Here is a 576,716-nt window from a genome sequence, read left to right as displayed (position 1 = left end):
CCAGAAAAAAAGGACAGTATTCCAGAAAGCAATTCCTGTCTTCATAGAGGAGAAAGTATTCAATGTTCAAGGATCATGTTGTGTGGTCTTTATCTGTTTGGAGATTTCAGGTGATGATTTCAGTTTTGATAGCTGCAAAGTTTAGAAATGAGTATTGAGTCCCTCACTTTGAGATGTATTTTTCATTCCTTCTTGTATTGGTGAATGTCCTCTGTATGTGTGTATATCTGTTACTTGTGGCTCCACATATTTTGAGAGAAGATGGCTTTGGATCTGGGTGTGGGGAAAAAAGTTTAATAGCAAGACACTGTCTCAAGGAGGCTAAATCTTATGACAGTCAGCTCAATTAAGTAGTTCTTTGTCACTGTTCTCAGATAAAATATGCCACTTCAACTTGTCCACTTGCCAAGTTAACCTTACTTTCCAAAATCTGGCTTATTCTTTCTGTAAGGCATGACTTTTGTCATAGCTTTTAAGCTAACTTAAGCCAAGTATTTTAGCTCCAGTTATCTTCTGCTTTCCAAAGCTGTTGGAAAGTTTGTTTTTAAGAAAGCAAGGAGAGATCAAATTTGATGACGACCTCTAATATCACAGTAAAGATGTGAGCTAATTGAAGCAATCACCCTAAACTGTTTGATTGTCTTTCCTACATCTTCCATTATTCTCGTTCCCATTCTTCATCCTCACCTCTCCTGTGCACAACCAGTGCTGCAGCAGCCCTCAGAGCAAGTGCTCAGAGGCAGGTGTGCAGCTCTGGAGAGGGTACAGGAATAGAACCTTCTGTGGGACTAAAATGCCATTGTGAGACTGATTAGCCTAGCTGGTTTTCACCTTTTTCCCAAACTGGGTTTTTCTGGGAGTGTTGCAATCTGTACTGTTCAAAGCAAGCAGCACCTTCTACTCATTCAATGAGCCTACCGAACAGGTAGAAGTTCCATCTAATGATTAATGTGAATTGGTGGGTTGAAGGTGAATGCATGAAAAACTTGCTTAGAAATCAGGAAAATGAAAATGGCACAGAATATAAAAAATTTCAATAGAAAAACACTCAACAAAAAAATCTCCACTTTACATTTGCCCAAAAGTTCTCATTCCACATTTGACAGTTTTCATGATGCTCTATAATTAGGAAACTTTATCCACACATTGTTCTTCTAACAGTCTAATTTTTTGCATATAAGCACATCCTACTGTGTGCACTATGCATCTGAAAATAAGTCTGTTCTCGAATAAATGTGGATTTAAACTGATGTTAGCCTAAAAACAAGTAGCTACTAAACTTCTTTTCATAAACACAAGTATTTATTTTATGTAAATTGAAAGCATATTATCTTCGAAATAATAACAGCTCTTTTCATTAACAAAAAAAAATCAAAGTCTATGGAATCAAGTATAACAAACTTGTGAGTAGAATCAAAATTAATCAATCATCCAGAATCTTGCTCCAGTTAAAGTTTCTAGGGTTTCTGCTTGACGGATAGTACACACCTCATCAGGATATGTTAAAGACTTGAAAGATATTCTTCTTCATAATTGATAATACATAACCAGTATACTATTATCCTGCAAAGAACTAATGGGAAGGAGAAAATTTAATTTATGCAGATGCTGAAAGCCAACAAAATAAATAACAAACTAAATATGAGCCAGCAATGTGCCCTTGTGGCCAAGAAGGCCGATGGCATCCTGCGATGCATCAAGAAGAGTGTGGCCAGTAGGTCAAGGGAGGTTCTTCTCACCCCCTACTCTGCCCTGGTGAGGTCTCATCTGGAGTCCTGTGTCCAGTTCTGGGCTCCTCAGCTCAAGAGGGACAGGGAAGTGCTGGAGAGAGCCCAGTGCAGGGCCACCAAGATGATCAGGGGACTGGAACATCTTTCATATGAGGAAAGGCTGCAGGAACTGGGGCTGTTTAGTCTGGAGAAGAGGAGATTGAGGGGAGATCTTATTAACATTTATAAATATCTAAAGGGTGGGTGTCAGGAGGTTGGGACATCCCTTTTTTCTATAGTAGCTGGCAACAAGACAAGGGGTAATGGGGTGAAGCTGGAACACAAAAAGTTCCACTTAAACATAAGAAAAAACTCTTTCACTGTTTCAGTGAGGGAGCCCTGGCACAGGCTGCCCAGAGGGGTTGTGGAGTCTCCTTCCTTGGAGGTCTTCAAGACCCACCTGGACATGTTCCTATGTGACCTGATCTAGGTGACCCTGCTTCTGCAGGGGGGTTGGACTAGATGATCTCTAAAGGTCCCTTTCAACCCTACCATTCTATGATTCTATGAAAAGATTGAGAACCATCAACTTCAGCTGTTGGTTAAAGAGGAAGCAAACTGTTTATTCAGCTGTATATTCCTATTGACTCGTTTTGGGTACTCGATCACCATTGTATCTACCAGAACTGTGAATTGTTTGGTAGTCATTTTAATCTAATTTTTTTTAATCAGACAACAGAAAGCTTGAATACTTGTACCTTTTCATCTTATGAGGGACTGTGTACTCTGATCTATGAACTGAATGACTAAGGATATTGAAATGTATTTTGTCATTTTGCTTTTCTACCTGGAGAATGGTTACAACATACTTTCATTTTTTTGAATGCTACTTCTATTTATCTTCTCATGGCAGCTATTCATGTTTTCCCACTTCTGGTGACTCAATAGTCTGTGTAATCAGTTTTACATTGGTTCACGCTTAAAGATCTTAAATTATATTGTATGGTGACAATAGTACAGAGTGTGCTCTATGGCAGAGTATTAAAGGGAAGAATTCATTCCATCAGGATAAGTAGTTGCACATACATTAGCAGAAGAGCAAAGATCACTTGGTAGATGTTAGTCCTTTGAAGGTTTATGTAATCATTTACTAGAACTCGACCCATTTCTTTAGCTCTCTCTCTTCTTATGGTTCTTATTTTCAGTAAAAATGTAGTTGAACATACTAATGACAACCATTTAAAACAAAAAAAAGACAAACTAAAACATAGCCTGTTTTTACTAACTGAAATCTTATCTTTGCAGAGATATAATATAAAATCATTGCTATTAGAATATCTTGAAATTACTGTTTCTGCTCTATCTGTGTAAGACCTAAAATTCCCATGGTGGGTGAAATCTGACCTTGTTTATGGCTTAAGAGCATCTATCTTTAGGGAACCAAAAGAAAAATGTTCAAAATTTTATGGAAGTTAAAAATCAGGGGTAGGGTTCTGATGAGACACCAAACCATCTGTTGTGGATGGGAAGAATATCCTCGCAGCTGGCATGTTCTGAAAGCGCTGAATATACAGCCATGAAAAGCCAAAGACTGAGGGAGAGTGTGGCCAGTGCTCTGGTAGCAGGCTGCAAAATGTTTCTCTGTGGGGGAATGCTCATGTGGATCCAGCACTGATTTAGTCTTAGAGTCCTTTGTCAATGACTTTGCAGTTACATGTGTGGATGAAAGGTCAGGATGGGTAGTTTTATAAATGAGCTATTTAGGTGTTCTTGCATGTTCCCTGGTACTTTATTGCTGAAGTAATATTTAAGACTTCTTTTCCTTCAGTCCTGTGTGTCCGTTTTTCTCCTTCATCTTTTGCATTCACATATTAATGTCAGAGGGCATCAGTTTACCTGACATTGCTTGGAGTTTGGGAGAAGGGAAAGGAAGAAAAAAGAATAGATTGAGCTTTTGTGGTTTTTTTATCCTTGCATCCTTTAACATTGGTCATCTCTGAAATATTTATGTTCAGGAGAAGACAAATTTCAACTAATAGTATTTAATGTCCTAAAACAGGGTGGTTGCCTTCTATCTTTTAGAATATCTGAAACATTATTGTCAGGGAGAGACACAGTCAAAAGGAATAGCAACAACTCTGTTTTGCTGACTCCTGTTGATCTGTTATACTTCCATGTAAAGCAAAGGTTTAATTTGGACTTATTTTGTAGAAGTAAAGGTAAAGGTATTTTTTAGCGGTAGTGTGGAGATTCTGAAGAAACCTTTTATAATTGTGTACAGGGATACCACAACCTCCTCTCTGCAGTGAGGCAATTTTCTGAGAAGCCAAAAACAAACCCCATATCTTGTGGAACAGAGGAACACTGTAGCCTCCTCTCTTATCTCCCCCATCTCCTTAAAGACTTGAACTATTGTAACAAATCTGTATTGTTAGTCACAACAGTTTGTAGTTTAGGCATAAACTGGGAGATCTATTCAATAATCGGAGTTTAAGCTCTTTGATCAGCTTGCTCAGTTCATTGTACTTTGTCCCAAAGTTTTACACTTAATAATGGAGTATCTGAGCCATCAACATGTGAAACATTTTTCAACCCTACTTGAAATTTCAGCGTGAACCTGGAGCAATACTGTGTCAGTATTTAATATGAACAACAGCTTAGCACACAATAGCTGGAAGTGTGATATGAATATTTTCTGTAGAAAACTTCCTAGTTGTCTTTTCAGTTGTTAATTCATACCTGTATGTTTGCATTTTCTTGGTTTACTGTTATAGCTTATTTAACTTTTTCATCAAGTTTCTAAGATTTCTTTTTTTATTCTTTTAATAGCATATTTCCTCTCTTTGTCCTCTGCAATGCAGTCCTCCTCTGCAACTTTAAGGACCAATGTTTTCCTTCCAACTGACAAAGAACACGTTTGCCAGGTATTTTGATGCATAGTCCTTGTACTCCACTGTTTGTCGTAATGTTTCCCTGGAATAATGAGACCTTTTTCTGTCCTAGATCACATTTCATTATTGGATCAGTCAAAGGAGTGGAACATTGATGGTGGGGCTTCAAAAGTACTCTGAAGGTACTATTACAAACATTTGGAAAGGCTCAGGAGAACTACAAAGTCAGTGGAAAGAAAATACCATCACAATCAATAGCACTGAAAAGTATGAGGTTGGTAAATTGAATGACTGTAAATTGCACTTGTAAAATGGTTTATAAATTGTGGTGATTTTTAAATAAGTCAAAACTACAAAATATGTTGTAAATAGAAAATATTCAGACAAAAGAAAGAAGACGTTTGGGGCTTTATAGTTGACATGAAGAACTACTGCTCGTTCTTATCTCTCAAGGGGATCAAAACCACTGCCAAACTGTATTTGAACTGTGTATATGTCTTAAAAAAACAGTCCTAGTACATCATAAATTTAAAGCTAAGATTCCATAGATGTGACAAAGGAGTGTTCACTTAGCCTCAGTCTATCTGTACCAATAAATTCAAGATTTAATTTACATAGGAAATACCACTCTATGCTATTAGCTGCTGTTCTGTAAGGATGCTTCAGGTGACAAATACTGTACTTAACTATTCATTGCAGCTTTTAGCCTTTGTCATAGAACATGTGCATATGGTTTTATTTTGCTACATCTACTGGAAAACAATGGAAGCCTCATTGGCTATTTAAATGTTTTTACATGTGCATTTACACAAAACATTAACACAGTAAATGTAACTTGGGGCTGTAATATCATGAATGATGTATGTTTACTTTTATGTTTAATACCAGAGGGAAAGTGAGGAGCAGAGAAGAAAATCAGATGTTTTTCTTCCTACAGTAGTTACTGTGAAGCTAGCTGTGAGCTAGTTAAAATACAAACCTGAAGAAATGAGAGTGCAACCTCACTTCAATAAGTCATACGAGTAACACGATGGTAGAAATAATGTGCTAAAGCATCCAACAAGGTTTGGTAATACTGGTCTGCACGACACTGACTTACAGGTATTTTGTAGCATACAGTCTACCTAGCTCGACACAAGCATCAGTGTTACTTTTCAATAACTTACCTCTACCTCATATGAGTATATCAATAGCAATCTGAGATTGTACCAGGAGAGTTTACTTCTAGATTGACTTTTTCATTCTTTATATCATTTAGAAAATTGAATGAGTCTGTGAATGGCTGATATAATATGACATCTTCTTCCTCTAAATTGCTGGATCAAATCCTAACTAGATTATTGTTTGCAAACCTTATTATCCTTTGGCCTCTATAAAGTGAACTGATGTCACAGTACAGCATGAAAGAGACATCTGTCAAACACATTGCAGTAGTCTTTGCAACTGGATAAAGAAATGTAGATAGGGACTTGAAGCTGAGCAAATTTTCTTCTTTGGTTGCACACTTTTCCTCCAGTGACAACTTGCATGATGGTCACATGAATGCAATTCACTTGCCCTTTTACACTTCTTTGATATGAAAAGATCTTTAGCCTGTAGGACTCCCTGAGGTATTTTTTTAAACCAAAATCCTTATAATTAAAGCTTATAGGGAAAAAAAGATTACTCTTTTTGGAGTGTAGAAGTCTCTTTGCAACAGGATACTTGTGCTTGTAAATGCTACAAAAATACTCTGAGATTTTAATTTAAAGACAACCTGCATGTCTTCTTTGCTCATTTGAATGTCCACTATTAATTAATTATTTTTTGTCTCTTCCTGCTCAAAAAAAAGGAAAAAAAAAAAGTCTTGTTTATCTTTATGGGGTAAGGAATTTGATTTTTGGCTTTCAAAAAATCTCTACCTGTAGGGAATTCTGAAATAGAAAGATTACCATGTCTGTGATTACTCACTGCACCACAGCTCAGACTGTGTTTCAGCTGGGTTTTCACAGAATCACAGAATGGGTTTTTGGTATCACAGTTTGCTCTTCTGCATTACTTTCCCCCTGTCCTGTTTCTAACTCCTCGACTTCATTAAGGGAAATGGTTCTAGGCTTGAGGTTCACTGTTGTCTTTGTACTTGATGCCTGTATTTTACACTGAGCTTAGATGCTGCACTAAGAATCTGCCCCGATGGCTGCACTTGTGGGAGATGCCCAGCCAGTGTTAGATCCCCTCTACATTCCCACTACATCTTTACTTGCCACTAATGGAGTTGCAATATTAATTTGTTCTGACAGCCATAGATATTGCATATTTAAGCAGCTCTTGTTAATTAGTTGTGAGCAAATAGTGTCTTTGAGCTGACATTTTCATCACAGACTTTTGTACTGAAAGAACTCTAGATTTTGTATGAGAAAGAAAACAACAATTCTTCACTCAAATAAATGTGGATGGGAGTCAGATTGGTTATTATTGGACTGAATCCCACAGGGGAGGGCAGAGAGCTACCTGTGACTGATAAAGCCTGGATAATCTTTTTTTAGATGTGAGAGCAACTGGAGGCATCCAGCATGATCCCGTGTTATATGAAGGTGGGGAAATTAATACATGGTAAAGAAAAAAATAGAACTGACACTTTTCTGTAGAGGTTCAAGGTTACAGCACTGACTCTGCTCCTCATTCAGTCAGTAGTAAACCTTTCAGGACGTCTGACTCCTCTCTAGTCAAACACTTTTAAATATAAATACCTATTTGGTCATTTTTTTTAACCATCAGAGAAACTTCCCTGGCTGTTCAGAATACCAGGATGTGTTTACAACATCAGTCAACAGGGAACTCTTTGATCATAAGAACAGACAATATGAACATAGTATTTGTCCTTGTACTGGTGATGTCACCAAAGTACACTTGAACTATACATGTTGTTGCAGTGACATTAAACAATTCAAAAATATTGTTTTCTGAAATCAAATGAACAAATTTCTAAGGTCTTGTTTTTCAGTCTTATAAATGTATTGCTGAATGGGAGACGATGCTATTAATTAGTATGAAATAGTTATTCTTTTCAAGTAGACTTTAATATGAAAGAAGATAAACATCATTATATCAAAACAAACAAAAATCCCCCTCCAAAACTTATATCAAGATTAACCCTGTTCCTTCAAACCTTCTGGCTCTCAATAAACTGCATTCTTTTCTTTGTACTACAGCTGATGAAGTATAAACACAGAGGGTGACGGTATTTTTTAGCAATACTATGTTACAAAAGTGCAGTTGTCTGTGTGTCTACTAATAATGGTTTTCTTGAAATAATTGTCAGAGAAAGTGATTACTGGCTCTCCATCTTTCTGTGTTAAAAAAATAATGTGTGTATATCTAAAAAAACTGGACATGAGTTTCTCACTGGGGATATGTCAGATAACATTACATCTCTACTTGTATAATGACGGGATAACTTGACTTTATAGACTGCCACACTTCTTGAGCAGGTCAACTACAGCCTAAGAAAAACTAATAAACAAACACCCTCTCCATCCCCAAAGCCAAACAACAAACCAACTAACTCCTACCACAATTATCTGAGCTGTGTCATTTTATACAATGGCGTGCTGTAATCACTATGATGATTTATAGGATATATGTAAATGTTCTGCTGTGGTCTCTTAAAAGTATGCACAAAATTGGCCCTGAACTCTAGAGCTAACACTTGTAAATTTATTATCAAGATAACCCTATATGTTCATTATTAAGTACAAGACTGTACCTCTACACAGATTGTGCCTCCAGAACTCTGGGAAAAAAAAAAGGAGCTGTAATATCCCCAGATAGAGCTAGGGGATAATGTAAGGGATATTATTCATGCAATTGATATTTTGAGTTAGTTTGGTGTGGTTTTTTGCTGGTTTATTAGAGTAGAATAACAGTTGACCATATTCTCAAAGTTTGTTCTGTTTGAAAACTTGCTAAAAAACTTCTGTGTTTATTGCTCTGACTTTTCTCCAGGTCTCTGATGAATTCTGAAAACAACCAGATGAGACTCACATTTCCAGCCTCTGATGGAATAATGACTTGATAAAAGACAAAATCATTTGTATTTCTTATCTGTTGTGAACCTTGTTAAGATTTTAATGTATTTTATTGTGGTTTTCAGATCCTTCCTGTGAAATTGTAGAACAGTTTTGGTTGGAAGGGACCTTTAAGATCATAGAGTCCAACCGCTAATCTACCACTTACAAGTTCACCACTAAACCATGTCCCTAAGCACCACGTTTACTCATCTTTTAACTTCCTCCAGAAACTGTGATTCAACCACTTCCCTGGGCAGCCTATACCAATGTTTGAAAACCCTTTGAGTGAAGAAATTTTTCCTGATATCTAATCTAAACATCCCCTGGCACAGCTTGGCTATATATTTGTTCAGACAAGCCACAAATATATGCAAAAGCCAGGCAAAATTAAGTGCACGATTAGAGTTCTCGTATATCTTATAGAAACTCTGTGGACTAGTCTGACATATATTGGAATTGTGTTTCTGTTCAACACTAGTGAGTGCCATTTGATGTTGATTTGCTGTTAATCTCTGCAGGTTGTCTTTTGGGGGATGGTGGACATTCAGAGACAAGATGAAACTGTTGCCATTGATGATATTATTTTCAGTGAAGGATGCTCTCTGGCATGTGGTAAGAAATACCTGTTTTTCAGGAGACAGATCATTTTACTTTGTCCTTGTATTAGAAAACACAAACAAAAATCTTTTGCTATTTCATAGAATCATAGAATGGTAGAGGTTGGAAGGGACCTAGTCCAACCCCCCTGCAGAAGCAGGTTCACCTAGATCAGGTCACATAGGAACATGTCCAGGAGGGTCTTGAAGACCTCCAAGGAAGGAGCCTCCACAACCCCTCTGGGCAGCCTCTTCCACTGCTCCGTTACCCTCACAGTGAATTAGTTTTTTCTTATGTTTAAGTGGAACTTATTGTGTTCCAGCTTTATCCCATTACCCCTTGTCCTATTTCTATCACAATCAACTTGATAAGCGTTTTCAACCTGCTCATTCCTATCCCTTGAAACCATCGACTGTCTTATCGCATCTAAACAGTTAGAAAGAATGAGAATAATACCTCAAGGAATCTGGCACAGTATAAATGTAGCTAATTGCAGCCAAGAGAGCACTAAGACCTCAGCGGGTAGAAAAGATCAACTGGTTTTGGCCAAAGAATTGATGTGTTCAGCCAGCTCAGGAAAAGCTTTGGAGCTGACTTTAGGGAGACTCACAAAGCACTTGTGTTGTATTTCTAAATGCAAGGTCTTGATCCTTGTCTGTGTAGTGTGGCTATTTTGTTCCGCTCCATTGCATCCAAGAGCTGTAACGTCAGGCTAGTCAGCTCTGCAGCCAGACCATCCCTGCCTACTGGAATTCGTTAGCAAAACGTTTCCTGTTTCTCTTTTCAACCCAATGTATTTTCATGGGAAAGTAATCCTACCCCTTTTAGCATAAATTGTATTATATTCTCTGTATTATCCAATAAGACTTCACTGTGACACCTACATCACGTTCTCAGGTGACGGCAGTTCTAACTCAAAGCGTTTCCTTTGTTTTTCTGTCTCCTAGTCGTAGCACAGACACTGAGGGTTTGGTCTGAAATTTAAACTCAAGATAGGGAATGCAGTGTTTGTCATGGACCAAGCTAGATTACATGTTTGATTGTATGTACTATGTTCTAAAATAAAGCTCTTTCTATTTCTCAGTAGGAAAAACTATTGAAAATAGATGAGTATAGTTACTAAAATAATAGTGTGCTGAGCAGTTGTAGGCAGATCACAGTTAAAGCAAGATAAAAATCCTAATGTGATGATTCAGGCAGACATGTATATTTATTTCAAAGAGGATCTACCTCGGAGAAATAAAGTTTCAAGTAACTAAACTTGGTCATGCAAGTCTGCCCATGTTTAAACTTCCTGAGAATGGAGAAATATTGAAGCAGATGTTAAATAAATATTTTCAAGCCAGGGCCTATCTTGCTTTTTGGTTTTGTATAGGTTTTCTAGCAGTACTACTTAAATGTAAAACTGAATCTAACTTGTGTATGAATGCAGGTAAGTTTATGCTACACTTTCTTTGAACAAATGAATTTGAAACTGACAATAAGAAGGGATACACGTGTGATTAATGGTTGGCCTCAAGCCTTTTAAAGGTCTTTTCCAATGCAAATGATTCAGTGATTCTCATTTTTTTTTCCTGTTCCTTGGAGGAGTTCTGTAGATGGAAAGTCACGTTTAAGATGGAAAAGAAATGAATTACTAGATTCTAGCAACCTATATAATTGCTTAAGCAGTTCCCGCAGGGGAATATCAATCTCTCTGTACAAATATATTGACTTTTTCATAAACAATATGCTTCTAAAGCAAACAAAACAAAAAATAATGATCAACTATAAAGATGAAATTCTGTCTCAAAGAGATAAAAGATTGAAAAAGAGACATAGAGTACTCAGCAGAACTTATAAATCTAGGCATTAAACTTACCTTGCATGGCAGTTGTTGAGGCATATTGTGTAGCATTCAGATTGAGCTGCCACGCTCTTAAATACCTCAGGTATGTTCTAATTAGAGACAGTTCTTACCCTGTGCTTTCCCATTATGAAAAGTCAGCTTCATTAAGTAATGTCTGTGTTGCTCACGGCAGCCAAAACCAGGGTCAAAGCATCTTAATTTTCTCCCTGAAAGAGGTGAAAATTTACTGCTAAATACTTTTCAATAATTAAAACAAAAGGTCAGAATAATGGTGGTTTTAATTTGAAACATTTTTTTCTGGAGCCTTTATGAAATGTCAGGATAAGCAGATTTTAAATGAAGATCATTTTAATTGCATTAAATTTGTAGTTAAATTTTGCATTTTTAATGTACTATTCATGATTGGCAACATGTAAATGCACACAGGGAATGACCTTATACATTTGTATTCATTAGTGTGACTGTACCTTTAGAGTCAGGAGTAAAATAGCTTAAAAATTTATGCCTTCAAGAGTTTCTTGATACAAATTGTGATGGTAAAATAGAAATGTAATGTCATTATTTATTTTTATTTCCTATCTCTCCCTCACTTGTCTCACAAATTGGCCCCCTTCAGACTCTTATCCAGTTCTTGTTCAGTAAACTCTGCTTTAAAAAAGAACAATCCAAACCCTATTTTCAGTATAGCAATTTAAGACTCTCTACAGTTTGTAGTTTTCTTAACAGCTGCCAAATGATTTCTTATCAGTCAAAAACACTGCACCTCTTTGTTATACAATTGCATATGGACTGTAAAAAAAAATTGTAGCTGTTAAAGAGAAGATGTTAAAGCAATGCTCTAAGAGGTAATACACAAACTGCTGTAATGATACCTTCAGTAGACCTTCTGTTCAAAGGTTTCATATTCTTATCCAAGTGGCTGATTGCCCTGCAGAGTGCTCTCCCAACTCCTGAAAAATTACATACATGAAGATTATTAAGATTGTAATTCTGATCTTTCCATAGGAGTGAAAGTAAAGAGCCCCAACAGATGGAAATGGAATACTTTCAGGGTATTCCTCCTGAGTCTCAAATTAATTAAGAGTATCTGAATTCCTTAGTTATAACTAATCATGCAAAGATGTAGTGAATATCATAAATGCAGAACAAGATGCAGAGTCTTTCAAATGAACTGCTATAGGGATGTGAGTCAGAAAATTCAAAATATTAATATTACTATTGCCTGACAAGTTTCAGAATTAAGAGCTAGAAAATGAGATTTTTGTCAAAACAACCTCAGAAATATTCAAAACTAAATTTAAAAAATGCAAAATGAATCAAAATGGTTTGTTTCAATAATTAAAAAGTGTTGAAATAAAACCTTGATTCCTTTTGAGTGTACTTGCAACTTTTTTCCAGATGTTGAAATTAGACAAAATCCATCATTTCCTAGACCAATCTAGGATTTTGCATTTTACATCAGAAATAACTTTTCCACAAGCTCTTCTCACTTAAACTAAACAAAAAGGGCAAATATTTATGCAACACTGGTACAAGGAAGATTTCTGACATCAGTTGGACATGACATTTCATTGAGTAATGTGAAGAACTCAGTAACTCTGAGATGCAGTACAGTAATGTCTATGTATACTGACATAAAACTCTTTCCTTTGTACAATTCAGAGTCTTCATGTTTTCTCTGAGATACTGACTGCTACTTAAACATATCTTGAGCAAACATTGACTTTCCCTTGAAATAATATTAAGAAATGGAACGTCCAACGTCATAGTGCAATCCTGCTTAAACTCTTCACTTTCTTTCTGTAGCTGTTATTAATTGCACAAAATTTTGCAGCTGCAATTGGCACCTCAAGCTTCATAGAATCATTAAAACACTATATCAGGTTGCTTGAGCATTCCATTGCTCTGAAACATCCACCTTTAGGGAATGTTTTTAAAGATGGCAGCCTGAAATACTACACTGTTCTCAGTGATGCACAACACTTTCGAAGTAACCAGAGGCAGAAGTGTTGTCAAGCAGTTTAATAAACATCTCTTTCTAAAGGGAAATAGTCTCATAAATAATGACTTCTTAAAAAGTGACTATTTTTCTTTTGTCTTTCAGAACAAGAGACTTCCAGTTTTGAGCTTGGCATATGTGAATGGCATTCAGATCAACCAGCTGAGCCTGTTATATGGACACAACAGCAAGCCGGGCACAAGATTGTCTCCTGTTCCTTCCTGAAAGATTGGAGTAACAATACTGAAGGTGGGAAAATTGGGTTAATGAACAATTACTAACTGTCATGAAGAAAAGAATATGGTGCTTTTTAGGAGAAGGTGATGTCTCAAAGTAGAAACTGCACAAAACCATGAAAAATAATTTTATGGATTTCACACTTGCGTTAGCTTTTGACAATTGAGTAAGGTTATTGGGATTGTATGTACTGGGTAAAACATGAAAGATTTTAATGTAAGGATTCCCATATAAATCAATAATTCAGTTATTCTCCAGTTAGTTCTTTGTATGAGATCTATGCAACAATTTGGTGAATTAAATCAAATACGTCTAAGCACAAACCCCTTCTGTGTATACCTTCTGTTTTGTTTTGGCTTTGACATTGAGTTGTTTTACTTGTAAAATACTACTATCTTTGAGCACAAAGTCAGGAATTTCACTTTAAATAATTACAGGAGTTGTAGAGAAATATTTATTATATAAAATAGTTTATGATTCTCAAAAACAATGAAATCGATCTGTTTGTAATTTTCAGAACTAGGGAGCAGCACTTGTGTTCCAAGTCAGTGTTGTAGAGCTTGTCTAAGAGTTTATGGGTTTTTGAAAGCTTAATGGATATAAATGTCAGAGTGTTAAAATGTGAAATGGAATCGCCTTGCCAGCTAAGTGTTTGTCTTGTCTGCTGAGACTGCCTTCCAAGAGGTTAAGTAGCACTAGTCGTAATAGTGTAATTTGTGATACAGCTGATAGCGTGGAGATTACTGCTCGAACTTTGAGCCCACAGAAATTGATGGCTGCAGTGGCAATGCTTAGACATTGCTTTTATTTCAGAAAGATTTTAAAAATAAATTTTAGCATGCATTTCAACACACTGGTAACTGTAAGGCAAATTATAATGGAATAGCAAGCAAAAGTGATCAAGTGCATACGGGCTGTTAAGACAAATATTTGCATGTTAAAATGTATGTACAACACAGAATATCCAGACTAGCAAAGCAGGGGTTTTTTTCTCATCTTTAAAATAAACAAACAAAGAAAAGAAGGCTTACTGCTTTTCAATTTCCACTAGGATATCTAACAGAAATGACACTTGTAATATGATTTTATTTTAAGCACCTCCCATGTTGCATCCATGCCGTACCTTAATGTGACACCTCAAGGGCTATAATAGGTACAAATTTCCCTTTTATGGCAATATTGTGTTAACAGAAAATATACTGAAATTCTATAATTGGCTTTTACAGGACCAGGTCATAAGTGATATGTGTTGAAATAAACTAGTTCCACTTAAACATAACAAAAAACTATTTCACTGTTTCAGTGAGGGAGCCCTGGCACAGGCTGCCCAGAGGGGTTGTGGAGGCTCCTTCCTTGGAGGTCTTCAAGACCCACCTGGACATGTTCCTGTGTGACCTGATCTAGGTGAACAATCTGCAGAGAGATTGGACTGGATGATCTCTAGAGGTCCCTTCCAATCCCTACCATTCTATGAATCTATGATTTTGAAATGTCTCTTGTATAGGTGCTTGGGCATTATTGTATAAATATGCACAGGTAGTTGAGTGGGCTGAATATATAAGACAACTGCTTTGGGACATATCCTGTGTGCTCCTATGTCACAAAAGAAAAAAAGAAGTAAGAAAAAATGTGCCAAAAACCACATTGAATTTAATTTGTCATTAACATTGGAAAGCATTGAAAAATCTGAACTAGAATAACTCACCTCTCAGTATGTGATTCTGTGATTCTATTCATCCAAATTTGTTGAGGCATAGATAAAGAGGTTGAATAATATCTCAGGGTTTTAAAACTAAATAAACTGCATGCAAACTGCAAAAATGCCATGCTGCAGGGCTCAAACTTGCAATGCAAATAGAGCTTGACTAAGCTTTAGTTTCTGATTTCAATCAAAGCCTTGACTACTATAAATAGAAGAGAGATAAGAAACTGAATTATAAAGCAGAAGTCTAGACAATTATATTTATAAAGAAAAGATTGCACGTAGGCTTTGAATAATCCTTCCTTCCTGGTATTCTTATGTTTAATAAAACACTTTCTGTCCTTAGTGGAATTTTTTCCTTTGTTCTTTTATTGCTTTTTTTTCTCCAGTATTGTACTGCAGGCACTTTCTCTATAACTTTTCATCTAAATTTCTCCAGTGTCAAAAGTTCCTATAGAGGTTTTATATTCTCCTGCAATACTGTTCAGAAAATACTTCTTTATTATTGTTGTCTTTATTGATAATTTCCAGCATACTATGTAGTTTCCATAGTTCATTCCTCTTACGTGGAGTTAATCTAGTTTATTACATCTGAGGTAACACTTCTTTAATAAGAAACTGATGAAACCAATTCTTTGCATAATAAAAATAGATATTATACTATACAAAAAGAAATCAAAGGAAGTGCCATTGCTTTTAAAGCAAATATTTCAGATAACTGATGATAAAAATCCCTCAAGTTTAAACATGGAAAGGCAGCCAAATAATTAGATTATGTGATTCTATTCCATTACTTTTCCCTTATTTATTTCTTTTTCAATATTTCATCCATGACTTAAGGGTTCATGAAAATTCCCTTTCAAAATGTAGAAACAGTGGTAGTTCAGATCTCACCCCTTTGCTCATCAGAATGGAAGACTGTCAAGCATTGGTTCATACTGAACCTCTAGGGAAGAAAACTGGCCAGAAAAGAAATCCTGTTCTGTAGCTCAGTTTTAACTGAAGACTCAGTTGTTATTCTAATACTAGTAGCAAGGATTCAAAGTCATGTAGTTTGTGAAATGAAAAACCCCCGTGGATTAATGTGATCTCTTATAAAAACAAACGTCTTCTCCCTTCAGCTTGAAGTAAACTGTATAACATCTGCATTTGAGACAAGTTGTGTTTAGAGACGTGAACACAGAAAGAGAAGACTTAAGACCTTTAATCAGTCCTTGTTTACTATTTTAATAGCTGCTTCAGAAGGCAGCACAATATTCAGTGACTCAGGAGGGGGGAAAAAAACCCTGTTAAAAAGTATTTAGCCTTTTTTATTCATGACAAATAAAAGACCGTGTTGAGGGGATGGAGTACCTCTTTAGATCTCTGTAGGAATGCTTTTACAAGGGGCAGTAGGTCAAGAAGAGAACAAATTGCTTTTCTGCTTCAAATGGAAAGACAATATGCTTTCCACATTTTGTTGCAGAAATTCTGGCTGAGAAGTACAGATCTTGATTACATGGTGGAGATGTCACTGCCTCCTATAGCAATAAGGCAGAATACTGCCTTCCACCATTGCCTTTTTTGTTCTGTCCAAATTTTTTAAGATTCTACAGAGGTATTACTGTAAAGAGCATGTGGAAACCACAGTTGAAATGGGAAGAAAGACTGTTTTCCAAATGTATTTGTAATTAGGCATTGAATGGTTGTAAATGCAAGGAGACTGAGATGATTTTGGGACTGCTTACAGTTTTTAACATGCAAAGAAATAACTTAAAGATACTATGAACTGATGTAATTATTGGTTGCTTGGGCTGTGAGTCAACTGAAGATAGGTATCTATCTTAATAGGAAACAGATGATATCCAAGACACATTGAAAATGTGAGATCAGGTTCCATTGTTGCTGAGATTGGGTCCACGGTTTTCTTATATGAAAGCAGTTGTTATTTTTCATAGACTGAGGAAAAAAATGTCTGTCTTGTGAAAAACTGCTTTTTAACATTTATTTTTCAGGCCATTTTGAGTGGTTAGAAGCTGATGACAATGCTTTCCATAAAAGCACTTATCTCAACAGCTCCGTGTGTCACTGCTCCAGCAAGAGTTGCCGCTTTCAGTTTCATTACTCCACAGCAGATCGCAATGTTCTCAAGGCCGTATTGTTTACTAACCAGGTAAGGAGAAACATGCATTCATGTTCAAAGGGTAAAAGGATGTCAGCCTATCTGTTACCAGCCAAAATGCCAAGAAATACAACTGCCTGCCTCCTATGTTTGTGAGAAAGAGGAACTTGGTATTGTTCCACTAATCTAAGCAATTGTGAAACCTGTATTTTTGCCACCTCAACTAGAAACTAATTTGATATGTGAATATTCTGTAATAAGACTTCAAGGACAAGCTCTAGCTATTGCAGAATTAAATAAACTGGGGATTTCAGGGGGAAAATCTCTGGTAATAGCTTTTCTAACCTTCTTCCTGTTCTGAAAATAGGAAAATAAGTGCCTTTCTCTATGGAGACCCATTAAAAAAGGAAAGTTGTTGGCTCAGAGTGGAAAGCTGGAAAGTTCTTGTTTAGGCACCTGATTTACGTTGAGCATGTTTTAGAGAAGTGATTTTCCTATTCTTCTACCTATTAGTAGATAAAATAGCCAGGTAAAACAAACACAAATACCAGTTGATATTACATCAGCAATGATAACAATTTCCATCTTTCTTGCCTCCTTTGCCTTGTGGAGGCTTTCTGCTATGAGAGCGCTCCCTTTTGAAAATCTTGTTTAATAACTTAATATTGATGCTATTGAACTGCAACTCAATGAAAATCAGAGCAGTTCAGCTGGTCTCATTAGGTTAATGGCTCTTATATCTTGATGTTGGAGCTGATTTATTACCACCCAATGGTAAGAGTATTTAAAAAGACTCTTATTTCGTTCACAAACGTAACATACAAAAGAGCCCTAAAGTGTAACACTACCAAGAGGCCTCAGTGTGGGAACAGATAAAGGAAATACCTTATTTCTTTCCCACTGTGTCTTCAAGTATTCATGAAAACAACTCCAAGCTCTTGCTTGTTTTTCATTTACAAAAGGCAACAGTTATGTTTTTCTGTTACCCATTACTATATCAGGGACTTGTGATATAACCAGTGCTCTAGTCAGAATGCATGGAGATTTCTGCCAAAGTACTTGCCAATAAATTCCCAGGTATGATGCCTATGGTAACCTTGAGACAGAATAGGAGTATTGATTTTAGTGGTTCACCTAATTAGCATCAATGGACTCGATTTAGGAGTTTTCATTCCCTGAAAACAGAGCAAATTATGTGGCATTCAAGGTCTCTTGGAACTGGGACCCTAAACTGAGTTAATTGATAAACCATTCTTTGCATATGCATTAGAAAAAGCTATTGGGTAGTTGTTCCATCAGTTCAGTCAACTGTTTCCATAAAACAGTCCTTTCCTGTTTTAGTTACTGAATTTCTCCTTTAGATAGACGTGCATTTAGTACTTATATACTTATTTAAAGCTGATATGAGTTATTCACACTGCAAAATTTGCCAGAAAAAGCCTTCAGCAACATAAGTTTTTAATGGTAGCTTCAAAACCAAAACCCTGCACACTCATAGCCAAGATTTCTTAAACTGAAATGAAGTAGTTTTTACACATTCTGTTTCTGAATCATTAAGTTGTTTATGAAAAACAAGTGAATCTTCAGAACCAACCAAATACTGAGAAAGAGAAGTGAGACCAAGTGCTAGTTCTGACCTTGGAAGACAACAAGGCTGCTTTCCTGGAGGCTGTCATTTAAAATAACCTCTCATTTGTACAGTCTGGTACCATGCAGTTTCTCTGCATCCCTTTTTACTATTTTTATTGGTCAGAACCTCTTATCTCTGAATAACTCTTGTTATGTCCTGACACTGAGAGGCTTGACATAGAGACTGGATTACATCTAATGTGCGGTTTTAGTACTGCTCTTAGAGGACAAGCACCATATATTTTGCAAATGTATACCTAGTTTTTCTTCATTTCATCTGAGAGGCCAAAGATGAGTGAATATGTTTTCTAATATAGATGTTATGACATCAGTTGGAAGATAGGGAATTTAAATTGTTCTTGAGTATGAAGAAGGGTAGAGAAAATGGACTGTTTTTGTCAAGGGTAACCTGTTGTTGATATATATTTGATTTGCAGTCCATGAAAATCTGCAGCTGCTTCTGTTTTATTGCTGGTTTAGCAAAGCTGCTCTTCATTCAATACTGCAATGGCAAAAGCAATTTGATTTTTATTTCCTAACTCTGATTCATATCTCTGTAAAATTTGTATAATTAGTTTGAAAAGTGTTTTTGTAGACTGAGATGATTTTAAATTCTAATGATATCATTCAGAGTGTTTGTAATTCCTCCCAATTTAGTGTTATCCACATTTCTTGATTTTTACTTCTTCTTTCACTATCCAAACAGGCAGCACTATAATTATGTCAGACCCTGGAACAGGCTTATGCAAAGCCATATTATAATTTTCTTTAAGTTTGATAGAAAGCTACTGACAACTCCTGTTTTCAATAAGATCATAGTCCTATTTGTACACCCATTTTACATTAATTCTATCTGCATAAAATCCTGTTAATTTGCTTAAAGAATTTCCTATGAGACTACGTTAAAAGCCTTAATAAAGTAAAGTAATTTTTACTTTCTCAAATCTGTCTACGACGAAAAAAAATTACACTATCTGAATGCTAATTGTTCCTCACTGGAAGCAGCTAATGTAGGTTTGTCACTTTCTAATTCTTTAGCTGCATACAATATTATTATTAGCTATTTGTTTCAGTGTCTTGTGAGCTGTCAGCTTTCAGGTGATTTGCTGTAATTGCATAGTCCGTATTTTTCCCTTAACTGCAACATAGATTTTCTTTTCTCCCTGTTGCCCACACATTCTTCTCAGGTTTTCAGTTAGTGGTTGGTAATAAGATATTCCTTCCATTATATAACCTTTACTTAAAACTTCCTGATTCCCTTTCAGTTTTGGTTCTTCTGACTTAGCTATATCTATAATAGCGTTTGTCTAATTCGGTCCATGTTTGCATTAGGATTTGGCAATATTGTCTCATTAACATAAAATATTAACAGTGTTTAACTGTCTGATAATTCTGACTTCAGCCTGTCTTTTGGCATTCATTACTTAATCATTCCTCTCATTAAGTAAGAGGTTTCTATTTCTTCCTTTTCTCTTCTTAGCCTTTACTTCTTGTGTGGCTTACAAAGCAGATCGAAAGCAAACAGTAAAAGATAATTTCAACAAATGTTTATATGTCTGTAACCTAATGCACTGACGTTTCTGTAAGTGTTCAGTAACACTTGCAAAAAACATGCAAGTGTATTCCTCTGCAGAAGATAAATTGATTCATTAATTATTGTGAGTGAATTGAATCCAAATTACTCTCTGAAATAAGAGAGTCAGGACAAAATGACGAGTGCAGTTGCACAGCAGTGAATCCATCTACAGAGAAATGTAAAGCATAAAAAAGGGTTGTATTTTATAAATGGAGCTGATAAGAAAAAGTCATGATTGTCTCTTTCATGCTTCAAAACTGAGTACCATTACACCAACATTGCAAGAAAAAGAAATAAATCTTGTCCATTTTAACTTCATAAAAAAATTGTTCACAGATAGTAATCTGTCACGATAAGAGGAACAAAGTGGAGGTATTTTGAGCAACTGCTGTCCTGTATCACCAAAATAAATCTCGAGGGAAAGTACTGGAAAAGCAATGCATGCATGCAACATTTTAGAGATGCAAGGAGTATGCTAGAGGGGTTAACTCTTTTGTACCAAAGAGGTGGAAGAATCTGACATGCAGGATGAATACCACAAGGTAAAACATTGTGAGGAAGGGAAATAATATTACTGCCTTATTAGAGCTCAGAGGGTTGTCATGGTTTGACATGACAGCCTTTTCTGGTAAGGGGGAAGGGGCTGCAAAGATGGCTCCTGTAAGAAGTTGCTCACAACTCTCCCCAGCTCTGAGCCAGACCCACTTCTGGGGCTGAGCCAATTAGACGCCTCCACGATCACTTTTTAAGAAGAAGCCGGAAGGGGAGGTGTCTTCCTCCATCTTCTTTCTTTCTTCTGCCCCTTCTTCTCTTCTTCTGGCTGGTGGTGGTGCAAGGAGTAGGAACGGTGAGAGAAACAACCATGCGGACTCCAAGGTCAGTGATGAAAGGGAGGAGATGTACTGTAGCAGAGACTCCCCTGCATTCTATGGAGAGAACTGGTGAAGCTGAGATTTATTTTCATTTCTTTAAAGACCCCGCATCAGCGGTACAGACTCATTCTGATAATGAGCCCGCATCAGGGGCAGAAACTCATTTTGCTAAAGCTGACCCCGGACCAGGGGCAGCGATTCACTTCATTAAAGGCCCCGAGCCAGGGACAGTGATTTTGGCCGGAGGAGGCCTTGTCCCGAAGGAGGGGCCCTTTATCACTATGGCCGGAGCAGGCCCTGTCCCGAGGAAGGGACCCAATATCCACAGCTGCAACTGTGGGGAGGAACCCACGACAAAGCAGCTCATTAAACTTAGGCCCAGAAGAGGCCTTGTCCCGAGAGAGGGACCTTGCAACCGCGGTGAAGAATCCACGTCAGAGATATTCACCAAGGACTGTGTCCCGTGTGAGGGAACCTGTATCGGCAGAAGCCGCAGCTGCTGGGAACAACCCACACCAGAGAAGTTTGTTAAGGACTGTGTTCCGGGGGAGGAACCCCGTGTTGGAGCAGGGGAAGAATGCCAGGAGTCATCCTCATCTGAGAAGACAGAAGCGGCAAAGCCCATCTGTGAGAGACTGACCACATCCCCCACTCCCTACCCCCCTGAGCTGTTGCGGGGGGAGGAGGTAGAGATATCGGGAGCAGTGAGCTGGGCCCGGGAAGAAAGGAGGGATGGGGGAGGGAGATCTTAAAGTGCTGGTTGTAATTTTCTCATCATCCTACTCCCTTTTTGCTTTTATTCTGTTCTGTTTCTTGTAGAATAAACTTTCCTACTTTCCTCTCTAAGTCGAGTACTGGAGTCTGTTTTGCCCAGAACCATAATTGGCAGTGAGCCCTCCCTGCCCTTGTCTCAATCCACAACAATCTTGCTTATCTTTTTACTCCCATTTCACTGGGTCCTCCGCCATCTTAACGAGGGTGGGGGTGAATGGGGGCATCGAGCGAGAAACTGTCGTGGTGCTGTTGTGCTAGCTGGGCCAAACCACGACATTATTGGCGCCCAACGTGGGGCCCCGAGTCTGTGGGACTTGGAGCATTACAGATTAAATTTGAGACAAGGATACTAATTGGGAGTGGTAACGGGCAAAACATGAACTGTACTGCTGACTATTGAGGTTTTAAGTGGTTCTACCTTTGGTGAAGGGACGAGGGGTGGATTTTTAACACCTCCTTAAAAAGCAATTCGTGAAGGCGAGGGGTGGAATGTCATGGTTTGACATGACAGCCTTTTCTGGTAAGGGGGAAGGGGCTGCAAAGATGGCTCCTGTAAGAAGTTGCTCACAACTCTCCCCAGCTCTGAGCCAGACCCACTTCTGGGGCTGAGCCAATTAGACGCCTCCACGATCACTTTTTAAGAAGAAGCCGGAAGGGGAGGTGTCTTCCTCCATCTTCTTTCTTTCTTCTGCCCCTTCTTCTCTTCTTCTGGCTGGTGGTGGTGCAAGGAGTAGGAACGGTGAGAGAAACAACCATGCGGACTCCAAGGTCAGTGATGAAAGGGAGGAGATGTACTGTAGCAGAGACTCCCCTGCATTCTATGGAGAGAACTGGTGAAGCTGAGATTTATTTTCATTTCTTTAAAGACCCCGCATCAGCGGTACAGACTCATTCTGATAATGAGCCCGCATCAGGGGCAGAAACTCATTTTGCTAAAGCTGACCCCGGACCAGGGGCAGCGATTCACTTCATTAAAGGCCCCGAGCCAGGGACAGTGATTTTGGCCGGAGGAGGCCTTGTCCCGAAGGAGGGGCCCTTTATCACTATGGCCGGAGCAGGCCCTGTCCCGAGGAAGGGACCCAATATCCACAGCTGCAACTGTGGGGAGGAACCCACGACAAAGCAGCTCATTAAACTTAGGCCCAGAAGAGGCCTTGTCCCGAGAGAGGGACCTTGCAACCGCGGTGAAGAATCCACGTCAGAGATATTCACCAAGGACTGTGTCCCGTGTGAGGGAACCTGTATCGGCAGAAGCCGCAGCTGCTGGGAACAACCCACACCAGAGAAGTTTGTTAAGGACTGTGTTCCGGGGGAGGAACCCCGTGTTGGAGCAGGGGAAGAATGCCAGGAGTCATCCTCATCTGAGAAGACAGAAGCGGCAAAGCCCATCTGTGAGAGACTGACCACATCCCCCACTCCCTACCCCCCTGAGCTGTTGCGGGGGGAGGAGGTAGAGATATCGGGAGCAGTGAGCTGGGCCCGGGAAGAAGGGAGGGATGGGGGAGGGAGATCTTAAAGTGCTGGTTGTAATTTTCTCATCATCCTACTCCCTTTTTGCTTTTATTCTGTTCTGTTTCTTGTAGAATAAACTTTCCTACTTTCCTCTCTAAGTCGAGTACTGGAGTCTGTTTTGCCCAGAACCATAATTGGCAGTGAGCCCTCCCTGCCCTTGTCTCAATCCACAACAATCTTGCTTATCTTTTTACTCCCATTTCACTGGGTCCTCCGCCATCTTAACGAGGGTGGGGGTGAATGGGGGCATCGAGCGAGAAACTGTCGTGGTGCTGTTGTGCTAGCTGGGCCAAACCACGACAAGGGTAATATCTGTTGCATGGATAATGGCCAGTTTAAAAACTTGGTATATTTGAGGTCATTTATGGCTTTCTCAGTAAAAAAACAGCCAAAAGTCTGGATGCTGGCACATGGACAGAAAATTCATTTACTACTACAAGCTGTTTTTACTAAAATACATCTGGGAGAAAGACAGTCTTGGGGATGGATATCTAAGCTGTTAGCTGAATGTGAACAAAATTATAGTTTCCAGATGCATCCAATCAAATAAACAGCAAATGTAGAGTGTTCCCACAAGGTATAAAAATGTGCTTGGAGGGTTTGTATATGTACATGTGGGGGAATATATTGTAGATTTCTAAAAGCAGGTACTTAACCACAGGCTATGGTTTTAACCTGCCATGAGATGTGGTTCCTAGTATGTCACCCTTTTTCTATTTGTTGTGCTTTTGGCCCAGCTGAGAACAAAAAGCCATGAACAGCCCCTTGCTCGTTCCCCAGCCCTTCCTGGGGGAATGTGGAAGAGTGAAGTACCAAGAGTCTCTGAAACTCCCTAAAGACAGGGAAGGGCTCACTTACCAGTCATAGTACCAGGCAAAATAAATAAGACTACTCAACTTGAGGAAGAAAATGAAACTTAATTTCATGTGTCACCAGCTAAAACCAAACCAAATAGATAATATACCCAACTGAAAGCAATATGATGGTGAAGGGTACTACCAGCCCTTTGAGATCCCCTTCTCCTACCCTTCCATAGGCTCAGATACCTGATCCTGATCTCTTTACCTCCTCCTTCCCTGAGTAGTGCGGAGGGGCAGGGAATGGGGAGTGCAGTCAGTCCTTTCCAAGTGACTCCTGCTGCTTGTCTTGCCTCAGCAAGGGAACTCCTCACCATTCCCCTGCTGTAGCGCAGGGTCCCTCACACACTGGGCAGCCCTGTATAGGCTGCTTTGGCATGCACCCCTCCCAAAAGCTGCAGCTTCTGTTCACCTCCTCTGACACAGGGTCTGCAACTCCCTCTGGCCCAGGGTCCTCTTGGCACAGGGTCCTGCCATTGCCCTCCGTGGGTTGCAGGGGGACAGCCTGTGTTGGCACTGCAGGCTGCACAGTAATCTCTAGTCCAGCACTGCTCCTCCCTTCCTTCCTTCCTTGCTGGCTGAGGGGTCCATGTGGTCACCTTCATCTTATCTCACCCTTCCACCTTCTCTTACACACTATAATTTTCTCTTCCTAAATAATGATGTCAGAGACACCAGAGTGGTCTGATCAAGCTGCAGGTGGGTCCAGCTGAGAGTCAGGGGACATTTCAGGAACTTCTTACAGGGACATCACTGCAGCCTTCTCCATCTTTTACCAAGCATAAGCGGCTCCATACAAAACCCATCACACTGTGAGGCTCTTGAAGGTTAATAGTATCAATGGATTTTCTTTGGAGGCAGAATTACTTCTTAAAGCAAATTTTACACAGGCAGAAGTATCTTCAGCACTGAAAGGCTTTTGATGAATATCTAGTGTGTGAATGAGTTGACAAATACTTATATCCATAGTGATATGGAAACTCATAGCTGACTTTTATTTCTGAAATCAAGTATGTAATGTGCTTTATGGAAACTGGATCTCTGAAAATTGAGTATAGAGAAAATAGAGTGTTGTACTTTTCCAAACCTGAAATTCAGACACATACTCAATAGAGATTTAGTTTTCCAGCTTTGTTACTGTATCAAAATAGTTGAAGTATTGGTAGGAAAACAGCATAAGTAATTGGCTGTTCATCACAAATCATACCAGTGTTCTCCTGGCTCAGGTCTCTTGGTCCGTTGAGCAGTAGACAGCATCTTCCTCTTTTCCTCTCTTTTTTATACTGCAAGACAGGGAAAAAATTGTCCTTGTCTATAGTACTGATAACATTTCACACACCTATCATACCCTCTTTTATTCATCTTCTGCAAGGTAAATTGCTTTTAACCTTTCCATTTCTCCTTATACAAGAGACTTTTCATTTATCTTATCCTGCATCACATCTTTATTCTGAACTGCTTCTAATTCTGCAATATCCTTTGTGAAAAGGTATGACAGTACTTTGCATAGTGTCCTAAAAAGGGTCTCACTGTTGATATTTCTAATGGTAACTTTGTTTGTATATATAACCTATATTACTTTTTCCTCCATTTTTTTCTCTTTCTGGTTTTGTGCTATTTTAGAGCTGATTCTTGACAAGAACTTATTTAGATAAATGAAATTCACAGTACTACATTTCTTTATACTGGCCTTAGCATATTCCACTTAGGATTATGATCAGAATCACAATGAGCATGAGCTAGTTTTGTCAGATTACTGTAGTCAAATGGGCTTGGAGTTCTGGCAGAAAAGGAATTTTACCATATTTGTCACTCTTGCTGTTACTCTTAGGAGTCAGACTGAACATGAGAATTGAGGTGACTCAGAACACAACTAGGACCTATTAGGTATTGCTCTACCTGCTTGCTTTACAGATTAAGAAAAAAAGTTTTAGCAATATTGATTGGGTAATTTTAACAGACCTAAAATTCAGTTCTAAGAAAACTAAATCTAATTATAACACAATATAATCAGTTATTTTTGGAAAAGAAACTGATGTAGAGAGTATTATGGGAACATATAGATAAATTAAGCCATAACATGGCTTAATTTACATATTAATTCACTTTAATTCTTCTAAGATGATTCCTGATAATTGCATTATTAGCCTGTTTAATCACAGTAGACACGTTTTGTTCCCACCCCCTTCCACAGAGCTCAGTACTAAGACTGAAGCTCTGTTTTATGAATTTATGAAGCTCTGTTTCCTCACATTGCACAACTGTGTATATAGTGGTCATAGGGCTAAGAAAGGAAAAGACTGAGGACCAAAAAAATGACCTTGATAATTTATAAAGGAACAAAAGAGAACTTTATGACATTGCATTCTACATTTTACAGGAAGAACTTTTCTTGTGGGAAAGTAACACGATGACAAAGGAGGAATGGGTCAAAATGGATGTACAGCTACCATCAGGGCTAGAAAACTTAAAGGTATGAATGAAAAAGATGTGTTCAATCTTTGAAGATGCTTTCCTTATTGTTAATAAAACTTATTTTAAATGTTATATATCCTGAAGCTCTTACTGTTCTTCATCGTTCCAATGTAAGTAAAGCTCTGGTTGTAGCTCAATAAAACATCTAACCTACACAGAAATCACATGTGGAAGCTGTTGGTCTTCAATAATATGCTAGAAAATTAATAACAAATCTCACGATATTTTAGCTAGTCATGTGAGTTCATCTCAGGTGTTGCCAATTCATTTAAATACAAATCGTATTGAGAAAATGTGAATGATGTTTGTGGGATTTAAATGAAACAAGGTAAACCAAAGTGTAAATAAAGCATTAACGTGGTCCCTAGCAAGGTTTTGACCCAAGCAAATTGGGCATCTCCTAGACAGGGCTTGGAACAGTTCAAGGTTTATCAGCAGGTAAGGACCAATGCCACTTCATAGATGGAATGTAGCCATTTTATCTTAAGTGATGAAACAGGTATCAATTGTCAAGCTATGCTGTGACAGTTGTTACCCCAGAACAGTCTCTAGTCTGTTTTATTCACCTGTGAGTGTAACTGAAATTTCTTTCTCTCAGGCATTTGCTAAATGAGGATCTGAAGCCACTTCAGAGCAAAAGATGAGGTCTTTAAGATATCACACTTCAGTGGCTATGAAATTAGGGATTTTTCTATAAAATAGGCTTTTACTTAACTTCATTCTTGGAATTCATCCAATCATTTTAGCTGAAAAACTACAGAAATTTCAACCTGAGCTAGTAGTACAAAGTTTCAGCTTCTGATTTGAAATTTGTCATGGTTTTGTAATAGAAACTCTGCAGTGCTTTTACACACACAATACTCCTGGTTTCTGTAAATAAAAATCAGTTTCTCTCCAATGTGTGTTAATGCAAGTATTTTTACTGTAACAATCCACAGCTTATGTTTAAAGGAACCCTCCAGAGCAGGGCAGGTTTTGTCTGTCTCAATAGCATCCAGCTCTTGGACACTACACCAGCCTGTGATTCACACCCAGATTGTTCTGACAGCAGTGACAAGGATCCAGCAGCCTGCAGTAAGTGACTTGCATTGCTTTAGAAGGACATTTTGCTGAAGAGTATTGTGGAATCTAAATAGGACTATCCAACAAATGCCTAGAAAACTTAGCTTCTTTTCCCTAGACTGTTTAATGATGTACAGGTTAGTGGCAACGTTCATCTCATTTTCTGTCATGGACTTTTCTTCTTCCCATTGCTTTATATATCTCTCCCTGGCCTCAACAATATGTTTGGGATCCAGATAGTGGTTTTTTTGTCTTTGTTACTTCTATTTATGTAATGTTTTACATACTTTTTAAAAAATGTATTCTCTGTATGCAGTGCCTATAACTCTACTTCCATAATTTAAGAGAGACTGAAATCTGCCTTGGTACGTGTTGTTTGAACACTTTTCTAATTTAACCTGTCTGTAAGTTATTGTCAGACAATGACATGCTATTTGCATGATGATACAAACAACCATACAAATCATCTACACTTGAGAAACTACATCTTATCCATGATATTTTCAATTGAAAGTAGTTTTACTTGGAAGATGCAGTTTCTACCCTACAATCAAGAAAAGAATTAAAATTACTGGAGGATGTCTATAATAATTCTGAAACTTTTTACATCTCCATATGAAAGAAGCTCTAGAGTGGTGCTAACATTTAAATGTGTTTTGCAGATGAAAACTGTGCACAAATTACAGATATTGGTGATAATATATGTTGCTGCTGGGAGGTGCAAATTAAAATTTTGTGTATCACTAAAGACAGCAGAATGAAGAATACTGATGATGTTTTATTTGTTTACTTACTGGGAAGACTTTAGGAACCATTTGTGAGAACAAACTTTGTTTTAAACTTATATAACCATACAGAAGCTGTCTCTGAAACAATATGTGTAATGTTGGAATAACTTTTTAAATAGGAAGGTTTATGCTGTTTTGTCTCTGAGTGGAATCTAAGCCAACATTTAAGTGGATAGAGGCTCCCTCTCTCAGATCTTCTTGTCTCTTTTACAACAGTTGACCTTGTGCTGCCGGCTCTGTGTGTTTGCTGGTAGGACTGCTGAGAGTCCTTTCGTGCTCTTTAGGTGGAGGAATGGAATGAAAGCGAATAGTACTTTATAAATTGGACTTTATTTCTCAGTGATTTAGTGTTCCCACTTCAGCAACAGTATAGGAGAACTGTGGTGGTGAATAATGACTATAAATATAGTAGAATAATTTTAAGGTTTTAAAAGGAAGGTGAAAAGTAATTGTCCCAGTTGAAGGGAAGCTGTTAATAGTACTACACAAAGTGGAAAAAAAAAGGTTAAACACTTACAGTTAATTATATTTTGCATGTAATACATTGCACTTTCTTATTTTATTTTTTACCCTATGCCTCAGACACTGAACAGTGTCACTGGGTAACCAAAAGATTAACAGATAACCTCAGTATAGCCAGTGTTTTAAAGTAAGATCACAGTGGGACTCGATCTTGAGGATATTGCTTCCTTCATGTTCATCTAGATGGGTAAGAAAAAACATGGAGAGTGGGCAGAAGAAAGAAAAGTCAGAGTGACCTGGAGATCTGAACACTGTCCTTTGTGGTACCTTCAGAATTATGGTGCTGAGGCAAGCACTGACAGAAGGCCCATCCAGTGCAAAACCCCCTTCAGTAGCTTTGCCAGGTGCTTCACTGCCTGCTGATTCCTCTGTAGGTTGGTTTACTGTGTATCACTGATTCTCCACTAACTCCTAGTGTATTTCAATTTAAAGAAAATGTCACACTCAGTTGAACTTGAGACACAGGCTTTGTCTGCTTTGCTCTGTGTTGAGGCACTTGCAGGTTGAAAATGTATCCTTTTGTTGGAGCAAAGCACAAAAGTATAGTCAGACTCTCAAAAGAGGATGGAAAACCCTGCTTTTCTAAAATATAAATAACACATATCAGTTACATGATGCTCTGACCATTGTCTGAGAAGAAAGAAAAAGAAAATGAGTCATCTTTAAAGTAACAGTTACTATTTTCTAAGTTAGTCCATTTTAATGGCTAATATTGTCTTAGAGACTTTGCACACTTTTTTCAGGAAAGAGAACCCTAAAGGTGGAATTGAGGTCTTCAGCTGTTTTGTTGGCTTAGAAAATCCATCCTTCTGACAGTTTCTGCTGTCTAGAACAAAACAGACATAAAGGAAAAATCATCCCTTATTTCTGTTCTCTGTTCCTTTCCTCTCATTATGTTTGGAACATGACCTTGAAGTTGTCCTTCATGATATTCAGAGTTCACTACATTTATTCACATTAATTTTAATTTAAAATTCCTATCTGCTAAAATAATGCATCTTTTAGCCTCTGTTTTTAGCTATTTTAGCATCTATTCTTGGGCACATCCTTGGTAGTTTCTTTTGATGAAGTACTCTCGTGTACTAAAAGAGTTGACAGATCTCCATACTGAATGAAAATCAAGGCAGACGGCTGTTACTTAACAGTGTCAAGGATTTCCCTCTTTGAATATTTTCCTTGTTTCATTACAATGGGGAATGAAAAATAATGTTTCTCTTTGCTTATGGTAATTTGGCATGAATACAGTTTTACAATGAATACATGAATTACATGAATACAGAATTATAATAAGGCAGTTTATTACAAGGATATATATACGTTTTACAATGCATATTAAACTTTTTTAATCTCTGCCCATTTATATAAATATGTATTTAAGTACATAAGACTTAAATGTCTTGACAAATTAGGAACTAATCTTGGAACACTTATGCATGGGACTAACCATCTTCATTTGAGTAGTTTTGTTGAAATCAATGAATCTAATGAAGTGACAAATTATGAAGCTTTTGGTTTTAGTATTAAATTCTACATTTTCATTATGTCTTGACAACACTTAGTAGTGATGACTTCTAAATGTCTTATTTCACAGTGACTCATAATACATTATTAAAACCTAGTTAATGCATTCAAAACAGAGAAAGTGAGATACAATACTTAGAGCATTTGAAGAAATAAAACAAGCTTTTCATGCTGATCCCTTCTTTGTATGTTCTACCAAATATAAAGAAGTTTAACACCAAAGGCCATGCCAAATAACAAATATTTGAAGCATTATACATACTATTGTTATATATTATATGTATGTAACATGCACATATAAAACCACCACAAATTAATCAGTAGCTAGTAATTCTAACAACTTCACAAGAAGTCTAGGAAACACTTGCTGTTTTCAAGTGATATAACACATTGATACAGTAGCATTTCTGGAAATCACCTATTTATCTGCAGTTGTGATGGTTGTGGGTTGAGATTTCCTACAGATGTTTCAAATCACTTTCCAATTAGCCTAATTAGAAACTTCCTTAAAACACCTGTCTTTAACTCGTCTTGTTTTAATTTTGCACCTCTAGCTTAAATATTCTCAGCCTTTCATAGGATTTTTACAATTTATGAATAGGAAATACATAGAATAAAGGAAACTGGCATAATTTTTAAGCTGTGTACCTTTCACTGCATTTCATTCCAGTATTGGAATTTACAATTGCAAATCATTGAAACTTTCTTCAGTAGATAAATACGTATGTAAATCCTTTTATTATCATTCAGCTTCAAAATGGAAAGAGCATTTTTTTTTAGTCTGAAACATTTGTTTTACTACCCATTTATGGATTTCCTATGACATATTCATTGTCTGGAATTGTCAGTATTTGTACATCAAGGAGGAAAAAATCTACACTCATATTATTTTCACATACTTCATTGCTTATGAATATTGAATTGCATTGCCTTTATATTACACCAGAGCAGTTAAAGCATACTCTCTGCAGACCTGAGATTGACATGAGATTCTGTTAACACAACCAGTCTCTTAACCTGAAGCAAGGGTAGTTTAGTTTCAGAACGAGATGAAGGATCTCACCTAAGTGGTTATGAATGATCTTTCTAATTATTTATGACTTATGGAAGTTCAGGTTGGATGACCTATACCCATCTGTGATTTTTCTGAGTGAGTTCTTTAACAAATCTAGATAAATAAAACTAATCACAAACTAGTAGCAAATGTGCACAAATAGTCAGTAGGAAAGTGTGCATGCATAACACTTCCCTTTCCAAAATTGACATTAAATATTAGCCAGAAATGACAAAACAAAATGATCACATAAAAATGTTTTGGTCTCTGATTATACAAAGTTTATACTCCAAATTCCATAGGAGCTTGGATGGTGTCACACTGTGTGAGAGTAGCAGTCCTTCTCATTCATTATTATTAATCAGGGAAACATCAGCCTAAAGGAGAAACAAGTTGTGTCCCCAGCTGTGTTCATTTGATTTTGCTGCCAGAGTAGGATTTAAAAGTTTCATCGCGCTAACAATGTTGATTGTCTGGTAACCCAGTCTAGCTAACATGACTACTTTGTTTTTCCCTCAGGAGGATCAAGAGGATCTGGGTTAGACAGAGTAAGTTAGTCAAAGAAAAAACATTTTCATTTAAGCTGCCAGTACTCTTGGAATATGTGCTTTATTCCCTATTTCTTTAAAAAGAAAAATAACAGAAAAATGGTTCCTATTAAGAGAAAATTCTTTCCATTGTGTTTCCTGGCTTTAGAAAGTTCCCCTCATTGCTTGAATTTCAAGGAGATGTGTTTGGGGAATATATTTTCTACTGGTCACATCCTGGGGTATTTTTTTTTTTTCAGAATTGGTGTAATAGAATCATAGAATGGTAGAATTGGAAGGGACCTTTAGAGATCATCTAGTCCAACCCCTCTGCATATAACTTACCTCTTGATTAGTTGAGACACCCTGACATACCCACATGAAGAACAAAAAGATTATTTTTCAGGTTTGACTTGTTATTCAATTGAATGTTGGTTGTTTTTTCTTTTCTAGTTTCCTTTCTGTTTGACTGAATTATAAATAGATGAATGTAGAAAAGTTAGAATTGACTTGGTTTGCTTTCAGAACATGGAAAGTGCTTCTGCAGTTTGAATCCAGTGAAAACTTCCCAGTAAATAAAGAAACATAACCTCTGATGGTAAGAGGTTGTATGCATATATAAAATATACCAGAGGTTATATGTATATAAAATATACAACAACTATGCTTTATATCTGTTTAATTTAGCATGACTCCTCAAAAAATACAGTTTATGCAGTCAATTTCTAACCGTGGGTAATGAAACATTCGCTGTGGTCACTTGAAGGTTCAAATAAAAATGTAGAAAAAGGCAGTGTGTAATAAAAAAGATACAGCTTTGATGGGAAAGAAACATTTTTCCAGTTTACTAATGTTCTAGCAACAAAAAGATATAGCAAGAAACCATCCTACTTGGATTTGGGTTTCAGTCAAAGCAAGGGATCTTTTTATTCAAGCTTGATTTAAACATTTAGAAGCAAGCCTTATGTTTTTAGAATTAAGTAGGGAAAAAATTCAAATCAAACTATTATATCAATTTGATTTCATTCACTTTCACGTTTTAGCTGCTGCTAATGTATTAATACTTTTAAAAATAAAGTATCCTTTCCAGAAACTACATACAGTGGAACACTTGGGCTAGATAAGAGACTCTATCTCAGTGTCTCTGCATGACTAGATGCTTGTATAGTGCTTGTCATTTTAAATGATAATGCAAGGGGAAAAAAAGTAACATCTAAAAGATGGTCAACAGCATCACATTTAGTGAAATGAAGCTTCATTTTTTCATTCCTCTGTTTGGAAAAAACACAAAACCACAAACCCAAACACACATCATTCCTATGTTTAAAATTCTGTTCAGAAAAATAACCTGAAAGATGATATCTATACATTTCCTTCTAAGTCCATAGTGTTAGAAGGAATTGTACTACTGACTGTCAGTGTAAGGAATGATGGTTTGGCCACACTTTTCCTATTGACCATCAAGGACAATTAAGGTCTCCATCTGGTGACAGTCTTGCTGCTTCACTGATTCTTTTAGTATACAATATCCAAATGTTGTTTCAACAGCTTTTCACTAAGAGCCATTGAAAAACCCTGAGCCTGGTATTGAGTCCTGTTAAATGGCAACAGATCTGGTGTCATCAGCACATGAAAGATGTTGTACTTCATATTGAGATAACTCTTCTTGTGCTCATAAATACCTCTAGTTAAAGTAAAATACCTTTTTTTTAAAAAAATCATGTGCTAAACACCTTATTGAACTGTAAAACATTATTTATTGTTACTGTCTTGATTTATCTTCCATATTTAAGCCTTTATTTTAACTTTAGTCTGGCATTTCCTTCCAGTAACAGGTTTTTCGTTGCTTAGTAAACAACATTGTAAATTCTCTGTGTCTATGTGGTCATTTATTGATGTCTTTTTGGATATTACTATGCAGCCACTGCAGTCAGCTTCTTACACAGAAGACTTTTTGCAGGATTTAGGGAGACCAGAGGAAGGAGCTGTTTAAGCAAAGAATATTTGCTTTTTTTTTGTGTGTATTACATTTGTTCTCTTAAGACTGCTTAGCTAAGCAGAGCATAATGTTTAGACATGGTATTAATTACCATACAGCAAAACAGCTTAGTCTTAAATACCAATTTGCATATTCTGTTCTATAATGTATTAGCAATTGAAGTCTAATTAACAAGATACCTGTCAAAAGCATGAGAATTCTGTAATTAAATAAGTTAACCAATTTTTGTGTTAAGCTTATATACAGCACTAACCAGAAAAGCATAATCCATTGAATTTTAATGTATATAGTGAATCCAGATAAGAGATACTGATATTTGTGATTTATTTTGTACCTTCAGATTTAACCTCTCAAATAAGCTTTTTGTACTCATAAGATCTTGACTATGGAGCTTTACAGCCACGGTGCTTCAACAAAGATGCATTTCATTTTGGTTTTGTCCAGTCTGAAAGTTGGAGTGATGTGTATAATCCTGTCTGAGGCTGATAGGATCGAATGCATGGTCGTGAATTCTGGAAAGTGCCACGTGCAGTTCAAAACTAGTGTTTACAACTGTGATAAGTGACCCAAAGAGTTAAACTTAGCACTTTGTGAAACTGTTCTGGATTAGGAAAGAAAACTCTACAATTATACAATTTTGTTATGAAAATAATTAATTGAGCTCTAAGAAATGAAAGTGTGCAAGATTGTTGCACAGTTTGAGTTGATCTACTCCATATCTACTGAAGAAATGGTCTTTTACTTTGCAGTAAAGATGTATGGGAGACCTAAATAATTCATACTTTTAAATCCCATTTTCAAAACTAAATTAAGTGGAAGATTTATTCATCTTTACTTTTGGTTTATTTAAAGCACTAAATACATTTGATATTTCCCCACACATTCATAATAAACTTTCCAGTAGAATTAAACTTTAAAAATATTACTTTCATCATGTATCTGCTGCTAGATGTACAGGTCTCATCTTCATATGACATAGTTTGTTCTTGTATAAGTAGTTTCCCTCATGCTTCTGAGTTTGATTAAGAAGGGAAAGGCCTGCTTGACCTGTTAACTGTATTCTAAAGCTTTTTTGTCTATCTGAATAATCTGGACTTCAATGAAACATACCAGCACTTCTTTAAGACTCTTTGTGCATCCAAACACAAAATAGTCATAGTTGTGGTGTTAAACTATTGCATCAAATAATTATATCTTCTTGTTGTTTTTCTTTACAACAGCAAATTACACTGTATGTGATTTTGAGACTGATCTTTGTGGATGGGAGCCACTAAGCACACATGATACTGACTGGAACGTAATGAAAGAACAGAATTCTCTTGACAGGAGACTCCCTGACAGAGATCATACAACTGATATGGGACGTGGTGAGATTTCTTCTATTATTAGTATTTACCTCTTTCTGTGATGAGTATTTCTATTTGTAAATGGTAACAGACTGATAATTATCTTATTGCCAGACCTCCACACTTCTCTCCCATATTCATGCTAAAGGAATGTGAAATATTAAGAATTCCACCCCAAGAATTCAAATATAGATGAATTCCAGGATTAAAATTTGCCTGAGCAAACCCTAGTGGGGTGCAAGTATGTGTGTGTGCTATGCAGTAACTAACTGCACAGCACGTTCCTTATTTACTGTTTGTGGCTAAGTGATGAAGCACATCAAAGTTGCTATTGACTTTCTCAGCAGCTGTCTGATGTTTTATCGTCTCTTTAGACTGTCAATGGATCCACACTACTACACTGTCTCCAAGCATTACTGTGTCACATCTTCCAGACTCTCACAGCTCTAGAGAGGGGCAATGTTATGCCTGTGTCTTTCTCATAAGGGTTATTCTTGGTGCTGGTAAGATCTGAGGGGTAATGTGGTCATAATGAAAGCTGCTGGTAGAAACATCTGCTCTACAGCCTGAGCAGCATGTTAAATTGGCCCATATGGAGCTATGTGCTGCCACACTTAAGCTGCTTCAATACCTGAATTACAAGTTAGGTTCATATCTTTATATTTTACTGCAGGTTGAAGACTGAAGCTTTAGGTTGCCATGCAGCACTTCTCAAGCCCAGTAATGATGGCGAAATGAAGTTAGTGAGAAGGTCTTTCTGAGGTGGTTTTGTAGCCATCCATCACTGCCTGCTACAGCCACATCCCAGCTTTAGAATTAGGCTTCCAGAATTTAAGCAAGTTTTTTGCCAATTTAAATCAACATCCTTGCAATAGTTGCTTGGGATACTGCAGAGTGTTCATCTCCCTTCTCTCCTGGGGAGGGCAGCAGCAAATTTTGATATACAAAATCTTAACAAGGCTACTGTAGAGCCTCAGCTGCAAGTTAAAAGAGGATTCTTTGAAGTAGCCTTGCATTCCAATGAGGGAAGCTTCCCTCACGCCACAGAGAGCAGCACGCCTGTTTGTACAAGGAGCTGTAACGATCACCTCTTTGTGCCAGCCTTGCTAAAGCAATGTGATTATTCACATGGGGCTGGACCTAACCCTCTGCTTCATTATGTATCCATGGGAAATAAATGACTAAGGATTATGACTGTAACAGCACAATAGCTGATTTTCCAAGATGTAAGGCAACATGTGTAATATCAATGCACAAACAAGACTGAGCCTTTAGTGTTGTGTTGCATAGACTCATGAAATAGTCTCAGCATTCAGCAAAGGCAGCGCTGACAGCATTCAAACTGTGCTGCTTTAGGGCCCCTTGAAGATGTTTATCCTTCCCTACCTTTGTCTGAAACACATCTGCTGTAGTTCAAATCCAAAGGCCGTTCGTTTGCCAGAGCTCAGATTAGATCTTTAATTAAGCTTTCATCCCCACTAGCACAGACAACAATGTCAAGTCTGTGGACCCCATGAGAAAATATAGCTTCTTCCATTGGCTCCCGTGGTCTGCAACATTGTTAGCATGCTTAAAACTGGCTGGGCTGTGCTGAAATGGAATACTGTACCCTAAAGGAAATTATTTTTACTTTAAAAAGTCTGTTTGAAACATTTAAGCCAATTAAAATGTGTCCTTTAGGGATTTCAGTTGAGATCTATGCTGCTTGATCTTCAGGATGCTCAATGTTGTTACTTCTGCTGTCTTTCTCCCCAACCTGTGCAGAGACCAGACAAGTGCTGTGCGAAAGCGATGGGAAGAGGTTGTAGTGTTTGGAGGATGAAGATCTTGAGATTTTTCACTGAAGAGGATAGATAAAAAATATATTTAGAGGTCTGCACAGTAAAGTCCTCATAGAAACAACATCTGAACCCCCTTTGGAGGACTGTATTTACTTCCCTGGGTTTAAATCCTTTCAGACTAAACTTAGCAACTTAGCAACAGCTGCTAAATATCATTTTTTTCCTTCTCCCACTTTTCTCATCTTTGGACACAGCCATGTTAATTTTACTGCAGAGGAAAAAGCCAGTTCTATTTTGTCTTTGCCTAAGCAGACACTGATGGTCACAGTCTATTACAAGACTCCCTCCTCATTATCCACAGAGACTGAACCGACAGAATGCTCTTTCATTTGTTTACATTTGTGAATAAGCTTTATGTGTCTCACAGACCACAGTTACTTCTCTGAGGTAGATATTTGCCATTGCAGCATGACACATTTATCATATTTCATTGTTTTCTTGTTTACAGGAGCATTTATTTATTTCAGTGGATCGCATCAGATGAACACAAAGATGACCATGTCTCATTTGGGGAGCCCTTTCCTTGTCAAGCTCTCCCATGGACCCTTCTGCTGTCAGGTAATGGTTTGATATTAACTGTTTTCACCTTTGTAAGCTATCTCTCACTTGATACACAGATACAGTGTTCTTCATGCTGTAAGTGTGGCTGCTGAAAAAGTGGCTCCAGTCCAATACCAGTGGAATGTGTTACAGACTGGCATTTTGGGAGGAGGGAGATGCAGCAGTCTTTTTACTGCTTTGTTGCCATATTTTCATCTCTGATTATTATTCTTCCTAAATCATCCACCAGGTGACCCAGATTTAAGGCATTGCTTCTTATTTTTGTATGCTATGACAAACCTAACTGGACAAACAGTATCAGGGCCAAATCAACCTATAGTCAAAGCAACCTACCCTTTGAGAAAAGGCTGGAAAAGAGTCATGGTGTTGTCTGTAGGCAGGAAAAACTCACACATTCAATATCCTATAATAGGAGACCTGTAGTTTGAAGTTGCTATATAGATTAACTATGTTGGTGTGACTGCAGAGAATAAGTTACCATACTTCAGACACGCATTAATTGATCATTTGCAGAGGATGTTTGTTAAGTTGATCAGTGCCATGCTTGAGGTTTTACCTTGAAATTCTTTTTACCTTGAAATGTCTTGTGGCTCTGCAAAGGAATGCAAAATCACTCAGGATGGTGGTTGATTTGAGAAACTAGAAAGCTACCTGGAAACAATGGGTCAAAGGGCTAAAAAATCCAAAGTCTTAGATGAAAAATGAAAATACAGTTTTGTAACTAAAATAGTTGAATTTTTTTAGAAGTCTATTTTTAAAACAGGTCTTGCAGAAGTAGATTAAGTATATATAATTGTATTGTTGAAGAAATATATATGCAGGACTTGATCTAGGTTGACCTGCTTCTGCAGGGGTTTTGGACTAGATGATCCCTAAAGGTCCCTTCCAACCCCTACCATTCTGTGATTCTATGCATTTTTGTTTATCCTTTTGGCCACTGCCTGAAGTGAATAGATACTGTACAGTTTTATGAGTATTTTTCTCCTTTTTTTGGACACTTTTTGTTTTCAATTCTGTAACTTTTAAAAGCTTATGGTACATTAGGCAGAAACTAAGTTGAGTAGTTACAATGTTATGGTTTTTTTGCTACTGCATAATGCTTCTTGATTTAAATAAGTCATGGAGAACAAAAGGAAAATTATGGAAAGCTTGCCAAAATGACTTTATTGGGTTCAGTGGAAAAAAAAAGGCTTTAGAGAAAGAAAATGAAGTTTAGATTGGTGACTCCTTTTTTCAGATTCAATTTAGAACAGGAATTGTAATTTCACTTTGGAGAACTTTAATTAGAATTTCAGATAATGTGTAGAGAAAATTCCCTTAGAAAGCCCAACAAATAGCAGCATTTATTCCAGTAGGTCCTATGCTTAGGTTTTTCTGGTGTAAGGGATCTGAAACAAGTGTTTTAGATAAACTTGTTCTACTTCAAACTCTAGCTGACTTGGACTATTGCCCATCAATGAGTTATCAGATCTCAGCTGGATAGTTGCAACTTGCATCTCAGGAGTAGAAGCTTCTTAACTTGTTAACAGTGCCTTGCTATCATTCATTGCACTTTCTCGGTTCTTAATCTTCACATAGACTCATAGCAGTGCAAAGAATAAGAAATGAAATAGGTGCAGAATGAAATCAAGCAGAGTGCTGCTGCAGAGAACACAGGCAGCCTCACAGCATTCCATCAGAGCCACACGTTTCATTACTCCTGGGATACCAATGGCCTTTATATACACAGTACATTTTCCAGGCAGTTTCATGCCTCTTTTGTAGACTTTGATACTGGGTAGATAAGTACTTTTTGGGTTCGGATTGTTATCTTAGAACACCTTAAGGTGAACTATGTGAATTAATTAATCATTCTGGATAGATCTGTTGCAGAATTTGGTCTATATTAAAAAGAAATACAAATGTAACAGGGATATAGATGCATTTCACTAGTTCAAAGTCAGAAAATAAACCAGTTTTAATTTTGAGTATGTCCATATTGAAGGTATTTAAAGTTCCCAGATTCAATAAAAACTAGGAAAAGTTCTTATCCAGCTACTCATGTCTGAAGAGAGAGTTTTTGGAGACTAGAAGCCTGGTTTCTGTCACATTTTCCCTGCAAACTTTTATTTCTGGGAAAGAGCAAGGAGTGAGGATTGCTCATTAGGATGTGTATTGGTGTGTTATGCTCTCTGTGTGTAAATGTGAGATGTTGCCCTCTGTTAGATGTCCCACTCAGAGGACAAAAGGATCTACATAAAGAGATCTATGTTTATTAATAGCTTTAGGAGTTCTTTGGCTCCAGTTGTTTGGTTTTTTGATTGAAAAAAAAAAGGAAAAATAAAGGAATGAAAGAAAATTAGACTTGAAGGACAGCAGTTTTATATTGTCCCTTATGGGCTGATGAAGCTTAGAAGTAACTTTTTTCCTGCAACATCTTGTAGCTGAGTCTTTCTGTAGATGTCAGCTAAGAAACATCTTTATCTCAAGTTTTTGGAGACGTAAAAGCAAATTTCTAGTCCTAGCTCTCTGTTTATGGCTCTTTAATGGACACAGTACTCATTGTGAAGTAGAACATGTAGACATAGAGAGGGAGGATAACTTTTTTCCTTACATAATGAAAACACTTTTTTGTTTTCAATTTGTTTGATAAACATACACCTTACATCTAGATTGTTTAGGGTGTAGTTCTTCCAACTTCTCATTTTGAAGTGTCTGTATATTTGCTTCTTTGTATTCCTTAATCTTTCTGGTAGGGAAAAAAAGTTACATGAAAGCATTTCAGTTTATTAATGTATCTTGAGATTATTTTATATAATACATAATTTTCCTGCGTTATGGGTAACTGAGAAACCACTAACCATGAATCCAGAAGATATTAAAAAGTAACAGTAGACTCTAACAAGAATATTTTCTAACACTGCTCTATCTTGTGCTACGCAACAAAAGCAAAAAGAAACACTCCCTTCTTATATAGCTAATGTTGTTCCTTTGGTGTATTTGACAATTGTATGGATTAAATTCAGGGCTGGAAGGGAAAGGCAGTGAATCCATGAGCATGATGATTTTCAGGTTAGTCAATGATTTGAATACAAGGAGTTCACAAATTCATCAATCCTCTCCTTCAACTTCCTTGGCATACTAAGCAACTACAGCTTTAAAAGGGACCTTAATGTAACAATTTATTGAAGAAAAGACTCCTCTCAGCCTGATTATCCTTAAAATGCTACTTAAAAAAGCTTCCTGTAAAAAGGAAATATAAAAAAGACCTCTTGGGGATAAACAAGGCAGAGAGGTGTGGAAGGGGACATTGTTGGTGATACAGCTGGAGAAATACACACAGAAGGAGCTGACAAGGTATGGCTGTGAGAGCTCTGCAGCTGTTGGTTAGCCCATGCTGGGACAGGGACACTCTGTAAGGCACTGAGGCTGTGGAAGTCACATGTTGGGGTGGTGACAGCACAGATGGACACTCACCTGATAAAACCTTGAGCTGAAGCAGGGGAATAAGAACAAGAAGCAATAAGCAGAGAAGGGAAACCAGAAGGAAAATCAGTACTTAAATGCCCAACCTTCTGCTCCACTTTGTTTTGCACTGGCCTGAGGGAGGAAAGGTGTTTGCTCAGGTTTACATTTAAATGTTTGTTTTCTGTTTTCTTTTTTCTCAGTAGCCCAACCAGTGATCATAATTTTGCATTAATTCACTGCACCTGAAATTAAGTAAACATGACACTGCTACCCTAAGGCTGCTTTGCCCGTTACAGTCCCTAATACAATGCTTTTCCATGACCTGTACAGTCTATTGTGTCAGCTATCTTGATCAAATAAAAGACTTTAATTGTCTCATGTCTAACAGAAAGCTGGCTAACACATGCATCTGTGTCTGTCCTGAGGCTAAAGATGAATTTTCTTGTATTTGTTATCGTCTTGTAAAAAGTTACATAAGCTTCATTTGACTGTTTTAATGCAACATGGTCTGTATTCTTTAACTCTGTTTAACTTTATCTCTTTGGTGTGATGATTCATGATTCACAATGTAAGCTCATATGAAGATGACAGAAAAATGGGAGGAAAGAGCTATTTTTGCATCTTTTGTTACCTTCACAAATGTTAATCAAGGCTCTTGCTTGATAAGGCTCTTGTTTGAGGAGACCAGTAGATTGCTTTAAACATCTGTCTCCAGATAATTTTAGTTTGTGTTGCCTGTGGAAATAAAGGATGATAAATTTTTTCTCATATAGGTATCTCAAATGTTGCACTTCTGAGATGAACATATTTACAAAGATGTCCTCTGGTCAGCATTTTTGAAGAAAAATCATCTTTGAGAATTTGCAAAGCCCTTACAAACTAAAAAGAGCTAAGGGAGGTCAAAACAGTTGATCTGCATCAATTCATAGAATCATAGAATGGTGGGGATTGGAAATGGCCTCTAAAGATCATCTACTCCAACCCCCCTACTTAAGCAGATTCACCTAGATCAGGTCGCACAGGAACACATCCAGGTAGGTTTTGAAAACTTCCAGGCAAGGAGCCTAATACCCTCCCTCGGCAGCCTGTGCCAGGGCTCCTTCACCTGAACAGGAGCTTTTCCTTATGTTCAAGTGAAGCTTTTTGCATTCCAGCTTTTGTCTATTACTCCTTGTCCTATCAATGCACACTACAGGAAAAAAAAGTGCTGTGGCATCCTCTTGACATTCTCTTTTAAATACTTGTAAGCATTACTGTAGTACCCCTCAGTCTCCTCTTCTCTAGATTGATTGATGTAAGTTTTAAAAGTTATTTTTACTTTCAATTATGATTTTATCTTGATAGGTAATACCTCCTTAGCCTCCCATAGTTTCATACATCTCTTTCTTTTATGTCAGGACTGTTTAGATTTGTCGTGTTATTCTGTGTTATAGTGTACATTCACGGGTTTGTACTGAATTTATTGCAGATTGACATGGTTTTTTGAAGTATTTCATTAAAAACTCTTTCAACAGGTAAGATTTTGGTGCTGGCTATCTCAGGGTTCCCAGCTTTCTGTCTTTAAAAGAACTGCATTGGATGGAAGTTTGGAAAAATTGCACGACATCTCAGGATTGCTTGAGATGCAGTGGACAACAGTGACTATACCTGTAGAAAGTGCAGCTGAAAACTTACCTTTTCAGGTAATTCAACATTACATTTATATTGCTCTCAAAAAGTTATTCTAATTTTGCCCTGAGGATTAATTTACTTCTATAATGAAATATAAAAAGAGAATTTCTGTTCTTCAGGGCTGAAAGAAAAAGGAATTCCATTCATCTCTTTCAATAGATATAGCTATTAACCTCACCACTGTTTTAGTATTATATGCATTAGAATCTAATTGTGATAAACAATCAGTAGCAACAGCACAGTAGTTTTTAAAACATGAACTTCCTATGAAGAGTGCAGACCAGAGTGAGGCACTAATTATGTTGGCTAAAAGTAGAAGTACAGCTACTTCAACTTGCAGCGTTGATCACAGAAGCAATTGCCAGGTTTTGAGTTTAATTTCATTTTCACATCATCTCAGGCTGCTACACCTCACTAAAACTAAAGGTATTAGGTGATTCAGAGACTCAAATGTAAGAATTCAGCAAATCAAAATTCCAATTTTGGTCTTTTCATTTTATGTCTCACCTATTAAACAGTCTGAAAGAAAGGGTGCTCGTTTCTAATTACTGGTAAATTATGACTGAACTTCATTTTACAGTCTCCTGAATATTTCCTTGTATCTACAAATGCATCATTACAGTGCCTACAGCTACTGCATCGCATGTTGTTGTCCTCAACAGGCATCATGTAGATGAACACAATTAAATGGATATAAAGCATTCTATTTGGTAACCTTGAATAGCTCATTTAAAAAGACGTTTCACTTTTAAAGGTTTCATCAAGAAGAAAATTCGTTCAAGTGTTGATAACTTTTATCAGCTTAGATTGAAGCAAGGTCATCTGAGTTGCAGAACTTTCCAGAACTAAAGGTGGTTATGTCTTTGACAGTTGAGTACATTTTTCGCTAATCTTGATCTAATCTCAACCATGGTTTTTACTGACTGACAATTGAAATTGGTCATAGACAGTTTTTTTGTTCCTGTGCAGATGTAGTAAATGATAAATGCATATATAAATGTCTTTTTGTCCTGTCACCTTCCTTTAACGAGGTAACTTATTTAACTTTTCAGATTATTTTCCGAGCTACTATTCTAACAATGAATGCTACTGTTGCGGTTGATGACATCAGTATAACAAAGGAATGTGGAGTTGTGAATAAACCAGTTTCAGATGTCAGCCGAGAAAACAAAGGCAAGTTCTGTGGTTTTTCAATGCACTTTCCCCAGTGCCTGTTATACATAACTCTGATTTGACTGAGAACTTCCAGATTCCTTTAAGAAAGTAGGGGATAACCCGAGGAAAGTCCATGTGATATAATCAATGACACGCAATGAAGGCTCTCATCCTGTGTTACACACTAGCTACCAAAAGTAGTTTGCACTAGTTACTTGAACAGTAACAGAATTTTCAGATACCACTTGCCACATTTGTACTTGGATGCAGAGATTAGAAGCAAAGCATCTTCTCTCTTGCACTGAAGAGCAAATTCCACTGCGTTATCTTAAGGGCAGAAAGGTTTCTCCCATTGTTTTTGTCAAACAGCTAACACATAGCAAACCCCTACAAAACTTGCTTGTGTAACAGTGATGTAATATAGTTACATTATTATTACACAGATATTATTAAGACATTAAATTATTAATAGGGAAATAATGATGTAACCTGATGCCAGACCTTTGCTTCTGGTCCTCTTGTCTGTTAATGACTACTTTTCTAAAATGTCCTGGGCACATATGCAGTCAGTGATAATGCTGATGGGTTGTACCCAGCAGAGAGATGAATTTCTTCTTCATTGGAAAAAAATAAAGGCATAATAGAAAACTGCAGTGTTGTGGCTTTAAGATTTCTCTAATCCTTATATATAGTCTGATTTGATAGTAGCTAAGTAGGTGAAGAAAAACTAATTTGCTTTAATTGTTTTTCCTACAACTTCCCTATTCACACATCAGTTACAAAGATATATTTGGAACAGAGTAGGGTTTTTATTCCTGAAAAGAAATCCAAAACCAAAAAAAACCCCCTCTGCATGGATAAAAATATGAGTGTTTAAAATACTTAAGTTAAACAAAAAAGATGAACAGTTTCTTGTCATTCCTTTCACTTGTTCTCTTTCCAGAAATCTATGGAAATAAAACCAATGGTCCTCGGCTTTTTGTTTTTGTAGTCATTGAAATTTGGGGTGTTCTCTAATATGTAAATTGAGGTGAAATCTACTAGTGTTACAAATCAAACTTTTAGATTCGTAGAACTTTTTCATTGTGAGCTGAATGAAGAGAATTCACCAGAACAGCATAAAGCCTTTGTGAAAGACGTGCTCCTGACTGCAGGGGAAAGAGTAGGCTGCTGTATACAGCACTTCACCTCTGTGCTGGAGCCTGACCATGTAATTAAGGGATTTTTTTCCCACAAAAGTTTGAATATTCTGGAGAACAATGTGTAGTTTAAGAGTATTAGACATTAATACCAGCTGTGTTTCTTAGTAGTTGTGATATAATCTAGTTCAGATCATAGGTGATGCTATGCTGAGTATCCTACTATACCCAAAGATAATAAAAAGCATTTTTATGATTTTATATGTACATATGATTCTACTTATATTTTCTTTTCTGATTTTTAAGGAGAAGCAGAATTTGCAGATGCTAGTTTGTCATCTTTTTATTGCCCCCTGGGACTTTTTTCATGTGGAGATGGACAATGTATTTCATCTGACAAAGTTTGTGACTTTACACCCGACTGTTCAAATAGCCATGATGAAGCTGAGTGCTGTAAGTGAAAACTCAAACACCTAGGTTTTAGTCTCCCGTGACTATATTTGCTTTTCATCTCTGCCAGACTTTCATGACTTCATAAATGTTGTAATTTGAATAGAAGTAAAAGCTCTTGAGAAACAGTTACTTCATTTTCATCCTGTTCTGAATTATTCTGCTTTTATTTTCTGTAGCAAATACTTCCTCTTAACATTAAACCAGAAGAATGATCTTTGTTTAATCGTTCAGTAGAAAGTGTTGCTTACAATGACAGTAGTTTATTTTATAGTTATTTAGCATCTTAAGATGCTAAATGTCTTAGGATGCTAAATATCAGGGACAGTGTTTCATTGAATAAAATCTTAATCTGTAAGATATTGGAAGTTGATTCAGGAAGCCATTGTAAAATAAACCCAGCAGAACTTGTGCAGACACTTTTACACATATCCTCTCACATATACAGAATTATTTAAAAAAAGGATGAGGAAAATACATTACATCTGTACAAATTTGGAAAAACTGTGGCAGCACTGTGTGAGATGCCCCTTCTTAAGGGACAGAGGGTGCTGCAATTAGACCTGAGAAACAGTGAGATAGGAAACATGCAAAATACAGTGATCACAGACTCACATTTGAATTTTATGTTTTATATACTTAATTTTGATGTGAAAATATCACAGTTGCTCTGGTAAATAAAGCATGTGTGCAGAGACATAGTCTTAGTTATACTTAGGCTGTGTCAACATCCTTTATTCGGGTATGCTGTGACTTCTGTCTGGGCTAATGTGCCTGGGTTTTCTCTGCATGGAAATTAACACATGGGAAAGTAGAGGGAGGTGATGCATCTCAGAGTACCTCTTCATTGTTACAGTTAAGAGGGAGCTTGGAAGAGTTTCATGGCCTCTGATATTTAGCTTTGAAGGTATTTTTCACTTATACAATTACCTGCTCTGCATAAGAAGTCATAGTTATATCTTCCATCTGTGAGAAGTAGTCTCTTGCTTGTGCACTGAATTATCAACTATGCTATAAAAGTCGTGATGAATTTTCAAAGGGAGTTGCCACGAGCAATATTTGTTTCTCAAATAGAGGATGCTGCTTTCCAGCATTCTGACTAATAACAGAAATATTGTAGACAAGATCTTAATAGTATTTTCTGACTATGATGTGTTACGTACCATGAACAACAACATCCTTCACAAGTAGTAACATAAAATGCAATCTATGTTTATAGTTTTTATTGGGAAATTGGGAAGTGTTGCTCAGAGAAACAAAAATCTATTCAACTTAGCAAATAAAAGAAGTAATTAGAGCTCCTATTTACATTAATGCAATCTTTCTTGGCGGTGTCCAGTATTTTAGCTTTTTAGAAAGAGTTGTATCCAAGATACAGTTAGGAAACTACATTCTGTTTTAATAGATAAAGAATTAGCTAAACCCAGAAATAGCTTTTAAATATTCACTGGCCAGAACATCTTTCTTCTCGTGGGCCAGTGAAAATTGGGAAAAACTTCTGCTGTTACTATAGAATAGTTGAGCTTGGAAGTGATCTCTGAAGGTCATTAAGTTAAACTCTCCTCTCCAAAGCAGGATACCTAGGACCTTACATAGTTGGGTTCTGATTATCTCTGAGGATGGAGACTACACAGCTGCTCAGGGCAACCTGTTCAATCACCCTTACCATATAACAGCAAAAAGTGCCTTTTGCTTCTGCTCATTTCACTGGGTGCTGCTGAGAAGAGTTTTTTACTTCTTTTCTCCCTCTCTGCCCAGGTTACTCATATTGAAACTCTCATTACACTCTCATTTTATTTACTTCATGGTTTTTATACTCTTTTTCAAGATGTGCTTACACATACTGTGCATTGTTGAGTTATGATAGTCTGGATTGCTCTCTTATTCTATTTCTTCAACTCAGGCACAGGCATTTTGCTTCCAAATAAAAAGTTTAATTAAAAACATTCTCCATTTTGCTACATGCATTATCTCTTCCACTACTCTAGGATTACATTTAACTGGTAGCTTTTAGTCAAGAAAATGAAAATCTACTGTTTCCACTTAAAATATGGTAATTTACACTTTAAAACACTCTTCCTTTTAGCTATTCAACCTGCATTTGCATTTCAATATTATACCTAAAAGTGAAGACAAATGTCCAGTTCTATGTAGAACCAGTCCTAGATTATCTTTCTTCACAAGCTTCCTATATGGCAATTGATTTTCTCTTTCTTTTTCTCTTTGATTATACCGAAGTCTTACCTTCCCCAGATGATACATTAACAATACCAGGGTAAAGGTTAAACTATGGAGCCATTAAAAGATTTTTTTTTGTGGTGATCTTTGCTCTAAATATATTGCTTACTTAAAAATCATTGTTGTACTGCAGAGTTGGCTCAGTGTGTGTGAGCATTGTGGCTTGTAATGTGGGAAGCAGAGCTTAGGTACACAAATGTCTCTGCAAATAGTTTGGCAAGTTAATGGTATCCAAGCAATAAACTTGCCTTTCAGCATGTTAGTCTGGTAGTCTTCTGCACTAGAATAGCCCTTATAGTCTCAAATGGTATGTCATCATCCTTATGCTTCTGTAGTGTAGCAATATTTTCTACATTTTGTTATGTACCTTGAAATTCCATGCAAACTATTCATTTTTTCTCAATCACTTTCCCTAATTTATTAACTTGGCTAAGCACAGATGTTTTGTTGTCTTTATCACCTACAACTATGTTATTTCTTTCATCAATATTAACTTTTTTCCATGATGTTCCATCTGTTGATGATTGTAAATATAAGCAATGCAACGTTGTATTTTTTCTCTTGATATTAGAACCAGGCAAGGATATTATGTGGAAATAAAACATCTTTTGAAATATTTTTCATTTAAACCTTTCTGTCTTGAATTCCAGCAAGATGATTTCCTTAGATGCTTGGGTCCACCAAGTCCACTGAACAAGCAGGATCTCCATGCAATTTTCTCCTCTCACAGCATCAGTCCTTGAGTTATTTCTTGATTATCATTCTGTCTCAAATGAGTTATTTTTTCTGTCAGTACTTGAATTATTCAGTTGGAGATCTCCACTTCTCAGACTGTCTTACCTCAGTGTAGTTTCTGACCTCCCAGTTCTTGCGCAAAACTCCATTTGTTATTTCTCTTCATACAGAAAACTCTCAGTGAATTTGTTTGAGTCACTTTGGTCTTAGAACCATATGCATATTCCTGACACTGAGACCTGATAAGAATATTTTTCCAGGTTTCTAGTTGCATTTTACAAAAATACACACCCTGGACTGGAGAAATAATTCAAATTTATTCTGATTAGTTGAGAAAAGTAAAAAAAAATAAATTAAAAGTAAATACATAAAGGAAAGTTATTAAATGTTCTTTCTTGAGTGCCACACTCCTGACTATTAGCTCATAGCTTTCCTTTAATAGATGAAGAATTTACTATGGATATAAAGCTATTATAAATTACTTCCATGCATTAAAGTGGAAGAGAAAAGTGACTTTTTTAAGCTGCAGATTTGCAGCAGTGACCTAACATAGTTGTCACATTATGTGTTTGTGCTCTGGAAGATTAATGTAGAGTATAATTTCTGAAGTCTACTTCCTATGCATTCAGTAGAGTCTAAATTCTCATTTCTTCAACCTAAGAATGATTGTGATAGAATAGGGAAAAAGATCACATTAAGATCAGATGAATGTATTCCTGGTATTCTCTCTAACCTTTGGCTCTTCATCCATTATGCTCTTTTTTTGTTTTATTCTCTGTTTACTTATAGTGTGGATTATCAGGAATAATGATATGGGTTTATACATAAAATAAATATGAAATCATCTACATTTGGATAAAAATATAACATATATGCATAATATCGTTTTATACTTATCTTTGTAAATTAAACATGCATGTAATAGTTATTATTTTGATGATGTACAATCTAGGGCAGCATATGCTAAGCCTAGTCTGAAACTAAGTAATTCATAAACTGGACATAATCTGTATATTACTACACAGTGTTATCTAACTCAACTTGACTTAGAAGGCAAAGAGAATGATGCATGTGTTATTCCTTTAAAAGCTATTTTTGTGGCACAATCATTTAAGAGTTATAACATTATTGTGTTTGTGCTATGTGTTTAACAATTCATAACATTATTGATTGTCCAAGAAAAATTTCCTTAGTGTTATGTGAAAAAATTCTCATATAACCCATTACTAATCTTACCAAAGCATGAAACTTCTGCCATGATTAAATGCAACTTTTCCAAAATCTCTCTTTTATAGTCAAAATCTTGAATGCCAAAATGTCTATCTCATTAAAGGTGAGGTGAGGAACAAAACCAGCTCCAAAGGATGGGCTTAAGTTCAAGAAGTGATAAGATTGTCAGTTTGTAAATTGGAGAAGGGACCTAAGACTCAAAGTGAATAAAAAGCTGCATTAGGATCATTTGTGGAAGTCAAATGGGGAAGGGATGGGATCAAAATGCTGTGTGCTGACAGGAAACCACCCTGGGGTGTGACTAAGGAGTGGATGCAATGGCTGCGGTACTTGAGCTTGCTAGTATGGGAGAGAAGTAATCAGGTGCCTGGTGGAAACTAGGGCAGGAAGGACCCAAACTGCTGTGGAGGAAGGATTAAGATCAGCTGATCAAAGAGACACTGATACAGTGTCTAGAGAGAACAATAGTGAAAGATTAAATGTTTGGTAAGAGAAAATAAAACAAGGAGAGAATGTAAATGAAAAATATGAATGTGGAGAAGTGATGCTTTGGGAGGGATTAGTATAAAGTGCAGCAGCAAGTGGCAGAGAATGGAGACCATGTGAGAAAAGCTGGAGCATCTGTCTGGGGAACTGAGGAAAAGTACTGAGGATTTACAGCTTTCCAGAGAGACTGGGACTGAGATAGGGAACTTAGAGAAGAGTAGTTGGGGAATAGATAAAAGGAGAAATGTGCAGTGTAAAGGAAGAGCTTTGACGAAGGAGCAATGGTGTTTTTCTGCCAGAGACCATATACACTTTCTGAATATCTGTAGAACTCAGAATCTAACTTGTCTGCTCTGTCAGCAAATGTATATGTTATATTTTTGGGCAAAAAGTATCTCATAATTATATAGTTCCTCCTATCTAGTTGCTATCAAATTATACACTGTGACAACAAATATTGTGTAACTTTCAGCAGCAGAGAACATGACAGGTGACAACATGGCCTGAATAATGATCATCTGCTCTTATTTTTTGTTTAGTTTGATAAAAACAGGAGCTTTTCCCTTTAGTTATACAGAAGGAATACTCCAACGAATGTAGAAAGCCAAGCACTTGGCTGTTAAAGAATATATGAACTTCTCTTATTAAATTTCACCTGGATCTGAGAATCCAACACCCTTAATCACCTGATTATGATGTTGTTTAAGAAATTTAATTCTCTTCAGATTTCATTAATGTTTTTGAAAGGAGGATTTAGACCTAATTTGCTGTATTTCCAATAAAAAAGTCAATCAAATGTGATTTGATTATTTTGGATTACTTTATTATTATAGAACTGTTTCTCATATTAATGCACAGTAATCACTCACATTCAGAACCTGAAAAGCATTTGCAAATGACAGTACCGTATGAACTGAGAGGTTTCTAGAAAATGTCAGATTTAATAAACCAATGTTTTTGAATGCTATTTCATTTTAAACTGCTGTTAGGAAACTGCCTTTAGTTAGATGATTGCATATCTATCTCACTGCACAGAATGGACTGCCATCAAAATCAGTGTTGTGGAGTGAAGTGTATTTTCATATTATTTGGAAAATGAAATTGTAACAATTACAAATGACAGTAGAGTTATTTTTTTGTGGGCAATATTTAGGTTAGATGCAGAGTTGATTAGAATGTATGTACACATACAGAATTTTATATTCCTTGTATAAATATTTCAGTCTTTCCAAGTCCTAGAGCCAGTTAGTGTTAGGAGAAATACAGTGAAGTTGGATTACTAAAAATGTAGGTGAATAAATCAGTAGATTTATTTATAACAAAATAAACATAAATTTATTTATAGAAAAATCTTTTCCCTCTGCATATTTTGCCTGTCTTGCATGGAAAACTCTTCCTTGTTTCACAGGAGATGTAAATATATGTGTAATGTACAAGTCATGTTTACCTGTTATTAAAAAGCCCACACAACTAAAATCACAAGTAGACCTGTTGCAATTTCATGGCTATTGAAACGGATTTCCCAACAGAAATTGGCAAAAAAAAATGTTCTAGAATGCTTTGATTCTTGAAGCCATAGAGGAGACTACTATAGCTATCTGTCCTGAAGAATTTTTATATTTAACATATGATTTTATATATATATATGAGACTATCATCATGCAAATTAGGTTAGTGTTTAATTATTTACATTACTTGGATTTTTTGTCTTTTTTATCCAGTTAACATTGCTTATTATTGATATTGTACTTCTTATTTTTTTATTGACCACCAGTCATTTTCTTACTGTAGAAATTAGACCAGTGCACCTACAAAGTACAGTCTTATTTGAGTATGTATGTGTGATGACATTAGCAAATGGTAGTTGTGATTAAAAAGTAAATATGAGAAGGCAAATGTAGCACTTTTCAGAGTGTTTGTATTATAAAGGGTGCGAAAATAATTTATTAGGATGAGTAAGCCCAAGGTTAAATTGGTTTTGATTCTTAGATTTGAAGAGTGTCTTCTTTATGACATTTTGCTATTAGTTCCTAAATGTAATTATTGGCTAAAATAAATATAAAAAATTGCAATCTATTGGTGTATTAGATCTTTTTTAAATAGCTCTTAGGTAAAAGTTTCAAGCCAGCAACTATGATGTCTCTTCACCTGTTTTGATTCTTTTTTATGGTACATTCTGTGTAAACAGAGACAGAAGATTTTTGGGGGATGTAGAGATACTGATGAACTCGCAGTCTTGCAGAGATGCTCCCATCTGCTAACATTTGTTTTTAAATACCATTTACAACAGAACCTTTTCTTATATTCTTGTAAGACACAGCTCGCAGAGAAGCTGCACATTGGATTTGTAGAGTCCTTTGAATGAAGCTTCTCAAAACAGAAAAAGATAAAGCACCTTGCATAAGAGCCCAAAATCAGAAAGATATTTAGAATTTTGTGTAAGCAAGTCAGCTCAGAGAAGACTAAATCTGCTGAAGCTGTAAAGGCAGCTTTCTCCTAATATCAATTAAGCCAACTACCCTTAGATGCTATGCTCATGGTATCACTCTGGTTCCTTTGTGATTATTGAGGAAGCTAGTTAAAAAAGATGCTAAAAGAGGCAGTAGAGAAAAACATAACCATACAAGTGTCATGGATACTACTAGAAGTAAAAAATCATCAACCAAATAGCAAGCAATATCCAAATGAAAAAGGTAAAAAATGTGACAAATTTTGGTGAGTTGTGGCAAAATTTTTAGGATGACAAAAAAAGAATTAGCATTGCATTCCTCAAACATGAAAAGATAAAACCTATCAGTCTGTATGGTCACTTAATGGTTAGAGTGTAAAGAGACCATGTGAAGAAATAGAAGAAAAGAAAATTAAGGTATTAGGAGATAGGACAGATTGTGTATGTTCACTGTGAAAGAACTTACAAAAGTACCCAGGCAACAGCTGCTCTTTCTGGGTAATCTGTCAGAAACAGTAGTCTCAATCAAAGAGGTTGTGGGCCAAATAGGTAATTAAAGTGTTATTAAACATCAAGAACCAAGTGCATTTCACCTATACTGTACCAGCTCGGTTTATTCTTTTATCTTCTTTAGTCGTTAAATAGATCCTTTGATATATTGTTGAAGGTTTCAGGGTAATATCAATGTATTCATCCATGCTTAAACGAAATGTACAGACTGATGCATCCCTTCTTTTATAGTTTGTCTTTGTTACAAGTTACAAAGTGAAAAGCTTGGACTCAGACTTCACAGTTTTATCTTGTTTATTTGATTTGGTGTAACCACCTTTGTCCAACGTTTGTCAGATCTTTTATTGCTGTTCTCCTGGTAAGATGGGACAGTTTATAGAGCAAAAAAGCAAATCTGTGCTTTTAATTTAAGAATTAAGAATGCAGTTGTGAATATGTTTTCCAAATCTTTTTTTACTGTAGTAGTCTATGTTTCAGAGATTACTAATGTCATGTGTCTCATTAATGTCTGATATTTAACTTAATTCCTATTATAACTAGAGGGACGGTTTTGTTTTCATTAGTGTACATGCTGAGATTCAGGAAATAAAGGATTTGAATTCTGGCTCCCACATCAATTCCCTAAAAAGTCTTACAGAAGGTTTGTTACTGCTTTATGTGCTCACAATTCTCACATGAGGATTCTGAGGTCTTTTTTTCAGAGCTTCCTTGCCTGCTTTGAGTGCTTCAGCTGCAGTACCTTTAGAAGGAAGGACTTGTTTTACTGAATACATTGTATATAACAATGGCTTGTTTTTTTCCTGTGGAATAGTTGTTTTATCCAAGTGTTATAAAATAAATATCCCATGTTTTACTCTTCCTTCTCCTGCCCATTTCCTAGACTTCTTTCTGGAATCTTGGTGATGCATTAGAAAGATTTTATTCCCTTTTCACCCTGCAAAACTTGCTTAGTAATATTATGTACAAAGATGAAAGTAAAATGTCTCTCTCTTGCAGCTGCTGTATGTGACTTTGAAAGAGAGAGCTGTGGTTGGACTGAAACTGCAAATGCAGATGAATTTGACTGGGTAAGAAGTTCGAGCAGTGCTCTTGAACCTGCTTTTCAGAATCAAGCTCCTCCACGGGATCATACCTTCAACAAATCAGAAGGTAAAACAATCCATGCCCAAAAACAGAGAAGCAGAATAGATATGCCTGCTCTTTAATCATATTCTAAGTGGAAACCATGAATGCTTTAAAAAAAATTTCAGAAATGCTGTCTTTCTTCAGCCTGAAAATTGGTTTTCTGTTTTTATAGGTCATTTTATGTTCATTCTGAAAAAAAACAACAGCATTTCACAAGTAGCTCAGCTCCGAAGCCCAAAGTTCAAGCAAAGTGGATCAAATTGTACATTTTCCTTTTGGTATGAAATAGATTATATTCAAAATTAATGAATCATCTCACGTTGCTTCTCTTAGACTGAAATTGAGATCTTAGTTTGCCATACATACCTTCCTCTGCAGTATTTATTTATTGTTATTCTTTAACCATATAGTTTTCATTGTAAACAATATGCAGAAATAAGATGAAGCACTTGTAGAATGGAACTGAAACATGACATGACTTTGTTGTCAGATTTTGAGTAGAATTATATTAAAAGATTGTGTCTGCATATATAGAGAGAGATACTACAATCATTTTGCTAACATTTCTACTGTGGCTAAGTAAATTTGAAAATGATGGGTAATCCTTTTCAAGAACCTCTATTATGCCCTGATAAGGCCACATCTGAAGTCTTGTGTCCAGTTCTGGGGTTTCCACTTCAAGAGTGATAGAGGACTTCTGGAGACAGTCCAGTGGAAGACTACAAAGATTAGAAGATCAGAGCATCTCCTAATGGCTGTGAGACCTGGGGCTGTTTAGCCTGGAGGAGACAGAGGGGGGAACTTACCAAGACTTATATATACCTAAAGGGCAGGTGTTGAGAGGATGAGGACAGTCTTTTTTTCCAGGAGAATGAGGCGAGTGCCCAGTGTCAGGACAAGAGACAAAGGGCACAACCTGGAACACAGGAGGTTCCACTTGAACACAAGGAAGTGTTAGGGTAAGGGAACACTGGCACAGACTGCCCAAAGAGGGTGTGGAGTTTCCTTCTCTGGAGGTTTTCAAAACCCACTTGGATATGTTCCTGTGCAACCTGCTTTAGCAGAGGAGTTGTACTAGATAGATGATCTCTAGAGGTCCCTTCCAACCTCTACCTTTCTGTGTTTCTGTGAACAGGAAACCACCCCAAAATCCAGTAGCTACTTGAGTAATCTACAGTAGCCAAAATTAGATTGTATCATCTAAGTGAAAGCTTCAATGTAAGAAATGGAGCTTTGCTTCAAAACCTTTCTTTGTATGCACAGAAAAAGAGAAAACCCATGCAGTTATTGTCATGTCCTCAGTCTTTGTGCAATTTTTGCCTAAGAAGGACAGAAAAAGTGAACTATGATGACTTGTTTCCTGAGGTCAAAAGTGGTGCTACTGACTTTGATATTATTAAGTGAGGGTTTTTTTGAGTAATGTCAAACAAATTTGCCATAGGAAAAGGAAATGTCTTTTTTAGCAAAGAGTCAAAACTTGGAGTATAGATCTCAAGAATACAAGTTGTTGGTCTGTGCCCAGTTTTGTTGTATGATTGCTCACATTGTTGTGATTTTTAACTTTTGAGATCCTCTAAAAATGCTGTACAATGCAACATGTTAACAATAACAAACTTGGAAGGTGTACTTATGCAGTCCAGTGTGTAAGTACTCTGGTTTTCCTTCTTGAAACCTGTCAATTATCTAATGAATTAAATTTATAAAGAACATATAATTTATCTGAGTGAGCAGTGTTCATTGTTTAATGTGAAAGCAAATGTGTTCAGTTATGAGTCCTTAATAAAGTATTCTTCTCTCATAATCTTCAACTCTTGAAACTAGGCTCTCATATAGCTGCCTGTCCTACCATAATAGAGAAAGTGGTGAACTGGAAGTATGCACTGTGGACTTGCCATATTATACAGAGCTATGACAGGAAAGATACTGACCATTATATGTGGTGTGATCTATTCTCACTATTTGAACTCTTAACTCTTTTATTGATTATTTTAGGTATTACAATTATGGCCTGTTAGTTGGAGCAGCAGAAATGCAACTGCTTGTGGATGGACTAGAACAACCCACTGTCCTTTGGAGGATATATTACAATGAGGGAAATCAATGGTTGAAGGCAGTCATTCAGCTTGGGCGCCTCCCACATCCTTTCCAATTATCACTTGGTAAAATCAGTCTGGGTGTTTATGATGGCGTTTCAGCAATTGATGATGTTGCGTTTGAAAATTGTGCTCTTCCATCTCCAGCATTAAGTTGTGAAGGTCCTAATCATTTCTGGTGCAGAGACACAAAAGCATGTATTGACAGATTATTGCTCTGTGATCTTGTGGATAACTGTGGAGATGGATCAGATGAAGAAAACTGTAGTAAGTACTTTCTATTATGACTTGCTTTATATTTAACCAAAACTTACTTGCCAAATTTAACCTGGAGTTAAAAAGCACAGTACTGTTAACAGCTTATCACTGTCAGTGATGAGCTGCGAGTGAGGGTAAATAGAATTCCATCTCTTTTATCCAAATGAGTCATATTTCTTTAGCTTTTGTAAAACACAAGCATGCATTAGAAGTTTCTTTTAAAAGAGAGGATTCACAATCTACCAGTTGATTTGTGTTAACATTTTTTTTTCATTATACTGATGGGAGCACAGTAGAAGACATGTATGGCCTGAAAGTCATGTATGTCCTATGTCTTTTTATGACCTAAACTCTTATCTAGAAATAGAAATATCTGTCTGTTTTATAAACCATTTTGAAGTCTATAGTGAGAGAGCACTGTATGTCTTGAAGTTTTAAAAATCATTAAAAAAAACAACTTAATGGAAAAAAGAGCCTGTTATATTAGTCACTTTTTATGAAGGACAGATAGAAATATGAAATTCAAGCTCTCCACTACTGATATACATTTTATTTTTTTTTTACATTAGAAGTAATTGGCCTAATGAATATATTTTGCCCTGGTGCCAAATAATAAAGTTATAAATGCCTCTCTTGAATTTAGCTTTGATAAAGTTATCAGGCTACTATTGCTGAGGACAGTAAAAATGTAAAACACAGCACATTTTTAGGACTATTTCTGCCATGCAAATGTATATTAAGTCACTTGTTAAAGACACCTACAAGATTGTACGCAGTGGTTTATTTAATTAATCTCAATTTTAACTCCTTTACTGGGTTAAATTTCACATAAAGAACTTTGCATGCTTGAAATTTAAAAATGTATAAATTTAATAATATTAATAATAAAATGGTATTCACAATTATAAGAAAAATAAGATAATTAAACAAATTTTTCCTTTCCATTTTTTTTCAAGCAAGTGTATATAATTTTGAGAGCAGTTTTTATAAGGAGAAACAGATATGCTTCTTTCTATACATTAGAAAGAAATTACTGCAAAGAGAAAAAGATATTAAAGCATGATCACCTTTTGATAATGCTTTCACTTGACAATTGATTCCATTTACATTGCAGACCCTGATCTACAGTGTGACTTTGAAAATGGGATGTGCAATTGGGAGCAGACCATTGAGGATGACTTTGACTGGATCAGAATACAGGGTCCAACCCCCACGATTAATACAGGCCCATTAAAGGATCACACAATAGGGACAGCCAGGGGACACTACCTCTACATGGAATCTTCCAAGCCACAACAATTCCAAGATACAGCAGTTTTGCTTAGTCCTCTTTTCAACCCTTCTGTCAATGGAACCTGCATTTTCCGCTTTCATTATCATATGTTTGGAAAACAAGTTTACAAGCTGTCAGTCTTCCAGAGAGCTATGAGTAATACCAAGGGATGGCTATTATGGTACAAATTTGGAAATCAAGGAAACAGATGGATCAGACAGACCATTCGCATCAGCAGCTCTAAGCCTTTTCAGGTATGATCTTTCTAGGTTGCAAAGTGCTTCTTTGTTGCCTTGTAAAACACTGCGAGTATATAAATGACTGTGTAATCTCAAAGCTGTTTGAGCAAATTGGCTTTGAAATACACCTGTAGGGTTTTTGGGGAAATCTGTCTGATTTTTTTTATTATTTACTTTTCCCAAAAAAACCAAATTATTATAATGTTTTGAATAAGGATATAAGGTATTTAAAGTGGATGCTATTTTTGATTTTCAAGCATTTGGTGAAACAAACGTATCTGAATCTGCTACAGAACAGCTTGGTAAAGTTTTGATTTATTCATGAAAGAAGAACTATTAAAAGGATATCTTTTTCAGAGTCTTTTCCAAAGTTACATGACAATCTTCCATTATATAATGTAAAGAAACCCTATCAGCTCAAAATATTTTATTGCATGGCTAAGGCAACAGTCAAATATCATTTGTAGAGAAATGTGAATAATAGTGAGTTGCAGCTAAAAATCTTGGTTTGTTTGCTCATCTTTTGTGTAAGTTATTTATCTTTCACTGTTTGTGAGCTGTTTATTTTGATTGGGTTAATGAGCATACAGGATTACTAGAGGAGACATTAGTTCACTTGATGGCCAATTGGTAATAAAATTAACTTAAGAAAACCTCAAAATTATCATAATAAGAAACACCTTCCTTTTAAATCTGATATAATGCAATATTTGTTTTAGACTGTCCCACATTTATTGATTTCCTTCACAAAGATTATTTTTAGGTGGAGAGAAGCTCTTTGTTGTAGGTAAAGCCCTTAACATTACTGTGACTGCATGGAGGCACCTGGAAGGAGAGTGCTCACTTTTGTTAAGATCCTTTGTAGAAGTAGAGTCAGTGTAATATATAACAACATGTTTTATGTTTTGTTTTGTTTTCCCATGAGAAAACACATATCTTGTGTCTGGTAGCTTGTCTAAAGAACTAGAAACCCACATGCCCTTCCCGAGGGTTAGGAAGATGTCTTCAGTAACCGAACATATTTTTATTGAGTTAGTGTTGTGGGGCTTTGTGGTAGTCGGTTTGTGTGGCCAGGTTCTGGTAGCAGGGAGATACGAGGGATGGCTTCTTTAAAAAACCTGTTAGAAGTTTCACCTGTATCTGATAGGACCAACATCAGGCAGTGCCAAGATGAAGCCACCACTGACCAAGGCCAACACTTCTGTGTGTTAACACATTAGAGAAATGGAAGAAGTTACTGTGCAGGTACTAAACTGCATCAGAAGAAGGGAGTGAGAATGGAAGAACAACATCTCTGCAGACACCAAGGTCAACAGAGAAAGAGGAAGAGAAGGTGCCCAGGCGCTGGAACAGAGATTCCCCTGTGACCTGTAGTACAGCCCATCATAAGGTAGGCCCTGCCCTTGTAGCCATGGAGGTCATGAAGGAGCAGAGTTCAACTCTTAGCCCGTGGAAGACCCCATGCTGGAGTGGGTAGATACCTGAAGGAGGCTGTGACCCTGTGGGAAGACCATGCTGGAGCAAGTTCCTGGAAGGACTTGGGAATCTGTGGATAGAGGACCCTATTCCAGAGAAGATTTTCTGTCAGAAGTTGTGACCCCCTGTGGGCCCAGGCTGGAGAAGTTCATTCCTGAAGGACCATTTTCCCTATGGATGAGACTCATGCAGTTTATGAAGAACTGTAGCCCATGGGAAGGAGCCACGTTGGAGGAGTTCATGGAGGACTGTCTTCCATGAGAGGGACCCCACAGTGTAGCAGTGGGAAGTGTGAGGAGACCTCCCCTTCTGTTCTGTAATGAACTGACCGCAATCCCCATTCCCCATTCCCCTGTGCTGCTGGAGGAGGAGGAGGTAGAAACTCAGGAAGAAGGGAGGTGTTTTAAGGTTCATTTTTTTATTTCTCATCTTCCTACTCTGCTTTGATTGTTTGTTAATAAATCATACAAATTCTCCCCAAATTGAGTCTGTTTGGCCCGTGACAGTAATTGCTGGGGGATCTCCCTGTCCGTATTTTGACTTGCAAAACTTTTGTCACATTTCACTATTTCCAGTCCAGTTTAGGAGGGGGAGTGCTGGTATGACTTAGTGGTCACCTGGCACCAGTATTATACTTGACCAGTTATGGGCAGGGAATAAAGTTATCACTGAACATATGAAGTAAAAGATGGTTATCAGGGGGAGTCAACATGGCTTCACCAAGGGGAAATCCTGTTTGACCAACCTGATGCCAGCTCGATAGATGAGGGAAGAGAAGCGGATGTCATCCACCTTGACTTAGCAAGACTTTTGACACTGTGTCCCACAACATCCTCATCAGAAAGCTCAAGCAGTGTGGCTTGGATGAGTGGACAGTGAGGTGGACAGAGAGTTGCCTGAATGACAGAACCCAGAGGGTGGTGATCAATGGCACAGAGTCGAGTTTTCAACATGAAAAATAATAGGCTGTTGAGTACACTTATCCCTTTGGTCGATCTAAATCTATTTTGATCTTCCTGAGAAGTTTACTTACATGTCTTTTCTCCTTAAAAGTACATTTGAAAAGATAGTAAAATAACATTCTCTCCATGGTAGCATACTTACATTGATGAACACAGTCTGCTTTTGTCTGCCTTGATAATGATACCTGAAAGAGATTCTGCTCAGAAGAAAGTACAAAGATTCTGTTTTAACATCTTTAATAAATGTAGCAGTCTTGGCTGCTCTATTTGTTCAAATTTCTGAGGATACAGAACAAGAAACTGGTAATATTATGTAAAAAAAGAAAAAGTTCTGTATTTAAGTCGTTTTGGGCAGTGTAGCTTTTTCTTTTAGTCATGATATAAATCACATATCTAGCATGTCTGTCACAGGAAAACTACAGCAACTTTGTTTTATTGATGGTTATACATCTTTGATGCTCCAAAGCATAAGTAATACATAAAGGAATGTAATATTCTGTGATAATTTTATAGTGATCTTTCTACCTTTTTTAAGTATATGATTAATTATTAATTCTATACTGAGAGTAATTACTAAAATTTTTAGTATTTTGAGTCATTTATAAATCCTTACATGCTCTTTCAAATATGAAACTTTCTCCCTCCAAATGTGAAAAACAAAGACCACAATCAGGAGAAGATAAATAAATACAAGTTAAAAAAAGTAGGGGGAAGCTTATATGAAAAATAAAATTGTATTCAAGTAGATATAAAATGCAGGTGGTATTTTCCAATTTTACAAGTGATTAAGAAAGGTAAACAATCCAATTCTGCTGTAATAATTTCACTCATATTACCAGTTAGCTATTACCTTTAGGAAGCAATGGAATATTGATTGAAAATTAGAATGAAACATTTGCTATGAATATAGAACTGCATTGCATACTCCAAACACAAGCCAACTTCTTTCAACAACTATTAATTTTAGTACCTGTTGTGTTATTTTTATCTTCTTCTTGGTATAGAATCCAAACTGTATTTTAAAGGGCCTGGAAATGTGTATGGCTAAGTGTATTAATAATCACAGAATCATAGAATGGTAGGATTGGAAGGGACCTTTAGAGATCATCTAGTCCAACCCCACTGCAGAAGCAGGTCAACCTAGATCAGGTCACATAGGAACATGTCCAGGCAGGTCTTGAAGACCTCCAAGGAAGGAGACTCCACAACCCCTCTGGGCAGCCTGTGCCAGGGCTCCCTCACTCTCACAGTGAAATAGTTTTTTTCTTATAGTGGTGCAAATCATATTTCTCAGGCTCCTGAGCAGCATCCTAAAATGGATATAATGGTCTGGAATATGACCAAACATGGGAAGACAGCTGAAACACAGTGCATCACTTTCCTTTTGATTTGTAAATTGCTGTTTGTACCTTTGCCAGTCTAAAATGTTTTCAGGTAGAGTGATTGCCTCATTTGTTTCTTATTATTTAAAACAAGACAATTTTATATATTCAAAAGTCTAGTCCAGTTCTGTCCTGAAACAGAACTCTGTTTTGTTAAAGCAAAATCTGACTCATATCTTTGCATTCATCTGATGTTCAGAATATCTCAATCTCTTACTCAGGCTGAACAAAGCACAAGTGCTGACCAGTCCTATTTCAGATCTTCTCACATAAAGGACTTATATGTTGCCATTTTACTATAGGTTGTAAATGTATCAAAAAGAATTAACTTAGTTGTCTTGTAAAACCCTTTTTTCTCCTCTGGTGTTACAGATATGATATGAATTGTCTCTTGTGGCATCTGCGAGGTAGAAATGTTCAGTATGACTGTAGTTAAAAGCTTTTATTGTTGTTGTAAATCCTAGAAGCCCTAGGGATTCCCACATGCCATCTCCCTTTAAATTCCTCAGCTCTTAGAATCTAAAGTTGCATCCACCCACTGCTGAACAGGGAAGCATTCACTGTTACAATCACTGAGCATCATTTCTAGATCAGATAGCGGCAAACATCTTTGAGGATCACTAGAGTCCCTTTACCATTGCAGACATGATGCAACCAAAGACAGCCTTCAGGAAGGCTTTGATTTACTTTACTACAACAGATTATTCACTGAGTGAAGCATTACAAGTGTCAGCAGTCCCAATAGACAGATACCTTAGAGGTTTTACCCCTAACAGCTGTTAGTTGTTGCAGAGGAAGCCTAGGGTCATTTCCAAAGAAATTCTTAATAAAATTAATACCTTTCACAGTAGTATGAGTGAAAGAGAAAATTAGCTCTGAGATTATTTTCTGAGTTACTCACAATCCTAATAAAGTATTATTTGTGATCTCTGACAATATAATAAAATATAATATCACATTCAAATGGGAAGAATGAATCCTCAAGTACACTTCTTGAATGATGGATAATCCAGAACCAAAGTTATTTCTTAGCAGAAGAATTTGTCTAAAGATATGTAAGATTCTGAAGAAAGCTTTCTTCATTTCTAAGACAGTAGATTAGGGTGATTGTTTTGCACTTTAATATGTCCGATCAACTCTTAATTTTTCACCATTTAATTTCTATTATAGAGATATCAGCACATACATTTTCTTTCAAAGATTTTCAAATTCAAAGGCTAATTGTCTACCTTTGAATGGATTTTCTTTTCAGTCACTATTACCTTTTAGACACAGTTTAGTTGTGAAGATGCAGAATTTGAGTTTTTAACCACGATTATAGGGTTGTGTTGGGTTTTCCTTAACTGTATTGAGCTACTTTTTGTATTATGGTTTTGTTACACCTTTGATATAAGATCAATTTAGTGTCAAATATGTGTGCATTAAACACATATTATTTGAATTGAGGCTCTTACCCTTCATCTAAAGAGAGATGGCTACTATAAAGTAGCTGTTCACAATCACATAAGTAAGAATCATACATCCTTACCCTCTACTTCTCACCTTTTCATTCTTCAGAGAGATGAGACAGTGATTCTTCTTTGAGTATTTTTATGATCTTCCTTGTAATATATAAGATCACAAAAATCACTCTCGTTATTTCTGTAAGTCTGTTTCATGCAATTGCTTTTTGGAAAAGAGTAGATTGTTTATCACCACTCCTACCCCTCCAACCTTTTTCTGTAATGCAAAATTGAGCATTCTAGTGTAAAATGGACTTTTTGTCATAATTCTACTTTAAAAATTATTTTAACAGTAGGTTTGTGTTCTGTTCCAAACAAAAAGCCTGTGCTATCACAAGTTATGAGGTTCCAGTCTTTATTTCATGCATCTCTAGTGATGATAGTTACATTTAATGCTTGAATAATATAGCAGGACTTGTAAGAATAGACAAAATAGCCTTTGTATCAATTTAAGAAGATTTCATTTTCTACATAAGCTCCAGAACTATTGAAATCACAGGTTCTGGATCTTATATCGTATTTCACAGTACTTCTAAGAGAAATTTTTAGTGGTGTTCTTAACATCAGTCTTTTGTAATTCAGGTTAAGCGTAGGAGTTTTTCAGTCTAATCATAACTGTTAAATGTCAGGTTAAAATTATGGACTTGTATATACTAGAAAATGGAGCTGACCAAACTTAGCCATATCCTACTTGTTGACTGCACCTTTGCTGGAAGATTGTGCATATCTTTTAGTTGTCCCAGAGAAGTACTGTTTCTTAGTGTGAAAAGCAATGTGAGGAGACCATGTTTTAGCCTGTTACAGTTGCATGTTAGCACATGAAGCTAGAGTTTGTTCTTGCTACTCACAGTGTTAGAAGAAAACAAGTTCTGAATAGTCTGTACTCTTTCTTCTATGTTTCCTAAGAAAATAATGAAAGTGATTGTGTAGCTGCCCTTATATCAGGAATATCAAGCTGAAAAAAATATTGAAGAAATGTTTGACCCTTTCTAGAATACTTGGGTAAAGATTGTTCCTCTTAGATGACTGAGGTATAATAGAAACATCAAACCAACAATGTCATTAAGAAGCTGTGTAGGGAATGATTATTATTACTTTGTCTGAATAAAAAGAATGGGAGGTACTCTGTGAAATTATCAGGCTGCACAACCAAAACAAATGGAAATACTATTTTAGCATGGTCCAATGTACAATTCATTGCCAAGGATGTTTTGTCTACAAGGCAATAGGAATGGGATCCATAAGTAACTTGGTAAACTATTGAGAAAAATAAAGTCTGTTAAGGGCTAGTAGCAAAACAATAAGGCTATAACCTCCAACCTGTAATATCCTGCCAAAGAATTGGGAGCTACCACTGCACTACTGTTTTGTTCTCACTCTGTATATATCATAAGCCACTGGGAGACACACACTGCAGTTAGTTGGGCAGCTGACCTGACCTCTGGTACATCTGTTCTCATGTTATGAGACACTGTGCTACAGACATTTTTCAGTGCTTTGGGAGGCTCACCCTTTTTGATATTCTATGATTTTATCTGCAGTCTCTTCCACCTTTATTGAACCAGGTTTATTTTTGTCAAGTTTTGTTAGCATTCTACATTGATTTGATTCTCTACTTTCTTCTTTGTTGAAGGCCTCATTTTCAGTGCACACTGACATTCAAACAGGAGTTTATTAATATTTGGTTGGACAGATGTGTATTTTTCATTAAAATCTGATGTTGAAGCAGCTCTCAATTTATCGAGGACTTCTCTATGGTGTTTATTACATCTCTGACACCCACTTGGAATCATTTTTCCATTATTGCTTTTGATCTGTTTACTGTTAGCAATTTCCACACAAAGACTTAGTTGACATGGATTTCCACTCTAGCAGCAGCTTCAACTTCAGCTTTAAATTTGTCGTTATCTCTAGGATACAATAGGGAGGTCAAAAGTACTCAGGTGATAACTAGCCATCCTGGTCAGTGTGGGAAACATCTTTTAAGATGATGACTCACAAGAATTTGTCAGAGTAACACAACCAGACCCTGTATGTATTTACATATGAATGTATGTATGTATGTTCCTATTTATTTGTTTTTACCCATTTGGAAAACAGTGGTTGGGAGAAAGAAAGAATATATGTAGCATAGAAGTGCTTATGTCTGTCAGCTGCTGAATCTGCATATGTCTGTCATGGGGGATCACTCTAGAGGCAAAACCACACTTATGATAAAGGAGTGATGATGAGATTCCATCTGAAAGTAGTTCAGAACACCTTAATAAGATTAGAGTCAGCAAAAATTGATCATGAAAGAACATCATTAGCCTTGTCATAGCTTTGCTATTCACTCACTTCCATTTGTATGTGTCTTTGTCAAAACAGCCTATCAGTTAGCTCCAGACTTTGGATCCTTAAACTGTCTGCATAATTTAATTAATCACAAGGCTATCAGAAATGACTGATTCTCTAGAAACACTCTCTAAATTTATACAGTAACACTAATGGGACTTCTACCTTAGACTTGGAGAAAATTTGCATTATCTTTTGCAGAGGGGTTTTGTTGAGGTTTGGCTTTGTTCAGCTAACCATGGATGTTTTAGTATTATGTGTGAATATATCATCACTTGACAAGTATTTTGTTATTGATTTTTAAGTAATTAAGACTAAATCATCCATCTTCTTTAGAGAAAGAAAGCATTTACATGTTTAATATTACAAAAAGTAGAATTACTGAGATATGTATTTTTTTGGCCCCTGTAGTTAACAGAAAGAATGAAATTAACTTTAAGATTGAAAAAGTCTTCAGAATTAAAGGGGGTTTTAGTCCTTTTTTGTTTGGTTTTCTTTGGATTTGGAGTGGTTTTTTTTTAACACTTTGTATTTACAGTCTGAGTTGCTTTTGAAAATAATCTCATTCTGCCATAATCCTGTGAAATAGAAAAGACTTCTGTAAATCATAGATGTAGTGAAAACTAATCATGACCTTCAACTGGATTAAATTTAGCTTTAGCATCGCTAGATAGATATTTCCCAAGTGGGCAGGCTAACCATATTGGTTTATAGAACTAGATATTCACACATTTTTAGGCACTAAGTACATTACTTCTGCAATAATTCAGCCAACATTAATATTAGAGAGAAAACAGGATCTTTTCTCTTGAGTGAAGTTTTGTGGCCTTAACACAGCAAAGTACTGACTCCTAGAATATGTAAACATTTATTAACGTTATGTTCGTCACTGTCCTACTGACACATAGGAATGTGATTCTTCCCCATACTACAGAGAAACACTTCAAAAAACATCATAATTCAGCATAAGGGTTCACAAGCTTAGAGTGTTGTGGTGCACTGCTTTACTGAACTAGAATTAGTGTTTTTAGTATGTTCTAAAACCAAGCACTGTAAAACATCAAATATTTGACACAAGATTTTTCATATTTGATGTGTATGTGCTTAAGATGATTGGTAAGAATTCATTTGGACACCCGTGTGAAAGGGCTTTATTTCAGTTTTTGAAGTCTTGAGAGTAAACTTTTATGCTTTTTTGATGGATACAAAATAAAGGGATTAATGGACTTTGAAGATGGAAAGTAGAAACTCCAGATCTTCTCTGTGTATTGTGTATTCTTAAAATGTTATGATGACCTAATGTTGATAAACTTTCCAGCAGCTGATGAGCTGTCTCCACTTCTGATTTCTCTTGGGGGGAGAAGATTTCCACACTATGCTCAGTACTCATTACAATGCCTTGTCATGGCCCCTATAATGGAAGAATCTGGAATGTGCTGTGGCACTCCTGCCAGTTTCCAAAGGGAAAGCATGGTGAGGAATTTACAGAGAAAAAGTTCAGTGTCATTTAGTCAGGATACAAGTACTTGACAGCTAGATGAGAGATGTGGGAAGTGGTCTTAGGTCACTCATTACCTACCTCTTTGATGACAGCTAAGGAAGCACTAAGAATTATAGGAAGCATTACAGGAATGTGTTCTTGAAAAAAAATGTCCTAAAGTGAAAAACTGTTATGATGTAATTATTGGATGAAAATATCTTGATAAAAAGGAGTTTTAAAGTAAGAATTTTTGATACAGATTTCACAGAATTTGTGGGTTTATGGCTTGAGCTTTATAATTACAAAAAGTTCCATCGTCCTATGTAAAATTGGTTACTTTTGTTGATGAAAAGTTATTATACATTTTCCTTCATTTATTCATAATGTTAGAACATAGAAATAGTTAATTGGAGGTATATAGTGAAATGTGTATGACTTTCAGTCCTGCAGGCCCAGATGAGTTGTGGAGTCTCCTTCTCTGGGGACGTTCAAAACTCACCAGGATGAGTTCCTAGGTGACCTACTCTAAGTGGTCCTGCTCTGGCAGGAGTGTTGGATTAGATGATCTTTCAAGGTCCCTTGCAGCTCTTAAGATTCTGTGATTCTGTGATTTGCTTCAGTAATTTATGACAAAAATTTTTGATGACAAAATGTTCTGTCGATTAACCACTTGCACTTGTGTAGTTGTTCTTTCCGATTGCATCCAAATCACATGGTTTATTGCCAGAAATAATCACAGCAAACCTGATCAAAATTAGGATGCTCTAACTACTAATGTAATCACTAACACAGTTAATTTCTGTGACAAACCTGAGATTTTTTTTCTGTATTAGTAGGTAAATACATTAGAACTTACATCTCTATTTCATAGACGGTCAGAAATCTTCAGAATCTTGCATCAGGTTTTTGGAATGAGTTCCATTCTAGTTTGTGTTATGCTTGTATGGAAATTCAGATTATATTTTGCTAACCTTCAGTGGGAATTGGTTAGTGTCATAAATGAGCATTACTGTAAAAATGAAACATATTTACAGAACAATATTACTCATTGTAATTCCTCTATTAACACTTATCATAAAGTACCTTCACCTTTCATAAACCTATTTTGTTCAAAATCTCCAGGGTTCAAACCTTTTCTGTATAGTGTCATTGTTAGACATTTTGCTTTTCAGGGAGTTGTTTTTCCTCTTTTTTTTTTTTTTTTAATATTAGCATACTTTTTGCGACTTTTATAGATTTCACTGGTACTGGACCTCTAGAGTTCTGAAAATAGGAGAAATTAGGAACTATTTATCCTCATTCAAACAACAAATGAGATGTGAAATGAGCTTCATGGTAGATGAGTTCCCTGGAGGTGGTTTGATAATAGCTTATGAAGTTTGAAGAATTTCAGCTGGCAAATTAATTTTAAGTGGTCAGTGTTTAACCCTAGCTGCAGAGAGACTAAGTTTTATGCTGCAACAATAACTCATAAATTGGTCCTATTTTTAATTTTATGTCTACAACTACACCTCTGTTACATTTGCTATGTTTTTTACTGAGTTTGTTCTAAATACCAAAGTGTGACTTCCCAATTAAATACATAAGTTTAGAAAAATTATTTGGGTGGGGAGATTTTAAGTAACACAATAATAATCATCATCATAACAATAAGTGATATTCTAAACTGAATTACCTTGGCAGCACTGTGTCTTGCCACTTCAAAGATATAAAATATCCATATTTTTCTGCCCTTAATACAAGCATTACTTCTTATGGTGCAGGAGTGAAAACTCCTCCAGGGAAAGGTTCTGTGGAAGATAAGGACAGCCTCAAACCATGTAAATGTCATGACTAGGGAGAGAGACGCAGGGATTTAAGGGGAGAAAAGCCCCTCAACCTACTGGTTAACATCTACAAAGAGTACAGCACAATCCCACAGAAAAATAACGTAATATTGTGAAGAATATTTATGGATATTTGGAGGGAAAAATAAGAATAAGAGTCTCATATTGAGATGAGAGCAATAAAAAGCAATGCTGTCATTTACTATTGACATTCACATTGGATATATTTATTGCTAAAAGAACCTATCTTTAACATATCCATATTAAATGATATATATCCATCTTCTTTTAGCATACTCATGTATTTTATCTAATGGACATAATGAAGTGCAATAATTTTTAGTTCCTCTGTTCATGTCATCTTCAGTAACAAATCTGCAATTCATATGCAACTTCAGAATAGCAGAAACAAATTTGTCAATGTTAACATGTTGAGACTGATACTATCCCTTACTTTTAAAGCATTAAGGCCATGCTTTGCACTTTGTAAACATTTTTTTCTCCTGTTAAATATTAAAAAAATTGGAGGAAGATTTATAGAAGCTCTGTGTATGAATTCAGTGAACAATGGTTCTTACTTTGTAGATGAATTTTCTTATTTCCCTCAAGTTAGTAAAAAGACCGTTTAATACACACTGCTGATCAATGAAACTAGAAAAACTTTACAGAACTTCATTTATTATAGGACAAAAGAAATGGTAAGATGTATAATGCAACCATATATTTTTGGAATGAGAGCTGATGTGAGGGTATTTCCAAAATATCGATGGTATTTGATCAAAAGAACTGAGGCACCTATCTACACAGAAGTGCCTTGCATATTGAGCAGTCCTTCATGACTTCCTGAAAATAAGCTTTCTTTGCAAATAAAATGGCAAATAACTAAATTAGAACAAAAATATTAGAACAAACTGTACTTTGAGGCAGGATTGCAGTATTTGTGCCACCATTCCTTTGAAGGAATTGTCAATTGAACCAAGGAATAAATTGTGAAAAATGTGTTTGAAATTTTTGTGCATCGGTCAAGAACAATCTGGAAGCTTGAATATGTGTATAAGCTGTGACATAAGTATTAAAAAAATCATGAAATAATTTTAGCATCTGAAATAGATCTGAGAGCAAAAACATTTTAAAATATTTTTTATTATTTAAAAAAAATGTATTATTTGAGAAGACTTTATTTTTGTAATTGTTAGGGACATTGAAATTGGTCAAATTAAGAATTTTCTTACTAAATCTTTCTCTAATCACCTGCTTGGATTTTTACTATTCAGCAACAGTCAGAAGAAAGAGGCTTATTCACTCATCTAGAGAGTATTCCTCAAATTTTAACCTCTCCCTTTCCTTAGCAGTAGACAGTAACAAGAAAGTAAGTATATACAGCACTGGTAACTTTAACAAAATAGTAGAATATTTTTCTTTACAAGGTTTCATAGCACTTCCCTAACCTGCTTAATCATTTTCATCACAGGGGGATTTGTGTAAGAGTATATAATTTATTCACATGAATGTTATTATAATTAATCATGATGAATGTTATTACAATAAGTACCAAAGGAACTAATCATAATATGCCACTTATGATAATGTCTTGCCATCATTTTATATCACAATGATGTTTCAGTGGATTTACATGATTGTGAAGCCAACCATTCAGTTATGGTTCACTGTGATTAATGTGACCACCAGTGAAAGCTGATAATAATTAGTCTATTTGATAAAGTGTCACTAAATAGAAAATATCCCCTAGAACAAATTTAATCTCATTTTCAGTGTGAAATGTGTTAAATGACTCCTCTATCAATTGGAATGAAATATTTAATGAGAAGTGAAAGTCTACTATACACTGCAAAACGCTTTTGTAACTCTTGTTTCCCTAGATCTTGGTGAAAGGTACTGTAGGAGATGGTTTCACTGGAGACATTGGACTTGATGACATGTCTTTTCAAGGCTGTACTCTTTACAATGGTAAGAACAGAGTTAAATATGTAAATCTCCTAGTTTTGAGCAGATTCTTTACAGTCATTTGTAAATATTGCAACTGGAAAAGACAAAAAGACAGATCAAACCAGATTCATACCTGATAAGGAAATCCAGGCTTGTTTCCCTGCTTCTCAGTCCCTCCTATCTAGGCTTCAGCACAAAATAGTTTCTGCTGCATACATAAGATCAACAGAGATCCTCAGTAAGAAGTGTGCAGCTTCCAAATTGTTTAAGTTTTTGATTCCTAGAAGGGAAAAAATCCCTTAACCGTGCATAAACAAACTGACCTTTCATTCAGCAATCTCAGTTTGTTACAGTCTTCTGCCTTCCCCAAATAATTCTTATTTTTTTTTACTGTACTAATTGCTCTCACATTGCAACACTCAAACAGTTCAGATGATAGATCAGCTTGTCCTCAGAAGTCATTGCTACCTGTGATGTCTACAGAATTGTTAATTACATCCCATAATACATGTACTTCAAGACACCAGATCCCAGACCTGCCACTTCATGGCAGAAAGGATTTCAAGAGGACTCGTGTTAGCTGCAGCAGGCATTACTATATGATGTTACAGTCAATGTACAGTCATAATAGGGCTGTAGAAGAACAAACAATTTAGAACAGTGTCTGAGTATTAGTATTCTAGCAGTAGGTGTCTGAATATTAGTATCCTAGTACTAACTCTAAAACACCCTAAGGCAGAGGCATTTTATACTGCTACTCCAAATTCTTGTAGGTATAATTAGGTCTACCAGGAATATCAAGTGTTACGGAATGTTCCTTCTGCAAATAATTATCTCACATTTTACCAAGTCTATAGAGTGCACAATATTCATTATAACATTTTGACTATAAAGGGGGTATTTTGTAAATATTCAGTTAATGTACAATGCTTTATTTTCAAGGAACAAAATCTTAACAAATAATCAGAGTATCCATACATTTTAAAAGGAGATACAAAAAAAGTTTTAAAAATAAGAAGATAATTGGAAAGTAGAAAGAACCACTTCCAAAATTCATACATTGAAAAAAACCCACACCTTTTTTTTGATGTGGAAAAATTAAAAAAATATACTCAAGCATAATGGTGGAATGAATAGGAAACAGTTTCTGTGTTCTGTACATTTTAAATGTACTTATAGTACTGAGAGCAATTTTTCAGACTCCAAATTCCTGCCTGTATTTTACTTCCTCCATAATATAAAAAAATCCTAATCAAGAAAGAGTTAAAGCAACTATGGGAGAACTCTGCAAAGCAGACAATAGCTATGGCAAATTCCACCTTATTTAATGCAAGTTGGACTTCATTGTTTCTGCACCCTAGAATTAAACAGTAGCTGCCCAGTTGCTCTTGTTTCGCTTCAAATAATCAAATACTGACAAGAGAGAGATGGACTTAATGGCTTGGTAAAGTCTCTCACAGGTAATACTAAAGATACTGAAACGTGAGCTTTCATGCATCACTCCCATGTCCTAACCAGAGGCTAAACAATGCTGTTTGCTCTGGACAAAATGGCATTTCATAAATTATAGAAAATGTATTATTTAAAGAGAGAGAAAGAAACAGATTCTCCTTTAATTTATGGTATTGTGAAGATTATGGAACTTCAGAATTTCTTCTCTTATTCCAGTGGTTTACAATCAGAGACCTGAATGTGGCTTTTGTATTTAAATTTTCTGAACTGATAAGGTCTGTGATATTATTATGAGCTGTTGATACATTTATTTTACCATGCAATTATTCCTTCAAAAGGTTTCTTCCCTTAAGCCTTTTGTTTGAGCCTTAGGATATTATTGGAGTGTCATTCATTTGATTAGCGTATAACTAATTTGATCTCATAGATGTGCTTTCTACCTTATGAAATAGAAATGGCTCATGGGGAATTTTTTATCAGTCTTTTGCTCCAGGTCTTGGAGGGCAAAAAAACTCCTTGCTGTCTCAGGCACATGTTAAATAAAAAAGTCTTCATATGTACTTTTTAATTAGCTCAGGTGTATTGCTCAGATGCAATGTGCACTACAACTAAAAATTTCATTAACAATTAAATTCAAAGGAGTTATATAGTGAGAATTCCTTTTATGCACAATAATAGCATGGGTTTTCAAATGAGGTTAAGCCTGAACAAAGGTGCATTGTAAGAAATAGGAGAAAAGGCAAAGACAATTGATTTGAAAGAAGTGGTAATGAGTTGGAATGAAATATAAAGGAAGTCTTGGAATCAGATGATGACCTCAGAATAATTTTTGTAATGAGAAAAAAATATTTTTACAGTGAAGAAATTACAAGGTAACAAGGTTACATAGTAATTTCCACAGTCACTTGCAGTAATCGACATGTGGGGGAAAAAAAGCCTTTATCGTTGGGATAATCTGTTAACCTTGGATCATAGAAAAATTAAGTCTTTGTGATTGCTCTGTCAGTCTCCATGGCATTAGTTTCTTTTTAAAAGGACTCACTGACTTAATCCAAATTTGAAAGACAAATGAGAGGTGTAAATAGATTCCTGCAAGTGTTGAGGATTGTGTGAATGGTGGTTGGCTAGTATGATCAGCCTACTGGAAATGTTCAATTCAGTTCCTGCTGGGCAGTATTTCAGTCATTCTACTTAGCCACCAAGGCATGTTTCCAGTAAAGCTATACCCTTGACAAAGAGTGGTAGTGACAAGGGGATAATGAATTAAAAAACTAGAATGACTCTGTCCCATCTCTCAACATTTTGTCTGTTTGTTTTTCAAAGGAAACTTGCCAACAGTTTCTACTACTACTTCAGGAACTTCAGTTCCTGCCACTGTCCCCTTGAACAACTGCACAGAAAAGGAGTTTGTCTGTAGAGTCTCTGGTCATTGCATCCAGCTGATCCAAAAGTGTGATTTTAGGCCTGACTGCTCTGATAAGTCTGATGAAACAGCTTGTGGTGAGTGTACTAAATCTTGTACTTTGACAGCTTATTAGTTTGCGTCTGCTAAACACATTGTTTTAACTACTCTGCGTTTACCTCTGCAATTTGGTATTAACACCTAGATGCTACTTTTAATGTCATTTTCCTCAGGAAAACAATATTTTGCTCTTAATGTGGGAATCTGAGATATTATGCACTTTCTACTTTTTAATTGTCTGATTCATCCTGACATTCCAATTCAACTTACCCACTTCAGTGAATAAGGGTCTAGGTTTTTTTAATACACATTATTTTCATCAGCAGCAATGATTATGAAATTCATCCTACTTGACACAGAAGTGATTTGCAGCCTATAAACCCTAGAGCTCTGACAAGCAAATGGGAATACTAGAAGTGGGACAATGGACAGGGCCACCACATGTTGAGCATAGAGGTCTAAGACATTTGTTGATTGCTTCTGAGTTGCAGCTGTACACACTATAGTATTTCAGAAGAAACTGCAAATGGCTTTGTTTTGCCTTAAAGCACAGTACTTTAAAATACTGCTGTACCAAAGCTGATTAATGAGGGAAACAGTCATCTAGAGAGAGACCTCATCAGCTTTTGCAAACTAAATTGTTCTTACTGAAGATCAAACGTCTGCATGCATTACATGTTCTGCAGCGAACTCAATCACTTCTCCCAGGGCTAATGGCTCAGTGAGGAAAAGTAACATTAGACACCCTCTGGTTTTTTTTCTTACATGGGAATAACTCTGGAAGAAATGAATCTGCTATATAAATATCATTGAGTAGCTTCATATAGCATGAAAAACACCAACCACTTCTGTCCTGAAAAATAAATGCAGAGTACTTTGGATAGATCTTTCACATATACACCCCCCCTCCCCAAAATTTACATTAACTTACAAAACAGATGTTCTTTCTGAGAGAGATAAATACTGTGGAGAATAAAACTTTACACATTTGCTCTGCTTGAAGTCTCCCATTGCTGCAGCAGTTGATGGCAATTTATCACTCAAATGACAATGGTGGCATAGGAGTTAAATATGTCCTAACTGAGGGCAGAAATATGTTCTTTGGAAGGTCTTATCTTTCTCAAAGGCATTTAGAAGTTAATGTTTATAAAAATATGTTAAAAGAAGATGATTAAACATTTAACACTGTGCTGCTTATCATTCTGAGGAAGCATCACAAATCTTTATATAGGTAGCTCATGAGATCACACTGGCAGTGGTTTGCTTCCTTGCTGGAGACACACAAGCTATAAATCAAAACTCACTCCCTCCTTAGTCTACTATTTTTAGCCTCCATGGAAGGAAGCATAAGGCACGTTCTCCACACACACTATGATTTCTTGATGTAGAAGTTACATCAGCTACACTGGTATTTCAGTTTCTTGGGTTAAAATAAATTCTTGTTTCCCTGCACAATTCTCACAACAGCCACTTAGACATGAGTGTAATTATTTCAATGTTCTGCAGAGCGACAAGTCTCAGCTCAGTTTCCCTACAGAAAGTTTCTGCAAAATAATCAGGAAAATGTACTTGAGAAGAAATATTCATAGCAGAAATAGAAAATAAATGGGTTTCTTTCCCCTAAATATAAAAAAAAAAACCCAAACCCAAACTGAGGCGCACAGGCAGCTGCATATTTAGTACCATAACAAATCAGTATTTGACACCAATACCAAATAGCTGCCTTATGTGGTTTTCAGGTATTGTGGGGACTGCTTGAAATATTGATTTGTAGTTTTAGAGTTTTGGTCATGGGCTTGGTGTACAATGTGCAATGAGTTGCTAATGCCATCATTTTACAGGACTGAAGAAAGAACCATGCAGCCGTTGACAGATTCATAGCTGATGAATTTTACATTTGTTCAGTATATAACACATGACAGGTTATTAGTATGTCCTGAAAGCTGGTCACAACACACATGGGAGTAGATACTGAGGTGCAAAAGAGATGATATATTCCCAAAATGGAAATCTGCCTAGTAGAAAAGAACATAGAAAATATAATTGATATTTTATCTATCAAGGGAAGAACTTACACACTTGACTGTGTAAGTATTCATGTATACTGTAAATGGAATTATTTTTATTGCCAAATTGTTTATTTTATCAGAACATCAATTAACAATTTCCAAGTTTTATATAAATGTGTATTCCCTGTTTACCCCTAAAGTTACAGAAGTCTGCAACTTTGACAATGAGAAACAGTGTGGATGGTATCAACCAGCCTTGGAAGAGATGTCAGGAAATTATTCCATTCATACCACAAACATATTCAAGTGGGAACTTGGAAGAGGGGCAAATCTCTACCCTGGGCAAGAAAAAACCAGCCCATTAGTGGATCATACTACGTAAGTACAATATTTCAAGTATTTAAATATTTCTTGGACTGTGTAAGTACAGTCATATATGAATTGTCAAGGGGAAAAACTACTCAACTCACAGTAGTGAAGCATTTTCCTGCTTTATTAATGGCATGTAATTAACTGACAATCAGTAAATATGCAGCATCAATAGGATCAATACAAAAATACAAAACATTAATAAACATCCTATTTGGGTGCTTCAACTTCATGTGTACACGTACCACTGCATATAATCTGATAATATATATCCCATGAGAAATCAACCCTCCTTGCAGCACCCCAGACTGTTAGCCCATCAGCTGGATGAAGGCTACTTGCAGTACCCTGTGAGGACAATGCTGTGTACTGTAGTTATGGCATCAGTAAGATGACCCATTGCATGCTAAACTCCTACTGTTTCCACTCCAAAACATTTCCCCACTATTAAAAATATTAATCCTACTCTTATATTGCTTCTCTATCTGATTTCTGCTTTGTTTGAAAGCTCTTTTTCCAATTCACTATTGTTTAATTTAGTTGATGGTGGTTTTCATTTTGGTCAATTTGGGACTAATGCCTTCTCAGGGTCTTTGTTCAAACAGTGTATGCTCACTTTTCTATCTTAAGAGCTACTGTTATCCTATCAGTTTTGCCCAAGGATGGGAAGTACAAGCTACCCCAACAGTGGGTCTTGTGAATTCTACTGTCATTTGATTATTCACTAATGCAGTTCAAAACAACTGTAGTTTTGAATCATTTCATTGTAAACTGAAAGATATTTCAGTTCCCAGTGAAGATTTCTAAATTAATTTTGACTTCTTAGACAGTTTCTGATCATTACTAACTCCTCCCAAACACCTTTCTTTGATTTGTCTCATGGTCCAAAAATTAGGTTCTTTTCCATGGAGATTTGGGTTTATCTGTTTCCTTTAAAAAAAAAAAAGTAATAAATGCTATTAAAGATATATTAATGCAATTTATATTTTGGGTAACAGTAACAGTTAAGATTTATTGAAACAAACCCCCTACAGGAGCCTAGCAAACGAATGGTGTAAAAACAACTTTCGAAGTCATAAAACATCAGTTTATCTGATAAGGAAATTTCTGTATAGTATCACTCTTCTGTACAGAAAAATGCTTTCCTCATTTTAGTGATGCACATGTTTGTTTTCTGTTACAATAGTCCACAGGCTGCAAAAATGGCCTTAAAATTAAAACCATTCCAATGGTCTTTGCTGTATTGCTACCAATTTAAATTGAGATCTTATTGCATTTGCTCAACTTGAAAGTATTTGTATCACTATAAAAGAGTTAGCTGACTATTAGTTTCACTGTGCACTTTATTAAAAACATTATATTTTGACTAAAAATTACTCATTCAACAATAGCAAGAATAATGTAGTGTTACTTAATTGTTTCAATGTCTCCACATTTTTCATACATATAAGGGAAGCACATTTCATAAAAAAGAACAACAATTTATAATAAAATGGCTGTGTAATCTGTCATTGACTCCCATGTAATTGTTATACATTACCCCATACCAGCATTCTATGTGTACTTAATAAATCTTCTCACAGCCTTTCCAGTGTAGATTTGCATTGGCACAGTGATACATGAACTTGTTTTACTGTTTTTCAACATATTTTCAGGGTTTAATGCAACTAACGGTGTATTGAAAAGGATAGATAAAAAAAGAAAGTAAACTGTCCATAGAGACTGTAGTTTTAAGGCAACACTAAAATATATTGTTGTTTTGATGTTTCACATGAGATGTAATTTGGTTATACTGTTTCCCCATTGCCCTTTTTTATTGGGCTATTCCAAAATACAGCAGGAGGTACAGGGCAACAGTTTTGTTGAATTACAACCCTGCAACCTTTTGATTTATTTTCTTATCTGTTTTCCCCAAATTTCCATGGAGTTAGGTGAGAGAATCTGTAATCCTGTAATCCTCTGTGTTTGCTTGTTAAAATAAAACATGCAGAATTATGCAGCATTTAGATTCATTCTGAAGCAAGAGAAGGTGACAGTGCAGTTTACAATTAAATCTTTCAGCAGAAATACCTGTGAACAGTTGGAGATTCAGACCACCTGCTTCCCAAAGAATACATATTTATTTGGTCTATTACATGTAGGCTCATGAATTGTAAGGTGGAGATATGAGTCTTTGGAGTATTAATTACATGAAGGTAAAGACTTCAGAAATGGAGGACAGAACAGCTTGTATGTGCACATATAAGCCCAAGGCTGGAGGAATAGAAGGTATTGTGGGAGTCTGCTCTGGCATCTTGACAATCCTTGGCTTGAGCTGGAGAAAGGCTGACAAGTGTTTTGCAAAGGTGACATTGGCATTGTGCACTGAAAAGACCATTACATAAATATGATTACAGAGCTCTTATGACATGTTTCTACACTTGGCAAATGGGAATTCTGTACTGCAATTAGTTTTTTTAAATGCTATAATAATGAAGGTATCCATTTATACAGGATGAAAAAATGTATTGACTAGACACCAAAAAATGCATAACTCAATACATTTATTTTCATTTTAGAGGAATTTGTTAGCGATGAAGCAAATTCTTTGACATTATTAATGGTATTTCAGTACAACTGTTATTTGAAAACCTTGAAGGCACATAATTAATATGATAACTCACACCCAAATCCGTCATCAAAACTACTGAATCAAACAAAAAAGTATGTGGAACTAATATTCTAAGCTCACATGATAATTATTGCTGTGTAAATAGCTCCCTTGATAACCATATGTTTAACACTTCTGTCTTGCTTTTGTGTCTGCTTGTTAGACAGTCATTATCAGAATTTAGTACTGGAAAAGTTAAAGGCTTTAAGTAATATATTTGAGCCCACCAATTTTTTGAGCAGTCAAGAAATGTTTTAAAGTTGAGAGTCTAAGAACTTTAAAACAGATTAAAAGAATCATCATCACCCAGGATGCTACTCATGAAACATTGCAATGGAGAAAGCTAGATTTAACTAATTGAAGACAGTTATATTTTCCATACTGCATTTCACTTAGCTGACATAACCAAAATCCCAGACCATTTCTATAATACTGTGTGTGCATATTTCCATTGTTCTGCACTGTTGAGCCTGCAGAGAAGGGAGAATGAAGGAAACGTTTTAATCTATACTGAAAGGCATTTTTGAGTACATGGTATATACTAGGTAATCTCCAAAACAGTCCAGTCCAGTTAAGGAATAGGTGTGTGAAGGGGTCAGAGATGTGGTAAATTGTGATCTGGAAAGTCATGGTGCAAGAAATATTGAGACAGCTTTATATATACAAAGCCTTATTTGATGCATCCATTGCTGGATGCTTTGACTCAAAAGCTAAGATTTTTTCCTTGTGAAAAGGCAGAGATAGAGGTGAAACTGTCTCCAGTGGCCAGACAGGAAGAGAAGTCATGTCTCACAGATGAGGATCTTCTCCAGTACAGTTTCTCCTTGTCACTCTTTTTCTCATAGCAGCTATCATATCTTTATCAGGAATGAACTGTCTCAATATTTGTGAGATGCAGGGATGTGAAACAACTCATAGAACAACATAGGGAAAATCATTGCTGCAGCATCCTCCTAGTGCCTAGGTGGAAGAGTAAGAAGTTGATAGTAAAATGAAAACTGTAGTCAAGGTAAGCAGTCTTGTGTTACCAAAAAGACAACTGGAGCTTTCAGTCCTCCTGATACTCTCAGCACAGGCAGCTACTTTGTTGACCATCATAGGAAACCTTTCGTGAAATTGCCTTGTCTTCCCACTAGCTTCACGCAAGTGCTTCATTCTTTGTTTCAGCTGTCTTCTTGATTTGAGGAGTAATTTATATTCAAAAGCAAACTTTAAAAATCCTTTTCTGCTATTGGGATAGCTTTGTCCATGTGATGTTTAGATACAACCCTTGAGACACTTGTGTGCTATATGCAGATGTCTCATTCAGAGGCTAGGAGATGACTTCACTTGGATTATCCTACATGGGCTTCAAAAGAGATTATGCTCTCATGTGGAGACAATTCCTTCTCTAGAGTTACTTGGAATACAGAAGTTACAGAAAAATGCTTACAATTAGCCCAACAGATATTTAAAACACACATTATCTTGTAAAACTTATTCAACCAAGAATTTTTATGAAACCAGAAATTTATCCTTTTCTTAGGAAGATCATAGAATCATACAGTGGTAGGGTTTGGAAGGGACCTTTAGAGACAATCTAGTCCAACTCCCAAAGATCAAAGAAGTGTATTAGTGTTTTCTGTATTTATTATTATATTATTACAAATATTTAAAGAGTTGTTGAAAATCTTGACTAGATCTTTCAGAAAATAAAAATGTCTGTGAGGATTTGTTCTACACTCCTTTTGTTTGTTTAATTCGGAATGTTTTAGAGAATTCAGATAATCAAAGTTCAGAAAACAGGTTTTCTTCTGCAGACTATTTTGAAAAAAATGCAGTTAGTATATGTATGTTCTCTAAGTGGTTGTGAAATACAGACTAATTAATGTTAGCACCTCATTAAAGCATTAACAAAGTATCACAGGTAATCAAGCACTTTAATGTGCAAACTAGAAAATATCCAGGGTGATAAGGCAAGAAACAAGGCCATAGCTATTAGATGTTTGATGCTAAGTAAAAATGTAGTTACTGAGGAGTTTTCTGCAGTTACAGAGTTTTTATACTAACTGAAATGCAGAACATTGCTAATTAAAACCAGTGTCCATTGTAATTGGCTGTTTTGGTGGCTTTTTCACCTCAAGTTTGGTTATTTGAGAACGAAACTCGTTCCTCTTTTTCCCTTCAACCTCACATTATGAATTATGACAGAATGCTAATGAGATGTGACAGAATCAGATGAGCCACGAAAACACCATGAATTAATCTCAGCCCCAAGTCAGTCTGAAACCATTTCTCTAATGTATAAAATCCAACTAACAGCCACTGACTGTTGTGTTACAATCAAAACATGGAACCTTTCATCTCTGATGCCATTTGCTTTGTGTAGGGGTTGGTATGCTGTAATGCTTTTAAGTGTCATTGGTAAAAGTTGAGAAAGTTTGAACAGAGATACTTTGAGAACAATGATCTTGACAGAACAAAGAAAAAAAAGAGAAGGCAATTAGATTGGTTAATAACATACTAATCTGTGTTCTACTTTTCAGCTATAAAGTTTTATTATTTTACTGCTACATTTTGTAACTTTAGGTTTTGGTATCACATGTTCTTTTAGCCTTCTGCCATTTTAAGGTAGTCTCAAATCAAAGATACAGTTTCTATTCTTATAGTACTTGGTATTTCCTGCAGTTCAAAAGACACATCTGTGCACTTTTAAAAGACACACCTACAGCTGAGAGGTTTATAAATTTGCAAATGCATGATCCATTCAGAAAGGCATAACTATATTTACAGGAGCGTGCCAGGGATTGTGTTTCATCTGAGCAAGAAACGTTGCGGGGGGGATTCAACAGTTATTACTTCTGAAATGTTGTTCTGCTCAGTGTGAGAAGGAAAATGGGATTCAAAGAACCTCACTAAATTTGTGGTTTATTAGTCTTGTGCACTTTCCTCTGATTACAAACTGTGGGTCAGCCCTGCAGTTCAGGTGTGATTAGACCTGATGTGGATAAGCCTGCTTCAGACCAATTTTAGCTCCCATTGGTTCTGATTGCCATAGTAGCGAGTGTGGTACTCAGCATGGTACACAAAATTGTCCTGGAGCGCTAAGCAAGGACTTGGGTGGTTGCACCTCAGTCATCTCTGGTATGATTGCACTGTATCTCTAAAGCACTGGATTTCTATTGATGTATACCAGTTTTCCAGTCTGTTCTCTAAATCTGCATACCCTTTGGTATTCTTTTCTCCATAGCTGAATAATACTGCCAGAAGAATCTACAAGGAGTAATTAAGATTTTTTTAAAATAAAATATCTTTTTTTTTTTCCAATTAAAGCCATGTTCAGAACATATTCTGAACCATTCATATGTGCTTTTTGTTTTACTACTCTTTATAAAAACTCTGAAAGGTGAGATTTGTTCTTCTGATGAACTTTTAGTGCATGATACATTAATTAACAGAGGAATGGAACAGTCATATTCCTTTTTTCCCTGTTAATTTCTTTAAAAACAAATCTCTAAGTGTTTGTTTTGTAATTCCAAAAGCAGTTTAAATGTATTTATAACATAGAAAATGATTTCTAAAAGACTAATGTGACAAGAACAAAAAGACGTCTGCATGATTTCAACAAAAGCAGTTAAAATGCACCTAAGATGAAATACATTCCTGAAGGCATAAACCAAGCTCATTGCAATACACCACAATACCCTAATTCTGTGTTTGTCATCCTGTGTGGATGGGTGTCTGAAGAGTTCATTGTATTTCACAACAGTATATCTATCTCAGACTTCTTTCATTCAGTTTAGGCTGTCCTGACTATTATTCTTTAAGCAGGAATTAAGCTTTTAAATAAGCCTTTTAGACATGGGGAGTATAAATGATACTTGAGTGTACTACATGTAGTTGCACTTAGGTAGAAGTAGTAGAAAAGTATGAGCTTTATGTGATGCTTTTAGATTCCATAGATCTGTACTCAGTAGTATTATTTGCTTTACACAAATGTATCTATTGATCTTGCTTGAGAACTTTATTCACAGTGAAGCACACAGCATTGAGCTGTATCTCCACAGCTGTATCTAAGAAGATGCTTAGAGTACTCTTAAAGACAATGGAAAAGGAAAGGAAAGAGATACTTCGCTTTGTAAAGAGGATGTAAAGTACATCTATCTATGGGTAGATTTGATGGGTATTGTGCTGCTATATCTGCAATTCCTGTGATTCTCTAGGTCATCTAGAGAAATAACACTGTGTAAAGAACTAGGATTGTTGGCACCCTGCAATTTATAAGCAATTGTCTATAAACACCGCTAGAGAATGGCTTCTGCATTAGGAAGTAGCTCTATTATATCCTTTCAGAAAGCAGTCTTCCAAAAGATTTACATCTACTTTGTTATGGCATGACAATTGTATGGCTTTTTTTTATTCTGTTATATGTTAAACTTAAATGTCAATGGAGATGAGAGATAGCTAGATAAAGAAATATGTTTTGAATCACGTTCAAAGTAGTTACTGTTTTTGAAATTACCACTGTCTGAGGTAATATTTGTGAGATATTGCTGTAACAGAAGATCTGCATTCCTGATCACTGTTTACTTTCACTTATTCTTTAATTTTATTGAATGTTTACAGAAATATTCAGATCTAATTGAAGAAAAGCCTTCTTTGGGTTTTTTTTTTTAGCTTTTAAATACATATCTGAGTTACTATTTCAGACTTATTAATAGTTAAGTCATTAGAAGTGTTCAGTGGAGAAAATCTTTCTCTGATATATAGTAGAATTCATTAGGCAATTTGAGTTATTGTATTTTGAAATTATTGGAAGTTACATATTTTATGACATTTTAATTTTGCAGATGGGTTCTTTTTCTGCAATAACATCCTCACAGCTGTAATCCTTTATTCAGGAAAGAACCCTGTTGAAGCCAATGAATACGTAATGTGTAAGTCACTGCAAGACACAGGTTGTAAAAGATCTGTTCATATGTTAAGACCTATAATAGGCCATCCTATATTATCTACAGAAGGATAAGCAGTCAAGCTACTTCTGGTGCAGACACTGAATTACCTAGCTGTGGTGGTTTAGCCCTGGCTGGGTGCCAGATGCCCAAGTTGTTCTATTACTTCCCCCTCTAAACTGGACAGGAGAGAGAAATATAATGAGAGGTTCCTGAGTTGACGTAAGGACAGGGAGATCACCCAGCAATTAGTATCATGGGCAGAACAGACTCAACCTGGGGAGAAAAGTTTTGATTTATTAATGAACAATGAGAACAGGGAGGTGAGAAATGAAACTCAATCTTAAAACATTTTCCCCCATCCCTCCTTCTTCCCTCCTTCCTTCCCCCCCAGCAGTGCAGGGCATGTGGGCTGTGGACAGTTCATTACAGATGGAATTTGCTGCTGCTTATTCGTAGAGGGAGGTCTCCTCATACTTTCCACTGCTACACTGTGGGATCCCTCCCACGGGTGATAGTCCCTCACAAACTTCTCCAACATGGGTCCTTCCCATGGGCTACAGTTTTTTTATGAATTGCTCTGGCATGGGTCCACAGGGGCAGCTCCTCACACCCTCCTCCTCCTCCTTCTCCACTGACCTTCGTGTCTACAGAGATGTTTTCACATTCTTACTCCCTGTTGCTGCTGCAGTTCAGCAACTGTGCAGCAACTTCTTCCTCTTCTTAAATGCATTATTCACAGAGGTGTTACCTCAATCACTAATTGGGCAGGCCTGGGTCAGCTGTGGGTCACAGAATTGACTGGCATTAGTCTTATTAGCTACAGGGGAAGCTTCTGGCAACTCTGTTTAAAGAAGCCACCCCTGTAGCGCCCCTGCTACTAAAGCCTGGCCCAGGCAAAACCACTATGCTAGCAAATACAGGTACTGAAGAAACTGCATTTTTTTTTCTTGTTGTTTATCTTTTTCCATATCATACTTCTTATGCTTCCCACATAAGTGTGCTCTGACACATTTTTTTCAGATTCATAGTCATACATCTTGAGTAAAACCTTGGTCACTATCCACAGACGACTTCTTCCCACATCATATGTTGCCTTCTGGCTAAAATAACAGGCAGTGCATCAAGTAACTGTTATCCCAAAGTGTAAATGAGGACATAAATTTCTTCTTCAATGGGTGTTTGAGTATTAAGGTCTCTCTCACTTCTGTACTTTTTTTAGCATCTTTTGGTGATTTCTACAGGCAGATGTAGTCTTGGCAGAACTGTCAGGATTTGAGATGGGGGTTTTTTATACTTTCTGTATATTTCTTTAATACTTTTTGTAATATTTCTGTATTGCTTCTACCCATTTTCAACAGTTTCCCGACTTAAAGCCAAACCTCAAGTAAAAACTATATAGGCTCAGTTTTGACATGGCTGTCCCATCTTAAAGTTAATATATTGAAGTTACATAAAGATTAAAGATTCTTTGGTCTTTGACTGTTTCCTTAGGAATACTGACTTTGAATGCCTTATATTTCTGTTGCAACCTTTGTTGCAAGTCATAGAATCATAGAATGGTAGGGGTTGGAAGGGACCTTTAGAGATCATCTAGTCCAACCCCCCTGCAGAAGCAGGGTCACCTAGATCAGGTCACATAGGAAGATGTCCAGGCGGGTCTTGAAGACCTCCAAGGAAGTAACCTCCAGGACCCCCCTGGGCAGCCTGTGCCAGGGCTCCCTCATCCTCACAGTGAAATAGTTTTTATCTTACATTTAAATGGGACTTTTTGTGTTCCAGCTTCATTCTATTACCCCTTGTCCTGCTGCTAGCTGCAATAGAAAAAAAGGGATGCCCCAATCTCCTGACACCCACCCTTTGGATATTTATAAATGTTAATAAGATCTCCCCTCAGTCTCCTCTTCTCCAGACTAAACAGCCCCAGTTCCCGCAGCCTTTCCTCATACGAAAGATGCTCCATTCCCCTGATCATCTTGGTGGCCCTGTGCTGGACTCTCTACAGAAATTTTCTATCCCTCTTGAGCTGAGGAGCCCAGAACTGGACACAGTGCTCCAGAATGCTAGAAAACAAGAAATATTAGTATATTTCCAAATAATTTTTATATAGATTTGTTTTTTAACTTCTTAAATTTTACCAGAACCTTCATATCATCTGGTTTCTGACGTTATAAACAGGAAAAGAGAAAGTATCAACATAAAATGAAGCTAGTATAGAAAGCTCAATGGATTAAAACTTACAACCCTCTTCTGTCAAATATATAAGGCATATATAATATATATAAATATAATATATAACTCACTCTTAGTTAATGAAACAATTATCTAAAAGATTTCTCAGAAATCTTTTGATGAAATATTTTGTAACTAGAAATCCGAATCTTAAAACTAAAATTCTCCTGGAAATGTCTTGATTTGACGAAAATTTTGTTAGCTGGCTATCTTTGCTCTTGGAGGAAAGGAAATAGAGAACCACAGAATTACAGAGACTGATACCCTCCAGACGCACTGCCCTGATAAAGGATGTATAGTGTGTGATAAATGCAAACTAAAGCACTGTCTTGACTGATTCAAACCATCAACTTTAGCTGTGCTGGCCCACATTTTCCTGTCATGTCTAGTATCCCACAATTCTTCCCCTTTTGTCAAGAGAGTACTTATTTTCGATGTCATCTAATGCCCTGCTGTTTTTTTGACTGCCAGTTTGATGTTTCCCTCTGTACAGAAACTCATCTGGACTAAAAGCAGGTCGCTGACTTGTCAGTTCCTGGACAGATGGTGTTGGGCCTAATTTTTTTGGATAGGCCTTCAACATTTTTTTAACACGCCTAATCTTTCCTTCAAGACTAATCCTCATTTAATTGACTCAGTTCTCTCTGGAACTGAAGAAATACAGTGAAGATTCTTTTATGTATGCCATTCTTTGCTAACTTCATTTTAAAGCATACTTGAAACATTAAACTATTAGCAAAGTCAAGTATGGAAATACAGCTCAGTTGCTTATGTTGCATTTTTTATATCCATTAACAGGTGAGTTTCCCATTGAAATTAATTAGGATTGTTGCATTGGCACAGGAGCACCTCTGTATAGGGAGTTCTTGCAGTACAGAGGTAAAATTACCTCTTTTCAAAGGGTAAATATAAGGATTTTAATGGCACATATTGTAACTGCTGACTAAGAGGTTTTCCACGGTATCATTTTTCAAAGGAGCCTGAGATGTTTCAGCTACTGGCAGGGAAGCCTGTGTGTACTCTGCTCAATTTCAGCACTTATATAATACATTGAAAGCCAGATTTATTCACTCTTGTACACGTTGAACAAGATCTTGTTTCACACTTGTTACCATTGGCTTCTTGAGGGCAAGGAAGAAGGAAAAAAAAGAAAGGGAATATTTTTATGGAATTGGAAAAAAAGAATTTAAGGAGGGGTCAGATGTTTAAATTGCAGAGTGAAGAAACTACTACCTTGTTTGAAGATCACTCAGAGAACAAATATGGGAGAAAAGGAGGAGAACAGCTTCTGAGGAGAATAACAAAGACTGATAATTTGGACTTATGGAAAGTTTAGGAATACTTTGTTGGCTGTATATTATTTACTGGTTTAAAATACACTAAGTATTTTAACTAAGTACTTTATTTTAGCTAAGTAATCTTTTACTTTGAAAATGACAGCTTGACAAACTGAAGCAATGATTGCATATACATTAACAAGCTCTGCTACAAAGACGTCATCCATAGAAATTATAGGTCCTCTAGCATGTAAACTGTATACATAGAGAATTACTACTTTCTTCAAGCTTTTCCCCAACAAATCTGAAAAGAACTATATATTCCTTTACCTCCAGGCAAGACTCTGGTGGAATAATCAGCAACAAAGGAAAAAGGAAATAATTTTTCATTACATTGAAATAACAGATCTCTTCATCAGAAAGGAAGGAAATAAATGAGTATTCCAAATGCAGCCTTGCCTGAAAGATCTGTAACTATGTAGTTTTCAAGGTTTTCAATAATCACTTATAGTACATGTAGTTTATTAGGAGAAAATGTTTCAGTAAAGATGTTTTATTATTTTATTTAGAGGTTATACTTACCTTATTGCCCCAAGGCCTCCATATATGTGACTGTATTTTGTGCTTATTTTCTACAATAATTCACTTCCAAATATTTATGCTGCTATCTCAAGGATGATGCATGTAGTAACTATAAAGATGTCTGAATTGCTAGGATATGGAGATGAAGACAAGCTTCAGTGACACTTCTCTCATCTCCTTCTCAATGAAAAGAAAAATGAGATTGTGGAAAAAAATCAGATTTCCTGAGATCATTACTCTTCCCCCTAGAATCCCCCCTGACCAAATTAGGTCCTTGTTGGCTTTATCAGCAAGTCCTCTGTGATTTCATTCATAACATATCTGACCTACACCAAAGGTGTACCCTGCATTGTAAGATATAATTGAAAAACATAGTGTTCCTCCTTCTAAAATATCTACTTATATATGGCTTAGAAAATTTTACTACAAAATACTGAGCATTATTTTATAACAAAGTAAGATTTATAGATCTGCTGATGTCTGTTTTATGTATGGCAGTAGAAATGTTAACTGATCATGACCACTACTTTCCTGCATGTGTGCTTCATTCCTACCTAAAGCTATGTGCATGGGAAACTCATCCCACATACTATTGCTCTTTTTTTTTTCTAAAAGTCTTAATTTCCTTTAATTATTTCATGTTCTCCAGTGAAGATGTAAGAAATAATCTACAAAATGTTATCTTTTCTTGTATAAATTTCTTCATTCATACAGTATCTTTTAGCACTAGGTTTTAAATAAAACAAATGTAACAATAGTCTAGGGCTTAGAATCAGCTTTTTTTGGCTAAAGAGAAGTTATGGGGAAAATGTACTTCTGTGCTTTTTGACATTTTCACGTTTTACATACAAATTCTTACCAATATCTACAAATACAATGATTCTCTCATTTTTGCATGCTAGATAAGGTTTTGGAAAATCACTGAGAAGTATAATGATTACAGAATGCTCCACTTCTGACCCATGGAAGTGTTAGAATTTCAATTGCCCTGCTGAAGAAAACAGCCTGGTATTTCTGTAACAAAATATTTTATAACTATCAAAATTGCATCTTATTTTTATCTACTGTAGCTTCCCATTGCTATTGCAGTTGATAAGATTAACCACAAGCTACAGGAAGGATAAGCAAAAATGCCATATGAAATTCTTTGCCCCAAGAGAAAGGAAGATGGGAAGTTTGCTGCCTATCAGTCATTGGTCATATCAAAAACAAGTTAAAGCATGTGTGATTCTAAGGATAAGTAAATTAAAGGACTTCAGATCCTCAGTAGAAATTTTTGTGTGAGGACAGAGATAAAATCTACAGGACTTTCAGTCTGTGACCACCTTCTGGGCACCCCCAGAAGGATTCTCTCAGCAACACTTACTGTGTATAGTCGCTGCCTTCTCACAATTGCAGTGATGCAGCTTTACAGACTGATTGCTCAGAGCTTGGCCAAACAGGAAAACTGGAAAGCAAGGAAAACCCAATGCCAGGACTTCTTTTAAAAGAACCTAGGTCCCATCATCAGGTTTATAAGCCCTTGTTGTAAAAGTTCTTCCTTTTGAGAACCACTGAGAGAATGCAATCTTATCTTTGGCCAACAACTGTTTTATTTTGAAAAGCAAGGGTTTTAGGAGCCAAATTTGAGTGCCAGGTTCCAGGTGGGGAGCAGTTACCTTGTGCATCACTCGCTCTGTGTCATCTTTTTTAATCTGTATGACTGTCTCTTCTCTCATTGTTATGCTGTTATATTGTCCTTATCTCACTCAACCCACTACATGTTACTGTTTCCCTCCAATTCTCCTCCCTATCCCACTGAGTAGGGGGTAGGTGATCAAGCAGCTGCAGAGTTCTTTGTTGCTGTCTGGGCTTAAACTATGACAGCCTGGGAAGGCTGTAACAGTTGAGGAGATGCTGGGCAGTCTCATTTCCAAGCCCTGTCAATTGCCTTCCAGGTTCCACTGGGCTCTTCAAAGTCACCAGCCTGTTAACAGGACAAGGGCTAATGGACATAAGCTGGAACACAAAAAGTTTCACTTACACGTAAGGAAAAAACTACTGCTGTGGGTGAGGGAGCCCTGGCACAGGCTGCCCAGGGATGATGTGAAGTCTCCTTCTTGGGAGGTTTCCAAACCCGCCTGGATATCTTCCTGCTTTAGCAGGCGAGTTGGACTAGATGATCTTTAGAGGTCCCTTCCAACCCCTACCATTCTGTGATTCCGTAAAATCTTAGATATCCAAAACACTAAAACTGAACTTCTGGTCTTACTATACATTCAGAGTATACTTACTGCAAAGCCAGCCTCATCTTTCTCATCATCTCAGAAGAAAGGATTTCATGCAGTATCTTGGGTTTTCTTGACTTCAGTCTAGGATAAAATCCTCTGATTTCCTTGAGGGGAAGAAAAAAAAGGATGTGGTGACATGACCCAGAAGCTATACAGCCCTCTGGGTACAAATGGAGTGATATAAAAATACTGCCTGCCTTTTCAAGGGCTTTCTGTTATTCTGGCTACACATTAATAAACCAAAAGATATCCAGATACCCAGTCAGAAGATGTTATATCTATATAAGGAATTACTACTATTTTGACTTTAACTAGGACTTATTTGTGATTAAATGTTTTGTTTCTCTCTCTGAGCAGGTTCACTGAAGAAGGTTGGTATCTCTTTGCGGACAGCTCAAAGGGAGAATTTGGTCACACAGCTGACATCGCTACCCCAGCAATCTCCCTTACAGGGCCCAAATGCAAAATCATATTCTGGAACCACATGAATGGTTCAACAATAGGTTCACTGGAGGTATGGAGATGTTCTTTGCTTTGAGCTGCTATTTTGTGAGAAAATTCATGCCTTGTCGTTTAATCTCACTGAAGCCTAGGCTGCTAATAAATGAAAATGAACAATTAATAGCACTAGCATTAGCTCAAATAAGGTGGGGAATATAGAACTTTCAACAACAACAAAAAAATTATGACCCTTAGACATACTGTGGTTGGAACTTCCAGACAAGAAAAAGTCTTGTACTGCACAGTATCCTTTGACACTGAAAAGCATCAGTAGACATTTGGATATCGAGGTCTTTAGGTTTACAAAATCACACAGATTTGCAATGTAATTAAAATGCATAGGGCTTCAAAGTGCACTAGGACACAGGGAAGACTTGGATTTTCATAGCACATAAATTTATGGCAGTATTTGATTCTAAAATTATGACCTTTAGCTTGATAAGATAGAAAATTCAAATTTCTGGTGAAGGACTTGGATTTCTAACTTAGGAGGTAGCTGACAGTATATTTAAAACTGTGTGTGTATGTGACAATAGAGTTACATGCATATCTATATTCATATAAATACACAGTTTGTATGTGACTGTAAGAAAAACCTTTTCTTATTCAGCACCCTTTATTCTCTCAAATAATACCTATAATCTTTTTCTCTTTTCTTTTACCCCCTTAAAATTCATGTCTTTCATGAGCATTTCTTGTCTATAGAGCCAGGTGACACTTTGTTTTCTTTTCAATTTAATGTATTACACCTGTTTCTTTTGTTGTCCTGGAATGAAAGCTCTTCAGTGTGAGGATCTGCTGTTTGCTTGGCAGAACTTACCTGTTCTGCATTATCATTTGCCCTCAAAAGACTGTATAATTTTCTTTAAAAAAACCCAAACCTTTTTTTTTTTTCCATAAAAATGAAAAATGCCTGGGCTGCCCTAAGAAGATTACACACAGTAACAAAACATCCTTGAATGCAGAAATGGTTCAGGCGCTGGTGAACTGATGTTTAGCTCTGCGAGTACTGGCTGGAGACACAGGTTGACACACTTCATCAAACACCCATCCTGTTGTTCTTGTCAGCTCAGTTGAATTTGGATGCCCAGAGGGGTTGGAGCAAAGCATATTTAAGACTTTGTGCTCATGTCATAAAGTGTCAGCTTTCCTCAATTCAATGACTGTTTAAAGGGATAAGGGTATTTATGAGTCTTTCGTTGCCCAAACAAATGAAATTCAGTCTTTAGAAGAAAACCACAAATTTTTATCTGTAGTAGAAAAAACATTTTGTAAGAATCAGGACAAGAAAAATTATCTCAGAATGAAGCAATCTGCAAATGCATGAAATAATGTATTTTTCAATAATTCTTCTTGTTAATGTTGTTTCCATATTTTACAAATGGATACCAACCCATTAATGAGCCATTTTTGTTTGTGGCTAGCCACTCCAGGTAAATTAATGGGACAGCATATTCCAGGCTCTGGACAGAGTGAGTTTATGAGGAGATCAGAAACTCTTAAATCATTATTTCCTTAGAATAATCATTTACACTGGTAAATCCCTTTGCTTCAGATAGGATATCGGGAAAAGTTTCTTTACTGAGAGAGTAGTCTGTTACTGGAACAGGGTCCTCAGAGAAGTGGTCACAGCACCAAGCCTGTCAAGTTAAAGGAGAGTCTGGACAATTCTCTTAGTCACATGGTTCAGTTTTAGGAAGCCTAGGAGCCTTGCAAGCTGGGAGATAGACTCAATGATCCTTTTGAGTCCCTTCAAACTCCAGATATTCTTTAATTCTATGATATTTAAAGGTGGTACAGAGATGAGTTGTTCAAGATACTCCTGTGCTATTGTATACAATTAAGGGACCTGAAGTGAGTTGGTAATGGAAACACTTTTTGTGACATAGATTTCTTTTTTAGGTACTCTGTAAAACTCCAAACGTGACTTCTAAACTGTGGACTCAAAGTGGCAGCCAAGGCCCCCAGTGGAACAGAGCAGAAGTGTTCTTAGGAATTCGTTCAAACTTCCAGGTATGTGTTCTTATATTGTGTGCTTCCCAGACAACTGACTTTAGGTACGTCCAGATTATGCATTCTTCACCTCCTCATTTGCCCTTTTGCCCCATTGTCATGATTTCAGGTGGAGCTGTTTCCGGTAATGGGGAAGGGGCTGTAAGGATGGCTTCTGTAAGAAGTTGCTCAAAACTCTCCTCAGCTCTGAGCCAGACCCACTTCTGGGGCTGAGCCAATTAGATGCCTCCATGATCACTTTTTAAGAAGCCAGAAGAGGAAGGTTCTTCCTGATCCTTCTTGTTCTGTCCTTCCTTCTTTTCTGTCTGGTGGTGGTGCAAGGAGTTGGAGGAGAGAGAGAAGCAACCATGCAGACCCCAAGGTCAGTGAGGGAAGAGAAGAGGAGATGTTTTTGGAGCACAGACCAGCCTGCATCCTGTAGAGAGAAGTAGTGGAGCAGAGATTTGTTTGCGCTTCATAAAAGATCCCACACCAGGGGTAGTGACTATGTCACTTGTTTGCATCCTTGTAAACAAAACAGAGACAGCCAGGAACATATTTTAAAATGTGTTGCACTCACTGATACTTCTGTCTTAGTTGTTTTTTAATAAAACTTCAACATTCTTTGTACAATCGTAGGCAGAACTGATGAATGACTCAGACTAATCTTTTTCATACTTCCTTTGGAGAACTAGGTAGAACCCTTGCTAGTAATTCAGGATGAGTGGGGACTAATATCAGTTTGTTTTGTTTGGATGTTTTCTGTTTGTGTATTTTTTACTTGATTGATGATATAAGATGATTCTTCAATAACTATAGCGAAAGATTTGTACAAGCAGTTGTACAAGCTCTCATAGGACTGTGCTTTGACAGTGAGAACTGAGCATTTCACATTCCAAGACTTACAAGGACTGTCATAATCTCTATTCTATTCATGTGGCATGTCTAAACTTTTATATGTCTTAATAGTGTCTTACTGTAACAGCTCTGTAATTTTTATTAGGTTGTTTTCAGGGCAAAACGTGGTGTCAGCTACATGGGAGATGTGGCAGTGGATGATATTACCTTTGAAGATTGTTCCCCTTTGCTCATCCCAGGCAGACCTTGCACATCAGAGGAATTCACATGTGCCAACAATTACTGTATCCCGAAAGATAATCTGTGTGATTTTGTAAATGACTGTGCAGATAACTCAGATGAGAGCCCTGCTATTTGCAGTAAGTGTGGTAGGGATTTTAAAAATATAATTACCATAAGTAACTGTATCTGCTGTGAATTGTTATTACTTGAATACTTTTGCCAACTTATCAGCTAAGCAAGCAAACACGAAGGTAATAGTTTAATTCTATTCCTTGCCTTTTAAGGATTTTAAATTACTATTATTTAATTTGAAATCATATGATTGAAAATACAAATTGTTAGTTAATTTCTTTAAAAAATTCAGAAAGTATCTGTCTTTAAAAGCAGAATAAAAATCTCCTGTTTTCCATATGAAAAGAATGTATTAAGGCAGAAAGAAACACTTCAAGCCTAATACCTTAGGGATGTGAGACACCTACCTCCTTTGATATTTCAAGGATTGTCAGGTCTCTTAACAAATCATTTTAATCTCAATACGGTACAATGTTGGTTTTACAAGAGATATCAAGTAAAAGCAGCTACTGTATTGAATTCAATGAATATTTCATATCAAACTGGTTCTCCTCTGGAAAAAGAGATCACAATATATACTACTAACAATTTATTTTTTCTACTATAATCATAGGAAATGCTTCCTAAATGTGCAGTATTTGAGACCATATGAACAGTTGCCTCATTTTTATTGAGATGATGAATAAAGTTGATAAAATTATCAGTGAATACAATTCGGTGAAATAAAAGTATGCTGATATTCTATGAACATAAGGACCTGTGTCTGGCAACTTATTTTTGTACTATTAAACTTCTCAGTGATTTCCAAGCCAGCAATAACATGTTAGTAAGTTATATGGGCTCAAGTTCAGACCTCCTACAACTCAAAATGAGGAGCATGTCAAGTTGGAATTGCTCTCTTGAAAAAGATTCTTGTATTTTGGCTATTATTTTCCAAAATATTCAGAACCTGTGAGATTTTTTTGCAATCCCTTAAAGTATTTCATTCTTATTCCCAACTGGAAAAGAGATAAACTGAGACAGTTCTGTAAAGAAAATGCTTTCCTGTAAAGTGCTTTTTCTTCTGCTGATTAAAGTTAAAATTACTTTCTCAATATGGATTTTGCCCCAGATAAAAAAATAATATCATTTCATAGTTGAAATGCTTGGTGACCAGTTATGACTCTGTAAGGTCTAGGAGTGCTTTATTCAATAGTCTTGTCAGCAACAGTTAGAAATTAGACTAGTTGTTGAAATAGATATGCTGTTATAAATTTCCGCTAATGTGCTGGAGAATTTTGGGGTACTTTTGTTGGTGCTTCCTCTGCCTTATATATTTATTAAAGTAGGAAGATATAATACACCACTTACTGAAAAGACATCTAAAAGAAAAATGCTTGTTCCGTTTTCACGGCTTTTTCATGAGGCAAGATCCTTCCAAAGAGAACAGAATGATAGGAAACGTATCTTTCCACTTTTTGTGAAGGTTTTTTTCATTCTTTGCAGTAATCATAGAGGAGTAGTTTCCTTACTGGTGAGCCACAGAACAGTAGTCTGAAAACCACAAACTCAGAAGGCCAAAACATAGGAAGTAAGAAATTGGCAATTTTGGTCAGGCATGGCAATTGTGTTCAAAAGATATGAAAACTGTGCAGTTTTCAGGCATCTTCTAAGTACTTTTTATCAGTAGGCCTAGTAGATCTCTACTTCTGATTGTAGATGTGGTTTGCCATGTGAATGAAGAGTCATTTCTCAGTTAATTAAATCTTTATGCACCATACAGAAAGAAATAGATCCTAATCTCTTATATTCCTGAAACTCCAGAATGTGAATAGGACAATGTCACGTGACAATAGTTTTTAGACTCACCAATCAGACTCACTAAGTCTAATTATCAATGTCTAGACTGCTGGGATATAAACTATGCTTCATAAAGCTGTTAAATTACTATTGACAGATCTGTGCCCTGGTTTTGTTCCCTTGGTAGAGGTCTTTTTTTAGCTAGTTGCATGATGTCAGTGCTGTAAAATAAGTCAAGTACACGTTTTAACAGATACATTGATTTGTCAAATGTTTCAAAATTATTCCATTAGATACTGAATGAGAGATCCATGCCCAGAGTTCTCTTTAAGTATAATGTCACTAGTACTACTTGCTTAATACAGATATATGAGAAGAGAACAAATCACAACAATACTGGAGAGATAAGGCGTGGTAACACTCCTTCAGAAACTGCCAGGATTTGCCTTATGCTGCTTGAGGTTATCATGGTATCAGAAGAGAGTGTCTGAGGCAGCTCTTGTTAGATTGAGTCAGGAATGTCTCCTTGGGGTAGAAATGTTGTTTTATGGAATCTAGTAAATTAGATTTTGTAGAAAAAACTCTGAGAGAAGTAGTGTTTTTCCCTTTGGAAATGTGGATTAGTTCCAGTGCGAGTGGCTATACTTGGTAGACATTTGGTTTTGTCTGAGCTTGATTAATGTTTAGTGTAGCTAATCAGTTTGCTTCTGAACAAATCTCTCAGTTGTTCCTATTGATTGTGATTTGGTTTGCCCTGTAGTGTGTGCCCAAACATGTGAAACAGGCTCATTTCATTAGAAAATAAAGTGAAAAGTGAGCTCCAGGAGGGCATCAAATGTCTTCTAACCACTAATGGTCATTCAGCCATCAGGGTCAGTCTATACCACCTTCAGTACCCTTTCCTCTTCCACTCCCCTAAATGCCATCATGTCCTCAGCATCAGGTGTTTTACTCTACAGATCTGCTTTTATATCTCCATACTTCTTGTTCATCTAGGCATAAGTTTTGGGAATATTTTAACTTAAATTTGCTACATTTACCAACTTTGCAATAAACTAAGACACATTAGATCTTCTGTTACCTAGTGGTGTGTACCTACTGTGAAGTGTTTTTCTGAAATTAAGCTCTTGGCCAGTAGATAAATTCAGTGGCTCTGTGTCAGTGCTCCAAAGACAAGAGGATTAGCTTTGCTGTTGTACTTCATTACTAAGAGTTCAAAGCTCTTCATAGAAGTATCTCCTACTAGAAATTGAATATGTAAGTGCATAGTTGTCTGCTGTAACTTGAGCTTCTAAACATCCTGCCTAAGTTCTCTTTTTCATCAGTGGAGTGACTCACTTTCAGGCTGAAGTTCATGTAATTTTAAATGGATTGTTTGACTTAGATTAAATTATCCTGTACATAAGAGTATTTTTCTTTGTTTAATATAGAGATCCTACACAGAAATCTAAATTTAGGTAACATACAGTACATACAGCATTAGCAGGGATGTTCAATAACTCCATCTTAAGGTTTTGATTCATGACAACATGCCTTTAAAACGAGTCACTTGCACACATAAATTGTACTGACTAGGGGTGGAATTTGTAAATAATTGAAGGAATTTGTTTAGCTGAGATTCTGAAATATTAATTAACTAAATGGTCTTACAGCAAAAGATGAGAGGTAAAACAATTTATTGGCAGTTACATTCAGTTGACATAAACTACGATTTGTGTTTTGCAAAATAATAAGATCATTTAGCACAACAGATTTGGGATTTTTTTTAGTTATGTCAGATGAAGTGAAGTTATTTTGCTTGACAGTCTATATTATTAAGAAAAAGTTTCTGGCTTCTTTTTCACCCGTAGCACGTCCACAAATTAAAATACAAGGAAGAGATCTTTCATCTGATTTCAGCCTGAAATTTTAGAGGTAGCTGTCTGTACTGTTTTGGTCCATGTGTAGACTTCATGAATTTTAACTCCTTGGCCTCATTACTGAGTCTTCTGACCAGCTGCCAATTAAAGAAAGCAACTTTTAAATGGCTGAACTTTATCAGACCCCGGAAGAGGCTCAGGTTCTGTTTACGTTTTACAAGAGAGCTTTTGTCATTTCTTATATTGTCAGACCAAATGATCCATACAGATTCAAAATTTATCTTCAAAGCACTTTCTAGCAATAATAGTAAGAATATCAGGGCACAGTTGAAAGTCTCTTAAAGGCTTTGCCAAAATCCCAGCTTATTTCTGCAAGTTTAGTCTTACTTGGTAATCATTATAATGAAGTTACAGATGCATAGAGGAAAAAATGTACACAGCTTAAACTTCTGGAGTGGTACAATTGACTTAACCTCAATTTGTGTGGATAGCTGGCTCATCATGCTGGTTATTTTGACATTCAAGACTGTAAAATCAGTAAAGAACATGCATATTGTTTCATATAAAAATCAACCACAGTTATGACAGTTTTCTTTTCTAGACATTAAATAAAATTAAAGAGAAATGTGGATAATCACCTGTGTTTGCATATTAGCTGAGCTACTGCTTTATAACACATTATGTTTTACTTATGTGTGTCTTTATGGTGCTTGATATATGCATTTGTGGGGGTTTCTGTTCCCTAAATGTAGGCAATTGTTACTATTTTCACCTGACCCTAATATGTTCACCCCAAAAGAGGCCAGTTTTCTGCCTTATGTATTCTGTGGAGGGCACCAATTGACCTCTGCCTGTAAGACCCCAAAGAGCTATTCAGCTTGTTCTAAAAGACATTGTTACATTTGATTACTTTTATCCCAACAACCTACTTCATATATTTATAGTTTTTTCCTATCCTATTATATATCCTAGAACATGAAAAATGCTCTGTTTAATAAGATACATGGATATTCTTTTTTATATTCAAGTGCGCTTTTTTCCCTAAAAAAAAAAAAAGGTTTTTCTCTAGGTTATAGTTTATGTACATAATTAATTTATTGTAGAAAAAAAAATCTCTTTTCATGTGTGTGCAAATATCTTTCAGGTACATCTATTGGGAATTGCAATTTTGAGTTTGATCTTTGTGGATGGAAGCAAGACGAAGATGACGATTTTGACTGGAACCTCAGAACTAGCAGTGCTACAAAAGAAGGCACTGGACCAGCTACTGATCATACATTGCAAGAGCCATCTGGTTATTATATTTTTATAAAGAGTTCATTTCTTCAGCTGCCAGGAAAGAAAGCCAGGATTTCTAGTCCTGTCCTAAGCAGAAGGAATAAAAACTGCAAGGTATGTGGGGGTGTGGTACTAACAGGAATGCAAAATTTGATGTCTAGATTGCAAAAAGATGATATTCCTAATTAACATGATCACTGAAAGATTTATTGAGAAAAAACTCAAGTATCTTGTAGAAGAGTCAGGACCTGATCTTATATCCTTGAAATTGTAAGAAAATATTCAACTTATTGCAAGAGAAGAATGATTTCTCTAAGTCAGTACTCTGAGAGATTCAGATGAGGTTGACAGTGAACACTGTGTCTGATTTCCAATACATCTTATGCTCACCCTAGGCAGCATACAGCTACGTAATGCTTTGTGATTTTTAGGTAGAAAACATGTATAAATATAGTGACTATTGGTTTTCAAATAGTACAACTGCAAATGAAAAGATGCATAACAGAAGGCTTTGGATGTTCTAGAGAATGAAGAAAAGTAAGCCTTTATTTTCCAGAACATTACAGCAAATTGTAGTAATTTCAACTTGATCATTTCTTTACAGAGCTGGATTTAAAAGATTTCTAGTTCTGATACATCTTTTATAGTTTTTGCTAAAGTGATAACTTTTAGTTTCATAAAACATCATTCTGAATGCATCTGTCAGTCTGTTACATGAACATCATGCTGAAAAACACAAAGAGATACGACTACATTTACATGAGCATCATAATATTTGTTATTATGTTTTTACAGCTATTATAAATAAGAGAAAGGATTTTTTCTTTAGGGATTGTGCTATGCATTAGACTAGGAAGAAATTTGAGCTACAGATGTCCTCAGAATTAGAGCATGAATTGCTTTCTTTTGGGATATTACATCATTCTTGAAGATATTCTGATATTTGACAGAAACAAGATATTGAACTAGATTAAATGTTAAATTGATCAAATACAAATTGTGTCAAGTACAAAGCTTTCTTTGTCTGTCTGTAGTGCTGGAGACTGTCCTCAGGAGCCCCACACTCCACAGGAAGTCAGGTTAAAGGAGGAGTTTTGTTTGGTTGATGAGGTTAAGGATCAGTTGAGCAGTCTGGATGTACATAAATCCAGGGTCCCTGATGCTCACAGATGCTGAGGGAGCTGGTGGAAGTCATTGCTAAACCACTCTCCATCATCTTAAGTAAGTTGTGGAGAACAGGAGAGGTGCCTGAGGACTGGAGGAAAGCAAATGTCACTCCACTCTTCAGAAAGGGCAAGAAGTAGGGCCCAGGTAACTACAGACCAGTCAGCTTCACCTCTATCCCTGGAAAGGTGATGGAACAACTTATCCTGGGCGCTGTCTCCAGGCATTTAAAGGACAAGAGGGTCATTGGGAGCAGTCAACATGATTTTACCAAAGGAGAAGTCATTTGACTAACCTAATAGCCTTTTATGAAGATGTAAACAGGTGAATAGATGGTGGTAGTGCAGTGGATGTGGTTTGTCAATTTCAGTAAAGCATTTGACACCATCTCCCACAGCATCCTCACAGCAAAACTGAGAAAGTGTGGGCTGGATGATCAAGTAGTGAGGTGGGCTGTTAACTAGTTGAAGGAAAGGAGGCAGAGAGTTGTGATCGATAGGGCAGTGTCTAGTTGGAGGTCTGTATCTAGTGGAGTCCCTCAGAGGTCAGTACTGGGACCAGTACTGTTCACTATATTCATTAATGACCTTGATGAGGGAACAGAGGGCACTGTCAGCAAGTCTGCTGATGATACCAAACTAGGGGGAGAGACTGACACACCAGAGACTGTACTGCCATTCAATGAGATCTGGACAGGCTGGAGAGTTGGGCAGGGAGAAATCTGATGAAATTCAACAAGGACAAGTGCAGAGTCTTGCAGCTGGGAAAGAATAACCCCATGTGCCAGTATAGGTTGGGGAATGAACTCAGAGAGTAGTATACGGGAAAGGGATCTGGGGGTCTTGGTGGGCAGCAGGATGAGCATGAGCCAGCAATGTGCCCTCGTGGCCAAGAAGGCCAATGGCATCCTGGGGTGTATTAGAAGGGCTTTGGGCAGTAGGTGCAGAGAGGTTCTGCTCCCCCTCTACTCTGCCCTCGTGAGACCACATCTGGAATATTGTGTCTAGTTCTGGGCCACTTGGTTCAAGAATGACATGGAACTGCTGGAGAGAGTTCAGCTCAGGGCCACAAAGATGATGGAGTGGAGTCATCTCCCTTGTGGTGAAAGGCTGAGGGAGCTTGGGCTCTTCAGCTTGGAGACGAGGAGACTGAGGGGTAGCCTCATTAATATCTGCAAATACGTAAGGGGTGGGTGTCAGGAGGATGGAGCCAGGCTGTTCTCAGTGATGGCCTATGACAGGACAAGAGGCAAAAAGGGTATAACCTGGAATATAAGAGGTTCCAAAGAAATATAAGGAAGAATTTCTTCACTGTGAAAGGTATGGGACACAGGAAGGGACTGTCCAGATGGGTTGTGAAGTCTCCTCTTGGGACATTCCAAACCCATCTGGATGACTTCCTCTATGACCTACTCTAGATGGCCCTGCTCTGGCACAGGGGGTTGGACTGGATGAGCTTTTGAGGTTCCTTCCAACCCTTAAGATTCTCTAATGTTGTGATTCTGTGATTTGATTGTTGCTCTTGAATTGAAAATAATTGAGAGCAGTTTAATCATGACAGCTCTTAACAGTGATATTTTTGATGTTTTCTATGAACTTGATCTTACTTTTGTACATCATAATTCTTTTTCCCCCTTTTTACTAACAAATAAAGTTTTAAAAAACCCTATTTACTAACCCAAAGACCTCTTGTGTTTTAGTTTAGCTATGGTTTTGCCTTTCTGCAGTCCATGTAGAAGTTTTATTTCCATATTAGAAAAGATTATTTTCTAATTACACACTCTATAATCTAGCACAAAAACATTCATAATGAGAAAAGTGTTCACTGCACTGAAGTTACTTCCCATGTTGTTAATAGCACTGTTCCATTCCTCTTTTTCTTTATCAACTATTTTAATTCTTTCACATTTACATGCAAGAGTTGTTCAAAGGGATGCAAGACCAGACATCACAGTATTGTAATTCTCCCTTCAAAGTTTGGACTTTGGAATAGTTAAAGAAAAAATCACTAGTAAGTCTGTTAGTGTGTGCTTTAATCAAATTACTTTAGAACTGGTAAAATTAAGGGCTATTCTGGATACATCTAACGATGCTCAATTTAATAATTAGGAAAAATAGAATAGCAGAATGTGTCTGTAGTCACCTATTGTGTACTTCATTCCATTATTCTTGCTTACAGATAGTTTTCTATTACCATATGTATGGAGCTCACGTTGGATCATTGATTGTCTACCAGAGGACTACAGCAAAACATGAAAATATTCTCCTTAATCTTACTGGAAACCAGGGAAATTTTTGGCAGTGCAAAGCACTGATCTTGACTGGAGATGGAGATGAAGATTTCCAAGTTGTTTTTGAAGGGATAGCTGGAAAAGGTCCCAAAGATGGCATAGCACTTGATGACCTCACATTTTCCAGGGAGTGCTTACCTTCCCAGGAGTTTTTACCAGCAGAACCCACAATACCAACAGGTATGTTCTTGCTATGGACAAACTGTGTACATAAGTGTGGACAGAATGAAAAGTAGCATTGCTTTCATTTCTTTATCTTTTCTTCAAAAGAGAAATAGAACACATATCTTGCTAAAGATACATTGAAACTAACTTGCTTTTAAGTAGCTTTATTTTAGGAAATACTATACAGTTATTGTAAACCAAAGAACTGAGTAGGACAGAGCCAATATAGATATACTGCAGTGAGACCAGCAGGCTTTAATGCATTTTGGCTAGTGGGAATTCTTACTGATACTGTTTAGGCACCATATTAATCCTCTTCCCTTGTAGTATAGGGATGGCATTGGTGCAATTATTTCCACTATCCTCACTTACTGCACAAGGGAAATACTTCTCAGACAATGTTACCAAAAATGATAAAGATCTGATGGGAATGGATCCAAATAATCCCAAGGCAAGAGCTGCTCCTGAAAGCATTGATTTTGTTTATTACTAATGTTTGCTTGGAAACAAATGATGGAGAAACTCTTTCAGACAAAAGAGGGCAAATCTCTTCCTTCCACTTTTATCATCAGAGTTATTGAAATGTAATCCACCAAAAGTGGAATTTAAGAAACCCATTTTGTTCCTGGACCGACTACAAATTCCCTACATGGCTGTGGCAATTCATTTTATCTCACTTCTCTGTCTTTCTGATCCATAAAACAAAGTTAATATTTCCCAATGTCAAGGACTATGGGGAGAATGGATCATTAATTTATGTGAGCTGCTTTGCTTTGTTACTACTGCTAATGAGAAGGCTTTAGGATATCATTAAGCACTGCTCAGGTGCTGGGAAACAACACTGATGAGACTACATAAAACTCAAGAAATTACACTGTACTTGGAGCACAAGATAAGCAGGAAAGGTAGGGGTAATGTTTTCCAAATATGTCTCTGATAAGTTGCCAGTTACAGTATGTAGTTTTAGCTTCATATTTATCTCAAAATAGTCACAGAAATTTATTGCAAATGAAATTGGTACTTCAGCAAAGCTCAGCTTTGTATGAATGTTACCCAAAAAGAAACCTTAGCAGAGATTTCTGATTTATTTTTGATGTTTTCAGATTCTGTTCTCTTAATAGTAGATGCAAGTCCCTGTGGCAATGTCAGAAACTTTAAAAGCTTTGGTTTTGATACTAAAGGATGTTCCAAAACACTTTTATGATGTACATAATAAAAAAGCTACTAAAATCTTGGGAAAAAAGACAGAGACTGATGTCTTAGTGTAGCTTGTCTAAGATATACTTTGTGAACTTTGCAAAGACACAGTACTTGGAGACAATGGTTTAAATTCAGCCTTATAGTAAACCATCTTTTCTGTATTAATAATTTTCACTTGGACAAGAGCTTACCTTAGGCACTGAGAGTTCCAACTTACAGCTATTACTTAGCAGTCATATTTGTTAGGATCATCACCTGAAATGTGGATTTAGAAATCTGAGCATGAAATCTGCTTCTGCCTACAGAACTGTTCTGAAGAGTGACAAAAATCATGCTGGAATACTTTGTGATTTAGCTTCCTAAACTAGAGCCATCTTAAATAACAGTGATCATCAGCTGCAAACATCTGTACTTCTAGACTTCTCTGCTTATATGCAGAAACAAAGGAGAGTTTAACCAAAAGTGAAACACACTAGTTACTGAAAGCCTCTAAACTTCTGAGGATGAAGAACATCGTGCAGCAGAGATCTGCTTCTTTCTTGTCTCCAACTAGAGAAAATAACTGCTATGGAAGTTGAAATATTTTCTCTCTAAGGAAAAGATTGACAGCTCTTGAGGTATCTTTTCATAATAGGACAATGAAGAATTTATAATAATGCATGTTTTTATAGCTGGATAATATATTTCCTCTGCTATATTTGGACATATATTTCCTTTTCTTGGGACCTGAAAGGAATGTTTCCTTCATTTTTGGCAGCAAGTTGTACAAGTCTGCCACTTGCAAAGAAGGTGACTCTTTTCACATCTCCTGTTTGGTAATATCTTTTACTGAGAATGGTAGTGAACAACAGGAAAACTCACCTGCTCCATATTGATCTCTGTACAGCCATCCTTAAGCTTATTTCTTACATGAAAACTATTCCATATGTTTATCTTACTCTGACTTTTAAAAAAATGTACTTTTTCAGATTATAAAATCAGGTCTACATAGAGTATTTAGGAAATGAGTGAACAGTGGAATGATATTCTACCATTTTCTTTGCTCTCTGTCTTGATAAATCCTAAAGTTTTGTTTCCTTTTCCATTTTTAAGCATTGCACTGATATTTAAGTACAATTGGTACTTTATTTCTTACACATCTAAAGTAGAGAAATAACACTGCAGAGCATTCTAAGAAATAGTATTTTCACTGTGAAGTATTGCAACAGCAAAAGTGATTTTAAAAGAATGTTATATATCACAATACCTAGTCCTACTTTCCCTTTAGTATGACATAACTTTCCTCAGCATTTAATTGTCTGGACATCCTGGAACAAAATCTCCATATGTTCTTAAGACTGGAGGCATCTGCTTGTGCCTTTTCTCTGCCTCTGTAAATGTAGGAAACAAGTTCAATTTGCAGTGGCTTTTCAGCACATACTGACCAGCAGTCACTTTGGACCGCATCTTGATTTCCTAGTTGCAGTGTTTACATTTTCAATGTGCTATACATCAGGTACAGAAAACCATAGTTTTGCATAAGATATACATAAATTTTATTTGAAAGCTCAGTTCATATTTTGTACTTTGTATCAAAGAAGATTTGAGGCAATTCACTGCACAGCTTTATTTTCATTCTGTGATTGACTTCGTTCTCAAACTTTTCACCAGAATATACCTACCAAGTAGAATGATATTGTAGCTTTCACAAGATATGCCTGGATTGCTGTTTAGTGGTAGGATTAAAAAAGTTAATAACCAAATAAGTGGTAAAAAAGACTGCTAACTGTAAAAATGTACAAATCACTCTTGAATGCTAAAGGACCACACTCACTTTATGCTTAGAAATCTGATCATCTTTCATGTCTCACACAAGGAGAAGAGATTGAAGAAATGAAAACTCAAAAAGAGTGGTTATTTGATCTGTGGAAGCTTCTGACTATCCAAAAGATAAGCAAAGGTTGTGTCACTAGTAATCACAGAGGTTGCCCTCAAGAAAAAATTATGGGAGGTTACTGACTGAGGCTGCATGATCTTCACCAAGCTTATGGAAAAAACAACTAGCAAATTTTCCTCTTCAATTAGACCAGAGAGTGAATATGTTGGTGAACTGGAGAGAACAAAGATTCTTTTCTGCACCTGTCTGTTTTAGTAAATGTTTCTTTGTTTGAGGAAAGAAGTTATTGTTCCTATGCTGTATTTTTAGGTATCTGAACAACAAAATAATTTGGAGGGAACAGGACAGGTAAATAAAACCTTTATAATGAGCGTGAGGAATATTTAGGTAAAGTACGTCCAAATTTTATCAGACTTATCTAAGACTTGACATATTTAGAGTGGGATTCATCTCCAAGTTGAGATGCAAATTAGATGCCAAGATTTGTCAATTATCTAAATTCCAACTACAAACGATGTACTATACTGTTTTACCTCCCAGTCACTTGACAAAACTGAATTGCCCATATAAAGGCATTTGTTGTTGTTTCTGATGCAGTAGGGTGTCAGAAATTCCTACAGTGCTGACAGGTGTGTAACAGGATGTATGGAAAGTGTGTGCCCTTTACATATTTTCCAATACTATGTGTATGGGCAATCAAATAAAGTTTTATTGTAGCATGATGTGATCACTCTTTAAAGTAATGATTGTTACTGTCCAGACCTCCAACAGTTTTAATGGCAACCTAGACACTTGCCTACATGTAAACCTAGAGGTATATATTGCTTTGTGAGCTAAATACCATCTAAGTTTTTATTTTAGAACTCTTTTTTACATAGTTTTATTTTCATCATCTCCTACAGGTTGGTTTAGATTTGCTTTATCAGAAATGTGGTCTGATTTGCTCTACTGCTAGCTTAAGCAGAAATGACTGCCAAGTGATGTTGACAGCCTCAGAGTGCTGGAAGATATGGAATGTTTCCCATAATACTGGTGCAATATCTTATTAATGGCATGTGACACACACTTTAACTTTAGACTAAGCAGTTATTGTGGGACTGTGTTGCATGATGTCCTCTCCTATGACTTCTGCTTCTGGCCACATTTAGTGACTGCAACCTGCCATTCTCGATGGCTGTATTATCATTTCCCTCTTGTATTCACCTTGCAGAGATGAGCTTCTGTCTTCATTAGATCCTTCCATTCTATTCTAAATCTTCTCCCTTTGAAATAGTCTCATGTCTTTCATCTGCTCTCACAAAGTGTCACCTCAGGCCTTCAGCCTCTCCATTTGTTGTCATTGGCATTTTTGTGTATGGAACTACAGTAAAATTCTTGTATGCCTGGATACTGCAGGTATTCAAGGCTGAGACATTAAGGAGACATTAATTTAGATTCAAGACATTAGACTCTGAATGGTCTCTGACAAGTAATATTATATAAACTAATGCCTCTAGTATTACTTTGCAAAAGTTTCACAGCACAGGTTGAAGATGATGAGTGATACCAGGTCAGCTTCAAAGGAAAATCTGAAAGGTCAGAATATTGCCTTCAAAACACTACAAATTAAGAAATTAGAAATAATTCATAGCTGTTATAGGAGAAGGCCTTGAAATATGCTTTCTTGTTTAGTCTGTGTATACTTTGAACTAATGATAGACTCTTGTATTCTGAGGTTTTTATCCAGCACTGCTAATTTTTACAGACACCTAGTACACAAATTTTTTTATCTTGATAAAAGCTTTTATAAACTAGATGCATAAGACTTTCTATATGACATCTTTGCTTTGATGCTATTACAGCTCAACTTAAGGATATGTAAACATAATTTACATATTTTGACAAAGACTAGAATTTTCCTTGAATGACAGAAAGCTTTCCAAGCTAATATTTGTATGAAATGTCATTCCATAAGGCACAATTAAGTTTACAATGTCTGCTGCCAGCAAGGTCTGCTGCCAGCACAACAATAACAAAATGTCTGTCTTCTAATAGGTACCTTTGCAGTAGTGTGGGATATGATATTTTGCAGTTTCCTTTTACCATCTGGTTTTTACTGATCTATTCACAGTTATATGGGGTTGTAAGGAAAACCTGAATTGTTTTTCAAACAGACTAAGTAGTTTCCATCATTCTGCTGCTTAAATTCTACTTGTTTTTTGACTCCTTAGGTCTTTCCCCTATTTGAATGTGTGCTTACATGTGTAGAACAATACAGTTTGTAACCACATATTTTGTTAAACTTCATCCTGTAGCACTTTGTGTGATCAGATGGAGAATGCACAAGCATTTAAAGGTGTGATATAAAAAGGTGTTTTATTAGCACAATGAAAAATAATTTCAGATGATTTTCTAAAAAAAAAATAATCTATTCTATACAATGAATTTGAAGATGAATTGGTAAGACAAAGTGTTACATCAGAAGAAAATTTATATAAATTTCAGTGATTGAGACCCAGAAAATCAATGTAATTATTTTTTCTGTGAGAATAATCCTAGTTTTCTGAAGAGTTCTAACAACATACTTCCATGAAGCGCATGTGATAGGGAATTGAGAGAGAAAGGTGAAACACTCATTTTATACTGTGATAAATTATCATAGAATAGATGACCCAAAAAATGATTGAAAGATTAGTTTTTGAATTTCAGTATTAATTAATCTGGATTGTTTAGTTGAAATATTTTATATATATATATATAATATATATAGTAATGCATATTTATATATAAAATCACTTTACAGTCCTAAAGCAAATACTACCTTCTAATTTTCAAACTGTTTAAGACTATAAACTTGAGAAACATGGCTGAAATATCTCTTCTTGTGATATTCTGGCATTTTCCACGCCTCTGCAAGAAAAACAGCACACACCCACAAAGGCTCTATGCCAGCAGAACCTCTGTTCTGAAGAAAGTCTTCCACAACTGAGAAAACACATAAGAGCTACACTAGTTCCCTTTCAAGTGACAATATCAATAGCAAGTTATGATTATTGCGTTATGATAAACTCAAGCATGGGTTTGATCATAAGCTTTTAAACCCACTTATGTCTTACTCATCACTCTTCAATAAATGTTTTAGTGGGATATATAAAACCTAATTAGGATGATAGATCTAGTGACCTAGTAATCAGGAATAAATAGTAGCTAACATGGCAACTAAGATTCAGTATCCAAGAGAGAAACTTTATTGTTATTCTTAACTTTTTTGCAATAGGATAACAAATCTTTAACAAATGCTATTTTAAGCACAAACCTTGCCTCTCTCTGCATACAAGGAGGAAAACATCCTTTCTATAGCAGAGCTATTGCTGTTGTGCCAGTCAGGGACAGCGATTTATTCATACACATCCTATAACTTTTTGGATAAATTTCTGTGAAGGATGCTCATGTGATTCTGTGTAATAACTTTTAGGAGATGTACACAAGCACCCAAATGTAAATACCCAAGATGATAACTTCCAAGTAAATGCTAGACATTGGTCAAAAAGTCATTCTAGTAATGAAGCCAGAGTACAACCCAAGATTAAAACTCTGAATTTTGAGGCAAGATTTGCATCTTAGTGGAGATAAAGAGTTCTAAGAGCTAAAATTGCTAATGAGTGAACTTGATTAGCCAGGGCACTCTCCTGCTTTCTAGTGCACGTGAAACATGATCTATGAACTTGAGAGATCTATTTTAGATTTTGCAAAGATCTTGAATTTGGATGTCCAGCTTCAAATTACAAAGCAGAAAAGCAACAGGAAACATCTTTCTCATTATTTTGTCACAACCACACATACAAAATTATGTTTGATTTTGGAGTGGTCCAGTGCTGTGTGGCTAGGCTTCAAAACATTCATGTGAGAAAGAACTTAGCTTCTGTTGGACTTGGAAATGAAGGTTTGGGCCAAGTAAATATGAGGGGTTTGAGTGGTGCTGGGGTTTGGGTTTTAGATCTGTTTGTATTTTCTTCTGTGATTCCCTTACCTTCCCTTACCTGAATGACAGAGCTTGCATACACATCAGTGTGTCTGAACTGGTCATGAATAAATTTAGGATAGATGCTAAAAGGATCCCTTATCTGAAAACTGGAAAATAACCTTTTGGTAGCAGCAATGGAGAAAGTTACTGATTATATTGAAGGCAGAGGATTGCTTGAGGTCACTGCCTTTCATAAAAATGAACTAGGCCTAGTGATTTGAGCAATATCTTTTAAAACCCAGGTTTCTATGAAGTGAGATGAAACAATTTCATCAGGGCTCTCATTTCAGCCATAAGCTGTTCTGCTGTTTCCTTGTTCAGTCACTTGCTAAACTTATGTGCTACTATCTGCTTGCCTCAAAAGAGTGCTGCTAACTGTGAATGCATGCTGAGTTGAGGTACAGTTAATTGTCAGAGAATGTATATGACTGTAATACAGAGGAAAGGGAAAAGCTGAACATGTTAAAAGCTATGTTTCTTTGGGATACTGAGTGATTGAAGAGTTTGTTGCTCTCTTTCTTTTCTAAGCATCACACATTTTTCATTTTCCTATTGACCTTTCCAGTGGAGGCTCAAAGATCTGTGGAAGACTGTTCAAGACATCAATAAAATCTTTTAATAGTCATATGCTCTTCATCTCACTAGACATCTGTCTAGATAGAAAGTTTTTTAATATCATATAATAAATACAGTAATCCTGAACCTTATTCCTACCAAGCAGTGAGATGAAGGACTCATAGGGGTTATGAGATTCATTTTAACCAGTTTTGGACTTTTTCAGTTTCTCCTAAACCTGACTCTTACTCAGGTATGGCTAAAGAGTTTAAACATATCTGTGTTTAAATGTTTTAACTGTTTATAGAAATTCTATGCAAATTATGCTTCCTGCAGCTCTTTCATCTTATCTGTACATAACTGAGAATCTTGAAGAGCAATTTCTTCTGTCATTTATATTTGTATTGTTGGATAGTGACTTAAGAGAATAGATTGACATTCATAAATAGTACAGAACCCCAACTGGTAATAGCTATACATAATTTGTTACCTTCCCATTAAATAGTGAACAGCCAATTTAAACACATTTCTCAGTGTATCACTTGTCAAACACAATGCTAGTGCCTGGAAAAGATGTATGAGGTCTTGTGAACACATTATACAATCACTCAGTGACTGTTTTATACTTTTACTTCTTAAGCCATGTCTTTTTTTCATGCCTTAGTTTGCCAGACAAACATTTTCTAAAAGTATTCTCTAAAAGAGAAGTGATTACTTCTCTTGTGTTTGTATGTAGAAATGGACAAGATAAGAAATCAATTGAGGAAGTTTTGGTTGTTGGAGAAGCCTTAATCATCTCTTTGGCATGGGAGAAACTTTTTCTCCTCAAAGCCACTTTTGCAAATGATCTCAAGCTGTTGTTCTTTAAGCTTTCAGTTACTCAGAATGCAAATCAATGTATCAAGGTACTTGAGAGGTTTGCAAAGCTAAAAATCCGAATGTTTGCACTCGGTCCTAGAAAAAACGGACTAGCTTACAAAGAAAAGACAGAAAATGTGTAGTAGTTTGTAAGCCATCATGTTTTTTTCTAACACTTCAACTTCTGAAAATCTTTTAAAATCCTTCTTATTTCCAACACTTTACTTTTGAAATGAAATGAACTTTACACATTCCTGTACAAAGCTGGTAGTACAATGCATCGTCAAGTGTGATGAAAGCACTTTAATCTTTATTCTTGGGTTGTGCTATAGTGAGATACCAGAGAAAAGAGGCTCTTGTTAACAATTAGGGTTTTTTTTTAAGGATGCAATACAATTCAGTCATGCAGTAATGTCAGCTCAGAGCAAGAATCATAATGGAGTTGCAAGGACAAACTCAGAGATCTAAATTATCTAGAGTCCCTATCCCTGTGATGTCAAACTCTTAGCCTGCTGTTTAATTACTCTCACCTCTATACCAGATTATGATTTTACAGGAATTGTAGCTCTGATTTAAGAATAGGTATACTTTGAGCTAAGTGAATGTCAATAGAGTGTTTTGAAAATATTTTGAAGCAAATCTAGCTTTTCAAGCCACTGATGTGTTACTCTGATATGTTTGAGAACTATAAGATGTCCAATTAATTTGGTTGTATTTAGAAATAAAAACCAGAGCTGATAATACCATTACACATAATAAGTTTAAGCAGGAAATGGTTAACAACTTTTGAAATATTGTTATAATCAGGTTTTTTTCCTGTCATTTTAAACATGAATTAGCTTGCTGGTGATTTTAAATCAATATTGATACAAAGTAGGAACTGAAAGAGGATCAAGTTTAAATTATTAGAATTAAGCTTTAAATGTTTATTAGTAGCATTGTAACTAGTGCAATCCCAAATACAATAATAGTTTTTGCAATTTTTCTAGAAGACCTGATCTTATTTATTTTTAATAATTGTACTGAATTTATTTCCAACAAGCAGAGATATTTAAAATATTACATTCAAGAAGACTGGAATCAAATTGAGAAATTGGAGATTTTCATCTCTACTTTGTAGCTATCATAGACAAGGATAAACATCTAGTTTATCTGTTACAAAATCTCATAATCATATAAGCAAATGAAGTTTTGCAACTACACTTGTATTTTTAAAAAAGGCTCTTCTATGAATGTGTAATTTAACCTGGATAACACAAACCAGATGTTTATCTAAATTTTTCCCTATTTATCGAATAATTTGAAGTTAAACTACAGGGTATCTCTTGGGGAAAAATCAGTCTCTATTTAAAGCACTTAACCAATAGAGTATTTATAACAGTCTTTGGTTATCTGTTCAATGGTTAGTTACTCAATAATTTTATTTTAATTCCAGCTGCACTAATTTCATCTTTTCTACTAGATTGGGGTTTTCAACTATCACTGCTTGTCTTCTTACAGGTAATTACAGAACATGATCAAGCTGTTTCTTAAGCTTATCTCTTATAAATTACATTAATTGATCTCCATTTGGTCACTCAATATAAGCAAGTAATCAGACAATTTCTTTAGAAATCTGTCATGATCAATCCAAGCAAATACGACACAGTTTCTTTTCATCAATATTGAGAGAAAATTAAATGATTGCATAGTCAGATATGAGTCCAAACACTTGATGAGAACTTACAATGGATTTTAACATTAAAGTCATATGTGTCATTCAATTATTTCTTTTTAACTCCCTATGGCTTTCAAAAGGAAAGGATGAAGGATGTTTATCCTGAAATGAAAGGCAAACCAAATATCATGGAAGAAGCAAGCAATAAAAAATGTGTGTGACAAAAAAAATAGCTTTAGGTCTAAGTAAGTGTTTCTGAAGAGATGTAGGAAGATCATTTGGAGATCTTTAAATCTTCTAAGGGATAGTACAAAAAAGCAAGTCCTTCTCAAATACATCCATCTGTTAAAGTGAAAGAAAAGAGTAAATAAGAAGGTGCTTGTGTATCAACTTATAAATTAATGAAGTTAATTAATGTTAGAGGATTGAAAATGTTATTTTAATTTCTTTTCAGAGAGGAGCTAAACAAGCAATAAATTTATTACTGTGATATGAAATTATATAAAAAATTAGCTGTTTCATAGAAAAGTCCTGAGGTGACACAGGCCGTAGAATTACTTCTTTAAGAACATAATCATTGTTGCCAGAGTTTGCTTGATTTTACTCAGGGTATATAAAGCAAACCTTTTATTAACTGCTGCAGCACTTTTCCTCTGTTGTGTAAATCTTCCTTCATTCAGAGATTATTGATCCGAAAGCCAGTGACAGCTTCTTTGAGCCTACTGCAGCCTAGTGCATTGATACAGTTGCCATACAGGATAAAAAGTCTACCTGCTAAAAATCTTTCAGTAACACTGCTTGGAGGAAAAAGCTTTGCTAAGGAGAAGTTCTTCTCAATGAAATATCCCTATTTTAGCCAAAAGCATCTATATAACAGACTTTGGACTGTTAGGGTAGAGAAAACGTAAAGAAGAAAAGGAAAAGAGCTCAAAACCTCATTTTTCTTCTAGATGTTTGGGGTTTTTTTACAGATATGTCATTTAAAGAGCAAACATACTACAGAAGTAAATCCAGAAGCAAGTCACGTTACAGACTCAGTTAGACAGTGTAATATCATTCATTACACATGCTTGAAAAGATTCATTCATGCCAGGATTCAAGATGGATTTTTTTGCTTTTCCTCAGAAAACAAAGACTTCCACTTATCAACTCCACTTTTTTTCTCCAACCTGAAACTGGAAGCAATGCTACAAAGGGATCTCAAAATGCAATAGTTATTGTAATTATTTATCACAGTCACAGAAAGGAAAAGTATTTCCAAGCATGGACTACGTACTAAAATTTAAATTCCTAGTTTTCTGACAACAAATTTTTTTGTTTGTTTCAATTTTTAGTGCAATTACACAAAAGGAATGTAAGGTTATAATAACTTGCTCCTAAATATAGATGCCACTTAAATGAGGCAGAAATTTTTAAACAAATCTCTGTTGCACTTTGGGAAATAACACAGGTGACTGAAATTTTGAAGCAGATTGATAGAGATGAGAAGTTACTGACAGGCTCCAGTTGTCTTTCAGGTTACAATAAGTAGACACTGACTGGTACATAATTACTCCATTCTTTTGGCTGGGACCATGTTCAGAGATTATGTACTAACAAAAATCACACTGATGTTTTCATAAACTTGTAACCATTAACTTCAAATATTTTTTTCTTTTTCTTCTCAGCAGAGCCTACCCATTTTCCTTGTCTCTTGCTCTGGATATTTTGCCTGATTTTCCTGGCTTTCGAAGTCATTATCAGTCTCATTGAGGCTTGCTTCTGGCAACTGCTAAAAGGCAAATCATACACAGGACTCTAGTGTAAATATGATACATACTTATAAAAGTATGTATCTGGGAAATAAGTATGTTACTGGGAAATCAGGAATTTAAAAGGAATCATTTCCCTGGAGAACTTGCTAGATATTGTAATGATATTTTGATGTTTATTTTAAATATTTATTTCTTTTTAAGAAGTATGTGTAAAGATTTTTTACTTTAAAAAGAGGGGCTAATATCTAATTTCTTTAACTAACATCTAGCAATTCACAGCTCATTTTCACTTTACCCAAAGCTTACAGCAAAGAAGTGCTCCAAGGCTTTTTCACTTAGTTTGAGACCTTTGTAATTTAGAGTCTGGCATAAACAAAGTCCTAGGGATGGAGGTTGCCAACACACCAACTGAACACCACATAACTCGTTTTCTTCATGTTAACAAATAAGCTATTATTCAGCCTTACATGAATTTCATTTAGCTGCATCTTGTTCTCCTTTAAGGTAGTGGTAATGAAAACATAGTTTTAATACCAGGTGACTTTCAGTGTCAATTTACTCAGATTCTTCCCATATTTGTATGGCTTTCATACGTGTGTAGATTTTATTTTTATGTCTGATGAACTAATATAGTGATACTCAAATAAAATTATGCTTATGTGTTTCTTTCCAGCAGAGCAGAATGGACAAAGGAAATGGGAGGGGGTTCATTTCAGTATTCTGTATTCCCTTGCTGATTAGAGAATATACTGAAGGGGTCGCTTTTTTATCCAAAGCACTGCAGAAACTGATCTGAAGTGAAAACACAAAGCTTGGAAATGGATCCTGTGAAATGAGTCCTCCAATTTTCAGTCTGTACAATAGCAGAATTATCCCTCAGTAGTGCCAGGAATACTGCACAAAAAGGACAGCATCAACCCACTGAACTTGTCTGCAAAAAGTATAAAAGAAATCTATTAAAAGGCAAACCTCTGTAGTTTAAATAGAAAAGGTTTTTCTTCCAAATTGGTGCTGCTAAACTAAGCTGAATTCTGCAGCTAAAGTGAAATGGTTTAAGACTACATCAAATGAAAAAGAGACTGTCAGCAATTAAGTCAGACTAGAAAGCTTTGTTAGTGAAGGAATGCCTGGCTGGAATTTGCCCTCAAAGGAAAATAGTCATTTATTTAGGCAATCTCTTGACAAAATACAAAAGAAATAAACTGATAATGGATTGGCACTTCAGGGGAACCAAAGGCTTTTAATAAAACTGCTCTGGACCACCCTCCTCCTGCTAAATATAAAACTCTCTGAGATGTAACCTTCCAGTAACCTCACTGGGATGCATGGCAGTGTGATTCACCAGGACACCCCTATTCTTCTCTTTTCAGGCTCCTGCTCACATGGCTATTGGCAATGTCAGAATGGCAAATGTTACAGACCAGAACAAAGCTGTGATTTTGAAGACAACTGTGGGGATAATACAGATGAGGGTGAATGTGGAACTTCCTGCACCTTTGAGAATGGCAGATGTGGTTGGCAAAATTCGCTGGCAGACAATTTTAACTGGGTGCTAGGGGTCAGCTCGCCTCAAAGTCTCAGACCTCCCATGGACCACACGCTTGGAAATATAACTGGTATGTTGTCAGTTCACGAACAAGATTTAATTGTCTTCACAGAGTTTCTCATACATCCCTTCACCAGCAGCAGGGGAGTTCTAACATGACTAATCAGGGTGTCATTTTAATAAACTAAGTGTGTAACGGTATCAAGATATTAATTACTGTTGCAAAATTACTTTAAATTAGGAAAAAATAATTCTCAGTTGTTTCTTCTTTAAGTATTGCTGTATGAGTCAAGCAAGATAATTTGTCACTTGCCAGGAGAGAGGCATTTGGTCAGCTTACAAGGGTAAGTTAGCTCAGCGCTGAGATAACTGGATTCTGCTTCTCAAGAGCTTAAGCTTACTTCCAGGAAGTTTAGTTACTCATAGTGACTACTCACAGTTTGATTTTAAGTCATTTTAAATAAATAAATTTAAGTAAATAAACTTTCTTTGTTAGTGTCAGTGCAACTCCCATTTTGTTTGGCCAAAGTACCCATTGTCTGTTCTTATTGCTACACGATCTGTGCCTTCATCCTCTGTAAGTCTTCTAGCTGAGGTAAATATATTATCAAAACTGAGCTCAGAGCAGATCTTAAATTGAAATATTCCACAATAGAGTTGCACAAAGATGAAGGATTTGTTGAATGTTTACATGAACAACTGAAGGACAAAATCCAATAAAACCAAAGTTTCCTTGAAGATATGTAGAAACTCAGGGGCTAGTGATGGCTTGCCAAGGAGACTGAGGGTGAAACAGGCAGAAATAATCATAAAGATTATATAGTCATATATTTTTAAACTTTGAGACTGGTTGCATTTCACTGACCTCAAAGTAAGATGCAGAGAAATTCCCTCTGATGTATTCCTGTTTTTGACAATTTTAAGTGGTCAAATTTTCGAAAGTGAAGGTGGATTCTGCCCATACTGTTAGTACTGATAGCACTTAGTAATTGTGTTCATCGGGAGAGAACCAAAACAAAATTCAGCTCAGCTGTTAAAATTTTGTCATTTGTGGTAGAGAATGCTGCAGCATTCATTTCAGCACTTAAAAAACAACAGATCTTGAGCTTACATCTAGCAATCGCTTAAGTCTGACTCTTCTATTAGCACTTCCATTTTCAACATTGAAAATGTGGTTATGACTGGAACTGTATCATTGATATTGAAATGAAGTGACATTAAGTCCTGTTATCTCCTAGCTAAGCTTGACTGATTGTGAACAGTACAATGTCCCACAGCACTGGTCCTAGTTATTTAGATCAAGGGGCCTTTCAGAGTGTTCCTTGTCTGCCATCTCGGTCAGCCAAGTTTTCTTCTGAAGATGTTTTTTGAATTGGGTTGCTTTGCTTTGGTTTCCTCCAAGAAGGAGTCATTTGCCTGATATTAAGCAGGTGTTAACAAACATCAGCATGCCCAGCACTCAAGCCAGTCTAGCCATATCTTCCTAGCAAATGCCAAAGCTGTGATATGGCACAGTTTTCTTATCTCATAGTGTTTATGTACATGGTATTTCAAAGAAAAAACCCATTCATTTGCATTTTCAAACTGTGTCTTTAGTTTAAATATAATCATATATATGTCACTTGTTAAATATATGCTTTACCTCAGGGAAAAAGCAAATTTCTCATCCCATAGTATTATGACAAATATCTTTTGTTGTAACTTAACCAGAGAAGTGTCAAAGTTAGAATGAACCAATTTTATTCCACCTCTTATGAAGTAAAATTTCTTTCTCAAATTAATATACAAACTTCAGCAGATGTGCAGTTATAATTTATCAATGAGTTCCTTATATTACATTTTTGTTTATGTGAAATACAGAGTTTGGTTTTGTTCAAAAGAAAAGAATCCAATTGAAAACTTGCAGAATTTATTATACGTCCTATTACTAGTAAAAATGGAAAGCTTGAGAACTGTGGTGTTTTTTGGAAAATACTAGCTGTAGACATCTATATTTTCAGTTTCCTCTGAATAAATAACATAACTTTGAGTTGATATTCATACATTACAGAGTACAGATGGCCAAAGGTAATGTGAGTCATTAAGGACACCGAGTGATTTATATGTATTTGAAGGTTTTCTGTCTGATTCACAAATTTTTGTACAATGTGACTTGCTGTTTGGAAGATTATCTTTCAGAAAACTTCATGTATGAAGTCTTAACATGATATGACTATTGTATGATGTGTTCTCAAAATAGCAACTAATGCTTTGGGCAAAGATACATAATCAGAGCAGGTGGTTAATATGGAAGTATTCTCACTGCTCTACATAGATCCATTCAAGTCTTAAGCTACTTCCACTTTATTCCTGATGTAAAAAGTACACAAAAAATTTTATCTGGTTATTTTTTTATCTTAAGCTGAGGTTCACTTGTAAAAGGCCTATAGTGGATGTATACTTCATATGTCAATGTATTTACTTTGAGTTTTGGAATCTAATTTGAAAGTATTAAGGGGGTTTTTTTCAGTAATATACTATAAAATTTAATTCCAGGACAATTCCTGTATCTTGAGGCCACTGCAATAGGCCTAAAAAATGAAAAAGCCCATGTGAAAAGTTCCAGATGGAAAGAATCAAGTGGGACTTGTGTGATGAGCTTCTGGTACTTCAAGTCATCAAAAGCCACGGGATATATTCAGGTTCTGATTAAGGTAATTAAAACTCCCTTTTTTTTTTTTTTTTGAATATCTGATATCTGTAAAGGTATATGTGCTCCATCAGAGTGTTTCAGCATTCTGACATTCTGTTCTTTGGCTTGTAAACAAGAAGAGCTCCCATGAGCCTCCTAGCTCAGAGGTTTTTATTATTCTAGTCTTGCAAAAATGCTTTAACCATTTTCCTTCCAAAAGACATTTCTATGAAAAGCCACAGGAAATCTTTTTAAAACCTCTTTCCATTTTCCCCCTTCACGTACAATCACTTTCTCCTTGATATTGGTAGCTATCAGTATACAACACTGTCATTCTGATGGGATGACCATCAGATCACCAGAAAAATGAATTACCAATAAAGTAAGAACGGAACAAAAAACTAGGACTGCATTAAGTTGCTTATCTTTTTATGTAGGCAGGTACAGAATATATAAACAATTTATTTAGTAATGGTATTTTCTTCCCCAATTTCAGGATGACCAAGAAATTCTATCAACTAAAACTAAAAAACTATTTAGTTAGGCAGTTACATGTGAAAATTCATTTGCTCCTTGAAAATTGACTGTTCCATTTGTTGTCAAAAATAAATGCCTGTAAGAGTAAGTTTTAAATCATATGGTTCTGAGTAAAATGTAGAATTGCAGAAGCATATATTCCAGCTCCCTGTGCATGCTATGTCTTTTAATGCCATTGGATATTTTAGTAATATTCCAACACAATTACCAAATATACGGCTTCTAGGTGTAGTAGAAACCTTTGTAAATGTCAGTTTGTCTATTTGTGCTTGCGTGTATCTATGCAGGGAATTATAACTATTCAAGTGTAAATCATGGTGTAATTTATTTGCCACATGTCTGGGAACTTCTCTTTCTGCAATATCTCTAACTAAATCTTGGGATATAAATTATTTTGGCGAACTGCATTAAAAGTTCTGGTTCATTCCTAATGCACATGTTGACTGCCTTAACTCGTAATGGTAATGGATTTTGTCCTTGAAAATAAATAGCTAAAAAATGTTTCTCAAATGTTCCAGACATTATAATAACTCAAAAGCCTGGAAGATAAAACACTTCAATAGTCTTCAACATCTGAAGACATAACCTAGGCTAAGTCTGTCTGAAGTATAAAAATAATGAGCCCTTTGACAGCCATTAGGAGGGTTTTTTCATGGATTAGTCCAAACACCTACAAATGACAACAGGCCACTCGTCTAGTAGATGTATAGCTAATGACATATCCTCATACAGCTATTTTTCCTAGAAAAGCTCAAATCCATAAAGGAGGCAAGTAGAAAAAAAAAAGTTGCTTGAAAATAACTTTTCTTTAGTAATGTATTCAAAAGCTTAAAAAAACAATCTTGTTATTTAAAATTAATAAGGTGCAATGTGTTCTCATTCCATTACAAAGATGTATCTTGTAACATCCAAATATTGTAATTATGAGTCTAATCTGTATTCTTCTTCATGGCAGTTGCAAGAGAATACAACCCATTGTAGTAGATATTCAGAAGCTGAAGGGCAGTGTATTCAATATGCCTGTTTTAAATGTGATGGTGAGGTTCCTCATTGGCACTTAGTACAGCTTTATTCTATGAGTTGGAAGAAACAGTGTTATTTTAAAATGTGTTTCTGAAGAGGCAAGCAAGAATTTCTAGGTGAAGGGAACCATGCATTTCATTGTTCTGCTGATTTGAACACAAGCTCTATACTGCTACTTAAGTTGCTTGTGTCATAAAAAGAAGCAGATATCACAGTGGGAAAGGAACAACAATCAAAGGATAAAACCATTTGTTGAAGATAATTTTTGTGGGAACAATTTTAATTGCTCTCTATATAGACTTTGCAATTACAAAAGATAATGTACAGTTTAACAGAGTGTGGGGAGACCTCTTTCAAGGATTTAAACCAACTCTTTAAAAGAAATATGCAGATGTATAAGGAAGGTGAAACCTGCCACCAGGACAATATACACAGGGTATAAGTAGAAAGTTCCAGTGCACTTTACTCAGGAATTGAACTAATTCCATCCAATTAAAAATGAGAAAAGACATCATGATATTCTTGATGACAAGAAGTCCTGGTCTGCTCATGCCAAGCAAAGTAGGGCTTCGCAGTGACAGAGTAACCTGGCCTGGGCAACAGGCAGCCGCAATCAGCAGCCAGAACCCTGCAGTTGCTCAGGGCTGATGCCACACAGATCTTGTCACTTGATTGCTGATGCTTCTCAGCAAAAGCTCAAAGCCATCACAATTGTTCCCTTGATATTGTTATTGGTTTTAGCCAGCCTAAGGTAGAGAGGATGGGACCAGTACTGTAGAAATGTATAGCTTAGCAGGTGCCACAGTTCAGATATAAATGACTTATGGTGGGTTTTCCTTGGTTATTTTTCATGGAGTAGCCTACTATCCTAAAGTGTTGACAGGAAAATCTACAGCAGAGAAGTTGCAGATGCTGGTTGACATCTTCTGGACATTTGTATTTCTAGGATCGAGTAGTTTAAAATGAAATTTTCACAAATCGATATCATTGACCCCACTCCTAAGGAAAGTCACTCAAGAATAAAGTCTGAGGAAACAGCTTATTCTACTTCACAGTTTAAAATAGACTGTGTATTTCCACATTGATCCTTCTCACTGATTGCATGAAGAACAATCAACTCCTCACATTAAAGTAGAAGTTATAAATTTCATTCAGTTCAGCTATCCTCAAAGTTCATTATCTGACCACCATGAAGCTAGAGGAAGAAACTAAATTTTCTACCATTTCCTTCAATGTTTTGCTTAAGAGTTGACTGAACTTTAGAGCATGCTCCAAACAATGTGGAAAGTGTGTAGATTTTTCACTTGCTCTCTTAAGATATAATAAACCTTTTAGAAAAATTCTGAAAATCTAATGTAGAAATAGTTTTCTAATATTTGTATATGGGTGAAATAGCCATATGAACATATATTAGCTATATGTTCAGTAGCTTACATTTATTTTTTATTTCAATCCTAATATTTTCTTTAGTTCAAATAGTTTTCTTTATTAAATCCAGAAAAATAAATATTCAAGAGAATTTGTTTCCAGATAGCAGCACAGGGATAATGGCCTTTATTTAATAGGTATCTGTAGCTTTCAAAAGGGACAAGATTTTAAACTCTTTACTCCCATTGTTCACCTGCGAACTGTTATTAAAATTTGTATTAGAGTCAATGAAATACCTAATTTAATAAGTGACAGCAAGGGAGTAATACCTTAGTACCAGGAGCTATAAAGAAAATCAGTGGGAATACTGTAAAATACGGTATTACTTGTCAATAAAGAAAGATTGGCTTTCCTGACAGCTTTGCTTCTCAGAGCAAGATAGTTTTGTATTTACATTTCCTGAAATGAATGCAGAATTTGAAACAGCACTTTCCGCTTTCTAAGCATTGTTTCAAACAGAGTTGTTATAGGTCTGATTTTGACCCCATGACATTTCCAAGTAAATTGAGACCAAGACAATGATTAAATAGAAATTACTAATTTTTCAGTGGAAGCATCATGTCTTAAAACCAGTCTATGCAGAAGGGATAAACAAATATGTGGAATTGTAGATAAGAGCAAACACCATTAAGTGTGTTTTATTTTCTCAGATGAGTACATTGGGAAGTTATTTCAATCGTCTTAACTGTAATCTACCAGAAATATATAATTAAATGTATAATAGTCTTATACTGCAACCAGATGTAAGCCCACATTCCAAAGAGTTGGTGAGCTGGAATAATAGTTTTGGATGTGGTTTGAAGGCAAAAACCCCCTATATTTTGAAGAAGGATTAAAGAATCACCTTTGTATTTTGGAATCTTGCTCATGAAGACAAGAGGTTCATCAGAGGATTTAAAATTTAAAATCATCATGTTTATAGAAATACATATAAGTTGTTCTTATGTTAATTAAGCTTTTTTTTGTTTAAATTATTTGAGAACTTGCCGTTTTTCTGCTTTAGGAGATGAAGATATGTAGCAAAGAATTAGTGTGACTAATAACACCTCTCCATCAGGCAGGGCAGTGCCTGGTTAGAAAACTGATCAGACTGACAGATTTAGACAGCAGTATGCATACCAAAATATTGAAGCAACAATATCCTGTAACATTATACCTGGTGTCTCAAGCACTTCCTCTCAGGGCTAATACCACAACCTTATTTTCTATCCCAGCCTGGCATCATATTGTAAAATGTGACATAGATGAAAAATGCACTTTCTGTCTCCTTCACACTGCACAATTCTACAGTGTTGTTTCATCAAACTCATTCTTCAAATCAGAGATCTCTGGAAGTGATTTACTGTATTGATTTGTCAGCCCATAATCTCACAGGGTGATGGTGGCTACATTGCTGTTTTTTAACATATGAGTCTTTGAAGCAATTCTGAGGTCTTTGCAGGTCAGTCTTCTTTTGCTCTTTTCAAACTTTTCAGCTCAGACATTGAACGGTGAATGTTCTGATTTAAACGTGTCTCTGGGTAGAGTTCTTTAAGGATCATAAAGGTGCTGTTTAATGATTTTACTGAAGCAACAGACATAAAAATCAGGTCTTTTTTATATAAAATCTGTGAATCAGATATATTTTTAGGTAGACAAAAAGACTTTGTCTAAATGATAAAGGTGTATCCTTCAACTTCTAACATTCTCATTAGTTCTTTTCTTCTTCTAAATAGATAAACTTACAAATTTAATTAACATATCTTTCTTTAAAAAAAAAGAATAAATAATTCAATATATAGCTTGGTATCTGCTGATATATTTTAGAAAGCATATAGAATTGATTAGATAGCATTGCTCCAGAGACTGTATATAGCATTGATCCCAAGACCATATTAATTTTCCTCGTCAACAACTTCACTTGAAAAAAAAAATAAACTGAACATTTCTAGGAGTTACATTTAACCTCCAGAAAAGATGGAAGATCTTTTTTTTACCTTTTTCCTTTCTCATCTCATTTTACACCTCAAGGCCTCTTGATCTTACACTGAGAAAATCATATTTTTTGTCAACCACAGAGTAAACTGATGTTATAGTAGCAAAGCTTCTTCAAGCACTGCTGTAGCACTAGTGCTCATTGTAGAACAGTAATTTGTTTCCAGCTGTATCTTCCTCCAATTTAAGTTTTAGTTTTAATTCACAGTTCATTTTGAATGTCTTGGAGGTGTTCTAGTTTCTGGTAGTCTGATCTTTCCCAGGCTTGTAGAACCAAGCTGTAGTGTGTTTAAAATTATTTGAATGAATCAATGAGACATCTTAACATGAAGAGTCTAATTTTGATGCTTCCAGATTTTCTTTTCTTCAGTTTATGATCCTCAGCTTTGAATCCATGGGATTCACTTCAGCAGAAAAAAAAAAACCCCAAAAAAGATATAAACATTCATTGGAATATATTTCACAAAGATGGAAGTACCTGATTACAATTCATTTCATTCAAGAGTCAGACTAGCTATTTTTAGTGCCTGTTATTTATGACTAGAATAAACTATGTGTGTATTTATTTGTAGATTGAGCCCACTGCATTATGTAATGGTGAATTAAATGAAAGATGAAAGGCTGCTTCAAATAGAATCATCTTACCGTTATGTGTTCTGGCATCCAACATGGTGCTAGAGAGCAGTTATAATTTGCAGCAGAGACTAATAGTGTCAATGCAATGGGAAGTTCTAAACACTTCAGTTTCTTCCCACAATCTGACTTGCTGTGGTAACAAACCTTTCCATAACCTGGCAACTTTGTGTTGCTTGCCTATGAGAGGGTCATTGCAGTTCAGAGATGAATTGCTTGTAGACTCATGAAAACCCCATATTCCATTCATAGGGCTTTGTTATGAACGTTTTGAGACTCAAAATCTTCTGACAGGCCTTTTGACAGGTTGTACATCTCCCCTCAACACTCCACCTTGCCTCATTCTTTTGCAATTTGTTCCTGCAGTTTTACCAGGCCATATCAGCAAGACTCAAACAGTTCATATAAGGAATTTTAATACTACTCTTAAGACAGAATACACCATGCTAAAGTGATTTTTCTGTTTGATTTAGTGAAGTAATGTGAGAGGACTACCATTCTATGATTCTATGACACCACAGTGCTACTTCAATCAGGAATTAAAGACAGTTTACATCAAGTGCTTCGCACATGTGGGTGTAATTGTCTGATCTGCACAGTATATTTGATTTTACCTTCAGGAGGACCCCTGAAAGAAGAAAATGAACACTAAAACTTACTTTTCTAACCTTCTCCATAACAGATTAGTTGAAGCCCTTAATCTATATGCAGTACTAATTTTCCTTTGCCTCTGGGAGTTTTAGACAACATGGAAAGTTTTCAAAGGCTAATGCAAACAAAAAATATTTACCTTTATTGTGAGTCTTATTGAATGAACATATTAGGAGAATTATTTAATCTTTAACTTTAAAGTAGACCAGGAATAACTAAGTGTGGCCAAAATACAAGGATTTTCTTAGAAGAATTAGAGTCTTGTTTTCTAAAGAGAGTGAGGACACCAAAAACACCTGCAACCTACCAAAAAGAAAAAACATCCTTGAGACTGTGTCTATCAAAAAATCACGTGGATGCTTTCCAGATTTTCATAATAAAGGAAAACTATGAGATCAGGAATTTTTGCTTAACTGTCAAAATCATATGTGTGAAAAACATGACAGAACAATTTAGTGGAAATTTTGTCTGTTGGAAAGCAGTCATTGAAGAAAAATATAGCGAAATACTTTAAACTAGTTTTAATTCTAACACTCATATTAACAGGAAAACAATTAAAATTGTAGAGAACAAAAGAGTGCAAATAACTTTTTATTTCTCTGCAAAATCATCTCTTTTGTATAAAGCATGAAATGTCACCACATGTTTCCCACTGTAATAATAGAGGAAAGTTTGATACCACCGGAACCATTTTATGATTACTGATTACAAACAGTTTTTGGATGTCAATTGTTCTTCTCGTTAAATGTAAGAAGAAACATCTGTTGTGGAAAGTTTGTATAAAACCACAGTAGAAAATTAGGCTAATGCAGTTGTACAACACCATTCATTTTATATAGGTAACTTCTCAGTTTACTGAAAACTCTCTTTTGTTGCTTGAAATTACTGTGAAATGGACTAGCCACTCAATATATATTTGAATCAATATAATTAAGGCACAAACATGAAGCACGTTTCAGTTTTCAAATAATTTGTTTAGACTTGTTTTCTGAACACTTATACTGTCTCATTTAAGTGACCAAAAAGTCTTGTTGATATGATAAAGCTAATCTGCCGTTTATTCAATGAAAATCTGCAGCCTGTATTTAGATATGTTGGGTCTCCCCCTCACTGTTGTCTTTCCCTCCTTTTACTGAATAGCACAGCTCAGTATCTTACTCTTTTCTAGTCTGACCTGTATCAGAAAGGAGGTTCTTTAAATAAGAGTTTCCAATGTGATCCAGAAGAGGCAATATTTAAATTTTGATACATGAACCATCTAATTCATTTCATTGACCAGCGAACAGAAGAAGATTCTTGTTATTTATGACATGGAAGTACTCATTAAATTTGAAGGATTCCACTATGCACAACATTATTCTCAGCATTTTGACAATGTGATTCAGTTCAGAATTATGTTCAATGGGAGTTTAGAGGGAGTATGTTATAAAAAAGTTTATTAAGTCTCAAAATTATTTAAGTGGATTTCCATCCCTTTGATGCTTTATATACCAGCTGTGTTCTTCAGGTGTTACTAAAATGAATGAGAGTACTTTTATGTTCCAGTCTAACTGTTTTAGGAGTATGTGATCTATGGAAAGGAATGAATAACTAACAAAAATCATCCTCTGACTCAATAGTTGCACATTTTTAACCTTAAACTTTGCCTTAATAGCATAGTCTAAGTCAGTACATCTGGAATCTAATCTCTATGCAAGTTGCAGTTTCCTCCTTCCAAGTGGTACCAGAAATTATTGTACAGAGAAATGAAATGTGTCTTCAGATAAAGTTTGAAATCTCTTGTCAGTAGTGATGCAGTAAGGCCATTCTAAAGAAACCAGCTGCCTTGAAAAGACTAATCTTAAAGAGTCAATATAATCAACTTGAACATTTTACTGTGTGAAGCAGAAGCCTTGCAAATAATATCTGGAGAAGATGTGGTTGTATTAGAAAAGTATAGGAGGTTGTGTAATGAGACAAAAGAGGGTGCACCATGGTAAGTGATACTAGAATACCTTAAAACATACTATCCAGCAAATATGTTCTGAGTATGTCAGTCTAAAGGCTACAAATCTTAGTGGAACATATAGGATGTCATTGCTATAGAAACTTCTTAGATTTCGTTGAAAAACTCCTTTCTATATAGATGGGATCAAACTGAATTTCTGTCGTAGGAGGGATGGGGAAGATATGTTCTTCCATAAAACCCTTGGGGTCTTCTTATTTTTGGTTGTTTTGTCACTCAGTGGTTGCATTTTTCTTTTGATTTGCCTTTTTTTAATGTTGCAATGTTTCCCTAGTTCACATAAAAATATTTATATTCTCCTGATAATTAGCTCTGTGCTTATTGGCTGTAGGGAATAAATCCATTTAGAAAATGCAGATGGAACTTCCACACTGTCTGCAACATCCAGAGAAAAGCTAAAGAAGTAGAAATGGGGCATTGAGTTTATCAGAACTACTGAAAGTACAAACCAGAAGTAGACTATGTTACAGATGCCACAGTGGGAAGAAATGGAAAGATAACTCAGGGTTTTTTGTTAAAAAAACAAAGTATTGGAAGAGAAAAAGGTACCACTGCATTTTTTGTTCTACCTTTGTTTTATTTGTAGTTGTTTGACCGACTGAAAATTATTAGTAATTCTCTTTTCCATATTTGAAGTGTGCTGATACTTACTCTCATGCTTGTTTTCACACCTCTCATTTTGTCTTTATGTAGGCGAATTATTTCTATGTTACCACAGGAAAGACATCCTAAAAAGAGATCTTGGCTCTTTCTCCAGCATGTAGATTCATTTTCTAAGAAATATGTTAAGATTGCAGGACCTCCTGTTTAAATTGTAATTTGTCCCAATGTGAGTGAGTTTCCTGTTACTTAAAGTCATAGATGCCTCCAGTGCAGCCACTGCAGGTGTCATCCTAGTCTCTCTTTGTTAATGGTGAGATTCTGTTCCCTCTGTCAAAGGGAGTCTACAGTATGATTTATCTAATTCTAAAGTAAGCGTCTTTAAGAGGAAAGTTGTCTATTGCTTTCTATATAGCTTCCTGTAGACCTGTAACTGTACATAGTAACATTCAACAAGTATTAAAAATATTGTGGATATTTCAGTAAATATTTTTAGGTACTTATGTTAATATTTCCTAACTGTGCTGGCAGTGCAAACACCAAGATTTCATTAATCTGTTTGCAGACTATCTTCCTTATGAGGAAAGGCTGTGGGAACTGTGGCTGGAAAAGAGGAGATTGAGGGGAGGTCTTATTAAGATTTACCAATATCTAAATGGTGGATGGCAGGAGGTTGGGGCATCCCTTTTTTCTATAGTAGCTAGTAACAGGACAAGGGGAAATGGGATGAAGCTGGAACACAAAAAGATCAGTTTAAACATAAGAAAAAACTATTTCAGTGTTGAGGTGAGGGAGCCCTGGCACAGGCTGCCCAGGGAGGGTGTGGAGTCTCCTTCCTTGGAGGTCTTCAAGATCCGCCTGGACATGTTCCTGTGCGACCTGATCTAGGTGGACCTGCTTCTGCAGAATGTTTGGACTAGATAATCTCTAAAAGTCCCTTCCAACCCCTACCATTCTATGATTGTATGTTCTTCTACATCCCTACCATACTGTGTATACACCTTTTGAGTGTAAAAGGTGGTGACCACTGAAGAGAGACCATACTATGTATATGTTTATGAACCTGTATGTCCTTGAGCTTAAAAGGTGGTCACCACTGGAGAGAGAAGTAGGGAAAGAGAGGGAGTCTCCCTGTAGTATTTCATCTAATAAGATTTGTTAGATCTGAGAGTCCTCAAATTGTAGAGAACGTATTTCATCAATACAAATTAAAAATTTAAATCAGATTTCTGAGTCCTTGGCATTCTGTAAGAAATAAATAGTTGTATCCATCAGATATTACAGTGACAGGACATAATCATTTCTCTTAAAGATATGTCTTTACTCAGGATCAATTCAGTCAATCTTAAAAATACTTAATCAAACTTAGACTACATAAACAACTCACTATTTTTTTCAGCTTTAATGTTTTGATTCGCTTGAGCTTGTCCAGTTCATCTAATATAACAGATGATACACAGAAGACCTGTTCTGTGCTTCAACAAACCCAAAAGCTACAATCAATTGAAATAAATATTCTAATAGAATAGAAATAGGTTGTAAATGTCACGAAGAAAGGAGTACACTTATATCCCGCTACATCAAACTAAGAATGACACCTGACTGACAGTAATCACTCTCTTAAACATCTGAAAAAGCATAAGATACTCTTTGATGCTTAGTAGGGAATATTTATGTCAATCCTTGTCCTGCAGACCTGTCAATTTGAAGATGTGACAGATGAACTATTTAGTAGAATGTTGAAAATTTTAGTCTCATTGTACAAGAATTGAGAATTACTATCTCTAGTCTTCAGAGTTACTAGTCTCATGGTATTGTACTGCCCTTAAAAAAACTTACGTTTTTATTTAAAAAGTGTTTAGTTTAAAGCAGATAAGTGTACTTATTTTCCCTTTTTTTCCCCTCTCAACAGAATCCCTATAAAGATATGTTTTCCCACTCCTTATATTCAGTTTTATAGCGAATTGCCAAATGGAAATATTGATTAAAACAGACAAAATCTATGAAAGATTACAGATGTTTTGTTCAGATGTATCAGCTTTGCCTTAGGGCTTTCATTTTTCAAGGCATCTGTAATGATAGTGCTTTAATTCTTCATGAACAAATCTTCACACTTTGAAGAGCTGAGAGGGCCTTCACACAGACTGATTCCCACCTTGTGGAATTGATTCTGTAAACACTGTGATATTATGAATAGAAAAGTGCTTCTGACCCTCAGTGCCATCAGTATAGCTTCGGTCTATCCATAATGACATTCAAGCAGTATATTGTTCCATGTAGTTAACTAGAGTAAGCTACTCTACTTTCAAGCACATCTTTGTCCTTTGCAGTTGAACAAGTCATGACATCACAGGTAAATAGTAAGGAATGATCTTGGATGCAGCAGTTGGTACTAAAGAAGCTCTAGATCTTTTCGTTCTCCAGTTGGGTTTTGGCTCTTGATCCCATGTGTGATCCACTCCTCGTTTTGCCTCCCGATCCCGTGTGTGATCCAGTCTGGTTTTTGAACTCTTAGAGAGTAGTGTAGGGGAAAGGGATCTGGGGGTCTTCATGGGCAGCAGGATGAGCATGAGCCAGCAATGTGACCTTGTGGCCAAGAAGGCCAATGGCATCCTGGGGTATATTAGAAGGGCTGGGATTAGCAGGTCAAGAGAGTTTCTCCTCCCCCTCTCTGCTTATCTAATCAAGACCCACCTGGACATGTTCCTATGCAACCTGATCTAGGTGGATCTGCTTCTGCAGGGGGGTTGGACTAGATGATCTCTAAAGGTTGCTTCCAATCCCTACCATTCTATTATTCTATGATCTAATATTATCTAGTCGTATAGTCTAGATATAGTCGTATATCTGTCTGTGATATCTTCCAAGCTTTGGTTTTCCAGGGAATTACAGTTGCTTCAACTCTAAGATAGGAACAGTGTGAATAAATCTGTAAAATGTGATTAAAACAAAGATGTTACAAGGTATGAGACAAAATGGAACTAAGTTACTGGAAATGCTAATGGTCTTGTAGAGTGGCTTTGACGTTCATTGTTACTCAGTCTTAGCAGTAGAATTGAAGTAAAAAGAAAAGAAATCCAAGCAATCACAATAGTATCCCTTAGGCTACATAAAACCCAAAATAAAAAACAGTGGATTATGATAGGAAATTAAGAAAACTTTTTATATTTGAGGAAAAAAGAGCACTGAGAGAGCTAGGAAATGAAGACAGGATGAAGTAGTACAAGCTACCTAATGAATCCTCTTTTATTTCTCTGTGCTAATTGGTAAGGATAAGATACAGAATGAAGATATATTTTAAGTGACTAAGCAAACTAAAGTATAGTTAATAGAAAAAGTATCATGGGAATGTAGAAAGATGCCAAGAAACAGAAGAGTTTACTTGTTTATAAATAAAAGCTGGGTATAATGTTATCTAGTAGGTTTAATAGTTGTTGCAGTTGTCAAAGTTTTAAGAAGGTGATGCTCATAGATTAATTCAAAGAAAATCAACAAATTATTCTTACCTTCCCAGTACAAATTTCTGTTCCAAAATAGGAGTTTTTAAAGTATAACTTCATCTTTCCTAATAAGCAACATAATTGTCATCCCTTGAAATGCCTACCTACTTAAAACAATAAATATACTATCTCCAGATGAATTGCCAGTCACATTGTATTGAAGTGTTTGTGAAACTGCCTTTCCTCAGCTTGGCACTTGCAGCAATTAAGAACCAAGTGTGTTACCATTTAGTTCCTAGAAATATTGCAAATGCTGGCACTCATGACAGGGTGAGCTATTAATGCCTTTTTATGCTCAGAAGGAATTCACAGAGAGATTCCAGAATTTGGTGCATTTTAAAATGGAAATTCATTACTACTATAGGTTTATTTATGGAATTTGTTTACTTGAATGCATGTTCCTGGCTGAAATGAATATTTCTTTCTTACAATGATGTTAATTTTGCAAATGAAAATTGGGGAAAACATATTTCAGAGAGTGAAAATCATCTTAATGCTTTGCACAAAGGAGGAAATGAAAGGGACGGATGGATGGGCTTTGTCATTAACTCTTATTATGAAAACCTGCTGCGACTAATACATACAGACTGTCTAATAAAAGGCTTGAAGGCTGAAATATCAGTGTTTCATCTTGCTGCTTTCCTTCTTGCTATAATGCACTGTGAAAATGCAATTAAGTAATTTTTTAAGTTATCCTTAAAAGTGAAGCAAATTTTTTATGCATACTAATGTCCTTAGTCAGTATACATCTTACCTGGATCAAAAGAATTTCCTAAAGGTGCCATTTCATCAGTTTGATATTTCCAGTGTTTTTACAGAAAGGAGAGATGTACTAAATAGTATTTCTGGTGCCTGAAAATACATAACTTTGATAAACTAGAGAGAAAACTATTTTTTATGTATTATCTTCAGGGCTGAGAATTATGAATCTTCATTGAAGTTACTGGAACTTGAGTAAACGTATCACTTTCAGCAGCATATCCCCAAAGTAAAACTCCCCTGTTGCATACTCATCTCTAACATTTTTTTGTCTTTTGGGACCATTACTCTGTATATTGTTGCAGTTCTGTCAACTGCTTTGTTGTTGTTACTATTTTTTCTCCTTTCTTTTGCTACTTCTGTTGGCTGAATATTTCAGAATCCTGTAGCATGCATCCCTCAGCACCCCACAGTTTAGTGATGGAAAGTGTCTATGTTGAGTTTAAAATCTATTCCTAATTTAAAATTATTTATCTCTCTCACAGCTAGAATAGCTGGACTTGAAAATTTTGGAATTATATGTTTAATACAGAGCTTCAACATTCAGATAATTAGCATTAATTTTCTGTATGTAACGATAGTCGTAACTGCAAGTCTCTGTGGATTTTCTCTAACAGTAGCTAAGGGCTGAGTAGTAAATAGCTACTGCTGCACACAGATTTTCCTACATCATTAACAACATGTACAAATGTTTTATTTGGTTTGCTTGCATACACTCACTAACCTTACACTTAACATACACAGTATGTGTCTTCCTCTGAAATAAAGGAGTCTGTCAAACCTGAGGTGAGTTATTGTAACTTGTCCTGTTATAAAGTGCTGCTGAACTGTTTGTATTGAATTGTTATCCGCTGCCTGGTGATTGACAGTGTGCCAGAGGACACACATGCTCATTCATAACTCACATCTCCATGACCTTATTGTCTACTTTCATTTTTCTCCATGTCATAATGAAAAAGGAGAGAGGATAGAAAACAAGAAGAAAAAAACTGGGGAGGGGAAGGGAAAGAGGAAAGAGAAAGTGAACTCAAAATTCAAACCTTAGGTGAAAAAAATCTTGACTTCAGTTCATTTTTTCACTCTTTTAAATAATTATTTGCTTAAATGAAAAACAAGGTCAAACGCTGTAAGGTTAATTTACTGGTTTCAAAAAGTCAAGCAGTATCTTGTCAGGAAGTTAAGTTTTAAAAGAAAATCAGTGAGAACTGAAAAATGAGACAATCTATTTTGTGCTTTGAAAATAACTTTAGGTGGAAAAGATCCAATAATCACATCTTTTTCTTTCAAGACAAGGGATTCTGCTCCACAGCATTTGTCTTAAGTTTTACTGCATTTCAATATGTTGTCTTGTTTTGTTTTTTTTTTTTTCAAACTAAGTTTCAAAGACTTAATCCTAGGAATTAAGATCTTTAAAAATATACAATGATTGTGTGTACTGCAATGCTGAACAACACCCCAAATCTGTATGGAACTACCCAGAACCTTCTGAAAATAGCACTCGCTCTCAAGCAATGCAATCTAATTAAGTAGATAGATGATATTAGAAATGTCAGATATTCACTGTTCTGTGATATGGAGAAATAGAATGTCATAGAAAAGGTCTTTAAAATATGGGCAAATGAGGAAAAGCTGAGGATTTTTCTTCTTTCCACCTCCTGTTTCTTTGATATATGTGTAAAAGTGCAGGACTACACTCTGCTCCTTGTTGACTAAAAGGAGGAACCATGGAAGGAATGGGAACATACCTTATCATGAGATACTTCATCTTTAAACTGCTTTCTTAACCATCAAAAGACTTTAATGCTACTACTACATTAAGCAAAGAGAATCTTCATTAAAATGTTTATTAAACATCATCTGCACACTATGAAAATACATTTGATTGTAAACCAAGAAGAAATAGCCTGAAAAGTACACTGCACTTGTAAACCAAGAGAGACTTCCATGCACCAAAAGCAAGAGAAATGAACAGTGACAGTTGAAGTCACATTATGCTCTTTCTGTACTATGTTTGTGTGCTTTGTATAACACATATCCTGCTTTTTAAACTTACAGATGGTAACAACTTGCCAGGAAGATAGTGTTTTCAAAGGAACCTGGAAGCAAAGGAGAATAGCTTTTTCTTAATAGTTTAAAAAAGTACATTAAAAGAGTTTGACTTCTCTCAAAAGTCTGAAGGATCTTGCAGAAAGAGAAGCTTTTTGATATCTTGAAAGCTTTTTGAAGAAAGAAGCTTTTTGAATCTTGAAACTCTTTTTATGGTAGTAATAATAAAGAATCAGCTTTTTTTGATGAATTATTTCAAAATATTATGTCTCTGATTAAAAAGCCCTCAAGTATATTTGGTTTGAAGAGTCCTGGAATATTTAGCACATGTTTTTATTGCCTCCTTCCATTTGCTAAGCTCAGCTTCATTTCCTGTGGCTCTGCTGAAATAAATATCAGATGCAAATGAAGCAGGGAAATATGAACACAGCTCAGAACACCAATAGTAGGAGAGTTACAGATCAAGCACACAATCTGGGATTTATTGCTTTTTCACTGCAGATATCACAAGGCAGATTGTCTTATAGTGCAACCTTTATAACTGTATCTGGAATACTTAGTATATTCTTTGACAGAGAACATATGGGTAAGAAGTTTCTGTGCAACTGTAACAGAAAATGACATACTTCTCTTGCATTCCTTGGATTTAGCTCCTAATATCATTCTGTATTAGAAATGTAGCCTTAAGAATAATGGTAGTCTCTTCTGTGTAGGAAAGATATTAAACTTGGCCACAAATTAAAAAGAATTCTAAGATAGAAATAAATCCTTCCCCCTCCCTCCCCTTTATTCTTGGTATCCCCAGGTAAATGAATGAGAATATTGACTCCAGTAAGATGTACTTTCCCCCTGAAGTTCTCAGAAGGGAGGTTATAAACACTTTAGATCTTTCTTCAGATGAAGATAAGCATGAAGAAGATTCTGAATTGCAATGTAATGAACTCATTAAGTAATAATTCCCCTCACACTATCAGAAAGTATCTAGAAAATCCTCTGAATATGAATAGGAATTTTCCACTATGGCTTGGCATATAGATCTAGGGTTCTAAACAGGTTATGGTAGTCTTAGAAGGAATTCTGATACTTTCTGAGGGTGTTTATCATTCAGCATAACAGGGCAGTCGAAGACTAAGACTCACTTCTACAATTCAATAGAAAAACATGCCTCTCATTGTTAAGTTTTCCTAAATGACAGCCCATCACCTCAGCTTGACCTTCCACTACATTCAACCCATAGAGGGCAGTAACATGCAATTAATGACAATTTTTGAGCCTTAAATGAAATCACCATTTTCCAAGTCTGTTCTTAGGGATCTTGATGTATATTTTGGGGAAGGAATGAAATTTTCTTACCTGATTTGTCTGTACACCGGGCTTTCAGGATTTCTCAGGTTCCGTTTAGGGTATTATAAAGTACAGGACCATAGAATCACAGAATGATAGGGTTGGAAGAGATCTTTAGTATTACTATAGACTGCACAAGAGCCTAGAAGTCTTTTAGCAGTGGTAAAATCACAAGTCTGAGTGTTATGAAGATTATGGAGCTGTTCACAAGACATAAAAGAAACCATGAGGAAGAAAGATTAAATTCTTTTAGCCCCCTTTCCCCTCAATTGAGGGAGACATCCACAGAAAGATATTGAAGAGATAGTGTAAGACTTTAGTCTGAACAGGAAAACACTGGTGATTGACATATGTTAGCAGTGATGTGTGATTTTCAGCATTTTGCTTTCAAATATGACAACTTTCTAAAAAATAGATTTTGATCAAGATTTTAGGACAAAAACGTATTTCTTGTGTATTCTATGTTGGACCCTCCTTTCTCTCCTCTTTCAAAGACTTGAATATTTTTACTAGATAAAAGTTATAATAATTTCATATTTCAGAACTGCAATTTAGCCTTTTGTTTTTGAAAGGTATTTTTCCTTTCACATAGTTTCTGGGTGCTCTTTTTTCATTTTGTACCCTTTTTGACTGAGGATGATAGGCTAGTGGATTAAGTGATGCAAGAATTCTGTCTCTGTTTAGCTGGAGTAGAAATGCAGGCAGTGAGAAAATGTAAATGAGAAACGAGATGATGACATGGTTTTAGGTATGTAAGGCAGTGTGAGGTGAACAAATCTGATCTGGAAGGAAGGTCAAGGCAAATGTAATGAGATACAAGGAAGATAATAATGTGACTTTGATATACAAGTGTTGATGTGAGAAAAAGCCTGGGATTACATATGAATGTAGCAAAGAGGATATGTGGAGTCTACGTCTTATGCTTATGATGCAGAAGAGGGCTTCATCTTTTTGTGTTTTTTTTGGTAAAGGGCCACATGCAGCTAGACTCCTGAAGGGTAACTGGAAAATGGGATTTCTACCCTGACCAGCAGCCAGTATAATCAACCTACACACACATAGGCATTAGAGAATCACAGGATCAAAGAATCTTAAGAGTTGGAATGTCTGGGAGATGGACTAGATGATTCCTAAAGGTCCCTTCTAACCCCTACCATTCTATTATTCCATTCTATGGTTGGAAGGGACCTCGAAAGATCATCTAGTCCAACCTCCCTACCAAAGCAGGGCCACCTAGAGTAGATCAAATAGGAACTGGTCCAGGTGGGTTTGGAATGTCTCCAGAGAAGAGGTTTCAACAGCTCATCTGGGCAGCCTGTTCCAATGCCCTGTCAGCTGAACAGGGAAGAAATTCTTCCTTAAGTTTCTTTGGAACCTCTTCTGTTCCAGCTCGTACCCGTTGCCCCTTGTCCTATCATTGGACATCACTGAGAAACAGCCTGGCTCCATCCTTCTGACACCCACCCTTTGATAATATTTGTCAAAGCCATAGATCTTAACCATCTTTTATCAGTCTGTGGAATGTAGAGTTAGACTGGGCCTTTTGCCACCAGCCTAGGTTGAAGAGCACTCTAGACACTCAGTATGTGTCAGAAGAAAAATAGCCTCATAAAAAAAGAAAGGTGATGCTGCAGCCTCTAGTCTTCTCTATGCTGAGAAACTTTTCTTCTGGTTGTCATATATCTCTTTTACATATCTCTCTTTTACATTAATACATATATATGATATATATATATATATAGGGAAAATATAAAATAAATAAGATCAAAAGATTTCTGGATGCAATGGGCAGGTCAAGACACAGTTTGATTTTTTTCCCTCCTCAGGCCATATTTGTGTTTGTTTTAGAAGCAAACACATTCCAAAGTTATGAAAGAAATGCCAAAGCACGAGACAGATTAAATGGTTGGAGAATGCAGAAAGCAAAACAATAAGTCATTAAATGGAATCTTCAAAGCTTACAAACAATGATCTTCTCATGCCAAGTATTTAGCCAGAAGAAGAATATAGCTTACACTCATTTGTCAGAGGACCCCACTGTCTGGGCCTGAGGAGACAAAGGGAGCCAGGAGTCCTGCTTGTATCCCTTTCCTACCTCTTCCTTGGCTCTTTCGTGCTGACAAAGTAAAGGGCTTGTGGTTCTGAAGGGACTTTTTGACTACTGATTAGAACAGTTGTGCAAGGGATGAGGTTGTTATTCATTTATTATGTAGAACTGTAGCTGAGCAAGTGAAAAATAGCCTTTTGTGCTTTATGAAGTGCTGCTGTTATACAGGAATTGCTCCTGTTGAACTCAGGAAAAGAAATACCTCTCTCTTCTGTGTTTTCTGTACTCATACTCAAGAATTTGTAAAGTACAAGGAGACTTCTATTTCTGTTGTAAAGTTTCTATCTGAAAAATATTCCCAGCAAAAAGTATTTCAGTGTTTCACTGTAAAAACAATATAATCCCCTGTTCCCGTAACTGCATAAAGATTTGATGCTCTGTGGCAATGATACCACATACCAATCGATTGCTACAACATTTTTATATGGATATTTCTAAAGAAATATGTGATCAGTATTACTTGCTACCCACAACAATCTTTACTCAAAAATCAATGTGATAAACCTAACATAAGTCTGAACAGAATGTCATCTAATATAATAGAGTGTGAAATCCATCAAAATCAGGTTGACAGCAGACACGAGGCTTATACTCCGGTTGACTGTGCTACATTTAACACCTCCAGATTTTATATCAATATTTATCTCTCTATGTTTTAAGAAGCTCCACTGACTTACATACATCCAAAATTAAACACATGTAAACATTTTATAGACTTGAGTCTTAATTTTGGATAGATACAAGTTTTGGATTTTTCTAATTTGAATGAAAGTAAAGGAATTCTCTTATCATTTATTATTATTATACAATCTATTTGAGGTCTCCTAAATTCATCACTAATGCACAACACCATTCTACTTTGTAAAATTACTGATCTCTTATAAATAATATTCTCATTCCAAATGGTTCTCAAGGACAGACAGAACAGTTTCCAAAGACAAATGTTAAAAAGTGATTCTCTTCTGGGTTTTGTATTTGTATTCCATGTTGGAATCCCTAAAGCCAAATGTAACGTTTGTTGCATTGATTATAGGCCTGAAAGGAGTTCTTCACTTGGAGGGTGGGTGGTCACTGGAACAGCCTGCCCATGGATATATCACACCAGCAGACCTGTGGGAGTTCAAGGAGTGTCTGGAGAACGCTCTTAGTTTATATGGTTTATTTTTATATAGTCCTGTGAGGAGCAGGGTGTTGCATTCAGTGACCCTCATGGGCCCCTTGCAACTTGATTTATTCCGATTCTATTAAATGAATGGATCTCTGATATTATGGCACATACAGTCAGGAGTCTCACTAGGATGGAGAAAAATAACAACTAACTGTTATAAATCGTGGAATTAGTGGTGCAAAGCAACAGTGAGATTCTGTTATATTATTTTATCTTTAATGGACCATGTCACTGGCTTTAAACCAATGAGGTACAGCAAAGAAACCATGCCAAAATTTGCCAAAACAATGAGATATAACTGAGGAAGAAATGCCAAAATTTGCCTTTTTAGGTCCTCGTGTGGTCGGTCTTGTGACTTTTAAAGGGCTGCCATCAGCACTGGTCCAACATCATTCGTGTGCAGCAATAGAGTTGTTCAGCTGCATATCTATGACTTTACCTGCAGTTATGGAGACCCTTTCCTGTGTTTTCTTTCATATTTAACAACTCAAAGTTACCACTCTTTTCAACTAACTCCTTTATAATTAATGCTGATTTCCCAGAACATCACTAGCAAGCCACACATCAATATGTCTGTTTTGGTAGGTCTGAGGACCTCCTTCTAAAACATATCAAAAATTTTGTGAATTCCCTGGTTCAGAAAAAACTAATTTAATATTTTTTTATGTGCTTATTTCTACTTTCCTATTCAGAATACAATATCTAAAGCACCAAGATTCATTTTCTCATCATAAATATAAATAAGACAACCTTATTAACATAAATCTGATCTGACAGGTTCATCATGTATAAAGAAATGTAATTAATTTGCTCCCCTGACTATTTTTACTGTTGTCTCTATTTTCCTTAGATTTTGCTTGTCCGTGTACTGCGTTCTTAGGACCCTTGTTACACATTACATTTAGCTGTTTAATGCATTGCACAGTGGTTTTATCAACCCTAGCTGGAGAACTAATGGATTTTGATAAGAAAAGACTAGCAAAACAAAATCATATTTACAATTTGGATGGTTAGTCACACAGATGTGAAGAAAAATATATTTGGACATATACAAAACTTTTGCAAATACTTACTTTTGGTGTCATCATATATATGTATAATCCATTGACAACAATTGAAACTAGTGCATCTGCATTCTAATACTAGGGTTAGAAAATGAAGCCTGTTGTTATTTGCTGTCTTTCCAGTTAGGTGATGTGATGGGAAGCTGAAAGAAAAGCTTTAAGATATATTAGCCTATTTGAAAGTTAGAGTACTTTTCCTTCAGATGAACTGTACTGAACATACAATGATCTTTATTAGTTTGTTATTACCATTGTAATACCATCAACATAACTTTTAAAAGGTTCTACTTGATGCTCTAATTTTAAAATGGTAATCTAATCTTACATCCAGTAATATATTCTAAACACAAAGAACAAATCTCAGTATTACATAAAAGTTAAATACAACTCTACCAAAATGTACTATTCTGGAGTCCAATTATACATATAATTTCTGTACAATCTACTATTGATGTTTATGTGATTTGTATGGTAATCATCTTGTTTTGCTGCTTCTATTATCCTAGCAAATCATATGTTTACCATTTCTTGAAAATATTCAAGGGTTTTTTTCCCCAGTCTTCTCTCTGATTAGCTGTTGGGGTTTTTATTGTTTTGGTTTGGTTTGTTTCAAAAAACTGGTATTTGGTAATGCATACTTATATGTATCTTAATAAACGTATTTTATTCAAACTTCAGACTGATGATGGGATTGTGAAAATATGGAGTGAATCAGGGAATCCCAGTGATGAGTGGAACAGAGTCGAGTTACACTTGGGGAAGCTGAGGAATTTTGAAGTTATCTTTGAAGGCATTCGTACCAGAGACCTAGAAGGAGGAGCAGCAATTGATGACATAGAGTTCAACAACTGCACTACAGGTAAGTTCAAGAGGGAAGTTTTTAGAGGGGTGCTAAGGAAGAAGTAGAATATTCTTGCTTGCTTTCAAATACAACACAGTTTCGCTGTCACTGTTCATTAAATCAGGTATGAACGCCTTGATTTCATTCTTAGCACTTCAATACCATTTTCTACCTATACAGAAATTCTTGTAGTAGTGCAGCTTTGTCACACTGGATTATTGCAGATAAATCCAAGAAATGCTTGAGTGTTTGTTTCCTTCATTTACTTGGTTTTGAGTAAGTTTCCTTCTTTAATGCATTCATAAGTTATTTAGTTTGTGATGTAACATGTAATTGTTTATAAATTACATCAGATTATATCAAGCGAGACCCGTGGCCCTTGCCATAAAAATTAATTGAGACTACAAATGAACCACTGTCACTACTCATTTTCACAGTTCAATTCAAGCGTTAAGGCCAGCAAAGGAAAGAAAACCTTTGACTTCTTCACAGGGCACTTACTCTATTCAACTCATCTTTTTGTGGACATGGGCTAAAGCAGGAACAGAGTTTAATTTCCTGCTGTGGTCTGGATTCCCAGCATCAGCTGAGGTATGGGAAGTACACTTCTGGAAAGCATCTCTTAATCAAGTTTCATGTGAAAAACACAAGTTTTTAATTCAGAAATTGATCTATGTTGTAAATCAAATAATAGAAACTAGACCCAACTTGGGACCCACTTCAGAACTGTAGTTTAATAGAATTCTAAGACAGACAGAGCCTTAAAGGATCTTCCAGGCACGTGAATGCTAGTGACCCCCTTGTGTTTCACTGTCACTAATCACATTGCAGTAATCATTGCACTTGATTATTCTCCAAAGTACAAGAAGAGATGGAGGTAGGAAATATGAGGTCAATATTCCCCTATTCCCCATTTCTTGAGTAACAAATTGAGTGTTGATCTATCTTGGAATTTGTTGCCAAGTTGTATTAATTCATACAATGAAGTCAGGTTAAACCATACTTCTAGGATTCTGTCCCATTTCACAATCAGATTCATGAAGATATTCAGCAAATAAAAATAGTAGGATTTATTTTTTTTAAAGCAGAAAAGAAAACTCCCTGTGAAGTTCATAGAGATGGTATTAACATACCTTCATATAACATAAAAATGTTTCTGCTTACTCTTAAGTCCACATATTTTATAACAATCTGAAAATAGACATGTTATTAAGCATAACTGGAAATATTTCACAGAGTAGTCATTTCAAGGAAGGAAATTGTTTCAATAAGGAGTTGGAAAACTGTCATATGAAGGATCTTAAATCACTTAAGATGTTAAGACTGCTGAAATTTACATTGGTTTTAGTCTTTGACCTTACAAATATGAATGTTAATAGTGTTTTATAACCATTCTTGCATTAAAATACCTTTGGAGTGAATCAGTTCAGAAAGTAACTTGGGTTTATTATTATATGGCAACCATTTGTTTTACAGCACTTCTTCAGCAATAAGTTCTATTGGGAAAGCAATTGCATTGTGTGCTCTGATTATTTTCACATACTTACAGCTTCAGCACAGGAATATCCCTGTGTATTTTGCAGAAAATTATTGTTTATGAAGATGGAAAAGTCAGAGGAGGCTTTTCTCATAGAAGTATGAAATACACAGTTGAAGCTCAATATACAGCACAAACACACATTTTTCTAAAGATTCAATTAGAAAAGTTAGAAACCCAAGATGCTAATCCTTTATAGATGCATCACTTGCATGGTGGGTGTTTTTGCACTGTAATAAGACACAGTCTTTATAAAATCAGGAAAAAGTTACAGCATCTCTGCTAGAGTATGATAAGCACAGCAGGGTTTCATTAAAGTTTAAGTGTATGTATTCTGTGGGATTATATTTACGTCTTTGCATTTGAGCAGGATCAGGCACCTTTCATATGCTTGCTTTTTAATTGCATATGTGCAAATGCATGTCTATTAAAAACCAAAACAAGCAAAACACAAACCAATCCCATGATTTTCCTGTCTTTACAATGATATTTAGGCTCAAACTAAAGTCAAGAGGTAATTGTTGTAATGCCTTCAGCACCTTTTACATCAGCTTTGTGTATGATTTTTTTCCTTCTACTCTACTAGTTGAAATCTACTTGCTTAATTTTCTCTAGGCTTTTGGTATGTTGACCTTCCTGCTGGCATGATGACATGAAGGAGTCAGGTCCAACCTTTTTCATTCTTGTTGTTGTTGATTCTTAACCTTTGTAGCACAAATAAAATACATTTTGCTAGATTCTCAAAAATAACATTTCCCATCTGATCCAAGCTGGGGGCATTTAAGATAGAGAAAGCGTGTCATGTCTAAATTGGGTTATTTTTCAAGCACAGGTTTCATAGTTTTATTTTGTCTGTTGAAATAAAACTGAAAGACAGTAAACATAGTCTTACCATGGCCAAGCTCAAGAAGAGTAGCATACAAACCAGAAGGGGTCAGGGGTTTCATCTCAACAAAATGACTTGATTTACAACACTTAGTCATGTATTGTGTTTGCTAGTAGCTGTAGAATTGGTGAGCTAGACACAGAGAGAGGGTCATCTAGGGTAGGTGGAGGCCATGTCTATATTTTCCATTGACACTTATAGGGTTAAACTAAACCCTTATATAATATGAATATTATGACCACTGTAAAATCATAAATAGGGGAATAGACTATACAGAGAAAAACTTAGAAGATAATTGAATAATTAAAACTTGAAAAACAGTTTTGAGGCAAACAGAAAGTAAAGGAAATAAGAAAATCATTTAGCTGCTTCCCAGTAGATGTCATGTAGTGGTGGATATGAACGTTAGAGCAATTCTGGAGCTTTCAGATGTTTTGGGAAACTCTCGTTCTCACACTTTCCTTTTGGAAGATGCTGAATGGTATTCCTGGATCAAGGTTTACAGTCAACATAGTAAAATAATTGTCTCTTTGCAGAAACACTGTATAGAAATGTGAAGAGGGAAGAGAGAGACAGCCTGTGTGAGGATTTTTAACATGAACATTAGAATGGTTTTATGCAGCATGGTAATATTTGATGGTTATAACAGGTTTTAATAAATCCAAAAATTCTTTCTGTTGTATATGCCCTTTCCTTCATCTGGCAGTGTGTTATAGAAAGTAGCTGTACACATCATAAGAGAACCTGCATGTAAGTGAATTAGCTTTGCAGACTTCCCAGCTCTTCACTTAAATGGCTGTTATTTACATAGCTCATGTTATGTGATGATTTTCAACAGACCAAAGTGAATATTTTCACTACTTACTTTTAAAAACTAAATAGTTAAAAGCTTCTGTATCAGTAGAATGACTTTATTCTTCACTGTGAGGGTGGTGGAGCATTGGAACAGGGTACAGATGGGTCTCCTTTTCAGGAGACAGTTAAAACCCATCTGGATGAGTTCCTGTGTGACCTACTCTAGGTGGTCCTGCTCTGGCAGTGAGGTTGGACTAGATCTTTTGAGGTCCTTTCCAGCCCTTGAGATTCTGTGATTCTGAGATGTGACCTCTGGGGCCCTGTCCTGCAAGGCTTATTTCCCTCAGATCTCACTAATTTTTATGGAACTAAATGTCAAGAAGCGGCTGTGGATTTATTGGAAAGGAAAGAGGGCTTGGAATATTGTCAGAGGCAGAGAAAAAGAAGGTTTAAAAGAGTTTTATCAGTTTGTTGTAAGAGTTATGTTTTGATAGCAAAAATCATTTAAATTCTAAATCAGATTTTTTTTTCTGCATGTTTCATTGAAAAATGTGAAAAATAGTGGAGTCACATCATAGCCAGAGAAAGATTGTTCTTGATATTAAATTGATTCATTGATTAATTTGAGGATTTTTTTAATCTTCTTGTAAAATAATTCTTTAAACAGCTTCAGTGACAGACCATCCCATGTGACCTGAATGGAGTTATCTCTTGTGTTCTTTAATAATTGACTTCAACCATGCATGAGGTTATTTGCAGGCTAGAAAAAAATGACAACAATTTTGCCTTACTAAAAAGCCAAAAGACCTATGAATTTTGTACAGAATAATCTCTAATTATATTTTTTTTGAGATCTGACACTTCTCTTTCTGATAACATCTGCTAGAAATCCTGTCAGAAATAAGTTGTGGTCTGCTAACCTTAAAGAACACTTCAGTCATTATTGATTTTTTTCCAACTATGGCTCACTGATATTTAATAGTGAATCAAGAGTGCAACTCATCACACTTGCTGTTGCTAGTAGTCTGAATTTTTTTATATCTGTAGTTTTAAAGAAAAGGAACCTTCTACTTCAAATACAAGGCAGACTATAAGCATGGACATATGCCTTACTCAGCCACATCATGCATACTGATTTTGTCATCCCAGAGCACGAACTGCAAAACCAACAGTGGAAGATGATGAAAGGAAGTGAATAATAACTCTAAATTAAAAATAAACAGAAACTTGTAGAATAGTTGATTATTTAAAGGATTTATATTATTTCTCATGGTCTGGCAATTCAATGTGATAAAAGTCTAGGAAGAAAGAGACAGTACTCCTCCAGTGATCTTTGTAGATTGCCTATTTGGGATCAGACTTCACAAGTTCTTCTCAATTTTAAAGTAAGTAGGATACACATTCAGTTATACTTGAAGTGCTACTAAAATTATATTTTGTATTTAAAAGAAAGTTAAATCAAAATGCCACAGTACATCTGTTAATAGGAAATCAATTTACTAAATTGACCTGAGCAAAACACATAATAAAACATAATAAAACTCACTTTGCTTGGTGGTAAACTTTTTCTTTCTTGTTCTTTCTTTTCTCCTCATATATATGTATTCTTCCTTACCTACCATTTATGGCAGAGGCCACAGGTAAAGGTACTGCAATCCTTTAAACAACTTTGCTTCCATCCTCCTAGAAACAAGAAGCTTTGAATGTCTCAGCAGAGAAACCCATTCTCATCAGAATTCCAACTTAGCTTTGCAGATCAGAGAGAAATCAACTAAAATATCCCGGTGTTTGGGTTCGTAGGCCAACTTTTTATTTTTAAAATGAGCCAGTGTTTTCTTTGAATCCTCAGCTATGTATCATGTAAAGCTTTACATTTAGTGGAGAATTTAGTTCCTTCTGCTCATACACTTGAGAAAAGTTCAAACTCTTATAACAGAAATATTCAGCACAAACCTGATCCTGAAGTGCGAGGGAAGGGAATTCAGGCAGAGCAAATTGTCAGAACTGATTTAGTCACTCAAGACATACATTTGTATTCAGCCAGAATATATGTCCTCTTACCCAGAGGTTTTTATCTTTTTCTCTTTTTTTTCCTGTCCAAAATAATGTTTTATAATATTTTTCACCTGTTTTTATAAATAAGTCAATGTCAAGGTATTCTGACATGGAACACTGGAATTGCATCACTCGGCTACATCTTCTCAGTGAATGTGCATTCTGATTTCTTAGTCTAGTTCTGATTTCTGATTTCTTAGTCTAATATTTGGATTCTGCCTGTAGAAGGAAATGATTCTTTGATTTCATGGGGAGCTGCAGTTTACAAGCTGCTGATAGCTATAAAGTCTGCTTCATAGAGGGAAAAAGCTTGTTTTGAGAAGTTTAGTGATTTTTGGTGGCTTTAACTGAATTTGTGTTATTGTGTTTCTGTAATATACATTAAAGTGAATGTCCTTTGTCCTTTTTGATTGAAAATCTTACTGAACTCAAACCTCATTACACTCAGCAGAGGGTACAGATGATGATCAATTTGGTTCTAGGTGAGAAATAGTCTCTGTTTAATACTGTGAAAATCAACCATAACTGCCTTCCACAGGACATCCCAAATGTCCTCATAAAGATGACTCATTAGGCAAGGCAGAGTGCTCAGGAGAGATGCAAAGGAAATACAGACTCTCTCAAGTCAGCTTACCAAGACTGCCAGAGCTACAATGGGGGAAAACTTGAATTCCTGCACAAGTTCATGTTATGCTCAAGGTGATTGCTTAAACAGCATTGCATAAGCACTGTATAATAAGACTTTCTAGAAACATATGGAAAAAATCCCCATAAATTCATATATCTAAAGAGGCAAATATTACATAGTCTGGCTTCAGAGAATGTAAAATATTGCATTTGACAACCTCTGAGAAAATATTAAAAGAATATAAAGCAGAGCAATACAGCACCAGCTCGAAAATCACAGTATTCTCTACTTTTTATTGCAATATATTGCAATTAATTTGCACTTCTGAAATAGTCCTGGACTCCTATTTCTTCAGATGAACTTTCTGAGGTGTAGCATAGCTCTACATTGGAATCAGAATGGAGGAGAGACAGGGAGAGGATAAAAGACCAAGCAGTAGATACCACATATCAAGCTACTTCAGGAGATACTTTTCTAATGTTGAACATCATCTTAATTACTGGGAAATAGAATTTTCTACAAAAGCATCACTTGATTTCTATACTTTATCTCCCCTTCTCACTTTCTTTTACCACTTACAGGCAGAGATAACGTTTAGAACACCAAACTCTCCCGCCTTTCTCAGTTCTCATTGCTTCTCCCTAGCATCTTTAATATTAAGCAGAATATGGCAGTTCCATACATGAAGGTACTGTGAGCATGAGCTCCCAGTCCTGCTGCCACACTCTGTGCCAAGGCTGATATTCCAGTCTTAATCAAATATATAAACTCCTGTCCTTGTCTGGTCGTATCAGCACTAGAAGTGGAAGAGATTTTTTTTAATCTTATCAAATCAAATGATGGTTATAAGCAGAATAAAGCCTTTTGTCTGTCTACTTTTCAACAGCTCACAGAACCCTTTTTTAAGGAGCACATATTAACAAATACACTGGGGAAACAGTCACGTTGATGCCCAGCTGAATTTTCTTCAAGGCAAAACATTCTATGCTGGAAGCTTTGGTCAATGCCAATACAGTAGTCTAGACATGCACAATACACCATTAAAAGAGTGAGATCAAATAACCTCTGGTGGAAGCAGTAAATCGCTGAAGTCATGGTGTGTAATGGTTAAACAAATTAAAAAGCATCCTTTGATTTAATTACAATATTGATTTAAATGTTCTGTTTGTTTCAGTTCGAGACAATCCCAAGGAGTGCCCTGCCCTCACTGATTTTGTGTGTGCAAATGGCAATTGCATAGAGTCTCGGTTCATCTGTGACTATAAACCAGACTGTGAAGACCTATCAGATGAAGCTGACTGCAGTGAGTATCTTTTTGGGTATTAATGTAATCTCCAGTTAAAATTGTAACTAAATATAACTTAGAAGAATTCACACAGCTGCTCAGAAGATAATTGCAAGCAGTTTGTATGCTCCCTGAACAAAGAAGGTCTGACATTTCAGATACTCAAAGACATTTGTGCCAAAAGGTAGATAAGTGTGATTTGGTTGCAAAAGTATAATGCATACTCAAACCAAAGATTAAATAGAAAAAGCAAAACCAAGCCAAAAACCATCTTAAGGACTGAAATATTTAACTAATAAGATCTATGGGTTACAGTGCAAATTAACTCTGAGAAGAAAAGTAAACTACTTACAAAGTTGAAAGCGTGTTGAGCTGTCAACGTTGAATGAAAAAGCTAAGTAAGGAAATTAATGCACAAGAACATTTAGACATGATTCTTCTATTAAAAAAGTGATTATCCACAAACAAGCTTCTCTTTCAGATTAATCCTGTCTTTGTTCTCTGAGTTGTATTGTTCTTTGTTCTTGCTACTACTGCAGAGATATGAAAATCTTTTCTTGCTATGATTCTATTGCAGATCAGTTGGACAAAATCCAGTGTGTTTATATTTTTGCAGTCCTAGTGAATACTGAGACAACATTTTTCTGTTGGTATTCCTCACTAATGCTTTTTAAGATGGAAGTACACAGCTCAATTTTGAAAATTTGGCTTTCCAATTCAGACTTGAAACTCAAAAGCAGTAAAACATTATTCTGTTGTTCCTTCTCCATGTCTGTTCATTTATAGTTACTGTCCAGACCAGACTTTCAGAGTAGGAAGCTTAAGTAGTCCATATATATAGTTCAATAATGTCTAATTCTTAATCTCCAAGTTGGAAGGCAAAATTCTGTCATAATGTAGACATGATCAAAAGTAACCTTGGTAGATAACATAAATGCATCACATACATCAGTTCAATGTTAACAATTTGTTGAAGTCCAAGTACTCAATTGAAACTAACCAATACTCAATGACCCCTTGAAAATCAAACACATTTTCTCTTGCATGGAGTTGCTAAATGCTTTGGCTGGATAGGCTTGAAAAAATAATGACTCTTTATTGAGTGATGTAGTTTACATTGTTTTAGCCAGACATCAAACTTACAGCCTGGAATACATGAGAAGATGTGACTATAGGAGATTTAACTTGGAGTTATTCCCCTCTTTATAGCTTTCATAAAACTAAACAACAGTTCTGAAGTACACACGTTGAAGCTCGTATCTTTATTTCTTGTTTCTAGCTCCTGCAGTGTTCCAGTGAGTCATAATCATGGAAATGAATCTATGTTGAATGATAACTTTAAAAGACAAGCTTTTTTTTTTCAAGCAGACTCCAATAAAATAGGACTTTAAAACAGATGATCTGTATTTCTTGTATATAATATCATATCTTTTCAGAAGTTGGACAAAGTAAGTGCAGCAAAATATTCTGTAAAATCACCTTTGTAACATTTTACAGTCCTAACAGAGACACAATAAGTCTGAATGGCTGTCCAATGAAACTTGCTCTATAAAGTTATTCAGAAAACTATTGAGGCACCTGGATAATCCTATAAATATTGTTACAGGATATAGTAGCATCATTGCAGGAGGTGTCCTCTGTCATCTAGACAGACTGTGATTGCATCAATCCTCTTTCCTTAGTCAGATAACAGAAACATTGCAGACCATAAAAGGTCTTGCACAGCAAAGCAACACATTTTTTGCTATACTGCAGAAAAGCTTTTCTGAGGTAAGAAGAAAATACTTGATACTCACTTTAAATAAATGGAGTGAAAGATACTTTCATATATATCTTATTCACTGGATGAAAATTAATCCTCTTTTAGGATATTTTTTCCATACACTTAGCTAAGCTGGCACATTTTTACAGAAAAACAAGTTCACAGAATTACAGTGTATGTGCAGAATTTGGTCATACAAAATAAGTTTATAATCATGATGTGAGCAGCAAAGTAGAAAATAGGGAAAAAAAACCACAACAAATTACTGAATGGTAATTAAAGCTATTCCATTTATCTGTATTCTTTATACCTAGACAATGATACATAAGTCATAGAATCACAGAATGGTAGGGAAGGGACTTTTAGGGTTCATACAGTCCAGCCCCCCTAACAAAGCACATCCACCTAGATCAGGTCACACAGAAACTTGTCCAGGTGCATTTGTCCTTGTTGAACCTCATGAAGTTCCTCTTTGCCCAACTCTCAAGCCGGTTGAGATCCCACTGAATGGCAAGGATCAGTTGTGTTATGATGTCACAGGATATTTCTAGATCAAGAAACACAATCTAAATGTTCAAATCCATTTGAGGTCCTGAAATAGGCACAGCCAGACCTGTTTCTGAAATGCAAATCTGACTGTAACCCTTTACTTAGTCTTCTCTCAGGGATAGTTCTTACCCTCACTCAGCAATTGTTTAGCTACCCCTGCTTTATGGCTAAGGGAAAGACCTTTAGAAACCAAAGAAGAGTCCGTGATGGTATTTGATCCATCTCTTCCACAGCATTTGTATTTTATTGATTAATAACTTCTCCAATGTAACCTGGAACATCAGAGGCAGATCTAGAAACAGGAAGTTTAGTAAAGATCTCCTGAATTCAGTCAACGTTCTAATGACTAGAACTTCTGTGTCATCATAAAACTACCTTTATGCACAACACTCACAAGCATAAGACAGTATATGCTCATGAAAAACACCAGAGTGGAAGTGGAGTCCAGTTTTGCCAGCTAATTGGCTAGGAGTCTGTCCATTCACCTTGAATAACAGCTAAAATTGTTGAAGTCATTGGTTTGTCCTCAGGACTTACATCTCTGTAATAAAGTTTAAGGCTGTTTATACCTGCTTGGGAAGTGGAGGGTGAATTTTTTCTTTCCTCACTACCTACCACATTTATGTCAGTACACGGAACGTAGGGAACCATAGTATCAGCTAAAGCTAATCCTTTCTATTACCATTTACAGTTTGTTCATTATAGCCTTTAACATATAAGAGCTGGGATGATAATTTGATTCTTGTTATATTTTCAGGTTATTACACAAGTATTTCTGGAAGTTGTAACTTTGAAACACAAGATCAAGACTGGACCACCATATGTGGATTAACACAAGACCCTAGTGATGATTTTGACTGGAATCTTGGCAACAGTGGTGTTGTGGGAAAAACTGGTCCTGATGTTGACCATACACCAGGTATTGGCATATGTCTTACATCACTTTTGAGAAAATGAAATATTCATCGAATTTTTAAAAGTAATTCTGTAGATTAATGCCAAGGCAACAGCAAATCTCAGTAAGATCAGCTGAGCTCATTGTATATGTAGTCAAATCGTAGTTAGCAATTAGCACAATTCATAAAACAGTTCCAACAAGCACTTAAAAAGTTCACTGTTATAATAAAACTACATTAGAGAGGATATGTATCACAAAAAAAAGAAATCCATGCTAAAGATATATTGAAAGTTCTAAACCATTGAATTTTTCTCTGGAATTTGTAAGAATCACAACCTCCAGGACTTCAGTTTTTGTTGTTTCATGTTTCCAAATCAATAGAGACATCTTAGCAGCAGGTGGCTGTAAATGTTTCTGTCCTACTCATTTATCCTCCCTTTTTCTTTAGAGTTCTGCATCTGCTGCAGAAACTGCTCACCTGATCACAGGGGAACTGCTTATCTGCCACAAATCACAGGTTTTCATTTTAGAGAAAGCAGATATCCACACTAGTTTGTGTTGTTATCACAGGCTGTAAATGTGGAAGTTCATTCCTCTTGGAAAGGGACAGAACAGACAGGTAGAGGTAGAAACTATTACAGCTTTCCCAGGCAAGATGTTCCTTACAAATCAGTAGTCTCACTTGCTTTCTTGCTATTCTTTTGATGCAGTGTGATATCAAAACAAGCCGTAGCCCTTGGTTCTTCAAGAAAATTGTGTGTGCTTTTCTATTTCATGTTGTCTCACTTTTTTGATTCTTCTCTGCTTCTGGAAAGTTACCCAGCAATTATAAGAAAAACAAAGTTAGTAAAAAGCAAAGGAAAAGAAAAATAAAACTAGAGCAAATGTGTTTCAAAATGCAATTTACTTGTAAATTAACTGGGCAAGAAATATTCATTTTCGCTATGGAGAAATCACTTGTTAAAATTGCCAGGAGCATATATACTGGTGACTTGTAGTGTCCAGAAATCTCTATCAGTCCATTGCTGACCCAGATCCAATTCCTTCTTGTTCCAAACTCATTTCTTCTAGTTACTAAGCATAACAATTCGTTGTACAGAGCATGCATGACATCAAACCAATGTAACTAGGCCTGTGATAGTATATCAACTTTGTATTAAGTACATTAGCACAGGTTTGTGTGGAGAAATCTCATATTGGTTTAAATGTGTTATATTACTTCATCTAGCACAATATAATTTGATGTTGCAAATTTCATATTAATAGAAATGTTCATTTGAAAAAAAAATCCATCTTTTTAACAAAATTATCTTATTGTATTGGTACAACTCTGGCAGAAGATTAACCCTGTGATTTGAAAACGAAGACTTTTGGTCAGAACTAACAACTATGTTTCACCTGTTTAACATTCTGCAAAATAAGCTTATGCAGGTCTCAAATTTAAAAATATTCCTTTCTATACATTTCCTTCTGAAATTGTTCTTTCCTGTTCATCAACAGGACATTTTCAACCTTTTGCCATTGGATTCATGAGCTATTTAAATATTCAGAAGTAGCTAACGGAATGCAGAACATTTCAACCTCAAAATGCTTGTGTTCTAGAACATAAAGTAGTATTGGAAATTATAAATGTTTTTTGTCTTTTTTATTAAGGTAAAGGAAAGCACTTTTTGTATGTAAACTCATCTGCCCAGAAGGAAGGAAGTAGAGCAAGGATAATTACCACCAAACTCTTTCCTGCCAGCCTTGGGATTTGTAGGGTTCGGTTCTGGTTCTGGATGTTTCCCTCTAGGCAAACAGGAATCTTAAAGGTAAGAGGAAAGCACTTGTATTATATCCTGACATAGTAATATTTGCTTTGGTAGTATTTACATTTCTCTGTGTACAATGAGTAAAATCTTGTAGCTTGTACTAGCAGTACTTTGTGACATCTTCACTGTAGTTACACCTATATACAAATCTTTTGCTGACAAGATCAAATGCCAGTTCTGGTTTTAGTTTTGAATCCACTTGAGTCCTTTTGATACATTTGTAAGAATTAACATTGAATATTTGACTACCATGCTTAAACCTACCAAATATCAGCACAGTTCTCTGTACAATTCACACTTTAACATAAAACAGAGACAATTTCCAGTTTTTTGGAGAAAAGCAAGATGTGGTTTAAAATAAAAGTTTTAACCAAATTCATGTAACTTGTATGGAGAATGTTTGATTAAAATAACTGGAAATAGTTAACCATATTAGCAACTGTAGCTCAAGCTTTCATGAAAATGTCTTCTTGCTGTTCCCCAAGAATCCTTGCTGTTACTCAAGCATCATTGAATAAATATGTTATGCAATGCCTTTTATAGAAGTCTGAGAAAGACTCCTGTTGGAGGGAGTCATAGGAGGAGCAAGAAGACAATGAAAGGGTTGGAGCATCTCTTTTATGCAGACAGGCTTAGAGAGTTGGAGTTGTTCAGCCTGGAGAAGAGAAGACTCTGGGGAGACCTTATAGCAGTCTTCCAGTACCCAAAAGGAGCCTACAAGAAAGATAGGAGGAGTGTGTAGTGAGATGATGGCTTTCAACTGAAAGAAGGTAGATTTAGATTGGGCATAAGAAATTCTTAATGTGAGGGTGGTGAGGCACTCAAACAGGTTGCCCAGAGAGGCTGTCAATGCCTTGTCTGTGGAAGTGTTCAAGGCCAGGTTGAATGGGCCTTTGAGCAACCCAATCTAGTGGAAGATGTCCCTAACCATGGCAAGAAGGTTGGAACTAGATAATCTTTAAGGTCCTTCCAACCCAAACCATTCTATGATTGTATGATCTATGGCAGATTGGCACATTTTGAAAATGCAGGTTACATCATTTTTACTGTGTTTTACTATTTTACAGACTATAGTCTGTAAAACATAACCATAGTTTTATATGTATATATAACCATAATTTAGATGTAATTTTAGTTTTACTATTTTACAGAATACAAAAATTTGCATTTATATCAAACTCCTGAAATAAATTAGTCTATGTTAAAAGCCAGCAACTATTTTTTGTGGTATTGGACCTGGAATTAAGTCAGGAAGTGGGAACCATTGTTTTTGTACTTACTCAGTTGTTGGCCTGGTTCTCCACTGTAAAGGACAGTTGTAGCATAATTCCATGAGATTCTAGTAGAGATCAGACTACAAGGGCCTCAGGAAGTTTCCAGTCCAACTTTGTTCTTCGGGCAGTCAGCTACAAGATCACACTAGGTGACTTAGAAATTTACACAAACTTGAAAGTTTTATTAAATGGAAGCTATTCAACTTCTCTGTGAAACCTCTGTCACCACTTGACAGTCCAGAATGAAAAGGCTTCTCCTTATATCCAGTCAAAGAATAGTGTTACCTTTCATTCCACCTATTAATTTTTTTTTAGCATGGAGTTTGAATCTTAACTTCATCTCTAGCACTTAGTTCATGAATACTCTCAATATTGCTATAAACTTAATTAATAGTAACAAAGAAAAAAACAGCTATATTATGTGAAGTTAATATAGACAGTAGATCTGTTTTTCAAACTGATTTTAAACGAGTTTCAAATTATGTTACTTTGATATTTCTTTCTAGACAGTGAATAAAAATGCTCAAAATGTATTCTCAGCAGATACTTCAGTTATTTAATATTACTTTTTTTTAAGTGTTTATGTTGCAACCTTGTAGATTTATTATCTGAACATAGCTTTTGAAATACTCCACTATATCTTCTAGTCCATTTTCTTTCAGTTTATATTAGTTATCCTTCCACTTAGAAAATTTTGCTCATTAAGATTAAGAAAAACAAGAGTAGGTAAAGTTTAAGAGCAGTTCCCAAACCAATTTAAGTAAAAAGCAAAGAACAATTGTTCTTTTGATTTGTTGATAACTTAAATATTGTGAGATTGTTTATTATTACTTGTTTAAATTCAAATATCCTGGATATTATAGCATGCGAATGTGAAGATAAGATCTCTCAAAGGTGCTCATGAAGTTTTTCAGGCACTACAGAACATTTAACATTAGTGAGTAAGTAGATGTGTGTGGCCTATGTGTGAGTTAGAAGACAGTCAGAGTCTGCTTTTTGCTTTTGCATTTCAAAGAAACTAGTTTAATCAACTCTTATTACCTTCAGTTTAATAAAGAGATTCATAATGAATTGCCTTACTCCCACATATAAATAGAGTTCTCTGTTTATGACTTTGCAACGGGTAGTCTTTCTGTAAAAACATGTAACACTGTTTATAGCATATGTAAGTACACAGAAAGGAATTATTATCCTATCACAGACTCAATCTTCCCTTATGGCCATTTTGCTTTTTTCTGTAAACATAATAATAATTTATTTTAGCATCAATTGTGTCTCTTATTAAAACAAGAATATAAATGAACTGTAACCATTTAAGTGAAAAAAACCCAAACAAAAACCAAAAAACAAAAAAACTCAACCCAAAACTAAAAGAACAAAAAATGAAAACCACAAAAACAGCAGCTCAAAACTTCCAAAGCAACACCTCAGTGAAGATTTTCTTCAGGTTCCAGTGGAGCTGTAAAAAAGTCACAATGTAATAGGAAGTCTGAATATTAACATAAGTACAAAAGCTGATGTTATACCTGTTATCTGAAACACAGCTATCTGGTCAAGTCTGTATTAACAAAAAAAGGACTACAGATATAAAGCATACTGACATGAGTGTTTAAAATAACATACAGGCAAGCTGTAAAAAAAGTAAGATAAACATTGGTGTAGAGAGTAGATGTAGAACTCCACAAAATAGTGTGAGGTTATGGGAATAATCCTGTTTTTACCCAGAAAATAGACTAGTCACCGAGAATAAAGAGAAAGGAATTAAAATTCACTTCTGTATCCACAATGCAAATTTCAACTGCACAGTTCTGTTGTCACAAACTCTTTAATTGGTTCATACAGAAATCAAAAGCATAGAGTACTATCATGAAGAAGGACACAATGTTTACAGTAACTCTCATATTAACACAGTATGGATACTCTTTAAAGAGGTCTGAATACTGATGTTTCAGGGCATCACTCAACTATTAGCCAACAGAAGAAAAAGTTTCTTCATAATGATTAAATACAAAAACCACTTCCTTTTCTTAGAAGTATATGGTATCAGCTTTTGAGGGGTGAGTTGTTCAGTACTAAACACGTGACTGGACTAATATATCAATTAATATGCAGGAACAAAGATAACTCTTAATATAAATTTTTATTGCATTATGCTATAAATGTAAATTTTAAAAAATGCATTTCTCTTTATATTTTTATGACTATTTAGTTGCATTTAATGAAGCAGGAGAGATATTTCAGCAAGAAATATTGATTTTCACATCTGCTTCACACCAGTGGGGATCTTCTTGGTCATCTGTCAAAGAGACAGTAAACATTCAGCTTTCATTAAGCTTCAGCATTCTGTTTCTGTTAATTTACTTCAGGAGTTCACCATACAATTGAAAATTAACACCAAAATTAGTTCCTGATGTGATAATATAACTCAGTTTTCTGCCTTGGCATTTGTTGATACTAACATAGCTGAGGTATTACAAATTTTGGTATAGGACAGGTCAATTTTGCTAAAAATGATTAAGTTTATTATTACTTCAAAGACATGTATACAGAAACAAAGAGAAAAGAGAGAAGGAACTTTTTAAAGTGCTTCTCTATTGTGACAGTGAATTGTGATACAATTTTACTCATCTGATTTGTGGATTTTAGAGTAACAATTCCAGTCTGCCTCTGGTGTAGCTTCAGTTCAAAGAAGATATGCAATGATGGCTGCCAAGGAATGTGAGGAGTTTAAAGGCATGATCTTCAGAATGTAGAGCAGAAAACATGGGATCATTATTCACTGGAGTCAGTGGGAAGTTTCCCCAGCTGGTGCAAGTCTAGTGAAGTGAAAATACAGGCTGTCTTTCACAAGATTTCACTTTTTCCTTGGCTGGTGATTAAAGACTATATGTTGGAGATAATTGGAGAATACACCTCTTATTATGTACCCTTTAAATCTACATTGGCCTCTTGGTAGTCAGTTAGATGGAACACAGTACCTCCCAGCATGCTGGTTGCTAGAGTCAGGCAAGATCAGCAAGATCATATGTAATTTTGAGAAGTCAGTACGAGGGTATAGGATAGCCACATGACTAAATAGACTAAAATAGATGACTAAATAGAAAACAACAGTTTGTATTTCATGACCTTCCAAAGTATATGCATCTTCCCCATTCTCAAAATGAAACAGAAGCTGAAATAAGAGTTCAGAAATTTGTAACCTACAGGACATAGTGTGAAGGATTACAACTGAATCATGATTTTAAGGCAGGAAAATGGTATTTGCTTAAGAGTGCTGTTCACATATGGACTACAAATGAACCAGCTGCAAAGACACCTTGGAGAAAGACCAATAAGCAAAGATAAAAGCATCACGTACACATTTGTCTCACATGGATTATCAGGCTAAATTCTTCATGTTGCTATGAAGTGTGTATTGTGTATCTTCCCTTCTGAACTTTTCACTCCACAGTGAATGAAGTGAAAGCTCTATTTCTGTTGGTTCCTATTTGTAATTTGAATTGTGCATGAAATCCAGAAACAATGTCAGCATGGAATGAGGAACAAACAGATATAATGACTAGTTAATACAATATATGCTTGTTACTTTAAAATTAAAATGATGGAATTTAGCACAATACTAGATCAGTATTAGCTGAAGCACAGTCTCCCTAGACATTGCTACAGGTTCATTTTCATTACATGTCATAGAGCAAGTTTTATCTTGGTAGCTTCCTCTTTCACATGTTAAATTGCTTCCACTACCAGGATAGCTTGTATGTAATTCTTAGAATGCTGTGTAAGGAGATGGTGTAATCTCTGGAGGCACTAAGTACCACCCAACTGTAACTCTCCGGGGAGCTAGGGTTCTCATATATGCTTGAGAATGTTCTCCATCTTTCACATGTCTTGTAAAAATCTTGTATGAGCTAAACATACCTTCTGAACCAGAAAATGCTTCAAACTCTCCATGACTTGAGTAACCTCATTCAAAAATACAATATTATATCTTATAATTGTTTCTTCATTTTCTATCAGCACGAGCTCTGAGAGAATAAGATCTGTATGCCCAGCTAAAGGAACAGGCTCCTTGGGCTTCCAATTTTTCTGAACTTCATTGTAATCTTACTTGATTTAGCATATAGTTTAAATTATGCATTATTCCTTTAGAAATCTCAGGGGGTTTTTTTTAAGATATATAAGAACACAAATCCTTTGCTAGCATCATTATGACTATATAGACTTGGAGAAGTTAGGTAAAAGTATTTATTCATAAGTACATAGGCAGAAAGTGAGATAGAAGGATTTCTCCATGAGTGAACATGAGAAATGGAGCAGAACTGGGAGATCACCTGAGATTTCCTACATACCAGTTTAGAGATTTACATCAAATCCTATCAGTTTCCACAGGTTACCTATGTGCTTGTTATGAGAAACCATTCACTAGCTTTAAACTCTAGTCAAATGTGAGGACATGGCCACAGAAATTAATACAACATATGAACTAACCAATATTAATATTACTCCACTAGCTACACTCCTCTGCTGCTTAATGCAATTCAGCTGCATCTCTTGGATTTCATTGTCAACAGGTATACACGGTTGAAGAACATGGGATGGATATTCTGATGTGGTCTTCTAGTAGAAATGAAGGAAAGAAATGGATGTATGCAAATGTAGCCCTCTCCAGTAACAGCCCTTTCAGAGTTGCCTTGGAAGCTGAAGTGGGGTGGAGTGAACCTGCAGAATTTGCTATTGATGATATTTCTTTCACCCCAGAATGCGTTGATGGAGGTATGCTATTGCACATGTCTTCTTTTCAGAGGGTGGAGGAAAATGGTGACATTTCCTATGTCAATGAATATCACAGTTACGACGTCTGCAATTTTTTAAGAGAATTAATTCAATACTGTTATACTTGGAATATATTTCAAAGAACACAGGAAAGAAACAGGCACAACACAATCACACAAAGAAATATGTGTTTTTCAAGAGAAATAAACATGTGTAGTGGATCTAATCCATCTAATCTAATTCATTATATATGACTCATGACAAGTTTTTAACTAGGACATTTTTCTCTAAAGGAGCCGTTATACTTGTCAGAGGGAATTCCATCTATTTTTTTGGATGAGTGCAGTATTTAAATAAAGATATTTGCACTTGCTTGTGCAAGACAGTTTTGTGTTATAACAAGTAGTCATACAAATAATTATAGCAACTCAAAATATTATGTCATTGAGATTCTGTAGGTGATATTATGAGCTATACTTGAGAAGGATCTAGCATCACTCAACTGTATTGTTTTTCTCCTGTATGAAAATAGTCAAAGAAGGCCTTAGGGATGGAAGAATTGTATGAGTAGAAAAATTGTTCACAATTATTTTAAAAAGAAAATTATTAATGCTTTTATCTTTGTTGTCTTCATAAAGTATTTCAGCAGTATGGCAAATTTACCTGACTGCCAAGCTCTTTGAGAATTTCAAATCTCCATTCTGTTACACAAGCTAAGTGACTTGAACTGTGTAAAAAAAAAAGAGAGTTAAATTCCAGCACCTCATAATGTCATGTTTATTCTGAGAGAAAGGCAATGGTTTACTCTATAAATAAAATATAGAATATCATACAAGATCAGAAGAAAAAACTAAGTATATGTGCAAATATACTGTATTTGCAGGATGTGATTCTGATAGGAATATTGGCCATTCCTTATTTTAAATAGTCAAGAGGGGAAGAAAACCAAAGCAATAGAAAACATTGTGTAGATCTTCATTCTTAAGAAACGTCCAGGATTAATTTTGGTTAAATAAATTCCAGTATGAATCTTATAAAAACGTTCTTGAATAATTTTTCTTTCTATTTATACAAGTCTTATTGTTCAGATAGTAGAGCTTGTGTATGAATTAGTTGCCATGCTGGTCAAGAAAGTGTGTGGGTTTTTATTGTGATGACTAAGCAGCTCCTCAGACAATTAGCAACATGCGGATTAAAGCTTAAAGTGAAGTAATATGTTCACACAGGTGACATTTGCTCAGCCTCAAACTGAACAAAAGGTTTCTTTATTTTCTCTGAATACCACCAATAGGCTTAGACAAATACTATTTTGGAGTGTTCTTCAATGAACTGCAAGATACGTACATAAACAGGTGCTTGTTCTACCCTTACTATCTTAACTAACTTTGTTGTCTACACCTTAAGCATTACCTAGGAAATTTCTTGCATAATATAGAAGAGTAGAAATGGAAATTTTTGTATTATATACCAGTAATTAATTTTAGGATCTAAGTTTATATTCCAGCAATGTACACAAATCAATTTTCTAATTTGGATTAAACTTAGACTTTGGTGATATGAATAAGCATGAAGTCAGAGAAAGGAAAAAAATCTTCCATGAAAACTATTTGTTAAGGTATCGTGAAATAGCCATAACTACAGAAATCCTGCATGAGCAACCTTATAGACTTTATGATGACATGACTGATTCTGTAGATGAGGGGATAGCAGTGGATGTCATCTATCTTGACTTCAGCAAGGCCTTTGACTTCATCTCCCATTACATCCTCATACAAAAGCTCAGACTCTGTGAGTTGGATGAGTGGATGGTGAGGTGGTTTGAGAGCTGGCTGAATGACAAAGCCCAGAGAATTGTGATCAATGGTGCTGAGACAAGTTGGAGGCCTGTGGCCAGTGGACTTCCACAATGATCAGTTCTGGGGCCAGTCTTGTTCAACATCTTCATCAACGGCCTGGATGAGGGGACAGAGTGTACCCTCAGCAAGTTTGCTGATGACACAAAGATGGGAGGACTGGCTGCCATATGGCAGGAGGAATGGCTCTTGTGCTGCCATTCAGCAAGATCTCTATCAGCAAGATCTCTATCGGCTTGAGAGTTGGGCAGAGAGGAACCTCCTAAGGTTCAACAAGAGTCCTGCACCTGGGAAGGAACAACCCCATGCACCAATGCAGGCTAGGGATTGACCTGCTGGAGAGTAACTCTACAGAGAGGAGCTGGGAGTTCTAGTGGACAGCAAGTTAAATAGAAGAATAGAAGTGGTATCCTGGGATGCATCAAGAAGAATGTGTCCAGAGGGTCTAGGGAGGTTATCGACTCCCTCTGCTGTATCCTGGTGAGGCCTCATCTGGAGTACTGTGTCCAGTTCTGGGTTCTCCAGCTCAAGAGTGACAGGGAACTTATGGAGAGAATCCAACGCAAGGCCACTAAGATAATCAGGGGACTGGAACATCTCTCTTATGAAGAAAGGCTGAGAGATTTGACATTGTTTAGCCTGGAGAAGTTTGAGAAGGGACCTTGTTGATACAGAGCAGATGTCAAGAGAAGGGGATGAGTCTTGTGTTCTGCACTGCCTAGTGACAGACAAGGAGTAATGGACATAAGCTGGAATAGAGGAAGTTCCACAGAAACATGAGGAAAAACTTCTTTGCTGTGAGGATGATGGAGGCCTGGCACAAGCTGCCCAGGGAGGTTGTGGAGTTTCCTTCTCTAGAGGTTCTCACAACTCTCATGGAGATGGTTCATATACAACCTGATCAAGGTGAACTTGCTTTAGCAGGAGATTGGACTAGATGATCTCTAGAGGTCCCTTCCAAGGTATAGGAAGTACATGTATATGAATTCTTTTAAAAAAAAAAAACTCCTTAGAAGACTTCTTTGTGTTCTTGCAAGACTAGCATCAGTCATATTACCCTGAAAACAGGCTAGGCAAGTCTTTTTGGTGTGGGCAATAATGGATGCCCAAGGAAATGTACTTAAAATTTCACCATCTCTCAGCCCTTCTTGGTCTGTATTAATTTGGTTCAGAGACTTTCTGAACCTCTGAAACTTTCTAATATCAGCTGATTTTTCTTCTATGAATTAGCCACTGCTTTCTGAATATACACAAAATTTAAACTATTATTAGGAAGTAATTTATAGTTCGGTTATTCTAGGAAAAACACCAGTTGGCAAACCTTGGTTGCAGGAGATCTTTGTCATGTTTTTTAATTTCTGTCTCATTGCACGTCTCTGCCATGCTTTGCTTTCCACTTATTTAGATCCATTGCCTGGGACTAGAGTACAGAGTACTGTATCCTTACCATTATTTTTCTTTATACCTCCATTCATAACATTTGGGTTGCTTTAAATGTGCCATCCTAGATCCATCCCCTTCAATCCTGGTGTTTCCACACTTCCAAATTCTGCTAATCCATGTCTTGTTCCTCACTTAAGGGGGCATCTGATTTCAGGTATCTTCTTTTTACATTTCCCACATATTTTTTCGCCTCCACCAATTACTCCACAGATTTTCTGTAGTTCTTTTGTCTCTTCGTAAGTACATTGTTTTCTTTTAAGAGAAACAGTGGGAAAGTTTACCTACTTCACTGTCAGTCCTGCTTTAATGTTTGCTGATCGTGTTTATTCAGATACCTAGCTCAAAGAAAAGGGTATTACTTGCAGTACAGGTTCTGTGTAATGTTTTCCCTTTCAAAAGATATTTTTGTTGCTACAAATCTCTTTCTTCTCTCCATATTATTATTTTTCAGCTTGTCTTTAATTACTTTGAGTTTCCTAAGGCAACATGTTCTAAATAGAAGCAATCACAATTCAGCTGGTTGGGGGATCTAAGCAATAAAACATTACCAGCAGCTCCAATTCAGCTGCTGTTTTTATTTGGTTTTTTAAACGGTCAGCCCTCATTAGCCATGAGAGTTTCTACAGATCCAAGAATACTTCTGAACACTTAAACTAAGTGTGATCAAATTAGTCCCTAAACTACTGCAGAACTAACTTCTAGCTGGGGCTCTTTAGCTTGGAGGAGACTGAAGGGGGATCTCATTAATATTTACAAATATCTAAATGGTGGGTGTCAGGAGGTTGGGACATCCCTTCTTTCTATTATATCTAGCAACAGGACAAGGGGTAATGGGGTGAAGCTGGAACACAAAAAGTTCCATTTAAACATAAGAGAACACTATTTCGCTGTTCAGGTGGGGGAGCCCTGGCACAGGCTGCCCAGGGAGGGTGGGGAGTCTCCTTCCTTGGAGGACTTCAAGACCCACCTGGACATGTTCCTGTGTGATCTGATCTAGGTGGAGCTGCTTCTGCAGAGGGGATGGACTAGATGATCTCTAAAGGTCCCTTCCAATCCTACAATTCTATGATTCTATGACTTGGGCTGCATCCTGGGCATAAACGGGAGTGGAAACTATGAGTCATACTTTCAGTGTTTATCACCAGGTCAGCACTAACATGCTTAGTGAAACAACTAACAGTTCAAAAAAAGTAAATCCAAATATGCTTCTGTGTCTTTTCCTCTACTCCACTTTTCCTTATCTTTCTCTATGTTTCCATTTCTTTTTTCAGTCTGTTTTCATAGTTTACTTCCTGCAGCTGCTCAGTGCTATCTGAAGTTTTTCTCTTGTTTTGTTAAGTATTTTCTCATCCTTCATCATTTATTGTAAAGCCTTTTCTACCTCTATGCTGCTTTTCTTTCATCTCATCATTTCTTTACAAAACATTTTTTAAAAAAGATCTTTTAAGTCTGTCAACTTAACACATGAGAAAGGACTACCAGCATTACCAGCTTCTCCCTCCACCCTACTGCAGCTTCATTTTTACCTGAAATATCTGTCTGTAGTAGAAAATATCATTATGTAAGGATACACTGGAGACAAAAAGAAAACTCAAATAATGCAAAACATTCGTAACAGACAGGACATGTAATTTCTAACACCGTGTCATCTGATCATGGTGGAATTGCACAAAACCCAATGCTATTTCCCAAACTGCTGTGGTTCTCTTTTTTTCTATATACTGTCATTGTTCTTGATTTCACTGCACTGGTTCAGATTTTCCATTTAGGTAGTTAAGTACAGTAAAATTTTCCATGGTTGTTGACAGCTTTCATTTAGGTGAAATATTTGCTTTGACATGCTGTAAGTCATTGAAGTCTTCCCATTGCTCTGTAGCAAAGCAGAAACGAGACCTGCTGTAAAGGTTTTAAATAATCCTTACCTCAAGCAATTTTTTACTTTTGTGAAGAAACAAATAGAAGCAAATCAGAATACGCGAATTATAAGACCATATATGGCTCTGTAGTCAAGCCCAAGCCAACTAGTACCTTAAAGTTTTTTAAAAGGGAAAAAAAGACTTCCCATTACCCTAAAACCTAATATCTTCCAGAAATTGAATCTTCTCTGAGCCATCATAAGTCAGGAGACATAGCCAGATCCATTCCTATGGGTCATCTTTCCTAACTTTCTAGGAGAGTTGATATTGAAAAGATGTACTGGCACAGAGGAAAATATATTTCAATCACAAAATTTAGAGTATATTCAGAATTTGATGTCGGTCATAGTAATAATGAAAAGGTGTAGCTAGCAATATAACCTGTCTCCAACAGTTATGGATGCCTGAGTATAAGAAAATATAAGAAAAGGGAAACTACACATACTGTTTTCCCCTGATAGATTCCCCATTGCTAGTCATTTGTAATTCAGTCTTCCTGAGCCATACATAGTCTCAGAATAGTAACCCCCAGGCTCCTTTTTTCCCCTTGAACCTGTCAGTTCCCATTTAAAACCAGGGAAAATTTTAATACTCAGGAATTCAATTATGTGCAAACACTTATATGAATTCAGGCTTATTTTTATGAACAGAAAAGCTGCTCAGTGTTTTGTCATCTAGGTCTCGAAATGTATCTATTTTTTTATTTATGTCTTGGTGATTCACTCTTCTGTCTAGTGCTTAGAACTTCTTCAAGACTTTTCCATATTGCAGTTCAGATCTCACAATAGTCTGCCTGGCAGATCCAATCTTGATGTTCCTTCAGAGCAAAACCATTTCCATGACTTCCAAACAGCAGAATTAGGCCTTGCCTAATATCAGTAGGCAACATCATACCAAAAAGGTATAAGAGGTGCAGGTTCAGGCACTAAGCTCAGGAGAGTGTGCCAAAGGGCCAGAACTTTGAACCTTTCCCCTTTGTTCAGGGTGGAAAGAAATGAACTTTATCACTGACATCTTCAAACTGTTTCAGATGAGTGTTTCTAATTAAAACATAGAAGACTGAAGATTGTTTTAAGACTTTTTCACTGAATTAATGTAGTAAAAGAACATTGACTATAAAGATTACTTACATACAGCAGAGATAGTGCAATGAAAGAGTAGTAAAAGTTGTTTTATTAAAAATAATTATGTGGATAATGAGCAGTGGTCATTATGAGGATAAAACAATGGTCAAGGTTTTCAAAATTAGATATTAAAACTTTAGGTGCTATATTGTATCTTAAAGTTAGCTAATTTTCAGAAAACAGTGGGTAGCCATTCTTCAGGAGTCCATTCCCTTGTGATTTCAGATTAGAAACCACAGAGCAAAGGTACCTATGCCTAGAAACACTAATTTCATAATGTCATAAATTCTTATCATAGAATCACAGAATGATAGGGTTGGAAGCGACCTTTAGAGATCATCTAGTCCAATCCCCCTGCAGAACCAGGTTCATCTGGTTTATTTCTCAACACTTATATAAAGGCTTTTTCTCACTATTTTATCTCTGCTTCTTTAAATCTTAATTGTCTGTAAATCTTCCCTGCTCTTCCTGACATGTAATTTCCTTTGCTCCACAACAGGATCTGTGTGTTCATATACAATGACATAATCTTTAATGACATTATTGAATACAGTTTTACTCTGCTTTTTCCGATAGAGAGAAGTCCCCGGTGGGTGATAACTGAATGATTTTGTTTTCTCCATGTACATTTTTCAGATACACTTTTGGATGTAGAATTACTTATCTTTGTGAAGAGGTTTTCTATACAGCATACAGCTACTGTTTCAAAGTATTTGAAATGTATTTCACAACTACCTGCATAATTACTTCTTATTGCATAGTGTTATCTACATGTTAACTAAACCAAAAATGAAATCAAATAATATCTATAATATTGGGTATCAAATTATAAATACCCAAAATCCTGAATTGAATCCAAATACAAAATATGAAATTACCAAAATGTTTCTCCTATATAGAACCTAAACTTTCAGACCAGTAAAAGCATTAAGTGCAAACTAGACAAATAACTGAACAGCCTAGAAACTATCCATTTGCAGATAAGTTTATGTTATCTCTGTCACTTTATTAGATTCCATTTCCCTAGATCTTATAAGAAAATCATAAATCAGACATGTATCTAATTAAGAGACAACAACCCAAAAAAATATAATGGATGTTTTTATCTTGTTTCTGAAGAAAAATAGCCCAGTGTTACAGAAAGTCTTACTGGAGTGTGTGTGCATGCATGTGAATGGTGAGAAAATTCTGCAGAGGAGCAGAACTCATCTGACAAAGGCTTAGATAAAGTCAGTGATCCATCTCTGAAACTCCCAGAGCCTGAATGTAAGAGATACTAGAAGGGTTAACTTCCTGAGCAGCTGATACTACAGTGTTAGATTGGGGGGAGAAAAAATCTGTAAAGGAAACTTAACTTCTGGTTTCTTTAAGTTGCAGACTCAGGGGAATCACTATTAGCCTGTGTGCTCATGCTTGCAGTGAAGCGCAAATCTCTCCCCGGCTGAGAGCTCAGGGAGCTTCTTTCCTCAAGGGCAATAGATGATTCAGGGACAGACTGATGGGGGAGTCTGCCTGTTAAAACAAAGGAGGGAAGAAGAAAGCAACAGTGTTATAGAAAAGGGGATATGGGGGATATTTATGAACAGTTTCTTTAGTTAAATAGTTTCTCCCTGAAACCAATCAGCATATGGTTTAGATTATCATTGCTTGGCAAAGATTGGACATTTCTGCATTTTTAAAGAGTAAAAAGTATGATCCAGTTCATAGTACTTTAGAGAGCCTCTTCAGTCTATTTCAGTGTCTTCCAGTGCACAGACTTGGCTGATGGGGAAGCCACAGTTTTTTATAGATTTCACAGGAAGGAAATGGAATAATTTTAGGACAAGATCTACTATATACGCTACTATAGTGTATACTATACATTAGATACAGAAGTAAACTATAGACTAAACTAGTATAATTAGTGGCAAAACTTGATTGCAACTATGTGATTAAATAAATACAGTATCTTCATACAAATCTTTCAGTTTCTCTCTGTCTTCTTGCACTTGTATAGAATACAGAAATTTTCTGCATCGAGTTAGAAGCCTTTTGAGAAATTGAAAATATTTGTATTTATTAACAGTGCAGTAAACTAGTTTCATTAATATTGAACCTCAAAACCCATCTGTTTACAGGAAAAATCCTCAAGCAAGCCTCAAATCACAGAGCTGATACTTTGCCTTGCTAAGTTGGTTCATAAAAATCAACGTATTTCCTTGGAGGGACAGAGAGGAATAATTTTTTGGAATGAAATAGTTTCATGGTACAATGTTAGAGAGAAAAAAATCCTCAGATTATTCCTTTTGTAAAACTTACCTATCTTCTCAACAAAAATAAATCACAAGCTCAGAAATTATGTGGATTTTAGCATAGTTTTGCTTAGGACCCTTCTTACATGATGATAAATTTGTACCTGTAGAAGCTATAATTCTTTAGAAGCTGGGATATACATGATTTACCTATATATTCCCACCCCACCTATGAAAATGTGCTGATTCCAAGAAACTGCTCTTTTCTCCACTCTAAATCTGTCCTAGACTCCAGCCCATCTGAATTTTTTTTTTTTGGAAACTAAAGCTTCACAGCTTCTCTAGTTCTTCATTGCTCCTAATACATAAAAAATAAATAAACCCATTGTAATAGCAGGAATAGTTAGCAATGCCTGGACTGTTCCTAGCAGAAATACAGCAAATACTGCCATACTGCTGTATAGGCATTCCAGACAGAAGTGGTAGTTCTCTGAGTGAAAGCTATAAATCATAGCTTGATTTAGTGGCAGCAAACCTACTTGTTTTCCATTATGTTTGTATGTTAGGAAAGATAATCATTTAAAATAACTTCTGCACAATTCTGCAAAGAAAATGTGAATGGTTGGGACATCCCTTTTTTCTATAGTAGACAGTAACAGGACAAGGGGTAATGGGATGAAGCTGGAACACAAAAAGTTCCACTTAAACATAAGGAAAAACTATTTGAAGTGAGGGAGCCCTGGCACAGGCTGCCCAGAGGGGTTGTGGAGGCTCCTTCCTTGGAGGTCTTCAAGACCCGCCTGGACATGTTCCTGTGTGACCTGATCTAGGTGACCTTGCTTCTGCAGGGGGGTTGGACTGGATGATCTCTAAGGATCCCTTCCAATCCCTACCATTCTATGATTCTATGAAACTGTGAAATCATTGGACCAAGTTCTGTTTTCATTAATTCCAGCTTTTTAACGGAGTCTCTTAGATTCTTTTCAGCACCTTGCCACACACTTTTGACAGGAGGAAGAGACTTCCAAGATTCAATTAACCAGATTAAATTTCCCTCTTTTTTTTTGTCTTTTTACAAGTTTTGACATGAGCATTTTATTTCCTAGCAGAAGCTTTATTGACAACAATGGAGACTCAGAAACTGTTAAAGTCTGTAACCTACTTTAATCTGGGGGTTTTTTTGACATATTTCCTTGCAGCCACCCTGAATAGGTTGATTTCATGCTCTGATCTAGTGTTTACCGATGTGAAAGTGAGGACTGCCACTTATTTCAACTTAATTAATGCATTGGATTCGGCCTATAATTAATGTATACTCTTGTCTAATGAAAACTGTTAGAAGGGGCTATTTTTGGCCTCTTTTAGCTACAGTTAGTAGGTTCACTGTTTTTATTAGCAATTACTTATGCAAATGTAACAGGTTGTTAGTTTTCAAGGGCATGATGCAAGACCCATTAAAATCAATATGAGTTAATGTGCTTAAGAGCAAGCTCTGATACAACTGAGTTAATGTTGTGTAATAACACATGGTAACTTTATTTCATGCTTCCTGGTGTTGACTCTAATGTCAGTATCTAAAAGTCTTCTTTAGAATTCACTGTTACAGGTGATACATAAATACAAATGGAGACTTACTCTGCACCAGAAGTGCTGATATCTGAACAATAAAGGCAGAAGATAGGTGGATAGCACAGAGGTGGTGTTTTGTTCAAATTACATATCATGTGTTTCTCGCTGTGCAAATGACTGTGCAATATAAATATTGAGTTTATATTAGCATTTGGGTAATTCTGTGGTTTCCTATGATTGAATCACTGTGATTCACGGGCAAAATGTTTCCAGTTTTGACCATCAGAAAATGGTAGGGTTGGAAGGGACCTTTAGAGATCATCTAGTGCAACCCCCCTGCAGAAGCAGGTCAACCTAGGTCAGTTTGCATAGGAACATTGAAGAATAACATAGCAAAAACACACCTATTTTATCTGACAACAATGAAATACAGATATATTCAGTTGTAGCTATTGCAGTTCATGAAACAGTAAATACCAGATTTTATTTCCTTTACATACTGGTCTGATATTTTCTTTTTTCTGTCTATTTGAACTACCAAACTTCTCTTCAAAGTGTGAGGATGCTTGTAGGTTAGCAGTTTTTGGTCCTTAGGTCATAACTCACCCAGCACAACTGCATGAGCTTCACAAAGGATTAGGGCTGAATTAAAACATCCTTTTGTACGATGTTATATGCCCATTTTTAAACTCCTTCTGTTATTTTGGTTATTTGCCATGTGTAAGATAAAAATAAGTGTAAAACAAAAAAACTGAGTGCACAGTAAAATAAATGAGGACATACTCTCAATTTGTTACTTAAAATCATTATTTCTTTAGCTATAATGGAATATCAACAATTTTCTACTGTTTTACATATAGATCTAGATTCAGACTCAGGGTTCTGCAGAGCAAAGGTCATTTTCTCTGAAATTGAGTTTGATTAGTTTACTTTTCACATGTGTGCAAATACTGAATGTGTTCCTGAGGATCCCCAGTCTTGCTTTTCAGTGATCATGCAGTCTGAATACAGAAAGCTAAGCTTTTATCCTGTGTTTCATAGGACACATCATTTTCAGTAGATTTATCTCCAAATCCCTTAACAGATTAAAACAGACTCTGCTCTCTAAAAAAGTAACCTGTACAATATCTCCTCCACTACTGAATGTGGTCTGAAAATGAGAGGCACAGAACACTCAGATGAGTGTTGGGCTGGGATCACGTTTTCTGTATTTGGCAAAAGGTGAGAGAAATATTTTTCTGACATGCCAGTATTAGACAATTGTTGAATCTAATGATTTTAAGTGACTGAAGTGGCCCACGGGCCACAACCAGATTAGTTCAATCTGCATTGAAAATACACATTTCAGATTCTAGTGTTTACATAACCTTCATCTATATTTATGGAGCAGATAGTCATATATATGCATAAGTCTGAAGTGTGTTTCTACAGCTGAGTGAGGTGAGTATACAAAATCGAGGGTATTGATGATGAGTCTCCCGTTAGTGTCAACCCATTTTTCACTGCAAAACACATTGTAGTGTTAACATTTTAGTTCAGTTCTTCCCAATGACAAGAAAACAAAATGAATATTGCCACTGTTTAGAATGAAACATGTCAGTAGCAGATACTGCAGTGATGAGCTTAATACAAATAATTGCATAGATAGTGGCTTTGAATGCAAGTAATTAGTTTTGCATTAATATGTTGCTTGAAATTTCATCTGGAATTAGATAATGATTCTCTAGATTTGCATATTCCAAATTAGTTGAGTTTAAATGTTAGCTATATACAAATTAATGTTTTATACATTTTCAAGATTTTTACCAGGCACATTTGATTTATAATTAAGAAAAGCACTTATAATCTACCTTGTATAAAGAAAACAGATTGAATTTTCAAGTATAGTTTTAGCAGATCATGAGTGTCATGGTGTTTTATGGAACATCATCCAGAGTAAAATCTTCCTAATGCACTTAAAACTAAACAGATGTAAACTAATTAATACATAATGTGAGTTAATATGCAAGGTGATATTCTTATGGTCTTTGAGATATGTTCTTATCTTATTTATTGTCCTGATCTAAAATGATTTTGCTGATTTCAGGGCATCACCTTTGATTTTTATTAATGTATTGAAAACATAACCTCAACAAGACCTGTGGTTGACCTTGCCCCTAATTTCACCTCTACATTAATTGGAGATATCTTCACTGCTCTCAATGAATACTGCACACTCTAAAATAATAAGTGTGCAAATCAGGAAGAACTGATTTCTATGCACTACTTTCTAATAATGATAGGGAATCAGAATATAACAATAATGAAAAAAATAATCCCCCATTCCATAAAGCATTCAAGTATTTGCCTAACTACTGAATTGAGTATGGGATGATTTACATGCATAAGTAATGTATATAATACTTGATACGATTGGGACCATAAGGCTAAACTGATTGGTAATACAAAAGTGTGAAGATAGTTTAACACTCAAAATGAGATTCATAACAAATAACACATTCAAGTATTATGGAATTTAAGAGGGCATTTCAATATACAAAACAAGGTTAAGTAGAAATCTGTTAGCAAACAAATCAGGGGAAGACATGTAGAAGGAATTAGACAATAGTGTCATTTTGGTTGGAAAAGATCTTTAAGATCATCAAGTCCCATCACTAACCTAATGCTGCTGTCCTGGTTTAGCCAGGAGCAGCTTTTGGCTTGGTAACAGGGGGAGTGGGTTGCAGTGAAGACCCTCCCCCGGCTCCTAGGTTCAGACCCACCTCCTCGAGGCTAATCGTGGCCCTTTGTTCCCTGATGGGCCTAAACCACGACAGCTGCCAAGCCCACCTCCAAACCATATCCCTAAGCACCTCGTCTACACATCTTTTAAATATCTCCAGGGATAGTGATTCCACCACCTCCCTGGACAGCCTGTTCCAGTGTATAACAACACTTTCAGTCAAAAAGTTCTTAATGTCCAATCTAAACCTCCCCTGGAACAACTTGAGGCCATTTCCTCTTGTCCTGTTGCTCGTTGCTTGGGAGATCAATCCCCACTTACCTACAACTTTCTTTCAGATAGTTGAAGAGAGTGATCATGTCTACTCTCAGCCTCCTTTTCTCCAGACTAAACAGCCCCAGTTCCCTCAGCCAGAGGGAAGACACATGTCCAGAATATGAAATACATTTTTTATAGCAGCATGATAGAATTTAACAACATTAGTGGTATGAAATGATATCAGGAATATTCTATCATGTGAAGCTTTTGAATTATGATTTTCTGACATAACTAAGCTAGTAAAGGTCGATGTTAGACAGCAGTTTGAGCTCTTTCACCTCTTAACTGTTTAAGGAGAAATCAGATGGTAAAGTAATACTAGTGTTCTGTTTATCTGAATGCATTAACAGCTCATTTTTTGGACAAAACACTATTGTTATTCATGATGCAGGTATTTTAGAAACTAAGCATGTTTCAGTGAAGTTCAGATGTAAAGTAGCAGCCCAGGATCACAGAGTACACATAGTGCTATGCCCAGCAGATTAAAAATAGTAAAATAACACAAAATCCATGTATTTCTTTACAGTGTGTCTTAATACAACAGTAACGTTTGACTTCTGATATCAGAGTGCAATGCTTGCACTATTTCAGAAGGCAAGCTAAAACCCACCTTGCACTTGATCTGCTTGGCTTCAGCTCAAGTCAACAGCAAAACTCCTGTCTTTCACAAATGTGGTGACATTATTTTACCTTTCCCTGCCTCTGACAATTATTATTATTTTCTTTACTTAACTACTACAAATTGACCTAAAAAAGGTCATCAGTAGCAAGAGGAATACTAGGGAGAACGTGAGCCCACTGCTGAATGAGGAGATATCCTGGTAGCAGAAGATGCAGAGAAAGTGGAATGACTGAATGCATTCTTTGCCTCAGTCTTTACTGCTAAGGCTGGCCCTCAAGAAGCACAGTCCTTGGAAGATAGCAAGATAGTCTAGAGAATGGAAGACCTTCCCTTGGTGAATGAAGATGGGATTAGAGACCTGGAAGTCAAGTTGAATAGCCATAAATCCGTGGATCCTGGTGGGATGCACCCATGAGTACCGAGGGACCTGGATGATGTTATTGCTTTTTTTATGTTAACTCTTTTCCCTGCACATAAAAAAATAGAGGAATCCATCCCATTGCTCCTATGAGAGACACTGCTTAGCATAAGCAGCATCTTAGAAATGTTTCCACATATAGTTCTGATGCTTTTGCTGACAAAATTCAGTTGCAATGATTTTCATTAGAAGAAAGAGGGACTTAAATGTCTGAGACAAACATGTGTGATCACTTGTGTGATCAAAACCAGTTTTTTTCAATATTTTTCCCACAACAAAATGAGTATGGAATATTTCTTCTTTTCTCAGCTGTTAAAGTCTGAAATTTTAAAATGTTTTCCTTCTTTTTTCAGTTGTATCCTGGAAACTTTCATCCAGTATTTGCTTTGATTTAGTTCTCTATCAGATCTAGCAGCTACAGAGCCAGAGTGCTAGTCAATTGTATCAGTGAAAATCTTTGTTGTTACTTTATGAAAAGATTTTTGTTACTCTTTTGAGTGTTCAGACCTTATCATGTGTAGTAGCTTGCCATGAAACGAGTTCCTTGTTGATCCAGAATTACAGTTTTCAATTTTTGTTCAACCATTCAGCATAAAACTAGAGGAAGATTCTAACTCGAGGGCTATTTTAATGCAGTAGCATAATCAAAAGAAATGCTTTAGAAGCAAAATACTTCAACAACAATGGAAATGTTGTCCAGAGAGATTGTGCAGTCTCCTTCCTTGGAGGTCTTCAAGACCCACCTGGACACGTTCCTATGTTCCTGTTCTAGGTGGAGCTGCTTCTGCAGGGCAGTTGGACTAGATGATCTCTAAAGGTCTCTTCCAATCCTACCATTCTATGATAATATGATGAAAGAAAATATGTTTAATACTGTATTCTGTACTTAGGAGCTGTGTGCTTTATACAAGTCAGTTTGAGATTTTAAAAAAAGTTTAGTAATAGAAATCATCTGTCTTCCCAGCAGTCCCTATGCACATCTCTAAGGCAGAATAGATGACTATCGAAAGAAGAGAATCAATAAATATTCCTTTTCCTCTTGTAGAATCAGCTGATCCACATGCTCCAACTTGCCATAGCGACCAGTTCACATGTGCATATGTGCAGCAGTGTTTGCTCCTTGCAGCAAAATGCAACGGGGTTGAAGATTGCATGGATGGAAGTGATGAAATGAACTGTCCCACTGAAATGCCAAACACCATATCTCCAGGCTCCTGCAAGGCAACAGAATTCCTATGTCCTTCCAAAGGCTGTATCCCATCCCTCCTGAGATGTGATGGCGTGCCTGATTGCCACCTTAATGATGATGAAGCTGGCTGTCGTAAGTTCCTTTCAGTACTATACTTAAGACAATGCTAACATACTTTCCTAAAACAATGTGACATTGAGAAATGTATTGAAATATGTTATAAAATTCCCTATTTCTTCACCAAGAAAAATAGTATTTGTATCATGTATAATGTGTTCTTTGGAAAAGCACTCTACATTTGCAGATCATTTTGCTTATACTCTCTTGTTCCCTGGCTATCAACTTCAATACATGTTTATTTTATTTTATCTATTGTATTGCCTCAGCTCTGATTACAACATGACAGATACATAGAGTTTTTCAGTTCCCTAATTCAGTAACATCCAAGACTGTCTTGACCTCTCAAGGATTTTGAAATCAAGTCCTTATCAAAACCAAAACTATTATTAAAGTTGAAGTTTCCGGTGGGCTAGAAACTGAAGTTATTTAATATTTTGTATCGAAACTACTAAATATATATACAGGTCACTGAGTATGCCATTTCTTTTAAGATATTACAAAACTGGTATAGATTTTGCAGACTATCTGTGCATGCCTTCCTGGGCACTTTTATTTAGAAGCTGGCTCAGTGGTTTTATTGGCAAAAGGCATGATTTTGGAGATATCTCTTATTTTAAATTCTACGTACCCCAAAGGCATGTAATAATTTTACATGTCTCTAAGTTCAAATAAACCTCTCCTCATTAATCACAGAATCATAATCTTCATTTGGCCCTGTTTCTTCCTCAATCTGTCTCCTATTAGAGACCTCCCTGCTGTATCCTCCACGTACATGAACATGTACATCCATGATATATTTACATCTCCAGCTCCACACCACTGCAGCTAATGTGGTCTGGAATCCCAATATCCAAAAGCCACAAGGTTTCCATGACTATCAGCATTGCTTAAACAACTGAGATATTGTTTCACTGCCTTTACCCTCTAAAGAATGCCCAGGTAATGAGGGTAAAACTAAGTCCTGATCTATTCAGAGCAAAAATTCTCCTTACATATTGCACACTGAGGCATTCTGAGTGGAGTGGACACTTAGTTAAATTTGTAATCACATTGTTGCTCTAAAATTCATTTTGGACTAAATAAATATCTAAATGTTGACAATATAAGATGGGAGTAAGAAGCAGCAACTCATTTTTCTTCTCTGCCGTGTAAATTTGACAACAAAGTCAGAGGCAGAAAAAGTAAATAATTATGAACACACAGTAAGATTTAAGAAGCAAACATTTGTTGTATTTTTTTTTGATGCAAGTCTAATCTTCCTAATTATTTTAGGAATTACTGGCCCCTTCCATTTTATGTGTTACATCCCTTAGTAATTTAATTCATTTAAGTGCAATAATAGAGGATAAAAAATGTTTTGACTTCTGAATTCAGGAATTCAGCAAGGAAATCTTCTTTCTGGTACATGAAAATACATCTTGTATCTTTTAGAGATTAAGTATAATATCCAACAGAAGGCCAGGACAAGGAAAAACAAACAAAAAAATGCATTAGTCAGAACTGTACTAAAACCACAGTTTCTACCACAGAAGTGCTTTTCTGCAGACAGTATTTCCCATAGAGTTCATTCAGCAGTTACTTCCACGGTATTATATTAATACTGTTTTATACCTACTAATGTGGTGCATTTTGTTACTTGCTGCTTCTAACAAAGATCTAGGAACTTGTTTCCAGTTATAAGTGTTCGACTTTACTGAAAATTTTAGTGAAGAGTAGTTAGCTCATATGTGGAATCTAATTTTTTTTAATTGCCTGATTATAATACTAAGAGTGTAAAACAAACATATTAGCACTAACAGAGTATATACATGACTTTTGCATAGTCTCAACACCATCTGACTGAAGTGTTAATAGCAATGAATAAAAAATGATTTCCCAGTTCTCCGTAGGGCACCAAAATGTATCTGTTGTAGTCCTGATAAATTTTAAATACCTTGTAAATATTAAAATGGTATACTTTCAAAGAGGCTCTGATATTTTTATCCTTTCTACAGATTTTATTTGAACCTTGAAAATTAAATACAGGCAAAATGCTGATATTTTCACTTTCATGTCTTCATTGTTGTTAATGCTTTCATTTAACGTCTTTATCTCAAAAACACTTGAAGGCCTCTCATGAAAGTAAAGAATAACTAGTTGGAGTAATGTGAAGCAACTTGTAACTCTATTAACAGTGAGACATATTAGTTTTAGTTTCAATGCAATAAGACATTATTTTTAAAATGTGCTTTTAACATTATTTTCCTTGGCACCAATAACTTGCCATCATCCTATCTGTATTAAATATTGCATCTGTACAAAGTATTCAGCAGTCAGATCCATAGCTATGACTGTTCTCTCTGTAAGTCAGATAAAAATCTTAGTGCAATGAGCATGTTCCAGATAAAAGGACATATCAAGACCACCTTGATTATCAACAGACATAAATGAACCACAAGTAATTAGTCTTTCTTTTGTTTTATCCTCAGATACGAGTCCAGCAGCCAGTCTAGGACTAGAAGAAATAACAAAGGGCTGACACTTTCTGTTCTTTCCACAGTCCTCAATGCAAGTTAAAGTTCAGGAATTGAATTTCTGTATTAGTTCTATATGACAAACCATAAGTAGTACTCTATATCCACATGGTTTACAGCATTTCCAAAATACATGTGTAGGCAAAAAAAAAGTCTAAAATACATAAAAAGAATATGTTTTAAGTCAAATTTCCAACTTTATCTCTGTTGAAGTCCTAGTCTGAACATGTAATTACTTTTACTGACTGGGTATTTGTGTACAAATGACCACTTATAAAACTAGTTCAAATACCACTGGGACATCGTTCCCCAAATTGCAAAGGGTATTCAGGATTTGGATCTGAGTACATCAAAATAAGTATGAGATTCTTATTTGGTTAGGAAAGTGCATCAGAGTACATGGGCCTGTCAGTTGCTTTGTGGAAAGCTGATGATCATAAGACATAGATGGTAGAAGATGGTACAAACGCAGAGTGATGCTGTAATCTGCTGGGGTTTTTCAGTCTGCCACAGCCTGTCCCACCAGACTGAGTGGTCAAGCAGAATGGAAAGCAGAAAAGTAATTTTTTTATTCTTGTTGCTTCTATCCTGCTATCATTCCCTCTTCAATATCAAGACTTTCCCAGTCAATTGAAGAGACTTTGATATAAATATATATGCAGAGCAGTATAGTCTTAGTTTAAAATTGTCCAGAAATTTAAGGTCTCAGAAAGGTGAATTGAAATTAGAAACAAAAGGAAGTTCCTCTTTATGTTTGTTAGTATTCTACAGATTTTTCTGTAGACTTTAGTACATGGTCAGTGACTGTAATTAAAAGGTTCGATCCCTCAAACTCTTACTCATATGAGTAATTTTATATTTCTGAAAGAATATCAAAATTGGCAAGAACTGAACAGCAAGATCAAAACTGGCAAGATTTGACACCATTATTGTGGTCCAAACTGAACTACAGTATTTTAAATTTAGCACACTCTTGCAGTCATAATTCTTCTGGACAAACATAGAATGTACAACTGAATGACCAAGAATAAAAAAGATGTTCAAGTTTAGATTATTCAGTACAGTACTTCTCCACTTTTTTATGTTAACTATCTTTTAGTAATCAGTTTCTCATAACAGAAGAAAACTAGATGTCACTTGTTTTATTTGTATGTAAAAATTAATTCCATCATTTAAAAACTAGGTTATGAATGACAGTTGATTAAGTTCTGTGATATATTTTTATGGGTTTTCATTGGGGTTTAGCAGCTTACTCTGTCAACAGTAAATACGCGCTCCTTTTCTTCACAGATATAACACGGGAAAATCCAGCTTCATGTACTTTATCTACTTAACAGTAAAGTTGTGAGTCTTTGAAGATGAAAGCGTGTAGAAGTCACACAAATGGAAGTTTATATACTGCAGTACAAATAAAGTTTTCTGGTAGTTTTTTAAGACTGAGAAAAAGAAATATAACTGATAATAACTGTCACGTTACTTTTTGTTTCAGCCATTAAAGACTGCTTCAATGGTTCTTTGTTATGTGCATCAACTAATCAATGTATAGCAATCTCCCAGCGTTGTGATGGCATTGCAGACTGCATTGATTTCAGCCTTGATGAGTCCAGCTGTTCAGGTATTTAGCTTTGCACAAAAATATCATTTAAAACAAAAAAGCATAGTCATTTCCTAATGAATTTTATGCATTCCTCAAACTTGAACTGAATTTCCTCTGCTAAATGAAACTACATACAAACAGAATTGTCAAGGTTGGAAGAGATCTTTAATATCATCAAGTCCAACTACAAACCTCACACTACCAAGCTCATCACTAAATCAATCCATGACCCCCAGTACTTCATCTACGCATCTTTTGAATATCTCTAGGGATGAGGATACATCAGGAATTCATTTTCCTGATGAAGTTATGACACAGGTAATACAGTGAGGAAAAAAATGGAAAATATTATACCTAGTTAACATCTTCACAAGGGATGTTTCTTAAGATATAAATGCACTGGTTTTTACGACAAAAATAGCCTCTGTTTTATACTACTAAGGTGCTTGATCTAGACTTGATCTAGACAATTGAATAACACATTTCCAAGTCAATAGGATTTCTGTTTGGTTGATTTTTTTCAAGTGTAATGCAAATCTAGATTGGAAATTAAAACTAAGTAGTACTTGATTTAACACAGTACATTTCCCACAATATTCAGACTGGTAGAAGACAATTGAACATAAACCAGTAGGCTCACATGACAATAAATTACAAATCTTCCACTATTTTGTCGGAAAACAGATCTTTTAAGTAAGTAGTTGACTTTCCAAAATTTCTTCATACAACTGGAGGTGTCCACACTGAATAGCACTGTTTACATATCCAAAATTCTTTAGGTCTAATTTGCATTTTACCAGTTATTTTCTCAGTAGAGAAGATTGATTTTGGTTTTAATTTGATTTTTTTTCCTTGCTGTAGGGATATAAACTAAACTTCAGTAAAACTAAATGTAATGATGTAGAAATTCATGTTAAGAGATGTCAAAAACTGATAATAGTATATTATTGACATCTCCCTCTACTTAAACACCTTTATTCTTTTCAAGACTGATCTCTCTAGTTTTCATGGGAGTGTAATGCTTCCATAAACTCAAGAGGAGTCCATAGACTATAGTGTGTTTATGATGTGACACTTGTATCATCAATCAAGGTCTAAAGGAAGAGTTTTTGGAAGTGCTAAGCACCAAAATGACATGTAAATGTTGTGCCATTTTTAAAATCAGGCAATGAAAAATATAATAACAAGAGGGGGAAATTCAAATTATTATTTTTGCTTTTATGATTGCAGTTTGTCCTGAAGAATATTGCAAAAATGGAGGAAGATGCGTCATTAAAGATGACATTCCATTATGCCAGTAAGTTTCATTGGAGCTTGAAGTTGGGAAGATGTGCTTTTGAAAGAGCCCTTTTACTCCCAGGGGTTGTATTGATGTTCAATAGAAATGTATTTTTAAAGCCTCTGTGTGTCTACACTATTTATATTTACAGTTGCTCAGGTAAGCCACATTTTGAGACATTTATCAGACCGAATCTCTGTAACTTTTATCTGTCAACACATGAGACAAGCTTTTGGCCTGACATCCTAAGTTTTCTGCCTCATGTCTCACATCAATATTTGGCAATGCATCCTTCTAGGAAAATTATGCTTTATATGTAGCAGCTGTTGTGTATCTTGAACAAGATTTGCAACAGGCCATGTTCTTATCTTTACCTGAACTTGTGACATATTTTTGTTATAGTGCTATTTTTAACATATATTTGGAAAAAGAAGTTAATATTTTTTTCCATTTACAACAAACCAAGGGTTAAATGTATGCTTAGCTTTATTTCTGGAAATACTCCATGCTGAAAGTACAAATAATGTGGAATGTATGAGTCATTAGAAAGTGTCTCCAGCTATCTGAAGGGATTCATTTACACAAGATATCACTCTGTTTCCCACTGGGAAATTTCAGGAGACTTTTTAGAGTGCAAAGAAACTAATGTTATACATTATACTTTTGCCCTTCAAGTGCTTCAGTGGATCTTGCCAAAGAGTTTGCCAAATTACTGAAGAAGTGTCTGTTTTATAAGAGTATCTGTCTTAGTCAAGACCAGACCCTGTTTGCCTCCTAGTCTCTAGGAAACTCACATTAATAAGCCTGGTGACAAAATTTCAGTTATTGCAGAATTTGTATCTTTCAAGACAGGTTTATACTTTATTGGTTGAAGAAGTGTGATAAATAACATTCTCAGAAAATACAGACGCTTTCATATAGAGTACTTTGATTTAGCTCTAAGAAATCACTGTTAATTATCTGCAGATTTCCCAAAGAAATAGAATAGAGAATGATCTCTGCAAGAAGCTTGGAATTTATTGAGGTGGTTGTTTCAGAACTTTTCGGAGTACAAAAAGAGAAAAAGGGAACAAAAAGACTTAGGGAGGGGTTGTAGATGAAGTAGAGTGGGCAGTCATCAGAAAACAAAGGGATTTGGAACAGATAGAGTTTACAATTGTCAGACTACACCATTGATTAAGAAGAAAATTGCTTATAGGGAAAAAGGGCTATGGGAGTAACTGAGATTTTAAGGATATAGGAGAAGTACAACAATTAAATTTTAGGACTTGCAAATGAATGGAAACCAAATTAGCAAGTATTCTTTATGCACAGAAATACAAGATAGTTGGAATAGTAAAATAGTAAATAGGATACTCTCCCTCAGCATTCAGTACAAAATTTGGTTTTGAATTCTGATGCAATGCATAGGTATTTAAAGCAAAGGCACAGAAATTCAATTAACCTAACTGATGGACTAACTTGACTCCAAGATATGTAAGTGTTTGGGAAACACGTCATCTCTATCCAAGAATACTAGTACTGCATATTGCAATTGTCAAAGGCTTTCTAAAAACTCCACTGGTAAGGGATGTGAATGGAGAATAGCAAATGGAGAAAAAAAGAATAGCTAGATCACCAGTCTGATATCAGTACCATTCAAGGCTTTATAATACAGATATAATATTTTGAAGCAATACACTAGATTGTACTAGTGCTCAAAAAACCCCCTAGAAACAGAAATATTTTGCCAGACTGATGATACATCATTTTAATTCTCACACTAGCTAAACAAGATCAATACAATACACATTTAAAATGTACTAAAACTCACATGTAATAAACAACTGTCTTTTTATTTTATACAAACTTCTTCTATGTAATACATCAAATTTGAGAGCACTTACACTGACAAATACTAACCAGTATCATAACAATGCTTTTATTAATGTCTGAACTGTAAGAGGGCTCTATCCTTAAGCAAAAAAATATAATTACATGCACTGGTCTGTAATTAAACAATTACATTATAAATTAGAAATACATCTTCATTAAACAGTTTTTAAATTCCATTGAATATATGCCATTTAGGTAACTGAGCTGTAGAGATTAGAATGCCAAGGAGTCATTATATGTAGATAATTCATTAGGATTATCTTTGTAGTCGTGTATCTTAACGTTGATTTTGCCCAAAGTATAGAAACTGAATTATGTTGTGTGATTGCTTCATGTGATAAAGCTGAAAAAGATTGCTTTCCCTTTTATGTTTTAGAAAATAATTCATTTTTCAGGGCAACAATTCATTCAGAGGAGGGTATGTTTGTTTATTCTCCTTAGAAAAGCTACAGGCTATTTAATCTTCTATTTTTCACTCTTCTTTTTTAAAATGAGCTCATTAATATAACCAAAAATAGTCTGTTTTAATGTGCAAATAAAGTATTTTCTCTCAAGTGGTACAATGGCAAATAGTTTTTTGGATTTATTGAAAATGCTCTTCGGGTACTTGAGAAATTTTTTCATAATCCGGTTTTGTCTTCAAAATGCAAACTCCTGGTAAGCACAATCTGTTTTTGAGAAGAAGCCCTACAAGATGACATACAGCTTTAAATAATGCCACAGTAGATTTCTCCAATAGTAGATTTTGGAGGATGATAGTGATAGTCATCCTTAAAAACTAAAAGTGTGTTTTAATATCACACAGTATGAAAATTGAGTAATAGTATTGCCATCTAAGAAAAGAAAATGCTTGGAAGAATCTGGCCTGTATTTGATGGAAATACAAAGCCTGGAGATTGGCAAGACACATTCAACTAATGAGTAAAGGGAGATTAGAATGGCAAAAGATGGGAGCTTCCATTTCAGATGTGTCTCCTGTTCTCAGAGGTTCTCTTCGTTACAGGGAGGATTGCTGATCTGGCAGCAGCTGAATCACTGCAGATTATTGTCTGCTGAAGAAAAGCAAATTGGTACTAATTTAACTTTCTTCCTAAGAATTTTCCTTTAGATTTTACTGAACAAATGTGACATAGCTAAATTGACAAAGCTATATAGAGCATCTATCTACCCAAGAAACTGATAGTCATGTAAAAGCAATTGTAGATAGAGGAGGAATGGAACAAGGATGTAACCATAAATAAATACCATGATGAGCATTCAAAAAGGGTTTTTTTGTACAGAAAGATGAAGCTCAAGATATCTGTATGACTGGAAATGAGCAAAATAACTAATAGTCTTTGTCTTCCTGGGGTGAAATATTACTCTGACAAACAGAAAACCTCTCTTTTGAATGACCTAGTACTGGAATCTGGATAGTACTCATAATGAAAGGATGTAGTTTAGATAGAGCCTATTGGTTGTGCTGGAGAGCAAACTGTGACCTAGATATTTTCAACTTGTCTTTTTACGAAGTGGAGAGGTTCTTAGCTGTATAGAAAATCAGCAAGGATTTTCTGGGTCAATTTCTAAATCCAAGAGCCTGATGAATATTATGTACAACCTTTTCTTTTGGACTTGAGTGAAGGCAACACTTAGCTTTAGGAATAAAAGTAGCTACAACTTCCTTTTAAAATGTTAGCAAGCCCCCTGCAATTCCCTAGATCAGATTGATAATTATTTTTAGAGTGGGATCAAAATTTTTTAATATGAAGATATTATAATCTTACTGAGAAGGTTATAGGTAAATGTGAATAATCCAGAAGGTACATGGAAAATGACTTAGGCATATATGAATGCTTATGGGAAAAATTTTCTCATTGGTTGGATTTCCTCTCCCTGCAAAATTTAATACCTGTAGTGCTTAAGATGATAAAATCTTTCAAACTCTCTGATAATTATCTTATATTGCTATTTTGATTTTAAATTCACAAGAGTCAAAGCAAAATTAAGTAACTACAAGACGTAGTTACTATGGTGAGATTCTCATTACCACTTAGTGCAGTACACTTTTATCTCAGAATGACTTCTATCCCAGAACTATAAACATTTTCACTTTTCAAATTCAGGAGATAAGTTTAACTACAACAGGGACAAGCTTAGGATGTGGGAAGTGTATCTGTAGGAGAGGATGCTTGTTGAGTGATAACATGAGAGATTTTTATATGAGAGAGTTTTAATTAATGTTGCATACTGGAAATTTGCCAAAGTATGGACAGTTCCCTGAAGAGTTATTCCTACGAATTTCAGATGCTGAAGAGCAGGAAATACAGATGAAAAGCTTTGACTTACAATATTTTTTGTTCTGTTTTGTCCAAACCAGGAAAGAATAGCTGTAAAATAATAAATACTTTTCAAAGGAGAGAAAAATAGGAAGTGATTGAATTACACATCAATAAAGGAAGTATAAACACCTGAGTTCAAAGACTCTCCTTCACATTCATGTGCTGTCTTTTGTTCACAGAAATTTAAAAACATGTTTGGATATATCTATCTATAGACACAAAAATTACTTTAGATCTTACTTTTTTTGGATTATATTAAATCAAATAATAATTGTCACAGTCCAGTTCAGATTGTCCTACTTGCTTGAGTAATGATCTTTCAGACCCAGTCTTTCTGGATTTAAATGAATGAGTCAATATTTGGTTTCTACCTTGTATGTAATCAGTTTGCCTCTCTAGGCCTTCCTCAGTTTTGCCTTCTGTGTGTTCTGCCTCTAAAAACTTCATGTCCCCAATTTAGAATTGGAACATTTGTATCATATGTTAAACAAGAAGATAAAAGACAGCATCTCTTCCCAGAAACTGCTCTCCAACCAGTTTTTCAGTTTCTCTCCTTCCATTTTAACCTAGCCAGTTCCTCAGTCTAGTACAACACATGACTATAAAATATTTTTGTTAGCATAAAGTAACAAGAAACAAGTAGAATCTTCTCTTCCATACAGAATTATCTCTCTCTTAGACTACCTCGGAGTAGGGAGACCCCAGTCATATCAACAGGAAGTAGTTCAAAGAGAAGTTGGTTACATAAGTGAGTTCAAATGGGGAACAGTTCATGTCAGGGTACTATTCATGTCAGCAATTAATGAGGTTTCGAGAAGATGACAAATCTGTTGAGGGGGAGTGCAGAACAAGACAGAAGTGAGGACCTGAAATACAAAGAAACAGTCTCTGGCTAAGAAATGTCATTAACTTGGAGGTTGGAGATGAACTGGAGGACACTTCACTGTATTCTATCTCTCTTCTAGCATCTTTTCCCTAGACCTTTGCTAGGTCATTATTGTCTGCAGGGTACTAAGTGGATCTTTTCCTCAACATAGCCAAGTACCAGGTCCCACACTTGGGCTATAACAACCCCATGCAACTCTACAGGCTTGGTGCAGAGTGGCTGGAAAGCTGTCTGACAGAAAAGGACCTGAGGGTGCTAATCGACAGCTGGCTGAACATGAGCCAGCAGTGTGCCCAGGTGGCCAAGGAGGCCAATGTCATCCTGGCTTGTATCAGAAATAGTCTGACCAGCAGGATTGAAGAAGTGATTCAGCATCGGTGCGGCCACGTCTCAAACACTATGTTCAGTTTTGGGCCCTTGACTACGAGAAAGACCTTGAGGTGCTGGAGTGTGCTCAGAGACAGGAAACGGAGCTGGGGAAGCATATGGAGAACAAGTCTTATAAGGAGTGGCTGAGGGAGCTGGGGATGTTTAGTCTGGAGAAGAGATGCTGAGAGAAGACATGATTACTCTCTACAACTACTTGAAAGGAAGTTGTAGTGAGGTGGAGGTTGGTCTCTTCTCTCCAATAATGAATGATAGGATGCAAGGAAACGGGCTCAAGTTGCATCAGGGTAGGTTTAGATTGGTGATTAGGAAGAACTTTATCATCGTGAGGGTTGCTAAGCACTGGAAGAGGCTGCCCAGGGAGGTGGAGGAGTCACCATCTCTGGAGATGTTCAAAAGATGAATAGATGAGGTGCTGAGGGACGATGCGGTGGGTTTGGCAGTGTTAGGTTAGTGATTGGACTTGATCTTAAAGGTCTTTTCAACCAAAATTATTCTAGGATAAGAGCTTTGAACTTTCACTCCGGTGAGAATGTGATGCAGGTAGGTTCGTGCTGCAACTAGCAGGAAAGATGGGAATGAAGATCTGCATTTGAGAATCTGTGTTATTGCATAAATTGTGTAGGATATATATACACGTTTCTGTACCAAATACATCTTGGTATGTGGCCTGCTCAGTCTGACTCATTAGCTACCCTTTTGTCACGACATCTTCAAGCTGTCTTGCATGTTTGCAATTTTCCATGTTGTTCAGCTAACGTAAATTTAAGTCTCTAAGAATTATACCCTTTGTGCTGTTGCTAGGTGAATAAGGGATTAACTGAAAGCAACAAATTACTACTAAATTAAGAACTTTTGAACTTTTCTTGCCAGCTTTTGCTGTGTTGACTGATCTGTGAAGCTCCATACACTGTAATTTTAAACACACATAGAAACAGAGAGGATTTTTCTCGACTCTTGGAAGAATCTTTTCATGCTTGTTACTGCTTTCATCAGCTACTGGGCTACATCTCCAAACAGGAAGCACTAACTATGTGTTATTCCCATAGAGACTTTCGTATGTCCATTAGAGAAAAAGTACATTTAAGCTAAAATAACCTTTTCTGGATCTGGTCTGCAAGCCATATTTTCAGTGTATGGGAATGTATTTCTTTTTAAAATATGCATTGGATTGTAAGATGTATGTGAACTTTGAAATATCCTTTAAAATCTGTTAATATGGTATATGCAAGAGTTACAGAATGGTTCTCAATGACAGAGTTACTGTAGGAATAAACTTTTGTGGTGGGCTGATAGAAAATATAATGAAAGCCTTCTGGGTTGAGATAAGGACAGGGAGAGATCATTCACCAGTTACAGTCACGGGCAGCTTTGCATGACTAGGAGTTGATCAAAACAATGTTTAAACAACGCTACACAGAGAGTAATATCTTAATGTTTGGGGGGTTTTCCCACAGAGGATGATTCTAGTTTATAAATAGTTATTTCTCCTCTGATAACATTATTTTCAGATTTTGGGTACTCTTGCAAACCATTGATTTTTATGAGATGGATTAAGGGACGTGGTGTGAACTGTATTGTAACCTTAGTAAATTGAAAGAAAGATTTCCTAAAACTTGATTAATGTTTTAGTGTGTGGAAAACATTGTGTTTACATAGTCACAGACATCCATGGAGATTGTCTTTCCATCACTTTTGCTTCTAAAGACGAACAGTAGGTAATTTCATGAAATACAGTTTGAGGTTAAAAACCTGCTATTCTATTATTATATTTTTAGTATTTTAATCAGTATCATCATTTTTTTTTCACTGTCCATCAGGGATTTCCCTATACTATCAGAAATTTCTGTCAATATGTTTTTTGTAACAAGATCAGCAAAAAGCACAGGCTGAGAATATTCTACTCAATGTAAGCAGTTGAGAATTTTTTCTGATGAATCATAAGATAGTAGATAAAAGTAAAAAATGTTCATACAGCTGTGTAACCAATAACATTAAATTATACCAATATAGTAAGTATACTTCATTTAGCTTTTACATCTATCTATGGATATAGATATAACATTTCTACAGCTATCTTTCTAATAGTTTGTGCCTTTAGAATACTTTTTAGCATGCTTACTACAGACAGCTAGATAAAAGTCACTATATTATAGAATGGTAGAGTTGGAAGGGACCTTTAGACATCATCTAGTCCAACTCTCCTGCAGAAGCAGCCTAGTGCTTTCTTCTGATCTACAAAAATCATACTGCCACAAAACTGTGAGCATCACATTTCAAGACAGAATATACACTACAAAGGTGTATTTAAATACAATACAGAAGTTCTGAAATTATAAAATTACTCTTTCTTGGTTTTGTAAAACTCTAGATTTATGTATATTACCATTAAAATATATCATGCAGTAAGGCTAAAGTAAGAATTTTATTGCTGTCACAATGTGACCCCAATAACTGACCTTATGATAAATTATTTTCATCTATAGATACATATTTCATGTGTCAGAATCATTGTATATATGAAAAAGATGTTAAAGATCTTATCAGCTTTCACTAAGCAGTCTATACCCACCGCTGTAAGGTCAATGTCACTTGAGTTTTAGTCTTCTGAAACAGCCCTCCAGAAAAAATTTTCCTTAATCATCCTGAATCTTACAGTTCTACACTCTGGACTTCCCCTAATGCCTACAGGCAGGTTGCATCTGTACCTTTCACATTCTTTCTTGACTTTGTCTTTTAAAAGTGCATTCTTACCCATCACAGCTAGGAAAAGTTCCTGCTCAAACTGTCATCATCATGTATCTCAGTTACTGTAGCATTGTCCCTCCTTCCATGAATGACAGCAAGGCTTTTAGGCTGCTGTTCCTCTGAAGGCAACTGCAGAGAGGATTCTTCAGACTGTTGCTTTGACAGTATAGTTCTCTTTACATCTCTGCTTCCTTTCTCCTATTGCATCACATGTTAAATACCAACTCTGCTTCCAAAGCATTAATAATTTATTCCCATTTTACCTGTCATTCCTCATTTATCAAGTGTAATTTTAATATGATACAAATAGTGGATGCTAATCCAGCATGTAGTATGGACAGTATAAATTGTCCCATACCCAGGGCACAGTAGCAATAGATTTTCTCTGTTTTAGCAGGTCTCTGCACTCTTGTCAAAATTGATAAGCAAATTTGTCAAAATACTTTATACTTCCTGAACAGAAAACCTGTATTTCTTTCAAAATACCTTCATTCTACATGTGCCTGAAACAAGGACTCAGCACAAGAAGGAATTAGGCATATGCTTTCCTTATGAATCCAGAGAATCAAAGAATAGTACAATAAGCTTGCCTTTAACATTTGAGCTTCTTTTGCAACTTTTTCATCTTCAGTCTCTTGCCTTCATTTTGAGTAACCTATTTGGTTCCAGTAGTATGAAATCCTCACAGCTGCTATTGGCATGTAAAGCTGGAATAAATTCTTCAGGAAGTTTTCAAGGCCAGTTTTATTTCAATATTTCTTCTTTTAACCATGAAGAATGTACAAGTATTCCCAAAAAAATGCACAGCACTGAACTGTCAAATTCTTTCAGGAAGGCAAGCTAGACAGCAACATTCAAAGCTCTGATGGTATTTCAGTATTGCAATAGTAATCAAAATGAAAATTTTCCCCTTTTTCAGGCTAGCTCAAGAAAGTAATTTATAGTTCATTAAGCCTTTGGGGAAAAAAACTAAAACCAAAAACAAAATCACAAAAAAGCCCACCCCAATCCACAAAAAAAACCAGTTAAAACCTTTGCTAATGCCATGGTCTAAACACATTTGTTTGTATACTTTTCTTTTTGCTTGGAATTGAGAGAATAATTTGCTTGCAGTTTATTGGTTATAATAGGGATGCAATATTATTTCTCAAATAAGCAGTCAGATTTTACCCTAATTCTGTAAATTCTAATTTGCTTAGACTTTGCTAAATGTTACACAGTGTAATTAAAAATTCCTTAGAAGTTTGATTTCTTTTTCTCTTTTCATCTCACCCCCCCTCCCCAACACTCAAGGACATGTTAATGAAAATGAGACTAGTGATGTTCTTGCTCAAATTCTCAAGATAGGGAATCATTTTTCCACTAGAATAACAAACACTTCAAAGTTTTCCAGCAAAAATTTCTATGAACTGTTCATCAAAAAGTAGTCTAATCAGAAATGTGTCTACACAGTTATTTTTGAGGGGAAACATCCCATCTGATATAGCCAAAATCTTTAGACTATTTGGAAAGGAAGCATACTTGTCTTCATTCTTATATTGGACTTTATCGTTCAGGTTGAGTTCCTCCTCCTTCATTAACCTAATAAATATGTTATCACAAAGGCACTACCATCATCGCTGAGGCTTAGTCAGCTGCAGGTCCATCTTGGATGCAGCTGGCATTGGCTCTATTGTATATAGGGGATGCTTCTCACAGAAGTCACACCTGTAGCCATGTCGCTGTCAAAACCTTGCCACACAAAGCCATTACATGTAGCATCAGCTAAACAGGGAGCATAGAAAACGGCAAACCACATTTTACTGTAGTGGTTTAGCAAATTACTGAAGCTAAGTATTCAGAAGAGTGACAGCATGTGCATTCCTCATGACTAATTTCACTCTTCTGCAACAACGAATCCACATGGAAAAATTTTGACTCTTCTTGTTTTTAAGGCGGTTCAAGCAGCAATTTCAGTCACAGATTTATGAGGCCTGGCAGGAAAGATGGCTGGACCTTTGAAAAACTCCTTTTTCTGAGTAAAAATCTAAGACCACAGACAGAAGTGCTTGAGTGAGTACTTACTGTGCGTATGCATTAATTTTGCCTCTATGGGGATATAAAACTAGTCATGAGAATAAAATTCAAGACTAGAATTGAGGGTTTCTGAGCTCTGTGTATGTAGCTCCCCTAATACAAGATTTTTGAAAGCATACAAGCAATTAAAAAGCTCATATCCTACCTACTTTAAAGAGGCTTCTTAATATAATAATGCTTAACAAAATTCACCAGTTTTCTTTCTGTGACTTTGTCAATAGTGGGCCTATAACAGTACCCCCTCTACTCCAACTCTTTTGGTGTGTTTGATTCATGAGAAGGACTCTTTGGAGTTTTGTTTTCCTTTATGAAATAGGACCGAGATATCATAACAAACATAGGAAAGTACATAAAAAAATGTTAAGGTTCTGTACGCTTTTAGGGACTACAGAGTACCCCAGGAAACCAATAAAACAGTATCTGCAAAAAACAATGCTGTTGTAAAAATGTGGAAGCATAATATTCCTTCTTGCAAAACACTTGGGTTGTCTTACATATTTATTTTAAATTAATAAACAGCACACTTTTATTTCTCTTTTTAATGTTGCTGAGGCTTCTAGAAGACTGACATGAGAGTAAGGTAGTGATAGATGTATTTAACATGTGTCTATGTTGGATGCATGTGTGTCAGATGAATAAATTCAGATAGACTTTAGTAATGAAGTAATAGACTCGAGTTAAGAATATTCAGTAAAGATTATTTTCAATAATGTATTAAAATAGAACTGGAATGGTTTATTCTACCTGGAATCACTGCTCAGCTTTCACTGAGGCTTTTACTTTTGTGTTCATAATGTCATACAGTACATGCAGAAGTAAATTAGAAACCCTCAGGCTAAACAGCAATCAATATCTCTATAATTTCTACTCCTATGTAAATTTTGGCTTATTTGTCCATTTCTGCTTTCATAAAGCTGACTGTGAACTAAATTTCTTGTAGGTAAAAATGATATTGATAAATGCCATGTCTAGATCTAGGGTAGGTCTTGCATATGTGTTAGCAATGAATGTGTCAAGTTTCATTTGTATTTTCCAAAGAATGTAAGGGCAAGATAGGAATTGGTACAGATATGTTAGCTCTTTAAGCAGTGCCAATCTTTCCAAATAGTTGCTCAGAGCATTCATCCAGCTCAGGCAAACCACACTTCTATGCAGATCACAAGGGACGGAAGGATTATTTGTCTTTCTGTCCACATTCATTTTGAAACCCTGTGTTTGTGAAACGTCCTGAGAAAAATACTGCATTTCCTAACCTTCCTTATGATTAGCTGAGCTGGGGTTTAGGGTCGAGAGAACAATTTTCCTCCACTGCATGGTTACCACAAAATAAGCACATCTGGTGTATCTTTAAAAGTGTGTATCCAGTAATGCTTTCTTAATCACCACAGATATGGCACACAGGACGTTTCTCCAATTCTTGGCTCATAATTCCCAGTGAAGTCACCACCCACAAAGTATTGTCTGTTCAACTCAAACTTCTGGCAGCAGGCTCAAGAGCAAAACCTCAGACCCAAACCATAAGAGATATGTCAGCAAACAGTTTAACTTCCTTTTTGCTGTGTGGGTGACCGGAGCAACAGGAAAGTTGTTTTTATTGAATCCTCATGGAAACTAAGTTCTCAAAGTTTCTTTCTTGAGGAAGAAAGAAGAGCTGAAATAGAACTGCTTAGGGACAAGCACCAAAGCAGCATTAGATATTCAGGAAAAAATAATTAACCTCAAAGGTAAATAAATTTGTGTAAAGAGCTATTCACGAAAACAGCAAGTGTATGAACACCAAGTGTTAACCCATAACCCTTCAAGAAAAGACTAAAGATAGTCTGAGATACTGTCAACATTTCAGTGGTGGAATAAGTAACAAAACCTAGTACTCAGTTTACAAAGCTGAGTACATCCTTCAGTTTGGTTATATTCTTTGTTATAGTCTCATTTTGTTGCAGTCTTGATTTCTTGATATTGAGGTTTCTTCAGATCCAGAAATGCCTTTTTTTTCTAGAGTAATGCCCATTCAATGAAGTGTCTGTTGTATTAAACCAATGATATATTATTTTTCATTTGTGTTTTCAACAACTCATTGTTCTGGTTTTGGTTGGTAAGTTTGCTTTGATTCCTCACTTTCTTAGTAAGATCCTCTGTGGAAATATCCTACAAACTGATCTTGTGGTATTTACCATCTATCCAAAAGATAAAATATCAGGAAATATGCTTCTTCATTGGAATTCCAAGCCAAATCAAGCAAAGAGGCTCAGAAGAGATTATAATCTCCAACTTCTTAGGGGTGGACAGCACTATTACTCTTTCACCTTCAGAAATCTTAACTGCTTCAATGTTTATGATTATATCTGCACCTAACTACTGACCTTCAAAGTAAGTCTTTGAACATAAAAGAATGTTGTATCCATTCCTTTCTCTTTTAAATATTTGAGCAAAAGGCTTTCAATCTAATTCCTTGAAACAGAAATCTGCCATAACTTTAACTGCTTAAAGGAGAAAATCTGTATCTCTATAGTCTTATTAAGTTTGAGAATTGATGTACAGCACTTCAAAGTGTTGTTCCTTTAACTACCACTTAAAATTCTTATTTACTATAAACAAGTGAGAAACATAGACTTTTTAATTTTAATGTATTTAAGATTAGAGTGAATATTTTGGCTTTCTGTTCTGTCAAGTCACTTTAGAGTTCATTGAAAACCTCGGAGGGACAGGGAGCAAGGGCCACAGTCATGTATATGTTTGAGACCTGAGCCAAAATTTATTGTACTTGCAACATGATTTTTTAAAAGTGGATGTACCACACTGAACTGGAAAAGGCTTTTAAACTACAAGTCAGCTTTTACTAGAATCTGAATTAGAATATTGTTTAAATGAAGAAAACTCAGTGTGGCTGGGGTTAAGAGAATAGAAATGAAAGCATTTACTCATAGCTGTCTCCTTGCCTACTTGTTCTCACAGATTTGGCCTCACTTCCCAGCTTGTTGTAGTTAACTCAGATGCTTTCTGAGTATCCACAAGCTCTGCTCCTCCCCCTCTGGGAAGCATCCTCTTCTCTCTGAGGGTTTGTCTCTTTTTCCCCAGTCTTTTCTTATGTGAGCCACAGGCTGGCGACTCTGTGCTGTACCTTCCTGCCCTGCTGAGCCTGGTTTAATCTGCAGTCTCCGCTCTTGTCCTTAGCTCTTCTCTCTGCTCATCAGTTTCCCAGGAAAAGAGCAACCTGCTTCCTCCTTGAGTGAGTTCAACAAAAGTTAATCACACTGATTAAAGGAACTTGAAGCTGAAAACAAACATGCAATCTATCTACATATTTCCATTTGGAAAGAATCAGGCTGAGAGTCTCAGATTTTCAACATGAAAAGGAAGCATTCTGTGTCCTATGATAAAGTGAGGTAACGTGAGTCCTGATGGGGAGTTTTGGTTAATGCCACGACACAACCAAAAAAGTTATGCTGTGTAAGTTTTAGAGACAGAAAAATGGTGCCATAGACTACTGAGCTTTGAAATTAAGAGTACTTCCCAAGACAAAAAAAAAAAAAGGATGAAAATAGACAGGCAGGAAATGTTTAGATGACAAAACTGGCAACTCTAAAACAGCAGGTGATCAAGTTCATCGTGCAAAGGAGGATAAAACTTCAGTTTGGGGTTTTTTTTTACATTAATAGGTTCAAAAGAATTGCTACAAGGAAATCCCTCTAGTAAGAAAAACTAGAAAAAGACATTTGAAAGCACCTTATCAATGTCTAATATCATTGAAAAGATAGAATGAATTTATTTGCTGTACTTTTTTTAGAAAATAATGGGTGTGAAGTAATATGATATGTTTCTTAATCTAATTCTTTGAAAATATGTGTGAAATGAGGCTATTTTGTCTAGATTTTCAGCTATTTGATGTAGAAGAATAACAGCAGGGCATTGTACCAACTTTGTTACAGACTGTTTGAAGAGTAGTAAAAAAATAATCTGCTAGGAACCATGCAGGAAAGTTTACACTGTTAATTCCAAATAGATGAAAAAATGCAATATCCTTGCATTCAGAGAAGAATTGGGTCAATTAAATCAGTTTTTCAGCTTTATAAAAGCTGTCATCAGCTTACAGAAAAGTCTTGGTCCTGTGCCTTTACAAAACGTAAATCCATCCCTTATTAATACAGAATGTTTGTCGTGGCTCTCTGCCACCTTATTCCAACTGTTGACATAAAATCATCAGTAGAAAAACAGAACATAGCAAGGATTCTTTGACCTCGTAGATTTTGGATGCTGCCTCTGTCCGTTAGGGCTGTTGACCAGCAATGCAGGTTAACTAGGCTTTTTGTTCTGCCTGATGGTACGTGTTAAGGAAGAATACAGGCTGCTCTGAATTGTATAAGTTCAATAGATGGGTTGAGGATGTTTTTTTTCTGTTAGGTTTAGAGAATTATCTCTGCTGTATGACATGATAATAATCTTGCTGCAAAGCTAAGCACTGAACACCAGGTTTTTTTAATATACATTTTTTTTTTACATTTGGGAGGTAGGTGCAGGAGGAATTTGTGATCTTACAATTAAACACTGTGCCTGAACATGCATGCATGAGGGTTTGAATTGAAATTGCATGGGAATCCTTAATTCCAGCCTCTCCTAAATTCTCAACTCTTGACTGTGTAACCATAACAACACTAACAGAATGTGGAGTTGGGAGAAAGGCTGTGATTAAATTATTTTTATTGCATCTAAAGTGTCTTAGATTCTCATAAACTGTTCAAAGGTCATTTCTCTGAAGATTTCATAAATTTAACTTCTTAGCAAGAAATCAGAGAATGAATTCCCCAAAACTTCTGTGAAATTCATTTCTAATATCAGAAGAGGACTGTGTAATTTATACAGAGACAACATCCAGCATTATTCTATCCTATGGACCATACTGGCACATGTAGAACTTTTTGCAGAACTTTTTCTGGGGAGATGAGCAATTCAAACAGAGTATAGAATCATACAACGACAGGGTTGGAAGGGACCTTTAGAGATCATCTAGTCCAACCCCCCTGCAGAAGCAGGGTCACCTAGATCAGGTCTCACAGGAATGTGTCCAGGCGGGTCTTGGAAGTCTCTGTATTGCATGGAGAGTAAGTAATTCAGAAGTTTTGCAGCTTTTCTGTTTGCTTCTTACAGACATACATTTAAAATACAAGCCAAAAGTTTTAAAGAATATATTAGTGTGGATGTAATCTTAGCCTGTACTTGTATACCTAGCTTGTACAATGTTGAGAAGCAGCAGCATTAAGTGTTATGATACAGCAGATACATTTATGATTGTCTGAAAATGACAAAATGATTTATAATCTCCAACACAGACTATAATCCACCTGCCAGCAGCAGTGCCCTGTTTTGGCAAGCTCTGGTTATAGCAGAACACTTCAGCTGATAAAAAGGCTAAACCAATCTCCGAAAGGAGCAGAAGGAAAGGAAAGAAACAAATTTTATCCCTTTTTTTTTGGTTCCAAATGTGTGATTCAATACAGACAAAACACTTCCATTGCTCAAGCATTTTGAATAAATATTTAATTTTACCTGGGCACTGTAAATTCATACATATGAAAACTATTCAGAGGGTAAGCAGCAGTGAAAAAAGACATCTGAACTGATTTTGCAATAAATACCTAGTACTTCTTACCTAACTAGTTCTAGTGCAGATATTAAGCTAGTGAGTGTGCAGTGTTACAGACTGATTAAAAGCAATTGGAGTAAACATCAAAACAAAACAAAAACTCTCCATTTCCCAAAAAACAAACTCGCAATCTATCAAAAGCAAAGCAAGAAAAAGAAGGACTGTGAAAAAATCCAAACACTGTAAATATATTCAGGTCTTTTATTAGGATTTCTACTGATACATAACCCCAACTGTTCTATCAACAGAAATGTTATTGAAGCATAAAGCTTTTTTTTTTCTCTGTTAATTTAACAGGTCTTTGTTAAAACTAGGTATTTCTTCTATACTTCATTGCACTATTTACTGATTTTACCTTAATATGAAATCAGTGCCATTTCTAAAAGCAAAAGAATTTTGCTATTGGCAGTGAATAAAGCAGCACAGTCAGGCTTTCTGTCAGGTCATTCCTAAATCTTTAAGTCCTCTAGAAGGTGCAGTTAGGGGCTATGTCTGAGGCACAAACATGTAACAAATGTTTTTCAGAGGTTTCTGTTTCTCTGTCCTTGCTTTTTTACTATGTTCCTCCCCTTCTCAGAGTGTTCTTCAAGAGTCAAACATCAACTCCCAAGTGCATGTTCCACAAACAGCAAAAGGGAGGTGGGGAAGAATAGAAGAGAAACACACAAGGGAAAAAGAAAGAAAGGCGTGTAAGATTGAAGGGAAAAAACCAAACAAAAACTAGGAAACAAGATGGACAGGCACACTGACATAAAGGTCTAGTTCTTTAAGATGATTTAAGCTAAAGTGTATCTCTTCAGCAAGCTTTTTTTGATGTGCTTCAAGAGTTCAGATACCACTGTACCTGAACCTATACAGACTTTTTTACTTCATATTGTAAGTGATAATTTTTATTACTCCAGTCTCCTAGGTTTCTTAGAGTAAGGAGAAAGGTGTGTAAGTCCATTTTTCTCATTAGTGAAATGTTCATGATGTTAGAAACATCTCTTGGAGTACCACCTGCACCAAACCTTTCTCAGTCAGCAGTGTGACAGCCCTGAGCTTCCAGTATCCCATCTTTTAATTCTAGTCCACAAAATTACTAATTATCTATGGCTTATCCAAGTTTAAAATGACAAGAGTTTTTTTATGGGCAAGGTTATTTATTCTCATGGTCACTTTTCACAAGCACAACTCCAGACCCAATAGCAGTGGGCTGAAACTCAGGACTCAGTCACAATTTGAACTCTGGTCTCCAACGGTCAGTGATCAATATATCTACTACATTATTTCAAGTTGTTTCATTTAATTGTGTGACTGTCTCATGTCGGGATCTGCTAGAATTAAACAAGATGCTTTCTGGTGGTTTGACCTTTAAATAAATTTGGGTTGAAATACTGGTTTTGTCCTAGAGAAAATGACATTTTAAAAATCACTCCTCTTTCCTGGAAGAAATCTTAACACTTTTGTTTAATGATTAGCTAAATGAATAATCATTTCCCTGTCGAATCTAGCACCAAAGTCATTGCAAGGAGTAGCTTCGTGATTTATCCTACTGGGGCTTTTATCCATTATTTTATGATAGTAGAAAAATCTGTTACTAGAAAAATATTATTTCAGAAGGCTGGAAAAGGTGAATTCCAGATCTGACTGTCTGATGAGAGCTCATACTTCTGCTTCTTTGCTGTAGCTTAAAGAATCTGTGCCATAAAATAAAGTGCAGGTCACATACCAACTCTCAATGAATTCTGCTGGGGCCTATTTAATGGAAAAGTAAAGGCACAAAAGCAAATGACACAGCAAATAATTTCCATATAGGTCTGCATTTGCTTTTGCCAGGATAAAATAAACTGTAAAAAAAGAGATCTGTTGTGTACAAGACTATCACACCGATCTGAAACAGGAAGAATTTTAGTGAAGCCATAAAGTAATGTTTTTTCCCTAAGGAGTGTAATTCTCAGAAGAGTAACTTAAAAATCTGGGTTTGTTCTGGCACTTTTAGGGTAGGAGCTAGACATGAAATCAGGCAGGAGATCAGTCAGGTTTTCAGACACTGACAGAATTCCTTTAAAATTCAAATTCTCTGTGAAATGGAAGGTTTTTGGACATTGGTCAACATATAATAGGATGTCATTCACAAGCTGTCTACAACACAAAGCTTACTCTCATGCTCTTGCTCTAACATCAGACTCTGCATGTTTTCTATTTAAACATTTAACAGCAAGGATTAAGGTGGTGTTCTTACCTAGCTGTGTAACAGCTAAATGCACCAAACTAGGCATCATGACAATGGTAAAGGATCCAGATGAGGATTTCTCTCTTTATTTCACATAATCAATGCTTCTCCAGGCTGTCTCCAGATAACTCCATTTTCAAGTGGTTAATGCTAGAAAAATTAGGTCCCACTCTACAGCTTTAAAATTGGTCACCATGGTTTCATCGTGTACCTATGTAAAAAGCAATCAGATACACTGAGTCCTTTCTCCTAACAGGTACCGTTTCTTGTTCAACACAGGCTGCATAGAACCTCTCTTTGTGGCTATAAGAACAATGCGTAATTACAGTGTGTCATGCTGAAGACCTGTGAGTAGGTCCCAGCACAATCTGGGTGCAAAGAAACCAAAAGATACATATAGAAAACGATGATGCCAATATATGTATTTTCTTGCAAATTGCCATCAGTTAGCATATTAAGCTCTGCAATTTCTAAAGAGCTCCATTCTCTGTTTTAAGGAGCTCTCTCTAGTATGTATCATTAAGGTTTTGGCTTCTAAGACTTACTGTGACAAGGACTCCCTCAGGTCAGTTAAACACTATGTGACAAATAGCTTCCTTATTATTAGTTTAGGATGTATTTTCTTTCAGTTTGGCCACTCTAGAGGACAGACAGCAACATACAATTTTTCTTCCATCTACCATATATCATTTTGTTTACCTTCAGCATATCTGCTCCCACTCAACTTCTATATAAATTAAACCTTATCTTTTCAGTCTCTGCCATGTGACATTAACCACTGTAATATCTTCTATCATACTCTTTATGTATAGTGTGTGTTTTTATGATACAAAGTGAGCAGTTATTTTCATTGAATAACCTATGTGGATGCATAGATCTTTCCTGAGTACTTACATTTCATTTAGAATCTGCTTATAACTCATATTACTCTGCTTCATGTTGACTCTTTTTCATCTGCCAGTTATGAATTTTAGCAGTTTTCAGGATAGAAGCTAAATCTGGGTCCTCCCTTGTTATCTCACACAGTCATTTCATATAATTTTATTCAGAGGTTTTGACAGATTTCTTTTATGACCACCTATGAGACATGCTTGGCTTTCATATTCCTCTCTACTTTTCTATGTTACTGGGAGCTTCCAGCATCTGAGGGTCTTTTGAGAATGAGGTATCAACTACAGAGGATACCAGCTGAGTCTTCTGAAAAGATGTGTTATGAGAAATGCACGAAGGAGGGGAGTCTTGCTCTTCTGTTTGAACTCTTTCTAATAATTTCCTCATAAATATATGAGGAAACAGTTTATACCCATGTGTACTGTGCCAGTATCCTCCATTAACCTAAAAAGTTCCTCAGTTTCTCTGTTGTTCTAGAGAAAAGCCAGGTACCCTTCAGCTTTTCTTTCAGTAGACTAAACAGGCTGAACTCTTTTGGAATCCTCTAGTGAGAGAGACTTTTCTATTGTTTTGCTCACCTTAGTAGCCCTCCTTTGTCTTGTTCCATCTTTCTGAATAGGAATGATAAGAATTGTGCACAGCATTTCAGAGAACATCTGACTCTCTCCCAGTGGAGACTCTCTCCCAGCTCTTATCTATATGCTACAGCTTCAAGGTTACCATACATTTTACCTGTCTTTTCCAAGACAGGTTTCTCCTTGTCCCATATCTGTGAGCTTAACCATGAACAGAGTAAAGTCAGCACTAATTCCAGCTACAGTCAGCAGGCAACCAGTTACATTCATCATAAATATGATGTTTTCTGAGCCCATTCATGTAAAATTCACTATTGGAATTTTATACTTTGATTCAGCACTGAAAAATAATAAGAGTATGACTTTTTTTTCTTGACTACATTGCTAATAAAAGCTTGAGTGCAAATAGATAACTACATTGAAGTAGAGGTTACTTCTTTCCAGTACTGGAATGAAGCCATGCTGCTTTCAACATACTTGTAAGCATCTAGTGAACGCTATTTTGCATAACACTAAGGCTAGTGAGCAGAGGAACTTCTACACTGATATAGCTGAGGGATGTAATGTCTCTGTCTTCTGCAAAGAGCTAAGTTGTGGGTTGGGTTTTTTTTCGCCCTCTGTATTGTCTATCAATCACCACTCCTGGAGTAGCCTGCACTTCCATAGGTATGGCACAGCTCCTGATTAATGTCAGCACTCATATGTAACCTTTCATGTAACATTTTAAACATAGAAAAGGTGTATTTTGTACAGTGGAAATAGTTCTGTAATTCCCATTTGTTAATTGTTTTCCATCAGTAACTGAGATCTATGTTACAGGCGCTTTCACACAGCAATAGTGCTGTCACTACATTTATCAAATGCTAAGTGTACCTTACTCCCATCTACTTACAGAATTCCTGTGGGCAGGAGCAGCTTTGGTCACTGTTGTTTGTCTAGCAGCTGATTTTTCTTTTTGTCTCTATTATTTGTTGAGCAGTTCCCTTTACATATCTGTGTGGATTTAAATAAATAAGTAACATTAGGATTCTGTAGGCACGACCACACGATGATTAACATGACCACATGTTAAGACGATTAACATTTCAGGATGTTTTTTTTAATGTTCACTCTGCCTTTTAATGCAAATCTTTTTAACATAAACAAGACTGGCACTTAAATTATTAAATCCTGAGAAGTGCAGAGGAGATGCCAGATGCAGGGTATTTAATGCTCTGAATGCTGCTAGATTAACCTCATCTATAATTTAATATTTTTTTAACCTTCTGTCAGGTTCAGCACAAAACATAAGGGCTCTTGAGAAAAGTGAAACCAATACAGGATGCTGACAAAAGCTAACAACTTTCAAAAATGAAAATACAGAACACTGTGTTATACTGAGCAACCTTGGTCTTTATGAACCATCAGTAATTACTGCTGTTGGAGAAGAAAAAATTAAAAAAGAAAGAAAGCAGAACCAAACTAAATAGATTTCAGCATTCAATTTTCCACATGCATGAAAATCTTCCTTGAAAATACAGCTTGTTGGAACTTTTTCTTTCCAAGTTAATGAGGAGCTGTGTTCACGCTTCTTCTCAGAGGTCATGGACTTGATTCCCTGTTGCAAAGCTCTTCTCTTGTTATTTGACCCTACCCAAGAGCCATATGTAATACAGATGCATTAGAGTTTATCTATCTCAGACTGGAGAAAATAATTGCACAAGTAAGAAATCAGATGGCTCGAGAAAAATGAGCAATCAAGTATACATGTGGATTTATTTTGAGTTCTGCATATACTGGCTTTAATACATCACAAGCTCTGATACTCTGAAATGCAGCAGTGTATCAGCCAGACATGTCCTTTTAAATTAAGCCTGCCCTGAATGAACATCAATAATGATAGACATCTTGTCTGGTTTTTATTTTTCATTCTGAGATAAGCCATAACCACAGGCACAAGATGAAGCAACACAGGCACTGCTAAGTTCATTCCTCTGCATTACCAATATCTACATTAGGAAACAATGAGTTGGAAATCCTACAAGCAAATTTGGAGGGTTAACATTCTCTCTTTCAGGGTGACTTTCCTCTAAGAACTTGCTAATAGCAGAAGACATTTTGTCAGACAGGATAGATTAGGATGTGCACTGGAATGGAAGTATTCAAGTGCTATTTCATCCGTCTTTCTCACTTGCTCCTCCTGCCTCAAGTATGTGGAGCTTCCTGTCTGAATGGATTGCAATGGCTATCTCTGCATTTCAGATAAGCTTAAGACTCATGTAAAATGTGGTGCTGCTAATTAGTCAAGATGTAATTAGTCCAAGGAAATTAATTGTACATAAATAATGTGGAATTTCAGCTTCATGGCTCAAGAGATAAATTCAGAGCCTTTCCAGAGTTGTCTGTCTTAAAAATAAAACAGCAGAAAAGGATTATTAAGGAAGCTCTTCAAAATTGCCATTACCCTGTTAATGAAGATTTAACATATTGCCCAGAAGACATGGTTGATCTGCATTCTGTAAAGTCCTTCCATCACACCAGCATGTGTATGCTCAGCTGCTCTCATCAGAGAGAAAGCTAATAGTGGCTTTGAAGAAGCAGCTTATCAGCCTTGCAACTGAAACTAAAACACCAAATACAATCTATGCACACTAGTGGGTAGGTAGTTAAGAGTGTTCTCCTTCATTAACTGGACTTCAAATGAGACATCTCTCAGGTGGGTAGCACAGGCTGTTCTGACCTACCTGGAGCTGTTGGAGTAATTAAAGTTCACTTCGGTATTGAGTGTGTCAAGGACTGCACAGTAGAAAGGTGAATTTTTACTTCATTTGTAATAAAGCTTCCTGGTATTATTATAATTATCCACTGGTACAGTTTTGCAGTAACTGGAAAAAGACCAAGCCTAACAATTGAGACTGTATCAAAACCACTATGAACTAATACCACGCTTGGTTTGGAACCTGTCTTTCCCACATTTTTCCTTGGTATTTTTGTTCCATGCCTTGAAAAAAAGAGGGACACTTCTGCTTTTTTACCAAACACCTGTTTCTACATATATTGGACAGAGTTTAAAGTCTATGGGAAATATCACTACATGAGAAGAACATCATTTCAACACCTACCTCACGTGGCTGCAAAGGACTGCACAGGCAGAAGGCTTGGCTTTAGTAAAAGCCAGAGAGCTACCAGCTAAGAGACAAAGATGCTAATGAAAACTTCGTTCCATGTTTTTCTTGCTTCCTCATTGAAAATTGCAGATTTCTCAGCTAGATGTAACTCTTATTTTCTCTTGTTTTATTCGGTTTTACTTGAGAAAACACTATTTTGTATGTAATTAGCAGACAAATCTTAGGACCAGCTGAGTGAATCCCCAAATTATAACCCAGATTTTGCTGATAGTCATATTTTACCTCAGTGTCGGGGATAATTGCTGTTTCCCTTGCCAAATATAAAAGTGATCAGATAAATTAATGTGTGAAGATATAAGCAGGGTCTTAAGCAACTGATATGTTCTTCATGTTTATTTGTTGTTTGGCACTCTTGATAGGACAACTTTTCCATACTCTTCCTCGTATACCCACTTGCTTGATGAGAACTACCTCTCTGCAGCTCTGAGGCAAGCCATGCCCCAGTGGCTCCAGAGCAGCAGATGGCATCTCTTTTGCCATGTCTGAGTAGTGCTTGTGCACAGCTGCCAATCTATTTTCTCTTTCTATCTTTTACAGCTAAGTTCTGCAGTGACAAGAAAGAGGGCAATTTTGGTCAAAAGCTTTCCTAGCTCAACACAAAACCTGGCAAATGGGGAGAAAGGAAATTATACAATTGAGAGCAATCAGAAAATGATTTTGATGGGTGATTACCATCAGATTGCAATGTTTCTACATGGATCCTCAGGGCCTGGTATAAGCCTAACTGCAATTTGACACTTGTATAAGATCATCAGTCAGCATAAAAGAACAACTTATGAATGACGTGATTTTTTTTAGTATGCTGAACAGGAGGACAGAAAGTACCAGGTATTTCCAATCATTAAATACTGTGGGCCTCCAGCTTAGCCAGAGCTGAAATTGTCCTGTTATTTCTTTGAAATGAGCATGTTAGAATATGCTACTGGCTCCAGTCAATAAAGCTAGGATTTATTAGTATACTGATTGCTAACCTTGAACAAGATAGCCCTTTAACCAGAGAAAACTCAGGTCTGTGGGGTAAAATGGGTTAAGTAAACCTCTCTGCCCACTGTGTTTGAGTAGGTCTGGTACTTTCCTCCAAGCATGTTCTCTGCATGCTGTTCTTCAAAGGTCCACTGAGTTGCAACAAATCCCATATCAACTTTTGGCTTCAGTGAAGTTACCTTTCTCCTGTCCTATCTGACATTGGGACATAGATCTGCTTTCCAACATGCCCTGGTCTGTTTGAGATTCTCCTAAATTTCACTGTGGCTGCAGACAGATACTTGTCACTCCCATCATCTTATCCTTCCTCTTTCTGTATCCACCACACTGAGTCATTTTCTGGGAAAATTAAATACTCCTCTCCATCTTCACTGTTGTAGTTAACTCAGTGTGCAACTGCTAGGATGAGCCACTTAGACAATACCACTTGCTAAACCATGACAAATAACACAAAGTTCCCTCTTATGTTCAAATCAAATAGCCTTAATATAAAGATATGTAGGTCTAGAAATATATATTGTCCATATATGAGATTTCATACTATACATTTAAGGGCAGGAGAGGAAACCACAATTACAAAATAGAAACTGCTTTATAAAGTTTTGTGACTATGAAAAAATGTTGGTGTTGCAGTAAAAAAGCAACTGAATAAACAATTCCCCTCACATTAATACATCAAGTGAGGTGCCTGAAATTTAGATGTTAATATGTAGCTATCCCTCTAACATCCTCTTACCCTAGTCATCATTTAGGGCTCGCTGTCTGCAGCCATTTTGAGACTCCCTTGGGTACCCAGGACTGCATGAGGTGTTCTAAACTGTACCTGTTTTAGCAGAGGCAGTCAACTCTCACCCACGTCTCCAAGGTCACTTCATTCTGATGGAGAAGTCCACAATTAAAGCAAGTAGCTAAAATCTAAATCCAGACAAATAAAAGTGAGAAATGAGACGCTACTTCAGTACCTGTGATGAACTGTTAATAGGTGTAAAGTAAAACAACAAAGCTTGGGTTAGATTTTTTTTGTACTTTGGTTAATTCAAATCAAGACTGGATTTAAGCCACAGAGTAAGTTTGAAGTAGTTTGACATGGCTCCCCTTGTTAGCTCAAATGTTGTGCTTTGGCTCTGAAGAGGCATTTTTTGAAGGTGTACTGTTTTAAAAATAAAACAGAAAACCAAAAGAACAAAAGATTAGATGTGGAGAGGAAATTTCTCATCTCTAATTGTTCTTTCTCCCAATTAAGGTCCCAGATCCTCAGCCCAGAAATTTGTTTAACCCTCACATGGAGGATAACAGGGAAAATATAGTCACATTTGTTTTGCTGTGGAAGAAAAATATGATGGTAACAAGGATAAGGCAGCAAATTCTAATCTTTGAACTTTGTTTTGTTTCATCCTTTTACCTCTTTGGTTTATTTTGTGAATTCCTCACTTATATTTCATTCTATTAACATTGATTCTGCTTTTTGTTACTCCTCAGTGAGCTCTAGTCAGTGGCAAAAATGCTCAAAAAGATTTGCAATTCTTGTGTCCTTGCTTCTTTCTCCCTTTTTCAAAAATTGTTGTTTTATTCACAGATGTGGAAAAGAATGGAAAGGAAACCGTTGCCACATAAGTGCTAAGCCTATTCAGCCTCCAACTTCAAGTCTCCTTCAAAATGGTAGGTCTGTAAAAAGAAAGAAATATGTTTCAACTCATTCTTTGAGTGTTTCCTTTTACTTACTTTTGTCTTGATTGCTCTGATTTTGCAGATATTTGGATTGGGCTGGGTATCAGTTTCTTGCTGATTAAAATTACAGCTGTTGCCTTGTATTTCCTTTCCAAGAAGAAAGTGCCAGAAACGTAAGTGAAACTTTTCTATTCTGTGAAGCAGACACAAATGTGGCACAAAGCAGTGGCTAACCGCCCAGTCTTACTGGTTTCAACTTCTCAGTCTCTCCACAGTGTTTGCCTTCATATTCAAGTATAAAATTCAGCTTTGTAACAAAAGCTGGCCTTAGTGGACCCCAATCTGGAAGTGACTTATAGCTTGACTGCTTAGAATGTTTCAATAGCAACCATGTATTATTATTCCTAAATGATAAAGTTCACTATTCATTCACCTTAACAGCAGTAGCTCTGATTATTGTACACGATGGAGAAATGGTAAAAATAGGGCATATTTATGGCTTCTTGAAACCTCTGGTGCCAAATTAGTTTCCTACAGTCAGATTCACAGCTCTTCCTGAAGACATTGAGTACCACATGCAGCTGGTGGGACACTTTTGCTCTGCATCTTTCGATATTTAAACACATTGGAGAACTTTCTTTTTCCCTGTGATAACTGGATAGAATAAAAGTGATTTTTTTTCTACTTAAAAATGTTATGATTTTTCATAAAAAGCTTCAATAGATTAGAAGAAGTGCAAGCTGTGTTACTGCAGAATTATGGAACCTTTTGTACAAATCATAGTGTTTTTTCCCTCTCCCTTAGGTACTACAGACATATTCACAATCTGACTTTTTGTTTTAATGTTGTATGAGTCATCTCAATCAGTGGTTCTTTAGATCTATCTTACCAATGTAGCCTTATCTATTCCTTCTACCCATCTCCACTACCTCTTCATCTCACAGCCATTATCCAATACTGCCATCTTGCACTAGGATCACCGCAGTACAGACCTCTTGGCTTGTGGTTCCAGGACGCATCTCACTCTTGGTGAATGAGTGCTCTACCTGGTGACTTTTTTCCCCCAAATCTATATTCCTTCCATCCAATATTATGCTTCCTATTAATACTGGGCAAACAGAAACTAAATTATCTTTTTGAAAGAATCAGCAGGTTGGTGGTTTATTTCAAGTGCTCTGAAGAACAGTACAGGTAGTACTAGACATATCTTTTCATCTAATTATTTGAATTCAAAGATTTTTTTACGATATTGCTTAAACTGCCTATCTCTGATAATCTCTACATTCTTTGTCCTGTCTAATTAAAGATTTTCTTCTTTTTTTGCTATTTCTTTTCCTCAAACATTTGTATTTCTTCTCTGCCCATCTTTCTCTTGGCTTACTCTGCTAGATCCTTCTCTGTCTGCAAGTACCTACCACTAACCTCTCAGCAATTCTTATTGTGCATTGCCTGTCCATTTTAATGTTGTTAGATTTCCCTCATCCCTCATTTTCTCCTCCAGAATTCATCTTTAAAACTGTCTCTTTTCCTTTAAACTTGTGCTCTGCTATAGACCTTTCTCTCTTTGGGGATGTCATTATCTCCCAAACTATCTACTAAACTGTGCAGACTCCTGCCCTGATGTTATTGCTTCTGACATGTCTCTGAAGACTGCATGCCATCTCTGACAGGTAGAGTTGTCTATGGACACAGAAGCAAAATGTTGAGGCAGGTGCTACTGTTAATTGAGTGCACAACTTCACCTGCTTTCTTTATGCCTGCTTCCTCTTCTGTTAAGTGGGAATAATAGCATTTCCTTATCTTACTTCACAGGAGTTCTAAAATGTAATTCTTTTGCATTTATGCAACCTGCTAAGGTACATATACAAAAAGAGACCTCAGGAGTGCAAGATAAGCTGTACTGTAAGAGTTGCTTGATTTTTTTTATTGTAATTTCAATTAATATTTTTGCAAAGAAAGGTCTTATTTTTTTCTGAAATGATTGTGTTTTAATCAAGGAAAATGCTTTTCTTATGCTACTTGTTCTGTAGACCAAACACTCCCTTTTACTTTTTTCTTTCTGTGCTTAAGAGTTACTGCACTGCCATCCACTTCATTCCCACCTGTAAATCCAAGGAGTATTTTTTCCTTTCCTGCAATTATACATTCTAAAATAATATAGAGACATTTTTTGCACTGAAGAGATACCCTGTTGGAGTCTGCCAAAAACTTCAGTGTTCTACTAATTATGTAAAAACCAAGGATGAATGAGGATCTTTTTACTATGGCATAGAGAAAATATTACAGTCCTTTCATGGAGAGAATCAGATCTGTGAAATAAAAGGTTTGATAATTTACACAGCAGAGCTTATTCTGGTCTTGATTATTTTCAGCGGAGCTGGCAAAATGATAAGTTTTGGCTGTTAGGAACTAAGATTGTCAAATCATTTTGCCCGTGGTGCAGAATAATAACTTTTGTTTTCATTGAGTTTAATCACAGTTGACTTAACATGCAAGTTAAAATGCATTTTATCAGGTAATCTCACTAATAAATGAAGTTTGATTGAAATTATGAAAACAATGAAATCTAAAACTTTGAGAAGATAAGCTCAGACAGGCATTTTTTTTTCTCCTTCTTCAACTACCTAGTGCCTAACATGATTTCATATAGACAAATCACAGCTGGAAATGTTTTAGTTAGCTAAGGAAAGTTATTCCTTAACTGTTTAGTCAGTACTTAGAAGTGACTATAGTCAAAATGCAGCCAATATCACGATGCTGAATTTGGGTCTCTAAGATGAGGCTTTACAATAAGAAGCAACTTGTGTTTGCAAAGTCTGTAAAATGTACAAGGTGACAGCACCACACAGAGGATGAGATTTTAGTCCTGATCTTTTTTTAAGGGAATTTGATGAACTAGAGGTATTCAACTGTGCACGAGTGATACTTCCCTAGAATTTATTTTCACTTCAAAGGCTTCTATCTGCTTTTAGCCTTCCTAGGTCATGTTGTTTTTCAAAAGCCATTAGGCACTAGAGGTACTCTGGGAGTTTCTGCTTGGCCATTCGTTCACAGGGAAGCTTTCATGCACTTGAGCACATATTTACTGCCTTCTGACAAATTCTTTGGCTAGCTATTTTGCAGTAACTTCGACTAGTGTCTTCTTTTTCCTTACTGGAATAGTACCAGGCGTGCAGGTATTGGCAGATAGTCCTTAAAAAGGCATATAAGCAGTTCTTGGTGCTAGCTACCAGGATCTTTCTTAGTGCAGTGTAGATCTACCCCTGACTCAGTGGAATTAGCTCAGAATTCTACACGAGAGCTGGAGGAAAAATTTCAGAGTCCAATAGAAATATTTTATTCACTACAAATGAGATAGTAGCAGTTGGGGTAGGTTAGTCACCCCTTAGACAATTGTTGGCCAAGAAGTTGTCACTAACAGTAATGAGAATCTGAGACTTACATTTCATTCTTCTTTATTATTTTCTGCTGGAAAGATTGATAGTACCTTAACCTCCCCTTCCAAGAAAGAGTGTTCTGCTTCCCCTTTGCTCTCTCTGTCTTCTTCCTTAGTGAGAATTTCATCTCTGATCTGCAGGCTTTAAACTCTTTATTGCCTGAGTGACAGTTACTTGAGATTATAACGTAAGTTTATTTCCTAATGGAAAAAAGCATCCCACCAGATGACTTGGCAGCAGCATACTTAATTGCCGCTATGGCATTCAGATATGGAAGCAACTTCCCAGCTCCTAGCTGGGGATATGTGACACTTTTATATAAAGATGTCAAATCAGAGGAATTTTATAAGTTTCTCACATTTCTATTTGTACTCCAGTTGACATTTTCTAGGCCAGAGGAGAAGGCTGCCTGTTACTCCTTTAGTATCATCTGTCTCTATTGACCAAATAGAAATAAAGCTTTGTTTTAGCTTCCATTTTATTGCAGCTGCCTCCTCAGGCTTCATTCTCCTTTAAAAAGTGATAATATGAAAAGTGAGTGACTACTCTTTGCTATTGCTTCTGAAGCAATCAGTGTCCTTGGATCCTTTCAGTTTGTTTCTTTCCTATTCTTGATCTGTGCCATCAGCTGCAATGTTAATGTACCACATCTATTATCACTCCTGTCAGTCATAATGAGCACAGAACACTAATTTTTCCACAGTGTATCAGTAATGTATCTTGCCACACGTTACAGAGTAAAAACTAAGGTTCTTTGAGAGAATATTTGAAAATGATAGAATACCATGGGAAAACAAGACCCACAGGAGCTGTTTTTCATCCTGCCACAGGACAAACTCAGTTGTATTACTTCTGTGTTGGCACTTAAAGACCTCTCAAACATTAATTTGATGGCAATCTCAGGCAATATTGGTACCCTAGGTAGAAAGAAAGTTAGTGTTAGAAGTTCAAACTGCTGCTATGTCTGGTTACAATTTAAGTTCATTCCAATTCACCATGGACAAGAATGAATCGTTCTCTTCCTCCTGCTAAAAGCTTTCTACGTACTTCAAGGCAGTGGTCGTGACTCTTTACAGGCTACTTTCTTTAGGCTAAACAAGCTCAGTGCTTTCAGCCTTTCTTCATGGTTAAGGTTTTCTCACAATTATTGTGATTCCCTGTTGCTGTTGCCAGGACTTTCTTCACTTAGACCATACCCTTCTGGAAGTCTGCTATGGAGGAACAGATAGTGTATTCCAGGGAAAGTTCTTAGAGTGATTCTGAAGGACTGTCAGAGGTCATTGCTGGCTACACCTCCTTTCATCTATCCCAAAGTGAGACATAGAATGACAATATAATGACATTAATTGAACTATTTTCAGCTTGTGAACAGGGAGACAGATATTATTCTTGTAGAATGAAAGAAAAAGATGCAGTTTTATGACAAAAAAGAGAGACAAAACCAGGAAACACCATCCTTAACTGTTATTTGAAAGGTGTTTTTGTTAGTCTAATGTTCTTCTCTAAATCCATTCCTCCTTCTGTAGAATATTTTCTACTGAGGGATGAAATCCAGTGTAATTGTGCATCTCAGCCACCACATACAGAAAAAGTTGCAATGAAACAAGAGATGACATGCTGAAACAGAGCAAATCTCTTAGTCTGAAGCCTTCAAGATCACCAAGATGAAAGATACAAAGGATCAGTTTTAAAAATAGATATGTACATTTCTTGAATTGACATCAAAGATACAAAACACAGACCTGGGAAGCCCAGGCAGCAAATTAACAGCCTAATCAAGCATCCAAGTGACTTGTAGATGATTCTAAATGCAGCTTTTTTGGAAAGTCTGTTCTCTTTGCATCACGCCTCCAGTTTCTTTGGTGGGATGTGTAAAATGTAGCCCACTTCTGAAAACCTTAATTTAGTTTAAAAGTTTTTATAAATCCTTTGGAAAACGAGATCTTGAGTTATTATTTCTGTTTAGAGCAGATGCTTTAAAGCATCTAAAAAGAATTATTTTAAGGGATTGTTTAGTTAGTAGCTTAATTTTAATTTACTATTGGAACCACCAGGATTTTGTCGTTCTTAGGGACCTGATGATAAACATTCTTCTCATACTATATTTCCTACAAATTTGTATACTGATTTTTCATTGATTGTTACATTGAAAAGAACAAAATCCTGAGCTATTGCATCCAAATGAATGAAATATTTTCATTTTCTGTTAAAAAGCATGATGTTACTCAACAATCCCTTTATACACTGGCAGGTACTTTATGGAACATACAACTTTCTCCCATCTCTATGAAATTGTAGTGAGGAAACCTATGACAAGGCCACAATCTTTTCTACTAAAGAGTGCAGATGACCTTAGCAATGCTATGACCCATGAGAACTCATCCCAAGACAATGAATCCTGTCCTTTCCTATCATGATATTTCCAATTATGTTAGAAACCCCAGTTCTTTCTGAGCTGCATTACTCACATGATTGAGTTGGGTTTTTTTCTAAACCATCCTATGCTTGGTGTTTTTAACCCTAATTATTCATTGCTTGGTACAGTCTTCTGAACTTGCCATTTAAGAGTTTTCTTCATGAATGAGATTTATAAACATTTCACATTGATTAATTATCCTGGATCATAGTTTTTGTGAGTAATGAGTTACTCTTGCCCTTACTGTATAGTGGTAACACATACATAACTTTCTCCCTATCATGAGAGCTTGTGATGGACTTATTGCTCTTTACTGTAGCAATAAGCTGTCCTTTCCTATCAGGACAATACTTCATTTATGTCAAGTAACAGCAAGCATTGCAAGAATGAGCTTAAATCAAGCTACTGCAGTACTTTTAGTTAAACAGCCCAATCCAGCAGTTTAAAATTAATGTAAACTGGTGACCAGATGGCAACACTCACCTCACGTTTATGCATTCCTCAGCAGTATCCATATTGGTGACAGTGTACTAGTGCAGGCATACCATTGGTTTGCTCTAATAAGGAAAACATCATCTTTCTAATTTACTAAAGATCTATTGTGTTTACTTTTAGGGATGTATACATAACATGTAAGGTAATGTGACTCTGTCATCTCAGTTCCCAAATACAGTTCCCAAGTACAGACCTCCTCAGGCAGTTGCCACCTTGTCCAGCTGATGGCTTATAGCACTTACATAAACAAGCAATGGTTAATTTTTCACTTGTATATTCTTTGAGGCTTTTTGATTAATTTGAAATTATTTCAGCTGGTTTTAAGGATAATTGTTAGTATCCGTTAAAACAGTTGTTTCCTACGTTCACAAACGGGGCATAATCATACCTTGGTTTGTATAAATATATTCATAGTATGCATCTTTGTGTATCTATGTGTAACATATGTTACATGTAAGATAATATATTTGAGGTCACTTCCGAAGCTCTGCTTTGGCAAAAGGATTCCTCAGAATGGGAGAGAACATGAGAAATCTTATTCTCTACTCCCTCTAAATCTGGGGTGGATAAATTCAACCAGTGACTATATTTCTGTCCATAAAATTCCTATAATCCCTCAGATTAGATACCCAACTACATATGACCTTTCATGATTGAGATCTAAACTGGAGGGACATTTGAAATCTACTGGACAACCTGAACAAGACTCAATTTTCATAAAAATCTCACACAAAGAGACAGGACCAATTTCATCAGTAAACACTGCAACCACAGATACACTGCTGAAAATCTCAGACAGCAGTATTTTTGGTGCACATGGTTTCACATGGTATCCTGATGATTAGTTATCCTCCTTCCAAGGATGCTGGAGATCTGTGTTCATTGTCCTTTCTGACCACAGAGCAGATCTGAGTACTTGATGTGTTGTTGCCCAAATAACAATATACATCTTGCACAAGTGCTTAAGTTTGCAGGAATAGGGGATGAAAGAGAATTTGAACCCTTCCTATCCTTATAGTTTCCTATTGGCACATTAAAGGTGGCTCCCACTGTGAATTATGTGACTTGTGTTGCCCTGTGAAAGTTTCTGTACTGACTGTAAGTAGAATCGATGTGCTCAATTCCATACCATGCTGTTAGGCCATATAGTTTGCTTGTGATGTGTGAGACACAAAATTAAGATATGCAAATCTGGACCTTTGGGGACTAGAAGCAGAGCCAAGTTCCTTTCCAACTCTCATCTGAATTTGCTCTGGCCTCAGGTTTTGTAAGTCATGGTGTGATTTTAGAGTGAAAAGTCAATTCAGTGTACATTTTGGACTTTATTCAGGAGTATTTGTATGCAAATATACACTTAGGAGGCATATAAATAACCAAATATAGCTTCATTAAACTAACTAAAAGCATCAGAATATCATTATTTATTATGGTTAAGACTAAGATTAAAAGAGCAAATCAATAGGTTCAAATATTCATCTTTTCATATCTTTGCTATGTCAGGTAATCAAACTGAATAAGACTGGCATTAGAAGGAATGACTTTCTGACAATCTTGTGAAAGACTTTAAGGAGACAAGATGATATATTTCTGTAGCCTACCCGTGTCTTCCTCTTATTCATCCATTCTAGTTTTAGTTCTTTGCAAAAGAAATCATGCAATGTGTCTTCCCAGTGGCTCTTGCTAAGGAAAACGAGCTTCCCTTCCCAACATCACCATGAACTGTGTTTCCATAACTGCTCTTTCCCTTCAATCCTGCCTGCCACAGTCACATAGAGACTGAGTTTTTAGGGAGATACTACTTAAATCATCTGTAGGATCAGCTTTTTTTAACACAAGAAAACCCATCTCTCATTGAGGTTGAGTATTAGTTTTAGGAAACTTTTTATTTTAGGATACAGTGCAAACACAGCTTTTCATGCATGCAAAGGCACGTATATGCTTTTATTCATAAAAGTATTAGTGAAAAAAGCATCTAAATGCATCTTTGCAAAAGCAAATATAATTTAAAAACAGTACAGTGTGCTTCTCCATCATTCTTCAGTAATTATAACTAATGCAGTTGCTTTTTATATGGCATTAGAACAGTTTTGCTGATGTGGTTTAACCCCAACTGGCAACTAAGCACCAGGCGGCTGCTCACTCACCACCCCCTCTGCAAGTGGGGTAGGGAGGAACATCAGAAAAAAAAGTAAAGCTTGTGGGTTGAGATAACAACAATTAATAACAACAATGAAATGAAATCCAACAACAATAATAAATAATAATGACAGAAATACAACAGAGTGAGAGAAAAAAAAAACCAAAAGAAAGAACCAACAATGAAGTGATGCATAATGCAATTACTTATCTCCCACTGACTGATGTCTGAGCGGTGATCTGCACCTCCCCACATCCCCATGCTGGGCATGACGTTCTGTGGTATGGAACAATCCTTTGGCTAGTTCAGGTCAGCTGTTCTGGCCATGCTTTTTCACAGCTTATTGTGCATCCGAAGCCCACTCACTGTCAGAGCAGGGAGAGAAGCAGAAAAATTCTGTGCAAGAACTGTTCAACACTAACCAAATATTCCAGTGTTATCAACATTCTTTTTAGCACAAACCCAAAACATAGCCCTAAACTAACTTTATCCCAACCAAAACCAAGACAGATGATTTCAAGCATTGTGGAACATTAGCAACCAGTCATCTATAGATGTAGGTAGAAAGTTCCATCCCCAATATCCTTTGATTTTGCAGAATTAATGGGATTAATCTCACAGGCCATAAATGCTCCCCCTAAAAAAAGGCATATATGAAGATCTCTGTCAGGAAAGCCTATCTTTACACTTCTAGCTGAGGTAATGGATATGAGACTCATAATTAGTAAAATTTGTCCTATTCATGTATTATAAATTGCTTAAGGCATTGTGTTTGTTCATGAAAACTTTGCATTCTAACAACATCTGTGATTCTTGAAATATTTCTGGCTTTGTAGCAAAAGGTACAGAGAGCTTCTGTAGCTGTAAATCTAATTCTGAATGTAAGGTCTTTTAAAATTCATTGGAAAAGGAGATTCTTCAACTCAGAGCCTAAGATCATGTCACTTATTTAATTGCTAGTGGGACAGTAGCAAAACACAGAGAAAACATGATCTTGTCACAACCAAACAACATATGGCAATGCAACCTTTTAGATAATAGTACATTTTATTTAGTGTATAGCACTGTACCTGCATTTTATGAATACCAAACAGCTCTATGCATGTCCAGAAGCATATATAACTTCAGCAGCAAAAAAAGGATAAAATATTAATTGAACCTACACACAACTTACACAGAACATTGACTTAATTTCATTCATTTCAGTAGAGTTCAGTCAAACATATATTTAGAAATCTATATTTTTTACTCAAGCCATTTTGATTTGAAACTACTCCTTGACAACTAATGTGATATTGTGGATTATTTTGTCATGTTTGCTTGACTTTTCAAGGAATCTGGAGGAAACTGCTGTTTCATTTGTCAACCCATTGTATGAAGACCTTAGTTCGTCCAAGAAGGTACAGGTAAGCAACAACATCAGCTTCTACACATTCAGAAAAATGTGAGGCTGCAGTCCTCAAATAAGTTTTCCATTAAAACAAACAGTGCAATCCCTCATGTAATCCTATCTAATAAAAGGAGTAAGGATTACAAATTCCTGCAGCACTCAGATCAGTTGCAATGCATTTTGAAAGCACAGGTAGATTTGAATTCAGCCCAGTTATGAGAACATCTCAATGTACATCACTAATACTAACTGTTGGATTCTGAATCTCAGAAAAAACACCAAACAAACAAAAAAAGAGAGAGGTTTGTATTAAATATTTAGCCAAACATCAAGAAAAAGCTCACTGGGATTTATCTCCTTTTACTTCTGGAAAGAATAGTACCAAACAAACACCCAACATAAAAACCAAATGCGTGTTTCAGCACCCAGCTTGGTCTTACTTTAATTTAATGAAAGAGTTTATAACACTTCCCAGTATATTAAATGTGCATTACTATTCCCATCACTGTAAAATTCACTTGGACACTAAACAAAAACTTGGTCACATTTTTCCCTTATATCACTTGTTGATCATAATAGAGAGACTGCCAGAGTAACAGAGAAGTCTGTGAACAAAATATGTAAGTGAATATATTGCAGCAAAAGATTTCAAAGCAAGATCTAATTATCAAATTACAGTGGTAGCTAAATCTTATATTTTATATTTAACAAGAGAAATAAGACTGACTTTAAATGCAGCTATCTCTGCTATTTGATTTAGCACTGCACCTTGGAGTTAAAAGGAGAAAAAAATGAGATGTTTAGAATATCCTTCCTGCCCTCATTTTGATACTTCCCTTATTAGCATTGCAAGAACAAATCTTGATTTGAAATATAAAATAAAACCTCCTTATCCTTTCCACAGCCAGTAATAGAAGATTCCACTGCAGCTTTGAATAGGATTAACTATGACATACCATTTACCTTCTATAAAAGGTTCCTTATACTTGCTTTTGGAGACATTAGATCAAATTTATTCACTTACAGGTTGGGGTTTGTGAGAACTCCAAGTTGAAAACATGCTCGTCACAATCATGTCCAATCTGTCAGGACATTTTTATTTTATTTAAAATAATTTCCTGACAGGTTTCATTTAGTAGCAAGTTGAAAAAAACACAGAAGCACAGTGTTAGAAGAGACATTTTCATAGAAGACAGCCTCAGGCATGATGATTGAAGTCCAGTGTTGTATCAGATTTTTCTCTGTGTTCTTTAAGATTGGGAAAATACTTTTTTTTTTCACTAATTCTTCCTTTAAAAGGAAAGAGTTACAAATTTTCTAAGTCTGATGATCCCTAAATCTGAATGGTGTATCACCAGTCAAAAGATATGGTAAACCACAAGCAACAGCTCTTATCTGTAGCTGAATGCCAACAAGTTATACACTTGCAGAAATCTATAAGTTTCATAAGAAAAGAACAATTCTCCCTGGAGCTTTCTCAACACCAAAATCATGCAGGTTTAATGCTGCCAAACTCCTGTAATATTGTCTCATAGTTTTGGATCCATTAGAGTGTGTTGCTGACACAGCCACATGGAAGTGTCTTTTCAGATTATTTGCAGTTCACTAAAAGTATTCTGAATCAGTTTACTTCTTTCCATAGTTTCCTGGGTGTTCCACCTCACCTGCTGTTCAAATCAGTGTTTCTCCATGGCATGAGGTATGTAGTAACACGTTTCTGAGGTTGAATACGTATTGTGCTATTAAATAAAGTTCATTTGCAAAGGAAAGGGAGAAAATGTCACCTAAAGTCAATGGTATATTGTTACTCATAATGTTAGCACCTCTGGAAATCTGAGAAGGATTACCATGGTTGGATTGCCTGACAAGGACCTCATAATAGCAATTTTGTTAGTGCAGCTTGCCATAGCTACTTGTTGGGCCATATGGTAGTTCAACACTTTGCGTTAAAGCAGATGCTGAAGAAAATGTTTAGAACTACAGAACTCCTTACCCAAAGAGTCTTTATTATCTCTTGTCTCATACCTTCCTCATTCAAGATTAGAACCAGGCATTTAAACTACAATGCCATGTACCAAAATTAGTGATGTTGCAATGATATTATTATACAGATTCTACCAAAATAATACTGTATGTGTGTTAGAGCAAGAGCTCTGCAAACAAGTAAAACAAAGGTGAGAACAGGTGCAGAAGAAGGTTGAATAACTTGATCAGGTGTATGTGTCAAATTATAGTTTCAGTGGAGCTATGCTAAGTTTTATCAGCTGAAAATCTAAACTAAAAAGTTTAGATTTTCTTTTTTTTTCTAAAATATATAGTTTTCTCTGAGCTTAACATCATGTGTGACTTCTGTAGTGAATCTACAGCCATTCACGTGTCCATTCTAATTCTTTTTCTTTTTAGTATCCATCTAATGAAGACAGGAATGATACTTCTTTTCCAAATCCTCTTTATGGTGAAACATCAGAAGACATGGAGAAATTATGTAATTACTTGAAAACAGACATAAAAAAGGATCAATATTGCTTGTAACTCTTTGTCTGAAGGTTTGTTCCAAAGTCTAAAAGTATGTCATGATACTGTAGCATTTGCAATATGAACGAATAACTCTTCACATTTGTTAAAAGAATTATGTTCAGAAAGTAACTCTACATTAAAACTGGAATCTGTATGTAATACATATGTCTTCTGTCATCTCTGTTGGTGTAGAAAGAAATTGGTAACTATGAACTCATTTTACATTTGTACAGTTCAAATTCCGGTATGTTAAATGTTTAATCAAATCCAGATTCTTGAGGTTTGGAAATCATAATTTAATGCTTATTATTTGAGAAATGATGACTTAAATAGTTCTGTAATTGTGCATTAAAAAGAGATTTTAAATGGCTATTTTAGTTTTCCAAAAGGCAGAAGCAAAAGAAACGTCTTTGTATAATTAGAAACATATCCAACTGCATCAAAGACAGTCATGAGTCATGGATTTGCATATGAGTTCAACATATGATTCATCATTGTGACATATTGATATGTACACTTAGTTTTTTAAAGTATGTTTATTATTAACCTTGATAATCATATCTGACCAAATTCCCTTCTGGTCAGCTCTACAGTGCTTACCACAGCAATACTGATAAATTTAGCTCAGTGGTTGACAGAGAGTGGAAACTAGGATGTTCAGGAAACCATATTTCTGCTGAATAGGTTGGCCTCCCACACAGATGATACTTACGTTGACTCAAGCCTACATGAGAAAGATACTGTGGGAGAATACTGGATTGCCTTCTGATTTTGCATGTTGTCCTCTGTGAACACCAAGCATAGCTTGTAATAGTGTTTACACTTTAAATAACCTGAGAATATGTCATCTTCCAGAATGCCCCCTTGAATTATATGGCAATCATTTTTTACTTGAAGATCTAATTGTTCCTGCTGTGCTTGTGTTTTCCTCCCTTAGTATATTTCTACAGACCACTTAATTTTAAACCCTTTGGCAAGCTTCAAAGATATTAACCTCCTGCAAATTTCATAAAACAGACATCCCTATAGTAGACAGGATCCCTGTTAATACTTTCATTCAGGGAAAGCTGAAATGTTTGACATTTATTAGACTTTCAAGACTTCAGACAGAGAAGCACAGTGAAGCCTGGCTTCATCCCATCATGTATAAGACTGCTATGTTTGGGTTTGGGTTTTTGGGGGGTTGTGCTTGGTTTGGGGTTTGGGGTTCTTTTGTCCTTTGTTCTTAATAGCTTAACAGTAATCTGAAGCTCTCCATCTGAGGCCACAGAACTACTTTTTGCCTTAGGTTTGCTCATCTGACTGACATGTTTCAGGGGTAGCAGAAATAACACAGCACGATATCCACAGATGTTTGTCCATCATTTTCTCCATGCCTTTCCAGCAATATGCTCGTAAGTGCCTCTCTTCTGAATTGTAAAATGTATTTCTCCTGAGGTGCTGAGGGTTATGGTTTAGTTTAGAGGTGATCCTGGCAGTGCAGGGTTAGTGGTTGGACCTGATGATCTGAAAGAGCTTTTCCAACCAAATGATCCTGTGTGGGGTAAGAGAGGGAGAAGTAGAGGGAGTGAATTTATATATAAGTGAACAAAAATGGAAGCTCATAAACACCAATATAGAAAGATCTATTGAGAGCTGTATTGCTCCATTTAGATTACAGCATGTAATAAGTCAGGCACCTGACAAGCAACAGGATTCTTTTCTGCTAAGTATTTAAAAGCAGTCATTTATTTTCCAGTCAATTACTAAGGGTTGCGAATAGGAAATTGTTCTCCACTGTGTGGAGATGAAGTAAAAGCTTTAGCAAAGGAAGGAAAGACATGTAGCAACATCATTCCAAACTGTTCCTACATTGTTAACACTCCATCACCTGTAGCTTTCATATTGTAGCCTCTTTTTATTTGAAAGCAGACATGTAGTTGATCACAAAGGTGACTGTAATGTGCATGTTCCTTGAGCATTGATCTTTAAAAATGCCAAGCAAGTTAATATTCATATTTGGATTTTAATTCACCATCTGCAGCTATAATCACTCTTAAAGGATATAGTCCATACTCAAAAAAATAGGTGTGCTTTTCAACAGGATATTTACTAAGTGGCAGCTATGATACAGTAAACTGTAGAGGAGATTAGATTGGGTTTGCATTTGACATTTATGAGGTGAACATTAAAGGTGACAGGAAAGAAATAGATCAAAACATAACCTTAATCACACCAGGAGTTTACAGCATATTTACTGTTATGTGTTGTATAAAAACATTTTTTCCCCTCATCTTAACATGGCCTCTCCTAGTGTTCAGGCTGGAAGACAATTGAAGAACATAAAGCTTGACCTGGGTGTTCAAGAGGTGAGAAAGCGATGTAGTAGCTAATCTAGAGTAACTTGTAATGTGAAGATTAATTTCTTGCAGTCTTCTGGCCTTCCATGGATCACAAGCTCTGGGGCCTCCAACATAAGAAGGACATGGAGCTGTTGAAACACATCCAGAGGAGGGACACCAAGATGAGCAGAGGGCTGGAGCACTTAAATGAAGACAGGCTGAGAGAGTGGGAGTTGTTCAGCTTACAAAAGAGCAGACTCTAGGGAGACCTTATAGCAGCATTCCAGTACCTAAAGGAGAGGCTACAAGAAAGCTAGGGAGGGACTTTTTACAAGAGCATGTAGTGATAGAACAAGGGGTAAAGCATAGCTTAGGTTAGATATAAGATAGAAATCATTTACTATCAGGGTGGCGATGCACTGAAACAGGTTGCCCAAATCAGCTGTGATGCCCTGTGCATGGAAGCGTTGAAGGCTAGGCTTTGAACAACCTGGTTTAGTGGAAGGTGCCCCTGCCCATGGCAGATGGGAAGATCTTTAAGGTCTCTTCCAACACAAATCTTTCTGTGATTCTACAATATGTCTGCCAACACTGGTTCCAAGTACTAGAAAGAACTTTCCCTTCTAATAGTTCAATATTATTTTAAATATATACCTATCCTTTTGACCATTTATTCATAAAAGGAGGCAATTTGACCTTTTATTTATGAACAATGTCTAATTATTATGCTTGGAGAAGAGCTAGTCAAGTTTAGGGGAATGTTTAGGCAACGAGATAAAACCAGGAAAAGTTATCAGCTAGAGGGGAGGGTGGATATTCTACTTCTCCAATGAAGATGTGAGTCTCTGAGGCAAGCCAGCAAGGCACGCTCAACTGGGTTAAATGGGTTTAACAGGGAGAAATGAGCTCAAATTATTCATGGGAATTCTTTAATCTTCTGTGTAATTATGTGATCATTCCCAGAACAAAGGCTTTGATTGATCGTAACTAGAGGAAAAAGTCGGTTTGTACTTAGCACAATGATTAGCATACAGCTATGGAGGGAAACAAAAAAGAAAAGAGGTGATAATCTAGTGCTTTAACATTTTCTACAGGTTTTGAAAGTTTAGGATGGTGTCTAAATAATTTAAAGGTAATTATAAGTAATTTTTTCCCCTCAAAATAAAGCCATTTTCATTTTCTTCTTCATTTTAGTCTTTAATTTTGAGTCCTACTTCTGCCATTTGATGAGAACTGGACAGGCTGGAGAGATGGGTGGGGAGAAATCTGATGAAATTCAACAAGGGCAAGTGTAGAGTCTTGCAGCTGGGAAAGAATAACCCTGTGTACCAGTACAGGCTGGGGAATGAACTCTTAGAGAGTAGTGTAGGGAAAATGGACCTGTGGGTCTTGGTGGGCAGCAGGATGAGAATGAGCCAGCAATGTGCCCTCGTGGCCAAGGAGGCCAGTGGCATCCTGGGGTGTATTAGAAGGTCTGTGGGCAGTAGGTCAAGAGAGGTTCTTCTCCCCCTCTACTCTGCCCTTGTGGGACTGCATCTGGAATATTGTGTCCAGTTGTGGGCTCCTCAGTTCAAGAAGAACAGGGAGCTGCTGGAGAGAGTTCAGTGCAGGGCCACAAAGATGATGAAGGGAATGGAGCATCTCCCTTGTGGTGAAAGGCTGAGGGAGCTGGGGCTGTTGAGCTTGGAGACTGAGGGATGATCTCATTAATGTTTACAAATATGTAAAGGGTGGATGTCAGGAGGATGGAGCCAGGCTGTTCTCAGTGATGGCCAGTGACAGGACAAGGGGCAATGGGTACAAAAGCTGGAACATAAGAGATTCCAAAGAAACACAAGGAAGAATTTCTTCACTGTGAGGATGAGGGAGCACTGGAAGGGGCTGCCCAGATGGGTTGTGGAGTCTCCTCTGGGGACATTCAAAACCCAGCTGGACAAGTTCCCGTGTGACACACTCTAGGTGGTCCTGCTCTGTCAGGGGGGTTCGACTGGATGATCTGTCGAGGTCCCTTCCAACTCTTAAGATTCTGTGGTTCTGTGATTGTTTTCAATGCAAGTCACAAAACAGTATCATTTGGTGACCGATATTTTAATATGTATTTGGTATGTGAATTTATAAAGCTGCAATCAACATCATTACAGTTTTAGTATCTAAGGCTTAGAATACAATTGGCTGAGCAGTAAGGTATATTAATGTCACAAACATGTTGTATCAGCAGCATTAACGTTCACGTGTGACCTAAGTGAACCTGCTTTAGCAGAGGATTTGGACTAGATGATCTCTAGAGACCCCTTCCAATACCTGCTATTCTGTGATGCTGTGATTCACTACTCACATGGACGTGTTAGCAAGAAGTGGACGATAAGCGCTATATTACAGTTGGTCTCCAATGAAACTGTGTATTACAGCTACCTTAACAGCTCAAGTATTCAACATGATCCTTGTAAAGTGTTGTCAAGGAATTAATAATGATCTCCTTCTTTTTGTAAAAAGGGGCTGTTTTCACTGTAACAACATGATTAATCATGCAATAAATTAACTCAAGGAGGTAAGTAGGACTCTCAGTGTTATGCATTGATTTGAGTTTATATGTAAAATTGCTAGTGACGCAAAACAAAGCCAAAGGAAAAAGGAATACATACCTAGGAATGAACTCCTAGATGTATGCTCCTATACCAATCCAGAACATCTGGAAGACAAAAATGATTAAATTAATTTGCATTTTCTGTTTAGCTCTCTGTAGGGGGTTTCTCTGGATACCCTTGAGAAAATTCGGTGTCTAAAGCATGCTCATGTTGCAAAGTCCTGATAGCTCACATAACGTCCTTTGTGTGTGTGTTAAGCAACCAACTTTTAAAGGAATGTTGCTACATTTTAGAAGCACTGCTACCTTAAACCACTCTAAAATCTGTCTATTTTACTAGCTTTGTGAACTGCTTCTTAAGACCTGCTTCTCACGGGTGACAGTTTGGAAAGGCAGCACTGATACATTTGGATTTACTCTTGTTGTATTTTTCTGCTTGCATTCCTTTGTATTTCACTTTAACTCTTCTACCAAAAGGTAAATGCATGGAAAACTCTATATTCAACTCAACTTTGACAAAACTGTCTTGGAATATGTATGGAGTAGAATGGTGACAGGCAAGGGAGGGAATTAATCTCAGTAGATATCCAACATACAAGCTATCTAGGGATTAATTACTTTATTTTCCCATTTGCATGTTATTTTCAGTTGGGTCATTTCCTACTTACAGATAAAAATCAAATAGTAAACTAACAAGCTCCTTCTTCAAGTTCATTTCAGATTATCCTGAGAAAATTCTTAACACGTTTAGCTGCCTATAATTAAGGACATTTGCCCTCACTCCTTCCATTTAGCTTGTCATCTCCTATAAACAGCAATTAAACCCACTCACCACCTTACACATTCCCTCAAAGCTGTCTGGAAAAGAAACTAAAACATGTGTTGCACCCAGTGCATACCATACAGAGATCCCAGACTGATGCATAGCTTCTTAGCTCAAACTAAAAAGATAATTCACAAACGTGATTATTTACATAGACTCTTACAAGAGAAGACGTAAAATCTCTCACTGAAGGCATCACACAGATAGCTTTGATTTCTTTTACCATTGTACAGATTAACAAAATTGCACATATGTGTTATTTTAAATTAAGTTATGCTTGCATTGTATTATTTAACTTGACAAGAATTATTCATATACCTATGCACATAAACATGACAGCTGCCATGAGGAAAGGCAAGCAACATACATATGTCTCTGGACCACTGCATCTCCAGAGAACTACGTGTTTAGCTGGACTTTTCCTGTGCCAATGGGCTATTTCAATCTTTCTATCTTTCCATTGTTTTCAGCATTTCAATCTTCATATCTGCCTTTTTATCCTCTTCTTTCATATCCTCTTTCAGTGATCATTCAACCCTTCAGTTCTTCTCTCTCATGTATGAAAAGGAAATGGATTTTTGAACAAATATGCCATTTGTTTCAATCATGCTGGTTAGATTATACTTATCCTCTATACTGTCTCTAACTTATATCTTGGATTGCAAATTCCTCAAGGCTCTTTTAGTCCTCAGGCACTACTAAGTTGATTATCATGAGTACTGTAACCTGATTTTCAAGAGTTCCAATTACCTATAAATCTTACTGAAGCTGATGGGAACTGCAGTCCTGGGACATCAAGAAATTCCAGACACACTAGGAAACTTTTATTTAACAGCCGAAATTTGGATTTAAAGTCCTAACAGTTGTCTATTAACCAGTTGTGCCTAGTTAATAGGATTAGGTATCTATTTTATCCCTTCTAGTCAAAGACAATTTTAGGTTTCAATGTCACCTGGATGGTGTTCAAGAACTTTGCATCTCATTGAAAGACCCTTGATACCACCAGCAGTATGGCATCTGGTAAAACATGAGGGAAAAGCGATGAACCTGGAGATTGGCGTGGAACAAACAGTGCTAGAAGCACTGGCAAAATGGCAGGCTAAGAAGTACTGACTTTTTTAGTCATTTCACAAAGTTGGATGCATGTTTAGTGTTTGGGTATCTATGGTAAGAACAAAATGTAATCATAGAATGGTAGAGGTTGGAAGGAACCTTTAGAGATCATCCAATCCAACTACCCTGCAGAAGCAGATTCACCTAGATCAGGTCACATAGGAACATGTCCAGGTGGGTCTCGAATAATTTGTAGTTCTGAGTGCTTCTTAGAAGTATATTAAAAATCTATCATTGTGGCATATGAAAGTAGTATCTTCTTTAGAACCACAAAAGATGTAAGGTTGGTTGCTTGCTTGCTTTTTAATCAGATATACTCAAACCCTACACGAATTCTAATTTAGGAAGAAAAGATGTACCTGGTCAGAAATGATAATGCTTGAAAAGGTCTTTAGTTCATATAGATGAAAATTACAACTGCATTGTCTGGTTTACTCATTCTGAATATCCGAGTATCCCAGTTTACTCTGTTTTGGGAGTAGATATCTGATCTATCTGATCTATCTGATCATAGAATGGATCATATCTGTGTATCTCAAATTGAGTTGCCATTGGAGAGCATCAGGTGACTTTGTGGAGAAATGTAGACAGCAATATAAAAGATTGGTCGGCTGCTGTTGGGAGAGACATTGTTTGCAGAGACAGGAATGAAGGCAGATTGTTTTGGCTTTGTCTTTAACCTTTCAAAATGGTCCAATCTGTCAGAAAGTATGCCCAAAGGGTCAGCAATTTTCAAGAGATATACAATACTACAGTACATAAAAAATTGTTAAATACTTAGCTGTTACATTCAAATTCCTCAAGAAATTTTTGAGAAAAGAGTATAAATAATCCTCTTAGTTAAGGGAAGTTCTTTTCCATTTAACTTTTTTCTCAACTTGGCTTCAAGTTTCATGGCACATGCTGACCTCAGCAATATGTGAATAGTGAACTCGTGTTGATATGTGCATTTCACATTACAAAATTAACCACAGACGTATAGTGCACCACAAAGATACTCCACACCAGTTTTCCATTTATATTATGTTAAAATAGTAAAAAAGTTTTGTAGGACTCCAGAACAGATTTACAGGAGGAGCTTGTATATCAAAAGACATTTTGTCCTTCTCTGACACCCACGTGACACATTTAATACACTGCTAGCACTGTAAATCACACAGGCAGACTTTTCTACTTAACAAAGAAGTATTGCTATTCTAGTAAAGCTGTACTTTTTTTGGTGATGGCACTTGCTACTTTATGCAGCAGTCAACAGAGCTGTGTATCAAAATAGATCATTGTGTAAGCAGAAAGCAAACATGAAAGTTTTCAATTGCAAAACCACTTCAGCTGCAGTACAGACACAATACTTGCTTTCAATAGCTAAGGGGAAAAAACAGATTAATAGACATACCAGTCAACTTGCTGCAGCTTCCAATCCAATAGAGCAATGGCAAACTGCCCAAAGTAAAAGCCCAAAATGTTTGATCTGAGCTACGCTGAAGGACAGTGTATCGCACGTTGGGAACTTTTAACCTTAATAATCGTGATTAAATCATGAATAAATCACTACAGCTTAAGATATCTTGTCCAGTAGCAAAATTTAGGCCATGCCACTTTGTAAGATATTGAATCATTGAATGGTAGGGTTGGAAGGGACCTTTAGAGATCATCTAGTCCAACCCCTCTGCAGAAGCAGGTCCACCTAGATCAGGTCACATGGGAACATGAGCAGGTGGGTCTTGAAGACCTCCAAGGACGGAGCCTCCACACCTTCCATGGGCAGCCTGTTCCACTGCTCCATCACCCTTCAATGTGATGGTAAGATATATTCTGTCTGTATATCTTTAATTGTGAAATTCTTTAGCAATGTCCTTAGAATCTAAATAGTAAAGCAGCTGCTTTTAATCGCTGTCCATGGATAGTGTGTGGCTATCTTTTGTTCCCATTTATACATTGTATGTATTGTACATAAACATTTTACAAAGCACATATTTTCCATTATATTTAGGGGTTATTTTAGTCTTAAATGTAATATTAAGAGGTAGTCTAATATGAAAGAAAAAATATTTTACTAGCATTTACTGAAAGTTGTTTTGTGTTTATCTTTTTGTCATGACAGAACATTTTCTATAGGATTTTTTCAATGGAAAGTAATGTTGCACATTGTTGCTGTTAAACACTGATGGCAGCCCTTAAAAATGACAGAAATAGATCCTGAAGTTATATGCAATATGCAATTAAACATTAAATGAGACAGTTTGTAGTGTACTTCTCCATAACATATTTGTGATTGATCACACAAGAATAGATATGCTAGTTCTAAAACTAACATGAAGATGCCAATGAATCATCTCATCAAACCTTCCCTCAAACACTTTCCAATAACGTATATAGCTCCTGTTTCATTTTAAAAGTGTCAGGAATTCCAAACCAGTCCTGTCAAAATCAAGGTTATACAAATGGTTTAAGACAAGCAGGGGCTTAGTTTTCTGTATGGCTAAGGTCATCACGAGTTGCCAAAAATGCTGTTTAGAGAACACATCATATCCTTTTTGATGATTACATGATATGGGTAAGAATGGATATTCTTAGGTAGGACTAATTTTCTATCAAAAGGTCTTATGCAATGAGAGTACCAAAACATGAATATACTTTCTCAGAAACACAAAATTCTGAACTGTTCTTATATGAAATTAGCTTCTTTTTTTAAGCAATAAGGAGGAGTGGCTGAAAGAGCTGAAGTTGCTTAGTTTAGGGAAGAGGAGGCTGAAGGGAGACATGATCACTCTCAATAACTACCTGAAAGGAGGTTATAGTGGGGTTGAGGGTTGTTCTCTTCTTCCAAGAGTGATTGTGCCAGGGGAGGTTTAGGCTGGACATTAGGAAGTTTTTCACTGTGGGGGTTGTTAGATGTTGTAACAGGCTGCCCTGGGAGATGGTGGAGTCCCCATCCTGGAGATATTTAGAAGACATGTGGATGAGGTGCTGAAGAACACGGTTTAGTGGTGGGATTGGCAGCGTGAGGTTATTGATGATCTTAAAGGTCTTTTCCAACCAAAACGATTCTATGAAATATTGACTAGCCTAAATAAATTCCCTAAAGTTTGGAGTGCTGATCAGCTTCTCATGACTATCCATAAAATGGTGATAAGCACAAATGAGGTTTTAGCTATGAAGAAAGAGAAGTACCTACAGTAAATGATCCGATGCAGACTGGTTCTGTTCGAGGGGAAAATTGAGTGAAATTTTTCGGCACACATTTAACGTTTAAATATCTGCTGAAAGTACTTGCTTCAACTTTACTGCAACACATTCTTAAACTTCATTGTCATGATGTATTTCTGAGCAGGTAAAGCTTCAATACAGATATTTTCCCTTGGTAACATGCTTTGATCTCTGCACTCTCCTATGGATTCTCAGTCAGGGAGTTTGCCGAAATGTCAGACATTATGTGTTAACTTTTAAACATGTAATTGTTTAAAGAACTTACATGGTCCTTATTACCACAATATTCAAAAGGTTCTTCATACTTATTAGGCAGTCCATCCCTAATAAAACTGTCTGATAGACAGACACTAGTTGAGGTCCAGTTTAAATGGGGGAACTGAGACAGAATCCAAGGTCTGGATCTCCCTCTTTACTCTAGCTGCAAGGATTTAAGTGCATGCAGTGCAACACAACAAATCAGATTACCTTATCCAAACAACCAAATATCATGCCTGAGACCTTTAGTGCCAACTTTAGCCCAGTCCATCAAGGACGGTAGGATGGTCTGGACAACAGAGGACTTTTCCTTGGTGGATGAGGTTAAAGACTTGTTGGGCAAGCTTAACACTCATAAGTCAATTGGCTGCCCAGGGAGGTTGTGGAGTCTCCTTCCCTGGAGATTTTCAAGAGCAGCCTGGATACAATCCTTTGTGACCTGATCTAGGTGAACCTGCTTTAGCAGGGGGGGTGGACTAGACGATCCCTTCCAACCCCTACCATTCTGTGATTCTGAGATTTAGTCTCCTACTTAATTCACAAAGTCTGCCTGCACCAATCTGCTGATGTTTACAAATTCAGGCAGGATAGTTAGTGCATTTATTTCAAAATAGTGAGATACAGGTTTATAGACTATGTTATTCTCCTTGTACAAAGGAGTGAGAGCAAAAATAAAGCATCTGTCAAACTCATATCTACACTTTTTCAGAAAAGAATATAGAGCTATATATGGTCTCCATAAATTCTCTTACAAACATGCATTCTTTAAAGTGAATATGAGATTCACTGCCAGAGAACCAGCAGTGATCCCTAAATAAGGGTCCTGATTTCTGGTTCTTAGCCTTCGTGTATTTTGACTATTGATCTCTTGAAAGAAAACAAATGTCTTCTTAGGAGCCAGGATCAGATTCAGACCCTATCACAGATGTAAATAAAATGAGCTTGTTATCCAAAATCAGCTCTAGGAGTGGGCTTTCATGCTATGAACCCCAATTCTACCATTTGGGTTTGCAGGTAAATACATGGCCAAATCCTTGAGGGCTGTAGGAAGGGAGATTCCCCTTTCTCCTGAGAGCTTCTGAGCATGTGCCTTGATTGCTTATCGTGAGCATGCTGCCTCGTGGACAGTGTCTTCCTAAGCACCTTGCTGACTTTGCTTTCATTACAGGGAGATTTGGTTGGTGACATCCCCTATATGTTCCCCATAGCAGTGTCTCACTCACTGCAATACCCTGCTAAATTTGGACACTGTATGTGGTGCATGAGTCTGCACCACAGGGGTTTGCCCAAGCCCACAGTATAAACACTGAGTGTAAGGAACTGAATCAGAGCACTTAATCTTTCAAGCTAGTGATTGACAAGCTTTTTCTCTCTCACCTTCAAGCCAACTCGGATTCTGAAGCTGACTATATATATATAAGGGGCTATACATGCTACATGGTGAAGCAGTGACCACAATGTATTGCTCTGACTGTTTTGAGCCTAGTGCCTGCTGAAGACTACAAACTAATAAGAGATCACTTTCCCTTTCTTCTCATGGTTTATAAAGCTGCTGTCTTCAGCTAACATCATTAACAGATAAAGCTAAACAAAGATTTAGCTTAGCAGAAATAAATGACAAAAGATTTCCCCTCCCCCCCAAAAAAAGGTTTGAAACGTGAAGGTGCAAATGTTTTTATTGCTAGAATAAATAACAATTAGTCTGTGCAGGGATGCTGCCATCTGGAAATGAGAATCCAGGCAACATAATGTATATTTGTCTATGCCTTTCCCATTAGCAGAGGCTGGATGTGCAGAGTGTCTTACTATGTAGGGTTAATTCAACCTATTACACAAAATCTACCAAATTCCGGAGTGCTTATTTGTGTTTGCAGAGATTAAAGATCTGTCTGTCTTCAGAGCAGACAAGACTGCATTTGGCATCTGGATATATATTTTAAAAAATGCAATTTGAGATACTGTGCTAGCAATATTTCAAATAGAAGATTTTATTGCCATATCTAAAAGATACCTTTATTCACCTTCAGTCCTGAGCATACAGGCATTTTATTATTTCTTTTACTCCTGGGCTGTACATTATTTAATAAAGGAGAAGGTGGGGACTGGAATCTAATTACATGTTACTGTATAAGAAATAGTGTTCAGCCAAGATTTTCCATTATATAGTTCCTCAAAATGGTACATTTTGGGTCCTTATTAAAACAAAAATATGCCTCCATGTACCCAGAATAAAGGTAATTTGTCTCATTGACAGGCATTTTCTTCTTGTTCTGTTTCTAATCTTAGAATACACACACATAAGAACTCACACACACAAATTTGCACATGCTTTATACATTCTAAACTGCAATTGCTTTCCTGACAGCTTTTTTTAATATGTGATCAATTCAGAACCAATACAGGAAGATGTTTACACATCTGATTTCAAGAAATGACTGCTGAGATCAGTACCAATGCAGGTCAGTCATGATATCACCTTAAAATTCTCTGTTCCTGCTACCTCAATAGTTTCAACCATATGTTGTTATTTATGCAAATTATAATTAGGGTGGTATAACTTTTCAGCTTGCTCTTATCTGACTATTAGAAACTTGCTTCCCCCAATCACACCAGCTGGAGCTACCAAAGATTGTGATGAAGAATGTACACTCCACACTGCAGCAGTCACCGGGGTAGGGTTATAATACTCTAGTCTGCTCTCCTCCCTCTTACTCCTCCACCAAGCAGCTAATGAGGGGCAGCTGCTATGAAAGACTGCAAGTCAGCTTGTGTAAAGGAATGGAATGAAGGTACTGCAGGTGCCTTGGGAGTGGCTGGAGTAGGCTGATGGGGAGAGAGGCCCTGCCCACGGCAGGAGGCATCAGCAGGTTTATACAGGTTGCAGCTTGCGAATGTGAGTCTTCATGTCCCTGCAAAAGAGGAAAGGATGGCTCTCAGATGAAAAGACTGATAATGCAGGATTGATTTACCCTCCCTTTTATGTCATTCAGAGGTGGGTGATACTTGTTGTATGTAGGGGTAGTTAGGGGCTGCTGTGCAGGCACTAGAGGGTGTGTCTTAGACATGGATGTTTGGTTTTGGCACCCTGTCCTGGGACTGAAAAAAAAGTGTGATTAGGTTGAAACTGGGTTTTTGTTTTGCTTTGTATTTAGGAAGAATATGTTCAATTCTTTTGTTTTTTCTCAGAACTCTTTCTTCAACTCCCTCTGTTCCAAAAGAAAACCAATTCTATCCTGTCACACTGCACTGGTCCTCAGAGCTTGGCCAGATTCTGCCATCAGCTGTAGCAACAAAGCCATTAGGGAAAGATGATCCTAAGGAGGCATTGCCTGAATAAAGAAGAGCAGAATCTTGCCTTCTGTATCTGTGGTGACATTTGTTTTTACTTGAATAGCTTTTATGGCAGGGTTTACATTTTTTTTGCTGATGTGCAATAAAACACTTTTACTGTGGTTGGTTTAATTTTCAAAGCTTTTTAAAAAAAATCAATTTGTTTCTCTGTGCTCAGTATAGTGGAGTTGAAAACTCTAATGTACTATTAATTCAGGGTCACTGCTTAACTTCTGTTGATCCTCTTGCCTATGAATATTTCCAGGGGTTTATTACTACAATCTATTTCCTGGCTTTTTTTTATATATAAACTTACATTTCTTGTTCTTAAATAATCACTATCTGAGTCTTTAAGAACAATGGTTGATTTTTAGGGCAAAAATAATTTATCAAAATGCAGGAACACAAAATCCATGGGAAACTTCTCATGAATATATACATTTTCATCTTCTTGCTGCGAAGAGTTTGAGAGGGGTGTGAGAGATGTGTATGTTCACGATGGAGCAATGTAAAAAGGGGAAAGAAAACAGTGCACCGAGTAAATAGAACAAATTTTAACAAACTTTTAAAGTTTGTTAAATATTATTCCATCCTTTGGGGCAATTCTGAGTTAAATACCTGCTACTGTATGTCATAATTTCTTCAACCAGACAGAGGAAGACAAGGACAATGTCAAAATCATTGTTAAACTTTTGGAAAACACTTTGACAAATTACTTGAAATCTTAACCATTTTTTAGTACAAGAAGGTCTTTAAGAGCTTCTTAAAGTATTGTGGATTGGAGAGTAGCATTAAAGGCAAACCAGTATTCCTGTTGTAATTGCCCTGGAAATGGTTGGCCAGTGGAGTTGCTTCCCTACAGGAAGCCATCAGTAGAGCTGAGGACAGCACCTTAAACTGCTTGTCTCCGTTGTTTAAGGGTGACATCTAGATTTTTTGACAGATGTACATGTTATATTTACCTCAATACAACCAATTAATATGATTTCTATCTGAATGTGTATGTCCATATTCCCTTAATCTCTTCTGCCATGCTAAAAGCACCTAACTCTCTCCTCATCACCAAGAAGCTGTTTTGTGTAGAGACCTCTAATACCTCACTCGTACTAGGAAAATATTTTTTCATATCAATGTGATATCTATAATGGATGAGATGCCAGAGTTTCCTTCACTGTTGTCATCCAGTTTGGATGCTCTGTAACAGTATTTCTGTGATCCCAGTATCTCTATGTTTTACAGGTTATAGCAATATAATGACGCTACATCAGTCACGCCATCGATTCTCACTCTACTTATCAAAGCAGCCTTTAGATAACTTCCAGATGAGACATGACAGTGGATAATCCATTATCCTCTTTGCTGGTTGTTTTGTCTTCTGAACAAAGGGTTTGATTCAAATTATTAAGCTGATTCCAAGATGTAGCAGTTAAGACTAGGATTTTGAAAATGTTTTTCTTTGTGCTTGAATGGACTGAATGAGCCTCTTCTACTTGCTCCAGGGAGAGAGGGCAATGTGTGGAGAGTGAGATGAATAATGACCTGATTTAGCAGAGGAAACTTGCTGTAGGAAGAGATAATATTATGGGAACAAATAAAAAAACCAAAGGGGGGAAGGTGGACACTCCTTGAGGAAGGTTGGGGAGACTTTTGAGTGATTCTGCTCTTCATGTGAATGCCACAGGAGAAAAAAAGTTAACAAATATCAAGACATCTTCAGTGTGTGACCACAGGTCACTCAGGTTCTGGAGTGTGGGAACAGCACCATCTATTGCATGGCCACCCTTACCAATGTCATGCCAGACCTCGTAGCCTCCCCTCTCTGACCCTCACAACAGCTTTGTCAGGTAAGGACAGAGTATCTTCTTAATTTAGGAGGGGGAATCTGCTTTCCTTATGGCTTGCAAAAAGCCAGTGCTTTATTCCTCTAAATGACAAACTCATGCTGTAACTTGTGCCTCTATTTACTCACCTATTAAGACATATCATCTGCTTGAGAACCTTGATAAATCAGGCTAAGACCACTTGTAACTATCTCTACTAATCTTAGGGAACACATTTAACTTTACCTTTCCATGGATGAGCTAGGCTGTCTTTCATTTGTATAGGGAAAACTGTCTTCTAGAGTTGCAGATAGAAAGTAAGACAAAGGAAATTTATATAGGGAAGTGGAAAGTAAGGCAGTATGTGTATATGTGTGTGTATATATATATATATATATATATACAGTAAAACTTTTTAAAATCCAACTTTGAAGCTTAGAAAATAGCTGTCATTTAAGAAAGAAAAATATATTATCCCAAATTGTTGTAATTTGAAAGATTCAAGCAGATTCAATATCTTGAAAATGCAGTTTAGCAGATAAGAAAAGCATATTATAACAGATTCCTCTTTGAAAATCAGTACCTGTTCACAAATAACTGTCATAAAGTAGAAACAGAACTTGAAAACATCACATCTATGCATCTGTGTCATTTCTACAGACTGCTTTTCATTTTCTTATCTCTTAGGAATTATAGGACAAAGGGCAATGAGTATAAGCTGGAACACAAGAGGTTCCAAAGAAACATAAGGAAGAGTTTCTTCACTGTGAGGGTGAGGGAGCACTGGAAGGGGCTGCCCAGATGGGTTGTGGAGTCTCCTTCTCTGGGGACATTCAAAACCCACCTGGACGAGTTCCTGTGTGACCTACTCTAGGTGATCCTGCTCTGGCAGGGGGGTTTGACTGGATGATCTTTTAAGGTCCCTTCCAGTCCTTGAGATTCTGTGATTCTGTAACTCCCAAAATAAGACTCGGATTTAAATGGGTCTTATCCAGATGCAGCGAACTCCAACCAAGAGGGTCAACAACTGGAAAAGGAAGCCAGACAGGAATAATTGTTTGGCAAACTTGGACTGAAGTTACTGACATAGAGAAAAGCTTCTGAAGAAAACATGGTTGGGGGAAAATAAATTAAGACAGGACATTGTAAGCACACAGTGCTGTATTTTCACATGACAAAGATAAAAACCTGTCAAACAAACACAAAAAATCCCCCAGCAAACCAAACTTACACTAATGTAATAACCCTTTGTAATATCACATACTCTTATGCTACATAAAAATTGCCTCAAATTCAAATTAGAAAGAGTTGACTCATAGTTCTCTTGCTACCAGAGAAGGCTGATCTCACATTTTCCAGTAGGTAGAGGTGTATGTAAGCACACACACACCTCTCAGAAGTCTTACCCTGCCTTTTCCTTCACAAATCAGTTTTGCAGATCTCTCCAAGTCGTAAACATGTTAGCTGATAATTGTATTTCATCCAACCAATGTAGAGGTAGTGTAGCATATTAGACTGAACTCATTTATTTTCATGAAAACATAAATTTCATGTTCAAAAGGCTGAATAGCATTAAGAAAACATCCATTTTCTAATAATTACCTGCATAAGTGTTTCACCTGCTGAAAGACTGGGGGCAAGTCTGTAAGTCATTCAGGAGGGCATTCAGAAGAAAGGCTGTGAAGTGCAGCCATGTGCTTCCAGTGTATTCCAGAACCTCAAATAGTCTGAACTGACATAATTCTCTTGGACATCCAAGTATTTAACTTCACATCAGCTGAAGAACTTGCTCTGATGCCTTAACAGGCAAGACTTTTTGAATGGTGTCAAGATGGACATCTAGCATTGATTTCCAGGAGGATTTTTTTGTTCAGCCATAGAAGAGTGAAAGGAAAACATTCTGGAATAGTTGTAGTGAACTAGCACAGATAAAATCAGGAGGACCAAGTCAGTGGTAGATGCTTTTTCTTTTTTTCCCCTCCCTAGAACAGAGCTGGCTATTATTTTGTGTACACTGGTGCAACTGTCTAACTGAGCTGAATTACCTTAATGGCATTGAAACCACAGTGCTGTGTGACTGATGCTAGCCAAGAACCTCTCCCTGTGGTCCTGCACATTTAATTCTTATTCAGACCAATGTAACTGATCTTACAGGGAATATAGATAAATGGGAAATGCAAGACTTCTTCCTATCTGTGTTTCAATGATGGAAGGGAACATACTAGCTATCTGAACTGTTATGAGTAACAGTGTTAAATGAAATACTGAACTTAGGCAAAAGTTCTCTTTCCTAAACCAACAAAAAGCAGATCTAAAAAGCAGATCAAAAGCTAAAAAAAAATGTAATTAAAAAACAAAAGTAGTGTGCTTTGGAAAACATTTGGGCAGAGCTACTCAACTGTCAAACATCTAAAAAACCAATTCACTCCAATGATAAAGAGATTGAAAATCTTTGAAGTATGATTGATGTAGACTTATTTGCACAGTTTACAGTTTATAACTTTCTTGCTTCAAAGCACCATTCTTCATGAGCAAATAGAAACAGATAGGGAAGGTGCAAAGAAAAAGGAAAAGCAGAAATAAATGGATGACAGGTTATAAAGCAGAGAAGTTTCTTTTTCAGAACAGAGTTTGACTTGTGACACTGTAGATGCAGATGGACCTGCATCTTTGAGATACATACCATCACGTGGAAATTTAGAGTGCCAAAATATCTAGTAAGACTAAGGTAAAATTCTCAGAGGGATTAGCTGTACTGACTTCCTAATTTAATATTGAAAGGAACATAGGAGATTTGGAGTTTTTGCATCATTTGCTTCCTTGATTTTATTAAATAGCTACTTGCAGCCAACACAACAGTGTGAGTTGAGGAGAAACTGAGAGTTATGACCTCAGTTGACAACTTCATTTGTCACCTGTCCCTAAAAATTCACTAAATGTTTCCAAACTTAATGAAATCTAGCCTCTTTTTTTCCTTTTGCTTGCTAGGATTCAAACACTGACAGCTGAAGATACTATTTTCTACTTTCACTTTAAAAACCTTGTTTTACAATCTGCGTATACATGGCCTGTCTTCTGTATGCAATATCCATTGTGTGCTAGAAATAAAAGGACCTAAATCTTCCTGATGGTAGCACAGTAATGTTGATGATTGCACTTGGGCAACTTGGATCTAACTTCATGGTGAAATATTAAACTGAGAGGTCATAATCTCAAGAAATTATATTTACTGAGTGTGCACATATATATTTGTATATTAATTGTATGTTTTTACTACCCATTTATTTTGTAAATGGTGACTTTTTAATTGGTGACTCAACTACACTGACAACCTCTTTGAAGACTTATCTCTTCAGCATTATGTGAATGCAGCAAACTGAAGTTCTAACCAAGCTTTAAAATATATCCTGAAGTTTTGTACTTAGCCTCTCAAAGATGAGAACTCCCATTGATTCCATGAGACTTTACTTGGAATCATGCAAACACCACTGTGAAATGGTTTTTTTCTGATCGCATGCAATAAAACTGTTCAAAATTAATGTTAGCATAAAGAGAAGTTGACAAAGTAGACCACAAAATCCTTCTGAAATAAGCTTAAGACCACATTTTGACAACAGTAACCTTGAATTTTTTTCATGAGCTCATATTTTGACCTGGGCTATTGACTATGTAATAAGAATAAAGCAGCATACCATGGTTCTGGTTTTCCTGAAGAAATCAGCCTCTTGACTCTGCCAAAGAGAGGTTTACATTTACTTATAACTTTGTTTTCAAATCTAGCTCTTGGAGGCAATACCCAGACATGATCTGGTGTGGAACTAGGTAAATTTTCTGAGATTCTTGAAGTTTTCTGAGTTCAGAATATTAGAAGGTTTATACCAAAAGGTAAAGGTTTAGGTTCATAATTAGAAAACTGGACAACAGTTAATGTTGTTGTGAATCACAGTGTGCATAAGCTTCTTCCATATCCACTTCAGTGACTTGGTTGTCATGAGGCAGAACTAGCATGTTAGAAGCTCCTCTTTTCCTGTCTGTCTTGTCTTGGAGAACCTTATGAATTTACATCTATTTTGATGCTGCTGCTTAAGCTGGAATATCCTTCTCTTTTCATAGGTCTATTATCTTGTAAGACTACACAAAGATAGTTCATCAGTTATGATGATAATTTTATCTCTCGTTGTTCAATACATTGTGTAAGCACAGCAATGTTGGACATTTCCTGGGCTTTTCTCTGGGATTTAATGTGTTCATGGATTAGAATTCATTAAATAGACTTTCTGAAAATGTTAATGTTTTCAGGACTCTTAAATGAGAAGTAGTAACTGTAAATGCATGTGATCAAACTCCTTAGTCACTTGGTCCATGCTGAAGTCTACATAAGGACCATATGTGACCTAGCACATCAGTCAGATTTACTACTGTTAATAAAAGGGGGCTTTTATCCCAAACCACCTTATCTTCCTCTATCTTTCAATAGTATGGGATGCTTGCAGTGCTATGAAACAAAGCAGTGTAAACAGGGTCATCTGGAGGTAAACACGTTAAGCGCGTTGAATTGTTGCAGTTGAGTTTAAAAGAGGATGTAATCATCTCTTTCCACTGTCTAGACGTTTGAAAAGGTTGTCAGGACTACAGCTACAGCTTCCCAAGCATCTGCTTTTGCTCCATGGGGAGAGTTAAGTCTTTGAGATCAAAGTCTCACAATAAACACTTAGCTGGGGTGCTTTTCTGACATGAAAAATCATCTTCACTGGACTCTTGCCTACCATTTCTCATTATGCACCCAGCCAGGCTCCATGGTGTACATTAAAGCCACAAAGAATAACATCTCGATGTTTATATAGAGTCTAAGGTGTTGAAGGGTAGATTGGACCAATGTGTAGGCGCAGCTCACAGGGAAACCTTACTGCAGAGAGAAAGGGAAGCTGTCAGAAAGCAGGACTTACTGCTCAAGGCAAGCCCATTGCCTGGCAGATGGGTATACCTGCCTTTAGAGAAATAATTCATGAGTTTCTAAGAGATAGGAACCATTACAGAAACCTTTTCAATCTGCAATATCCAAGTAGAGACCACTTCAAAACAGGATAAAAGGAGACATTAATCTCCTTTAGCCTCCAACCGTTCCTTAAAAGTTCTCCCCTTCTTGAAGACTTCCTTGGCAAAGGAAGTATTGCCACAGTGACTGGAGGGAAGAAAACTTGTGAGGTTATACACTTTTTTCAGCATATATCTCCTCCTTAAGTCTGCTGTCAGCACAAGCTACAGTGGCATTTTACAAACCTGCTGTGCATTCCCATGTGCTGAATGCTTATGCATTTTAAGATGCTCCACCACAACACAGGCAAAATACACTGAGGCAAAACCTAAGACAACACAGCTTCTAAGTAACTGTTTCTTATTTCTTTGTAGCCGAATCGGCTCTGTACTGAAGGGGCTCAGTTCACTTCAGTGGAACCACTGTTAAAAACAAGGTCTCTGGCAAACTTCATCCCCTTCCTGCACAGGCTGCAGACTCTGTGACCAGTTTAACTGGCCAGATCTCTGCACGCCCACCTTGATGTGACCCATGCTGGGAATGCAGGCTGCTGATATGCTCCAGGTTTCAGGGTATTCACATCCAATTCCTATGTGAGGTTCTGATGATGAAACCATTTGGGAACCATGTGCAGAGGTCATATGAGCAGAGAGGGCCTGGGAACAGTACTGCCTCACAGTTAAAAATTCATCCTCCTCTCTTTAAAACTCTTTTAAACACTCTTCCAAAGTGTTCTGTGTTCTTTTGGGCCTTTCAGTTCTTCTGTTTGTTAAATTTGTGCAGAGGAAAAGGATATGGACCTAAGCATAAATTTACACCTTTCCCCTAAACTGTGACAGCTAGTGAAGTGTATTGATTGTTTTGTTGGTTGAAAAAGACTCTTCAAACTGGTCCTTGAAGCAAGAAAACTCTTCTTAACAGTTTGGTTGAAGAGATATGAGGAGATTAGCAAACTGCTAATACAGCAAAATGCTGTACTCTTTTTCAGAAAAGAGCATATATTGTCTAATGGGATAGTTGTGCTTGTCTAACCTATGTAAATATCACATTGAGAGAGAGGGAGAGAGATTAGTCCAGAACAAAAGCAGTACTTACAAGTTTAATAAAGCTGGGGGATGCAGGGGGAAAGGCTGCAGAAAAGGGAAAGGTCAACATCAACCAAAGTTTGTATTGTGGAGACAGAGATGAGAGCAGAGAGTTTAGCACAGGATCTTGGGTTCCAGATCTGTAACTCATAGTGTATATGAGCTGTATCCTAAACATGTTGCAAAGTCTTAATGATTATACTGTACCAAGCTGTGGCAACAGTGGCCCCTGGATACAAACTGCTAGAGTGGTTTCACCTGCAAGCAAGTTGGGAAATGGTAAGTGGGTGATACTGATGGATGTGGAGCAGATTGTTTTGCTGCTGTGGCCAACAAACAACATGCTGGTTGTTTTCAAAACTTCCAAACTGGTTGCAACTGCCCAACCCCCTCCTCCCCATTCCCACTACCATCATTAGCAACAGTCATTGACCCTCTAGAGAAGGTCTGTGCCACAGCTACTCCTGTGTCAGCTGTCTCAGCTTGTTAAGATCATTCTAGCATTAAAGTTTGACCAGGCTTGCTGACTTAAAATCTAATCCCAACCCAATTACTTTTCATAACACCAGTCCTAACCCTTGTCTGCCTGCCCCTGCTGTGCCCAGCAGCAGATTTCTGTTCTTTGGTCTTGATTGATTAATAAAAGTTAACTCTACTTACAACTGTATGAACCGTAGTAATCACTCAGATGCTCCTGCCAGTTCCAGATGATTAGTAAAAAAAAGCCTTAGTATGGAATTGCTTGGTATACCTCTGCAAATCCTAATGGGCATTGCTTTCCTGGGAAATGTGGCCACTGAAAAGCTACATTTGAAACTTATTTGGTTTTAATTTTAGCTGTTTTTTGTTGTTATATTAGAAAACTCCTTAAACTGACTACTTAGTGACTACTGACACCAACATACCCACCCAGAAATATGCCTGTTCTGAATTGCCCTATGCTGAGCCCCATTGCCCAGGCTGAATGAGACCTAATGGATTGTTCTGGCCTCCATTCTTCTTTTTTACCATCCCACCCTTCCTGTGGCCATCCATGATAAAAGGCTTGGGTGCTGTGCACATATGGTTCCCCACATGAAAGTTTGCATCCATCCATGTATATATATGTATGTGTGTGTGTGTGTATTAAGGTTTCCATCACTGCTACAGCACTGGTAAAACTGTTTTTTTCTTCTCTCACTTTCATTTCCGTGCTTGATTTCTCTTCTGTGTCATTCTTTAGCACCTTTCAGTTCTATGACTTTAATTTAGCCTGCTGAGCAGTGCTATACCAAAACAAAAACCTCTCTGTTAAACTTATCTCTGTCAAACCTATCACTGTCACAAGCAGTCAGGGAGCCTTACGGTTCTTCTTCCATTCCTGGGTCGAACAGATGTTGAACAAGGGTCACAACCACAGCCTCTTCTAGAGTTGCAAGGATGGGGTGTGTGACTTGGAACTCCCAAGGCTTTGCTGCCTTGTGGTTTCAAAGTTGAGTAATATCCTTGGAGCATCAGATCACAAGCAGGCAAAGGCATTGTTTGATGCAGTGTTGCCATTGCCTCTGTCAATGTTGTTGCAAAGGCAGGTTCATTGAAAGAATATTTTTGAAGCATCTCTAGTTCCAATAGTTGAACTTCAGCTGGAACATTTTGGTTTCTCGTTTTGAAAGGATGTTCCATTTAAAAAACTATTCCATTATTTTAAAAACATTACAGAGCTCAAATAGAAATCAAAACTGGTTTGGATAAACTTTTTGTTTAACCTCAAACTTTATTACTTTTTCATGATGCCTCGCTTGCTGAAATCTTTCTCTATTTTTTTTCCCCTCCGCAAATTGCCAGAGAAGCACTTTATTACTACATGAGATAATGAGACTTAAGTTCTAGTTTCCACAAAGTGCCTACCATGCCATGAATCTGAACTATGTCTTTACCCTCAGAGAACCTCTCTCTAACCATACATTGAGGCATAGACGTAAGGCAGTTCGTGTGGGAGGTTTGTCACACTGCTGTCCTAGAGATAAGCAGAAAGCTTCACTAAACAAAGCTGCACTAGCATTATCCACACAGCTCTCAGAGCCAAAGTACAGACTTATTCTAATTAATCACAATTATGCAGACTCATGTATTTGCATATAGCATCACGCACAGAGTTACGGGGAATTTGGCAGATGCCTACTGGATGTGACTCAGCCAGGAAGGGAACCTCAGTGCTTGCCCCAGGATATCAAGCTGAGTGGCGAGACTCTAGCGTCTCCCAACCAGGGGAACAGGGAAAGAAACAAAGGTTCATTTAAAAGTGCAGTGCTACTCCTCTAGGAAGTTGCTATATTTTCTTATTTAACAAGGAAGCCACTTCTCTGCTTCCTCCTTCACATCTGAGTTTTGCATGGCCCTTTAGTGATTCAACTAAAACTCTCCTCTCCTCCTTTGAACCATTAAAGTCAAAGGCAACTGTCAGCTGGGCAGCACTCTAAATTCATAGTTCCAACACCTTACTTTGACAGTAGTAAATATAATGCTTCAGCCAAATTTCCAATAACAGTGCTACTCCCCTTCTTGAGCCCTATTAGCAGCTATTAGCAGAGCTCCAAAAGGAAGGAAATAAATCTTAGTGGCAAACTCACTCCAGGGCATTAAAATCCATGTGCAGCTTCAGTCTGTGATCCTCATAATGTCCAGCTGCTGATTATTTGCCCCATAAGGGTGACATACTCAGTTTTGTCCTTGTGGGGACTGATCCTGGGCAGATCAACTATTATTTGTGGCTCTAAAATTATCTAGACATTTTTTCTCTCTGGAACTGGGAAAGTAGGTTATTTGTTAGATGCTGCTCAGTTACAGGAGAAGATTTTGCTGGTTGTAGTCTGTTTATTAATATGCAAGCACAATCCTCTGCAGAAAAATAGCAAGTGCAATTTCACTAAACAGGAAAATTCACTTTGTCTTTTCCTGGAAGAGGATACAGAGATATTCTCCGTGCTCTCATGGATGCTGCAATTATCTGTCAGTTTCTTTTTCCAAAATGCAGCAGAGGTCCTCCCGTGACTTCTCAAATTCAAAAGCAGGTATTGTCCCAGACTAGCACTGAATGCTTACAGGAGTGCAGTTGAGAGGTGCCTCACCTGTACCTATCAAAGCAGAATAGCTAACAACATGTTAAAAAAAGAGAGAGAAAAGAAATGTTAAAAACTCTGGTTTTGATAATGATACTGCAATAAGCCCAGAGAACGTGTAAGTTGAAAAGGCTACGTTGATACAAGGCAAATTCTTAAATGAATGTCTGAATGAGAGTGAGCACTTACAACCACTATGACAGTGGAATACAATGAACAGGGAGAATCTTCCCACCCTTCTTTCCTGAATGATTGCTGTTATAATCAGAGATGCTGGAGCTACATGAGAAGAGAAAAATATGAGGCCATATTCTTGACTGGTGAGAATGAAAGCATTCCCATTGATTTCTATGGAACCACCGCTGTTTATGCCACTGCAAGATACAACCCTAAAAGAGATGAGATAATGTGCAAGGATGGTGAAGATAAAAGCACACAAGAGAAATGAAAACTTACCACAGACACTGTGTTCCAAGTAAACACAGCTCATAACCTCAGAAAGCCTTCAAGAAGTTGTTCTTTCAGTTTTCCTTCTGCTTTCCAGATAATAATGAATGCACATACTTCTCTGTTCTGAATGTCTCTCCAGCAATGACATGTTGTCATCAATCATTACAGGGTTCACTATTGTCTTTTGTCTGAGGGTTGTTGGTATGGGTTTTTTTCTACAGTGCAATAAAATGTTTTGCTTGTGCTTTTACCATTATACCAAGGTACAGCTATATCCCAATGATCTTTTTTACTACAAGAAGGAGAATGCACACAGCCTCCCTTGGAGGGTATGGTGACAGTGTGATAACCTCCCAGCATGCAGACTGCAAAACTGTCACACAACTGCCCACAGCACTGAAAATTAGGTCTGTGGGACCTAGTATGTTGATGATACTTTTATCTGACTATTGCTAATCCTTTCTTTTTTTTTTTTCTGTATAAGACTGAGAGGCAGACAGCAAATGGAAGAAAATATGACTTGCCCTCATTTAGGCTTTTCTTATACGTATGGGGTTTGAAGGATTTATTACTCCTTATGTTAGCAACATGTAAACCTTTCTTTTTTCTCAAATAATTCAAATCTTCAATATTTTAAGTTTTACTATAACTTTATGATATGTTAATTTATGATTGAAAAGTAAAAAAACAGATGGTAGCAGATTTTTCAAGTTCTCCAGACCTTACTGTTCTTGTTCTCACCTAAAAATACTGCTGACAAACAGCTGAGAGAGGGCACTTTTTCTTTAAGACTACCTCCCTAGCTCTTCCAGTAAAGGCCAAAAGCTCATAAACCTCTCAGCAACTCCAGCAAAACCTGGGGAAAACTGAACAATCTGATCACATGTCAAGGCAAAAAAAAGGGTATTCAAACAGCATAAGAGGCCTCTCTCTCCTATTTTATTTAAGAAATAGCAACAGTTTTAATAATAACTTGATCAAATCTGTACAGAAGTCTGTGGCACAATTCAGATTGCCTGGTATACAGGTTGATAACACTCTCCAAATTCCCATAGATTTCATCAAGGACGGGATTTTATGCTGTTACTTAGCATAAGATCTTCAGCATCACCTCTTAGAGAAGAATTTCTGCAGTTATATTTTAGCAATACTACTTTTTGGGGGTTTTTTTTCTGGTTAAGGGGATGTGCCAAAAGATTGAAGCAGAAGGGCTCAATAAACACTCAAATGTATAAACTTTCCTGGCATTATTCTCCAGTGTCCTATTTGAATATACATTGAAAAGATTTTGCAATTTTTTGCTTGTACTTCAAACATGCTTTTTAAAACCACAAGTGTTCTGCTTTGATTTACACATAAATACATCAAAGACTAAAGAGCAAGATAATTACAAAAGAGCTGATGAATTCTTAATCTCAGAAAGAGTGGTAAATTAAGGGAAAACACAGTCTTGTTACTGGTTGTTCTTTTGTGATTAAGTGTTAGTTGTCTGCTATGTTTGACATTCTGCAGACCTGTTTATTTGATTAATGTAATTGTCGTCCTAATTAATTGAATTATTTTGTAGCCAGGGTTGAGAGGCTGCTGCATTCATAGTTCTCTACATGGAGCTCAACTGATTACCAGCACCACAGTTTGCTGAACTGGTAAAAAGCCGCCGCCCGGTCCACGGTGCCTCTTTCGCTTGTCTGAGCTTGTCTGAGCTTGACTGATGTGCCCTCTGCTATTTTCTGTCTCCGCGGCGTTGGGGAGATGGGATTATTCACGGTGCGTTTAGTTAGGCATGTCGATCACTTTTTTGTAGGAGACAACCCTCAGTCCTTGCACTTTTGAAATGACGAGTGTACATAATGCTTCGATTTGGAAAGAGATAAAAGGAAGGCGGGGATGGGGGGAGCATAGGGCGGTTGGTTCTGCTGGAAGCATAGGGAAAACTGGGGGGGTGAGGGGAGCAGGGAAGGGAAGAGTGATTTGGGGGTTACTTTAATTTGCCACTCCAAACGGATCATCTTTAACAAGAAACTTTTGAATAGCCGGGCGACAGCGGGCCGGGCTCCCTCCGTCCCGCGGAGCAGCCCACTCATCCCTCCATCCTCACCCCGCACACACCACCGTCCGCTCCGCGGCCGCGCAGCGGACGAACACCGGCCCCAGCCTCTCGCCGCGCACCACAGGCTCTCCCGGCGCTGAGCGGCATCCCGCGGAGCGCTGCGCGGCTGCGGGCGCGTTCCACCGCGGACAGAGGCGGGAGACACGGTGCAGCCCCGGCGCCTGCGCCCCACCGCACTCCTGCGGAGAGGGGCGGGGGACAGAGCGAGGGGAGCGGCCGGACCTGGCCCCGGGCGAACCCCTCATCCGCCGCTACGCAGCGGTCGGCGGCGACAGCGCGGGCGCGCAGGGCGGCGGGGGGTGCGGCGCAGGGCGGCGGGGGGTGCGGCGCGGGCCGGGGGAGCGCCCACCCGCCTTCCGCGGCTGCCCTCGGCCCCGCAGTCGCGGCGCCGGCCGCAGAAACCGCCCCGAAAGAGACCGAGAACTTGTTCGCCTCCGTCTGCTCTCCGCCGACCGCGCATCCTCTCCTACGGCGCATCCGCCCGCCCTCCGGGTCCTGCCACCCCCCGGGGCTCGGGGCCAACCCGCCGACTCCGGCTGGAAGATTTCCCCGCTCGTTTCCTTTGGAGGGGTTGTGTCGGTAGCGGTGTAGCGAGGCTCCGTCCCTAAAGCACCCTGCCTCACCCTGCGGGGGAAGGGAGCTGGGTGGGGGCAAGCCAGGAAGGGAGGATCTCAGTGGCTCTCCTAAAATCTATCAGCAGGCTGCGAGGAGGGAAGAGTTTGGCACTTCGCAGGCAAGGCTGGGCTTGTTTTCCCCAGCGGTGATGTCGCTGGACTGAGAGCGGCGCGACCGTGCAAGTTGGGGGGTCGAAGTCTCCCCCGCCTTGGGCGCCTTCAGCCCCGGGGGCTCGTCCCTGCCGCCCCGCTGTATGAGAGCTGGTCAGAGGACAGGGCGACTGGCCGCCTGCTAGGGCTGCGCTCAGCCGCTCCCCTCCCCCGGACTTTCCCACCACCGACGAGGAGCGGCGCGCACCCCGCACCCCGGAGAGTTGTCTCGGCAGGCTCCGTGCTATGGCGAGGCTGCGGAGAAGCAAACTCGCCGCTGGATTTCTATTACTTTTCCAGTGCCTCAGCGAGCGCTGCCAGCTCGCCGGCGGGGAGACGCCGAGGCAGAGCCGCGGTAAGCGAGGCCGGTACCTGCCGGGCGGGGCCGGCCCGGGCAGCGCCGCGGAGCCCGGGCGGCGCGGCCGGACCGGGGGAGGGCCGGGGCCGGGGGACCACGCCGCCTTCCCGCAGCATCCGTGCGGCGTGGGCTCCGCCGGCAGCACCGCGGGCCGCCTGCTCGGAGAGGGAGAAAGCCCTTTAGGGATTGACTCCCCCTGCTCCCGAGGGAGGCCCGGGATGGCTGCGGTCCCGGCTTCTCACCCCTCCTTCCCCCGGCTTCTTCGGAAGGAGCTCTCCCGTGTTGCTTTTTCCCCCCCTTAAATATTATTTTAATGAGAATTTGAGACTTTCCTCCTTTAATAAATTAATCCGGCCCACGATCACTGAGAGCCGGGGCTGTACCTTCCCCAGCCTCTTCGCAGGGTCCTCTGAGCCTGCTTTTGCCAGCCGTGCCGGAGGCGCTCCCGACGGCGAAGGGCTGCGCTCATACGCCGGCAAGAGAGGGACGGAGCCCCGGGAGCCCGAAGCAGCGCGGAGCGGCGGGCCGGGGCGCCCTGGCAACGGCAGCCCCCCCTCGCCCGCCCGCGGAGGGGCCCCGTTGCGCTCCCGGCAGCCAGCCGTGGAAGGGAAGGGAAAGTTTCCCTGCAGATCCTGCCTGGGAGAGCTAGCGGGCACTGTCCTCCCCCGCGGAAGTCAGTAGCTTGCAGCTTTCCTTGGAAACTAGGCGTTGAGAGAAGCAGCAAGATAATGGAAGAAGCTCCACAGGGCTAATGGACCCGTTCGTTGGGGGCAAGAGGTTCCATCTGTTGACTAAGTTTGCTTGTGATAGTGTTAGGATCCCGTAGTCAGCCCTTCTCGGAGACACCTGTTAATGCATGACACACACAGCACCTGTAGGGCTTTCTCTCGGGCCACTGTTTCACACAGCGTGAGGTTCCCTTTTGATCACTAAAGCCTTCGGTATCCCGCATTCCTGTGCTGTGGAGGGGAAAGCTTGGCACGTTTGCAGGTATTTGAGGAACAAGTGAGGAAAGTCACGGGTTGTGTGTGTCAGGGGACCTTGCTGCAGCATCTTCTAGCTTACAGCTATTTTTCAAAAGCTGTGCCTTTATATTCGAAATACAAGCCACGTTATTAACAGATGAAACATGTCCACTGGTTTCCCTGGTGCAGCAGAACTGCCACTTCTTCCCTTTTCTAAAAGGTTTGATATAAATTTGAAGAGTTTTATGGTCACAGCGTAGCTGACCTGAACAAGAGAGACTGGGGAGTCTTTTGAAATGCCCGGTGAGATAATGTGCCAGGCAGAGGCCAACCACTGAGTTTGGGAATTGCTAAATGACAAGGTAGCTCAGCAGGTTGCTGAGGCTCATGTGTCACTTGGGGCTGAAGGGAAGAAACAGGAGGAGACTTTTCATGTACTGCTGCAAAATTCATGTTACTGCTCTCAGGGCTGTAGGCAGCAAGTGTTGGTATTGATGTTAGAAGTGTGGTGGTGAGATTAAGAAAATTACTGTGTGGTGTGGCAGTGGACTGAGCTCACAAAGTCTATTAATCTCCCGGTCATTGTATCCAGTAAAGAAAGTGTAGAGCACTGATTAAATGAAATATAACTTACCAGTGGGCAAATAATCACTGCATGTCACTAATAAGTTGTAGTAGTCATCAGTATCTGCACCAAGAGGTGCTAAATAGAAGATACACCAACAGCTTCCTTGTCTGCAAATCACTTATTAATGTCTTGCATCTTCCTGAATGTGATAGGAAGTATCACAGAGTTTGTAATCAGGCAAATATTATTGTGATATTTAATAAATCCTGAGGAGAACATATCATGCATTTGTTTTCTTCAACTAGTAAGACGGGCAATCTGATGGCAGCTTTGACAGCTCGCTGTTTAAAGCTTTGGTGTCTCTTCCTTACCTCTTTGATCAAAAGTTTATATTATGACAGTAATCATTAAATGTCATTAACATAATCAGACTTGGTTTTAATATGTTTTCATCATTCCTTTCTGGTTGGTTACTTGGGTTTTTCTTGTTTTAATACTATTGTTCTTTGAGAAAAAACACAGCGAGGGATGTGTCTGATCAGTAAGAAAGGAATAATTAATTAAAACCAGGGAAATTAAACTTCAGGTTCTGCAAGCCAGAGTTAAAAAAGCTGTTTCCAAGTTTTAATGTGTTTAGTGTCTGATATGATCAGCTCAGATAAAACCTTTAAAGAAATACAGTTAAAAAAAAAAATCCTTGAAGTAGCTGCAAATGCTCCAAGAGGCTCTTTTTGATGTGTTATTTGAACACTCTAACAAAACACGGTAGTGAAACTGAATGAAGTAACAGTATCAGGTAACGGCAACGTTTTGTATGCCCTGGCAGAGCTGGAGGCACAAGAGGATTTCTGAGGATGCTACCCAGGAGTATGCCATGATTCCAACAGAGACACAGGGGAAAAATGCACAGCGTTTATTCTTTTTACCAGATCCTTAGAATTCTCTTGCAGGGTAGAGTCAGATCGGATCGATTCGAGTCAAATAATTTTCTAGGCATGCCGGAACTTCCCTGGCTGCCCCCGTTTTGATAAATCCAAGACTTTGTGACCAAGGTGTGATCGCGAGAGCGGGACTGTCCGTCCCCACTAGACGGCGCAGCGGCGGCCGCGCGGGATGCGGCCCCTCGCCGGGTACCCTCCCTCCATCCGTCCTCCCTCCCTCCTTCTGCCTGGTCAGAGCTTCGATTTTGCTGACAAAAAGAAAAAGCTCTAAATCAAGGATGAAGGTTCTCAAACATAAGGTTTGTGTATTTGCGTGTTTTACGGTCGCCAAACTGAATAGGACTTGTATTTCGCGAACTGAAGCAAATGGTCCTTTGAAAACTTGCACAACAAATAAGGCTTCTAGGTAGTTTAATTGAGGGCTTACTGCTCATTGCTGCAAGAAGCCTTGAAAATGGTACATCCTTTTGCAAATACCATCAGTCAGAATTAGGAGGCTGTTATTGTAATTTTTCTTCTGTCAAAGCATATTCCAGAACCCTGGTATCATTTATATTCATTGGATTGCTGCTGTCTCCAGGCATCAGCATTTGGAGAGGGGCAGAATTATTTTGATGGGATAAAGTACTATTAAGAAGTGATTATCTAGCATTTATCTAATGCTGAAATAGTCACATTTTCTGTGTTGTCTCATCTGTACTCTCTTTGAAAAAAGAAACCACCACAATGAAACCCAAACTTTCCCCATTCACAATAGACCCTCAGCTTTTATCATAGAAGTATCAAAAATAATATTAAACAACACATACATCAGGGATTTTTTTTCTCTTTACATTAAAAACGTCTTGTCTTTTTTTTTTCTTCCTGCACAGAACATGTAAATGGGGACCATTTACATCCCAGATTGAAAGTGAATCCTATTTAAATATCATATGTGTTTTATTAAGAATTCCTTCTAAAGAAGTAATCTTTTTAACTTTCACCCTGGTTCTTCCTGCTGTTTTTTTGAGCTTATTGTCATTTCCTCTGAAAGGGATGGGTTAAAATATTGCTAGTAAACAGTGGGTAATTTAAGACAATGATCATGTTGACATAGGTACTAAATTCCATCTCCCAGAAACTAATTTCCACAAATTTAGAGTAAGAGCAGTACTCATAGTTCACTGAAAGTTAAAAAAAAAATCCCTTGGGGAAAAGAGTGTTTTTGTTTGGCTGTAAATATTGCTCTTCAAAATTTATATCCTCACGCAGGCACTTTAAACCCAGCAAACACTTGACTCAGATGCTGGCTTTTGTCAGACACTTAATGTGGAGTTGATGATAAATGACTCTCTATACTGTAAACAAATGTAGAAAATGAGGAAAAGGCCTTTATAGTTTGAAAAGTTCTGTTATTCTGGGCAATAATTTATTAGAAGCAAATGCATACCCTTCAGAGCAAAAAGCTGGGATAACATGTATTACCTTTCTGAATACCAGATCCCTCTAAAAAAGTTTACAGTTCAGGAGGGACACTTCCTTTAGGGGAAGAGACTCCTGAGACCAGGAAGGAGGTTGGTGAGGAAATTCACAATGTCAGGTGATGAGCGAGACCTACTGAGGAAAATAGTCACAGACCTGTGGTGAGTTTTCATTAAGGGCTTTTTGGCAGATTTTGATGGGACACCGTTGCAGGTCCCTGAACCTGCACAGGCCTCAGGAGATGGAGGTTTGGACCTGAAACTTGTGTTTCCTGCAGGACCACTGTTCAGTAGTGCCTGGAAAGTTGGTTTTCTTTGAATTAAGCTAAAGACAGCTATCACAAAAGAAACATGATCAGTTGACTCCTACCAGCTTTCTACACAAAGGAAATAAAAATCTCTTATTAAAAGAAATAAAAGCATCATTTGACTCTTGTTTTTGATGGAAATCACTGTGGTTTCATTGGACTGTCTGAAGTACTGGCAGTTCTGCTACTGGTAAGTTTGAAAGCACTGGCAAAAAGAAAGCTCTATAGCAGCCCAAGTTTCAAAATTTATTGAGGCCACAGTCTCAGACTGAGAACACAGCTGAGGTAAATAGCGTGGGTGTATTTTGAATTCTCGGTGTGTTTCATGTTTCCTAAGGAAAATGAATACCAAAGCAATTTAAGAAGGCAGTAGTTAAGGTAAGCCAGTGTTGGGCACTCTCTGCAGAGTGAACAAAAGGTAATTTGATGGGAGCATTTCTCATGCAGTACAAGGAAATGTTGCAAGCTTGCCAGTAGTGTGAAATTATATCCAACTATTAGGTTTGATGATGGCTGAGCTGAGAGTGTTAATGTGGTGCAATTGGCAGATTTCATATTTACTAAACTGGAGAATTGCATAATCACAGCAGGAACTGGAAGAACCCAGGAGATTACTTTCCATGTAAAAGTATGCAGACAAACCATGCTAAAGTGCACGTGGGTTTTGTTTTTGTTTGTGGCTTCTGACAAATGAGCATAAACCATTGCCCTGAGGTAATGTTTGGGAGTGCTGGGTGCTGTGTCACATCATGGAACACTTCCTCTGCTTCCTCCTCTTATTTTTCCTCATCCAACTAATAAACATAGCTTCAATTAGCACCCCTTGCTATCAACATTGAGCAATCAGTTGTCCTAAGTGTCCTTGTAAATTCTGAGGTTTCAAAGAGCTTGTGTAACATTTTCATTTCCTTTTACCAAAAAGCAGCACACAGGAGTGTGTTTTGAAGTTGTCTTTGGCTCAGCCTTTTCTCTTCTGAAATCAAGAAAATGGAGCACCTTCTTAGGCCAGATTCAGGTTCAGGCTTGGCACTTGAGTTGAACACACAGTTCCAAAAGTAGCAAACATCTTGAGGGGATGATACATCAAAAGAGATGTAAGGATTAGTATGAAGACAGATACAAGACATCACAAGAGTGATGCATCTGCTCTACTCGACAAGATTCCAACAAGAATATTCCCTTCAGTTTCAGATACTGCACTTTAAGAAATATGTGGATTAATTGAAGATTTTCATCTGAATAAAAAAGGGAAAGAACATGGACAGAATAAAACTAAGAGATGACATAATAACAATCTTCAAGCGTGTAAAAGTCTCAAATGTCATTCCATCCAGAAAGGCAGCTGATCTTGCCTTAGAGCAAATGGCTGGACAGTGTGACCTTTCAAGGTCTTACACAGCTGTCTTGAATCCTTCTTTAAGTACACAAGGGTTCACCTTGAACACCACAGCTAGATAAAATACAAGCATGAATTAAAATACTTTCTTAGCTCGAGGCCTCTCTCTCATATGTCAATGGTATATGTGGCTTTCATGTGATTTTAACATACACTTTCTGTGGCTGTAGACAAGGTAAAGACATATAAAATGCTGATAGAGTTCTTATGTCACAAAATAAGGCTTTTAAAATCAGATTTGTTCATACTTGGTTTAGAACTTTTATCATTTAATATGGACAGTATGTGTATTCCATGATAAGCGAGCATCACTTATCCTGTATCATTTTATTGAGTCAAAATCCCTGACTTGAATAGGGAGAGTTCCACAAATGGAATATATAAACATTTCCATTTCCCCTATCACTGATAATGTTTCAAATATAAGTTGTTTAACCATTGATGCTAGGATCTCTGGCCATCTTCTTTATATATGTAATTGAACTATGCCAAAGGAATGCCTATGTTACAGGAATGCAATGCCATTATATTTTGATTGCAGCTTCCTTAACTGCTGCAATTAGTAGGATAGTTTCTGTTGGAAGTTTCATCTGCATGCAGCAGCAGAATAGGATGCAGTGACTTCAAGGCCTGTTTAATTTTTTCTTCTATTCAAGTATTACCTTTTTTCCCCCCTCCTTTGGTCATGAATCCTGTAAATATTAAATGGGCAATACTGCATCTGGGTTAAATGATTACAGCTTTTCTCTTTGCAAGAGTTGGTTGTTAGTAGGCTGGTTGTAAAAGGCAGGTATCCCCCCTTGTAACTTTAGTGTTTTCTGAAAGGTGGAGTGCTGAAGAGAGGGGAGTTCATTACTATCAAAGTTCTTTTGATGAGTCAGCAGTTGAACTAAAAATCCATTGGAAAATGCCCTCTTGGCCTCGATAGAGAGTTAGATGCCAGTGGGAGTCTTTATGACTGTGGTTGCTCCATTATACTCTCCAGATGCATATTTCTGCTTTCCTGTGTTGGTGTGTTTGTCACTCCTTTTGAATTACAAGTTGAACAGTATGTATTTGCAGTTCAACTTTACTCACCCTGGGATATAAACCCAAGGCCCTCTATTAGGAATTCTTTCAAGCAGGACAGGTTCCAGAGTTCCTAGCCTCTTCTCTCCCATCCTTCATCTCCTCATTCCTCTTCCTTCCTCCTTCAGAGATGGCTTCCTCCTCTCTTGCACTGTTTCAGTACATGTGGCCATGCTCTAGGTCAGATGGAGCAGACCCACTCTTATTAGTCAAGGGAGATTTGAAGAATAGAGAGGGAGACAGAAAGGACTAAGTTTTTTTGGAAGAGGCAGAGGAGGTGAAAATAAAATTATGATAAGAATGAATGTAGTATTTTTAAACCTCTGAGCATTATAAATCCTCAAAGAACAACATAAAATCTCTTCAAAAGTGTAATACTTGACTTCTGTTTAATACTGCCAAGTGTTACACAGGCTTAGTCAAAAAGTGTTCAAAGACACAGCTAGTTGAAATTTGAATATTCTGTCAAACTCAACTGGGAAGTGTCAAAACAAGTAATTTTCAGTTTCTAGTCATCTCTAATTGAGTTTTGCCATTGTCGAGAATTTGGCTGTGTACTGCAAGTCCTATAAGAACAGATAATTTTATCGTGTAGAAACCTTACATTATTTGATGACAGCAAAGGGGGGAATGGCTGAAAAAAACAGTCATCTTGATCATTCAGTTACAGGTTTTTCAACTTTATAGCATATTTCTCATTCAGGTTGTTTCCTTGATAATATGATATTCACGAGGCAACTAAATTAAAAGGGAGCACGTTTTCCAGATTGCAGTTGCTGTAAAGATAATAGATTTATGGTTTATTTGCAATGAAGGCATTTATGGACTAGAAGCTTAGCATTTGATGTGTTGCAGAAACCTGACCTCAATATCAACACAATTTATTACTGGTTCCTTTTAAACCTAAATACACTAAGTTGTAGTCTCAAAACAAACAAACAAAAAAACTCCAGATAGCATGAATCACAATTATAGATTATAATCAGTTCTGGTTCCCATTATCTGTTATTAATTTTCTTTAAAAATAATGTTTATTAATAAAGTACATGTAATGCAGTGCTTTTTAGCTTATTATGCAAATTATGCAAGACGCAATAATTTAAATGTATAGTTGTACACCGTGGAAGTACACAGCTTTTGATATTTGCATTCAGCCACAGAAAACCAAAGGGCTAAGCAAAACTGTAATTGCTTCAAGTTTTGCTAATGGTAATGTATTTACCCTTCCCAAACCTTCTAATTTCACTTCCAATATTGAAAGCTGTTGGAGGCATTTCCATCATTACAGTGTACAAATAAAATAATAGTAGCAAGTTTTCCTAACAATTTATTTTCTAGGACCCCATAGCTAGAAGGGGAGAAGGGCTACCTTGGTCATTGAGTCTCCCTGGGATGAGAAGCAATTGTGTCATGAATGTCTGTTCCACATGCCCCCATGCACTGCATTCAATCAGTAATGCTCTTCCCTACAACAGGCTTCAGGCAAGGGGCAAAATAGCAGCAGCCGCAGGTATCATGTGCCACAGAAGATAACAAGGGCATTGACAACAGTTTAAGTTTCTACAGTAGCAAAGAACTTTTCATTTTAGTTCACTTTGTTTGAAAGCTTCTCATTATCTGGTTTTCCTTGCCTGTCTTTCTGTTTGTTTTTTGACCTAATATACTTGGCTTTTTCAGCCTCTGTTTTGTTTCATGCAAGAACATGGACATTTCTTGCAGAGTTGGTAATATTGGGTTTGTTTCAATTCAGAGCCGTTCTCTAGAATAGCATAAATGACCTGCAAAATGGCTTTTCCCATACTAAACTTGTCAATTAGAATGGAGAAAAGGAACTACCATTATCTTTTGTCAGCTTCTTTGGCTAGCTGTGTATACATCCTGCAAAGGTATTATAAAGGAAGCAAGGTTATATTTTATACTCTGCCTCAGTCAAGATACCTGAGGATTGGCAGTTCTGCCACACCAGAGTCAATCATTGTACTTAATTGTATTTTATCAGTTTTTGTTTGTTTGTGTTTGTAGTGGTTTTACCTGGGCCGGGTTTTTGGTAGCAGGGGAAGCTACAGGGGTGGCTGCTTTAAACAAAGATCTGCCAGAAGCTTCCCCTGTAGCTGACAGGGCCAGTGCCAGTCAATTCTAAGATGGATCCTGCAGATGATCCAGGCCTGGCCAATTAGTGACTGAAGAAACACTTCTGTGAATAACGTATTGGATAAGAGGAAGAAGTTGCTGGGCAGTTGCTAAACTGCAGCAGCAGCAGGGAGTGAGACTGTGAAAACACCTCTGCAGACACCAAGGTCAGTGGAGAAGGAGGGGGAGGAAGGTGCTTAGGTCCTGGAAGAAAGGCTCCCCTGTAACCTGTGGTGAGGACCACGGTGAGGCAGCTGTGCCCCTGCAGTCCATGGAGGCCACCAGGGAGCAGAGACCCACTCGCAGCCCGTGGAGGAGCCCACACTGGAGCGGGTGGATGCCTGAAGGAGGCTGTGACTCCGTAGCAAGCTCACCCTGGAGCAAGTTCCTGGCAGGACCTGGGAGCTGTGGGGAAAGAGGAGCCCAATCCCAATCCGGAGCAGGCTTGCTGTCAGGACTTATGATCCTGTGAGGGACTCAGGCTGGAGCAGTTGGTACCTGAAGGACTGTTCTCATCATGGCTGACCCACGTTGGGGCAGGGTGTGAGGAGCTGCTCCCGTGACAGGCCCCATGCTGGAGCAGTTCATGAGGGACTGTATCTCATGGGAAGGACCCATGCTGGAGAAGTTTGTGAGAGACTTTCTCCCATGGGAGGGACCTCACACTGTAGCAGTGGGAAGTGTGAGGAGGCCTCCCCCCGAGAAGCAGCAGCAGCAATGTCCATCTGTAATGAACTGACCACAACCCCTATCCCCTGCACCACTGAGGGGAAGGAATGGGAGTCCCGGGAAGAGGAAAGGATGTGGGATGTGCTTTTAAGATTCACTTTTATTTCTCATGTCCCTGCTTTTATTATTCCTTTAATAAATCAAACCTTTTTCTCCCTAAGTTGAGCCAGTTCTACCTGTGATGGTAACTGCTGAGTGATCTCTCCGTCTTTAACTCACAAGTCATTTGTTCTATTTCTCTCTCTCCTGTCCAGTTTAGGAGGGGAGTGATTTAAGACTTGGTGGACACCTGGCTAAACCACCACAGTGTTTGATTTTTGTTTTTGGGGGGAATTTGGGGTTTGTTTTTTTTTATTTTTCCCATGGATATGAATTTGTGTTATTTCGGCTGACTGGACTAATTTGAATCATTTTAACACTATGTTGTACTCTGTAAGCTTGAATCCAGCTTGTATTCTTAGCTTTGTAGGTTCAACCCCAGACTTTTGATTCCCATCACCGATCAGCAGGCACTTATGTATACTCAGTTTCTCCACTGCCGTTTGCAGGCCACAGATTTCTCAGTTACCCCCATAACCATCATAGCTATGTACTTTATATTCATCACTATTCTTATTCTTGGAAGACCTTATAGAAGTAAGATAATATCCTAATTTCACAAATAGGAATGTGGTTTTGAAAAAGTTACTACCTTGCTAAAGTTAAAAAAATGTGGCTTATGTCTCAGGGTATATGAATTGCTTTTTTCTGCAATAGCCCAGTTGTTTTTCTTTTCCCCTTCCTTCACCAAATTCAGAGCTGTAATTCCTCTCTGCATCCTCATCCTTGAATTCTCTGATCTAAGCTTTTAGATCCCAGTTAGACCTCTGATCAAATAGCCTGTGTCTGTATGGAAAAAATCCAGATTGAAATTGACCAAAGACTCTGATTAGTTGCAACTCTGAGTTGCTGCAAATTTTGTCATTTCTGATGATGTTCTCCTTGCTCAGGCTGGCAACAAGAGAGCTACGTGTCTCCTAGCTTTTTGTACAGCAGGTCCCAAACTGACACATTTTTTTAGTCTAATGTAATAAGTTTCTTTCCTAAACATAAGTGTGTCTGGAGGACAGAGAAATACTGGGTCAGATTTCTGCTGGTTGGCACTTACACAGTTTGAAAGGATTATGTCTGCATTTTTTTGGTTTTGCCATTGAGTTCTTGGAGAGAACAATGACATTTAACAAGCTGTAAAATTGTTTTTCCTGTAAAAGATTCAGTAAAGATTTCCAAACAAACAATCCAGAGTCAGAAAGATTTCCAAAGAAATCAGTTTGCAGCATTGCTGACTTGAATTCTTTGACTGTTTAAAGAGTTGAGCCTCCTCAGAAAATGAGCCTTGCAAGATGTAGAATATTATTATTTTGCTGCAAAAATATGATAGCAGCCTTTACTAGAAGTGTATCTTTGTGAACTTTTAAGCAGAAATATGTTTGACAAATGCTGTATGACACATGTATTTATATGGAATCCACATACAGTGCCGTGCCTCTGAAGCCATAAATCATGCTGATGTTTCCTGTAAAATAAGTATTTGGCTGAAAACAGAAATGATAGATCTTCTAATACAATCAGTTCTTTTCAGCATCTGCTGTTTTATCACCAGTGGTGCTTTGTGTTTGTTCTGCAGAAATAGTGATAATTTAAAAAAGCTGAATTTTAAAAGCTGCTATTTTTTTCTTGCAAAGTACATGAGTTTCCCTCTATCCACCGAATTTGAAAGCAAATTTTAATTATCTTTTCCAGAAGGGAAAAAAAAAAACCTTCTCATAAAACAAACAAAACAGTCCAACAAATCAACAAAATCTAAACACAAAACCCCATAAGCCAGACTTTATGCTGTGAAATATTTGGAGTTGCATCCCAAGGCTCCAGGTATGGAAAACTTCCTGTATTTAGAACTGTACTTAAATGTTTGGTTAACATGGCAATGTTATACAAGTGGTGTCCTATAGAAGGATAGACTGAAAAAGATGTAGGTATGTAAGTTTTTTCTCTAGTCTTGCACTTTGGAATTTAGTTGGCCATTTGCAACAACAGCAGTTATTTTTGCACCATTGTTTCAGATCTTGGAGAAGTTTCTTTAGAGATGGATCTTTCAGCTTGCAGAAAAAGCTTTCTGTCACCTCCTCACATTGTTGTAGTGAATAACAGCAGAGAGTAATCTATCCTCTGATGCATGAATGTTGTGTTTCCCTTTAAGAGTTGCATTTTGGGATTGTTTTTTTTTTTTTTTAATGATGTGCAAGACACATTTAGGAGATGCACAAACTAAATATTCACTTTATGATCTGTCTCTGAGGGACTGATATGTGGCCTGAGCTTGAGCAGCAATAAGCACACACAGCTCACATCAAACTTAAGTGTAAACACTTATTACATGCTGCTCCTTGGATGCAAATTTATGGTTTATTGTTCTACTCTTTACACAAACAAAATTACTGTTAGCTTCAAGGGATGACCCAGAGTTGTTGATGAATCGCATCAGGCACCGATAATGATGGGAAGGTGAAGTCGTCGGGATAGGAAGTTATGTCCAGCTTTATCTGCAGAAGTTTGCTGTAGTTATCATAGGCTGTAAAATAAATTGGAAAAAAAAATCTTTCAACTTTAGCATTAACCTGTCCAGTGTTTGGTTATTCTTGCACTGACACACTCATGTTTTATGCATCGTCGTAACTCCACTGCAGTTTTAAACTTCATTATCTGTGAGTCTTTGAGACTGATTCTGGTACAGTTGTAGAGATAGCCACTTGGCCTTCTTTTTCCAATAATCCATTGTTTGTAGATCAAAGTAAAGCATTTTTTCTTTTTACTTTTAAGTAGAATTCAAATGCATTTTGAGGTTTTCCATAAAGTAAGAGAACGCAAAGGGAGGAAAGGTGAAAATCCAGTATAAAATGAAAAATATTTGCTACTTTTGCAATTCTTAGTTTGTCACAGCAGCTAAAAATGGGACTGAAGTGTGTGCTTGAAGAGAAGTGCACGTGTAAAGTCTTCACCAAACTGACATGGTGGAACACACTGCTAGGTTTACTAAAATGGTTATAGGGCCTTTTATGTGTAGAATTTGATTTAGGAAAAGAGAGGTTGAATTCTGCCCATCAACACAGCCACAGTTTACTTCTATAAGAGCAGTTTGGAGCAATTTGAAATAAGTCTTTAGGCCACAAAGCGTTCCCTCTAATTCTGTACTGTGCTCAACAACCCTTAGTATATGTGAAATATTGCAGTGTGGGATCTTTGGTCACAGTGCAGCTAGATAGCAGCTTCCCATGGGTGGTAAGCATGACTTGTACACTCCTAGGAAGAGAATGGATAGGAGAGATATTTACCTTGGTACTGAAAATGTATCACTTTTCCCAAAGTTGTTCCTTGTGTTCTTTGAAGGTATTTGGGATTTGGAGGATGGAAGATTCTGGTTGCCCATTTCATTGCTGATGTTTATACTTCTATTATCTACTTACAATTTATGATGTAATTTGCTTAACTGTAAGGGTAAAGGAAGCACGTTGTCTTTCAGAGTGCTTGAGGCTCTTGAATTGGGTAAAAGAAGAGCAAGCAGAGCAGAGGCTATGGGTTGACTGTGAGAGCTATCAGAACATTTGCTGGGAAGGAATGAAAGGCCTGATTCAGTTCACTCTATACATTTCAGCAGCCGTATTAATTCTGTGGGGCTATTCAGGCTGAAAGTCTAGAGGAAAGAGATCAAAACATCCATGTTGATTAAACAAAAATAGGTTACTTTGAGGACAAATATTCCGATCCTTTAATTTAAATCTGTGGGAAACCAGAGAACAGAGATAGGAAAGGATATATTCAGAAGCTCTGTAGGGATGCAGTAGCCTTTTAGGGGAAAATCCTGCATTTTCTATTCTAATAGAGGAGTTTTTTCAGCCTTTAAAAAAGGATCTTAAAACATAGGAGACTTTCTCTGATTCTATACTTCTGAAAATCACAGAAAGGAGGAACTGTCTGTTGCACAGTTTAAGGAATGTCTGAAGCTTCTTAATTATATAGGACAGGTAAACTGGAAAAGAAAGGTTCCCAACCTGTATCTCCTTGCCCGGTGACTGCTCTTATCAATGACTGCCTTGTAAAAAAATATCTGAGGAATGAAAAGACTTTTTGTCTGGGTCTGTGCTGGGCTATGCTTCTAGGCATTCAGGAGCAGTGCTTTCCTTTTCATTCCTGAACACCTGTTTCAGCAAGGCATGTCAGGATGGGGGAAGGACAGGCCAGGAAGGCAGAGTGGGACCCTTCAGGTCTGTAGCACTTTTTCAAAGATCCAGTTGTTTATATGCTTCTACAAACACATTTCTGAGGGGGCAGAGGAAAAAAAAATGACTAATGATGATAAGTACAGGCTGAGTTCATTTAGCCCTATGGCAATTTTCTGTATATATTTACAGCTATACTGTGGCAATAGTGGTTTAACTTGTAGCTTAACTGAATGTCCTCTGACCATCATTGTGGCAACGCAAATCACAGAAGAAAGCACAGAGATATAACCCAAAATAATGGCTTCATTATAAATGGGATGCTGAATGAAAGTGTGTTCTGCTCACATTGCATGTCCTTCTGCAATTGTGGGCTGTATTTCCTTAAGTTGTTAACTGACATGGTAGATCACTTATCTTTGCCAAGGCAAATTTCTCTAGTCTTCATCTTTCCCAGGAATTCTAAAACATGTTTCTGGTTCAGAGATGCCCATCCCCTCCAACTTGCTCTTTTTATCAGTAACAAGACATCTCTGCTCTTACTTATTTAGGGATTTAGATACCTACCTGCCAAGGCATTAGTAGGAAGTTCATTGACCTATAGCTATTCCTGCTGTTCATATTTATGCAGCCAAATGGCATTTGAAGAATAATAGCCATCATTGTACAAACTGACTGAAAAATCCCATGTGCATTTCATGATTTAAAGTCATGTCATCTGCTTTTTCTTGATATATATATTCTAATATATTTTGCATAGCATTTGTGGCTTCAGAATGGGTGGCTTTGAATTTTGAAATAACTGTTTATAAGCTTTTCTATAGGTTTCATCATCACCATATATTACTCTGTAAAGACTGATGGATTTACCCACAAAACTGCCATATCTAATAACTACTATTATTTATTTTCATTTTGCTAGTGGAGCACTAGAGTATTGAATGACTTGCCAGGATCCCACACAGCAAATTTGATGTAGGCACAAGAAAAGAATCTCACAGCTCTAATTTGTATTTTCATGTTTAACCTTCAGAGCAGACTCTCTACTTCATAGTGATGGAACTACAGACTTAAGATTGAATATACAAGAACTACTCACAAATCGACAAGCCTATAGCCTCTTTACACTTTCTGTTGAAACTCCACCATCCTGCCAACTGCTCTTTCATTTCCATTTAAATATTTGGCAATCCAAGACTGGGTTTTTCCTCTCTCTGTTGCTGCAAGGTGCCATTAAAGCTTGTTGCTGAGCAGAGCTGCAGTCTCTTAAAGTAACTAGGGAGTCTGTTTTGTTTCCATAGGAATAGTAATATATACTTTACAAAAAAAAAAAAACCAACCAAAAAGCAACAGCAGCAAAAAAACACCCCAAAAATCCATTATAAAAAACTCAGTCTCCCCCAAGACAAAGGAAAAACCCCACCTCTGTGTGAAGTTGTTAATTGAGTTATGGATTGTATGTATTTGCCATTTCACATTTTTTAAAACCTTCCTGAAGTTCTGTTCTCTTCCTTCTCACCTTTTCACTCCTTAAATTTTCCATCAATGCTGTGAGCAAGAAATAGATGTGGAAATTGCATGAGGCTAAAGGAACAAGCAGAGGTCCATGCTGTCCCAGAGCAAAGGCTTGTCAGAGAAGTGAAGACCTAGAAGGGTCAAAGCTTATGTTCAGCATCTCTTGCATCTATATGAAGGAGATAATGAAGGCCATAGAAATCTCCTTAGAAGAGGAAAAATCTGGAGAAATGCCATAGCCCCAGGATAGTTACATTATTAAGACATTTTTCAGAATGCCCCCTCAGAGTGCATTTAACTAAGTTCCTCTGCCTCAGTGTGCAAGGACGAAAATATGTGCCTCCCTAACATTTTTTCTGACCTACTTCTAAAAGGTACCTGCTCTTTCACTAAACTATGCTGCATATTCACAGGTAGCAAAAAAACCCCAACATAAATGACTTGATCTTGTGACTGAGATTGGCCTTGGGACTTTCAGCAATAGATATACTCCAAAGTTGGAGTATCAATTCCTTGGTCTGAAGATTATATAGTGTGTAGCCTAGAAATAAATGTATAAATTACTCATCATCTCAGTTTACCTTGAAAAAGATATGCCAAGTTGCTGAAGAGTTCTTCCCAAAGAAATGATGACCAAGAAAAGGCAGCCAAATGTGAACTGTTAATTTTCTTGTGCAGTATATGCAACTGAACATTTATCTAATTTATAGGCCTTTTGCAATATAAAATTAATGACCTGTATGATTTATTTTAAGGTCTGCTATAAATTAAACACATCAGCTGGATGTTTTTCTTTTCTCTAAAGAACAATTATCTCGTTTGGAAATTTAATCAAGTCATCAAGTAAAATTATTGTCTCAATTCTGAAAGATGTACAATTGTCTGAGTATTTAGAGCAGATTTATGGGGAAAATATATTAAAAGTTTTCTAATTCGTTGCTTAATAACTTCCATGAAACATGTGCTCCATTTAACTTGGAATGTCTGGCCTTACAATGGCCATTTGAAACATTCACATCAAAACTGAGAATGTGAGAAGTTAGTTAATAAGATGAAATTAAACTGCAGTTGTACCATGCAGTTCTGCAACTCTTACTGTACAGTTCCTAAGTGCTTCATCTTAGACATTTAGAACTGACGTCAGTGGGAACTAAATGCCCAAAATTTCCTTAAGCACTTCTAGATGTGCAGTGCATAAGGCTATGTTTTGCATTTAGTCTGGACCAGTTTATTTTCTATTCACTTTTCATAATACTTGGTAATGTGGAGATTTTGCAGGTTAGTAAGCTTCTCACTTGGGAGTGAAATTGAATTCCAGCCATTTAGTCCTTGAAATCAAAGTAGATGTAAAAGACAACAGTCATTTTTGGGACACAATAACTTCTGATCAGTAGTCCCATGTACTCACAGGGCATTTGAATATGTGTTTCTTGAAGAACCTTTCCCATTGATTCCTGAAGACTTCAGCTCTGCAGCTCTCAGTGGCCTGGGAGAAGCTGCTTGTCTTGGAAGCACTGACCTATATGTTCAAGGTCAGTCCCAGGTCTTAAGTCTTTGTTTCCTGCTACAAAGTTTTATTTAAGGAAATGTAAAGTTCCACAGCTATGTTAGAAGGATACAAAATGAATTAGGAGGAGCTGTGTGGCATTATGAGCTCATATGTTGATAATATTTATGAACCTATTTTGACTGTAGCCCGATTACTAGTCATTTTGTCATCAGTGTGCAACCTTTTACATCAATGTACAGATAGAATGGGTGTGTGTAGGCACATGTATATATGCCTGTGTGTATATATAGACATATTTAAAGACAAGGCCAAATATCAGTTATACAAGTACATTTTCTTTTACTTCATTCTTTATGTGGCTATTTATGCATTGGTTTTCACTCTTAATAAAGATGTTATTTTGAACATTTGGTATATTTACTTCCCAGAGGTAACACTCCTTTTACTGCTCTAAGACTGTATTCCATTCAAAGTTTTGCTTTGATTTATTGATTCATTGTGATGTATTCAGGAAAGCACAATCCTCTTCATCCTAGCTTAATTACTGTTTTCAGTATTTTATCCTTTTTTTTATACTCAATACAAATCTATACAAGTGATAAACCAATAGAAGACTGCACAGATCATCTAGTAATTATCTTTTATTGACATTTGTATTTAATTTTCAACTGTTGACTTCTATTAGTGCCTCATATTCTTTCTAATAGTACCTCCTAGTGCATTCAAATAAAGTGACTACATGAGGATATCAGGGTTTTCTGATCACTGTTTTTTTGCTAGTCCCTATAGAAGCAGCTTTGCATGCAGATGATCATTGTGGACTGCTATACTTACAGAAGTTAGTCTAATTTTGCTGTCCTTACTCTGGCAAAAATCCCAGTGGCACCAATAACAATTTGCCTGTTAAGGTTTATAGCCATCCCTGATGAGCAGCCTGGGTTCAGCTGCTCACAGTGGCTGTCTGGAGCTCAAAGGGATGAAGGCAGCTGAGGCTTACAGAGCTCTGCAGCCCAAGGAGGGTGAAGGGTCCACAGTGTGGTCCAGTCAACTGTGTTACACAGCTCTTAAGAGGTGAGTGACTTCTCTGAGTCTTAACGATATAAGATTAAGAACACAGGGCCTTCAAAGATTGTTAGAACTGAAGGGTAAAACTTGTGTTGAAACAAAAGCTCAATCATATGGTATCAATACTGTAGTAGATATTTTCTCCTTAAAAACTCTCCATTGGCTGCAGGATCAAATTTCAAGAGAAAAAAAATCCATATTTGCTCATATATCTAATTAGTTTCTCTGTAGCAGGTGGATACTTTTTGTGTTTGGTATGAGTTAAGTACTTAGCATACAAAAGCAAATAGGAAATATAAGCTTAAATTCAAACAAATTGATTTGAGTTTACTGCTCTTAAAATACTGTTCTCTTATTTGGGGAAGCAGGAACTGAAGAAACTGGGAATGCCTAATGACTTTTCATAAGTACACCTCATTGGCAGATATGCCTGTGTAATTTCCTGCTCTTGAGAGTTTTATGACCTCTTCAGCCCCGAGTCTCTGTCTTTTACTGCAGCTCTCCATCTGCTGAAGAGAATGAATCTTGCAAGAAGTAGTTTTAAGTAGAGAAGCAGCTTTGTTGCTCTCCCTTAGCAAACTATTACCAGCTTCCTCAGGATTCCTCATTAGAACACCTGAAGTGATGAATTTTTGAAGAGTGTTTAATTATAGGTCTAGTGAAACCTGAATAAAAAAGGAACTCAGCAGGCCCACAAACGTTGAAGCAAATTATACAAAGTGCTTTGTTGAAAGAGGAGCCTTTTAAGACATCGATACTCAAAAAGATCTCTCATAAGTTAATCCACCAGTTTTACTAAAACAATTCCCTACCCTTTTCACTCCATAATGATAATACAAATCCAAAATATTCTCAGCTAAACGTCAGTCCAGGGTCAATCTGTATTTTCATAGGGGAGGTGGGGAGTTTGCTTATTTTGCAGATATTTTAGTAAGAAACCTTCTTTTTTTCTTTGTTTTTAAAGACATGATTAAATCAGGAAAATGTATTAATTCAAGAAGAAAATAAAAAGCTTTCACCTTTTTACCCATTGATTATCAGTGTGTCTCTAGGAAAAAAGAAGTTGTTTTTTTATTTGGTAATATATGACACACTCGTGTATCTCATTTTTCACAAGGAGAAAAAAAGAGTGATGCAGGCAATTATACTGTTCAGGTTTAGAACACTTTTAAAAACAATAAATTTAAAAATCCAATTATATACTGACACAGTGGTATACCATTGATTTTGTTTGTTTGTTTTAAATCTAGGTGATGGAATTTTTGAGAAAGGGAAGATTATTATTTTACTCTTTAGTGAAATTTATTTGTTGTAGATCTTTTACTTTTCTTCTCAAATGCATTTGGTATGGTATCACATGGTATTTTTTAGTTCAGCTAGGGAAAATGGTTACTAACAGAAGAATTCTAGTGTATATGACAACACTGTGACAGACAAAGTAGGAGTAGCTTTCCTCCAAGCAAATAGAAATTCTCATAAATTGTTTTTGGGACTGGTCCTTTTTAGTGTTTCCATAACAAATTTGTCATAATGAGTGGAAGTATGCTAGTAAATTCTGCTGTTGTACTGATGATTCCTTTTAATTTGTGTCAGAGGGGAACTAGAAAATTACATAGAAACTAATTAGGAGATGTTGGAGTATGTTAAAATTCACACATTTGGTGATGAATCACCGAAACTTCTGATTCTAAGCTGAAAAAACCCATCAGCTGCCTCCTCACTGCAGAAAAACTGGACCTTAAAAATGTGTGACAAAAGTGGGAAAAGCAAATGTGTTGCTAAAAAAATATGAGAACCAGCTTCTTCAGCAGCAAGAAAGAAGTACACTGATACAACTCAACATGGAATACTGCATAAAGTTCTGATCATTTGTTGGCAATAAAAATTCATTCAAATTGCAGCAGGTGCAGAGGAATCCTATTTGGGAAGAAAAAGGAAAATGTATCCTCTGTGAAATAAGATAAATTTCTTTAGTCTCACAAAATAAAGTCTGGAAGAAGACGTGATAGCTTTCTATTAATCTAGTTAGGGAGAAAAAACAGAGGAGATATTTGAAATAAAGAACAGTTATACATTTGGCCCTGAATAAATTTATGCTGTAAATAGGAAGATCAGTAACCAGTAAAGGAGTGATATTCTCAATGTGCTTCTCTTTTGGAGTAAAAGAGCTCTCTTAAAAGTGCATGCCTGAAATTTATGAAACATTATGTAGTGGAAGCATGTGGTTATATAGTGCTGGAGTCCCAACTGCAGTATAACTGCTGCATAACTTAAACTGCTCCTTTCAGGTCCTGTTGTGCAATACTGTGGAGAAATGTGTTTTGTCCATCTTTAGAGGTCATGAATGAGGCCTCTAACACTGCTCAGACAGTCTTCCACAGGTAAACACTTGGAGCAGTGCAAGGGAAGGGTGTTGCCTGAAGTCTGTGGCTGGAGAAATAGACATGTTCACAGGCAATCCATCTTTTTTTGGCGTGTTCTGGCCTTGCACTTCACTTTCTGCCGTGATCCAAAAAGGCACTTAAATCATGCATGCTAGACTCCACAATGAATGCCACAGCCTCTGCTGTCTGGAGAGCATCCCAGTGGGATATTGTCCAGGAGCCTTGGCTTGCAGTGTCACCAGCAGTGCTGTCTGTGGGCATTTGTTGTATCATAGCTTTGCTCTTTCTGCTCCAGCTGTGCCAATGAGAGAGGTTTCCTAGCATCACCCTTGTGTGTCTAACATGCTGGCTTCTGCACAGCCTTTATGGCATGACTCTCTAGCAGCAGACTTTGCTCTGGGTTTTTCTATAATGATACTGTGATAGGTACCTACGTGACCCTGCTGTACTTCTTTACAGTTTGTCTGAACCTTGCATCATGGCTTTAAATATTGAGAAGATGGCTGGTCATTGGTTTTCAAAACCTCTGTGGCCGATGTGTAGTGGATGATTGAAAATGAAGCGTCATGGCCCTGTGTTTGAGCCCTTCAAACATTCCTCTGAATGGATACAGGCACGTTATGCACATCAGACAGCCTGTTCCCTAATCCTGTAATTAAGTTATGCTAAAGTAGTTCGTTTAGATCGTGTTGGTTCTTGAAGGTGAATTAATTTCAGTTACGTGACTAATACATGTGTCATTACAAAGTTGTTGTGATAACAATAAAATTGTATCACTATCTATAAGGCTCTTTAACTAGCAAAAGCAGTTCAAAGCTAATCTAGAACTTTAAGATAACAAAGAAAAAGTCTTGGAATATTAAAAATATTAAAATATTCCAAGAGGAAGGACTTGGGGATGGGGGGAGAAGCAAAACAGAACAAGCTGTCCCCTCTAGCTGGGAAACAGGGCAGGACAGAGAATGCAATGATAAGTGCCCTTCACCTGCACACTGGGCTGAGCACCCTGAGAAAGAGTCAAACCGGGGAGGAACCTCCTGCACCCATCCAGGGGAAGCTGTGTGTTTGAGTCAGCCCCTGCACTGCTTCTACACCAATGCACTCAGCCTGGGAAATAAGCAGGAGGAACTGGAGATGTGAGTGCGGATGCTGGGCTACGACCTCACTGCGGTCACAGAGACGTGATGGGACAGCTGCCATGACTGGAGCACAGCCATGGAGGGTTATGTGTTGTTCAGGAAAGACAGACTGACAAGGCATGGAGGTGGGGTTGCTCTCTATGTGACAGAGCAATTAATGTGTACCAAACTGTGCCTGGGTGGGGATGAGGAGTGAGTAGAGTGCTTATGGGTAAAAATTAATGGGCAGGGCAAGGCAGGTGATATTGTTGTAGGCTAGATGAGGGGAGAGCAGTGAATGTCATCTACCTTGACTTCAGCAAGGCTTTTGATACTGTCTCCCATAACATCCTCATCAGAAAGCTCATCAGTGTGGCTTGGATGAGTGGACAGCGAGGTGGATCAAGAGCTGGCTGAATGACAGAGCCCAGAGGGTGGTGATTAATGGCACAGAATCAAGTTGGAGGCCTGTGGCCAGTGCAGTTCCACAGGGATCAGTTCTAGGGCCAGTCTTGTTCAATGTTTTCATCAGCGACCTGGATGAGGGGACAGAGGGACCCTCAGCAAGTTCCCTGATGGCACCAAACTTGTAGAACTGGCTGATTCCCCAGAGGCTGTGCTGCCATTCAGCAGGATCTTGACCGGATTGAGAGTTGGGCAGAGAGGAACCTCCTGGGGTTCAACCAGGACAAGTGCAGAGTCCTGCAGCTGGGAAGGAACAACCCCCTGCACCAGGACAGGCTGGGAGTCGAACTGCTGAAGAGCAGCTCTGCAGAGAGAGACCTGGGAGTCCTGGTTGATAATAAGCTGAACATGAGCCAGCAACATGCCCTCGTGGCCAAGAAGGCCAATGGCAGCCTGGGATGCATCAAGAAGAGTGTGGGCAGCAGGTCAAGGGAGGTTCTTCTCCCCCTCTACTCTGCCCTGGTGAGGCCTCATCTGGAGTACTGTGTCCAGTTCTGGGCTCCTCAGCTCAAAAGGGACAGGGAAGTGCTGGAGAGAGTCCAGTGCAGGGCTACCAAGATGATCAGAGGACTGGAACATCTTTCATACGAGGAAAGGCTGTGGGAACTGGGGCTGATTAGTCTGGAGGAGACTGAGGGGAGACCTTATTAACATTTACAAATATCTAAAAGGTGGGTGTCAGGAGGTTGGGACATCCCTTTTTTCTATATTAGCTAGGAACAGGACAAGGGGTAATGGATGAAGCTGGAACACAAAAAGTTCCACTTAAACATAAGAAAAAACTCTTTCACTGTTCAGATGAGGGAGCCCTGGCACAGGCTGCCCAGAGGGGTTGTGGAGGTTCCTTCCTTGGAGGTCTTCAAGACCTGCCTGGACATGTTCCTATGCAACCTGATCTAGGTTGACCCTGCTTCTGCAGGGGGGTTGGACTAGATGATCTCTAAAGGTCCCTTCCAACCCTACCATTCTATGTGTGTCCCAGCACCCACTGACAGGACAAGAGGAAGCAACATTTGAAAGGGCAAATAAGTAGAGTTCTGGCACTCAAGATTTGGAAACAGTGAGAGGATCCCAGCTCACTACTCTGTGCTATTTCTTCCTTTTCTCAAATGTCATTTAAGCAAATGAACCCAGAAAGTCTGAAAATAAGGTTCAGTAGCAATAAAGAATCTTGAAAAAGTGGCAGAACTGATGTCCACATGTGCTGTTTCAGAGACCAAGCAAACGTAGCTCTAAAAGCTTGCTGGTGTGGTCGGCTTGAGAAGATAGTTGGTACTCTAACAAAGTAACTCTATTATTGGAGGTACTGATAGTATGTTCTCTTGCTTTTGTCTTCTTGGAGCTTGTTTCAGTCTTTAAAATTTGTTTATAGTGGACAGGGAACACTAAACCACTCTTCTGTTGTCCAGTTATCCCAGGAATAACAGGGCTATACAGGCTGGTTGAAAAATTGGAAGACAGATTTACAAATATCTGTGTGTCAGAAAGATTTAGGAATATCTGTGGCTCAGAAGCATCTACCCATCATTAAACTAACCTCAAAAGCCCTGTGGTGGGCAGCTAAGTAACAGTGTCAGTTCCTTAGGTTTCCTGGGAGTTTGCAACTTCAACGTTGTATTGTTCAGGCCTGAGTATATATGTATTTTAAAATAAATCAGACTTAAGGACTTCAAGTATTGAAGAATGCAACATATAATTTCATCCTGCAGATGTAGAATAATCACCAAACCAATTTTCAGGAGATCCAGTTTCAGTCCCATTTCTTTCAAGTATTGTCTTTGTGAAGGGGCCTAATTGAAAATCCAGCAGTTTTGAGAAAGAATGTTCCCTTCTTTACGTCTTTTGTCTTTGAGGGTGGCAACAATTTTTAATACCTTTGTATGATTTCTATAGCAAGGAAGCCTCTACCCTGGTTCAAATCACAGGGAGAGTGAAATCATAACTGTGTTGTCTGAGGTCCGGGATTCAAGCAAGCTGGTATTTATGTTGCCTGCATATCTCCACACACAAATAAAGACCCATGTCCAAAGAATTTAGCAAGAAACAGAAGGATGTCTAAGAGAGCTTTATACCCTACCCCATCAACACCAATTGCACACATTTTTGCATCATATGAAGAGAAGCTCTAGGATCACCTCTGCCCTCAGGACTTCCAGAAAAGGTATGTGTTGCAGCAATTGTTTGAAATACAATTGTGCTAGAGGAACTGATTTTTGGTAGTACATTGCTTAAATTATTTTTGTTACTGCATATAAAAAAATGTATCAGGTAATAGGAACATCTGCTAACACAAAATTCATTCCATATTAATTTTGTATTGAATTCTTTCTTGTGCTTCTGACCTGGTGTTTTTCTTTGGTTTGCTGAAGCATTGATTAGATGTACAATATCATATCCCATGTCATTATTAGCATCCAAATACTGATTATATAGCAGCAGATGTCAGAAAAACATTATAGTAATAAGGACAATGTAGAAGCCAATTTTTTCTCTGGCTGGAAACCTCCTCTTTATCAAGCACTGCAGTGATTTGCCTGACAGTAGTTAACTATATTCTTCCAAGTGATTTTTATCAGTATAATTGGAAAAAATAGGAGTGTAAAACTTTAGATTTTCTTTGATTGTTGGAATATATATATATTTCCTACTCTAGTGTATAGATTGAGCAAGCAATTGATTCATACTGGCACACTAATCAGGCTTTTTCACTACTGGTGATAACTGATTTGTATCTCTGCCTTCATTAATTCAACTTCCCTGTGCAAACTGACTCCAAAATTAAATGCCACAAGTCTCAAGAGTTCATAGAATTTAAGAATAATATTAATTGATATTTTTTTGTTTCTTTCTGGTATGATTTCTGAGTTGTCCAGACTAATTTTTGCTTGTTTTGTTGGATATTTTTGTTTGGTTTCTGTCCTTTAGAAGACAGAGTAAATAGTGCAATCTTTATTCAGTGGCAGGACTTTTGTCATTGATCTTTTGGAAAATGAAGTATGTGTAAGCTAACAGCACTTATCTGTCAGAGCCCAATAGTATATTAAACCTATTTAATTTCTTGCCATCATTGGTCCGTCTTTGCCCACTGGGTCTTGGATACTCCAGTAGTTTGTATTGCTTCCCTATTTGAAAGTCTCTCCACATACTTGTTAGCTGATAAATTAGACTCTGCCAGCTTGCATTGTCATACCCTAGGCTGATAATCTTTTCTCTGAGCCTTCCTCAGCTCATGTGGTGGTGAGGGAATTCTGAAGGCAAACAATAAAGTTAGCACACCAGGTAACATCTGGAATAGGAACACAGAGTGGGCTCTACTCATATGAGGAATGTGAGGCTCTTCTAATATTTTAATTTAGCACAGGATATCCTTGAGAGCTGCCTGAGAGGACCACAGATTTCATCTCAGTACTGACCCTGGGAAGAAAAGAGTTGTTCTGTTTTCTTCTCTCTCCAATCCTAAGGTATCATAGAATTTATGAACCGATTTTTTTCTGTTATTCAATAAGAGCTTTTTTTTCCCCTCCCTACAACTTCTATAGAAATATTTCCTACTCTCAGTGAGGTAGGTGTGATGTGTGAATTGTCAGGCTGTGATCTGCTTTGTGAGTCTGGCTTCCTTTCAAACCTCTGTAAGATTAAAGACAGAGACTGTAGATATTCACATGGCATTACTGTGACATCTGGGGCATTTATACACGTCATGTGCCTCTTATCTAGGGTTTCCTTTGGAAAACATGTTTGAGTGTGATCTTGACAATAGTGGTTAAGTCCTGAAAACTGCAGATACCATAAAGCTCTCAAAACACTGCTGAGGTATGTGAAGATTCTGGACGGCCCTTTCAAGGGGGAATTGTGATTTCCTAAAACACGAGGGTTTTTCCTATATGTGTTTATATAGTAAAGTTGAATTTACATGTGTGCATGTGCAAGTAATCACACATAATCTTCCCAAAAGACTGTTTATACATTTTATTTTCTCCCACTTGCTTTATTTACATCTCACTCCCTGTAACCTTTATGTTGCTGCATTCTATCTTCTTGTCTGATGGTTTTTATTTTAGGTAACCTGGGGATGAGTGTTCAAGAAAATAACAACTGTGACTCCAATGCTTCAATTATCTCTTGGGACTCTGCTTTTGAAAGCATACTTTCATGTTTTCTGACTTCATGAGAAGCTTCTGATTGAATAATAGCCTTGAATTCCATTAGGAACCATGTGGGTTTTTTCTGAGAAAAATATGGAGAAGGTGGCTATTTTCCCATGAGCAGCCTGTTTAATTTTCTTGCAGTCTATCTCCACGTTACACATGTGCTCCTTCTGTTGTCATTCATTAATTTTCCTTTTGAGATGCTTGTTCAGTCATTATTTTATGCCAGGTTCTGAAGAATATATTTATATAGGGGTTCTTTTTCAACTCCTTCTTTCTGTGAAATAATTATAATGCATCATTTGCTATCAGTTTGGCTGTGTTCCAAGCAAATGATAGTTGATGTGCATTTGATTGCATCAGTTATTATTTTATGTATTTCGATTTCTGGAGTAATCATAATTTGACAAGTGCTGCCCATTCTTCTGCATCTCAAAACCTTCACTCTCAGAAAATGGAAATTACTGAGAAAACATGCACCACAACTGAATGTACTCTGTAGCCATCCATTTAAGGACCAGTACAGCTTCTTTCCTTTAGCATCCAGCTATAACAGAGTTTTAGTTAACCTGTTGAATTGAGTCTCTGTAAATAAAGTAGATACTTCCCTAATACAGATGAGGGAAATGGGTGCATATGACTTAGTGTAATGCGTTCGTCGTTTTGTAACTGTGATTAAGCTATGGCTGCTTTTGTTGGACTGATGTAGAATTGGAAGCATTTTCTTTGTTTTGAAGAGTCTTTAATGCTGATGGATGACTGTGAGAAACAGGAACTTGTATGGTTACGAAAGAGTCTGAGCTATGGTGCAGTGAACCATGATGGCTGTCTATAGTACATTGGATTGCCACATGAGATTTGCTTGTCTGCCTGCTTGTTCCATCACTAGCCTCTTCGATAAGGCTCCCAACAAACAGAGCAATTGCGAGTGTGTGTGTGGGGGGGGGGGGGTTGGTTCATATCTTCAGAGATACTGAAGCATGTTACAGTGGGATTTTGGTATCTAAATATCTTTCAGGATCTAGGTATTTCTTTTCTTTTATTGTTTTTAAAATATATGTGCATACAGACAAGTTCATCAAGACAGACTTAGTGCTGAACACTTTGGTCCTAGTCCAACATAACCTTCAAACTTGTACTCAATTGTTAAGCTCTTGGATAATATCATTGAAATACCTGTGCGAGTCCTTGGCTGGAACAGAATAGACTTGGCATTCTTTAGCTTGGCACTGTAGAGAACTACATGTCTAGCCAGAAATTGCACATCACAAGTCCAAAAAAACTGACTGTGATTGCCAACTCTTCTTGTGTCCTTTGAGTTACTGAGTAGTTACTGGACGGTAATGATATTTGATATCTGATGACCCAGAAGTTAAAGGTTATGTCACCATTGCTAAACTATGTCTGTAGTGGAGAAGCACTGCATAGTCACTGGTGTGAACTGATTATCTTTTTGAGGGTCAGTGGCTGGTAAGTCCTTTCATATTCATTGAAATGTTGGCAATTCAGGCTCTTTTATATAACAGTGTTGTTCCTCTCCTAAAAATGAACAAATGGGAAGCTATTGATTTCACAGCCTGTTTGCTTTGCTGAGCCTGATGGTGGATGAACAGAAGGAATTCACTAGGCAAACTCAATTCAAGGTTTCAGTAAGCATTTGACATAGCCTAGCGAACAGCAGATATCGTGCTCTGTCCAGTCTGGATGTGGTATGTTGTCTATTTATGCACTGTAGGTGCCAAAGCTTTGGCATCCTGTCACTCTTGTACAGTTTGTTTATAAAGCTGAGCCGTAGTTTCTTATGTTTCAATTATCTTGTGCCATGCTGCTGGGATTTCTCTCTTCTCAAGCCTGAGACATAGAATAGCAGTGGAGACTGAACTCTATTTGTTGGTATGCCTGCTGCTGTGTGGAAAAGGGTCTTGCTTGTTGTTGCATACAAATAAGTAATGGAGGGAATGTTTTGTGGCTCCACATTATGACGCATGCAAAAAGAACGTGCTGTATTCTGCAGACGGTATTTTTGGCTTGAGTACTCTCAAGCTCTCTGAAATGTGATAATTATTTAATGTTTTGAATTCACTTTTTTATGGAAACAAAAGCAATACTTTTGCTTTCTGATGGTAATGCACTTTTCATGTAGCAACCAGAGAAAGCATTGCTTCAGTTCTCAGTTCTGATGTTTCATAGAAGTCTTCCATGTTACTGAGGGGGAAAAAAAAGGGTGGGTAAGAGAAGGTGTCAGCTGAAAGTTCCAGTAGATATGTGCAAACTACACTCCCAAGTACTATGTTTACAAAGGCCAATCCAGGTATGGCAGTATGTGACAACAGGAGATGCTTTGTGGTTTGTTTTTCATAAAGCTTAGTAAAGCACTGGCCCATGTGCTTACCTGAGAAAGTAACTGGTTAGAAAAATTACCCAGAATTCTAAATAACCACAGCTGGGTTGTGTTTGCCTGTTGTTGGGTTCTCTTTTAAATGGGTTTAATTAATAATTAATTTTATTTTAAGGCTTGATCATGCACTATAAAAGTAACTGGGCTTTTTTCCAGTGACATGAATGCAACCTGTTCTACAATTAGCTTTAAATTAGCAGCTAACACAGGACAATGAAACCAGCAGTGGTGGCTGAAGTTGTTGTTCTGCCTTCAAGAAAGATGTTAAAGAATCCCTAGGAGGTTTTGTTAAGGGATGATTTATGCTCTCACAAATCAGACACCTGACTTCCATTCTTCAAAGTGCAGGTGCATGTTGAAACACATCTAGATAACCCAGATAACATTTTACAAACCCACCTATGTTCAGCATGCACCAGCTGAGGACAGAACTTGCCTTCTGTGTTTCAGGAGAAGTCTCCTAGGGGTTCCAGCATGTTCTCATACTTACCTCCACTCAGAGTGATTGTATCCTCTGAAAACACAAACTACTCAGTTTAATCTTCGCTTTAGTCTGAATCTCTACACCTGAAGCATCTTACAAGATCTGAGATATAAAATAAAATTATTAAGGGGATGGTTTACCATTTTACCTCCAGAATTTCCCAAATAAAATCGAAGGCTCCTCGTAGTAGCCAGGGGCATCAGAAAATTGTGTTGCTATTGCTGCAAAAGTCAAATTTTACCACCATTGGACATCTAAAGTATGGAAAATGTAATAAGGAAAAATGTGACTTAGCATGAGTTATGAAGTAATTTTGCTATCTGTTCTTACCATCATAGCTCCAATTATTAACATCTATATGAGAGCTTTTTAGAGAAAAGACACAGTAAACTCTTCAACAATGTGTTTATGTCTATGGATACTAATTTCAGCCATTGTAATTCTTTGAGCACTACTGAATTAGCAGTACCAAAAGCTGGAAATGTTTGTCAGACCTCCTAGAGCCCTGGCTGCAGTAATTCTCAAAACCAGATGAGTACCTTGAGGTTCAAGCAGATAAAATATCTGATTTCTTCCATGCTATTCCTAGTCATACTGATGATCAGAATGACATAACACGGGATTTCATTGTGTGCCAGTCTAGATTTTTCTGCAAAGGTATCTTTCAGTATTGTTGCATTTTCAGTGTCTTTGAGGTTGCACATTATGCATTTTCAGAAAAAATCTAATCTTTGGTTAACTCAGCTAGTCTTTGTTTATCCCAGGTAGCCACTTGGCTTTCCTCATTGTTTCTATTCTCAGTATAACATTCTCTGTGCTTTTTTTTCTTCTACTGTTCTCATATATCAGTGACTGCTTAAATGCTGAATTCATTTAAGGTCATCCTGCATAAAATCAAAAGACAAGGGGGTTCATGAATGAGCTAGAAAACAGTTGATGGTTAAAAGATCTTCCTATGTGGATGATTTCTCTTTGTTTTTGGAGTCTTCACTCCTGAAAGGTAACAACTGAGGAAAGATGGAAAAGCTAACAAGTATGGAGCATGCAAACAAAATGTTCTGCTTTTCTCTTTTCCTACTATTGGAAAGGCATATCCAGTAAAACTGAAGGAACAAATGAAAAAACTGAAGAAAACAAGAATGTGTAATTTTTTTGTCTTGGTTTTTTTGAGGGGCTGATATTTAACCTGTAAACTCACTGATAGCAGTTATGGAGTCTGAAAGTTTTACTGAGTTTCAAAGAGAGTAAGTCACTTAAAAGAATAAAGTGAACATCCCCAACACAGGCAATAAAAATACACTTCTGGAGTATGTACCATTCTTAGGGGCTGTGATATGTAAAATTCTTAAATGCTATTATTTCACAGGAACCTCATTTTCCTCAGAGGCTCCAAATATCCCTTCTTTCATCATATTCTTCAGGGGAGTGTTAGGTGTTAAGGAAGTTTAAAGTGTTAAAGAGTTTAAGCTGTTCTCTAGTTTTATCTTTCTACTATAATAAAACAAATGAAAGTTGCAGTGTCTACCTAAGGAAATATGAACCACTCATTTAAATTTTTAGCTCTATGTATTGGTGTAGTAGGGGACTGGGTAAAGACTTTAATAATGGTTTCTTTGACAACTGTCAGGCTTGCTCTGGCTGTGGGATGATGTACTGCCACATTCATTCTCTATTTAGATCTCTTTATTCTCCTTACATCAGACTCAAACTTTGCATTAGTGGTGTTGGGGGGCAAAAGCTATGGATATAGAAGTGTGATGGAATATGGAAGTGTTATGGAATTAGTGTGGCTTTGAATCCATTGTATATATTTTTCTTTTTACCATGAGCACAATCAGATATTGGAAAAAGAAGCACAGAGAAATGATGCAATTAATAGAAAGGAGTTATAAGTAACGTTGCATCTGTGTTGAGTCTATCACAGAGCAACTATTATTCAATGCACTGATTTGACTCCTGAAATGCTTCAGCATTTTGTTTGCAAAATGTGTTTTACCAGTCTGTCAATTTACAAGGAAAGATGGAGAAAAAAAGAACTTTTCTTGGTGAAAAAGGGAGCAACAGAAACAACAGCCACTGTTACAGCTGGTGAATGCAGTAGGTAGCCATGACATTCTCAAAAAGTGAGTAACCAATTCAGGACAGTACGGGGCAGATGCAAGCCAGGTTAGAATGAAATCAAATCAGTGGAGACCCTTCAGCTTCATGAATTAAGTGATTATTTCTGTGATGTATCCTATTCAAGGACACAGTACCTCCAGATCCAGTTATGTTTTCATGTATGTATTTTCATGGTTTAATATCTGGGCCATGGCAGTGCACTTTGACTCTCTTTAGGAGCAAAGTCAAGGATATTATTGAAATGGAATCACCTTTGCACTTCTCTCAAGTCTGTTGTTGGCCATATGTATGCTTATGTCATCTCTGTAACTTAGCTGATCAAATAAAATGAAACAATTACAGGGTGCATTCCCATGTAAAAATTGCTTTCTACAAACCACTTCTGTTAAATTCCTCTGCAAATAGCTGGATTTCTTGTGCTGCTCCAGCTGGCCCTGCACAGAACTGTTCAGTATTCTGGATTTCACTTGAGTTTCTCGTTCAGTATCCTTCAGAAATGAGTAGCAGATGCTTAGTTGATGGTGCAGGTCCTCTGATCATTGAGTGCATATGCTCTTTTGTCATTCTGTCTCAATAATTGAAAGTACTGTCAGATGTGAAAACAAAATAAAACCCTGCTAAGATTCCAAGGAAAAATTGCGTCTACCTAATCAGCTGGATGAATTTTCAGTTTACAAACAGTTCCTCTGCACATTTATCATCTTCTGTCCAGGGAAAGTCTGTCTATACTGATAGTTCTCAGTTTTGCTTCCTGAGTGCCTCAGCCTACTTATAATTATTTTCCTTTGTTATTATCTTGTATTTCATGTAGAGAATTTTTCAGTTACTAATCTAACTTCTTGGTAATGAAGTTAACCTCCTTGCCTTTTTGGTGGCACTCAGGATTCATATGTATGGAAGTACTTATTGTCTGGCCATTTTGCTCTGTACTACTGAACAAAAGAAAATTGTGTTAGTGGAATACGAAAGTTTTTTGGAGTCCTCTTTGCCAAAAATTATGATTGGCATCTTTGGCAATTGTATTTCTGTATCAAAGCCACTGAAATGGAAGTTCAGCTTCTGTATGGATATATGTTTAGTCTTTTTTTTTTACTTCAGCATAAAGATATATTTAATTTAAGATGAATGAGCTGAATCTTTCAAAAGTACCATAACTGAGCCCTTTACCCATTCGGATGTGGGACATAAAGAGGGAAAGTTAGAAGACAGTTGAAATGTGGTGCAAGTAATGAAAAGGTTGCTTGCATCCACTTTCATCATACAGGAGGGAAAACTTCTTACAGCACATGTCAGAGAATACTTCACAGCTGATTTTCAATGGCATGTTACAACAAATTGTTAGAGGAATATCTTGTGGATTGTGTCACTCAGGCAGCACAGGGGTCAGAGGAATGATCTGTAGAGAGAGCAATGAAAGAGCAGCTTTCTAAAATTATTTAACGTGTTGCAAACTGAGACAGCATTTTCTGTTCATGATTCAGGAGATAATGCAGAGCAGGGTAAAACGTGGAATAATGAAAGCTAATTTACAAAGTTTTGACTTGGGGGATTCGACTTCCATAAAAGAGCTGCAGAAGTTACTAGTTAATGAGAAGTGATGGGACTTGGAAGTGGTGTTTGAACAGAGCTGTGGGAACAAAGAGACACTAACTCCAATTACAGAGTTGATGGCAGTTTGGGGAGATAAATTATGGGAACACGAAAGGTCTGATTTTTAAGGATATGAAAGGAATATTTCTCTGGTAAAATTAATTGGTTCTGATAGATTAGATGAATGAGATCTTTTAGAGCTTTCTTGAATCTGAAGAGAGCTGTTATCTACGAGGAAAAATGTGTTATGGAGATGAATATTAGAAATCCTATTTTTACAGTTAGCTTCCTTTTGAAATAAGAAGTTAGTTGAACAATAGCAATCAAACTGTGTGCAGTAGCTCATAACATTGTTGTTCTGAATTGTATATCCTTTTTTGATACACAAATACAATGGATGAGCTAAAGAGAATCCCTGATCTTGTTTTGAAGTGCATTCTGATCAATGGGGTGAAGAGAGGGTCTTGTTTTCAACTTCAACAAGAGTTGTACAGGAAAGGCAGGGATCACATCTCCTTGGATCTGTTCTTATTTTACCTCTAGTGATTCTAATGTCCTCAGACTTTTAAGAGATTTATAACTAGACACTTGAGAAATGCTAGTAAAATATACAGTGAAATAAGAGTAATAATTACCATGAGAGCAACAATGAAAAGCTTATTGCCATTCTAGAGACGTCCATCAACTAATCAGAATAATTTAAGTCTTGGACACATTTCAGAAAGGACATTTATATAACAACTCCAAGTGAACTATCTAGCTTAGGAGCTCTGATCTCTTTTGCTAATTTATCAGCTTTCATTCTGAGAGAGCAGAAGATGCTGCTAGCAGTAGTTAAGAGTTCTGTAGTAAAGACCAGAGATGACAATGTAGAACTTTTATTCTCCAAAACTGTGATTTTCTAACTGATGTTTTTATTTCTTCCCTGTGCATCATAATTCATCAACAGTAATAATAGCTATGTTCCACATCCCTTCATTTTCAGCAACTTCTTTCTCCAAAGATCAGTGGCTGCTCAAATGACAGATTGTGTTGGTAGAAACACCCTTTCCATCACCCTGAAATATTCCCTAGTTACATCCCTTATTTCACAGAACCTCCATCTGAAATGTATTTAGGCTCCCTCCACTTGATTATGAGTATTGCAACCAGAGTAGGAGATGTTGATGAAATTAGTGACTATTGACCGAAAGGCCTTTGCTACAAGAAAGAACAATGGAAACAATGAGTTTTGCTTGTATGAAGGTTCAGACTGAATTCAGTGGTCTTCAATGTGCCATGACATCACAACAGACTCATGAAAAATAGAGAGTTGGGTACAATTTATGCTGTGATACTAGGCAGTGCAGCTTAATAGACTAGGGACTTTGCCTGAGAAATATGCCCAAAATGTATGTCACAAATAGTTTTCTACTATGCACATGTCAGCTTTAACCAAACAAATAATAGGGGTTTTCTTTGAATCCATTGTGTAGAACATGGATACCTGCACTGATAACAAGCAAATTACTTGCAAAGAGTAATAGCTACAATGTTGCACTTATGGAAACAATTTAGGCTTTTAAAAGTAAATATTTTCTGAAGTTGCACAACAGCAAAGACAGTATGGACAAACACTGTCTTAATATTCCTTCAGCAATGAGAGGCTTAGTACAGATTGTATAATACAATTAGAAAAAAACTGGAAAATTACTTAGTTGACAGTATATCTGGGGGGAAAAAGAGTTCAGCATATAAGGGAAGAGAAATAGGTATCTTTTATTCTATTGCTATGAATGCTATAACAACTAAAGGAAAGAGCAGTTCTGTGCTTTCATCTGAGAACTTGGATGCTATTGCACATGCTGGACACGTTTACTAATAGCTTGTCAGCTTTGAAAAATCAACTGAGAAATATTTACTAAATTTGCAGATGAAGCAAAGGTGAGAGAATTAAAAGTATGTTGGATGGTTGGATTCAGGATGACAAATGAGAGCAACATTCTGGAAGAAATTGAAGCCAATTCTGTTTTCAAGTCTATAGAAAAGTTTGTTCCTCAGAGCAGTGCCTGCACTATTACAGAAATGAAAAAAGAGAGGCAAGAGAGAGGATTCATATTAGAAGTTTTAAAGGCTAAAATGGATGCTAAGAAAAATAAAAGGTTGTTTATTATCTTCTGAGCTCATACAGCCTCCACAGAAATGCTGCATCTGGGCTTGCATATTGCAGTTCAGGAAGGATGCAAATCAGCTAAATAGACTAAAGGAGAAGACAAAGATGTAGAAAATGTGACATACAGGTCTGGAAAGTATAGAGAAACATTAAAGGGGCTTGGTTAGTAAAACAGGCAGAAGCCTTAAGTGGAACACAAACATATTTTTCAGGTGCTTAAAAAGTAGTTGGAAAGGGAAAGGCAATAGTTTGTTCTCCCTGTAGATATTCTATCCATTGTGGATGGGATAAGCAGTGCTTAGATTAGATGGCAGCAAGGCACATAATAGTAGAGGATTCAGAAAATCCTTGTGACTGTATGAGCAATTTAGCTCTACAATAAATTGCCTAATGACATGGAAAATCTCCACTGGTAGTGATACTTGAGAATGTATTAGACAAATGTCTGGTAGGAATACCTGAGGTATAATTGCTTCCATGTAGAGAAGTGTGATAGATTTCTTCTTGTTTAAATTTTCTATGCTTTATGTAAAATACATTAAAAGGTACACTGTCTTTCTCCAGAGAGTCACTTATGTTTCTCAAATCATTTTAATATGAGGCCTTTTGGTTGATTCTAGTGCTGAAGAACTACAGATGGTCAAATGCTGGACTCTGTGACTGAGGCAGAGGAATCCATGGATTCACCCTCAACAGACTCAGGAGCAAAGATTAGTTGGAAAAGTTGCATTTGAGCTGGTATCCCAACAGCTAGGAGTGAAACATGGGCTTTCACTGGTAGAATCTTTTGAGACAAAACTGAGCAACAGTTTTGATTTGTTTTAGAAGTGTGTCTTTCAGAAGTTTTATTACTAGTTTCTTATGGCCACTCTTTGTAAGATTAACGTGCTAAAATGTTGACAAGTTGTCAGTCATTTTATCCATATTGAATTACAGAAATATACTTGCCACAACTGGAGGAAAGCACAACAGTATTTCCTCCCAGAAGAAATCAGCAGAGCAACAGGTTAGGAAAACTTGTGGACATTCATTGCCATTAGCCTTCAGTTGTCACTGTGTTTACCACGCATTCTATTTTATGGCTGCCCATATATGCTGACAGAGGTGCCTTATGGTAAAGTTTGGGTTCCTCTTAGTAGAGGAACTTTGCTAGTGTCTTGCATGAGGTCAAGACTTTGTCTCCAGTCTTTTCCTCTTTGCATAATAGTGTGAACTTTCTTCATTTGTATCCTTGCCTTCAGAATGGCAGATAGAAATACAGGGACTTTATGAAACCTGAGACTCATCAGAATTTTTTCTAAGTAAAAAGAAATAAATCAGAACTGGAGCAATGGTGTATGAAATACTGGTATATTTTAAGAGCTGGCTAGACTAGTGCTTATTAGACTAGTGCTACCTTGTGCTTATTTATGATACAATCTGATGCTGGAACTCAAATGTTCAAAGCTGTCAGATATGTTCACGCTATTTCCTCAGAATAGTAAATAGTTGATCTGAGTGTCCTTCAGATGCTCTGGATTCCAGGTTTTGTAATCACCCCGAGTTTCAAGGTTGAGCCTATTTGCCTCTCCCGTGGTGTGGGTCAGTTTCATGAAAAAGCCATGTAATTCTGTGCTGTAGTTCACTAGATCAAATTACTCCACTTTGTTCAGGCAATCTGGGAACATCCTTTGAGTTTTGACAGATAGATGATTATGAGGTGGTGTGATGCTTCTGGATGGAGAAACATCAGTTTTCTTCCAGAACTGTGTTTAAATACATTAATTAGATAGCAAATCATTCAGTCTGCTCAGAAACACCTTTGGAAGGAAGATTCCTATTAGAAACTAAGGTATGCACATTTTGTCTGCTTTGTACACGAAAAGAGAAGTCTGTGTGAAAAGCTGATGTCTAAAATTTCTCTCTGTATTTCTCTCTTCCTGTGATATTTAATATTTCTTCTGAAATTAAATGCTATAAATTGAAGAAGCTACACTTTTTAATGCATACCAAAAAGAACATATCTTTCACAATTAGAGTTAGTGAAAGATCTTGAAAATAGACCCAAAAAGAGGACTCTAGTTTGTGCTTAGGATTTGGAGATAATTGCTCTTTTGCAGCAGGAATTGCTGCCTGTCCTCTCTTTCCTCTGTTGCAGGTAGAAGCAGAAATCTTATGTTCTAAAATAATTGAATGGTCACTAACTCATTAAAAAAAGAAAAAAATCTCCACCTAATTCTACCTTCTGAAATTATTACTGACTTGATTTGAAGGGTTTTTTGCAGTTTTCTCTCTGTTCCTGTAGTGGTTTGAGTATGGAAGTTCTGGGAGGGAAGGTTATTTTGCTCTTTCATTACCATTTCTGCGCAGTTGATGGATGGTGGTCATTCTTTGCTACTTCCAATGAATTATTACTTCTGTCCACAACAGTGGATATAACACAAGAAAAGGGAAAAAACCATTTTCTTATCTGCAATTTTTCCTTTGCTCACTATTGATTTACTACTTAGGAAAGACTTTTCTTATATCAAAATACAAATCTGTTCTACATTTGGTCTGCCATAGAATTCCTGTTAATTTTGACTTGTCTGAGTGAAGACAATAGTGATCACATAAGGTTAAACTTTCACAAATTGGCACCCTGCTGTGTCCTTTAGTGCTGGCTTCAAAGCCGGTATTTGTGGGTAAGTTCTATGTGTCTTCTGCTGTGTAAGTCTGCTTCCAAGAAATCTCCAATGGTTATTCAGTGTATTAAAACTCAAATAGCAGGTTTTAAAAAAGAATTGCATAGGCTTCCACTGGTCTAGGTCATGATTGTTACACTTGAATTTGCAAGTGGCAAACCCATTGTAAGAGAAAATAAAGGATCAAAAAAGAGAGAACCAATTCAGTTTTTTCAGTATGAATATGTTATGAAGAAAATTGTGCATCTCAACATCATGAATGATTTTGCTAATATTAGTTCCAGCCTCATTATATGCCAAACTTGATACTATTTCAATTTCATTGTTTGAAAGCAATCTTTATGGGGAGAAAAGAAAATAAATGCATGGCAATGAGACTGCAGAGAATAAAATAATGTAGGCAAAACATCTTATGTTTTCACTGAAAAAATCTTCTGCCATTTAAAAACAAGTATTTAATTGATGCTTTTTTCACATTTAGGCTTGGGATATTAAAGAAGGTGAGAATGATGTTGAATAATTGATGCCTGTACCAACTGCTGTCTTTCCACTTAACCTCTATTGCTGCTTGCTTTTGGTTTATTTGATCTTGTGAAAAGCTAATTGTTTCAAGGATAGAGAGAGCAGTTTGGGGTGGGGGATTCTTCCTTTTGTAAAGGCTATCAGGAAAAGCTATGGCTAAAATTGCTTAGGCTGCTGAGTAGCTCCATGTTCTGTATAGACTTTGAATAGCATCTGAGGAAAAAAAGGGGGAAAAAAACCCAACCTTGGAAGTTTAATTGTTAAAGGAATTCTTGGTTTTGGGTGGAGTTTTTTGGTTATTTTTTTTTACCCTTGACTTTCCATTTGTTGTCCCAGAGGCCACCAGAAATTATTTATTTTGCTTCATCCCCTGTTAGATATTTGTGCTAAAACTGTATTGACATAAACATCTGCATAAATCCCAATTCAAAAGAATACTTAGTTGAGGGCATTGTTACAGAAACATCTGCCAGTTGACATCATGTTACTGTGAGGCTGGAGAGGCTGGCATGCACCTAACATTTTTCCCTTTCTGTTTGTTGTGTGTAGACAGCTGAGTTGGCCAGAAATTGCATTTCATGTAATAAAGAATGAAAGATTGGGCCAGATTTTCTAGACAGCCAGAGTGTTACTGACTCCTCATTGATTATTTAGCATGGTTGTGCTTACTCACTCTGATTATTCTTCATCAAAAAAAATCAGGATTCTCTACAAATTTTAAAGAAGCATAGAAGATCCAGCAATGGGGGGAAATAAAGGTAATACAAGGATTGTCCAGTGTCACTGTAGGTTCTGTCTTGTCAGAGTCCATCACCAGGCATAGTCAGAAGCATACTAATCACTGATTTTTTTTTCACTTTCAATTATAAGGATAAAATTACAGTTGCATTTTTGTAATTGCTTCATTACTCCTCATTCTCAATTCTGAAAAGCATGTAAAGGGGTAAAAGATGGGCCCAAGTTTTTGGGAAGGATATTTTTTTATCCCCTCTCAACTGAAAAAGCTTAAGAAACATGATGCTTGTGTTTTGTGCATATATTGGAATGCCAGGAGAACATTCTGTTTTCACTGATGTAATGCTGGGAGTTGTCAGTGAGAGACATCAGGCATTTCTGCTCTTTATACTAGTTAAATCCAGGAATTTGATGGTACAAGAAACACTGCACCTGTTTTATTAAATTTCATATTTTATAATATATTGCTGTAGACCTCAGGCAATGGTATTTTTACCTAATACATTGAGTGAAGGGCAGGGATTTTATGTAGACCTAGATGATAATTGCCCAATAAAAGCTTCATTTGCAACTAAAGCAGTGATTCATTCTTGACAGATGAAATAGAGGAAGAAAGAGAGAGGGAGAATCCATCAATGCCTTTCAAAGCATAACAAGCCAATATATGTGTTTTCAGTTTTCAAAGTTCAGGATGATGAGAGGAGATACACAGCTGTTAGATAATAATGTATTTATGGGTTCTGTATGTCTTTGTCACGAATGACGTTGTACAAAAATAGTTCTTCAGATGCACTTTGATGAAACAATGATAAAGCATATATCATTCTGTCAAGATGATTTTTACTTGTCCATTCTCTCAAGGTAGGGTAAAAGACCTAGATAGTGTGTAGTTAAGCATCTAAATGCATGTCACGTTTAGGGTCTGTTTTTTTTGCTTTTACAAATGATATTGCAGGTCTGAATTTGACAATATAAAGACAACATGAGAGATGGCTTTAGGATATATTTAATTTACAGGTGACAGGCTTGAAAACTAGACAATTAACTTTCAAAAATATGCCCTAACCAAAACAAGGTTTTATATGATAGAATTGATAATGGAATGTTGTATAGATTTCTAAATCAAAGATCTTCACTAAATTAAGTTTCTTAACTTCATTTGAAAGCAAATGAAAACTTAACACCAATTGTCTAAAAGTAGCTACATCCTGTCGTTGTCAGCAAAGGATTCTCTTTGTCTCAATTCTGAGAACATATTTAACAACTTAAGGCCAAGTCCCAGGTCCTGCACTTGGGCCACAAAAAACCCCAGTAGCACTACAGGCTTGGGGAGGAGTGACTGTGAAGCTGCCAGGCAGAGAGGGAACTGGGAGTGTTGATTGACAGCGGCTGAACATGAGGCAGCAGCGTGCCCAGGTGGCCAAGAAGGCCAAGGGCATCCTGGCCTGGATCAGGAACAGTGTTCTCAGCAGGAGTAGGGAGATGAGCCCTGTACTCAGCTTTGGTGAGGCTGCACCTCAAATACTGTGTCCAGCTTTGGGCTCCTCTCTACAAGAAGGACATCGAGGTGCTGGAGAGGATCCAGAGACGAGCTACCACAGTAAGAAAGGATTTGGAGCATGTCTCATATGATGAACAGCTGAGGAATCTGGGGCTGTTTAGCCTGGAGAAAAGAAGGCTCAGGGAAGACATTATCACTCTCTACAACTACCTGAAAGGAAACTGTAGCGAGATGGGGGTTGGTCTGTTGTCCCTAGTAACAAACAACAGAACAAGAGGAAAAGGACTCAAGTTACTCCAAGGGAGGTTCAGGATGGATATGAGGAGGAATTTCTTTCCTGAAAGGGCTGCCCAGGGAGATGCTGGAGTCACCATTCCTTGGAGGTGTTTAAGAGACAGTTGGATGTTGCACTTGTGGAAATGGTCTAGTGGTTGATAGGATTGGAACAAAGGCTGGACTCGATGATCTTAAAGGCCTCTTCCAGCTGAAATTATTCTATGATTCTAACTGAAGCAAAATTAAATCATGATGTCATTCTCCTTTGACAAGGGAGCTAGTAAAGTTAACAGCATGTTGCAAGTATATACTGTCCATGCCTATACTACCAGACAGCTATTATTCTAATACAACTATAGAGGCTAAAAAACACAGAATCATGGAATCATAGAATGTTTTGATTTGGAAGAGACCTTTAAAGGTCATCTTGTCCAACTCCTTCTGCAATGTCTTCAACTAGATCAGATTGCTCAAGTCCTCATTCATTGTTTCACCACTTTCATTGTAAAAAACATTTTCTTTAGTCTGAATCTATCCTACTTTGATTTAAAACCGTTACCCCTTGTCCTATCACTACAGGTCCTACTAAAAAGTCTTCACATCTTTCTTATAGCTCCCTTTAAGTATGCCAGTGGCTAATAGAATTATGAAACCAACCTTGGTGAATAGAGCAAAAAACAAAACATTACACTTAGGTCTGAAATGCAGTTTGCAGAAAAATGATGTAATGATGATAAACACTTCATTTTTCAGAAGTGTCAGCTAGGAGCTCTGAGATAGTTGTGCTGGAAAGAGTGTCAGAGCAGCAGGTATTAGCAAGGGCTAGTGGAAGGTAAAAAAGAACTGACAGGTAAAGGAAATTATTCTTCTTGAAGTGTCCCTTGATTTTTATTAGAAGAAAATAATTAGCAATGGCGGTGGTGGCAATGATAGAAGGAAGCGAGCTAGATAATTACAAGCCAGTAAGGACTTTTTTTTTAAGAGGCTTTAGTGACTGGAATACCTTCTTGAGTTGAATACTGCCTTGGTGAAAGCTAAGGAATATAAATTCAGCTACTCTTTGTGGTTAAAGCAAAAGCTCCAAAAGACTCTGCTCTTAAAAACTTGGGCATTTTTCCTTAATTTAGCAAATCATAGTCAAGATCCTTTTTTTCTTTATGAATAATGCATGAGTCTCCCTCAGTTTGAGTAATCTTCCACAAAAAAGACAGGCAGATTTTTTTTAATAGTCTTATTTAGTAGTAGTAGGTCTTTGGGGTTCTTCTATAATGCCCTGTAAAGGTTTATCTGATCTGTGATGTGATCTGGACAAAAGTGAAGGTTTTTGGGTTGTCTGGGGTGCCTGTAATAGTGAGTTGTACATCTGTGCGAAAATCATGACTGTCTTCTCTGGAATATGGTACCTCTGTAGATCCAGCTTGTGGATAGATTTATCTGCCTGAAAGATTAGGCATTCAAAATGCCAATCTGTTTTTCAGTCATAAGCATTAACTTTCTTTTTTTAGTTCTCTGAAGTTAACAGCAGGTTTTGTCCAGAAAGAAAGAGAATCAAACTGAAAGTTGGCCTTCAGTGCTTGACTTCTGTTGTTGATCATTTCTTTTTATATTAATAGTGTTCATATCAACTGTGGGCACTATTTGACACAGAGAATCCCAAGCTGTGAAGAATAGATAGTACATTGCTCAAATTTAATTATCTTTTCCTATGGAAGCAGGCAAGGAGGTCATCAATATGCATCAAAAAGTATATAGTGCATTACAATAATAGTCTCTGAAAGGTTGGTGTTTTATCTTTTTCCCCTGTTATAAAATTCATCCAAAGTCAACATAAATGGTTGTGATAACTGATCTTGAAAAAACTCCTAGTGTAGAGGAAAAAAAATAGATTGATCTCATTTAGAGAAGTACTTTACCTGAAAATAAGGAAAAGTGAGAAAGTTCATTCTAATTAAACTCTGTGAAGCATTAGCTAATGAAAATGCAAGTATCTTTTTTTTTGCCTTTCACTATGTAAATCTTAACTTACTAAAAGATTTTTTTGACTAGAAACCTTTTAGAAGTCAGATTGCACATGAGACGTGTCAGTTGCTCCAGCATAGCTTGGAATGCCCTTTGGGGATTTTCCAGCTCAGGCCAGTGGTGCAATAAACTTATGGTTAAGCTTGTTTTCGAAGAGGATTGATGGCTAGGGACTGTTGAGAAATTATTTTCTTCTTTCCCAGAATAAGGTAACAAGATCACCTGCTGTTTAGTATAATTTCCCATAAAGGACCTTTGGAAACCTAGATGAATAATGGCCAAGGATAAAAAGCAAGGATTTTACATTGTGCATATATCAAGGCTTTTTCCATCTTAATAAAGCCATAAGTATATTGAGTCTTTTCCTTAGGATGTGAACTTGAGGCCTGGCTGCTGGGTCTTTTCATACTCAGTTACAACCTTCTTACTCTTCATGTCTTTACTTGACCATGTTTCACTTATATATAATATATTATGATAGTAATAAATACCATTAATAAAAACTATTGTGATTACAAAGAAAAGATTTTCCAAAACTTCAGGTGTTGCTGATGTTAGTATAATACCATGCTCTGACACATCAGCCTTAGAGCAGCAGTAAAATGAGAGTCTAACGCTTTCCAAGCTTAGTTATAAAGTTCCTGGTTTGTAGCCGGGAAACCTGAACACAGTGTTACAAATCTAATTAGGACATTGGTTCTTCATATTTTTAGGCAACATAACACCTGCTGGGAACTCCAGGCATTATTGAAATCTTGTGCCAGTTTCCACAAAGTGCTTTGCAGGGAACTTTCTACCCCCTTTTTGTTCAATTCTCTTTGCACAGCTGCCAGCATCAATGGATGCCCCAAGGCTGCTCGGCTCCCTCTGGCATCTGTATCCAAGCTCTTCCATGTCTACAGGCAGGGATTTGACTGTCCCCAGTTTAGGTGTCTGCCTTTTAGAAAATGGAATGTAAGCACACCTTTGAAAACAGCATTTGAAAATGATCTTGGCTACCTTTCCACTTTTAGCAACTCTACTAGAGCAAGCAAAAACCAGAAATGAATGTAGACTGCTTAGAGGGTTTGTTTATTGGAAGCATTGTTGATTAGTGTAATAGAAGTGAGACTTGGTTGGTCCATCTAATGATTTCCCTTTAATTAAAAAACAGATACTTATTAATTGGCTAATAAGACAAATACAACCCTGTGCTAATTTGGTGGGTAGGAATGTATTTAGACTGGCCAGAAAGGGTATGTTGATAACATGAGATGCTTGTGAGGTTTGGCTGTTCTGATAGTAATGATTTTGATTGATATTTATGTAGCTGCTGTTGTGTGATTAACGTATATGTAATGTAAAAGAACTTTGACTTCTTTTTTGCCAATAGACTTTAAAATGCATTGTAGGGCACAGAAAGACTCTTAATGTATATGAAAATAGGTATAAAGAAGTGCTTTTAAGAATGTTCTCTAACATGCTATCTTTAATAGCCACTAGTTGGCTTAGTTTGCCAAGCCAAAAAGCCACTGAGCGTGAAAAGGCTATATAACAAAAAGTTTTAATTTATAATAAACAAAATATTTTTTAATCTCTATTATTTTTTTATTTTTGCTGGGGAAAAAAGCCCAACATTATTTGGTAAACATTTTAGTGACACTAGTCAAAGATAGACTTGGCAAATATCATCTGCACTTTGTTTAAAGTCTAATTTGGCCATTGGCAGTTGAAAAATAATTGAATTGTAGAAGCTAACCTTTATTCTAGCTGATAAATTGAAGGCTCTGGTAGATCTTTGTTTCAGCTTTATAGAAATAAGCATATACATTGAGAAAAGCAAGAATGTGTAGGTCATATATTTCCAAGGCAACAAATAATTATTATTGCTACACTTGGACTTAAAGCTAGGAAATAAAGTAGGAATTGTAAACACAAGGTATGTTAGTCAGCATTTCTGCAATGTTTAGATTTTCGATAGGAAAAGAAATCTACAAAGGAGAAGATATGGGAAAAGATCATTTCTTTAGTTTTTTTGTATATGCATTTTCCACTACCATGTGCAGTATGGGAAGTGTTAACAAAAGGCAGAATTTGTTGCTGTCATTGACTTTTTTTTTTTTATATACTGTTGTCAGCATATGACATCAAGGAAAGAGTAAAATTTAAAGGATATCTTTTGCTTGTAGGCTTTTTCCCAGCAGTGAGGCAGAGGTCTTTGCACAAGATTAAAGGTACAAATAATATCCAGATGCTGTGGAAAGAGATAAAAGTGTCAAGATCCCCAAGATCTTTGGTTTTCGAAGTTTCATTTTCCCTGAGCTCACCTCACCAGCAGTTAGAAAAAGCAAAGCTGAAAAAACTCAATTCCTCTGAAAAGTCTTCAGACTATATATCCTGCTGCATTTGTGAGACTGTTGGGATGTTTAGAAGATTAATGATTTTCTGTTGCAAAGGGTTTGAGAAAGGTGAGGTACTATGTTGTGCTTGTCCTTTGAAGAGTAATTCTGGCTAGAACCTGATTCCTAGTATTTTCAGTGTAGGTGAGATCATGGCCAATTTGAAGAGATATGAAGAGGGGTAAGTTCCTGGAAATGTGCTTCTGGGAGCAACAGGGTGAGCAGGTTCCAAGTGTGGGAGAGTTCCAAAGGATGTGCTGTCTGAAGAGGCTGCTCTGCTCCATGGAAAGCCGGGCTGGTTCCCTCGGACATTTTAAGTTACACAGTGCAGCAGTGTGCACAGGTACTTCTGGTATAAAGCAGTGCAAGGGAGCAAGTGGAAACCTTCTAAATAGCAAAATGGTTACAAGCCTTTCCCTTTCTCTGCATGCACTTACTCACAAACACGTTCATGCCTTGTGGGAATGGAAATTAACTCTATCATTTCAAAGGTATTACTTCTAAATTTCTTTCACAAAGATAATTTATTACTTCTATACTTTGAGCAAAAAAAATCTGGGATTTAGTACAAGCACCCAAAAATCAACCCTTACTACGAGAAGTAGACCTTTATACCCACGTCTTCTGAAGTTTGTAACTGAATAGTGCTATCCTGCATCTCAAAGATAAAACATTTTGGGAGCCACTGGTTTGTATTGAAAAAACATGTCATCGTGGACTATGTGCTTCTTCTATTGCATCTTCAGTATGCTAAGTAGTCTGAATTGAAGAAATACAGATCTTGAAAGAATATGAGAAGATGTAACCACAGTATTGTGTGGGGAATGGTAAACGAATGTAAGCATGGAAAGCCCAGAAATAACTGTAGATGCACTGGGCAACCATACTGTGCTGCAGATGGGAAGAAGGTAGTAGGAGTCCTAAAGAAGGGGCATTTTTTTATACCTTTTGGCAACAATGTTGAAAATGCACAAGAAAGGTTCATTTTTTAGCAGCTGTAACTCACAATTCAAAGTGTTTGCTGTGGAGTCTTGGCAAAACTAAATAATGGGGAAAAAAAACCCAGATGAGGGCAGTAAAAACTATCAATAAATTCAGTAACAGCAGAGAGTCACACATAATTAGTGTATGTCCACTATGTCCACTTGACTCTGCACAGACTGCTGAAGCCAACATCGGAGATTTTGGGGAGCAGTTTGGTGTGAGGCCTCCTGTTAATTCCCTTCGATTAATTCTTTCACCTTCTGCACCTTCATTGACCACATGATCTGCTCCATCTGGCTAAGTCTGCACTGCTGATTGCAGACACTGTTTAAGCATGCTTTTGTTTTGCTTTTTCTTTTGTACTTCATGGTTTACCTAATGGCTTACTGCCAAGTGCTAAACCTAGAAGCAGAAAAATATGGATATTAACATGGCATAGAGTGTGAAAATGAAAATCTGTGTCTGCTCTGTGAAATCTTCATTAACATATTCAGAAGAACATGATTAATGGTTTCTTTTTTCATTTACTTTTCTGTGTATACTTTGTTCACATTGATGTTAATAGAAATTATGCCTGTGGATCTGGGGAAGACTATGCCAGAAATTTACTGGCTAAATTGTGCAGCCTATTATCTTTTTGAAAACTTCTCCTTTTAAAGTTAACTTTCATCATTCACCTTGAGTTGTAGTCCGTGCCATGTACGTCCATGAATGGAATTTTAATGGCAAAGGAGTTTTACAAAAGTACAATTTCTCTAACCCAATGTTAGATACACTTCAGATTGCTTCTGGTCCTACAATACCTAAGGGAACTTTTATGTGGCCACCAGTCACACAGCACATAATTCAGAGAAGCAAGAGGAGGAGAAAGTGTGTTTGTACCTCAAAGACAAGAAGTAGTGAAGTAGTTATATGATAAGGCTAATACTGCACCATGATGTGCTGGGGACTAGGGTGGACTGAACATGCATCTGTACTATGTGTATCCCAGCAACCCTGATCTCAGCAGCTCCCTCTTGATGTTCTCGATTGCTTTTGTGGCACATTGCTTCTAATACTAACCATATATAAGGAAGGTACCAGTTTTGTGATCAGCACAAGAGAAACGTTCAAGACTCCACAAATTAACCAGCCTTGCTGTGTGCTCTGTTAAATCACTCGTTGAAATAACAATGAGTGATAGAACTGAAGCATTCTAATATGAATTCTTATTTCCAGTGTTGCAAAGTGCAAAAAGACAGTAGTATTATAATCCCATGGCATACAAAATAAGTTATCTCATTTCTTATTTTTATGTTGTATAAAAAGGAGTAAAGTAGTTTTTAAAGGTTCCAATCACATTTTGTAATCAGAGTAATTCCTATGTCAAAAGGAGAGAAAAACAATGCATTTATTTATTTTGTAAATAGAATATTTAGCAGAGATTGCTAAATCTGAGACTGTTATCCACCCATAGCTTAGCTAAATAATGAGTATTTCTTGCATAACACAGCATAGAATAAGATTAACCAAGAAAACACCTGACTTAAAACTAAGGCCATGCTTTCTTCCTTCATGAATGTGTTTGACTCTTCTTGAAGACAAATAATACTCCAAGCTGCTTTTAGATTGGTTTTAACTTCTCATTTGTTGAACAGTCTTATCCTAATTTCAGTCCTTGTAAGCATCTTAGTAGACATGCTTTCAGTAGGTTTTCTTACCTGAATAACAATTATTTCTGTGAATATCATATGAATATGTATTTGTAGTGACGAGCTCTTAATGAACCTTGCAGTTACCAAGTGTTAATAATGCACAGTGTGTTCTGCATGAAGTTACACTGACATTTGCCCTCAGCATCACTAGAAACTCTTTCATTTCAAGTGGGTGAAGCTGTGTCCTGGCTTCTATGACTTGATTTACCTTTTTTACCTTTTTAAAGTTTTAAAGTTTTACCTTTTTAAAGATGCTTCATCTTAATAAACATTAGTTGAAGCCTTCTCTAAATTGAAATGATTGCCTCAAGATGCTGATCAATGAAGAAAAGCAAAACTGTCCTTTAGCTTTCTCCCAGCACCACGTAGGAGTCATGTTATTGCACCCTTACTGCTTCTTGACAGCCCTCTGATTGCCTTGGCTGTATGGAAGTTTCGAATGAGTGTAACCTGTGGACAACAACAAGTTCAAATGCAAACTGGAAGTTTCTGGTTTGTACTTGTGTCTGACCCGCTGGCTGCTCAGCTTCTTCTTTTGATATTGCTCAGCAGAATTTTGTCACTCGTAGCTCATCAGTAAATAAACGGGATGTGTGATAGTCTTAGTTGTGGCTTTTATAAGTATATGACTGCTCATTTGGGAGCAGGGATAGTTCATATCTCTCCAGCAGATGTATTTGAGCTATCAGAATGCTACTTGTTCAGTAATACTTTAAAGCCAGTAGGAAAGCACTTGATTGAAGAGTCTAGTAACTCCAGACCTGATTATAATTGGGAACATACAATGTATGAAAGTTTATGGCTCTAATTATGATAAGTGTAAGGAATTCTGGCCCATTAATGAATGAAGATTGGGGTTTTTCTCAACACTGGGAGAAAGGAGTCTCTTGTTTCCCTTTCCAGAGCAGTTTGAGTCCTATTATCAGTAGTTTGGCATGGCTCTGATTTACTTAAAAAAGAACTTATTAGGATTTAGGAATCTTGCTTTGATTTTACCTCTTCTTTATTTGTAGTAGCATTATTTTTTTTTCCCTTTTTTTTCTTTATTTGATGAGGAGTGTAATTGTCTGAAAGTGCTGAGAGAAAAGCTGAGTGAAAATTCTGCCATTTGGATGTCTCCAAGTCCTTGTACAAGGTGCCGCTCTGCATTGTAGTGAATGTCAAAAGTTTGATGGCTTGTCATATTGCATTGTGAGGCAGTGAGGGGAAGATCAGTGTGTCTTCAAAAGCAATTTGGTAAAGACAGCTAACTTGCTTTTTCTCTGCCATATCTAAAGCTTTGGCTTCTTTATTTTTTTTTTAATATAATCCTCTTCACCAACCTGATGCACTGAACAGTTGAAGACCAGTAAGGTAGAGATTTTTAACAGTGTCAATTTAAAGGCTGCTGTGTTTTTCTAATGACTGCTGACTGCCTGTGCAGCTAATCTTATTTCACTGAAAATGAGTTTGCTTTTGTTAATTACCCATTGAGAACCACTTGGATAGAGTTCATAGTCCTTCAGACCCAGATACTGAGAGTTAAAAACTGTGAATTCAGTTAATTAGCTGAGCCAGAACTAACATAAATTATTTACATGGCACTTGGTTGTTAGTACTTTGTCAGGAGAGGTAGAAGACAACATGATATAATATTCATAACATAACAGTAAATCTCATAAGATTTTCTCTGAAATAATTTAAGGTTGCTTAAGGCTGTGTTTATGTATCCAATCTACCTCTGCTTCTGTAGGTAGGAGACTAATCAGCATTCTCATGTTCTTGCAGAGGCAGTCTATTAGTTTGCAAGGTGGGATGAGAGAAATCTCAAATATTTTATTGCTTTGGTAATCTGGCATAAATTTTTTGACAAGATTTGCTGAAATTTTGCTCTTAACACATGGGTAATCTCTTGAGTTTTTTAAAATGAGAAGTTTGTATTTTCAGTCTGAACTTCCTTTGTCTTACAGCAAGGAGGTAAGTTGCTTTTTCTCCCAACACACAGTGTGGGATGGGAAGTTAAGCCGTGCATTTCATCTGAGATTGACAAGTAGGTTCTGCTGTATACAAAATAGCTATAAAGCTTAATGTCTCTATTACAGAAAAATGTGATTTTAAACTCAAAAACTTGTACGTAATTTTTGCCAGCTGTATGCTCCTCTGCTCATGTGATAATGCACACTTATCAAGCAATATATGCAACCTGAAGATTAAATGTCCCTTAAATGTTTGTGCATTCCTTTCTTTAAAATAAAAAGAGGTTTAAGTTCCATTAGGAAGCAATTGCTAAAAAATTGCTTAAGAAATAAACCTAGGTAAAGATGAGCAGTTCTGTAATAGACTAAATAGTAAAATTCCCTTGCTCTTTACATATGTAAGTGCAAATTGATTTATAGAAGGTATTGCTACTTGCTTACTAAGGAGTACATGCCTTTTTCTCTCTCTAGCTAAGATGATCAAGCAGGATAGGGCAATGCATTGTTTGGAGCAGGTTACTTCTCTATTGTGTTCATAGGCTTGTCAAAGTGACACTGCAGTTCAGGGACTGTCATGGGGAAGTATAAATGGATCTTATCACTTTAATTGAAATATATGACAAAGTATATACAAAATATCATTTAATACTGAGAAAGTAGTAGTTTCAAGGGATAAAATAATGAAGAGCATAGCATCTTCCATGCTAATGAAAGGAAATCTGTGCAGTTTGTTACACCAGGGCTTTCTCTGGGCATGGACAAATCCAGGACAGTTAAGTGTTAGGGGCATCCAAGCATCCATTCTGCTTTGCTCATCCTACAAGCAAGGACGACCTGAAGGTCAGCTGTACCATATGATGGGCAGCAGGAGCAGAAAGCCCAGCTCCCTGCTGTTGGCCTTTCTTCCAGGCACCCAAGCCGAGGCCTTTGACTCCATCAACGGGCTCTTTATTACTGATGTGGCAAAGTTAAGTTTTGCTTTTGTTTCCAGGAAGCCTTGGCCTGCCCTGACCATATTGTGGGAACACTGTCATAAAGGGATAGTACTGAGTCTGCAACTAGTAAGTAGCTCAGGTTACTGAAACAGCTCTTGGAAAAAAAAGATTAAGTTACAGTTTTTTTTCTTTCCCTTGTTTCTAGGAAATATACTGGGATTTAAGGAGAGGAAGAATAGGCTTTGAACATATCCTAGGAGTCAGAATGCCTCTGGAGATGTATTTAGTAGTATGGGTAGTTGAACATTGTCTTCCATTGTTTTCTCTTCTTACCTTGTACACACATCTCAACACTGACTTCTTCCCCTGCACACTGTAGAATTGAGATGCTGACACTCGTCCCGACACTGGACCAGTAGAGAGTGCTTGAGTGGAAGGGAAATATTTCTCCTTCTTTAGTCAAGGTCATGGTAGAGCGGTTCTGTGGCTCTCACACATGGTCTTGTCTTTCATTCTCTACCCAAAATGTAGACTGTACTTGACTCTATCATGTGAGAGCTTAGTGTACACACTATTACAAGAGATTCATGGGAGCTAGGCTGACATATAGTCCATTCATTTTATGTGCAAGACAATCTCTCCAGTCAAAACAGGATTTGCAGACATGTAATTAATTAATTAATTACTTTCAGGGAGAAGTAATGGCTTGTTATTAAAGCAATTACTTTCCTGGTTTAACTATGTATGTGTTGTATATCAGGTTGTGTTTTCAAGGAATTCTGATATCTCCAGGTTTCTGCCTGACTCGGAAATCTTGCAGTGATACGTTCTGTATCACAGAAATTCCCTGCTCCTTTCCACAGCTTTGTGTGTATTTAGCTAAGTTGCATGTTGTTAAAATTTCCTATCGTCTTGTATTCAACTCAGCTGACTTTAGCAGCAGCTGGAAACACTCTGCATGCTGCCTATCCTGAATAAGATTCCATGTGTCTTGTTCCAACATTAAGGCCAGAGCAACGCCACTCAGATTTTGCATGGGAATGCAGGAAGAATTAGGGCTTCTGAAAACTGGGAAATTTTATTGGCACAGAGCCTATTTTGTAAGACAAAGGAGAACAAGAAAAAGGTGGGGAGAGGCTGAAGGGATTGTTAAGCCCTAAGAGAAAAAGATGAGAGGGGACCTCACTGCTGTCTGCAGCTAAAAGTTGGGAGGTGGTAAGACGTTATCAATGGACAAAGTGGCAACAGAAGAAATCTAGTTAGATTTTAGGGTTTGGCCTACTGTACTAATCCTATAACTGTCTTCTCACCCGATAAATTGGTCATATTAATTAGTCACAGCTATATTCTTCTCTACTGCAAGTCCACCAACTTCAATGTTACATAATATTGATTTGCCAGGATTAGTAGATTGCACACGTCCGCCTCACTGAGTTATGGCTGTTGATGGAGTTTGTCTGACAGATGTCCTGGACACTATCCACATTCCTCCTGTTCTGAAAAAGAGGACATGAGTCTGCAAGTCTGCTGAGCCAAGCCCTTTCGTAACCTTTAAGTTTATTTTCATATATTTATTTTGGAAAGATGACAGCAAAATGAAGTTTGTGTTGTTGCTGACAGACTTATAGATGCTAAAATCAGACTATAAAGTATTCAATACAATCATTTGGGATTGTGTTTTTTTGTTAAATATTATCTTCCTGATTGATTATATGGTTGCAGTATGGCTCAGTTCACAACATTGTTTTGAAAAACTATGGCAGAAGTTTTGGAGGAAATAAGTAAAATTGATTGAAAGAGTTAAAATGGGTAAATGACTATTTTCAGTTCAAACGTGAAAACTCAGATGTTTTAAATCTTTGACTCAAATGTGATGTTAATTTTAAAAAGGAAGAACAGAAAACATGGAGAGGGAAAAACAAAGTTTTGGCAGGAACATGACTAGACAGTCACTGGGGCAGAAAAAGAAGAGTTCACTGTCTCCAAAATATGGCACGATCTCACAAATGTTTCTGATTTCTTCACTGTTTTTCTTTTGAAGATAACTGCACAGAGCTTAGGAGTGCTGTAGAAGACTATTGACTAATGAATAAGCTATTTGAAGAAATAAGTGTGCATGAGTATGTTAGAAAAAGGCTAGAATGGTCTTCTTCGTATTCATATGTTTTTCATGACAGTTGCTTTGTTGGGAGCCAAGTTTTGTCTTTGACTCTGCACAGATGTTTTTCCTGCTATGCAGAGAGGAAAGGGAGTATTTTATTACCTCACAAACACTGTTTGCTTTTGCTGAACATGAACTCCCTGTGTTGTCTGAGGGTAGAGGAAAGTCTTGTGCTGCCGGGGATCAAGAAGCAACACTGGAAGCAGGGATAAGGCCTCCTGAAATAAAATTGCTGACACTGAATCAGGCCAATTTTCAGTCTCACTCAGGATTGATGCCTGTGATGATCAGTACCAGCTGCTTCAGACTCAAAGGTGAAAACCGTTATAATGCACCTTCATACCAATGGGGTTTTTTTCACTTTAGAAGTTGACTTTTCTTTCTTTCATATCTCACCAGTTACTTTGTAAGTGTTTAATGCTTACTTTCAGTATTTTATTTTAGTGTCTCATATACCTATTATCTGTTTGAAAAAAAAATGAAGGGGGGGAAACATAAACCCTACAGATCTAGTATAAGTCCTTGTTCTCCCAGAAAGAAAAATAGAAGAATATCTTGCTAGCTAGTAGCTCTTATACAATAATAATTCTTACAATTGTTACCTTCCTATTTTTACCAAAAAACCCAAAACTTTGAAATACAACATAATATCCTCAAAGTAAGTTAATATACATGCGAAAATGTGAAACCCAGGTTAAGTATAGCTAAGCTTTTTCTTAAACTCTGTAGGATTTTGAGGTTTGTTTTTAAACTCTCCTTAGCAAAATACTTGCTATATAATTACCATTATTTTTTCTTAATCTTTTCCTAATGCTTTCACCAACTGTCATCTCTGCTTTGTGCGAATCAGAACGAGGTCATTCAGTGGTCAGAATGAATATTTACAAGATCTGATATAAAAACACTGACATGCTGACATAGAATAAGTTCATTCTTAAGGCTTCAACTGAGACCACCAAAACATATGTTTAAAAGATGAGTATGACATATCCTCATGTCCTAGGCCACTTTGAACATTGCTATCATCTATTTTAGTATTGCTCTCTAGATTCTTTTTGTAAAATGAATTCTCTTATTCAGTTTGTAGCTGCATTTAGGGATAGACTTCATCACAGAGTCTTAGAGACCTGGATTGTTTTGCATACTAAAATTATTGGTAGAGATGATATATAGTCATCACTGTTCATGATGGTGTAGAACACCTTGTCTGTCTTTATGTCCTTCATCCGAGTTTCCTATTTATACATTTTGCATTCAGCTCCAAGAGGTGCACAGAATCTGCCTCTTCCAATCAAGTTTCACAATTATCTATAGTCCTAATTACATTATTTTTTCATGTTGGCATCCTTTTTAGGTTCTACTAAAACTATCATGTGGACTAAGTCATTATTTCTCTTAATGTTAAGATAAGCTTGCTTATCTTTACTCTTCATTTTGCACCTCTTAGCCATCATCACACTTCCCTGGAAGGCAGTTGCTATGTGCAACAAAAGAGTTAACAGGAACTGAAAGGGCTTGCACAAAAGTCTAAGAACAAAATAATTAAAGAATTGTTTTGTCATAGAAAATAAAAAGCAGTAGCTTTTTATAACCACAGTTAGACAGCTCTGCCAGAGCATATGTCATTTTGAAACAGAGTTAAAGCTGAAGCTGCTAAAGGCGTAAAACAAACAAGGCATTTGGGGTCTAACATTATTTCAGCCCAGCTTATGCTCTTTCATGTTTAATTGCTTAATTACAGTTTACTGTACATTTTAATGGCACAGACTCTGAATCACTCAAGCTAAAGCAATGTATGATGCCATGGTGCTCACTGCATTTTTCCAGTCTAAGTGGAATTCATTAATGTGCCTAGTCAAGCAAATGAAATGATCTTTTGTGCCATTTGCTCTTGTTCCTTCCTGGTTTTCTCAACTGACTAACATTTTTGTGGGGCTAACAGCTTTACAAGTGAAAAAGGGAAGGAATAACAAGTGAGTAATGGGCTACTCTTTTTGGGTATTGAAAATGGCAAAAAAAAATGGTTGGTGATACTGCTCAATCCAGCATTTAGCAGAAAAGAGCAGATTTCCATTTTTTAAACACAGATTCCTGATTTGTTGACTATTGATTTATCTTGGTCACTGAAGCATGCTATAGTTTTAACACAATATTGAACTTCCAGATAGTCCTTCAGGGCAGTGTTAAAACCTTGTTGACGATCAACGAATTATTTGCCTACTAATTAAACTCTAAATCTGCAAGTCAGTTCTTACCATCTTTCCCTTTGTTTCCTTTTCCTTTTTTTCCTCTTTTCTTTCCTCTATTTCATTTTTCCAGTCTTTCATGAAACAGAACACAAGAGCCACATAGCTTGTTTTGAAATCTGCGTGCTTTGGATTGCGGTGATCCATAACTTCAATATAGATTATTTACCACTACAACCAAACAGCTAGGGAAGTACTCTTCTAGTATGTTTATGAACTCAGCAGTTTTTTATATACTTTAATAAACTGCAATTGGCTGCATGGCATATGACAAATGGGAGTTGCAATCAAACTATTTTTCTGAGTTCTGTGTTTTGCTTGAGATCATCATTGGTAGAGTTCAAATTAAAACTAGGATGTAGTAAGAGTGATAAATGTTTTATAGACATTAAAAGTGTCACTAGCTGTTTGGGATGATACACTTCAGAGAGAAGGCTTGTTGGCTGTGGAATGAGTAGCTGCTTCTTTCTTCTTCATTAGTCCATCAGGAATGCCTCCATCAAGGGAAGAAGGGAGCCTAAAGGGCAAGAACCTCATTGAAACCAAGTATGGAAGGTAAAGCATTTCAAGCAGATTACTAGTAATACCATATTTGACTTCTATAGGACCAATTTGGGACCTGTAACAAATGCCAGATGTCTTTCCTGAGTTTTTTGCAAAATTGATGGAAGTTTTCTTGCAGTTCAGGGGGTTTCTGAGCAGATCATGTGCCTTGCTGCTCAGTGGGACCTGCCTAAGCATTATGCAGCATTAGATTGTGCTGTCTCATTGGCTGCTTATTCCTCCAAAGCAGGAGGACTGAGACTCTGCTCAAATCTCTAAAAACAGCAGAGAGGAAGAGCCTGAAGAACAGAGCAGTAATTGGGGCAGGGTTGGAGATGAAACCTGAGTGGGTCTAGTCATAGGAGCAGTGTGCCACTACAATGCTTCTGGTAATGGATAAGGATTAAAATAGTTGCTGTTTACCTCAGTATTTGCACTTGAAGCACAGTTTTTCTGTACTTGAAACACTCTTATCCCATTGCTATCAGGCCATATGAAACAGCATATGGTTTTGTACTTGTTTATCCCCTCATCCTCTTCCATGGGGAAAGCACCCATGTGTCTGCAGCTTCTTTCTTTTTTCATGGAGGTTTTATTGTGATAACAACTTGTGTCTCTACGTGGAAAAAGGACAAAGCTACAGTAGTTGTGCCCTGTGCATAGAGCAGATAGTGATGAGGGTTGTGATGGTAATTCATGCTGCCTTGGGCCAGGTTCTGAGAAAGCTTCTCATCTAGAGACTACATTTACCTTTATGATAGAGATGCCTTCTCTTTGCTGTGTCTGACCTGCAGACTTATGATATGGAGCCTAGTGTTTGCTTATTTTATTCCCTCAGGAGCAGGGCATGGGTTGTTAAATGGAGGTACAGAAAATAGAGATTTAAGTTGGTGCAACAGGTGCAAATGAGAGTGTTTACCTGTGTCACTAAACTGAAATTGATAGTGGAAACGAGTTGCTGTTAGAAAGCCCAATCTGTGAAAAGATATTTTCTGCCTTACCTAGGCATCTCTTTATTTCTGCAGCATGATCACTGTGAGAATGGTTTTTCAGTGCTGTCACTATTTTTCTCCCAGGCCGAATTGTCAAGTGCCAAAATGAACAATTTTTTCACTTTGAAAAATATTCAGGCTTCTGAAACTGGGGAGTTAAAGGGAAGTGAGAACAGTGCCACCTTACAGGGATTACTCATGGATGGCAGTTTTAAAACCTAATCTATTTCTTATAAAAAATACACCCTTCTTCATTCTTAAGAGTGAAATGATGGTGAGAGCATTGAAGAAGGAATAAGACAAAACTCAGTGAACTGCATTAAATGGCCTCTTCTGCTGAATGGAAGGCCAAGCAGCAGCAGAGAGGTGTTTTGAGAGTATTCTTCATTTGTAGCTATGTGAAAAGAAGTATTCTACCCTTCTGGTCCTGTGTACAGGCAGGGTACTGAACTGCACAGTAGTCCTGCCATACACATTGTTTTAAAAAGTACAACTTTTGCATATTTCAGCACCATGTCTTTTGAGATAAACCAGATAGACAAAATGGAGATCTATGATTCTAGGTACAGATATGTGCACCATACACCCAAATATGGACAGTGAGACTGGCCTTTGATTTCCTAGCACATACAGTCTTCCTCCAGCTACAGTAGCGTGAATAGCCTGTTGCCGTAAAGCACCCTAAAGCAAAGTATTAGTAAGTAGTTGTGTTTTTTCTCTCTCCAATGATTCCTGCTCTGGTATAATTTCTAAGATTCAATTACACAAACAAGGAGTAGTTTTACTCACTGGGCCTTTTTCTGACCAAGTGGAGCAATCAAATAACCAGATGTTTGAGCTTTCTGATAGCACGTGTCTATACACACATTTGTGCAAACAAGCTACTGATCGTTTCTCAAATCTAAACAAAAATACTATGATTTCTATTCTGTGAGTGCCTCTGAAGGCACAAAATTAGCTCACAAAATTTAAAACATGCTTCTGAAGCCCAGAGGGAGTAGCAGGTTCTGCCTTTGTATGTGCCTGCTCATACCCATAACAGAAAACTCCCGTCCTCCTTTTCTTCCCTTCCCACAGCTGCCTGCCTGCCGTCAAGGGAGATAGGTACTGCTGGTCTCTGTCACTGCCTCACACCTCCCATACCATTAGCTATATAAAATGCTAAGTCAGGTCTTGCATTTTGTATTTAAGCTGTTAAGGACTCACGTTAGCAAAAAGTGAAGCAGGATAATCATTCTTAACCTCCATTTGTAGGTGTAGTGATCATGTACCTTGTAGTCCAGTGGAACGGCATAGAATTTTGAGCATACAGTACCAATCAAATTGAAAAGCTCCTGTAAGTATAACCAGTGTAGTTGTTTCTTTCCATACTGAAATCTGTTGCATTCCTCTCAGATCCACTTAATTGCTGCTTACCACTGAATATTTCTCATTGATCAAAGTTTAGTTCTGCCTACCTCAGTGTACTGCTGACTATTACCAGCAACAGCAAAGTTCCCTCAAAATTAAGATTAATTTCCAGGAAATCCAAGCCTGTGCTACGTTGTATTGAGGCAATTTTATTGGCATCTCTAAAATGCTCTGGTTTAAAATCCTAGTATTAAATTCTCTGCTGTTAAAATAATTTACTAAATGAATGTGAAGTCTCTTTATGTGTCCTCTGTACAGTTTTAAATTTACACATACTCAGTTTCTGTCAATCTTGAAACATATTTCTTAGCAGCTAAGAGGAACTAATGATATTGCAAGACTCTATTTCTTAATGCCAGCGTGGCCAAAATGTCCCTTGGCTTCCTCTGTGACTCATGATTCAGGATTGTTCCATGTAGACATTTTGAAGACACTGGTCTGGTTTATCTTCTGTCCTAAGGGACTGGTCCTGACCTTAGTCACTATGAAAAGTGGTAATCCTGTTTTTAGTGTGACTGACAAATGCAATCATATCTACTAGTCATGTTCATATAGGCTTTTGTGGGGTTTGGCATGGAGGATTGATTCAGCACCGTGTCTCTGGAAACTTTTTTTGCTACAAGGACAGATTTTTGCAGGAGCCCAGGTGTTCATGTAGCTTAAAATTACAGATGAATTCCTACTCATCCTAATCGTTACGTTATTATATCTACAAGAGGATTATGTGCTTTTTCAAAGGTGGGGACACGTTAAAAGAAAGTATCTGGTGTATTTTAGACCCACTGCAGCTAATTTGTAAACAGAAAACAAAATCATCATTGCTGCTCTGATGCCAAAGCTCAAATGACTATTCAAGGTATTATGATAATAGTGAACTGAAACAAATTTTTTTAGAGATAACTTTTTTGGCCAAAGGGAACATACAAGCAAGTAATACTGCAGCCTGTTACTTTTCCTGTATGTCTTTGTTTTGCATTTCACTATGTCTTAATTGACTCATCTGGATAACAAATGCCAGAATGGTATTGTGTACATAGGGATCACTCTCAAATACAAAGGCCACAGATTTGTTCCAAAGATCCGAGCACATTCCAGAATGCATTAACACAATTAAATTGCCAAATGAATAGACAAATCTATAGTCTCTTTTAAATTTAAACCATTTAGGACTGTGGAAATCTGTAACAGTGAAATCAATTGCCACAGCACTGCTGTCCACATATTAGCAAAGTCTCTGTAATAGCATAACCCGAAAGAAGCAGGACTTACACTAATGTGCCGTAACTATTAACAAGAGAAAGGGAAAACTAAGAATAACTGAGAGACCAGAGAGAGAGAATACATTAGCCAGAGCAGAATAAATGTTCAACTAATGTCCGTCTGCCAGGATGGGAAAAGCTCTAAAGCTAAATCCACATAATTCTCTCAGATCTCTTCACTGCAAATTCACATTAGTCATGAATACCAAATACACTGATTAAAAAAGTACATCTGTGAGCTAAGTAGGCTAGAACAGGAGAAAACAACAAAACCACTGGTAAGACCATCCACTGGTATTTGCGATGACATGCTTTCCAGACCAAGCAACAAAACGAAACGGGGAAAAAAGGAAACAGTGGAATCTGTAGAAATCATGTCTCATGTACAACCCCTTAATTGCTAGCAGGCACTTTTTGCCACGGTTCTTTAGAGAACAGATGGTGTCCCTGTTATTTGTAAATTGGTTGCAGTAGTGCAGAAATGAATGCAGTGCTACAAGTTATTACATTTTAAATTGTACTCTTCCATTGCACCAGGATAGTGCATTGTGATGTCCATTGTGATACCCAGCCCTTTTCTGATTATTTTAACAGGGTTTTTTTTAACAAGTCTGAAGTGTGCAATGCTTGTTCAAATTAGCAACACACTGCCAAGACTGGTGATATAGAATGAAAGTGAGCTTCAGCTTAATCTTCAGTCTTCCAGATTTTTTTACAGAGATAGTTAAGTCAGAAATTTCACATCATGTTTATGCTGAAAGCAAATGGGAATATTTTTAGTGTCTAAAAGAAATGATTATGTGACCAAAGTGGCAGACTGCATTATATTATTTCAAATGAGGAACAATGTTCTAATACAGGATCAAACTGTAGTGGAATTTCCTAGCACTTCAGAAAGATATTTTTGCCCATTTACATATAGACCTTTGTTCTTTTTTTCATACATGGAGTTTATTTTCTCCTCAATCTCCTCTACTTCGCACTGAATACATAGAAGGAAAACATGATGTTAAACAACTACCTAATGCCACTGAAAACAGATTTACACAAAGGTAAACTTCCTATAAAATGAGATGCTTTCAAAAGAAGTAACTCTAGGTTGGTTTAAGATCTTTGGTGGTTGCCAGTGGAACATGTTTTGCAGCGAGGTTAGGGGACCAAACACCATCTGCAGATGCATGAACCAGCTAAAAGGAACTAGAAATAATATGCATGGTTAGAGGCCATCACCTTGTCCCTTCAGATATAATACTGATAAACTTAAAAGATTCTCAAAGGTGATGTTTCTCCCAGTGAGAGGCTTGATCTGTTTAGCTTGTCAGTGAGAGAATAAAAGGGTGACATTTCATCTTTCAGAGAAATACTGGTAAAAACACTTGTTCTAGTAGAGAGCAACCTAATTTAACAGAAAGGCATAAAGTGTTCTAAAGACTGAAAGCTTCCATCTAATATATTGGCTTGAAAAGAGATATTTTTAAATGGTTAGAAAAGTTAACCCTTAGGACAGTTTGCACAGATATTCAGCAGGTACTTCTTCACACAGAATGCTGAAATACAGTCGTTTGCTTGTCTTTCTGAAAGCTATGTTGTAACCAACAGGAGGTTACAGACTTGATCCAGATAAGAGATGTGAGTCTGCACACTGAGGTAAACTTGGGACTTTGCCAGTCTCTCCCAGCATCCAGAACATCCATCCTTGAATCTGGGCACGTTTTGTAGCTTGAGCTTATGGAGAATTTAAGGTCAGGGAAAAACAAGGCCCCTTTTTGATGCAAGGACAAGGTGACAGCAAACCATGCTGAAACTTGGTTGCAGGCACAAATTACCCACTGAAGTGTGGTTGCAGCTTCTTGACTTGAGTGAGCATTTCTGGATCTATTTAAGTGTGAAGCTAAGCATGTTGTGTTCAGTGAGCAAAAATGGAGAGAGAACACGTGCACGGTGAGTGATATCCAAGAGGAGATTTACAGGGACGGTGGTTCTCACCTGTTTGTTGCAGCCTTTCGGAACAAGTGACCTCAGGCCCAATCTGCCTGCCAGGAGCACTCAGGGTGCATTAGCTCTCCATTAAAACCAGAGTTCATAATGCTTGGTCTCATTTGCATCAGCAGGGCTGACTGTCCAAGGGCTGAACCAGGAGCTACCATTGCTGTCACAACCTGCTGAATGGGACAGGAGATCTCCAATCACACATCAGAAGGTGTTTGCTTGTGCAACCCCTTCTTTTCCTTTTTGTTCTTTTGCCCATCCACATCACAAATGCATTTTGCCCCAACAAGGTGATTTCCACTTTTTATTGTCTTCACTATCAACAGATATTGTAAATGATTATGGCTGCTAATTGTCAGAGAATATCAGTGAATGAATGAAACAATGGTGTTTTCATTTTAATTACATTCTGTTCAAGGGAACATCAAATGTCATTTTCACCCTCATTCATTCATAAAGGATATTTTGCTGTCATGCATATGCATGGCACTCCGTTGTAAGCATTGCTGTAGAAACCTGAGTGAAACAAGGGGAAGGATGGCTGTGGAGGGAAGAAAGCTTGGAAATGTGTGCACATGGCTTGGAAGTACACTGTAGATGCAACTTTGGAGGTGAAGAGAAGCTACTTTTTTTGTTTGCCTTCAGTACAGGGTTTCCTGGTACCTTTTTAGCGCTTAGTGCAGGAAACACTCTTTGGGAATCATCAGAAGTAAGGTCAAAAATTGCTGTGTTCTAAAACTTATTGAAGTAATGGTGTGTCATTTTGATTTGTTTATTTTTTTCCTGTGGCAGTAAAAGGAGTGGTGTAATAAAAGCACCTAGATATTACCAATCACTACAAATACCAAGAAGTATGAATGAAATATAAGTAAGAATAAATGAAATGTGAAGTTAACATGATAACAGTTTGATCTTCTGCTTCACTGAAGTATGTAGCAACTGCAATGATCCTGGATAGTTGCCTTCAAAAAAACTAAGTACTGTAGCTATTATTTGAATGTGTAAATCATAACCAGTGTCCTCACTGGCTATGGCAGCAGCATGCATCCAAATTGGCATTAAAATTACCATCTTCAAACTTGGGCTGTGAGTACCTCTGCAAAGCAATTTTCTGCTGTCCATCTTCTCCCCATGTAATGAACTGGGAGTGAATGCCATTTTCTGGGACCGCTAATTCCACACCAGCCATGAATACAGAAATGGTTTTAGTTTAAAAGGTAGTGTCAAGGTGAAACTTTTCATTCTAGGGGAGAGTAGAGACAGTGGGGGAGGAGAGCCTCAAACAATTCAGTAATTGAATTAATAAAAGTGTAAGAGGAAAGGAAGCTGCATCATGATTCTGTCTGACTTCCACCACATCCCTTTCAGTCACAGAAAAATGTAATGTTCCGCTTTGCTCTGCAAATATTGTCAGGATCATTCATTTACCCCTTTTAACTTATAATAAGGCATTCATGCAGTGCATTTTTAATTAAAAAATAAAAGACTAGGCTCAGTCTTTTCTATTTGGACCACTCAGTTTGCATTTCGATCTTTTTTACAGATGCTTTGTTGGGCTGTCGTTGTGTGTCGTTTTCAGCCTCTGCACCTACCTTTTGGAGTGATTTGAAATGAGTGGAGCTGTCTCTTTCAAATTAGACAGACTTTTCCACCTGAAAATTCACACACACCTTTTTCTGCAGTCCAGTTATCCAGGAGAACAGAAATGATGCTTGCAACAACAGAGACAGCATTCCTGAAAAAATCCAACTAGCCACTGACTGTGGGAGATAAAGCTCACAACAAGCCACCTTAAGTTATGTGGTTCTTGATGATTTATTTACTGAAGGAGTAAAGAACTCACAATTAAAATGTAAGGAAACTGGAGGGTCTTCAAGACTGTGTTGTATGTGGTCTGAGTTAAATAGCATTTACCTCCCTGCTGTATCTTCACTTCCAAACAGTTTAGCAGCTGTACCTGCATGTGAAGTTTATTGCTTATTTTATTTCTCCTTGCCTTTTTTTTTCACTTTCCCCAACCTGATTCCCCTGGATGTTATTTCTGGTAGCAGGATGCAGAGTCAATGACTCCACAGGGGTTCTCCTGCTCAGTATTCTGCAGGGGTTCTCCTGGAAACCTTTTAAAGCGGCTGGCAGTGAGCAGACACTAGTGACGTGTGACCTCACAATGGCTTTCCTCTGGCACTGCACAACACCCTCCGGAATATTGTTACTAATTCTTATTTGTTAAACTCTGATACTGTGCCAGGCACAAACACCAAGCCAGTTCTAGTTTCAGAGTGCCGTAATCCAGACAGACATAGAATGATAAAATGCATCGGGAGACTCAAGAGGCAAAATGAATTTATATGTAGGTGTGATGTGTATGTTTAATGCATAAACATGCTATCAGAGTCCCCTGACCACGCTATCAAACTTCCAGTCAGATTTATAGCAAGTGACTTGCAGTGGGTCTAGCAGCAGTGCATGTGTAGCTGAATAAAGATGTTAATAATCAAGAGGAAAGATGCTGGATGAGAAGGAGCTTAATAGGAATAGGGCCACACTTTGATGAGCTGGCAAGTGCTCTCTTAATAAGTCCAAATCAACAGCACAGTTTTCATCTTGTTTAAATGGGGGTGACCTGACTGTGACTGCTAGGGCTACTTTAATTTACCCAACACCAAAAACTGATGTCTTGGGGTTTTACAAATCTCTCGTTTGAATTTGAATACTCTGCATTACCATATTTCCTTTCAGAAATGACTGTTAACTCTGTTTATTCATTCTGTAAATATGTATCACTTTCTATACAGTCTATTTACAGGTACCTGTGTAACGAGCACTGTTAGGTCTTTAGGATAGGAGTGCAACATTTCCTTTTAAATAATTTATCCCCTCCCCTCATCTGCTCCATGTCTACTGTGTTTATATTCTTACTACTACCACTATTGAAGAGTTTCTCACTGCCTTGCAGGAACATGCTAAGTAACTTGACTGCTGTTTGTCATGTGCAGTTCATTCTTTTGCCCCTTCCTCTGGGTGGGAGATTGGTTATACAAAACTGTTCTAGTTTTAAGGGAGTTTTCTAAATTACATGTATACCATATATATGCTATAGGATACTGTTACCAAAATCAGAGGAGTCCCTATTGCACTTGGAAGCAAAACAAGATGGAGAGGTTTTTAGCTCCCATGGAAGTTTATTCTGCTCTGAGAATCAGCTTTGGCGCAGCTGAGCTTTATTCAGTTGTGATAAACTCTTTTTCCGTCTGTAGTTATAGCAGTCTTGTAGAAACAGATCATTAGATTTCTTGACTGTGAGAAATAGCACATGGAAGTTGAGATGGCATTTTAAAATTTGTCACTGTAGAAGCAAAGATTACTATGATATTTGGCTTAGAGTTTCTTGCCTGGTGATTGCTCAGATTGCTGTTGTAGACCAGATGGCAAGACACAAATTTGGGTCAAATTTGGGAGAAGAAAACATTTTGGGATATGCCTAAGCAGGGTCCATTCCATTGCCTGTGCTTTTGAAAGTGTCATGTGCAATTGGGAGATTGTAATTTGCATGTGTATCACCTCCCTTTTCCTAAAATTGATACTGTTTGTTTCATGTATGTATGAGTTGCAGTTTTCTATTCAGTCTTCATTGCACATAAACAAAATATTTAGGGAAGCTGTAAAATTCCAATTCTACAGTAATCAAAATTTCTGTCATTTTTCTCATTCTCCTGGCTGGTTATAGTGAGATTTTGTTCCTGTGCTGTAAGAAGTATTGAGTTTAACCATCAGCAATACTTTTTTTTTTGCACAGTGATTCATTACAAATGTATTCAAGCTGCTGGGGGGAAAAAAAAGTATGAAAAATTGAAGGCAAAAAAAGAGAGTCTAATACCAAGGAGAAATCAGTTGACATTTAGCAAGCAGAAGAGAATTCGCTTTAAATCTTTTCTACATTGGACTTTCTCAGTGATTTTTACATTTGCTTGAGATTTTACCTTTTGATCTATGAGGTTTCTTCTTAGTTTGTTCCCTTTTGCTCTATTTGTAAGACAGTTCTTCCAAATTTCATACTTAATTTAGGTGGAACTGAAAAGGTGTTGGTATTCTTCTGCTTCCAGGCCTTCTCTCTTCTGAGAGGACGTGATTATCCGAAATGCAGTTTCAAGCACTGAATTTCTGATAGTGCCAAGCTGGGACACCATGACATTTTAATTTTAGGCTCTGGTAACCAATACCTTGCAGTTCTCAAGTCTGTTGAATGTTTTGATAGATTCAGGGTCTCACCTACCTTCGAGAAATTATTTTCAATTATAGTTTTGCCACAGCAAAACATGAACACTAGCACTGTCTTGCTTGGTCCTTGCTAAAGATATCTGACTATCCTTATGGCTTATCAGAACTGAATCTTGTATCCCTGAGCTGGAAGCCTATATTTAGAGGTTACAAGAATTTGCACACGTTCAATACTTCCGTTACAAGTGCTATGAAATTAAATGAACACTTGTTAATGAGAGCTAGAAGTACAACACAGAGAAATATGCCAAATTGCTTGGAGTAATATAAAAAGCTTACTGTGTCCCAACAATATCCCAGTATAGATGGCATTTACTCAGTTAAATCAATAGCCTGCAGTCTATGTTTACAAACTGGCAGTCTGCATTTAATGAATCGAATTGTCTTTGTTTTATTCATCAACAGTCAGACACACTGTGTGCAATGAAATTACTTCTTTAGAGTCATCTCTGTCTTTTTTTCCTTCCTTCTACCCCCACTACCTTTTCTTATTTCCCTGTAAATTTGATGAAAGCAATTCTGCTGCCTCTTTATAGCATATGCTCAGCAGGAAAGGTGAGGCTCTCACTGCCTCTTGGAAGTCACCGCAGACTGAAAACTAGAACTTGCCCTTCTTCCCTTGGTATTGTTTGATTGCCTGTGTTTTGCCCTGTAACATATTAAACAAATACCACTAATTAATAGACTGCTTTCAGTTGCACATACGACATTTTAAGTAGAAGATGCATTCAGCGTGATGTTCCCTTCAATAATGTATCTGAAATGGCCAGCTTTACTGCAGCATACAGAAACATGTATTTGTTGAAAAATGTAATTATTTGATATAGCTTTAACTGCATAAGCAGTTTAGACATATAGACAGGTCTGTCACCTGAAAGCCATCCTTGGGACACTGCCAGATGTTCATAGTCATCTGTCCTGCTTCTTTTTTCTATATTGTTGAACCCAAGGCTGCTGAATTTTTCAGTCAGCACAGTAATATATCAGTGATTGTAAACCCAAGTGAGTTCGTAGAAATTATCTGTCTCTGAACTCTTTTGCTGAATGAGGTGGAGAAGAGAGATGGACAAGGAAGAGGAGGAAGAGTTGCCATGTGGTGTCATCTGTACTGCATATCAGGGTGTGCATCTGGATGTCATGGATCTTGTGTTAAGTGAGTTTACAGAACGTCCATTTATGTGATGGAGGTTAAGAGGGTTGGCAATAATAATTAAACCTCTCTTTTTTAACATCTCTGCATACCTCCAATTTATGTTCCAATCCTGTATTGATTTATATGTTAGCGATAGATATATGTCCTATTTTTAATACAGGAACAAAACAGAAGCTGATTTCAGGTTTTAAAAGTGGTTTGAAAAATACTAAGGAAAACAAAACACAAGGTGAGGTAAATCTGCCTGAGCAGAGCCAATTTCTTGTTTCTCGAATGTGAAACCCAACTGTTTTACTTTGATAATCATGTAAGCAGCACTCCCACTGAGTAAATGCCCTGTAGTCCTATGAAAATTAGAAAGCATCCTCATGTCTGATTTAAAAATGCAACTCCAAGAGTCGGGATGATCTGCTGAAGAAAATACTAAACAAGGACTAGGCATAACTGTGAGATTTGCCCTGTTCCTTTTTCCCTGTATGACGTTTGCCAGATTACTGTGGTCAAGATCAGCAAGTCCATATAACCTGGATGCATAGATTTATTGCTAGGTATGAATTTGACTTACTTTTAGGAAATTGTTTCATGAGCTGTAGCTGTCTATGGAGCTGGGTCAGCTGAGTCTAATTGGTTAATTATCTGGGATCCCCTTTTAACCTGTGGAAGACTCCCTTTCAACCCTTGAGATTCTGTGAGAGATGCAAGTACCAACGGCTTTGATTCAGCCCAGTCTAAGGTAGGTGTATGAAACGCTAGAACAAGTGAACCTCTGGATGTGCTGGTGTGTTGTCCTGCAACACTGCAGCAGCTGGGGCATCTAATTCAGCCTAAATATAACAAGTAATTATGAGTTGAGGAAGTTAAATGAAATGAATCTCCACCTCTTTTTATTGTCCTCTGTGGTCTGGACACTTGATGGATACTGTTAAGATAAAAACACTATAAACTGTGAAATGCTTGTATCAGCATCTGAGACTTAGTACTATTTTTGGCTCACCGCTGTAAAGTCTGAGCACCTGTATGTCTTATCTTCAGAAGTGCTACTCAGTGTTAAGAAGGTACAGAAAAGATGATTTCTTGCAGCTGGTTCAGCTTCAGCCACACTTAATATAGACTTAATTCAGTATGCTTGATTTTTTAAAGCTGAGTTAAAAAGCCATTCTTTTTTGGTTGGGTTTTTTCTTCCTCTTGGGTAATTCTAAGTAGAATATCCCATAGGAAAATGCTAGATTAGAGCCTCAGGCTGTACTTTGGGAATTTGGGAATCACAGCAAATGTAGTAATTTAATTTTTTTCTTAAAAGTTTGAGCATTTTATTAAACATACTCTCTAGTTGATTACTTTGGCTCTGAGAAGAGTGTTACAGCACACAAAATTTATCTTTAATGGTTGCCTGTCACTGTGTTATGACATGTATTTATCTCACATTTCAGGTATTCTTTTAAACTGTCTTCAGATTGTTGCACATTACAGGCTAGCATAATGTATAAGGGTGAGGTTTTCAGAACATATAGTATTTTAATACCTGGTGCTTCGTTTAAAAGTGCATTTGTAATTCTGCCTGTAGGATATACAAAAGATTCCCTTGATGATTATATTACATCTAGATTTCAACATTTTCCTCCTCTAGTGCTTAAGATGTGGCTTTATTTTTCTTTTTGCTCAAATTTCTCTCTTCTTTGAGAGGGTCGAATCCAGTAAAATGCTACCACTTAAGTCAATTGAAGCTACCTGTGATTGTTTATGCTCAGAGTGTGACTTGTGCTTTGCACAGAACGGAATCAGTTCCCTCATAAATGCTAAATCTCCTCATGGACTATTTAATCTGCAGACAAAGACATTATCTTTCAGAAAGAGTTTTCTCTAGGTTCCATTTCTAAAAGCAACTGTGAGAACAGATAAGGAATGATAACAGAGAGAAATAAGAAATGAGAACAAAAAATGGGATATATTATAGAAGAGCAGATAAATATGTGGAAGCTAACAGTTATAAAACATTAGCATTACCATTCCTATTCACCTATTACAATCACAGGATATCTTATGTATTTCTGTTAAAGATATACATTTGGTACACCCAGGGGCTTCAAATAAGCTGATGATCTTGCTGTGTCGGCCAACGTTGAGATGTAGTGTTTACCCCAAAGAGCTTGCAAGCTAGACATTGAATCTATGAAGAAAAAGTGTCTATTTTAAAATGTCTTTGGTTTGGTTTATTTTATAAAGTGGAGTAACGATGGATGCTTCCAAGTGTGGAGTTTTTTTAAGTGTTGAGAGCCCTGATGTTCCACCTTTATTTTTTCACGTTGAAAAGATCAAAACCAAGAGGTTTTAATCCAGATAATCTGCTAGGAAGATCAGCATAGGTCTTTCACATCCTTGGTTAGTGCTTTCATATTCAGTCCTGGTCAAGAGTGAAGAACCTGAAACCTTGGAGGTAAATGCATCTCTGAGCCTGCAGATTGCCTGTGAGTCCCTTTCACTGGCCTTTGCTACCAAGGTGTGACAACATGAGGGTTATCAAAACAGTTTTGACTCTTTTTTTTGTCTGTTGTACTCATGCAAAAGTTCTTTTTCTTTACAAGGAAAATGTTCTCCTTGTGGTACTCTCGGAGATGATGAGATGGTTGGTCTGTTGTTTCATGCTTTCCTGGTTTCTCACCTGATGATGGGATTCCTCCCTTTAAAGCCTGTTATTCAAGGACAAGGTGAATTGATTTGGTTGTCATTACTTCCAAACATCTTTATTAAAAGCAATGTGAAGGAAACGTGGTTTAACCTCTCCTTGATTTTGTCTCTTAATTTTAAGGAAAAGTAGTAGTTCTACCAGTATAAGCAGTGTTTTCTGAATTAGTTTAAATAATGACATATTTGCAAGTTTACTGGAACAGATTTTTTTCTATCAGTTTGGAATCCCAGAGGGTTTTGTAATACCCCAGGAGTTTTGTTGTTAATTTCTGTGGATAAGATTGAAAAGTTAAAGAGCGGTTACTTCTACTGGCAAATTACTACCTAGAGAAGCATTTTTGGTCGCTGAAATTACACTGCATTGATTTACTGATTTATTGATTTACGCTTCTTTAGCTCTGGACACTCTTTACTTCTAAGGCAAGATTCATGATTTGGAAAGTACTCTATTATGCTTAATCCTCTGTAGGAAGAAATAGCACAAGCCACTGAAAGTAAATTAGTAAGATATAATCCTACTTCAGGGCAGATGAATAATAGGGAAGATCAAGACAGCATTTAAAAAATTTACAAAGACAGTAAAGATACTTGGCAAAAATTAATCTAGGGAAGAGAAGCAAAGTACAGGAGAAGGATTTGGAGGAGAAAATGAGTGTAAGTTTAAATATATTTTCTTTTTCTATATCTCTTAAAGACTGCTTAAATGGTTATAGTGTTCTTATATGTGAATGTTAGGTTTATGGACAAGCTTTTCTTGTTTCTTTCACAACATAATTCAATAGAAAATGTCTAAAATTGTGCCTGATTTAAGCATCTTTACTCAGGTAGAGGTCTTATGCTTTAGCTTTTCTAGAACTGCTGGTTGCGAGAGCAGACGTGTTGCTGTCCTTTTCCCCAAGTTAAGTGCTGGAGGCAGAGGGGTATCTAGTGATAGATATTGCCGTTCACATGTCAGTTCTGTTAACTAGCATAAGAATGTTCAAAACACATTATCTTGCATGTAGAAGCCTGTTGAAAGGAATGTAAACTCCTGATTCAAGCTGTCTTATTTGCTCAGCCTGATGAGAAGCCTGTTGCAAAAGGGCAATGCCAGATTTACGGGACTGAGCAGTCTGTTCAGAATAACTTTCCTGCCACTTTCCAGTTGTGGGGTAAAAAACAATTTATTGTGTCATAGTAACCCTTGGATGTCTGCAATCAACCTGAGGAGGAAATATAGTTTGCTTTCCTGATAAAAGCTTAATGCATCACCTGAGAAAGTCTGAGCTTTGTATTCTGTTATCAGAAAAATAACTTGTTGAAAGGAGAACTTGGTTCTCCTTTCTATTCCTTTATTTTAAAAACAAATGTGGAGCTTTTTGTGTATGTGCGGTTTTGGAGAACACACAGTAGCAGTATCTTTAATTCTTATGTGGTGTATTTGTTGTTTGCAATATGCTGTAATTTTTGCTTTGCATTGTGAGCAAGAATCTGTTCTTAATAAAACTGCAATCTTGTTTAACAGTTTGATAGATGATGCTTTGCATCATAGCAGAAGAGTCTAAGCACCTGACCTGCTGCCCATTGTTCTTAGCACATTGTCAACACAGTTTCTCACGATGTGCATGTTCTGTTCAAAATCTGTCTTCTGAGTTGATAATAAATGAATTCTGTTAATATATGCTCTGTTCCCCAAGGAAGCAAAGTATATGATGATTAATAACAACAAACAACTATAAATATTTTCTCTGAGTATTTTGCATTGCAGTATCTTTTCCATATCTTTTTTTATTCGAATCCTCCCTGCTATCTATTTTACTTGTGGCTAAAATGACTCGCTTAACATTATGTATCATTTAAATCCCCTGCATTAGACTTTGAGTACATCCATATAGAAGACAAAGATGACTACCCTATGCATAGGCATGAACAACTTTAATGTCTTTAATTTCATGCCAACAGAGGTGCATGTGCAGTAAATACTTTCTGATCCAAGGAAGCACCAATCCCAAGCACACCTCTGTGCTTGATAACCGGGCTGTCTTAGATTAAAGCTATCATTTTCCCCAATTGTAGACAAAAATCTTTATGCTCAGAATTTATATTCTGCATAGACATTTTACTCAGCTCATATTCACCATTAACTCATACACAGGAAAAGTCATTCACATGTTAATGTTTCCCTAGAAGTAGTAACAGTAGTAGTAGTGGTGGTGGTGTTAAATTTTTTTACAAGAAAAAACCCACTTTGTTGTCAATTTAATACACTCAGCTCACAAGCATTTGTAGATACCAAATAAGTTTTCTTCCTTAATGCAGTTCATAGTGTGAAAGTATTCAAATCAATGCCAGAAACACAACTTCTAGCCTTTTTAAGGATAGATGTAGAAATGAAGAAGATAACAGAGAATCTTGAATAAAATACTTTTACAATGATGCATAAGTGAAGTCAGAGCACAGCTCCAGGCACCAAAATTGTGATTCTAGATTTTAAATTTAAGTTTAAGAAAATTTAGACCTTAAAAAAATCTGACTGTTTTTAAAACCCTTTCAATAAAACATTTTTTAAATGCCTTGAGCCATGCTGTTACCTGACATATCTCAGTAAGGTCCCTGGAGGCAGATTTTTTCATAGTACCGTAACTGAAACAAAACAGAGACTGGAAGAAAAGGAATGAAGGAGGCACATTGATGTAAATATCACTTTTGTGTTATAAAAATACTTTATCCATGAAATGTATGTGGCAGACAGTCCACCCAGATGTTGACTTTGGTAGCACATAGGAGTGCTTAAACATTTACTTGTTTTAAGAAGTTAGAGCTTAACTTCTGAGTTAGTATCTCAGAAGCTTTCTCTTGTGTCTGTCTAGCTATCTATCCATCAGTATCAAGCACAGAGGTTTTATTTGTTGCATTTGTATTTCAAACTGAAGAGTAAAGAGAAGAGTTAGGAGGAATTTCTTTCCTGAAAGGGTTGTCAGGCATTGGAACGGGCTGCCCAGGGAGGTGCTGGAGTCACCGTCCCTGGAGGGGTTTAAGAGACCATTGGATGTTGCACTTAGGGAAATGGTCTAGTGGTTGATGGGGCTGGGACAAAGGCTGGACTCGATGGTTTTAAAGGTCTCTTCCAACTGAATCGATTCTATGATTCTATTCTATGAGTAGCAGCAAGATAGAGAAATAGATATTCTAGTTTTAATTGCTTGAGTCCTGCATGTGCTGTGAAGATCAGAACTTTAGATGTCCATAGTACTGGATCAGGGTGACAGCAAATAATAAGAGAGGAAAAAAACCTGTCAATGTTCATTGTCTGTGGTGGTTTAGCCCTGGTTGGGTGCCAGGTGCCTAGCAAGCCACTCTATCACAATTGGACAGGGGAAGAGAGAAATATAACAAAGGGGTCATGAGTCAAGATAAGGATAGGGATCACTCAGAAATTACCATCACGGGCAAAACAAGGTCAGCTTGGGGACAATTATTTGATTTATTAATGAACAATCAAAACAGAGTAGGGAAAATGAGAAATATAAACTGAATCTTAAAGCACTTCCCCCCACCTCTGCTTCTTCCCAAGTTTCTACTTCCTCCCCAATAGCAGAACAGGAGACAGGGGATGGGGTTTGTGGTCAGTTCATTACAGATGGACTTTGCTGCTGCTTCCTCTCAGGGAGAGGCCTCCTCACACTTCCCACTGCAACAGTGTGGGGTCCCTCCCACAGGAGACAGTCCTCCATAAACTTCTCCAATGTGAGTCCTTCCCATGGGGTACAGTTCTTCATGAACTGCTCCAGCATGGGTCTCACCCATGGGGAGAACAGTCTTTGAGGAACAAACTGCTCCATCATGAGTCCCCAACAGGGTCATGACCTCCTTTGGGCATCTGCTTGCTCCTGTGTGGAGTCTTTCATGTGCTCTGAGTGGGTCTCTGTTCCTCTGTGGCTGAAGAGGAACAACTTACCTCACCATGGGCTGCACCAGAGGTCACAGGGGAATCTCTCTTCCAGTGTCTGTGCACTTCCTACCCATCCTTCTCCTCTGACCTTGGTGTCTGTGGAGATGTTGTCCTCAAATTCTCACTCCCTGTTGTTGCTACAGTTTTAGCACCTGCACAGCAACATCTTCCCTTTCTCCAATATGGTAACCACAGAGGCTTTACCTCTGTTGCTAATTGGCTCAGCCTTGGTCAGCAGTGGGTCCGTCTTAAAGCCAACTGGCACTGACCCTGTCAGATACAGGGGAAGCTCTTTTGTTTTGTTCTTTAAAAAGCCACCCTTGTAGCCCACTGCTACCAAAACCTGGCTACAAAAAACTACTGCATCATCTTAGGTCATCCTAGGTAATTAATTGTAGTTACCCAACACGGTGGTTTTTCACTTTAAGTTCCAGAAATCTGCAATATTAATGGCTTAGAAACTATTTCTCTTTACCCATTTTTAAAAATTTGAGCATTTTAATAAAATATATAGTTGTACTTAGTTCTCTAACTGTGAGTAAAAAATAAAACTCTGCTGTAAAGAAAACAGACAAAACAGAATGGGAGAACTTATCTGCCTTGCTCTTGCTAAAAGCAGCGTGCAGTGGATAGGTGCCAGGGAACGGTGTGAATGTCTCCAAGCTGTTGCCAAGGGAACTCCAAGTCGCGCATTGTGAGCGTTGGGTTTTTTTTCCTGAAAAGAGAATAAATGTCTGTCGGGCACTTTGGCTGGATCTTTGCACAGAGTTGTGGTGAAGTCTTAAACTGGAGACTTCAAGACCAAACAGGCTCTCATGTTATAGATTTGTTTCAGGATTTGGTTTAGTATAGGTGTCAGGTAATAGCACTTCCAGTTCCCATCACCAAGGCAGGTCTTAGTTTTCTGTCTCTGAATAGGGATCAATTAGTGTTGATAATTAGAGCTGAATAGAAAAACCTGAAAGATGCTTTATTTTCATCCATGGGATTTGAGGTTCTTTTTCTATACCCGAGTACTTTCATGTTTGAAGCTCTTGTATAAGTCTATTTGCTATTTTTAAGTTGCATTTAGTATGTTCATACTAACTTTCAGTGTTTCAAACATTTGTTCACTTTTTGTTTTTAAATCTCTGTTGCTTCTGTTGGTTTCTGTTGTATTTCTTGAAATAAAGATGGTAAGTGGATAGAGAGACCCATCCCTTACTTCAGATACTTGTATTAGGACGGCATGAGTCACCAGCTAGTGAAAGACAGACATACCTGGTACTTGGTGGACCCAGCCTGCAGCTTCCAAGTGGTGTTTCCTAGAGAAGGTGTCACCTTCAGTGCTTGAAACAATGCACAAATCTTTGTAAGAATCTGTCACTAATTGTTTACATCATTTGGTTCAATTGCCAAAAGTGACAGTCTGAAAGGCAAACAGAAAAGAATAGGCATGGTTCTTTAGCAGCAGCAGACAGGGATTTAAATCTGCATAGAAAAGAAGTTCCTGGTAATCTTAGGGAGTCTTGAGTCACTTGTTTGCTAGAGAAAACAACTCCTCTGTTGCAGCAGTTTCTGCCTGGAAGTGAAAACGGGAAACACTATTTTTAAGAGGCATCTATGTCATTGATAGATCAGGGAAAGTAGGAATGTAGATAGGATACTCTATCCATGGACTTGCCTCTCTTCCTTTTGCTCTGTCCCTGCCCATGACTTCATTGACTTATATGGCATGAGATGCATTTTCTCCAAGCAGTCTGCAGCATGCAGAAAGGAATTTCAGAACTTGCAGAGGTTGCTTAAAGAGGATTAGAGAACAAAGAGGTTCCTCCTGATCTAGTGATTTTCTAGTAACCCCTGAGTAAGTACTGCATCTTACATGAAGCATTGTGTATGTGACACCATCCACCTTTCATTCTGGGTAAAGAGTGTTACTTTTTTCTTCCTTTGGAATGATTCTTGAAATTGCCATGTGCAGATAATTAGTAGAAACACAGTGGCCATAACATCCATGTCTAACAGCTTCAATTTCTGCAGTTACCCATTGACTGTTCAACTGTTATGCTTAAATGATTTCACAGTTGAAGCCACTATGAAGGCAATCAACTTAATCATATTCTGTTAATTCAAGTGTTGGGTTTTTGTACATTCCTGCCTGGGCACTAGATGGGGAATTCTCCTTGAAATTAAATAATGTACTTAAAGTCCCGAGTAACTGCAGTAACTGTTCTTGAGTGTGGTTGTATAGCACACATAGTGATTTGTCTCTCTGTTACCTCAGTGTTAAAAACACTGTGGCATTTGAAAAGGTAATGGCTCTAACTGAAAATCTTCCATGACTGGACTTCAGTGTTCATATATGTACCTAAACCTGAAGGTACTGCTAGAATATGACTTAAGAATCATAAGCTGCTGGAATGGAGAGGCATTTGATCATCACTTTGGAAATGAGTCTTCACGTAATTTAAGAATATGGTGCCAAAGTTTCTCCCGTGATAAATACGAGCACTAATAATAAGACTTTCCCAAATGTGAGCTTCCTTTTTGCTCAAACATAGCCTGCTCTAAACTTTTAATTTACTGACCATCTCTCCAACAGTAACCTTTAGCTACCTGCTGAATTTGTGTTGTCTGGGAGCAGCTGTTCCTTTGAGCTTATTAGTAATTCTTACATTCTAAATGTAAGCTTTGTGCAGCTTTGTGTGTAAAATGTGATCTCCCTTATCTCATAATGAACAGAGAGATTGAAGTACTTTTAGAAGCGATGTACCCCTTTCTAAAACAGCTGGGATAAACTTTGTGAGTTTCCCCTGCCACGCACACTGATTTTAGCAGAAGTGTACATGACTAACTTAAGGTTAGAATTTTAAATCTAACATGCTTCTGGTCAGGTCAAATTGCTTCTGTTTACACTGTACTGTATTCACAAGCTTTTTCCATTAGACTTCTTGAAAACATTGGTGCATTAGTTTCTGGTAGACATGATTTCCCATCATTTTTGGAAAGGATAGTAAAGGATATCTAAATTGTAGTGAACCTTTCCTCAAGCACATCAAAAGGAACAAGTTTGCAAGAGTACCTGCAGATCAAGTAAAATTAGAATAGAGGAAGAGATGAAGATAAGATTGTAACAGAAAAGCTAAATGATGCCTTTGTGTTGATAGTCATTGTAAAAAAAAAAGAGACTTTTATGTTTTCACAATGAAAATCTTGTGAGTGAAAAAAAATCTTGTGGATTTCTTTGTGGAGGATGTGGTAGAGAATCAATTGAAAGTAAGAAGACTTTGGAAGATGTTATGGAACACATTGACAAAAAGTAGCTAGTCTCAAGAATGAAAGACTGTTCAGCACAGAGTTCTAATGGAACTCATGGGTGAGTACAATGAAAGCACCTAACCTCTTGCTTAAAGATGCCTTGGACTCTGAGGACTGTGGGGAAGTAATTGTAGCGCTGTTTTTTATAACAGGCTGTTGGATACATCTTGGGCACTACAAACTTCATACTTCTGTTTAGGCAAAGACCAGAGATGTAGGGCTTATGAGGAAACTAATAGAAAACTAAACTTGGCAGCATGGCAATGTGATTGGAACATTACACAAGGCACTTGTACATTGAATACCATGTGCTGTGCCTCATCCCACTGTCCCAAGAGCATAATAGAACTGGAAAGTGTTCTGAGAAGGGCACCAAGGATAATCCAAGGTTGTTATCCTCATCATTATATTTTCATTTCCTAGTGTTATCCAGTGTTTACAACAGGGGAATAGATCAAAATAGACTACCTCAAAGCCAAGAAAGAGATTATTTTCTAACTGATGGTATGACACATTAATTTTATGCTAGGAATCCTTCCTCCTATCTTGTCTAGATAGAGCTGACAATAAATAACTTCTGCAGTAGCTTCTCAACTAAAGTATTCACAATTTTAGGTAGTGTGCATCAATTTTGGTTTATCATAAACATGTTATCACAGCCCTATCCTGCTCAAGTAGGATGTTTCTTTTCATATTTTTCAGAAAGAAAGATACATTCCTCTTTTTTCATTGTTATCTATGAGTAGAGGGTCTCTGAGAACATTACATGTTTCAGCCATAAAGCTTAATTTTATTCATTTGGCTTACTACAAATGCTTCCTCTGAGATTGTGAGCTATTAAATATATGTTTTCACAACTCATGTATGGACAGAAAGGGCTCAGCTGAGTGGTTGTGTTGTGTGCTTATTAAAAGTCTAGTTCTCCTTTTAGCTGTAAATTTGCTGTGAAAAGGACAAGCATCCAAACAGCACTTTATTGCTTATAGCAGCACTTTGTTAGCACAACACCTCAGGGTCTGATGTGATTTTCTACTTAACATAAGCACCAACAGGCAGAATTCTCAATCTCTTTTTGTTTGATTGAGGTTTTTTTTTCCTCCTGTAATGTTTTCATCAGGCATAGGAAATGTAATAAGCCATTACTAACAAACAGTGGTTTAATTGTTTGTTTAAAAGTTCTGAAATAGAAGTTAAAGACATGCTTTATTTTATTTCTTTGGATAGTCTATAGTAAATTACTAATTTTTGTTGTTATTGCTTTATTTGTCTCAATTACCTTTATCCTCAAGAAACATGTAAAACTTTTAAGTATGTGTTCTTTAGATTAAAACGTTGCATAGTGAAGATTGCAAGATGCTTGTTTTAACTCTGGATTACGTTCTTATAATGACAAACCATCAAATTGTAATGAGCTGATATGGTCCCATGTATGAGTACTTTCTGAACACTTGTTTTGTCTAGAGCCAAAAAGAAAAAACATATTTAAGCATACTGTGTTTGGGGTAGATGCTTTTTAGAAAGACATCTGAGTGAACCACTAGAAATCATTGGCCAATCACCTGAAATCTAAGTTTGCTGAAGTACACAATCAGCTTCTGACAGAAATAGCCTGATCTTCATGGGAAGTGTTTTATTTCAGTTTATTCAGGGAGTTCTTTTCAATTATTTGTTCCGTAAAAGTTAAGACATGATTTGAATTAGAAATGCCTAAAAATTGGTCTTTTAAATTTTCAATCTATAGTTAAAATACAACATGAGAGAGGGTACTGCTTACTAGTTCTAGAATTTCAAAGACAGGGCTAGCCAAAATCAATCTATTTAAATTGCAAAATATAGATAGTACATCCTTTGCATTTCAAATTATTTTGACTATTAGTGTAAATGTTTGTAGATATGTTTTTTAAAATCTCTAGTGCATATAAGTGTTTAGGTTAAATAATATGAATGAGAATAATTCCACCTAGCATTAGCTGCTGAATTCCAAGCAGAAAGCTTGCTTTCCCTTTTTAGTCAGTGGGAGAAGATAACCATTACAGATTGCAAATCATCATTAGAAAGAGGAATCACTCACCAAAGATACCCCTTATTTCCACTGCAAACAAAGTCAGGATTACTGGCTGAGAGTGCTTAACTTTTACATTGATGAAGTTCAGTGAAAGCAGACCCTGACTACATTAGTTTAATATTTACTTTTCTGTTTAGATTAAACTGAGGTATAATTTTCCATCCATATGCATAGACTCAAATAAAGAGTAAAATTTATCCAGTATCTAGTTAGTAAGAAATGCTATTTTTCATACTTAATACAAAGTAAAAAGAATTTTACTAAATTTGCACTGTGACACAATTATATTGGTCACTATGTGGGTATATTGTGTATAATGCTCCTTGGCTGAAAGAAGAGATGAAAACTTATACCAGACAAAAAGACTCAACTTTTCTTTAAAGTCATACAAATGAAAAACAAGATTAAACTTGAAGATTTAAGTCAAGCTCTTCCGCTTACTGATTCAACTCCTGATTAAATTTCATGATTCCAATCATTTTGATTTAAATCTGTACACTTTGACACACTGTGAGTTGGCCCATTAATTTTAATGAGTCAATTTCATGTGCAAAGCAAACCACCTATGCAAATCTTTGCAGGGAGTAGTCCTTGTACCATAAAGTTTCTATTTTAATTATTTGAGGGGTTGGACTAAATGATCTTTTGAGGTCCTTTCCAACCCTTAAGATTCTGTGATTAGCTAGTCTTGTTTCTAGTGTTAATTTATAGAATCATAGAATGGCAGGGTTGGAAGGGACCTTTAGAGATCATCTAGTCCAACTCCCCTGCAGAAGCAGGTTCACCTAGATCAGGTCACACAGGAACATGTCCAGATGGGTCTTGAAGACCTCCAAGGAAGGAGACTCCACAATCCCTCTGGGTAGCTAAGGCAGGAAGCCAAATTAGTTGACTGGTTGTCTGTATTGTATTTCCTATTCAACTAAATTCAGTAATGTAGGTCAGTTAACTAGATTTGCCACTAGATTTCAAAGGTCAAGGGACTAAATTGTTGACAGCTAACTGAATGGTATGTTTTGTCCATAGTGCTCCTAGGAAACTTGTAAGTCAAAATTTGTCTTCTGATAATATGAGTTCTCTTAAGAAACTTTCAACAAATGTATTCACCTGTGGCATTGTCCTGAAAGTTTTAAGGTTAGCCTTTTCATGCTCACAATGAGTAAAGTACATGCTAGTTAATTATTCCTCTGAAAACAGGCACATATGTGAGAGTAGGAATGAACAGATCACTTTAACAGAAGTCCAGACGTCTGGTAGGCAAAATGTGTAATAGTATTCCTAAAACCTCATGTTTGAAAAGTACATCAGGAATGGAGAAGTAAGCATTCAGAAGAAAATATATCAGTGGTTTAATTGACATGTAAAAAGTCAATGAGAAGCAGCAGGTGGAGTTCGACTATACAGGCTTCCATTATTAGTCTGAGTAAGACTGGGGGATGTGTGTATTCAGTACGTCAGCATGACTTTATCAGGAAAAAGAAAGCTCTTAAACTGATAGGAAGGGGACATCTTTGTTCTAGACAAGCAAGAATTTTACAGGCTAGCTGATATCTTGGTGTGGCACCTGGTGTTCTAAATGTAAAACAAAAAAAAAATAAGTAGATTGAGCTGTCAGGATTGAAGCAGAATCTTTTTAAAACGCGTTATTTTGTTACATTTCTGAAACTGTTGGGCTTTTTAGGATACACCATGAGCAACCATTCTGAAAACAACTCTAACAGAAGCTTCTCTGTTAGAAGTTTCTAACGGAAGTTGTAAAGTTTCATTTTCATCCTATACATGAGAATGCAAAGTCTTTCTCAGCTCTTGGTTTAAAAAGCAACAGCAGCTATATTTTTTGGCACCCAACTCTGCTTTGTGTGTGCTGCAGGAAGCAGTTACTCTCCTGCCTTGCCATCCATCAGCAAGTTCAGGTCTCGCAGCATTGCTCTGCTCTGCTTACTTTTACTTCCTGACAATACTTCAAGTAAGTGAAAGAAGAGGGGAGGGAAATGGCCCTCTTACTTATTTTGTTGTAAATCCCCCAAACGTTCAAGAAAGATAGTGCAATGTTTAGAGAACATGTGCTGCTGAGGTATTGAAATATCTTCTAGTGCTGTGGGATGAACTACTGCTTGGTCCTGCAGCACTCATGCGTGTGAGGAGCAACATCACTGATCCTATGTATTAGTAAAGGTCCTGATTTCCTGAGACATTTATGTTCATATTTATGCCAACTTTGCAACCTTCTAAGTCTTGTTAAGGAATGAAGAATCTTCTGCTAGTCGATTTTCAGCAATTCTAATCTGAATATGTGTATGCATTTGTGTGTGCACTTGAACTGCAAATCAATTCCATGGTTTTTAGAATCCAGAGGTTATGTGACTAGAATTTAATCACTATCATTCTTGAATTTCACTGAAGTTGGCAGTGTTACAGGTGTTATTTTATGTGACCTGAATTTTATCACACATGATCTGTGAGTCTTGTTAAACATGGTGGCAATACAGAGATCCTATTTTCAGATTCTCTAATGCAGTAACAGGAACCTTTGTGCCAGGGGGACATATGTTTCCTGATTTTCTGCATCTAACAAATTGGTTCATCTTGGAAATTTTAAGGAAAGGATGGTCCCATTCCCTGTCAAACCCCTTCTGTTTCAAAAATCAGTATGAAAACTTTCAGAGCTGATTTAGATGCACAGATTCTCTCTCCCTGTGTCTCCACCTCTTCCTCTCCCTGCCTCTCTCTCTCCCTCCCTTTCTCTCAGGTGTATAGCTAAGTGAGTCATCATCCCTCAAGATATTTAAAAGATGCATAGATGAGGTGCTGAGGGACACAATTTTGTGGTGGGCTTGGCAGTGTTAGGTACCTGATGGTCTTAAAAGTCTTTTCTAATGGAAATGATCCTATGATTCCATGAATATGTGAAAGTTTCTGTTATATAAAATATATTTAACATCTGACATTTCTAAAGAGAAACACATTTTTCTGAACACTTCAGAAAATACACAGAAGTATTCTTAAGTTTTCTTTTCTTGTTCTGTTTTGATGATTATTTTACAGATACTCCTTTTAATCAGATATTTACTTTAGGTCGTGAGAGCAGGAAAAAAAAGATAGCATTTTCCTTTAAAAAAAGCTTTGTTACCTGCCCATTCTTAAATGGCCTGAGGATTGCAATAGGAAAGTTATCACATTTACATATTAGAACTATTATGTCTTGTGGATCAACACCGCCTATTGCCAAATCAGAAAGTGTTACTTTTCTGTATTTGATCAGAGAACTTGTATAGCTTTTAATCAGATCTTTGTCATCATTTTGTATTCCTTGTAAAATAAGATTGGGATGCCTACTATTTCTGTTTTAAGTATGCAATGTGTAAATATTTTATCAACCATATATTGCCAAGCTTTTAACATCACTGGTCTGCCTTTTTTAGTACAAGGAAAATATGCTTGAATTTCTGAAAATATTCCACATCATGCACTATCACACATTTTAAAGTCTTAGCAGGAAAAAAAAGAATTGGTTTTAATGGCATAATGATGAGCACAACTTTCATCTTTGGTCCTGGAGTGTTTTTTTCTGGCAGTAAGAGGTTTCTTCTTTTTTTCACATTTCTTTCACTGTTGAGAGTGGAAGAGAAATGGCCAAGACATGTTTCCAGAACCTGCTGCGATTACTAATGTGTTTAAAAAAATGTTTTCCTTCATATTCTCTATTTGGCTTTACACATTTTACAGCTACTAAAAGCTTGTTAAATGGTATTTGACAAGGTAAATTAAAGTTTTGCCTAAGGTGAATGCAGAGTACTTCATACTTTCTCAAATAACAGCCAGAGCGTGGTTTAGAGTGGGAGGGTTCATCACCTCTCCACAGCCTGTGGTACTCTTGGGTGTGTATGTCTGTGTGTGCACATGAGCATGTTTGCAGTAGATCTAGTATCTGAGAAATAATACATAACAACTCTTCCTAGAATGAGAACAAGTGTTTGAAAATTTATGATAGGTCTTTTAAGCAAAATACTTGCCTCTGTGGAGGTATAAACTGCTTGACTGGGGGTAAGAATTTGAAGGTTAAGTTGCTTAATCCCATGCAATCTTTTTACACATTAAAGACTGGAGATGAAAAGAGCTGCTTCTTTTCATGAACAAGTAAGAGAAGAAGCAAGAATAGCCCTTACTGCTTTTAGTTTGAGCTTCTTTTTCCACCAGGAACACTCAGTTTTAAGTTCCAAAAAAGTTTCCAATGTGGCTTCTTGAAATCATCAGGAGGACTCCCATGCCAAGAAACATTTTTTTTCCTAAGTGAGGAAAACGAGCCAGAAGCATAAAACTAGAACAAAATAGTGAGAAGGAGAAAGAAAGGAGAAAGGGGGAATGGAAGAAACAGAAAATAAATAATAGGAGGAGAATGGGTGAAAAAAATGAAGTGGTAGGAGTTGTCCTATATAAATAGTGGATAGGGGCAGCCTGGTAGATAGATAGACTGTCATGGCCAGAGACTTCACTGGTGGGTGAGACCAGCTGGGCTGTTCATGTGTGAGGATGACATAATTCAAACCACAGCTAAACCCAGCCCTTCTCTGAAAGAGGAAATAGTGGGCAGCTGTAATGCACATCTGTATTTCCAGGAATCTGCCATATGTATGCATTTTGATGCATACATACCTTACCTGCATTTTGATGTTGGCAACAGAGAATGATTATTTTTAATGGTGGTTTTTATAAATTTAATTTACTAAAAAAAAAGCAGAAATCAGTTATATTTGTATGTAGCAAGTCAGCAATAGAATAATCAGCATAGACACATCGTGTTCAGTGAATGAAGTGACAAGGACAGTGACATCAACCCTGCCAAGAGTTTGAAATAAGTGGTTTTATCCTAATTTTATATAAAAATTGGGAAGTCTACACACATTCTTCTATTCTTACATTTGATATGTCATCTTCAGCTGTACTCTCAGCACTTGTGGAAGTGTTCAGCTTTGCTTTAAGCAATGCATATAACTACATCTTTTTTGTTCTGTTGTCATATCACTGCTGTTTGCTGTTACATTACCTGCTTGGTAATATTCAGCAGCATCAGTTGGAGTTTCAGACAAAGCTGTTAGGAAGAAAACAGTAACGAAAACATACCAGTTTCAAAGACAAGATGTCACCAAGAGAAACAGGAGGCCTCAGGAGAGTAGTGGGAGTGCTAATGAGGGGGAAATGTCAGCCTGGTGGGCTAACAAGATGATAAGGCTTAAGACTGAAAGAAAGAATAGCTTAAAAGTGCCTCAACCCAGGAGAAAGGAGCCAGGCAAAACTTCTGGAAATGTTTTTCTTACAAATGACTGAAAATCTGCTGCAGAAGGGTTATAATTCTTTGACTTTATCTCAGGTACACTTGCAATGAAAGCACAATATTTGAATAAGAACTTACAGCCTGAATTCTTAAACTCATTTGTCATTTCACTGGGGGTTAGAGATTCTAAACACTGAATCTTCTAGATAGTTCTGTGGTTCTGGACCAATCTGAATAGACTACTTAGGATTTTAATCCTCAATGAGCACATAAATAATACATTATTTTGGTGAAACTGTCAGTATCTTTAAACATCTCCTATTCCAGAGAGAAGGGTTTTTTTTCAAGTCCAGTATCTGTGGGACCTGGCTTTTTTTCAAAAGTAGTAAATAGGTATTTTTCCTGATCCAGGCCAAGAAGAATCAGATCATAAGGGATCTTATGTCAGAGCAAGGTCGAAGAGTCCAGGCCTACCAGCTGAGATAATGTGATAGGGAAACAGTGAAGGGATCTAAATTAAAGTTGTGACTTAGTAAACAAAGTGTATTTTGACTTAAACGTGAGTAAACTGCAGAAGGACTGTGCTGATCTTATCTAGAAAGAGATGGACAGTATCTCTGGAGAGAGGTCATGTCTTGAGAAAGACAGGACAAAATTATGTGGCATTTACTACAGAACCCAGTACTTGAGCTCCTTTGATTTCAGCTGTTCAACATGTAACGAGCCTGTTCATAAATATTAAAGATCTTTGTCCAAAATACTTTTTAGCTTAGTTTAACAGCTTTAAGCACAATGTTCAGGAATCATCAAAGAATAAGAGCACTGCATTTGGTTTGGGAATTATTAGATAAGACAAACCTGTTTGCATGCTTAGTTTCCTGTATCAGTCCTGCTAATATAGTAGAGCTTTTGAAAACTGGAAGCACAAGTTGTGTTTGCTTTGCTTTGGCTTAGTTCCAGCCATCTGAGAAATGTAGTGCTTTGCTCTTTTAAGTGTATTAAACTATTCTTGTGGGGTGAATTATGTTGATAGCTTGTTTTCTTGGAGGAGAAGGCTGCAATAAAAATGATTTGTGATTTATGTATTTATTTTTAAAACAGACATCCAAGAAATCAGGATTTGTCCAACGTGAGCCCTTCTTACTTGTTCAAGTAAACTGCTATTAACTCTTACCATTTGGGGGTTTTTTGGTCACACATTGTCCTGTTTTACAGCCATTATAAAGGTGGTACTTAACAAAACCCAACCAACATGAAAAATATGGTAAGGACACCTCAATCACTTCATATTCTTCTAAATGGATCTTTGGAACTTGTGCAAAAGAGAAAAAAAGAAACCTGTAATGCATGTAGAATTAATTCTGATGAATTATTCAACATGTAGGAATATAGTGTATAATCTCCCATTCTCCCATCTTGGGATTGAACAATGCTGGCTGATAGTAGTGGGGATTGTAATGTATTTTGATGTGCCCTATCTTGTTCTAGTACAGGTAAATTAAAAGCAAATTTATTTCTAATTAGCCCGATGGATTGCTCAAAGGACTAGGTAGTGTTCAAGCTTTTAGTTTCTTGTGAATATGAAGTTACTTATCATTGATTATTTGAATATCTGAAAAAATTAAGAGGGTCTTAAGCAAATATAATGGACAGTCTGAGAAATGATGGCAGCTTGTGTTCAGAGCCCTTTTAAGACAGATGTTCACCACAGCATGTTACAGCATGAAACTGGAATAGGCACTGAAAGAAAAGCTAAATTAAATAGCTGTCAAAAGAGACCTTGGCTTATTTAGCCTTCAAAACTTCAGGCTGAGACCGTTGATCTTCATGAATGGTTAGTGGGGTGAATAACATAGAAGAGCTATTTAAGCTAAAGAATAGTATTGGTACAAGAATAGATACATATATACTACTTATGAATTCAAGCCAGATTTTAGGAGAAATATATAAGACCTTTGTGGATAGTTTTCTAGACCAAGCTAACTATTGATTATCAAGATGATGAATTTATGAAGGAACTCGTGAATTAAGTATTCACAAGTATTAAGTAGCCTACATTAGTGAACAAGAGAAAGAGACAGAATTATACCTTTGGGCTATTTTTATTGTGCATTCCACTGGATATATTAGACTTGAGATGTTTTCTTTAAGAGTTTGCTATTCTGTCCAAATGACCACAGGTTTAATTTAACTGAGGACTAAGCTTTCTTTTATTCATGCCATGAGTCAGTTGTAGGTTTTAAAGGCATCCTTCTGTTCTTATCCCATGCCTCTTCTTATGGTATCCAAGAGCCTTTCAGAAACGTGTTGACTGGTGTGATTGTAATGTGTCATACAAATGATTGTTTCTGTCTTATCAAAGCATATGTGGGAGAGGTGCTGAGATTAAGTGGACTTTAGTCTATATTCTTATCCTGAGATCCATGTTCTGGTCAAGTTATAGCAGAGAAGTGTGTGAAGCGTCCTGACTGCATTCCTCAAAATAATGCCTGAGGAAAGGTTTTAGATATTCCAACAATTATTAAGAGTCATGTTTTCAAAAGCAGAAGTGTCAAAGGATACAAGAGGGCATACTGGGACTTTCATAGGCATTTTTGTAAAGCTCTCATTTCAGTCAGCTGAAACCAAACACTAAAAATCAAGCCAGTGATCTGCCTCATTTCATATTGTGTTAGGTTTGTGTGGAGCTGTTTCTGGTAATGGAGAAGGGGCTGTAATGGTGGCTTCTGAAAGAAGTTGCTAGAACCTCTGCTTGGCTCTAAGTCAGACCCACCTCTGGGGCTGAGCCAATTAGGCACACCCTTCATCACTTTTCTAAGAGGCCAGAAAAGGAGGGTTGCTATTTCTTGGAGGTGGTGGAAGGAGTTGGAATAGAGAGAGAAGGGACCATGCAAAGCCAAGGTCAATGAGGGAGGAGAGGAGGAGGTGTGCTGGAGCAGACATCTCTGCATCCTGTGTGTTGATGACACGCTGAAGGAACTTCCAGGACTGCACATGCTTGGCTGTGTGACTTTGCCAGCAAATATCAGGGTGGTTGAAGTTCATGCACCGGGGCCTGTGATCACGAGGCTGTTTTCAGCTGACTGTAGAAGGCCTCATCAACTTTCTCTTCCTGATCAGGTGGCCTGTAGTAAACTCCCACAACAGTATCACCCATATTAACCTGCCTCTTAATTCTCACCCATAAACTTTCAAACCCCCTTTTCATTGCTGCCCAAGCAGAGCTCAGTATGTTCCACTTGCCTTCTCACATAAAGACCAACTCCAACCACCTCGCCTCACTGGTCTGTCTTTTCTAAAAAGGACTGTTGGTGTAACTGTAGTCTAAAGGAAGGTATTTGCAGCAAGTCGTGGAGAAAATGCACTGCTTGCATTCATAATGGCTGTACGAGAGTCAGTTGAGAGTGCCTAGTTTTGTGTTTCTGTGGGTTGCAGTGCTGTGTAAGGCGTAAATAATAAATGCATGTTTTGTTAAGTCCAAAAAATTGTTTGTGAAGATGGAGAATGGTTTCCTAGGCAGCGTTAGTGGTAGGACATGTGGCTTCCAGAAGGTGATAACAGCAAAACATGACATGTTAAAAGTCAGATGTATGCTTAAATTTAAAACTGACTGTATCATTTTTTTAAAGGATAATTACCAAACTTACAAAACTGTCTTTCCTGGTTTCTGTACTTTTCAGGCATATATTGCACAGTTATGTGCAGTTTAAGATAGCAACCTTAGAATTAATTTTATAAAAATCACTTTGAAATAAACTGATGTAGTGGTAGGAAAAAAGCCAGGTACTAGTCAACTGCAATAATCAGCATTATGATAAAGATTTAATAATGTACAAGGCTTCATGGAAAATGCCAACTCCTCTGTAATGTTTGAAGTAAACTAGTACAGCTGGCAGCAGCTCAAAGACAGATGCATGTCTAACTGCAAAGCCATCTGCATATCTTCTGGGAGTGTGCAGGGTTAGACAGTAAGTGCTGGTACTTAAAACAGTAATTTGAATGGCACTAAGGAGGTAGAATACTCATTCAATGAAACTAACTGAGGGTCAGAGTGGAAAAAAAAAATGACATCTTCCTAAAATATGAATAATTCTGTCCAAATGTAACTAGTGACAGCATAAGGTGAAGTGATAGTGTTTTATTTACTGTCCATTAATTGGTTTTATGTTCCGTAATGGTGGATATAACTGCTATTGTTTTGATTGGGCTTGCCAAAATTTATACTATAACTGATATTGTCACTGTCTTTTAGCTTGTTCTGTTAAGTTGCCAAAAGTCAAATAGATGTAAATTTAATTATCTTCTAAATCTGTGATCTCTAATTCAAGATATTTTGGTAGCTTAACTCACTTTGCTGCTGCTCCTCCCTTAACTAAAGGGCACTTCAGTTTCTAATGCTGTCAAACTAGAAATGTCCCCTCCACTGGAATCTGGAGAAGATAATTCAAAGTGGTCAAAAGCATTGAGAGATGAAAATCTGCTAGATGTGAGATGAGCTTCCCTCTCCTTCTGTAGTTCCTGTTTTTAAAAAGTAAAGTAGTTTCAGACAGGTTATCATATTTCCTTTAATGTGAAGTTCTGTGAATCTGCTGGATAAAGGGAGGTTTAGGCAAGGCTTAGCAATTGTGTGCAAATGTAAGTCAGCTTAGAAAAATAAGTCATGAGTGAAACTTTGGTTGCTCTGCAGACAGTGTTTAAACAGCATTACAAACCTGCCCCAAACCATGAAATAAGTAAAAGTATTCTCTTTTTTTTTCTTTTCAAAAAAGACCAACCAAGAACTGATCAGCTGTTCATCTCAGTAGATCATCTTTGAAGCAAGAGAAATTAAACTGTTTTCCCAAAGTGGTAGAAAGCAGTCACAATTCTCATTAACTTCAACAAAACCAGTGTGTGGGACTTCAGAGTAAATAGTCAGTTGAACAGTAGTTGCAAATTTTTGTCTGTAGGTTGCAAATAGATTTGAATCTACTTTCTAATTTAAAGAATTCCTGTTAAGTCCAATGAGAGAGATATATCTACTATAGCATTCCAACTCAGCTTGAACATTGGTACTGGGAAGCCTACTATACTAGTCATGTTCTGCTTAACTGAAGCAGCAGCAGAGCCCCTTATGCTCTGATCTTGAAAAGAAACACCATGTCCCTACAACACTTCACACCAAACTAAATCATCTGTGTATTTAATCATTATATAAGCATTGTTATCTTCCTCTCTTTATGGCTATTATACCCTGGTTAATCACACCAAGAAAATGCCTCACAACTACAATAAAAGCCTCTACAAACAATTCATCTTTTCTCCATCTCAGCAGCTATTTTCAGTCTTGAAATAAGCTTTTGTCCTCAATTGTATGTCCGCTAATGTCAGTAACAAAATTACTGCTGACCTTGTGGAAAGTAAAACAAAGTCCCTAAGACTTCTCAAATGCTAGATTCCTGTTGTAGCAGTCACAGATGGTTTTATCTCTTATTATTTTATATAATTGAAAACAGCTAAGTGTGGGGGCAGATGTCACTGCATGGTGCAGCTGCACATGTGGTTCCAACTTTTTTTCCTTCATGTGCAGTGTAATGCTTGGTCCTAGGAAATACACACTGCAGTACTTGTCTTCTGTTTCATTAGACTTGGAAGAAATAATGGTACTTGGAGAGAAGGCTATATGACCAGTACTAGAGCTTGCTTTTGGCATTGACCTTTCATCACAGCCTGTTTTAGAAGCAGAATTTCTCCTAAAGAATGGTCTGATTTTATTGAGATGAAGGAAGATATCGTATTCTGTCTCTTTGGTTTCAGTCAGATGCACTTAGAATATATTTACAGAATAGAAACTGTTCACAGCAGAGTTAATCTGGCAAATTAATGCCTGGTTTAGACTAGCCTACATATGCATTTTTTTGCATAAAAGCTGTATTAGAGCAGCTTTGTTCAAATGGGCATTGCGTTCTCTCCTGTGAAACAGTGAGGTATATAAGCAAGTATAGCCTGTGGTTCTCAGAGCTGCATTCAACTGCATGCCTTCAATTTAATTACTTCCTGATATAAAGTGAAATAAATGTTCTGCTCTTTCCATAACCTAACAGATGTGAGCTTAATTCATCAGTGCTTTCAAGCCATTTTGTTCAGTCTGTAGTACCCTAGCTTTCTGTCTGCAGCCTGTCTTCCCACCACTACAGTGAATATCAGTGTTGACTACTATTTTGGGAAACACTGCCTATTATCTTCTACCTCTTACTAACACTATGAGTTTCTCTCTGGAAAGTTGTAATCATATGTGTACAAGTTACAGTATGATGGCAGAATTGTAAAGTTCATGCCTGGAAGTCTAAAAGTCTGTTAGACACCAGCAGTTATGTTGTCGTTTCTGGGATTGTCACATGCTGTGATGATTAAGAGCAAAAGCAGGGAAATAAAACACTTAAATAAGCAGAAAGTGCACCTTTGGTTATTCAGAGATGACCCTGAAGGTCTGAAAATGGATTGCATACCTGAATCTTTAGTGTGAAGAACACCATCTTGAGAATGTGATGTGACTGCGAATATGGATCACAGCCCTGGTGTGCGATGTGAGTCTGCATTTGAGACAAGCAGTTTTATATGTTTGAGACTTTATTAAGCCCTTTGATTTGAATTGTCTTTATTCTTTCTTAAACATTTCTCCTCTGAGAGACTGAACAAGAAAATACTTTATTAAAAGGCAAAATGACAGGCATCTCGGAGAACATAAAGCCTGTAGTGCAGTGCCCACGTGCTTGACATTGCAGTGGCACTAGAGTTACATACAGATTGTGCAGAATTGGGCTTGGGAGGTTGTCCCAGCTGCCTCTTCACGAACCACAGCTGTCCTAGGACTGAGGGGATTGCTAACAGCAAGGGAGCCCATCCTAACAGGCTGGAGCTTGACCAAGAGAAGCATCTGTAGTGCTCCACTGCCTCCTGGCCGCTGCATGCAAACAGCTGTCTGTACACTTCCCAGTGCCAATGGCAGTTCTTCACCTTTATCACCCCAGCCAGCTCAGGATAGTCTGTTATTACCTTTCCTGTGTTAAGCATGGTTTGTGTTGCAGCCTCTGGGGTGTTTAACTCACAAAGTCCTTCAAACTGCCTTTATTTTTATGCAAAGAGAAGAGAGACTTCTATCTTGCAAATAGTTTTGGATTTCTTTTTTTAATGTATGAGAAAAGGGAAGGACTCCAGAGAGTCTTCTCCCTGTCTTGCTAAAAAGGAAACTGTGAGTTTTAACCTTGTAGTCATGAATTCTATAAATTTCTCAAGCTCTGCTCCTCTTTCTTCTCAATGTTTTTAGTCAGTAAAAATGTACTGTGTGATTTATACTAAAGAAAAAGCAGTACAATAAAGATAGGATACTAGGTACTTTGGTATATAGCCTGAAAAAGTCAAGGTCCTCTATTATTTCTTGTTGTGATGAACAAAGGAAATTAAGAATTTGCTGGGAGATCTTGGAGTAAAGACTGCAGTGGAAAGTTATCTGTCTGTGACATAATGTTTGCCTTCTTGAGATGTGTGATTATCAGGTTAAAACAGAAGAGGCTCTTGAAATGCAAGGAGTAAATGGAAAACCTGCTTTGCCTGGAAATTTGGTTGCACAATCAAAGTTCCTACTTCATCAGATGATGTCTTGCACCATTACCCAGCAACAAGCTAAAATTAAGGCCAGAATAAGCAGGACATTAAAACAAAATGCAACAGCATGCCAGCATTTAAGATGTCTGTGCATCCCACACTCTTCTCACAGCAGTTGGACACAAGACTTTTAGGGCCAAGAGTATTCTGAACCTAAGACTGCCTCAAAGGTCTTAGTGCCTAATTATCTGTATTGCTTCTTGCAATGCTCTAAGACTGACATCAGAGGCAAGGGAAAATGTATTGTCTTTTGTATGTGTCTGAATGGTCCTGGGTAGCACTAGTTCCTTCTCTGCCTGCATGTAGAAGTGAGCATCAAAATGAAACCCTGGGTTGCAGTTGTACTCCTGGCCCTGTTTGGATCACAGCTATGTGCAGAAAGGGGAGCAGAAGAAAGGCAGGGTCAAAGGCAGCAAAACGTCTTCAAATCTCAAGCAAAGTGGCCCATTTAAAATGTCATCTCAGGGCTTGCAGGATTTCTGAATTACAGTGTTGCAAGCATATTCAGAGGTAGTTTTAGTAAATGTATAAAATTCCTGTGGCTACAGAAGATTATTATTTCTGCCTAATTCAGAACTTGCTATGAGTCAGGTTGCTATTTAATGAGCCAATATTATAGGCCCTTACAGTTAGTAACTAGACTACATTTGTTTCCAAAGAGCTCCATTACTTTTGAATTAGGATAATTATTTTCTTCTCATTTCTCAAATGGCTGATATTACTGTATTCCATGCATTTCTTTTTAATGTAGAAACCTAAAATAGATTAGTTCAAAGATTATTTGTTAACAGATGCCTTCAGGTTGAACAACAGCACAGTCTATTCCAACAGAAGAAAATGGAAAAGGTGAAATTAAGACTTTTTTGCAGGTACATGATAGGAAAAAAATGCTTCCTAAGATACAGAAATGCAAGTAAGACAAGTGGGTGAAAAACAAAGTATTAACCACAAGATTGTAAGATTGCATTGTTTAGATGATATTTTCTACACAAACCTAGAAAAATGTTGCTTCTCTATAGAAATGCATTAAAATTAATCATCAATGAAGTGGGGTGACAGGAAACTTTCCTGATCTTACAAATACTAAGAGACATTTATATAATTTCCATTTTACCTTTTAGAATGATTCCTATCCTGAGCAAACTTTTAAAGGGCATTATTAACGTGAAGATCTTCAGATATTTGAAACAAAGAATTTTTTAATGTCACTGGTCAGTATGCTCACAGTGAATGTGCTACATTCATTGAGGTGGGGTACAAGGAGGGCTGAAAGGTTCCCCTTTCCATCACTGGTATAACTCCACTGGCTTTCTTTGAAGTACTTTTCCTGGCAAGAAACCATCAGCAAATCACTCTCTCCATTGGTCTCTAGTTTCTTCTTTGATATTTCTTCATGAAACAGCAATTAATGCTGAATTCTGGCAGTGCAACTCAGCAGAGGCCTTTCCATGTTCTTAACACACCCTTTGGGCATGAATGAAAGAGGCAGCAATCTACTTGCAAGGCTGCATTCTTGTTTTGAGAACATAGCAAGGGTTCTTTTACAGTAAGAAATTTGCTTAATTTTCCCTTGTAGAGATATTTTTATGAGATAGGGAAATGTCTGTAATCTGTAGCCTCACATCTGAGTCACACCAGGGATTTACTTGACTCCAAATCTAGTGCATAATGATACCATTATTTCAGCAATCAGAGGAACTAAGATGCTTTAGAAAACACTGGTGCTCTTAAACCATCACTGCGAAGTAGTTTAACAACAATTCACCATATTGGATCTCACAGTGTATATTCCCTCTTCAGTCAGTTGCATTTATGAATTAAGATTTACAACACTTTGCAGAGTGTTCTGTAGAGCTCTTGACAGCACTGCCAGCTTACCTGTAGGACTGAGCTTCACAGTCTGACTTGGTTTGATATCATGTCCCAAAATTGTATCTTGAGGGAAACTGGGGGGAAAAAATGCAGCACTTACATTGTGAAAAAATAACAAAACCTGGGTGATAAAACCTGGAAAATATTTTATGTGCTACTGGATTTTTTTGGTGTGTGTTTGTTTATTTTTACATCTATAGTCTCTATAAATATCTTGTTGGGAAGGAAGTGTTTATCCACATATTCTCTGGAGTGTTAGGGAAGCTGCCACATGCTTGTGAGTGTTCCTTTTGCAGAAGTGTCCATTTTTGAGAGGATTTATCCCATCAGTTGAGACTATACCCTCGGGCAAGTGTGGCCCTTTGACCCCATTTTCATTCTTGTGGTAGCTGTGTAGAATGGAGCACACGCAGGCACATGTAGAGCTGATACATTTCCACAGATTTGTTATGTGTTTGCATTATTCAGAGTTGTGGATGTGTCATGGGAGGGCGAAGGTTATGCACTTGATGCTCTGCTTATCTATGTTTTCATGTGCTGAAGCAAAAGCCCGTTTTGAAAAATAGAAAATAGTAGGGTGTAGATAAAATGCTTCCCTTATATCATCTAAAATATTTTTGCTCTTCTTTTCCCAACTGAGAATTAATTAAGGTTCATGGCAGATGCTGTTAGTCTCAGTGAATGCTTTCATTACAGTATGTTCATACATGTGCTACTGCTGGTTCAAATTCATGCTGTGTGGAAGAAAATGGAAGTATCTCGAGTTGGGATATATTCAGATTCCTTCACTCTTATTCTGCAGAGCATAAAAAAGCCTCCTAATACTTCCACAAGGTCAAGAGACACTAATACGTTTTAGAGGACAGTTTTCCAGCCCAAAATTAATCCAGAGAAACACACAGTAAGTTGATTGCCTCTGCAGAGTAAAATACTGAGAACATATTAAAAAAAAATTGATTTAGAGTAGTTTTAGGATTCTACACAGCTCTCCATTAGAACATTTCCTTGAAAACTGGGAATGGTAACAAAGTGCTCTGTGAAGTTCATGGAGTCTTTGCTTTTGAAGTATCAAAATCTCTATTAATTTGTCACTCTTTTTGGTATTTTTCTCCTAATGACCTGAATACATTTTAAATACATCTTTGATTTAGGCTGTTATAGCAGTTGTCATGTTAAATCTTCTCTTATACCTCTGGAAATCTAGAGAGTAGATCTTATGATGATACTCTGCACACACTGAGTTTTCTGCCTGATGTGCCAAATCTTTGTTCCTACTTTGATACTTTACAGCATTAAAAAGTATTACAAAATGTAAAAGTATAATTATACTTCTTGATGATTGTAGAATTCACTGATGTCACACTGAAGATTAATAACATAATTACTGGGAAAACTTGCTTAGCTTGCTGAAGAGGTTTTGCATCCTGGAGAATGTTGTCTGAAACGTTTTCTAAAACACAGCTGAGCAACTGGATATTAACCTGAAAGATTTTTCCCATGCATTCCTGAGCTAATTTAACAGGCAGTCAATTTACACTAATCTAGATTAATTGCTTTACCAAAGGAGGGAGAGAATATTTTAAAATAGGCAAAGTGTTACTTGCCAAAAATCCAGCTAGTAGGGATGAATGACAGATTCTATGTTCTCAATATACTTTAAAAAGGCAACCAAACCTCTACTTTTCACAAGAAGGAAAATGTAGAGAAGAAACAGGTAAAAAAGAGATTTTTAAAAAGCTAGGTTTATGCTGCCCTATTATATAACTCTGGTAAGTTTGTGTTTTCCTTATATTGAACCAAAATCTAAAAGACTTAAGTTGTTTATCTGTTGTTCTGTCCAGTCTCAAACTTTCCATTTAGGGATGGTCCATACAGCACTGTATCCTGGTCTCCTTAAGAAGCTCGTGCTAGCTGCTTGATTTTTATGTATTAAGTTATTTATTTGCTGAAATCTCAAGTTTCAAGGACTGTAATGAGGTTAGTGCATTGTATAATTTTTGCAGGGATGATTTCTATATGAAAGGAATTAGCCCTCTGTCTCTGTTTGTAAATCTGCTTTTTTTCAAGCAGGGCACAAATAAAGCTCTAGTGTGAAAGTCCTCTGTCACAGTCTTTGGTCTCGTCCTGCAGACCTCTGCTGTGCAAATTGAATCATAACATGAATCTCACTCTGAATTAGGGAAATACAACTGAAATCAGTGACTACATTCATGAATTAAGTTTTTTGTGTTAGACCAAACAGTACCGTTTTCAGTGTGCTCACCTTGCTGTTCTGTCTTCCGATAGAGAGCATTACAGCTCACACTTAGATAATTTATGCCTCAAAACTATGTGCCTGTCTCTGTCCAGCTGTGTTTTAAATCTTCTCTTGTTTTTTAAAAATCTCTTATTTTTTTTTCATTTGACACTACTTGGCAAATGAAAACAACCAAATCACCAATATATCTGTTATGTATCCATTATGTCTCTTTTTCTAACCCAGAGCTGCAATATGCAAGTGGAAAACTGTATAAATCCTAACAGCTTAAACTAAAAAAACCAACATTTTTACATTGGATTGATAATATGTCTTTCTGAACTCTATTTGAGAAAACTTAGCCGACCAGTAGACAAAGGGGGAACTCTAGATAAAACCACAATAAGGAGCTAGAATACATGAGGAGTAAATCTTCAGAAAAGGTCAGTAACATGAAACTCTGTGAGCAGTTTTATAACTTCAGATACTGGATTTTACAGTGATGATATTTGCCAGAGAGTGCTCTGATACTCTGGTGAAAGCCTTCTGCTTTCATCCTGGCATGACTTTACCCAATTCACTTTCTAAATTTGGTGGCTCAGTCCAGCTCCTGAGTTTTCTAATCTTGACCTGTGTTTATTTGTATCAACATTAGTATTCACATTCCTTATTTCAGGGATAGAAGAAGAACTCTCATTTTATCAGAAACATGAGTGTACCTTTACAGATTACAGAAGTATAAAACACAAATTATATTCATCCAAGCGGAAGAGTGTGTTCTTGATTCACTTTTAATTAAATAAATAGGCATAAACTATGTTTGAAGACAAAAATAAATCACTTGAATTCTAGACAATACTCTACATGCAAGTTCTTCTTTAGTTGCCTCAAAGTTTTGCCTGAAGGATGTAGACAGCAAACTGTTTTCCTTCACCCTGGGCTGGTACCTGAAAAATTGTAGATCAAAAGAGTGATTTTAAGCAAATTTGAATGGATTATGAATTCTTTGCTGGGCTGTGAGTGGTCTGCTTAGTTTCTTTGCTTCTCCTGCAGTAGCTTCACTACTAGCGAAGTGGTTAGTGTGGAAGCCCTAACTTGTGAAAGGGAGTTCTGTGGAGCAGTAAGGCCTTTGTTTTTAAAATTGATAAGGACATGTCATATTTTCTTCTAGAAGAGGAAATATGAGAGAAACCTGTCTGCAAAACTGCATATATGCTAGCAAAAATGTGCATGTGTGTCTTCATTTTCACTGGGGTTTCTTGCCTTTTTCTCTCTTGAGAGAAAATAAAGGGGGAAAAAAAAGTGGATGGTGCTTTTGCTTCAACATACTGACAGAAATGAAAAAACAAACCAAAACTATTGACATGTAGAACAATACAAAACATCCATGTGCATGCTTTGGTGAGATTCAAGCACATTGATGTATTTTTGCAGTACAGATGTCTGAAATGCAGTCAATGCAAAAGTCTCTGACTGTCATGCTGGGCTCTATATCCATATCTAACCCTCCAGCATACATAGTACATCCCACGGGGCTGGTGGACAGGTCTGAAGTGGGCAGGTAGGGGTAGCTGGAGCAAGGCATCCCAGTGGCGATGGCAGATGTAGGGACACAGACCCCCTGTGACCAACAGCCCCTCCCTGCCCAGTTTGGTGCTTCAGATTCAGGCTTCTGCTGATGGGACAAGTAAGGCTTTGTGGCTTCCCTCTGAAAGGTTAGGAGTTTACAGAGAACTTGCACAGGGATCCAGATAAGCAGGAGCCCTGGTAAAACAGAGACTTTATTTGCTTTAGTCAGTATAAGTCCAAAAATTTGGTCTATTATTGAATCTGTGGGGGTGTCTTCTTGGCTGAAAGCTTAGCTGCTATCACATCAGTCTATTTTAGTGAGCCTAATCACAGAAACAAAAGTGAATGCAAAGATTTCTTTTTCTAGTGGGACTTTTTTTGTTTCTAATTAAAACATTTAGTCTTTAGAGACTTCTTTGTTTGTGTTGTACAATTATTCTGTTGAGTAAGAAACAGGGGGTCTTTGCAAAGAACGAAGTGAATTAGTTTTAGCTAGCTGCATCCGAAAAGCAGAGCATGTGAGCTTTTGGCCTTGTTCTAAGAGTAACTCAGCTAGCATTTTGGACAGCATGCTCCCTGAATATCATACCCAGGAAAAAAAATGTCACAGATTATTAGAAATGGGATGGATGGGAGCGTGCTTTACTGGAAACATTGGCTGAGCTTACATGGTTATTGCTCTGCTGAAGCAGTAAACAGCTGCTGATCCTGTGATCTTTCTGGTGGAAAGCAAGCATTTGTTGTAGTTATTTTTTAGATCTGTGCTGTTGTTTGTGTGGTATTTCAAGTGTCCTACTTAGTATTTATATTATTAGCTCAGTGTTCTGCATTACAATAAATGTGTTTACTTATTACAGAAGTACTGACCCTTAAAACATCTGCTTCTCAGCTGAACATCCGTGGCTCAGTGGGTGTGGATAGCTTCTGTTAGCCATTCTTTCATAATATTTTGCAGTCTCTGGCAAGCAGTTTGAGTCAGATTCTGACCTCAGATGCACTCCTGTACAATGGGAATAGCTGTACTCAAGTCAACAGCATTCTTCTAGTTTTATGTCAGAGTTAACTGAGTTCAGAGGACGTCGCAGTAAATGGGACACAGTCCTGCCTAATTTTTGCCTGTCAGAGTTCTTTAAGCAAAAGATAGAAAAACTCTAGTGGCTTCAGAGTCATGCTAAAGTTGCCTTCACTTCTCTAGAGATGGAGCAATAGCAAATTATATGGCAGAAGGTTAATCAAATTGTTACAAGGAGTACAGGGTTCTGTGTCTATAAATGTCAGCTCAAGAGCTGTGACCTCACTCTGATGGGCCTGGAAGGGTGGTGGCTGGTGGAGTGTACCTTTCAGTCTCATGCCTCTACCAATACTGGATCTGAGGGGAACAGCTCAGAAGGTCCTTTTGGAAAGGAAGAAACAGCTTCAGTTGCCTCATAAACTGGAGGATGGAATGGGGTCACTTGTAATTTCCTGCAACAGGGAGGAGACTGTATTGAAATCTCTGTGATTGCTGTTGAAATGGGGAAACAATCATTTTAAGGACTTTAGTGTCTTAGCAAAAGGTCATCTTCTTCCTTCTTCCCTTTATTTCCAGCCTTCTCTCAGGTATTTTCTCAGCCCACTCTCCCTTTCTCTCATTCTAAGAGAGTTGTCCATTGTCTGCGATCCATCCCCATTCCTGCCTTTCCACTCCTGGTATCACACTCCAAAGCTGTGGAAAGAGCACCAGCCTCAGACCTCCCACTCTCCCAGAGCTCTGCTGCCTCCTCTGCTGCTCAGCCACCTAAAGAGAGGGAAGATACTTGGGTTATCTCACATCACTCATTCTTAACAATTTATGCAGCAACAGAAAGGATGGGGCAGTCGTAATCTTCTGTGTTTGTGGGACATCTACCATCCTGTGTCTTGTCAACAGGGAAGAAACTTGGCCATTAGAATCACACAGGAAAAAATAATAGCATCAGGCAACCATAGTCAGTGTGGGTTGGTATCAGATGGGACTTTCGTAGTGAAAAGTGTCCAAAAGTGCAGATGTATTAATTTAATATACACAGAATTCCCTAGAGGTTTGTACTGCAACTTATAGACAGGATAATTGAACAGTCCTTTTCCATGACTGGCTCCTCTTACAGATACTATCTAGTAATCATTATAATAAAAATACAAGTTGGAATTAATGTGTACATGAGCCTTATCTTAATATTGATGATATATTTTGTTAAACAAGCCTCACTCTGAAATAGAAAAAATGTTTTTCAAAACTGTTTAGCAGCTTATCCTTTGCAGATTGATGGGGAAATTGAGCTATTCTGTAGTTCTGTTCCTTGCTTTATCACCAACAAACTGTGTTTATTTCCCAAGTGTATTTATTGCCCTTTTAAAATGGATTAAGCTGTTACATTTTCTAGTACATAGATTTAATGTTCACAGCATTGTTTCCATTAATTGAATGGGCTCTCCTAAAGAACTTTAGGCCATACAAAATGTTTATGCTAGATAATGGATATCCAAATAAAAATGCAGTGGAAGTTGGCCTGCACAATAATGGAAACATCTTGATGGTTAATTTTACATGTAAATAAACCATATTCACAACTTGAATGAAACCACTTTCTCAAATAAAGTAATCACTGTTTCATCTGCAGCTTCTTTTTTGATGTGGAAGGCAGTTTTGATATTTTCAGACTGTAGCATTTGGTATTCCTTCTGATACAGCTATTCTGATGTTGTTGATGTCCTGGAGAAACTAGTGATTGAGCATGGAGAATACAGCAACAGATGGTATAGCCCCACACGAGGTCAGTAAGCTGTGGAAATACAAAATTACCAATCCTGAAATTGAAAACAGGTGGCAAAAATTTCACTTGGAGACTTGGCATCTGTAAGTAATCAGTTACTGTAAGAGCCTTGGTCAGAAACAGATTAACTTCATTGCTGATTGCATTTTCAATAAGTAAAGGAGAAAGCAGCTGCATTTGGTTAGAACTGCAGTACAGAGCAGAAATATATAAAAAGTGTTTAGAACCATTTACTGTTACTTTTGACTTTTAATTAGTTTGAGTATATACTGTTCAATAGCACTATTTTCCTTTTCTTTTTTTTTCTCTCTAGTATTTTGGTTGAGAAAAAGCACATTTTGCAACAGTTTTAGTAATACTACTGGAGTCAGAAGTATGTGTCTCACCATTCCTACATCACTTTCTACTTTAAAAAAACATGAAAATAAACAAATAAATAAACATAGGGCATCTGGACTGGACTTGAGAGCTTTTCATTTAAAATAAGGAAACAGGAAAACCTTTTTGACTAGAACTAAACTATGCTAATGGGGGATATTGTCTTGAACTTTGTCCTTTCTGGTAAGCCCTCCTTCTCCCCACAAATAGTAGCTACCTAACTGAAAATGCAGATGCCTGACAGTGACCCAATGATGACTTTCCTAGCAATTACAGGGAATTTCAGAGCAGGCAATGTGTTAGTGGGTATTAGTGGAAGAAAAAGGAGGTTACTTTTACACCAAGTTGAATCTTAGAACACTTTCAAAACATCTAAACAGAAGTTATAATTGTATAGGCAGCCAGACTACCTGAAGCATCTTCAGTATACAAGGGCGAAAATCTTTGGTGTTGATCACCTAAAACATTCCAGGTTTGAAGGATTTCAAGTTAGGTCAAAAAACAAGGTTTAGTCCATGGGGGAAAGTGAAATCAGTAACAGTGTCAGAGCAACCTTCAGATGTGCCATATTCAAGATGATTTAAAAGTTGGGGAGATGATCTCCACCTGATGTTGTGAGAGGCATATACATTTGTTGGAAGGTAGCAGTACTTGTTTATAGAAATTTGAGAGTGTTACACCTGATTTCAACTCAATTTTTTGTACCTGGATGTTTCAGAGCGGCTACCAACTCCAGTCAGACACCATGCTGTACTAGAAGCGGCTTGATGTCAATGATACACAGCATCCATAACATCACTGATATAATTCACCTTCAGGAAGTCACACAATTGCATTTACATACATCAGAAGAAATGATTGTAATTCCAAGTCTTGAACTGTGTGGGAATAATGCTAATAAAAGGAAGAAACTAATGAGAAGAACCAGAAGATTAAGAGTCGTTAGCTATCTGTGCAAACATGTTTCTGGATGGATGGAGTGATGTTCAGAAAGTCTTGCAAAAATCTTGTCTATTCAAGATGCTTCAGCCAGGCACCTGCAAAAATGTGAAATGCTCAGTCATGTTGAGCAATGACAGCCCAAAGGGTTTGGTAATACAAAGCATTCACAAATTCATGTTTCAACAGAGATATTGCCTCATAAGCCTAGTTCACAGCTGATTTGGCGTGGCATAGATCGTTATCCTCTTTCTGGCAACAGAATAATGTTCTTGTGTTGATTGTGGCAATTGCACCAATTGCTTACATGGAACAATAAATATCAGATAAATTTTTAATGTGAGTTTCACTTTGTTGTTTAATGGCTGAGTACAGAAGAAGCAGTATTCTGTGACTAATCAGCCCTCTGCAGACCACCAGCAAGTACTTCTATGGATAGTATTGCAAAATGTATGGCTTCCAGATAATTTTGTGAGATTTAAAGATGCCTATTTCTTGGATTTATAGTGTATCTTGCAGCAAAAGACTTCTGGGGTTGGTTTTTTTTGAGCTTTCTAACATCTGAGATTTCTAAGAGAGCCAAGACAAGCCTACTTCATGACTGGCATTTTTATGATGGTACTCTATGTTTGATATCATCCATTGCATTCTGCTTTTTTTTGTGTTATCCTGACAGCCCACTGGACCCAACATGCACAGCCATTTCATTCCAGTCCTTATGTGCATGCAAACCACCTTGCTGTATTGATATTGCCTTCACTAAGTGTTTTTCTTAGTAATTTATCTCACATTTATTCATGGAACAGTAACTAACAAATTATTATATGCATATAGACTGTTCTGTAAATTAAAACATGTGAGTTCATTGTCCACAGGTTTGATGACCGTGAAATAAGCCCAGGGCTCTTGCTGTGCCCTCATAATGTAACACATTTCTGATAGTAAGTTCAAATATGAGAGGTCCTAATCTTAAAATTTTAAAGCCAGAAATAAGATTCCTTTTCTGATACTGAGAAAATACATGATAGCAAAATAGAGTTCAGGCTTGGCATATTGCTTATCGGAGCAGTGATTTTCTGACTGCAGAACTCCAGACAGTCTGACTCTTCCCTCTGCTGTTTTATCTTCCTCTGACAGGTCACTGTAGAGGATAACATCTAATGTCAGACAATAAGGTTGAGAAAAGGGTAGCAGGCAAGTGGGGCTAAAGCCTGTGGCTGAGGCTACAAGACAGTCTCTGCATGCAACATCATCTTTTCCTCTCTGCTTCTGCTCCTTCTCCCTGGCAGCCAGATTGTACAAAAGGGATGCAACATGAGGTCTGACACCATGCCTTTTTGTGAGAGAGCACAGGCTGATACAGAGAGACCAGGCAGCTGGGGAAAAAGGAGGAGATGATCAGAGCAAGGCTGCAAAGTGTCAATTCACTGAATCGAGGGCAGAAGGAAACCTAAGGAAACACCTAAAAGGAGGATTTCCCTGTCTAGGGCTGTAGCTGGTGGGACAAAGCTGTCAGGGCTCTGGGTTGTAGAGCCTCTAATTAAAGTCAACATTCAGGCTATGGGAAGGATAACTTAGGTTGCATGGGAGAGATTTGCTTTGGAGTACAATTACATTGGAAGGAATAGTCAGTCTGGGGGGTTATACCTAATAGGGGAAAGGGAGGGAGTGTCTGAGGCAGGGTACGTAGTTGAAGAGTAGGGACACATGCACATGAAGGAGGAAGGAAAAAAAAAACCCACAGAAAAAAGGATGAGAGATTCAGTTTGCAGATATTTGAATACAAGTGCATTTCAGACCTAAAAGAAATTGTATGAGTTGGTGTTTGTGAAATCACTCAAAGCTTAAACTGTAAAACAATATATTGATGAGCCTGTGTATCCTGTGGAGAAGCTGTTTTAATGACAGTCAAAGTTTTCTCCCACAGCTTTCAGTCACCTTACTTCAGCAAAAGTGATGGGACTAATAAAGTAAGTTGTTGATTTTTCCATTCTTGCTGCATTTATATGAGAGGAGGAGGCTGAATGTGCTTTTATTACTTTTCTCCTCCAGAAGTAGGTAAGAAGTGATATATGCCTCATCATTTTTTACAAACAGATGATACTAGACAGATGCTTAGAAATAGCTTAGCTAAATCATGTGAAAGGAAGTTTACACTATGTGAAAAATCTGCAGCTTTTGGCATAATCAGGTAGAAATGGAGATTATTTAGGGGTACAAGTGGAGATTATTTAGAGGCACAAGAAGTTGGAAAAGGGGAAATGACCACTAGGAGTTATGCAATAGAGTTCAGTTAAATAACAGGCCTTTGAAAGGCCCTGGTTTGTGGAAGTGTCTGTGGTTTTGGGGGCTTGTATAGAGCCAAACAATGTACCAAAATGAAATAAACTATGAGAAACTTCCACATGACTGACCTGAAACCAGAAAACTCAGATGTGATACACGTGTGGCAGCAGCAGATGTCTGTGAAGCAAGTGGGCATTTGCTGTCAACATTGTTGACAACACTGTGTTTAAGAAACTCTTCCTCCTAAGTTTGTTTAAGGTTGTAAATATGATAAAGGACTTAAGCACCTATAAACTCAGTGTGTTCATGACAAATTTGGAACTTTGTGATTCTTAAGTGGAATCGGATCCTTGTTCTAGTTGCTTACTGTTGATGTTTAAATTGCAATCTCAAACACCTGTTTGTGGATCTGGGAGATACTTGAAAATGAGAAACAAAAGCAAGCAATGCCCGTCATGTATCTGGAATCCTCCTTCTTTCTTGGGGTTAGCTGCTCAGTTAAGGGCAGCAAGAAGAGACCTAATTGGCTCAGGATCCAGCGTGTGCAGTGCACTTCTGAGAGTGGCAGTTGGTCTTTGCAAGAAATGAAAAAAGCTCTTAAGTTTGTCTTCTAAACCCAAGTACTGGTGTCCTGTATTTCTGTAGCATTCTAGTGGTTATGCTTTCTTCAGGGAAGTGGGGCAAAAAGCTCAAGGCTCCCTTTACTCTGCAAGAGGTCTTCCATATCCTAGAAAGGTATCCCACTCAAAGTTATTCCAGAAAATATGGAAGCCTAATGAGAAAGAGAGGGGGTAAGACGGTCAGACAGTTTGTAAAGTCCAAGGGAACTGTCAAAAGCCCTGATTTAAGAAAAAAACAATTTACTCTGAATTTTGAGAGATAATTCTGTTGCAGTGAGTACATACTTATTGAAATTGGAAAGCAGCACAAGTGAGCTGCTCAGGCAGGGAAGAAAGGTGGCCAAGCCAGCTCTTAGTAAGGTGGGGACCTTTTGTCTGCCAGTCTTTTAGTTGACTGAGCCTGACTGCATCCTTTATCACTAGACAGCCTAATCCATGCATTTATCTGAAGATAAAAATTGGCTAAGTCTGTTAACTGCAGTGGATTTGGAAGTGATAGGTCTGTGGGACATCCTGCACAAGGACAGCCAACTCATGCAAGCCTAGCAGTCACTTGACCAGGACACCTAGATATTGAGGAAATGGTAATTTATGATATGAATTATATATCTGTAGTGCCTCAGCTGTTTCTCTGCATGAGTAAATCATAGGATCATAAATGATTTAGGTTGGAAAAGACTTTTAAGACTATCAAGTCCAACCATTAACCTAGTGCTGCCATGTCCACCACTAAGCCACATCCCTCAGCACTACATCTACATGTCTTTTAAATACCTCCAGGGATGATGACTCCACCTTTTTCCTGGGCAGACTATTTCAATACTTGAAAACCCTTTTGGTGAATATTTTTTCCTAGTATCTAATCCAAATCTCCCCTGGTGCAATCTGTGACCATTTCCTCTTCTCCTATTGCTTGTTACTTGGGAAAAGAGACTGACCCCACCTTACTTGGGAGAAAAGGCCAACCCCAACTTCATTACCACCTCCTTTCAGGTAGTTGTAGAGAGTGGCAAGATCTCGCCTCAATCTCCTTTTCTTCAGGCTAAACAAGCCCACATTATAGGTTGAGAAACACAGTAAATATTCATCAAAAGGATGGATTAATTTAAGATTAACTCCTTAGTGGAGTGAATCTGACAGCCCTATCGAACGTGATTCTAGAGACTGTTATAGTCCCATTTCAGTTCACTGAAATGATGAACTGAATGCATGAGATGTAAGTGGTTTGACAGTGTGAATATATGTGGTACAGAGGTAGAGTTTGCACTCTGCTGCTTTTCTACATTGAGCTAGTTAGGGAGAAAACCAAAATGAATATGCATATGTTCTTGAGAAATTTAAGCATGATTTTAGGGTAATATTCTGTCCAGGAATCAGGTAAATCTTTGCATTGTACAGACAACACTGAATGAAATCTAGCAGTTGTTGGATTAGTTCCCTGTTGCAAGATGTCAAGAACTGGTTTCCAAACCTCACTGTGGCTGTTGTGGTTCTGAATGGGCTGTCAGCCAGTCTGTGGGTTAAAACCTTGGCAGCAAGATGCTTTAACACAGAAATATAAGACATCTGTAAAAGACATCTTTTTGTGCAACTAGTGCTTTCTTGTCATTGAGTCTCCAAGACAATGTATGGTGAATCGTAGCTGACTGCTAACACTGTGCTTCACTTGGAAAGGGGAAAAAGAAAGCATGTTAAGACAGCATTACTATGTGCTTGTTGGGGATAAAATCTGTAGTGGGTAGAATGAGAAGAAACACAGATGATTTTTCAAGTACATTTTACAGATATATCAGTCTCTGTCTAACAAAATAGGCCACACTTTGGCAGACTTATTTTCCCAAATCTTTCTGTACCTGGAGTATTCCTATCTTTGATTAATAAGCCAAAAGGAGGTAAACGTTCAAATGTCATTGTATCCAAAAACTTTTTCAATCTACTATACTTTCATTTCCAGACATTTCATCGTTATGCCTCTTTCATCTTTGCCTTCTAAGCAGTGATAATAACCTGAGGAACATCTTGAGCAAATGGCTGAGTGGAATTGTTTGTGTTCTGCACCATAGTGATTACCCAAGAAGGAAACAAACCTTCTTGTGAAGAAGGTCTCTTCCTCACAGAACCATCCCTTCAGCTCTTTTAACACATATGCTTCTAAGCCACCATATCTACCAAATCTGAGCCACTTTAACCTCAGCTTCATTTACAAAATAAGCCCCTCCAAAGCACTTAAGCACATGCTGTCCTGTGTGTTGCCTTTGTTCTTTACCCTACGAAAAGTAAAATAACGTCCTCTTCATGTGATGATCAATGTGTAATGATCTCTACACATTACATAATGTCCCATCTTCCACTTAGAAAAGCACAGGCACAGAGTTGTAAATTTGTCCTTTCAAAAGTGTAGAGTGATGTCATTCGAGCTGTCTCATCCCTGCACAGCTTCCAAAACACCAAGTGCTTTGCAGTGTGGCGGTATCCACCTCTGCCGCCTCCTTAAGAAAATGCACAGATGAAGTAGGAGGGGCTACAATGCGAGGGCTGCAAAGCTGTTAATGTTTTTCTTGGGAATATTGTGGTAGAACTGGATGGTGTATCATAAAGACAAAACCCCACATTTATTCAATCTTTGCCAAGAACATATCTATCCAAATACTTAAGCTCCACGGAAGTCCCGTATGTTAAAAGTCGATGCTGACAATGCAGTTTCCCCTTTTTATTTAGGTACAATGGAAGCATATGTAAATGATGTAAAATGTAATCTATACAAAAAACTATGCATCTAAACTGTAAAATCCCTTTATAGGAGCTGAGTCCTTCCAGTCCTGTTGGTTACTTAACTGTGAAAAATACCCTTCTTGCACTTTACTCCCTGTATCTGCACAATCCTCAGTATTAGTTTGTCCATCTTTTGGGAAAAGACAAAGGCAATATTCAATACTCCATATATTGGGATGTCCAATTAAACATTTGCTAGATAATTTCATTGCTTTGACAAGTTTCAAGATTGATGCAATATTTCCTGTCTGTTTCCCCAATATCTCTGTCAGTTTTCAAAAGGATTATTTCTTTTCTGTCAAACAAAGAGTGTCATTCATATATCTAATGGGCTTAATTCTTATTTTTATGTCTCTGCTTCTTGCTAGGTTTAATATAGCTGTTATTTGACTTTAAATACATATCTATAACAATTTCTCCTTAATGTATGATATTTTTTTGTTCCAACATCAAGTCTAGCAATGCAGATTTTGTGCCAGAGCTTAAGAACAGTCTCTGCTCTAATTTCCTCCCATTAGTGTGCTAGAAACATGATGTTTTTCTCCAGAAGATCTCCTGATTAAGCTCAAATGAGATTTCTTTTTTTTCCTGAAAAGAAGATGAAGGCATTTAGAGCTATTTTAATTTCAGTGACAAAGTTAATCTTCATTTGATAAGAGAGGAAATAGTTTGTCCCTGCACAGTAACAGATATTCTGGAAGAAATAAACAGTGGCATTTGAATAGTAAGATAGTACAGAGCTATTTTCTAGTGCTTGCTAGGAGTAACACGGAATGTGTTTAACAGACAAAACCAGTATCGTTATCTGTATCTTACAGGTAGCAAAAGTGAAGCATCCATTGAGTTGTTATGCAAAAATATTCTCAAAAACTAAGTAACCCAGACTTGCATAGTACATTTGTGATTCCTTTTATAGAATCTGTCTCTATATCATATGTATTTACCCTATTTGCTTAGTTTTCTCTTGTGCCTCCTGGAAAGCTGAAAGGTTCTGACTTCTCTAGTGGCTGGTCTTACAGAAGCCCATCTCTACGTTACTGACTTACTGCATTGGGCTAGATTGAAGCCCTTATTGTTTAAAATCACTATTGTGTTCTTAAAGTCCTGAAAATAGCTCCTTAATGCATATGGATGAAAATGGAGGGCAATAGATTGTGTTTTTTAAAGTTTTGTACTATTCTTTAGGAAAAAAAGAGATAGGAGTTAAAGAACTGGGTAAATATACAGAGAAATTCTAAGTTGAACAGCAGTTGTGGGTTGAGGATGCGGAGATATTGAGACAAGCTTAAAGCTTTTCTTTAAGAAAAAAAAAAACTATTATTCTCATTTCTTGACTGTTCCATCTCTACAGAAAAAAACTCAAGAATAAAACACAGTAAGCATAACTCAGTGTATCTGTAAAGACAAGAAAATTAGATCAAAGGTATTTTGAGACTTTTAAAGTACTAACATTGAATGTATTTCTCAATCATTTCTGACCTAAACATTTAACCCTACCACATAAGCTCAGTGAGAGCATCTTTATTTTTCCTGACCCTTGGAGCAACTCCATGTTTGAACATACCAATTTAATACTTTTGCTTTTTTGCAGGACGTTTTATGAAAACCCTGTCTTGTCACCGTGGTGCAGTGAGTTCTGACCCTAAGCCAGAACTTTTTATTAAATTAGTTCAATGATCAATGTATTTACTTACAGCTTGCATAATCTTTTTAAATTCTGAATCTCTGTTGGTCTAGGAAACCTTCACAACGAAGAAGAGTTAAAATTTCCTTATTTCATCCATAATGAAAATTAAGGATTTTGAATTTTAAGTTCTGCCTGAAATCAGTTTGTACATTTATCACTGAGCTGAAGGCAGGCCCAAGTTATGTCTCCATAAACAGCTGTAAATTTTAATTTTCCCCTCATATAAAAATTCTCTCTTACCAGCACATTGGAAGAAAAGTCATGCAGCTTTTCTCTTCAGCTCTTGTAGTGTTAGATACTATTGCATTCCCCACTACACTTTTCTGGGCAACGGCCAGATGTTGAGAAACATCTGTGAAACATCTAATACCATAAACCCCTTCCCTTCTACTCCTGTGAGGGGTGCAGAGGGAACTGAGGACACAGGAGGAAAAACGTGCCATGTTTTGGTCATGCCTCGGCTCTGTTGTATGTTCTTCCTTGTTTGATGGTGTTCAGGTTGGTTTGAGTTCTGAGCAGTGTTGCCTTTTATGTTGGCTGTATATTGGCCCACTGCCACAGACTCAGCAAGAAATGAGCTAGGACCCAGCAAGGGGTTTGGGAGTTTGTTGCTGTTTGCAGACAAACTTGTTAAAAACATGATTACTGCCTGTTGGGCACTCCCGATGAAGACAGGAGGACCTTGGTCTGCGAGTCCATCAATGTTTGTTGTACTCAATGAGGTAGTGTTCTGCTTTTTTTCTCTTATTTCCACTGTGCCATGCTGCTCAGATTTTAGTCTATGCCTGTGAGGTGATGTTGCATACACATGAATGTATGGGTAGCTTTACTGTGTTGATATGTGAGCTTTGTTTTCCTCTCTGTATCTGTTTGCTTGAACCACCAATTCCAGCATGGTTGCCTTTGGTGTGAATGTTGACATTGATCCCTGTGCTTGACTCAAAGTCAGCCTGACAGGGCTACCCAGGAAGCCAATTACCCTCTGATGCAGCTCCAGCACCAGTGAGTGACAGGCCTGTGGAGAGCTAACCAATATTGTCTTGGCCAGAGCAATGTCTCTGGAATTGCTGCTTTTTTCCTCTGCACACTACAAAAAGACTAGTGCTGTCTGTGCTAATGCATTTTTCAAGTGATGGGCTTGCATCTGTCTTAGCCTCTGGCATTTCCTCAGGCTAAAACTGAAGACAAATCTTCTACCAAAGTTGCATTTGCTACTAACTGCTGGGAAGGGCATAAATTAGCCAAGCTAACACAGTTTGATACATCCCAGATATTTGCTGTCTTCTCCCTCGGCACATCATGCAAAAAGAGTTTCTGACATATGCTGCAGCTCAAATTAGGAATGACTAGTTCATTTTTCTGTGCTTTTCTCTGCTGCCCAGAAACAGAAATTAGTCCTGATGACTAATGAATGTCTGTGGAATTGTCCATCTAACTTTTTAACTCCATTTTATCATTTTGATATCTGTGCATATCTATTTCTGAGCACCTATTCTAGCTGAATAGATTGCTTGCTCTTTCTGGTTACACCTGGCCTCACCATGACCCTGGCATCATCAGGTTGTTTGGGTTGCACAGGTCTCCTACATCCTTCAGGGAAAAGAAAGATGTCATCAAATTGGAACTGTGAGGTGGACAGATTTGAAACAGCTCTAAATCACTCTCTGATGTTAGCAATCATATTGTAATCCAGTCATTGACTATAAAAAAGAGACTTAATAAACTTTTTCCCCCATTGTGTTTAAATGAGGTACAGTTGGTGTTAGTATTCTCTGTAAAACTAGAATCTAGATTGGAAAAACAAGGACATACATATAAATAGAATATTATAGAGAGATCTCCATTTTTCTTGGCAGGACATTTTTTTGTTGAATTCTTTATTTCATGTTGATTTTTACACAAATAATTTTGTGGTTTAGCAAGGGTTTGTGATATAGGGAGGTTTGGACAGAAGATGCATAAAATACACATTTTGTCATTGCTGCAATGGTTAATCAGAAAACCTCAGATAATTTAAAACCTGTTCCCTTCGTGCTTTTCTATACTGTAGTTTGATAATCCAAAAGAAAATGCAAGGGTTAATATTTTGAGTTGTGTACAAGGGACATAAGAATAGAACATTACAGCTATACTTCCTTTTCCTTTATGCAGAAATGTAGTATGTGATAAATATTCCTCTAGGTACACTTAGCTTTCTGTATTACTAATAATTACTAGACATGCTACTGAGAATGTAGATATGAAACCTGTTTTTACGGTGTGCAAACATTAAGTGGTGTTAATCATGCTGAATATGGGTAGCTGAAAGGAAAAGACCAGAATGAAGAATCCCAGCACTGTTCAGTGTATCAGGAAGCAGCTCTGTTCTGCTAGTCAGTTGAGATCAGGAGTGTTAGGCTTCCCTTCTATAATGCCAAATTTTGTTCTGGAAAAGAGGGGAAAAAAGGGAAAACCAGGAAATATTCCTTTGAGTAGGCTTAAATCTACACTGTTCAAAGGACAGAGTTTAAACAATGGCTGTATGTTTAGCAAAGATCAAAACTATATGAATTGAAGCTATACCAAAGATACAGCAGCCAAGACAAGAAAAACTTTGGGAGAATGAGAAAGACACATTTTCTATCAGAGAAACCATTTCAGCTGTGCATTGTATACTGAGTTTAGATGGGCACTAATAGCACGGGTTTGAATCTTTCATGCATTCCATGAAGTCCAGCTCTCTGACCGGATCCACTCGAAAGCTCTAGGAAATATCACCTGAGTAACAGTATATCCATGAAGTTTTAAATTAAATCAGAACTGCACAATTCTGGCTTTTCTATTTTTTTAGGGGTTTTTTTGTTAATAGGGATGATGAATAGTACTAAAATTGAATTTGCCATGGTATCTAAGCCTATTAGAGCTGCTTCTTCTGTAAGAAAGGGCTAAACTAGAATCAATTCCATCTGTACTTTCTGTGGTTTCCTTACAAAGTGATTTTGTCTGTTGTCTCAGGAAGAGAAGGGCTGTGATAAAGGATTATACTGTGCATTGTTAGCATAAACATAATTATATTTTTACTGTTTGAAAAGGAATACAAGAGGTCTGGGGGATGCAGATGCGCATGAGACATGTAAGAGCCAGGTAGATGTGAAATGCTCTATGCCTTCCATTTTTCTTACCATTGGCATTGCCTACACTCTTGCTACTGTTTAAACCTTGATTGTGAAAGCAGCTCCATGTAGACAGAGTGTATAACAAAATTTAAGCAAGTCAAATGATAATACATCTTTTTTCCTTTTTAATTATTCTTGCTGTAATGGCTTCAAAATCTTGATGTAGGTTAGTTTTTTTAATGATAACTGATACCACTGTTCACTGACCAAAATTCTCTTCCCCTTCTTTTATTGCCCAGCATCTTCAAGACTGCAAGCTGCCTTTGATGCATGAGTTGTCTGGGCTTGTTTTGTTTTGTTCTGTTTGCATCCAGTTAGCAATAAACTTATGTCTTGGTTACTGAGTGGAACTGACAGGAAAAGTAGCAAAACAAATCCATAGTACATTATAAATCTACAATTGCGTTGCTTATAGATTCAATGTACATGTTGAATTATTGTGTTTATGTATGTGGAGAGTATGAGTGAAGCTGGCATCAGACAATATTTCCTCAGTGTTGATGTATGCTAATCAAAGTTACAGTACTGTTACCAGGGACTTGGACTCCTGACTTCACTAATACAATTTTAATTTGCCAGTATGATTACATAAGTAATTGCAAAATGAAAGTAAATCAGTCAATTTAAAGCAAACCAGAACAAAAACCTTGCAGCAGTTACAGCTGTGATGAAGTTCTAGAAGTGCAGTAATATGCTCTTTGGGACCACCTTTGGTGGTGAACAATAATTATTGAATAGAAAGAGGTTGAGAAGGGAAAAAAACCTGAATTCATATTGTTGATAACATGCACACGGAATGAAATTACCAGTTATGTTATTTGCCTGCCTCAGTATTTATTGATACTAACTCCATATTGGACACAAGTCTTAGCAACTATAATTGCAATAAAAATATGCATCAAGATGATATTTTTATTACAGACAGTATTTATGGTTCTGAGCATGACATTCTACAGCAGTAGTTTTGGTACTGTGACCATAATCTGCCATTAGTCAGTATTTTGTTATCATTATCTCTGAATCTTCTTTCAGGCCACACGAATTCTCATCTCCTATTTAGTGAAAATAGCATCCATCTTAAGCATCATTCTCCCACATAATATTACAATTGCTTTGTCAGTGTCAGTCAAGCTTTAAAAAGAGAATATTAGGATGTGGGCTTTTGTTTATCAAAATGATCCAAATTGACAGAGCTATTTATGCACTAATTGTCACTGTGGGATAATTTTTACAAATCATGTTATTATGGGTTTGTTAAGAAATTTACCCTGTCATTATCATGGACATATTGAAAGTCAAATGTATCTCATTTCTTTCCTAAATTAAGGTCAGAAAGATGGAATTGTTCCTAGCCTCATGAATCAGGTGCAACAGAAAAAGGAATCCTCATAGTGTTGACTTGTTCTTAAGCAGAAATAATTTCAAAGGGAAATTCTTCTTGTGAGAAGTATGATTGATTTGCCATGATATTGGGCATACAGTATATGACCAGTCTACTTTGAATCCTTTACAAGAATGTTTATGTTTTGAAGAATCTTATCACTTCATGGGTCCAGTATTCCCATTTTCCACCAACACTTGTTGGTTTGTCAACTTTACTAATGAAATGATCATAGTGGAAATGAGGATTCATGAGATGGGCTATAGAAAGTTACTTAAAAGGAGTATGATGGTATTTTCAGTTCCTTGTTGAATAAATCTGTGTATTAGATATTTGATTCTGCTAGCATTTGATCTGTGGCAGATTTAGAAAAACGACTCTATATTCCACAAACAATCTGTTGAATAAAGGTTTCAGTGTGTGAGTATTTCTGAGCTTTAAAAAAAGAGAGAGATGTGTTGATTATGGTGCATTTATGAAATTAGTCAAATTGAAGAGTTGGCCTAAATATGTGCAATCATGAAATGTAATTAACACATGCTTTTCATAAAGGCAACTCTGAAATTCTGATGTGCTAAAATATTCCATAAATCTGTGTTTGACCTCATGGAAATGGGGGGGAAAAGCCTCAAAAACAGTTGAATGAGTAGTAAAGTATTTACTTATTTGCATTTGTTTCAAAATAAGGTTTCTTTCTCCTTTAGTGATATTGCTATCCATAACATTTTGAATGTTTCTCTTCTCTTGTAAAGTGAGAACTAGATCATCATTCTAAATAAAATTATGCAGACCAGACTTCCCCTCTAAATCAGAGCTATCTTACTTACCAGTCTCTTTTGGTTTTGTTTTGGTTTTATTTACTTAGAATTTTCCCCTTTTTGTTTAAAGGCAGCCTTGGCAAAGCAGAGACCCCATTGCTCCAACGTAGTCAGGTGGCTTCTTCCCTTTCAATGAATCTTATTTTGTATAGCCCAGTCCTAACTTCCAGTCTTTAAGAGCTGCTTGCATAATTCACAATATTGAAGTAGACAAACTCCTCAACGTATTCAGTTGTCCATTTTAAGCATTGATTTATGTTAATTTATGTTAATTACATGTTAAGTTCTTTGGATTTTGTAGCCCAAGACACAGATCTTCCTGTGGCAGAGCTGCTGCAAAAGTCAGGTCCTGATGTACAAGAAAATACAAGTTTTGGTCCTGTATCATCCATTAGGTTAGCTTAATACAATTTAAAAGCTTGCTTACTATTTGTTAAATTGCTAACTAAGGTAGTCAAAAAGCTATAATCTGGATACATAGTTGTTTTGGTAATAGATTCCAAAATCTTTTAAAAGACTTTTTCTTGTGAGCATGTAAACTTGTACAGAGGGAAATTTGAAGCTCAGATGTGAGTGAAAGTCAGTTTATCTATACTTTCCCCGCATTCCCCTTCCTCAGTTTTCTCTCTAAATATTCAATATATGCCTTTCCAGTTCATCTGAGTTATGCTCTTATTCCCTTAAAGCCTTTGGTGGCAATTCTGATCAATCACATTGACTAAAAAGGGCTGAACCAGCCAACTGCAACAGGAGTTTCTGAACTTGCCCATAGTCAGTCATTAACTACAAATACTCTTAAAGCAGTGGAAGCTTTTTATAGATGTGTTTCCCTTACTCCCCACCTCCCAGCCTCTCTAGCTCTGTTCAACACAGAGTTGAAATCTTAAATTTTAACTTAACACCAGGGCAAAAGAAGCAGCAGATGTAAAGATTTTCATTGCTAATTCGATCAAAACTTCAAGTGCAAGAGCTGAAGAATCAGACCAAGATACCAGCTCAATTACATACTCATTAGAAAGACCTGTACTCCATTTTTTTCCTGCTTCCAAAATACAACAGTATATTAGCAGTGATCCAGACTTTCTCACTGAGGTATTTGCATGCCAGTAACACCACTATATATAATACTCTTGTGATTTGCATACATCAATTGAAAACTGTAGTTGCAACATCAACAGATTTCAAGGCTTATTGTAGCTGAGTCTCTTTTTATGCAAGTTGAACAAGTTACTACACATCTGTTTGCCAATGTTATGATTTTATTATTAATCAGGTATTACAACATTTGGCTGCTTTTCAAATGATTTGAGTGACAAGTTCTCCTTCAATGTTAGTTAGGTGCAAGCTCTGAGATCTAACAGATAAGAGTATAATACTTTGGTACATTTCCTCTAAAATGCCTTTTATGTTATTTATTAACTACAAGAGGTTTTAATCAGAAGCATGAAATAGTTCTAATTTGTAAAGTATTGGAATTTTAGGAAGCCACATGCATTTAGAACTTGAAAATTAATTTATCTATCTGAGAATGTGTATATTTAAATTATATCTGCATAAAAGGAAATCACCTTGTTCAGGTCATTTAAAAAAAAAACCAAAAAACAATGTCTCTTTCTCAGCATTAGGGATCTGTAGGGATAAACCAGGGAAACCAGGTTGTGTCAATGCTGGTCTGGCCAAGCCCATCATCTTTCTCTCTCCATCCCCAGTAGCTCAAGGAAAAGGTTTAATGAAGGAAAAAGCCCACAGTAAATTTCTCTCTTTATTCCCTGAAAACACACCCAGACTTTATCTCACTTTGTAGCTTCAGTAACCCCACTTGACCAGTTCAGAGTGGTTAATGAGTGTAGTGATAATACCAGTAGAAGCTTTGTCTGGTAACACTGGAAAAAAAAAACCCCAAAGACTAGTTTTAAACTGAAAACATTTATCAATTTTTCCATTCATTCTTGCTACTATTAAATTTAGAGGGATGTAGTGCATTCTGGATATAGTTAGATGATATTAAAGCTTCCTTATGCAGGCAGAGCTAGTAACTGTAAAATACTATTTATTGAGGTAACAGCAGTAACATGTTTCAAGAGAAATATCACATCATCAAAACAGTTGAAACATGACAAAGTCATTCACTGATGATATAATAAGTTTTTCTAATGGAGAATGGCCCACATCAAATTTTGCAGATGTCATGATGTAATATTACCAGGAAAGAAAATTATTGAGGAAAAATAAGTAGAATTTCCAAGCCAATATAGCCCAATGTGTTTATCCTCTTCTCTCCAGCACTATATTGTCATTTTTAAAAGCAGTTTATGTTATGACACCTTAAAGCTTAGCAACTACGTTCATTTCTATTCAGCATGTGGGACAATATAGTAAAATGCATTTATTTACAGGTGAGGCTTAGCCTGACAGGAGTAGGATTTCACATCCTCCTCTGATATTCATATTTTCCATTTGCTAATTTAGGCAATTGCCTCAACATGTTGATTGTTAGCCATAGAAAGAGCAGGCTGCAGAGGGAGTGCAAAATGGGGATAAAGATGCTTTTTGTCTCTCTATGAATGTGGATTTTGAGCCACTAAGGGCAGCTCGGAATGATGCTTGAGAAGAAGTGGTTGAGGTCTTGCAGACATGTAGCTGTTACACTGTGGCCTGAGACCTCTGTTTATAGGTATCTGATGCTCCTGTGCTTTGCAAAAGGTGCTGAGGTGTATCAGTACCGTAGACTCGGCTGCAGCAGGAGGGCAAACATTGCCTTCACAGACAGAGCCTCAGGCTCTGCATATCACAGACAGAAAGCTCCTATCTGCAATTCTATCTGGGAAGTTTGCCGTGTCTGTCAGCTTTCTAATACTCATGTCCCCATATCCCCATAACAACATGGAGAGTGCCTGCAAGCTGAAGCAGGGATGGCAGCTTAGAATAGATTTCGATAAGGACTGTGGAGGAATAAGTCAGTTCATCTACTGAGCTGTCCCTCTGCATCTGACAGCTATTTGCTTGATAAAACAGGGAATGCAGTGGCAATTTGTTGAAAACAAGTGTTCTAAGGCTTTTAAGAAATGCAAGGAAACAGGTTTCAAACAGCCATCAATTAAAAGAAAAGAAGTTTGGTTACTTGGGTCTGAGAAAAGCTATGGCCTGAGATTGTTTATTTGGCATCTCTTAAATCTCATTTCTCTAGGTGACAAAGTACCTTTGGATCACATTAATTTCAGTGCAGTTGAGAGTGATCAAATACTCAGGAAATATGTTTAGTAGATGTTGGGTAATTCAATAGAAAAATGGAACCACACAAATCCTAAAGCATATTAGAGACTCTGTACTGTAACTGTCTGGGGTTTGTCACGAGCAGTGTCTGGTAGTTTCTCCTCTATCCATGGTTCCTCTACCTGTTCATGCTCTGATACAGGAAAATCTTGCATTTTATTTACATTTTTGATGGGTAATTTTCTATTTTTCCATCTTTCCTGTACCCAGACAACATAGGCAGTGCTTAGTAAGGGTCTTGGAATTGGTACCTTCCTTTTTTCAGAATCTTCTGCCAAGCAGAGGCAATGGGAATATTTCTACAAATAATTTATTTCCCATTCTATCTTTTCAGAATTTTTCTTTAACTTAAATGAACTTGAGAGTTCATTTAAAACTCTCAAGATACAGCTTTTTAAACAGGATTCCCTTCTTCCGAGCATATGAAAGGCACAGAGCACCCCTCTACTCTTCTCCTTTTAGACCCAAAGACAACATAAAAAGCATGTGTATACTTAGTGCCAAGTATACAAAATTACACTCTCTTGATGGTGCCAAGTGAAACAACAAAAAAAAAAAAGCCTTTTTTTTAATTTTGAATTGGGCAAACTGGAAACTACTGAAGAATTTGTGGTTTTGTCTTGGTGATAGTTTTACTATCATGAAAAGGTTATGAATAAGCATGAATGAAGTCCAAAAGGAACACGTAACGCACCACCCAACTGCTTGCCCTTTACAGGGGATATAGTGGATGTCTGCAGACTTCACACATCATTCACATTTATCACTTATATGATGGTGCAGCTTTATTTTTTGCACTGGAATAGGTGTTTATGAGAAATTCATGCCTCTCATAATGTTTATTTGCCTTTTACTGTAGCCTCCAAGCTGTTTCTACATAAAATCAGCAGCAAAAGCTAATTGATCCCTACCAGTGTTTCTCTGCCTCTTCTACCTTTGTTTTTTTAGCTGGTTAACTGATTCCTTTTTTTTTTCTTAGATTTATTTTAGTTTGAAAAGTGACAGCTGTGAGTAGGAAACTATTGAAGTTACAAAAGTTACAGGGCAAACTTTTCCCAGGCATAAAATAAGCAGGAAAAGAAAACACTTAGAATGTTTAGAGGAGTCTACAAAACTCAGTCTAAATTCTTGACATTTGGAGAAGTATAATATGTTACCTGTTGTTTTAAAATCCTGTGTTGTTGTTGTTGAAACTCTATCAGATATGTAAATGACTATTCTGTGGAGTTGTTCAAAACATTTATAAACAATTACCATTCTTAGGTTTTCAATTATGATTAGTAAACCAAAGTTCCACTCACTTAATCTCTTGATTTTTTTGTTGATTTTCTTTTTTGGTCAAACAGGTGTGTTTTATGAAGTTGTTCAGAGCTTCCCTGGAATGGAGGAAAATGTGCTAGTGGATTCACATGTAAGCAGCCACAGGTGGAGAAGGCACTCAGAATCTCTCAAGTCAGTCGACACTAACAGAGCTAGCATGGGACAGGATTCCTCTGAGCCAGGGGGTTTCACGGACTTACTGCTTGAAGAGGGACATGACAACGCCACCCAGATTGAGGTAGAAATTAATTGCATCTATTTTTTTTTTTTTAATTCAATTTGTTATCTTTGATTGGGGGTAAGTAAAAAAATGAACACATTTTCTTCTGTGTACTCAAACGTTCACAAGGGAAAAGAACCTCATGGTCTTTATATTTGTGGTCCTGTCAGCGTATGGAAACCTGATTTGTCTTCTGTCCTGAGGCTAGATCCTGTCCTTTCTGACTTTTCTCCCTTAAGGATGTCTACTGAAAACAGTTATTGGAAGTCCCATATTATAGCAGTTCTCGCTGGAGAACTGGAAAAGGAAATAGTATTAAAATCAAATTCTTGCTTAGAAGTTTGGGTAAATACCTCAATTTGTGAGACTTTACCTGGTCTTTCCACTATGGAGAGTAATATCCAGACATGAAGGCTCTTGAGAAATTAAAAACTGGAAAAAAAATCCATTGACATATTTTTGCCCATACTATTTGATTGTTGATATTTCAAGAGGAATAAGGTGGCTCAAATCTATCTACATGAAGTCTTGGGACGGTTTCCACTTATTTTATGGTTTCATTCAACCTTCAATTGCTTGTTAAAAAACTTTAGCTGACAGGTTGCCTTCATACTGACATAATATTAATCCAACTCAGCACCGGTACCATCTTTAAAGTTGCTCATGGTTTTGAGTAGTGTAGGGAGAGCAGAAGTTGACTCAGATGTTATGTTGTGATAGATTGGTGCAAAATGTTTCCACCTCTGATGATTTGTGGAAATTCTGCTATTTTATCTTAGTGATTCTACATAAAGACACTGGTTGAATTGATTTTGTCTCTATAACCAGATAGCAAATGTTCATAATGTAATTATTGTATTTTTACTTATTTTTCTTTTTTAAGTCTGAGATTTGGGGTTTTAATAGTAATAAAATCCTGCTTTTCAATAAAATGCAGCTTGGAATAAGTTACACTTCACATTTTCTATCTTTGTATTCTGCTTCCAAAGCAACAATGTTAATTACTTTTTGGTTCTTAGGAACTCACAAACAAAACAGCTTTCTGATTTTTGGTTGTTATCTTAGTGACAAGAGCAAAGTAAAATTAAACCTATCTATAAAGAAAATGGCATCTCTACAGAGCGAGTCAAAAACTAATAATGCTTTCTGAGACATGTGGTTGGTGTTTCTTGTTTTTTAAGCTTCTCAGTTTGCACCACACTACTTATGTTTCTTTTTGCATAAATATGGAAGTCCCTAGTGAATTGTATTTTTTCTTTGTATATTGACTTTATTGTTTGATTTTTGCACCCTGTAATCCCCATCTGGCTGTACTTGTAGAAATCCACTCGATCATGACATAGAGTGATCCCTCTAATTATTTTAGCGGGTGAAGTGGAAGATGTCTCAAATATAGGAAGGTTCATGTAGCTGATCTTTCCATATCTTACAAGTAGATAGATCCCCATGCAGTTTCTCCATTCAAGTTCCAAGCTCTCTGGAGCAAAATATGTCAGAGTTTCCCCTCTAACATTCATATATGGCAACATTCAGGAAAAATATGAATGGTTGCAAAATGGACAGCGTGGTATTTTTCTGTAAACATCTTTGCTACAGATTAATGGCCTTACAGTATCTTAACCTCATAAGTATACCATCCTTACTGAGCTTATTAAATGAAAGGTTTGTGTTCTGTCATGGGCATCTCTTTTTCTAAGGTCATCTCAGAACAAAAAGATAACCGAGTTGTGGTTTTAAGCTCTATCAGATTGTGTTGTAAAACCCTGCTACAACACACAAGCATTTTACAAAGAAACCTTGATGCACAGCCTTACAGAGGACATAAAGCATACAACAGATACTCACGGTGGAAGAATCCATATGTTGCAAAGTCTTCTGAACTTTGGGAGCTTACTGATAGTACTGGACAGCATATTGATTTTTTTATAAACCCTTCTTTTGTGTGAGTTACAGTTGCTGAAGAAAATCTGGAGAACAAGCACTGCTTGCCACTGGTATTTAATGACACTGCAGAATTACAACATTTCCCCACCACAGATACTGTTTCTCTCTAAAGTATCTTGTAGACTTGCCATGCAAGCGTGGAAGACTTCTTTTACTGCCTTGGGGCAGTTGGAGAAATAAATTGTCATCAGTCTGAACCAACTGAAAAAGTCAGCCCCCAAATACCAGTACTGTGGTGGCACAGTGCAACTGAAGTGGCTTCAATGGCAAATGAAAGCATCTCCCTTTGAAGATAGGAGCATCCATGGCAAAAGCATATTTCTTCCCAAGGGTCATAAAGCTAAATATCATGGCCTTCTACGTGGAATAACTTTGGGACTGTCAGAAGGCATCTAACATGGATGTTGAGTCCCCAGTATCCACCACTAAGTTATCCACAAATTCACTCCTGGTTTGCTGTAGTTCTTGCTAACATAAGCATGGCCACCTCTGAAAGTGGCTTAATAATGTATTAACATATAATTGTGCATTACACAAATGTCACACAGTCATTTTTTCCATGTGCATTGTTTTTCAAGTGATATCCTGTGATTATGGTTATGTGGAGCTCCATAAAGAGGTGATTCTTCTGTATAGTTTTTGTCTCTCTATCCTGGATCTTCTTAAAGCACCTCCAGTTGCAGGCTTCCTGGAAGATTTCTAGACAACTTGCTTGGTCCCTTGTTTCACCATTCTCTGTCCCTGATCTTTGAGAATCCTTAACCTCTAATGAAAAGTAGAACACTGCAAAGTAAAATACAGAGAAATTGAAATGGAGCAGTCTCTAATGTATAACTTGCATTAGCAGACAATGACAAACTGCCAAATAACTTTGGAACATGTGAATTACTTTCAAATTTGTTGCCATTGTACAGAGATACCACATCAAAACAATAGTCTTGCAGAAACTTCAAATATCAAATAGAAATACAGCAATCAAATGATGGATTAACTCATAGTGAGGCTTGAGCTGAGTACAGCCATATTAATAATAAGGTTTTATTGCTTTGCACCATGAAAAAGTGAGAAAAGTGTAATTTTTCATATAAAGTCCTAAAACAGAATGAATGATTGCACCTGTATGACACCAGAAGATCCAGTTCTAAGCAAGAAACAGCATACTGAGCATACGAAGTCAAGTCAAACTCAACTGTATCTTACTTTTTCCATATCTCCCAACATACTACATGTGAGGATAGAAAATTTTGGCTATTTGGAACTAAAGTGGTTAATTTATTTCTGACTATTTCACTAATGTCTCCTGTTATGCATGACTTTCAACTAAAATAAAGCTGTGGCTAACTGAAGAGCATTTTCTGTCTTTTCCTCTCCCATCTTTAGTTTCTCTAGATGTGATTTGAAATGTAAATTTTAGCAGTCTCTGTAGTTTAGACCTGAAAAGTGTCTCCCCTGTATCAAAACACTGGCGAACTTCTTACTGGCAGCAATCTTTTTCTGAATTTTGCATTTTCTCCCAGAGCTTCTGCCCAGAAGAAGACTTCTCCCTTATCAGTCCCAGTCACTCATGGAAGTGAAGATGTCTGTTTCTGACTGTCAAAAACAGAAGGGATTGAGTTTTACAGCCCTTGGGATTTGAGAGCAATTACTCTCAGCTACTGACAGCAGTGTCAGCTTGCCAACTGCTGTGTTCTTACTGCAAGTCTGAGCAAGGAAAAAAAATAGATAAGATTAAATTTCACTCAGCTGGACAAATGATAAGGCAGTCCTGTGATTACTGCTCTAATGCACTGTATTAAAAGCAGAAAAACTTGTCCATGCATAATTGAAACCTTGAAACTAAACAGTGTCAGTTGCATAGTGAGCTGTCAGTTTGGCCAAGTCTGCCTCTGGTTTGGTCTGTTCATGCACACCCCACCTCAGTGCCCCCAATGCTTTAAAGTAAGTTTCATCTGAAGGAGTTAGAAATCAAAATTAGTGCTACTAACACAGTGTTCTGAAAACACAGTCCCTCCAAGTTACCTAGAAGAATGTCTTGCATTTAAGAAAAAGTCCTTATAGTTTAATGACTGCTTCTGTTCTCTTTCCTCTTCCCAAGCTGAGACACACATTTTACTCTTAAGGTCTGTTTTCTGACTTGCCATCTCTTAGAGCCTTTAAATACCTGTGTAGAGCTGCCTGCTTGTTTAGCTTTTGAGTTTATAGTTCAAATATTTTGCTTAAATAGCATTAGTGTCTTCCTCTCCCTTTTGGTGATCCTCAACAATTCAAGAATTAATTCAATGAGTAACACTTTTTCATATACTCATTCAGAGTAATAAAATTGGGATGCTGTTGATCTCTGCAACAGGACAGAAACACATGGTCACATTTTAATATGGATTACAGAATAGTGAAGTTATGCATCCTTAGCACAAAGGTTTAACCTGAGTTTTGGCTTTTCATTTTTGTCTCAATGAAAACATTGGACATAAAGTAAGGAGGAAGGAAACTTTGCAGAACAAGTCACTGGAGTTGGTTGATTCTTTAGAGAGCGTAAGAGCTGTACTTCAGTTCTGAAACCTGCATTTGTGAAAAGCTGTGTGGAAAAAAAACCACCAGAGAAAAACCCAACTAAAAACCCAAAGTGACACTTTGATACCTGTTTTCTAACATTGCTTCATTTTTAGAAAGATTCTAGACTGTGTTATTGATCTCAAATAATACTGAGCCCTCGATAAATACGCAAAACAGCAAATTTTGGTTTAAGACTATTTGAAGTTCTGAGTGAAGAAATCTGCTAACTGATTTAATTACATGGCTGCAGCTTAACCAATTTACTTGCAAAATCTTTATTATAACAAAGGTTGCATTCATTCTTAATTGAAATTTTGGGGAATTATAGTTGTTTCTTGTTCACAGTTAATTACTGTCATGTGGTGGTGTTTTGTTTGGAGGGTTTTTTTAGTGTATGTAAAGGATTTATTCAAGAGAAGGAGGGAAAGTTTGACTTCTCCTGTAAGCTTGCAAATATTTTTCTCGGTCTCTAACCTTTGGTCTTCTAACATAGTTGAAGCTTACTGGCATCTCCGGGACTAAAACTACTGTGACTGAAAAATACGTGTTTACACTTGACTGCGGTATTACATCAGGTTCTCTGCTGTTTCAGACAGTATATTATATTGGTTTGGACCATTTCATGTTCAGTTGTATTTAGAACAAGGTTGTCTTGCTGATTTTAAACCACTGTGACTTAAATCCAGAAGTCTCTGGATGTGTGCTGTTCTGATGTTTCCATATATCTTTTTGTATTGAATTTATTTGCTTAATTAAATTAAGGTCATCTTGAATCTTTCACTGAGTCTTGCTATAGTGTTCAACTGGACTGGATTCACTGCTAAGAAGTCTTGTAGCAATGAGACTGTCAACAATTTCTTTATTCTCAGTCTAAACTCAAGGGGCAACAGCTCCGTTAATAACCCAGATGTAGCTGAAAAAGAAAAAGGCAAAGACTGGAGGCTAGATTCTTTCTCTAGTTCCTTTAAACTTGGGGAGTAGAGATGAAGAGGAAAGAAATTTAAGTTTCCCCACCCCTAAGTAAGGAGATTCAGTTCTCCTCTGTAATCCTGAGTTCATTTCCTCATGCTTATGTATGTTGGCACACAAGGCATTTGGTTTAACATGCTGATAATGAATTTTTATAGCAAGGAAGGAGACAGTGGATTCAGAATTTAATGAAATCTGCCTTTGAATTTTCTTGATAATATTTTACATTTCTGTATCTATCTTCATGTCAAAGTTCCTAAATCACCTCACAGTTGTTCCTGAATCTCTGAACTCATGACTGAAGAGAACTATGTAACAACAGACCTTATACTTTCTTCCTGAAGTAATTATTATATGTATCTCAAGCCTTGCTTGCAGAAGTTCACCAAAAGTAGATTTAGATAACGCAAACTGAGTAATGGTGTGACAGCGAGGGCTGGGAAGGTCTCTCCTTTCCCATCACTTCCATTCTGACCCTTTTCACCATGTTCACCTGTGCATCCTCATGAAGGAGGCTAGTATTGATCCAGTCATGCAGAAAGCAGAGGATGATATTCATTTCCACCTGTGTGAAACAAACAGCCCCAGTTAATTTAACAGCACACAGAAAATTGTGCGTGAGGAATGAGGGTGAATACATTGCTGAGTTATTAGTGCAGAGGTATTTGGGTAGGTGAGTAAAATGTTGTTACACTAAGCCTTGTAATTCCAGTTTGGATAACACCAGTCCTTAGGGATAGATTTTCAGAGCTGTAGGAATCCTGCTGACATTGATGGATTACTCCCTGCCACTCTGAAAATCTTTCATGTTTTTGTAATATGGGAGAGTCAATTATCTGTTATCCCAAAACAGTAACAAGTTGGCATGCAAGCAGATGGGTACATCTTTTCAGATTTGGTCAGACACTTTCTTTTACTGTGTGTAAATTTAGTAATTATAACTTGAGAGCTTTCAGCATTTATCAGGAAGTCAATGGACTGTCTTCACTGTGATTGCATGAGTTATCAAGACTTTTCAAAGACAATAATAAATGGGGCAAAAGCTCAAAACTCATATAGAGGGAGATCAAAGTTTAAAAAGTTCCATTTGTATAATGTGCATTTGTCCTTCCAAAAATGCCAGCTATTTGCAGCCAACTGCTGAAGAAAATGCTGATGAAACAGTTTTAATGGCCCCAGTATTTCATACACAGGACAGAAATGAATAACAACAGATTTTTCTTTCTTCTGTAACATTGGTATGCATTTGTGTACAGCATGTCTAGCTTTTCACAGACCATCATAATAAAACAGCATATTTATTTATGAAAAACAAAACTGGCAATGGAGATTTTGGAGAGTGAAAAAAATTGCAGTGTGAATAACAAGGAGGGGGGAAAAAAAGGACACAGTAAACTTTCACACATCCAGCAGCCTTTTTAGCTGCACAACATTTAACAGAAGTAGAAAGATGTGACAGGGTTATTGGAGGTTTGCTTCATGCATTTATATTAAGCTGCACGACTCTTCATGAGTTCTTATTAAAATTTTTAAATAAATGAAAGCATCACTCTAAGAGAGTACTCTTTCTGTAGCCTTAGCAACAAGAACAGGAAGGGAGAGAAATGGCATGTGGAAATCCTATCTGTTTGATATTGTACAGGTGAAGCAGTAAAACGTCATGAGGGATAAAATGCCACGATCTCTCGGTGGTATTTCACTTTTGCTGCAGTACAGAGAGCAAAACAAGTATCTTTCTCAGCCTCAGACAAAGTATGGACCTTTCTTCAACTGATGTATGAGAAGAAAATGCCTTCTGGTGCATAGTCCAGATCTGAAGTGCTACTGTTGAGTTAAGCCATATGCAGAGGTGGGCCAACAATGTTGCTTCCACACACCAGCACTCTGGCAGGTGCCCATTTGGGGAGTTTAACTGACCAGCTGGCACAGTGGTTTATTGCAAGTTTCCTGAGGGTGTTTGGAACATCTTCCTTCCGTAATTACAAGTAAATGCACCAAATGTCCTTATTTGTCCAGAAAACAAACCCTCAATTTTTACAAATATGCTACTGTTGGCTATGTAGTTGAATGAAACACCAACTTATTTCTGACAATTTCCATTGTGTTGAAAGGGTAATTCATGTGCTATACAACTGGGAAACAGTTCATATAAGCAAGAAAAGTGTTTAAGTTTTGAAATATTTTTCAATAAAAATAGAAAAAGAAAATTTGATGCTGTCATTTAGTCATGAACAATGTATAAAATGTTAAATTTCTTCTACTAGTATTATCTTCATGACATGCTAGGTGTATTACTCTTTCACCTTGGAAATCAAAGTAATTTCTTGAATACACTGCAGAGGTTTTGTTTCTTATGTAAACATTCAATTAAGGATAGTACACATCTGTATGCTGCTCTAATAATGTGTATGATTTTGCATAAAACACTAGGCTATTGTGATTGCTGTGAAAGGCCTGGAGTCTGTGCGAGTGGTTTTCTTTTTTAGTTGTAGTTAACATTGAAATTGAAGGTGAAATTCAGTTCCTCAGTTTGGACAGCTCAGTGTAGGTGCTTGTGGGGTAGATGAGGCATGAGTAAGTTCTTCCATGATAGTTAAAGTATACTGTCATAGATGGTGAAAATTTAGGGTGAAATTCAGTTGCCTGGCTATAGATGCCTGGTAACCTTTTAGGCACTGTGGTTATACTGAATGCTCTGGTCATCCTTCTGTAGGATAAGAATCTACTGTAGGTCCTGGATCCTATGGCTCTGGGTTCCTCCTGTGCTTAGATGACTGTATCTCATCCATGGTCAGTGCAGGCAGTACAGTGAAGGTGGATATTCATTTTGGTCTAAAGTGGACTCAAAAGCTTGCTGAGCTGGCAAACCTTCATTGACAGCGTTTACTAGATCTATGGTTCTTATAACAAGCCCTAAGAAACCTAGCTTTTATGCAGACAGCTCCAGTGAAGTGTCTAACCTGCAAGCCAAATCCCATTCTGCACAGTCACCTCTTTCTTTATCTGAATCTGAAGTGAAAAGGCCAGGAACTATTTGGTTGGTTTGTTTTCTTTCAGCAGCAACAAATTATAGCAAGAAACATAAAAATGGTGCGTTTCTGGTCAGGGACAAAGGTTGAGATTTGCACACCCTCCTCCAAAAGACTGATTTGGAACACAAGGAAAATCTCATGTCTTTGTCTTTCACTGTTTTCTGGCACTTAGGAGGGGATTTACAAATTTGCCATCACTTTTACTTGCTTGAAATTGTGGGAAGGCACCCTTCAAGTTAAAAGTAATTCTGTAATGCCTTATGTTTTGTATTTTAGTGTCCTGTGTTTAGCTGAAAGCCAAAAATTGAAATATAAGTTCATGAAACTTTGAAACTTTGAATCACTCTACTCTTAAAGAACAATATAGACTTGGAAATTGTATAGGAGAAAGAAATAACATCTATAAAAAAAGAATGATTCTATGATTTTGAGAACATTTGAGACTATTGTATCAACTGGATACCAGGTTACCTTGAAGGCAGAAGCGCTTCTCAGAAACAGCAGGGGAAGGATATTATTTAGCATCTCAGTCTTGTCTGAGTACTTGCAAAATGCTCAGAGTATTGCTCCTGAAAAGAGCAAGAGTGAAAATCCCCCAGAAAGCTTGTTTGAAGTCTGCTGTTATGCAAAGGGAGTGACTTGGAAGTGCCTGTCTCGTCAATATGTAGCTCATCAAGCATCTTGATTAAATATGATGTCTTCCAGTTATGACACTTCCATTAGAGAGCTCTCAAGGGATTTTTTTTGGAGCGTGACTGCAAGATCAAATAAAGAAGCATTTTTTCAACAAGTCCTTTAGAAATGTGGCTGATCAGGACAATTTGTTGTAACTATATAACTGTATATAGTGTTCTTTTCAATATTCTTTTATAGGATATTCCTAATGAACTCCTGTTACAGATGTAGACAGAAAAATACATCTGAACAGAGCAAAATGCATAATTTTTCCAGAGCAAGGAGTAAGATTTCCAAAGAGCTATAGAAATCAGGGCTACAGCTTAACCACTTGAATCATCACTTTCTTTCTAAGACACAAATGGTAATTTTGAAGTTTTGCAATTGATTCTGGAGTTCACCCAGTCCTATGTTTTAGTAACTAAAGATTTAAGTTTGTATTTGAGAGAGAAACTAGAAGGTGCTCTGGTTAAATAGACTACAAGTATTGGTTGCAGTCTGTTTAAACTGAGTGTTCTCAGTGTTGCAGTTTGGTTTTTTCTGCCTAGACTCTGTGATGAGCCTGCTGCTCTCTGACTGTACACTGAACAGCATGTCTTTGGAAAAGACTGGTGCTAAATTAAATGAACATAGGTCACATTTAAAAGCTTCAAATTGGGTCTTATCCCTAAGGGTAAAAAGCTACCATATTAAAAGACTCATGTTCCTGCCTGTATCAACTTAATATTAGTTTTACATGTTCTTACAAGTGATTGCCCTATGATATCAGCTGTAAGCGACAGATTTAACTACTCAGGAATTGCAGTACACAGTGTGGAGGCAGTTTCTTGCACCATCCTACATAAAGAGCTGATCAAGAAACTACACTGCTAATATTGATTTAATGCTCCAGATCTGTAACATTTTTCATCCCAATTTAGAATGTCCCTCTTTTCCCCTAATGTGAGGGCTCTGCACTGATGGGTCTTGTTTGCTCTGTTTTCTTCTTGTCTCTTCCAATAGAGAAGAAACAAAAAATTGCAATGTTCTTATCCATCCCAGTTTCTGAATATGTACTAGGGGAAGAAATAGACTACAGAGAGTTTGAAGTTGCTCTAATACTTGGATTAAAACAAACAAACTAAAAAAACCCCAACAAATCCAGCCAAACAACAAAAAAAAATGAATAATATTAAACTGGACTTGCTATGTATCTTAGAGGAAGAAAAAGATTGTATAAGTCTAGCTGTAAGCATGTCAAGGTGTGCACTTAGAAATATGTACTCTACACAAGAAGTGCATCTTTAAAAGACTAAAATGCCACATCTTTAAAAGCTAACTTGAAAAAAAATGTAGTTATTTGTGATATCTGTAGTCATGAGCCCCTGAGAAGGAGTTTGTAATAGACATGGAGTTATAATCGCTGCTGCTCTGTAGTCTAGGCATGGCATTTAGTTTTCTATGTTTATAAAGTCATTTTTGCAGTTTCAATTTCATGAACAAATTAGTCACTTATACCTATCAAAAAAAAAAAAAAACCATTAACTGTATCATGTTTCATAATTATGTCCAAATCTCTGCTAGATGTTTTCATGGTCATTTTACTGCAAAGTTCCAATTATTTTCTTGTAGTGGAGAGGATACTACAGAGTAGTTAATAAAGGCTTACTTTGAGAATGTCATATCTCAAACTCCAGCACCAGCAAATCAGGAACAAAGCTGCATAATAAACATTTTTCTCCCTGTAATTGGTTTTTGAGTGACTTGGTGGTTTGGCTTTTTTCTTCTCAAGTAAGGCATTGCAGAGACTTTTGCCCTTTTAAAGCTCGTCTCTTATGACAAGACAGTCCAAGCGGCTTTGTAAGACCACCATAATGACCCCTAAATAGGCTGACAGTTTTATAGCAGTTCCCAAGAGTGAAGCTTCCTTTCAAAAGCAGCTGAATATCATGAAAAAGGTAGTGTCTCCACGTTGACTTTTTACAAAGCTGGAAAGACTAAACGGCTTTTTGGATTAATAACAGATTTACGGCTTCGTTCTCTGCCAGATTGTCTGTCAGTGTGTGTGAGTCCCCATTATAGGTGCTGTCAGGCACTCAAAAAAGTGCAGTTTAAAAACCTGGGAATTTAAGATATTGTAGAACTGTGTAAAGCCTTATGTGTACATAGGTGCAGGAACTGTTAGCTAAATGCTTTTGTTTCATCCTAGCTGCAGACATGGTTTAGTGTTCACCATTAAAACCTCTAGTTGTAAATCTCAGGTTCTGGCCAAGATGACTTCCATACTGACCCTAGGTCTCCTGTGAAAATCTGAGTTACATACACAAAACAGGCTTCCAGGACCCTGCAGAGAACTTGTGTAGTTTCTTGGAGGATACAGTGTGATATGAAGTTCATAATCTCAATGTATACAGACAGAAGATTTCCCTTTTTGTTAGACTAAGTTCCCCTTATTCATTAGACATTATATTAGCTGTCCAAAATGGATTTTACTAAGGCTTGTGTAACCAGAACTGATATTTGCAGGCTGTCTTCAGATTTTTGATGCCTATTAATGTGGAATATGGATGCCATGGCCATATATATTTCCTAAGTTCTTCCCACATGAGGTATTTAAAAACAAACAAAAAAAACCCCAAAAGAATAGAATGTAGCTTTGATACTATGAAAGCAGTGATACAGTTTTGTTAATTCTGTGTTTCTTCAGTAGAGATTCATGCAGAACAAATGCTGTCGTGAAGAAATTGAACAGCAGAGTTTGTCCTTGATACAAAGTGCTTATGAAATGAAATCACTACTTGTGAGTAGCAGAGAAGCACTCATAACAATCAAGGTTGTTAGGTAACAGCCACTATATCCATCTCCTGCAAGGCTTTCATGTGTTCACATGTAGCTTATCTACTGAAATTAGAGTTCTCATTTTGAGAGGCTAGTTCAAATTAAGCATTCACTGGGGTTCTTCAGTTATCAGATCTTATAAAACCATAAAATTGCATCATAATATTGGTATATTGTGATTATAATTACTGTACCCTATGTTAAAATGCAGTTACATAGCAACAGCATGCAAAGTGTTTCTCCATGTTCTATGGCCTTACTCTTCCCACTAGAACACCATCTCAGGTTAGATGATATTTTCTCATACTCTCTCATCTTCTCTCCTAATAGCTGCTAGACTGGGGATGTTCTCCATGTATCCTTGCTACCTGTCTCTGTCTCTTCCAGTACCTGCCTAAAGGAATGGTCAATAAATGAACAAATTCAATTGCAACACAATGTATATGTGCTTCCTCTTTCCTGGTAACAGAGCGTGACCATGCATCTGTCTCACCCCTTCTCAGTGCCCGAATACATGCTGGCTGGAAGGGGTTTTCCATTAGCTGTAATGCAGAGCTAGCTTAAGTCTTACGTAAGTTGTTGTTTCTGTTCCCCTTTCCCATGTCTTTTTTCAGCTGATGGGTACCAATAACATTCCAAAATCTAAGAGCAATTTTCTAACCATTTGGAAGTGAACTTTAGCTGAATTTACTGACAGGTTAGGTAGAGATACTGTAAGAGAGTAACAAGCATGACACACGACTGGGTAAGAGTGCAAAAGCAGATGAAGCTGGTTTTATTCTGTGTGTGCAGGGCCATCTTGTTGCTGATTTTTTTAATAGAAAGAGTGTTCATTTTTCTTATGCAAAATGAATTACCACCACTATTTTCTTCATTAGGGAAATACTTTTAATTACTACCTCACTTTCTCCTTCTAAGTTTCCCAAGAAGCATTTTATTATTAATCTTCCTTCTCTCTGAAAGTAGTCCTTTTTCAAGTATGTATTTGCCTGTTTTCTCCTTCTAGTGTTTCTATTTTATTCTACAAATTCAGCTTTTAGAAAGCAGAATTGTCTATTTAATTTCATAAGCTATTCATCTATCATCCATATTATGTTCAGAGTAAAAGAATTAGTATTTGGTAATGAATTTGCTCAGCACTGATTTTTGGGATAAATATCAACAACACTTTCAGATAATTTTAAAATAAACTTGATCTGTGATTTTAACAATATTTAGGTGAACTGTTGATGCATTTTGTTAAAAATCAGATATGGGATCTACCTTTTACAGCAGTAAAAATTAGTTATCTGTGAAGTCTAGCTCTGTATCCTCGATGGCTTGAGTTTGTTTGTTGTGGTATTGCCTCAATGGAAGTCAGAAAATGCAGTTTCAGTAAACAGAATATTTAAAGGGACAATATCAAATTAGATCATAGAATCACAGAATGGTAGGGGTTGGAAGGGACCTTTAGAGATCATCTAGTCTAACCTCCCTGCAGAAACAGCTCCACCTAGATCAGGTCACATAGGAACATGTCCAGGCGGGTCTTGAAGACCTCCAAGGAAGGAGACTCCACAACCCCTCTGGGCAGCCTGTTCCACTGCTCCCTCACCCTCACATTACCCCTTGTCCTGTTGCTAGCTACTATAGAAAAAAGGGATGTCCCAACCTCCTGACACCCACCCTTTAGATATTTGTAAATGTTAATAAGATCTCCCCTTAGTCTCATCTTCTCCAGACTAAACTAGATGCGGTCTAACTGTCTTGAGTTGCAACTGGCCATAACTCATGACAATCACAGATATGTGAAGATAAGGAGCCTTGGATGATTGAGTAATTGATAGATATTTTCCTCAGTCATGTTACAAACAGTGTCTCAGGACTGGGAAAATGCAACCAGAACTTAAACTACTAAAATGTAACTGCCATTTGGCCGGCTGATCTATACTTATTTGCTTTATGAATGTCTCTTCTTTCAACTACAAAGAAACTATGAGTTTTTCTTCAGCATACTATTGTGCAACAGTAGAGCTCATTCCTGGATGCCAGCTGCTTTTTCTCTGGTTGAAGTGACTAGGTTTTTCATTTACAACCTTACAGAGCTATAGATGTAAGCTATGGAGCTACATGGAAAAACATTTTGTTCAGTAGTGTCTGTGGCTTGAATCCAATTGGATCTGGTATTTAAAAGGAAAATATTAATGCAGTTGAATTCAACAGAGGCTCCTAATGTAGAACTTGTTTGATAATATCCTCTGTCTCCTAGAGATTTACAGTACCTTTCAATTTCCATTAAAGAAAAAATGTGACAAGAAGAGAATTGAACCTGTCAAGTCCTTTGTTTGCATATGTTATTACATCATCATTGAATCATGGTGTCTTGTTTTCTTGAGAGAAAACTTTATTGTTTCACGTTGATTTCAATGCTATTTTCATGTACATCTTTGGCCAGAATCCCAGTTAATAATTTGAAACCGTTTCAGAGGCATAATGTTGTTACTTTTAGATATCGTGCACAGTTACTTTATACTTTCTTGATAACAACTCATCCCATACATTTCAACCCCTAATCTGTTAAGGAACAGTACTTAGTGAGGCAACAGGTGTGTGGTATTTGGATTGTACTGGGAGTGTCTATATGTAATGTGCAGAACGGATGTCAGTCACTGAATTGTCAAATACTGAACACCAAAAATTTAAAGAAGGTTTAATCTTTGTTTGTGCTGAGCTTCCATGAATAGTGCATATATTTAGCTTTCCTGAGAGGATTCAGTTGTAGTTGAAGAAGCAATTGGGAGTATATTCATGGTGTCATCAGACATTTCACCCTTGCGAAAACGGTAAGAAATTAATTTTCTTTACAATCTACAATAAGACAGCAACTCAGCATTGAGGATTGCTTCAGGTTAAAAATAACTTGTTTCTACAACAGGAAGAAAGAAGCAGGTTCTAATAAATATTCTAACAGATATTTTGATATCTAATAAATATTCCCTTTATACTCACAAAGGTTGTCAACAGTAACCCTCAAAGATGGTGCAAAAAATCTCTGGAAAAATCCTTTGCTTCAAAGCTCTAATTCTCAATAGAAGAGAGGTACTTCCTACTTCATATATATGAAGTATTTGGATAGACCTGTGTGTCTAGAGAGGCAATTAGAAATAATGTTTTTATCCCCCAAATACCTGGAAAACAATCTTGAAGTGGGAATGGGTATGTTCTCTTCTTTCTTGCATATTCTTTCATTTGTTAACGTGCTTCTACACGATTAAGATATTGAAAAGTTTTATATCTAATTCTACCTATCTGTAGAACTCTACATCTTTATCATATAACTGTTAAATTTATCTTCCTGAGTGAGTAGTTTACACGCAAATTCAGCACAATTTTTGAAGCGTTCTTCCATCTTTTAATGCATCTAGTTACCTATAAGGGGTGGAATGTACTACGAAGCAAGTGCAATCAACCAAATCCAACAAACAGGTCTGTCATAATGAAAAATCATAGTTATATATTGGTGCCAATAAAATGTTTCTCTACAACTGTGAAATTTATGGAAGACTCCAACTCATTTCTATGGTAATGTACATGAGAAACTATGAAGGCACTGACTCTGAATACAAGCGTGGATTCTAACCTTGCTAACTGCTCCCAAGCTGCTCAGGCCAACTTTAGTAAGTAACTGTATGTTGCTTTTTGTAGACATGTTGTAAATGTACAGATATTATTTTAAAAAATTAGGATGTGAGATGTATGCAGATGAATTTTATGAATGTACCATTAAGTTTATGAAGCTTTTCCAAAGAGCAAGAGGAATTTTGATTTCCATCTGTCATTCCATTAGAAGTCAATCTGTTTCCTTCCAGAAGTATCTCAGGTTATTTAACTTGAGTTAGAACTGTAAATAAGACTTTTTGTACACAAAATATGGTAGTTGTCTATACAAGAGTAATTCCTTACACACTGGCAAAATTGTTGAGCTGAAAGCTCTGTTACAAGATGTATGATGAGCCTCTTTATAAGATAGATCAAAATACCATTCAAAGCATTCTTACAGGCACACAAACTAGACTGTGTTAGAGCCTTCCAGTTCTGGAGGTAGAGATCTAGCTACAACTAACTGATGTAGCTTCATTAGTTATGAAAAACTGAGAATGCAAAAACTGCACTATTTTAACCATGGTTTAAATATTGCATGTTTATCTGAAACAAGCTATTTTGTTAATTATTTCTTCTTTGTCTCATTCTTGGAGCTCTTTCACTCAGAATTTCTAATGCCTTAAATGTCAGAATGATAAATTAGACTGGGAAAATAGCTCTTTGTTGTCAAAACTTTTACTATACCTTCTTTGTATACATGACAGTAGTAACTGTTTCTGTTGACCATTAAAGAATAAAAGAATTTGGTAAGATGACTGGCTTTTGTCATCTTTCTGACAGTATAGTTTTAATTATATTCACCTGGACTACTGAAGTTGTTAGAAGTTGCTTCAGAAGTGTCACTGAGATTTACTGCAAAAGTACATACTGTCATATAAAGTATAGCAGAAGGTATAGAAAATGTCAAAGAGAAGATAAGCTGATTATATCTGCAACAGCTTAAATAAAATGCATCAGTAATGATGTTAATGTAGGATGAAATCCATCTGAAATGGGATTTCGGGTCAATATATTTAACCTAAAACATTAATAGTTTCATCTAGAATATAAGCCCTTGCCAAGTATATTTTCAGCTCAGGATGATGTCACTAAGTATCAGTCGTGCATGTTCTAGGGAGTGGGTCATGCAGAGAGGATGTCAGGTCTTCATGGTACCACAGTGTGATATGAAGGTAGTCCCACACTGCTTGTATAGCAAATGCTAAAGAAGAGGAATTCTTCTGTAGCTGGAGGTAATTCTAAGTTCTAAGTCTCCCTCTTCCATTTTCTATGCCACGGTTTATTTCTGAAGTTTATTCTAATTTTAAAATGTTATTATTGAGGCTTTGTTTATTTTTCTCTGGTGCAGAGGAAAAGGAAGGGACAAAAGAACTGAAACATACCAGCATTTTCTGCTTTTACAGTAGTACTTGCAGCTATTCAACAGAAAGCTCTTAGTCCTGTTGATTTAAGTATTTTATGGTCATAACAATTTGACAGAAGTTATGGAAGGCTGTGATTCTGGGATGTTAGTAAATTTAGTAAGTTTTGCCTTGTAAGATTTCAAAATTTTACTTTTTGTACTATGCTAAATGTATATGATTTCAAGTATAAACTGATCACAGTGAGGTTGAGTGGAATCCAGAGTATTTTGAGCATTGAGCATCTCATTCTTTTCATTGAAATGGATATCTCCAAGACTTTTACTGTCTTCTGAACCATGCACTTGTTTGTGGAATTGAATATCTACAAGCTGCAGGATTTGGTGAACCACTAACACAACCTCCTGTTGCATGTGTAGGGTTCATATATTCTACCTCTGAATTTCTTGTGACAAGACTGCAAGAATTAGGAAGCTTTCTTCCATGAATATATATGTGTCTGTCATGGGTTTGTGTGGAGTTGCTTTTTGGCTGGTAACAAGGGGAGGGAGCTGCAGTACTGCCCCCATAAATGGTTCTTGAAGCTTCCCTTGGCTCTGAGTTGGACCCACCTCCAGCCCAGAGGCAGAGGAGTGGTACAAGGTGGAGGTGACCATTCTGTTTATGAATGTTATTTTTTTAAGCTGTTAGCTGCTCATTGCTTTGTTAGAGTATGGCCATTGTTAGAACAATTTACTGGCCCTCTTGCTTTGAAAGCCATCCAAAATATTGCCATAGATTTCACTGATGTGGTTACATGAACTGTATGATCTGGATTTGAGGCTAGTGAACATTATAATCATAAGATAGATAATTGCACGAGGTAAGTGTTTGACTTGCCAACTGCTTGTGGTTAGGAGAAGAGACGTCTTCTGCAACACATTTGCAGTTTGTACTTTTTTTCTTCATTGTTGATTTGCAGGGTAGTCTTTTCTGCTACTCCCAGGAGCAACAGGACTCAGTATTTCAAGGATGAGTTTTCCATAAAACTAAGGTACATCTTCCATTCTAATCTCTATTTACTAAGGTTTTTTTCCCTTTCAGGAGGATACAGATCATAATTATTATACTTCAAGGACGTATGGCCCATATGATTCTACCAGCCGGGATCTGTGGGTCAATATAGACCAAATGGAGAAAGACAAAGTAAAGATTCATGGAATCCTTTCCAACACCCATCGGCAAGCAGCAGTAAGTTTTATACCTTTTTCTTCTTGACTGACATGGATATTTTTCACCAGTGACCAACACAGTATTATTTATTACTAAATATTGTGATTATGGTTCACAGAGATTTATCTTTGCATTTTAGTTGTGAAAGTCTGCACAATGTTGTTATCAAATGATGCTTTCTTGCACCTGCTATAAGAGTCCTTCAGAGATGCCTTTACAGATATATTTAAAATTAATCTGTGTTATTAAGGATCACAATCAAACAGTAAACTATTTGTGTTGCTGAAGTACAGGGAATTTTAGCAACAGAACTGGGTTCAGTATTAAGTTGCAGAAGTTTAAGTCACCACGGAGTATATCTGTGTTTGCATTTCCATTTCATATGAGGCATCACACATTTTTTAATGTTGAGATAACTAATAAAACTCATGAGAATGTTACATAGTAACAGAAGTGAGAGATGTGATTACAATTTCAGGATATCAACAAATAAACATCACAGAATGTAAATATCAATCTTGTTTAACTTACTGTAATCATGATGCCTGGTAAAATGGGTTTGAAAATAATGGGCTTACATGCTTAGAAGTTAAATTGAGTGCTGCATGATTTACAGATGGTATTCTCAGACCTTGCCTGAGTCTGGAAGTAGCATACACAGAAGAGACAATATTAGCACAAATTAAATATAGAAAATTACAGCTCAGGATCGTGGTTCATGAGGTTCTTCTTTCATCTGTTCACTGAATTACCTCCAACAAAAAGTCCTTGGTTTTTGCCAGTTTAAACCCAAAATCTAGGTAATGTCTTATTTTAAAGTTGTACAGTTTTTAAGGATGTAGGGTTGTTTAACAGTTTTAAAGATGAGAGAAAAGCCAAGTTTAATTAAACTTTTGTCAGTTTATCTGTTGTCTCCATGACACCAGCCAGGTGACTGGCTCAGAGGAATGTAAAAGACAGCAAGAAGAAATACTGTGGTATTTAGCTCAGAATACAAAGAGCAGAGTGAGGTGGTAAATCCACTACACGTGACTAACAGAGTCCAATACATAAAATATATTCCTCATAGCCAAATAGACTGTAAGGAGCCAGAGGTAATGAAAATGCAGAAGATTCAGGCAGTTATATATCTTTAGGGTAGATTTAATAAACCACTGTATCAGTTGTTTTCTCAAGACAATGTTTCTAATGAGAAAAAGCCTCAAGGATAACCTAAAGTGAGAACCTGTATTGACTGCCTTACTTTTTTCATCTGGGATCCTAGTGCTCTGTGTTTAGGGAGAGAATGGAAACATGCAAAACCAAAATGTAATAAAGAAATTAAAAATATTTATATAAGGTAAAACATCACTACTAAAAGTAATTTAGAAGGCTTGGAACCTAGATATTAGTGAAATTCCTTTGAGAAATTTGAATCTGTTTTTTAATGATTAGAACTTTTGTTTCCAGTTGGTTTCCTGAGATTATATACCTAAAAATGTCAATTCCAAGGAGGAGGTTTTGTTGAAGTTATTTAACCAGAGGTTTAAAATGAAACACATTTGGTTTGCACATGAGATCAGTGTCGAGGACAATTCAGCATGGCAGAGAGGAGCTTGGCAGCATGAGGGCTTCAACTGTTTCTCCCCAAAACAAATGGATTAGGTTTTTTCTGGTGAATGACAGGTGCCCACTTTTCTTTTCTGCCAGTTCTAGCAAAGAATCCCTGTGTCCCAGTTTAGCACATTGATATCTGTCTCTTTCCATGCTTATCCAAATATCTCGGAGAGTGAACTTCAGTGGCAACAACCATATCTCCATACTTTTTTAAAGACTTTTTTTCTCAAAGATTTGTTTTATACCCCTCATGAAGGATGAAAAAGTACCAGTGAATCATCCTGTAAAGCACTATATTTTATTTATGTGTCTATAATCAATTTTGTGTACGTGTTTGAGCAAACAACACCCATGTGTACCACACAACAAAGTTATTCAAGAGAGATGGGTCTCTGTAACTATATAACAACTTTAGAATCACAGAAGCACTGAGCAGCTCATACATAACTAAGCAGCAATCTATTCCCTTCTTTTCCATAGGGATGAACTTTGCTGTTATTCTTTTTAATAGAGCATTTTTCACATCTTTCTGTGAAATATTACTGTGATATACTACTGTGATGACTGCATTGCTTACATTTCTAAAGATTATTCTCCAATTTGACAGTAGAACAAGGAGTTAAATTACTACATGCTAAATATTAATGATTTGTCAAGGATTCTTTGAATGCTAAAAATTTTACACTGAATTTGTGTGTTTTCCATCATTTGGAAGTACATAATCCTGAGTCCTCAAAAGCTGCCAGTTGGTTTTGCTTCTGCAGGAAAAGTAATAAAGAGAAGATCCATGAGATGGTTTGACTATAAACAACATAGTTATTATTTGGGGGAAGTAACACTCAAACGTTAATGGAACAGTTAAAACACACAGCAGTACAGGATTTATACCACCAGTAGTGATTTGTTGGGGTTTTTTTTTCCCCAATATCTTGCCACTGGCTTCTTAATTGTATAGTACAATTTTACTGGCTCATGGTTAGTCTATTATCAATAAGGACTCCCAGGTGTCTCTCTGCAGAGCTGCTCCCCAGCAGGTCAGTCTCCAGCCTGTACTGGTGCATGGGGTTGTTCCTTCCAAGATGCAGGACTCTGCACTAGTCCTTGTTGAACCTCGTGATATGTAATAGTTGATTACTCAAACTTTGAACTAGATGCAGGAAACCTTCATACTTGGAAACTCAGTTTACTTTCCTGTCAGTCTGATCTATCATTACATGCATGGAGAAAACTTTATTCTAGTGAGTTGGATTACATGAATTCTGATATTCTTTCTAAAAAACGAGATATGCTTTCTAGCAGGAAAAATTAAACTACATCTATTTCTAGTGGCTGTTAACAATACTACATTTTGAAACATCCCTGCTGGGTTTTTGTTACAGTATTATGCTAATCAACTGTCTATATTAAACATTCTTACATTGTCAGAATTTAAGGCATCACTTTGAAATCAATGGGAGATCTACATCTGACTTGATTGTGGAAAGGATCAAGTCTTTACTGTAAAGGTCTTTAATACATTATAGCAATTCAGAAGACTGTTAAGGGAGCACAGTTTCCTTTTGAATCAGTTGAGTGGTTATTGTGTTTTTCAGAAAGTTAATGTTAATAAGTAAAATGGACAATTGTGTATAAAGAAAAAAGGGAAGGTTTGTCAGAAAATTTTATGGTTTTGATAGTGTTCTTGGAAATTGGTAGAGCAAGGATAAAGTTTAAATGGAGCACATTCATAAACATAGCATGCATCTTAGCAGTGAAAACTTTAGAACATGGTAAATAAACATCTGTTTAAGTTAATTTATGAGCTATTTTCTGCATATGCCATTTTGATTAGAAATGTTCAGTTGTATATCCATATTTATGTATATACAGAAAAGGTCATTAGAACTTACTCAGTCCAATTAATACAATGCAAATGGATTTTGCATTCTAATTAAAAGCAAACAGAAAAAGTACTGGTAAACCCTGTCAAAATTCTGTCTTCTACTTAAGTGGAAGGCAAATCTAATTTAAAGTCACTGTAAACCTTCAGCTGTTAATTTCATACTAAATAATTCTTTAAACATTTCTGGTGGATGTAAATATAATTCTTCCTGAGAGAAAGAATACTCAGATACAATCTGAAAATAATATAAACCTGGTATAGAAATAATGGTAGAGGGAAAAAAAAGACAAAAATGCCTCTTTTTTGCCCCCGTTTTTTTTAATGTATGATCTCTTGCCCTTTCTTAAGTGGAGACATCAAAGGTAAGGGTTGGGGCACAGCCACCAACAATCCATCTTCACACCAATTTTTACTACAGTAATTCCTCCTAAATAGAAAATAATAATGATCTGCATACCCAGTTACTACTTGAGCTTTGGGCCATTATGGAAGAGATGTGGTTTTTATGGGATATTACATTTTAAAAACCTTACTGCATTTTCAGTACTCTCTTGTTATGACTACTGCTTTGTTTAGAGTTTAGCTAGGTAGCACACCAGTTGATAATTATGGGTGGTCACAATAATCAGTGAGCTTTGGGGAAGGAGTAGAATAGATGGGAAAGGAGAGAACCATAGGAAGAGAGGGAAAATGAGTTTAAACTTGAATGGTGCTTATGGTGAGCTGAGGACAAGAATCTGCTCTCCAAATTACAATTCTCTGCTATCAATTCATCTGGTAGAGGATGTCACCTGTAGGCTGACAGGGGTAAAAAAGATTTTTCTTCCTTTTTTTTTATTTTGCAATAAGTACTTGATGTAGACTTTGTTAATATTTATGTTGACTATTTCTTTATTAATCATTTGAACTCCTAGTTAACAGTATAGAGAGGTTTGGGAGATGGGGCATTTGGGTTTGATGGGGAATTGCCTTCCAGAGACCAGCCTTCATTGTATAAGCACTCAGGTAACAGGTGTCAGGGAGACCACTTAAATCTGAAGGAGCATGTGGCAGAAGAGCAAACCACCTGCAGTCAAGGGAGTAGGCATTTGGTAAGACATATTGTTAAAGCATTAAATATTGATGGCTCCTCTTGAAAAAGAGGTGAAAGCAATGCTATTTTTTAAAAGGAAAAGATCTACAGACCTTTATTTATTTTATTCATATGAGAGAGTTATAATGTCTGATGTACTTTATTTTCTGATGTCTTCAGTTATGAAGATCCACTGCTTTTGGGTGTTTAAGTGCTGCACAGTTGTTTCTAGATAGCTATTGGAAATTCCAAAGTAAGAATAGCAAAGCTCCAGTGAAAAATAAAAAGCAATGAAACAGATGTTTGAAGTGGAGGACTGTTCATTTTTTTATCTCTTACCTTTCTGTACAATATTGATTTTATTTTCTGGTGTTGTTCCTTTCAGAGAGTGAATCTGTCCTTCGATTTTCCATTTTATGGCCATTTTCTACGAGAAATTACTGTGGCAACTGGGGGTAAGTGGCTTTCTAATCATTTACTTTGGGTAATATGAGAAGTTTCTTGTAGCTTTTTAAAATATCTTTTTCCAGTCATGTATGTCAAGAGGTATACTGCAGTGTTTCTTCAGGAAATTTTGCTTTCTACAAAAAGAAACTGACAATATATCAGTATGATGAAAAACACCCAGCTGCCAAGTTGAACTGTTATAAAAACCTCTTAGTGTAAGACTTTCTAGCATTAATCACTTTCTATCTAGGTGTACTCCTAAGAAATATTTTGTGTGTGTGTGTGTGTCTGGAGCAGTTGCACTTTTGGAAATAGTGCTGGAGCCAAAACAAAGAGGGAAACTTGGGGCAGAGGATTTACTATCCAATGATAAGAAGGGCTGCTAGAAGTATGTAACCTGACCTGTAAGGCAAACCCATGTAAATGCATTGCCTTGGTGTAGTATGGTGTCTGCAACAGTACCATGTGGTTCCTCTCCTTCTATGTGGGGTAAGTATGGCACAGCTCGAGCTCCTGGACTCCACTGATGGCTCATGGTTAGGGTTCTCACTCCCACTGCTGCTGGCTTCTGCTCACACTAATCTCCTGCACTAGTTACAGCCATTGACTCCCACTCCACCTCCTTGAAAGACAAAGAGAAAACCAGAGGAAAGTGAAAAGATGTGGAAGACAACAAATGAGAAAAGGGAGGAGGAGTAATGATCAAAAAATGGAAACACGGGGGCAGAGGGCTTCATCACAGAGAGCACACTCGTAGCGTCCTCTGGTCTAGCATGGACTTTGACTGGTGATGCTATGCCTAGATATGTGATGGGACAAACAGACAGAAACATGGGCCACCAGGACCAATCCTACCTTGTCCCTGGTCAAGGTTTCTCTTTCTCATGCAATGAGTGACCAACTGTCCGGTACTGGGGGATGCCCATGTCCCAATATTGCTCTGAATTGTAATGGTATGACTAAAAGATTGGGGAGGAATTGCAACCAGTGTCTCCACAAGGGTAGGAGCTGAAACAGAGGTTTCTGTCATGCTCTGCATCAAGATCTTTATTTTGTTACCAAAGCAGAAGAATATAAGAGATGAAGAGAGGTGAATGAAGGCTAGTCATGAATGTTAGATTTGCAGTCAGAATTATTAAAAAGTATGCATAATGATGTGGTGACTTGAGTAGCACGGCTTTCTTTTCTTTATCATTAATGATATTTTGTTCCTTCTTTGGAGAATATGAGCCATGAACTATTGATTCAGATTTTGAGACTTGTCAGATTTCCATTCTGCTTTACTTTGGTTTCATTTTGGTGTTTGATCATCAATGCCTAGTTCTGTGCTCTCTTATTAGAGAAGCTGGATTTGATGAGGTGCCAAAATCAACTGTATGATCGGTGTTATCTGAAAGAATGGAGTGGGATGGATCCTGTGCAACTGAAACAGCAGCAGTGAGGACAGTGTTCATTCTGTAAATGTCTGCTTATTCTTACTGCTGGACATGGTTCCTTTAAATTTCACAGAGTTCACTCTTGCTCCAAGTAACTCTTCTGTGGTCACTCTACTACATCTTCACTTATAAGGAAAGCCCTGAAATTTTATCAATGCTGGCACCAGTATGCTGCTGTTATCAATCTCCTCCATCCAGCCCCAAAGATTTGGGAGTAAAGTTAAGCTCCTAAGGAGAGCTGTACAGTAGTATTTTGTGTGGGAACCATTTTTTTTTTTGGCGTAGAGTATTTGGGAAATCTGAGTGTTTTGATTTGTTTGGTTTTGGGATTTTTAACACCAAAAAAAAGTGTGAAGGCATATAAAAATAGCTGCAGTTCTGCATCCCTCTTGTCTCATACTAATAATGGAACACTGAATGATAATTCTGCTTTTGTTTTTGCTCCAATTTACTAAATAAATGAATATTGCTGTGAATAGATCAGTGGATTATTGTCAAGCTAAATAACACTTGAACATCACTCCTTTTACTGTAGGCCACTGACATTAGCAGAGATGTTTCTGTCTTTCATTTGACACTTCTGTGAGTTTTAACCTCAATTTGAGCATGAAAAAGTAAGGTCTAACTGGTAATCACTTTAAAAATATAATCTTCATAGAGCCCTGTACCTGTAAGTCATCTTGTCAATCCAAAACAGGATGCAACTTCCAGAACTTTTAAGCTGAAAAAAAGAAAGATCTATTTCTATCTTAACTCTCTGATAAATGTTTTGCTTTGACTAGATTTGCAACTTTTTGTTACCATAAATCATTGGTGGTGCAGTGTGTCTTATAGCCTAGTAACAAAAGATAGAGAGGTTCCAAGTACTTTTTATACTGTATGGTGTACTGTTTCTTACTAACCAATATTCAACAATGGCATTACTATTATTAGAGTTCTGGAACACCTCCAGAGGTTATTCTGAGATCAGAAGAGTTACAGAGTTCGTGTGTATAGGCATCTCCCATGACAGATGTCCACTTCCTAGACAGCAATATATGATTAATTATGCTAATGACAGCATTACAAAACTGTTTACCTCCAAGTCATAGATCAAATGACCTTGTTTAAAGGAAAGTTTAGAACAATTGCATGTTAAATCCCTGTTACAATAAAAATTTCTCCCCAAATGGTTTCTGCCATTCTTCATGCAGGGTGCCCTGTGGCATAGTACAGTTGCTTTAAGGTGACTTTGAAATGGCTGCAGTATAAAACTCAGCTTTTTTTCTCTTTTTAACTAACATTTCTTTCCTCTTCAGAATGGTTTTGATGACCTGAGTGTGTTTAACTAAGGAAATAAAAAGCGGGAAGTGAAAATAACTACTTTGAGGACTTTATTCACTATTGTCCTTAGCTTGTATTTGACAAGGCTATTTAATTCATAACTAGGAGGTAAAACAGCTTATAGTATTATTAACATAATAAGGAATTTGTGTTTCTATGGGATATGGGCATCTATCTCCCCACATTCCTGTAGAGAACATTTTCAAAGCAGCCTCTGGAGAGCTCCCAAAGCCTTAATAATATTAGATAACACAAGAAGATGAGTTTTGTTTTCTGTGAAGCTTTCTAAAGTTTGTCCTCTACAGACTATAAATGCATTTATTTCTGTAATAAACCACTCTGAGTTAGTGAGTTATGTTGCAAATTATAGGGAGCTATGCTCATGAAGTCTGTTTGTTGCTAGTCATTGATGCCCCTAGTAGAGCTCAGAGGCTGTGGAGGTGGGAAAACACTTGCTGTGCTACAATTCTCCAGGCAGTAACAGCCCTTCATGTGGAAGTCCTTGAATCTCTGTGGCCCCACATCCTGTCCAACATCTAGCAACATTTCTTGGTAGCATGTCGCTCTTGTTTATTCTCTGTGGCTCTTTTTTGTTGTTGTTTATTGCTCTGTGTTTTCTAGTGCAGGTTTTCAGTGGGTACTTTAAGTTATTTAGGAATTTTCTTCTCTTTTGTGGTATCTCTCATAGAGATTAAATTTATCTGTGATTTTGCTATGACTGTAGCAGCATTATGTAGGAGAGTGGTAGCTAACCCAATTATTACAGATTTTCCTTATTTGTTCTCTGGGCTTAATAAAGGTTTTAATTTTCAGTTTTGGAATTTCTCCTCATGGTCTAAATTGGTCAGAGTTCTGAGAGGTCTTAAAGAAGTTTCATTCTCTGTTTTTTCCATAGAATAGCTGAATATTATATATACTCTGTAAATCAAGAATATACAAAAAACCCAAATTGCTTAGGTTGATAAAATATAGAAAATTTGAGAATTTGTGCAAAATGTGGCTCCACAGGTGAAAAGGATTAAAGTGAGGAGCTGAAAACTTCTTTACTTCTAGTAAAGCTTTCTAGTCCCATCCAGAAAATTCTATATGACTAGAATTTTCTACCACTGACGTTGTTTGCCTTGAACCATCGATCACGTTTTATTCTCAAGCCAGTAACTGTTTTGCAAAGCAGAAGTCAGTGCAGGTATTAACGTTCTGATTACAACTGTACACTTGAATGTTTCACCAGCAAATTCAATTAAATTAAATATGATGCCATTAATGAAATGAAATTTTCTGAATTGAAAGAAACTGTTACTCCTTGAACATCAGTCCCAAAAACGTAGGACTAATTACTTTCAGCACACTGAAAATGGAAATTAGGTCTGTGAGCTAACTCCTAAAGTCTCTGGTTCATTTTTCACTCAGTCTTGACTTGGGGACATAACTACTAATTTCCAAGTTCAAAGGAAGAAAATAAGGTCTGAATAAGGAGAGAAAGAGATGAAAGGCAGTGTAAGATGGAGGCTTAGTTTGCTCTGAAACATGAATGTTTAGACCCCAACTGGATGGGCTGTATGAGTATAGGAAGGTGCTCATGATTAGAGGACAGAATGAGTGACAGGAAGGGATTGCCTGTTGGAGTTGCAGGGGTTTATTAAGGAGCTCTGTGGAATAAATGATCTGAAAGAAGTTTATACACTGAAAAGGTATAGTATAGCTGGATGTGATTTCAATTGACAGGGAGAGCTGAATTGTAGTGTAGCAAGGAAATGGGATTATCCTGGAAAAGCTAGAGCAAAGAAACTGCAGGAGAAAAGGATGGAGAGAGAAATCAACCTGGAAGTCACCGTTATTCAAATAAGTGGCTATTTAATAGATCGGTAATTTCAGTACTATCTCCCAACAGGGAAGCTGTTGTACTGGTGTGAGAGTACAGATGAGTTGCACAAGAGAGGAAAAACAGATGTGGAAGAAAAGATTAAACTTCACTTTGGTGCTCTATATACTCGATCATGCAGGTTATTATCTTGGAAATGAATGCATTTCTGCAAGTATGTGAAATTGGAAACGTGAATGCTGTAGAAATGACAGAAGAATACAAAGCAAATAATTGTGGTAGGCTTCCATGTGGAAAAATATGAAAATCAATATGTTTTTAATGGTAGGTAAGTTTCAGTAGGAAAACCACAGAATTGTAGTGGAATAGATTATAAATTGAACAAGGTAAGAGCAAGCACCTGGTGACCTCTAGTAGGCAAAGATCCCTATCTACTCCAGCAACCTCTGAACATGTCAGTAACTGCCTGAACATGCCATGAAAAATTCAATTTGAAAGACATAAGCCTAGAAACACAAGTTATACAAGTTGTAAGCATGACTTAAAATGTATACTCTCATGAAGTAAACTGTAACAGAGAAACAAGAGATTAGCATTTGCAAAGGGAAGCAGAAGAGGACTGAGTGATGTGGTTATTGCTTTGTGAAAGGTTAGCTAATTCATGGTGGGTTGATCACTGGTAGTGCTGGAAGGGATGCTATGTAATGCATCTGGAAGGGATGCTATGCTATGCAGCTCTGCTATGAGGGCCTAGCCTGCAGGCAAACTTACAAGTAAAATAAGTAGATTATATACAAAGGGTAAAATTCATCTAGCTGTGCCAATGTCTATATCCATGTTTACCAAGCTAAACTTTCACAGTCAGTCCAGAGGTAATCAATATAGTCATCAGTCTATGAATACTGAAGGCAGATGTTTAAAGTAGGTTGGATGGATTGCATTCTGTGTGTCAATGTGTGTGTGTGTATATATATATATATATATAGGGCTACAAAGAGGGTCTGGTGTGATCAGCTTATATATAGATGTTTACATTTTTAGATTTCTAAAGCTGAGGTGACTGTTGAGAAGACAAGGACTCAGTCACATATATGTAGCCCTGCTGAAGCTGGAGCAAACAGTTGAATTTGTAAAGATTGTATTAAAATCTGGTGAGATCATATTTGATAAATCATCTTTCAGCAGAGGAACACTCCTGAGTTGCATACAGAGGAATTATTTGAAATAATTTTTATGGTTAAGATGCTGCCCAAACAAAAATTAAATTCCATATGTCTTGATGTCACTTTGACCTTCATATAAAGTATTTGCCAACTTTGACTGTGAGGCTTATGGGCAGTTGTTACACTGAAGTAGTAACTGGAGTAAAAATGACCAGATTTGTGTTCATCTGTAAGATTCTGTTTCACAGAGTAACAGATAACTATCCAAAGCAATTGCACCCATGTAATGCCAAACAAGCACTTAAGTTATTTTGCACATCAGACACAGGCAACTGCTTCACTGAACACTGGGAAGTTGTTAGGTGTAGGCTATGTTTAACACAGGTCGATCAATTTTTATTGTAGAATTTTACAGTAGGTATATATCTTATGTTCATTCTTTATAATAGCTTTGCAAAGTTTCAATAATATTGTTCTCTTACACTGTAGTAAAGATTTTTAAGCGTGACAAGTTTTTATTTTCTGTTCCTCCTTCAAAATATAGTCTTTATTTGGTTGGCTTCATGCTTGTAAGTTAAAAAATAAACTCTCTTTCCTCTCTCTCTTTTTACCAATTGACTTTGTAAAAGCTACTGTGTATGTCCAGTCTCATAAAATTTTACATGGTTTTATTTTGTCTTTTCTACCTTATACAATAATATCATCTCCTATTGTCAATGTAAAATATTAAACAAACTGAACTGTGTAAATCCCAGTTGAAAAATCATTTACTAAGAAAACAAAAAATCATTCTCAAACCAAAACCAGGCAACTGGAAGGTGAGAGCAATGGATAATATATTTAGTTTCTAATTAAAAAAGGAAATCGCTGATAAAGAGTGGGGAATAGACCTTTGTTGCTGTAAGGTAGTACCTCATAAAAATGTTGTTTTTTGTGGAAGTCCTGGGCCTAATGAAATGTGCTTAGCCCATAAAACTGATGACATTTGTAAAACAGTACTTGTATAGATCTGTCTCACAAAGTCAAAATGAAAAACACAGTGGTAGTTGGTTACTTTATTTTTTAAAGCATGTTTACTCTTTTTTAAAATTTTTTTTTAAATCACAGAGGTTTTAGAGACCAATCAGGCTAAGTAAAAGTGTTTAAAATTCAGCTCAGATCCAGTATTAATTATTAAGCACTGGGACTGCTGTAAATTGCAGTATTTCTAATAAGAGCCATGTTCTTCTTAGTTTCAGTTCTATCCTAGAAGAGTTGTCATCCAAAAAGTTAATCTCTAACTTTGTCAAAAGCTCTGTTCTCTGTCCTCTTAAATAACTTCTTGATTGTTTTTTTTTTTAATGTGTTGAATTCCTAATAATATCATTGTAAATGCAAAGGGATATTAAAAGATTTTTTTTGTCAGTTGGTCCCATGTGCATCTAAGTGAAGGCACTTTCATTTTATTTGTTGAGATAACTTGTTTTAGGCCTCAAATCAGGCTGCTGTAAATGCAGTATTAAAATTCTGGATGTCAAATCCTTGTACATTATGTTATACTATTGCTGTCTGGTACAATAACATGATGTACCTTGCTGATTATTTGTAACAGCCAGGGAAATTAGGGACTTAATCTCCCTAACTTGTCATCATCAATATCTGTAAATGTCATACATTTGTGTTCTTATTCCTAAAATACTTGCTATTCATATTGTTCTTCATGTTTCTACTGAAATCTAGAGACAACTGCACTGACTGATCACAGAATCTTAAAGGATTGGATGGGACCTCAAAAGATCATCCAATCCAACCCCCCTGCCAGAGCAGGACCACCTAGAGCAGGTCACACAAGAACATGTCCAGATGGGTTTTGAATGTCTTCAGAGAAGGAGACTCCACAACCCATGTGGGCAGCCTGTTCCAGTGATCCCCCACCTGAACAGGGAAGAAATTCTTCCTTGTATTTCTTTGGAACCTCTGATGTTCCAGCTTGTATCCATTGATTCTTGTTCTATCATTGGACATCACTGAGAACAGCCTGGCTCCATCCTCCTGACACTCACCCTTTACATATTTGTAAACATGAATGAGGTCACCCCTCAGTCTCCTCCAAGCTAAGAGCCTCAGCTCCCTCAGTCTTTCATCATAGTGGAGATGCTCCAGTCCCTTCATCATCTTTGTGGCCCTGTGCTGAATTCTCTCCAGCAGATCCCTGTCCTTCTGGAACCAAGGGGCCAAGGACTGGACACAATCAGTTAGCTTCCTTAAGAAATGACTATTAAAATAACTGATCACAGAACAGTAAAGCTTGTTGTTTTGTGACAGGATACATCCCTAACTGCCTATATTACGTACTAGAGCAGGTCTTCAAGATAACTGCTTTGTTAAAACCATGTTCTACCATGGCAAATAGCACTGATACTCACCCCTGATCCCCTCTGAAATAGCTCAGTATATTTACAAGTTGTAGCAGAGCAACACTCAAAGGGTAAAGTGTCAAAGTCTGTGAGTGGGGTTTTTTTTTCCAGTAATGTATGCAGGACTAGGTACAAGAAGGGAGTAATATGAGCAAAGGTGTTGCGTGGGGATAGACACAATGCCATTAATTCTGTCAGGAAAGGATATTAGGAATATTATATGTGGGAGAATTCATAAACTGCTATGTCAGTTCAGCTAAATGGTGGTTTACAAGTTAAGATTAGGTGACACTCGTATCCAGTCAAGATTTTTTTGTTCTTCTAATGAAGGGATCTTTCTCTACTTTTATGTTGAGCAGTTCAGTACCTTAAACAGTATTTCAACAGCTCATATGGTGATGTATATAGCAAGATATTTAAACTAGTGCAATGTTAGTACAACAATGTTAGTAAAACAGTTAAGCATTTATGCTATATTACCTTTGTACATTTAATCTAATAGCTCTGCATTGCATTATGTTAGCAGTAGTGCCTCTAATATGATGGAGCAATACATGGTATGGATGTGCTTATAAAGGCCTGATTTTAATTTAAACATAATGTAAAATAACCTGAAGAGCCATCATCCAAAGAATTAATCAATAATGAAAACAAACTGTAAGAAGAAGAGAAATGTAGGCCTTGAAACAATGTCCTAGTTTGCAACTTGTAATATCTTGAAAGAGATTTTTTTCGCTTCAAGCTTACTAATTCACTGAGCCAAAGTATGTCCAAAGGAATTTTAGCAAGTGACAGTAGGTTTGGTTTCCAGCTGCATTAATAAGTGTGGAATTTGTGGCTGTTGTGCTGTAAGCAGCTTGTTGTTATCTAAAAGAAAAGTTTGGAAGCTTACACAGGCTTAATTAAAATCAATGAAGGATTTAAAAGTGAGCATTGAAATTACTGCTGGAGAAATATAATTAACAAAGTAAATTGCATCCTAAAACAGTTCCAGATCAGCCCACAGGGTCCCAGAGCCAATCCTCACTGATGAGGAAGCAGGAAGTATTCTGTAGGAGCTGAAAGAAGGCAGCAATGAAGAAGGCTGGAACCATCCTATTGATGGCACAGCCTCATATTAAAGAGAGGCTATTTATGCATTCTAGTTTTACATGTTGCCAGTAGTATTCTGAAAAAAAAATAAATATAACTTATCTTTCTTGTTAAGAGTATATACTTTTTTTGTATCCAAAGCTACTAATCATCCATAATTTCTACTTCATATCTGTATGTGTGAAGAAAGATTGCTGGAGAGTATGAAAAGCACATGAATCAAGCTATGTAAGCCTTTTTATGTTTATTACTTCAGATAAAGTATTCTAATTTCCCTACTTGGGATCTGTCAATGTCAGAGGAAATGTCTGCACCTGGAATTATTTAGCATCTCGAACAGACAGTATAGGGAATACAGACTTTTTTAATATCTTGGCTGTGCTGCAGTGTGGATGCAATGGGTGTCCCCTTCTGACTCTTGGAGGGTCTTAAGAAAAGCAAATGCTGCTACATGGTTTGCATGCTCAACAGTTGGAAAAAACAATGCATGCGACTGTTGCCTGAGTCACATTATGAAAGATCACTTGTCCGTTGCCAGTTTTTCTTTATAACATCATTCCTTCCTTGGCAACAACCTTGTCTCAAGCTAGTCCTTGCTAAATTCATTACCCTTGCAAATTGTTCAGATTGATATCAATCTGTTTTCTGAAACCAAGGCTATTGAAGTAAACAGGTTCCCATGGATCTTTGTCAATTTTGAGTTGGGACTTAAATTTCTTCACTCACTTCCCACTCCTCCTTATAATCTTGGCTTTGGCACCATTTGCATCTTTTTTCCTTCCTTCTCTCAGTGTTACCATTTGACTGTGACACCTCTAACCTTTAAGGTTTCTTGTGCATATTCTTGTTCCTGAGGAGATGGATCCAGGTCTGAGCCCTGGAAAAGCAGCACTCGGGACTAAATAATAGTTAGCTACTCAAATAAATCTTAGGAAAGAATTCATCGGAGAGTTGTTTGGGTTTTTTCCTTCTTTTGTCTTGAATTGATAGTTTTATCCCAAAGCATTCATTTTAATGATAAGGACACGTAATGAAAAGATCTATTTAATGAGAAGCTCTATTTACTTTGAATAGCTTCTTCATGTTGCAGTGCATTGCAGTCACTACTCTAAACAAGCCTTTTATTTTAGAACTACTAAAGCTAGCCCATAGTATAGTAATAATTTCAAATGTTATGGGTGTCATTTCAATAGTGGTATTCAAATAGGCTCCTTCTTCAGTCTGGAAAAGCAACTTGTCACGTCTTTCTAGAACGTCTTCAGGAAATAGTAAGGTAGCCACAATCACTGTCATGAGATTCTCACTCTGCCTCACCAAGCAGTCCTGATCTCAGCTCATAAAAAGTAGTGGATCAGTAAACAAGATGCTGGGGTCATTGGTGCAAATGCTGCTTCTCCTTCAAGTGTTAGGGGATTCAAAGTTGCCTTGTTTTCATAGAATCCCAGAATGGTAGGGGTTGGAAGGGTCCTCTAGAGATCATCTGATCCAGCCTCCCTCTGAAGTAGGTTCACTTCAATCAGGTTGCCCAGCAATATGTCCAGACGGCTTGTGAAAACCTCCAGAAAAGGAGACTCCACAACCTTTCTGGGCATCCTGTGTAAGTACTCTGTCACAGAATAGTTTTTCCTCATGTTCAAGTAGATGTTCCTGTGCTCCAACTTGTGCCCATCACCCCTTGTCCTGTCACTGGGTGCTACAGAAAAAAGATTGGCCCCTTCCCCTTGACAACCTTCCCTTTAGATATTTATAAGCGTAGATAAAGTTCCATCCTCAGTCTTCTCCAGCGTAAAATGCCGCAAGTCTTGCAGCCATTCCTTGTAAGAAAGATGTTCCAGTCCCCTCAGCATCTTGGTAGCCCTGCACTGGACTCTCTCCAGAAGTTCATTCTCTCTCTTGAGCTGGGAAGCAAAGAACAACACGGTACTCCATGTGACACCTCATCAGGGCAGAGTAGAGGGGGAGCAGAACCTCCCTTGACCTGCTGGCCACACTCTTCTTGATTCATCCCAGGTTGCCGTTGGCCTTCTTGGCCACGAGGGCACATTGCTGGCTCATGGTTAGTTTATTATCAATCAGGACTCCCAGATCTCTCTCTGCAGAGCTGCTCTCCAGCAGGTCAATCCCCAGCCTGTAATGGTGCATGGGGTTGTTCCTTCCAAGATGGAAAACTCTGCACTTGTCCTTGTTGAACCTCATGATATCTAATAGTTGATTACTCAAACTTTGAACTAGATACAGGAAACCCTCATACTTGGAAACTCAGTTTACTTTCCTGTCAGTCTGATCTATCATTACATGCATGGAGAAAACTTTTTTTATTCTAGTGCATTGGAATAAATTCTGATATTCTTTCTAAAAAACAAGATATGTTTTCTTGTCTGAAAAACAAGATATGATCCCAGCCTGTACTGGTGCAGGGGATTGTTCCTCCCCACGTGTAGGACTCTGCACTTGCCCCTGTTGAACCTCATGAGGTTCTTCTCTGCTGAACTCTCAAGCCAGTTGAGATTGCACTGAATGGCAGCACAGCCTCTGGTGAATCAGCCAGTCCTCCCAGTTTGGTGTCATCAGGGAACTTGCTGAGGGTCACTCTGTCCCCTCATCCAGGTCACTTATGAAGATGTTGAACAAGACCAGCCCAGAACCAATCCCTGTGGAATCCCACTGGCCACAGGCCTCCGACTTGACTCAGCTTCATTCTGTCATTCAGCCAGCTCTCAATCCACCTTACTGTCCACTCATCCAATCCACACTGTCTGAGCTTTCTGATGAGGGTGTTACAGGAGACAGTGTCAAAGGCCTTGCTGAAGACAAGGTAAATGACATTCCCTGCCAGTTACACTCTCATAGAAGGCTATCAGGTCAGTCACGCAGGAATTTTCCTTGGTGAATCCATATTGACTTCCCCAATAATCATCTTTTCCTTCATGTGTTTAGAGATGACATCTTGCTAGAGACAGCATTGGTATAACTTAGCAGGTAGGTTCTGCTCTGCAGTTCCTGTTAGAAGCTTTTTAACTTCACCCATTCCTGTAGTACAATATCTGTTCAGGCTGAAGTGTAGCCTGTAACTCTACCCACCTGAAAAAAGAAAGCCAGACCTTGTAAAACTGCATCGTGACCTTTGATGCCTGGGGCCGCTTACCTTGAAAAATCCTTTAGTAGCTATTTGCTCATGAAGCAGTAACTTTAGATTTCAAGCTGCTGCATGTGGCAGTCAGGTACATGCCTACACATCTGAGAGCAGAGAGTGTAAGGGCTGTTTAAGAGAGCTTGAATGATGTCTGTTTTAAGAATCAGAGGACTTAACTGACTTGCTAAAAATAAATATGGTATTATCCTCTTGTTTCTTCAAAGAAATAAATGCTTCTTCATTGAATTATTTATTAATTGAAATGAGCTATCTGTGTAATTGTTATATCCTGAGCTGAATGGCAGTGGATGTGCAATTTCATATATCTCACTGGTTAGTTTCAATGAAGCCAAACAAAACAAGATGTTATTTGCCAGTGGCTTAATAGTACAAAACAAATTCATTTCTTTTTTTACTGCAGCTTATTCTCTGCTTTCATTCCTTGTCTTACATGGGAGATTCATGAAATGTAAAGGTATAAATGTATATATGGAGTGATGAATAAGATTCTTAAATTCCATCTCGCTCAAGCCTATGCACTAAAATAGATTTCTTCTGAGCAGATATCTATGAATTGTGATTTAGGGGCATTATACATGTTAATACATTTTACTTTCCAATTCCTATCCCTTAATTTCTACCCCTCTCACAACATGCAGTACAACCAGAGTTTTGTTTCCCTGCAGGGCATTCTGTTAGCCATTAGGCTTGGAGACTTTTGGACCTTCTTTACAGTCAGAATAATTATTATATGAATTTTATGGCTTCCCTGTCCAAATCCTACCTTTCTGCCAGTGCCTGCTTCTACCTTTTGTCCACCTCAGCAGCTCTGAGCTCTACCTGTTCCCAAGTATCAGTCAAGTTAAGACAGCAATGGCATTACTCACCTCGATTATCAAAATCCATATCTGCATTTTCACGAAAATATCTTCAAGCCTTCTTTCAAACAAGTTCTATTCTTAGCCATCCTGCTAAATTACTGACTTTTTTTAAATAGTGATGTGAAAGAGAAACCATTTTTTTTTTACTTTGGAGGCTGTACACCCATAAACAGCTAAGAAAGCAGCTTGATTAGATACATAGAAATTTCTCTTGAAGGAGAGTTTCTGAGTTTTTACAGACTTTTCTTCATGCTTCTGCAACTGAGGCTTTTATGACTCTTTTCTTTGTTAATTCCAACTTCTGGTATGAACATAGGCTTCTGATAACTCAGAGATGAGAAAGTTGTGCACTCAGCTGTGAAAACGTCCAAGGAATAATATTTGACATTACTTCACATGCATACACTCAACAAATAGCAAAAAAGTTTGATGGAACAGCTTGCATCCTCTTGTACTTTTCAGAACTCAAAATCCTTTAAAATCTAGCCCTAGATCTACAACTGCAAAATGCATTTAATGCAATTTTTATAAATACATCTGCCATCTATTTCTGTTGCAGGAGAGAGGGAATGGGACAGACATTCATAAGGCCTTCAGCTGGTTTTACCCTACGTGAAGAGTAAATCAAGTAATTCTTAGCAAGCACTCCTAGGCATTTGGAGAGAGTAGTTGAGGTCATTTCATTCTCTGAGACATGCTATTTTCACTGCTAGCTATGTAGGATTTATTCTGTCGTCACCGATGCTTACTGAGAAACCGCAATTTGGCTGAAAATGCACGTGGAGCACAAATAATATCTAGTTATAAATGTATATCTTACAAGAGGAATACTGACACATTCTAGCAGTATAATTATCAATTATCTCAAAAGGTCTAATTATATTTTCTGCAGACCAGAAAAGAATGGTAAAAGCATGGATTTTCTGTAGCAAAGTGTTTGGCTTACTGTGAAGTAAAAGAGTAGGAAAAATACCTGCAGAGTACACTTCATCCATAAAAAAAGCTCTTTTAAAATCCATGTGATGGGCAGTTTCTAGTTTGGAGACTGAGTTTTATGTGTATGTTTTATTGACAGAAGTCTAACCTATTTCTATCACATATTCTTGGTAAGACTAGGGAGATAGGAAGGATTTGAATTTTCATGAATTTTATATGACGTGTTTCTTTTCACAGACGTTGAAAGTCCTTCTCTTTCAGGCAAAAATGCAGTTAGGCAGTCAAAGTATTCTCAAATATTTCTGTGGCTGAAATGTAGTTGTTTTGAAGTTAGCAGTGTTGGCATTTTGTTTTCTTTTAAAAGTACTCATTTGGGCAGTCAGCATAAATACTAAAGGTCAGCTCCACTCACAAAAGTACTTTAAACTTATCAAATATTTGAAAAATAATGAAGGCATACGGGTTTATATAGTGTTTTCACATTTTTATACCTATCTATTTTTTTCTAATAGAGTTTGAATTATTTGCCTTGTAGTGATATTATCAGGATACCACAGTCAGGCAGGTTTTTCCTGGGTTTTTTTTGGATGATATCTTGTGAAATGAAATGTAAGCACTATTATTGACTTGCAGATCCTCTCAGATCACTCAGACTCTGCTGTGTTTGCCATTATGCAATGGCAGAGAAAACAGTTCCCTGGGAAAGGCCTTTTCAGCCTTGCTCCTTTAGATGAGTTATCACTGAAAACGGGACACATGATGTCTTTTATTCCCTTCCGTAGCACCTCAGAAGATTTGGTCTTGTTGACATGGTCACATGAAATTGGCCATCTAATGAAAGCATATTTTGACATTGCAAATCCAGTAGTCACAGAAGGCTATGAGCCTTATTAAAATTGTTCTTCTTTTACACAGATCAAAAACGTTCCTTTCAGAAAGACTAGTGTAGTTCTTTAAGATACAAGAGGATGGCTGAGGACTCCAATCCTCCAGCTCTAAAATACAGAGCTACTCTCCTATGCTACCAGAGGCCTGGCTGTAACAAGGCATGATCCAACTTGGAGAAACTTCTGAAATGAGTTCTCTTCCTGTTGACGATTACCTCTATATAACAGGTAGCTGGATGGTCAGAGGGTACTTGGCTTCTTGTTTGGAACATACTGACTTCTTATTGTTCTTCAGCATTGCTTTAGCTTCACCCTCAAGAGTCAATTGCCTTCCCTGGACGTGTCAGAAGTTTGCCCACTGCAGAACAATTACAGCACAGGGCTGGTAGGCAAGTTATTAGGGCATTTTCACTAATGCATAACTGATGTGTTCATTAACTGTATTGCAACTGAACAGCAGTTCTGTAGGAGAATGACAGATGTGTTGCAAAAAGTAAGCTATGCTTTTTTGATAATATGGCAAATAACTTGTCACTTCAGTTAATATAAAACTGGGACAATGTAAAAAAGATTCTGTTTAGCAGGCAATCAACTTGTAGTTTAAGCCAGCAGGCATTGAAAGTATGTTTATCGAACAGCAATATGAAACAGGTGGTCTCCAAAGATAACAATGTACCAGGAGAAGCTTAAATCAGAAGAAAAAGTAAGGAGTTACAAAAAGGAGAGTTCATTTTGAATAGATTTACAGAGATGTTGTTATCTTGTCATTATTTTCTGTGGCAGACTGGCACTCCTATTAATATTTTGACTTCAAATAATCTAACATAATTCCTTGGAATGATGTTTGGAAGCCTTTTTTTTGTGATTGTCTTTCTTTAATGCTAAGAGTGGCTTAGCAATCACATCAGCCCACTCCCTCACCACTCTGGGTTGCATCCCATCAGATCCCATTGACTTATGAGCGTTAAACTTGCCCAAATGTGAAGAAATACATCTGATCATGCAAATTGTTTGGGTTGGAAGGGACCTTAAAGATCATCTACTTCCAACCTCTCATCCATGGACCGGGTCACCTTCCACTAGATTAGGTTGCTCTAACCCCATCCCACCTGATCTTGAACATTTCCAGGGATGGGGCAGCCACAGTTTCTTTGGACTTCTTCCTAGTAGCTACAGAATCATATGACAGGATTATGATTATTGTGAACTACGTGTTTAAATTATAACAAAGTCATGGTAGTCACCTGTACAAAGCCAGTTTTAAGAGCACTGTAACTGTTGATATATGACTATACAGAAAAAACGGTCATGTTACTAGATTGTTGCCTGTCATAAAACAATGATGAAAATTGTGAGTTTTCTGTTGAAACATTGTGGGGTTTTTTTTTCCTCTTCTATTTCTAACAATAATACTGATTTTTAGTGGCATCTATAATGCTGTTTGTGTTGTTTGGCCTTGCCTGGAGATTTTCTTTTACATAATCATGGATATTTAGTGGATTTTACTGTCTGCAAGTAGGAAAGACATTGATCAGTTCATCAGCTTCTCAAACACTACCGTTTTCTCAGCTGAATTTAGACATGGGTATCTCAGACTTGTACTTGCTTTCTCTCTGTTATTTTCTCATTATATTTATTAGGTTTTAATCTCAAACAGATCAATCAATGTATACATCCCTGATCTTATTTCCATCATCTCTGAGTATATCATTTCTTCTTGTCCTGTTGACAGTCTCAGAACTTCCACTTGATTTGTCTCTTCACACTCTTGACACTTCAATGCCATCTTGCTTTTATTTTGGCTTCTGTATATTGTTTATCAGTGCTCCCATTCTGGAGTCCCTTTCTGCCTATATTTCAGCATATTCTCAAACTTTAAGTCAGTGGTTAAAACACAAGCTTTTATTTCAAACCTGAACATTATCTTCTCAATATCCTTAAGAGATTTGTTATCAACCTCAGCAAAGGTGGGAATCAATCTGTGATGCAGTTTAGCCTTATCATCCTATTGTGTCTCATCATCAACTGAGATTGGAAGCTGTCAGATGACATAGCAATTCTGTTTATGGCATGCATCAGGGAAAAAAAAGACTGAACCTCTAATTGTGGACTTTGTTTGGGACAGTCATATAAATAATCATAGAAATGTTGAGCAACCCAGATTGAGAAGGATCTTCAGAGATCATAGTGTCCAACCTTTTGCTCCAAGCATGGAGTTAATAAATTAGTCCTGCCTGAAATAATTATTTCCTCGATGTATTTAGAATATACAAACCAGAGAGGCAGATATTTAATTTTAAATCAATATTAGAGTTGCAATAAATTTTTGAATTAGGTAATTAAACTTCAAGCATTTTCAGTAAGATTAAGGAAGTAGAATCATAGAATACACTTAAAATAGGAACCAAGGAAAGCTCATTTGTACACTGGTATGTGAAAAAGAATTTTGCAATGTGAAATGAGCAAACCATGGCTGCCTGTAGGCATTCCTACTTTATAAATATTCATCTGACCTTCTGGTTCAGCTTTAGTCAGAGAGTAAAAGCCCTTGTAGACTCAATGAAGCAAGGCAGATCACAGTCATGGGAGGCAAGGACTCATTACATTTCTGTTACTATTTGTTCCACTGTAGGTTTGCAGGAAGTTCTTTAACCATTAAAGTAATCTTCATGTTATTAGCTTAATTCACTATTTTCATCTTTATTAGATGTGATCCTTGGATAAAATTACAGAGCTGAAGACAGCTGTATGAAGCTGTTTTCATAAACACTTGAATTTTCAGATGTTTTGTTTTGATCTTTCTAACCTGAAATAAAATCAACTTCTGCTATTTGTTGCAGTAATTCTGAATATATGTCGAATGGTCCTTACCTTAGAAAGAATTAAAGCATGACTGCTTCTCTGATTGACTTTAAGAAAGCAAACATAACTGCATGAAGCATTTTCCCTTTCACCTGCTAGAGAAAATGAGCAATTTAAAAGCACTGGCCTAAAACCCCATGTTATGTCACAACACTTATAAGCAGGTTCTAGCCCAGTGGTTTCACAGCAATAAACCCAAGGAAGAAACAAATAAAAGGTTGCCTCTGTAATGAGTGAGTGGAGAAACTTTAAGGAGACATTGAGTAGAAGAATCTCATTACAAGAGCTGATTGATATCCATGGAAACCTTCTCAACCTTGTAAGAAGGTTGAGAAAATAAATAGCCACAAGAAAAATTACTAAATAGGACTCAGTGCATTGTTATCAGTTAGCTGGATGATTAAAATGAAGGAGCATTTAGAGTTGGCCCTTCCTCTAACCCATCATCAAAATGAACACAGTGCATGTATGAATCTGTAATGCGACTTGCATTTTTTTTGTGTGGGAAAAGTTTCCATGGAAACACAGCAGAAAATCGATAAAAGAATTGTAGTGTGATCTAAACAGTGCCTCACCTCCAGGTAAAGTTTGAAGCAGTACAAAAACAGTATAGTTATCAGCAACCTGCAGACAGTTTGTGTAATTCAGCTGGCTGCTTAATTTTATTCATGAATGACTCTAACTTTATCCTATAAGACTGCCCTATTCTATAACTCTAGTTTCTCTAGCAGTACAATTTAAGAGTGAAATTGTTGTGCCCCGTGAGCCAGGTGATAACAACTTTAATAGCCAGGCAGTAAATACAAAAGACAATTACTGGATTAGTTCAGCACATCTGCCAGATCTTATTAGTCTGAAAATTTATGAATATGTCACAAAATATACATATAATAGCCTTGCATGCATTTGCCTACAGTCATAGAAAAGGTGATTCTTAAATGAATCACAGAGGGTTTGAGGCTGGAAAGGACCTCTAGAGGTCATTAGGTCATCTACATGCTGAAGCAGGGCCACCTAGACCAGGTTGCCCAGGCAGTGTCCAGAAAGCTTTTTTAATATCTCTAAGATTAAAGATTCCACAAGCTCTCTGGGCAACCTGTGCCACTGTTCAGTCACCTCTATAAGTGCTTTCTGATGTTCAGGTAGAACCTCCTATGTTTCAGTTTGCATCCATTGTCCCTTGTCCTGTCACTGGGCACCACTCGCTCCATCTTTGCACCCTGCCTTTGGACATTTATATACCTTGATGAAACATCCACCCTGAGCCTTGTGTTCTGTAGGCTAAACAGACCTTTAATTGTCTCCAGTGGACTGTCCTCACTGGAGAGTCCTTCACTGAACTCTCCTCAGTAGTTTCATATTTCTGTTGTGCTAGGGAGTCTAGAATTGAACACATCAGTCTGGATGTATCCTACCATTACTGCAACAGCTTCAATATGTTGTCCACCAGAACTCCAGGTTGTTTTCTGTAACTGAGCTCCAACCAATATTCAGAGTACTCAATATCTCATAAATGCTGGAGTTATGTGTTTCTATGTTGGTATCATCTAACCTTAAAAATGATAGCTTGTCAATCTATTAATTTAATGGCATAGAAGTCTAAAGTGAACAAAATCAGTTACTCCACTTGAGTTGTATCAACTATGACTTTGGATCAGAGGTGGAAATTCATGTTTAAGAACAAATTTCAATGTAAAAGGCATGCTATAAACCTAGCTGCAGACTCTTGTTGTAGAACTTGAAGGAGAGACACCTGACTGCATCCAGCTGTGATGGGAAGAATCTTGCACAGCATTGCTTCAACTGCTGGTGCTTTCTTACTGTCAGCAAAGGTAGTGCATTCATCTGACTTTCATCAGCTACTTTTCTGAAAACAAAGAGCAAAAAACAACTGGCAGGAGAATCTTGTAGTATACCTAGCTATGTGCCTTAATAGACCTCATTCCACTTATTTTGTGTACATGGCACATGCTCTTATGAAAACAGACTTAGAAGGACTGAAAATTAAAACACACATGGAATTAAAAAGCCTCAAAAGCTCAGAATTGCCTTTCTTTGTTTCCTCAAGAAAGAAAAACATTTGCTTTCTGTTTGTAAAAGATTTTTGGGGTAAGTCTTTCTTTTCTTCAAATAGTATTGATTGAGGATGCCTTTATTTAAGAAATTAGCTTTGTAATACATATGTATATCTCAACACAGTCTGGTTTGATTCACTATGATTGCATTTGGAAAAGTATTCCTCATCAGAGGTTCTGCTACTGGCAAAGAGATACCACTTGCATTATTATATATAGTAAGGGCATTGTTGTGAAGGAAAAGGGGAAAAAAGACTGCAGGGCTAGCATGCACTTAGCTGATTAACATTTGGTCTCAGATAAGACTATAGTATGTCAGGCTGAGCAAAGATTGTTCCTAAACAAACTAAAGCTCCACTAATAGGTTACTTAAAATTGGATTTTCCTTAGCCATGTAACAAAGGAAACACTTGATACAGCAAAAAAACAGTGAGTAGACCCAAGAGAGCTCTCTAGGAGACTCTTTATAACAGGGTAAAGTTGTGCCTAAATGTAAGAGTATGATTTCTTAATGTCCCGTCAACTTCCTTCCCTGAGGAGTCAAATAATAGTGTGGCAGGGAGGTTCCTTATGCAGCATGACAATAAATATCTTACAAACCAGGACATACTTTTTTTCCCCATTTATCTGCTGTTTCAGAAGTCACAGTCACTGCGTGAAGTAAATCTTTGTAGCAGAGCATTGTAGTACTACAGCATAGTTTCACTTTGCTTCTAGTGTAGGAGTTCACTACCATTAAGAAGCTGTTGATGAGAAACCAAGAGCAGGTCCTATCTGATGAGCAAAAAGAATATATTACCAGCAGACCTTCACTCCAAGAAATGGGTTAAGAGAGTGAGTTACACCTGCTGAAGGTAAATGATTTATCTTGACCCTGTAAGATTCTCAGATCTCTGGTAGAAAAGACTGTAAATGTGCCAGTAAATAAAACAGGCATTCGTTTGTTGAAGTGCAGTGTCAAAACACACAAGATGAAAGATGTCATCAGCAGGAGACTTAACAGGGCAAGAAAATGCACAGCAATTGGACATGTGTTTGGGGCAGCAGCTGAAAGCAAATTTTGTGAGCTAGTAGTCTTCTGCTGTTCTATTTTTAGCATGTTTGATACAAGAGAAGTAGGAATTAGATGTTGTAAAAAAGAACTAAGCTAAAAAATACCCACCGTGTTATAATATTGTCAAAAATTTTGTGAGGCATGCAGGCTGCATAACATGATTAGTTAAAAATCAAAAGAGTTGTTCTGTTAGGTACAGAATCCCTTGCCTTACTCATTCTGCAAAAATGGCTCAGAAACATGTAGTTAAAATTAAGCACTGAAGTTGAGAAAGAGTACTGAAATTCTTGCAGAAGGTCAGTTGCAGAAAAGGATACAATTCTAACCTGGACATCAGAAGGACTCTTTCATGGGGAAAGACCCAAAATATTGAAAGTATCCAGCTTTGAGAAAGAAGAGAGGACTCGATTACAGAGTTTAAGCATTTAAAAGACCAATGCAAGTGCCTCAGGAAAGACCTGCTCAGGTTAGAGATGGAAAAGCAAAAGACTTTGAATTGTGAAATGTTGAGAACTGACAGTAAAGGGAAGATTTATCTCTAAGCACAAACGGATCAGTAGCAGTAAAAAGTCAAGTTGAAATATTCAATATCTTCAACTGAGCACTACTCTGTAAAGGGCTATATCTGCAACATTGGTATCTGAAATTCCTTTCTTCTTCAGCATTAAAAGAAAGAGAGGAAGTACTTTGGTAAATCTTGCCAACATTTAATAAGGTATCAAAAGATCAGCTGAACACTTTCTTTTCTGGCACTTTGTTCAGACAAATATTGGCTGACTACATGTAAGATTAAAGGGTGTAGAAGCAGTAAAGAATTACACCCAAGAACTGCATGAGTTAGGTAAGTCAAATATTATTTTTGCCCTGTGTTCTTTATGTGCAGTCAATTTTGCTGAAAGCAGGTACTGTCTACTATGAATAAGAAATGTTGTACATGCATATGCGAGATTTTCCTGAAGAGTCCCATGAACAAGTTGTTTTTACATATGAAATTTAGACAGTTATGGAAGAAGGCCACTTTTCCTCTGCAGTCTCATGGAAATGGAACACTGATATCGTGATAGACTAATTTGGATCAAAAGATGTCATTTCCCAATGATAAATGTCAATGAGATTCCCGCTTTTTGTTTGTTAGAGCCTGGCAAAACTGTCTGGGATATCCAGGAAGCAATTTTTTCATAAGTTAAAATAAATGACTGTTCTTGCTAACGTGGCAAGAGAACAAGTGCATTATGTTTGACATTACTAACTCTAAGAGAGCTCAGCCATACTGCATTGGGAACATGTATGAGTTTCCCTAGTTTATAAGTTTGCAGGTCAAGTGAAAGGACACAACTCACACATGATATAAGAGGATGAAATGTGCAAAACCAAGCAAATGACACATTCCCAGATAAAGGATTAACTGTGGCTGAAAACAAATTGCCTCTTCAGAAATGTTTTTGACTGCACATCTCTACTTTGAAAGTGAGATATATTTTACTGAAGACAAAATGTGCAAGTAAGTGATGTTTCAGCAGATATGGTGCTCTGCTGTTTGCTATCTATGTGGACTTCTGGTATTCCAATCTTCATGGGAAGACCCCATGTTTAAAAACTATTTACAAGGGAGAAACAAAAGTAGAACATAAGTAGAAACCAAAGCAATGTTAATGGAAGCAAAAAACCTCAGATACAGACTTACTAGTGAAGTCTGTATGAAAAATAGCCAACTTTATGAAGTGAGATGAAATAGGAAAACCATTTGCCATCTTTAATTCTAGAAAGAGAGATAGACCCCCCCCACCGCCCAAATTAGCCTGCCACCGTTATTGGCTTTTCCAGGTTGTTTCTTTTAAATGCATTTTCTACTTGCTCATTTCAGTAAGTGCTTAGACATAAAGAGCAAGCATATAAGTGGCATTCTAGAGTTGTTGTCTAGCTAGCAATAGTATAAACATTATGCAAAAAAGTTTTTACAGGATGTCTTTTCTATCTAAAATACAGGCACGTGACCTGAGCTTTATAGATCTTCAATTAAATATAGCAGAAAAAAGATTATTCCTTCTTGTGAGTTTTAAAGGAAGAATAACCTTTATGCAATAAATGCTCTTCCTTCTCTGAAGGTAGAAGGAAAGGTGGAACAGAAGACATGGCAAAAGATGGAAGATGTTTTCAATTAAGACATGTGTTTACTTACATAGTCAATGGAATGAAAGAGGCAATTCAGAATGCTCAATTTAACCTTCTTGGATAGATGACTTAACTTCTGCAATAGGAATCCCTCCTCAGGTCCCTTTCTCCTCTGCAAATTGGAAAGGAGATGTGAGAGCAGCTGGTGCCAAGTGTGAAGGATTTCCTCTCCTGTGCTCAAGTGAATGTGTGATTCCCATCTGACAGAGGTGTAAATTTTTTTATCTTGTGGTTGAATGGAACGCCTGGAAGTAGCCTCAGACAGAAAAGTCCTGAGGCACAGCTGAGTTCTTTTCTACAAGACTGTTCAACAAAATGGGAAAAAGTGTCCATGGCCTTCAGCCACTTGTACTGCAGGAGATGCTTGACTGCCAAGGGCACTGTGTGTGAATGTCTCATTAGAGCTGAAGTGCCACTCTGGGTCAGTGCTTCCAGGCATCCACTCAGAATTTCAAGGTAATTACTTAAGTGTATATAACTTGAAATCTAGTTTCTAATACTATATTCTGTGTGTATTGCCTGGTAGCTGTAGACGTTTCTTGAATGCTATGGTAATGTTGTCAGGAGCTGTAGACATAGGCATTGTCCTCTGTTAGAAAAAAAAATGAACAGATGGAAAAAAACAGACTTCCCGTCAAAACCATTGACCCTTTTGTACACAGTGAGCATCTTAAATACTGACTGGACTGAAAAGTCTCTCAAGCCGTTGCAGGCTCAAGCCCTTAAAGACTTATATAATTTGCTAAGTGTGAAAAACCATCTCTGCAACTGGTAGACTCTTCAGCCCTTTAAGGCTTTTCATTTGATTGTGTTATGAGATAAATGCTCCTTCCCCTCTACTCTGCCCTCATGAGACCGCATCTGGAATATTGTGCCCAGCTCTAGGCCCCTCAGTTTGAGAAGGACAGGGAGCTGCTGGAGAGAGTTCAGCCCAGGGCCATAAAGATAATTAAGGGAATGGAGCACCTCTGTTATGATGAAAGGCTGTGGGAGCTGGGGCTCTTTAGCTTGGAGGAGACAGTGGGGTGATCTCATTAATGTTTACAAATACATAAAGGGTGGGTGTCAGGAGGAGGGAGCCAGGCTGTTCTCAGTGATGTACAATGATAGGACAAGGGGCAATGGGCATGAGCTGGAACATAAGAGGTTCCAAAGAAACAAGGAAAAACTTCTTCACTGTTCAGGTGAGGGAGCACTGGAACAGGCTGCCCAGATGGGGTGTGGAGTCTCCTTCTCTGGAGACATTCCAAACCCACCTGGATGAGTTCCTGTGTGATCTATTCTAGGTGGTCCTGCTCTGGCAGGGGGATTGGAATAGATGATATTTTGAGATCCCTTCCAACCTCTAAGATTCTGTGATTACATTTAGTCATAAAATACATGGATTGCTTATAGGCTTCACTGTAAATAACGTGTAATTATTTTGTGAAACATAGTTTTCATGAGTTTATTAAAAGCTAATTTAAAAATTCATTGTGATCCTTAGCATAAATTGAGTAGTTGAGTTCCCTCTTTTTGTGATTCTATCTTGTAAATTCATCAGTCTTATTTCAATATGTATTTTTTATGGAACTTGGTCCTCCTGCAGTTTCTATAGTTTATATAAGTGACTAGAATGAAAGTGTAATGCCTGCATTTTTTTCTCTTGAGAAGTGGCTTGGCATTCATTCCAGTGAAGTTTTTAAGCCTTTGGTTTCAACAGAGTGGGGCTTAATGAGTTTCAAAAGCTGAACTAAAGAGTGGGGCTAGGATTTCTTAAGAATCAGTGTAGTTTCTGCCATAGAGTGATCTAGTGCCCACAAAAGGAAGTCAGTCCTGTTTTGTGATAGCGATTTAAAGGCAATTTCCCAAGAAGGTAGCAAGAGGGAAGCCTTTCACTTCTGGTACCAATCAACTTTTTGACAAAAAGCCTCAGAGAAAGCAACCAGCCATGGTACTCTGGTGGCTATTTGAGTTTAGGTGCTGCCAGAGCAGAGTTGTTTCAACCTTTCTCTTGGGCAGCTGCAGAAGAAAGAGCAGCAACAACAACATGGATCTGTACATAGTTGCACCCATACTATGGTATGCCTGAACCAAGCTTTCTCTCATTGAGAGCTTCACTGGTCTTAGTTGGCATCTTACATTACTTGTAGATAGACTTGTAAGTTAGATAAATCACATTGGTAGAAATCCTCAGCAGTGATTTTTTTCTGTGGTGGCCTTTCTGCATAATGCTGAAGTTTATGCAAGGACTAATAAATTGTGATTAAAGTTAATCTGAAAATAGAGGAAGATGTGCATTGAAGACAGAATTTAGGGACAGAAATATGAATGTTCCTGAAAATCCCTGTTGAAATTGCTTCTTATGCAGTGGTTCAGGTGACAGGAGAAGAGAATTGATTTGACCATTTGGAAACTGCCCTTCCCTGAGCCAGATAGTTTAGTGCAAAAGAGGCAACAAGCACCAGAGTAGTTCAGCAGATGATATCTCTCAGCCTTCCAGTCCAGTATTATTGCTGAGTAATAGATATGGAGATGATCTTAGGGGGTTTTACTTGATCACTTTCTCAATGGGTTGGTCTTGTTGAACAGACATGTCCCAACCATTATCCTTCTGACAAGAAAAAATATTGTTCTGTCACATTGTATGCCAGTGTAAATCATACACAAAGTTTTCATTCTGTCACTTTGAGTGATATAGGAAGTTGCATGATGTCCTTATCTTCCACAATTCCTTCCTGGCTGATACTGTACAAGAAAGTCAGGATGCATGTGATGCTAGGCCTGTTAAGACTGAAAAAATCATCGTATTGCTCTTCATTTCTGGTGTTGCCTTCCTCTCCAGCAGTCACTGATCTCAGAAAGCTGTGCTCTGACAATGTGAGGAATCACTACAATTTCACTACTCATTGCTGTAGCAATTGACCTATGTGAGCAGAGTGTAGATAAGGGTCTGACTGACCCTTATCAGGATCCTGTTTTTCTGAAGTATCTTGTACGATATTTACTTGGATGCATTCCTATGCATCATGATCAAGGTGAACCTGCTTTAGTGGGGGGATTGAACTAGATGACCTCTAGAGGTCCCTTCCAACCCCTGCCCTTCTGTGATTCTGTGAAAAGGGAACAGGTAGTACCTGACTGAGAAGGCTATAGCCAAACAAAGGATTGCATTACCTACTAGCTGTCATTACTAGTATTAGCTGTCACTTCTTTACATTTCCAGAAAAATCAAATCTCCACAAGGTCTTTATATAGACTCAGTTATAAAATCTTGATTATTGTTATTTATGAATTGCACTACATATACATGTGGTCCAATTAGTAATAGAGGGTACAAGCTGGTTCCTCCTTGCTTCATTTTCCTGAATGTATTTCTGGTCAGGACAAATTATGATTGGTTTTATATATTTGTACATCCACAGTGAATTTTTAAAAATTGGAACCATCAAGTATTGGCCTGATAAGCCTGGATGTCCAGGAAAGATGTAAAGTAACTGTGCCCAGATGAGTGTGTTCCCAGGCTACGGACTCTTCTGGGGAAAGATCTGGGTCATGTTATCCACTGCAATTCTTATAAAAGAGGTTATGGTATGACAGATGTAGAGACACAAACTCTTTGGTCTATGATGAGCCAAGCAAGTCCTGGTCCAGCGGTGGCCGGATGAGTACTGTGACTTTTGCAGAACAGCTGGGTGTGTAAGAGCCCCTGGGTACTTGATTAACATCCCCTTTCTGCCTAGTGACTCTTTTCCCATTATAGTCATAATCCTCTGAATCCTCTTTAAGCTACTGTCAAGCCTCAGCTCTAAAGTTTCCCTGTTCTATCAGGGCTTCTTCCATGTTTTTTCCCTAAGATTAAGAACACTATCTGGAGATATATTTTAATATATTTTGCTCCTTGTAAGCTTTGCTGATATCAGCCTGAAGGAGTAAGTCCCAGGTGATTGCACCTCCAAGCTGTTGGTTTTTTCCACTCCTTTTTGCCGAGTATGCTGTAATATGTGCAGCACCATCGTGTTGTTTTGAGCCCCTTGGAGGTGGTATTTGTGTCTACATCCTTGCCTGGAGTACAATTTTTTAAACCAAGTCCACGGCCCTCTTGCTCAGTCTCCAATTGACAGAAATACTGGTTTATTTTCTAATTGTCTTGTTATTGACTTGATATGACAGGCAGGAAAGACAATTAATTTTGCAATAGCCATGAATGAGTTACCATACTGATGGCAACTAGGGACAGTATCAGCTTTTAAGGTTTTACTGGTTTTGACTGGGATAGAGTTAATTTTCTTCATAGTAGCTAGTAAAGGTCTTTGTTTTGGATTTGCACTGGAAACAGTGTTTATAATATAGAGATGTTTTCATTATTGCTGAACAGTGCTTGCACAGACTCGAGGCATTTTCTGCTTCTTACCCTACCCCACTAACAAGGGAGCTGGGAGACACAAGAAATTTGAAGGAGGCCAGGTGGATTTGGAAGGAGAATTTGGAGGAGTCTGACCAAAAGGTTATTCCATACAGTATGGCATTATGGTCAGCATAAAAAGCTGGGGGAAGAAGGGGAGGAGGAGGACACAATGACATTTAGTGTTATGGCATTTTTGTCTTCCCAAATAACCATTATGTGTGATGATGCCTGGGGATGCCTGAACTACTGTCTGCTGGTGGGGGGTGGTGAAATAATTCCTTGTTTTGCTTTGCTCGTCTATGCCATTTTGCTTTACTTATTAAACTGTCTATCTCAACCCATCAGTTTTCTCACTTTTACACTTCTGATTCTCTCCCCCATCTCTCCTGGAAAGAGTGAGCAACTGGTTGTGCGGGGATTAGTTTCTGGCTGGAGTTAAACCATGACAGGGGTAGAAGATTTGGGCAAGAGTGAAAGTAATAATGAGCTCCCTAATGAAGCCATGGTAACCATGATATCACCCAGAGAGATGCCAAGCCATATGTCTATATGCTTTCAAGGGAAATAAATAGAACATGGGAGTTTTTTTGCACAAGCTGAATGAATAACAAAATTCATAGTTCTTTGTTTTTCATATGCTGCCATTCACGACCTCCAACAATGAAAACAACTGTGACTACAGGTGGTAGCTGAAAGCAGTTCTGTTTCTGTGTCTACCTGTGCATGCTTCCTGAATTTAATCTTTCAGAAACTTCATTTCTTAAAAAAATAACAGGATGTGAGCAAGACTTTGTTTTACCTTATGAGATATCACAGGAAGCAAGATTTTCTTATTGTCTCTTCATGGTTTAATCTACGTGTTCCGTTTTGTTATTCCTTCAAAAGGAAGTGGGTGACATACCTATGTGACCTGATCTAGGTGAACCTGCTTCTGCAGGGGGGTTGGACTAGATGATATCTAAAAGTCCCTTCCAACCCTGCCATTCTATGATTCTATGCTCATGGAAAAAATTGTCACCACTCTTCTATAACAGTCATCTGATAGGAAGAGAAGCATATTGTGTCTTCTGTAGCATACAGATATTTTTCCACCACAACATGATGAAATAGCCTTATCCTCATTACAGCTAGTGTCTGTCTAAGGTTTCATACATTAAGAGTAGTCTTAGAGCTTTCCTGACATAACTTTTATCTTTTGGTTGGGTGATGAGTCATGACACTACAGTTATGCTTCACCAGCTCTTAATGTTGAAAGGAATATGTTTTCTTTGGACAAAACCTAATTGCCTTTTTTCTTTTTGGCAAATACCATCCAGCTGCACATGATGATTACTTTTAGTGAGTCTAAACATCATTATGTTGTAACCTACACTTTGGTTTAGGAGGCAAGTATTGCTGTTTATCTACTCTGTAATTATATAGTATTTACCACAGATATCCTATTGCTGCTTGTAACTTACCATATGTTTAAATTACCAACATTCATCATCAAAGTGTGTATTGCATTATATGTCTTCCACAAAGTTAGAACAATATTGTAACAAGTTAGCCCTTTCAAATTAATTTTTGGTCTAGTTTAGTCTAAAGGCATTTTCTGTTTACTTCTTATGACTCCCCCTCCAATAGTCATATTTAAGCTCATCAAATCATTGTTGGAAGACTTAAATCATTTGTAATTAGAGTCACCCATTCAGATTTCCTTTCAGATCATGTAGCACTGCATACTGAATTTATGAACAGTGACCCTTCCAGTCATTTGCAAATGTCTGAAATATATGGATGACATGTGTTTTCATATATATTTTACTAAGGTATAAATTTCATGCTTGTGTTAGTACATACTCTCTTATGCTTCAAGATAGAATTGGGATAGAATTTACTCATTTAAGGTCTCTGCCTAGGAGGGCTAATGCTAGTGTACGATAAAGTGTCCAGGCAACCCATCACAATATGTGCATCCCACTGGAGACTCTACACTTCAGCCTGTTAAAAACATGATAATAAAAAGAGCCATAAGAATGGCAGAGCTGTATGTACTAAAGGGATTTGCAGAGGTTGCAAGCAAATCAGCTTCCTGCTCTTGGCTTTTTGTGGCTATGACAAGTGAACTCTGAACAGCACAGCTACATACCACCAACTGGCCAGCCACGGTCCATTTCCATACTCTGACTATATGGAACAGATGGGTTATTACAAGTCTGAGCAAAAGATGAATGTCCTTGTGTTCCTCAACCTCTGCATTCACAACTCCAACATAGGCTCACCCTTGCCAAAGTTCTTTTTCTTTAAGAGGCAACTCACATTTTAAAAACATTACTTGAATTGGAGCCAAAGATTTTTCCTTTTTTTTACTTCTGTGACTGTTAAGATAAATCATTTCAATCTTCCCTTCAGAGCCCTTATTCACGTACACAAGTACTCTTTTTAAAGTTCCAACTATACTGCTGTAACTTTTACTGCAATCTTTGTGTTCAAAGTTGAGGCTAGTATCCTTCCCAGGACAGAAATTTGTCATCAGCTGTTTTAAACTGGCATTGATTATTTTTCCATTCATTCTTTTTGGTTGAATTACTAAAACCTTGGAACTGTGATAGAGCACAGGTCCCGGTCTAACAGCAAAACACGAGAAAGCTTTTTCTCTGATTAAAGGAATTAATGTGAAGGGAGAGGGTAATTGCCAGGTTTGACACAGCAGATTTTCCTGACAGCTTTATAGGAATCTTTAAGATACTTCTGTAGAGAGAAAATTTCCTGTATTGACTGACACTGAAAAAGGTATTTTGCTCTTCCCATGCCCATCATGTAATACTAAGTTGTGTGTGAATATATCTATTCCTCATGAAGGTGTTTAATACTGAAATTCTTTAAAAACTTAAATATAATAAAAGAACTGGCTTTATCAAGGGGAAATCAGTCAATTTCCCTACCTGCTTGCAGTTTTGTTTGTGTGCATTGAAGTGCAGATGAATACAGCAGTGTTGTGTAATATAAAGATTGGACTCAATAGTCTTAAAGATCTTTTCCAACTAAACAATTCTATGATTTTGTAATTTGCTTTTATGTAAACTAATGCAACAAAAGAGAGGAAACACAAGGGAGTTACTGATGATACCAGAGCTGATGTGATGTAATTTGCAAACTCTAAACACTGAGACTAATATATTTTTCTTTTCCCCACTTAGATTTTGCCTATTTTCTGTTTTGTTCTGCTTACATACCTCTAAGGCAGATATTTTTGTAGACTCTCCTCAACTAAAGAGCATAGCCCACACTGATATTGAGCTAATATGTGGAGAAAGGAGGCAAAGAAAAGATGAGCCTAAAGAGTGGCTTCAACTTCAGGATACAGTGTGTCTGGCTTGGGGTTTGTTTATTATTGACCCAGAATAGAGATTCCTCGTTATCCTCCCGTAGTTCACAAAGAGAGGAAATAAATTGTCCCAGTTCAGTCTGATGAGTGATGTGTCCAGTTCTCACCATCAGGGTGAAGTCATGGAAAGGGGCAGAGCCATCTGCTTTTCCCTTCCAATGGCTACATTAGAGGATTCCTCTCAGAGGAAGAGTCAAACTAGAGATCAGGTTAATAAGCTTATGTGTGCCCAAACTTTATCTGAGAAGCCTGTAAGAACACAAACCTTTTTTAATAGATTCACATAACCTTACTTCTCTGAAGCCCAAGTTGCACATGAACATCTACCAGCTTCTGTCTTGCTGTTTTGAACTGTATGTTCACTGCTGACTAGTCCTTCTTAAGGCAAACCTTACAGAGCTATAATTCCTTCTGAAAAACTCCTGCTAGCATGAAAAATGTCTTCATTCCATTCTATTTCAGTGATTAGTTTTTTTAATATATATGTGAAATAGAATTTAATGGCTTGTCTAAAACTTCCCTAGTGATGCATTCTAGCTTCTGTGGTCCCTGACATGCTGTAGGATGTTGTTTTACGTGGACAGAAGTATGTTACTGTTATAGACATAGGACTAGCTTTACTAATTTAGGAAGAATTAATACAAGTAATATAATAGCATTATATAATAGATGTGAAATTAATCTAATACCTAATAATCCCAAAGTTGTATGTCAAATAAGAAACCAGACATTCAGCAGTTTCCATTATGCATCAATATTAAGCAGACTTTTAATTTTTTTAATGTTTTCCTCTTCTGTTGTTTTCTTTTTCTTATAAACCTCTCTGAAATGAATGAGAACCCAGTCTGATGACATTCAGTGTTTTTCCTTACTGATTTTTTTAAAACTTTGAAGAATAATGATTTCATTATAACCTGAAAGTCCTTCATCTTTCATGAAATTCACGTGATTCATGTGATTTGCCTTTCAAGTGATTTATCCAGGTAAGAGCTAGCTTTAAAAATTAGGAGGGAGAGGAGAATAAATAGGGCAAACAGAAATGTTTATGATAGTTATTTTTGTTAGACTCTGGAAATGCAGGAGAAGAGAGAGACAGCAGCAAAAGAGAAAAAAATCTGTATAGATATTATAACAGTTTGATTTGAAGATGAACCATTTTTTATTTAATTTTTTAAAAGACAATTCCATCCAAACTTTTTCTCATGTGGAGTCTCCTTCCTTGGAGATCTTCAAGACCCATCTGGATGTGTTTTTGTGTGACCTGATCTAGGGGGACCTGCTTCTGCAGGGGATTTAAACTAGATGATCTCCAAAGGTCCCTTCCAACCCCTACCATTCTATGATGACAAGAAGTGTTCAGACATGAGGATATTTTGCCTACCCAGTAGAAGAGACACTTATATCAGAATTAGACTGCAAAATTAGATTTTCCCCAACTGCTCTCTTCAAGACTCATCCTAAGAACTAGCAATGCTAAGGTTACTGCAATGATACAGCCATTAAGATATTTGGCCCAAGCGAGATAATACTCCCACCTTTTCTCTGGTTCCAGTCTGTCTAGTAACTTCACTGGTCTTTGTTTGGCCAGAGCTGAGAGGCACTTGGGAGCTATCGCATGGCAGTATCTCGCTGAGTAGATACTGTGTTTTGTGCCTCTGTCCAAGAATTTTCTCTGGGGAAGAATGTGCCTGATCAGATAGGAACTGATACAAGCCATTAGACTCTAAATAACCTGTGGATTTGTTTCTCCTGAACTTGAGAGCATTTCCAATTTAAAATCATTAAAAGTATGCAAACAGATACTTCAGTTACAATTGCATTTGCAAGTTGTTTGTAGTCAATCACAGCTTCTTACTTAGAAGTGCTTCTCTTGCTCCTGTACTCTTCCTAGTGATACCTAGCAACATTCTGACTGTAATGGAAGAGTATCACAATACATAAACCACTAAATTCCTTCTCTGAATTCAAAACATTCATCAGAATGGGTTACATTCCACCAGATGATATACTTTTCACAACAGTAGAAACTACAGCAAGCTGGGAATCTTACTGGCTCAATGGTATACATTATCCATTCTCAATTTTTCCAGATAATACTTTCAGTATTAACAGGGCAGCAGGAAAAATGATGGTGAAAAACCAATCTTCTGACCTTTAGATTACTACATAAGATAATATAGAACTACAGCCAAGCGTATGGGGATTCTGGCTAGCTTTTATTTTTTCTCTCATGTACAGACACACAAGATGTCCTTGTATGGTTATGCAATTAAGGAACTGTGTTATACTTATGGCTTCAGGGGTTTAGCTTACAGACAGTTCACTTTCCTGAGTTGAAAGTAGAAATGGCTTGGTGCATTCAACCTAGTCAAGCCAAAGCAAAACCAGGAAAAACATATAATGTCTCTCTAATTCATTTTCCCCAGAAGGTTGAAAAAAATTATAGAACAGCATGAGATTGATTCATTTTTACACTGATCTTGAAAGCCCATTAAGGTATTTAACTTTCATAGATTGTCTGGGGGATCTGAAGTTGCTGCTATAGTTTTGTTTAATTATACTGTAATCTTCATGCAATTACAGTGATGATAACATTCTTCCACAGACATAACAATAAATTATCTATCAGGAGATAAATGGCATTACTTAAAGCTTACTTTAGTGAAGTATCAAAGAAATATTAATGTGGTTATATAGGACAAGGCATGAAAGTAAATTACATTCAAATTCAGCATTCCAATAAATTGGAGGGGCTTAAAAGCATAACAGATTCTTGAATTTGCTTCCTCATGAAATAGTTGGTGGAGAAAGATCAAAAAAAGCACAGAGCAAACACATTTTAGCATAGTTGAAAAATATAAAATGCAGAGTTTTGTGGGCTGTGCTTTGTACACCTATGCAATATTTGTCAGCTTCACCAAATAAATATGAGCAACACTTTCCCTGGTATGTTTTATTTCCCCCATGAAACATCTTGCTATTTTTCCATAGAATATAAAAGTGTCTATTGAGTTCTTTTGAGTTTAATTCCAGAAATGAAAACAGATTCATCGGTTTTTTATTGTTACTGCTCAAGAGAAAAAAAAAAAAAGAACATAAAATGAATATAAGTGATATGTTAGAAACAATGAGACAGGGAACAAGCAGCAACCTGAAAATGAAATGCAAGTCAAATTTCAAAGCTGTTCTCAGCAGCTCCAATCAAAATAATTACAAAAATGTGGCATCCTACTAGGCTTTCAACCAGAGAAAACTTGGAGCTCTGACCTTTCCAAACTGAGATACCAGCTATGATCATAAATTTATGAAGAATATTTTGAAAACATACTTTGAAATAGAAAAAACATATCAACTTTACAGAGAGGGAGAGAACTTTACCAGTTGATAAAGCTCAAATTTACTTGTTAGGGAGCTGGTCTGCTTATTTCCAATTAATTTCTGGTATGTTGTTTGTAATTATACGAAGGTAAATTAAAATAGTGGAATTCAATTGATGGAATAACTATTTCAAGAATGTGTTTATACAATGTCAGTCCAAACAAATGTCTTCTAAGCTAATGAGAAGGTACCTCTGAAGTAGTAATGTTTATCACCCTGGAGAAGAGTAACTGCAACAAAAGGGCTGAATATTTCCTTACTACTCAGAAGGATTATATTTATTAAAAAGAAAAAGATGAGCAGGAAGAGATGTTAATGTATGTGGAAGAGTCTTTTAGAGGAAGAATCTAAATTCTATGGTCTCCTTTACACAAGGTACAAAACATAATTTATTCTTTTGTTTGAACAGAGCAGAGATTTTTGCAGATGAGTCGATTCGTGTGCTGCGATTGAAATGGTTTTCTTTGAATGGCTAATGAATAAAAGGGTGCCAGGATTTTATTAGATGCTAGTTTTTAGTAAAACTTTGTTTACAAAAATCTTTCAGAAGTGAATGACTACACAGGAACCAGTTGTTTAAAAGGTAATGTTTTCCAGTGGCGGAACAACTGAGAATTCTCTGACATTTTGAGAACACAAATGCATTTCTTCCTGAGTTATGCCTGTGTTCTCTGATGGTCAGATGTGCCTAAGTAACAGCACTCCTAAAATATTCTGGTCTTTCTACTGAGGAAAGCTTGGTTGGTTGCGCTGAAAGCAGATGAGGCCGTACCTTTCCCAAATGATAGCTGCCTTCTCCATCATCTAACTACAGAAAATGTCCATTAAGGAATATCTGTCCACATACTGACAGGTTTTTCGTGTTTTATTTTTTGATTAGTGGTTTTCTTTTTGTAGGTCTCTATTAGCATGTGCCTGGCAAATAAAAGGGACCTTAGATGGGATGTCTGTGGGCTGAGCCCAGTGAGCTGGGCTCATTAGTAGATCCTGACAAAGATATTGGAGTAATTTGAACAGAGGAGCATATGTGACAAAGTACACACAGCATAGAGTGGCCCTGAGGGCAGAGGCTGCAGTTCCCTTCTTGCTTTTGGCAAAACTGTTGCTATACTCCAGTCATCTTTGCAGAGTATGAAGGTACATTTTACAAGCTCTTATTTCCCTACCTAAATCTGGGCTCCCTAGCTACAAATAACAATAAACTATACTCTGATTTCCCTGTTCAATTTATTGGCAGCTTCTTATTTCCAAATGGGGATATCCAGAAACTGCTGAAATTGTCTTTTAAGATTAATCTCTTGCAGGTATGCTGAGATGTTGCTGGGTGAAACAAATACAATATTTGTCTTAGAATTACTTAATTTTTTTTTTATCCTTCATAAAATTGGGATCACCTTATCTTTATCTTGGTCAGAGAAAACAAGCATTAAACATTTCTTTGGCCCAACAGCTGGTTATGGTGGATTTTTTTTAAAGAAGCCCAAGGTAAGTCTCTTACTATCTTTTTGATCAGGGATGGGGAAATGGATCCTCAGATGAGGATCCCAGTTTATGTCAGTCTTTCAACAATACATAATTTCTAGGTTGGGAATAAAGATGTGAAAATTGTTGTAAATCTTAATCTGTACTTGTGCTATCTCTGGCTTTCATAAAAAATGGGCATGATGCTAGGTTTGAGATAGCAAAGATGGAGTAGAATTTACCCTTTGAGTAAACTTGGGGTCATGTGAGATACCACTAAATGACCCAGGGCAGATCCTCTCTGAAGGCTCTGATTATGCTGAGAGTGAAAGAGAAGCAGCCAGAGAGCTGGGAAATTCTTGACAGCTCTTCTGAAGCTTTCTCTCTTGGCTGCACAACAGTTTTCAGAGTGTTTCGGAGGAAAAAGGGCAGCAGGAGTTATGTACTCTCACTCTGCATAAGTAAGAAAATGAACAGTAAAAAATGAAAGGAATGATGCCTCTACACAACAAGACCTTTCAGGGGGTGTGTGATAGTGTGTTGTTACATCTCCACAAAGCTTGTTGCATATGTGACTGTACAAGCAAAATCAAGTGTTTCCCTTAGGTTCCAGTTTTTTCAGAAGCTTCTCTGCCTTTGCCTTCTAGTTCATATGTTGCAAAGGCTCCTGAGTAAACTCACACTGAACTGTGTGCTCAAATGGTAATTCTGCCTTTGCCCAGTGACAGACACTCTCAAGCAAAACCTTTCATTGTTCAGCCACTGCTGGCAGGCAGTTCCTTTTCCAGCTACATAACTACATCTTGTTGTATTCCTAAGGGTTTAAACATATGGTTTTACTTAACATTAGCTGCCTGACAACAAAATGAACTTTTTTTTTCCCCCAAAGTGGTCTCCCTTCTACATTTAATATTTTGTACAAGATGGTTAGATTTGCTCTTTGATTTGAACTCCAGGTTGTTGTACTACTCCATTCATTTGAAATGTTTTAAATACTTTTGAAAATACTTTTTTGAATATACTTTTTCATTTAGTCTTAAATTCCACTTGTCATCTTTTTCCTTCTCTGATCTGGAGTTAAGTAAGCTGGCTCAAGGAAAATGTACATCATGCATCTTTTGCTTCCCTATGAGTCAACATCTTCAGGCATATTGTATAGAAGAAAAAGCCTTCTCCAGGGACTCCCTGACACACTTCAGGCAACATCAAGTGATGTACAAGGGGAAGCAGTTAGTTGCCTTTGAAAAGCATCAGGCTTTGAAGATCACAAAAGTAATATAGATGTCCATACCTGAAACATGGGTGCTGCTGTACAAAAGGTTCATGAGCCAACTTGTATCATCATGGCAAAAGCATTTGATAGGGTAGAGTTGGTTTAGGGGGCTTTGACTGGACGTACCTGCCATTCAGTCAAGCTCTCAAATTCATCAGAACTATGAAAAGAAAGATAATTGCAGTGGTTTTTGAGGCCTCTGTTGAACTACTTGCTGGCAGCTCTATGAAGTGCTTTTGAACTTTTCTATCCTTGTGAAATGCATTATTTGGTATTTCACATTGAAAGAAGTATTTTTTCAAGTATTTATTTCCAATAAATATCATTTTGGAGACTAAGTAAAAATTTAAATGCTTTTTATGAAATAAATATCATGGCTTGTAGGAGAAGTAATTCCACATCAATTTATTACTGTTTAGCACCATTAATTTTTTTCTTTTCAGTAGACATAAAGATTCTTTTTCTCTAGATCATTTTCTTTGTTCAAGAACATTTTTCCCATTTTAGAAGACAAAAGGTATACATTAGGAGTGACTTGACCTGGACAGGAGCTAGCAATTGCTGAGAATAAGACTGTTCTTTGTTTCAGCAACAACTTTCCACCTATCTTCCACTAGAAAAATCAGTCATCTAAACCAAAAATACTCTTAACACAATAGTAGAAATTCCAGTCATTCGGGTAAAATAATTTATGTATAAAATAAAATCTGAAATAGATAATAGATAAAAGAAGTAAAAAAAAGAAGTATTAGGCTAAGTCTTAGGTTGTATTAGGAGCCTGTAACAATGTTTTACTAGTAGAGTGGCTGCCTCTATAGAAAGAAGTGAGGAGCTGCCCCATGTCACACAGAAATGAATCTAGCCTTTCATGAGAAGGACTTACACTGGAGCAGGGAAAAATGTGAGGAGGAACAAGTGACAGAAATAAGTATTATGAACTACCTGCAACCCACATTCCCCACCCCTTTATGCTGCTCATGACAAGAGAATGTAGAAGCATTGGGAATGATGAGGTGATACTGAGCCTGGGAAAACGGAGGGGTAAGAGAAGAGCCCTGTATTCTGCTATTCTGCACACTTGGCAAACATTGTCAGAAAACTGTCTGTTACAGCTAGGAGTAGAAAAATGAATTATGTGTACATTGTGGTACCCTTGGATGTTAAGTCTTCTCTGTAAATCTATGTTAAAATCCAACAGATAACGACCATGTTTTGGAATGGATAAATTCACATGTAAAATATACTTTTTAATCCATCAGGGTTTAAAAAAATGCATCAAACAGAATAGTGTTTTCATATTTAAGTGGTTTAGGGTCTTCTTTCCCTCCTCTGTTTGTGTGTATTTGTACACTATGAGGAGTAGGAGTATACTCTTCTTCATTTACGAGTGGATTTGTTATTACTTCAGTTTCAGTTAAATTTATACGTACATGGAAAACTTACAAAACACTGAGCAGTCTTCCCTATTTGTCTTCATTTCAGTGTTTAGGAGACCATTATGCTTCTAGGTATAGTACTTGTGGAGAGTTTTGGAAAAGAGCTCTACCAACCCCTTCCACAAAGCAGAGCTTAAGTAGTTCAGGAAATTTGCAGGTCTGAAAAATTCTCCCTTGACTAAATGAATCAGCCATGGACATTTACTACTGTCAGAAAATTAGGTCACAGATAGTATAAGCCAATTTTTAGTGGAATTCCATTCAGGAATAAGTTAATTTTCTGTTTGCTGTTTTCTTTAGGTTGCAATGGTAATGATAAAATGTCCGTGCTCAACAGTGGCTTCAGCCTTTGAGTCTCTGGGGTGATTTGAAATGACTCTGTGTTTCTTTTCAAGTTGTTTCAATGCATGACTGGAGGTTCTCATTAGAATGATCTTCATGCAAGGCCTGCCTGCTTCCCAGCTATCATCCACCTCCTGCTTTCCATTTTTGTCTAAGTAAAGCTGCATCCGGCAAACACTTGGAAATACGCTCTGTGGTTACTAATTACCTGGGCTGATTTACTTAGTTATGTGTTCCAGCACAATTAAGTCCTTTGCTATTGTATCTTGCTCAGTACTGGTGATAATGATGACATTTATACTGTAAATACGATGAATGCATGAAAGGGAAACTTTCTGTAAGGATAGAACCATTGTGCAAGGGATGAATAATTACTGAAGCATTAAGGCTAATTGTAGTACATTAATATGGATTCCAAGTTTTTGTTTATGATGCCTTCAGAAGATTTTTAAGGAATGGTTTCAAGGTTGTAGCCCTACACAATATTAAGCTAAAATATGTGTGCACATCACCATGGGAAGAATAAGCGGCACAAATACTCTATGAAATTATATGTATTTCAAGTGTTTTAATAAGCATGAAAGAATGCTTCTTAAGGGAATGGCATTTTAGAAGCAGACAGCAATAAGCAGGAAATCATGGAAAAGCATTTCAGAGACTATACTTCAGCAGGAATGTTTGCTATCTGAAAATGATGAGTAACAGTGTAAAATTACAGTCACAACTCTATATGTCAGAGGTTCGGATCTATCCATGACTTGTAAATATGCGTGAGTGGATTTTTTTTCATGGGTGTTTCTCTCCTCTGTCCTTAGTAAAAGAGACAAGTGGTATTTTAATATTTAACTAAAAGAGTCATCTTCCTCCCCAAAGACATTTGTAAGAATTCATTTAGTGGTTAAGAGGTGTCCAGTTATTAAAATACTGAATCATTTGAATACATAGATGTGTTTTAAATGAAGCAAAGGCAGCTAGGTTTCTCTCTTGCCCCTTGATCAATGACAAACATTTTCAACTGAATCTTCTGTTGTATTTTCTCTGCACTTGGCTTTTTCTTAGGCCTCCTATCAGCTCCACTTGGATTTTCATGGTCAATCTTAACTTGATCTTAATTGCTAGAAGCTATGTAGGAAAATTATTCCAAAGAACCACTTTTTGGTTTGCTTGCAGCATCTTATGACTTCTGGAACTAGTTCCATTAACAATTGGCAAGTTAATTAAAAGGACAAACAATAAAAACACTCCTGTTACTTTTTTCTTGCTCTCAGAGATTTCCTATACCGTATCAAACAAGCCTTTTCAGAAACCTGTCACTTCTCACAATGGTTAGGATGACAATACTATCATTAAGAAAGTAGGGTTCCATACTAATAGCTTTTGATATCATAGGCTAACTGGAATTGGCTAGAAAATGATACTTCTACCTTGAGGTTAATTCCAGTTTTCCAGGTTTTTGTTTAGTTCTGGAATTTCACAATTGTGTTTTAGGGATACATTTACATATTCCTTCATCGTGTGTTACATTGTGATGGTACTAAATGTGTGAAGGAAGTACCTCTTCATCTTGACAATAAGTGGGATTGTGGAGGAAGAGAGACCCTCTACCACTGAAGAGGGAAAACACAAACCAGCATAAATACTGCTGCAGTGGATACCATTGTTTGCTAGTGAAGAATTGAATTTCTGTGAGACATCTTCCAAAGAGACATTTTTCTCTTAGAAAATTCTCAGCCAGCTCTAATATTCTTGTTGTTATGGAGGTGTTTGCTGTTGGAATACACTTCATTAAATCAATTGAAGGAGAAACAGCAAACACTTCAGCATAAGGCACCATCTGGTAAACACTTTAAGAAGAGAGGTAATATGCAAATATTAGTTTTGAAGATCTACTTCTAGCTCAATCAGTTTAAAGTTTGTCAGACTTATAAACTTAAACTTTAGCAAAGACTAAAATGAAACTTCATAAAAGCTTCACTGCAAAGTGACTGGAGATTTTAAGTCAGGCCTTAGGTTGGTGCATCTGAAGAAGTTAGGTCCATTAGTAAGATAGAGTTGGCAAACCTAAAAAACCAGAGGTTTATTTATAAACCATGTCTTGTTTAAAATGCAGGGGCTTCCTGCCATTAAAATACACAAACTTTTACTTTGAAAAAAGCCTGCAGCATTACTGTATTTACCATAGATGAATTCATAGATGAATATTCTTCCTTGAAGGAAGAACTCCAGTTCTGAATGAGTAAGAAGTTTGGGGTGAGCATTACTAATGAAGAAACCCACTTGATCTGAGGAGTACTATGGATTTAGGGATGCATAAGATAAACTAGTGAGACCTCACACTGCAGTGAATGGAGCAGAAGTGCTCCTTGGTTTAGAATTATGGAAGAATCCTATCGGGTCCATTCTTCACCTGAACTTTTTTTTTAAAAAGGTTGTCACTTCTTGTCTGAACTAGACTCTTACTATTAATATTAGGGTTAGACTAAATTTTGAAGAAGCAACAATTTGCAAAATCACTTTTGAATATGCAAAGTGTTAAGTGGCTCGTTTTGATAACGCTGCATATCTGCATTTTGCCTCTAACTGGAGTTATTCCTCGTTGAGTTTACTCGGGTTTTATCTTTGTATGAAAACTTGCTTTTTGAACTAATTGCTCTGTTTTTCATCTTGGATCTTGTTCTTTTGGCAGCCATCATGGACATTTTCCTGAAATTTTAGCTCTTAATTCAGTATAAAATTGGTGGTGGGAATAATTTCTCTCAGATGACCCTTTAATATTCTAGCAATGCCTAGATCAACCTGTCATTCTATTAAATCTTTTCAGAAGTTACTGAAATAGTCTCTTTTTTTTTATTGTAGGTTTCATATATACTGGAGAAGTTGTGCATCGAATGCTAACAGCTACACAATATATTGCACCCTTAATGGCAAATTTTGACCCCAGTGTGTCAAGAAATTCAACAGTCAGATACTTTGATAATGGTATGTAGTAGCCCTTCATAAATGAATGTGTCTGTGTCCCTTGGCTCTTCATATTTTCTTAAATAACTATTTTTGTGAGGAAATTTGAAGTTTTAAAATGGTTTTGTTTTGTTTTTTTTGAGTCACAGACTGGATAAAGACATCCAGAAGTAGTTAGAACACAGAGTCATGAATGTTTTTTCCTAATTGGTCAGATATCTTCTGGATGTTAAAGTACATAAACTAGCAATGTATTCTTTCAGTTTTAAAAGGAAAAATCTGTCATGTATAAAAGTGCAAGTTCTTGTTGCTTTCAAATATATAATATATATAGTAAATGCCATCCACCAGTAGCTACAATCAAAGTAGCATTTGTGGGATGCAATAGAAGAATACACATAAGTAGGGCAGGTATAAGGTTAATAAACCTATGAATGACTAAGTGTGTATGGAGTTCCAGGACTAGAATCTAATGCACTCCTCTACACCATGAGTACTCAACAGTCCCTTGTACAAAAGAATAAAAGGGTAAAAGGCAAACTGTAGTATTATCCTGCAGCTCTGTGAGATATTTCAAAGTCCTTGACTGTGTGGATATTTGTCTCATGAAGCCAGTTATAACCAATACTTTGAAAACACAACCTATATGATTAAAAGGCATCTGCTGCCTTACCTCAGGTCTTTAGTGATCAAAGAGCAGTCAACTGTCTGTTCTGGATTTAAAAATTAGGGACTTTAGTATTATGACTTAATATCATGAGATCTGTGATTGTTTTAAGGCTTTCTGGATAAGCCCGTGCCATTGTATGTATGTTTATAGTAAGTTGAATCATAAATTCTGAACATGCCCCAAAATTATGGAACATGTTAAAAATGTCACACTTCCAACCCAATGTGTTAATTTTTATTCTTTAGATCAGTGGTCAAAATGTACCCAGTAACCTTTGCACCCAGTCTTAATCTCTCCTTTCATACTTGCAGCGTTTATTTGTTAAAAATCCAGCAAAATAGGAGAAAATTCTACTGCTTGCAATAGAATTTTCAAGCAGAAAAAAAATTCATTTCATAAATTATTTTAAGTTATAGCCTCAGATTTGTCATTTTTACTGAAAGAATGTGAGGATTCTGGGAAGACATTAATAATTCTCATTGTGTTCCTGACTTCCACTCTTCATACCAGGAGTATCAGACTTTATAACGTGGCTTTCATGACAAGCTTGAATATTTCTTTGAGATTTTTTGATCTCTCTTCATGTGTAAGGAATGATGATCTTTTGAACCCCATGTGCTTTAGGACAAAGAATTTGCTATCTTACTGCAAATAAAAAGGAACTGAGCAAATCATATCTTCAGCTCCTTGTTTATCTGTGTTTTATCTCTGTGGGTAAGTGTGCTGCTTTAGAGCACCTTCTGCAGTGGGCAGGCACAGAGCATGGAAACCTCCTGGTGCCTCACTCCTGTGGCTGGCTGAGAGGAACAAACATAAATCTGCATAAAGGCTCTAAGAATGAGAAAACTGTTTTGGAGGCAACTGACTTCCACTTTAACTTGAGATTCTGAGATGCACACAGATTTGAGGTACTTAGACTGACTACAAGAAGTGCTGGATTTTTTTTGATGTAACCCTCAACATCTGTAAAACATGCTCACAGGGTATGCAAGTTGCTTGGGTTACATTTTTAGTGCATTAGCAGATATTCATCCAGAGAACTCCCATGAATATGAATGAGCCTCTTGCATCTAAATCTCTACATACCAGACTCAATATTTACCCTGTCTATGAATTCTTAGTGGTTTTAATTTAAACATTTATTTATTGCCAACACTTAATATTTTTCAACTTGCAGAACCTCAGCAAGAGCATGCAGAAAACTAATAATGCTATTTATATTAATGCACAGTTAATGGAAGAATCTAAATTCCTCAAATAGTAACTTTTACTAAACAGACAATGCTATTAGCACTTCACAGTTCGAAGTCATTAGGGTGCATATAATATATAGCTCAAAAAAGCCACTGCAGAGCAGTGCTTAGGGCAGCACACCTGAACTCTGAGTGCTACCTTTAGTAACTGTTGACTTCTTGTGCAATTCCAACCAAGTTACTTGACCACTTTCTCTTCAGTGGACTTTTGCACACATAGTCATGGCAGTTGTTTGTGACACTGCGGTGTGTCTTTAAAAGGATTTCAGTTGCAATGTGTTTGTAATATCTTTGGGATTTCAGGGTGTTGGGCTGAAAGTCGCTGAAAAGAGACAAATCACTGATTTTGTTTCAAGAAACTGTAGTTAAGTACTTTTTCTATAGTTAGTTAATCTTTTTCTCACATTTTTTTTTTCTCCCTTTTGCCTTTCTGCCCCCACTCTGGGGTTCACAGGCACAGCACTAGTTGTCCAATGGGACCATGTACATCTGCAGGATAATTACAACCTGGGCAGTTTCACTTTTCAGGCCACCCTTCTCAATGATGGGCGTATCATTTTCGGCTACAAAGAAGTAAGTTGTTGTCTGAAAACTGTCATTTAAGTAGACACATTACTTCATACCTGCCAGCAATTTCCCTACATTTTTGGGATGAGTATTTGAAAGTTCAGATATGTAAAATCATTTCATTATATTACTTTATAAGATCATTATTTTGCTGAAAATGACATTTTGTTGTAAAAGTGATACTCATGTGACTTGAAAACCATCAACATAGCTCAAATGTGTGCTCCTCCTGGGTTTCAACGGGCCTTTTTTGAGTGATTGAAAGTGTTGAATGTTTAGTAAATTCATGGTTGTGTAGTAAATTCCTCTCGGATTTTGAAAGGTAAGGTGTCATTTTCTCAATTGCTTCACCTAATATGGGCCTATTTGAAAATTCTCTTTAATTAATGGTTAGTATTACATGATCACCATTTTCCTGCAGCCATCATTTCTTGGTAATTGGTGTATTTCAGAGTTCACATATTTCAAATAAGTGGTTTGGATCTCTGTGATGTTTAGCATCTATTTGGTGATAACACTGGTTAAATTGAGGTCATTTGGTTTACCTTCATAGCACCAAAATGTTGTCTCTGGCTCTTCTGCATTCTCCATGTGTTTCAGAATTTTAATTGTTACTTTAAGTGGTTTTTTTTTCTTGTTAGAGTGCTAGTTCCAAAGGCTAAAGCCTTGAGACTCTAGCTCCAGTTAAATCACATGCAAAAGAGAATTAGAAGGTAGATAAGCTCAAATCTCTATGGGCAAAGAACATTTTCTCTTTTTTATTATTATTTTAATCTCAATTTGGCATGCATGATGTGACTTTCAAGATGTTAGTCTCTCTGTTGTCCTCCTTATATTAATATAATCAGTGATACAGCTGATTCTTCAAACTTGGAGAGAAATTTGAGTTCACTCCTCTCTCTACTATAAACCAGTTGTGAGTCTTCAAGCTTATTTTTCATGCCTATGTTGAGCTACGCACCTGAATGAAGTAGAAATTATAGTAGTCCTCTCACCTTCGTTACAAAGCTGATGAAGATCTGGGCTATTCTATTAGCAGCAGTGATATCACCATCTGTGCAGTTTGCAAACATGAGGGTGACAGAGCAGTGGAAAAGGCTGCTCAGAGGAGTTGTGGAGTCTCCTTGGAGGTCTTCAAGACCCACCTGGACATGTTCCTATGCAACCTGATCTAGGTGAACCTGCTTCTGTAGAGGGATTGGACTAGATGATCTCTAAAGGTCCCTTCCAACCCTTACCATTCTATGATCCTTTGATTGCAACTTGACACTCTTGCTGGATCTTTAGACATAAGAAACTTCTGGTATGCCCTATTACATGGCTTTCCTTATCTTATAAAAGATATGTTGATGCAAGGTCTGCTTAGGCTCTTATTCTAAAAGTTATGTATGGTTTTGTAGGGTTCACCTATGAAAATGCAGTTTATCTGTATTTTGACTGCAGTTTCACAAAAGCTTTACTCTGCTAAGCACAATGGAGCCTCTGCTTGATGAGAGGACTGTGCAGTGAAGCTTTATTTTGTCTCCTATTGTAATGTTTTAAAAGACAAAAAAAAACCCAATTTTTTAAAGACTGCAGAAAAGTTTCTGCCTTCAAGACTCAAAGAAGTGGGGATACTCTTTCAGTTTTTAATTTTAAATCAAGTTGACAAGAGTTATATATGCATTCTGAAATTAAAATGATGACATTTCCAGGGTTCTACTGTTCTTGAATGTGAGATGCTCTGCCCTTTCTATTATATCTGACCTTGTGCAAAATGCATCTAATATGGTTGAGAGAAACTGTTCCTCTAAACAGATAGTATCTGGTGTTTATTTTGCATAAATATAAATGATGATACAGAGGGCCAGGAAGTGGAAAATTTTATTGATTTAGGAAGAAAGAAGGAAATGGGACAGCTCATTAATCATAGAATCATAGAATTCTTACAGTTGGAAAAGACCTTTAAGATCATCGAGTCATCCCTCAGCACCTCATCTGTGTGTCTTTTGCATATCTCCAGGGATGGTGACTCCACCACCTCCCTGAGCAGCCCATTCCAATGCTTAATAATCATCTCAGTGAAAAAGTTCTTCTTAAACTCCAACCTAAACCTTTCCTGGCACAACTTGAGCCCATTTCCTTCTGTCCTGCCACTCATTACTACAGAGAAGAGATAGACCACCACCACCTCATGCAACCCCCTTTCAGGTAATTGTCAAGAGTGATTGTATTTACTCTCAGTCTTTTCCAAGATAAACATCCCCAGCTCCCTCAGCTGTGCCTCATAAGGTCTATTCTCCAGACACTTCACCAGCTTCATTGCCCATTGCACGCTCCAGCACCTCAGTGTCCTTCTGTAGTGAGGGGCCCAAAACTGGACACAATATTCAAGGTGAGGCCTCACCAGGGCTGAGTACAAAAGAACAATCACTTCCTTCATCCTACTGGTCACATTATTTTTGATACATTAGCATCACATGTGGTTCCCTAGATTTGCATGCAAGTACATAATTTAATCTGTGGATAAACAATTTGTGTGCCACAATGACATAGGCTGCTTTCTCTCACTGCACTACTGGAAGCTTCATCCAGAACCACAGCACTTTTATGAGGAGGAATAGTTAATGTTCTTTTCATTAATCTAGAGACAGAAAGAATTGGAATTTACAAATGAGATCATTTACAATTTTTCTGCTGACGAGTCTTTGAAATCCCCTGTCATAAGTTATTCTTTTCCTGAATGGAATTACCAAACATCATTTTACAACTATTGTGTATAGTTAAGCAAAGAGACATTTTAAAGTGGTAATAGTAACATACTGATGATCTGTAAATCTTTTGACAAAAGATTTTTGTAAAATCTTAGGATGTTTCAACTATTGTATTCCACTGGGAGTTGCTTTGGGAATGGATTTGGAGGTGCAGATTTCCAGAAGACTACACTCTTTATTTGCAGCTTCTATTCTATTTAAATTACCTCAGCTTTTCATCTAAATGAGGAAAATTGAATAAAATATCAAATCACTAATCACACAAGTTTGAAAGCAAAAACTGAGACACTTGTAAGTTTAAACTTGATTCTAGTAACTGTAAGTTTGGCTGGGAATTTATTTACTTTCCAGTGCTAAATCCATTGTTTTCTGAAGAAGTTTTTCCTTATGGACCATTTCTCTTGTTGGTGGTTCTTGTTGTTAGGAGCCCCATTAACTCCAGTAACATTATTTGTGTGAGTTGCACAGGATTTCTACTGTCCTTTTGGTGTGACTTCAGTTTAACATCACAATTCATCAGAAATGACAGTCATGTACGGTAAATCTGTGAGGTCTTAATTGCATTGTCATTGAAAGTTTCCAAGCTGAAATATCATGTAAGAAATGCAGCAGACAGGTTGCTATAATATAAAGCATCCCACAGGGGCTCTGTGCTAATGACACCAGGTGTTTATCTTAAAAATCTACTTCTAAAATAGCTGTGATTATGCATTTGAAAGAACATACAAATAGAGAATTCAATCATAGAATGGTTGGAAGGGACCTTTAGAGATCATCTAATCCAACGCCCGTGCAGAAGCAGCTCCACCTAGATCAGGTCGCATAGGAACATGTCCAGGCGGGTCTTGAAGTTCTCCAAGGAAGGAGCCTCCACACCCACTCTGGGCAGCCTGTGCCAGGGCTCCCTCACCTCAACAGTGAAATAGTTTTTTGTTATATTTAAGTGGAACTTTTTGTGTTCCAGCTCCATCCCATCACCCCTTGTCCTGTTACTATCTACTATAGAAAAAAGGGATGTCCCAACCTCCTGACACCCACCCTTTAGATATTTATAAATGTTAAAAAGATCTCCCCCCAGTCTCCTCTTCTCCAGACTAAACAGCCCCAGTTCCTGCAGCCTTTGCTAGTATGAAAGATGTTCCAGTCGCCTGATCATCTTGGTGGCCCTGCACTGGACTCTCTCCAGAAGTTCCCTGTCCCTCGAGCTGAGGAGCCCAGAACTGGACGCAGGACTCCAGATGAGGCCTCACCAGGGCAGAGTAGAGAGGGAGAAGAACCTCCCTTGACCTGCTGGCCACAATCTTCTTGATGCATCCCAGGATGCCATTGGCCTTCTCTACATATGAAATACGTTCTAGTGCAAACCAACCAACAGAACATAAACAGTAATAAAGAAAAGTTTCTGTAAAGGTATACTTTTTTGTACATCAGTAATGACTCATTTTCTACATTTCACAGAAATTCAGTTCTTAAGAGCTTTGCTTCTTTTTGGACAAAATAACTATTCTATATATAATTTTCTCATTAGTGCTTATAGCTAATGTTCCTTAGTGTAACATTTAGTTTCTTTTTCTGTCCATGATTAATACTGAACAAATTAGGCAAAGACTTTGTTAATGGTTTAGGATATTTTCCTTAATTTCGTTGGCTTGAAAGCTTTCTTTGTTCATTTAAATAGTAATGACTCTCTATTTATGTAGTCATCCAGAAACCATTATTAAAGTTGAAATGCCTGTTCAAATTGCCCAATATGTGAAGTTGGAAAACAATTCTGAAAGAGACTTGTAGTAGATTTCTTTCTACCATAAGAAGAGGCAGAATGGAATGAAAGTGATTAAGTTCTAGCACTTAGATAAAATTGGTGCTCCTGCTACACGTGATGGAAAATATTCTGGTTTCAGTAACAAGACTCCAACCCATGTGATTGTTTCCTGAAAACTCAAAAAACCCCACAGTCTGGCTGAATATTCTGCCTGCTTTATGTATACCTGATATTTCTTTGCCTCTGTTATTATTATAAATAATATTAACATGCAAACAGAATCTTTGATTTTAAGAGTGCTCAGTTTATGTGACTTTCAAACTCCTGGTTCAATTTCATGCAGTTTGGCCTGTAGAGTAATTAGTAAATATTTAGGATACTGGCAATGAAAACTCTATGAAAGTACCATCGTTGTCCTAATTATTATTTTGCAGCATCCTCTGGCTCTTAATTTTGACTCACTTTTGAAGTCTAGCAGTAATTGCATCCCTGCTTACCATATCCTTCAAAATAAGTTCAGAGACCATTCTTTTATTCTTTTTTGAAGTGTAAAATTCTGACATGTCCCCAAAGTTGAATAAAAGTTGAGAACTGTGACGGAAAATACTGTCTAGAATACTGATCCAAATTATGTATAGAATTCTACATGAATTCTAAATTGTTTTCCTCCGTTCTGGAAGTGTGGAATCCAAAATATATGGGTGCAGCACTAGTGGGCATCTTATTCATAACTTATTTATAAATTGGTGATTGGTACAACACAAGAGTTGACATAAAACCTCTGCCAACTGTTAACAACCACTTGCACTTTCTTAGCTTGCTGTCAACTATGTCAGGCTGTCACGACGTATCTTGCCATTTAGGTGAGGATTTCAGAACAGACATGTAGTTTTCCAAGAGAATATAAGAGTTCCCCTGGGTCATATATTCCCTTTTACTTTGCATTTCTGTCTATACAACTAATTGTTTGACACAGGCTCTACCTCAATTTGAAGTTCTGACTATACTAAATTTATGTTTTCCTCACCTTACCCAAACCCTTGTTTCTAAACCCCATTTCGAAAACATATACCCAAAATTTTGGCTGCTGCTTCTGTTTAAATGGACCCTACTACAATTTTCCTAATTGTTTTAGAAAATGATTGTGCAAGTTTGTCACTCTCACTAGAACTCCTAGCTCAAGAGTACAGACATATGTAGGGATTTTGGCAAAATCTACTGAGATATTTCTGATCCAAAATTTTTTAACTTCTCTTGAAGTTTTTGTTTGTATTTTATGTTCAATTTGGCTGCTGCATCCTGTTTTAGTACAAGATAACACTGAGTCATTTAAAATTTTGTATTAAATGGTGAAAGGAAAAGTGACTTTCAAGCTCTGAACCAAATTTATTTTAAAAGAACTTCAAATAACAAACCACTTGATCACTTGTGGCATTTTTACTGCAAGAAACTGCCACTCCTGTTGGGGACAAGAAATAGAATATTAATTAATAGAATATTAAGAAGTAGATATTCCCAAAGTCTGTGTAACATTTCAGTAATGATCTAATGTGCAAGTAGAAGGTAGAAGCCCACTCCTAGGCCATATTTCACTGTTTTTGTAACTAAATATCACATCTATTAAGTTTCTTGCTGCAATGTCCTTTCTGACATTTGGAGTTGTTCATACCCTGTAATACCGAGATTCCGTATAGAACTGCTGCTTTCTGGAATATGGTCCCCAAACCCCTACCCTGAGTTCTTTTTTCTCTGAGTTACAACTTTGCAAATTTTGCAAGGCATAACTTTGCTAATTGATCCAGGCATTTCATTAGTTTTACTCTGCAAGCATCATTTGCAGAACTGCTAGGCAGTAAATCTATGTTTCTTTCCCAGTCTTTAATAAAACTTTTGGATAGCAGGCCTGGTGTCTATAGAAACAAGATATACTGTAAAGATCCACTATCAGTCTGAGCTGCTTCTTTAGTGATGGCTCCTGTTTGTGACCAGTCAGTCTAGTTAACTGGATATTAATACTGTCTAAATCCTACATGTCACTAAGTCAAACACTTTACAAAACTCTAAAGCTATTACTTCCATACAAGTACCAGCCAAAGCTGCAATCTGCCCTAAGAATGAGATCAAATTTGACACCTATTTCCATACAACCATGTTGTCCAGCAGCAATACTTCTCTGTAAGGTAAAGCTGGTTATCAAAGTGTTTTCATTTCTTCCTCCAGATATTGACAAGTGAGCATCTGGCACTTTCTACATTTTGCATGGCATTCCCTACTAGTCCAAGACATGTTAAATGTGAATATCATTGCACCAGAGATCTCTTCAGAAAGCTCTTCCAACAGTTTTAAGTGCAAGTTAACTGAGCCATAAGCTTTTAAAATGTTCATTCCAGGCTGAACTTCCACAGTTTGTGTGTTCAATAGTAGACAAGAGGTATTGCCTCCTTCTCCTTGTCTGATACTAGCACATCATCCCACTTTTTCAACTGGGGAAAATAAATTACTTAAAATTACTACCCTTTTCTCTTTCATCATAATTGTTCCCCCTCTAAGTAATGATGTGAATATTGTTATTAAGAAGCAAAGCAAAATGAAATAAAATACAAGTTAAAACCAGCCATTTAAATGTTTAATAAATCCTTATTCGTATTATGCTGTATTATATAAAAGTGTTTATTTAGAACTTTTATACTGGTTAAATGTTCATTCTAGTAGTGTTATATTTTGCTTGATTTTTTTTACTTCACTATTTCATGCATATCTTCCTGTTTGATATTCTAGATTCCTGTTGCTGTGACACAGATAAGTTCAACCAACCACCCAGTGAAAGTGGGACTCTCGGATGCGTTTGTGGTCGTGCACAGGATCCAGCAGATTCCCAGTATGTAGAATAGCAGTGGAGCTGATGATTTGGAGACTGTGAAATTAGTATAAGCTGATTTCATCAAGGATGATTAGCTGCACAACAAATCACTTAGCTAATTTCAGCTTGTTAATTCAAGTGTAATTTTATTTGCTTGATAATTCCCAATGTGGCTTTCTCTGTCATTGTTTCTTTGAGTTGATAAATTAAGTAAATAAAACTAAATGGCCAGACAAATAATGTGAAATTAAACTGTCAACCAGTACAACTTGGTATTCTATAAGATACTTTATCTAGAATATGTCCATAGCAAGGAAGAAGCAACCTTTTCAGAAAAATCCTCTGTACCCAAACAGACTGGGCTGTAAGTTCTTGGTACTTTCTGAAATTCAAATTCATACATATATTTTTAGTGAGAGAAAAGTGGAGGAGATGTAGTTATTAAACAACATCTTAGGCTCACACTCGTGGCAACACTAATGCAGGTGACATCAAAGTTTCTTTGGCATGAATTATATTTTGTATGGCTTGACTGAAAGCAAATAGTGATTTCCTTGATGCTTTGTTTAAACATATTGTGTACAGAACTCTTTGAAGTTGTTTAGCCATTAGAGAGCATGATCATTTTCTAAGTTTGGTGCTTTTATTTACACATTTAGAGAAAATTTACCAAGTTCAGTTTTTGATGTTTCCCTAATAAGGGTGTAGATGGGAGGAGCCGTGCTTGAACCAGCCACCTAGAACTGAGTCCAGGCACATTCTCCTAAAGTGAACTCTGACACAGGTGTGGAGCAGATAGAGCTCACAAGGACTGACCTGATTGACTTGATGCAGCCATATTTAAGGCATTCTGTAGGCAGGGGTGACATTGAAGTTGCAGGTGCTATTCATTACCTTTCAGCTCATCCTACCTCCCAGCACAGTCTTTGACATGAGGGAGCATAAATCCTATGTCTTATACATCCTGCTGTGGGGAAGACTGAAAATTTCAGTACCATCTGTTGCTTGTTGTGAACTCAGAGCAGTGTGAAGGAGGTTAACATGCACAGATTTCGTTTAAGAGTTCAGGTCTTGGGGAAAAAATGGTTTCTTAAGTATGATAGATAGTTGTGCCTGTGGTTGAAAGGATCGCTTTTGAGTGGTTAGGAAAAAATGAATCTAGGCAACCAATTTCAGCAATTTGAGTGATGTTTGTAAGTGCACAATCTAGCTGTTTCTGTGAGTCTTCAGCTTGTAAAAGCTCCTCAAATGGGTTCAGGTGGAAATTAGGTTGATTGACTTGTGCAAATGAATCATAAGAATAGTCACAAAAATTCAACATAAGAAATACAAGCAAAATGCAGATCTTTAGGCATCAGGCCTAAAGGACTTAATATAGATTTACATACTTTGTATGCAAAATACATGGTATATGTGATTATTTATTCTAGTTTGACTGTTTCTTTCCGTAGTAATATTTCAGACATGCACCTTGTTTTACTATTGCTACATGATGTTGGTTTTGATGAATACACAGTTACTTACTACTCTTCTGGAAACCTTTTTGTTACATGACACTTTCTCCTAAGTAGTGTGACTATAATTACTGGAAAAATCTGCCTAGTATTTCATCTTAAACTTACTCTGTCATTAAGTTACATTCAGGAGTGGCAGATAAGAACAGAATGTAGGTAAGGTGTCTAAAAAATGCCACAGCAGCAACAATTTGATAACATTATTTCTGTATTACTGTGTATAATGCACTGCTTTTCTTCTTAACAACTAGTTCTCTGGATGGTGGTAATTCACTATTATTTTTGCTAGTTTGCAGCATACACTAGAGTTAATATTAAACTAGGGAACCATCAGTTTGCAGTAGATTTTCCTGAAACTAAATTGTGCTTTCACTGAAACAAGTTTATATTAGTAGGGACAGACTAGCACCCTGACAGAACTGGTAAATAATGTTGACCCATAGAAAATCAGTGTCAGATGATCTTAAAATATGCATGTTCTTGCATTCTTGTTTTTCAGAGGTGTTAAATCAACTATGACTCTAGTCAATTACTGAAATAGTGATATGATAGAATTGTTGTTTTACTTTATTTGTTAGCTTCTTAAGACAACAGAAGAATATAAATTGCTATTGGTTTGTCCAAAAAGAAGGTAAAGATAGTGTAGCTATTAGTTCTTGCTTCCCACTTTAGCAAAGACTTTTCCATCAAGAGAATACAGTTCTGGCTAGTTATAAAAAAAAAAAATCCAAACCCAAATCAAACAAAAACCCCACAACTGCACTGCTTCATGTTTGAGTTTTTGTCAGTTACTTTTGTATACAACTTGCAAATGAGAAGTAAAGAGTCACTAAGTCCAACATAAGTGTATTGGAACAAAAGTATCCTCCCACTTTTCAAAAATGCTGACTGTCTTTGATGCACTCTGTGTGCTCAGCATTCTAAAATGTCACTATAATAGTCTTAGTTCTATTAAAGTAATTTGAAAGATTTAGAACTAATTATTTATCTGTTTTTTTTCTGACATACTGTCCAAAACATTACTAAGAGCTTTTAATACTCCTGCAAGATGTTCTAAAGCAAGGCAAACATATTTCCTTCTGAGGAGAGAAAAACATGCTTTTTGGTCAGCCATTTCAGTTCAAAAGTGCATCTTAATGAGTGTTGAAAAGGATCCTCTTGAAGAGACAAAAGTGAAAAGAAAGGATTTTCTCAGCTTTTTGAAATGGAGGACCCTGATCATTTTATACCTATTTTTGGTAATATACCCCTACATATAAAGGCTTTGCAATAATACTCCTTGTATCTGTCCCTAAAAGAATACAGGTACCTACATTTTTTCACCTTATCTTTTAGGAGTTAAAACATGGAGATGGGATATTTTTGGCAGGTGGCTTTCTGCTTGTTTTCTGTTTGATTTTCTTTTTCTTGATCTGCTTCTATTGCTTCCATATAGCAAATGTCTGTATTTTTTCACCATATATGTGGTTCTGTTATATGGGTGCAGATTGGTCAATATTTATATACATATATATATATCTCAATATGTTTAGATAAATACACCTGTATATACCCTAGGGCTGCTTTAGAATGAATGGTAATGCATAAAGGGAAAGAAGTTTTTCCATTACATTAGTGTTAACAAGAAAAGCTCTTAATTCTGAGATTTATGTGGCAGCAAAATAGCAAACTCAGTCCATTGATCAGTTTCAGAGGAAGTCTCTGCTTCTTGCATGTAATTCAAGTGAAATGAGCCAGGATTTGGGCCTCTACTTCTGTTTGTCTGGTAAGTTAGAGAGACCACCGTGATTTCTTCTTCTTCAGGCAGGCTGAACACTTATTAACTATTTTTCCTTTTCGAACAAAGGCATTAAAAATGTTTAATGGATGATTTCCAGCTAGAGAACAAATGATTGGTGAAGACAAAGGTGGGAAATAGCTTTACATGTTGCTCCATCAAGTCTTTTCTCTTTTTCTCAGCATCGTTATTGCATCAGCAACCTTGTCTCTGTTCCTTTACAACCAGTTTCTCTTCCCTGTTCCCTTTTTTTTTTCAGTGGGCCTTTTTTCTCAGCCATCCTTGGCAATCTATTCTTGGTCATTCTTTCAGTTGCCTGCGGGGTCTTTTACTCTCCCTTCTGCAAACTCCTAAGATCTCTCTCTAATTTCATGACCATCTTTCTTCCCCTGCACCTTTGTTTTCCTTCAGGATTATTACGTTTTTCTCCTTTGTTTCAGTGTTCTTTTCCCTTTGGTCTTCAATTAGCTTTTTATTCTGCATGAAGAAGAAATGAAAAAGCGTTTCCTGCAACACACAACGTGAAAAAGCCCACCAGTGAGCTTGCCCAGATTGTGCTTTGTTTTCCCAGAGAGCATGAAATACGCTTGTAGGATAAGAGAGTGACAGGTTCACGGGGTCTATACAGTGAGTTACTAGTCTTGTAGTTACAGATAATGGCTGGATTTTTCTCCATGATGACACATACTTCTTCATGATCTTGGCCTCTACTGTATTAGGTACAGCTCTTTTAGGAAATCCATACCTTGCCAACTCAACGTTTACTAACACTGATATTACTCAACAACACTATATACACAAATGAAATTGTGGCTGAGATATGTGTTAGTAATATTTCAGTTTCAGTGCAACGACTGCCACTCAATATGTAGTGTAACTCAAGCATATAATTAAGTGACAACTCTGCATGTTAAAACCATTTGCTGAAGATTTCTCTCCAGTTTGTTTACAGCAGTGAGGATCCTGAAAGTACCTTAGCATTACCTTCCTGAAGGGAAGACTAGCAGTTTATGTTGTGATATTTATTGTATAAAGGTACAGCACCATCTGGGAAACCCCAAAGTCTAATTTGCTGCTGCCTTACTGATAAAGTTGTCATTTGCCTCTGTGCAAAGTGGGCCTCACTAAATCACTCTAAATTCACAGTGTTTATTCTTGCTTTGCTCTAGTGTAACTAATTCCACAAAGTGACAGCTCCTATGGCCTTATATGTTTGTCTGGTGACCCAAAAGGGTTTAGCCAGGCAACAGGATTCCTTGGCCCTAGATGTCCCATTCAGGAGCAGTGAAGAAAGGAGATGGGCATAGTGCCAATCTTTAGTGGTTAACAGCACTTCACGGACTGGTAGAAGGTGATCAAAGTTTTAAATGTTCTTGTTTTAGTCGAAACCTTCAACTTCAACTAATCTCAGAAAGGCAGTTCAGTGGATGGTGGCTAAGAGGGAAAACATATTTTTCACACCTAGATCCTGTCTTAAGAGCAGCAGAGTTACATCTGAAAGGATATGGAGAGTTTCAAAGTAAATGATGTGTGGTAGGCACCAACCACTGGTGCAGAACAGGTTTTTCCACATGGTTCATAAAGTAGGTATTTTCAGAGCCTACTTCACTGGTTAGCTTATTCATAGATTATACTTCTTTGAAGTGCTGTTTCCAGATTTTAGAGGATTTTTTTAGTAACTTTTAAGAGAATAATAGCATTAATAAAATTAGACAATCTGAATTTTGGTCTGGATTCAGACACGTGTATTGGTTAATGACCGAGAGAAATTGTGGTGGCGGTTTGATTACAGACATGTTGGATTCCAGTGTCAACATCTCAAGAGTTAATTAGTTAATATTGATAAGTTTAGCAATGTGAAGCTGTTAAAAACAAAGAGCAAAGACTTCTTTGATGTTTGGATTTCCCTGTTTTTTGTGGCGATGGCAATCAGAGATACCAGGCTAGCAAAACACATATTTGCACCATGGTTGCTGAAGTCCTTATTAGGCGAAACCAGTAGCTGTATAATACAGCAGCTGTGTCCCACCTCTCTGTACCACTTAATTTTTTAACAAATTGCTTGCAGTATAAGCTGGATATGTTTCATATATTGTTTGCTTTACATTCACTTGTGCACAATCAAGTGCACCCTCTTGCAGTTTGTGTTTTCTCTATCAGCTAGACTTAAAAATGAAGGCACAACTGTATGAATGCATTTCTCTCGCCCTAGAAGTCTTGCACTGACAAAGATTTTTATTTGTGTGAACATGTAATTTAAAAAATCAGACTGACTTCTCCAATATATTTCACATTTCACTGGGTTGCAGGTTTTAGCTGAAGAATGCTGTATGAGGAGAACTGATTATGTGATAGAAAAGTACCAGAGAGATTGTGCATCTGTTGGACCATATGTAGAATGGTTTATTAGTAGCTACTGACCCTTCAAGTACATTAAGAAGTCACTGGTGCTCTTCTGGCACTGCTCCATCTCCAGAGCACTCTACCTATCTAGTACATTTAGTTAACTCTGGCAGTTTCATGTCCTTATTTAGTTTAAATCTACTGTGATAAAACTACATAGAAATGTTTTGCCACACCAAAATCTTACACATCTATAATTTACCCATCCGTTGCTTAATCCCTTGAAAGGATTTTTCAGTTGGTCTTCTGACCCTCCTCCGTTATCTCTCTCGGTCACTGAGGAATGTACTTACCTCAAGTAGCTGGTGTTTTCTTCAGCTTTTTCTGCAGGGACTGTACCTTTGGCCTTGTATTCAAAGATACAAGTATGTGCCACAGAAGCAAACCAAAGAACAATTTGGACCATGCTGCAAATTAAAACCAAATGTAAAAAACCAGAATCTGTTACTTAAAAAAAAACTTAAAAGTTAACATCATTTGGTTAAAAAAGGTATTTGAGATACTGAGAGCTGCAGAAAAGTAAAATATTGTCATGATTAGGAGAAAAATAGACACATATCTTCCCAAATTCAGAACCAGAAATGGTACTTAAAATATATATATATGCATGCAGAAAGTCCCTTTCCTCTCTTCCCTGGTAAACCTGATGTACTGCCTTCTTTTTCAGAAAATATCTGCACACGATGCTTAACTTTCTGTGTCTTACTACATCAAATGATTTCACTAGTTTTTTGTCAAGTTCAGATGCATCCTGAAGTACATGGACTCATAAGCTCACTGTGATTCTGCACTTGTGCTTGTTTGTAAAAGCCATAATTTGACAGCATAAGACAAAGAGGAACAAGTTCCACCTAAGTTGGGTCAGTCGTGTGTATGGAGAGGTTTGAAAGGGAAGGTGTCGGAAGGATAATAGCTTTTCTGGTCATCCTGTTTAGTTTAGCTTTTCTAATCTATTTTTTAAGGAGATACGGGTTCAGAAATCTCAATAAGAAGGAAAAAGTGCATGTTGAGGAGCTAAGCATGGCATGTCTCAAGCAGGACTTTCACAAAATCTACACCTGCATGTGTTTACAACCCGACCAGGCAGAAAAATTTCAACACTAGTGTTTCCAACCCCCTGCCTGCGTGTGTATAGGAAGCTATGAGAAGGTGACCATGCAAATACTTTCCTGTGCTTATGTTTCCTACAGTAGACACAGATCCCTTAGCACCCGTGGTTGGCACAGTCTTCTTCCTGACCTATGAAAGATCAAACCTGAATCTACCAAGCAGTGGGATTTAATGAGATCAACAATCACACTGAAATAGATGTGCTTAGAAATTACTTTCTTCATAACAAACTTAATTCTCTTTAAATCAGTGGGTTTTAGATATTTCATACGCTACATGAGATAAAAGTGCCTGAGAAACTGTTTCTCACTGGATTTTTGGAAAGCTAGAAGTCCTTATTTCTTAAATGCTTTGTGAGGAGTCTGTTAGGAAAGTTTCAGAGTAAACAGGATTACAGCATACCAGTCTGCATCACTAGTGATGAGATGAAACGGAGTTCAATTAAAATGTCAGCACCCACCATTTTAATTTATGTATTCATTTGCTTATTTTTTTGGACAGAAGGATAAAAATTTCTATGGAGACAAATTACAGCCTTCAGCATTGGCAGGAGTTCATTTCAAGCGTGTTTCCTGAGATCATTCTGGCTTGGCAGATGTTTTTATGGGACTTACCATCCTGGGAGCATAAACCTCTCACTGCTGGCAAGAGATTTTCCCCAGCCCTGCACAAGATTACCTTTGTCTTGAAAACCCTTTCTGTCCAGTGGGTTTGAAGGTCATGGCCAAGGCATTTATTGGAGTAAATGTTTGGCATGTCCCCATATCTGTGTTTTAACTAGTCAGCATGACTTTGCAGATAAAACCTAAAACTAGCTCAATGATAGGTGCATTTCATAACAAAAGAGAAATCTGCCACAACAAAGTCAACTTCAAATAAAAGGCAAGAGTAACTTCTTGGCAAAGGTGCTGATTTGGAGCTAAATAGGAATATTATTGCCTGAAAGCCAGACACTGCCTACCTGTGCCTGAGAATTTATGCAGTTAGAGAGACCAGAGAAGCTGTTTCCCCCACAGCAAACCTGGCTGGTGTAGGAAAGTTACCTTACCCAGCACAGCTCAGCTTCTGCCTCCTCATCTCTCCTCAGACATTCTCCTGTTTATTCCAACTGACACCAATAGCTTGATGGTTATTTTATATCTGGTGTAAGGGGGATTCCCACAGTTGTGCTTTTAGAGATTGACCATCTCTCTTTTCTTAGAAGGCTTTTTCTGCTTGAACCAAGAAGCATCTTAGCCACCTGACACCTTAGTGCACTTTTTCTCATTCCTTAAAAGTTAGTACTTATTGCTTGATTGATTTTAGTTACATTTCCATTTTTTTTGGTCTGAAAAATGCCTACAATATCCCTCTGAACAAGAGATTGTGACAAACACTTTGGATTTGGTGCTATATGGTTGCTTAACAGCTGGGGAGCCGACATGAGCCTACTTCAAGCAACAGAAATGCAGCCTTTATACCAAGGAACAAAAAATGCCCTAATCCATACAGGGCTGGCAACACAGAATACTGTAAGATTAAGTTTGTGGCTGTCTATAATTCCTTTTGATCTGTTGCATGTAGACTCAGACCAGCCATTGACCAGAGTAACCTGTTAATCCTTTATATGTAACTGTTTCTCTCTAGAATAATTCCACGGAGTCAGTGATTGTGTTTAGCATCGATTTCAATTAGTTTAACAGACTTTCAAAAAGGACAGAAATTTGAATGCAGTGCACCAGGAAATCATCATTATTGTGTCAGATTGGTATAGGCTGTACTTTTAATTTGCAAATGTACAAGCTCACCGGTCTGCATTGCAGCTGTGCACTTAAAATCAGGAGTATTCAGAATATGTGATAGGGTATTGATCTGAAAACAAACAGGTGATTTTTTCACACTTATGTTGTGATTGAGTCTTAGAATGGCCTGTGTGTTCAAAGCCCATAGGAACAGTGCATTGAGTAAATTGAATTTCTGCTTTGAGAAACATAGATGCAGTCAGCTTGTGTAAAGACGGTGCATGACATTGGCTGTTTAGGAAGACTTGTCTTCTTTAATGTAGTAATATAAAAAAAACATCTAGTGCATTTAGATGTGAGATAGCTTGTAGCTAACAGATTTGATTAGGCAATGAAATCAATTTCTTTGCACATCTTAACAACTGATAGAGTGAGCATATAAACCATTTCTCTCAAGTTTGTAAGCTGAGAAATGTCTTAGGAAAGTAAGCATCTGAAACATACCCTATACCCTAACATGTCTGACAGTATACTCTCTAGAATTTATGCTTTAATGAATAAGATGCTTGAGAGCACACTCAGTCTTTTCATAATCCTTTAGCAGGAATAGATACCTATTCTATCAGTTCTGATGGTTTCTCAAGTGAAAAATTCTCTATATCTTTTACACATTCTTTCATGATGTCTAAAGTAAATAATATATTCCTGAAGAAAGTTGGTGCTATGTGTGCACCTAAGGACTGGTGAGCAATCATTACATCCATTATTTTTCACAATCTACAGACTGCACAGACTGTAAAATAGTAACACGAAAATATTTTCACTTTTCTTTTCTGGTAGATGTCCGTAGAAGAACAATTTATGAGTACCACAGGGTGGAGCTACAGATGTCAAAGATTACCAATCTCTCAGCTGTTGAAATGATACCTCTTCCAAGTAAGTAAAACATAATGTAATCAGGAGCCAAATATGGGAAGGACCTCCCTCCCAGCAATGCACACACAATTTTAGGTATTTAGTTTTATGTATGGACTTGGAATCATGGACAGATGTATTTGTTCTTTCTCAGACTTATTCCCATGTGAGTGATGTATTATCCAGTGCATCCTCACGTATCTCAGGTTAGTTTAGAGGTATACAGCTCCCAGCAAGTTTTGAATGAAATTTGTGCAACTCAGTTTTTTTTCAGAGGAATTACATGGCCTTTAAATTTCCTTCCTCAAGAAAAAAAAAGAGTAATTTTCATGCTTGTAAGACAAACATAAATTCTTCTGTGTACTGTGCATCATACTGCAAAGGAATATCCCCAAACACATTTTGAAGTTCATCTGCCTCTTTTGTCCACGGTAAAACTCCATTGTTTAGAAATCTTTGAGTTTAAACTGCTAGCTGTACTACTATGAAAAACAAGAAAACAGCTATTTTTCCTTTTTCTAATCCAATTATAGTTCTTGCACACTTTCATACAGTCTTCTTATCTGCTTATGTCTGAATGTTAGCAACACCAAGGAACACTGAAGCCAGGGAAGAAAGAGATTTAAGGAAATACTTAATATTAAGCAAAAGGATAAAGCTTCAGTAGTAAAGCTGAATGAACAGTTATGGAAGTGGAAATATATTTCCAATGAAATACAAGTGGAATCCTACAGATAGAATTTATCTTTGTGCATACAGTTGTGCAATACTTTGTAATAGGCTGGTTTTAGCATCTTGTTTTGGACATGTGTGAACCCATTGAGTCCTTAAAAATACCTTATGAGAAGATATATAGTTCTGTGCCTTTTATGAGGATTATTTGTGATACTAATGTAATAATTTGTGTTTGTTTTTCTGTGTCATAGCTTGCCTCCAGTTCACCAGCTGTGGTCCCTGTGTCACTGCCCAGATTGGTTTCAACTGCAGCTGGTGCAGTAAACTCCAAAGGTAAAGAAAAAGATTTTTCTTTTTTGCATGGGTATGCAGCTATGCTGAAAGAGTATCGAAAAAAATTGCCTATAGGTTATTCAGCACAAAGAGGTTGTTATATATAGATCTTATATAAATGCATTCACATGGATATAGGCCTCAGTTGCAATCACTAGCAACATATCATTGTCCCATTTCACTTGAACAAAGGAATTAGGAAAGAATAGTCAAAACAGTTGCTTTTGGAGCCAAACTCTTCTTCCTATTTCCTTTAAAAAGGGAAAATCCTTTCAAAATACTTAAAAATCATTTTGAAGGTGAATAAGAGGTAGAAATGATAATGAAATTCATGTATCCTCCCTATATCCCTGTCTTTATCAAAAGTAATTTATTGATGTGAAAATGCAGGTTGCTAATGTAACTATGAAGATACACTTGTTCTCTTAACAGCAGAGAGACTGACACATCCAAAGAGTTGGTCTTTTCTTTTTTAACCTGTCATTATGCTTCATGAGTGTATTGGGTCTCCTCACTCTCTGCCACATTAATGAAGACAGTCAAGTCAATAGCAAGAGCAATTTTGACTGTAGAGCAGCTGGAGCACAGGCAGCAAAATGGATATTTGCAGCTGTAGCTTTTCCAGAAAGTTCTTCTTTCTCTGACCTTCATTGACCATCATAGCAAGAATGGATTTAACATCAGTTCTCTGACACAAAATGCATTATCATATTGGATATTCCTGATGATTAGGTTCAGAAATGTTGTGTATAAAATGGATGCATAATGGAAGGACAAAAGGCTATTAGCATTCTATAATAGTGCAAGAATTTGACACCATATTGAAGAACTTATAAACAGCTAATGAACATGGAATGAAATTAGGAACTTGGGTCACTTTTATTATGGTTTCTCAAGCTTCAGTTCCTGTAGTAAGTCATTTGAAAAGGCACTCTGTTCTCAATTTGTCTTGCAAAAAAATTCCTTTATTATGGAATCAGATAAATGAAATCACATCAAAGAAAACAACATTGTGTTCACATCCACTTATTTAGGTGAATTTGTGGCTTTCCTGTTACAACTAGAAGGGTATAATTTACAGCTGAAAAAATACACACTCTCAGCACACTCATTTCTGTTCAATTAAATTTTGTATGAAGAAAATTCTTGCTTTTCATTTTGCCTGTAAAGATCACACTGCAAGCAAAGATGAACCTACTGTGAGGCAGTCCTGCAGTTTCCTAAAACCAACTGGCTCTGTGCTGCAAGCACAGTTGGGCCTTTCATGAGCTGCAGCAGATAGATTGAACAGTTTTATTGCTTTTCATTAGTCCATTACTGACAGTACTGACACTCTTATTTCATATAGGAAATTGTTTAGTAGAAAAAGCAGGACTGGAGTTGTTTAAAAAAAGATGAATCTAGAAAAGCAAACTAAGATTATGCCTCTACATGGGAACTTCAGTAGTTAAAAACAGTTATACCATCCAATTTGCATGTAAAAAAGATGATTGACATTCAGCCAGGTTTAAGGAACTGGAGAATTCAATATATAGAATTACAAAACAGCTCAGAATGGAGGGATCCACTAGAGGTCATCTAGTCAAATGTCCTGTGGGGTCAGACCAGTTTGTCCATGACTTTGTTCACCTGTGTCTCGAAAACCTCTGAGGCTACAGTCTAGCCCCCGAACATCTTAATTTTAAACTAGATTTTACATCTTATATTTTAAACTATTATTTACTCCAGAATTGCCTTTCTTGGCTATTCTCCTCCAGCTTCCAAAATAAGCAGCTTATTTCAACTAATTCAATTCTGCAGGGAAACAGATCTGAAATAATAAATAGGTACATATTTTGTGAAAAGAGGCAACTTGCTTTCCAAACTGTGAAGACTGAGCATGTGTTTAGTTAGAGTACATCACACTGCATGATCATTGTGATCAGGATTCATAACTGTCTCAACTTTTCCAATTTTCTGCTCTCTACCTGTTCTGGATGTTTTCTCCTGCCTTCTAGTTGAGTGCCTCTCTTCTTTTAGCTTGCTGTTGCTCAGCATGTATATTCATTTTAGGGAGATACAAAATAACCCCAACAAAACAAAACATAAAACTTATTCTCTTCTCAGTGGAGATGTCTGGATCATGGGAGAGCACTCAGAATCATTTACTTCATACAATGCTGTGGGTTTTCTCCTCTGAAATATAAATTCCCTGTCTTAAAATGTTATTTTTCCATGTCATAAAGAAATTCAGCTTGCTCGACAAGAAAACCTAATTATCCAGGGTAAAAATCATAAAGGATGGAAAGTTTTGAGCTCTTTCATCACAATGCTGTAGCTTTTCCTATGTCTCACTGCTCTTCAGTCACCAGCTTTGTAAATCAGCCTAGACTTTTATCTCCTCTTGTGATATACATTGCTCCACTGCAGCAGAATAAAATCTGCTTGGAAAAACAAGGGCAAAGCATTACATGAAATATAACCTTAGACATTTCAGAAATGCCTAGAGTACAAAGAAAATTATTTACAGTCCACATTCAAATGAGTGCTCATAGAGGTTTTTGAAGTAAGCAAAAGTTGATGCTTAGGAGTCGTGCCTGAGTAGTGTTTCTGGGTGTCAAAGCTGGCTGGACACACTGGGCTGGGAGATGTCTGTCTTGGCTGCAGGCAAAGCCCAGGGTGGTGTAGGCAATTAGCCTTTGGTGTTAAAGTCTGAAGAAGACTTTGATCTTGATAATGACAAGTTTTCAGTGTGGCAATAACCTACCAGCTGATCCAGTGCTCTGGTTTCTGCAGAGGGACAATGACTTTCCTGGTGAGAAGGCTGTTAAGGGGTGATGATGGTCAGATACAGCTGTAACAGACAGTGATGTTCCTCCTGGAGAGCCTCAGGAGCACTTTGGTACTGTAAAGTGAGATCTTCCAGAGCAGACAGATTTCCATGTGGGTAACAAGCAAACGTGTCCAGTGGGAAACAAAACTCTGTACAATTCTACAATGCTTTTCTCTCAACAAGTTATGACCTCATTTAGCCAGAGCAACATTACTACCAAGAACAGCATTTTGAGTATTTTGTTTTCCTTGCATAAAATTTAAACCATGTATTAAATCATTCACACAGCAAAGCACAGTTCTTGGAAAAACAGAGTTTGTATAAGACCTGTAAGTATGAAAGGAAAATTGAGCAGCAGGGCCATTGCAGAATAACTGTAGCACTCCGTGTGGGCAATCTGTGTTGGAATGAAAATAACTTCATTGTGCAACAGTGAGTTTGTTCCTTACCTGTAACTTTAGCCCAGCTGCTGTGTGAAGTCTGCAGTCTTCAGAGAGGCGGGTTCTTGTTGTAGGTGATTCAGAGCAAAACCCTCCTACTCCTGTCACTCTCTACAAGCTTAAGCCACATTTTCCACTTTCATAAGGAATCATCAGACTATCCACTCTGAAATCCAATATGACAAATGTCATGCAGTTTCACCATTACTAAAGCAAAGGCACACCATTTCTTTTGACTTCATCAGATGGAGGATCTCCCTAGGAGCTAGGGTTCTTTGTTTAACTATGTATATTTCATAACTTATGTTCCATAAGTAAAACTGTCTGTAAGTAAAAAAGACTTAGCTGTAAATATGCAAGCTAAGATAGTACCATAGGTTTCTCCTACACAAGGATCTATGTTTGTAAAATGCCAGAAATACTTAGCATCTATCTCACAGTTGTCACCTGTGGCTGAAACTTGCATTATTTGCTTTTTTATCTCTGATTTACCAGCATATAAAAACTGGGAGAACACATTAATGTTAGATTTACTTACATCCTCTTTTCTTGCTTGTGAAAATGCTTACGTACTCTAGGCACTCAGTATAGCCTGCATGTTAGAGATGGCACGTTCTAGGAAAGTGTTTGGAAGCTTTAACACAATTTTGCTGTTCTTTCATAGGTTCAATTTGTAAATCTTGCTTGCATTACTAAAACAGTGAGTTCCCTTGCAAATATTTGAAGTTAATTGCCCAAGAAATAAATTGTACTCATTAACTTTAAAAGAGTTGGCACTAAAAAAAATGGAAGTATAGTGCTTAAATGGCCAAGGAATTTTTAAAAGCCACTTTTATACAAAGTTTTGAAACAAATTATGTTCAAATTCTGTAGATATTGATGGGTTTGTTTTGATGAACTTCAGGAAAGTCTCAGGTTTTGGCTGTGAAGTGATATTGATATTTCAGTGAGTTCAGAGATAAGCAAAGAGCACATGCTGGAAAATAAGGGGTTGAATGTTTCTCATGCTCTACTTTGTTAACACAGGATAAAAGCATCTCCTAATCCTTGCAACTTTCCTCGGGTTTAGCATGGTACTGTCAACTTAGCACTGGATATAGGAACTGGAGTACTGAAGGACTAAGAATAAAGCTACCTGCTTTATGCCAACAGCAGCCAAAAGCCTAATGGTTAGCTCCACAAAGGTGTTTTGCTGTCTGACTCACTTAGGTTTTCAAGGGAAGTTATGCAGAATAGGAGAGTAGTGTTAACAGTGCATTTTCATCAAACTCTGGACTTAAGTATCTAAGACCAAAAAGGTCTCTAGGGCTCAAACACTTTGTCTGAGGCAATACCTACAACTGATTGAGTGTAAGCAGTGCTCAGCCATGAAGTCTGCAAGCTCCATATGAAACTCTTCTGTTCATTATTCCTGACACAGCCCTTTACACAACAACAGTCTCACAGTGATCAGAGAATTTCCTGAGATACAAGATGTAAGGGAACATGAGGCCTGGAAGGGTGGCCCATTAGATGTTGATGTGCTAAAGGCTGAGAATGAAACTCATACCACTTTGCACAGCTTCAACTCAGAGCAGCTCTGCTACTCTCAGGCAGTGGCTGCCTGGAGACCCTGGGTCAGTTTCTGCCACTGCTGTCCAGGCAGCTCTGCTGGGAGTTTTCCCAGCTCTATAAGGAAAGGGAGATTCAGCTTTGGGAATCCCAGATCACAAAAAGATCTTGCATATGTTAAATGCTTGAAAGCACTTTTTTTCATTAAGAGTCTCTGTTTTCCAGACTATGCATTGAATAATCTGGTTTGAAATCATACCAGTTCATGGTATTGACCCATGGAGTGCAAACCCTCAGTTTGAAAAGTGCCCTAGAACAGGCCACACAAATTCCTGTGTCAGACTTTCTGTGTGCAATGATGAACCGGGACCCCATGCACTCTAGGCAGATTTATTCTGCCCACATGTGTGCCCACCATTACAAAAGCTTTCTTAAACAATCCTGAACTAAAAAGATGAAAGAATCACATTTGTGATACACTTCAATGCTTAATCCCCGATGCCAGCAAGAGCACTAACTGTGTTATGAAAAGGTTACAGCTGTTTTTTATGGAATGTGTTCTGAGCAAAGTGAAAGATCAGAAATGTGTCAGCAAAGAGTAGCAATGATGTGATTTAGCTCATGATACTTCTAATCTTTTATTATGATAATAACTTTTCCCATATAAGCAGGTAATAAAGAAACAAGTTGTTTTGCATTCCATGGTGATTAGCCAGAAAGCAGGGAAGGGAAAATCTATAGGCACTTGCGTTTCTTAAGAAAATATTTTACAGTTGAAATATGAAGTGACAGTTTTCCACAGTGCCTTTGTGGTAATTGAGATTAAAAATGGTTGCCTATTGTTTGTCTTCTGAACCTCTGGGCAAGTTTGAAACATTTGGTTTGTTTAGTCTTCCTGTAGAAAAATGTTGGAAACACAGTTAGTTAACTTTCAAATCACAGTTTATGTCCAGAAGTTATTAATATCAAGAACAGGAAAAGGGTTAGGTTTTTTTGTTGGTTGGTTTTCTGTCCTGTCCTACCTGACAAGACCTGTTTTCATAAAAATTGAATTGAATCTAATATTGCAGTATAACTAACAACAATTAACAAAGAAAATTAAATCCAGGGAAGAAGCACAGAGTCTTTCTTCACATGTAGCTTACAGTTTGGTGTCTACGTTTCCCTCATCTTTTATTTGATAGCCAACACCATAATGAAAATTGTAGATTCCATTTCGGAGCACAGAAGAGGAGACTGAGGGGTGACCTCATTAATGTTTACAAATATATAAAGGGTGGGTGTCAGGAGGATGGAACCAGGCTGTTCTTAGTGATGGCCAATGATAGGACAAGGGGCAATGGGCACAAGCTGGAACAGAAGAGGTTCCAAATAAATACAAAGAATTTCTTCCCTGTTCAGGTGAGAGAGCACTGGAACTTGCTCTTGCCCTTGTTGAACCTCACAATGTTCACATGGGCCCACTGCACAAGCTTGTCAGGTCTGTCTGGATGGCATCACATCCCTCAGGTGTGTCAACTGCACCACTCAGTCATCTGCAAACTTGCTGAGGGTGCACTCGAGCCCATTATCTGTCATTGAAGAAGATGCTAAACAGGACTGGTTCCACTATGAATCCCTGAGGGACACCACTCATCACCAGTTCCCATTTGGACATTGAGCTGTTGATCTCTACTCTCTGAACGCGACCATCCAACCAATTCCTCATCCACCGAACAGTCCACCCATTGAATCTGAATTTATCCAATCTAGAGAGAAGAATGTTGTAGGGGACTCTGACAAATGCCTTACAGGAGCAAATACTTCTGGTTTTAACTGTTTGAGGGTGTAATTTTCTTTGTTTGCTTTAGGGATATTTCAAGTTTTCGTATTTGGATTCCAAATTAAAAGATAAGAGGAAGACTTACTGATTTATACTCAGGCTCTTTTTTATCCCAGCACTACTTAACTGACAGTAGTGTGCTGTTAGTGTGAAATCAGCCACAGGATATTAGTGATCAAACTACAAAATTAAGAAAATGATACATTTATATGGACTCAGTAAACCAGCAGAGGGAGAATATATAGTCTGATCAGTGTAATAGATTCATTTACAAATGTCAAGAAAAATCTCATTTTAAATGCTTTAGAAAGGCTAGAGGTTTAAAATACAGTGTATTCTGTAAAATATATTCTATTCTATCAGTGTGTATAACATCATGAATTTGCTGGTCATACTGCTGCTTCAGGCAAAGTGAAAGAAATGTGCCCAGAATCTGCCTGTCTATAGAATTTGTATTTCTCCTCAGGAGTTCTTTATGCTGGAGTGGTTTTATATGAAAACATGGCAGAGTCCTAACACCTGGCATTTAGCAATCAGGTTGTTGAATTAGAGGAAAAATACCCTGTGAGCAATGAAAAGTAATGTCAGTAATATTTTTCTAACTTGTGTACTGTTTCATGGCCACTTATGGAGCAATCATATTGAAAATCTGAGAAGCAGAAATTCTGGCCCTCTGTCAGAGTTTGCTCTGATTAAAACACAATGTATTTTCCTTCTGTTTTAAAAGTTAAGACATCAATTGGTCTTTTTTAATCAAGTGCAACAAATGTATCAAGATGAATGTGTAAATTTGTCAACACTGATACATTACTGAGAAGAATGATAGGATAACTAGATCTATACTTTATTGAGCAGAAAATTGCTCCACACCCAACTTCTTCAAATCCTTTCCAAGTGGCTCGCTCTTAATTTGACAAGCTAATTTGAACACATGAACTGCAAGAAACTGCTAGGAAATTAGCATTCAATAATTGAGAATTTTGTATGCATGGGAAGCCTGGTGGGAGTAAAGCAAGAAAAGAAAGTGGCACAGAAGTGCTTAATGAACAAAGCGTTTTCTCAAACCAGAGTGATCCCAGTGATGGTATTGTTTGATGAAAGAAGCTTCACAAGATCATAGTAATAGATATTCTCAAGTGGAATGGCACTTCTGTTTAGAAGACAGTGCAAGCTTCAGTGGGCCTGAAGGTGTGTTTGAAAACACTTAATAGTAAAGGTCTTGTCATGGTTTTGCCCAGCCAGCAACAAAGCACCACGACAGTCTCTTGCTCAGTGCCCCCATCCCCCCCACCCTCCTTAGGTGGAGGCCCCAGTGAGATGAGAGGGAAATCGATAACCAAGGTTGTTGTGGATCAAGACAAGAGCAGGGAGAGCTTGCTGCCAATTACAGTTCCAGGCAAAACAGACTCCAGTACTCAAAGAGGAAAGTCAGAAAAGTTTATTCTGCTACCTACAAGAAACAGAACAGAACAAACTACCTGAATTCAGAGGCAGAGTCTCAAGAAGGTTTTTGACATCTGCAGATAGGAAACTCCTCTGTATGAGCACAAGTTCAAAGAGAAGAATGCAGTCAAGGTCCCAAACTCCTCTTTGGTTGTCTCACTACATATTAAAATAATGTTATAGCAACATATCATCTTGTCTACAGTATAATTTTTACCCTGCTTAGATTGTCTTTTTGGCACACAAACTATTTGTTCCATTTCTTGTGTGTGTAATGTCCCAACTCATCTTTTTCACACCTCCAAAATTTACTAAATTTTCCTTAACCTAACACACACTTTCTCTGGAAGAGTTACATTTCTTTTCTGAACTACTGATATCTTTATCTGCTTATCTCTCTGTTGGCTATTGTATATCAGTTTCTATATTATTTCAGACTAACTATTGTTTCTATGCTACTAGGAGAGTTAGATGTTGACTGGTCTCTTCCCCTAAGGAAAACAGCGAACTTTTAAATACTTTATAGTCACTACTCCTGAAACCAAGTATGGCAGGATATAAGGACTTTGGCTTTGGAAAGGAAAACCCTTCAAAGTTCTAATATGAAAGATAAAGGAAAAAAAGAAAGAGAACATAAGAAGGTGGTTAGTTTCTAAGGAGACCAGTTAGACTCTACAACAGCAGTTCTCCCAGTTTATGAGACAAATATATAAAAAAGGTAGACTTAATGAAATGGATTAGTTTTTGCAGTCCTAATAGAATGCTTAATCATAAAAGGTAGGATAGTACTGCAGCAGGTTAATTGCAATATCCACATTTTCTAATATTTTTATGCATCTGCTATTTTGTAGTTTATTTTACTCATTCTCCCAATGGACTGAAAAAAATCAACTTTACTGTTTACAACAGCTAGATAACTTGAGATTTTTTTTCTTTTCCAGCAATGATGTGCTAGAACATACACAAATTTGATCAACTCAAGCTTTATGACTTCAGGACAATTTGTCAGATAAATTCAGTTACGGAAAAGGCTTCATTAATGGATTAACAAAACAGTGATTGTGCAGTAGGTACATTTTGTCCAACAGACTCTCTTAGCAAAACATTAATTTAGTGAGAAGCAAGGTATGAGATTTCTTCTCTTTTATGTCAGTAGTTCCTGACTCCTTCCTTGACTGCCAGAAAATAGCATGTTCTGAGAAATGAGTTGCTGTGTGTCTTTTACCAAATACTTGAATGTTTGTGGGATTATATTGCAGAACTCAAACAACACCTCCCTATAGTATCCTGAATTGGTGGGCTAGATAATCATTTTCTCAACTGCCCCTTGCTTTCATTATTCCAAGTGTTTATAAAAAGTGAAAGAATAGAAACTGAGAACAAAACATTTCAGACCTCCACGCTGAGGACAAAAATTCAGGACACATTTGTGGAGACAGGTAGCCTAGGTTATCACACCTGACTCTAAGATACTTTATAGGATGAACGTTGATGTACTTTTGTAGAAGCATTCATTTTCTTCCCTTCCTATAAGCATCAAGCCACTGTATTACTATGGAGAAATCTATCTTCCACCAGTTTGGTGACTCTCATTCTGATTCCTTTGCTCTCATTACAAGGGAAATAAATAAAACAAGGTTGTGGAGGCTCCTTCCTTGGAGGTCTTCAAGACCCACCAGACATGTTCCTTTGTGACCTGATCTAGGTTGACCTGCTTCTGCAGGGGAATTGGACTAGATGATCTCTAAAGGTCCCTTCCAACCTCTACCATTCTATGATATTAAGTCTTTTTAGTGGAATCAATCAAATTTTTTTAGTTAATTTTTTGAACTATATAAATTTTTGGGTTTGTATCTCAGTTAAATATCATGCTGAGTGGCAGTTTTAGTTAGATTTTTCTAATGGTCAGTTCTGCAGCTGTACAAAACAGCAAAACAGTCACTTGTACAGCTGCAATATTTTCCCATACTAAATATTTTTGGACATACAATTACTTTCAAATTAAACAGAGCCTGGGAAGCTTTCTGGGCACTGGAAAGCAATTGTCTGTGCCATTAAATAGTTATGATGTTCTCTAATGTTATTTCAGTCCATGTCCAGAAGCAGCATCCAGAACAGTTCCCAGGTACGGTGCAGGAGTTGGATTGTTGCAGGGATGTTTCCCAGTTGGCAGTTTATGTGTAGCCTACTTCTTTTGAAGGTTGAGAGAGTTTGCTTGTTGAGATGTAGGCCATTCTGTGCCAGCAGTCTTCAGTGCCAAGGAACGTTTCTGGACATGTTTATTCTATTAGTATAGAAGCAGCCAGAATTATCACAATAGTCTTAACTGTTTTCCAGTAGTGCTTATAGTTGTACTCCTCAATATAACTTGAGCATCTCTGAAACTCTATTTGCATCATCACCTCCTAGATGTCATTCTTTAAGAATGGGCTGTTAATTAAAAGTCTCTTTTTGTTAGAATGTTTTACATTTTGCATATTGCTATACCCATACTCATATAGTAATGTTGCTAGTTTTTTTATTTAGACCATTCTGAAATCTACATGACTCTTCATAAAATTGTTCAATTTCTCAATATAGTCTGCTGATTCTCTGTAGCAGATATCCTTTATCAATCTTTCCAGCCACCTAAACAGGGAGACTCTGCAACATTTTGCTGTAGGAGATATTCCAAATTTTAGGGAAAGAAGCAAAATTTTCTCAGTATTATTCCTAAATATCAAGGCTTTTTTTTGTACACCATTACATCTTTTGTTTTACCTCTATTTGGGTCTATTAACTCTTCCAATATCTGCATTAACATATAGCATTAATGAGACCATTTCCCATCAGCACAAATATTATATGTACATTAGTGAAGAAACTGATGAGCCTAAACTGTTCTGTAATCTTTGGCAATCTGTTTTGCAGACTGTTGCTGCTAAATGTTTAGTTGAAAAATTGACTCGTTTTTAGATTTAAAAAAGAGATGCAAATGGAATACTAATTTGGTAACAAATAGCTTTCTGAATTTTACATTCCTTTGAACATAGTCAGTTACAGAATGATTCATATCCTTCCTTTATTTTGCTCTCTAGCTGAAGAATTCACCGAGCCTTTACAGCAGGTATTTTTCTTAACCCAAATTCATCCCTACTTTCCAGAAATGCAGGAGTATGACTGTGCCATTTCACAACTGGATGGGTTTTGTGCTGTGCTATCCTGTTTCATTGGGAGACCTAAGCATATAAACACTGAGTTATATAGAGTCAGTTTAGCACATTATGCTTCCTTCTCCTGACATAGAACCTGCTTCCTTTGACTTTTTCTCTTTTTAGAGTTGTGAATGGGATATAACTGGAGCAATAACCTACCCTAACTAAAACATTTCTATCAGCTCAGATGTTGATGCCCACTAATACTGAAAGAACCAATACAATACAAATGTTGAATAGACCTATTTCATAATATCTTTGGGTACTTGGCCACTTTCATCCTGTCCCAAGGACTCTACTACTTGTTAATGTTATCAGTGTTTTAGAGTTTCTTCATAAATGAGCCAAATCTTGGTAAAAGTGCATGAATAAAAAAGGGAGCTTGGCCAGTGTGTGAATGAAATCTGTGCCTTGGTGCATGCCATTTGAGACTTGATTTTTTTCAGTATCATTCCCAGTTCAGACAATTCATTTGTCTGTGAGTACTATGGGAAGAATAGGAGCTCTCTGTTAGTATATGCTCATCTGGTTTTCAGAGTCTGGTCTTAACTCTAGGTTCTTATACAGAATTCTGCGTTGTCCCAGTGGATCATTTCATGTCTCCTATGCTCTATTTTGTCATCTCTAAAGTGGAAAAGGAAATATATTTTCCAAAGGTGACCTTAATATTTTTTGTTTTAAAAGCAAGAGACAAAACAATGAGGCAAACTATACCTCTGAGATTGTCAGTGTACAGCATTATAAGGCAGCTTTCAAAATACAGCTGGCCACATATTTTATATATTTAACCAGAAGGAAATGTAACATGTAATATTGGGGGAAAAAAAGTGTAAGATCATGGGAGCACCCACCCTAAAATGTAAGAGATCATTTTGAATATTCAAAGACAGAAAAACGTTCAGACAATCAAGTAAGAGAGGGAGGTTAACTGTGCTAGTTTGGATCACTAACCAGGAGTGTAAAGTAGTGTTACATGTATACCAAGCAGGTAGCAGTACCAACAGATCAGCATTCTCTGCTAACTTCTGTTGCTATTAGCTCTTTATACCCCCTTTGTGCAGGTATAAATGCACAAAGTCAAAGGCAGTGGAGAATGTAATCTGGTATCAGAGACTAATTTCAGTGTAGCGCCTTCCCAGATAACACATTTGATTGCTGTTATTTTCTGCTGATTGTATTGGAAATCCTGATAGCATAATCTCATAAATTTGACTCTGGGGCCCTCTTCTTACACTTTCTTATTCTTTGTAGCTATTCAAAGCAGAAACTTCTTTTTATTCTTTATCTGCTTTTCAGCATGTTTCCTTTGTTGTTGTAACTGACATTAAGATTGTAGAAAATATCCCTCTTCTTTAATCACAACTCTGACAAGTCTCACTTTAACTAGGATTTGTTCCTTCTAGTTGCATTGGAAATAAAACTTATTTCTTTTAGCTCACTTTTAGACTCTTCCAACGGCACAAATTCCCCATTGGAGTGATTCTTTCCTACTGCCTATTCACATGTTCTGCCAGTAACAAATATTAAGTCTTATGTGTTCTTAACCTTTTATTGTAAAATAACTTTTTTTTAACATCTTTTTACTTCTTTTTCTTACATGACATTGCAGGAGTACTTTACAAAACATGTAGTTGCATTTTTCCAAAATTTCAATCCCATAAAATAATGGAACCACCATCTGATTGAAGATTGTCTGCTGAAATTTCTGCCACCCTCTGATCCTCCTTTTATCATCACCTGAATGTTGTACGTTTTGAGAGGCACACAGTGCAGAGACAATAATAGAATTATCTTAGCACTGAACTTGTGCCCCTCAATTCCAGAAGGACAGGGAGCTGCTGGAGAGAGTTCAGCACAGGGCCACAAGATGATGAAGGGAGTGGAGCATCTCCATTAGGATGAAAGGTTGAGAGAATTGAGGCTCTTTAACTTGGAGGAGACTGAGGGTTGACCTCATTATTATTTACAAATATGTAAAGGGTGGGTGCTAGGAGGACGGAGTCAGGCTCTTCTCAATGACGTCCAAGGATAGAACAAGGGGCAATGGGTATAAGCTGGAATCCAAGAGGTTCCAAAGCAATAAAAGGAAGAATTTATTCCCTGTGAGGGTGAGGGAGAACTGGAAGGGGCTGCCAGATTGGCTATGGGGTCTCCTTCTCTGGAGACATTCCAAACCCACCTGGACGAGTTCCTATGTGACCTAATCTAGATGGTCCTGCTCTGGCAGGGGGATTGGACTGGATGAGCTTTTGAGGTCACTTCCAGCCCTTGAGATTCTGTGATTATGTGATTCAGTGCTGCAAACACATATATGCAGCATCAAGTATTAAATATTACTTAGTAGTTATATGTCAGTTTTTCAGAAAGCAAGTCATCTTAGCTATTCTTACCATATAAGAGCAAGGTGGGAGCAAATCCTCTTTTAACTGTTCCTATTACCATCCTGTTCTGAACTACAGTTTAATTAAGTGGTATGTTTGAGTAAAGAATAAATAAAGTCAACACATTTATGCTTGAATTCAGATATACGATTGAGTGTGTTGAGTTAGGTGATAAGCACAAATACCATTCAAATACCTTACAAATTCAAACCACAGTCACTCGCAGTGACACTTGACATGAACTTCATAAGCACTTCAAGCTGTGATAAAGTTCTGTATTTCCGACAAGGAAAAAGGGAAGAGAACAAAGGGAGGAACATACAATCTTTTCCCAGACAGCACAGTGCGACAAGAAAGTGATATTCGAAGGATGGAGGAAATGAAATGAAGCCTGTTCTTTGGTAAAAGGAGGCAAAACCAGACTGAGTGCAAAGACAGAACTTTTCCTTCAAAAATCACCCCATGATAAGGGTTTCATTTGCTTGGACAGACACAAAGTTCAAGGCTTCCAGTATTTTTTTTTTAATTTAATTTATTTATTTTACTTTGTAATTCCCTCAGCTTGGGAAGAAATTTCACTTTGAAATTGTTCCACTTCTTTTAGTAATTCAAACAGACTAGCAGGTGCCTTATTTTTTCGTAATATGGTGGCCTTCTTTAGTGGTTAAAGAGAGAGAAGAGTTCTAGCTGTTCAATTTTCTATACAATTTTCTAGGTTAACCTTTTACTTAGGGTAGACTTTAACTGAGATGAATAATTACATGGTATTTAAAAAAGCATTTCAGATTTCTGAAATAACCTTCAGTTCCCAAAAATCCATTTTTTATATGCTGTTACAGATAGCCTGGCAAAAAAACCCAGGGAATGATTGATTTAAAGGACACGCGCTGTGCATTTTAATGCTCTTGATTGTTTTATTCCAGATCACCTTAGTGAAAAGTTTTTTCCATCCAGACTTTATCCCTTTCTTTCCCAATAATTTTCCATTATGTTTTTAGTTTTTACAGGTTAAACCTTGATGAATTTTCTATATAATAGATATCTGATTTATTATTATTATTAATTCTCATTGAACTCTCTTAAAAGAGAAGTATTTCAGCTCATGCACTGGATGGACATTTTTTGTCATAGAATCATAGAATGGTAAGGGTTGGAAGGGATCTTTAGAGATCATCTAGTCCAACCCCCCTGCAGAAGCAGGTCCACGTAGATCAGGTCACATAGGAACACATCCAGGTGGGTTTTGAAGACCTCCGGAGGAGGAGACTCCACACCGTCCCTGGGCAGCCTGTTCCACTGCTCTGTCACCCTCACAGTAATTCTTATGGTTAAATGGAACTTTTTTGGTTCCAGTTTCTTTCCAGTACTCTTATCATTTAAGTATTCTCTGCCAAATAGATATAAATGGCATCTGGTAAATCTGATGATATCTCTGTTTCCTTTCAGGCTATATACAGTTCACTGAAAGCATTCTGACATCTTTTTTGTTACCCAGACTCAGCTATATTAGTTATGCCAAATCATCTTTGCTATACATTCAGAGACTTTAATCCTCCCTTTACTCTCTGAAGCAGTACTCTCAAGTTCCACACAAATCCTGGAATTTCGTGAACATCCCTATTCTCATTTCCTAGAACATATTTATTATTGCTTTCCCAGGAGATGATTTTGGTCATCAGAAATGAAGTTGTTATAAAATGGTCATGTTGACAGATGGCATAAATGGCATAGCTAATCAAATCTGCTCCAATGTTTTAATGGCAACAGGGAATTATCACCATACTACTAAATTAAGTTCTTAAAAACACAGTCAGTAAAGCGGGTAGTGCACTGAAATGACAGTTCCCAGAATCGCAACTCAACAATGCAGCAATGATATTAGCTGCTATGGCTGATATCTCAATAACATATGCCTCAAAGGAAGTCCACAAACAGCCTATCTCATTCATGATAAAGCTACTTTCAGATAATACTGTTTGGACTATTGCATTAGTAGAAAATGTTAAGTGGACAGTGTCCAGGGTTTAATGCATTTTTCTTTAAGGTAGGATCATCTGAAGAGTGTCTCACATATTTGAAAGAGCCATTCCAACTTTTTGCATGTTGCATTCAGCTTTTAGTGATTTATTAATTCCTGGGGGAAAATCAACCCCAGCAAAATTAATCATTATCACTGTATTTCAGTAGTTTGTCAAAAAAAATCTTAAGAACTGTGAACGATTGTGTCTGGGATAAACGTATATTCATTTAATCTTTGGAACCTTAAGTTTGACATCATTTAGATACAAGATAAAATCTAAGATAAATGGTCATTAATCCCTACTCGGTCTAAGTACAACTGGGTTTGAGTTAGCTTGGATATGTAACTGCGGTAATTGCTTTTATTGTAGAAATTTGAAGGCTGGCTTTATGACACGTCTAAACTTTGGGCCTGATTTTCTGATGTGCAGAATATCCTCAATGCCGTTAGGTTTTAGCCAGAGTGTTATTACTAAAATGTAGTGTGTGAGTATGCAATATATCTGAAAATTAGGCCAGTTGTCCTTCAAGATTGGCACAGAAGTTGCTAATGAAGCTCTTCAAACTTAATTAAGCTCTACAAACAGTATGGAAGACAGACACTTCCAAAAAATGTGCTCTATTCATACCTCAAATGTCACATCATCTTTTCTTTCTGTAAGATTCTCCATGTTGTCTCAAAGATTCACAGAATCAGAACATCACACAGGTATCTAGCAGCAGGTCAATGGGTAATGGGATGAAGCTGGAACACAAAAAGTTCCATTTAAATATAAGAAAAAACTAATTTACAGTGAGGGTGAGGAAGCAGTGGAACAGGCTGTCCAGAGGAGTTGTGGAGGCTCTTTCCTTGGAGGTCTTCAAGACCTACCTGGACACATTCCTATGCGACCTGATCTAGGTTGACCTGCTTCTGCAGGCTGTTTGAACTAGATGATCTCTAAAGTTCCCTTCCAACCCCTACCATTCTGTGAAAGATGGGGAGGAAGCACTGAGCTCCTAGCTTAGCATCAGTGTACTCACCCTTCTACAAAAGACAACTCTTTACAGTAGTCTTTATTCCCACACATTGGGAAGTAGATCTCCGTTTTTTCCTGGAGTACATTTTTGGTTTGGGAGTTTGTCTTCACTACAACAGGGTTTTTGGAAAAGTCAGTTGCTGTATAATGAGTTATAACTGGAACCTGTTAGGGATGGGGTATTATCATTAGTAACATTGCAAATGGTGGAATGTGGATTCTTGCAAGTACAATGCAATCAACATTTGATTTAAATCTTCTGTCAAAGACATTGTAGATTCTGCTCAGAACCATTATATGGATATATTTACCATCACAAGTTGTTAGCATTGTTTACATCCTCATAACATCTACTTCCACTATAAAAATGGTTCCACTATTCCATTCTTCCAAATGCATCCGTTTACCTCAAGGAAGTAAGGTAGTACTTGGATTATTTTAGCATCTTTCAGTTTATTGAGAACAAAGAATTACCTGATAAACAAGCTAACTATGACAATGGCCTTCTTTGCTTACCTAGTCTTATTAAAAGACAGTGAGCAAGTTATTTGCTGTACAGGTAAGTTATGACCATGGATGCCAAATGACATCACCTTTTCTTGTAACAAAATACTACAGAAATTTAATGTAGAAAACAAAAACCAACCAAAACAAAATTGGAAGACTCTAAATGGGTAGAATCTCTTTCAAAGATGGCATCATGGTCTAGTTATATGCTTGCCATTTTAATAATGCTTTCTGTTTGTAATGGTACCTGTTGTCTAGGAAACCCTAAGTTACTGTATAAACACTGATAACACCCTTGTGAGATGGGGATTGACAGAGGAATTGTTATATTAATGTGTTACAAGTTGCTTTAAAATGTTTTCACTACCTATTGCAAATGAGAATGGAAATTGCAAGCCAGTTATTAACCTCACCAAATTTGGTAAGAAATAAGCATGCAACTCCAGTTTTCTGCAGCTACTGAGGAGGGAGAAGCAGCTGTGTAGTACTCTATAATCGTCACAAAGGCTGTTCAGAGGAGGTGTGAACATTGATCACATCATTATATGTGATTCTTGATGGCTCAGATCACCTTGCCTGATAAAAGCAGTGACTGGTTCCCTACATGCTTTGTGAGATTAAATTTTCCTGACTAAAAAGTCTGAGTAAAAATAATTAAACCAATTTACAATCCTCTGGCTGCCATCAAACTTGAAAATGCTATGGCTCAGTGCAGTGAGAATAATTATCCTGTGGGAGACATTCCTATTTTAAAAGCTATAAATAATTTAAAAAACAACCCAAAACAAAACACTAGTAAAAAAATTCAGTCATTGAAACACCTCTTGCTGAAGTGGATTAAATGATTGGCTCATATTGCAAGCCACAGCCTCTTCAAGAAAAGTAATACCACAGAAATAATATGATTTTAAAATCAACCATATACTTATTCTCTCTGCCATTCTCTTCTCTTCCTCTCCCTTTTTATTTCTTATTTTCCTCTAACTGGACAATTTCTGTCTGTTTCTTCATTTAAAGATGCTCCAGTGGATTTGACCGTCACCGACAAGACTGGGTAGACAGTGGCTGCCCTGAAGAGGTATGTAGATAGTTTATATCCTCAGCTCAACAAAGGTCATTTATATACTTATGATGCTTTTGATTTAATTCTTCAGATTATGAAGCCTGGTTTCAAGGCCAAAGACTTTCCATATTTATCATTCATTGGAAATGCTGTAAGGCATAATAAAGAAAAATAGGCTGAGCAATTTCCCTCCCCACTTGAGGGAATGAAATGGACAGAAACTAAAAATTCATCTCTGAGAAAATATTTTGAATTTCCTTACATGGAAAAAGTCAGTGAGAAAACGTGAAAGATATCTGACTGAGGTAATGGTGGACAGGAATCCTGGGCTGCATCTAGAAGAGTTACAAGGTACTCCTGGATCAGAGCAGTTCATTTTCAAGACATATCTGTAAATATCTTGCTGCTGATTCTTTCCCAGCATCTTCCCTTTATAAGGTTGATTAGTTTGAAGTTTGGGCATTTTGGTTTGGTTTTGGGGTTGTTTTTTTTCATTAGGTTATTTTGGGAGCAGGGAGAAATTAATTTATGACAATTTATGGCACTTTTAATCTTCTGATGACCATAAAAGAGCAGTTACTTTCCTATTTTGCCTGAAAAGGCTAAACTGTTTCATGAATTACAACAACATAGCCCTTCTGAAGTGTAATGTCAGGTGAAACTGAGAGCAAAACATGGCACCATGTGCCTAGTTCGAAAAGCACATTCTGTTTTATTCTCAGTACAAGCAAAGAGAAGTAAGGATATAAATCTAGTCTGATGGAAGAAATTGTTTTTCTTATAACTGTAATTGTGAGATAACTGCATGCTACCTTGTTACATGGCCTTGAAGCTACAGCTTTGCAGTTACCAATCTGCTGATTTCAAACCAGGCTTCATTTTAAATTGTCTGTTATAATTATCTAGGATTCAGTTGTGCCAGTAGATGAAGTTATTAAAAAACTTCTGTCTGCAGGACAACAGCATCCCATTCTGCTTCTCCCTTCTTATTTCAAAACAACTAGTACTCAAAGCTTAGTGCACGATCCGAGAGGAAATTATCAATACACTAAGTGTACCCGAGAAACTCATAGTTCGATTTGCAGTCTCGGGATACTTGATTGCTACCTACAGTCCAGCTTTCAGGCATTCTGGAGTAAAAGCAGCAGCTTATTTAGCATCTCACAGAATGATGTCTGAGCTAACTACCGGAGTTCAATGAAGGATCAATAATTAGGACACAGGGGTTAATTTCAGATGCATTCATTCAAGAGGATGAATAATGAGGCTGTAATTGTACTGCAGAGACCAATACCTTTTTTTATGTAATAAATTGCTTCTGTTAAAACAAAGGACAATAAAATACCCATATAAATCAAAAGAAAGACAAACATCCATTGGGTTTTGACAGCCAGATCTCAATAAAATGAACAGACTTTGCAGGTTTCCACTTCTCATTAAAATGAATAGGGACAGCAGGAGTTACAGGCAGTTCCTATGTTTGCTGCTAGGTAATTGGATGTATTTTCCTGCAAAATTGTGTAATCCATAAAAGAATATATAGATTACACTTGCAGAATTTTTAAAGTGCCCTGAATTTTTTTTTTAAACCCCCAAAACCTCGATGTTTGTATCAAAATATTTTCCCAGGAGAATGAAACTTGAATTATTATATGATGGTGAATCTTATTTATGATGTGCTAATATAACAATTTGTTTTATGATTTATGCCACTTATATAACTGTAATATTGCATGCACATTTAATACATAAAACTCTTATCTTCTAGATAATTAACAGGCATATAGTGAATGTGTTGCTGTGTTGTAAATAAATATTCTGTAGACCGAACACATGCAGATGCATATTCTTCTCTGATAACTGTGTGTAAAGGCTGATTAAATGCTCTGGTTAACTACATGTTACTCACTATAAAGAGCTACAGTTTAATTTCCTCATATCTTTTTTTGATGTGTTCTGGGACCCAGACCAACCACCACGAGTGTTCATGATGGAAGAGGGAAAATTTGAGTGATAACCTCAGACATTAATATCTGAATTGAGGAAACAACATGTTTAGTGTTCAGGGGTAACTTGTCATTAACAACTGAGAGTTGTAAGTTCTGGTGCTACATTAAAAATATATGTTACTGAATGCTGTGTAGAACATTTGAAAGAAAACCAAAAAAATCTCTTGAGATTTCTTCATTTAGGGTTTTCATTTTCATTCTTTTTATTCTGACAGCTTGTCCATGCTTAAATTCTTCAGTCGGTGACATTCACCACTGAGAATTCATTTTCTCATCTTTGTTTTTGTTGTCTCTTCACAGTCAAAAGATAAGATTTGTGACAAGAATGTAGACACAACTGAAGCACCTCCTTACTCCACTACTACTCTTCTACCAACCACCACAAAGTTCAGAGTTTTAACAACTACCAGAGGATCCACCACTTCCCACCTGCCAACTAGCCTGCCCACAGAAGGTGAAGTATATATGCTCCATTATTCTATAGTGTAAACATGTCATTTGCAAGTCTAAAAGAAATTTAAGTGTGTATTTGTGTTGACCTCTTCTCTTTGGCTCTCTTTCTATTTACAGAGGAGAAAATTAGAGATACTCAAATTAAAAACCTCTTTTAAATTGGAAACTTGCCTATTTACTTTTTTTCAGCCTGTTCTTTTCATGTTGTGCTCACAGATTTGAAATAGTTTCTATAGGCCTTTCTACCAAGTTAAATTGATAAGTGATGATGTCTCAGTTCTCATCCTTGTTCCACTAGCTGCTTAAATCCTGCCTTTCTGTGGTTGAGATATCCTGCTTTCCTGCTCCTGAAGAAAATTCAATTGGCTAGAAGAGCTAATTCAGATTAATCAAATAGCATCTGTAAAATCAGAAGGGGTGGTTTCTGTTGGACTTGTATGTTAATACAGGAAAAGGTACAAGGTACAGGCAGATTTTTGAACTGGCCTGTGACACAAAAATTTGAACTGAAAGCATTTCAAAGTGAATTTTGTTTGCTGTAAGAGAAGTTTAGAAACTATCAGTGCTGGATAATAATAATTCAGCATTATTCCCTGTAATTTATTAATGATAAAATGCTCAAGCTATTTATGAACATGTAACATAGAAGAATTATTTGTGTTATAGGACAGACTCTAGTGCCTTATTTACCAATATTTTGAATCTTTCTTTACACTGTAACACTCTTAAATGTTTTTAGTAGTAAGAAAGTAAAATACTGCTCAGTATAAGTAAGAACACCACAGTCTGATTCTCATTGAGTTGAGTACCAAATCCTTTTCTAATTGTGGAATTTTTTTGACATTAGAAAGCCATTCCTAAAATTACTCATGACCAAGAAAAATGCATTTTCTGACAACTAACTTTGAATTTCCTTTATAGATGACACCAAGATAGCCCTGCACCTAAAGGATAATGGAGGTAAGAGATTATCTTTTTGTTTGTAAATAATGTGAGTAGTTTGTCAAACTATACCCCTCTGAACTTCATTAATCAAAATGAGATTGTAGAAATAGCATTTACCAGACTCCCAAAGGGCTTCAGCCTTCGACATCTGTGTGGAAGAGCAGCAGGGCAAATAAGCTTAGCAATTACTTAGTAAATGAAACATTTACAACTCTCTTTACAAGTCTTTGATAAAATAAGGTTTCATTAACTTCCAAATATGGACATATTAGGTGAAATTTTAACTGGTTTTATTCATTATTAGTTGTATTATAATAATACAGTGTTATTTTATTGTATTAACAGAGGATCTGATGCTAGTTCTAAATAATAATACTGTGTTATTGATTCATTTGTAGTAGGAAATTATTACATGATTTTTTTTAAATAAACATAATCTATTTCGTATAGTTCATATTTCATATGTACTAGCAGAGATCCTGGATTTCTCCATGTACATTCCTTATGCAAGTTAATAAGATCACCTTGTCTTACTGAGCCTGAACAGGGTCTCTGTTAAATGAGGCCTTGCAGGGGATAAATTTTGTCATCTTTATGGGTACAAGGACTGAGATCTGAGGTTTTTTCCTTCTTCATTTGAAGCTGATGAGAATTTTGCTCTTATTTAGAATAGGACTGGATCATTAAATGTAGGCTGCCCCTACATCTGCCAACGAAGAGATTGCTGATGAGAAAGAAAAGATTTGGGTTGATTTCTGTGAGCTTCTGAATGATCTATCAAAGTGTATGATTAGCTGAGCAAATTGAAATAAATTATATTTCCACTCATATAAAGGGGAATAGTACTGGCTCTGATTGCCTTTACTCCAGGCAGAGAGCATCAAACTTCCCTCAAGGACAAGAGAATCTGCAGTCAGGCACAGCAGCAGGCACTGGCAGGGTGGAGGGTGAATCCAGCAGCTCAGGGTCATCAACTGGGGTAAACCCCAGTCTAGTGACTATCAGCTGAGGCTGCAATGACAGGACAGGTCCAGGGTCAAGGCAGGAATCTAGGTCAGCAAGACAAGGCTGCAAGCAGTGAGGGAGCAGCCTAGGCACACCAGCCAGCAGCATAGATCAGGCAAGGACCGAAGAAAGCAGCTCCCATCAACAATTCCAGAGGTGGTGAGGTGATGAACCAGGCCCATACAGGGAGCAAAAGGAGATGAGGCCATGGATAAAGCTACAACACAGCTTCAAGTCCATACAAGGAAACATGGCCCATGGACAGGACTATACACAAGCTACCTTCAGTACAGATCAAATTTAGTACAGGAAGCAAGATGAGAGATGGGGCTGAATACAAGTTCATCTACCATATAGCTTAGGTTTGGTCTTGAGCTTACATGGAGTCCTCAAACCCATGGGCAGAGGTCCCAGGTACAGAGGTCTTGCTGTACCTGGGGTGTGTTCCAGGCTGAGCTGTGCCCTATGAGTCATTGCTCTATGGCAGGTGGCTGGCCTGAGACCAGGCATTTCTACATCATGAGCATCTCATAGGCAACTCAAAATAGTGTATTGTTATATAAAAACAATTCTAAAAGTGGGCTTCAGAAAACACATCCAAGTTTTCTTCCATTTGGGAATTGCAATAGGATCATTTTTCCCCTTGTCTAATCTTCGCCTAAAATCTGGAAATACAAATCCTGTGAAATCAAATGAAATATAGAATGCCAGAACAAGTGAGGGGCTTCTGTGGCTTATTTTGTAAAGTGAGAGGTGGTACAATTTGTGGCATCAATTGTCTTAAATATAGAAAGTCTATTTCCACTGAGAAAGCTTCTGCATTTTAGGAGGACAAGCCAACACCTGATGTGATTATTCATTTTCCTTGAGCTGTTTCTTTTATTCTTGAATTATCTTTAAAAAGAAACTGACTTCAAACAACACAGATGCAAAGCAACACACCAGGATTCCTCATTCACACAGTAAACGTAGCTTTTAATCTGAGAAGCTCTTTTTGATGAATCTTCAATTATGCATTGAATTTTCCAGTGACCCCTACATTATGCTTACACAAAACCTCTGCAGCCGAAGGCATATTCTTTGATTCTCTGTGATTTGTCAGCCTTTCATAGAGTAGATTATTTCAGGTCATGAATACAGGGCTCTTTACTTTCTTACACTGCATCCTTTAAAACTCTGATGAAACGGAACCTTTTATAATGGAAAACCAAAGCTATATTGGATCAATGATGGCCTATAGCTTGATGTGTCCTTGGATGATAGCAGTCAATATCTGGTTAGGTACAACAAAAGGATTCTGCATCTCACCTCTACCTGGAACTCTTGAAACCAAATGTTAGAGAGGAGCAACTACATTTAAATTAAATTTGAGTTTCAGGTCAAGCTGCTTTGATCTTTTAATTGTATTAGAAAAACACCTGCAAGTTACTTCTGTAATTCATCCACAATTCCTCTGTGGAATTTTTGAACATACATTTCAAATTTGTTGGTTTCTTTTTTCTTCTGCATTTGCTCTCTTCACTGACTCATGATAGATGCCTAATACATACACACCTAAACCATTTTAAAATACAGCTGGCATGCCATCACAATTTTTGTTAAGTCTTAATTCTCTTTAAAATAACAAGCATTTCCTAAATTTTAAGGTATGTCCAGCACAAAAAATGTGTATTTTTGTTATTGTTAATTGCAAATTCTGGGTTTTTTTACATTTTTCTTATGACACAACACATCTGACTGAACAATTTAAAAGCCTAATTTTTCACTAAGATTGTGAACAATTGGCTGTGTCTATTCATTAATGCAGTATTTTCTTGTTGAGAACTCTTTGGTGGATAATTTAGATGATTGACCAGCACATCTAGATGTGTTATTTGACCTGTTTAGACACTTTGTTGTGATGATTTGATTGCTATGAGTCCTTCTCAGTCCTCCAGCTTTATAACTGGAAATGAAAGTATGTTGGACAGTAAGTATCCAACTGCTACACTTTTTATTCATCAAGATGTAGAAATATTAATGTTGTCAAAAAGGCAAGCTATGCAAAAAAATACGTACCTGAAGGAGAATGGTAGAAGTTGGAAGGGACCTTTAGAGATCATCTAGTCCACCCCCCCTGCAGAAACAGGTCAACCTAGATCAGGTTGCATAGGTGAACAAGTCCATCCTAGCATATGTAGTGCTAGGAAATGTTTGTGTCCTGCTGCTTTCATTCTCTTGTGAACTTTTTCAAAGATGGTGGAGATATGAACATTAATGATATACAGGATTAACATTACTGTTATACGTAGCCTAATAGGAGCTTGAAAGGTTATGAAACTTGGTAATAAATTGTGAAATACAGGCCAAAGGTTTGAAAAAGAGTATTTTTATAAGCTTTGTACATAGTGATATGTTTACCCAAGATTTTTTGTTTATTAGTCCCCTATATCTCCAAACTAGCTCCTGTTATTCATCTATCTTCTTTATTTCCATTAAAAGTTGCACTCTAAGCTGTTCCTACCATAATAAGTCTTGACAAATTATGAAGCAGACTCAATCTTGGTTTTCTTGTGTACCCTGAACTCTAATTGCAACATGTTAAACAGTAGTTCATACCTGCTAATAGTCATCTAACTTATTTCTTTCTAATATGTTACATTTCTAAATGGGTGAGGGAGCCCTGGCACAGGCTGCCCAGAGAGGGGTTGTGAGTCTCCTTCCTTGGAGATCTCCAAGCCCCACCTGGACATGTTCCTATGCGACCTGATCTAGATGACCCTGCTTCTGCAGGGGGGTTGGACTAGATGATATCTAAAGTTCCCTTCCAACCCTTACCATTCTATGATATGCTGTGCTTGTATGTAAAAAAAATTTATCAAATAGCAGCTTTCAAACTGTTTCAGTAGTAATGAAAATAGAAGAAGAAAAGAAGTGTCAGAACAGAGAGATAAGCAAGATAGGTGGTGATGCATGTTAATAGGATAAGAATAGGAAAAAAAAGGTAAATTCGAGAAGAATAATTAGCTACCTTGATTATCAAATAAATTAGAGCCTTGTAAACAGAGATTATCAGGTACTTTACCCTTTTTCTTAAAATTAGGTGAAAATTTTGAAGACAATAAATAAAATAAGGGTCTTCCCATATTTTGTATTTCACACTGCAGATTACAAGCTAAGAAATGCTGAGACATTTTCCATATTTTATTCTCTGTTTCTCTCTGAGTCTTTCCAAGCTGTTCCTCCTCTATAATTTCTCAGCACTTTCTCAGCATTAGTTAGAGATAGGTCTTATGATACATTATAGATTTCTCTTGTTTTCTTCGGTATGATCAAAGTTGAACTTAGACCCCAAGCAATTTGCTAAATGGTGCTCACTGCTTTCTTCAAGTTTGGCTGTCACTCTCAGAATAGGAAAGCACTATTCTTAGGAAAAAGTGTTGGATCTGCCATAATATATTGCTGTAAAAAATATCAAATTATGTGCTCAGTGTAATTCAAATTCTTCTTTCTTAATATTCTGACTTAAGGAAAGCCTATGCAGCCTTGCTAGTGTTCAGTATGATACTACATCAGTGCCTATGGTAGATATCTTATTGAAATGGAGCCTTCCAAACCCAAGGACTAAGCTTGGTAAAGCAACAACCTCTGATATAAATATTCTCATCTTCCTTTTGCATATTATACACAGTAGCCAGTGGTACACGTGTGTGCTTTTTAAAGCAAACACAAATGAAAAGTGATTATCTCATTCGGGGTTAATAATCTTTAAGGACATTTAAACTGGTACCATTAAGAAATCTTGTTATTTTCAATTTGTTTCCTGGTACTTTGAATTGTGCTGAAATGTTACTTAGAACGAGACATTTCTGTCTTTTCCAGAATTTCTTGCATCTCCACTGCATCCTACTTTTGCTGTCATCATCTTATTACAAAATATGTAAAAAACACCAATCCAATCTGCAGAAAGTCAATCAAATAATGGCACAGATTTTCCAAAGTAGTGGCACTGGAATGTATCCACTAGAAAGCAAATGTCACTTTCTGCCTTTAGCATTAAAGGGCTTTTTTACGTCACATTAGGCATTATATATCACATCAGGTTAAAAAAAGCACAGTGTTAAAACAACTTAGCTAAACCAAAACAATGATGTGTAGACACTTTGACTTATATTACAGTCTAATTTACTCCACTTTAGTTTCTCTTTGGTTTTTTAAGCCAGACATAAAATGATATATAGTATCTACTCTTACAGTTGTCGTAACTGTGCTGTAAAGGCACACAATTAATTGATTTTGTTAAACATGTACAGTATGTGGGCTTAGTACCAGGTCAAAGGATTACTATGAAAAACATGTGTAGAACTAAAGGAATAAGTGTGATTGACTGGACAAACTTTTACAACAAGGCTGCACTACTTAATGTTTTATCTTATCATCTGCTCCCATTGCTGCCACAGTGCTATGGCAGTGTGACAGCTAGAGCACACACATCTCCTGTCTTTTTAACTACCTGTCATATGTGAAGTTAACCCAGTAGTTGCAGTCAGTAGCCTCCTGCAATCTCCTTTACACAGTTCATTGATCTTTCACATTGGTGTGCATGGGCCACTGTGAACAATGGGAAAAATGGAGGTCAAGTGAAAGAAGATGAATATAGTTGTGGATTTTTCATTGACATGCCTGAAGTTGTTCTGTCTCCAAAAGAGGCAGGGGGTGGAGATGGAGGTAAGTAGATCTGCAACCATTAGACACAATTTTAGAAAGGAACAGCCTGCTTGACCTGATGACCTTGTATTTGCTTTCAGTAGGGTTAAGAGGAGTCAATAAGCTGGTTGATTTGAAATTCTTGTAATCTGTTGACATTTTTCATCTTCTGGATTTAACAACAATCAGCTGCCTTGCCAGGCCAAATGGCATGGTACAATATAGGCCTTCGTGATTGCCACTGCTTGATGCTACCAAGTATTGTAACAGCTTACATGACCTTACAGACTAAAATTAATGCTGATGAAAACTGTTGTAGCATTAGGTGAAATTTTAGAGCAGAAAAAAGTAAGTCCTTAGACTGCTGTTATCCTATAAACAGAGGGATTTGATTTTAGTGCACTCTCATCCATTTACTGCACTAAGCAGTTGATCAGTCTTGAAGAGACTTACAGAGTTGCCCTGGGTCACAGAAAATTGATAGCAAAGCCAGATACTGATTTCAGAATTTGTGGGTTACAGTTTGTACTATCTGCACTGAAAGACCACCTTTCACTCCTTACATGCAATCAGAAACCAATTTTTAAAGCATTACCTGCTTCATAACTTTATAAATCATCATGAAACCAAGGAAAGTGTAGCAACGGCTTAACCCCAAAGTGTTAGACATGCTAAGAGAATGAACCCACAAATCAAGAAAATCACACTCCATTACTGTGAAGAAGCTGAGAAGTCCAGAGCATGTTGTTCCTAAAAGAGGTAAAGGCAACATTTTTATGGAGATTCCTCTGAACCTCTGGAGAATCCTTCCAACTGTACAGTCCCTTATTCCCTCCCACAGTCACTATATGTGGGTCATTAATCATCTGTTCAGGATTCTGCATTTTGTACAGGAAAAAAAGCTTAGTTTCAGAGAACTATATACCAGCACCATAAAACAAGCAGCCTCCTGCTAGACTCACATTCCAGATGTAGATGGAGGCCCAAAAGAGGGGTAAAGTCCAGTAGCTTTGCTGAGCTTGCTGGAGGCTGAAACCCTGTGGACTCAGCTGCCCTAAATATTATTTTCTCTCTCTTTACAGGAGCGTTTTAACTCAAACCCCAAATAGAGTGATACAGCTTCCAGGCTAGAAATGACATACATAATAGGGTGAAGGGCTGGTGGAATAAACTTGGATCTGCAAGTGCAGGTTAGCCCTAGACCATGCAGGAAGAGTGTTTCTGCTTTCTGGCTGCCCAAGGAGGAGACCAAACACAAGGAGAAGGACTGTTGCCAAATGGCTTGTAGAGCTCTCTCATGTGGGAAAAACCTATCAGATGCCCTGAAAATACAGATAAGAGGAACCAGATCAATAGCAGTCCAAGGCTGGCTATGGAAGAACAGTTATGGTTGTAAGGATCATTGAATGAGATTAACATAGATACAGTAGTGTATCAGACAGATAACAGGGGTAGTAGTGAGGAGAAATGGATTTGACCTGGCGTTCAACTGATTTGCCCAAAGTCAGAATATTCCAGGGCTGTCGCCGGCAGATGGTTTTCTTACCCTGAAGTAAACCTTGGAGAGGGATGAAAATTGCTTGCATCCTGTCTTAGATGACTTTTAAATATGGATATATATCATCATGCATTTCTGATACATCAAATAGCTTCTATCCTAACCAGTACATGCCTTTGTTTATATATCAAATTCATATAACTGGCAAAAATGATGCCCAACACCTAATCAAGAAGTAGAAATTGGCAGCTAAGGAATCAGCTTTCAATATATCACTTTCACCCACAGCTTAGGTCTGAGATATTTTTTACAGAGTGAACTACAAAACTTGCAGTCTCTCATGGCATCCCTGCATACAATATTTTTAAAAGTTGTATTGTGTTGTCACAGCAAGTTTTAATTTACCAAAGTGATGAATTCTTGAATGCCACAGCTTCAAAATCATGGTCAATGCCAAAGGACCAAATTACCTAACATGTACATTGAAGAATGCAAGAGAAGTTCTGCAGTTAACAACTGAACTATTAAAAAAGGACATGTTTGCATGGAGGCTCTGGAAATGTTATCACACATTCTGTTTCTATAATGTTAATCTATGTAGTGCATCCTCATAAGTAAGACTACATAAGCTTCTACAGTTCTACTTGAACTTATACACTTTTCCAGTCTGCTTCATGTGTAGGGGCTGTTTTCATGCATTTGTATCCAGACCCATTTTGCCCTAAAACTAAGACCATGCCAGAAACACTGGCATTTTCTCCTATATAAAACTATCACAGTAGAAACTTTGTGTAAACTCTACATTTATATGATAGAAGACATATATCTATGGATAATATGTAATAGTGAGAAAAAGTGTTGTGAAAGTATCTACAATGTGTTTACAAACAATCTCAAGAGTAGTCCCAGTTTGTATGCACCTTAGTTCCTGTTATAGTCAGCATCACAGCACCCATGGGCCAGGACAAGGTTTTCATTCATTTCATTAATTCAATTAATTTCATTCAGCTTTTTTTGTTTTGCTAACTCAGCTGCAGCTAGAACATAATATGGTAATATAAAGTCAAATATTATATAGTCTTTATGTGTTTATCATGAAAACAATGAGAACATTTTTACTTTGTTTTCACTTTTTCAAATAGGATTCTGGCAGGAGAACAGTTATTTCATGTTGTGTTGTGTGCCTTTATATTTGGGAAGAAAAAGCATGTTATTTGCTGTTTCTGTCCTGTCATTCAGCAACTAATGAGCAGCAGACTAACATTGGAGATGTTAAAATGCTCCTTCAGCTGAAAAGCTTTATGTCTGTAAGAATTTGGGGAGGAGTTATAAATATAGAGCATGTTGTATGTAACAATTGCTTTTTTGAGCACAAGAAAAGGAAAGTTTATGAAAGTTTCACTAAGAGAGCTCCTTTTGGTCACAAGACAAATATCTTCCCATGGGTTTAGCCTTACCTGGAACACCAAATGTGCTGTGATACTCTTAAAAAGATTTCTGCACCTGAAAATGTTTCTGAGTCCTGTTTTTTACCTGTTTCCCTTGGTGGCTTTTTAAAAAGAACTGTCAGTTGATTTTGCAGCACAGAATATTTTCAAAGTTGACAGCATTGTTTATTGTCTCTGTGCAAAGAGAGTGAAATCAATTTCTCGTGAGTATTTGAGCTCTGGGGTCAATGAACTGAATTTCGATTATGGAAATTGCAAGTTACTTGCACTTGTCATTTAAGAAAAGCATTTCTTGTATTTCATTATCTTTTGCATTTAGCATTTGATAACTGCACTGGTGTACATGCAGTGCTCCACCCAAGGCTAGGAGAAGTCTGGGCAGGCAGTTGTCACCTGTGTTATTTGGGGGAGATAGTCTTCTTGTTCACAAAACTGGATGCTAATCAGAGGGAATTAGTTTGATAGCCTTCTCAGAGTGGTTAGGACCTTTGCTACAGTCCAGCATTTCTTTAATATGAAGAATATGATGTTCTGTCTTCAACCATAATGTGGTAACAACACAAAGTACTCATTCAGTGCAAATTGGCCTGAAAATGAATACAAGTGACAAAATAGTTTATGTGGCATTGAAGTGAAGAGACAAAGAGTGTGAAGTTGTCAAAAAGACAATGGTAAGACAGACAAACTATGAATCCTCTGCTCCTTCTAGGGAGCAGTTACTTCTCAGCAGGGTGACTCCCAGAACTAACTGCTCATCACTAGGAATTAATAGCGTGTACAATAAAGCAGACTTTCCTGATGGCCTTTCAATTGCTTAATTTGCAACTGTTTGGCAGTTTGTAATATATATGCAAGTACTAAATAGAGTTACAGTTCCTGAACAGAAATTAAAACTAGAGCTTGTATACATTCATCTATTCTCAACTGAAAGTGAATTGCTATCTCAAGTTAATGGCTATCTCAAGTAAAAGACTCTGCTGCCTGAAAGTTAGAGTAACATTTTTAGAGTCACCTTTCTTTCCTGTCTCTTCCATGAATCTTACATCCTTTGCTACATACTGCTACAACTAGCAGAAAGTGTTTTAGGTGCCCTTTTGGGTGGGACTACCTTTGAAAATAGGTCTTCCACATCCTAGGCAATATCTCCTGCCTTTCACTGCAGTGTAATATATGGCCTGGAAATTGTTCCTGTACATGTAAGACTGACACTGCTTTTCTTTTTTAAAAGCTCTAATAGATCTAGGTGAACTAAGCTTCAAGAAAGCTAAGTAAATCCCTTTGTAAGATTTCGGCAGGCAGAGGTCTGGTTCTTGGATCTTGTTCATGCCTACGCAAAAACAATGTCCCACAGTCAGCACAATTAAAACTGAAGTCCCTGTGTGAACTAGTAGTCAACGAACTTTTCAGTAAAAAGAAAGATACCTTCAGGATTAGGCAGTACCTGAGTGGGAGTATATGCTTGCAATTTTTTGTTAGCTTCATTAATGCTTCCCACGTCCTAGTTTAGCCTCTCAAAATACTGGGTTCTTTTTCTTTATTCTCTGATTCAGTTACTTAGCTCCTTACTCCACTGACTTCATGGGAAAGAGCAGAGCAACACTGTGGTGTTTCAGCTGCCCTGACTCAAGACTGAGGAAATATGGAAAAAAACAGGGAAAATGTACCTGAACCCTTACATTTCCCCCATAGATTCACTTCCATGTTATAGTTAGAAATTACTCTTGGCTTAAAGTATCCTTATTTTCGTTCTATCACTGTTGTTGCAATGGTGCTATACAATCCACCTGGTGCCAAGCTATGCAGACCTTCCCTGACCTAGTGAGAAAACTGCTGCCATACATGGATGCATGAGCTGTTACACTGAGATTAAGTGTTCTTGTTTTCTTTTAGTTCCACTCATACAAAGCATTTAAGGGTAACTACATCAACAGATCTTTGGTCTAGTATTTTGCAATTGTCTTTTTTAGTGTTAGTGTGGAGTGCTGTACTCACAATCTTATGAATGGTAAAAGACCATGTATCATTATTGTCATATTAATAACAATAACAGTAACTTGTTTTGAAATGGTATCCATAAATCAATAGCTGTTTTCCAACAAAAAATAGAAAGGACAGTCCCTGACCTCACAGACCTAAGGTAACTAAACAAACAATTCAGAGGGATGGCACAACGTGGCTGTTGAAGGCAGCAATTTTCCTTATAGTCGGCTTGGCAAACAAGGGTGCTGAGAGGAAATTTAAAAGTGGAATTGAAAGACAACTTCTCATAAGCAGTGCCAGAGACAGTTGTTGTCTGAAGTAAGGCATGGAGGTAATTTGAAGGATTACCAGAAAGGCAGAAAGCAACGAGAATATTAGGAAAATGATGTAAGTTTGTGAAGCCAAATGACCAGTGCTCTCCTGGTGTTTTTTAAACCTGAGGTTTCTGAATTGCTCTTTCTCCTACAGTAGTGAGTAGAACATCACTTATTTATCGCAAGAGGATGCTAAAGAAACATTGCATATCCCCATTTTGGTACTTACTGTGATATTCCAGGTTGTAGAAACCACACCTGAGCACTGGCTACTTTATTGAGAGACTTTTTCCACAAAGGTTACTGTGTTCTTAAAAGACTTCCAGTCACTTGTTTGGAAGGACTGGGGACAAGTTGTTTGTGTGACAGAGACAGCCTTCTTATGGGAGCATAACATCAGCAGCCTCTCGATATCAAGTTTAGTGAATGGATGGTCTTCTGTAATACTGTGGTATGGTGAATATTCCATTCAGACTTAGATAAGAATATGAGGGGAGTCATTTAGCATCCATCTGTTACACTTTGACTGTGACTCAGTTGCACAGGGTGGTTCAAAACCCCTCACCAGGCTAATGAATCAGACTTTCAGAATGTTTACTAGCTAGACCTCACAAGGGTTTGTGGCATGTCTCAACTTGAACCTGTAAAAATATAATGCAGCATTCAGGATGTATGCAATTAGTAGTTTTTTTGTCTACACCACAGCTTTATGATAAAAGCAAACAAAGTTCATGATGAAGGTAATTAGGAACTTTAAAATGTTCAGATTGCATTCTAAAAGAAAGGATACTAACTTTGTTTATTGAGTCAGAATTAGTAACACATTTGGAAGTGTCTGGCCATTAAGATTATGGGAAAGAGACATCTAACATCTTTTTCCAACGTAGGCTGTGGAAAACAAGGAACATGTAACACAGGAAAAATGAGTATTCAGTTGCCATCTGTGAAATGGAATGGGTAAGACAGAAGTTGCTGTACTAATAAGTGTGCCATTTGTGCAGCCTCCACAGATGACAGTGCAGTGGAGAAGAAAGGTGGAACGCTTCATGCTGGCTTAATTGTTGGCATTCTAGTCCTGGTCCTCATCGTGGCTGCAGCCATCCTTGTGACCGTCTATATGTATCATCATCCAACATCAGCAGCTAGTCTCTTCTTTATAGAGGTAAGACAAAAGCAACGTGCTGTATCACTAGTCATGTAACTTGTTTAGGATAATTGAGATAGCCACAATACAACTTAACCAAATCTAGAAAGTATTCTTGTATTTGTAGTCTGTTTTGAAAAAGATGAACCTTTCCTAGCAGTGATTGGTTTTGTGCTTAGCATGTTTTTCATTCCATTTCTTCTGTAACTACCATTGCTATTACTTTCCTGTTGCTGTTTTACACAGCATATATATCTAAAAGATATGTCTGCAATTTCACTCCACCTCTCTTTCTTAATCTACATTTTCCTCACTGTAACATTTCTCCATTAGCTTTCGTGTACACTGGCATTTTATTTCAGGACATATCTTTTATATTACTTTCCTGTGGAAAATATATGTATCAATTGTAATTAATATTTTGTAATGAATATACAATTAATAATATTTTTCATTACAATATAAATGCTATTATATAATTTGCTATTTATGTTATTAATTATTTTACTAATCTGACTCTAGTTTTTAGCTGGAAACTTGTCTTAGCTGGTCTGTACTTTCATTTGTAGAAACCTTTTAACAGTTTCCCTCAAGAGTATAGGAAAGATTCTTTTGACCTAATTTTAACATCTAAATCTAATATCATCTTCCTTTGCTCTATTTATTAGAGAGAAACAGACTGTCTTAGACTATGATTCATCTGACCTATTTGAAACATCTCCTTTGGGATTAGATAAATTACCATTTTTTCTCCCTCAAAACCAGATAGCTACCTTAGGTGCAAACATCTACATTGCAGATGCTGACATTTAGCCAGCTCAGCTACACAGTACATGACAATATGAGAAAGAAACAGTTTCCATAGGTTTTTTGATTCTACAAGAAATTGCTACTTTATCTTTATTGTTTCTTTACTGTTTTTTCAGCTCAGCAGTATTTCTCTGTCTTACGATAAGTCTAGAGTTACTAAATATGAAAGAAAACACTGTAACTGTTGATAGCCTCCACTTGCAGCACTCTTTTAAGAGCCTGGACACTTTCTAATGGGCAGCAGTGAAGCAGCAGCAGCACTGCAAGTGTCACTAGGGATGTATCTAAGGATTGCCTAGGTAAAAATCTGGGCCAGGAGGATACAGACATTCATTTTTTGTGACAGCAGTGTGAATTGAACTGTGACATGAACATGAACAGAACGATTCATCTTTAAAATCATATTATAATAAATATACTGCTTAGATACTATAGTAGTGACAGAAATCAAAAAGAATTGTTTATCAGTATTCCAGGCTCAAGCAGTGTAACTGTGTTAACCATCTGGGAATGTAATAAAATAAATCGTTTTCTTTCATGTCTATGCGACATTTCAATCCAGTTCTCTATTGATATAGAGAAACAAAACTCCACTGAAGTCCTTGTACAAAAGAGAATGATTAGTCCCTTTCTTTTTTTCACACGCAGATTGAATTGCTTTTCTTTCACTCTAGTAAAAACAAGTTTCTTATCTGTTGTGATGTGACTCAAGAGGCTAAATGGCAAGACCATTTTTTTTAAAAAAAAGAGAAGAATACCAAATTAAAACACATGTTTGTTTATGTATTTATTTTTGTTCTTGGTGTAGTAACAGCATGTTTATTTATTTCATTCATGAGTGTCATACTTGTCTTGCAAACAGTGATGCCTTAATCAGTTTTGTTAAACTCATTCCCCTGAATTTAAACTTTAGGTGGTGTTAATCAACTACCAAAGCTAAAATGCTTTTTAGTATGCAATGTACACTTTTAGAAAAACTAGACCATAATCTTTCTATTTTTTAAAAAAGAAAAAGGAAAATAATTTTTTACAGAAAGAAGTAAATAACATCCTGGAACATCTTCATCAGAAAGCTCAGGCAGTGTGAGTTGAATGAGTAGATGGTGAGGTGGATGGAGAGCTGGCTGAATGACAGAGCCCAGACGGTGGTGATCAATGGCACAGAATTGAGATGGAGGCCTGTGGCCAGTGGAGTTCCACAGGGATCAGTTCTGGGGCCAGTCTTGCTCAACGTAATCAATGACCTGGCTGATTCACCAGAGGCTGTACTTGAGAGTTTGGCAGAGAGGAACCTCCCGAGGTTCAACAAGAGCAAGTGCAGTCCTGCACCTGAGGAGGAACAACCTCATGTACAAGGACAGACTGGGAGTAACCTGCTGGAGAGCTGCCCTACAGAGAGATCTAGGAGTGCCGGTTGATAATAAACTAAACAAGAGCCAGCAATGTGCCCTCGTGACCAAGAAGGCCAATGGCCTTGGAAGGGACCTCTAAAGATCATCTAGTCCAACACCTCTGCTAAAGGAGGTGAGGGGGTGGTGAGGCCTCACCAGGGCAGAGTTCAGGGTGAGCAGAACCTCCCTTGACCTACTGATCACACTCTTCTTGAAGCAGCCCAGGATGACATTGGCCTTCTTAGCCCTGAGGGCACATTGCTGGATCATTTTGAAACTGAACCACAAAAAAATAGTAAGACATAACTGATATTAAGGGGTCACATATAAAGAGACCACTGTTAGGAAAAAGGAAGCCATTCCTTAATGTATTTGTGCAATTGAAAATTGAGTACGCTATTACAGATAACATGGTAGCCCACATACCGCAGCAGACAAGCAGTATCATTAATGGGAAATGAATGAAAAGTAGATCTGGTGTTAGCATTTTGCAGAAAGAGCTCAGAAGAATTGCTATGGGCTTAGTCATGAAGTGAGAAAAAACACATAAAGAATTCAGAAAGTACTATTTTTATGAGCCTCTTGATTAATGGAGCAAAGTGCACAGTTAAGATGCAACAGATGGACAGGCAGCTCCCTCATGCAGTTGTCTAAAAAATTACTAGTACACTATAGTCTGCCATCAAGTCTTCTAGCTAAATCAAGATCTGAATCAATTTATCTGTCATTAGTAAGTAATGCAAATCTAAGGCTGGGAAAAATAAAGAACAGGGACATGCTAAATTTGAGTTTACTTTCAAAGCAGTCACTATTGATATTAAACATAGCATTCATTCAGAACTGTAACACAACTATCAGAGAAACATCTTTTTACATCTAAGGTTCTAGGATGCTGTCGTGGTTTTGTTGGTAAAGCATCATTTTTATTCAGATTCTGCTGGGTTTTTTAGGTTAAGGCATAGATGAGGATTTTTGAGTTGATTTGGTTTATAGTCATGACAGATTTCTGAATGAAGAAGAGTATAATAAGAAATTCCCATATCTGAGGCTTTAAGTCTCTTTGTCCCTTGTGTTCTCTGGAGCTATTACACAATATTCACTTCAGTTAGGTTTTCACATAGCTCATCTTGAATACCACTCATGATGCCCCTCAAGTTTGTAGTTCTTTTTCTCAGTGAGCTCCCTGGAATGAGGATGTGCACACTCACACTTTAACTGCATTGTTTAACTTCAAACTGATGAATGTGATCCCTTATGACACCTCTGATCACCATTAAATGATATCCTGAGCACACTAGTTGGTTTAAATAAGCAATACACAAATGCCAAGAAAAATGCCATTTATTCCAAAGGCAACTATTGTCTTAGAGTAACATCACTCTTATTTTTTTACCCCTAAGTCTGAACCACTTCCTCTAGTGGTTTTGTTTATAGCTGTTTAGCACAACATAGCACAATGTACAACGTGCAGCCCCAACTGAACAAAATTACCTATTTTGAACAAATGGTTTGAGAAGTCTTGAATGCCAATGCTATTAAATTTGCCCATGATAGTACATAACTTTCAAAGAATACCATCCAAACAGTTCAATACTTTCCTTTAAAAAAAAGTTCCCATCTTCATTAAGTATGTAAACTACTCAAATCAAAAAGCCATGTGTTGCTGTTTCTTCCAGTCCTCACACTATTCAACATGTGTTTCATTGTTTAACTTGGACACTTCTCTGGTGATGTAAAACCAGAAATAGTTATCAAATTTTAAAGTTAAGGGAGTTTCAAAGTTCCAATGAGTGCAGGCTCTTTCTAACAGCTGAGAGTAAATGTTGACTAAAGATTCTCTTGCAGAGTGATAGAAGGCATGTTGTATACTTTGGTCTTTTATATATTTGTGGTCAATCTAGTGGTATTTCCTATGCCTTGATTTTGTTTCCAGTAAGTTCTTCTTTTGAATCAAGTTACATATCTATTCTTACCTTGAGGAATCTTGTGTCACTTGAGTATACTTTGAACTTTTTGCATAAAAGTAGCACATGTGTCAAATAGTGCTCTTCATGACATTTTCAACAAAGCAGAAGCTTGTGTCTGAAGTCTAGCAGAAGCACAGATAGCTACATACTAGTGGTACCACAATTAAAAAGAAATTAATTTATTCAGTAACCTAGGTATTATGCATGTGTTCATTATATGAGGTTTGGTGGCCTAGAAGCCAAGCATGATGCCCTGATTGTAGTGGATTGCATGCCTGTGATTTAGATCCTAGCAAAAATGATATATGGAAATAGGGGTAAAGAAATTCCCAGCTGAGTCAGATGGATGCACTCAAGTTTCAATGAGTTGTGAGCCAAATTGCAATTTCAGTAGTATTTTAGATTTTACTTCTTACCTTCTTGTTCTTTTTTTTTTCTCATATTTTTATCTGTTGATTTGCATTTGTGTGAGAACTTTGATACTGAGAGTAAGTAATGTACAGGGAACATTTAGCAAATCCAAAAGTAGGCATAAGGCAGACTGTCTTTTATTCAGATGCCCTTTGTCTCTTTGAACCCAGTTATCTGTGGACACAAGGGTTGCACATGACACAAGCAGATTTCATGTGCATGCCTTTTTGTGTGTTTTTCTTACCGCTCTTACTTACATGTTGGTCCAAAATCCTTTTAATGTTTGCAACTTACCTCAGCAGTCATCCCAGCATTTTGCCTTTGGGGAACAAAGGCAACATGATCTGTCTACAGCTGAGAAGACAGCAGAGAACCAGTATGAAGGCAGGGAGTCAGATATTGTGATGTCTTTTCCCAGCTGGACACAATAATACCATTGCCAAACGTGCTTATGTAAGGCTCAACAACGGCAGAATAAAATTCTTCTGTGGCAGTTCTCTGTGGGTAGAGGATTTTAAGGAGTCTAAACTAACATTGCAAATTGGGACCATCTTAACCTCAGGCAAAGTGCCTTTCTCTTGTATTCAGCTTGTAAATACCAAACCAAATCCAACTTACAGACACATGGAGACTGAGTGAATTCAGAGTCTAGGTATCTCTCAATACTGGCTGCATATGTCTTAATAATAGTTAGTATGTCACAGACTGAAGAGTAGTGTGAGGTTTTGTGGTTACAAATTATCATTCTTTTGAGTTAAGATCCCATTGTAAAGGTCACAGCCTTTCCTTTCACCTTCCTACCCTCCTTGAAGGTTTTCCAGAGCTTTATTGTGCTGATTCAGCTGCTTAGAAACATACATGAACACCTGTATGTACACATGCACATACCTATGTCTTTTTTACTTATTTGATTTACTTCATTTTGGGTGTTTAAGCTGGATAATTTCACAAATCTGTCTTCTCAAATGGCCACCCAGGGAGTAGAACCAGTGCTATGGAGCCAGGGGATGACCTTGGGGAGAAAGAGAGGGAGGAAGGAATGAGCAGCTGCAGATCTTCAGCAAATACAAGTAATAGTGCTTGATCAGAGCCTGAGGGATGCACCTTAACTCTTCCTGATCTAACTTGAGTTATGTCTTTGCTAGTAAACTAAATAAGCGTGGGACTAGTTTTTAGCATAAAGACCAACCAGCATGGAAGGATCTGCATTCCTGTTGTCTAACTCCATCAGTCTCACAGTAAGGTGATTGCATGTAGAATATTAGCATGGACTAAGGATGATTCCCTTAATCCTGAGCCCTAGCTGGGATGGTTGCAGAAAGAACTAATTGTAGGGTATTTTTCTAACAAGCTATATAGGGTATTGTGTTTCAGTGTCTGGAAATATTCACTGGCATGCAGATCTAGCAGTAGATTTTCTAGTAGATTTTAGTAGGTTTTGACCTTCTGCTCATCCCCTGTCTGCTTGGAGAAAAGAAATACAAGGAGGAAAAAAACAGTCAAAAAAGCTGGAGACAGTTTTTGGTGTTTCAGAGGTCAGGGAATTGATGGGCATTTCTGGCTCACTGTTACACATCTGCTCATAGCAGCACTTCACAAGTAAGAGCTGATATTTAACAGTCAGCCCTGTTCTCCATGCGCCCAGATTTCTGCATTAATGTCACAAAAGCAGTGTATGTCTGAATAAATGAGAATAGGAGACAGAGTAAAAAAGGAAGAAAGAGCTGCCTTAAGTGATGAAGCTCACACAGTTCTACTGTTTTGGTCTGGGATATGGCCCATTGTTTTTATTATATATTTACATTTTACAGGTGATGGTTTTAGTTTGAAAAGGGGTTGACAAAACCATCAATTTGATTTTGTCCACTGAACTGTGTTTCATGAAGATGATGATTAAAAAGAAGGGAGCAAGCATCTTTTTTGTCTTCTTTCAAAAGTCCTGCAGTGTCCTGGCATATGGGTTGTTGTCATTGATCTCACTGTCATTACCTTGTACCGATAGTAAAGTTATTTTTTCCATAGCTTATCCAGCTCAGCAGAATCCAGCAGCTCAGCAAGGGAAACATGAATCCACCACAAGGAAGAAGCACTAAGATAAATAATCAACACTGACAATAAAAGTCAAAGGTGGGGAGGAAGGAGGTAGTCTGTTTCTGATCTGTCAGCAGCCAGGTACTTAGGATGAACCCAAGACTGCAGAAACATTGTTATAACAAGAAGTGGGTTTAATCACAGAGATACTTTAACCAAACAATTCTATCAAAAAGAAAAAATAATTTAAGTCAGTAAATGATCCTACTGAATCTTAAATCTGAGCCAGTCTTTATTTCAAAGCAGTTTCTTCAGCATATTAAGTTAACATGGTGTCAAGTGATTGATCTTTATTCCAGGAAATTTATATCAGAAGTACATCTTTCGATATTTGAAGCCTCATCCATTTCTGTATGTGATTTGACAAATAAATTGGGTGTTTCTAGAAGAAATTAAAGACTCTTGCACAAATTAGAACTGTCTAAACAATATTTAGGGTAACTTTGAACACAAAAATACATGTTATGGGCAAGATAATTGGTAACAGAGAGATCTTTCCTTGTCGTGAGAAAGCAGAAGGTCTGGCTACCAAGATGATTAACAGTGGACAAGTGTACTTGCCTTAATGGGGCAATTATATGCTGTTTGACTTTAGATTTTAAGGAGATCTTTAAGGTGGCTATTAAGTGAGTACAGCATTGAATTCTCTTGGACATCGATGAGGAGGGTTCTGTGTCAGAGTCCTCATTTTTCCACATCACTACTATCTGGACAGGGCTGGGAGCCCTCCCTTGAACAAGCACTCCGGGATGTATCCTTGTCAGGTTGCTGGGTCCCTGTTCAGGTTCATGTTGGGGAGTGGGTAAGTGAGAGAGGATGTATATATATAACAGCTCTCCCCACTTAAGGGTCAAATGTTTAAGACACATTTTTGCTGCAGTGCATGGGGAGCCACGGGAAGCAGCTTCTTCACAGGAAGTCTGAATTTTCCCTTCGTTTTCAAGATAATATTAATTTGGGATACTGTTTACATTTTGGTCATAAAATCAGTGTAGAAATACCTAGTTCTTACTGAACTTTACCTCTTTACTACATTGTAGAAGACGAACAGTGGTTCTCCATTCTTGTAACAACTATACAGAGTGGGTTTGAGTATGAGAGACCAAAATTACAAGGCAAATTACAAGGCATTGTTCAAGTTTTTAATGGATAATTTATTGTTGTGCCCTTCATATTTGGACAGTTCATTTTCTTGTTGCTGTTACAGAGACGTCCAAGCAGATGGCCAGCAATGAAATTCAGAAGAGGATCCGGACATCCTGCCTATGCTGAAGTGGAACCAGTTGGAGAAAAAGAAGGGTTCATTGTATCAGAGCAATGCTAAAATTTCTAGGACAGAACACCAGTACTGGCCTACAGGTGTAAGACATTTACTTTGCCTCTCTAAAGAAAAGGAGCCCTAAGCTGCTGTAGTCTGATAGAAAGAAGATTTTGGATACATTTTTTCCAAGAAGAGAAACTATCTAAGATACCAGATTACCACTGCACAGTAGTTTTTGTTAGTGGACTGAGACACAGTGCTTCATGCAGAACATTTGTCAGTGGACACCTATGGTATCAGAACTATGGCACAAGTGCCATGATATTGGCTTTAGGTATGGGGATGCACAGTAATTAAAAGATATATAATAAAGCATTGGTGCACAAGGGCATCACCCTTTGGTTCAAGTGTTCTTCTCTGGTATCTCAAAGACTGAGTGACAAAGCTGTACCCTTTCAGTGCAAAGGGCACTGCTCAGTGTACCCAGGTGATTGAGAAAAGTGTCTCAATGCAGGTAAAGAAGAAAAAAAACAGGAATTTTCCAATTCTTCTATAAGTGGGTATGAAATACACTCACTTTTTGATTCTAAATTAACCTACCCATCTGAGTGAGTCACAGTGTACATTCTTTCCAGAAGCAGTACAATGTTTATTGTACACTGCTGATTACTCTCCATCTAAACAGCTTGTGATATATAAATTGGTAAGAAACAAAGACAACAGAGAATTTCCACAACTATGAAATTATTGTATTTCATGGGAGTTCACAGTGACATTGGGCTGATTTTCAGTTTCAGTGTTCACTAAGGATTGTCAGGTTTGTTTCAAGGGATAGCTTTCATTTCTGAGCAGCAGACTGAGGTAAAGACAACAAATCCTTTTAGCTGACAGAGATCTTATGGACCATTTCTTAGCCGATGTGATGCGAAAAATAAGATTTTAAACAAATGGATTTCTATCTGTTGCCATTTCATTGTGAGTCCTTACTGAGAAGCACCACAGACTTCAGTGCACCCCTTCCTGAGATTCAGATACAAGTGTTATTGAACCCTGCTGATTCATACAGTGATTTTTGTTTAATGCACATAGTAGTTGCATAAATATATATAAAAATATATTTTTTTTTATAGCTAACACAAGGCAGGCTCTTGTGACTGTTAAGACTGCGTTTTTGTCATTCAGACAAAGAAAATGGATTGCATTACTGCATATTTCCACTGAGTTGTAAAATAATCCTTAAGATTAGAATATTTTTATGTTGTGTAGGGAAGATGGTTCATGTAGCTGCAGTGTCATAGCCTTTCTGCCTATTGGAACCACTCTTTCTTAAATATTGACCCTTTCCCTCCCTCTATAGGGAAAGACCAGACTATAAATTCACGCTATCAAATACAGTTACTCCTTACATGGAAGGGGTTAATATAAACTGAGAACCAGATCTTCCATGAGGAGATGGAACATAAATACTTTGGTGATCTGGGCTTGAGGTATTAAAATATTAAATTCAGGTATTGTATGTACATTTCATCATAGTCATTGACTATCAACATTTTTACATACTGCACAAGGCACTTGAATCATTTTACACTGAGGTATACAACATTTGCAGTTTCAGATCTCAAGCAGTTTGAAAAAATCTGTAGATGCCATCTTAATAGTACAGTTATTTACATTTCTTGTTGATGCTTGTATGGTCTAAGTTTGATTACTTAATGCTGTTAAAAAAAAAATCAAAACAAAAGCAAACATGATTTTTACTTGTTATTTTTTTCCAGTAAATAATACAATACTGTATCTTCTGTATTCTTTTATTTTGTGTAACACATTTTTTTTTCATCTGTTTTAAATCATCTAGAGTGAGATTGCAACTGTTCAAAACCTAACTGGTATTAATCTGAAAGTACTAACTAACACATTGTCTTAAAGCCTGTGGCAAGAATTCATTTCAATTTGTGTGAGCCTGCCGAGCCCTGTTTCTAACAGACTGGGATTAAGTTGCAGGCTGAGGCTGTTACTTCCAATAGCAATAACCAAATGTATGCACATATATATCTGGTGACTCTGATTTTTATTGAATAAAACCATGTCAGTGCACATCATTTAGACACATATTTGGTGTGCAATACTTATCAATAGTTTTTCTACAATCTTGGAAGTCCTCAGCTAGGGTTCATTGGCCAAATGAAGCAATTGTAGAGCTTCCATTTGAAGCATGCTGGACTCCTATTTGAATTAATTTTTCTTTCAGAGAACATCCTGGCAAATTATCCTAAGAAATTTACACAAATTGACACAGTACTGCAATAAGTTCGAGGGATATTTCATGTAAGTAAAGAAGATTTATACTATTATGGGTTTACAGGTCTGCACTTTGGTTGATTAACTGGTGTTTCCCATGGTTTTACCCAGGTATGCAATATATGTCATGCAGTGGAGCTGACAGAATGTTTGTGACGTGATGAAAAGAACACAACGATTTGGTACTTTGATTACTTTTGTTTTAAGGCCCTGTTGTTCAGCTGAAAGGTGTCTGATAGTATTTGCAAACTAAATTTCATACTTCTTCCTAAAATGATAGCAACTGTTTTTTCACTCTTTGTCCACCTCTCTCAATTCCGTGGCAAATTTCATTGCTCTTTGGGGACCATCACGGTGTGCTACCTTTGATTTTTGCCATGATGTGATGTGCTATGGATTATAACATGATGAGCTGCTGGGTTTATTTAATGGCTGATAGGTATATGCTAACGTCTGATAAGAACTGATATCTGAAGTGAAAACCTCCTGCGTACTAATGGATGTATAGTGTCTCATTGGTGTCTGCTTTGATATATTCTGTGGTATGTTCTATTTATCCCAATAGGCAAAAGTTAATTAAGTAATCTGTTGCTGTTTTGTAATTCCATCTGGTTTTCTAATTTTTTAATAATTAAAATTGCCACATTAAAAATAATTCAAATATTCATCTATAGGTGTGATGAAATAGTGAAATTAAACCAAAATCCTATTGTTATCATTTTAAAAAGCACCAGATGTGTAACTCCCTTGTAGACATCCAGCTGAAATATTATTTGACAGTTCATAAAGAAATTTCCATCCAGGTCTTTGAAACAGTGGTATCTGTAGGATTCCCACTGGTCCTTCATTTGAAAGTACTTCAGAATATCTCATTTAAATGCCTGCTTACAGAAATAGTTATTTTAGCAGTTATTTTAACTCTTAAACGTTCCTGTAGATGTGCAGATCTAATGCATGTAATGATTGCCAGATCTCCCAAATTTATAATTTCTTATTATTTTCCATTTTAGTTTCAAACTAAACCTAACACTCTCAGTGCTGATCAGTTTTAGCTCATCCTGTTTCACAGGGAAAAGAAAGGAACATTTCACCTACAAGGACGCAAAATAATGACTTTTTAAATCATAGTAGGATACATCAGATTCATGTATTAAATACAGAGACTGATGGGAAAAGAGCCTTAAATTTGTTTAAAGAATGTAAAATTTGGGAAAAAAATTGTAAAAAATGACCCTAAAATTTAGACATTAAGAAATTCTGAACTGTAGAAGAGGTGGAATTGTAATCTCACTCCCATATGCATACATTCAATGCTGTGGTCTTCTTTAGTTGCCTGCTACGTTTCTCAGTGTACTGTGACACAGTGGATATAGAGAATGCAGGCTCTGTGTAAGAAGCAGCTCTCCCATATTTTAATGCCACTTGCTCAGATTTTGTTACATTCTTTGTTACATATTGTCCAAACCCTACTCAGAAGACTTTTTTGTTTCATGGACTTTTGCTCTGGATACACAGACCTTGATACATTTGTGTTGTTCTTGTGTTCCTTCATTCCTGTGAAGGAAGATGATCTCCCAGGGAAGACCAACAGGAAACTATTGTTTCTTGCATTTTAATTGCTTTCCTTATTCTCCAGAGCTTCTGTTGCAAATGACATAGGTGTCTTGTAAGTAACAACCTTCTTCATTGCACCATTATAATTTAAGTTCAGATCAAGTTCTTTTTCTACAAATAACGTGTGATGGACTTCTGGGGAAAACCAAACATAGTGTATTATTGTATTTTGAAAAGTTATGGGAGGCAAATTAAATTTTCACAAACTGAACAGAATATTTGACTTTAAGATTTTTCCTTGATTAACAGATTTCAAACCATAAAGTTCACTACACTAGTATCTGAGTCAAAAAATAGCTGAATCACTACTTTCCCATCCAAACGTGGACAGCAATGGAAAAGAAAGTGGTGAGCTTGTTTGTCAGTGAGCATGGAAGATATTTTCTTTACAGATGAGTGGCAAGCCTTACAAAGAAAAACAGGACTATTTCTATATTCTATTAAAGCACTTGTTGGATAAGCAATGACACTGTACTATGACAACATCTAGGTTATTTATTTGCAGAGTATTTCTAAACATGACTGTGCAAGTAGTTGTCCTGGGCTGACAGTACGTGACATGGTGAGTGGTTGGGTGACTAGAACATGCAGAATACTCCATGTTGGTTCATGTTCCAGTTCACAGACTGGAATTTTCAAAGGAAAATTCCTCTTAGAGTGAATACACTGGCTTGAAGCAATAGCTGTGTTATTATTTTCTCACAACAGCAATGAAGCTTTGTGTACAAACATCCACCTTGAAGGCATCTCAGCTGTGCAAAATTACAGCTACAGTGACAGCATTGGCCATTATGAAAAGGACTGGAATAGAGCACAAAGTCATCTCAGATCAACATTTTTTTGGTCTCAGGGAATCTATTGCTTCCAGTGAGGAGAAAGAATAACAGTAAGGCCTGTTTTCTAGAGTAAGAGCATTGGATTCTTTATATATGTGCACCTTCTTGCAGGGAATTGCATGAAGCATAAAGCCTAAAAAACTCCAGAATTAAATGCTGCTGAGAAATGATGCAGCATTCATCCTAATTCTCATGTTTTACGCTGAGACTTCAGCTGCTACTGCTTTTCTTTATGGATGTAATGGTAAGTAGGGTTTGGGTGTTGGGGTTTTGGGTTGGGATTTTTTTGTAGTCGGAGGAAAATGGAGAAATTCAGGAGGGTAGGGGAGGAGGGCCAGTATTTCCAGATGTCCTAGAGATAGGACAAAAACCTTATGTATAGCCATAAGAGCATCAGTACCATGTGCTAGATCCACTGACTGAGCACACTTCATGTCCAGGTCCATAATTTAAAAGTTGGGAATGTCATGAGAACCGTTAGCTTCTTTCTAAATCTCTGGGAGTCCATATTTCACTTGATGAAGGGTTTGTGTCACTGCTTAACGAAGAAAAAACTTGAACCGCAAGCAGCATTTTGAGATGGAACAGTGTGCCAGCATAAAACTGACAGACAACTGAGATTGATTTTGTCCAGATGAGCCAATATCTTTATGGATAGAGTACTGATGAGGTATTTGGGCTGATTGATGTAGAACTGTGGGTTTTTTCAACTTGATTTAGACAATACCATAACCTTAGAGCTGGCCTTTAACTATCAGCTTATTGTCAAATCTTAGGGAGTTTCTTGACTCTTTAACTTTTTATGGAGATGAAAACAGTTGAAGATGCCAAATGGAAAAAAAGCATCTTCTGGTAGCAAGAGAGTCTCATCTCCTGACACAGTTGCCTCCCAACTAGAGATGATGTTTCTCTGGGCACAGCTCATTTCAACAGATCTCGTGCCGATTCCAAAGTGTTTTTCAAGACATTTCATGCTTTCCAACACAATTCTCCATCTCTTGCAAGATTTTCCAATATCTATCTCCTGCCTCGCTTTTTTATTCTTGTCTTTGGTTCTTCTCTACCTCTGACCAAACTCTGCTTTCTCACTACTTTGCTATCTTGCATTCCTCTAAGATCTTGAATTAACTACCTGCCAAAATAACTGCTTTCTGTGGCACTCAAGCCTTAACCTGAAGACATCTTGGCTTGATTTTCCTTCCAGCTATGAGTTGTGGTTAATGCAACTGAAGGTAGACGTTCCAGTTGAATTCATTCTGTCCATGGGAGTTAGCAAACTGAAGTCCGAATCTCTTGGAAACTGTTTAGACATTTTGATCAAACAAACTACTGATCTCTTCAGTAGAAAACTTGTCCCAGTTAGTTTATTTAATGCAGCAAAAGGACTTTAAAAACAGGTCTCGGGACATTACTTTTAATTAAATTCCTTTAACTAAGTGGATATTTTTGCACAATTAATATAGATGTCTGCTTCTCTGTTGTCTCTCTAGGAAGGTGTTGTTTAGAAATATTAATTAAACTCTTCCCATGCAGTTTGCATTATTTCCTTCAGAGTAGCTCTTATTCAAAAAACACAATTACTATATTATATTAATCCCTAATGTTGGTTTGAAAGAGGCTTAGTTTACTGACTGCTTGGGTGGTACAATGTTTCCTTAGACACCTAGAAATTGTTAGTAATAAATATCAACTGTGCCTGGCTAACTTTGTTTGAACTGCTGTTTTTATTACTAGGTCAGGTTTTCAAAGAGTCATTATGTTTTGGTTTTGGGAGATAGCAAATGATACTGTGATATGATTGGCACATTTGACTACTCATCAGCAATGGTGTCCTTTTATCTAAGTTTTTGAGGTTAAAGCTTTTCAGCTCTGCCTGCCTGTGAGGGCATCAGGATCATACCACCCCTACCACCTCCACCCCCATTGTAGTGAAAAAATGCAGCTTTCCAAGGAAGAAAATTATGTGCCTTTCATAGACATGGATAATTTTGCAATGGCCTGTTTCCAGAAGGAAAGTTGTTGCTAAATAGGGCTTATCCTAAATCAAGGGCTTTTCCGTTTCAGTGGAGGGGCACAAGAAGCTGTGAGGGAGCATGGCCAGGATAACTGACCCAAACTAGCCAAAGGGATATTCCATACCATAGAAAATCATGTTCATTAAATATCTCTGGGGAGTTGGAGAGGAGGGGTAGATCACTGCTCAAGCATCAGCCAGTGGATGGTGAGCAGTTGCATGGTGCATTACTTGTCTTGGATTTTCTTTCTCTCTTTTTGTTATATTCTCTTCCATGACTATGGTTATTAATTCTTGTTGTTGCTATTATATTTTACATTATTTAGTTATTAAAATGTTCTTATCACAAACCACAAGTTTTACTCTTTTTTTCCACAGTTATCCTCCCCATTCCACTGGGACAGGGAGGAGTGAGCCAGTGTCTGCGTGGTGCTCCGTTGCTGGGTGAGGTTAAATCACAACACCTACAGAGCAGCAAGCTTAAGGGCCAGAGCAGTGAGAAGCACCTAGAATATCTTTAACACTTGCTAAGATCTATGACTGCAGTGGAATGCTCAGCAAGCATCTCTACCTACGCTCAGTGCCAAAGGTGTCTGGCCCTTCTTACAGACTAAGCCCAATGATTTGATCATTTGACCATGAGCTGGTAGATGCTCAGCCTAGGAGATATGAATTCTCATTACCCAGGAGAGTACTCCAACTAATGGTATAAACATTAAGGTTCCTCTGCCACTTCAGACAGAAGCTGTCCTTCACCCTGTTGCAGAAGAGATGCAAGATTCTCTGGTCCCAAAAAAGCGTGTGAGTATGGGATGAGATTAGTCAATGCCCAACTATAAAATGTCTGTGCCAAGGGACAAGGGTTGTGCTAGGTCCTGAATTCTAGCCTAGAGTTGGCATTTGAACTTGTAGAAGTAGGGAGCAGTTTCAGGTTATGGCTATGACTCAAATAATGCCTTTAAATCAATAACACGGCAATTTTCAGACATATGTTGCTATTTTACTAGTAAAAAGCTAGGCGTAAAACACCCTTGCCTTGTATATCGTGTCATTTCTCATCAGCCTCATCCTCAGGAATTCAGCCCTTTGATATAGATGATATAGATTTAGGTATACATTTTCTTGGGAACAGTGGCTTAGCTATTTAGTTCCTGGAGCTGATGTGGAAATGCTCTTCAACACTGTATGCTTTTCCCTGACTTTCTAGGTGTCTTAGGAGTGATGACATGTAAAGCATTACTGCCAGATGCTGAAATGTTGGTGATGAATATTACTGGGAATAAAGACCACACAGATACACAGACACACACTTATATGCACAAGGAAAAGTGAAGCTGTTATCTCTGCTACACAACAGGAAATCCTGAGCAAAACACTAATGAAATGAGATGATCCCTTCACTGCAGAAGTGATTAAGTGTTGTATGGAGCATAGTCTAGCCACCATCTATTCTAATGGTTTAGCACACTCACCTTGTACTTTGGGAACTAAATGATGTATGGAGCTTTTATCTGGCTGGTCTATGTCTTCTCTGCAGTCAGTGCCTATTGCAGACTGGAATACGTCAGCTTTTCTGCTTCTAAGATACTGTATGCACACAACTGAGGTTAATAGGTGCAGTTGGTTTAATTTAAAAAGTTCTGTCACATGTCTCTGTATTGAATAAGCAACAATACATCGGCTTTGAGAGAGACGCTGAGCCCTGTGGTTTGCTCCTTCTTTCTTCCTGCAGTGGTGTTAATAGTTGCACAGTGCATAGAGCACTCATCTGAAGTACTATAAATGAATGCCCCTTGCTGCATGTGGTAATGGAAAAAGAGTGTATAAAACCACATTCAGACAAACAATACTCCTCGCTGTACCTACTAACAGATATTTTTTGTTGTCATGGAATGATCTGAGTGTTAAATAGACAGCAGCACATTTGTCTTTGATTTTCCATGAGGCTGTAATCATAATCAACCTTCCAAAATATAAATAAAAGAGAGAAACATTTTTCATTAGGTTTAAAATTATGAATGCCTGCCTGGACTGATACCATTAGTGGTTTTTCCTTGCTGATTACACATAGGATACCAGCCTGTTGTGCTATGCATTATCAGTAAAAAACATTTCAGATGGTTTTGGGGGTTTTTTAAACCTAATTCATTAATTTTTTCACATCTGCACTGAAACCAGTTCAAATATTTCAAATATTGGAAGTAGTGCAACAAACATTTAGCAGTAGCACATAAAGACTAATAAAAACTTACAGGTGAACATCCAAAATACAGATGGCTTTTTACACATTTTGCAAAGAGGAGAAAAGTAATAAGGATTGATATTTAAATACAATGACAGGCCTTTTCTTTGTTAACCAACACACTCACCTCAGCAACTGAATGAATTGCATCCTGAAAAAGCTAGATCTGAAAATGGTTGTTTCTATGGCAAAACTTTAGTTCCCTCCTACTGACGTTGAATTGGAATATGGAAGCAGTGAAGAATCGTTGGTTACTGCATTACTCAAAAAGAGGGTGTTTCAGCTGAGTGGTACCTCCCAGGGAGGCAATGGGATGCACCTGCAGAGAAAGGGGAAACTTCAGTAGTATGATCAGCCACTGTGTGAGTACCCAAATCAGCTTAGACATTGTGCTATTTCCTGCTTTCTTTTGTTAGAGCAGATACTTCGGCTATTGTAGCCTGCAGGATGGCTCTCCTCTGTCTCTACACAACAGCCAGTCCTGTTGCAGCTCATCACTTCCAAAAAAACAACCCAAGCAAAATATAACAAAAAAAAAAAAAGAGCTCATCTAATTCATTACAGCACTTGAGAGATTTGTGAAAAAATCTTTTACACAGTGAGTAGCCAAAGGGCTGGGGGAGGGTGTGCTGGTAGATTGGAAATGAGAATTACTGCATGATATTAGCATGGCATTCTTGAAAACAGACAGCAGATTAAGCATCTGTGTCAGAGAAGCATTACAGCCTAAATGGAGCTAATGCTATGAAATACTGCTTGTAAGTGCTGTTTTAGCTGTTGCTCCCCCCCCCCACCTTTATAAGGAGTTATGTAATGCAATACACAACTTTACTCAGGGTGGTATTTAGTGTCATGCTCATACATGACTTTGGCAGGGACACAGTCCCTTTCAGGAAAACATTGCTGGCAACCAGTAAAGATCCCTATATTGAAACACATGTGATTGCATTAGAAGGGAAAACAGAAATCCAGCTCATGCAGGGAGTTTTCTGCTCTGATGCCTGCTCACACAGACATTGATGGGAGAGCAGGTTGCTGTGGAAATGAGCACATCCTCACGACAGTCAGTTGGGGAAGAGTTTGCTGGGAGCCTGGCCAGGGAAGCAGCTGACAGCTGGTCATCAGCATGGGCAAAGGCAAGAGGCTGGGCTTCAGGAGGAGTGGACATGTTCAACCAGTTTTCTTGCCTCAAGGGTAGAGCACTCCTGGGCCCATTAACCACCTCAGCTCTTGTCAACAAAGACAGAAACAAAAGGCACAAAACTGCTCTTCCCACACATTGGCGTTTCTAGCGGTGGTGGTCTTACTGATGGACGTGAAGCACTCCCTGCTTCATCATTGGCCTCAGAAACTCAATGGTAAGTGACCATGCAAACTCCAGCTCCTGTTGCTAGCAGTCAGGATCGATTTTGGCAAAACTTGTATCCATGAAGCCTGTTTCCATCATCAACATTTTTGGCACAGCAGTGGAAAAAGACCAGGAAGCAGAGCAATCATGCACAAAGCACAACAAAATGTGGACTTTCTGGTAGAAATAAGTGGAGGTGAATTTTCTACTTGCATACAACTTCTTTTCTCTGACTTATATTTCAGTGCTAACTAACTAGCACAGAAATGTTCAATTCAATACAATTCCCAACATGAAAGTACACATACCCCTCACCATCTCAGTAGGGCTGAGTGGGTAATGACACAAGTGAAGCCAAAATTACAGCTTGTTTCTGTAACTGAAGTACTTCAAAATCTCTAGGAAACAATCTAAAATGCATACCTAAACCATCATTATTTTTAAACCCTGTATTCTTAATAAAAAATACTGTAAAAGGTGATTTGTAACTCCTCTTAAGGAAAGGTCAAACTGAGTCATTATACAAACAACCTCCTAAAATCGAGTCAGCACAGCCTCAGCCTGGCAATATCACAGATACCCTGCATCACACACCCAGCAAGCTCATGCCTATCTGAATTGAATCATGGGCAAACAAAAGTCACCATTAACACCTGCTCATCCATTACCATGGACCAGCTGTAACCAAGTCCTTTATAGGTATGAGATTTCTACTGTAAAGCCTGAGCTTTCCAGTACTCAAGTTTATCTTCTCTGCTTTTATAAGGACAACACTACAAACTGCAAATTACAATCTTATTTCAGGAGCACTGAAAAGAGTTCTCAGGCTTTAAAAGTTTTCTTTTCCTTGCAGGAGGTGAGCTAGTCAAAGTCAGAGTATGGGCAGATAAATGCACATGAAAGAAATGTGAGTAGAAACACCAGGAGAAAGCAGTACCTGATTCAATATCAGACTCCAAATTCCAAGTGCAATTTGAACAGTAAAGCTGAACATTCTCCATTTCAATTCTTGCAGATGTGCCAGAAAGTAATGAGATCTCTGTGCAGGACAACAGCCTTGGGAGGATTCCTGAAGTACTGACTACAAACAGAGACAGGCTTTGATAGAGCAATTGGCAATGTATTTTATTGTTAATAGTTCAAGCAACTCTGTCTTGAAACTTTGTAATCCAAGGTTTAGTCTTTTATCTCAAAAAATAAACCAAAAAGAAAATCAAGTTAAAAAATAATCCCCAAAGAGCTAGTCTTTCCTTGGAAGATTTTCCTGGGATTGAGCAGCAGAAGTGACTTTATCTCTCAACTGAAATTCAAAAGTCAGCATTGCCAATTTAATTTTGTTAAAACTTCTAATGGAGTCCAAGACAGGCTCGTTGATACTTGACTGGGGATACCCATTGCAGCCCTGGGTATTTCAGAAGTTGTTTCCAAACACTGGGCAGTAATCAGACTACAAAAATGAAATGGAGAGAGGGACTTCTAATGCTCCAGGACTGCTGCACTAATGAAAAATGGGAATTGAAAAAGTAATTCTCATTTCAATGGCACTGAAAGTGAGATAATTCATCTGGTGTATGGATTAATAAGAAATAGGACAAAGATTCATTTGTAGACTTACAGATAGCTAAATAAATCTCTAAATTAATTAGTGAGTTTACCACAAAATGGAATTTTTCACTTTGGTTAAATGGAACACAGGGAGAGAAATTTATTTGTGAGTAACTCAGTGTAAGGTATTGAACTCTGTAAAAGCTTCTGTTAAAAAAGGTTTAAAAGTAAAATGAACTTATAACTCTACTAATTTAAAACACATTAATAAAATTTCTATCATCTGCTTTGTTATAGATTATAAATACTTGAATCTTTTGGCAGAGAGGCCAGCCATCATACCAGAAATCTTTGTCTTTTCTCTGCGTATGAAGGAAGCAGTGTTGGATTCATATTATTCTGGCTGTGTAATTTATGAACCTTTGTTTCCTTTCCACACCAAGGCTGATAAAAGTGTTAGGAATTAGTGTTGTCTTTTTTTTTTCTTGTCCTATATTAAACAAATATATGGCACATAAAATTCCATTTCTGTGTATCTTACAAGTGTTGGTTTGAAAGGAAAACAACAAAATATCACTTATTAAGACTTTGTGGACTCCTGGCTTAGCATTATTTATCAGCTTTCTGATGGAAGCCTTTGAGGTATATCTAAAACTGTTTCTCAGGAAAATGCAGCAGCATATCAGGCCGAAGTCCCATTTGTAATAGGCTCACATCAAGGATGAATATGACTGTCAGTTACATTGCCAACTTCAAATAACATGTAGTGATCCACACAGCTGAAGCCCTGAGCCAGTAACCTGGCAAGAAACAAATCAATAATATTCTCTTTAGACCTTATCATCCTGAACTAATAGTGACTAATAGTACAAAGGGGCTGGTAAAAGTTTCATTGTGAGTATCCAGACATTTTTTCCACTCTAATTCCAGACACAACTATTTTGTTGTATAGGAATATGAACCTAATTGTATATTTCACTAAGCAGTAGCCTGGAACAATCCTTGCTGTACCTTGAAGGTCAATATGACTCTTTTTCCTCCCTATACATCAACTCCAGCAATACAGGTCACGTCAGGCTAAACGCTGATGTCAGAGGTCTGGGCAGGTGGATTGTTTTTCTTTTCTGCCTTAAGTAACACCTTTGTGTTTAGATTGCCCTTGGTGGGTTCACTCACATCTAACACTCCTGCAGAAACTGGGATGCAGGAAACAATCTGGTGATGAGATGTGAGTAGGGGGTACAATCCCACTCACTCACTTTTACTGCCTTGGCAAACTGCACTGCCTGGAACAAAGGGATTATTACAAACTCATCCTACTTGACCATACATATTAATACATAGATGAACTAAACAGGGAACCAAACTGATTGAATGAGAAGTAATTTTTATACAAGATCTTATCATGATCCAACTTCAGTAAAAACATTAAAAGTGACAGGAAAAACATTATACGCTGGCAATAAAGTTTTTAGACAAGCAGAAATAGCTGAAATGTCCTGGTGATCTGATTCATAAAACGTACCACTTGCATCTATAAAGGCTAATAAATAGGTGGAACTATAACTTCTCCTCTTTTATCTGTTCATTTTTTATAAGCAGACATTTCAGGCTGTGCATTTCATGGTTATTATATACTGCAATTCTCAGGTGGCTAAAGTCATGGGGCTTTCAGTATCGTGTCGTTTAAAACTGACAGGTTTGCTATAACTAGCCTGTAATAAAAGGGCCGTTAGTTGAATGATATGAGGCACAGAAGATACAACATATTCCATTTCCCACATGTACTACCCAATAGGTGCTAATCTCTTTGCAGCATTGAGTTTACTGGTAGGTAACAAATAAAATATATTTGTAGCAATGTAGAATCTGGTCTTGGTATGAAACCAAAGTTGTCATCTGTTCTTCTTATTCCAATACAAAAGAGAATGAGAGGGACACAACTGCAATGTAAATGTACTGTATGCTATTTTCCCCACAAACACCATTCAGCTGGACTGCAATTTAATTTCTAGACACAATCATTTAGACACAAATACTCTCAATCTTCCTTGCTATTACCACTAGCTGTGATTAAGCTTGATGTGTAGTAGGCCTTTTTGTGATTGCTATAGATTGTTCAGCTCGGGAAATTTGGCATTTCTGTCAAGGTTATTTCTTCCCGATTGCAGCTGGAAAGCAGAGCTCTCTTATGTAAGGAACTACAGGCAATACCATAGCCTACACTGAATGTTAGAGAGAGTATCACAGCAGTATAATGAATCATAGAATCACAGGTGCTGGAGCATGTCCAGAGATGGGCAATGAAGCTGGTGAAGGGTCTAGAGCACAAATCTTATGAGGAACGGCTGAGGGAGGTGAAGTCGTTCAAGCCTGGAGAAAAGGAGGCTCAGAGGAGACCTTACTCCCTACAACTACCTCAAATGAGGTTGTAGCAAGATGCACGTTGGTCTCTTCTCCCAACAAACAAGTGATAGAAGAGGAAATGGCATGGGGAGGTTAGACCAGATATGGGGAACATTTTTCTTCATTGTGAGAGTTGTTAAACATTGGAACAGGCTGCCCAGGGAGGTGGTGGAGTCGCCATCCTTGGACATATTTAAAAGATGCAAAGATGAGTTGCTGAGGAACATGGTTTACTGGTGGGTTTGGCAGTATTAGGTTAAGGGTTGGACTTAATGATCTTAAAGGCCTTTTCCAACCAAAAAAATTCAATGAATCAATCACAGGATGAAATAAAAGCTTGAGCTTACTTAAAAAAATGAAAGATAAATTCGTTCTAGCTCGAAAAACTTTGGATATGACTTTTATATATGAAAAAATATATAAAGCTACAGCTGTCAAAGCAAGGCAGTCTTGTTACACTAATGGAATGCAGGAATGTACTAATTTGAAGGGGGAGAAGTGGTCCAGTTAACTGTATACCTGTAAGAGAGCAATGGTCTCCCTCTTATCATACACAATTTTTATTGTCTCCTTTAATTTTCTGCTTTTCTTTATGCAATTTTCAGAGTTCCATATAAACATCAGAGCAGTGTAAAATAATATATCCTCTTAACCTTCAATTTCAGAGGAAGATGAAGATTTCATGTTATGGCCACTATAAAATAATGAATCATTGAAATTCAATCATATGTATGTTGTAACACTGATTTTTTTTATAGCTTTCTGAAAGCTTCTGCTAGAAGATTTATAGCATGTGCTGTACTATTTTCCACTCCTCCAATGTTCTAATGTTAAAAACTTTCTGACCTTTAAAGCCCCAAATTCAAGGGATTTATTGACACTTTATCATTCTAATTCATCATTGTCCTCATAATCACCACTATTCCTCTTATGGAAATACTTACATGAGTAGGAAGATGGTAGCCAAGGTTATTTTCTTTCCAAATGTTCTTCATACACGTATTTATAACTCTTCCAGAATGTCAGAGGATTTTCTTTGCCCTACAGTGTTGTTCCTTTCTTCTCCCTCAGGTGCTCCACACATTCATACATCCTGATGTATGCTGAGTTTCCAGAGACATCCAGGAAGTGCAGTCAGCCACTTCTTGAATAGAAAGAAAAAAAGAATGTGTGGGTAATGCTCTGAAATGTGTGCACACATATTTCATGGAGCTTTGTTTATAGCCTGCCCAGATTATACACTACTATTACATTTCTATTAATCTGATTGCTGATAGCACAGGTATGGCTTGGTATAAATATCTGTTACAGACATATGCTTCATGGTTGAGGATGAAATTAAGATCTGTGTACATCTCAGAAGAACAAAATAGCACAAAAATCAGTATAATGCTGAAGCTAGCCATCCCTCAACTTTAGTAGTCCCTGGGCAAAAATCTAGACTAGACAGAGAGATGTAGTCAACATCATACCACATTCACCCGATCAGAATGATCTGTATCAAGGCCAGCTTCCTGCAGCTGAGTCATGGTTGTAAACTTCATTGAGCAATACATCATATATTACCTATGATCTCTGATTAAGGCCACTGCTTTAGACACAAAGAAACCAAATCTCAATTTTAGTTATACTCGGTGGCAAATTAAACACTTGTATTGCCTTAATTGCAGTATTTGTGCAATTTGTGATGGCAGAGGACCCACCTGCCTTAGCTTTCCAAAGGACCAAATCAATTAGGCAGAGAAAGTTTACCATTTGGATTGCTAGGACACATTACTTAGGCATTTGGAAACTCACCTCCTTGTGTAAAACTGAGTTTGAAATCAGAGTAACAACCACAGAACTTCCCCTCTTATAGGCTGTGCAGAAAGAGGGGAAATACATTTCTTCAATTTCTTGTATCATCAGCCAATGTACTTTTATTTGTTCTTGATTCAGTGTTTCACAGCAGTCAAGACATTCTTGCAATTGAAACCCACTACTCTGGATGCATTGCCCAAAGCAGGAACTTGCAAAGGCTCCAGGAGAGAAAACCTGAAACTGAGGCATTCAAGAAGGTCCAGATTTCTAATGCAATATGTTTCATTTTGCTTATTAGATGTTACAGTTAAGACCTGTGTATTTAACTTCCTGAAGTGCATTTTGTCATCTGAAGTGGTCATTTGAGCTCTATTATCTTACCACATTAACTTCTTTAGCCTTGCTGTCTGGGTGACATATGGGAATTCACTACCCATGACAGCAGCTGTAGAGCAGTCAGTTGTACATTGGCAAACCTAAGGAAATTGTTTAAATGTTAAACAGGTTTCCATTGCTTCACAACCCTCTGAAGGGCTTATGTAGTTTTGAAGGCTTATGTCTTGGTGATAAGGAAGCTCTCATATCTCCTGTCAGGGTGTAGGTCCCCCCCACCAAAAACTGCTGTGTGAATAATTTTTCAGCAGCCTTGCAGGTGCCTTATATGGCAACAACTTTTCCATTTCAGTCTACCTGCTGGATGTGCTGACTGCAACATTCTAACAAAAACAGTTCCATGTAGCTTATGGCTGCTAAATCATTCAACAGTAACAGTAATCCTAGAATAATCATAGAATCATTTCAGCTGGAAGAGACCTTCAAGATCATCAAGTCTGTGAGAGAACAAAGCTACAACTGTTTACAAAGGTGCCTCCAGTTTCATCTGCTCAGCTATGGCATCTCACATGGCAAGAGACGATGGGGAAGGACTGCAGACCACATAGGAGGAGGAAAGCCCAGCACTACATTGCAGCTGAAAAATCCTCCACCAAGGAAGTGTCCTCGGGCAACTGAACCCCATGGTATATATTGCTCAGCTAGACTGACTTCAGAGGCCCACAGTTTGGGATCTATCAATGCCTCCTCCTAAAAAGGTTATGGCTGAAAAGGTGACTTGCTAGAGGCACTGCCTTTAACCTAGTGCATGTATGTTGATTTCTCACTCGCTTCTTTTCTTTCTCATGCGTTACCATTTCACATCACCTTGCTGCATTACTTCCCAACTGCTTCTCTTCTTTATCTTGTAAGGCAGATTCTCAGATGATGTCATCTGCATCTGTGTTTAATTGTTTTTGTCATCCATTAGCCTTTAAATACATTTATGCCTTACTGTATTTAGCTGCATGCTTTCTCCATCACACGCTGGATTGTTTTCAGCTGTTTTGTCTGACTTAGAGTAATAGAATGCTGGACATTTAACATCATTTACATTGATTTTTTTATTCCTTCAGCAATATAGTCTTTGTGTTTCATCAGGCAGCAGCAGTGTACCTTTTGTTACTAAAGCAGAACTTGCCATCAGCACTGTTACGAGCAACTGAAGGAAAAGCATTTTGTTGTCCTTGGTCTTTTTTACTCCTCGCCCTCAAAAGTTATATTAAAACACTGCACATGCAGTGCCTACACGTTCCTGAATAAACAAAGTGAAAGAGGAGGAAAAAGGTATATTTATCAGCCTCTTTTGCATGGGACAAAGGGAATTGTCTTTGTTTTATAAAGAGAATGAGAATTGTCTGGAAATTCACCCTTTACTTTTGTCAACTCTGATAACATCTTTAACATGATGGTTTCTACCTTGGAGAGTCACATATAGCTGATAAATCAGATGACAAGCAGCACGTTTGGTGGCCACTACAAATCTGGGAGATTTCCCTGCAATTCCCTGTGCAAATCACTGTGCTTCTGACTCCCAAGGGAGTTCTAAGACACAGAAATGCTGTCCTTGTCATACTGTGATGATAGAAACATCTTAACTCTAGGAGCTTGCTTTAGGAAAGGGGTTTCACCAGCCCCTGTGAAATATCCCAACTTGTTCATAATGCTTTACCTGCATGTACTCTGGGGCCTAATAATTTGATGTAACAGGCAGAGTGGAAGCAAGGCTTAAAGTTCCCACTCAGGAAATTGAAGAGAGAAGAGTGTAAAACACCTAATTTTGGCAGTACACCTGACACAGCTCTGGGTAGACACCTGATGGGAAGAGATATTAACCCTCTCATCTTCCTTCTCAACCACCCTTTGAGTATCTTTCTCCCTTCCTTTGCTAAATACTGTTTATGATTGCTGTCTATGTCCAGTAACAAATTTGCCAATGCATTCCCACTGGGAGCAAAATTTAAAACATCTTTTGTCTGAAAAGAAGCCATTAAAACCAGTAGATTTGTGATTCTTCAAGGCAAAATGCACTTTAAGAGCTGGAGATCCATCTTCCATTCTTTCATGTTTATTTATCATGCATGAATTGCATTCAAAAACTTATTTTTTAAAGTAATTGACTTTTTAATGCATTGTCTCCCATTCAGATTAGAAATACTAGGTCCTCACTTTGCACTCTGTTCTCTAGGCTGCAGGGAACCTTGTTATCTTTGAAGAAAATCCAGAGAGAGGCTTTACACCTCCACTACTTACTGGCTAGCTGACTCACAAGGGGACATACTCTGTCATTAGCATTATTCTTTAGTTAGTTGTATCAATTACCATTCCTTTATGACAGAATTTGGATAAGATCTCAGATATGCCACAAGGGTAAAAGATATTCAATTTCTTTTAAAGTTATAGAAGGAGTATTGGACCCCCATATAAGCCTTGCTGGTGAATGGCCCAGTTGACTGCATGAAGCTTAGCTGTCATGAGCCCAGCAGCTGTCTGTAGCAGTCACTGCTGTCTAAGTTCTGCAATGTTCAGGAAAGAGGTTATTTTTTTCCTTTGTGCCCTGTGTAAAGTAATCAAACCTAAGTAATGATAAACTATTAGTTTCTTGCTTTTAGTGGAACGCAGACACTCTCTCCACTGCTGATTGCAAAAGATGCAACCTTGGCTGAAAATCACTCTTCAAAACATATATGCATAGACAGATCAAAAACTAATGATTTTATGATAAATGATCACAGTGTGTTCTTAGTAAATAAGAGCATTCAAATATGCAAAATCTAGTAGCCTTGACAGACACTGCTTTTTTTTTTAAACCATTAAAATTTGTCTTCCATTTGCAATATAGGAGGTGCAACTATATAGATAAAAGGGGTAGCTAATAAAAACAAAGCACTTCTATAGCACTAAAAGTCACTAAAATTGTGGGCTGTGTGTTTTCCCCAACACATTTAAATTCCCTGTGTTCCTGACAAATTTGAAGTGGATGAAAGATAAGTTAACAGTTTGACAGCAAGGGAAATGAAAAGTTCCTCCCCAGGATTTTCTCTTGCTTTTCCAAGGAAAAAAAAGATCACCAATTTAGAAATGAAAGTACTAAGCAGCAAAATGGTTGTGACAGGGTCAACACCAAGAAAGAACAAACTACATTGCCCGTATCATTATCTGTAAACATCATCTAAGGAATACTGCTAAATAGTGAGGCATTTTTTTAAAGGTAATTTAGCGAAGAGATTTAACATCGTGATATCCTACTTTTCATTATCCTTCTAAAAACAGGGAATGCTAAATTAATTTTAAAATATTGGAAAAAAAAAGACAAGCAGCTAGCAAAACCAAGCTAACAAAGCCACATGAAAAGACCAGCAATTTGTTTGTAGGTAATTGTAGCTCCCTGGATTGTGGCATAAGACATGAGGACTGCCAGCCAGGCAGCTTCAACCACCTGTGAAAAGCTGTAACCTCTCTGGAAGATGAGTTCCGAATTTCTTCCTATTACAATAGCATTTAATTTCCTCTGTTTTCTGTGTTTCTCTCAGCTGAGATATTGTCTAATGTCTGTAAAACAAAATCAGCCAACACTCAACAAGATGGAAGGATGGAGGTCATACCTCCTCTGTCCCTCCCTCCGTCTTGGTACACTTACCCATACCTTCCTACCAGAAAAAGCTCCCCTCAGCTTTTATCAGTACTAAGGTAGGTTTGTTTCTTTGGCCCTGACTTAAATTAGTTAAAATTATTTACTTTTAACTGTTATCAGTTAATGTGTCTATTTTGCCTTCAAGCTAGTGAATTCATTCCTCTCTATCATTAGCTCCAGGTGTTATTTCCTGTCTTTTTGTCTTCAAACATTTCACACACCTATGGCATGCCAAATTTCTGCATTCTGTTTGGGCTCATAAGTTCCCAAGAAAAGTAGGATCCAAGAAAGCATAAACACATCAATGAAGTTGTTGGTTTATGGTCTTCTGCATAGGCTATGTTTGAGCACAGAGCCAAAAAACCATGCTGCACAGAAGGGAATATATAAAGAATGATAACAGTAGCAGCAGATGGTCTTATTGTAGATCGCTGTAAATAAAAGAAACCTCAAGTTGACTTGCCAAATAACTGCTGTAATTTCAGTATTTAATGCTATGACAATGATCTCTACCATGAGCTCATTGGAAAGTGTTGTTTACAGCCAACTACTTTTATTATTGCTACACTATATTTCTCAAGGAAGATTATGAATACTTTGTCATGATTTAGGCCATCCAGGAACAAAGAGCCACCATCAGCCATAACAAGGACCTTTGGAACACCTTAAGGACAGGGAGGGCTCACTCATCACTTATGGTCCCAGGCAAAATAGACAAGGACTACTCAACTTGGGAAGAAAACAAAATTCAACTTAATCCAAACCAATTTAATTTAAAAATTTAATTAAATTAACCCAAAAGCATAACAAACAGAAATACCCAACCAAAACCGAGTAGGATGAACGATAAAGAGCAGAACCAGACTTTTAAGATCCCCTTCCCCTCCTCCTTCCCCTCTTCCCAGGCTCAGGTACTCAATCCTTTCAATCAGGTGTCTTTACCTCCTCCCTCCATGAGCAGCTCAGAAGGGTAGGGGATGGGGGGTGCAGTCAGTCCTTTCCCAATGGCTCCTGCTGTTTGTCTTGGCTCAGGGCAGGCAGCCTCCTCGTCATTCCTCTGCTCCACCACAGGGTCCCTCACACACCAGGAAGCCCACGGCTTCCATTATATGTAAGGCAGAGTTAGCCTGGCATCAGCTGTATGGATGAATGTGACAGTTATTCATTATCATGAGAAACACTCCAAGTTATATAGTTAATATAAACTAGTGCAATGAATCAAAAAGCATTTAAGTAAAATATAAGTCTAAATAAGATGTCACTGAGCTCATAAGTCTCTGTAAAAGATCCTACAAAAGAATATCAAAAGCAAATACTTTGTAAGAATAAAATGATGGTAATAAGCTGAAAGAGAAGCCTTAGGTTCCAGGAAAAGGTGAAACTTTCTTCTCATCAGTGTGGAGTCGTGGGTCAGTAAGATAGCATAAGATTTCTCTCAGAGCTGTGCTAATTCACTGTAAACAGAAGTATAGCCTCAGCTAACATGCACACACTACAAATACATCAGTAGCAAGGCCAGATAGACCAGCTGGTTTTAGAAAGGAGTTATCCAAAGTTTATACTATTAAGCTGTAAGGCAGACTTCCAGCAGAACACTTCTCAGACCATAACACCATAAAGAAGAAAACTCACAGATTTGTTCTGTTAGATTAAAGGTGGAAGCAGAGAAGTTTTTCTAGTTCTTTTTCTCTAGCTCTCCTCCATGTGAGCTTAGAGGCTTGGAGACTTTGAGAGAGAGGAGATGGGAAATATCTTGCAGACCTGATTTTCAGCTGGAGAAGTCAATATTACCCCTTTTTTATCTAGCCAATTCTGCTGATCCATACCAGGATCTCAGCCTCTGAGTTTGAGCAAAGGAAGTGAAAACCCTTGAGATTCTCCGTTAGACTGATGTGCCCGTTGTACTCTTGCTTCACCACCCATTCCTTTCCGTTTTTCCTTACTTCACTGCAAAACTACATTTCAGAACTGAAATCTGAACCATGGCTTAAAATCAGCTACCAAGGCATTGCTCTGCTTGCCTTCAGCTTGCAGATAGGGTACTTTGGGCAGTGGGCAGGATGCACACTGTAATTAAGGAAGGAGCTCTGCCAATCTGTTCCCTTGGAACTATCCATGCAATGTCTATGATCTTTGACATCTAGCTCATCATTCTGGGATGCAAAGAAAGCAAGAGGTGAATCAAGGAATTTATGTACTAAAATGTAGCTTTACATTGCTCTTGGTTCTTGCTCTCAGTGTCTGTTTTATCAGGTTGTATTGTCTAAAAATAATTATTAAGGACCACTGAGACAGCTGTAATCACTTGTTATAGATAAGTTTTGGCTTACATAAAGGCATAAGTTGAAGGTGGCTGTGAACACTGATACACTTGAGCCCTGAACATCTATAGATTGCACTAAAAGACTGAGGAAGTTTTATTACTTCCAGAAACTCACATCCAGATAAACTCACCTATAAAATGTACTCAAGGGAAAGGGAAGGACTCTTCAAAACATTGTCTCTTCTGTTTACTGAAGAGAGACGTGATATGTTTTTCAACCAAGGCAGCACAGGATATTAGGAGGAACATTGCTGTTTGTTTTAAATAAGTGGTTTTAAGACAGTCTGCAGTCCTGCTGGGACAATTCAATGTCCTGAGTTAACTGTGCAAATAGTTACATGCCCAAATTTAAGACTATTACCAGGGACAAATGTATGATTCTATATAACAGCATATTATTATTTGAGAAGATGACACAAAGATGCCGTTGGAACTTTCATTAGACAGCGAGATTCAACTACAAATAGCTTGAAGCTTATGAACTGGACCAAAAAAATGCATATTTTTAAACTTTGAAATGCTGTGTTCTTTCAATTATATTATTCTGTGCTCTGAAATAAGCATAAAAGCCTCTATGTTTTGTTTTAAGTTTCAGATCATATTTCAGATTTTCAGTTTCTTATATTCATGATCAACTGGGCATTGATGTATAAGATTTCATTTTCACAGAAAGGAAATGTGAGTCATTAAAAAGAAATGTAACAGCAGGCAATGCTTTCCAATTTGCCTCTTGCAATTTGTGATAGTCACAGGTTAAATATCACAGTAAATTCTGATATAGAATTTTTTTTTTGCTTATAATGAGCTCCTAGCTTCACACTTTTGTTGCTTTCTGAAACTTGTGTCTGTTTCAATTCAGACATCATCTTTATCAGAATGTGTACTTTAATGAGAAAAGATTGAGTAAATACACTCTCTCCAGCAAAGCTGATGCCATTATACTTAGAGTGAAAAGGTAATCTAGTCTGCCTGAAGCAGCTGTGGGTTTATGGAGGGACGTAATTACAAATGACAATTTCCTTGAGAAAATAAGGATGTTTGGAAAGGTTTGTACTCTGATTAACTTTGGAATAATATATATTTAAATGACTATAACATACATATGGATTCCTTCAGTCTGCATGCTGTTTATCAGTGGTATACTGCTGTGTTTGGATCTTAGAGCTTAGCACCTACTGAAGTGCAGATAGGAGCTACAAACTCTCTTTGTACGTGCAGTATTCTGGGAAATGTAATCAGGAAGAAAGTGGATGTTTTGCTGTTGTGTAGCTAACATATGACTTTTTAAATAATTTAGTTGATTTAATCTGCATTGCATTCCATTTTTTATTACTGTCACATTTCTTTTGACATAAAAGACACAACCAGCTTCATTTAAAATACAAGTTATACTCAATTCTTGCTCTTAGAGTGAGCAGTGATATTACAAATGAGGATTTAGAAACCACAATATGTTCTTCTGGGACAATACTGCATTTTGCAAAGAAGAAAATAACATTAAAATGATGGAATGAGAATAACTTGCTTTTTGCACCATGACCAAAGTTCTTAATAAGACTCCTTTCTTTGCTAGCAAAAAAACAGATGACAAAACATAATAACATGCATCTTCTTCTGAAGCTGCTAAGTACTAAATATTTCTTTAAGGAAAAAAATGCAAATACTGCAGAGGCTGGATTTTTTCCTGTGTTCTGTGGGATTGAAAATAGCATGACCAGAAAAACATAAAGCGCTCTCTGAAGCCCATATTCTAAGAAAATGATGATAAATTCAATGCTGCAAAATTGACCCTTATACCACAAATGACCCTCACTCTTTCAAAGGCTTGTTTATAAAGCGAGGTACAACTGAGCAAAAGTGATGCTTTCAGAAGCTGTACTGTTCAGATTGCTCATTAGCATCTTTTTATGAGAGTCACTCTGAACCTGCAATTAAATGATTCATTGCCTACCTATGAAGTGTTCACAGAATCACAGAACCACACAGAATCACAGATTGGTAGAGGTTGCAAGGGACCTCTAGAAATCATCTGGTCCAACTCTCCTGCAGAAGCAGGTCCATTCTTATTGCAATTGAGACCTGAAACATGAGAAACAAAGGAATTTATGTGATCAGACTTACAGAATCATCCAAAAAGAAAGAGGGGGAAGGAAGGTCAGTGCCACATACTTGCATTTCTTTCATTCATTTATTCCAAGTTATCTTGAAAAGAAATATGAAATGTATAGAGTATCTCTGCAATCCACTGAATACTGGAAAGCTTAGCAGAGTAAAACATAGAGCCACATTTCACTGGAAATCTTTCATTTCCAACATAGCTCTGCCTATAACATAATTCTATCACAGAATCACAGAATCTTAAGGGGTAGAAAGGACCTCGAAAGATCATCCAGTCCAACGCTCCTGCCAGAGCAGGACCATCTAGAGTAGGTCACACAGGGACCTTTCCAGGTGAGTTTTGAATGTCTCCAGAGAAGGAGATTCAACAACCCATCTGGGCAGCCCATTCCAGTGCTCCCTCACCTGAACAGTGAAGAAATTCTTCCTTGTACTTCTTTGGAACCTCTTGTATTCCAGTTTATACCCATTGCCCCTTGTCCTATCCTTGGACATCATTGAGAAGAGCCTGGTTGCATCCTCCTGACACTCACCCTTTACATATTTGTAAACATTAATGAGGTCACAATGACACTGATAAATGGAGAAGTAACACCCACTTTATTATCAGAGGTATGTTCTTCACCAAAAGAATTGGGCAAAAGGTAGAGAAAGTGACATAGCAAAAACTATTGCACATGACAAAATGACAACTTTAAATTCTACATGTATAAGATGGACAAAATACATGCCAATCTGCCATCTACTTAGTCACACCTGCAGGTAGTTTCATAAGCATTAATATTCAGTTCACTGCTTTTATGTGTTTTGAAATATCCTTTTTTAGTAGTTGATCGTTATAGTTTATGAACTGATTCAGTGTGCCAAATCCACATCCATTATTTTACACATCTGTAAAATAATTCTTATCATCATTTTTTAATATATGCTTCTGTTTGGACACTTAGTCTCATGGTTCACAGGGTTAAACTCTTACTTTTTTCTGTATATTTACTTACTTTGATCAGATTATGTTAACAGTCTTCCTTCTTTAATGGAAACTCTCTCATTTACCTGATCAAGATCAGCATATTCAGTTTCTGAGATATGTCTACAATGATAGGATCTGAAATATCACTTATGCTCATTAAAATGCATAAAGACACATGAACCTCACAAAATTATTAGCTTGTTTGGAGAGTTCAAATAAACATCTAAAAATACGGACACTTTTCTGAGCTGCTCCAGTTCCTAGCACCTAGAGGTAATAGATCCCCAATGACTGGCCTCTCCCACCACACCTCTCCCAATTGCACTGCCTGCAATGAACCAAAAAGAGAAAGTTATCTAAATGTTTGCTCATTTCTAGGTGTTACATGAAAAACAATTTGAGTCATAATGCTGAGTGAAATCAATACAAACCTAAAAATGAGCAGTGACTTACCATACACAGGAAGTTCTTGTGTTGCACAGAACACTTGTACCCAACCCCAGATTTCATTGGTGCCCAGTCACAAATCACTTTTTAAAAATATTTTCTTTCCACAACAAATATTTGAACCTCTTACTAAAACTTGGTCATGTGGTTCATGCCTTTGACACCCTGCTTTGTATCAACAGAGCAACCACTATGTGTTTCAAGTTGTCCAGTAGCTTAGAAAGCTAAATTATTGTTTTGATCACCTATTATCATTCTAGTGAGTTGTTTTAAAGCCAAGAGATGTGAAACATTTATTTAGTTATGATTTAAACTGATGAGAAATTTTTTTAACTATCTTTTTTTTTTTTCATGTTTATATCTCTTTTCCTCTAAAACAGTGAATCCCTGTTTATCAGTCAATAAAGGAGATCTGGTTTTGTTTCACTTGTAGTTATAGACTATCCAGGCTGCATGTAACTTAACCTCAGACATCTAGAAACTCAGCACCTAATTTGAATTACATTCACTCTAGCTAGTTGCACAAGACATGCACTTCCAGAGGATGACTCATCCTAATCCAAAATAGCCAGTTTCTTAAGTTTTTATTTTTTTCCATTTTGTTCAAAACAACATATGCTGTGATACTTATTGGCATGTCAAAAGTGGGTTTTTTTAATTAGGATTTGGGCCACTCTATACTCTGGTGGAAACTAGAAGTACATTTAAAATGTACAAAATGTTTTTATTGATTGAATGGAGACTTACAGATACAGAATATAAATGAATAAATGGCACATAAAAATGCCTTATTAAACAGAAGCAGCATTACCTATACTGAATTGAAGGACAAACTGCTTCTGGTCATTGTGAAGTAGTTATTCTGAAATATTTAGATGCCAACCAAATATGTGCTTACTTGTTTTTTAAAGTGAGTTAAATCATAGAATCATAGAATGGTAGGGGTTGGATGGGACCTTTAGAGAGCATCTAGTCCAACCCCCCTGCAGAAGCAGGTCCACCTAGATCAGGTTGCATAGGAACATGTCCAGGCAGGTCTTGAAGACCTCCAGAGATGGAGACTCCACATCCTCCCTGGGCAGCCTGTTCCACTGCTCTCTCACCTTCACAGTGAAATATTTTCTCTGATGCGTAAATGGAGCTTTGTGTGTTCCAGTTTCCTCTCATTACCCCTTGTCCTGTTGCTAGATACAATAGAAAAAAGTGATGTCCCAACCTCCTGACATCCACTATTTATATACTCATAAATATTAATGAGATCCCTCCTCAGTCTTCTCTTCTCTAGACTAAATAGTCCCAGTTCCTGCAGCCTTTCCTCATAAGGAATGTCCAGCATCCTGTGAAACTGTTAAATATGTGCTGCCTAACTTGTTTAATGCATCAAAAAGAAGTCCCAGCCAGCACTTTACGCTGGTCTGTGAAGTCTCCTGTGTGTATTAAACTCAGTTAGTGGCTATCTTGCCAGCCTCAGACATGACACTCATACCTGGCACGAGTGCAGCAGCATGGCAGCCTTTCATCTACTTTGAGAAGCAAACAAGACATGCCTAGGTTGCACAAAGGACAGTATCTAGTTAATAGACTAGTCTTAACAGGGCCCAAGCATGAAGATCTGTTCCTGGTCCTGAGCTCTATCAGCCAACAGTGGATTATTATTGCTTTAACAGTAGACACAATTACAGACATGTCATAGTTTCCAAGGGCAAACTAGGGAAGAATCTGTAACCACTTCTTTATGCACAGAGACATGATATAAACAAAATATATATTAAAAAAGACACACAGTATGTTCCTTGGCCTGGTAAAGAGTCCGTTTTGAAGTATCTCATGTGAAATATCATTTCAGCAGCATGGTTGGGAAGTCTGTGTGGAATAAAGGTTGTAGAGGAGGAAGACAAAAAAGCAGGTCAGACTTGAAGGTTATAACAGGAAGGAAACCTAAGGTCACAGATGAAACTGTCATACTGAAAAGCGAGACAAGAGATGATGACAGATATTAAAGCAGATAAATAGCTAAAATCCTGGTATGTATAACTTTGCTCAGGTTTTCCTTATTGAAGTTAACTGTGTCAAGATAAATTAATTAGATTTGGGATCTGATCTTTCAAAACCACATCATAAAAAGCATAATTTTGCAGAACCAAAACCATTTGGATTTGTTTCTCCCTTTATCTTACTACCAAAGCATAAAAGACACAAAAGTTTATTTTGGTAAGTGTTTGGGGTTTGCCTATGTTCATAGTCATCAAAAACAGCAACTGGACATTTAAGAACAGGCATTCTTACAAGAGGCCTGCTGCAAAACTATAAACTTTTCCCTTTCAGGTTACATTTGACCTTATGTGCAGCAAATTGAATGGGGGATGGCATATAGCTCAGAGAAATATGTGTAGCTCAGTGCTGATACTTTTAGGACCTTTTCTTTCACTGTCTCACAGTATATGTACCTCTTGAGACTTGCCTAATGTTTACTCATGTTGCTGTCCAATGAAAAATCAAGTGTTATGATGATAACATTAATCAAAATGCAGCACATTTCTAAATCCCCAGATATATTGTCTGAATTCTGGCACAGGGATATTATATCTCATTCTTAGAAATCTTGGTATAAACTCAACTCTGACATACAAATTGCAGTAGAGTTATTTGACCTTTCCTCCTTTTCTCTTCATAGCCTTCCTAATGCAGGCTACAATTCATACATTCCAGAAATTCATGAATTGTTAGTGCTAAAGATAGCTCATTTAATGTATAAGTACAAACTGCATTTTCTAAATCAAGTAAGCAATAGCATTTCAGTCTAATGTCCTGAATAGCTAATTTAATTCCAACTTTCTCACCAATAGCAAGACCATTTAAAACAAATTGGGTTTTATCACATTGACCTGTCTTCAGGGTAGATGCAGATGATTATATTTTTTAGTAACAGACAAAGGATTTAGGTAACTGTTCAAATTGCAATATAAACAACTTGCAGCAGCCTGGCTGCACTGAGCTTTCTTCCATTTTTCATCATGTCCATAGGAATTCTGTTTTACTACAGAAAATGGGTGATGGTATCACCTCCCCCCTGTAAAGAAAAAGAATGAGCATTGCTCAGTTTATAGGAAGTACCATTATTTGAGGCTTTTACCAGGAGGAGATCCTAGGCTGTAAATCCCTGTGTAAAGCCACAGCCCTGAAAATGCTTAGGAAAAAGAAACAGAGAACTACCCATCCTCAGTATTTGACTTGTGCTAGAGCACTCATTCCATTCATCATTTTCAGTCTCATCCTGATGTCTCTAGTTTCTCTATAAACTGTAGGAGGCACCTTCCCATCTAACCTACAGTTCTGGATTCCTCCACAGGAACTGAGTTGAAGAAGTGCTCTCTGATGTGGTAGAAGATTTAAGAGAGGAGACTGGAGTGAGACAGGGAGAGGAGCACAATTTTTTGGTCACTACTGACTGCTTCTGATTTAGTACGAAGACCAAGGAGCCAAAGGATAGTCTAGCATACATACTTCAGCAGATTGAGCAGCAATACATGTTTAAATGGCAAATAACCAAACTGAAGAGAGGGTTTATGAAAAAAGCACGTTGCTATGTATGATATAGACAAAATTATTGGTTTCCACATATTCTGATGTTCCATCTGAAGGTACCAAAATTGTAATGAAAATGTCTGTGCAGGTAAAGAGGATACAGAGTGGCATAAAAGTGCTTGTTAAAAGTCTAAGATACTTACTGGCCAAGTTCCCAAGCAAAGAGTAAATCAACAGAATTTAAAGGTGAAATGGCAACTTTTCCACACAGAGATAGGAAAAGCAAATGAGATTACCAGCCAGATGAACACATAAATATGTAAGACATAGCAAGAAAAACTATTGCAGTGCTTTTTAGTCACTTATGTGGACACTTTCCCGTGACTTTAAGGACAGAAAAGGGACGAGATATATTCAGTTCTATTATACTGAAGAAGAAGATTTGAAGTATGTTTCCTTTGGCTTAAGTAGTAGGTGTGACTTCATAGAAGAAAAGCTTTTCTTAAAAAGTCTCTTAATTGTGTTGGGAGGGCTAGCATGTGCTATCGTTAAAACACAGAATACGAATAAAGCCTGCATTTGAACAACATCGAAGGAATAGATCTCTGATTAAATTAGCCAGGGATCCCATTCAATACATTCTTCAGACAATATATCAGGTCATTGTTGACCAAGGATTAATCCTACTCTCCATTTACAGACTTCATAACATTAGTGTTTGCCAAGTAAGGCAAAAGACAGACAGATACCTGTTCAGAAAAATGAATCTTTGCTGTGGTTTCACTTTCAATTGCAGCTGATTTTGTACAGCTAACCATCATTTTCTTATTTGTTAAAAGTAAATACAAGCTTCTAAGGAAAAGTATTTGAAGAAGTTTTAGAGATGTCACCTTTAAAAATTCATCTCAGAATAATTAGTCTCTGTTCCTCAATTTCCTCTGGAAACTGAGAGAGATACAGGAAAATCATCTTGTGTAAAAAACACTTTTTTGCTGTTGTTATTATTCACTGCTTGATTTAGAGACTATTAACTCTTGCTCATTGTCTAAGGAGTTAATGTTTTGTAATTTTTCCTTCATCCCTACGTTACTTGCACTAACAATAACAACAAAGCAGCCATATTTAAGAGAATTTCTAATTAAAAAATCCTCCTGGTCAAGCTTCCTTTTTGGCATATTTCAGTGTCAGCTGTATTTAAAATCTAACAGAGAGCTTGTTTATGGAAGAAGTATCAAGAGGGAGAGGTTTTGGCTCAGAGTTTCAGGGTTCTTGGTACATAGATGTTTGGCTACAACTGTGGAAAAATAAAGGCACTACAAAGACATTCCTGGACCCCTTTCAAAAACAGTTGCTATTAGTCATCTGGGACAAGCAGCTGAAAAGACGTAGGGTAGGTGTTTGGTCAGACAGTTTGGGTTCATTAATAATTACCAAGCAGTCAGCAAATTCTGGGCCAGTTATTACATTACTAAGAGTTTTTGTGTTGAATTATGTGCTCCTCATCACATCCTTCAGAGCCAAGCTCAGAATCATGTGCTCCTCTGTTTTTTCCAAAATCTCATTTCTTCTTGTCATTAGTGGTCTCATTTTGTGACACCAACGTGGAATGTCAAAGCATGGCCAGTTCTAATTTCTTTATACATACTTGACTGTGGAAAGCAGGAGCCTTGTGGAGAAAATGCAAAGGCCTAGCAGGTGATAACTTTATCTAAGGCTTCTTGCCAGAGCACTTTCCTCAGTAAGCAGACAGGAGTGCTAACAGGTCATGTAGTCTTTTTGTGTACTAAGGCATTAGGATGGAAACCCATCCCTTTCTTTGGTAGTTGTGAAGCTGGCAGAGGAACAAATGTCTCCAATATTCAGAGTCTGAAATGTTCTCATATACCTTTACTTAAAGAAACTATGAATTTTATGTCTGTGTCTTCTTATAAACAGCATCAATAGACAAGATTATCTTTGACATATATTTACTATGTCCCCAAACAATGACAGAAGGTAATTTCTGTCTAAATTTGAACAAATAATTTCTTGGTAACTGATTTGAGGAGTCTTTAGGATTCCAAATTGAAAAATGACATATTATTTTCTTACCACAGAGCTTTCATCTCAATATCAAATTTCAAGAACTGAATTTTTAATTGAAGAATTGAAGAATTCAAGAATTGAAGTCAGTACTATTGTATTTACTGCAGCTTACATGTGAAACAACTTTCCAGATTGCTATTGATTTTGCTCATAAGAATGATGAATCCACCAAGAAAAGGGTTTTTCTGTGAATGAAAAGAGGAAATTTGGCAGATAATTGAAATAACTATAAGAAAAATACAACTGCTCAATTAAAAGTATGCTTGATTTCTTTTTTGAAGGGAAACAAAGACTTTGAGAAGTGGATATTAAAAACAAAGTATAAGTAACATGGTGTGTTTAATCAAAATAAACTGCAGATCACAGATGAGGATGTTCAGAGACAATTATCTAACTGGAAAGCAACCAGGGAAAAAAAAGGGACTCTAAAACCACACTGCAGTGTACAACAGTATCACACTGACAGAAATTTCCATTATGGGTAATTCTTTCAAGGCTACCTGTTAGACTATGTGCATGGAGAAAATAATGGATTGACACAACAGGAAGAAAATTGTTTAGAAAGGGCCTTATTTGGTTTTGCTTATCTCCTCCCTGTTGCAAATATTGAAATGTTTAGGAAATGCTATTGGAAAACTAAGAAGAAAAGAACAATGTCTATATGTTTTATAGAAACAAAAAAATATGCATATTTTCCTTGATGCATGTATTCCTTAGTGAGAGCTTTCTGAGATTGAAGTTAGTATTTAGATTTAACTGTGGGTTTTGGTACTCAAAACACTGGCCAATAGTGTAGACATAGATTTATACAGGAATTCAAGAGAAGAAAACTGAGAAAAATAAGAGTATTTTTAATGGAAATTGAGTAATGTTTAGGCTTATTTCAGGGCCTGCAACATACCACCCAATTAGATCATATGCCTGGGATTAGTGACTTGATGAAAAGTGGATTTAAGGGAAGCTGACAGGAGCAGCAGGAGGAAGTTAGTGCTGTATGAACTCTGACCTGAAGTGACTTTATGTTGGCATGAAGTGTGCAGAAGAAAAGATGAGATCAGTGAAGGATGTCGGGGAATACAATGAGTAATGACAGGAAACTATGAGAGATGGACTTACTGGATGAAAACCAAAACAATCTGAAGAATATACTACTTCTGAAAATAAGTCATTAGACAACAGGAAGAGAAACCCAAGCAGAAGGAGAAGTATAAAAGCTCCACATGGAGTATCTTTTATGAATTCTCAATGAATAAAGTGGAAAATCTGATCTAGGTGGAGCTGCTTCTGCAGAGGGTTTGGACTAGATGATCTCTAAAAGTTCCTAACCCCTATCATTCTATGAATTCTATAACCTGACAAAAGAGGAAGGACAGAGCAGCAGAGCAGTTCTCACTATGGTTGCTTGAAATAGGTCATTTGCATAAAATGTGTTGATTAAGAGACAGAAGACAAATGATAGGGAAAGTTATGTGTGAAATGGCCAGATTTCAGAGATAACTAGAGAAAAACACTGGGGATCTCTGTAGCAATCAAGTCTTACAAGGTCAACAGTGCCTGGGTGACCAGATCAGTAACATTGTATAAGGTTAAGATTACCTAAGTAATGGTAACAGAAACACCAAATTTGGGTGTGAATGTCCCAAAACTGGCACAAATGTTGGGAAAGTAGTGTTTAGCAGATTGGTTACCCCTGAGAAGATTGGGGCATAGGAATGAAGGTGCAAGAGTGGAGAAAGGAAGGAATAATGAAGCAAAAAGAAAGTTGTGCAGCCAGTGCCATTCAAGGGTACCTGTAGAGCAGTCCTGTACTTGACTGCCAGAGCAGGAAAATAAACCAAACACACTCTTCTGACCACCTGACTGCAGTTGAACATGTCTCTGCAATCAGGAGGATAGATTGAGGAGGCAGATTGCTTCCCTAGGCAAACAGATGGGTACCGGTATGGCTGGGGAGCATCCTGACGTCACCTGGCATCACTGGGTGTCCATCCCAGGCCTAGTAGTGTCAGCAACTGCCCCACACTTCCTAGGAGTGAGCTTCTCCTTGTTATTAAAGCAAATTTCTAGCAGTCATGCAAAAATTACACACTCACAGCAGAACAATGCTATACTGACAGTGATTATTTCAACAGAGCTAGTAGACTATCTGCTACACAACAGTCTCCTATCCTGAAAGATTTCCTCTTTTCTTCACTTTTATAATCCTAAAAAGTTCTGTGATTACTCTGTGTTCATATCCATTCAATCTTGGAAGACCTCTGTCATAGTTCCAATAGCCATTAATCACTTGTCCAAATTGCTATATGTATGTGTGGCTCTTCATCTTCTCTAGGAAGTAAGTCTCTTTGTCCTTTTGTCTCTCTCTTCATTTTAATTTATTTTCTGGGATATTCCACCAATAATTTACATAGAAACAAGGTGTTCAGAAGTGGATGCAGTGTTGCAGCACAGCTGTTTTGAAAGGGAACATTACCACCCTGTTCTTTCATACAATGGCTTTTGTTATGATAAATAGATTCTCAGAGCCTGTTATTTATCCAGTGTTGGCAGCAGTGAGTGACCTTTAAGCAAGCAAACTTCCAAAGTGAATACACTTCAGTACACATGGGCAGAATATTTTGCTGGATACACCAATATTGATGCTGTCAATAATAAAATATTTGGCAAGATTTCTCTGGAATGTTGTCACATCCCAGAAAGCATGAAAACACAGAAAGATCAAGAACAGAGTTAAAAATGAACTTCACTTATTTACTTTCTTTTCCTTTAACTTCAGTTTCTAAAGATTTATCTTTTTCTCTCTGAGTTTAGAAAATCTATGCATTTAGAAGTTTCTAATACATCTGTTTCCTGCTATATCACCATCACTTTTAACGATGCCAAGTTCAGTCTGAGGTAACAAATAGTATTTTCTACTTACAGTCATAACAGATTTCCATTTAGAATATAAACCTCAATCAAATATAGCCTCTAAAAGTAGGAATTATGGTTTAATCTGACAACTTCTGTCACCCCTGGGGAGACATATGTACTTTCGGAATAGTGATTCATTCTACCTGCTGATAATGGGTCAAGGCAATACAGACTGAAGCTTTCAGCCTTTCTTAATTATTGGGACATCTTAGATGCCTAAATTTTCAGAAGACTCACTGAGTGAGAAGAATATCACTTTTATTATCATGGTTGTTAAATATTTAAGAGTTTCATCATCCTTTTCACAAAACAAAGGACAATGATTGATATGGCCTTGTGTGTGTATGTCAGTATGTGTACATATGTGTATAGACACACAGGAACAGGGAGTGCTAGAAATCCCATTTTACACTGGAAGGGCTGAGCCTGAGAGTGTTTACTGTATTTCTTAAAGAAATCTTAGAAATACTGACACAGTCAAGACTAGCTTTAAGCTCATCCCAGGTACCTTACACATTAAACTATCCACCTGTAGTTTGTTTCCAATGGCTGACTGCTCTCCAGGTAGATATTTTAGATGTGGAACTGTTCATACTAGACTTTCAAAATCAGTGGGAATATCCAGGGATTATAAAAGATTTAGCTAATTTCTGTGACTTTGTCTACCCAGAAATAAGCTGTATAGTGGTTAAAAGCCCAGAGAACTTCTTAAGGGGGCTGACAAAGGTGCTACCATGCAATATCAAAGTTACTCTAGGCATCACTAACCAAGCTATATTTATACACCAAAGATTTCTAGCCTAAGAGAAAGGATGCTTAGAAAGCACATAAGCAAAAGGTTTTTGCACTACTTAATTATGATGGACAAGAATTTATAGGAGAATCTTGTGCTGACTCTACAATATGAAAGAATTACTGTGATGCAGATTTGCTGTTTCCATATGCAGTGCTTCTTAGGTTGCATAAAGTAGAAGTTTTTAAACACAGTAAGTGCTATGACTTTTTTATACCTCCATGTTAATGCAGTTAATGCATAGAGGAAGGAAGCAATGAAGAAAAAGGTAAAATAAGAGTATGTTAACAGAGTTTTCTTCTGAACTGTGGGTACTTTGTAGATGTCAGACCTTGTAGAATTATTTCTCCTTAATTATGTTTCACCTGTACAAAGGAGCAGGTTAAGGTAACATAACAATGGGAAGAAGAAAGAATGAAAACAAACAGTAGGCAACAAGTTAAATCCTAAAGCAAGAATTAAATATTCTTACCAAGTCACTTGCAATACTCAAAAGTTTAGACAGAAGTGATGAGGCTAAGTGCAAGGATACCCAGAACACAGAGATAAAATAATAGTTGATGTAATTTGGTTCAGACTACACTTGCTCTTTATCTGCAAAAGAACAGATGCTCTAGCTAGTTCCAAATTATGAAACTGTGGCTTCAAAACATTCCTCTCTCCAGTAAGCAGATTTAAAATTTAAATTAGTGTTTCTCTGTTGTATGCAAGTCAACTTTTGTTTTCACAGGAAGAACAGACTCCTATGCTTCCTATCAAGGCATAGATCTCAGAAAACATATTTTACTTACAGTGAATGGTGAGTGACCACTTAACAAGTAAAACAGGTCCTTTACCATCCTGTAGATAGGGGTAACGCTTATCAAAAAGCACAGAAAACCAGTGTCAAAAGAACACACACAGTTCTCTCTCTGACTGATTTACTAGAATACATTTAGTCTAACTGGTTCCCTGACAAGTGGCAGTCCATAATGTTGGCAAACTTGACCTAAACCACATGGTTTGTCGTTCACTAGGACAGGTTTTAAATGTTATTACCTAGTTCAGAGACAAAGCACAATGAAAATATTGATTTTTCCAAATTAAACAAAAAAATCCTCTAACATCAAGAAGAAGGGAAAACCAAACACTACACCATTTGTTCTTCAGATTCTAGAACTTTTCTTCAGATAGGATTATAACATTCACTCTGAGAAACCCCAGCTTCCAGGAGATAGAGAAGTTTTGAATGGAAATCCATAAGAATTCTGCCACGTTTCTTTCCTATTTCAGCCATCAGGAGAGTAAAGAGAGAGACAGAATACACTGTAGAACTTTGTGGTTTAATTGCTCACTCTTAATAGCATTATAGATGCATTTATGCAATAAGCATTTCAAACAGTATGGGAAGGAGTTAACAATTCCTGAGGGAATCAGTAAAGAAGCATGAAAGATTTCTATTGCACAGAGTTACCTTAAAAGACAGAGCCATAAAAAGAAGCAGATCTAAATAGGCCTGATGTTGTACAGTTTGCATTTTCAAACCTTTCCCATGTAAAAAAAATTACATTTACTGATTTAAAGTCTCCATTTCATATCTACCCCATCCCACTGTGTCTACGGGAACATTGTAATGACAGCAGCTTTTACTTGGGTGACATGAAAGGGAAATTGAAAAGTAGATCAATACTAATGCAATCACAGAAAAAAAAAATCTTAATCTCATATGATAACATTGCAGAAGTTGAAGTGGAGTTGAAGGTGAACTTATTGACACAGGCAAGAGAGCTAACGGATAACACACACAAACAATACCATTACCACTGAAGTGGAGATGAACAGAGGAAATCTTTCAAACTGTCAGGCAGAAAGATGAGAAGAATACAGTGACAAATGAACTAAGCATGACTGATCTTTTGAAAGAGCAACAGGAATGTTAGGCATCATATAACCCTTTGGCAAAGTAGATTGAGAAAAAGAACATGTGAATTAACCAAAGTGAAGAGCAGATCACAGAAAAGAAAGTGCAAAAAAGATTGAGAAAATTACCTGATTTGAAAGCACCAGGAAAAAGAACAGAATCACTGATTATCAGCTAATAAGCTTTATGAACTAGTAGTCTCAATTCAAACTACATATCTGAGAAGCTATGAAAATATCTGTTTAGCTAGATAATGGCAGGAAGGATTCAGTTAATTAAAAAGATGAACAATGTGTTACACTAGAACAGGCTCACATGCAGGTTTGATGCTCCTAGAGAATGTGCATGACACAGAGATGTCATATTGCCTGTCCCTTTGGAATGAACCTGCATTAGCCCGTGGAGTAAAAAGGCTTTCTTGGCAGCTAAAAGCCAGTCAAAGTCATTGCAGAAACTTGACAATTTGAAGCAATCAAGTTCCTCTATCAGAGAAATACAGGCTGAGGAAAGAAGGCAGGCCTACCAGCAGGGCAGAATAGCCTTTTCCAGGAAAAAGAGACAGACATGTTTCAAGACCTCACCAGAGGGAATTCTTCCAAATGTTTTGAAGCAGTCTCTAGACAAAATTTATCTGAGACCAGAAAAATAGAAATAGTGTGATGAATCAGTTTGAACAGGAGAAAGCTCAGGGAAATGACATTTTTTGTACCTTGTAAGATCAGTCAAAGCTGAGCTCATAACCCATCCGTGTCATAGCCACCCATTAGTGTTCTATTATTTCATTCCTCTATGCCTTTTTCTGGCTCAGCTTTCTCTTTTTCTGTGTATTGCGACTCATTTTCCCTTTGTGCTACAAACAACTATCACCATGTCTTTCAGTAAGAATGTTTCTCTGTTTCTGATTTAATAAACAACTCTAAATTCAGATATTTGGGTCAGATATTTTTCTGACATGACAATATGTTTTTTTTGTGAGGCTCTCTGCGTACTGCCAGTAGAATTCAAAGTCTGCAGGATTAAAACATTTTGCTCAAATTAAGAGTTTTCCAAATCCTATGTACCCTTTTATCTTCATAAAGTCTTTCAGTTTTCCTCTTGAATTGTTACTTCTCACACATTATGAAAAAAACCCTGGAGTGTTCCTGTTATTTACAGTCAATATACACAATGTTGCTTTTGCTTTGAGCTGGAAAATTTTGCCCAAATATTACTTAATATCCCTATGCTAGAATCAAATTGAATATACTTCTGGTAACATCTAAAAAAGTCAATATGTCAGACGATTGATTGTAATGATGAAAATGCAGTATGGGGGGGAAGAAATGATATGATTATTCATGATGTCTTGAGTAAATCCTTAATATTTCATTTGCAGCTGAGCAAGCTGGAGTTGATAGGTGGTCTGGGTTCTGTGGAAGTGTTATGAGGATGTAAATGTTGGGTGTCTATTTTTTTTTATTAGTGCTACCAGTTCACACAAGAAATTTGGCAACAAATGAGAGGCTGCTTTGCTGCTCTATTCCAATATAAAAAAGTTCTGGCTGAATGATTCTCTGAGAAATTAATTTTTTTCCATAAAATCTGGTGGCAGGAGAGGAAACAGAAGAAACAGTTCAACTAACGCTATTTAATATGAATTCATTCAGGCAATCAGGTGGTCTTCAGTTTGATGAATGTACTTAACGCCTGGACTGGTAATATACTAAGCATGTGCTCCTTACTACTTGCAAATCTACAGAACAGATGCTGGAAAGTTTAAGCCTTCAAAATATTGCTGCTGTTTTTCTGACTAGCAAATTATTTGCAAAAAGCCATCAAAGAATTATAAAAACATCTTGCACTGCTTTTTTGTTAATACAGATTAGCAGTAGGCATAATTCAAACACTTCTCCCCTTCTTCTCTACTCCAGAGCCAAGCATCCTTGTAGTAGAACAACTTTCCAGCTTACATCTGATTTTTGACAACTTCTTCCCTGTCTGGTGCACCAAACAGTATGGATGCACTGCCTCTTATAGATATTCACACACCAAGGGAAGCGTGTGGATGAGCTTAGATGTGTTATATCAGGATAGTCCAACACTTCCTGTGTGACCTGATCTAGGTGGACCTGCTTTAGCAAGGGGGTTGCACCAGATGATCTTTAGAGATCCCTTCCAACCCCTACCATTCTGTAATTCTGTCATTCCCGTGATTCCATGATTCTTTACTCACAGTTGAGCATGAATTAGGCAACAGGGACACTAATCCATATTTGAAGGGAGTTTAGACATCCATATTCTATATTCATCCCAAAACACCACAAACTTTCCACAGATACCTCTTCATATACTTGTTTTACATCAAGGTAACATCTGATACATTCATCATCCAACTGCCATCCACTGGTATTTTACCAGCTGTGCTTCTGGTGCATTCAAATGAGGAGACACTCCAAGTTACTCTACTGAGCATCTGTGCACAAAGTCCTCCAAGACTCATGTAGACAGAACCTCGCAAAGAAATCTCTGACAATTGAGCTATAGACTTAATTCTTAAAACCCATATCCTGTTATCTTAGACACGTGCCTGGAGAAACACCAGAGTGCTGGCCCTCCTGCTCTCTGACAGGGCACAGTGACAAAAACTGCCATAATTCTGGCATCTTAAGTCCAAGGATGAGAGATGTCATGGCCTTGTTTTCTTTTCTCTTTACATAGAGCAATACCACCTCTTCTCCATCTCATTTTAGTTATTCTTGGTGTCCCCATAAACTAAAACTTTCGATTAACAACATAATAACCAGACCCTCATTCATTAAAAAGCAAGGATATCACGGTTTAGGCCCATCCAGGGACAAAAGACCATGATTAGACTTAAGTACCACAGACCCTGGACCAGGTATATTACTATAGGAAAGCAAGGAGAAAGGCTTACCTAGAAATGGTTCACCAGATAGTCTGGAGGATAAGCTACAGCATCCTCCCAGCTGAGGTTAGGAAGATTTGTGTTCTGCAATACAGCAAGAAAAAAAAATGAACCAGAGCCTTCCTGACAGTCCTGAGCAGAAAAACGAAGAGGTATAGACACATCCACACAAACTCAGAATGTATCCAAACCGATATAATTACTACGCTGCTTCAGTTTATTGCCTTCTATAGCCTCTTCAGTTCAAGATTTGCTAATCAGAAAGTTTATTACCATTTATTTAACCATGACAACATTTATTAAGGCATGAAAATTTAAAAAACAGGGTGGGGAATTCCACAAAATCTATGGATTTTTTAAACTTTTATCTCAATTGATTTGTTGCTCTTAATGTTCTAAAAGTGGCCCTTTAACTTCCAGGTCCCTGGGAATATTGCAAATAGAGAGTTTCTTATAAAACTGAGTGTTCTGTGGATGTCAAAGTTATAACAGATTTACACCAGCACAGCTGAAAGACAAATTTGGCTTTCCATTTGTTATTACTTACTGAGTTTATGGATGGCCTGGCTAATGTGATCCGTGACTTATAACTCAAAATATTGCTGTCCATAGTCATATATTCAGAATGCTTTGGAGTTATCGCTGGGCAGCACGAATGGCAGGAACATTTCATCTAAACCCAGATTAAAAAAAAGGAATCTGAATCCTCTGATAAATGGAAGAAAATAAATTCAATGTTTTCATCCCATCCTAAAAATGTTTGTCCATTGTCTTCAGGCCTGTAAGTTAGCTGTGGTTGTGTGAATGAGTTCCACCATGAAATACATTGTTACGTTATTTACTGCACTCCTCAAAATGATATACGTACTAAATGAGCAATGTTTTTTGCATCAAACCAAAGCTATTTCTCATGTTATTCTGTTCAGCTATATTCCTACATAGCCAAGGTAACTCCTCAGCAATCTTGTCCTTGCCCTGGGTTCTGTGGCAGTTTGTAGCAGCTGTAAGTCACGGAGTGAAATATAGAGGTTCCCAACAACTTTCAGCTCTAACACCATCATGCCTCTAGATACAGCACTCTTGAGCAGGCTCCATTAACTGACTGGCATGGAAATTTCCTCTGAGAGATGCTTAAAGGTCCCTCATTCTGTGCTTTTGATGGGGAGGGAGAACTATTTCACTGTGAGGGTGACAGAGCAGTGGGACAGGCTGCCCAGAGGGGTTGTGGAGGCTCCTTCCTTGGAGGTCTTCAAGACCCGCCTGGACATGTTCCTATGTGACCTGATCTAGGTGACCCTGCTTCTGCAGGGGGCTTGGACTAGATGATCTCTAAAGGTCCCTTCCAACCCCTACCATTCTATGATTCTATGAATCATTCTAATGAGAGTTCACATAGATTTCTCTTACTCCACTAACAGATATGTGAAAAGAATATATACAAAAGAAGTTATTCATCCTTTGGCCTATGTCCATCTCTATGCTGCAACTCTCTTGAAAAGCAAGAAAATGTAAATACAAAGTCTTTACCATCTCAGTTTCATTCTCTGTTGCCAGCTTGTGCTTTCAGGTGTCAATGAGATGTGATTGGTACAAACCGATACAGATGTTTTAGCAGACATTTATGAAAGGCAGGGGTTGGAAGGGGCCTCTAAAGATCATCCAAGGGAATTACTAGTCTGACTTTGCTATGTAGAGAAGGACTGTCTCTGTGGGTTTTGCTTTGAAGGTGAAGTACTAGGCTGCTAGAAGAAAACAGGTTTTCTTGAGCTCTTGATGGCTTATTTGTTATTGAAAGCAGCTTTGTGAGATTTTTGCTTCCAAAAAGGATTAGGTTAAAGAAATACTGTTTGGAGGATGAAGTCACTATCCTTTTTGTTATTAGAAAGTAAGAAACAAGCAAAACAACACTCCATAAACAAAGCAACTTCATTCTAGCAGTTTTTCAGATCTCAAAAAAATTATTTTATGTGAATTTTATAAAGGAGAATAAACCAAATTTTCATTCAACTGAGTACTATGCATGAAATGCAAATGCTGTAAGTCTATTTATCAGGCTGGCCAGAACATGACTAATAATAAACTGAGAGACTCGATTCTTATTATTGCAGTCTAATAAACAAGAACTGTCTCTTACCTCGCTTTATGCTATCTTCTATGAAGCAGAAAGAAAATACATTTTCATAAAGTTATCATTCTTCACTCCCCCAATCCCTGCTTAAAAAGCTTATCAGTATTTCAGAGAAATTGTCGAAAAATTGAGGGCTTGGAAAACTGAGGAGATGTATGTCAGAAAGAGATAAGTTGCCCCCAGGTCTATGCAACTCATTTCTTCATTTATTTTAAGAGAAAATCCCCAAGTAGTCTGACCATATCAGTAAAGTGTCACATCCCTTAGACAGTACCTTCCCTTTAGAAAACTTTACCATGTTGTTAACTTCTCAGAAGTGTGGGGTTTTGCTGCTTTTTCATTTGGTTTGGATTTTTTTAAACTACTTCCATTTCCTTGCCTTATGAACACTCTCAAGAGGGATCCCTGGTATGAAGATGGGGAAATACATAACTTGCATAGCCTTTGCATATGACTCTTTCTATGCTCCCCAGTCTATATGACTTCGTGGGTGCATTCTGTGCAATTGTAGCTGGTGCTGTGTGCGTGACATGATCTTACACAACCAATGTGGTCTAAAAGGTTTGTGAAGGACTATCTGCAGCTTGTCCACAGAAATCAGCACAGATTAGCCTGTTTGAGCCACTCACTTAAAACAATTTACTGCCTGAGAGATCTCTCTTGCCTGCCAGCAAACTGCTACAGCACTCTACTTCTCCACTTGTTTGCATTATGCCAAATCCACACTTCAGAGTTTTATGAAGTGAAACATCCATTCCTATTCCATCCCATATTCTCTGTTCTCTAGAAATTGAAAGTCTTTAAAAGCAAAGATTTAGCAGCTCAACTTCCTTCTCTTCTAGTAGTGAATTAATCTCTCCTTATCTTCTGGAAAAACAGACAATACTCACCTCTTTAGGAGTCTTTATTTTTTGTTTTCCTTTGCCATAATCATCCAAGAGAACTTGCCACTGCCACCATCTAGAGATAGAAGTTCTAGCCACTTTTTAAATGAATCCATGTACATATTGTTTTCCCCTTCCCCAACCAAAGTGCAGTAACTTTTCAGCGACGTTCCCACTTCAGTTGTACTTCTAGGCAAGCCAGAATTTCAAGAAATCAACACTTACCATTAGATTCAGCTCTAGAATATATATATATATACTGTAGCTCTAGTATATATATATATATATCCTGCTTTATTTTTCAAGGGAGAAAAGCTTTTGTACAAAAGTTCATCAAGACAAAATGTCAGATTTCAGAGAAAGGCAAAGGTTCTAGCTTATTATGTATTCTATGCTACATCTGCTATGTGTGCCTGCTTGGCATAATGTAAATTACACTGGAAGTTTACTGCACCTAGGAGAATTCACCTAGGCTTGGAAGCACAGCAAACTGCTCCAGGGATGTACTTTCAATGTATTAGATTTCTCTATACAAGGAAATTATTTTCTTCTTCTATTAATTACCGTAGCACAGTGTCCTTTCCCAAAGTGATTTTTTTTCCATATGCTGTCCATCTTTTAAAACAATCTCGTTACCTTCTGTGACAGCAGCCATTGGGTCTTGCAGTATATCCTAAATTTGTTATGCTAGAAGGCATGACAAATATGATACAATGAGCACTTGCTACTAGATCATCAAATTATTTTATTGAAAACATTCTTTCACAGTGCAACACATCTTTGCAAAACTAATTTTTCATAAAATTTGCCAATGTCTTCTACCACAAGGAACCTTCCTGAACTTTATCATTTGGGGCAGAGACCATAGCTTAACCTTTGCACTTCCTGTGTACCAATAGAGCAGCACAAGGCTCCCTCCTTCTCTTAGCCCTTCCATCCTGCCTCACTCTAGTGCACTTCCACTGAACTAGCATTGGCTCTCATAAGGCAGTGACAGGGATCACAGGGATAAGGAGATTCCCATGGGCACTGGGACTTCTCCTCTGAGTGACAGCTGAAACCTCCATCACTCTTCTGAGAGATAAGACAGACTGAATCTGAATGAGGTCTCTTGCTGGAATTCATGCTTCTGAAGCCTCAGACACCTATGGACATCAGAGGAAAGCTTGGCACTTCTCTTCCCAGGACAGCACACTAAGACATGGCTCTAACCTAGAGCTTCCAATTGTAGCCATAGGTGTGAGTCACAGAGTCATGGAATCACAGAATGGTAGGGGTTGGAAGGGACGTCTAAAGATCATCTAGTCCAACTAAAATATTATATATCAAGCAGAACATGACTATCTGGATGTGCCTGATAGATGTTCTTCTGGGATATCTCATCTACTATAGACTAGGATTCTTGAAAAGTATTTAAAATAAATCCATTTGCATGCAATTTTTTACTATAAATAGAAAGTTTAAGATATGTATTTATGCAATTCAAACTAGAAGTAAATAAATGAGGAACAATTACTTTTAAGGAGAAACTTTGGCTATATTATTAATGGAAAGATACAAGGTATGTCACAGTGTATATGTTCTTACTAATTTCATACCACACAACCTGCTGTCAAGTGGCGGGGAACTGGCTTCTCATGAAGGAAAGAAGACATTAATGACAGTGAATTTGGGAATAATCCTATTGTATCAGCGTCATATACACATATGAATTCTGAAATCAGACAACAAATCAACATGTGGGCTAACACTTACTTCACAGGAAGGTTAACTCAGGATCAGCTTCCAATTCCCAGACACTGGTGCTCTGTTAAGAGATAACACTTTGCAAATGCTCCAAAACTAGACAGCATTTTAAGAAACAGAAGAGAAAACTCCACGTATAGCCATGTTAGCTGATGATGCTTATCACAGCAATGTCTAAAAATGAAGGCATTTCCCAAAGCTATATTGAATTACTGAAACAAAGACCTTTTCCATTGAGGAAACAGGACTTTTTGGAATATTTTTAATTGGCTGTAGTGCACTTCTACTAATAATATTGTCCAGTTCCTTCTTTATAGACTTACTCCTTCTCATTTCTAGCCCTTGGGCAAGGAAGTTTGCATTTGTTTAAAGGATCTTCACCAGCCTTCTTTTAAAAATACTTCTTTGATCAGAAGTCACCCTCAGGCATAGATAGCAATGAAGTACATGGAGTGCTACATACCTTTCCAGTATCCCTTCTTGCAGGAAATTAAAAGAAAGAATTCAAAGATCTCTTTGCAGGCATTCGTCTTTATCCTGTACAGTACAGACCTGAGTTGGCAATGAAATAAATCTGAAATAGGTTTGCTGTGCTTAAAGCTTGTAGAACAAGTGTGAAATCGAACGATGAGCACTATCTATCCCATCAGTTCCTTTTCTTGCGTAACAACTGCAAGTGAAAACTTTGGCTAATAAATTTAAACCTATGTCTCTGGAAAAAAGGCACAACTTAATCTGACTTCCAGATGGTTGATATGCAAGGCTGGAAAAGTTATTCAGTAGAAAGTGTCATTCACTTACAACATTGCAGCAATACAAATACATTCTAGCACTAGTAAGCATATATTTACCAAGCAGAATATCTCACACAGAAAAGAGAAAGATGCAGGCCCAGGGAAAGAATAAATTCCAGTGAAAACTTCATGGTACAAGTAAAGTGGAATCATGAGTGAAAGAACATGTGAAAGTTATACCTGCTTGACATTTTCCACGTCCTGAAGTCTTCTGCTTAGAATTTGGGACAGAGAGGAATGAAAGCAAGAGGATTACACTTGCAGTGCCAAGATCTGAGGACCAGCCCAACTCCATATATTTTGATGACACCCTGTAATTTCACTAATACTGAAAACAGAAGTTTGGTTCTTCATAAAGAAAAAACATGCCTGCTATCTGTAGTACTCAAGTTATTAATACAGTCAAGCTATCTGCTTCTAAATCACAATTCCCAGAATGAAACAGTAAAGACAGAGAAAATTTCAAACTTTTTTCTTTAAAGATAAAGAGGCTTTTCTCTGTAGAGAATCCAAACATTGTGTGTATCTATTATTGCAATTACTAAACAAAATCTTGCAGAGTCAGGAAGCAGCGGCTTTACAGACAAGGCTTATTTGGTGCCTGCAATAATGTAAATCCCATTTGTAGCACACCATCACCTCAGCCATCACACACCAATGCTTAGAGTAATGCTATGTACTGGAAGTGATAAAACACCCTTAAGAAAGAGCTCTTCAAGCATGGCCAGACACAAGAGAGTCAAATATGGCACATCAAATGTATTATATTATCATCAGAAAGCATGCATAACATCCTCATAATCTTTAAGTCTCAGGTGACTTGAGAAGCAATGTGAATTTACACATTCAAGAATGATTTTTTTCTAAACAGACTTATCAATGATAACCATAACTTGTTTGTAGTCAAAATCCATTGCATCACCGATTTCTAGTGCTAGATAGATTTTAGGTCTTTATAAAGGTCTAGCCTATCATTTTCTCACTTATTCTTTGACAATGAAAGATTTTATAAAGTTAAATGCTAAGAATATTCCTGCAAAACTCAAGAGAGCTCTATTCCAGCAACTTGCTGGGTAAATTTTGCATCTGGAATATTATCTGTGGCTTTGACCAGTAATATTTCTCTGCTTCATTTGAGCATTTTTTTTTTATACTCACTTCAGCTTGAAGATTTAAAGCATCATCATCTGGCATCCATATGCAAAAATAGATCAGGACCACTTTCAAAAGCATTCACAAGAAAATATGTAAAGCTTATTAAGCAGATGGATTAAGGAAGAGGTGTATACAGAGTAACTGACTCTATGACCTTAAGATCCTGTGATTTCCTCTGAGCTGTGGAGCATTCTACCTGCTCCCAGCAAAGCTCATAGGCAGCCTGGAAACACACAGACCTGTCTAAGTCTGCCCTCCCTTTTCTTCAAGTGTCAAACTTCCGTGACAGTACATCAGTTTCCACAAGATGCTATTGACTCCAAAAAGGCTTCTGAGAAGAAATAAGTGATTTTTTTAACCTGTGGTTGAGAAGGAAAAATCATAATTGAAAATTTCAGTCAAATACATGTGCCTGGTCAAACATTACAGTCTTACTGTCAAATTTCATCCTTCCTCATACACTAGTGTTGTTGCCTTTATCTCTTCTTGCACTGTGTGCAAAATTATGCAAAGTCATTGCCTTTTTCCTAATATTGCTACATTTTTTTCATAATACATTTTATAGAAATTGGGATCTTTTTGACCAACTGTAAGGAACAACTATAATATATGTGGGCACACAGTACACAACTAGGACTTACCTCTCTTTCAAGCACAAAGTACTACAAAAAAACAGACAATAAAGACATTCAGAAGGGCTCCCTGATGGCATCACTCTGAACTCCTTGTTTATATTTTATCAGAAATCTGAGAACAGTAAAGGTTTTTTTATGGTGGCAACCATAATGGATATAGTGTAGGTGTTTGCTAGCCCTATGTTCAGCCACATCTCATCTGCTGTTGGAGTTACAAGACTGTTGCCTGGGTGGTTCATGTCTCCAAGCACAGCCAAGCCTCCTCCAGTCCACAGGTAGATGTCTGAGTGAATACAGTGTGCCTGTAACCTGAAGACTGGCCATTCTTTCTCCAATACTATCAAGATTTAAACTTTTTGCACTGCCTCAAAGTTCTCTGTGCCTCTCTGTTGTCCATTGCCAGCATTCTCCTTCTACAGTCTTTCAGTGAAACTATGCTCTAGTATTCATTTTTATATGATTATCTGAACCAAAATAAACTGAGGACTTTCCACCTTTGGATTTTTAAACCTCAACAAGAAACTTAATATTTTCCTTTAATTAACACTGATCACTTCTAGACTAACTTTTCTTCCTCTTCCTTCCAGAATACAGGGAGAATACCTGTATTCCAGAATATCCTAAGGAGAGGGTAACTAGCAAGCTTCACTGCTTGCATGAAGGATAAGTCAAAGCAGCATAACACTGTGTCAGGGAGAGATACTAAACTTGTAACACATTAACATGAATATTGAAAACAGCATTGCCTGCACATCCCCTGCTGTATTATTTATAGTCAACACTGTTGCACTACTCTCAGGACTCAAGCCAGCATGAGAGCTACTATCTACACATGCAACCGTGCTGAATTAATGTGCCCAGCTCAGCTGCATCAATAGAGTCAAAAACTAATCCCACAGAGAAAGTGACTTGAATGCCAGCTAATGATATGCAACAACTAAGTTCCTCTGCATGTCCCATTTTCACTGATTAACACTCCAGACGTGGAGCACTTTCTACTGTCTTTTCTTCCCCAGTAGCTGCAGAACAGGCAGGCTGCTCAGCATCCTAGTGAGTGGCTTGGCAGATCCCCGTTAACAGTCCTTGGGTCTCTGCAGAGGCAATCTGGATGAACTGTATTGCTCCAAGTTTGATCAGCACAGTCATAATTTCCTCCATCATTTTATCCCAGTATCTGCATTCTGTGGGCAGTGGTTTCCAATCTGAAGTATTAGACCACAGGTTTTTTGAGACAAGCTGTAAGAACTTCAAGGTCTTTCTACTCAAAGCACTTTCCCACAGCAGAGGCAGTTGTCCCTTGTAGTATTTTCCATATCTAAGCATTTGCAACAGGAAAAGGCTTTATCAATATAAACATCTTGTTGAATTAATTATCTTTAAATTTGTTGTCAAATAAATGCTTGTATCCTCAAAACTAAATCATAGAATCAAAGAATGGTAGGGGTTGGAAGGGACATTAATAACTAGTTCAAATAAGAATTTCCCCTGAACCACAGAAAATCTAGTCAGTCCCTTGGTAGATCTAGTAACATGTGAAAAGCAACCCAGGATCCTGGGATTGCTTTAGTCTGATATTGTCAATATATTATGCAGATGTAGTAATCCTCATTGTGTTAACAAATATCATCCACTCTGCCTTTCTGGTTCATGGCATGTTATAAACACAAATATTCTTATCAGTCTTTTTTCTCTGGTATCTTTTGGGTATCTTTTTACAAGTAGACTCCATAAATTCAGAACACACTGTGAATATCCAGTAAATCCAGACAAAAGGTCAACAAAGGCCTGTAAGACAGCCAGACCTATTGTATTTGAGTGACTTCTTGTTCACATTGTGACTTTAGTCCCATTTGTCTATGTGGTGGTTTAACCCTGGTTGGGTGCCAGGTGCCCACAAAGTCATTCTATCTCTCCCCTTCCTCAAATAGGCAGGGGAGAAAGAAATATAACAAAGGGCTTGTGAGTCAAGACAAAGGCAGGAGCAATCAAAACAGAGTAGGGAAAATGAGAAACACAACCCTAATCTTAAAACACCTCTCTCCACCCCTCCTTTCTTCCCAGAACTCTCCCTCCTCCCTCCCAGCAGCACAGGGGGACAGGGAAGGGGGTTACAGTCAGTTCATTACAGATGGACTTTGCCGCCGCTTCTTCTCAGGAGGAGGCCTCCTCACACTTCCCACTGCTACAGTGTGGGATCCCTCTCACAGGAGATAGTCCTTCATGAACCTCTCCAATGTAGGTCCTTCCCACAGGTTACAGTTCTTCACAAACTGCTCTAGCATGGAGTCTCATCCATGGGGAGAATAGTCCTTCAGAAACAGAGTGCTCCAGCATGGGTCTCCCATGGGATCACAAGCCCCGACAGCAAACCTGTTCCAGTATGGGCTCCTCTCTCCATGGCTTCCCAGGTCCTGCCAGGAACTTGCTACTGTGTGGGCTTTCCACTGGATCACAGCCTCCCTCAGACATCCACCTGTCCCAGTATGGGGTCCTCCACATGCTGTGAGTGGATCTCTATTCCACTGCAGCCTCCATGGCTGTAGGGGCAGGGCCTACCTCACCACGTTCTGCACCACAGGTCACAGGAGAATCTCTCTTTCAGTGCCTGGGCACCTCCTCCCTCTCCTCTCCAGTGACCTTGGTGTCTGCAGAAATATTATTCTCTCATTCTCACTCCCTTCTGCTGCTACAGTTTCTGCACTTCTTTGCATAGCGACTCCTTCCCTTTCTCCAATATGTTAATCACAGAGGAGTTTCCTCCATCGCTAATTGGCTCAGCCTTGGTCAGCAGTGGGTCCATCTTGAAGCAGGCTGGCACTGGTTCTATCAGATACAGGGGGAGCTACTAGCAACTCTTTTTTTTAAAGAAGACATTCCTGTAGTTCCCCTCTACCAAAACCCGGCCACACAAAATCACAACATTCCACTCCTCGCATCTATGAATCCTATATTTAAGAATTACTGTAAAAATCCACATCCATCACACAATCTTCACTCACATAAATGAAAAAAGAATCCTCTACATCAAAATGAAAATAACATCATCACAACACTGGACAACTAAAGTCTAACAAGTACATTTCTGTGAGAACACATTCAAGATTACATTTTCCAGTGATCTAGATACCGAGAGATCTGTTTCTGTAATTGTATTAATTTATGTTAGGATGACCAGTAGCTACACCATCTTTCCAATATACAGAGGCGAAAGCCTAGGTGTTAATTTGGTCAGAATTAAATGATTTAACATCTCAGTAACCCACTAGTATACATCTTTCAAATCTCACATGTTGACTTGTTAGATGTGAACCAATCTAAAGCAGAGGTCCTATGTCCTTTCTAGCCATGTTTCTAGAACATCTAGAGTGCCTTGGGGCTTATTCAAAACAGTAGGAGCTGTTATAAACTAGGATTAACCAAATCTGTTCCTCTCTTTCATGACTTTTTTTCCTTTTGGACACAAATTGTCACTATCATGTAACTACAGCTATGCTGAACATTGTATTGTAAATAGATGAAGTCATACCGCTGATAGTTTTTATATAATTCTCTGTATTGACATAGTTATTATTAATTCATGCTGAAAAAAATAAGATTTTAGACTGTGAGGGTCTCAATGAAACAACACTTAACAAAAGCCCAAGCTTAAAATTAGCCATAACCTCACCAGAAAAGAGTTAAGCAGTGTTTGTGATAATCTTGAGATTATTTTCTCAGCTCACAACTTTATTTTGATTAGTAAGTTTTCTCTGTGCCTACAGAATTCTCTTCTGGGAAGAAGAGCAAGAGATGACTGTGGCTTATTTCAAATGCATTGGTTAAAGTTCACAAGTGTTAACAGCAAGCAAAAATAAAAAGGAAAGTAGAATACTTACATCAATTTTGGCCACAGCATTACAATTACTACTATACTAGCATTTTTAATGTAAATGTCTGTCAAGGGTTTATGATCCAGTTGCCACATTTCTTTGTGACCTAAAATTCCAGTAGAATGGTGTTTTTATCTGAATATTTAAACAAAATCACACTTCATACAGTTTTTTTCAGTCAGCTCACTGTGAAAGCCATTGTAAAATAAATACAATATTAAAGGTAGAAGGGCTTAAAATCTGCTCAACAGTTTGATGACATGTGCTCTAGTCACTGAATACAAAGACAGAGTAACTCCATTATTTTATGTGACTTTGAAGAGTAAGGCTGGGAGAAAAACAGAATTTTACTGGGATTTCAGTCTAGTATTTGTCAGAATCATTTTACCATAGCTGGGGGAAAATACTATAGACTGGAAAAATTCAGAGTAGTGTTACCTATGTGTTAGCAGTTGGCTGGTGGCAGCTGTCCTAGCAGGTGCTTCACCTGAGCCATGAGAGGTGCCTCACTCACAGCAGTGCACTGTCACTGCCATCAGTGGCTGCATGACACCTGCTTGTAACATGGCTAGAGACAGCCAGTGGTATTCATTATAATCACTAGCAAGGAACAATGTAATATATTTCTGGCACATGGCACTCCTCCTGAGGCAATTTTATATTTTCTGGACTGTGGTTTTCTTAAATTCCTTTTATGACAGTTACATTGGCTTACAAAAGCAAGGACAATTGGAATTCTCCTATAGGAAAATTACATTTGTACTTGTGGCCCTTTACTATTTCAGTTAGGAATTAAACTAATAGCCAATGTTTTTGACTCTTAGAAGCTAATCATATTCAGACTAGTTGTTTAAAGAAGCATATCCACCTGGTGCTGGATGCTATTTCTTGGGCAGCCTTTCAAAGGTTATTGGGAACTTTATCATTTTGTCCTACTTTATTAAATGAGCATTGAAAAAACCTCCTATACTTTAAAAATATTACAGTTGATAGGAGAAATAAAGTTAAGAGGATCTAATGGAGTTATATGTTCTACAAAACCACAGAATGGTAGGAGTTGGAAATGATCTCTACAGAGCATCTAAACCAACCTCCCTGCTAAAGCAGGCTCACCTTGACCAGATTCCAAAGACATGCATCCAGGCAGGTTTTGAAGGAAACTCCAAAACCTCCACAACCTCCCTGGGCAGCCTGTGCCAGTGCTGCCTCTCCTTCACAGGAAAGAAGTTTCTCCTAATATTTGAGTAGAATTTCCTGTGTTCCAGCTTCTGTCGAAGCATCTTTGTTTAGATATTAACAACCAGGGTTAGAGTCAGAGCTTTTTATAAAAGTTAAAGGTGGGATATATAACCACATTGAGATGCACTCTAGGCAAACACTTCTCTGATCCTACCCAGAGCCAGCTGAACTCAATGCCTTTTTTGGTGAAGAAGCTGAGGGCAGCATCATGGCAGCAGCATTTCACCAGCCAAGCAGCCCAACCTCCACCCCAGCAGCACCCTTCACTCTGGCCCAGGTCCAACAGTCACTCTGCAGATGGACCCCACACAGCCACACTTTTTGCATGGCAGCAAGTCATCCACTCCTAGTCCAGGATATCTGAAGACATGCCATTCAGCACGTATACAGGACAGTCAAGGTGGTGTAGAAATGTACATGCTGATATTATTTTTGCCATAATTTTAAGTTACTGTTCCTTGGCTTCTGATTGAATCTGGCTGGCTTCTCAGAGGAGCTCACAGGGAGAATTTGCTCAGCTCGCTCTGCCAGCCCTGCTGCAGGGACAATAGCTTCCAGGCAGCCACACAAACCTTTCAAAATAACAACAATTTCTGCTTTGGCCATCTGTCTGTGGAATCAGATTAAACTGCTTTTAGAGAAAATAATGTTTTGCCTTATTTTTATTATTATAATTCATTCCATATCCCCTCTCCCGAGCCAGAGACAACATGATAGGTCAGATTCCTCATACATCTCCTATGGTTTCAAAACAAAAAAAACCCCTCTCTCTGAGCCATCAAAAAAAGCTTTAATCCTTAAGCTAACAGTGTAATTATAAATCCATATCCCACAGAAATGTTCCCTACTAGCTACCACTGTCGATAGTAAATAATTCACATGGAGAGGCTCTAATGACAAACACTCCACTTAAAAGCTCTTCACAGCAGAGAGCAGGATAACAGTGTAATTCAAGCCCAGAAGTGAGGAATGTTCAACCCTCATGAAATTTCCCCACTGACAAAGTGCAAACAAAATACCATGGGTCTTCCTGCTGGAGGAAATGTACTCAGTGGAATAGAGCTGTAAGGCCATGGGCAAGATGTTTAAGTGCAAATATATTACAGGCTGCCAAAATGAATGGTCTGGCACTGCACTATGTGATGCTTCCTGGAACAAAGCTGAGGAAAGTTTTATGAATGAGAATGCCCCTTCCATTGCATGAGGGACTGCATATGAGTATCTGGTATGATCTTACTGGGGAGGAGTGCTGCAAGGAACTTATTTCTTGATCCTCTCTATCTCCCCATGGAGCAAGGCAGGAGCCCTTGCTGGAGAAAATGATGAAGACGTGTCAGGTAACAGCCCTGAATATCTGAACCTTGCCTCATCCGTCATGGTACAACATTACATTATAGGAGAGGGATTGACAGGTACTGGAAATGGAGTGGGAAGGCTTGCTTTTAAGGAGCAGCAGAAAAAGTAGATGCATTCAAAAATAAAGCTGCTTGCAAACATCTTGTGTTTAATACTTACCACTTGTCTAGTCTTGTCATAGTCAGACCACCCTCCAGGTAAGTGGACTGCCAGTGTTTGCTATCCAGTTGTCCCCTTGGTGAACCAGGTTAGGTACAAACACTCAGGAGAGGTATAAAACAAAATTATAACTACCCTTTCACAGAGGAACAAGTCACTGTTATTCTTAAATCACCAGGAACCGTTTGGTATTCAGTCTTGGAAAAAGTCAGGACCTTAATCTGTCTGCCTCAGATTAAAACTTTGTTTCTAAACCCTCTTTTATTATAAGCTTTGGCATCTTCACTGTTTTCTATTTGAAAGAACCCATACTATAGAAGGCATATCTGAGGAAAAAGACAAATGTAAATTGAGCATATTGCACAAGCTTAAGGCAGTAACAAACAAAAAGTACTCTCTAAAAGTCACAAAATGTTACCTACAAAGTTGCTTATTACATTTCCTTAGTCTCACCAGACATATATTTCACACTGCTATTTCATTAATGTTCTCCAGACAAAGTTGTACAATCAGCAGAAAACCATTAAAGAGACAAAGTATCGCCTGCTCTTCCTGCTTTTTTCTGAGCAACAGCTTTTCATCTTTCTTTTTTCCATTCCTGATGACTGATTGAACATGATAAAATTTCATGCCAGTAAAATATATTAAAATGAGACAAGAGGCCATTTTTAATTTTCTAATTTGTTATTTCTAAACAGCCACATCACCAATAGGGAAATCTAGTAGTATCTATTATTTTCTTGATAGTTGGAGCTATGAAATATAGATTATTTCCTATTATTTAGTCCTTCTTTCTCAAACCTAATGCTATTACATTCTATGTTGTGCTTAACTTCTTTAATGTGTCTTCTGAGTAATATAATGCATCTAATTTGACAGGTAGAATATTCAAAATTGCACTGATTTCAAACTGAATAAAAGAAAAGAGGAGTAGGAGTGGAGCAGAGCCATCTGTGTATGCAGTATTAATGGAAAACTGTATATCTAAATTGAGCTGACAAATTACACTATGACTTAATATTTTCCAGAAGAATTTAGCATACATTTAAAAAATGGATATCAAGTAGAATGATGGATAATATATAGAAGGCAACTTGTTTTTACTGCCTTCTCAAGTTGCTTATAATGAAGAAATCAAGAATTGAAACATATGGCTTGTCACAGCACATTTGTGTTTACATGCTGTGACTGAGCTCTCAGATACAATTCTGTCTTTAAATATCAGCTCCCACACTTTTCTTCGAAGGGATATCTGCTTCGTTCTGTGCACAGGAGAAGTAGTATCCCAGGAATACATGCCATGAATACAACTATTGTCCTTAGCAGTGTTTCCCAAGCTTGGGGGGAGGGCAAAGGCAGCTAACCAATATTGTTTCCATTTTCTTGCTTCTATGTGTGGATGTGTACATGTCGTAAAAGAAGAGTTGCAGTCACTTTAAGACTAGCTTTCTGGTACAGACCACAAGTTAAGAAATATTGGTCTTTTTGTCTCACATGTGGCAAATGTTTCTACAGAAGATTTTAAATTTAAATACTCAGAATTTGCATATTTAGGCAGTTTCACCTGGCAACAGAGAAACAGACATGAGCCAGTCTTACAGATTGTACCTCAACACAGATAATAAATGCTTCTCATTTAAATACTTAAGCACTTATAAGCAAGTAGTATTTTCCTTCTATTTGATTTTTTACTAAAGTGGTTAGATTGGCTTTGATCAACCTCTCAGTGCATAAGGAAAATTTTACTATATGATATATCCCTGGGTTTAGAGTTACAGAAGAATGCATGAAACCAAAACCAAAATCTTACAATAGCAAGTGACATTGTAAGGCAGAACAAGTAACTCTGGAGAGTGCCATACAATCTGCAGAAAGCATGATGGCTAGAGCTGAAGAAGAAGAATTTTTTTTTCTTTTAAAGCCATGAATGGTTGTGTCACCTTATAAAAAACACAAAGGTCAGTTCTCTCAATCCATAGCTTTAAGCCTTAGTTACAAGTCTGGTTTAAATTACCAAGCAAATGGTTCTGACAGTTCATTACACATAATAAAACCAAAGTCTCGTAGCTTGATTAAGGCTTCTGTGATAAAGACACATGTCTGGAAGTCACAGACAGATGGTTTTATGAGAGTGGGACAGTGCAGTCTTTCCTCTCCCTGTCTGATGACTTGGGCTTCTCTTCCATTTGTTATTGGTCTCATTCTTTTGGTTTCTGTTCTGCAGGAAGGCATCCAAGTCCTGAACAGGTGTGGTTAAGTGTATAGGTGACATGCATCAGCCTGTGTATGTCTCCTCAGCACCAGGAAGAGTGATTTCTTTAAGAGTACGTGGGGCAACTTTAACCAGAAATTAGATTTATTGAGGGAAAAGCTCATCTTTGATTTGCAGCTGCTAAGACGTTTCAAGTATGCTCCTAAAGCTTTAAATGGACAGAAGGCAAAGTGCTATGGTAGCTGCATAAAGCTGGATAAAGCATGAGAAACACGCTCAGCTGTGCTGAGATGAAGAACTTACTGCTTTCTTTTGCCTTTTTCTAATGAACATTTTCTGGTAGAGAAGACTATCATGCAGACTTCTTCAGCTGTGGGCCAGCAGTGGCTATTTGGGTAAGCAAAAAACAGCATAGAAGTACTCTTTTTGTACTCATAACTTTGAAGCTATGAGTATTTTTCCCAATATCATTCCCTTCTATGATAATACTTAGCTCTAGTTCACATAGAGCAGTTTTGAAGAAGAACTCATATAATCTTAATAATCATGAGGGAAACACCACTCTCAGGCAGAGGTGGTGAGTGATGCTGCAGTGGATCCTGAGTATTGAACTTGTGTTTTTTTCCCCACCTAGTCTTTTCATGGAACAAAAGTTCTAGTGAAATTTCAGTTAGAGCTCTTTTCTTTGATCTTCTTCAAATAGTATGAACTGTTTTTCTGAGAAGCATGAAAGATAAAATTAAACTTTAATACAACTTATATTTCCATGCCATTCCTAGAAGTAGTGAAGTTTATATTCAGTTTTGATGCTTCTGAATAATGAGCAAAATTTCTTTAGAATGAAAATGACACATTCATGGCGGGGGGAAAAACAAAATGTTTAGAAAAACAAGTTGTTGGCAGTATAGCTGTTTCACAGCAAACAAAACAAACCAACCCAAACATTCTTCATCCATCTTTAGTCAGTTTAAAAAGGCAATAAGCACTTTGAGAAAAGGTAACGTGCTCTGAGGTGGCTTATTCATTTTTGTAGGCTGAAAGACGCTACATTTGGGAATGTGGAGATGGGAGTTTTTCTGTTTGAGAAAGAATATAATCTAGAAGATTTGTGAGTTGGGGATGAAATGAAGAGATGTCTCCTGATTTATCTAGATAAGATGAGATGGGAAAAGGATTGCCTACCTATCAATACTTGTGGTTCAACACTTAATCTCCAAATGGTACTGGTAACCTGTGATGTGGTAAATTATTCTATTAGCACGTTTTCCCACACCTGAAATCTCCACAGAAAGCTCCACAATTTCAGACCTTTGTTTAAAACCTCCAGACTTTCCACAGCCCAACCCTCGCCATTGTTCATGTACAGGCACGAAGCCAACTGGAGCTTCATCAGCCTTAGGGTTCAGTGAGAAAATGGTTACTTGCAACCCTGCAGGGGAACATATTTCTGTCTGGGATTTCTGAAACTGAAAGATGTGTGCAAGAGCAGTACAGTGGCTAGACAGTGAGTTCATCATTGTGAAATGTCTCCGATGTACCATGCATGTGCTGACACAAGGGTCATCATCACTCTGGTCATCACCTTGTGCAATTGGCTGATGGGAGCCAATCAACCTAAATCCATTGTTAATCCACAAATGAGATGGGTTATCAAGCACTGAAACAGCTTGCCCAAGAAAGTGGTTGAGTCACCATCCCTGGAGGTATTTAAAGATGAGTAGATGTGGCATTTAGGGACATGGAACTTAGGGAATTTTAGGGGAACATGGCACTTAGGGATACTCCTGAAGGGAGCTGTACTGAAGCGGAGGTCGATCTCTCCAATAATGAATGATAGGACAAGAGGAAAAGAGTTCAAGTTGCACCAGAGGAGTTTAGATGGACATTAGGAAGAACTTTTTAATCTTTTTTTTTTATCTTTTTTTCTAATCTTTTTTATGTTATTTAATCATTTAAAAGATTAGTAGATGTGGCACTTAGGGACCTGGTTTTGTGGTAGATGTGGCAGTGTTGGGTTAACAGTTGGACTCAATATTCTTAAAGGTCTTTTCAAATCTAAACAGTTCTGTGATTCTCTGTATGGTTGATCTTATGTATATTTTGCTCTTTGCCATCTTAATCCCTGAAGCAGATGGGCTTGAATTTAGCATGTGATGTTACCTGGCCCAGTCTCACAGATGAGTCTTGAAAAGAGTAATTGCCAGCATATGTAATGTCAGCTCATTTTCTTGCTCTGCAACAATTATTGCCCTTTCAATATTAATTCTGCATGTATTTTCTCTTTGTCACTGTTTGAACTTCAGTCAGACAACTAGTAGTCTTAATTATTCCCTAAATCAGGTGAAAAACCCTATTGACTAAGACACAACAACCCAACATCGTCCATCACTCACTTGAAACTAGAACAGATACTCTTTACTGGATGAAAGACGTGAGGTCAGAAAAAATCATCAAAACAGCTTCTGATGGCAACTTGCAAACCAGAATGATGCTATGCATCTCTTTACATCATAAACTCATTCCCAGTATTTAACTCATTTAGGATAAGGCCAATATATTCTGGACACATCATCAATAGAAAAAAAAAGGGCTAATCAATCAGATCCAGTTTATAAACGCAACTTGTACACTGTCAAAACTCTTTTAGTTTTTAACGTACAGAAATTTACACCACTCTATTATTAATTTCATAACATACTGGCTTTGGTAGCAAATCTGGTTTAAGGAGCTCTTAGGAAATCTTAGCCTTCCTACTCCTCTAACCTAGTTTTGCTCCTCTGTTGACATTTATTGCATCCTCAGAGAGAGCGATTTGTGGAAGTCACAGAGTCAAAAGGCTAAATAAATAATCTTGGTTTAAAATAATCCACAGAAAAAATATCTCTGTTACAAGTTCCTCCCACTTCCACCTTGCCAACATTGAAAAGAGTCATAAAAATGCAGCCCTTCAGCAAAGAAAAATTTTCTCACCTGATATACCTTCAATATATAGTGTGACTTCACCATTCTCCAGAGCTGTTTTAGGTCCCAGATCCTTTTATTTTCACCTAGGATTTTTACTTAAAAGGTTGCACACCTCTTAATTGCTTTCTTAGGTCATTTCAATGTAGGTATCCCAGTCTGCTGGTGCTGAGGATGCTGCACAGCCAACAATGCATATGTTTCTCACATGAACAGGACACCTATGGATGTGACAAACTGTCATGATTTAAGCACAGCTGGGAACAAAGCACAACACAGCCACTCACTCACTTCTATGCCTTCAGTGGTAGAATGGAGAAGAGAAATATAACCAAGGGTCTTGTGAGTCAAGGACAGAGAGGGATCACTCACCACTTATGGTCACAGACAAAACAGACTTAACTCAGGGAAAAACAAAATCAATTTAATTTGCCACCAATCAAAACCATAAACTAAACAGAGTAAGATGATGATATAACCCCTTCCTTCTTTCCAGGCTCTGTTCCTGATTTCCCTACCTTCTCCCCATCTCCCAGTGGCAGGGAATGCTGGTTGCAGTGAGTTCATCACAAGATGTCTCTGCTGCTCCTTCCTCCTCAGTGGTGGAGGACTCCTTACCTTCTTCCTCTGTTCCAATATAGTGTCCTTCCCACAGAAGATGGTCCTCCACAAACCTGTCTAACATGACTCCTTGTCACAGGCAGCAGCTCTTCACAAATTCTTCCAGCACATGTCCTTTCCACTGCCTTAGTGTTTCAGACACATACATAGTATATGAACATAGGAAGTACATAGGTATTTTTTTACTGCTGATAATTGTAATAAGAAGAAAAAACAGACCTGCTTTCTGCTTCTTTCATACTAGATTTATATACTTTCATTCTCTAAAAATACAGTAAAAAAATGGCATCAGACAATGTAAATTGTGGGTAATAATAACAAAGCTCTTCCCAGGCCTGAGAAGAGAGAAATGTTTTTGCAAGTAGATCTGCTGGAATCAATTTACCTGTTAATTTTTTCATTTTCTCTTCCAGATCATCACATTGATTTTTTATTGCAGACATCAGGAGCCGGCTCAAGTCTGCTAGTAACAAATGCTGCCAATCTCCGTTTCCTTATTTATCTCAGTCAGTGAATCTCAGTAAAAGATGTGGTACCTAACAAAGGACTTTTTGTGCAAGAATTTTCTCCAAACAGATCTCAAATCACAGAAAAAAAATCAATAGTTCAAGTTCTCGTTGTTATCAGTATATTCACAGTAGCCATCCCTGGACTACATTTCAAAAGGAAAAAGTCCTCCTTGAAGAGAACTGCAGCTTCCTGGACAGAAACCTGTCAGTTCAGGGAACCAGGTACAACTACAATGTACGTGTAGTCTCTTCATTTCTTTATGGTATCATAGAATCACGTTGACTGGAAGAGATCTTTAAGATAATCAAGTCCAAACATCAACCTAACACCACCTGGTCCACCACTAAACCATGTCCCACAACACCTTGTATACATGTCTTTTAAATATCTCCAGGATAGTGACTGCACCACCTCCCTGGGAAGCCTGTTCCAGTGTGTAACAATCCTTTCAGTGACAAAGTTCTTCCTAACATCCAATTTTAACCTCCGTTGGTGCAACTAGAGACCATTTCCTCTTGTCCTTTCACTTATTAGTTGGGAGAAGACAGCAACCTCCACATCACTACATCTTTTGAGGTAGCTGTAGAGAGCAATCATGTCTCTCCTCGACCTTCTCTTCTCCAGACTAAACAGTCCCAGTTCTCTCAGCTGCTCATCAGACTTGTTCTCCAGACTCTTCACCAGCTTGGCTGCTCATCTCTGGACACCTTCCAGCACCTCAGTGTCTGTCTTGTCGTGAGAGGCTCAGAACTGAACACAGCACTAGAGATGCAGCCTCATCAGCGCCAAGTACAGGAGGACAATCAGTTCCCTGGTACTACTGGCTGTTTCTGATATGAATCAGGATGCTTTTGTTTTTTTCTTGCTTACCCTTTACATACTAGATATGTCCTTTTTCAATAAGTTAACAGACCAGGAGGTTGTGCTTCTATTGTGCATAACAACAGGAATGTCATAGGCCTCTAATTGATGTTTTAGTAGACGGGAGAATATATACAAATATGCAGAATATCTTGATTCCATTAAATGATAAGTAAAAATCCAATTGCCCTTCCTCCCACCCACCCCCTGACAAGAACAAAATAAAGGGAAAATTTCAGTCTTACTGTGGCTTGAAATGTGTTCTTTTCTTCTGTCCAACCGTACTGAAGTTGTAGGTGACTTTGTCTTTCACTTTCCTGGAGACACAACTTTCCATTCTTTTCTTCCTACTGAAACTTTCACTCTTCATACATATTTGGTAGTGATGCTTTATTAAGAAAATGGAATTTAATGATGAAATCTGGATGATGACAGCCAGTAGAAGTTTTGTCATTGACTTTGAGAAAACTAGCACCTTATACTGAGTATATCCAGATGAAGTACAGCCTTTAATATCTGAGGAAACTTTCAGTCACCAGAAGAATTTCTTACAGTGCAAACCTGCTTGACAACTGGGACACAGAAAACATCAGACAAGCTCAAGTGCTAAAGGCAGCATATCTCCATCAAAATCTTCCCAGAAAATACCCTTTCCTTTTGATGAGTATAGGTCTGCTGTTTACCAAGTAAATCCACAGTTTGCTAAGGAATTTTTATATTTAGCTTCTTTGACACTCATATTTGTAATCAACAGCATAAGCCACGGAGGAAACTGATTTGATAAAAATGTATATCTGGTTTTCTAAAATTATTTAATCTTCATAAAACTACATTCCTTAATTTTAATGATTAAAAAAACCACATACACAGTATCTTGGTCTAGTTAAGAATTAGATTAAATGCTGGGCAGCATTTTTTTAAATGATCATTTTAAATGTATAAAACATTATTATCTTTTCTACTGTGATTCTTAACACTATATTTTCTTTTAACAGATTCCCTGCTTTCATCTGAACATTAACAGCCAACATTTTATTTAATCTTCCAAGCTGGATTTAACAGGCTTGAGAACTAATAGAAATCATTGGAAGTTTTTCTTAATTACATCTGAGTTAAAGCATTTTTCTGCCAGTACTAGTCCTTAGCTAAGTTTCTTATCTGCCTGTAAGTGGAGATTTGAAACTCATGAAAGTATCACCATCTTCTCTGCTATGTGTAAGAAAGTGTTTATTTAACTTCTCTTTCAAAAAAAAAAAAGGCTTTTACAGTCATGTTTTTGGAGTCTTTTCCTAATATGATTATTTCTTCTATTAATGAAATACATGTCTTCTTTTCTATTTTCTTAGTACTCTAGGCTATTTCTTTACAAGTTCTGGTTCTATATGCAAAGTAATTTAAACTTCCTTGCAGCCTGTTGAGAAATGCTTTTGAAGTATTTCAAGAGCTTATAGTCCAGTCTGGAATGGACAGTAACATCTGGTGGATCTTTTATTGATTTTCTGTCATGAAGCTGGGACTGTTCTGTATGGACAGAGTGTTCTCACAGCCATAATGTGCATCGATTTACTCTGTCGATAGGATAATCAGATCTATCTTCCTGTGCTTATTTGGAATGGCTATAAAAAGCTGTGTGTGACAGAATAAAAAATATTCCAAGCTTATCACCAATCATTTCCTTGTGCTGCTCCTTTCCTTCATTTGACACTTTCAGCTTCAATTGGTGCTCAAAATTACAAGGGGTAAATTCTCGTCGTGAGCACTACCCACAGATCCCCGGCCTCTTTCTGCTTTCATAAGCAGCAGCATTGACTGACTCACCCTCAGCGTCCAGAACAGTGACCAGTAGGCCTTGCCGTGTGTAGAAGGGAGATCCTCCCATGCCTAGCAGTGTTCTGAACTTGGTAGGAACTGCTCCAGACCAAGGCCACATTATTGGTATTTAGTGTGGCCCTATACTTGGCAGGATTCACTAGCCCTCTGGATCAAGAGAAGAACATTCATTTTGCTCACAAAACATAAAAAGTAAACACAAATGCTTGTCTACCTAGATATAGCCATACAACAGAAATCAGACATATCTCTTTCCTCATAGGTACATAGGTTTATTTCCAGGCTCAGCTAAGGACATGTCAGTTAAGAGAACTAAAATACTTCCCTACTTTGTTAGCTTGTGCAGTTCTACCACAAAGTAAAAGAGATAGCAACAAGGATTGTCATCCCTCTGTCAAAAAATATTTGCCTTGAATGATAAACTCATGTGACCTCTGGAAAGTCAAAAAAAAACCCCAGCTAAACACTTTAGCTCCCATTTATCCTAGTCTTTCCATAGTCTAGCTCTTCTATTCAGTGAAGAAGACAGTTCAACCTCCAAAGATGAAAGTTACCATCAGAGACATATCTATTTCTTTTAATCGACTATGGCAAAAGTATAAATTATCTCACACCTGACTTTACTGTGTCAAAAATATATCAAACTTTACTAAGATGCAGTCCACTGAAAATCTAGAAGAAAGGTCACCTTCTTAAAAAGGGCTCATTTTTTTCTCCAGTTTTGGAGAATGTAAGCAGAAAAGCAGGGAGGAAACTACAGCCGCACTCAGGAAAGACTGATCAACATTAACAGCCTTTAGTTTCATGCACTGGGAAACTACAGTTGCCAATTCTCAATTCTTCTTTCCCAACTATGAGTGCATGAGACCCCCCACTGCAATGTGGCGTGTCTGGGCTACACAGTAAAAGATGCTTCTTCAGAGAGCTTTGCAGTTGAGGGAGCATGAGGCACTTAAGTTGGGTAATAGAGTGCTTTATAATTGGGCTGGCTAAACTGCACAATGGTCAATAATTTTCTAAAGTGCATCATCAGTACACAAGCATCTCTTTACTATTGATTTATCATCATTTGTATCAGCTCATCTTCTACCTTTGATTGTAAGCTCTGTGGGGGATGAATGTTTCTATTACTTTTTGCTTTTTGGATGGGGCCTATCAAAATTGCTACAAAGTGATAATAATTTGCATTGTAGTTTTCATAACCTGAGAGCAGACAATTTTTAATCCTTTGTATTTAATAACAGATAACTTCAATATAGTCAGGAAATATTCATCATTTTACTTATTTTTAATTATCACAGGGGCTCACAACCCACAAACAGACTTATTTCAAGAAACTTGTACTTTTGATGATGAGAAAATATCTGTAAATGATACCTGTCCACTGTATTTTATGTTAGACATTAGTTTTGGATAATTTTAAGGCTCTGAATTTTTAGTTTTCACTAGGGCTAAATTGTTGTGAACTTGAGAAATAGGCCTGAGTTGAGCAAATGCAGACAAAAGTTGGTTTTCAGAGATCTATGATAATTGCTTTCCCCATCTCCAGCTCTTGAAGAAGTCGAATGCAATCTAAATATGTGACTCTGATATAATATGCATATAAATGTCAGAAAAGAGGTTATTACAGTCACTCACAGACAGGCAGGATAGGGTGGTAGCAAAGGCACAAATGCTGATATTAATGATTCAATTCCTACTGCATTATTATGCCTAGAGACAAAAAGTTCTTTCCTTCCACTGAAGTGAGACATCGAATTTTGCATTTAAAAACTAACCAGCAAAGTTCTCAAAAAGGACTTTGTTTGGGGAAAAAAAGAAAAACAATTACTAAAGTGATTACTAAGCTTTGACATTAACCTTTAACACATCTAATTTTTAGCCCATGTTAATGAAAACATTTGGCAGTACGAGCATTCCTTCATCAGTAGAAATAAACCATCTTTATGTTACATGGACCATGGAAGAAAAGACAACTCAATTTCTTGTGAACTAGCCTCAGGAAAGAGTGTGTAATCACTGTATGCACTAAGAAAAAGTCCATGGAATAAAGTAGGCACCCAGATTCATTATTTGTAACAACCTAAAAAAATGCCACTAAATTGCATTAAAAGTTTATTAAGAGAATGAAAGTATATGTTCTAGCTTATTACCATCTGCATAGTTAGTGTATTTACCTTGAAGGGATGTACTCTGATGTGTTCAGAATAGAAATTTCCACAAATAGTGCATCTTTAACGCCACCAAGGGGAATTCTTAGCAGCATTAAAATCATATCCTTTTTTGTTGAAGGCTCATATGCTACAGCTTTTAGTCAGAGGGGCTGGTTCTCCAGAAGCTCCAGTGTTGTCACTGAGATCTATGGCGATGCTTTCCCATTCTTTTCTTCATGTGTTAAGTGGCAAAACAGGGCAAGCTGGGGGTGTTTTGAAAACCATCTCTTTCTTTCCTAGGTTTGTCTAGCAGAGAAAACAAAACCTAGATTTAACAAGATCGTATTTAGTATTTAAGTAAACCCTGCCCAAGAGGGCTGCAGGACTATGAGAGGGGTCACATCTTGCAGTCCTTCTCCTGGTACACTGCAGTGCCACAGAGTGGCATCCTAGGGCCCGAGAGCGTTTGGTCCCCAGTATGACACAAGCAGAGTGGCTGGATCACATTACCAGAAGTGCTTTTAGTTTCACATATGAGAATTTATTTATTCTCTTTGACAGTCCCACAAGATGCAAATCCAGGCAGTTGTGTGGTCTTAACGCCTGTCTGGTTTTATATGCATTGGTTTTTTCAGTCACCCTGAAAAAGGTGGTTTGCAATTATCATATGTCACAATATTAAAGTCATATCACTATTATCACTAATTTTTTTGAATAAGAATGCCACTGTAACCAGGAAAAACCCCTTCAGAAGCACTTTCAGGTGTATTCCTTTATACTTGTTTCCCTTTTAGGTGCTTAGGACAACGTGATTTGGATAATTGTCTTTGCAGTTAAATCCATCCAGCTGAGTGAAAAAGTAATCTCTAAAAATGAGTGCAACACTTCTAAGAAGCATTAAGCCATTTGCAGCAAGCCATTGATAAATATGCCAAGCACAGAAATTATTGGTTCAAAAAGTCTAAAATTTCCATGAAATTTAATTCTTTTGCACTTTCTACCTTCCTTTGTCAGCACAATGTAACAACACCTTGTACTTCTCCTTTGAAAAGCAGCCACCTTAAATCAAATAAACATCTCATTAAATTTCCCATGCCCTCCTTTAGAAAAATGGATAGCAAGGTAGCATTTCCCACTGTCTGTCTTTAGGGTCGTTTAGCAGGGCTATTGAAATGATGCTAAGCCAGCAGTACAGGTGGATGTAGAACATATTAATAACAGAATAATTGGAATGTCAAAGCTCATGAATTAGCATTTTTCAAATTCAACTGCAATCAGCAGATTATGCTTATGCTTATACAAACTATAAACATTGCAATTCATTATATGCACATCCCTTGTCTTTTTTTTCTGCAGGCTTCTTTGCCACTGGGTGCTAATATAAGAAATTAATCCCTCAGAGTTTGGTGAAAAAGGCTTTATTGCTGTTCACAAAATCAAATACTTGTAACAACAAACAGCCTGGGCAACTCCCTCAGCCCAGTATATCAACACTCCAGCTGTGCTTAGCGTTTCTCTAAGACACTTGGAGGGGGTTTTTAAGGCTGAGCTGAAAATTCAGACAGTTCTCAGCTGTTGCTCCTTTCTCCTGAAAACTCTAACTTCAATATATCAGACCAAGTATTAATTCTATAAGGTAGAATGTGAACACAATCAAGGCTTAAATCCTTCCTCCCTGAGACAGTCTCTCAGGAATGATCCTTTATTCCTTTAAACACACAACTTTCTGCTGAACACTCTTCTATTCCCTCATGAAGTAGCATCCCCTTCCTTTTCACGTGTGCATGCACAGATGCTAAACAACTTTCTGATACTACAATGGACAATTATATGTACCTATGACCTAATATTTGTTTAATTTGTAGACTTGAAAAAAAGATGGGGAGAGGGTGGGCAGTAAAACTCCCTTTTGTTGGTCTACACCATTGTAAATACACAAAATAAATAGTAAACCACAACTAGTCATTGTACCTTTTTGACCTAGTGTTCTGTCTGAGCCATTGCTTTACTTACCTGGTGTCACACAGAACAGTTCAAAAGTCCAGTTCAGGTAAAAATTCAGGGTAGAAACAGAGACCATTTTTAATTTTATTATTTACAGAGTTATTATTTTTGTCACACAGAAAACCTGATGGAATGGTTCATCAAGGAGTTACTCAGAGAGGAAAACAAAATAGCCTTTCCAGGAGTTTCTAACTCTTTTATATAGTATTCACAGCTCACAAAAAGTCTTCTTCAGTAACTCTAAGGAAAGATGCATTTTATCTGACATGCATCCAGTGATAGTTCTTTAATAAAACTGATCATGGACAATTATTTTTTTAACCCTGTGATCATTGATTCTTCCAGTCTGTAGAAGTGTCTATGTCAAAAGGGCATAACCTCTAGGGGGTACACAATGTGACATGTACTTAGCTTGTTTTCTTAACTGTATCGATGATGACATCTTTTTCAGTTTAAAACTATCTCTTAGCTATATACAAACACTATATATATTGTAGCACAGGAACATACAGAAAGAGTATTTTGTATTATAAGGTAGTTACTGCACAGAAACTGATTTTTTTAATTGTCCTGAACTTTAACAATCAAAGACACAAAAGAAGATTCTGCTTCTGTGTCAGACTGCAGTTTTCTCCCTTTTCACCTTCTAACTAATCACTCAATGTTCATCAGAAAAGAATTCCTTTCTCTTTCCCTCAGCACTACCTGGGCTCCTCCCTTGCTATGATATTCCCTTGGAGCACCTTACTCTATCAATGCTATACAGCTTTTTTTCTCAGAGTCTCTAACTAAACACAAGGAAGTTGAATTCTGAGCAATTATTCTCTACAAGTACTGAGCTTTGAAGGTTGATGCCTTAGGTTTCAAAAGTATCAAAAGGTTTTCATGCCTTGAAACTTGTCTGTTCTTTCTAATTATATCAGCTGGTCTTGTAAAAGGTTTTATATCTCCCCACTAGTCTTACTTGTGAAGTAAGTAACTGGACTGTGAAGTATCACATTCATCTTTATATTTTTTAATGGATTATTCTACTAAGACCTTTATGATTGCAAATATCAAACACCTTGCTGAATGTTACAAAACTAATCTCTTACAGCTGCCAATTAATTTATTTAAATACCAAAAGTAATGCATTTTATATTAAACAACTAGTGAGGGAACAAAAGAGGAGCCCTCTTTGTCTTTATTTCCCTAGTGGCATCCTAACGCTGCCTGTGGTCCACTCAATTTACAGAATGCGTAATCTCTCTGTAAATTTCATGAGTGCTGCCTGGTTATTGTCACTAAATAATGTCCATCAAGAGGAAACAATGCTTGCAGAGGGAAAACAAAGTATTCACATATGCATCCATATTGGATAATGACTTCCCTCCAAGAGATTTGTAACGCTCCAGAATAGAAAGACTTATACATTAAAAATAACGAGAATGGACATCAGATTAGCTTTTCCACACTTGAGAATTAGGTAGCTTGGAAGAGCACAAACCTAGTGGCAGTATAACTGACATTTGATACTTCCAGGATCTCATATTCCAAAATATTTAATAAAAACAAAATTCTTAATTTCTTTATGAATGTATTATCAACTTTTGATTTAAAAAACTATTTAAATGGGCAGTCTAATAGCAAATCTGTGTAAGCAATTTATGGATCTGTGGAGTTTTCAGTCAAAAGACACAAGCTCATACTATTCCAGGAATCTTTCTTGTACACAAACAGGCAGGATCAGTCCAAAATATTTTGACAAGTTTCATTTCTGTACTTGTCTTCTTACATAGATCTCATACACCAATGTCAAAGGCATGTCATTTACCCAGCGGACAGCATTTCACTCCATAAGAGGCAGGGAAAAGCTAAGAAACTTTTTTCTATTTCCTTCATTGCAAAATTCTTGCTCTCAGGAAGGTCTTGCCCAGCCTCGTGTAAAATGGTTCAGCAACGTGGGTGACTTCACTCTCCTGGAAAAACAAGGTTCTCAGCCTAGGAGTGCTTAATGGTCCTGAAATTCCCCTGATGAACAAGATACACTTTACTTAGCTCAGCATCCCATTTATGGATATTAAACTACTGATCCTTCAAGATACTGAGTGCCTCCAGTTCCCACTGAAATGGGACATAATCTTGCAACAGAACAACATATACTACAGTTATTTGCCTCTTTCTACCTTAGGAGTAAAGTTTCTATTGTATCTAGTGACAAGACAAGGGGTAATGGATAAGATCTGGAACATAAAAAGTTTCACTTAAACATAAGGAATAACTCTTTACTGTGAGGATGATGGAGCCCTGGCACAGGCTGCCCAGGGAGGGTGTGGAGTCACTTTCTCTGGAGGTTTTCAAAACCCTCCTGGACATGTTCCTGTGTGACCTGATCTAGGTGGACTTGCTTTAGCAGAGGAGTTGTACTAGGTGATCTCTAAAGGTCTCTTCCAACCCCCACCATTCAATGATTCTATGATCCCAATGCAACAAGACCTTGTTCACCAGACAATATTGGCCACTCTATCACACTTACCTTAGTCTGGTGACTTCTGCAGAAAACAGCAACAAGTCAGTTCCTCCAGTGCTTTTTTTCTGAATCCTAAACTCTCTTGGCAACCCTAAAGCCAGCCTTAATCATTACAAAAGCATCATTATCTGAGGTTAAACGTAAGATTTCTGATCATGGATTTCTGTTAGTATTGCATTTTAGATACGTACAACTGCCCAATACTATCAGATCTTAATGAGATCTTAAGCTTCTGGCAGCAACAGTCCTTTTCCTGATATCATCAGATTTGAAGAACTTGGGAATCAAAAAAGTGTTGCAGTCCTCTTCCAAACATCTCTTCTACTTCTCATACCCAGCTATCCTGACTGATCACCAGCCTACCTAGATTAAATATACATTAAAGAAAGTCTCAATAAGCCAAGTTGTAGTTACTCTTCCCCACACCCTAATACTAAGCTAACTTCAAGCTTAAGCATTACACCATCACTGTGACCTATACCTGACAGTGTATGACATTCACCTCCAGCAGAATGTGCTTCTTGAATCCAGATAGTAATCTCAAGATCTATAGGGCTTCATAATGAGCACTCAGACAGGTTGATTAAGTGATTTGAACTAGGAAATTTAAGATGGTAGTATGAATACTAATCAGAGAAAAGATAAGGCTAGGATTAGGGTAATGTTACAGACAGAAGTGGCTGCAGAGTTCAGCTTATTGCTAAATTCTGCAAGATGTGGTGAGTTAATAGGACTGACAGTGTTTGCAGGGGTAAACATTTCTTGTTTCTTAGAGGGTAAGACTAGAAATGGTCAAATGTATCTTTGGGCTTAAGAGCATGACTGAGAGTGAAAGTTTGGAAATCTAGGCTCAGCATTTAGAACATAGCCCTTCAAACCATTAAATGCCAGTCAAGCACACTTGCACAAGATCTGCTCAAATACAGAAGAATTCACTGCAGAACTTGGATAGAAAGTTTCCTGTTAAGCAGATAAGAAGTGGTTAAAAATGTTATAAATTGGCCTGACCTACACAATCTGTTCTTACTATTTTTTGGTATACCAAAGACCAGGTTAGAACAGAGACAAAAGGACAAAGGAACTTATCAATGGGATGGTGTTCAACTGAGGCTTTGAGTTTCTCTTCAATACTTTTTGTGCCCAACAGCAAACATAACTATGTCAAACAAAATCCACAGTCACCATTCTACCACTATCTTTATCATTTAATTTTAACATAGTCCCTGTTATACTTTTAGGTCCTACCAATTAGCACTCTCAGAAAAACTCCCAGACACAAACCAAGTTAATAAAAAAATGAGTTAAGGGTAATATAGTTTGACTTTGTGGATGTAAGCTGTGCCATATAACAGACACGGTTGAGTTTCTTCCTGCTACATGGCATCTTCAAGAAAGTTTTTCATCTCCTGCAAGACATAGGATTGTTTCTTTTCTGTCTGTTTACAAATTGTACAGCTGAGGTCTTTGCTAATTGGCAGGGCAGATCTAGATCAACAATTTCAAAAACTAACCAGGTAACTTTGCTTGGTAAATACTGGAAATGAATAACAATGAGCTAAGAGTCACTAACCATAAGGTAATTTGAAGAAAGGGCTTAATCTAAGTGAGTTTTATTACAAAGTCTGATCTGTTTCATGCAGATACCTTAATGCAATGGACAGGCAATAAGAATTTCTATTATTTGGTTATGAAACCAAAGTTTTTCTGTGCTTTTTCCAAAAATATCTGCTGTACCACTTAAAAGACCTGTTGAAAACACAAGGTGTTCAGTTCATACACATTTTAAAACAAAATAAAACCCACAAATGCAGAAAAAAGACAATCCATCACTATCACTTGCAGCACTATAACATAGAAAACCACAGAATATTACATAGTAAAACAATCCATACCACATATAAATTTACAACTAATAAAGACACACCTTAGATAACTTCAAAATACCCATGAAATAGAGACTTGTTCCATAGATTCACTGTTGTACTGTAGCTAGCTCTCTTGCATGTGAATTAATCATCTTCATCAGTATTATCAAGTGATCAAACATAACTACATATACTCAGGTTCTGCACATGTGCATGCCTGTGCTTGATTTTATGTGCCTAAATTCTCTCATTAATGTCAATGGAACAACACATTCATGCAAAGTTAATTCTAAGGATACTTTTTTGCAGCATTAGTAACATGCAGAATTAGAAATCAAAATATCAGTGTAGCTTATAGCAAACAATACAAAAGAGATTTTTTTACAGTTTCTCCCTGTTTTTCCTTACATTTCATGCTGTCAGCACATCCATAAACTTCTATAAGTACTGTTGTGCTACAATAAAACTACAGTTGTATGTACAATGAATTAAATGGGCTAGATTGTGTGTCCATATAGATATGTATTGAAATAAAAAAATACTTTGTAAGGAGGCAATAATACAAATTCAAGATTAGTCAAAACCTAGACACATACGATCTTTGTTATCACATTTTGTACACTATACTTTTTGTGGATAAATAAGCTATAGTGTTATCTAGAATTTGTACCAGATATCCCCATGGCCCAATCCCAAAGCTTACAAGTTTTCCTAAAATGAAAAAAGTTTCAAAAATAGGGGTTTTCAGTGTCAAAATTTTATTTTCTGACCTGGAACTAGACACAGCTGATGTTTGCATAGATTAGTTCTTCCTTCACCTTTGCTTTTTGAGAGGCTTGCTCTATAGACGTTGTTGAGATGCACACAGAAGATATACCACTGATACTGTTTCCCTACAGCTTGAAGTCACTTTTTATTGTGCAGCTAATTAGTTATTATGGCACTCACAGAGGAACTGGATAGTTCCTTGTTTGGCCTGTGAAGATCAAAATGTACTTCTGTCCAGCAAGTATACTAACACTTAAAAGTACTTAAGCACAGACTTTTCCTTACCATGAGTGATTAATGATAACAGTCTAAAAACCTGGATATTCTTCTCTGATGTGACTGTGATAAGTGTTAATCTGCAGGTCTGTAGTTATTTTCTCCTTCTCTCTTTTCCTCTCATAAGGCATCTTGAATGTCTTCACCTGACAAAAATGCCTAGGAGAAAGCAAGCATTGAGAGTTTGGGGGTTTTCATAGTAGCACTTGCAGAGTGATTGCTCTAAGAGATCAGGCTAGAAGAAGTATGCAGCTGTAGAAATAACTGCCTTTACTTTCTGTAAGAGGAGACAACTTACCTCTTTGGAAGAAAGATTATAGAAATCTATCTTCAACTGGACTTCTGGCTTTTAGGTTCAAAGGGACCAGAGGCATCCACATTGTGGAAAGAGATGACATTGCAGAAACAACCCTGTACTCAGTGTTTCCTTTTGACTGGCCTGACACTCCTCTGCACAGATTTCAGCATCAATTTTGCCTGCTGAAGTAGGGCAATGTGTTTGCATCTATTCTGAGGTACATACGTTCTTCTAACAGTGGTAAATGAGAGCCTGGGAATGGCACACAATTTTCACTTCCAGAGCTGTTGCCTAAAGAGTGGCTTAGGCAGCCTCATCCTTGTCACACACCTCAGTCTCTGCAGATGCAACTCAAGTGGTCCCTGCTTCTGTCAGAAATTCAGCACTGTGCTCTCATATTTAAATATTCCTTTTCTTTGGCATGAAAATAGACAAAATGTGCTTGATAAAGCCTGCTAATTTATATAATTTAAAATAAGAATAATTAAACTGATGAAAGAACAACTTGCTGTTCATTTTCCTGCTGAAAACAGCCATTATTGCCTTTTCATGAGAAATTAATGCCTCTATTTTTTAATATCAGTCTGAAAATGCATAAAAATTATTTTCATACTTAGTTTTCATCTTTGCTTCATGGCAAATTAAAAATGCAATCTATTTAGATCTTCCATGGTAGTAGATTTATGCAGTAGAATCTCTGAGGCAATAGATTGAGGTTTCCTTCCTTCTTGTATGTAGAGTATTTCATATGAAAGTAGTTAAGACCTGAATTCAAAATCTATGAAATATGTATGAAATGGGAGATCAATGTTTGCATCTCAGGTTGCTAAGGTGTAAAAAAACAGCAGTCTTTTGTAAAAGGGAAAGAAGCAATCTTATGGTAAAGATGAAAAGAGAAATTGTCACTTGGTCTATTGGTTAAGACAGAGCATCATTTTACATATGGCATCAAAATTAAATTGCATTGGCTATTCTTTCCTATTGTTCATTAGCACTTAAAATTTTCCAAACCTTCACTTCTTCAGTTTCAGCATTGCTACTGAAGACAATTAACATGGCTGTTTATTTCAGCCTTTCTTTAATTTTCTCCTGATAGATTTTCAATGCAGCTCTATTTTTCTTCAAGTGAAAGCAAATAACTCCATACATTCCTCATCCTTTCTTCATGCCACGACATCAGTCATACTAAAAGCTATACATTTTCCTAGTATTAATTTTGTAAAATCCATTGAGCAACAATGACACCAACTCATTCATATTCGTGGCTCTAAAAAGGCTGAACAAGTCATTAACTCTCCGGCCAGCGCTAAGTTCTGTGTAGCAGAAAAGTGCCAACAATGTCTTAAATAACTTCCAATATTTAAGGGTAAACTCGTTCTCCTAAAGCATCAATAGGAACACTTCATTATTGCATCATCTTGAATTTCACCTTCATAATGTGATTCACATTTTAGAGCTGGCTAGAGAAAAATATCTACAAAATATTTTCCTTCAGAAATTTCTCTTTTGTTGAAAACAGAGCACTTTTTGAAACAAAAGATAAATAGTACTTTGGAAAGATTTTTTATAAGGTTATTTAAACTTATATAGTTTCCTACCAGCCCATCAACTTAGCTCCCTGACAACCTATCAAGCCAAAACCTTTGAACTATGGAAATCCTGTAATTCTGCCCCTTCATTATCTTATCAGTCTCATAGATGAAATGTCCTTACGCAGCCAGCTGAGTTAACTTGGTGAGAAAATTCCATTGTTTTCAATTACTGGAAGAAAAAGTATCCACCTTTCAAAGGCAGTAGTATTTTCATAGAAAGTGGAGTTATTGCAATAATTTTTATAGGCCCAGAGTAGCTTTTCACTGTTGTGGTTTATTTTCATTACTTTAAAAAAGTGAGAAATCAATGATCAGAGAAAAATCCTTCTCTTGTCCTGAAGGAATTCATATTTTTTTATACATATTTGCAAAGTACACTACTATATTACTAGTTTACTGGCTGAAGCACAGAAATCCACTGTTTAAATCAATAAAAGCAGAATCACAATCAACCTACAATGCATTAGGCCAGGTTAAAAATAAAAAAGTATCACTTGTCTTTGGATGAGCTCTAGTAGAAACATATTCCTCTTTACACTTTCCACATAAAGGCATGGATTTAATGATAAAGAATGAACCTAGAGTCCTGTTCAGTTTTTGATACAGAGCTGAAGCATTTCAAAGGCAATCTAGCAAAACAATGTACTTCCTCAGCCCTGTTGCTTCACACGGAGGTGTTGCGGCTTAGGCAGGCATCTGACGTGGAATACATTGACTCCACTGAGTAACGTTTTGGCAAAATTTCTAAGTATTTATTAACCATTTCATAAAAGGGAATTGGACAATGTCAGTTACAGCAGTATTTCCACCTCTGGAAAACAGAGTGTAAGGGAATATTTTTCCCCATTTCCAAACCCAAGAGAGGAAGCTATATATAAGTTTTACCAATAGTAAAAATTTTGTTCCTTACTGCTATTTCTGCTTCTGATTATTCACTGTCCTCATCTTTTTTCAAACAAAAGTTTGGTAATTTGTATGCAGAGAGTGTTGGATAACCTTACAGAGGCCCCCATTTCAATTCAGGAAGGAGTTCCCTTTAACTTTCAAGTGCCGGGATGAAACTCTTATATAAGACGGCATCCTTTCTTATTCAGATCAACAAATGGATGATATCACTGCTAAGACTGAAGAGCTAGTGTTCAGGAAAAAAAAGGCAGATAGAACCTTTTCTGAATTTCTTAATCAATGAAATCATTGCACACTTCCTAAATGTAGAGTCATGGGGTGAGAACAGTGTTAAAAAATACCCACAAAAAACACCAACTGCACTGGCATCTAAAAATAGTGTCATTTCCATTTAGGAAACGTGGTAACTTGCTACAGACAATACAGTTATGCCTTAAAAGTACAATCTTTCAAGTTACATCATTCAAAATATGTGTTAGAAATGAGTCAACAGGAAAAAAATTATCACAGGAGGATGTCTGGGTAGATCTTTGACCAATAAACATCTTTTTTTAGTTCAAGCAATGTTAAAAGTTAGAAACATATATACCATTTGTGTAAACAGTATATTAATTAGGACTATGGAATTCCATTAATCTATGCAGTCATAACTATTATCAGTGCTAACAGAACAAGAATGGAACTGTAAGCATGCAAAAGAAGTTATACTGTTCTGCTTTCAGATGTAATGACCGATGGAAAAGCATTTACAGCACTAAAATACGTGTTGCTGTTGTGGCAATGTCAACAATAGGTGTACAGAAAACTGATTATTAGAATGGCATTTTTTTTTCTTTTCAGGTAATGTGGGCAAGGAAATCCTTTATAGAAACTCAAAAACCAGTTGGTGAAAGTACTTATCAGACCATTCATCTTCAGTAGTCCCCTAGAAGACCTCAGTCATATTATAGGGAGAAAAAACATAGAATCATAGAATGGTAGGGTTGGAAGAGACCTTTAGAGATCATCTAGTCCAACCCCCCTGCAGAAGCAGGTTCACCTAGATCAGGTCACATAGGAAGATGTCCAGGCGGGTCTTGAAGACCTCCAAGGAAGGAGACTCCACAACCCCTCTGGGCAGCCTGTGCCAGGGCTCCCTCACCCTCACAGTGGAAAATCCCATGTAAACATGCTGAATCCAAGGACCCTCCTGAGCTAACCTCAAAGGTAGAATGCATTTCTATGCACCAAGGAGACTTGTTCTGTCCTAGAAGCCCTGCATGACTGAACCGAAAGCTCAACATAATCACTGCTCAAGTATTCCAACTATGCAGAGAAAAGCAGATGGAGGGTTTCTACTAGACTAGAGCTCCAGCAATCAGTTTGATGAAATTTACCCAAACGTGCATTTTCTCTCTTGTTCCATTACTTAATCAGATCTTTGTCAAAAGAGATTAAACAATTAACATAACCTTCAGACACTCCAATCTCCAAAGAGAAAAGGCTCTCTTCCTCCAAGCAATGATTAACCAAGGAGAGGTTGTATTCTCTTCCTATACCTTAACCCTCCATGTAATACCTCTAACAGCTGCTGGGATATGAGCCATTTAGACTGATGCCTGTTTGTCAGAACATGGTTCTTGATGGTTCCCTAGTGCCTTTGCCTAAATAGATAGCTTTTACTGATAAATGATAACATTATGTTATGCATACACTTAACATTGCCAGGGAGATACAATTGAGCCCATCAAAAAAAGTACTAAGCAGTGATAAGATAATATTTTGAAACTGATTTGCAAGGAAAAGAGATTGTGTGTGGCCAGTCTCACAAAAAACACACAAAATATTCAAGAAATTTTAATGGAAACACATCAGAAATGTGCCTCTGAAAATGCACTCGTGTGTTCTCATATGACATCATATTCCCTTGAAAATGAAGCTTTTTTCAGCTATTGTTTCATATTCTTGTGGGATTATATGTATCTTCATGATACATTTCTCTAACTAAAAAGCCAGAAAAGTCAGAGAATTTTATTTTTTAAATCCAAAACTGAAAACTGGGGAACAAAAAAACCAAAACAAAACCAAAAAAAAAAAAAAAAGGAGAAACTGAGAAAGATAACTTAATAGCAATTGCATGGTGCACCCGCCATGAGATAATAAATTGCTAGAATAACTGTCAGGAATTGCTTTTTATCTGTCTTTTGGGCAATTTTTTAGTTGCAAAATGTCATTCTAAGAAAACAAAGTTCAAGATTAAAAGGTGAGGTGATACATCCTTAAGTTCTTTATGGTTTTATACTTTCTATCTCATTTTGAAAACTGGGAGTAAATCATTTTGTTCTTCCCTCTGTCTTACTAATACATAGAAGGCAGGTTTATCCATCATATCTATTTTGGACTCTCCAGACTGCATCCACAATATTTTTCACCTGTTTGTTTGCTTCTGCAAATTCATTAGTTTTATAGTAAGAAAGATATATGAGGACATTAAAAAAGTTTCAGAGTAATCTTTGATTCCCACAATAAAGTTTCTTAGGACACCAAAACATTTTATTTGACTTATTGCTGAACTTGATGACACCTCTGCATAAACCAAACTTTTTGCATCTATAGTATTTGCATGTCCTTCAAAGAAACATGTTAATTTTTATTTCCCTATAGTCTCTATCCTGGGAGACAAATCTTCTTTAAAATATTATTAGTAAAGTGTCCTACTGTGACTGTTTTCTTCTTTTGCCTGTGCAAAAAGAGCAAAGCCAAAAAAAAGGTGGTACCAGACAATTAGGAAAGTCCAAAATTCCTTTCGCAATCTTGGCATGAACTTCTCCTGTCAGAGATGAATATTTCCAAGGAGACAAAGGAAAGAAAACTGAATTCTGCTCAGTAGTATGGTACAGATAACAGTAAATTACAATAAGAGAAGTGCTCACTGCAAAGATGACAGTTTTACCCTCTTGCTTATTTACTGCTAATGTTTGCCAAATAAAAGACAAATACTTTCACTTATACGAGAATCTGAGGTCTCTTTAGAAGACATAAGTGTCTAAACATTCACATACTGACTTTTCCTACAACTGCCTAAAAGCTCATTTAGGTGAGCTATTCTTCAAAGTAGATAGCCTCCTGCATTCTCCTTAATCAGGAATCCAGTGTATTTAGGAACAAGTGATACTGGAATAAAGAAGAGTTCACAGCTCACCAAGGTCAGTTTCCATCCATGAGGCACCAGTGCATTTTGAACTGAGAAAGCCTTTCTCCTCTAAAGTTTCCTGATTCTTGCTTTGTCTCCTAGGATGGAGGTCTTTCCCTGGCACCTTAGCTTGTTCATGTGTGCTCCAATGATGGAGGTGTACAGAGGTGCTGACACTCCTTTTCTGTTTATAATTCCCTGTGGGCTACCTGCACACAGCTACGTGCTCCTTACAGATAACTCTTCCAAGGTGTCTAATTCTTCTTCTATTGTGGAATGAAACCTGGTGTCATACTGGAATCCTGTAACAACAACACCATATTTGAATATATCACTGCTATTATGGAGTAAGTTGTAACCCAGTTTTTGAGTGGCTATGATTCCTAAAACCGAGGATTTATCAGAAAGTCTGAACACGAGAGAAGGTAGTTTAAATGAACAATAATATATTCAAGAAAAGGGACAGAAACCTAGGGCTTGGGCAAAGCTATCAGATGGACGTGTCTTCAGATCAGACTCCAGAGAATGTAATCATCTCTATAGGAAGGGAGAAAAGGAGTTCTTGTGTTCTTCATAGTTACAGGGAAAAAAGGTTAAACAAAATCCTAAGAAAAGCAAGATTTTTAGTATTTTATATTAAATATTTAATGAATCATCTTCATAAATGTGCTAAGCTTGTACCTTTGTCAAAAGGAGCTTTGCTCAGAAGTAGCCTCAGTCGTGAGCACAGCGACCCTGCAATCACACAAGCTTCAACACAAAACAAAAGGCAGAACTTTAAGTATTGTCTATCTTAAAGAATACTTAAACCAACTGTGGACCATTCAGCTTTCAGACTCCCACATCAGTTTCCATCATGGTAACCATGAGACTGCAGTCAGCTTCAAGTCTTCTGGAACTCTACAATAAAAATGTTGAGTTAGGGATCCAATCCCAATGAAATAATTCCTGGCTCTGGCATATCCATGAAAAGTACCCTATCATCATTTGACCAATTAGAACAGTTTATTATTTTACAGGATTAATTTACTTCTAATAGTAATACCTCATCACTGATATTATTATCTGCTTCAGGAACACAGTATGGCTCGGGTTTTAGATTGTTCAGTGTCACTTGGAGGAAAATCTCACCATATTTTTAATTTGATTGAATTGTCCTTTATCTTTATTTAACAGCTGAAAACAAAATATGCTATGTCTACCAGTACCTACTGGTGCTTGTTATCTTGTACTTATGTTATCAGATACTTTTACTTTTGAAGTTTTAATTTTTATAGACTCTGACCTGAGCATTAATAGCTTAATCAATCAACAAGAAAGGAAGTCATGAAAAAAGGCTAAAGACTGCTCAGAGAATGAAAGGAAAGGTTTCCTTACAGATGGCTTTTAAATTGAATGAACAGTTGAGACTGTCCCAGCTCAGAGGTGCCATAGCATAAAAATATAGTGAGTGAAAACAAGCAGGGTCATATTGTGCCCTCAGATGTACTCAGAGGACTCCCATTGACTTCAATCAGATGCCAAAATCTTATGGTATAATTTAACCCCAGGCGACCTTTTCAAACAGTCGACCAAACTGTGGTTTCACATACACACACAGTTCCCAAAAGAGGAAGAGGTTGCAAGTGCTTTCCATTTCTCACTTGCTTTTGAGATGTGCTTTTCTTTATCAGGGACCTCTCATTAGCTTTAAGTTGGAATTTCACTCATAGACTGTGTTCACAAGCTGTTGACCACTGCCAAGCCCCTCTGCCCACCCCACTCCCAATCAGAGGTAAATCAAAATGCTTTCAGTTATATCAAAAAGGTATTACCATGCTTCTGATAACTGTCATGCCCTTCATAGCTATGTCTAAAGCAAGGATATTTGTGGTAAAAATCACTTCTCTAAGGTACAGTACAGCAGATGACAGTAATGAAAAGGGAGTGAAATTAGCATAAACAGAGGTTATTCTTTAAATATATATTAATCTTGCAATTAATTATGATTGGTTTGGACTGGGAGATTTAGACTCTTGAACAGAGCATCCTACAAATGTAACTCACCCCATAGATGTTTAGCCACAGCTTGCAAGCCTAAAAAACTTCTTTCCACTTATGACACTCATTTTGCATACATATTACCCTAAAATTCTTGAACACCTTACCTAAAATTTTCCAGGTGATTAAACCAAACAGTCTGCCCTGTGCTAAAACAATCCAGAAAAACATACACAGTGCTAAGAGAATAAAAATATTGGTTATGCAGTATGCATCATAATGTATTCAACCAGTTCTTGGTGCATACAGCTTAAATTTACAACATCAAATTAAATAGTTATTGTTATTCCTCAAAACTTTGTACTGTCATAGCAATATCTTTGCAGTGATTTAAACACAGCCTATGTGCATTTGGCTGTGTGCGTGGAGGGGCTCTTGGTACAAAGTGCCAAACCACAGGAGGATTACAAGTATATCATGAGACAGGGAAAGACAATCTCTAGTCACATCAGGCAGGTCTCAGTGGCTGCAAAGCAGTAAAGCAAGGCCTGTAGGTAAATTTTTAATAGGTTTAGGATTTTCATAAACAGAATAATTTCAGATAGCCAGCAGAAGGAGCAGGTGCTAAACAATTAGTCTTCTCCAGCTGCATTGACCAGCTTATTGATGAGTTGCTCAAAAGAATTAATAAATGTATTCATTTTCCTCCAAAATGGTACACTCACACCAACTTGTGCATGCATTTTACAGCATTTGATGTGCAGCTTTTCCATCTGTCTCAGTTGCTACTGACAGTGCACATGTGTCTATTTGTGTCTCATCTCATACCGAAACACTGTTTAGGAGCTGGAAATCACCAAGCATGCAGGTGGCATTGCATTCCATGGTACCAGTGAACAGATGTGGGAGCTAAGTACTCAGAATCATGTCATGATTCATTATCTGAATATAGACTGATATTGCACAGCTTTATAGATAAGGTGATATTTATAGCAGATAGCTTCTAAGTAACCATCACAACCTATAAGCAAAATTGGTCGTTTTATTGTAAACTTTTATGCCTAGAATAGACAACTATCCACTCCCAAACATCATAAATTCTTTAATTTCCAACTTCCCTATTTGTGAACAGAAATAAATTTAGATAACATTCCTAAGTTTGTTTTAGAACGTTCCAGATAATGCTACATGTTCTACATTTTTTGGTATTTAACAAGGTCTCACCAGGTAAGAAGTAATCAGTAATAACTTATCATAGTCACAGAAGATCTATTTAATCAAACAAGGTAATTTATCTGTAAGTCCTGATGAATTATGCACAAACTCACATAATGCTTAAGATGTTTTGTATATGTTTAAAAATGTTATCTTTTACAAATTGAATATTATATGGCTGACTTATTTTCACTCAGAACTGACTATGAATCTTCCTTGTACATATATTTTTTAAATAACCTAATACCACATCTTTCTAATCTTCTGGGTGATATTTTATAAAACTTCAAAGTTATAAAAATTCATCTTATATCTGCATTTATACATTCAAGTAATATTTGTTCTATTAATCAAGCTGTCTTGGTAGATATCTCTAGTGCTGATATAGTAGTGATTATCCCCTCTTTCCCCCCAAAGATATTAATCAAATCAGTCATTCTTTGTGAAATTTTGTTTTATCCCTGTCATCATTTTTTTTTAAACAAAGGGTTTCTGTCATTGTGATTTATACCTATAATAGCTCAAAGTAAAATTATATCTGCTGTGTAGCTATAGCATGTCAACAGTCTGAGTAGTCTGAGCATCAGGCTGAGACATCCTGGTTTCAAAGCCCAGGAATTTGTCAAGATCTCAGTCTGGCCTTTAGGCAGTGTATATTCTTTTTTGTTTTGTTTTATACCTGGGATTAGGAGTAAGAAGCCAAAAACCAAAGCCAGGAACTGAGGTCTCTGTAAATTCCCAGGGAGAAGCAAATAGCACACAAGAAATTCTTTCACTTATTCCTGCTTCTGTCTCATCTCTCCTGATGTAGCATGCTTTTTGGTTTCATGATGAACAGCTGAGGTTTATTTATCCTTAGCACTTCTGCAACTCAGCTTAACAACTTCAGTTTAAATTATAGACTTCAAGTTTCACTACACAGAGCATGGGCAGAGTTTTAATTCCTATCATATTTAACCAGATAAAATTCAAAGGAACATTAGATGCACTTTCAATTAGGTGGTTTATCTTTTTGGATGTTTCTAGCTAATACATTTAAATAAATCAATATTCACAACAGGAAGCACAATTTTAATGTAGCTTACAATGCAAATAGTCAAGAACAGCTTAGAAGATCTTGAATATAAAGTATATTACACATAGTGGACAAACTGGCACAAAGACAGTTAGGGACAATTATAAAAGAAGACCATTTTGCATTAAAGATTATTGTTAAAACAAAATACAGTTTAGAACATTGGAATAAACTATCTGTAGAAAGATTCATAGAATTACAGAATGGTAGGGGTTGGGAGGGACCTTTAGAGATCATCTAGTTCAACCCCCTTGCCAGAGTAGGTCCACTTAGATCAGGTCACATATGTCCAGAAGGGTTTTGCAGACCTCCAGAGAAGGAGCCTCCACACCCTCCCTGGGCAGCCTGTGCCAGGGCTCCCTCACCTCAACAGTAAAATAGTTTTTCCTTATGTTAAAATGGAACTTTTTGTGTACCAGCTTCATCTCATCATCCCTTGTCCTGTTGCTAGATACCATAGAAAAAAAAGTGATGCCCCAACCTCCTGACACTCACTTTTTAGATATTTGTAAGTATAAATGAGATCTCCCTGCAGTCTCCTCTCATCCAGACTTAACAACCCCAGTTCCTGCAGCCTTTCCTCATATTCTCGTTTTCCTTAACTTTCCTGGCCAGGTTTAATTCTAAAAGGGCTTTAGCCTTCCTGGTTGCACCCCTGCATGCCCTGGCAATGTTCCTATACTCTTCCCAAGAAATCAGGTCCTCTCAGACGGCTGCCTTCTCCCTGAGTTGTCCAAGTAGATCTTTGTTCATGCAAGGAGACCTCCTGCCTCCTTTTCACCAAGCACTTCCATTAACATAAGAAGGTATCAGCATTTTTCTGAATTCCCTCACTTTTAAAAGATTTAGGAGTGGTGATTTTTTAAACAACACTGAATGATAGTCCTTTTTTACACCGAAAAAAATTTATTCATAGGAAAAGAAAGTTCTGATCAGGCCCAAGGTTTAACAGGGATGCTAAAGAAGTGTTACTCAGTTTTTGTTCACAGAATAGAGTCTGAAGGGGACAATATTATTTCATTTGACACCATATATTCTGTAATCCAGATCTATATTACAGGTGTATTTTAGCCTCTGGAGTCAAACAGGCATTATAAGTAACTCATTTCTGCTGAAAGGTCAGGGAGGACAGATTTTAAATTAAAAACCAGAAATCTCTAATCGCACGCTACACTTGCACAGAGCATGTTTCATTTTACATACATACAGGGATAGAAACAATCTCTCATTAAAGAGGATATACATAAAAAATGACACATAGCGTCTGGAATATATTTGCTTGTTGGTCTACAGAGAATTTCTTACAAACTTCCTTGTAGAAAACTTTCCTAATAACTATGCAAGTGGAAGTAATCTCAATCCTTAACTCTTTTGGAGTATGATATGTAATATGGTAGCCTGATCAATTTGACACCTTGTATTGCTAACATCACTACCAATTGAGCCATTGTTTGGAAATGGGATTACACTTGCAGCGGTTCTCAGTCCTCATGTTTTTGCAAGGGTCAGAGTAGAATGAGTTCAACAAGAAGGCATGCATTGGAAATTCAATAATTTCATGTCAATCTGGAATAAAAGGCATTGATTACTTTGGAGATGCAAATTCTAATGCATACATGAGTGATTACATAGAAAATATCTATTATTTTGAGAAATGTTTTGGCAGTAGCAGTCAGAAAAGCAAAATTAAAATAAAACTAAAAAGAAGGGAAAATTATCAGTGAGGGATAAAATATTCTTGATGGTCCCTAGACCTATATAACAAAAAATTAATGGACTTGACTGATAAACTCTATTGTGGGGCTAGGAAAAGTACAGATAAATTCATATTTGCAAATTGCACAACTGTATTTTGTGGCATTAACTGGAATCAGAAGCAAATTACTGGAATACAGGAAATTAACTGAAATGAAAAAAAACATTGCTGACCTCAGGCTCTGTCCAGGATCAAATGTTATGATTGTAGAAACATCTGGGAAGAAAACAATACCGGTTTTAACATTCCTGAGGGTTGTTTTTTGTCCTCCTGCATAATTTGAATGCTCTAAAGTACTTAAAGAAGTCAATATTTCAGCTTCATGTCTTTTCTATTCTGTCACTTTCCTGTCTTGTTAAAAATCAAAAGCATTCGTGCAAACAGAGAAAG

The 576,716-nt window shown here is 37.2% G+C and overlaps 2 protein-coding genes across 2 annotated transcripts in view; both read left to right on the top strand.

Moving 5' to 3' along the window:
• Nucleotides 1-217,676, top strand: part of MALRD1 (MAM and LDL receptor class A domain containing 1) — a 222,189-nt gene extending 4,513 nt beyond the window's left edge. The window contains exons 3-40 of the mRNA XM_061997419.1: nt 4,539-4,633; nt 4,713-4,874; nt 9,168-9,261; nt 13,200-13,343; nt 17,028-17,185; nt 26,735-26,827; nt 27,768-27,903; nt 35,523-35,669; nt 37,938-38,047; nt 43,012-43,179; nt 44,221-44,341; nt 54,557-54,709; nt 54,858-54,963; nt 56,678-57,045; nt 58,151-58,563; nt 71,391-71,478; nt 74,233-74,409; nt 76,581-76,758; nt 91,049-91,205; nt 93,095-93,205; nt 94,188-94,401; nt 99,119-99,370; nt 102,599-102,886; nt 116,145-116,390; nt 118,856-119,013; nt 140,509-140,689; nt 147,747-147,875; nt 150,926-151,087; nt 152,720-152,877; nt 158,723-158,924; nt 174,186-174,461; nt 178,452-178,577; nt 179,790-179,856; nt 205,178-205,260; nt 205,352-205,442; nt 215,088-215,160; nt 216,787-216,843; nt 217,548-217,676. Of these exons, the coding sequence (XP_061853403.1) occupies nt 4,539-4,633; nt 4,713-4,874; nt 9,168-9,261; nt 13,200-13,343; nt 17,028-17,185; nt 26,735-26,827; nt 27,768-27,903; nt 35,523-35,669; nt 37,938-38,047; nt 43,012-43,179; nt 44,221-44,341; nt 54,557-54,709; nt 54,858-54,963; nt 56,678-57,045; nt 58,151-58,563; nt 71,391-71,478; nt 74,233-74,409; nt 76,581-76,758; nt 91,049-91,205; nt 93,095-93,205; nt 94,188-94,401; nt 99,119-99,370; nt 102,599-102,886; nt 116,145-116,390; nt 118,856-119,013; nt 140,509-140,689; nt 147,747-147,875; nt 150,926-151,087; nt 152,720-152,877; nt 158,723-158,924; nt 174,186-174,461; nt 178,452-178,577; nt 179,790-179,856; nt 205,178-205,260; nt 205,352-205,442; nt 215,088-215,160; nt 216,787-216,843; nt 217,548-217,676 (6,071 nt within the window). The remainder of the gene's footprint in view (nt 1-4,538; nt 4,634-4,712; nt 4,875-9,167; nt 9,262-13,199; nt 13,344-17,027; nt 17,186-26,734; nt 26,828-27,767; nt 27,904-35,522; nt 35,670-37,937; nt 38,048-43,011; nt 43,180-44,220; nt 44,342-54,556; nt 54,710-54,857; nt 54,964-56,677; nt 57,046-58,150; nt 58,564-71,390; nt 71,479-74,232; nt 74,410-76,580; nt 76,759-91,048; nt 91,206-93,094; nt 93,206-94,187; nt 94,402-99,118; nt 99,371-102,598; nt 102,887-116,144; nt 116,391-118,855; nt 119,014-140,508; nt 140,690-147,746; nt 147,876-150,925; nt 151,088-152,719; nt 152,878-158,722; nt 158,925-174,185; nt 174,462-178,451; nt 178,578-179,789; nt 179,857-205,177; nt 205,261-205,351; nt 205,443-215,087; nt 215,161-216,786; nt 216,844-217,547) is intronic.
• Nucleotides 217,677-245,379: 27,703 nt separating this feature from the next.
• On the top strand, nt 245,380-495,789 carry PLXDC2 (plexin domain containing 2). The gene is made up of 14 exons (XM_061997126.1): nt 245,380-246,014; nt 364,500-364,711; nt 382,770-382,916; nt 387,834-387,903; nt 429,631-429,753; nt 432,110-432,228; nt 439,516-439,615; nt 448,963-449,058; nt 449,964-450,045; nt 468,251-468,311; nt 470,606-470,759; nt 471,680-471,718; nt 483,636-483,796; nt 491,656-495,789. The coding sequence occupies exons 1-14, from the start codon at nt 245,906-245,908 to the stop codon at nt 491,770-491,772; spliced, it is 1,590 nt and encodes a 529-aa protein (XP_061853110.1). The 5' UTR covers nt 245,380-245,905; the 3' UTR covers nt 491,773-495,789.
• Nucleotides 495,790-576,716: the final 80,927 nt, after the last annotated feature.

The sequence above is a fragment of the Colius striatus genome, chromosome 5 (genome assembly GCF_028858725.1).
Source record: "Colius striatus isolate bColStr4 chromosome 5, bColStr4.1.hap1, whole genome shotgun sequence".
Lineage (NCBI taxonomy): Eukaryota > Metazoa > Chordata > Aves > Coliiformes > Coliidae > Colius > Colius striatus.
The sequence above is the reverse complement of the archived record's forward strand: the minus strand, read 5'-3'. Positions and strand labels throughout refer to the sequence as shown.

What these genes read in the sequence shown, in the direction of transcription:
- PLXDC2 (XM_061997126.1), top strand. Translation starts at nt 245,906, where the DNA reads ATGGCGAGGCTGCGGAGAAGCAAACTCGCCGCTGGATTTCTATTACTT. An exon ending in CAGGATCCAGCAGATTCCCA is followed by an intron (nt 439,616 to 448,962) that starts GTATGTAGAATA and finishes CTTTTCTGGTAG; the next exon opens with ATGTCCGTAGAAGAACAATT. An exon ending in GCACCTAAAGGATAATGGAG is followed by an intron (nt 471,719 to 483,635) that starts GTAAGAGATTAT and finishes CCATTTGTGCAG; the next exon opens with CCTCCACAGATGACAGTGCA.